At 49.2% G+C, this 505,562-nt stretch overlaps 7 protein-coding genes and 1 non-coding gene across 19 annotated transcripts; 3 read left to right on the top strand and 5 right to left on the bottom strand.

Annotated features, from left to right (window-relative positions):
* Positions 1–17,362: 17,362 nt before the first annotated feature.
* SLC39A11 (solute carrier family 39 member 11) lies at positions 17,363–404,401 on the bottom strand. 4 transcript variants are annotated; one of them, XM_012756159.3, is made up of 10 exons: positions 404,235–404,401; positions 332,007–332,124; positions 329,105–329,143; positions 298,790–298,948; positions 241,573–241,717; positions 147,553–147,723; positions 78,604–78,673; positions 20,803–20,901; positions 19,901–20,059; positions 17,363–19,097 (listed from the first exon to the last, which is right to left on the bottom strand). In XM_012756159.3, exons 2-10 carry the CDS (start codon positions 332,112–332,114, stop codon positions 19,019–19,021), a joined length of 1,029 nt encoding a protein of 342 aa, XP_012611613.1. In that variant the 5' UTR covers positions 332,115–332,124; positions 404,235–404,401; the 3' UTR covers positions 17,363–19,018. The 4 variants fall into 4 exon arrangements, with proteins under 4 accessions (XP_012611613.1, XP_012611611.1, XP_012611610.1 ...); XM_012756157.2 differs by lacking the exon at positions 404,235–404,401 and adding an exon at positions 335,439–335,553 and having other exon boundaries at positions 241,594–241,717; XM_012756156.2 differs by lacking the exon at positions 404,235–404,401 and adding an exon at positions 335,439–335,553.
* On the bottom strand, positions 348,326–348,430 carry LOC142862362 (small nucleolar RNA U13). Its single transcript, XR_012913421.1, has one exon. It is a non-coding gene; the product is annotated as a small nucleolar RNA U13 (small nucleolar RNA).
* SSTR2 (somatostatin receptor 2) lies at positions 380,120–394,731 on the top strand. 2 transcript variants are annotated; one of them, XR_012913105.1, is made up of 2 exons: positions 380,120–380,370; positions 381,103–384,330. XR_012913105.1 is itself a non-coding variant. In XM_012756155.3 (2 exons), exon 2 carries the CDS (start codon positions 384,724–384,726, stop codon positions 385,831–385,833), a length of 1,110 nt encoding a protein of 369 aa, XP_012611609.1. In that variant the 5' UTR covers positions 380,120–380,370; positions 384,632–384,723; the 3' UTR covers positions 385,834–394,731. The 2 variants fall into 2 exon arrangements, 1 of the variants encoding a protein (XP_012611609.1); XM_012756155.3 differs by lacking the exon at positions 381,103–384,330 and adding an exon at positions 384,632–394,731.
* On the top strand, positions 403,687–416,925 carry COG1 (component of oligomeric golgi complex 1). Of its 2 annotated transcripts, none has more exons than XM_075994706.1 (14): positions 403,687–404,032; positions 406,192–406,436; positions 406,582–406,763; positions 406,914–407,084; positions 409,104–409,260; positions 409,788–409,998; positions 410,662–411,453; positions 411,954–412,100; positions 412,592–412,753; positions 413,942–414,069; positions 414,558–414,666; positions 415,113–415,222; positions 415,572–415,650; positions 416,116–416,925. In XM_075994706.1, the coding sequence occupies exons 1-14, from the start codon at positions 403,718–403,720 to the stop codon at positions 416,128–416,130; spliced, it is 2,823 nt and encodes a 940-aa protein (XP_075850821.1). In that variant the 5' UTR covers positions 403,687–403,717; the 3' UTR covers positions 416,131–416,925. The 2 variants fall into 2 exon arrangements, with proteins under 2 accessions (XP_075850821.1, XP_075850820.1); XM_075994705.1 differs by having other exon boundaries at positions 416,734–416,925.
* Positions 415,749–432,754, bottom strand: VCF1 (VCP nuclear cofactor family member 1). 3 transcript variants are annotated; one of them, XM_012756166.3, is made up of 4 exons: positions 432,439–432,725; positions 427,350–427,449; positions 420,074–420,136; positions 415,749–418,193 (listed from the first exon to the last, which is right to left on the bottom strand). In XM_012756166.3, exons 1-4 carry the CDS (start codon positions 432,657–432,659, stop codon positions 417,954–417,956), a joined length of 624 nt encoding a protein of 207 aa, XP_012611620.1. In that variant the 5' UTR covers positions 432,660–432,725; the 3' UTR covers positions 415,749–417,953. The 3 variants fall into 3 exon arrangements, with proteins under 3 accessions (XP_012611620.1, XP_012611623.1, XP_012611622.1); XM_012756169.3 differs by lacking the exon at positions 420,074–420,136 and having other exon boundaries at positions 427,350–427,367; positions 432,439–432,754; XM_012756168.3 differs by lacking the exon at positions 420,074–420,136 and having other exon boundaries at positions 432,439–432,723.
* A 209-nt stretch (positions 432,755–432,963) lies between these two features.
* MTNAP1 (mitochondrial nucleoid associated protein 1) lies at positions 432,964–441,947 on the top strand. 3 transcript variants are annotated; one of them, XM_012756160.3, is made up of 6 exons: positions 432,964–433,073; positions 433,605–433,712; positions 435,167–436,686; positions 439,243–439,350; positions 440,167–440,274; positions 441,795–441,947. In XM_012756160.3, exons 1-6 carry the CDS (start codon positions 432,973–432,975, stop codon positions 441,815–441,817), a joined length of 1,968 nt encoding a protein of 655 aa, XP_012611614.2. In that variant the 5' UTR covers positions 432,964–432,972; the 3' UTR covers positions 441,818–441,947. The 3 variants fall into 3 exon arrangements, with proteins under 3 accessions (XP_012611614.2, XP_075850822.1, XP_012611617.2); XM_075994707.1 differs by lacking the exon at positions 440,167–440,274; XM_012756163.3 differs by lacking the exon at positions 439,243–439,350.
* A 2,675-nt stretch (positions 441,948–444,622) lies between these two features.
* On the bottom strand, positions 444,623–455,789 carry CPSF4L (cleavage and polyadenylation specific factor 4 like). Its single transcript, XM_075994709.1, has 6 exons — positions 455,625–455,789; positions 455,173–455,223; positions 452,510–452,662; positions 449,722–449,817; positions 448,770–448,863; positions 444,623–444,716 (listed from the first exon to the last, which is right to left on the bottom strand). The coding sequence occupies exons 1-6, from the start codon at positions 455,725–455,727 to the stop codon at positions 444,704–444,706; spliced, it is 510 nt and encodes a 169-aa protein (XP_075850824.1). The 5' UTR covers positions 455,728–455,789; the 3' UTR covers positions 444,623–444,703.
* A 13,256-nt stretch (positions 455,790–469,045) lies between these two features.
* Positions 469,046–489,337, bottom strand: CDC42EP4 (CDC42 effector protein 4). 3 transcript variants are annotated; one of them, XM_012756170.3, is made up of 2 exons: positions 489,202–489,337; positions 469,046–472,046 (listed from the first exon to the last, which is right to left on the bottom strand). In XM_012756170.3, the coding sequence occupies exon 2, from the start codon at positions 471,928–471,930 to the stop codon at positions 470,878–470,880; it is 1,053 nt and encodes a 350-aa protein (XP_012611624.2). In that variant the 5' UTR covers positions 471,931–472,046; positions 489,202–489,337; the 3' UTR covers positions 469,046–470,877. The 3 variants fall into 3 exon arrangements, with proteins under 3 accessions (XP_012611624.2, XP_012611625.2, XP_012611626.2); XM_012756171.3 differs by lacking the exon at positions 489,202–489,337 and adding an exon at positions 488,151–488,428; XM_012756172.2 differs by lacking the exon at positions 489,202–489,337 and adding an exon at positions 487,020–488,142.
* Positions 489,338–505,562: the final 16,225 nt, after the last annotated feature.

Raw genomic sequence — 505,562 nt, forward strand, 5'->3', positions numbered from 1 at the left:
TGGCAGTTGGTGCTGGTTACCCACTGGGGCTCCTCGTTCTCTTCCCTGTGCCTCTTATTCTATAGGAAACTCACTTCCTCACACTACATTGGGCTCAGGGTTCCAAAAGAGCAAGAGTCCAATACATGAGGTCTCTTAAGGGCCCTGGGACCCATGCACTTCACTTCTGCCACATTCTATTGGTTACAGCAAGTCACAAAGTGGCCAGCTCAGGCTCAGAGGTGCACAAAGGGTGGAGAAATAGACTCCCCTTCTGGATGATGCAAGCGACAATCCGATATTACAAATGGACGTGAATTCCGGGTGCTGGGATTCACTGGGGGGCTGGGCAGGGAGGTGATTAGTAACACAGCCTGCCACAGCTGGGCTCAGGTCCCCTTAAACTTTTCCTGGAGCCAAGACTGAAGGGCCTGTGGTGACCTGGGACAGGCAGCCACAGGAGCCCAAACCGCACCAAGCTGCACGAGCACCTTGAAGCCACTGCTCCTGGGGAGCTCACTAACATTGCATCAGCCGAAGCAAGGCCCACGGTCAAGGCCAACACCACGGCTCAGGGATACTGGGAAGGGGTCTGCGTGTGTATGTGTGAAGCTAAATGATAATTCAAGCTATAACAGCCCCGCTGTGATTTCCAATATTTCGTTCTCCCATCAAAAACACGGAGTAACTCCTCCCTTGTGGGGTTGTTTTAACGCAAGGTAACCAAACCATCCCTGTTTGCTGGCTTTAGCGCCGAAATCTCACATCCCAAGAAACCCTGCAGTCCTGAGCAAACAGGGATGGTTTGGTTGCCCTATTTTGAGGACTAAGTGAAATCCTCCCAGCGCCCTCCAGCTAGGTGTCATTATTATGCCAGGCCCCACTCCACAGTGCAGAACTTTCCAGCAGCCCCCAAAACAATCAACGGAATAACCAATATTTAAACCCGGCTCTCCAACAGCGCGTGTCCCACACCTGTTTCCCCCAAAGCCCTTCTCACTTGAGGGCCTCCCTCCTGGTTTTTATAGCAGCCCCTGTGGAGGGCAGCCAGTGCTCTGTGGAGAGAGGAACAGAGACCCAGAGACGTTAAAGGGGACATCTGCCCACGAGGAACATGGAGTCCTCGGGTTGGGCTGGAGCAGAGGGAACACAAGGAAACAGAAGGGTTAGCCTATGGAAACGCAGGGGCTAGCTGATGGAAACACATGGGGCTAGCCTATGGAAACATAGGGGCTAGCCTATGGAAACACAGGGGCTAGCCTATGGAAACACATGGGGCTAGCCTATGGAAACACAGGGGCTAACCTATGGAAACACAGGGGCTAGCCTATGGAAACACATGGGGCTAGCCTATGGAAACACATGGGGCTAGCCTACGGAAACACATGGGGCTAGCCTACGGAAACACATGGGGCTAGCCTATGGAAACACATGGGGCTAGCCTACGGAAACACATGGGGCTAGCCTATGGAAACACATGGGGCTAGCCTATGGAAACACATGGGGCTAGCCTATGGAAACACATGGGGCTAGCCTATGGAAACACATGGGGCTAGCCTATGGAAACACAGGGGCCAACCTATAACCAGGAAGAGCACTGAGAGGCAGGGAGCAGGGTGCCCGGCAAGGCCACCATGGGTCCCGGCTGGGCTTGGCTGAGAACCGCCAAAACTCAGCCCTGAGCCTCTCACCCCGACTTAGGGCCTTGGGAAAATGGCCCACAAGTTCTGACCCACTGTAACTGGATTCCAATCCTGCCCTGGCCTCTGACTCACTTGCTGTGAGACCTGGGGCAAGCTGTCCAACCTCCCTGGGCCTCAGTTTCTCTGTTTTATGAGTCATTTCTGGGACTTTCTAAGAATCACTGGGAACGTGAGCCAGAGAGATCTCTAGAGACAGGAGGTGTCGTGACAGATTCCCTGGTCGCCACTCTGCAGGTGAACCCCCAAAGAGTGGCTTGTTATTATTTTCTTAAAGAGTTTCCATAACGAGGAGGTGCGTTGCAACGGAAGAGTATTGGATTTGGAATCAGAACTCCAGGTTCTGGTCCCGATCTGTTGCCTAAACAACACCCATCTTCCTGAAGCCACGGTTTCGCTCAGGTGTGAGCCACAGTTCTTGGCTGGCACCTCTCACCGGTAGTCGGTAGTCGGGAGGGTGAGGCCAGCCAGGAACGCGACCGAGCCCAGTGCCCTGGAAGGCACATTTGCACCTGCAGGGGAGAGGGGCCGGGCGGGCGACCACTGCGTGGACGTCAGTGAAGGGGTGCGTGAACTGGTTGGACGAAATTGGTGGGGATGGTGGTGACGACGCCACGAAGCCTCCAAGACGTTCCCCGTTACCCTCCGGGAGTCCCCACTCTGAGACCGGGGACCACCACTCCCGAACCCGTCCCGGGTTCTTTTCTCTTCCGAGGGCATCCAGAGGACAAACACCTTCTGATCGGAAGGTTTCCCAAATACTCCACATCTGGAAGGAGCTGTTACAAAGGCCCCCTTTGTGTGGCTGGGACCCCCCGGGCTGGCAACAACACGGGGCCAGCCCCCCGCCGGGCCGGGAAAGGCCGGGGGACAGAGAGGGCGAAGGCGGCAGGACGGAGGGGCCCGGGAGGAGGACCCGTCAGAGCGAGGATGCCCAGGGGTTCGTCCCACTGCAAGGGACGACAGGTGACAGCCATCGCTCACCCAGCACGTCCCACCTGCTTCACCTACAGCGCCCTGCTTACGTAAAAGAAAGTTTGAGGAAGGTGGGTCTGCAAAGGTGCGGGGTGGGATACAGACAGAGAGGGACCGAATAAACCAGAGGCATGGACGGAGAGACGAGACACTCGCTCAACACGGGGGAACATTTTTCAGATCTTGACGGAGAAGGCAGACCAGCAAACCCCATGTGAGTGTTGAAGGGGAAGCACCCCGACTCCATTTCTAACTGGCCTCATCCCCCCACTGCCTTGGAGCCACGTGTTTGGAAAGCAAGTGGTCCAGGTGTCCTTGCAGAAGCCTCCTGCCCCCTCATTCCAGCGGGTGTCCGTGTGACTGTGTGCGCATGCCCCCGGGGGCTCATGGGACCTATAAGGACAGACCACGGAATGCCGGGGTTCTTTCTGCCTCTCCCGTGACCAAGCAACGCTCTGCCCTCGCTCACCTAGTGTACCTGCAGCCCCGAGGCAGTCTGAAAACACGACAACAGGAGACCCCCTTGGTGGAAAGTTCTTGGGGGACTGCAGGCCTGCTATGCCGAAGTCCCTATCCAAAAGCCAGGAACAGAGAGCCATATGCTGCTTCTTTCAAAACGTATCTGAAAATTGGCCGGGCGCAGTGGCTCACGCCTGTAATACTAGCACTCTGAGAGGCCGAGGTGGGAGGATCGCTTGAGGCCAGGAGTTCAAGACCAGCCACGGCAACATAGTGAGACCTCATCTCTACAGAAATACAAAAATTGGCCGGGTGTGGTGGCACACACCTGCAGTCCCAGCTACTTGGGAAACTGAGGCAGGAGGATCACTTGAGCCCAGGAGTTTGAGGTTGCAGTGAGCTATGAAGATGCCACTGAACTCTAACCTGGGCAACAGAGCAAGACCTGTGTCTCAGGGAAAAAAGAAAAAAAAAAAAAGAGGGAAAGAGAAAAAAGCAGTATCTGAATTCAATTCAGGCAGCACTTGCAGAATCTCAGGGCTAGAATGAATCTCAGGAGTCTGACCACAGATGGGCAGTGGATGGACCACCTGTGTCAGACTCCACAGAGTTAAAATGCAGAGTCCCAGGCTCTGTCCAAGGACTACGAGAAGAAATGGGGAGTTGGGCTCCAGGAATCTGCCTTTGGTAAACTCTACGGGTGACTTTTTAAATGCACATTCAAGTGTGAGACGTATCGGTCCAAATCCTGATCCAGCTTCCAGAAGGGCAGCCCTGACTGACGTGAGACACGTGGCTGTTCTGTCAATTCTCACACACCTCTGAGGCTGCATTTTCTTTTTTTATTTTTTCACCATAAACACTTTGTTTTTTATTTGTTTTTTTTTCCAGCATATTGTGGAGTTTCAAATGCTAAGGTTTCCTATATTGCCTTTGCCCCCCCACCCCCTCGAGTCAGAGCTTCAAGCGTGTCCATCCCCCAGTTGGTGCGCATCACATTCATTATGTATGTATTTACCCATGCCCTCCACTCCCGATAAATGTTATTCCTATACGTCCACTTAGGTGTTGATCAGTTAATGCCAAGTTGCTGGTGATAAGGCTGCATTTTCTTCAGCATTGGGAAAGGCTTTCCCAACTGTCTCTTTTTATATTTAATCTTAGCTTTCTAAGCCCCTCCCTGCATACTTTTATTGGGCGCAAACCATGTGCTGGGTGAGTTCATTGCATATTGTCTTGTTTAATACTCGTGACATTTCTTTGAGTCACAGGCAGGAGCGAGGCAGCTGGGAATGAGAAGAAAGGAGATTGGAGGGAAGAAGGGGAAAGCAGAGATGAAAAAAGACATTCCCATGTCTCCTGCCTTTGGGAACAATAAGCTGACTTCTGGTGTGTCCTGGTCATTTTTACAACAGAGCACCTAGAGTGTCATCAAAACTCAGAACTGCCACATTTGGAAAAACTAAATTCTGCTCTTGTTTGTCCAGACTCCCTTGCAACTAGCACTGGCCGTATTACATATTTCTGACCGATGAGATGTCACGGGAAGTCGGCTAAGTTCCTTCTGGGAAACCTCTGGCTTTCCCGATGGAAGGGAAGGACGCAGCTGGTACTGGTCTCCCCTCTCCCTCCAGCCTCCGATAGCGTATTATTCGTTTCCTAGCACTGCCATAACAATGACCACCGACTGGTGGCTTAAAACAACAGGAATTTATTCCCTCACGGTTCTGGGGGCCAGAAGTCCAAAATCAAGGTGTCGGCAGGACCATACTCTGTTCAAAGGCTCCAGGGGAGAACCTTTGCCTTTTCCAGCTTCTGATGCTAAAGTCAAGGCCCATCTTCCCACACTCATGGCCCCTTCCCCCATCTTCAAAGCTTGCAATGGCCAGTTGAGTCTCTCACACATCATATCACCCTGACTCAACCACTTTTGCCGCCCCTTTCTGCTTATAAGGACACTTGTGATTACAGGCGCCCACTGGGAAAATCCAGTGTAATCTCCCCATCCCAAAGTCAGCTGCTCAGCGGCCTTAATTCCATTTGCAACTTTGATTCCCTCTAGCCATGAAACGTAAGATGGTCACAAATTCTGGGGAGTAGGATATAGACATCTTGGGGCCCGTTATTCTGCCGACCACACTGGGCCTGTTACAGCTTTGCACAAAGACTGGGTCATTTTATTTCAGATAAAGGGAGGCGTGGACGTTAGGCAGACACACATGCAAAGGGCTACGAAGTGGACGCACAGGAGGAGGCGGGTCCCCAGTGGCACCACCGAACCTCTCCTGCACTTCATGCAACTCAAGAGAAACATGCCCTCATTAGGCTAAGCTGCGGTAGGGAGACTTCTGTTCCATGAAGCCAAAGCCAAAACCTGAGGGCATTTTCACCTTTTAATATATTGGATAGAAAAAAATTCTTTTTGTTTTGCTGGGGCTATGACATTGTTTTATTATTAATACAAAAATAGAATAAAAATTTTGAAAACAAAATGATCCTAATTTGATAAAATTTGGTCTTTTTTATTGTTTTCTGTGCACGAGTTATATGCAACTTGAAAATTAGTTCACACTGGTAAGGGCAAAGAGACGCGTGAGTTACATACGCTTCACGGAGCCCCCGGCTCAAAACTAGCGTGAGTTAAATACAACTCACGTGGCACTTCATGTGTTAAGGTAAGAAGTCAATAGACAATGAGTAAAACCCAAACAGGAAAAAGTGCCGGGACAACTCGATGTTGGAAACAGGAGGGAAATAGCAAATGAAATATGCAAACTGGAATTTAAAGGGGTGCATCCGGGGAACAGATTCGGAATTGCAGGAGAGGAGGGCAGAGCACGGCCGACTTCCTTCAAAATCGAGTTCTTTGCTTGCTAAGCTTGATTTATCTGTCACTTAATACAAACAAAATTTTAATTAAAAAAATAGAATGGAAATGGTTTGAAGCACCTATAGGAACAACCAGGAGGTGCAAGAAAAATATTGACCCACGCCACGCCCCTGGGGGGGCAGGTCAGGGTGCAGGCAGGTCAGGGAGTCTCGGGGAGACACGAGGTGGTTTCTGCAGGTGTCACCGCGGAGCACAGCCGGGAGGCCACCTGCAGCCTTGGCTCCACCATGGTCCAAATTTGCCTTCCCCAGTGGGGTGCCCGGTGTCCTGCTGGCCTTCCCATCCCTACAAGATCTCTGGGTCTTTTTTTTTTTTTTAGGAGCAGAGCTCAGAAGAGGAAACCGAGGGAAGAACACTCGGGGGGCCGGTTCCAGGAAAGGAAAGTGACCATGAGCCATTTCTTAGGCCACATCTGCTTCTCCAAGCCTGGCCCTGGGGAACAAAGCCCAGGTCTTTATCTTCAGGGGTAGCTCTGGCACGCAGGGAGTGAGATACACCTGTCTCCACCGTCAGGCAAATGAGTGGGTTCGCAGGCAGAGGCCTGCCCTGCCAAACAATGCTCCCCTTGTCCCCGCCCAGAGCTCGGGAGCCGCAAGGAAGCCAAATCCATCAGCACTTGTCAGGGCCCTTGGTGCACACAATGCAGCTGCCACGCACACCCCCAGCACAGCCCCAGGCCTCCCGCTGGCAGCACTACCTGACACGCAATGTGTCACTTAGCCTTCTAGAAGCCAGGGGTGGGGTCCCACGGAAGGGGGCACGGGGCTCTCCTTCCCAGAAGCCAGCAGAGCCAGAGAAAGGGCCGCTGAGACCCCGACACAGCCTCTCTTTCTCCCAAGCAGCCCCAGGAGAGGGCCGCGTTAAGAAAAATCGTTTCCCCATGTTGGCAGAGGGCTCTTACGGCGCCGACTGCAACCAACACGACCAGGGAACCAAGCCTGTGGGGTGCACACCTGTGGCTCACGTGGCCGATGCTTAAAGGACAGAGCAGGGAAGAGGGAGACGCAGAAGGACGAGTTCCCCAATGACATTCCCTGCATATGCAGCGACAACTGGAAAAGGGGTCACCTCCTCCTTCGGAGCCAATGAGGCAGCAGGCTTTGCAGAAGTCTGGGGATTTAGTGGCCAGAGAGAACCTGGAAGCAGCCTTCATGGATGCTGCCTGCAGTTCTTTTGTGTATTTCTCGACACATCCTGCAAACGCCGCTCTTGGCTGTGCCATTCTGTCGGTCATCCACCTCCGTTTCCTTCCTCCGGCTCCACGACTGCCAGTCAGCGGGCCAGGAACATTAACGAGCGTTTTCCCTGGGCAAACAACCTTTGCAGACACCTAGGCTGACCCTGGCACTCCACACAGAGGGAGGGAACTGCATGCGCAGGAGGGTGTGTTCAAAGTCTGCAGTCCCCCTGGGGTGGGGGCATTGGCACCATCGCCCGGGCTGCGGGGGCAAGGCAAGTTCAGAGCTACGATTAGCGCTGATCCTGCCCTGCTCCCTGCGTCTCAGCCCACAGGCCCACTTATGGGAATGAAATGAGCTAATGAATGAGTTACGAAGAAAAGCACAAATTCCCCTAGAAATACAGGATATTTGAGCCGGATAACATCAAGTAAGATTTTATTGGTTTTGGCCAAAGGCCACTGCGTAACTTAGAGGAAAGCAATAAAACCTATGCAATATATAAATTCTATAAATTATAGTTATATAGTAAATTACAGTGAATTTATATAGGAAATTATAGTTACAGAGTAAATTACATAGTGTCACATTTTTTTTTTTTTTTTGGTGTGATAATGATATTGGAGTCACGTTAAAAAGAAATCCTTTCCTTCTCGACATACACACTGACCCGTTTATGAATCAAATGACAAGATGTCTGGCTTTTTAGTAAATAACAAGGAGGTGGCAGGAGGTGAGCGGGGCAGGGCTGGCCAGGGGTAAATTGTCACTGGAGCTGGGTGGTGGGTCCCTGAGGGTTGGTGTCACCATTCTGCTTACTTGAGCTTAGATTTGAAATACTCCACAACAACAAGTTGAACAAAAACAGATTTTAAAGATCAAGTCGGAGAGGGTGAAGACTAAATTTGCAAGTGTACGAACTTATGTATGCTGTAAACAAATGATCAGATCTGGCCTTGCTTTTAAATTGTGGTGGCTAAAATAAAATAGATTTAGTTTTGCTTTTTTTTTTTTTTTTTTTTTTACCAGACAATAAGAAGGAATCTCTTGCCAGCGTCAGACAATGAACCACTCACCATTTTTGGTAGGATTCCAGAGCAGAAACTGTTAACATTTACTCTCAAAATATTTCTGCTGTAGTACTAGACTTGCATCACAGAATTAGAGTTCATGTAGAAGGTTCTCTGACCTCCAGACAGCTCCGAAAGACAGGGTACATCTTGATCAAGGCAGTAGGCATGGTTTGAAAGAAGGCTGTGAAGACTTACCTGAGCAGGAGGAAGGGTGAACCGGCCAGGTGTAATGGCTGGCAACGATCACTTTCAACCCTCTGGTCCCCTAGGTAACTTGGAGGTAATAATCTGGAGGATGCTGCTATTATTTTTGCATGCTGTTTGAGAAGAGCTGCAATTCCGTTTTTAATCGGTACATTGCTCAAGCTAATGTCATCCACTTAATCTTTTCCTCTTGCTATTTTTATGCTTAGCAGCTTGTGTGTGTGGAGGTTATGATTACAGAGGTACTATGGAAAACAACCAGTTCAATGCCTGAATGGTAACTGACATGTCCACCTGCATAGGTGCTATTTCCTTCTGATTGGCAAGATCTTAACCTACTTCTTAACTTATTAATATTTCAGCACTGAACAACACCCTGGGCTGGCTCAAGTCCTCCTTATACCTGCCAAGAAGATCTAACTGCATATTGGTGCTGACCAATCCACTCAAAGTCGATGCTCTTGCAAAAACCAGGGCACCAGGTGCTCGTGGATAATATCCTCAGGGCCCAAGCTGGTGGCACCAGCCTCCCTGGCCAGCAAAAGTGGGTGGAACATGGAATCTGAGCTCACGGTGGGTGTAGCTGGTGGTGGCAGCTCTGGGCAGAGAAGGGCGTGTTTCCGAGGGAGCTGTGTGACCTACCTGTTTTCTGGGTCTTTCCAAACCACAAAGCCCTGCTTGGTGCTCCCTGCCAAGGCTGATCACAATCTGCCATGCTATCGGCCTTGTCATCTCTTATACAACCAACAGACACGCATGCAGTGCTGTGAATCCTGAGCGTGCCCCCTTGAAGAACCCTGCCTTTTCCCAAAGCCATGTTTGTGACTTGCCCATCCAGGCTTGTGGCAGCTCATTTCTGCAGCGACGCCAGTGGTACCAATCTGCACGCCCGTTAACTTCCCTCCCTCCTTCTGCCTTAGTCCGCCTCTCCTGTCCCAAATCACATGGGGCTGAAGCCCCACCTGCTTTCATCCGGGGAAAGGAATATTCGGAGTGACAGAGCCCAGCAAGGAAAACACCCAAGCCTGACTTTCCCTTAAACCTTGGCGCTTGCGGTGCCTGGGTCTACCGGGGACAGAGACAGGCGGCTCTTGGCCTGCCGGAGCTGTGAGGATGATGATGGGAAATTGGCATCGGAATTTTTCTGGTTTGGAAAAAGAGGATTTCACTCTTCAGCGCCTGCCAACCTGGTAGGTTTGCCAAGAATTCCACACTGAACAAATACGCACACCTACGTCGCCCGTCCTCCCAGACAGGCACAACCTACTGGGTAGGGAAACAGAGCTCTTGGGAAGGAGGATGGTTCGGGTTCATGAACCTCGCTGGTTTATGGAACACGATCCATTTTAATCTCTGCCAGAGGACTTGAAAGTTGATTCTGCAAATACCTCCCTGAGTATTAAAGCTTGGGTTCCAAAGGAAGAAAGTTAAGGCTTAATTTTGACCTAGAAGATTTTTGTTGTTTTTATTGTGTAAGTTTTGAATATGTAGTATGTTAATATATACGTATATATTTTTTTAAATGTCTTGGGAGATGTCTAGGTTCATATCCTCTTGCATACATAGTAATAAGACCCTGATTTTTGGCAACTGTTTTCCCCACGTCTCCAACTTTCTTTCCTTCCAACTCTTCCCTGTAAAGAACAACCAGTGGCTGAGGGTGTCATAGCCGTTATCACAGAATGGGTCCTCTTGGGAGCTGACTTGTAAAAGTCCCTGGACCAAAATAAAGGTAGTGGCCAGGATCCAGGCAGCCCTGCCACAGCCCAGGGAGGATCTACACGGAAAAGGTAACTTGAATCCAAAGTGCTTCTGTGCTCAGCCACCCGAGCTAAGGAAAGAAGACAGGGTGGGAAGGAAAAGGACACCAAGAGTGGACATGTAGACGCTGCTCCCATACCCTCAGCGTCTCCAGTTCTTGTCACTAGGTCATGCAAAGAAGCCAAGAGTTGGCCACAGCCTTGACCCAGAGTTCTGGGGGATCAATCCATGGAAACTCCTCAGAGGAGGAGAGGTGGAAAGACCAGGAGTCCCCGGGGCTCATACGGTGGAGTCCCTTGGTCGGGGTGGCTGTCCTTGGCTCTGGTCCCTTCCCTACTAACTCAGCCCTTTCATCCATCCCTTTCATCATCACAGTACCATGCTGAATGATGTACTATGCAAAAGAGAGAGAATAAAACCATGTCGTAACTACATGTAGTTTGTTTTGTCATACTTAACCTGGTGGATGACAAAGATGACCATGAAATCAACTTGTGTACGACCTGGGTTTATGAGCCAACAGACCATGGCAAAGGGAACGGGATGTCACTCCCAGGATTATGTGACATTATATAAGACTCTCCCTTGCTTGATGACTCATCCAGAGGCTCTCCTTGCTGGTTTGATGCAATAAGCAGCCATGCGGGGGAAAGCCCAGGTCCCCAGGAGCCCAGGGACGCCTCCGGCTGACAGCCTGCAGCACTCCCAGTCCCATAACCGTGAGGAACTGAACACGCCAACAACACGCGTCAGCCTGCAAGTCCTGCCTCCAGCATAGCGTGCTGAGAACTCCGTCTGGCCGACACCTTGGTTGCAGCTTGGGAGACCCTGACAGAGACAGTTAAACTCGTCCAGATTCCTGACCCGGAGAAACTGAAATAATCACGTGTGTTGTTTCAATCTGCCAAGTTTGTGGTAGGTTGTCACACAGCAATAGAAAACTAATAATACAATGACCATCTTTCACCAAGTTACCACACATGACCAACGTCCACAAGGAAGACGTCTACAGATTCATAAACCATTTATTTAAGAACAGTTTTGTTTTTTTAACCTGTGTTACAGGCTTGTTAGGAAATGAAAAAATTTACATTTCCCAATACTGCACACATTAAGTTCAGTGGGCATTCTTCACTGAAAAAGCAGAAAGGGAGCAGATTCCTGTTGAAGAGAAACTGGAAAAATTTAAACTTAAGTACTAATCTTAAATCGTTTCACTCTTCCTTTCCGCGGGACACCCTTAGGGCACGGTGGTGACTCGCATAAGCTGCAAAACCAGCTTATACTGCATACTGAACTCTAACCGTAAAAGGCAAAGGTCAGAGGAAGGGGTGTACCTCTGACACCCCTACTGCACGATTACAAGGTGGAACCTGAGTGTTCTCAGGGTCTGTCTCTGTGTGCACGCTCCCGGGCTTGCCCTGCGTTTCTGCCTTTCCCTGGTGCGTCCCGGGCTTCTTGGAGGTCACGGCTCCTGTAATCAATCAGTGAAGGGACACACTAGCCTGGCCTCAAACCCCAGGGTGGGTCCTCCCCAGTTCCAAGCAGCCTGGGTCCACCTCCTCCCTGCCAGGTGCAGAGAGGCCAGTGAGAGACTTACTAACATCTCGGCTCAGTGCAGAGTGGAGACGGTATCAGAAAAGATCCCACACGATTTCCAATCTGGTTTTTTAAAACTTGGGGGAGGATGGCACAGGGTGCGGGGACACCGGCGTACGGGTCCAGAGGTCCGCCCTGTGCGAAGAGTCACATGCCTTCCCTCGGGCCAACACAAGCCAGCCGGCCTTTCAGCTCACTCACCCACCTGCTCCTAGGGCCCGGAGGCTGCCTGGGGCTCCATCAGGGACCTCTGGGGTCCCAGTGGCAGCCCCTGGGGACAGACAGTGGCCATGCAGGCTCACTGGAGGAGCTGAGGCACTGTCACCAGGGGAGCTAGAAGGGCAGGGGGCTGACGAGGATGCAGAGGTAGGGTCAGGGCTGTCACTCCCCACAGCCCTAGACGGCCAGGCCCAGCCTGCTGCTCCCTTCTGGAAGGAGCAGGGAGACAGGTTCAGGTCTTCCCAGGGCTACAGGAGTCCAATCTGGGGCCGTGTTCCTCCTGCCTGTGTGCACACCGCCACCCCTTCCACCCTGGCTGGTCGGGGCTGTGAATTCACTAACTGGGGCTCCTGCAGCCTTGGAGAAGCCTCCAAAACCAGAGTGCCTCAGGCCTTCCTGCCCTCAGCCCCAGGTGAGGTCACCTTAAAGCCAACGAAGCCTGAGCTGCAAGGACCCTCACTCACAGGTGCCCTTCCTGTGCTTTATTTTTCATTTGTGTTTCTGTGTTATTTTCCCCAAAGAACGCTCTCCAAATTGGAGACATTTCGGGATCCACCCTTGGAAAGGACAACCGGCAGCAGTCAGCCCGCAGACGGCCCAGAGCCCCAGGAAGCCTGGGGTCCCTTTGGTGGTGGTGCTTGTAGCCAAGCGAGGTGACAGTAGTCACCATCCGAGGGTGGGCGTCCCTGTGGCTCCGCCTTCCTGTGCAGCCTCCCCGCCTCCCTCTGGGGCACCGCCAGTTGCATGCAAAGCCTGGGCGCCCCGCCCCTGTCGTCCGGGGCCCCACCCTGCTCAGGTAAACAGTTGCCCGCTGCCTGCAGGGCAGTCCCAGCACCACGCCTGGCGCCCCGGGGACGCCCAGGCCCGCAGGCTCCGCTGATGGATGTGGACGCCGCGCCCAGGGAACGTGCTCTGGGACAGGCAGCCCTGCCTCACCTGGTCCCCGGTGGCCACATCGGATCACATCTGCCTGCCGCTGGGGGAGCCCAGAGCACTGGCCAGAGGGCCCAGAATGAGATCTTGGGAACCCAGGCTCGTGGCTTAGGAAGCCCCTCAGGCAGGGCCAGGCACAAAGGCACGTAGGTAAAAATTCATGGAGCTGTATAACTCACACACACCTCAGGCCTGTGACTTTGCTACATGTAAGTCCTGCCTCCATCTAAAAGGGAGGGGGGCAACAGCTGTTCTGCTGGGCTCCCGTTGCTTCCAACTTGCATAGATTCGCCCAGCAGGTACCGGAGGGCGCGGGAGGTGCCCAGGACCGGGCACCGCGGACCAGGGTGAAGTGTGGGCGGGTCGGGGCGGGGAGTCCAAGTCTCCATCGTGCGGCCTCCACGCACCGTGAGCACCAACCCTGCCCCGCCTACCAGCATCTTGGTGAGGGGGACTTCTGGACTGCACCTTCCGGTAGGTAAAGTGGGGATGAGAATATCAAACACAGCGGGGGATAAAAGAAGAGGGGAGAGCGGGTGGCACCCCGCCCGGTGCAGACTCGGCACCTGCATAATGGACCCGTCCTCGGTACAGCAAGATGAGGGTGACTTCCGTTCCAGCCCCAGAGACAAATCAGGCGCTAATACCTACCCCCACCTCTCTGCTTTCCGCACCAGTCACCTGGAAGGAGGGGGCCGTTAAGGGCGGGGGCTGCGGGGAATGAGCCGTTTCTGCCATCCCGTGGTGGAGGGTATGAGGCCCCACGGCCAGTCTGAATAGGTGAAGACACCAAGCGACCTCAAATAGGACGAGGGCAAGCTGAAGTCCCCGAAGTTATCAGCTCACAAGGGCTTTCTGCGACAGTTCTGGAATATTCTCTCACCTCTTGAGTCCACACAGTGACTGCCGAACCACAAGACCAAAGGTAAAGTTGTGTCTTGAGGACTGGCTGGTAAAATCGTAGCTTTTCCAAAGAAAGTCGGAGCATCGATCAGGAAGGAGTGAGACCCAGAGAATCCAAATGGAGATAAGTGGGAGAATTTGGGGGTTCTCTGCACCACCCATGCTCAAAGAGCCTCCTGGGACAGCTGGCATTCCCTCTTCGTCCTCTCAAGCGCTTCTTAAAGACACCACAGTTCCTTGGTGTCCTTTGCAGGAGCTGCCCTGCGACACAGCAAGCTGGTCTCCTCGCGCACCTGTTGTCTCCAGAACGGACAGATCCCAGCGCATTTCGGAAGGGGGAGCCTCGGCAAACTCAAACCACGCAGGATGAGGGTTAGAAGCCACCATTAGTTTCAGGGTTTTTCTAATTTTTATTCATTAACTTGGGGAAATATATATGTTGGAATGGATTTTAATAAATGGGTGGAAGAACATCATTTAAAATTGGTCTGAAGTTACTGACATAGATACTCGTTGCAGAGATAATGGATGTATGGGGCCTCAGTGCACTGGCCATTGGACACCAGGTGATTTTCCCTAATGCACTGGGTGTCATCTGTGCCCCACGCTGCCCATCAGGTACTGGGTCATCTGTCACAGTCGTCAAATCGCATCACCAATTGGAAACGGTGTAGGTGAACCTGGGCCTGACCAGGTGCTGAAGGCACAAGTCACTTGCAAGTATGTGCATGTGTGCCTGTGCCTGTCCCCACCAGGCCACCTATGGCCTCAAGGGGGGTTTCCCAAGAACTAGAAACTGAGAGATGAAAAACCACTGAGCCCAGCTTGTGTGCACAGTACGCTGGCCAGCTCTGTAAATGGACGGCTGTGATGTCACAGTTCAATGAGACCAGCAGGTGAGAAGGAAAACCTCCCAGGAGGAAGCACGCTAAGCACATAACTCTATGTCTGCTTTGCTTGGAAGGAAGGGAAGTCTGATGCAAGAAGCCACACCGATTTCTGAGCAGTGACAAATGGTACGGTCAGTTGGTCAAGAGCTTGACAACAGCAAGATTGGAGGTTTAGTGACAGATTTGGGGAGACCTGTATGGCTTCACCTCTCAGAATGGGCCAAATTTGAAATCAATTGTTCCTTGAGTAAAAGGTCACCCCAAATCCCCACTATAAGGGAAGCCTCTTAATAATTAAATAGACGAAGACCCTCTACTCACATGTGGCATCACTGCTTTCTCAGCTGATTCGTGCAAAAAAGTGGCCATGATGGCAAAGATGGACTATGACGGACCCCACCCTCTTAGGCGTCCCATCATCCATGCAGACCCAGCCCCTCAGTGCACACTGCATCAGGGTTGACGCCTGAACAGACACTGGCCCTGCTCCAGGGACACCGGGGACTACTCAGTCGCAGAGTCATTACTTTGGACCCCTCTCACTACAGAAAGGCCAGTGATTGCTCTTCACTGAAATGAACTCCTACGTCTGGGTCTGGACTTGAATCCTCTGCTTGTCACAGACTGTACAATAATGCTTCTGACCACGAATGCACTTTACAGTGAAAAGGGAAGGCAGCGGGTGACACCCTTGCAATTGGATCCTGTCACCCAGAAGCAGTCATCTGTATTGAGCTGTGACACGACTTGCTGAAGATTTAGTTTCAGAATAACGCAGAGACAACGTGCAATGAGGTTGAGATATTGTCATTTAAGTCGCTCTTTGTCCTGCAGCCAGACTGAACGGGTCTGGACGCAGGGGCCATAAGGATGGTGCAACTTCCATTTTACTTAATGACTCTCGTTCTCTTCAACTTTGTACTATACCTGTCAGGGTGTTTAGTACCCAGGAAAGCAATGTTCCACCGTTGGGGCGGCTGGCCGTGACTGGGTAACTCCTTTGGAAGGGGGATGTATGAAGTTTTGATTATACGAAGGATAGCTCCATTAAAGCAGAAACTTCTCTTAAAAACGGAAGACGGGAATTAGAGTGCATGCACATATTGACCAGAAGGATAATGCAACAGCAGCCTGCACACGTCAGAAGGCCACCTGCAGTTTCAACGTGCCATGGGATGAACAGGCCAAAAAAGCGGGTTGTGACGCTGGCCGCAGTGACTAGTCCTGGGGAAACACCAAATCTGCTACGCCATGGGGACAGGCCAGGGCGGGGGCTGTAAATGAAACTCAAGGGGTCTGCTCAGGAGCCTGAGCCTCTTCCTCCTCCCTCCTCCAGGGGTGGAGGTTAAAGGGAGACAGCTGCAATCGTGCATACAGGTGAGACCACCTTGGTCTCTGTGTCCTCAGGAAGGAGGGACAGGGTCACAGTATTGTATATCATGGGGTCATTGTATATCATATAACATGTATATCACAGGGTCATTGTATATCATGCCCCATCCATCCAAGGTCCTGGCTGAAGAATGAACCTGGAATGCAAACTGGGAGTGGGAAGCCTACAAAGCACCCAGGGTCTCTTCTGTAGGGGAGCAAACGAGAGCTGCAGCCTCTGCTTCCACTTCCCGTGCAATGTGTATATTCACATATTTGAGCTCAGCGCCTCTTGTCTCCTCTCCCTTTATCCAGTCTGCTGTATGTGGGGTGCACGATCGTGGTTAACTTTACCCCTCAGCCCAAAGAGTACAGAAAAACGAGATGGGACGGTGACTCAACGGGAGGAGGGGTGGACGTGACTCAGAGACACCGAGTACAGGAATTGGAAAACATTGGGCTCACTCCCTTTGGAAAGGGGATGGGTGAAGTTTTGATCATGCAGGAATAGCTACATATCTTATGCAGAAGGTTGTTTTTTTTTTTTTTAAAGGGAATGTAGTGGAATTAGAGTATTGTAGATATTGAACCACAAAAGAGTAAGGCCGTAATCAATTTAACAGACTTCTTTCTTGTTCTTTCAGCTCTCCACCATCTGAACTCATTCCCAAATCTGGAAAGTCTGCTATTATGTCAGTCTTGGTAAGGGGCAGGACCAGCTATATATAGTTCATGGACACAGGTTCTAAGCTCTGGCAGCTGGCTGTTCCTGTCCAGAATTTGCATGTGGGGCCAGGACGCAAAGAACAGGATCAGCTTAGAGTCTGTGCTTGTGGCAGCGGTGGTAGCACCAAGGGGTCTCAGGGGATGTGGGGGACCAGTACTGGAGGCCGTGGCACCTAAACCTGGCCGCTTTCCAGGTACAACTGGGCCATAGTCCCAGACCCCGCACTTTCTTGGATTCAACCACCCATTTTCAAGCTTGATTCTTCTAAAGATCCTGAGCATCCCTTAATCACCTTCCATTCGTCTCCTTTTCTGTTTAAGTAAGCTGGAGTTGGACTCTGTTGTTTGCGACCAAGAATCTGACTAGCCCTTCTCATCCGAGCTCTCTCCTTTGCCTTCCCTGGTGTTGGGTGGGGGAGACGTTAGCTCCAACTCCAGCTGGCTCTTAGCATCATCCCTGGAAGGTAACAGCTTTGAGAAGGACTGAACGTAACACGAGTCATCCACAACAATATCCCCTTTATTGATGTTTATCACAGTTATGAGGTCTTATCCATCAGAAAGCACAATCTGCTTTATGTGGAACTACATACTACAAAGACATGACAATTAAAACATACTCATACACCAACCACCACACCAGTTATTCTCGCCCAATCAAACCTCTGAACGTGTCTTCAATTTTGATCATCGGTGCTTTCGGAAGAACATACACAGACCCAGCCCAGGGTTGGCCTTTGGGGTCCTGGAGCGTTCACAGAGCAGGAGAGTCACCCATGGAAGCAACTGGACATGTAAACTCAGAGAGCAGCACCGACTGCACAGCGCCTGCATACCTGGCTCTTGGGCTGCCTGCCTTCTCAGCAGAGCCCGGCAAAGTGCCCCGTGCGCCTCTGACCCATGAGGACGGCTGGCCTTCGCTGTGCCTGAAGGAGACAGGTCACGTCACCCCGGCTGGAAGAAAAGCTATGTGTATAGAGGAGGACGGTGGCTTCTCGTCTGGTCCAAGTCATTTTTTAGCATCATTTCAGAATGAAATGGCTAAAATGAAATGGCCTAAATTGGCTAAAATTTACTTTCAAAGGGAAATGTAAAAATATTGTTTCCTTTTCCTACCCTTCTATTCATTCCTTCCTAAGCCCTCTGGCTAGACTCCTGTTGCAACTCAAGGGACCTTGGTCAGGCCACACATTACCAAATGGTCGACAGGGAAGGACCCAGTGCAGACTCCAAATGTCTTTCACTCGCTTCAGTTAACGTAAGTGGCCCCCTCCGTGAGTGCATGAAGAGTTTGACCTCTAGCAGTTTGCTGGTGTTCCCGAGTCTCTTAGAAAAAGGAAGGCTATATAACACTTACCAAAATAAATGCCTAGGGGGTTTGGAAACCGTGACAAACCACTTTGCTCTTGGAATCCACCGAGAGCAGAGGACATTTCCTATCAAAGCCACACTCCGTGGGCTTTTCACAGGGCTCCCTGTGTGTTCACAGTTGGCTGCATTCCCTTCACTTCGGTAATGTCAATCTTTGCCTTACGAGAAAAAAAAAAATACAAAAAGACTAGCAGATTGATTTCCTTCCCGTTGTCCATGTCACCTCGCAGGCAGTATCTCCCTTGGGGGAGGCAGAGGAAGGCGTATTCCTCTTTGGGCTGGCTTGGCCTTGGAAAGTAGGTTGTCGCGTTCATGACGTTCGGTTCTGGAGTTCCGGGCGGGTAGACGATAGTCAGCAGGGAAGGGACAGGATGGCAGGTGAGGGATGCGCTGGCCATTCGGCTCGGGGTCCCTCGGCCAGAGAGCTTGGGAGACCTCTCTGGGTAGCTTGCTGCTGCAGGTGAGGGGTCCCCAACAAGTCCAGTGGGGGAGACCGAAGGTTCCAAAGCAGAGATTTCCCTGATCTTTAGGTTCTTGGCAATCCCACTGAAAAAAGATTCCATTCAGTGGCCAAAACAAAAATGTGTGATTCTGCGACATCTTGAAATTCCAAAGAAAAGCGATTATCTCCCTCGAAAGCAAAGTGAAAATCAGAGTTAATCAGGATAATGAGATGAGGAGAGAAGGGAAAACTGTTTTAATGTGAAGGAAGAGGCTTGTGGTCCCACAGAAGCCACCCACGGCGGCCTCCTCGTGCTGTCGTTCCGGGGGCCGAGGCATCGCAGCCCTAGCCCAGGCCGACGTCCAGTGACATCATCACCACGAATCCCAGGATGGAGGCCCAGGACGCCAGTTTCCCGTTACCGCTGGGAGGGAAGGGGAGGAAGGAAAGACAGACCTTAGTGCCTCCTGGCACGCTGCAGGCTGCAAGCATCCTGTGCAGCGTCCAGTCCCGACAGAAAATGCACGACTATTAACGATGGCGACATTTAGCGGGACTCAGTATAAGCCAGGCAAACTGAATAATCCGTGCAATCCCAAACAACGACCTCGTGAGGTCAGTATCATTGTGCTCACTTTACTGGTGGGGAAACCGAGGCATAGAGACGTAAGCTGCTCAAGGTCACCTGCCATGGCTCTGGAGCTCATGCTTGCATAATAAAGAGTGGTGACTGTTTCTTGAAGATATTATCTAACCTGACTTTATTATTTTGTCTGAGCCTCAAAATTGTTCTGCTATATAAACCAAAATGAAACGGAGCAAGCCTCTACCCCACCCCCCAACACCCCACCCCCCTGGCCTACAGGTGGACAGTGAGAACCTGTGCATACTGCTTGGGCTGACATTTCAGAGCTCATCTCTCCTCTTATTCCAGCCCCGGAAAAATCTAAAGAAAGAGACGATGTACAAAAATGATAGTCTGCTTCACTGGAGGGACAAAGGGCAGGTGGGTATGCCACTGGCTAGTGTCCCCGTCTCTTGCCCTTTGCTCCTCTGTTAGTTTCAGAGAGCGCAGGTGAGGAGGGGGTGGCCATGGTCTTGGGAGGGGGCAGGAAAGAGTGGGAATAAGGAAGTGAGAGCAAATGAGGAGAAGGCAGATCCTGAGGCTGGGGCCCGGGCCGGGACCAGGACAGACAGGGACAGGCGGGGCAGGAGGAGCGCTCCCACCTGATCTGGGCCTCTGGGATGATGTCGTCCATGACCACGTAGACCATGGCGCCAGCAGCAAAGGCCAGCGCGTAGGGCAGGATGGGCTCGGCCAGCACCACGGCAAAGGCACCAAAGACCCCGGCTAGGGGCTCCACCATGCCACTCAGCTGCCCGTACCTAAGGAGAGAGCAGAGACACGTCCAACTGCACGGAGAGTCCGGCAGACGCTCCATGTGCCCAGGCTGTTGATGCAACCCTAGAACACGGATGCGTGCCACTCCACATCATATCTGAGCATGGCGGTGCAAAAGCACGTCGCTGTTTCCTAAGCACGTCCTTCTCCTTCCCCAACTCCCTAGTAAACAGTTACAGAAGACCCCCCCCCGCCCCCCTGCATCCCAGATTATCTTTGGAGCTTTAGGTTTTCTACATGGTCTTTAAAAAAATAGTATCATTATTGAGACATAATTCACATACCAGATGACACGCCCATTCAGTGTACACAGGTCCGTGGTTTGTAGTGTGCTCACAAGGTTGTGCGATCACCACCACGATCTAATTCCAGAACATTTTCATCACCCCGCAAAGCAACCCCACACACACTGCCGCAATGCTGGGTGGTTCTGGGCCTGGGGAGACCACCTAGCACTGATGGCCGTGGCTGTCCACACAGGGGTTTTGAAATAGGAATCTCAGCCATTCGAACTAGTTCCGGTACAGGCTGCAGGTTGGGAGATGAGACCCCCGAGCCTGGGAGGTGTAGGTGTACCCGGGTTATTGGTGTTGTACGAGAAGCTCCAGATCCGCTTCCAGGTCAGAAGATATAGTTCTTGTAGAAAGAAGCCTGCAGAGCGGACGCTCTGAGCACTTGGCAGACAGGACCCTGCCCCGGGCAGCTGGTGCAGGGCTACAGAACTCACCAGAAGGCTCTCCAGGTGGAGAAGCCCGCCCCCCGCAAGGGGAGACTGACCGCCAGGCCCTCGGGGAAATTCTGGATTCCGATTCCAATGGCCAAATTCCTGAAAGACCAAGAAGGCACATGAAGGCTGCTGCCTGGAACCGTGTCCCAGGTGACAGGAGCCCCTGGCCGAGGCCCCAGGCTCTGCTGTGGCGCCAGGGAGCCAGGAGTGGCCTGAGGCAGGAGGAAGGAGAAGGAAGGTAGGGGACACGTGTCGTGGAGAGCCCAGGTTGCAGGAGGGAGGGACCCAGGTCCTCCACCCGTCATCCCGCCCTGGGCCTGGGCACGCTCTATCCTCGCGGTGCTTCGGCACAGAGCAGAGAACACGCTGTCTAGCTGTCAGGGTGGCCGAGTTCTGCCACTTGGTTGCATAACTTTGCAGTTTCTACGTTTCGCTTTCCACACCTCTGCTTCTTCTATACAGCTCTCGGGAATAACACCATTGACCACAGAAGACTGTGGAGTGACCTGGTGACCCAAAAATGCCAGTAATGTTCCTAGCCCATGCAAGGTGCTCAGTGCATTTTGATTTCTATTCTCTTATCATATTTTATCCAGAAGTAACTTCAGAAACAGGACAAGGCAGTGCAGGTGCAGAAGCCAAAGGCGAACCGGATCTGGCTCTGGGCTCTGCTTCTCCGTCGACTCTCTGGGCGCGTCTGGCACTGTCACTGCGCTGCTTTGGGCCCTGGTGGTGCTCACTGTGGTCCCCTTGCTTCCCGCCTCTGCAGGACCCCGAGGAGCTGTGCTAGTCGGTGCTGTCCCTGAGAGCCTGCTCTGCACAGAGGCCAGGGGCAAAGGGAGGGCGAGCAGAATGAGAGGGGCACAAATGCAATCCATGGCCGGTGCCTGGCCTCAGGGGGCTTATGGTTTAGCAAGGGAGACATGCATGCATGTCACCGAGGAACCCTCGTTGTGCATGCCACTAACTCCTGCAAGTCAGCCGAATGTCAGCTGGCAGAGGACGCGGAGGCATAATCAGAGGGAAACCAGGACCATCTGAATGGCACAGCAAGGCCATCTTAGAGTGTCCCTCCCCAGGTGAGACTCTACTTTGGCCGGACAGGTCCAAGCAGCAGCCCCTCCACAAAGGCCTGTCTGGTCAACGGAGATCTCAAGGGCATCAGAAGAGGGTGTCACTTGGCAAGTGACACTGGGATGTGGCCTGAGGGAATTATGGGTAGGACAGAAAGAAAAGAGAGACTCCACCGGCACCTCGCTTTCAGGTCACCTGGCTCATGTCTGGGCACTTTGCTGCCAATGAGAATCCGCCCATCGGCTTTGACAGAGGCAAGGGGGTGCTGGACACAGCAGTGGGGCCCACCTTGTCCTACCTAACCAACCACCCACGGCTCCCAGGACTGGGGCACACCCTCTGCCTTGAAGGCACCCTCGGCCAGCTCTGGCCGGGGGCCTCTGCTTCAGCCTCCAGCAAAGAACGCCAAGCATAATCCCAGTGTTTAATGTCTCATCTCCATTTTGACCAAGAGCTTGCACCTTACCCGTGTTTGTCTTTATCCCCCCCCAACTCACGCACACACGCTTCATCGGGCCTCACGGCTCCCGCTTGCTCAGGCGGAGGGAGCCCCCACCCCGGGGCTTCCGGTAGTCCCAACCTGTCCCATCCGACAGGGGGGAAGGAGGATGAGGAGAAATCAGACAGGATCAAAAAAGAAATCCGGCTAGAGATTGTACGGAAGAAAAGTATCGTTCTGGTCCGTTGCGTTTTAGATGCACGTGTGTGTGTGGTAGTGGGCCCTGCTTGGCCGTCTGACTCTTCCTCCCCATCGTTCCCGGCCAGCCTCCAGGGCAGGATAAAGGGTCAGGAGTTCCCTTTGTCACCTCAAAAGCCCCGGGGCTCCCCTCCTCTGTTGCTCTGCAGGTGATTGGCTGTGGGATCAGAGTTAATAAACTCACTTCTTCTTGCCTCCTGGGCCCCGGGTCTAGGAATCCAATTGCAGCTTTGGAAGACACTGCCAAGCCCTGCTCAAGCCGAAGGACCCTGACAAGCATGTTCCAACCGGCTGTGGGCAGAAATACAGCTTGTTGTAGCAGCTTCTGCTACCAGTTTCATGTGCAAGCTGAGCCTGAGCGCCCACCCCAGGAGCAGCAGGCAGCTGAAAACTATTTTCTGTTGAAGCAGCTAACCTAAGGACAACTTCTTGCCAACAGTTCCTGAGCCCCTGCCTGCCTTCTCAGCCAGACCCTCGGAGTTGGGCCCATCCCCTGCAAGCTCGTCCAGTCTCCCCTTGCAGCTCCCCAAACGGTCGAGTGAATATAACCAGCTTTCTTGACCTTTTGCAAAGCTCTGAGTGCAGGGTTTCTTCCCACGGGGAAGGCCAGGGTCTTGTCTGAGGTGGGCTGGCTCACGGCCCGCTGCTGTCCCGTGACCCGACACTCACAGGCAGGTGCAGGACTTGCTCCAAGTGTAACCATGGAGTCTCCAGCCCAGTGTCACAGCAAGTCGGGGTGGGGCTCCCTGTCCAAAGTCCCTGCCATGACGCAGCACCCACTGCAGCCGCCAACCAGGCGGGCGGTGGGAGCCTCCTCCACATCCTGCCCGGGAGCCACCGTCCCGATAAGCTGCACAGAAAGCCCATTCTTCCGCCCCCGGCAGCCTGGTCGCCTCCGCCCTGCCCGGCTCCGGCGCGGGGCTGCCCGCCCAGCCAGGTGCCGCACCTCTGGGCCTGCCAGGCCTTTCTGAGCAGGGCACCGCCTCGCTGGGTGATCACAGGGTCCCGCCTGTGCTCCCTGCCCCACAGCAAGGGCCGGTACCACAGCTTCTCTGCCTCTCCCACCTTCATGCACGACCCTTCTTAATTTGGCTTTCCCCAACACACACACGCACACACATGACACACACATGAACACACACAGAAACATACATACACACATAAACACGCATATAAACATACATGCATGCATGCATACATAAATACGCACACATGCAAACATACATGCATACACACACACTGTATGTGCAGCCTTGGCACGGGCCATCCCTGTTCCCTCACCCTGCTGTATGTTGTACACCTGTTAAGTGTCCACCAGGTAGGGTGGCCCAGTGGAAGGGCCCAGTCCCCGCAGGCCCTCTACTCCTCTTCACCACTGGCATCCGCTCCGAATGCGACTTGAATCCACACCTCTCAAACCTGACTACACATTCTAGCCCCCAAGAGCTTTGCCAAATGCCAAGGCCTGGGCCCGCCCCAGAGACTCTGGTTAATTGCTCACCTCCTGAATCCTCCTCCTGCTCGGTACCCCCCACCCCTGCCCCAGTTAAAAGTCAGAGCGGCTGGAGGTGGCCTGGCTTAGTACCTTTGGAGGCCATGTGGCATGCAGTACCAAACCCATCTGGGTGGGACCCCCAGGTGGACCAGGGAGACCCAGGGGGAGCTACAAGAAACTCAGCCACTGCTTTATCTGGAAAATGGGCGTGCAACTGCCCCGCCTGCAGGGCTCTTGTACAGACAGGAAACGACCACTGTGAAGAGCCGGTCCCAGCTCAGCGCCCGGGCGGGTGCTCCTTACATGGCAGCTGCTGTTAAAGTTGCCAAGGCTCCCGGATGGGGCAGCGCTGAGACTGGCACTCAGGCTCCTATTCCCCTCCCAACCCCCGCCTGGTGACCTCCCAGCCTCATGCCAATCTCTTGTCCAGTGGGTGCTCCTCAGCTCTCTCAATGCTGTGACCCCCGGGCAGAGCCATGCCCTGCAATGGGACATGGCCAGTGGGGAGCCCCTCCCCAGGAGTCACTGCAGAATCAACCACCGAGCCCTGGGCGCGTGTACAAGCTCATGCCACACATGAAGAACGTGTCAGGCAAGCCCTGCCTTCACGGAGCTTGCAATGTCCCAGCGGGCGAAAAGCCGTGTCTGCACATCACTACAGCGCGGTTCAGAGCTTGCCAAAGGCCATCAGAGAAGCCCAGAGCATAGAGGGAGGGTGATTCTGGCAGAGAAAGATGCTCCAGGAAACCTTCATGAAAGAAAATAAAGAAAATAAAGAAAAAAAAGAAAGGGAAGGGAAGGGAAGGGAAGGGAAGGGAAGGGAAGGGAAGGGAAGGGAAGGGAAGGGAAGGGAGGAAGGAAGGAAGGAAGGAAGGGAAAAAAGGGACATTCGAGATGGACATTGGAGGATGGGGACAATTTTAGACAGGGAAATCCATTTCCTACAGGAAGAAGGAACCGAGTAAGCAAAGATATAGGATGATCTGGCAGAGTGAGCCGGGTCTTCCTTTCTCTCCCCTTCCCCATGTCAAACAAACAAAACCAAAGCATGCACTGGAGCCCAAGCCTCTCTCTTAGCCTTCCGTCCTCTGTGAATCTTTCCCACCTGAGTCTGTGGGCTTTTTAGGGAAAAATCTGAGCGTTAAACAACCGAGCCCCACCCCAGGTGTCTTCGAGAGGCCCAAAGTATGGGGTTCCACTCCAGGGCCCCCCAGTCTTCGGGAGGCAGACCCCTGTGCCAAGCGAGCGGCCAGCGGGCAGGGTGGGGGGCAGGTTCCCCCGAAATTCATCTAGCTGCCGTCTCCACTCATGCTCTTAAGAACGTCTTGGGCCTTGAGCATGGGAAGGGCTTCCAGGCTGTGCTGGCGGCGTGCCACACAGAGTACGTGCCAAGCGCCCCAGACCCCGCTGCAGCAACCCGAGGCCGAAACCGGCTCACGTCTTTCCTTCCCACACTTGTCGGAGGCAGCCAGAGGTCCTCGGGCTAAGAGAAAAATGACAATAACCATTGCTGCCACTGACTGCGTGTTACTCGGTGCCAGGCGTGGCTGTGAGCATGTGACACGTCGCAACACGTTTTGCTCCCTCAACCACCTCGAGAGTGTTTTCCATCATTATTATTCCCATTTTACAGATGGGGAAACCGACGCACAAGGAGTTAAGTAATGGTCCCCAGGGCTGCCCAGCCGGGAAGTGACAGAGCGGGACCTCTTAACCGCCACTGTTTATGCTGAGGGTTTTCTGGGCCTCGTGCAGACCCGTCAACGTATAATCATAGAGAGACGGTTCCCGGGCCCAAACGCCCAGACGGGAGCAGGCACTGCCTTAGGCCCATTCAGCTAGAGGCTGAGGTTCTGGCCAAGTAGGACAGCAGGTCAGATGGGGGGAGATGGGAACCAGAGACCTCTAGAGTTTGATGGAGTTGGAACAGCTCAACCATGGTGGGGTTTCTCAATCTCACCACGACTGACATTTCGAGCCACCGATTCTCTGTCGCAGGGTCAGTGCATTGTGGATATTACCATAGTGACCTCTCCACCGTGATGACCAAATTGTCTCTAGGCATGGCCAAATGTCCCCCTGGGGGGCAAAACTGCCCCTCATTGAGACCCACTGGGCTAGGTAAGCAACAGTTCAGGTGAGCTTGCATCCTCCGCAAATATCTAAACACAGACCCTGCTCAGACGGAGCATGGAAAGCATCTGATCTCGCGCATCTCGTCTGAGAATGTCTAGGCTCTGGGGCGTTGAGTCTTCCAGGGAGCTAAGCCACGGCAGGACAGCCTCCTGGGGCTGAATGTCAACACGCTTGTGAGCCACCAGGCCTCGGCTCCCTTAAGCCAAAGCCGCAGTTGCTTTCCAACCTTGGCGTTGCCCAAGTTCAAGGCCACCTTTCATCTTGCTCCGTGCAGGGCGCCACCTGGAGTTGTGCGGTGGGACACGCCTGCTTGAGCCCCAACCTCGGACTGGGGTTTAGTGCTGGGGTTGGAGGCGGGGCGCCCTCAGGAGAGGCGGTGGGGAGAGTGGCGGATTCCTCTGAGAATTGGCAAGGGAGCACACGGCAACCTGCAGCCTTGCTCTCCAGGCTATGTTCTTTCGGCGGCTGAGTATGAAAGGAGAGTGGCGTGTTCCTGACAGGCCCCGCTTCACCCCGGCTCTCGGCTCCTCCCCTGCGCGCCGAGCATGTGTGTTCTTGCGTGGCAGGCCCTTACATACTGCTTTGATTGTTATCGTCCCACGGTGAAAGGCCTGATTGTTCGGGCCTGGAGATGACATCACCCGCTTCCCACTCGGGCAGCCTGTCGAGGTGTTTGATGAGCCTGCAGGTGGGAAGGGGCTGGGTGCTCCCTGCAGGGCTGCCCGGCCCTACCTGCTCGGCAGCGCCGGCTTAGCACGCAAGGGATCTCCCCCCGCCCCTGGGTGCAGCCTGGGAGCCTTGCTGGTGCAGGCTGGGAAGATGAGACGGCCCGTCCACTCCCCTAAAGTCTGCTGCCCTCCTCCAAGGGGGTGGGGAAAAGCCCCAGGAAGTCAAGCCGAAAGGCAGGCTGGTGGCTGCGGGTGATTCGGGTCACCACGGAGCACCTCTCCTTGCAGAAGTGTAGAGAAGCCTCCCAGAGACCTATGGGACCTCTGACTCCTGGAGGGACGCCCTGGGGACCTTCACCTGCTAAGCCGCCTGGCAAAGCACACCCATCCTGTGCATTGGCCGCCGGGTGTGAGGCTGCCTCACGCGGTGTAGGGAGGGGACACACCTAAGAGCAGTGTGACTGTGCAGCCATTGACGGACACATCCTCGGAGTGCTGTCGTTCAAGGCAGGGCTAGCCCCAAAGTGGAAACCATGCAAAGCCCTCCCACGACAGAATGAATGAATACATCGTGTTCATTCGCATAATGGGATGCCGTACGGCAACGGGAAGGAAAGGTCTACACCCACGTGCAACAGTCTGGAGGTATCTCACGGACAACATTTTGAGTGAAAGAAATTAGACGTAGGGTAGTAAATGCTGTATGTTTCTAATTACACAAAGTCCCCAAACAGGCAAAAATAAGCTAAACTTCCTTATCTACTAATTGACACGACGGCCCAATGACCACGAGCAGTTTTGTTAGTTCTCCTTAAGGAATTTGGAATATTAGAAACCATGCCTTTGAGCAGAAACTTAGGACTCTCTAAAGGTAAAATTTCAGTTCTTGGGTGGGAGGAATACCTTTGGGAAAAGAATAGCTTCCCATTCATTGTCTTTTTAAAAACATCTTACTGCAGTCGCGTACACGGGCAGAGCAGAGCACGTAAGTGTTTGGCGTGATGCATTTTAGAAGCTGGACGAACCCGTGAAATCCACACCCAGATCTAGAAACGAAACACGGCCAGCACCCCAGGATGCCCCAAAGCTGGGCTCCTTCCCACTGTCCTCCTCCAAGGAGGACGCTATATTCGCTTCTAAAGCATAGCTTAGTTGTGTCTGTTTTGGGGCATAAATAGTTCAGGCAGCAGTGCAAGGCCCGGAAGAGGACCGTCTGAGGGTTTGGATGACGAGGGCCCCATGTCTCCTCATTTCCTGCAAACGCGGTGTGTGGACAGTTTCCTCGGATCGTGGGCTTGGACCTCTGCAGGGGGCATTTCCTCAGATGCCCAAGTCCGTCCCCCGAGTGGAGCATCTCTGCTCACTGCAGGTTCTCTCTCGCCGAGAGCCCCCGCCTCTGTATCTGCAGCACCCACGTCTTAGGGGAGGGGGGTGCAACAGACACACTTCATCCACTTCACCCTCAAAATACCTTTGCACACCACGGAAAATGTTGCCAGCATTTTGGCACTTTCTTCTGAGGAGCTTCGAGTGCCTTTATAAACATTTGTTATTTCTTTCCTGTAGGAGGAAAAGGCCGTTTTCCATCTTACGAACAGAGCGCGGGCCATGCAGGAGGGAAGCGTGCTGATTCCAAGCCTCTTCTGCACCTCGATGCTTCACACGAGAGCACAGAAGGTCGACAGGGACAGTGGCCAGTGGCAGCTTTGGGGACGAGACGACCATAAACCTTGGTGTCGTCCCTTGGCTACTCCATCACGCCTCACATGCGATCTGCCAGGGAATCCCGAGGGATCTACCTTCAAGGTCTGTCCAGAATCCAGCGACTTCTCCCCTCTTCCGTGGCTATTCCCGGGCGGGAGCCTCCATCACGTTTTTCCCGGGTTATGGTAGCAGCCTCCTCACCTGTCTCCTCGCGCCTGCCCTTGGCCCGTGAAGTCTGTTCTCTGCACATCTGCTACGTCTGATTATGCTGCTCCTCTGCTCAAGACACTGCTGTGGCTCCCCATGTCCCTCAGAGGCAGGGCTCACTTCTTCTCCTGGCCGGCAATGGTCTACGTGTTCCCGCCCTCCGTTCTCTTGCTCCCCTCTTCTTCTACTGCTCTTCCCCCAGCTCCTGCTACTCCAGTCATCTGGTCTCCTTGTTCATCCCCCCAAATGCCCGGTTGCTCCTACCTTAGGGCATTTTCACGGAAACGTTCCATCTCAGATACCTGTGACTCAGTTGTTCACCTCTTTCAAGGTTAGGTCACTCTCAATGACAGATTGTAAAAGGTATTGTGGTGTCTCTCTCTCTCTCTCTTTCTCGCCCTCTTTCTCTCGCTCGCTCCGGGGGAAGCCAGTCTCCATGTTGTGAGAGCACTCAAGCAGCCATGTGGCAGTCCCCACATGGGAGGAGCTCAGGCCTCCTACCAACAGCCACGAAACCATCTTCAAAGTGGATCCCTCCGCCCCGCCAAGCCTTCGTGTGCCTGCAGCCCCAGCTGACCTCTTCACTGCAACCTCAGGAGAGACCCTGAGCCAGGAGCACCAGGCAAAGCTGCTCTCAAATTCCCAACCCTCCCAAAATGTGAGATAACGTTTGCAGACTTAAGCCACCACGTTTTGAGATGCGTTGTTATATAGCGATATAGAATGAGTACAGTCACCTTCTCAATGAAATCTGCACTTACCCCTATCCAAAACCTACTCTATTTTCCTTTCTCTCCTTTCTTCCTTCCTTTTTGATAGATAGCATTTATTACTTTCTAACTTACTGTAGAATGTGTTCATTTTTTATGTGTATTATTCATTCTTTCTCCTGCACCTGCCCTGGCACCAGAACAGGCGAAGAATCTCTGTGCACCAACCCGTCCCAAGCACACGGACGGGTGCCAGGTGCACGCAGCGCTGAAACAGGCGTGCGCACGGACGCAGGGCTGGCGTCTGCTCCCGGCCGCGGATGCTCAGTCAGCGGGGAGCGTGTCACCACTCCCCGGGCCGCCCTGTCTTCGGCTGTGAAACAAGGAGGTTAAGTTGGGCGACCCGTAAGCTCTTTTCCAGATCCCGAGCTTTGTGATGCCGGCACAAGGACGGCATTGTGGCTTCTCCGGATTCCAGAGGCTGCCGAGACAGGCCTCCACCCTTGCCAAAGCTCATTTTCCTGTCTGTGCACATCTGGAGAGCCAGAAAACAAAACCATCACATTGTGCACATCTGGACAGCATAAACCAATCGCTCCGAGAGGAAACTTCCCAAACGGCTGCTCAGCAAAACTGCAGCGCAGGCCGCAGGAGAGAGGGGTTGAAAGGCTCCTTTCTTTTCCAGCCGCAAAACAGTCTTCTGGGCACGGTCTTAGAAGCCGAATGCTTTGCTGCTGAATAGCACGCGCTCTCAATAGCCTTTGACTACGGTCTCTGTCCCTTTGCTCTCTCTGCCTGGCTCCTGGCCAATGCAAAACTTACAGAAAGGGATTTTCCCCCCCTCCTATTCCCTTGTGTAGACCGATCTATACCTTCGCTTATCCCTGGGGCATGTGGCCCGAGTTCAAAGCTGAACACCACCTGCTCCTTCTCCTCCTCCTCCTTCTCCTCCTCCTCCAGGGAGAGTGACTGAACTACACGCCTAACGCGGACTGCACGCAGAGCTCCACTGCTCGTGAGAACCCCTGGCTATTTGCATGTGGTTAGAACGTGCTCCTGCCTTTCCATGGCAGCGAACAGAGAGCTGCCCGGCCAGTATGCAGTCTCCTTGTTTGACAACCAGCCTGGGCTCCCAAAACAAACAGGAGTGATTATTCCTTTGCAAATGAGGAGAGTTTCAGGGGCATTGAACCTAAGCTCCGCAGCGCAGAGAGGGGGAGAGGCGTGCACCAAAGCTTGGGCTGCTTCCCGCTCACACCTTTGCAGCCAGTGACGCTGAGGGCTCGTAGGCGAGGACACTGTGGAGCATGTTAAGGCAGCAACAGAAAGTCTCTGTCCCATGAATAGCACGGTGTGCTCACAAAGAGAGGATGGAGGTGGATGGGTACCTTGGGGTCGGGGTGTCATTCTGCAGACCTCCCTGAAGGGTACAGGTGACAAGGTAGGAGCAAGACGCAGGAAGTCAAAGGCCCCAAAGCACAGCCCTGAATCCTCACGCTTAGACAACAGCACCTTTGCAAGACTGGTGAGGCCACTGCTGCCCACCCCGAAGCCTACGGCACCCGGCCCACGGACTGTGCGCGCAGGGGGCGGGGCCTGAGGCATCCAGGAGAGATGCTGGGAAGAAAGCTGACAAAAGAATTCTTTTCCCTCCTCATGCCGTGTGTTTTCGGACTTGCTTTCTAGCTAGCTGGGGACTCAGGGTTTTGCTGGTGGGAAACGACTGTGTTTTCTGGGAGTCCCAGTATGGACAGCTCAGGGCACGTGGCCGTGAAGCCAATGCCCGTGGGGTGAGTAGGGATAATTGTCAGCTGGGAGGTTCGGTGCCTGCCGCTTTGCACGTGCTACCGATGCCGGGAGGATGGTGGCAAAGCAACCGCATCAGAACCACTGCTTCCAGAAACGCCGGTGTGGGCTGCAGAGGCACCTGGCCGGCAGCACCTACAGCAGGAGCACCTGAGCCACCGACTAAGCCCCCGCCTGGGCCAGGCCTGGACGAACATCTTCCCCTTTTTCTCTGGCAACTGCCCTTCGCAGGAAGTGTGAAAACCCCATGTTATAGATGAAGAAACTGAGGCTTACGGAGGTGTAGGTATCTTTCCCAAGCTCATCAGCCGGCAAGTAGCACAGCTGAAATCCCAGCTCAGGTCTGTTGCCTCCAGAGCTCAAGGGCTTTACGTGCATGTCCAAGCCGCCCACCACACTCCTGCAGAAACAGTGCAGAGTGACAGTGGGTCGTGCTGTGATCTCGGTTCAGGAGGGGCGGCCTGCGATTATGAGCAACAGTTCATACTACGAAGCCACGAGTTGCCAGCTTTCCACTGCAGGGTGGGACCCAGCACAGGCAACGTAAAAGATCTCTGTTTGCTATACGTATGAATGCCTCTTTCTGCCAATGAAAGCTTCCTCTTCCCTCCCCCGTTTGGGTGCATCTGCGGCTTGCCATACCTGTGTAGCCCAGATTAGAATCCCTTCTGCTTACTCCTGAATAAATTCATTATATTAGGAGACATTTTTCAGGTTGACAGTACTAAACTCCACATAGGCAAACAGCTATATTTATTTCTGTATTTATTGTGTATGTAGGTCAAAAATCATAAGACAAATACCGCATGATCTAACTTATATGTAGAATCTGAAAAAGCAGAATGCATAGAAACAGACAGTAGAATGGTGGTTGCCAGGGCCTGGGAGGTGGGGGAAATGGGAAGATATTGGTCAAAGTGAACAAACTTTTATAAGATGAATAAGCTCTTGGAATCTAATATACAGCATGAGAACTACAGAACACAATACGGTATTATACACTTGAAATTTGCTAAGGGAGTCGATCTTAAATGTTCTCACTATACACACACACAGTAACTATGTGAGGTGGTAGATGTGTTAACTAATTTAACTGCAGTAATCATTTCACACACTCTCTCTTTCTATATATATATTCAACTCAAAACAAAAGAAAACCCAAAAAACAAAATCATACTTTCACATGGACACCTCTGATTCCAATCCAACATCACAAGAGTCATTCTAAGCTGAAAATCAGGAAACAATGGCCCGCTGCCTGCTTCTGCAGGTAAATTTTATTTATTTACCTTTTGAGACAGAGTCTCACTCTGTTGCCTGGGCTAGAGTGAGTGCCATGGCATCAGCCTAGCTCACAGCAACCTCAATCTCCTGGGCTCAGGCAATCCTCCTGCCTCAGCCTCCCGAGTAGCTGGGACTATAGGCACATGCCACCATGCCTGGCTAATTTTTTTCTATATATTTTCAGTTGTCCATCTAATTTCTTTCTATTGTTAGTAGAGATGGGGGTCTTGCTCTTGCTCAGGCTGGTCTCAAACTCCTGAGCTCAAACAATCCACCCGCCTCGGCCTCCCAGAGTGCTAGGATTACAGGCGTGAGCCACCGCACCCACCCAGTTAAGTTTTATTGAACACACCTACACCCTTTCGTGGTGTCTACGGCTGCTTTAGTTGAATAGCAGAGTTGAGCAGTTGCCACAAAGACTTTATGGTCCACAAAGCTCAAAACATTTATTATTTGGCCTTTAACAGAAAGAGTTTATGCACCTCTGCGCTAGGCTTCCCTCTTTCTCTATTTGTATCTTCTTTCACCGACACTGAGAAACCCGATTCTCCTTATCTACAATACATCTACATATTTGCTCAGCCACGGTTTACACACCACGTGTAACAGAAGCCCTGTGAGAAACAGGTTTCCAGCTACGGTACAGCATTCGCACTCGGCTCCCTTTTGCCTTGAACCTTGTGGGATCCAGCCAAAAGCCTGCTTTTCCGAAGTTACTGGCGTGGTTGTGTGGTTCATTTGTAACACAGTTTCCTTTGTTACTGTTTGGATTCCATTTTGGGCTCCCCCACGTTTTGGTTTATCTGGGTTATTTATTGATTTGGGGGTATGTGAAACACTTATAAGCAAGAGTTAGGGTTATACAAGAAGGTACAGCAAGTGTCACTTCCACCCCATTCCCACTCCATCCTGTCCCTTCTCTCGTACCCTCTGTTGGTAGTTCATCTCCTTGGTTTCTGGTTTATTCTTCCTGTATCTTTTGTGCGAATGAGCAGGTGTATGTGAACTTTCTTATGTATCCTTGTTTACATGAATAGTAGCGCACTACAGATACTCTTTTGTATTTTGCTTTTTTCATTTAATAGTATGTCCTGGAAATCACTAATCAGTTCACAGGTGAGCAGCCACACAATTGGAGCTGCCTTGCTAAGCATCCCCCGTGGCTGGTGTGGACAGAGGGTCGGAGGGAGACAGGAGTGGCCAGGGATGGCGTTAGTCCAGGTGAGAGAGACCAGGTGAGGGTGTCAGGGGAAAGAGAGAAGTCACGGATTCTATCATTCCTCATCTCTTTGCTCCTGCTGTTCTCCCCATCACAGCTGTGGACATCCAGCCATATCGGAGGAAGGACCACATTTTTCCTGCTGACATTTCCACATATCAAAACTACCATAGATGATTCCTGAACAACATGGGTTGAACTGCCCGAGTCTGCTTATATATGGATTTTCTTCTGCCTCTGCCAACCCTGAGACAGCAAGACCAACCCCTCCTCCTCCTCCTCCACCCCCTCAACATGAAGATGACAAGGATGAAGACCTTTATGGTGATCCACTGCCATTTGACAATAACTATATTTTCTCTTCTTTATGATTTTCTTTTTTTTAATTGAGACAGAGTCTCACTCTGTTGCCCAGGCTAGAGTGCCGTGGCGTCAACCTAGCTCACAGCAACCTCAAACTCCTGGGCTCAAGCGATCCTCCTGCCTCAGCCTCCCAAGTAGCTGGGACTACAGGCATGCGCCACCATGCCCGGCTAATTTTTTTACATATATTTTCAGTTGGCCAATTAATTTCTTTCTATTTTTAGTAGAGACGGGGTCTTGCTCTTGCTCAGGCTGGTTTCAAACTCCTGACCTCAAGCAATTCGCCCGCCTCGGCCTCCCAGAATGCTAGGATTACAGGCGTGAGCCACTGTGCCTGGCCATGATTTTCTTAATAACATTTTCTTTTCTCTGGTTTACTTAATTATAAGAACACAGTATACAACACATACAAAATAGATGTTAACTGACTATTTATGTGATTGGTAAGGCTTCCAGTCAACAGTAGGCTGTCAGTGAAGGTCCTGAGGAATCCTAAGTTATACACAAATTTTCAACCATGCAGGGGGTTGACGCCCCTAACCCCGTGTTGCCCGAGAGTCAACTGCAGTAGTAATTCAGTGATGGCAGAGACCATTGCAGGCAGGACAGGCTCATCAACGTGCTTCTGAACTTCTTTCCGGGTGGACTATGAGAAACTCACTGACCCCCCAAAATGCTTTCCATGGTCTCTTCTAGCCAAGAGCCCCTCTATGTCTGAGGGAAGCTGCATTTCCAGGTGATTGTGGTTGCAGCTCGCTCAGCTCTTCGCCTGTACTCATCGGAGTGATTCCACCCTAAAGGAAGCTGCACGATCACGTGGAGCCTCTATTATCTTCCCATCAGCCCTGTTATTTACATAACTGCTTGACTTATGAGTCAATCTCAACTGCAGGGTAAAAGTTCAAATCTTCTCTGATCCGAATTATTTAAGACCTATGGCATTATCGTGAGGCACCTATTTCATTAAAAAACAAACAAAACCCCAAAATGTCAACAGACCAAAACAGAAGAAAACTATCTACTTGCACCTCTTTCTAGTCCTCTGTCACAAACCAGCACCTTCTAAGAGGAACTGTGGCCCGCAGAGTCTTTATAATTGAGCAATTTCCATCCTTGTTCTATAAAAAAGGGCAGTCCAGGCAGGTGTGGGTACTGGGACCCTCCAAGTGAGAATCTGTCATGCGGCCAAGTCATCAGTGGCTTCTGAGGATGGTGCTGCTCCATGCAGAACATTCTGGATGCCCCTACATTCTAATTTGCCACAAACAACTGTTGGCAAAAGACCAGCTCTGACTTCCCCATGTGGCTAGTTTTCAGGGGACCTTCTATGGAAGGAAAGGAGGAAGGACAGACAGATGGATGGATAAAGTACCGTGTTTCCCCGAAAATAAGACAGGGTCTTATATTTATTTTTCCTCAAGAAGACACCCTAGGGCTTATTTTCAGGGGATGTGTTATTTTCCCCTCAAAGCCTCAGCTTGCAGCACGCACAGAATGGCCGGGACCTGACAGGGGAAGCTGACCTTGTCGGTGGGGCTGCCCGCACCTTTCCAGTCACCTCTGGGATAGTAGCTGTCACGATAGGGCAGATGAGATGGGCTGCTTGTCTTCTTTACCGCCCCGAGACGAAATGCATGGGCTGTGCAGATGCGCTGCGTAGCCAGGCCCATCACTAGGTCTTATTTTTGGGGTAGGGCTTCTATTGCACAAATGCTTAGAAATCCTGCTAGGGTTTATTTTATGGGTAGGTCTTATTTTCGGGGAAACATGGTATATACCGGTGGGCATACGGAAGAAAGAAGGACTACATCCGACGTCATGATCTGCCTTGGTTTCGCTGCTCTGTCTCCTCCCTTTGAGGTTGATTTTGACAGTGGCGAGGTCATCAGGGGATTCTACACCCAGCACTTGACCCATCACAGCCCCTGCTGAGAGACAAAGGGCTGATCTGGTAGAAAACCCTTTAGCTAAAGGCAGAACTAGGCAACCAAAGTGCAGCTCAGAGTCAGACGTGCTTCTAGAGGGCAGGCCCCCAGAGAGAGCCCAGAGTCCACCTGCGTGTTCCTGGAGAAGCCTAAGCCCAGGACTCTTCCGGGAGGCCTGACAGCTCGGGGCTCTTCCCAGGCTTTTGAAAGTGGGGAGTCCCCCTGCCTGATCCTTTTCGGCTCTACCCACCTGACCGCTGCTGGCAGAGGGGCCCTTTAAGTCCCAGGGGCAGTGCCATCCAAGTGCCTAGGAGATTTTGCAATCTAACTTTTGAGGGTAAATATTTGCAGTGACTCACAAGAGAGGTTTTCGGTGCTCGTTTTGGTCCCCAGGGAGCCACAGGGTCATTTCCCCAGGCCTGTTAAAAGCTTACGACTAGGCCGAGGGGGGCGGATTGCTCGAGGTCAGGAGTTCGAAACCAGCCTGAGCGAGACCCCGTCTCTACTAAAAATAGAAAGAAATTAATTGACCAACTAAAAATATATATACAAAAAACGAGCCGGGCATGGTGGCGCATGCCTGTAGTCCCAGCTACTCGGGAGGCTGAGGCAGGAGGATCGCTTGAGCCCAGGAGATTAAGGTTGCTGTGAGCTAGGCTGGTGCCACGGCACTCACTCTATCCTGGGCAACAAAGTGAGACTCTGTCTCAAAAAAAAAAAAAAAAAAAAAAAAAAAGCTTATGACTATCTGTTGGCTCCCTCGACAGCGCGTGAGTCACAGGCTGGGTCCCTATGACCACCCGCCTCCCCCGGAAGCATCCGGTTGTTCACTGTGCCAGAGGTCATCGGACATTTATGGCACTGCATCCTGGTAAAGTCAATGGCGCAAGTGTCCAGCTGTGGCCCGGGGGCTTGGCCCAGGCTAGCGAGACAGGCAGACAATTTACAAGCTAAGTAACACATCATAAAAGAGAGCGGCAAATGCTAATGATCCAACCAGCCAGGACAGAAGGCCTTTCTCTGGACCAGGGAAGCTGACGCAGCCACCGTCCCAGGTTTGGGCAGGCCTGCCCAGCCGGTACCCACGATGACCAAGGAAAACGCTTAGCGCTATCCTCCAGACCCTACAAAGCCACTGTAAACCCTGGGGAAATGTAAAGAGACTCCCCAGAGATCAAGGGACTGAAACACTAATGCTGTCCCCAAACTCTTTACCTAGACACGGAGCAGGGTACCTTGGTGGCTGGTCTTTAACGGAAAACACTATCATCCAGCTCCATGACTGCCACTTTGGGGAGTCCCTCGCCTGCATCAAAGCACAGGCAGAGTCCTCGACGGGGGTGGGGGGGCGGGGGGGTGTCATTCTGCACTGTCTGCAGAAGAGGACGGGGTAGTATTGGAAAGCTTGGGGAGAAGGGCGCCCTTCCTCAGATGGAGCAGTCAGGAGGGAAAGCATTCTGCCCGGCACATGAGCTTGTCTCAGGACGCCCACGGACCACGTGGGTGCCGTCCCGCAGAACTTTCGGCCGCCTCTGATTCTAGCTCAATCAATTCGGAATGGGCCAAGCACAAGACAGAAACGACGCTGAGCAGGAGGACGATCGTCGATTAAACTCCACTGAGTAGACATTCCTTTACTGAATCGACAAAACCTTACTGAGCACGTCCTACGTGCCACGACCCACGCCGGGTGCCGAGGACACGGAGGTGAGGGAGACAGACAGGGCCCAGGCCTTTGCGGAGTCTGGGAGCAGACAGACGACAGATGGGCAAGTGGAAAACTGAGCGGGCAGACAGCTCCGCACCTGGAACTGTGCACACCCCGATGCTGCGAATCCCAGGGGAGGACGTAGGTCAGGAAGACCGGTCGGAGATGGGTTCTTTGCAGAAGTGACACTGAGACTGAGCTCTGAAGCATTGAAAGGGGGAAGAGTGGTTTAGAGAGTGAGCATGAGGGGAGAAGAATTTTCCACGCAGAGGGAAGAGCGAGAACGAAGGCCCGTAGAGGGGCGAGGTCCTCGTGTGCTCGAGAAACCTGAAGAAGTTCTGTGCGGCGGAGTCTAGAGCGAGGGCGAGCGTGACGTGGGCTCTGTTTCCAATGCAATGAGCCCAGGAGGGCGCGTCTCAGGACCTCCGCAGAGCTCAGTCTTCACTCCAGGCCCCTCGTACTTTCTGCTCGGCTTCCCGCTCGGTACACAATGGTCAGCGAGGATCGGGGAAGGGTTTAGGGACACGGGGACATGTTCTGGTTTCGGAATAGATTTTCAACCTCTGCATCAGATCTACCCACAGCTGGACCTCTTGACCCCCACCTGCAGGCTCAGCCGTGTCCCCGGGACCTGTCTTGACTTAACATGAGATGCAGTTAGGGGTTCCTCGTCCTATAACATGCGACTCAACTCTCCTCTTTGCTGTGCTGCACACAGGGACACCTGCCTTTTTCCTAGGGGTGAACGAGTCCCCGCGACCAGCTCTGCTCTGGCGTGCTTCCAACCCAACACGGAACCCTCCTTAGGACCCACAGCCTTGCCTTGCTCGCTGCTCCTCTCTCCTGCCTCTCTGTTCCTGAGCCATCGCCAGGGACGGAGTCCTGCCCTGTGCAGACCTTCTGGAAGCTGACTGTGGTCTGACCCTGGATCCCGCTGCCATCCCACTCCACCTGCCTCCGGACCCTGCATTACTCTTGGCTGGTTCTTGACAGTAAAGACTGCTGCTCCACGCCCTGCCCAGGGTCCTTCCCTTCAGGGCCCAGATCTGCCCGGCAGGCAGAGCTTCCTCTTAGCGTCCACCTCTGGATGCTTCTGCCCCGCGAGGAGGCGGAGTCCCAGGGCCAGGCCTCTGCCCATCTTCTTCCCAACCTGCTGCTGCTGCGAATGCCCAGCTGTGGCCCAGTGAGATGCTAACGAGATGTGTGCCCCACAGGTAGGAAGTCGGGCACTGTGTTCAAGTTTGTAAGAGGTGTCTACTCTTAGACTACCAGCAGATTCTCCTATGAAATAGGCTTAATTTGCAGTCAAGGAGATTTAGAGTGTCATCGAATCAGGGGCTTAAAGGGACCACCCGGGGTTATCTGGCCCATCCCTTTGCCACTTGCTGCTAAAGGAAGAGCCTGCTCGTGTCACCCGGCCGAGCGCCATCGCATTGCCCATGGCCAGACAAGCGTGCCTTGCTAAAGGAATAAACAGACTCTCAAGAGGCTTTTGGCATAGCTACTTTCTGAATTAATCATGCAGGGGAATCCTTTTCCTCCAGTGCAGCCTTGGGTAGGAACACAATATTGGAAACAGATGAGTGCAAAGCGGCGCTCCTCACTCCCACGTGAAAACTGTAGAGCTCCATGGGAGGCAGCTTGAAAACCACTGCTGGAAATTCAGAGATCCTAGGTAGCAGGGCAGACGGACCCCGGTGAGGACGAGGTGTGGAACCTCAGAGGGGCCACAGTGCTCACCACGATGAGGCTGACAAAATACCGGCAGCAGCCGCCTTTTGCCAAGCAAGCGTGTGCCAAGGCCAAGCTGAGCGCTCTACAGGTTCTGTTGCTGAACCTCCAAAATCTCTACCAAGCAGGTGTAATTATTCCAACTCTGCACAAGCAGAACCCGAGGCTCCGTGAGGCTAAGTGACATCTCTCCTGGAGAGCCACAATGTGAACCTCGGTGTGCCCCGCTGACAGCCAGGGGCACCAGTAGGAACTGCATGACTCCAGTTGCGTGACCCAAGCTACAGACACACAGGGAAGAACCCAGCAGCTCTGGAGGCCACTTGAGCCGACTGTCAAATGCTCTGGGCTGATTAACTATGAACTTGAGGGAACGCAAGCGTGCTCTGACGCCGCCAATCTGTCCAGGCCTGTTTAGGCCCGTTTCTGCACTCCGCACGAGGAAGCGCTTTGCAGGTGCCCCAGAACACGAATAGGCCCTGTGGTGCCTGAGCGAGGGGCCCAGGGGAAGTACAGCGTCGTCACTGTTGGAGACGGAAGCCAGTGCCAGGCTAGGAGAGGGCTCACGGTGGCCAAGCATCATTGCCGGGGGGAAGATGTCAATATTGTCCAGGCAAACAATGCAATTTCTCAACAAAGTGTTTGGGACGGATTTGGAAAATGAACACACAGTATGTTGATGGTTTAAAAAGTTCTGTCCTCGTCATTTTAATCTTAAAAATGAGCCACGGGGATGATCTGAGACCAAGGTGGATGATGATAAATTAAAAACTGTAATGGAAGGGAATCCATCTCAACCTATGCATGAATTACCAACAAGGTTTGATGTTACTATTTCAACAATATTGGACCATTTAAAACAAATGGACAAGGTAAAGAAGCTGGGCATATAGGTACTACATAAATTAAACATCAAAAGAAAAATTGTCTTGAAGCTTGCCTTTCTTTGCTGTCACGACAAACCATTTTTACACCAAATTGTTACATGTGATAAAAATTAAGTTCTTTTTGACAATCACAAGCATTCGGCACAGTGACTAGATAATGATAAAGTGCTAAAACACAGTCCAGAACCAAATATTCATCAAAAAAGCTAATGGTGTATATGTGGTGGTCCAGCACTGGTATTATCCACTGCAGCTTCATGAAACCTGGTCAGTCGATTACAGCGGGTGTCTACTGCAACCAATTAGATGAAATGATGAGGATGCTTGTGATTAAGCAGCCGAGATTGGTCAATAGAGACAGGCCAATCCTCTCACAAGATAACGCTGGACCACATGTTGCACAGATAATGCTGCTTAAACCACAGAGACTAGACTCACAAACTCTCAGTCACCCACTGTGTTCACCAGACCTTGCACCAACTGACCACCCCTTCTTCCAGGCACTGGACCACTTCTCACAAGGAACAACGTTCCATTCTCAACAGGCTGTGGAAAACGCCTTTCGAGATTTCACCGCCTGACACTCTGCTCTCCAGGCTACTGTTCAGATGGCAAAACCGTGTCGAGAGTTTAGGCGCATGCTTGGATCACTTGTACTGCTTCTTGTTTGAGATATAATACACTGCACTTCTGATCTGAAACGGGATATTTTATATTTAAATGACCTAGTATCAGAAGGGCCATGCCATTTCACGGGAGGGCTCTCGAAGCCTCAGATCAAAGGAGTGATTCTGTAAATGGAGATTTTTTAAAGGCGAGGGCAGACTGGGGTGGTAGGGTATAGGGGAACTTTCTCAAAACACGGATGCTGACTCTCTGGACACCAAGCCTCCTGAACAAGTTCTGAGAGTGACTCAGAAGAGGAGACTTAGAGTCCTGCGTTGAGCTCAAGTCCTTGCTCAGGCATTGCCTAGTGGGGACTTTGGGCAACCCATTTCTTTCTCTACCCATTTCTTTCTGTGTCAAATGACAGTATTGCACCGGGTCCCAGGTACCCTCCATACATCCGCAGCTTGCCTCACCCTGGGTCTAGGCCCTGAGATTTTTTTTATTTTTTTAGATTTTTTTTTTTTATTTTTTTAAGAATCGGTGAGCCAGTGCAATTGCTTCCAAACTGACGGCCGGGTGTCCCTCCTGCAGACTCAGATTCCCCTGTTCCTTCAATGGGCACTTATCAAACACCTGCTTTGCGCCAGAAATGCAAGCGCTGAAGTTTTTGTCCTTGTCCCGGTGTTTCAGCTAACGTTACAGTGGCTGGATCGAAAGGCATTTGTAACGGAAAACAGTACGTTAAATACTTTCCGCTGTTTGAGATCAATTCCACTAACGTGGAAACAGCAAATCTGTGGCATTTTGGAGAATTATTCATGAGTGGAAACTACAGGTGCACAAAGCTGGTGCATGCGTGTGACTCAGTCTGGCGTCCTGTCCATGTGTCGACTCCTTTCACTCGCGACTATTATCTCTAAAACAGGTATGGGACCTTGCATACGTATGGATCTCTGGACCAGATACGTCTCTTCCAGCTGTGGCTCTGTCAAGGTTTGGTCGAATGCTCTAAATGGGAGGTGTGACCACTGTCCATCTTGAGAAACCAGGTAGAGGGGACAGGCCTGTCCTGCCGAACCTAGGAGCCTTGTGCTGCGTGCATCTTTGCTAAACTGCTCAAATCCTAAAGCGATGAGATATATATGGTGAGTATGAGAACAGAGAGGAAAAGAAAGATTCTCACATATTCATGTCAATATCCGAGAGAGAACTTGTGCACGCAGGCCAGCTGCTGGCTGGAAGGGAGAAGGAGAGGTGGAGAGCCCCCCGAGGAACCCTTGGGGCCAGATCTGAGCATCCCGTGAACGCCCTCGCTCTCATCTGAACCCGGCTCCGACCTTACCGGAGTCTGCTTTCTCAGACAAGACCAGGCTGCCGAGAAGGGCTACTATGACACACCGTTTGGATCCCCCCAGCACTGAAGGAATATTAAGTACTGTCAGCATGCTGGGGGTTTTATCAGATGCCAAGAATCTTCATATAAACCAAACATCTGGATCAATTTGAAATCGGAGTCCCAAGAGGAAAATAGAAGGCAAAAGGGGGAAATGCCGGTACTGGAATTCCAAGGTGCCCTCCGACCTATGGTGGGAAGGCTGGGGCCCCGTGTAGACACGCACGGTGGCCGCCCCTGCCCTGGGCCCACCTGCTCTCCAAGTCTCCTCTTGCCCCAAGCAGTTGTGTGGGAACACGCTGCCCAGGGGCCCCACTTCTCCAAAGCTGCACAGAATGCTGGCCAGAAAGCTCACGGCCTGGGGAACTTCCTTCCCTCTCTCCTTCCCATCTTTAATAGAACAGATGTTAAGATTGGCAGGGCTGCCTGCTCCTCAGAGCACGTCAGCCAGGCGGCTGCCTCAGTGCCGGGTGGCTCTGGGCCTGGAGAGAGCTTAAAAGCCTTTAAACATTATTAAACTATTTTATTTAAAAATTAGATCAATAAACTGTCGCTTCCTTGGGTGGTCCTGGGGTAGCAGGCACCTTGCCTTCCAGAAGCGTAGCAGATCCTGAATTGTCCTGGGGAAGCCGCTGCCGGCTAAGCGGCACGGAGTCCAACAGCCACCCGAGACCCGAGGCGAACACAACGACAGCCTGCCCCGCCACCCGCGGCTGCCACCATCATCTTCCCAGAAGACAAAAGTGGCCGTGCTATTCCTCTGCTCCAAAACATTCCATAGCTCCCCACTGTCTGCATCAGTGGGTTGGCAAACTCTGCCTGAGGGCCAGATCTCACCTGTCCTGAGGGCCAAATCTCACCTGTCCTATTTTGTAAATAGAGTTTTACAGCCACACTGCCCTGTAGCTCTCAGGCTACAGGGGCAGAGCTGAGCAGTTGCCACAGAGACTGCGTGGCTGGCAACCACGCTTGCTGTCTGGCTCGTTACAGAAACTGATGGTAGACTTGCTGCACCCCCTCCTTGCCTGGACACCCCCTGCCCCAGGGACAGAGCACTGTCCTTGGTCAGTCTGTGAACTAGACTGACTGTGCGCCCGGCTCAGGGAACTCGGGGGAAGGGGAGGAGGGGGAGGAGGAGGGGGGGTGGAGGAGGGAGAGGAGGAGCTGGACTTCCCAGCCTGCAGCCGTACAGCCTTGGGGAAGTGCAGCCACGCAGGGGTGAGGCAGGGCGGCCAGAGCCCTCACGCTGGCTCTGCTGAGCGCAGGGGTGTGGTGGGCTCCTGAGACGGGAGCCTCACAAAATCCACCGTGAGGTCACCACCGGGCTATGGAACTCGTAAATGAAAACTGAGGATGGTGCTTCATCCTAAGCTCGTGGAGTCTTCGTATTAATTTAAACCGAGGCAAGGAAAGCTGGCATCGGCTGCTTCGGGACACGTTTCTGAGCCCTGGTGCCTTGGTGGCTTCCTGCCCGGGCTCCTGTTGGACAGGCTCCAGAAGAGCTGTCCCCTTGGTCTCAGATATCGCAGTACCCCTGACCTCAGCCGCTCGCTGCCAGGCTGCCGTCTGCAGGGCGGTGGCTCTGCGGGGCTCCCCTCCATGGCCCTGGGCACTGCGGGACCTCTGAGTTTATGGGGGACTGGCTTCGAAATTCCCTGTTTGTCACCTCCAGTGGTTCCACATATGGCTAAGGACTGGTGGCAGGAAGACGATGCACACAGCATGAACGATCAGGTGGAGGAAACTTGGGGTGTCTCTCCAAGGTCTGCGTGCCGCAGTCGGAAATGGCGTCTCCCCTTTAGCAAGCCCCAGGCCACCTGTGAGGAGACCCGGCGCTGGGGTCTGCTGACGGTCGTCCGGGGCTGCCTTGCGGATACATCCCTGTCCCCGCGCTGTGGCCGGGAGGCGGTGGGGCCTCTGTGGACGTCTGTTCTGGCGTCTCCTCCCCGGAGAGTCTGTCCCTTGCTGCGTGCATGTGTGTGCAGGGCGGCCCTCCCCCTGGGGAGCACAGGTCCCCCCTCGGCCTTTCCTTCGCTCTCCCCACCCTTTAAGAGCAGCTGCCCCTGTTCCCGGTCTGGTGTGGATCCCTCGGTGCTCTCTGGAAATCAAGGCAATGGCCCGCGCAGAGGTCTGAGGTCGGGAGTGCCAAGAAGGGTAGAAGTGAGAGATCCGTCTCTGGTTATTCCGCTCCTGTCCGCCATAAGTCTGGGTCCCTTTCTTGATTCAGGTCTCTGCCTTGGTGTCCCCTCCGCCCTGAGTACCTTAGCTCATCCTCCACCCTGCCTCATTCCTGGCTCCGTGTTTTCTTTGCAGCATGAGCTTCTCGCCACTTGACACACTCACACGTCTGTTCCACCTGTGCATGCCAGCCCTCCCCACCAGGAGACGAGCCCCGTGGGGGCAGCATGCTGCCCGGGGCTGCGCCCGGCCATGTTCTGGGCCTGGGAAGAGCCCTGCACCCACTGGGTGCTTCTTGGCAAGTTGTCATTGCTGAGCACGTCCTTACTGCGGGAGACACCTCACACAAGGGAGGGTGTGGGGCTTGAATGGCCGTGTCCCAGAACATCTGACCGTAGCCTTATTGGGAACAAGGGTCTTTGCAGATAGAATTAAGTTCAGGATCTAAAGCCGGTATCCACCTGGATTATCTGAGTGGGCCCCAGATTCAACGACGAGTGTCTTTAGAAGTGACGAACAGAGGAGAGACACGCGGAAGAGGAGAAGGGAGGCCACGAGAAGGCAGAGGTGGAGGCTGGAGTGACGCAGCCACCAGCCAAGGGACGCCTGGAGCCACTGGAGCTGGACCAAGCAAGGAAGGATTCTCCTCCTTGCGGGTTCAGAGCGAGCACAGCTCTGCCGGCACATCCGTTTCCAGCCCCTGGCCTCCAGAGCTGAGCGAGCACCCATTTCTGCCGTTCTAAGCCACCCAGTTTGTGGTAATTTGTTCCGGCGGCCACAGGAGACTAAGGCCGGGGAGCAGGCATCCGCACACCTGCGCCCGGGCGTGGCCGAACAGACCCCGGCGTGGGGCAGGGACTGCGAGGAGAGACAGACGGCAATTAGGGGAAGGGAAGGGCGTGTATAATTACAGCTTGCACGATCTGGGAAGGAAACAGGTTGGCCGGTGGGATGGAGGCAGGGGGCTGGGAGGGGGAGGCAGGGCCTTTCAGGGGAGTTGGCATTTCAGCTGGGGGGTCCGAGGGGGGGGATCGGAAGGCGCAGCACAGCCCAAGTCCACACTGTCACTGCGTCTAGTTGCTCCACCCCCCGGCCGGAGGATCTTTCTAAAGCACAAACAATAGCAGGTAGCAGTCACCACTCATAAGGTGTGTGTGTGGCTAATATTAATCTCCATTTCACAGATCAAAGAACCCAGGCTCAGGGAAGGTAAGCGACCCTTCCACGTTTAAACCAAGATCCAATTCTGGACTGTGTTCTTGTTCTACCGGCCTCCGTGGACTCTCCTCACTGTCCCCATCTCCCCCCACCCCCACCCGCCTGGGGCTATTGTCACTGTGTGACACATGAGACCCGCACCCCTTAGTGAAGCATGCAGGGCCCCTCACTGTCTGATTTCCATATACATTTTCTTCAAAGCTACGGCCACACCCCATTAGAAGACTTGCAATTTACCCACATAGACCTACTCACCCTTTTTTGGCACATCTATGAACCTGCTTTTAATAAGTACGTTATAAAGTATATTATAGAATACTATTGTAAGTACTATCGTTATGTTGCTACTGCCTGCCTTTCTTGAGCTCTGCTATGCCACGTGTCCCTCACTGTGCCAGCCGTGCTAGATGCTTTGCCTCCACGATCAGCGTATGACTGTTACACAGCAGCCTCCCGAGAGATGTTTCAGCATCTGCATTTTATAGATGGAGCCTAGGACCCTGGCCCGAGGCTGGTGACATCTGTAGGACCCTGGCCCGAGGCTGGTGACGTCTGTATGAGCCCAGCGCCTTCTACCTCACTTTGCGCACAGCGTTCTCGTTTCTTTCTGCTACTAACTATAACGCCTGCTGTTTCAAGTTGATATGGCTTTGTAAAGTACTTTTGTATATTTTATTTTACTGCAAAAACTTTCCTGAGCACCCCAGAAGAAGGTGCCTCTCTCTTTTTCTACCAATAAGGTCAGGGACAGGGGGTGGCTGGGCCGGTGGGCGGACACACCGCCTACGGTGGCAGGTCACCCCAAAACTCACACTGGGAGCCTCGTGTTGGAGAGGGGAAACTTTTCCTCTGCCCTGTTAAGTTGTGTGTTTGCAGGCGTGTGAATGACACTGACAAAAGACAGGTTAGCAAGACAAGAGACAGAATCTAATTACAATACAAACAGGAGTTCAGAGAAAAATGTAACTCAAGGAGGTCCGTAGAATTTGGGGCTTATGTACCATTTTAACGGGGAAGGGGAGGGGAAGGCAGCCACAGGAAATCAAATGGCTCTTAGTAAAGATAAATGGGCCCTTTTATCTTTAACATCAATAGATAAGAGCTAGGACAGCTTTGTGACATGTCCTTCTGGGTCATGGGTGGTAACAGTCAACCGTCCCTGGTTGCAAAACTTCTGGGAGGGCATTTATGGCAACTGAGTTCTTTTGCGAGGCTCTGCTTTTAGGTCGAAAAAGGAGTTCAGGGGAAAACAAAAAAGCGTCTTCTTAAATGGCTTCAGCTCAAAGTTATTTTTACGCTGCAGGGGCGTGTTTTAGACCCTCTCACCTACATCGTAGTGAAGACTTAAAAAAGAGCTCTGAATAATGAAGTGGGTGGGCAGTGGAGAGGCTGGGGCCCACCCAGTCTCCCACGATCTACGCCACCACACCCTCTCAAAGCAGCCAACGATCCCAGTGTCCAGAATGAGGAGCTCGCTACACCGCAGGGAAAATCTCCCGCGGCCCCGGGGGCTCAAATCAGTGGCAGCTAAGGCCGCCCTCCGAGAAATGCTGAGTCATCGGGGCATGTCCCCATGGCAGGGACCACGCCCTCTGCTCCTTCTGTATCCCTTGCTGGGCAGAACCGGCCACCCCCGTGACCCCAGGGGCTGCTGTGTGCCATTTGATTTCTTTGTTGGCCTTTCGGATGGGCCCTGGGAGGACCAGACACTGGGCAGCTCTCCTGCCAACGCCCCCTGGCCATAACCCTGGGCCCCTGCAATTTATTAGCAGGCAGGAGCCACACAAGCCCGGTTATCACAGTAACAGCCTTGTCCAGAAACAATGTTGCCTTTCAAATTGTTTTCCGCCTTGGACAGTGGATTTATAAACTGAACTGGTGGCTAGGAACAGAGGTCCCCACTGCAAAGACTAAACGCCTTGTTCTGTGCGGGCCGGGTTTAGTATTATCCTGATAAGATAAACACAGATAATAGCTTGCTGGAGGTTGGGGACTTTTCTCTGTAGGTCTCCACGTCTGCGTTTACTTACACACAGGCTGAAATTGGGGGGCTGCTTTTCAGATTAAAGGGAGAAGAAAAAAAGCCCTTTTTTTGGATCTCTTTCCAGAAAGGAAGCTGGCTATAATTAGGTTAGGTTTGTCTCTCATCTAAACAGCTCAGAAATAAACTGGTTTGGTTGCTCCCAAAATGGTGGCCCTAAAACCGTTTATAGCGTTTTCAGGGCGATAAACCTGGGTCGCTCTTGTTGACAATTGTTGAAGCCGGACGCTGCCCATGTGGGGTTTATTATAGCATTCTCCCATCTCTGTGGATGTTTACGAATCTCCGTAATAAAAAGGAAAAAAAGGAAAGCAGTTGGGCTGAATAATTGCCATGGTTTTGTGATGATCATATGGAATTTTATTATTATGGTAGTCTCCTTTTTTGTATATTTGTTTAAAATGATCCACGGTAAAAAAAAAATAAAAAAAAAATAAAAAAGAGCAAGATAAAGAAAACAAGTATTCTGGTTGAAAGGCAGTGGCTGGAAACCACTTGCCTGTCATTTATTCATTCAACAAGCATTTGTGCCGCACATGCTGTCAGGTGCTGGGCAGACAGACAGTCTCTGTCCCGATGGAGCTGACATTATTCCCACGTACAAACAGTGCTCCAGTGTCACACCTGGGGGCTCCCCCACAATGAAAGGGCCCCCGCTGGGGGCGGGTCTTTGGGAGGAGACTGAAATCCCTCCTGATGTCGCTGGGATTGTGGGGAGAGAATAGGAAGAGCGGCTCTGGCCTGGCCTCCTGGGAATCTCTCCAGTCTGTTACTCCCAAGAACCCTGGAGGGGCTCTCATGGGGGGGTGGAGAGGGCTTGGGGAGGCCCCTGCAATGCATGCTGGGCCACCCCTTCCCTCATTAATAACAGCAGCTCCTGTGTCCCTCCACTAAGGCTGAAAGATATTTCTAGACAGTGTCCCATCCACCCCTTGCCTTGGGGCTGTGCTGTACACTCAGGACTGGTGGCTGTCTATCCCAAGCTACTTTAACTCTGTCTCGTTGTGTTCTACTGAGTCCAAGAGGAGGAACTACTGTTTTTTTCTTGATAGTGCCTGGCACCTAGTAGGCCTTCAGATGTTTGAAGCACGTGCTACCCAGGGCAGTGGTTCTCAACCCAGGCGATTTGGCCCCCCAGGGGACATTAGGCGATGCCTGGAGACATTTTTTGTTGTCACCACTGTGGGTAGAGGCTAAGGACGCTGCTAAACATCCTACAATGCACGGGGCAGACCCACGACAAAGAGTCGTCTGTCCAAAAGATCAACGGTGCCAAGTTCCAGAAATCACTTTTGCACACAAGCAGGAAGGATAACATGGGAGAGCGTGCGAGTTCCTCTTTCCCAGGGAATTTTAGGAATGGATTCCATCTGTCCCTGTGGGCTCCGGAGTCTGGGATGAACAAAGGCGACTTTAATGGGCCGCTTGATCCCTTGAGCTCCCCTACTGCCCCGCCACCAGACACGGGGGCTGTGGGTCGCCGTGTCTGTGCCACGAATGCCTCTTCCTTGGATCGATTTCACAGGCTCTTCCTGAAATATTAGGGGCTTTCCATCAGGAGTGGCTCCCTTCCAAACCATAAGGCAATGAAAAGTCCCTCCCGTGGGACTGGTGTTCCGTCGTGTACATGCCTCAGGAGGGAGAAAGACAGGGACCTAAACCCTGTGTATCAAAGACAAACCCCTCTAGTCTCGGGCTCCAACTTGCAGGAGCTCCTACAGCCAAGTCAAGATACACAAGGCTGATGGCTGTTAATTACAGCAGTCCCGTGAGGGGAAGAGACGGGAGGACGATTATAACGAGGACATGCAGCAAGCAAAAGAGGTGCCTTTGGAGAGGCCTCTTCCTGCCTGAGTGGCGGTAACAACGGCAGGGACGACACCCCGCAGGTGTGTCACCCACATTCTCTGTCTTGACAACAGGCTCACGAAGCACACAGAGGAAGGTTTCCTATCCCCGCTTTTCTGATGAACTTAAAGTGGCTTTTCTAAGGTCAAACCAAAGTCCAGGCAGACTGACTCCTTAAATCCTTTTTGGAAAACTGTGACATCCTTTGCCAACCAAGATCAACACTAAGGGTTTTAGGAAACCAAGCTGCTTGAGTGAATATAGGAAAGGTTTAGCTGCCTTCAACCTCAGTCTGTCTTTGGGACAGGCTTACACATTAATTTCTCTGTGTGGTGAGCCCTAAAATAGAGAGACTTGCTTCGTAATAGCAAAAGCTCTGATTTTTACAGCAGAGTACCTGCTGTCTGCCAAACACTGTACCGAGCATTTTATACATATTAACTCACTAGTTCATGTAACATCCCTACGATGGAGATACTGTTATCATTCCCAAGTTGACAGACGAGGAAACCGAGACACGGAGATCTTGAGTGACTTGTTGAAGGCCACACAGCTGGGACAAGGCAGAGCCTCGACTTGGAGCCAGCAAGTCTGGCTTCAGGGTCCCTGCCTGTAACAGGTACTGGGCTCCTCCCTGAAAGGTAGTTCCCCAATTCTTCTCTGTTATTGAGACCAGAGACGACAAGGAAGCAGATACCTTCGCAGGTCCCAAGGAATTACAGGGAAGATGAAGACATACGTTGGCAAAGCCTGGGCTGTTGGCAAAGCACTTTTTTCCAATGCGCTTTCTGCTGGGTCCTGCAGGGCCCTGAACTTGATGGTAGACACTCTATGCATGAAGTAACATGGTCACAGAAAAAGCCGAAGTGCCGTCTCTGTGCCTCGTGTCCAAGAACCACCAACAGAATCAGCCATGAAAGACCAAGAGCGTGAAGGTCACATCTCATACCGCCTTAGCATGACCTGATGGGACCCTCCCTCCCCTCTCGGGCCATGTGGGGCTCCATTCTGAGCTCCAGGGATCAGGCTGACACCCTACCCTGGGCGATGAGTGCAGTTCCTCCTCTCTGGTCACAGTGACCGGTCCTAGGGGGGAATATGTGGCCCACGTTGGTCTCATCAGACTCCAAGAGAACTACTGCGAGGAGATGGTCTATTTCTGTCGGACGTGAACCTGGGAGGGGAGAGGGTTAGAGCTGTGGGCAGGAAGTTGTCCTCCCACCACATGGGGCCTGGGAATAAACCAAGCCTACCTACGCTGAAGACAGCAGAGCCGAGAGAGAGAGAAAAATAAGCAGAGGCTGGATGATACAGTTTGAGCTCCTGGACCAAACGGTGCCTGAAGCTAGCATCCCTGGACTCTTCAGCTCTGTGAACCAATAAATTCTCCTTCCAGTTTAGGACAGTATGAATGGTATTTCTGTGTCTTGCAAATGATATAAATGAAAACTAAAAACATGTCATTAAAAGAGTGGCAGAAGGACACCATAGCGGTTGGGATCGGAGTAAGGGGCTGGTCATCAAGGTCCTGTGTTCCCTCTTCTCCCACCTTTATATCTTTTTTTAAAAAAAGATCAATAGATATAGGGGTACAAGTGGTGTTTGGATACATGGCCCTCACCTTTATCTTAAAGAATGTAAACTCTTGGAGAACGAAAGAAATGTGGTTGAATGTGGTGAAAGTTCTGCATTGACAAGCACAGCTGGCTGGCTGTGCATGTCATGAGTCAACTCGCAGAATTGGTTTCCGTGTGAGCTACTCATCCAATTGCATCAACGCTTTTACTCACAGACACACTGTACTACTGACACCAGCCGGTCATTTGCCATTGTGGGATCTGGGTGACAGCCTGGATGGACAAGGGTGGACGGGCTGGCCCATCTCCTCTACCTGACGGTCAACATAAAAGGTCAGTATGAAAGGTTTGGTGCCCCAGCAGACACAGGGCTACCCAACTCAACGGCAGAGGCTCGACTGTGTGCATCTTCCAAGCACAAGCGCTATGGCAACAATCTTTTGCTTGGACTAGTTACTTACTTTACAAATATTGGATTAAGACCCTCTAAACAGGCCAGGCATAGTAGCTCACGCCTGTAATCCTAGCGCTCTAGGAGGCCAAGGCGGGAGGATCACTTGAGGTCAGGAGTTCGAGACCAGCCCGAACAAGAGTGAGACCCCCCGTCTCTACTAAAGATAGAAAAATCAGCTGGGCGCAGTGGTGCGAGTCTGTAGTCCCAGCTGCTCGGGAGGCCAAGGCAGGAGGATCGCTTGAGCCTAGGAGCTTGAGGTTACAGTGAGCTGAGGATGACGCCACCGCACTCTACCCAGGGTAACAGATCAAGACTCTGTCTCAGTTAAAATAAAATAAAACTATCCAAATAGAGAGAAAAGATCAAGCAAGTGTCCCTGCCTCCCAATGGTTTGATCCTCTGTATATTTTTCTCTGATTTCACAGCCCTCAGAAAACTCTCAGCAATTTTCTGGTCCCTAAGTACATGGTTTCCAGCCGTCTGCCTTCCCTGGGAAGTCTAAGTGCCAGGGACCAACCGGCCACGTGGAGCCTCGGGTGCTGGTGAGCTGCTAGCACTGGCAAACAGGTGCCTGCGACACCCTGGCTTTCACATGCGGGGTGTCATCGTGTTTGTTTTCCTGCTGATTGAATTCCTCATGTCTCATTTGTCCACTTCCCCGAAACAATCTTTTCTGGATGCATTTAGAAACCTGAGTCTCTGTGGTCTGTCTGGACTGGTTTCTATCTGCAGAGAAGGAGAGTTCACTTGTCGAGGGCAAAGACGAATGGGCTGTTGTGCAGACGTCACAGCATCCTTGGGTTTCTGTCCCATGTATTTCTTCAGTCCCCTCTGGATTCCCCCCAGGAGGACTCTGTTCCCCCGGAGGTGCACATGGGCATATCTGGCCAAATCTGCCGTGTCCCTGAAGGATCCTCAATGCTCAGAGAACACTCTGGCAAAAAGAGAGAACCCGAGAAACACACTGCAAGCTCAAAGGGTAGTGGCAACACAAACAATTCCTGAGCCTATCGGTAAACAGACCCGAAGACGGCAAGTGAATCCAGCTTGTTCACTCTTGCCTGTCAGACAGAATTTAATACCAGCCCGTTTCTGTTTTTCCTCCCTCCGTGACCCAAGTTAGAGCTTGCTTAATTTCTGTTTACAGTGTGAGTCTCTCAGGGAAGGAGAGGGAGAGGTCCGGCCAGAGGGAGGGGAAGGACTCGGCTTCCCCGGGGGAGCTCGCTGCGGAATAGTGGTTCTCGCCCCATCTGCCCAGCGGTTACTGGTTGTCCCAGCCCAGCACAATTAAACCAGAAGCGCTGCGGGAAAGGGCCTGGGCATTCGGTTCCCACGTGCAGCCAAGGGTTACAGCCACGGCTCTGGAGCCACGCTCTGCCCAGTACAGCAGCCGTGTGGCTGTCGAGCACCTGAAATACGGCGAATCCAAACTGAGATGTGCTGTAAACAGAAAACACACACTGGAGATTTCTGAGAGTTATTAACAGTTTGGGGAAGAGAAGGTAAACTATCTCATTGACAATTTTGTCATGTTGATCACAACCGAAACAACGTGGACCCGTCCTGAGACTACGGACACGTGCAGGAGCAGGGAAATGTGGGTGGTGCCGTAGGGCTGGCGGGAACCAAATGGGAGCACCCAGGCAGAAGGACTGAGGAACTCAGGTGTCTTCAAGCAACTTTCTATTTTTTTTTTTTTGTGAGATGGAGGCTTGCTCTGTCACCTGGGCTAGAGTGCTAGGTGTCAGCCTAGCTCACTGCAACCTCAAACTCTGGGCTCAAGCAGTCCTGCCTCAGCCTCCTGAGTAGCTGGGACTCCAGGCATGAGCCACCATGCCCGGCTCATTTTTCTATTTTTAGTAGAAATGGGGTCTCGCTGTTGCTCAGGCTGGTCTTGAACTTCTAAGCTCAAGCGATCCTCTGGCCTCGGCCTCCCAGAGTGCTAGGATTATAGGCATGAGCCACTGCACCTGGCCAAAGCAACTCTTAATACATCATCATTTCCTTATATAAGAAGCACAAAGTCCCAATCATTCCCCTTGGCACACCTACATGGACAGGACATGCATGTTCATCCTGGGTTTTTTTTGTTGTTGTTTTTTTGAGAGAAAGTCTCACTCTGTCTCCCCAGCTAAACTGCCATGGCATCATCCTAACTCACTGCAACCTTCAACTCCTGAGCTCCAGCAATCCTCCTGCCTCAGCCTTCCAAGTAGCTGGCACTACAGGTACATGCCACCACCCCTGGCTAATTTTTCTATTTTTCGTAGAGACAAGATTTTGCTCTTGCTCAGGATGGTTTCAAACTCCCGGCCACAAACGATTCCTCCAATCTCAGCCTCCCAAAGTTATAGGATTATAGGCATGAGCCACTGCATCTGGCCTGTTATCATTAAGTCATGATTCATCTTCTTTCCACCAAACAGAAAATTGTTTCGGAAGGCAAAGCTTATGGCATAGAATGATGGTCTCCAAACAAAAGTCTAAGTCCATCCGTGAAGCCTCTTTTTAGCCATTCTTCTCAAGCATAACCAAAAATATTCTTGAAGTTCAACCAGTTTAAATAATAAAGGTCTCATCAAGAAGAGGCAAGTCCATAAAATTTAAAGATAAACACATAATCAATTATAATCTCTGTAAAATAACTACCAAGTAATAATTTTGTGACAGATACAGTACTCGATTTGCTTTCCAAGCCCAGTATATGGGAACAGTCTGCCCCATCTTGGTTCCTTGGGCCACTTGCCCTGCATCCCAGCTGAGCAGCCCCCGCCACCCTCATGTGTGATGGTTAATTTTATGTGTCAACTTGACTGGGATACAGGGTGCCCAGATATGTGGTCATGGGTGTTTCTGTGAGAGTTTCTGGCATAGATGAGCATGTTAGTTGTCAGAGTAAAACAGAGTGCCTTCCTGAATCTGGGTGGGTCTCCTTCATCCAAGCAAGTTGAAGGTCTGAACAGACCTAAAAGACTGATCCTCCCCGGAGTAAAAAAAAAAAAAAATTCTCCAGCAGACTGCCTTCAAACCGAACTGTACCATCAACTCACCTGGGTCTTGAGCCTGCTGACCCATGTGGTGGATTTGGACTCAACGGCCCCTCTAATTATGCGAACCAATTCCTCATAATAAATCTCTTTTTGTATATACACATCCTATTGGTTCTACTTCTCCGAAGGACCCTGACCGATACATCGTGACTTTCCTACTGTCCTTCTGTATCCTATCACCTCATCTTCCAACATCAGGATGGTCTCGGCACCCCCCTGACCCTGGAGGAAGGGCTTGGTTTCTTGCCCATGGTGGCTGGACCCAGGGCTGCTACAGTGCCCAGCTCCCCCCACTGAACCTACAGCAGCTGCCTGGACGGATGGGTGAACGCAACTCAGGGAGGCGGGCTTGGACCAAAGCAGCAGGAGCAGGAAGCATCAGACAAATTGCTGTTCTTTCGACTACAACCCCTCTGCCCCTTTTGTTCAGTTTCTTTGAGGATGTCCTTCCACTCGTGTCTGAGCACCAGAACTGGTTTGTTTCGAGAGGCTCTGGCCGGCTTGATGGTGTGCCTCCCACTTGCTTTCCTGCCCTCCTGTGTCATTCACTTCCTTTTCCCTTCACTCTTGCCTGTCTGCAGTGCACCTCCTCGTAAATCAGCGTGTACACTTTGCCTCTGGCTCTGTTTTCCGAGAAACCCGGGTGAAGTCGCTCAGCCTTTTTCTTTTAAAATCCATTTGCCTGATCAGTAAAGAGCTAAGTTTTTTTTTTTTTGATAGGGGTGCCCACCAACTGGACCAGGAGTGGATACCTGGCCCAAGGTGACCTGATACACAGGCCAGTCTCTGACCTGCTGTGACAGTCTCTCCCTGAACAGAGCTGAGCTGAGCCCAGTGTCCCCTCTCTCACTTGGCTAAAATTTAACAGAGAGATGTGTTCAATGCACAGTGATTGTGGGGCAAAGAAATTATATAGATCAATTGCCTTATTGAGCCATGCATACAAAGCGAAGGAAGTATTTGAATATGTATGTGCATGTGACTGTAAGAAAGAAAAAGAGAGGGAGAAAGAGAATGAGAATGAATTGCTTTCCAGGCTCAATTTCAGTTGCTCACGAGGCTGCAGATTTTCTTGCCCCTAATTTCCTGCATCCTTTCAATGAATGTGCCTTTCCACTTGAACTAGCTTCTGATCAAACTGAACTTAATTCCTTTATAAATAATCTGCTTTTCCTACCTGGATGGTTTTGTGACAATTATATGTCTTTGTAATTCAAAAGTTTTTTCAGGATATGTCAAATTACAGTTTTCTTTCATTAAATCCAACTAAAATGTGGTGAGTTCTACCCTCAGATTTCCACCCACCTCAGGTTCCAGAAATTTTATTTTTATTTATAACTTTGTTGCTCCTGTTCCCATTGACCCAGCTGCTCTTTAGGGAACATGTAGAAGTTTCTGGGTCATCTGTTCTGCTGACCACACTTACTGTTTCCCCCGTCTCTTTTTCTATCGTATACAGGGAAGACATAATCACTTTTCTTTCATAGGCTTGTATGTTTTTTTCTGCAGTGCCAATACTGTTCTTATTTTCTGCCAGTGACTTTCTATTCTGGTACCATGATTTCAGTTCCTTTCTGGTTCTCATTGTCTTTTTTTTTTTTTAATCCACCCACCTTTGTTTTCCTTGTTCTTTTTTTTTTTTTTTTGAATCATATCCTGTTATTCTTTCATCCTGGCTATGATTGGAATATATGTGTCCCTCCAAAATTCGTATGTTGGAACCTAAGACCCAGTGTGATACCGTGTTTCCCCAAAAATAAGACCCACCAATAAAATAAGCCCTAGCAGGATTTCTAAGCATTTGCACAATATAAGCCCTACCCTGAAAATAGGACCTAGCAATGGGCGTGGCTACGCAGTGTATCTGCACAACCCATGCGTTTCATCTCAGAGCAGTAAAGACGACAAGCAGCCCTTCTCATCTGCCCCATGAGAGCTCTATGGCTCGACATGAGAGATTGGGGCCAATGGTTCTAAAGGAAATAGAGTCGCAAGAAATTCAGGAGGGAATTCGGGGTTTGGAGAGTTATGATGATGTTCCAGAAGACGACGACTTAACTATATTTGAATAAATGTAGATTGTTGTACCGTACTTAAAAAAAAAAAAAAAAAACCCATCCCCTGAAAATAAGCCCTAGGGTGTCTTCTTGAGGAAAAATACATATAAGAGCCTGTCTTATTTTCGGGGAAACACGGTAGTATTAAGATGAGGGGCCTTTTGGGAAATGAATAAGTCATGAGGGTGGAGCCTCATGAATGGGATTTGTGCTCTTGTGAAAGAAGTTGAAAGGAACACCCTATTTCTCTCACACCCTCGGGTCCCTTCTGCCACGTGAGGATGCAACAGGTGCCGTCTACGGAGCAGCGAGCAAGCCCTTCCCTGGACACCGAACCTGCTGGTGCCTCGACCTTGGACTTCCCAGCCTGTAGAACTGCGAGAAATATATTCCAACTATTTACAAACCACCCAGTCTATGGTGTTTTGTTATAGCAGCACAAACGAACTAAGACAATCTCCATCTAGTAAATCTTATAAATTACTGCTGTTATTTCTAAGAACCCACACAATGTCTTCCTAGATTATTTTAGTTAAGACTACCAGTAACACAGGCAGACAAACGTTTTTTCTTCATCCAGCTCCACTGCCGTTAGAATTAGGGGAAATCCTTCCCAGACATTGCTGTCTTAATTTTCAGCACTGTTGAAAGTTTTTGTCATTTTACGTCTTCACACGGGACTTCTAGCAAGATGCTATTTTAAACCAAACATCCCAAAGTGATGGTCCTAGAACACAAATCCAAACGCATCCCCTCTCGTCCTTTTAAAGCCCTTTCGTGGATCTGCTTTGCTTCTGAGACAGGATTGTAAGATCTTCACACGGCATACAAGGCCTCTGATGACACGGGTCCTGCCCACCTTTGCAGCCTCTCCCCTTCCTCCCTTCCCCACCTGCCTGCCTCATCCCTACGCAACCCTCAGGGCTCAGTGTGGCTGCATAAGGCAGATGCTACACTTCGTTCCCTACAGGAAAAGAATCCCTGCCTGTTGGCCGGACACACAGCTACTTGGAATAAAAACAGCCCCGGGTGTAGCTAAATGAGACCAGGTCATGAAGCTTCTGGCCAAGGGAATGAGGAGGGGAAGAGATGGGTGCAACTTCTCGACTGGTCCCCACTATTTGGGACACACAAGCGATGGGTGGGTACCCTCTTGGACCATGGAGCTGGAGATGGTGGAGTGGAAATCTAGACGCATTTTAAGTCACCCATGACCAAGGTGTCACCATACTTAATTCTAGGTAATAGAGAAACAACCTTCTATTTATACCACTGTGGATTTGGATTCTGTTCCAAAGAGCCAATCTACACTCTAAATAATACAGAATTGGTACTGCAAGCACCAAAACCTAAACAGGGGGCAGAGGCTTGGTGGGAGCACTCAGACCGCAGGTGAAGAAGACAGAGGGACACTCCGGCCACAAAGCCAGAGACTCTCATGAGGGTGAAGTGACCACGTGGGTGAGATCGCGTCTGCTCACACCTTGGGTGGCCACAGCTCCAGGGATAATGGTGGGGAAAATTCAGAGGCTTGGCATGTGTAGACTGCTTCTTTCAGCTTTTAGAAAATTCCCACGAAAGACACGAAAGACTGCCAGAAACAGAAAGGAATATATACCTGTGTGAGAAAGGCATCTTTGTTTGTATCCTGCATTCTAAATTGATGGGGGAGGCCTATAATTTGAGAAAATGCTTCTGTACCCTGGACAGAAGCAGTTAAAGTGACAGCCGCAAAAGCAGAAGGCTTAGCAGGGGACTAGACTGGTGTCCCGCCCTGCAAGGGCTGCCGGCAGAGATGGGACCAAGAGTGTTGCCTTCCGGTCTAAGCACGTTTGTTTCAGATGCCTCGAAGTCGCTGCCATGGAGTTGAGAGCGAGCAGGCGGCCACAGCAGAGGTGCACGCAGAAAGGCAGGCAGGCAGGGGAGAGGCTTGCAGGACATGTGACCTCAAGTGGCGCTTTTGTCCCTGCTGTCTTCTGCCCCATACAGGACGCGCCTGCCTACCTGAGCGGGCCTGCCCGGGAGAACCCAACAGACTGCGCCGGACAGTGTCGGTTCTTTCCTACAAGCTCGAGGCTAGTTCTCGCTAGATCTTGAAAGACCCAAAGGCAAAGCAACAACAAAAGTCAGCCTTTTTGTTTTTGTGAAAGCTTCTACTGAGTTTCAGTTAAAAAAGCGTTTTCTGATAGAGGGAGATCTAAAAGGCAGTACGGAGAGAACATCTGCAGGATGTGTTGCTGAAATCTTGGATGGCCCTACCAGAAAGCAGCGTCTGTGAGTTTTGAGTTTTTGATCTGCTTAGAAAGGTTTCCAACGCTTTGCCGCCGGGTGACACGAGGAACTTTCCAGAGAGCTTAGAGGCAATCCTGGCCTGGGAGGCTGCGGCACTTCCTCGTTTCTCCCTCTGCAAAGACCCTTGGTCAAAGGATAAGCTTTCGTGTATTTTACTAAACCACAGAGAGAGAGGAAAAAAAATTGAATTTTTTTTTTTTTATCTTGAAAGTCTACACCGTGGGGCAGAGTGGAGATACCATCAGCAGCAGGCCGGGGCAGGCCGGGAGAATCCAGGGCCAGGCAAGAGACACTACGCAGGCGCCACGGGGAGAGGTGAGGTCAGTCGGCATGGAGAAGGGATTCAAGTCAAGATTCTGGAGTGAGGGGGCGACGGAAAAGTCAGCAGTAACGAGGAAGGACGTAGAAGGAGCTCAAGACGCAGCAGTCTCACCTGGACAGTCTCAAGAGTCCAGGCAAAGGGGAGGGCAGACAGGAAGCAGCAGGTTCAAGCAGGCAGCACGTGGCACTGGGGCCTGGGGTGATGAGACTTAGCCCACAGAGAATGGGAGATCTGGGGGGCTTCCGTATCCACAGGCCGGGGGCATAATGGAGTCAGGGGTCAGAGGCCAGGATGAGAGAATTAGAAGCCAGAGACCCACAGCCCAGGTCAGAAACCGGGTAACAAGGTGGGAGCCGAGCACAGGGGGTGTGAGGAGGGCTCACCTGGGCAGAGGTGTGCACTCCCCGGCCGGAGTGTAGACGGGAGAGTTTCCCAGCGTAGCCAGCAGGCCCACCCCGTTGTCCTGGAGAAAGTGGGGATCATGAACCGCCCTTCTCTGAATGAGATCAGAATGGCCAGGTCCACAGGGGTACGGCCCAAAGCGTGCTCATGCTTTGCCCATAAGTCAATCATCAAACTCCCCTTCCTACTCCTCCTCCCTGATTGGATCCTCACTCTCCGTGAAAGGTCCTTTATATCCACCTAGCTGTGCAAATCCAAGAGATTCGGGGGAGGGTTTCTAGTTGTTCTCATCTCCTCTCTCTAAGTGGACCCCAAGTCCTACTGATTTCACTTATTAAATAGTAAAATCAAACCCTTCCTCTCACAGTTCGTGTATCACTGCCAGCATCTGATGGTGACAACAACAGCTGTGACTTCCCTCATTCAGGACTGTGCTGGTCACTTCCCAGGTGCCCTCTCACTTAGTCCCCCAACACTGTGAATGGGGAACACCGAGTATCCCCATTTCACAGATTAAAAAAAAAGCAAACTGAGGCACAGAGAGGTAACATTTCAGAGCTTCCCCACTGGTAAATGGTGGATTCAGGGACCTCGAATGTAGACCGAGAGTCCACCACAAAGGCTGTGCATAGATAATGTTCAGTAACGGCCAAGAAGGGAGAAGGCAGACGAAGAAACAACCGCAGATGCCCACGCCCCTGCTGCTGGGTGTCAGCCTCCGCCGGGTGTTCCGTGTCTGCTATGCACCAGGTGCCACCCAAGGCTCTCCTTTCTCTTTTATTTACTCAAAGGAAACCCCATTTAACAGATGAGAAAACTGAGGCTTCATGAAGAGGAAGAGCTTGAGTCTGAAGACTGTGTTTAGCTTCCTCCGTAAAGATGGGAGAACAGCAGCCCACTGTGATCATGGGGCGGGAGGGAAGACAGGTGGCAGAGCCTGCAGGTGTTCACCTCCCATGGCTGTCCCAGTTTCAGAGCCAGCTGCGCGGAGCTGTTCACCTGCCTGGCCGAAGAGGGAACGTGGCTGCATTTGCGAGGCCAATAGTGAGCGGTTCACTTGGTTAAACAACAATGGATGGAAAAGTCTGGAATCCCAGATCTATATGTGTATATACTCAAAGCCACTTCACCTTGCATCTGTGTAGCCCCCTCATGCTCACTTTCTCTCCCCTGATTTCTTTCTACTCTTTCTCATGCAGGGACAGCTCCGTGGGTTTGTGAGCAGTGCAGGTCACGGGGCCGGAGGTCAGGAGGTCAGGGTCAGGTGCACGCACCCCTCACACCCAGCCACGGAGTGAGGCCCTGGAGCCCGAGAGGGTCTCATCATTCCAGGAAGGACCACTTTGCTCAAGGGCATAGTATTAAGAGCAAATAAAACACACCATGACAAAGTTCCATGAAAAGTCAAATTACCATAGGATTTAGCAATGCTTCTTCTGGGCATATACCCCAAAAAGAATCGATCGAAAGTAGGGTCTGGAAGGGATATTTGTACACTCATGTTTACAGGCAGCATTATTTGCAATAGCTTAAAAGTAAAACCTCCCCAGTGTCCATGGACGGATGAATGGATCAACGTGTGGTTTGTATCCATGCAACACAACATTACCCAGCCTTAAGAAAAAGGGAATTCTGACACATGCTACAACGTGGATGAACCCTAAGGAATTATACTAAGTGAAACAAACCGATCATGAAAGGACAAATATCATGGGATTCCTCTTATATGAAGTCCCTGGAGGAGTCAAATGCATACAGACAGAAAGTAAAATAACAGTTGCTGGGGCTGGGGAGTTACTGCGTGATGATTAATGTATGATGATATAAAATGTGCCATCTTCATCATCCTTACGTGCACAGGTGGGTAGCATGAAGTATGAGAAAACACCTGGCTCCAGCCCTCGTTCTCCCTGAGCCCCCCTTGTCCGTGCAGGGGCGCCTCTGCCGTCCGACCTGCAGGTGCGAGGTCATGCCACCTCGTGGAGCTGGGTGGAGGCCCCTCGAGCAGATGGCCTGGGCAGGGCCCCCGGCGCCCAGTTCTGTAGAGAATGACTTGACAACCTATCTCATGGAATCACACCGAAGAAAAGAAATTCGTCTTTTAAGAACAAGCAGGAGGCAGATGACTGAAGTCCCAAAGAATGCTGTGGTTGAACCTTTTTGTTGTTGTTGTTTGTTTTCTGGCACAATCTGTCTCTGTGACCGGGCCGAGTGCCGTGTTCCCCGCGACAAAGGCCTCTTTCTTGCGACAGTTTAATAGCTCCCATGTGGGGGACGGCCCGCCTCTCCCCTGGGCCCGCGTCAGCAGCGGCCCCGGAGGAAGGGAGAGGAGGGCCGCGCTTTTCCCCAGCGTGGTCCAGACCCAGCTCAGAGAGACTTGGGGTGGTGGGGGGAGCAAAACCCCAAATTTTAACCCCCTCCTGCTGAAACAAAAAAACAAAGCCGCCAAAGGGGTGTGGAAAACAACATGCATCGGCACAGAGAAGAGCATGGAGTGGCCGCGGGGCTTTGTGTCAACCGAGAGAGGGAGAAAGTCCAGGAGGGACTGCCACTCTCAGTCCTGGAGGACAGACTCAAAATCAAGGTGTGGTCAGGGCCATGCTCCCCCCTGCCCGGGGAGGACGTGTCCTCGGCTATCCTGGCGATCCGTGGCACTCCGTGGCTTGTAGATGCGTCACTCTGGTCTCCACCTCTCCTGTCATGTGGCCGTCTTCCCTCCTCCTCTGTGTCGCCATGGGGCATTATCGTGTGTGTGTGTGTGTGTGTGTGTGTGTTCTTGTCTTATAAGGGCACACAAACCTGTTGGATTTGGGGCCCACCCTAATCCAGTAGGAGCTGATCTTAATAATATCTGCAAAGACTCTACTGCCAAATAAGGTTACACTCACAGGTGCCAGGAGTTAGGACTTCCGCACACCTTTCTGGGGTGCATGATCCCTCTAGAGCTCCTTATCTGGAACTTACGGGACAGGACACCCTTGCTCGGGACCTCCATCCTCCCCGAGGACGCTGTGCATTGGCTCTCCGGCACTGAGGCCGAGTCAGGACATGAAGGCCGCCAGACTGTCCCAGTGCCACCTCCTTGGACTCCTCCCTTCCCCGGGCATCTCACTGCTAGGAGGTGTCCGGCAAGGGTTCCTGTTCTTCCCTCTGCAACAAACATCTGGATGGATGCTCAAAACCCTCTTTAACATAAATGTCTGCCTCCGGTAAGGCCGGCTGGAAAATCTTTGTCTCTCACCAAGGGATTTCTATACGTGCTTCTGTTTCTCAACACGCCAAAGGAGACGTGATTTTAAAGGCACATCTGACAGTCAAATCAGAGCTTCTACCACCTGTGTTCCAAGTATTAACAGTGGGAGAGGAGACATTCCTCAGAACTCTGAGTTGATGGAATCAGAACTTCTGCGGCCCATTTCTTCTTTCTTTCTTTCTCTTTTTCTCTTTCTTTTTTGTAACTGAGCTGATCTCATTTCCCGCACCACTCTGGGGGTTGGGGGGAGATTTTACCTTCATGGTCACAGCAGGTGCATCGCTTGGGAGGCAGAAGAGTAGTAGAGTGGGAGAGGCCCGGGCTCTGGAGCCAGCTACTCGGGCTCAGGTTCCACCTCTGTCCCCAATTCAGTGTGTGCCCTTGGGCACATCCTGCATCTGTGACCCGGTATGGTAACGTCCCCCTCCTGGGTGGCTTTAAGGCTTCAACAAAGCACGTGAGCGCCAACGAGCAGGGGTCTCCACGTGGAAGGCACACAGCACACGTCAGCTTTCGTGACTGTTCCGTGACCGCCGGCCGAGGTGACAAATTCACAGGCTTCTGAATCGGATGGACGTGGGTTACATCCTGAATCTGCCCCTGGCAGGAAGAACGGCCTCTGAGAAGTTTCCCAGCCTGCCAGGGCCCTGGAGCTACCTGTCCATACTGGGACCACAGTGAGGACCGAGCGATGCATGCGAGCAGCCCCTCAGTGACACGCGTCCCTGAGTGTCACACAGGCACCGACGCTCGGGAGCCGCCTTCCCACCAAGCAAAACGGTTTCAAATGAAGACCCCTCCCTCCCCCGGACTAAGCCACACCTGCAGCTCCCTCAACGGGCTGCCCTGGGGGACAGACTTGCTTTCTTCCCCGAGCTGCTTGTCACAAGCTGTTGGGGAGGACGGACAGGGCGGTCACGGGAACAGAGGAGGGACAAGCAGCATGTGTCATCTCCAGTGCCCGGGGAAGCCACAAAGAAACCACACTGCCGCTCTCAGAGAGCCGAGTGGGCCCGTCCCTCCCCTGCAGCCTGCTCCGGGCTAACAGAGTGGACGTTGTGTTGACAGGGCTCCCCGTGCCAAGATGTCCAAGCCCTGTCGCCAGGGACCTGGGTGGGGGCGGCTAGGGGTGGCGGGGGAGGAGGAAGGGGCTGTGGCATAAAGGGCCCCTTGTGTGGCTCCTGGGGGGGAGCACACGGCTGCTCGGCAGACGGGGACGGGCAGCACAGCCACCTCCCTCCGCACTCCGAGAAGGTGACTTGTGTGGGTGGGTCGGAGGGGCCGGCGAGTGACTCCAGGGAACTGGGGGAGCAGAAGGGAAGCAGCTCATGCGGTCTGGAGGGGCCGCCTGTCATGAAGTCACCTGCAGGACTCCAGGCAGGCCACCTGCGTCCCCAGTGCGGAGCGACTGCAGGCAGCCGGGTCCTGGGTCCCACGAAGAGAACAGAAGCCGCCCAGGCTCCGCTCTCTGCGAGAACGCGGGTTACAGAGGAGCGTACCCCACCCAACGAAGGCCGAGGACACCCACTGCTGGGACCGGACGGCAACACCAGCCGGGGAGGGTCGCAGGAGAAAGAGGAAAGGATGCCGCAGCCAGCGTCCGGCACGGAGCCCGAGAAACGCAAGGGCAGAAGCAGCGTGAGAGCGGAGCAGCCCTGCACGCCCAGAGACCCCCGTTCCCAGACCCGGGCTCCCCGCGGACAGTCCTTCCTCTGGGTGGGCAGGGGGCGGGGAGCTCTCGTCCTGCAACCTGGGCGGGAACAGAAGGACGGGGCTGGCCACCTACCTGCAGTGCCTGAGATGGGGGGGCCAGCAAGCAAAAACAGTAAGTCCATCAGATACAGCCCTGCTATGTGCCGGGCTCTGTTCCCAGTGCTTTTAATAAACTCAGTTAATTATCGGAACACTCCATCTTGGTAGATACTATTATTCTCATTTGGCAGATTAGGAAACCGAGGCGTGAAGAAAAGCAACCCATCAAGATTGTAGGGTGAGTTGATGGTACAGCCAGGATTGAACCAGGCAGTCAGGGCCCAGAGCCCGCGCTCTTCAACACACTCTACAGTGACGGGAACTAACGGGGAGCCAGACCCGCCCAGGCCCCCCACCCTGCCTGGGCCGTGTCACCCCACAGGTCCCGGTAAAGAGGCAGGCTCTGGGGCCAGAGACCTGGGCACAGGCTTGGCTGCTGCCCTTACCAGGCACAGGGCCGCAGACGAGGTACCAGTGCCTCAGTTTTCTGGGTCTGTAAAATGGGGCTGCATAAAATTGGGTCCACGTGTGACCACGATTCTATGAGAGAACGAAGATAAAGGACAGCACAGTGCACACAGCAAGCACTCAAGGGAGGCTCCCTACAACTGCGGTACCACACACAGCATTATTGTGGTTCCAGAACCAAGACGCAGGATATTGCCCCCCAAAGGGCTTGTGCTGACGCTTCTGTGTTTGAGGAACAGAACTTTAGAGGTTGAAATAAACTATTGGTTTAATCTGGTTCCTTTTATTTTGGAGTCTCAAGTGATTTTAAAACTCCATTCCCTTCCTCAAAAAGTTAAACGTAGAGTTACCGTAGGACCCAGCAATCCCACTCGTAAGTATGTACTTATGAGAAATGAAAACACAGGTCAACTCACAACTCACACACAGCGCCACGGATCCCTAGTGCATTGCGGGGAGGGCTGGGCCTTACGGGGTGCCAGTAGCACCGCGTGTGAGCAGCTGTACGCAGCGGGGCACAGTACCCTTCCCTGTGTGTCAGGACCCGCTTTCTGCTGGGCCTCGGGAACAGATGGACAAACGTCCAGAGTGGCCAGTGTCGCTGTTCCTTGACCTCTCTCGGATCACCCCCCAAATCCCATATTGGACAAACGAGCATTTCGCGTGTGTGTGTGTGTGTGTGTGTGTGTGTGTGTGTCAAAACATACACCCTGGAACTCACATGTGCATTAAAAATTTTCTTTCTCCCCTGACACTATCCTGTCCTGGAGCCCCCATTTCCACACAGGAGCCAGAAAAAAAAAAATGGGTCAGTTCAAAGGAATTTAGTCTTTTCTCCAGTATCTAATTCTTTTCCAAGCTACATGGTCCTCTTTTTGGATAACACTTAGGAATTCGAGAGTTAAGATCCCCCGTAAAGCTGTGACTTCTCTCTCCTTGTCCTCCTCCACTCCCAGGGGCGTCTGCACACAGGGAAAGATGGCAGGGAAGCAAAACACCAAGGAGCACATCTGAAAAATATGCCATCCCAATTCAGAGAAACTGGATTTTCAACACAGATCAAAACACAGCAGCAGAATCAACCGAACAGTCCTCGTCGTCTTGTTGCACTGTCCAGTGGAGTTCAGACTGACCGATTTGCATCAAGAACATAATTACACACAAGGTTTATTATTGCACAAGGTTTTCCTATTGTTTCACTGTATTCGACTTGGGGAAGGAGGGGGGAGAAAGTAAGTTCTTCCCTGGAAGATGAAAAGGACTTTGTTTTATCCTGCATGGATGAGCTAATTTTTGGAGGTAAATACACTTTCTAGAAGAGTGGCAGCTCACGAAAGGATTGAACCATGGTGCTATGATAGCATCACCCCTTCCATGCCTTTACAGACAACGCCAGACTAGAACTGAGCAGTTTCTCACAATCTCAGGTGGCAGGAAATCAAGTCATCCATCCACCCATCTGTCCCTTCACTCTAGAGACTCACAAGCTCCACACGCCACAATGGGCACATTTCTCAGGCAAATTGCTGGTAAGTTCCAGATTCTCCTCCGCACCGTCTGGAGAGTTACCAGGTTTCCAGGTGCCGAAGAGATCACATTCGTCTGCACAGACCTGGGCATACAGAGCACCAAGTCTGCGAGGGGACGCTCCCGTCCGACAGGATCACTCAAACTAAAACCGGGGACGTGCAGCTGGCGCGGAGATCGGGGAGATGCGGATGCAGGGACTGGTCACATCTTATTGGCAAAACGCTGCCACTGTTTTTTTCTGTAAAATGCTGATCTTGCTGGGAGCTCCAAAAGCATCATCAAACAAAGCCCCAGGAAGGAAGGAGAGAGAAGGAAAGAGAGCAAACAGCGGGAGACAAGATTGCCTGGGTTTGGCAGGGGACTCTGGAGATTGGGCCTGTCAACCCTGAAGATTCATTTCTCCCTGTCCACTTCCCAGCCCCAATCCCACCTGGCTTCTTTTATTTGAGCTCTTTCTATTTTGCAAGGCACGAAATAGACCATTTCCCAAAATCTTGCTCGAAAGCTCTGAGGTGTTTGTTCTAAGCGTAGCAGGGATGAGGTTCAAATGTGACAAGGGAAAAAATGACAAGAAAGCAGGGGGGGCGGGGAGAGAGCCTCACAGGGGACGCTGGGACTGAGAGGAAAGCAGGCAGAGTGCTCTGAGACATTCTGGAAGTTCAATCTGCTCTCTGAAATGGAAAGAGAGCAAAGAGCCACAGGACTCAGGAGCCAGGACTCCGATCACCCTTGACAACTAACTCTCCACTCTGAAACTTCAGTGTATTCACCTGCAAAACAGGGGCCTTGGGCGGGATCAGGGATTTTCTGCCAAGGGTGGGGGTGGGGGTGGGGTGGGATACGGTGGGGGGAAGGGCTGTGTCTATTCCATCCAGAGTATGCACTTAGGGTCTTGTTCCAAAAGCTTCAACTGTTTAAAATAATACTTAAGAGGCAAGCTCATCTCTTAAGACCACTTGCAGCCCATTGATCCTATGATTTCAAGTATATCTTCCCAGGTGCAATGAATAGAATAGTTGTCCTAAGTTATCTTTCTCCAAAATGATGAATCCTGTGCTGGGCAAATCTTTGTGGGTTGAAGGGACGGACGGATGGACAGACTAACAAGTGACTTGCCGGCCAGCTACCCGAGATCCTCCTGGAGTGGCCTCGCCCACGCGTCTGGCAGGCTTTTCTGGACCCTTCTTCACTTCCCAAGACTAACTGAATAACTAAGGTTATTTTAACACAAAGTCACTAGAAAAGGACACATGTCACTTCCCCGAGTGACAGAAAGAAAAAGCGAATTGAGTTTTGGGTGTTGTAAAGTTAGGACTCTTCTCACCTCGCTGATCCTATAGCAGGGCAAACCGCCAAAGGCTTAGAGTAGCTTCCTGCTCCTCAATGGGCCCATCTCACATTTCCCCCCGCCGTGTAGGGTCACATAAAAGCTGTACTTTTATTCCAGACACAGGGGCAATACAGTGGTGATGAATCTTTTAAGTGCTGCATTGCATGAGGGGTGAAACATCAGGGTCAAATAGCTGGAACACAAAGATGCCACTATTTGTAAATCGCACAGAGCCTGTTTATAGACTCGTATATATAAACACACGGTCCTCAACTTTTGTGGCTGTGACTTCCGAAGGAGCCAAGCATGGATGGGGACAGCAGCACACCTCAGCTGCCTTTCCCCGGAGCTGCTACCTTTTCCTTTCCGTACCCTGCCTAGCGACCTATGGCGCCACGCTGCCGCGTGGTGGCGCCATCTGCCCGCCACGGCCTGGCTGCCAGCGCTTTCCAATTCCACCTACTCAAGGCAGGGCCATCCGTGTGTGGGAGGACGAGAAAGGAAAATGCAAGAGGAGGAGCTGCCAACAGATTACTCTAGAATTCCAGACAAGGTAGTTTGACGGGTTCAAGAGAAGGGCTTGCTTAGATAAAATAAAATTGAAAGCACACCGTGTGACTGCAGATAAAGAACTTACTTCCAGTTCTGCTGAAGCGACGGGAGGGTGGGGAGGGGGCATGACTCTGCTGAGCAGGGGTGGGGGGCTGGAGTCGAGGGGCGAAAGGGTTTCCTCCCCAGGCACCTTCCTGTGCTCACGCTATGTCCCACTTCTGAGGCTAAAGGCTACTCTCCCGGGAGACCAGGCTGGGAAACAATGAGACCCAGTTTGCTGGGCAGGGAGGAGATGGATGGAGACCAGCAACCCTGAGGAAGGGAGAGTCTCCCTGGAATGTTCCGGAAGTCTGGGAGCCTTAGCCCAAGGCAGGTCTAGACACTGCAGGAGCAGCTGCGTGGATGCTTGGTGAGAGAGAGCTGTGGCAGCTTGCCTGGTAGAAGATGCTCAAGTGAACTATAATTAAAAAGTCTATATTAGTTCTCCGAGACCCCTTGCAAGCACGTTTCCAAGAGCAGAGGGACCACTCGGACAGGTGCACACACATATCTCAAACAGACAGACTCATCAACTGGCTAATGCTGATTAATGACCAGGAAAACATATCAATTGCCATTTTTATCTCTAAATAAATGGGTTGCTTAGTTAAGTAATGGCTGCTGACTTAAATCACTGTTAATGTAGCAACATATATATTGTTTTTGTAAGCCAGGGGAAAGAACTTATCTGATTTATGATCTTTTACTCAGGAAAACACACACCTTAAAATTGGTTTTGATGCCTCCATGTGTAACATGATGAGCTACACTATGTCCAAATATAGGCGAATCAACCAGGCATCCTTCACCAAGTGTCTGGGTTAGGGACAGTAGCATCGGCTGGTCGAGGCACTTAGTCGAGGGGTCCGGTGGCATCTTGGGGATGTGCCTTGCGGGTTACCCACGCCACACCATGACGTCCGCAGCCAGGCCCTTCCGCTGTGCACGGCCTGCTCCGGGACCACAGATGTCTCTGGATGTGTGCTTCCTCCAGCTTAAAACAGGAAGTGGCCCTCGAAGAAGACAGTTTCAGCATAAATAACACTGCTCTCCCTGCTGGCTCGAATGACGGCTGCCACTGAGTTAAGAGCTTAGGGCAGGGGTCCTCAAACTTTTAAAACAGGGGGCCAGTTTACCGTCCCCCCATCGTTGGACCCACGTGCGCACTGTGGGTCCGGGACGAGTCGGCTGCTAAGCAGGACGGGCAGTGGCGGCAAAAACACCCAGCAGGCCGGATAAATGTCCTCGGCCGGCCACATGTGGCCTTCGGGCCGTAGTCTGAGGACGCCTGGCTCAGGGCATGTCTTCTCTCCAAAGAGCATGCTCTTCAGAGGTAATGCTACTCCAGAAAGGAAACCGCTTAAACATCAAACTCCTCAAGGCCACGCACGGTATGAAGAATTTCTTTGTGGTTGAAACAAAAAGAAATCGCTAGGGGACCAGGTCAGAAGGAAAGCTGTTTCTCTTGAACTACAGGTTGCCCTAGTGGGCTGAGAGTCTCCATACCCCAGGGGGCACTGACTTCTGAGCAAATGTCTTCATGCGAGCTGGCCTAGCGATGCAGGGAGGTGGCCAGGACCGGAGTGGCTGAAGCTGCAGCAGGGTGAGGAAGTTAGGGCATCAGAACACCAGGTGGCAGCAGAGACACGCATGTAATCGCAGGTGCCTACCCATCTTCTTTCCAGGTCAGAAGCTCCTTAAGTGGGACCTGAAGACAGTGCCTTATTGGAATATTTACATTCTACTTTTGTTTTCTTTTCTCGTGGGCGGCTATGCTGCCGGAGGTGAGAGAAGAGAACCTCCCGCTGCAAGACGCATCATAAACGGGCACGAGCAAGAGGTTGCAAAAAAGACAGTTGGCCTCACGCTATTCAAATGATGCATCTGGGGGAAAACCAGGGACCGTGCCCACTCAGCGAGGGGTCTGCAAACTTATTTCGGATGGTAAATACGTTCAGCCTAACAGATAGTAAACGTTTCCAGCTTTTCAGCCCTAAGATCTCCATGGCAATGACGCATCTCAGCCAGCCTAGCACCTGTGTTCCAATAAAATTTCACTTACAGAAAACAGGTGTTGGGCCAAGTCTGGCCCTCGGCCCACAGTCATTTGCCAACCCCCGTCCTAAATGAGCAGGAAACTATCTGGCTCCGTTAGTGGGGTCCATACAGGCCCTAGGCGTGTGCCGGGTCACGCCTCTCCCAGTCCATGTAAAGCCATCCCGTGTCCCTGCTCAGCCCCCTCCATGGCACCACAGGATGAACCTGTCCCCTTGTCACCAGAGCTCGAATTCTCCTTCCTCCCTTCCACACAACAAAAAACTCCTGTGGGTAGCACACCTGCAGCTCTTCCCTGGATCAGCCCCTCCTCACTCGCATCCACGGCAGGAAGACACCCTGCATCCTCTTCAAGGCTGCCAAAACACGCAGCGGGGGGGTGACCGGGCCACGGTTTGCTCAATGGCGGCATTCTTCTACCCTCTCTCCCTCCTCCACCAAATCGTTTCATCTTAGCCTGACTAATGTTTCAATCGCCTCTTGGGGTGTCACTGCTGCGTCAGAGCCCTCCACAGCTGCCAACCTCTTGCTGAGTAACGCACTTGCTCTTTAGCCGGCCCCCAGTGGGTCCTTCACGCTTACCCTCCCTGAAGCACCTGTGAGTTCCATCTCAGCCGTGTCTGTTTATCTGCCGGCCCTGAAACCACCTGGGGGCCTAACCGAGGCATTTGCTCACAGCGTGACCTGCCCTGTCCCTCCCACAGAAATGACGAGATTCAGCCCTCTCTATGAAGAGACGCCAAGACAAACAAAAAGCATGCCCATCTTCCACTGGTTTCTTAGGTGGTCTGATTGGGATCTGGGGCTTGGAGCTTTCTCTGTGTTAATCTTACCCTGCCTACGGGCTTAATTTCCCACTAACAAATTATGGTGGCTATCCTTTCTGCTATTGATTTTCAATTATGTCACGTTGAGGTCAGACAATGTGGTCTGAATGGTATCGATCCCGGGGTATTTACTCTGACTTTCTCTGTGGCACAACATTCTAATCAATTTTGGGAAACATGCACACCTACGTAGCCTTGAAAACAGTGTAAGTTCGCTAATTCCTGGGTCGGGGGGCTCTCTAAATGTCCACGATCTGCATTTTGTTCACTGTTTAGCTGTGTCATCTACAAGTATCAGGGGCATTATACTCCCTCCCCCAGCACCAGTGTGGTTTTGTCTGCTTCTCCTTGCAACTCTGACAATTTTTCCTTTAACGAGTTTGAGGCTCCCGTGGCTAGGTGCAAAACGCAGGATCAGGATGTCGTGCGGGAGCACTGCTTCCCTCCTCATTAAGCAGTAGCCTTTAGCCCTTACGTGGCGGCTGCCGGCCTTAAAGTCTGTTTTGTCTGATACTAAAATTATAATACCTGTTTGCGTTTGATCAGCATTTGCCTTTGCATCTCTTTTCATTCCTTTGTTTTCAGCTTTTCCATGTCATCTTTTAGGTGCACCACTTGTTAATCACTTAGGATTGAAATCTTAAAAAGCAAAATGTATCTTTTAAAAGATGAATTCAATCATTTGATGGCTGAATTATTCCACTTTGTTTTTGCATCTCTCTTCCCGGTGCTTTTCATTCATTCATTCAAGCTACAGCCCAAGGGCCCACTGCCTGTTTCTGGAAATTAACTTTTGCCGGAGGTCAGCCACACCCACTGTTTACGTATTGTCTATGGCTACCTCGGCACTTCCACGACAGCCACGACAGCCAGTCGAGTAGCTGTGACAGAGATCACATGGCCCACAGGCCATCTGGAACTTTAAGAGAAAGTTTGCCAGCTTCTACTCAAGCGTGGCAGGTACTTTTTCTTGGCGCTTTGACGGTAGCATTCCCTTATCTTCTATTAGAGCTGAGAAGTCTTCTGTCATTTCTGTGCAGAGACCACCTCGTCCTCTGGTATCTTTTCAGATTCCCTCTTACTCGGGTGCTCTGCAGGCAAGCCACAGCTGCTTGATGACTTGACTGTATTTATCGGGCTTGATCATGCGCCAATCTGATCTGAAGACTCATGGCTCTTTCCATTTCTGAAAAACTCTCATCCATTACTCTTTAAAATCATCTCTATCTTTCTTGTTCTCTCTCCTTTGGTGATGCCTAGTAGATATTAAAAATTTCATTCTATTTTTATCATGTCTCTTAATTCATCTTTCATAGTTTCAATCTCGTTATTGCTCTATGATGTATTCTGGGTGATTTCCTCAGATCAATCATCCTCTTCACTAATTCTACCTTCATTTGTATCCAATCACTTAAATATTCTACTGAGTTTTCATTTTAATGCCTATAGTTTTAATTTTTAAAAGTTCTGCTTCTTTTTTCAAATCTGCCTGTTCTTTGGCAAAACTACTATGTTTTATTATTACAAATCTATCTCTCATTAAAAAGTATTCTAATTTCTACAGTCTTAGGTAGTTTTTCAAAAAATAAACCTTTTATTTAAGATTAGCTTTAGGCATACTGAAGAGTTCAAAGATCGTTCAGAAATTTCCTGTATATTCTGTACCCAGTTTCCCTACTGTCAACATCTTGCATATGACAGTATATTTGTCATAACTAAAGAATCAATATTGGAAAAAAAAATAAATAAAGAATCAACATTGGTGCATTACTTTTAACTACACTCTACAATGTATTCAGATTTCACTAGTTTCCCCCCTAATATCCCTTTTCTGTGCCAGGATCCCATTTAGGACAGCATCTTATACTTTAGTCTCCTCTGGGCTGAGTTTTAGATTTCACTTGCTTTTGATGACCTTGACAGTTTTGAGGAGAGCGGGTCTGGTATTCTGTCCCTCAATGCAGGCTTGTCCAACATATTTCTCATAGAATTCTATTATTCCTAGTTTTGTAGGTGCTATCTTGCCTAAATGGTGGGTGTTTTCCCCTCTGTGGTTTGTCTGTATTTTATTTTCTATTTGGGTGCAAGCTTATCTGTACTGATGAGTCTCCCCGCCTTGTCCCCAGGCACCTGGTGCCTCGTTAGTGGAAGAATTAGGGCTCTATGTACGTAAAGTCTTTATGTTTGCAAAGGATTTCTATTACCCTAGATCAGTTTCAATGTTAATTTCTTTATTTGGGGTTTCTCATACAAGTATATAAATTAGTACCCTACACCCTGTGTGATGCAGGTGTAGGATTTTGGTATCTTGCAGGTAATTTACCCTATACCTCATGTCTCCATCCAAGATCTTAGAGAGGAGAAGCTCCATGTACAAGTTCTTGGACAAGTGGGTGGAGTTTTATAGCCTCTTGTATAGACAGGCAAGGGCCACGAGCCCTGGCCTTGAGGCTGGGGCTGTTCTAGTTCCCTGACATCCGTGGGCCGTGGGCATGAAGTCCCTCTCTCCATCCTTTGACCTCTGTCAAGACCTAAAACTGCTCACCTCGTTGTCTTTGGTCCCTCCCTTTATTTCTAGCACCTAACCTTTCTTCTTCCTCCTTAGTCCTTGGCTGTGTGCTAACACCTTTCGGACCGCTCATGAGTTTTCTTGTGTTTCCAGCGCCATCTGTTATGGACCTTAGATGTCAACACACTGTCATGTTCATTATGGAGAGTAGAGATTTACCACCAAATTTGAAAATGAAAACATCAAGAATGAAGAAAGGTGACATAATATTTTCCAGAAAAGGCGATATTCTTTTCCTAGCATGGAAAGACAAGTGGGTTGTAGGAATGATATCAACGATCCATAACACTTCTGTCTCAACAACAGGAAAACAAAAATGGAAAACCGGGAGAGAATATTGTAAAACCTGCCTGCATCAAGGAATACAATGCCCGCATGAAAGGCGTTGACCATGTGGATCAATTCCTTTCGTGTTGTGACATTCTAAGGAAAACAATTAAATTTAGACAAAAAAAGTAGTGTTGTACCTTATAAACTGTAGACTTTCCAATTCATTTAGAGTGTACAACGTCCTCAATCCACAAGCAAAAATGAAGTACAAACAGTTTCTGCTATCGGTGGCAAGAGACTGGACAACAGATGACAATGATGAAGGCTCTCTGCAACCACAGACAGATCTGTCCAGCCCTTCCCCTGGGGGTGCAAGGAGAGCACCTCGTAAAGATCCACCCAAAAGGTTGTCAGGTGATAGGAAGCAGCATGAACCTACGTATATTCCAGCGAGTGGAAAGAAAAAATTTCCTACAAAAGCCTGCAGAGTTTGTGCCGCCAATGGAAAAAGGAGCGAATCTAGATTCTTATGTAAATTTTGTTTGGTCCCTCTTCATAGAGGAAAATGTTTTATGCAGTACCATACGTTAAAAAAGTACTAGGAACTTTAATTGTTTAATTAGTTAATTTTTTCATTGTTTTTGTATATAAAAATGTTATGACTGAAAAACAACACCTAAAGTCCATTATGATCCGTAGTTATGATGATTTAAATAACGTGCAGTTTGCCTAAAAACGTGTGGTCCCTGGTGTTTGTCTCAGAGATTTCTATGCGGTCCAAAAGGTGCTAAGAGCCATTTCTACTCCTTTGTTTGTGGTGGGACGTCATGTCCACTGAGTTCACCATGCTACTGGAAGTATTGTGACAACTGTTTGGCTTCTTGGAAGAGTTATGTCACAGGAATCGTGTTTCCTGGAGGGACCAGCGCAGCGTGGGGCCCCTAGCAACGCTCACTAGAGTGAGCTCGTGATGGCGTGCCGGAGACCAGCACGGCTCAGAAGACAGCTAAGCACCTGCAGCCGCAGCGGAGACATCTTCACAGAGGTCTGAGTCTGGGACACTCCGGGCAGGCAGGGAGCAGGGGCACGAGTCTTCGGCCTGGTGCTCCCAGCCACGACGGTCCCAGCCACATGCTGCCTCCGTCAGTCCTGGGGACGACATGGTTTTACCAGCGGCTCACCCCCACAGCGCTGCCTGTTCACTTTCCAATTCTACTTTAATCTGCATGCAATGTGACTGCCTTCTCTCTCCCCTCCTGAAAGAGGAACCTGAGATTGCGTGTGGGTGGACTGAACGCCAATTCATCGAGCAAGAGTTTCATCCCGGAGTTGTGGATGGCAATCCAAGGCAGGGTGCAGCCTCGGCACGCGGACGCCATGCAGGCCCCCTCCCGTTTCTGCAGAGCTGGATGGTCCTCTCTGGACCAGGCACACAAGCACTGACACTGGTTCGGAAGCCCCAGCATGACGGGACAGCCGGAAGGCACATCCCTCGACCTCCCTGTGTAAACTGGTACGAGGCTGGCCCCAGCCTGTGGCGGGCTGGGCTTCCTACAGCTTGCAGCGGTGCAGGCTCTGCCTGTGCTGCCTACAATTCATTAGGCGCCTTTCCCTCCAGGTACCCGAGTGGGAAGTTCTCACTTTCCACTAACCCTGTAATCCCTTATCCTCCCACGAAACCCGTTCTGTAGCAGGAGCTAAGGCAGAGAAAGCCAATGAGCCCTTCCTAGGGGGACATTCTGCATTTTATCACCCAAGAGGAAGACCCTAGGCCTTTGGAAAGGAAGATCGGAGCCTCGACCTCTTTGTGGATTTCTAAGTGGGGAGAATGGGCTGAAGGGGGGCCCTGCCTGGGGGAGAATGCTCCTTCTTCCCCCTTCCCCCTCTGTGGCGTGTACTGCACAAACCCCTCACCCCACGGCACTCGTGGACACGGTGACGACCGCAGCAGAGCTCCGGCAACTCTGTCCCTCGGGCTGTGAGGCTGCCGGGTGGGGCGCGGGGCACGAGAAGCCCCCAGCGACGCTTGGGGAGCAGAGGGTCTCGAGAGACTGCAAACGCTGCGGCCTGCTGCCCCAATCCAGCCCCGATTAGAGCGTCCCGTCCAGGGCTCATATAATTCAGAGAGAATCTGTCCGGGCGAGGGAGAGGAGGAGCTGGGTTGGAAATATTTTTGCTCCACTTTCTTCAGAAGTATTTATAAAGATTGGCAGAAAGTGCAGGTGACAGAATAGAGGGACATTGGAGGTGACACCGTGATGTCATGGGGGATGTAGTGCCACCAGGCGAAGAGCCTGGCCTGTGAGTACAACGCCCGGGGCACGGCTGTCACTTGCCAGGCACAGGCCTTCTGCAGCGCTCGAGGCCTCCTGTGCCCCGGGAAGACCTGGCTCTGGCTGTTTATAAGGTCGGCTCCTTGGGGGCTCCTCAGCCCCATGGATACTGTGTGACTCTGGAGTTTCTCACGGTCCGATGAAGTCAAGATTAAGATGGCTGTGCCAGGGGACAGACGGCCGCACGCCCCGACCCCAGGCCCTGGGCTGCAGGGCGTTGTGAGTCATAATCAGCCCTTGTTTTTGGTGACATTTCTTGCATTCTAAAGGCCCATCCATAGGCATCATTGTAACGAATGACGTGAGAGACAGAGCAAGGAAATGACTTGGGAGTCCGAGAGGCAGAAGAAAGAAGTTGAGAGCGGGAAAAATTTCGACCCAGAACGTGCTAGCTCACGTACATGTTCTGGGCTTCATGGAACGGACACATCTCTTAACATGTGTCCTTGGAATTCCCTGACAGCAATGGCCACGTTTAACGCGCAGGAGCTCCACGCCAGCTGGGGAAAGAGAAGGAGGTGACCTGAACACAGTCCTCATGGGGCACAAGGAGGCCCCATGACAGCTCAGTAACTGGGGAAAGATGGAAGAGGGGTTATGAGAAAAACTAGTTTCTGACAGCCACAGCTAGCGGACACGGGGCCGATCACCAAAGGACGCGGGGCCATGTCCTTGGGGGAGAGTATCTGGGGACTGCACCAGACTGAAGGCAGCGGAACGAGCCGGATGCAGGGGCGAGAAACCGGTGGTCTTGGAGACATCTGATCTGAACTATGGTTGTAAGTAACTGGAAATGCAAGCCCTTTTAGAAAGCGCACCTGCCATTTGAAGTTCACCTCGGTCCTCACCGTTTCCAACTGTCCTCACCCGATTGTCCCCACCCGTTTTGCTCATCCCTTAGTCCCCCGGGGCACTCGAGTCTGCCGCCCTGCACAGACAACTCCACGCTGCAGGGCGCAGTGTTCGTGGTGGACCCTGCAGAGCTCGCCTCTACGACGACGTCTAAAGGACACCCTGCGAGCCTCGGCCGCGACCTTGCCTAGACCCTCTTTAATTCAAGGGAAGACGAATTTGCAAGGCACGGTGACTGTCTATGGAAGGTGAGGGACAACCAGGCATTGAGGGTGACTAGGGGTTTGGCTTGGTCGACTGGGTGTGGTGGTGGCAGGGAACCCCGAAGGGGGGCAGGTTGTACAGGACAGCAGATGAGATGCGGGCTCCACTCTGGAAAAGCGGGGTGAGGGGAGCCTCCCGGGAGGCAGCTGGACCTGCGGGAATGAGCCCGGGAGGAATGTCCAGGCTGGGGCTCGGCGTGGGCGTCACCAGCAAACGGGTGGAAGGTAAAGTCACAGGAACGGGAAAAGTGGCCTAGGGAGAGCGCAGTGAGTGGCAGGAAAGGAGGCTCTAGAGCCAGAACCCCCAGGGACAGCAACATTCGAGAACAGGCTGTGGGACAAGAAGCCCACGCCCAAAGAGCCTTCCAGAGCAGGTGGCAAGAGGGGGGAAACCAGGAGAGCCACGTGTCCGGATAGAGTGTCAACCGCTGCCCTTGTTATGCCTTTTTGTCTCTAGTCTTTATACATTTAAAGTCCTTAGGGCACAGCACGCGATCACAGCCGCGCTTTGTTTTCGGAGTGGCCACCCGCTCGACGTGCGCTGCCTCCAGCAGTCCCGCCCCGCGGAGCTGGGGTGCAGACAGCTCCCCCACGCAGCAAGCAGACCCACGGCACCCCTGGGCGCAGAGCCACGCCGCCGGGTGCCGGCTTACCTGGCGCTCTCAAAGGTCGCCGATGCCGTCTTCTCTACAGCCCCGAACCCGACGCCGACAGCAAGACCCTCTGAAACAGACGTGAGAAAAGCGAGGGGAGTTAGGCGTAACCTCTCAATAAGGACCGTTGCCACCACTGTCCCGCGCCAGGTGAGACTGCAACAGGCTCCTCGTCCCAGAAAATTCCACCTGACGGGAGCTTAAGCCCGGGCGCGGCACACAGGGCCAGACCACGCCGCCGCCTGTGTCTGTGAGGCCTGCAGGCTGGGAATGGCTTTTGCATTTTTTTTTTAAATACATAATCATCGAAGAAAAAATATTTCGTGACACATGAAAATTACAGAAAATTCAAATGTTAGTGTCTGTAAATAAAGTTTTATTGGCACATAGCCATGTTCATTGGCTGACAAGTTGTTTACTGCTGGTTTCATGCTACATTAGCAGAGCTGAGTAGTTATGACAGAGAGTGAATGGCCTGAAAACCTAAAATATTTACTGCCTGGCTCTTTCCAGAGCTTGACGAGCCCAGGCCCGAACACACCGGGTTTTATTTCTTAGCTTGATGCGGCAGCTCAGTGACGTCATCGCAGACACAGGCTTCGGGTTTTCGCTTTATCATCCTCACCAACCAGGTCCTCATAGCTGCAGAGTGGCGGTGCCACCTCCAGGCATTTCACCTATGTCCCAGGCAAGAAAAGAGCAGAAAGGCAAAAAGCCTTTCTTTATCAAGCCTTTGTCTCATTCCTCCGGAAGCGGCCCCTCTCCCCTGGCAGACTCCTCGGCCAGGACAGGAGGAAGTGCCCAACCCCGGACTGACCCCAGCCCCAGGCCCAGAACTCTGAGCCTCCAAGACAAGTTCAGGCCAGCCTCAATCTCTCCCTGGGGCTGGGAAGGGCCCGCCCTGCCTGCCCTTCCCTTAGACCAAGGGGTCTCTATGTGCCACTAGAATACGTTGAGGTCTTGTCAGGAGGAAAGCGGGCAGCAGGGCAGAATCACCATCACACGTTTTTGGATGCCTGTTCTTTGGAGATCATTCCGGCTCTCAAAGGAACCACCCTCGGTCCAACGGCAGAGACAGGTACAGTCTGCTCCAAGGTGTGGCCGGAGCCGAGCTTGCAGCATGGGGACAGACAGGACAATCCTCAGGTCCTTTCCAGGGGTGCTCACAGACTTGCCGAGTTCAGGATCAGATGCGGAAGGGTGAGGCTGGTCTGTGAGTACCTGATCGAGGGGTAAGGGCCACGCAAGAGTTATGACAGAGACCGAATGGCCTGGAAACCTAAAATGTTTACTGCCTGGCTCTTTCCAGAATTTGATGGCCACTGACCCAGCGGCCACGGACCAACGGCATGGATGCGCAGTGTCATGACACTTCCTGACATCTACGATTCCCCTCACGCCAACTAGAAAGGAGATTTGCTAAATTACCAAAACTTGTCAGAAGCAAAGCCAAGGGCTTTGGGGGGCCAAAGGAGAACTATTTTATGAACAGAGAAGAGGTCAAAATCTACCGAGAGGGTCTTGTCTTCTTTGAAGATTCACTGTCTCCTGGAATCGGTATTAGTAATACAACCCCAATGTCCTTGGCCCCCTCCAACTACACAGGACATGGAGAAAAAAAGGCAGTTCAGAGAGACAGGGACCCTTGGACAATGCAGGGTTAGGGGCACCAACCCCCTGTGCAGTTGAAAATCCGTGTATGACTATTTTTTTTATTTCAGCATATTATGGGGGTACCAATGTTTAGGTTATGTGTGTTGCCTTGCCACCCCCCTTCCTTCCCAGTGTCAGAGCTTCAAGCGAGTCCATCCCCTAAATGGTGCACACTGCACCCATTAAGATATTCTAACATGAATCCCCCCCGTCATTAAAATAACCACTTCCTAATTAATGTTTGCAAGTGTGCTTTATTGGCATATTCTATTGTCCCACGTTGGGATCCCCTTGCACGGCGACAGCCCCAGAGAAAACTATTCTCCAGTCTCTGCTCCTACTTGGAAACGAGCCCGACCCCGGCACATTGCAGAGAAGGAGGCGTTGCCTCATTTGCAAGAATGAGGACAGAAGGACGACAGAGCCATGTCCCTAAACAACAGGCGGAATGTGCCTTGAGAAACACCAGCATCCCAGAGTCAATTTCAACTTGCTTTAGTTCTCAACAACCAGGCAAAGATCAGATCTTCGTGTTCCCAGAGAGAAAACGGGAGCGAATGCCTTCGCCGGTATAGAAAATGCCGAGCTGCTCCTAAAACAAGCTCTTCCTCCCGGGCAGATTCACGCCCCTAGCCGACTTCCCCTCACCGTGTGCCACTGCTGCGCACACCTGGGTTTGCTCTGAATGGGCAGAATTTACCTTGCAGGTCCAGGGACAGACCAGGTTGGGGCAGAGGCCGGACAGGGCGCCAGGGTCTGCTCTCTGAGTCTCTGGGTGCCAAGGCGAGCCCAGGCCATTGTCAGTTTTACGGCCCACGGACTGATCAGAGGCAAAGAAGCAAGTAGGTGAGCTCTGACCCAGGAGGGGACCTGCTGCCAGAAGGGACACCATCTTGGAAGCCACAGAAAACTCACGAGCCCCTCTGCCATCCGGCCTCATGCTACCACACAAGCCGCACACGGGCACAGCTAGCTCTTGCACATGCTTGAATGCGGGTACCTTTGCAGGCGGAGGGCAAGGACTTACTTATGCTTTTTCCTGTAATTCGTGTGCTCTAGAAGGCCTAAAGGAACTGGAAGAAAATAATTTTTTTTTTTTTTTAATCCTCTTGGAAGACTTTTGAACAAAATTAGGCTCTGGCAGTTCTTTCAGGATGATAAATACCCTAAGATACAGTTTCATTTATCACCCCCTGCGTTCGGCTCCCACTAAAGTATTTCTACAAAGCAGGCAGGAGAAAGATTCCGATCGCTTCTCCGTGTGGCCACGCCGCGGGCAGGCGCTACCCCGCCACACACGTACGCATCGGCTCGGGGGGACGCTTTTCCTGCAGCCACTGCCAGGTGTGAGGTATCTGGCGCCAGGCGGCAGCCTGCCAGCCCTGAGGGTGGACCCCACGTGGCCATGGCCTTGTGGCCATGCCAGGATGAAGTCTGAGAAACTGGCATAACGGCATTCACTCACCAAGAAGGTGTGAAGGGGGAAGTGACGAGGCAAAAAAAAAAAGAATGAAGATGGTTTCTGATGTATGTATTGAATTGAAAGTGATGACATTTAATGGGGACGGTCTCTAGGCAGGTCCAAATGCACAATTAGGGAAGAGAAGTCGCAATTCAGGGAGCTGAGTCCTGCCTAACGTTTATCAAGCGCCGGGCACTGTGCTGGGTTATTTATGTGGCTTATTTAATCCGGCCTTTCAACAGCCCTAGGAGGGGAAGGCCACCGTCAGCCTTGGCAGGGACAGGAAACTGGTCTCAACAGCCCCGTGCTTTGCTCTCTGCCACCTCATCGCGCTGCCTCCTGGGATTTCTCTGTTCGCATCCTCACTGGCCCCATTATCACCTGTGCTGGAACACCGGCTTCCGGTTTCACTTTCCCCAAGAACTTTCCGCACATAAAAATGCTTCATTTTAGAATATCCTTTGGAAACTAAAAAAATGTTTATTTTAAATTATACAACGTACCGCTTTTTAACCACAGCAACATAACTACACATGGGAAAAAAAATTAAAAATGCTCAAAAAGTTTAAAATAGTACAATTCACTATCTCTACCTGCTCCCCCCCATCCCTAGTTCTAGCCCTAAGAGGTAAAATGTTGGAGTTTCTGACTTTTGGTTCTCTGACGGATGCCACGGTAACTTTCAATAACATATTTGCATAGTTGTTCCTTCACTTATCACGGTCCTGATTTAGACTGTCTGTTGACAACACTGTTGTTTCTTACTCGTCACAGCCTCAGTCCGCTGGGTCCTCACCAGCGTCCAGCAACACAGAACACCTCCTCCGACCTCCGCTCTCTTCCCACCTCCGCTCTATGGCAGTCACAGCATCTGACCCTGCTCTGCGGGACAGCGCGTCTGTGCTTTCTTCCCACACCAGTTCAGAAAAACGAAATTCAAATACAAAGTGAATTTACAACATTGGGGTGCTAAGATATTATTCTTTATATAAGCAGATCACTATACGAAGGGAAGCAAAAACAGTCCTAAGGCTTTAAACTCTTCTCATTTGAAGACGACAGTCCCAAGAATTACAGCCCTGTGGATTCTTCCTTGATACTTGTTGGCATTCCTCCCATCTTCCAGATACTAATTGCCTCCCTCCCTCCATCCATCCTTCCTCCTTTTCTTTCTCCCTGGCTCCCTCCTTCCTTCCTCTCTTTCTCCCTCCCCTCCTTCCTTCCTCCCTTTCTCCCTCCCCTCCTTCCTTCCTCCCTTTCTCCCTCCCCTCCTTCCTTCCTCCCTTTCTCCCTCCCCTCCTTCCTTCCTCCCTTTCTCCCTCCCCTCCTTCCTTCCTCCCTTTCTTTCTCCCTCCTTCCTCCCTTTCTTTCTCCCTCCTTCCTTCCTCCCTTCCTTTCTCCCTCCTTCCTTCCTCCCTTCCTTTCTCCCTCCTTCCTTCCTCCCTTCCTTTCTCCCTCCTTCCTCCCTCCCTTCCTTTCTCCCTCCTTCCTCCCTCCCTTCCTTTCTCCCTCCTTCCTTCCTTCCTCCCTTTCTTTCTCCCTCCTTCCTTCCTTCCTCCCTTTCTTTCTCCCTCCTTCCTTCCTCCCTACCTTCTTCCTTCTTTCCTATTTTTAATACATATATAATCGACAGCATCTTCACTGTTTTGACGTGCACAGCTCAGTGGCATGAAGCACATTCACATGGTTGTGCAGCCGTCACCACCATGCATCTCCAGAACTCTTAGCCTTGCAAAATGCAAATTCTGTACCCCTTAATTCTAATTCCCCATTCTCCCCCTCCCCCAGCCCCAGGCAACCACCATCCTACTTCCGTCTCTGTCACTCCACTCTGACTCCTCCCAGTGCCTCACATAAGAGGAACCCCACGGTATTTGTGACGCCTTCTTTCTTACATTGTATTACCCCTTTCTTGTGTTCCTTCTCCACTGTGTCAGGGGCCCCTTTAACCTCATATGGGATATGTGGTTGATAAACTTCCGAATCCTTCTGTAGATAACAAAAAAATCTGATTTTGCTCTGTGACTTAATAGTCTGAGTTGCTATAAAATTCTGCACCCTAAATGACCTCTCCTTCACACCCTGAGGGCCTTGTTCCATCATCTCTGCGCACAGTGTTGCTGCAGAGAAGTCCGAGGCTAGCTCCATTCTCATTTCCTTGTGGCTAAGCTGATTTTCTCTCTCTAGTAGCTCTTCACATTTTTCACATATTTGTTTTTGCAGTTTTGAAATTCACCAAGATAATTCCACACGGGGTCTCTTCTCGCTTCCTACTATTTGGCATTAGGTGCATCCTTTATTATTTATTTATTTATTTTTTATTTATTTATTTATTTATTTATTTTTTGAGACAGAGTCTCGCTCTGTTGCCCAGGCTAGAGTGAGTGCCGTGGCCTCAGCCTAGCTCACAGCAACCTCAAACTCCTGGACTCAAGCAATCCTCCGGCCTCAGCCTCCCGAGTAAGCTGGGACTACAGGCATGCACCACCATGCCTGGCTAATTTTTTTTCTATATATATTAGTTGGCCAATTAATTTCTTTCTATTTATAGTAGAGACGGGGTCTCGCTCTTGCTCAGGCTGGTTTCAAACTCCTGACCTCGAGCAATCCGCCCACCTCGGCCTCCCAGAGTGCTAGGATTACAGGCATGAGCCACCGCGCCCAGCCTAGGCAGACCCTTTAAATCTACAAGGTTTCGTTTTTCTGCAGCTTAGGCAAAATTTCCCTGCCTGCCTGTGCTCACGTTTCACGTCTTTGACTTTGCGTCTATGAATCGGAGGCCTGTTTTCTATTTAACCTCCCAGATAACCAGCTTGGTCTGTCATCCAGAACATTCTAATCAACCCATCCATTTAACTTTTGAAACAATTTTGGCAATTATAGGATTAATTTTCAAGAACTCTTATTTTCTGATTATTCCTTTTTCATCATGGTTAGCTCTTGCTTTATGAGCACAATAAATAGCCTCTGGAATATGTGGCTGAACATACCAATTACACATTTTATAAGCTTCTCTTTAGTTAATCTGTTCATCTTTTTTTTTTTTTTTTTTTTAATAGGGTGGGTTGTCCCATTTATTCCGGTCCTTCTTTTCCATTCTCTGGTTTTTCCTCAGGTGTCTGGTGACCCCTCGCCTTTGGTACGTGGTCATGGGTTTAGGACGAGGTTTACCAGGTAGCTCCAAAGGACATCCTCTGGAGCTGGACCAGTCTGTTTCCCTAGCAGGCCTGTCTGACAACTGCGAAATTTCATTTCAAAGGATTACAGCTTCAACTTGGCAGTCGGGTTACAAAGGACGAGAGAAGATCAAAGAAGAGTGTGAGGATAACAAAGTCAGGTGCCATCGATTTTTAGATTACACTACTGCAGTGCTGAAATGATTGGACAGCGTATTTATTCTTCACGAGGTGACTTCCTAGGGAGAAACACAAGGAGTGGTGGGCAGCAGCCACCGTGACACATGCCAGGAACGAGGGGCAGGAGGCGCAGAGCTGCCCGAGGGACAGACCGACGCGCACACGAGCGGGGTGCAGCAGCACGTGAGCAAAAGGGAGCGTGCGCAGGGCTGTGCACACACACACACACACACACACACACACACGGGTGTAGAAGTGCTGGCAGTGAAAGGGAGCGTGCAGGTGTGAGTGTGCACGCACACACACAAATTCACACACTGTGCAGACAGAAATGGATTGGGAAGACAGCCTTCTCCTCATTTTGTTCAGTGGTTAATGAGTCTGGTTAAAAATACTCAGATCCGGCCGGCGTGGTGGCTCACGCCTGTAATCCTAGCTCTCTGGGAGGCCGAGGCAGACGGATCATTTGCGTACAGGAGTTCGAAACCAGTCTGAGCAAGAGCGAGATCCCATCTCTACTATAGATAGAAAGAAATTAATTGGACAACTAATATATATATGGAAAAAATCAGCCGGGCATGGTGGCGCGTGCCTGTAGTCCCAGCTACTCGGGAGGCTGAGGCAGGAGGATCACTTGAGCCCAGGAGTTTGAGGTTGCTGTGAGCTAGGCTGATGCCACAGCACTCACTCTAGCCTGGGCAACAAAGCGAGACTCTGTCTCAAAAAAAAAAAAAAATACTCAGATCCCCCAACTTCCTCTGGCTAGAGGTAGCCCATGTCATGGCTCTGGCCAGGGACACCAAAGTTGAAGGTTTCCTGGAAAGTCTTTGTCTCCCTGCTGGAGACTCCAGCCAATTCTGAAGAAAGGGAAGGGAAGGAATATCCTGTTCTTTTTTTTTTTTCTCGCCTGGAACACGGTGTGATGCTTGGAAGCACAGCAGGGAACTTGTGACCAAAGACAACCAACCATGAACCCTACAGGGAAAAATGACGGGGACAAATGATGAGAAGGGTTTCATTTGGGCACCTGAGCAACCTGGGATGGACAACCACCCAGACTTCACACTGTGTGCGACACATAAACCCCACCTGTCTGAGCCACCGTTGGCCACATTTGTTGCTACCTGCCACCAGAGCATCCCTAACTCCTACCCCCCCCAACTAGAACATTTCACTGAGAATGGAAATAACTCATAGATGAAGCCAATAATAAAACAATCTTGGGGGAATTACAGAAAATAACGTAGATTACAGAAAATAACATAGATAGCAGAAAGCAGAAAATGGTTGGATTTTCAGGATAGGGAAAAGATTGTAGACTATACAAACCAAAGAAATTTTTAGTAAACCTGCACACACACACACACACAATCAAGACGAGGTTATTCAAAGTCTGGCTCACGAATCTCCAAAACAAACAAGCAAAGACACACAAGTGGTGATCAAGAGAAACCAGCCTGGATTCATTAAAGACAACTCATTTCAAACTAACTACAGAATTCTTTTGATTGAATGAATTTCATAATAGAGCAGGAAGTATGCAAGAGATTTAAAAACACCATGTACCTGAATTCCTTAAGGCTTTTGATTCCCATGATAGAGTAGGAAAAAGATTTTCAAGGAACACAGACATCATGGTTCAGTTAAATAATGACTACTCAACCAGTTATGAATGAATGTACACCAGGGGGTGTCAATTAATGAATCTATGCACTCCTGGGAGGAGCTAAGCCAGGCCGTCGATACTGTGCATTCAATATTAACATCAACAACTCTAGATGGGACATAAGAGGTAAAATGACGAGAGCACAAAGCTGAGAACGAAAGTCCTATGCTCAACAGACACAGGATATAGAACCCCCAAAGGGCGGACAAGGAACTAAAACATTCAGCTCAGGTATGGCATCTAAGAAAAGTAAGCACGACATTCTGAATTTAGGCATAAAGAGTCGACCAAGAGAAGACAGGCGGGCAGCTCTGGGCTTCCTACACAGAAGCGCTCTCTCGTAATTTGAGGCACCTGTGCAGAGGGCCACACGCCTTGTGAATCAGGGCTTCAAACAACAGTCAGCAGAGGCAGCAAACAGAAGCTCGGGGATATCTCAGCTGATACCACCATAGGAAGTTCAGATATGTGACTTGTCTCCTGGCTCTAAGTTTGTATTCTTCCAGAACTTTCCATTCCTGAGCAGAGGAGAGGTCACAAGCCACCCGGCTCCCAATCTCGGCCCTTGCAGGCTGTGTTGGATTCAGGGCAGAGCTTAGCTCGGTCTGCTAAGAGGGTCACAGCTTTACAACCGTGAATGCCTTTAAGCAGATGGTGCCTTCTCCACCGGCCGAAGGCTCCGTCACTCCCTAAACATTCCTCCCTGGCCGAGTCTCAGATGTCTATGTACCTGCCTAATTCCTGCGCAGGCCTTCCCATTAGAAATGGTGTTTCGGATGTGCCTGGAAGAATTGTGTCCAGCAGGTGCAGTATTTTCAAACAAGGCTGGCCCTGCAGAAGTCTGGTTTACCAAGAACCCACTTTAAAACAACTAAACACAGAAAGGGCTAAAATAATATTTCCTAAAGTAAATTCTGGCAGGGCACCAGTTCTGCTACATGTTAACAGCATTTCATGAAACTGTTCTGTCAAATATATTTGACACTAAATACATATGTGTGTTTATATACATATATTTATATGCATGCACATATGTTTCTGTATTTATATGTGCATGTATGTGTGCACATCTATATGTACATAGATATTAATACGTGTACACGTAGCAAACATACTTATGCACGTGTGAGTCTGTGCGCGTGTGTGTGTGTGCAAACAGATGTCTCTAGTGGGTGTTTTGTGATTCTACCAGGGAAGCACAGAGAATGCAAATGTCCAAACATCTTTGGTCACGGAATCTTGTTTTGTTTTTTTTGTTTTTTTTTTCTTGACAGGTCTCATAATATATGGGTTTTGTGAAGCACATTTCAGCACATGCTGTTTAGAAAAGACATCAAGGAAAATCATCTTTCTCTAAGGAGACCGTCTGATCTGAGCCTGTTGCTCTCTCCTGTTTATGACTCTGGGCTCCAAGGCAGGGAAGCGGCTTTGGTTTCCATGTGGGATGCCGAGTGATGCCACGGCCACCAAACCAAGCCAGTCTGTAACCCATACCACCCATACCACCCCACACGTCCCACACCCCACCCTAGGGAGTGCTGAGAAATGTGCATGATTCAGCAAACACCTCCCCCACCACTGGGAAACCATTTGAAGGACCCCTTGAGATATCGAAGGGGTTGACACGACCAACACAGAACGTCCTTATCATTTTTACCAGGAACATATATTCACGATTCAGGAAGACAGCCACCCTCACAGCCATCCCAGAACCAGCTCACAGGCAACAGCACCGCTGCTGTTCCATGGAGGCTGTGTACTCACCACCACCTCCCATGTCACTGAGTCACCGTCCCCGATTTGTCTTTCGACCTCCTCACTGGCCAAATCCTGGACTACGAGCCTCTTGCAAAGGCACCTGCTCAGCTTCCTACCTGCCTGTTCCTTCTGCAGGAACCCCCTTCATGGGCCCCACTGCTCCTTAATCACACAGTGGTTCCATCAACAGCCACTTTCTCACCTGTTTCCTACTCCATCCCGACCTTGTTCGTGAAACAATGCAAACTGTAGAGTGCATGCCCGAGCTAAATTAAGCAAAATAAAACATGTTAATCCAACTCCACCCGCGGCCTTCCAACTTTCAAGTCCTGTTAAAACATCTCAATGCAGGAGCTCAAACGAAATGCCAAACATCAGCAGTAATGAAAGGGGAGGGTGATGTCTTCTGAGCACTTGCTATTTTTCAGCCACTTTATTTCACATTTTCAAACGTAAGCCTTCCAACCACCATGGCGTGGAGATACAATCAATCACTGTCCGCATTTTAAAGATAAGAAAGCGAGATGTCAGAGAGGTTCAGTAACTTGCTCTGGGTCATACAATGTTTTGAACCATGTCTGTCAAGCCCTAATTTTCTGCTTTTTCCACTTGTCTAAGACCAAGTGTGGGTTTGGTCCAGGAGTTCTAACCATCACCATTCCTCCCCAGGGGAAAGGAATTCTACTTGTTGGCTGATTGCAATGTCCTAACACGCATCGATCACATCAACAAGCATCAGAGAGCAAGGAAGAAGGGAAAAGCATACAGGGCCATGCTACTTCCATAACTATGGGCAGACATGGACAGGAAGTATAGACACAGCTTCAGCAGAGTCTACGATGCACAAGACATAATGTGTTCACCAAGCCTGACCTTCCCATAAGCATCCAGGAGTCAGTGGATATGCTGTTGTCAGGGTCCCCCGCGGGAGGAATGTGCCCTGCCTTGGCCTTGTGTCCCCAGACCCACGGCAGACCTTCCTACCATATCCCTACTCACACATAACCCTTCTTCAACTCTATGCCCAGGCAGTTCCAGTGTCTCCCATATCTGACCTGTGCTCATTCATGTTCATTATTGCTTTGCTGTGACTCTTCTATGAAGGCCCCCTAGACTACTGGGAGCCTTCATTTGGGATGAGTAATAGGCCTTGATATCCGCTCAGCAGATACGCATTTGCCTGTCTTGGGATTTCTCCCTAACTATGGTTTTCAAAGGCTGCTGTGGGGTGCTGGCAGAGAGAACCATGCCTGACTCTTCAGGGAGATAATCTTCTGAAGACCACCCACCCACAACCTCAAAGCACATCAAACTCTTCTGGGACAGGAGGAGCCCCCCCCCCATCCCCATCGGGATTTGATTCCCATCCATGAGCTCTCTCCCCTCCGTCATCACTTGCAAAATGAAAACCAATGTCCTAGAAGTTGTTATCTTCCAAATCAAGCTCCATGGAACGCCAGTGACACCTGAAAGGGTTCCATAACCAAATATTAGGTTGATCCACGTGAAATTGCTGCTATTTAATGTTCCAACCTAATGAGTTTCAGAAATCTTGAACAGTCTTCTCTTGAAGACACAGAATCCACATTCACATTTTATGGGCTCAAAGAATTCCCTGCAGGAAAGAAAGCTGTATCACTTTGTTTTCCAAAAGTATTTGACAATATAACCCTTTTATTAGATAACACCTGTTAATATCTTGCCGAACCTGTGTTTTGTGTTTTGGGAAATACTGCCTGGGAGAATTCAAAATAATTAAGAGCTTTCTGAGCTGTTCACAAATTTATCCTCTCCCATCTCATGATTATATTTCAACAACATAAAATTCATTCATCTATGTAGGCTATCCATTTATTCAATCCACAAAGCACCTCCTCTGTACCAGACTTTTGCTGAGAACTGGGGACATACTGAAACACAAGTGTTGCGACAAAGGAGATAAGGCCGTCCAAGAGGGAGTGGCCAGCTTGGTTGGAAGGAGTCAGCACTTCATGGGAGAAATGAGTTTTGACCTGGGGCTTAAAGGAATTTTCCAGGGCAGAGGCTGATGGTCAGAGCTCCCCGTCCCTCCAGGCAACCCCACTCACCTGCCCGCATCCAGTTCCATTCTCAACACCTGCCCCTTGTGACCTCGTGGTCCCCTGGCCAGCGTGAGCATGTCTATTGCTCCCGTCACCTCTGCTTGTCCCGTCCTCTCCTGTGTACCCCAATAAAGCTTTATTTGGTTTATTCGATTTCTTTTGGATATGGTGCCTGATTTCTTTCAAGCTGGTGCTATTTTGCCATATGAGCCTCTGAGGTTAGAATCCCTCGGGAAGGCTCAGGGTCAGGAACCACGGGCCTCTTTCATATGAACCCCCTCCCCTCCTCCTCCTCGTCTCCCCCCGAGCCCCACTCAGGTCACTGGCTCAGGAAGTTCCCAACCTCTTGGGGAGGCGGGAGCAGCCTGGGGTCTTGGAAAGTCTGAGACTCCCGGGAAGCAGTGTGTTCCGAGTGAGCGGTGTGCTGCTCTTCCCCTTTGGTTTTTAAATTCTGGGCCTTCCTAGCCGTAAAGCTGGCGGGGGGTGCAGAAAGCAAAGCTCCTCTGTGCTCACCAAGGGCAAAGGGGTATTTATAGCATAGTGTTTCCCCACCCCCCACTATTCCCGAGTTCATCCAGAGCAGTCGCTGAAGTGGACACCCTTGGTGGGTATTTGCAGGATTGGTTAGGGGCGCTCGGCCCTTAGGGGGATGACGGTTTCCCCCTATAGTTCCAGGCCTTGTGTACCCCCTTTTTAATGACCCTCTTTCCCCCAAGGTAGCCAGGGGATCACCCCCCCTAACTGGCATAGTCAACGAGACAGCCCACGGACAGCTGTGGCCGGACAGAGCGCAGGGTGCGGCCGACAGAAACTCCAGGGCCACTGGAAGCCACGTCACAGAGCTCAGGACCTTGTGTTTGGAGCTCAGGAGCTTGGGTCTGCCCCTACACCCTATATCAGAGCTCTGGAGTCTGCAGCCCAGCAATGGGAGAAAACTGAGTAACAGTATGAGAGGGAGTAAGTAGTTTCGGTCCAATGTTCCCAAGAACCAAGCACAGAGAGTCACCTCCCAGTGACGGTGTAGGGGGACCGGTCTACGTAGGGGAACCCGCCACCAGCACGGCACTCGGGGAACCATACCCAGGAGGTCAAGGGAGCTGGGCCGGCCAGTGCTGGGCGCACTTTCCTTTCAAATGAGATCACCAGCAATATTCCCTGGCAGCCACAAACGTTTAAAAGCAGGCCAACCGCAAGGTGACTATTTGTTAAGCTGGTAATAACATGTTTGTCAGTTTTATCTTTGCGTTCTAAGGTGCCCCCAAAGAGAGACACCCCCACCCCCACCATTCCGTAAAGGACTGTGACTCACAACTTGACCCAGCCCTGGTAGCAAGAAAGTGGGAGATTGTTCATCAACCTCAAGAGCCCAGACTGTACTTGAGCTGCCTGCCCGCCTGTCCCGCGTCCCCCGGGGGCCAGCTGGGTGAGCCCATGATCGATGGTTAGGGATCTCAGAGCAGGGATGCGGATGACCATGCTGCCAGGAGCTCCTGTTGGCAACAGAGGCCACGAGAGCTCACGGTGGAATGTGGGACGTGCATTTCAGAGTAAGGATGATGCCTAGTGGCCCTGGACCATCCATCAGCTAAATGTCTCTGTGAATCACTCATTGCCACAGGGGCCCAGTCTCTCAGCTCCAGACCAGGGAAGGTGAGGATAACACCTACCACAAAGGGTGGAGGTGAGGATGGAGTGACATGGTGCATGGTAAAGCTTCTTCTGACCACACCGCACTGTGCAGTGCTGGCTGGCACTGCTGTCCCTTGTTGAGCTGCAGTAAAGGCAGAAAGACGAGTCTGGAAGGAACCATAGCCCGAGGGTTATATGCTTAGCAGTGGAACTGCTGGGTCAGCAGGATCTTTTGAATGCACAGAACTCAGCATCTCTCCCTCCGGCTCTCCCTCTCCCGGCTCTGCCTGCATAGTCAGTAATTCTCTCTCTCAGATCTCAGTTTTCATGCAACGTGCTCAGAGAAACCAGAGACCACTCTAGACGCTTGAGAGACAGCGGTGAGTAACGCAGTCCCTGCTCCTTGGGCGCCTTCTGCCTCGTAGGGGAGAGACAGAGAAAACCAAATCAACAGGGACAGAATGTAATGTCCGGTAGCACTAAGTGCCATGAAGAAAATTAATGCAGGGCTACAGAAAACAGCTGCATGGGCAGCTGTTTTCCATGAGGTGGTCACTTAAAAATGGTTAAAACGGTAAATTTTATGTTACATATTTTTTTAACCACAAGAAGAAAAGATACACAGTGCAGGTGGGAAAAAAAACCTTGTATGCCCCCCTCAGAGGTAAAACTTACACCAGGTCTAATATTATTGGAAAATTTGAAATAAATCAGTTATTGATTAAACAACAGAGACCTGCTTTGTTTCCAACTATTGCCCCCAAACCTCGATCTCTCTGGGATGTGCCACTCTCGCGCCATAGAGAACCCTTTTATAGACAGACGGGCTGCTGGTGAAGACGTCAGGCACGCTGGGGACCAGGGTCTGCTCTCGATGACTCCGCAACCCCGACAGCGCCAGGCATGGCTCTCGGCAACGATTCACTGCTGAATATACCACGCAGTGGGTCTGTTTACCAGGACACTGGGATGTCCGTCTAGACACATTTCTAGGTTCGTTATCTTTCCACTAAACCATAACGACCCTCCAAGTGCCTGAGATCCTGGGCCAGGAGCCAGAAAACCAAAGGTGAATTCTCAGATCTGGCCACTGACAAAATGGCAGCAGCCGAGGGCGCGGTGGCACAGGCGCTAGGGAAATCAGAAATGTTATTCTTCCTTTTAGGCTCAATTTTTTTTTATTTGCCAAAGGGTTGCAGCAAATACGTTGTTTTCCTGGACGCCAGCTCCCCTAGGAAAACGGCCGATTCCTCGCATAACGAGCTGTCTTTCTTTCCATCAGCCGGGCGCTGGGGCGGTGCCCTGCCATGGATCCATGACAGACCCAGACCCGCTGCTCACCCCCGCCACCCCCAAGGCTTGCTCAGTTTCTCGCCTCCTCCCGAGGCGGCTTCGGCAAACACGCCCAGAGCCCTGCCCACCGAGTACAGATGAACGGTAGAAACCAAGATGAGGGGAAAACAAAAGCAGAGATAACTGATTCTGCATCTTTAGGGGTTATGGCCTGTCCCGGGAGGAGTCCCACTGACCATCTGCAGCGGCCATGGAAACGCATCCTTCCGCTCTCCTGCCGTGGGGAGCATGGTTCCGACAGCCCCCCCCCAGGAGCCTACCCTCAACTGCCCCCAGCCAGTGACTAGGCCTGGGGGGACCCGTGCAGGCCCATTCTGCTGGGATGCAGGGTTTCTCTGAGAGAGGACACATCTGGGTCAGGGACCTCCCATAAGCCCGACTGAGACATTCTCAGAACTGCACTGTGGTCCGAGGCTCTTGCTCCCAGGCCTCCTTGCCTGTCCCTCCCCTTCCGTGGGTGCCAGGCCTGCCAACTCCCGCCCCTGCCCCTTCATCCTGCACAGCTTCTCCCCCCAGTAAATCTCGTGCAGGTTGAATCCCTTCTTGGGACCCGCTTCTCAGAGGACCTGAGCCGATACACATCACACCGGCCAAGAGAGCAACACGCCCAGTAATTGCCCTGCAGGGTAGCGCATGCATTTGGAAGCAGCACCATGCACTTGGAAGAACAGCAATAGACGCCTTACATTTTTCAGACCACATCAGCCAGTACATGAGCATTAAGCTCCTGCCGACAGCAAACACCTGCACAGCCTGCACTTAGGAGCCGGCGTTCTCATCCACATTTTGCACATGAGCAAGCCGTGAGAGGTTATTATAAGTATGTAATTTGGTTATAATTAATCTTCATGTTACAAATAATAGGTAGCACCACTTGGCATTTACTACATTCCAGGTACTGTTTCGTAATTTTTTTTTCTATGTGTTGCTCATTTTAGAAATCCTTAAACAGATCTGCATGTTAGGGCATGACGAGGAAGCCGGAGCACACATGTTCGCTGAGAGTCGCTTGGTACGACTATGTGCGCTATGTTACAGGGGTTGACCCAGAGGAGGAAATGGGGGTTATGGCACGCCTGGCCCTCCCTCAGCCGAGGACACTTGCCACAGTCTGATGGAGCATCGTTCACGTCTCGGGCCACCGCCTCCGGTTTCATACCAGGCGTCGCGAACGCGGAGACAGCACCACGGGTCATAAAGCACGCGGCTCAGACTCCTAATAAAACACGGCTGCGCGGTGATGTGCCCGTCAGCTGCGGCTGAGGCCAAGCATAATATAGAAACAAGAAAAATCGATGCGTGATTTACAGAGAGAACGATTTTTTATCTTTAGATGTAAAACAATCAAGGAAAATGCAATGTCTCACATCGTGATAATTTGAAAAGTGCAAGAAACTAGTCATCAGAGAAGGCAACGGAGATGGTGTCAAGGGCTTGGGGGAGAGGAGTGGCAGGGGACGGAGTGGCAGGGCGCGGAGTGGCAGGGCGCGGAGTGGCAGGGCGCGGAGTGGCAGGGCGCGGAGTGGCAGGGCACAGAGTGGCAGGGAGCCTCCGCACCGCCCCACACTCACTTTCTAGCAGGGAGTGGGGCTTTCTTCTACCTTGACCTGCCACGGCCTGCTCCCCTCCTCTCGTGGAAATGGGAGATGCAGACACCCCTTTTGCTTCTGACCAGGCGGTAACACTTGAGAGGAAAAGCTTTGCCTGGGGCTCTCTCCCTCCTGCCCAGTCCCCACCCCAGTCCCTTCCAACAACCACGGATGGTGGGAGGGGCTGGGCCCATAATCCTCTGCTGCGGGGCTGATCTCCGGGGGATGAACAGTACGCTCCACCCAGTAAGGGCAGTCTCTGGGGTCCCCATCTTCATGCCACACTCGTTCCTTCTTTTCTCTACCTGGGCACTCTGTTGTATCACATGCACGTCCAGCCTGTTCAAGGCCTTCGTGTCTCCCCAGCCCGCCCCTGTCTCCAGGTTTAGCACCCTGGCGTCCACCTGCACACTTTAGTTGTCTCCATTTTTCACAGGTGTTATCCGCTTCCCCTACAAGTCTCTATGCTGCCTGGGGTTGGGAACCAGGGCTCTGCCTGGGGCATCTTCTCTACGTCCCTCACTCTGGAAGTCACAGAGTGAGCGCTCAAAACCCTCACGTGGGATGACTGATCCTACCCAAGAAAATGCTGTCTGTCATCCTGGTGGAGGGAGGAGTGGATAAGGGAAACCGCCCCCCACTGAGCAGGGGGAGAGACAGGAAGAGGAGTGAGCATGGAGGAGTGGCAGCTGCCTGCGGGGCGGCTCATGGGCATCACTACCGACCTTCTGCCCCCGGCTCCGGGCACGGCTCCCAGTGGGTAGGGTATGGGTAAGTGTCGACCAAAGGAAGAGATGAACGAGGGAAAAGAACAGAAGGAATGACCCACAGGAGAGAGAAGAAGGGACTGCGAGAGAGAGAAATACACAGACATTCTTGGATCTGAAAGAGTTGGTTAGAAAGGCTACGCGTTGGCACAATGGAACTGTCCTGAAATTCGCTTCCAGACAGGAATGCTTTCGCCATAGACTGGTTTACCACTTTGAAATGTATCTTCTGCAGACAGGGCAGACCACCTTCCTCTTTATCTCACACACATGTACACACATGCATGTACCCCACACATACATGGGATATCGTGGTGTGGTGCCTGCCCACTGCCATGCGGCCAAAAGCACAGGTTGTGACCTGGCCCCCGGCTGGCCACAGCTCCTGACAACTTCCTTAACCACTAAAATAGGACCTGAATAATTTGCCCTTTACTAATCTGTAGACCTAGGAGGAGCAATGGGGGTTGGAAAACAAAACACTGACCTTCCGACAGAGCTTCTGGCCTGGTAGGAGCATCTTGACCCATAGACGGAGCCTGGGCCAGGAGGCATCTATATTTCCTCCCACACCAAAGAGCAAGGGACAGCGTAACAAAGCCAGAAGTGCAGGTTTTTTTTTGAGACACAGTCTCTGTTGCCAGGCTAGAGTGCACTGGAGTCAGCCTAGCTCACAACCACCTCAGACTCCTGGGCTCAAGCGATCCTCCTGCCTCGGCCTCCCGAGTAGCTAAGACTACAAGCCTGCACCACCATGCCCAGCTAACTTTTTCTATTTTTAGTTGCCCAGCTAATTTCTATATATATATATTTTTTACTAGAGACGGGCTCTCGCTCTTGCTGAGGCTGATCTCGAATGCCTGACCTCAAGCGATCTCCTGCCTCAGCCTCTCAGAGTGCCACGATTATAGGTCTGAGCCGCCACGCCCAGTCCCAGAAGTGCAACATTAAAGCCAAAGGTGCCTGGGTTTCCAACTAACCACTCAGGGCCTCCGTGTCTGTTTGCAAAACGACACTGAATCTTGCCCGATTTTTCTACATAAGTCACCATCCTCATACTGCACAGTGACACAGTCCTTGAATGCAAATGAATGGTGTGGTGGTGCACTGGTGTGACAGACAGCTGGAGCCAGGAGCAGGGACCAGACAGGCTCGTGCCCCTTGCAGGGACTCAAGCTGTCTCTAATGGGACAATTACTACCCACATCTCCGTCTTCTGGCTCCACTGATCTACGCCTGGCTCCTGAGAAATTCATGACTTGGGAGGGTTTGTGGCAGCTCGCCTTGCTTCCTGAGAAGGGCTTAGTGACAACTTTGGGGAGTAAAAGCACTAGTTTCCAAGCAACCATATAACGGATCTTCAGTTACAATTCTTCATTTTACAAAACAGTAGCTCCAGAGCAGTGTCTAATTAAATTGGCCTCGGCTTCAGCTCCCTAGAATAACTGGAGCCAAATAAGACCCTGCTAAGACCCCTTTTTAACCAAATAAAGGTAAACAGACTAGTCCAAAATCATGCCTAGAGGGGACTCTGGACCTTGCATTAACTGGGTGTCGTCAGTTGGCCTTAAGCATTCAATTGGCGAGGCAGGGACCCAATCTACTGCTGACAAATGGGCCTCTTCGTGTGCCCCATTTTTTGCTTAAAAAATTGAAAACCTTATTTGAAAAGGAAACAGTGGCCTCTGCTTCGAACACCTTCAATCTGTCTGGATCTAGCTGGGTGCGCTTGCCACTTAGGCTAGATGGCTTTATTCCTCTTTCCAAGGTAAAGTCAGGGAAACAGCCCATGCAGCCCAGGGTGACTGGAAGTTCAGAGGATGCTAGCTCCTTATTCTCCTCCCCCTGGCTGTCACCAGCTTCTGATTCATGCCTAACTTTCAGGCATTCATTGTCACGGGAGTAACGGTGCCTGGCTATATGGCAAAACAGGAAAAAACCAAGTCACGGCACCTGTTTCACCAACTGGAACCTCTGATTTGAAAGGCTGGCTCATGGGAGCACCTGTTTCTCCCTCCACCATGGCCTTTTCTCTGCTCTCTTGCTTTTAGGAGCCCCGCCTTCCAGCCCCTAGACCTCCCACTGTGGAGCTCACCCCGAGCACCACTGAGGACCCCAGTCACAGGCAGCCTGGTGTCCAGGCTGCTGAGGTGCCCTGCAGGCCGCCGTCCTGGGAGCAGACCTGCAGGCTGGGGCTGCATCTGCATCATCTGTACCGGGCCTCAAAATGCACACCTGGAGTCAGTGAAATGCAGGAGAGACAGGGATGCTGTATTATCTGTAACGAGCATGGCAGGGTGGCTCGAATGCTGCCTGCTAGAGGCACTGGGGGTCGAGGTGCAGGGCACAACTAGATGAGGTAGAAAGTAAAGAGCTCTGAGCTAGCACAGGGCCCCCGCCCAGTGGGACGAGCCATGACTTTTCCCAAGGGATTGCATCCTGCAAGACAACCTTGGAGGCACTGTAGCGATCAGATTGAATAATTACTTGGGGACAGCTGCAGGAAGCCAGACAGCAAGGAACCAGCTAATTTCAGTGGGTGACATCAAGTCCCAACACACAGGGATCACCCAGCCCTAAGCTTAAGGCAAGCTTCTGCCTTAGGGCACATTTTCTGGTCTACCTGGAAGTACCAAGCGACTCCCTTCTCTGGAGTCTAGTGACCTAAGAACACAGCACAGAGCCAGGCTGGAAAATAGGGATGAGATTTTAGTGCTACCTCTTCCACTGGCCCTGGCCTGCTTTGTATCTGTGTGTATTTCTGAACGATAGTGGATATTCATGCAGAACTCCTCCCCTGGCCCTTCCCCGGGCCCCCCGTGGCTCTGAGTTATTTGTGAAAATGTCTTTTCCAGACAGATCGCATGGAGCTGCCACATGTTCCCTCTCCCTGAATCAGGCGGTCCAGGAAGAATTGGGAAATACAGATAGGCAGCCCCCCTCCCCGCCCCCCGTTTGGGGGAGATGCGATTACAAACAGCAGGCCCAGGACTCGTGCTTGCAAAGTGCCAGATGGCAGAGTGGCGGCGCCACACCAGGCAGTCGGCTCGGTGCCCCCTCCCCTGACAGATGCTTAGATTCTGCAGGGACCCACAGGTCGCTGCCTCCCTTCTCTCCCACTCCCATGCACCCCCACCACGATGCTGGATGCTTCCCAAATGTAAATCACCTGGAATCACGCAGGGAGGGAGGTGGGGTATTGGTAATGAGAGAGACTGGTGCTTACTGGGCAATTTCCAACAGCATTTCACACCTGTGGTCTAATTTCATTCTCACAACAGCATTCCAAAGATCTGATCTGCAGAGTGGGGAGCTGAAGTCCCCTGCCCGAGGCAGCAGCTTGTCCTGGCTAAAGCAGGGACTCTGCCCTCACTTGGTTACCACCTGCCTTAATATGAGGAGTTGTCCGGGGCCCTAGCTTTGAAGTTGACCTTGGCAGTTCATTGCTACATAACCTCTCTCTCAATTCCACTTTTCTCTCTTCAAAAGATGATGCCATCACAAAAGATATTTCTTGGGGGGCTGTGAGGGTCAGCTGAGGTCAAGTGTAGCCCTGTTTTGTGAACTGCATTGTTATTAGGATTTGGGATGAGACCCGAATCAACATATTCATACTTGGGCTTCAGTGTTTAATAAGATTCAAAACATAATATCCTCATTGAACTATATATATATTTGAGACAGAATCTTGCTTTGTCACCCCAGCTAGAGCGCAGTGGTGTCATCATAGCTCACAGCAACCTCAAACTCCTGGGCTCAAGTGATCCTCCTGCCTCAGCCTCCCAAGTAGCTGGGACTACAGGCATGCGCCACCATGCCTGGCTAATTTTTCTATTTTTTGTAAAGACGGGTCTTGCTCTTGCTCAGGCTGGTCTCGAACTCCTGACCTCAAGCAATCCTCCTGTTTCAGCCTCCCAGAGCGCTAGGATTACAGGAGTGAGCCACTGCACCATCCACCTATGCCCATTTTCACAGGGGGCAAAGCTCTAAAGCAAAAGAGGAACATTCTCATCATAGGCTTCAGGATTCACGAGCCTGTCAGACAAAAGGAGACGCAGGCAGGGAGGGAGTTTCATATTTGGCAGGAACCCTTCTCAGACAATTGCAAATCACACCAGGGAAGAGTATACTGGGTTGAATAGCGTCCTCTTAAAACCATGTCTACCCAGAACCTTAGAGTGCGACCTTATTTGGAAATAAGGTCTTTGCAGATGTAAGAAGTCGAGGTCACACTGGATTAGGCTGGGTCCTAAATCCAACGGCAGGGTCCCTATAAGAAGAGAGAACAGACACAGAGACACATGGGTCCAGAGAGGAGGCGGCCGTGTGAGGACAGTGGCAGAGACCAGGGAGGGGGCGGGGGGGGGGAGGGGAACGTATCTACAAGCCAAGGATGGTCGGCAATGACCAGAGCGAGAAAAGGCGAGGAACAGACCTCCCCTGGAGCCTTCAGAGGGAGCAGGCCCTGCTGACACCTCCGTTTCAGGCTTTCAAGACTCCAGAACTGTGAGAAAATCAATTTCTGTTGTTTTTAACCGAGCCAGCCTGTGGGTGCTCTGTTAGGCTGCCCTAGGAAACACATACAAATAGTGCTGGAAGATTCTGAGACAGGTGCTATGCCTCATGTGCACTCTCCCTTCATCCCGCGGGGGCCAAGGCACTAGAGCCGTCACTTCACAAAGGCAACTCGCAGGCTCAGCTCTGCAAGGGGCAGCCGGACTCGGGTCTGAACGGCCGGCCCCGGTCGTGGCCATGTGTCCACACTGCCGTGCAGGGCCACCATGGTCAGCGTGCACACGCCGATGGGCACAAGCCTCAGTCACCCAGAACCCCAAAGGAGCCAGCCGGTCTAACTCACGTGGGTTTCTCCTGTAGCGCAGGGTCCACCCTCGAGCACCGATATTTTCCTTTATTTTGACAGAAGTCGTTCTCAAAGGCAGTCCTCATTTTCCTGCATCCTTAATTTCTGCATCGATGACTCAGAATCATCTTGGAAATGCTGGGGGACAACACGAAACGGTGACGCCCCCAGACATCTTGAGGTAGGAGGGGATGCCGAGTCTCTCATTAGAGCCACCACCAGCTGGTCCCTTCGTGGAGGTGGCGTCCCCGAGGATGACATGTGGCCATCGATTTTCTGTCTGCTTCACTGTCACCAGGGCGTCTGGTCTCCTATCTCCCGGTTGTCGGCAGGCCTGCGTCGGGCAGGACCTTTTCCCTTTCCCGTTCCATCTGCTTTCTCTCCCCTAATCTAATGGAGGTCGGGGAAGCTGATAACCAAACTTCTTAGAATCGGGCAGAGGCTCGGAATAAATTGCATTCTGGACTGAAGGGTTCTTTTGTGGATCGAGTCCATGTGCTTTGGGGGCATTGAATTTTCTGGTTTTTGTCTTCGAACATGGAGAGGCCTCTTGCCCCTGCGTTCCTGTCACCCAGCTGCATTCGCCACGACAGAGCTTTCGCCATCCTACCCTGACCTTGCTGAACCAAGCAGGCACCCACTTTCTGGGGTAGGGAGTGAAATGGATCCGGCTCCCAGAAGGAAACAACAGATTTTTGCTTAGTGTACATCTATTTTTTTTTCCTCAAGTTGCCAGGATGGCCATAAAAATGCACATGGGGGCCGGCTCTAGGGGACCTCCCGAACGTCCCCTGAGATACAAGAGTCGCTACTGGCTTCGCTGCCCCAGCACAAGTGCTAGCAAGGGAGTCCATCTGACTGTGCTGCCCCACCACTCCTTTGTTGCAGCTGTTGGGACAAAGCTGGGGACAAGGGGGACCTACAACCTCCACCTTCACCCATGCAATGTTTTCATGGCAGCGTCTGGGGGTGAAGGGCAAATTCACACCTTCCGGTCTCTGCTGTCACTCGGCTGCAAAGTATGATGCCCAGATGGCGTCTCTCGTGCACACACAATCCGTGATGAGGAACGTCCAAGCCCAGAACTGCCTTCACACTGGGGCCACCAGGCTTGCTCCCAGCCCTGCACTCACAGGGACTCCTTTTTCTTGGTCTCTCCCCTGCGGCCCCCCTTCCAATAGTCCGTGGGGCCCACGAGGGACACCCCCTTCTTCTCCCAAGCACCCAGCACCCAGGGATTCTTCTCCCAGTGACCGAGGCCCACTTACAAGCCCTGCGTGCATGGATCTCTTACTCCTGTTGGCCGAGTGTGGGCCACTCCCCAGGTCTGTGGCCCCAGCCCCACCTGGTGGCCAAGGCAAAGAAGGGCTACGTTTGCTTTTTCTGTTTCAACTCAAAACAGTCTGTCTTGAGTTATGGAGGCCTTCCCTGAACCCCCCCCAACCCCCCGCCCCACCGGGGAGAGCTGGGGTAAGCACCTCGCCCTCTCTCCTTGGTTTGGCGGCTGACTTTAGCATCTCTGCACCGATCATAACGACATCCCGAGGACACACAACTCTCCAGGAGGCCCAGCAGCACTCCTGAACATCAGTGGTTTTTTTTTTTTTGTTTTCTGAGACAGAGTCTCGCTTTGTTGCCCAGGCTAGAGTGAGTGCTGTGGCGTCAGCCTAGCTCACAGCAACCTCAAACTCCTGGGCTCAAGCAATCCTCCTGCCTCAGCCTCCCGAGCAGCTGGGACTATAGGCATGCGCCACCATGCCTGGCTAATTTTTTCTCTATATATTAGTTGGCCAATTAATTTCTATTTACAGTAGAGACAGGGTCTCGCTCTTGCTCAGGCTGGTTTGGAACTCCTGACCTCGAGCAATCCGCCCGCCTCAGCCTCCCAGAGTGCTAGGATGACAGGCGTGAGCCATCGCGCCCGGCCTGGACATCACTGTTCACTTACGAGTGACAGTCGGGAGGGGCAACAGTAACAGTGTGGGTTTTTATTCCATGTCTTGCACGGGGCCAGGGGCCACAGGGGCCGGAAATACCAGAGCAACCTCGAGACTTTACAAGTTCATCCTTCAACGTAGACGGCAACTGCTCTTTCACTTTGCTCTCCTCTGTCTACTGGGTCGGCATTCTTTTTTAAAGAAAATATTTCTTTTTCTTTAAAATATTTCCCAAATTAATGTCTTTCCTTATAGCCTGCATTCACCATCTCAGCTCCTCCTCTTATCCCAAAACCCACCTGACATCTCCCATCTCTCCTGTCTTCCGCTTCACTTTTCTCAGCCTCCCCAAAGTGAACACTGTGACACAAAGTTGCATTTACAAGTTCCACGAGAAAACCTGGGGAAACTCGACGTGCATATCCCTACAGCCACGTCCTCCCAAACCTGCCGTTCTCCTGAACTCTCCTCTCCGCCATCCCTGCCGTGCCAAGAAAACCTGCTTCACAGAACTCCTTCTCCCAGAAACTTTCGGGGGAGAGAGGTTTTTTTTTTTTTTTTTTTATTAGAACCCATCCCTCACTTCCATCTCTTTGGAAATGCTTTGCAATTTCCATCATTGTGTTTTATTTCATTTTTAATCCAAGCTTTACGTTGGGGGGTGAGGAAGGGCCATGGAACTATTATCAACATTCCTGAAAAACAGCAGATGCAAGACGCCGTTATTTTTAAAGAACAGATTTTTTAGCACATTTGATCCCCAGAAAATACTTCGCTTTCAACTCATCGCCGCCAAAAAAAAAAAAAAAAGTTTTTATAAAGAACAAAAATCCTATTTATAAAAATGTTGCAGTGGGTTGAACTGTGTACCCCCACCTTCCTGCACGAAATGTCCAAGTCCTGACCCCCTGTCCCCATGGAAAGGGTTCCGCTGAAAAAGGGCTCTTGGCAGATATAATTAAGACAAGGATCTCGAGACGAGATTATCCCGGATTAGCACGGACCTTAAAGGGAGAGACCACGTCAAGACAGAGGCAGAGATTGGAGCAACGAACACCGAGGGCTGGCAGCAGCCACGAGAAGCCGGCAGAGAGGCGTGGGAGGAACCCTCTCTCGGGAGCCTCCAGAAAGAATCGATCCTATGGACACCTTGATTTGGGGCTTTTTACCTCCTGTGCTGGGAGACAACACGTTTCTGTTGCTTTCAGCCACCCGCTGTGGCCCGGTGTTACAGAAGCTACAGGAAACTGAGAGACTCGGCCATGTCCCTTGACACACACATTTTAGGGGCAGGGTCTGAAGCTGCTGCCCTGTCAGAGGAAGCAGACAACAGGGTTGAGAAAGGTGGCAAAAGAGCCAACACACCACTCCACCAAGTAACAGTGAAGGTGTCAGTGAAATTCCTACTCATCCACCTGCAGATACGTGCCTACCTTTGGAACATGAAGGGGTCACAGTTAATGAGTTGAAGGGGTCCCATGTCAGGTTTGAAGCTGATAGACATTCCGATGAATCTACCCACCCATAAAGGCTAGAAGGCAGTGAGCAGAGGAGAGACGTTTGAATTGTACCTGCTGATTTGGAATTTATCAACGTAGAGATCATCTGAAGCAGGCGTCCTCAAACTACGGCCCACGGGCCACATGCGGGCCACCTAGCACATTTATCTGGTCCTCCGGGTATTTTTGCCACCGCTGCCTGTCCTGCTTAGCAGCCGACTCGTCCCGGGCCCACAGTGCGCACCCTCCAATGGTCTGAGGGGCAGTGAATGGGCCTCCTGCTTAAAAAGTTTGAGGACCCCTGGCCTGAAGGCACGGGGGCAGCTAAGAATGCCCAGGATGAGAAAACAGACCCAGAGGAGGAAGACTACAGACGGGATCCAACAGAGCACCAGCTTCCAAGTGGCAGGCAGGAGAGCAGCCTGCCGAGGAAAGGGAGAGGGAATGGTTAGAGAGAACAGGAGCCACATCAGGTTGACGTGGACTGAAGACTTCAGAGGAAGCAAGAAAGCTGCCATGAGTGTAGCTGATGCGTCCGACAATCCAGAGGGTCTCCACCCCTGCCCCATCCTCAGCAAGGGGGGAAGGTTGTCTGAGACTCTGGGTGTTTCCGGAGCCGGGGAGTGGGGGGCCTACCCACAGTCGCAGGGAGGGATGAAGAGTGGAAGCAGGTTGGGGTGGGGACAGGAGGATGTGGGGGTAACTGTGGGTAGAGATAAAAGCAAAGAAAGTACAAATGAAGCAGTCAAAAGTGCTTGGAAGATAATAAATAGCACAGATGCCCAAGACAAAGGGACTGTCCCCAGAGTGACAGCACAGTGGAGCACAGTTGGAAGCAGTGTTTTCTAGCACCTCGATCTGCTTTGGGAACGCTGGAGATAAAAAGAGGTAAGGAAATCGGATGAAGGCCTGAAGGGAAATTAGCACCAAGGAGGTTTTCTCTCCCCTTCCTTTTTCCTCCTTCCTCTCTCTCTTAAGTGTTGTCAGTTATTATCTTGCCTCCTCCTTTCTCTGGGTTCTTCCCTCCATCCCACATACATCTCTTCTACCCAGGAGGAGAGGAAGGGAGGGAGGAAGGGGAGGGAGAGACTGAGAACAAATGGCGAGAACACCAGTGAGCTTGCAGGCGCCAGCCCTGCACTGTTAGGGCTTCACTTCTGGAGGGCGGAGAAGGCTGAAGGAGGGATCCCGACCTCATTTACACTCCAAGGCAGAGCGAGGGGGGTGGGGGCGCGTCCACCAGATGGAAGCTCCCCAAAGCCTTCAGAGAAGTGGGAGGCACAATGATCAGAACTGATGGTGGAAGGGGAGACAGGAGCATTTTATTGGTGGCCTCAAAAGGCTGCTGCCACCGGGCGGGAGGACAAGAGCCGAGGGGACACCATTACAGGAATGCCAGGCAACTCTCCATTACCCCATGTGTTTTTCTCATCCTGCCAGTTGGAGTTTTGAGAATAAGTACAGTACGCACCTGACTCCTCCTGGTCTGCCTAGCCGCTCAGAGATGCTAAATGCATCTCACATACAGGTATGCAAAAACACCGTGGGCCAGGAAAATAAATTAGCTTGGCTGGAAATGATCTTTCATGATAAAAAAAAAATGTTTAATTGGAATGGTCAAAGCCTATTCTTCAGGCTGCTGAATATTCATTTTCTTATCTCATCAGATTAGATTCCCTCTTCCACTGCCCCCCATGTCTATGGATCGCAATGGGTCGAGTTTATCAGAAACCTACAGGAAAGCTGGAAGCTCCCTCCGAGGGCAGTGGGCACATCCTAAGGCCCTGTGGCACAACCTTGGGTTTTAGTAACCTATTGGATGGGAAACCAAGAGTCAAGGCCTGGACACCAGCTGGAATCGGATGGAGATATCACCCTACCTCATCCACAAACATACGGAAGGCTTCGTGTTAAGGCTTTGGGTATGTCAGAACAGTCAAGGGAAAGTTCTATTCTTAGTTAATACCGTAACTACGGGTGCCTTCGATCCTGGCTCTTCCAGACAATTAACCCACAGCCTGTGCCAATAAAATCTTGCATTTATCTTCCTGCCTTACTGTAAATAACCCCATTTCAAAGGCAAATGTGCTATGCACCCTCCCACATATGTGTCTTATTTTATACCTCCCATCTTGTCTTTCTGTCAAGATAGGAAAGTAGTCCTTGATACCAAAATCAGCCTCCCCTTGCCATGCCCAGAAATGTTCGGCTTGTTACAAAAGCAGAAAGTTTCAGCATGAATTCTGGGATATTTTTCATGACTGGACGACACCCAGGATATTCCTCGATGACCAGGGAGTTCACGCTTCTAGATCCGTCTTAGGCCCCTTCCTTCTGTACGGGTAGGAAGTGGGATGCACGTCTCCATGGGCAATGAGATTAACGGATGCTGGGAGCAACCTGGGAGCAGAGACACGAGGGATGCTACAGACCGGGCCCTGGAGGCAGCCTTTAAGAGGAAACACCATCCCTGTATCTTTGAGACACAGTACAGCAGACGCAGTATCAGTTTATTGGAATGATCTTGTTCCGGAAAGTGCTACAGCTAGTGCTACAGCTAGGGTAACAGCTCTTGACCTGGGAAAGAACCGACCAGCACACGGAGAGTCGGAGAACAGCCTTTATTCCTCCAGCAGGCTCAGCATGCCAACAACTTCTGACCCCCCTCTCTTCCTCGTTCTCCTCCAGTTTTTATAACCTTGGTAGGACGCAAAAAAGCGTCCAATCAATCAGCAACAAGCTTTAGCATCCAATCAGCAACAAGCTTTAACATCCAATCAGCAACAGTGGGATTCAAAAAGTATCCAATCAAGATAGAGCAGCCGAGGGAGGCAAGGGCCTCACCCCATACCCACTCTAGGAGCAGGAGCAGGAGCAGCAGGGGGACGGGGAGCGGTGGGGAGGTGGCGAGTGGCCGCATCTCGGCGCCCGGCGGTTTTCTCTGTCAGTCTCACTTCAAGAAGTTCCAAGACAGTGTGCTACCAGCATCTGCCGTTCGTTACTTTTGCTATAATAACCCAAAGTTTTCAAGGGAATTCTCCTCTTTGACGTCGAAACACTGGGATTCTATTATTGATTCTCCTCCTCTTAAGACATCTTCTTTCTAAACTACTCAGACCATCCCATGCTCAGCCAACAAGTGTTTATAGAATCTCGGAGTAAAGATGATTTTTAAGGAAGCAAAAATCAAGTACACACGGAATCCAACTCTGTCCGGTGAAACGAATGTTTGCAGCCACAGTCCTGCTAACCCCCAAGTCACCATGCCCCTCGGCCCCCCTCGCACATTCTGTTCCGCTCCTGGGATGCGACACGCACCCCAACTCACTCCCTCCTTCCCCGCACTCCCTCGCTGGCCCGTCCAGGTTCTGTAGGTTTTGTAGCACGGCATCCAACTCTGCTGTAGGTATTCTTATCAGGGCTGAAGATTCACACTGACTTGTATAATTTTTTTCACTAATGTCCTCCTCCCCACTGGACTCTAAATCTCCTCGAGGGCAGGGACAGTGTGTGTTATTAACCACCGAATCCTCAACGCTTCGAGCAGGCAAAGTTCAAGTGGCCTTTAACTTATTCATCATCATTTCCCAGCATTTAGGAAGTGAAGCAGCCTCTAATTTTATCCCCTGCGCCCCAGACTAGTCCTTTCCCCACTGGTTGGGCCCAGATATTTAACTCTATACTTCCTGGGTCCTTTGAAGAGAGATTCCCTCATCTGGCCCCTCTGCTAAGCATCCCCTCTCGAGCAAGTGCTCCTAGCGGCTTTCTGCCGTGGCCTCTCCGGCCTGAGTGCATCTTTTCTCCTTGTTTCTGCACATTAACAGTTTTTTTCCCAATGATTTCCTTCATCTGAGAAAGACGTTACATTAGCATCTAGAGGATCCCTGGAGAGGAGTCAGTGTTTACCCATCTTCTTAGATACAGAAGAGGGGGGGGGGAAGATCAAGGACATTGACTGACAGCACACAACCTATCAGCAGTCCTAGGTTATACTTTCCATCTTTCAATTTTTCATCTCTTTTCGGCTACATTGCTTTATCAGAACCCACCTTTTTGTTAGGCACGATCAATAACCTGTCTCCAGAAAAGGGAATATAAGAATATAACACACGTAATTTTGAGAGGCAGGAGGGCCTTTTCTCACAATGGCCAAATAATGGCCCCATCCAAAAACTGATGGAGATGTAACATTAGCCGACGGTGTGCACTGAAGAACTAATGGTCCTCCCGTTAAACGTAAGTCCTAGACAAGGCCAGAGGCCGGGGCCCCCAATCTCAAGTGCTGAGACTGGATGCTGTCTATCAAGACAGGCCAACAGGAGAGTATGAGGGGTGGCTAGAGTTAAAGATAACGGCCAGAAACCATGCAACTGAAATGTGACCATAGGGGACACATACAGTGACAAGGCCAGCTCTTTCATCCCAGTACCATGTTTCCCTGAAAATAAGACAGGGTCTTATATTTATTTTTCCTCAAGAAGACACCCTAAGGCTTATTTTCAGGGGATGTGCTATTTTTTTTTTAAGTACGGTACAACAATCTACATTTATTCAAATATAGTTAAGTTGTCATCTTCTGGAACATCATCATAACTCTCCAAACCCCGAATTCCATCCTGAATTTCTTGCGACTATTTCCTTTAGAACCACTGGGCCCAATCTCTCCTGTCGAACAATAGAGCTCTCACGGGGCAGATGAGAAGGGCTGCTCATCTTCTTGACCACTCCGAGACGAAATGCACGGGTCGTGCAGACACGCTGCGTAGCCACGCCCATCACTAGGTCTTATTTTCGGGATAGGGCTTATATTGTGCAAATGCTTAGAAATCCTGCTAGGGCTTATTTTATGGGTAGGTCTATTTTCGGGGAAACACGGTATATTTTCTTTTGTTTGCACAGATGTTAAGACCAGGCATTCACTTCTCAGAGGTCAGTAATTCCATTTTCCTCTCAGTTACTGGAGGAGAGAACAGCTTGAGATGCAGAGCAACACTTACCCCACCCCATGGCAATGATCTGATGTATTTGTTGCTAACTTTGCACATCCACCACGGCTTGTGACTATCGGGGAGAACAGTGGAGGATCGTCTGCCTTGAAAATCAAGTCAAAGAAGAACTTGTTGGGGCAGAGGGCAGGTTGAGATGAAGAATGGTTCTGTGATTGGATGTGAAGGCAGGTACACTGTCACCATGGTGAGCGGCACCCTGGGAACGGGCCTATGACCTGGGAGACAACGGCCGCAGTTCTCATCCCGCCCTTCGGCTCGCTTCAGCAGACACTTGCTGGTTTCCTGCTGTGCGGCGGAGGCTGGATATTTGGAGGTATAAAACAGCAATCTGATTAAAAGGCCGTGCTTTCTCTGAAGCATCTGAACTAGTTATAAGAAAGAAGCTTTTCGTTATGAGGAAACCTATAGAACCTCATCCCCTGGGGCAGGCGAAAGCCATCGACACCCAAGGCGAGAAGATCGGCCTTACTGGAGGTGGCAGAAGTGGGCCTCCCGTCCCGAGGAATGAATAATCCATGAGCGTGACCAAATCGCATATTCCACGTCTGGGCTTGCAACCCTGGGGAGGTTTGTGCAGAGAATTCAACCTCACTTTGGTTTTCTGACTTCCTCAAGAGCACAAAAGACTGAGCGGAGGGAAACCAGGACCAGCAGGATGCTGTGAAAAATCAAATCCACTCACATCCAGGATTCAAAGACAGGAAGCAGTAGCCCATAGGCAGCCATGCTGCCCGGAGTCAGGGATAACAAACTGGGCAGAATATCCGTTTATTTTTCTCTTCCCATAGACTAGGGTCTGGGGTGCTACATAGTACCAAAGTTTCCTATGTCCCCAGGAGAGCAGGCGGGCACATCCAGGTCTCCCAGCTGGGCTACTGTCCAGAAACAGGGGGGTTCTGACTGTCAGATTGCATGCCCATGACCAAGCCCTCACAAACACACACCTGAGACACAAACCAAGTGACCTGGACAAACAGAATGTGGGAGGAAGTCGGCAGAGCTGCTTCCAAACAAGACTGCAACCTGCTGGGACAGAGACGCCAGGCGGAGCTGTGTTTTCCCTGGCCAGCGTAATTTTTACACCAGCGGTCCCCAACCTTTTTGGCACCAGGGACCGTTTTCATGGAAGACAATTTTTTTCACGGGCTGGGGGCTGCAGGGGAAGGTTTCGGGATGATTCAAGTGCATTACATTTATTGTGCCCTTTATTTCTATTATTATTACATTGTCCTATCTAATGAAATAATTCTACAACCCCTGAGTTAGATGGATAAATGAATGAATGAACAAAGAACAAATGAAAGGGGGAAGAACAGTGGGGGGAAAGAAGCAGGATACAGAAAATGGCCACAAGAAAGAGGTCAAATTTGCAATGACCATCATATGGTGCAATGCTGATATTCCTGAAAGGTGACTTCTGTTAGGAGCAGCCCATCAGCCTCCGTTTCTCTCTTTAATGCTGCTCACATACTCAGAGCTATGAGGCTAACACCCTGGGCTCAGCCTCAGGCAGCAGGAAACTCCTTAGATTGGCTCAGCAGGCCGCTGGTAACACAGAAGACCTATTTTCCAGCATATCAGACAGTCAAGCCTGGAAGTCACATCTCATTTATTAAGTGAGCCTTCCCTCTTTGTGCCCCTGGTAGCGATGGGCTTCAAATCCACTCCCGTCAATAGCACCCGGGGAAGCCAGGCGCAGGTCTGTCCTGCCTTTGTTTCTTGGGGTCAGGCCACAGGCATCTCCTCTCCAGTTCTTGGAAATGCAGTTGGGCTGCAGGACCAACCACGCCCTGTAGCAGTCTCAGACTTGGCTCCTGCAGGCACCTCCTTCACCTGCCCCCAGGTGAAATGCCAGGTGAGCAGGTGAAGGGCGAGAGCAGGAGGCAACGGGAGACAGCAGGGAACCAGAAGGAGAGAGAAGTGTGGGCAGGGGGCGATTTTCAACAATAGGAAGCCGAGAAAACAGGACCCAGGAGGACCTGGAAGGGGCACGCTGTGCTCAGAGCAGACGACACACAAAAATCCAACGGTAACAGCGTCTCACACTCGATGCTGACTTAGCACCGACCTTACCCTCGATACTGCAAAGTGCTCAGCATGCAAAAAGACAGGCCGCCTGGGCCCTGACTTTCCAAGTTACTCAGGAACCCGACACATACAAAAAGGATAGATGACAATGCGATAGTAGGTGGCAGGAGCTGAAGAAGCGATTCATACCACATTTGTCAGAAGGGGGCTGCCTCCGGGGATGGGGCAGGCCCTGGACCTTCCTGAGGGCACCAGGCTTGAACTTCCCGATGACTGCCAAGCGGAGAGCCGTGTCTTAGCTTGCAAGTGCCTGCGTATGAAGAGTGTGTATGTCACATACTGGTCGGCTTTCTATGTGCCTGATACGAAACGAGGATCTGCCCAGAAGGAGTCTACCTTCGAGCCCAGGATGTACGACTCCCTTGCAATGCAAAGCGGCTCAAGAGATCGTTACTGTGAACAATAATATATAATAGTAACATCGAGTCTGTGTAACTCAGTCTACTCAGACTTCAGGAGGCAACAGGGAGCCTTTGCAGAGCTCAGTGTCCACATCTGTAGAATGGGTCTTTGAGAGCACTGAACAAGGTTAGGAATAAAGCAACTGCTGGCAAGTAGAGGGCACCTGCATGTCTCTACTTCCTCCTCCTTCCACCTTCCGCCAAGATGATCAGGCAAGAAAAAGGTAGCATTAGATAGGGGCTTTAAAAGATGGGGTGCTGGCAAGAGGGAAGTGACAGGTGGGACCCTAAAACATGGGGAAGGCCCAGAGGTAAGCAACGAGAAGCATCTGTATGGAGAAGAGAGCTGACAACCTGGGAAGGTGTGATAAAGTCAGAGAACAATGGGTTGGGGGAAGAGAGGAGAGGAGCTGGCGAGGTTGACTTGTGCACCGGGACAGGTGTGCACACACACAAAGGCGTGTGCACACAAGGGAGTAGGAGCTGGTGTACCTCTATCCTTACGGCAGGAGGAATACCAGGGAAATGCAAAGTTGAAGCCAAGGGTGGAAAGAGTTCCAGAAACAAAAGAAAGGCCCAAATAATGCTCCAGAGGGACCAGGGGATTTAGAAGAATTTAAATTCCAGCGAAGAGATTTGGCAATGAGTGGGGGTCACTGGATACCTTCGATATAACCATTTCCCTTAAATGGCAGGGGACTAGATGTTGTGAGTAAACTGAGGAAGAAGAGAGACAGGGCATTATGGCTCAAAAGGCAGCAGAATGAAGACCTTCAAAGACATTTGCTTGTTTACAAATCGAGAATTGAGAGGGAGAAAATCAAATCCAAGGAAAGGAGGCTGCTCCAAGTCAGTTCCATTAATAACCTGCGTAGAGAAGTGAAGTCACCTTGAAGTGACTCAAAGATACTTAAAGCGACCCTGCCATGCAATGAAATACTATTTGGCAATAAAAACGGAAGAAGTGCTGATACAGGATACAACGTGGGTGAACCTTGGTAGCAGTAGGCTTAACTGAAAGATGCCAGACACAAAAGGCCACGTTATATGATTCCATTTATATGAAATGTCCAGAACAGGCAGGTCTATAGACAGAATGTAGATTAGTAGTTGCCCAGGGCTTGAAGGGGGTTTGAGAGAAGGTAGCTAAGGGTGCAGGATTTCTTTTGGGGACAATGACATGTTCTTACATTGACCATGATGATGACTGTACAATTCTGAGTATACCCAAAGCCACTGAATCGCACACTTTAAATGGTATGCATTGTATGGTATGTGAATTATATCCACAGAGCTATTAAAAATTTTACTATGTGTATCCATATGGGTACCAGGTATCTTTGGGCATAATAAAAGTTCCATAATTGGACTATAGGGATATCTGCACAACTCTGTGAAGTTACTAAAAATCATCAAATTGTACGTTAAAACCGGTGGATTTTACAGTATGTCAATTATGCCTCCATGAAGTTCTTCAAAAACAATAAAAAAAATTTAAAAACCTCATGACATAGGTAACACACTCTGCAACAGAACTGCAGTACATTCAGATTGAAACATCTCAAAAATATACCAAGACATCTGTCAAATGAGAACAGCAGCTCTGCGGCACCACCGTGAGCGGGGCCCAAGCTGTGATACAGCAGGACCCACAGAAGGCTCTGGAGACAGCGCGGCTCCCATTCGGGGGACATTCCCATCCACATCTGGCTGCCCTGCGTGATGCCTGCAAGGAACGGCAAATGCCTGCAGGGGATGCTCACAAATTAGACTCAGATACTTTCCTCAACAGTGAAAATCCCGCAGCCCAGGGAGAGAGAGGAGGGTGCAAGTGATCTGCTTCCTGGGGCCAAGAGGAGGTCTGCAGACCCCAGGGACGAATCCAGCCCCGAAAGAAAATCGCACTGGCCAGTTTGAGTGTGGGAGAGAGGAAGGAGATTCAACACGAAGGGAGGGGTGTGTTGGGCAGGGGGAAGGGCAGGAACTGCCATTTTTAGCTAAGGGATCGGACAGAACCACTCGCTGTAACCAGCGAGGCTTTTTGGGTGTCCTGGAGCTAGCCTGTCCTACAGGGACCTCAGAGGGTCGCGTGCAGCCCTGGGACGCTTGGCCCTTTCAAACCCCTGGTCCCTTTTGGGACGTTCTGCTTTCTTGTCTGTTGAATAGAAAAACAGGATTTGTTTTTCCAAACAAGATTAAATCCCAGTCCCCAGAGTGCTGCTTTAAGCCACACAGGGAGGACCCGCCCCTGAAGTATGCGAGTCCTCCCTGCCCACGCCCCTTGTTAAGAATGTCCAGTGCAGCCCCGTCCCCAGCCCTTGGGCCCCTGGTGCTGCCACAGGGCCACAGGCTTCATCCGGCCTTTTGGCCAGCCGAGGGCTTGGGATGCGACTCCAAAGGTTGACTTTGCTGGCTGTGTCCCTGTCTCTACACAAACAACTCGCAAGCACACACCTTTCCCGGAATCAGCACCGTCGGCTTAGGCCTGAAATGACACATCTCGAAGCCACCTGAGGCCTGTGGCCTAACAGGCTCTTCTGAGGAGGGTGCGGGAGGCTGCGTGCACTGCTGAGCTCCGGGCAGTGACAGCACGCCTCTCTCCTCGTGGGGTGAAGATTTTAAAAGGTGTAGACGAGCCCCAAAGTGAGGTTCCTCCCAGGTTTCTCCATTCAATTGCTTAGCAATAGCCCCACTGGGAGCTGATCCTCTGCAGCCAGGTTCTCAGCCCCTTGGGGGAGATCCGACCTGTTCTCTGCTTTGTGTTCCCACGCCTGGCATGGAGCAGACGCCCGTGATTGGCATTTGGTAGGATGAAGGACTTAGTCTTGCCTCACCCCCAGGCCTGGCTCTCCCTTGATGGCCCTGCAGGGAAGGGGTACACCTGGGTGAGGGTGGGATTCAGGGGTTCTTGCCTCCAGCTCAGGCTGCTCTGATATCAGCCCTCATCGATCACACCCCACTCTCACCACCTCCATCCGCAAAATGAATTCTTAAAGACAAATGCCTGCAGTTCGCGCCGGAGCCGTTGCACCGATTCCTCTCTTTGTAATTGTTGTCTTGATGCATTTTTATACTGAGCCCCCCCACTCAAATGCAAGGTGCCAGGGATGTGCAACCACTCACAGTCTGTCACCACCCTGGGGTCCTGCACAGAGCTCTGCCCACTGGCCAATGTCATGGAGAGCTCTGGCCACGCTGGCCAGGTAACGTGAGGCCAGAGGAGGACATGACCCCTGTTGGGCAGCACACATCCCTCCTCACCCAGCCTAAGCAAACAGTGTTGTGGCCAAGACTTAGAATCTAACATCTAGGCCTGGAAACCAACTATCACAAAGATACCTACGCCATTTAATTGTACCCGTAAGATTGCAAAAGGAATGGTTAACCATGCACGAAGATCACGTGCTTTCACTCAACTTAAAAGCATGTGCTGATGAGTGAGGCAGAGTGGTCCAGCAGCAGGAACCTCATGCCGTAGTCAAGGGACCTCTGGATATATATATGTCACCTCGGCCATGCCCTGGCTGTGGGGACTTGGGCAAGTCTTCCAGTTTCCTGATCCCTAAAGTGGTCACATTAGGGTAAACGAAATATTCTCCAAAGTCCCCTTCATCACGGAACTTTTCCTCCTATGACACTCAGATGAGTAACTGTGACGACCAATTCCAGGTCTGCTCTCATAACTCCCTCTTGCGTGTGTAAACATTTTGATACTATTTAAAGAGGCACGTGGGTTGGCGGGGAAGGGGACTCAGTCTTCTTATGTTCCGCATCCCTGCCCTCTTCCTTTGCTGACGGCATCCTGCTTTTCCTTGAAACCCCACCGCCGCCACCTCGACCCGTGCGGTCTTGACGGAGCTGTTGAGCAAGCCCCGGCCCCCGCCTCCAGGCTGCACGCGAGAGCTCGAGCTGGAGCTTGTCTACCCTCAACCACCGCCTCGAGCCTGGTGGGCATCCCCGGACTCCACACGAAGGCCAAGCACAGGGAGGCTGACAGGTGAACTCGGGTGGCGGCAGCCACGGCTCGTTAACTCAGCAGACTTTGCCATTAGCACGTGAAGCTGGCCACCTACGATGGCCACGTAAGCACTCACGTCCTGTGCTTAGATGCACTGTTGGGCTCTAGAGGAAGGCGGATTTGAATTCGGGACAGCAGAAGGACTGGCTGGCATTCGTTCTTGCCCTGGATCTGGGAGACGCGGCCTGAAGTCTCTGCTTTCCTGTGTTCTCAGGTTCTGATTATGAAATCAGTTCTCTCTGGGGGTGTCGGGCCGGCTCTGAGGTCCTCCCGAGATGCACACAGTGGGCGCCAGGAGCCGCGGCTCACAGTTCACCTGCCCCCAACTGCTCCGGCCCGCCTTCCTTGGTGAAGCACAGCAGTGACAAGCACAGCAGTGACGACAGACCCGTCCCAGTTCCGGTTCGAGGCCCCCTGCCCCAGCAGAAGCGGCAGGGTGTTTACGGGATCCCGAATCTTCCTTGGTTGAACCCCACCTGCCTCCTGAGCCCCCGCCTTTTCCTAGGCATTTGACAGCTGCCTCGGAGAGTGTGCAAGTCTGAAAACATCTTTATCCTGTCAGTCACTGTTGAGGGAATCTGTGACTGCGTACAGAAAATTCTAGGTTTAAAAACACTTTTTCCTCAGCGCTTTGAAGCCGTGGAACTCGGGAACTTGAAAGGCTCGTCACCTGCCCCAGAGCCGTGCGATGCCTTTCCAGAAGCTCCAACGATACGCTCTAAAATTTCATGCCGATGTATCTTGGCAATGGTCCCTCTTTTATTTATTGGGCTGGCGCTTGGGGACCTTTCCAGTGTCAAAAATTCATGTACTTCAGCGTGGGGAAGTTTTTATCACAATACTTCTGCACTTTTTAAGCTGCATTTTCTTTTTCTTTTTTTGAGACAGAGTCTCACTTTGTTGCCCAGGCTAGAGTGAGTGCCGTGGCGTCAGCCTAGCTCACAGCAACCTCAATCTCCTGGGCTCAAACGATCCTCCTGCCTCAGCCTCCCGAGTAGCTGGGACTACAGGCATGCGCTGCCATGCCCAGCTAACATTTTCTATGTATATTAGTTGGCCAATTAATTTCTTTCTATTTATAGTAGGGACGGGGTCTCGCTCTTGCTCAGGCTGGTTTCGAACTCCTGACCTCGAGCGATCTGCCCGCCTCGGCCTCCCAGAGTGCTAGGATTACAGGCGTGAGCCACCACGCCTGGCCTAAGCTGCATTTTCTTTCTAGGATGCTGATCAGTGGCTAGCAGACCCCACTGCATGCACCTTCTCACATTTTGCACCTTCGCATCTTTAGTTCTATTTTCTTAGTGATTTCCTCACTTGCATCTTTTAACCCTTCTACTATTCTATTCCAGCTCTCTTGTCTTTAAATTTCCGAAAGCTCCTTAATCTCATTGCTCCTTTTTTATCTTCTCTCAGAGTATCTTCTTCTCACTCTGAGCGTATTAATCATTCGTGTTGTTTCTGTTCTGTGTTTTCTGGTGATCCCTGGGCTGTTTCTGTTATCCCCAGATTAGTGTTTGGGGTCTTGCTCTTTCACGCTGAAGGGATTCCTCAGAAGTGGGAGGCAGTCTGTCTATTCGGCTGTGGCATAATAAAATACTTGGTCATTGTCCCAAGTTCCCAGCACACAGCTCCTAAAACCCTTGGAATTTCCTGGTGATTGGAGCATAAGGAGCTCCTGTGAATCACACCTGACTTCATGCTAATGAGGTAACTTAGGGTAGAGTCACTTGATGGTCTCAGGTTGGCCTGGGCACCAGAAAGACCAAGTGACTACAGGGCTGGAACTTTCAGCCCCACTCACTGACTTCTAAGAAGGGTGGCGGGGGGGATGGAGAGAAAGTTCTATAGAGACTCCTGAACAAGGAGATTTGATGAGCTTCCAGGTTGGTGAGACAAGAAGGTGCTAGAAGGGTGGTGGGCCCCGAGAGGGCAGGGAAGCACCACACCTCTTCCCCCACACCTTGTGTCCCCTGCCTCTCCCCCACCTGGCTGTTTGTGAGTTGTATCGTTTTATAAAAATCTGGTAATCTAGTAAGCAAACTGTGTTTTCCTGAGTTCTGTGAGCCATTCCAGCAAATGTATGAACCCAAGGTGGGGCTTGTGGGAACCCCACAGGGTACAGCAGGTTGGTCAGGAGCACAGGTGAGATCCTGGACTTGTGACTGGCACCTGGGGTGGGAGACTGAGCCCTTAAGCTATGGGATCCGACATGATCTCCAGGCAGACAGGGTCAGAATTGAGTTAAATTGTAGGACACTCAGTTGGTGTCCTCAGGGAATTGGAGAATTGGTTGTTGTGGGGGAAAACCCCACACATTTGGTGAACAGGAGTTCTGTGTGAGAGCAGAGAAGAAATGGGAGTTTTCTCTTTCGCCAGTCGTATTTAATGTAAGGCATTAGTAAGTGGATTGGAGGCACAAACGCACAGGCGGGGCTTGTCGGGTGGCAGACTACACTCTAGGGGGACTGGGCTTCAAGTTATCTTTCTGATGGAATTCATTTCTCTAAAACCCTTCAATTCTCCAGCAAAGAGTCCTTTCCTCTCCTCCCTGCAGGGTATACTCTTGGTTTCGCTATCCTCAATTTCAATTTGCTTTACTTCCTTTTTTTTTTTGAGACAGAGTCTCGCTTTCTTGCCCAGGCTAGAGAGAGTGCCATGGCATCAGCCTAGTTCACAGCAACCTCAATCTCCTGGGCTCAAGCGATCCTGCTGCCTCAGCCTCCCAAGTAGCTGGGACTACAGGCATGCACCACCATGCCCGGCTAATTTTTTCTATATATATTAGTTGGCCAATTAATTTCTTTCTATTCAGAGTAGAGACGGGGGTCTTGCTCTTGCTCAGGCTGGTTTCGAACTCCTGACCTCGAGCAATCCGCCCGCCTCGGCCTCCCAGAGTGCTAGGATTACAGGCGTGAGCCACGGCGCCCGGCCACTTCTGCTTTGCTTCTTTTTGCCGTCTCAGGCCCACCATCTCCTGGGATTCACTACCCAGATGCTTCTCTTGGCTCATTGCTCTGGATGATAAACTTTTCTCCTGCGGGGTGAAGAGCTGAGGACTCCTGACACAGGCCACAGCCAACCAAGATCCCGTCTCGTCCCCACCTCTGCTCCTAGTCTGGGGCCTCGGGTTCTTGTGAGGTCCCAGGTTTTCCGCCGCACGTTTCGGCTTGGTTCTTGGTGGCTTCCCTCTTGCGATCACTTAGAGGCTACGTCTTTCTCTGTTCTCCATCCAATTATACTCCTTCATGTTCCATACTGTTCCTATTCCAAACATCTGTCAACTGTCAACACTCCAGGTCTCTGTCCTTTGGGTATACCTTTTTAATTCCTTACTGTCATTTTAGTGGTATTTTAGGAAGAGGCAGAAATGCATGTGCTAAATCTGCCATATTTTAAGAAAAAGCCTGCTTAACTATTCTAAGTCTCAGTTTTTAAGATGCAAAATAAAGAAAACAGCAGTGATAATATGATTCCTGAATACTATAGTAAGAAAATGTCTTTCCCCTGCTATCTAAGACATGTGTGAGAAAAGAAAGAAAAGAAAGAAAGAAAAAAAAGAAAATGTCTTTTCCCATTTCTAAAATAGTACTATAGTTGATCTACCACACCTAAACACAGGCTACCCCACCACCCAGCAATTTCCCCTTAGGTATATACATAAGAAAAAGGAGTAGGTATGTCCATCAAAACACAGGTAACAAAGACTCATTGTGGCTTTTCTCCTAATAGCCCCAAACTGTAAACACCCAAGTGTCCATTCACAGCAGGATGGATAAACAGTAGCATACAAATACAATAGAATACTACATAGTTTAAAAAAAGAAAAAGTAATCGACTGCTGCAACACATACCAATGAATCTCAAAGATGTAGTGTCAGGCAAAGTGAACGACATGCTGAGTGGAACATGCAGTGTGATTCCATTTAAATGATAATCGAGGACAAACAAAATCCATCTACGGTGGAGAGAAGTTAGAGCAGCAATTGTCTCACACAGGAAGTTACCACCGGGGCAGAGACGTGGGGAAGATGTCCGGTCTGCGAGAAGCGTGTGTGTCTTGATCTGAATAATGATCACACGGATTATACGTGTGGGCATACAATTTTTTGAGTTGTATATTTAATATTTGTCTTACTGTGTACATGTTAAAACTTGATTTAAAGAAAAAATAATAAAACACCAGTGTTCAGGCTGCTATAACAACATACCATAAACTGAGCGGCTTATAATAATTTATTTCTCAAACTTCTGGAGGCTGGGAAGTCCAAGGTCAAGGGCTGGCAGGTTCACTGCTTGGTGAGGGCTTGCAGACTGCCCACTTCTCACCGTCTCCACTGTGGGAGAAAGGGCCAGGCGGCTCTCTGAGGGCTCTTTTATAAGGGCCCTAATCCCAGCTGTGAGGGCTCTACCCATCTGAGCTAATCACCTAATGCCATCACCCCGGATATTTAAGCTTGAACCTGTGAACGTAGGGCGGGGAGGGACACACACATTCAGACCACAGCACTCACTGAGTGTAATTTTAAAGCTTTGCAGAAAAAGATTTGTGCAGGGGGGAAAAATGCTGCCTAATCAGCAACCCACCTGGATCTCAGACAGGAGGGGCGGGGCATCTTGGCATATGAGAGGTGCAAGGTCACTGAGATGCTATACCTGAAACACACAGCTCAGCCTCCTTCCCTTCCCTGCTCTATCAGTGGGGTAATCTTTGTCCAGCGACACTTCCTCTGAGCTTCAATTTCAGACGCTTAAAACAAAGGGGTGACCTACATTATCTTTGAGGTCCATTCCAATTCCAGAATTCTTTGTCCGGTGGGGAAACGTTCCTCCCCTCCCCCTTAACAAAAAGGTATTCTATCTCATTCCTCCTTTTCAACCAGACACACACTTTTTTTTTTTTTTTGCTCTTATTCTTCCACTACTGACCAGATGATAAGCTCTCAGGGGTGAGAGACCACGTCACACAAGTCTTTTGTACTCAACTCTAATCGCTCGGTGTGATAGCTATAGCAGAGGCTGTCGGATGAAAGAGTGTAATTTTGTCATAAAATATATTGAATCTAAAGCAAAGCCTTATATCTATAAAGTGATGAAATTGCATCCACAATAAAAATTCTATCAACAAAGCCGTCTGACAATACAAGGCTTTGGAGAGAGCTATTATTTCTACCAACCAACTTAGTGGACCACTGCATAAATTGCTTTTTTTCCTCCCCCTAAACTTGGCCTTAGTAGAAATGATATTGCATATCTCCTTGTCCATAAAAATAAGAAAAACTAAACATATTATTATGCTTGGAGCAAAAGCTATTCCCCTAAGTTCATTTTAGTTTAACTAGAGATCATTTCTGGGGGAAGGAAAGTATCTAGGCCGTCAGTTTGATGGGTTGGCAGACTTTTTCCTTCAGTAGGGTCAGGTTTAAGAATCATCACCATGGTATCCTAGGTATTTTGGTTGCAGTTTGAAATCAGGGCAACAATAAAAATTAATGTAAATTTCAATGATTTAGAATCTAGAGTCTGGGTTGGTAAAATCTATCACAAAGATACCTAAGAAATTTAGTTGCATCTGTAAGATTGTAAAAGACAGGGTTAGACACACAAGAAAATGTGCTTGTAAGCGACTTAAAAGCATTTGCTGATGAGTGAGGCAGAGTGTACAGTGACAGGGGCTGCAAACTGCCGTCAAAACACCTGTTTCTGGTTCTCCATCTGCTATGACCTAGTCTTGGACAAGTCATCCAGTTTCTTGATTTGAAAAGTGGGCATAACTAGGGTAAAATAAATAATTTTCCAAGTCCCTTTATATGATGGCTTAACTAGGGTGAAATAAATAATTTTCCAAGTCCCTTTACATGATGGCTTAACTAGGGCAAAATAAATAATTTTCCAACTCCCTTTATAGGATGAAGTTTAATACTCTATGATGCATGGATGAAAATTACAATGATAAACACCGGGTTTGTAACTCCCTCCTGTGTGCGTGCGCGCACGCAAATATCTTGATACTACTTAGAGGCATTGTGGTTGGTGGGCTCAGCATTCCCACCTGCTTCTTTTGGTGACAGCATCCCACTTCTCTCTGAGAAAGCCCCTACCACCTCCATCCTTTGCAGTCGTAGCGGGATTGTTGAACAAGCTGCTCCCTACCCCCGCTTGCATCAGCCTAAGACCTGACCCAGGTGAGGCCAATCTGATTTTCTCCTTCAGAATTGACCTTACAGCTGAATGATCCAGGTGGAAAATGGTTAAGTCATTCTGATGTCATCCCTTTGAAGAGTCTGCTGATCAGCTCACATCTATTGGTGCAGATTTTGGGACACCTTGCAACTGGTCTTCCAAAGCCTGGCTATTCCACTTTCCCTTAGATTCTTTGAGTTGCTCTTTATACTTCTGATGAACTTCATGTGATTGAGCTCACCAGGGCTGACCTCTGTTGCTTGCCACCAACAAATCCTAATTGACGCAGAGCTCTCTTTTGGTCCACATCATAGGACTTGAATTTGTACTTTGAAGTAATAAAATTGAATTCATTTTAAAGTGCTTTAAAAACCTAGATTTTTTTTTATCTAATTAAGACATCCCTCTTCTCTAATTAGAACAGAGTTATTGTGCATTTTTAATTTCCTGCTACTGTGGGCTGTACTTGATTAATGTGGCACACCTGCATGGTTGTTTATCATGCTGGACCTGAAGACAACCACATTCAAGGGTCAGAGCTCGGACCTAGCTGCATCCTCCTCTATCATCGCGGATATCACCAGAATGCCGTGGAACTCTTGGCAGCACCCAATCCACCAAGTGTGCCCTGCAGAGGAAATCAGAAGCCGATCACTCTGTCCTCTCAGCTAGAAGTCCATCATGGCACTGCCTGGGCTTCTTCTGCCAGGAAAGCACTGAGCATCTCCGAGGCAGGTGGTCCAAGATGCAGCAGGCGCCAAGACTTCAAACCTTATCTTTGAGAGAGTGAAATGCGTCTAGTTAGGATGGGGAGGGGCAGAGGGAGGCTGCACCCCCATAGCCCATTAACAAAGGCTAAAAACAGCGTGTGGTCTTGTGAACCAACACATGTGAAACTTACACTGACAGCCCTACTTATTATGGGATAGGAGGTTATAAGGATGGCTTTCTTGAGGGAGCAGAGCAGGACACAGAATGGGACTTACCCGGTCTTAGAACTGTCGCTGATAAAAACTGCTGACATTACCCTCTCGGTCTACAATTCTAGAACAACACTGCGCACCTAACACAGTAGCCACATGTGGCTATTTATGTTTAAATTAATGAAAATTAAACAAGATTACACACCCAGTTCCTCAGTCGCGGTGGCCATCTTTCCAGTGCTCAAAAGCCCCAGGGGGCTAGTGGCTACCATGCTGGACAGTGTGGACGCCGAGCATGTCCGTCACTGGGCAGCGCCGGTCTACTGAGAAGAGCTTGACCCTTCTGCAGGACATGACGAGGAACAGTCCATCCAAAATGGCACGGCTCGCCAGTGGTCCAAGAAGGTAGAAAGAGCAAGGAGGAAACTGTATCGGGGACACCCTCGGAGGGAGCTGTCAGAGCGCACCCCAAGGAGGCAGGAGTCTCTCCCTACTCAGGCCACTCCCAGAGACGTGCTTGCGGAGGTTGGCATGGCCCCTGGAGCACTGTTCTCTGAACACATCCTGGGAGAGTCCCTAGGTGAGAAGGTAGCTGGAGAACTCCAGTGACCAACTGGGGACAAGGCTGCCCTAGGAGCGGCCTGCGTTTCCAGAAGGCAAAGGGCCAAGTTCACACTCTGGAAGGGGTCTAGATACTATCTAGAAAGCTTCAGCCTGGGAGGTCACCTGCACGTGGAAACCGACTGTCACAGAATCTGTGCAGAGAGGACCGAGGCAGGGTCATCGACGGGGTGCCCTGCCCCTCCCGGCAGGAATCCCCAGGAGGTGGCTCTGAAGAGTCCTCAAAATTAGGACCCTAAAGAGAAAAAGGTCCACACTGGACACACTGCTACTTTGAAGACACCAATGTTAAATTGCACCTGCAACCTTCAGGGAAGGGCCTTTGGGACCCACCACCCAAATGCATCACACCTCCCTCTTCTCTCCTCCTCCAACCCTGAGGAATGAGCTAGGCAAGCACGGTGCGGGGTAGAAAACCAAGGAGGGGACAGACCGCCTCCCTCATCTTCCCCACTGCAGGCTTCCAAGGCTGAGTCCGACCAGGCGCTGCTGGGGGAAGGAGGGAGTGCTGTCCTCAACAAGACACGGACGCTGTACTGAGACTGGTCCCCGGGCAGTGCACGTGACACAGTGAAGCTGCTCATCAATTCCTGAAACTCACAGGAAAATGTAGGTATCTGCCCATGAAGTCGCCCAGGGGCGGGGAAGGGAGAGCCAACAGAACAGGTTAGGAGGACACTGGTGTGAGGAAACAAAGCTGTTCTAGGATTTCACCGCATAAACCCAGAAGCTTCCAGAAGGGACGCAGGAGACAGGCGCTGCCCAGGTAGGACAGTGGGGCGCAAAAATGCATGAAGGGAAATGGCAAAAGCACAGCGTGAGCACTGACGTGGGTGACCTGCTGCTCTGGCGACGCGGGTTATTAGCCACAGGGACGCCGAGAGGCTGGGACGAAGTCCCACTTCACACAGAGGAAACGCAGGCTCGAGACGCTCGATGACTCGCCCAAGAACACCCACGAGCAGCCGAGCCAGGACTCAAACCCAGGTGCTTGCCCACCGTCCTGCCACCTCTGCAGGGAGTGATCTTGCACGGGGCTCCTTTTCAAGAGGTTGCTGGGGCACGTCACTGGTCCCAAGACACCGTGACAGGCTGCTGTGTGGGGCAGAGGCTGCTCTTGCCTTCCAATATCCATTCTTTCTCTTTCCTTAGTAGGAGAACACTGTGTATAAGAAGTTTCCAGAAAGCAAAGCAACAGCATTTGAAGTTGTCCTCCTTGGTATTACTATCTGAAGAAAGATGTGATGGCTGGAGCTCCAGGGGCCATCTTGAACTATGAGGTAACCTTATAAAGATCAAGGCCATATGCCAAGTAAAAAAGCTAGAAGGGGCTTTTGTCCCTGAACGTGTTTTGTAGTTGCCATATCTGTGCTGGACTGCCTGTCTCTGAACTTCTTCTTAAACCATTGTTTCAGATTTTCTGCATGTGCAGTCAATCCCTTACCTGAGCTTGGAAGTCAGAAATCCCATTAGGGAAAGTTTACCCGGGTCTTCAAAGTCCCATGGGTTTCATTCAAAATCATCTGTCCACATTTCTGAGGGCTGAGAAAAGGTCCTGAAGGTAGTTGCCCAGATGTAGAGTGTATTTTTGCCTCCATGACTACACTCCTCAGATTGGACTTGAACTTGGGGATCCCTGCATCTTGGGAAGGACAGGATGTTCTAACAGGAATGAACTTCCAGACACAGCTTTGATCACTGGTGAATCAGAGAGTTATTTTTTCAAACATCTCTTTGCTGTTTCTTTTGCTCTATCTTCCCACCCCCATTCCCCTGCTAAGGAGAAAAAAAAAAAAAGAAAAAAAATCAGCCAGGCAAGAGTACATCCAATTCCCTTTCTTAATTAGAAGCAAAACATTTGGAAAGCTGTGGCACAATCGCTTGAAGAACATTTGCAAATTATCTCCGAGCACAAAGCCAGCACATTAAGGAAAGCAACAGGGGTCACGGAACATGTGCCAGACTAACGGAGAGGCTGGGCCAGATTTGCAGAGGTGCCTGTCAATCACGGCTGGGGGCTCCTGCTCCCCGCACCCGGCCGCCCGTGCACGGAGAAGGGCTCAGGTGAAGCAGAACAAGCCAAGGGGCTCCCAGGTGTCAACAGCACAGCTACGACATCTATCACCCCAAAGGCACGCTCCAGAGGCCTCCTGGGTTTTACCGAAGCATTCAAATTAATAATCATTTCCTGGAACTGGAGATTAGATTTCACACACCAGAGGCCAGGCCCAAGCTTAAGGGGAGAGACATGAAGAACAGAGTTCTTTCTCCAAAAGTAAAATTTACTTCTAATCTGCTAATAAGCATGAAAATAGCTCCTTCCAAACTCTGTGGTCTGGGCAAGAAAGCAGTCAGCCGATCAGGATCATTGTCTGACTTCTGGGGTTCTTGATGTTAGAGGATGAACCATCGGCTATGGAAAATCCTGGGGTCTCTGTCCCTAGAAAATGTTGAGTAAGAACTGGCTGGGCCTTAGTCTGTCTGTGCTGCTGTAAAGGAATACCTGAGGCTGGGTAATTTACAGAGAAAAGAGGTTTATTTGGCTCACGGTTCTGCAGGCCGTACAAGAAGCCTGGTGCCAACATCTGCTTCTGGCGAGGGGCTCAGGAAGTTCCCACTCACAGCGGAAGGTGAAGGGAACCATGTGTGAAGAGGTCATGTGAAGAGAGAGCAGAAGCAAGAGAGGGAAGGAGAGGGAGAAGGGAGGAAGGGAGGAGGAGGGAGAGAGAGGGAGGGAGGGAGGGAGGGAGGGGGAGAGAGAAAGGGAGGGAGAGAAAGGGAGGGAGAGTGAGGGAGGGAGAGTGAGGGAGGAGGCAGAGAGAGAGATGGAGGGAGATAGGGAGGGAGGGAGAGAGAGGGAGGGAGGGGGAGAGGGAGGGAGAGGGACGGAGAGGGAGGGAGAGGGAGGGAGGGAAAGAGTGAGGGAGGGAAAGAGAGAGGGAGGGAGAGAGAGGGAGGGAGGGAGAGAGAGAGAGGGAGGAAGGGGGAGAGAGAGAGGGAGGGAGGGAGAGAGAGAGGGAGGGAGGGAGGGAGGGAGGGAGGAAAGAGGGAGAGAAGGAGAGAGAGGGAGCAAGGGGGGGAGGGAGGGAGGGGGAGAGAGAGGGAGAGGAGGAGGGAGGGAGAGGGAGGGAGAGGAGGAGAGAGGGAGAGAGGGAGGGAGAGAGAGAGACAGAGGGAGGGGGAGAGGGAGGGAGAGACAGACAGAGGGAGGGGGAGACAGGGAGAGGGAGGGAGGGAGGGAGGGGGAGAGGGAGGGAGGGGAGAGGGAGGGAGGGAGGGGGAGAGGGAGGGAGGGAGGGAGGGGGAGAGAGGGAGGGAGGGGGAGAGAGGGAGGGAGGGGGAGAGAGGGAGGGAGGGGGAGAGGGAGGAGGTACAGGCTCTTTCCAACAACCAGTTCTCCTGGGAACTAAGAGAGCTTACCACTGGGAAGGCACCAAGCCATTTAGGGACCCGCCCCAGGCCCCAAGCTCCTCCTACCAGGCCCCACCTCCAACACTGGCAATCAAATTTCAACATGAGACTTGCTGGGGCCAAAGGAACCGCATCCAAACCAGAGCAGGTCCACACACAGGGGCGCTCCATGGACTCTGGCCATGACAACGTCACTGCCTCCCAAGACAAACGGGAGCACTCCATTTTTACACGGTTCTAACTGTGGAGAAGATATTCCTTAGACCGTGTTACCATCTACTCCCCTGTACCTTTCCCTCCAGGGTTCCACTTCCGGCCTGGGCGTGAATGTAGGACAAATCCACGCCCTCCTCCCCACGGTGGTCCTTCCAAGACATAAAGGAGTTTGCGCCGCCTGTGTCTCCTTCCGTCCGGCCCGAGAGGCGCACTCATCTTAGCCACACATCCCGTGGCTTAGTTTGCAGCCCAGCCTGCCGGGGGCCCTCGTCTGCAAGCCCAAGGGTGTGGCTCTCTCTTCCGTCTCCTAGCTCCTCCTCGGACACTTGCAGGACGACGCACCCCTCCAGGTGTGGACGAGCACCTGCAGACGGAGCGGCTACGCCTCAAGGAGCCACGTGGCAAGGTGGCCTCAGACTCCCAGGCTACCTGACGCCTCGCAGGGAAGAGGTAAGCAGCGAACACTTCTTGAATCAATAAATGACGGAATGAAAGATTAAGCTTATTAAAAAGACCAAATTCCTTTTCCTGATCCTGAATATACTTTTTCCCTTCTTTGAGGGATCTAATTTCAGGACTCTACTTAGGTCTGCGTACGTTCATTCTTTGTTTGAGCTTTGAAGAATCCTAGCTTGTCAAGGGCCTTTGGTTTAGCGACTCAATCATCCCTCAAACTACCTGTCCCTCCCAGCTCCATGTCAGCCACGGATTAACTGTTATGTCATCAGTGCACTCTTCTGAGTGATTAATTAGATTATATTTGGCTTATAATCACATTACAAGTGTTTAAGAAGCAGGTTAAATAGCTTCTGTCCAGTCTTCCCTGAAAACTAAGATGTTACCGGTTGAATTATGTCTCCCCAAGATTCTTATGTTGAAGTCCTAACTCCCAATACCCTGCTCCGTGAGCTTATTAGGAAACAAGGTGGTTTGCGGATATAACCAGTTACATTAGAATGAGGTCATGCTGGAATAGGGTGGGCCCTCATCCACTATTACTGAGGTTCTTATAAAAAGGGGAAGTTTGAACACAGGGAAGACGATGTCAAAAGTCACAGGGAGAAGATGCCGCCACTGACAAGCCATGGGGAGAGTCCTGGAACAGACCCCTCCCTCGGTCCTCCGTGGGAACCAACCCTGCTGACACCTTGGTTTCAAACTTCTGGCCTCTGGAACTGTGAGACAATCAGCTTCTGTTCTTCAAGACCCCCCAGGCTGTGGCAGTTTGTTCTGGCTGGTCTAAAACTAATACAGAAGAGAAGGACCAGGTGGCCCATCCCACCTCTCTGCTCAGCAGGGAGCTACACACGGACCGCCCCCATTTCAGGGAGGAGCAAAACCAACCCTGAGACTGACTGCAGGTGAGCCTCTACCTGCCCAGTCCCTCCCGATGGGGAGCATTTAGAAACCCAAAGGCCAGACTATGACAGTAACAATGGCACCAACCACTTAACGGCGCGCTGATTGCATTTCAGCCTTTTCCAAGTGCTTCTGCAACCATTTGGTGGATCCCAAACCATCTTGGGAAATAAGTGGCACGGAAGTTATTATTTCCATTTTGCAGAAAGGAAATTATAGTTCAGGCAAACACCAGCCCGAGGGAATGCGATTAGACGGTGGTCAGCACTAAACGAGACGCCAGAGACAAATCCTCCCTCTCGGTTTCAAGAGGCTCACACCACCACGCCGTGCTCCTCCGTGCTGTGCTGCCCCCAAACCCAGCCCCCCAAGCCCTGTGCTCTCTCAGCCTGCACAGGGGGCTGAAGCACACATGCTTAAGGGCGGAGGACTCGGGGGAAGGCAGGTGAGACGACAGCACAGACACACACGTTTGCTTTCCACCGACAACAGGTATTCTGAAGCCGGAAAATAAAACCTTCAGAGACTCCCTGCAGTTGACATTAAGCAGAAGATCACTGGCAATTGACTTGGGTGACGTGATGTACAGACCATCGTAATAAAAGCAGTCCCATTTCCTATTAGAAAAAGGAACTGCAGGAGAAATTGCCCACAGTAGAACGATCTTTGGCTCCTTTCCCCTCTGGACTCTGAAACTGCCTTCCAAATAACAGAATTTCGTTGTGTCCAAAGGGTCACCTGGAGCCCTGGTGCACGTTATGGGGATGACCCATCCTCATGCATACGTTTATAGCCACCTTAAGCAAAGAGAAACACAGAGAATCTTTAGGGCCTTCCTAGACCCTCTGGTAATTTTCCTCCTGCCTCCCGTCTCTCCTAGAAACCGGGGGGCAGGGGAGGAAAGGGGGGAAGAGATGCAGGGGAGGGGGCAGCGGCCTCCAGCAGGCCAGAGCACAGGGTCTCCCCGAGCAGTTCGTGGGCTGTCGGGGCTACAATCGGCTGTGGGGCACGAGGGACAGGGAAGGACACCTGTGAGGCTCCAGCTTCAGGGCAGCTTGGAGGAAATCAGGTCTTTAACCTCGATGGGGACACAGGGAGAGGAAGGAAGTAAACGTGCAGAGTTGGGGACATCTGAAGGACATTGGAGTAGAGGTCCTTGGCAGGTCTGACCGACAGAGGGACCTGGGTCCCTCCTCTCTCCCCCCTTCTCCATTTGTCAAAATCCTCTGCATCTTTTGCTAAGCTCCACCCAGCATCCCCATCCTCCGGCCCCCACAGGACTCACCCCCCCTCCAGAGTGAACGCTCCCTCCTTTCTGCTCCCTGCACAGTTTTCTCCATGTCATTAGTGCAGTAGCCTTATCCCCTCACAGCTTGGGTTCCCAGCCCCCTTGCTCAGCTGAGTGACCTTCCAAGTTCTGAGACACCCCAGTAAAGGGACAGAACTGAGTGTGTTTAGGAAGGTTACCCGGGAGCAGGGGATCTGTGCAGGGCCAGGACATGGGGAAGGGAAACCGGTCAGAGGGTCTCAGAGCACTCGTGATGCTACTCACAAGGAAAGAGCAGGCAGGAGGCAGGGAGAAGAGGAGACAGGGCCATCAAAGATATAAGGCTGCAGAGGGCAAGAGGAGATGCACACACAATGCACACACACACACACACAATGCACGCACATACCCACAATGCACACACACAATGCATGTACACACACACAATGCACGCACATACCCACAATGCACACACACAATGCATGGACACACACACACAATGCACGCACATACCCACAATGCACACACACAATGCATGTACACACATACACACACACACACACACACACACGCATGCACGTACAATTCTTCAAGCTCCCAGCAGGCTTCCAGCATCAGGAGCTAGAACTGCTACCACTGATAAATGAAGAACTTAATCTCCCACTGGGGGGCCAGTGAGGGGGTGCATTTGCGGTACCACTCCTGGATGTCACCCCTTCCAATTCTTCAGCCCCCTGACACAACAGCATGGAGCAGACGTGATCATTTGTGGCTTCAACAAGGAATCCCTCGAGGATGACCGTGTAAAGAATTTTTTTCTGAGTCTCGAACAGCAGAGTTAAGAGGAAGGTATGTAAGTCTATTAATTACCACCAGCTGAAATGTAAAACTAAAAGCGGGAGAAGGGAAAAAGAGGGCAGGCTGCTATGAATACCCAAAAAGAAAATCCCAACAGCACGAATAGAGAAAAACTGGGACGATAAGTGAAAACTTAGAATTCAATAAAGTAGGAATAAGTTGTGTCACAGAAAGAGGCTGGGGACAAGGGTTACACAGATGAAAAAAGGAAATCAGGACGAAATGGCTGCTTGCTCCTGTCCACAGCAGAAAGTGCGCACAGACACAGAGAACGATGCAAAACTCAAAGCCCTGCGTGTCAACACAGGTACAGGCTCGGCTGTGTCTTGGGCGACGCATCAATTTGGTAAAAAAAATACACACAGAAAAGAAGATACTTTCTTCCGGATGTCAGGGCAAAAATCCTTTACTCTTCTGTCCAGCAACCCGAAGAAAAACAAGGGAATTTGTGGCTTGGTTTCCTTGACAACCTTATCTTTGCTCCAGACACCATCCCCTGTCTCTAAGCAACAGGGCACACTTCAGAATTACTAGGAGGTAAAACCCAGCACTGATCCTGAGTCCTTCTGGACTGAGCAAATCAGGGCAGAGCCCAAGGAGCCGTGGAGAGGTGCATGACCCCGAATGTACTCATCGAACCCCCCTACACACACACCCCGGCACTGCCCCAGCCTCCTCGGTACCTTGATTTCCACCTCTGTGCTCTCAACACCTTGACTCACTCCCCTGTGCTCTCCAGGGGGACAACTCAGTCCATCAGCTGACTTCTCCACACCCCCCATTCCCAACACAAAAGCCCTCCGTGGCTCCAGGGTGCAGGGCACAGAAAGGAAAGCCAGGACGTCCTGATTTTGTAAACAATCATCCAACCTGGAGAAAAGTATTTGATTAAAAGAGAATGAGAGAAAATGCCAGTATTGCTGTACTGACATTTAAGAAGACATCGTTTGCACCTGAAAACAGGATTCAGAGATTTTTTTATTTCCCCCTCTCCCCACCAGCATATGCCTCTACCTCTTCCCTAGCGTCTCTGAGCCAGGAAGTATTTCTGAGAATACAGAGAAGAGAAATAAATGAATGAACTATCTGGAAATGACAGCTCTGAACTTTAATCAGAGCGAGAGAAGAGAGCTGATGAGCACGAAGCTCTGCAGCTGAAAGGAAATGGAATTTGGAAGTGGAAGGGGCTGACAAACGGTGCTTTTAACTGCGGCATCCAATAATCAGTATAACTGCTATTTATCAGGTACCTTTATTTCTCAAACAGGCTCCTGGCTATGACTCTATTGTATCCTCACATCACCTGTGGAGCAGGGAGGAGGGCTGGAAATTATGCACCTTCAAGTGAAGCGGTGAAATCTCAACTCAGAGAAGCTGTTCTTAACGTGCAACCCCGTAGTTATTTTCCAAATAAGCTAGAAACTATAGTTTCTGGTTCCCATCATTTACTTATCATCGATAATGGGGGGATGTGAATAGTCTAGGTTGCTGTAATTCCAGTGCAATTTCCAGACCTTGTTCTATCCATGAGCTTTGAGATGATTTCCAATTACATTTTTCAGCAGCCCATCAACCATACTGACCCATGGGAGATTCCCTTCCTTGCTCACTCTCTCTCTTGAGTGGAAAATTATTAAGGAGAAGTGTATGAATTCATTTGAGGTCCGTTTATAATATCTGTGTTGCCGAAGAGGAGGAAACAACAGTCTACAAGGCTGAGGGTGGAGCTTAAACCATATGGATGGGCTGCAAAGATCTCCTGCTTAGGATCACCTGTGGGACTATGAAAAATTAGAAGCACAGGAGGTGGCGGCTGGAGAGCAGGGGAGTTACTACAGCAGAGTACTCTAGTCATCTGCAGGATGCTGGCATGACAAGCGTTGGCACAAGATCGGAGAAGACGGGAAATGGGATCAGACGCACACTCTGATGTACAGCTAACCAGGGCAGGAGCAGACAAAAACCATCACTGGGATGACACCCTGAATGCGGACGTGGCGTGGCCCCTTTGGGCAGGTAACATCCAAAACACACAGGTCTTGGGCTTGTCTGTTCTTCAAAGAGCTGAACCACGCACCGCAGAACCGGTGGTTTCAAACGGGTTGGAAATCCAGGTGTCCTGGGAGCTTGGATTCATCGCAACACCCCCAGGGGCTGCCCCGCAGACGGATTTTGCAAACTCGCACCCCCTGGTATAGTCTCTGGGAGCAGTCTGTGTTTTTCTGTCCTCTCCCCCAAACCCTCACGCTGAGCTCACCACCTCCGAATCTGTCTCCATGTCAACAAGGAGCCCAGAGCCGAAAGCAGTGAAAGTTGTTTAAGTCATGACACATCTATGCTAAATGGGGATCTCAGCTGGTAATTACCACCCTGAAAAGCGGGGCAAACGACAGTGTGAGAAATGGACCTAGAAGTACATTTAGGTGTCATTTCAGGCATTGTATTTAATCAGGGAAAGGAAAAGAAAATGGAATTTTGATTTCAGAATCCATCCTTGGTTAATGGTTATTTGCAGAACAAGTAACATTTTAATTATTTTCAACTCCACACCATAACAGCTATCAAGGGAATGGAGACAAAATAGAATAAACAGGGACTTATTAAATACATAATTAATGTGTGCTAAAATTAGCATATATGAATACGAAGAGGCTGGGACTATTATAAAGCGTGCAATTCAAATGTTATCAATTGATTAAACTTGTTATTCGCTGGGGCTTTGGAACAAATCGGGCCTCCTCAGCGGGGGGGAGAGAGATTCATCAGCAGATGATATGGTTTCTTGGTAGACCATCCCGCTTGCAAAGGTGCCAGGTATTTCTATAAAACTCCCCATTTTAGAAACACTATAATAATCTCTCTACAGTGAAACAAAAGCAAATCAAGCTCTTGTCAAAGATCAGCAGCCAAGCCAGCACGAATCTGCGGGACTCTGGAATTTCTACTGAGTGACGCAATAATGCCTTTGATTAATGAGGACTGCAGTCGCTGACACGTTTGCAGTGGGGGCAGGAAAGGGTCCAAATGTAATCTCTCTTTGCCGCCTTGCCTGTGTCTGGCTACACACAACAGCGGTGATGAAATCCAGCAGAAAAGACCATGCCTGACAGACTCTCTTGCCCTGAACTCATGGCTGTGGCCACCCCCACCCCCTAGTGACCTCATCAGCTAGCAGGAAGAAAGACAGCAGTCTGGTATCCAGTCCGAAGCCCTGACCCTTTCTACTTGCCTCCCACAGAATGTTCCTGCTGCCCCCTCCCGCCCCCTGTACTCTGGTTAAAATTCTGGCAACCAATCCTTACAAGGCTACGGTGAAATTGCAACTCTTAAAGTAGTAGATATGAGTTTTTAAATGGCACCATCTTCAAAGTCCACCGTGTTCACCATGCCATGCTCTTAAGCTGTGGTCCCCAGTCCCCGGGCTGTGGCCTGGTACCAGTCGGTGGCCTGTTAGGGACAGGGCTGTGCATCACCGCCTGAGCTCTGACCCTCTCCTTCCCTTCATCCCTGGAAAAATTATCTTCCACGAAACCGGCCCCTGGTACCAAAAAGGTTGGGGACCGCTGCTCTAAAGGTTTGCACTTACTCTACTGACTTCCTGTGACTATCAATTCATTCCCCATTGCATTATAATGTGTGTGCGAGTGGATTTTATCTCCTCTGTTAGACTGCAAGCTCTTGTAGGCAGGGACTATATTTTATTCTTTTTTTTTTTTTTTTATCTCTCAGAGTACCTTGATCTATGCCATCCCCTATGCAAGCCACTAGCCACAGCTACTGAGCACTTCAAATATGTCCTGTATCGCTGATAAAAAGAATAATTTTAAGTTAAATTTAAAATTTGAAGATACATAAATTTTTTTTCTGTTAAATACAACCTTGTGTTGGTTAGGACTACATTTCACTTTAACCGGTGGAAATTCAGCATCCAAAAACTGAGATGTGTCAGAGTGTAAAATACACACTGGATGTTAAAGAATGTAAAAATATCTCACTTTTTAAATACTGATGTCATGTGGAAATGACAATATTTTGGCTATACTCGGTAAGATAAAATATATTTTTTTATAATTAATTTCACCTGCTTTTATTTATTTTTGACATGGCTACCAGAGAGTTTAAAATTGCAGAGGTAGCTGGCATTGTGTTATGGGATGGGTCTACGTGACCTAGAGGAACCACACGTAGCACGTGTCCAGGAAGTACTGGCTGGTTGACTGACTGGTTGAACACTATAAACCAGGGGTCCTCAAACTTTTTAAACAGGGGGCCAGTCCACTGTCCCTCAAGACCGCTGGAGGGCCGCACTATAGTTTAAAAAAAAACTATGAACAAATTCCTATGCACACTGCACATATCTCATTTTGAAGTAAGAAGCAAACAGGCAAAAACACTCAAACATGTGGCCCTCGGGCCGTAGTTTGAGGACGCCTGTTGCAAACAGATTACTCCCTCTCGCCTGGTCTCCAGTCTCCATTACGAACAAATGAACACATTTTACAGGCACTAGAAAACTGATCGATGGCCCGGGAAACAAAATGAAGAAAACAGGCAACACAGGAATAAAAATCACTTGTGCCAATTCATTGATAACCCCACTCCTTTTGAAACAGGTTAAAGCGCAGCGCAACGACAGGGTATAAAACGGAAGCGCGCAGATACGCGGACGTAAGAACGCATCTCACTCCTAGCACTCCGCAGCAGCGAGCGGGGCTCTGTGATTCCCTGGCTGCCAGGGAATCAAACACAAGGAATACGCGATGAACGGCGCCCACTGCTCCCACAGGGAGGCGAAGCTTCTCCAGGCACTGTATTCTAGAATAAACGTCTCATTTAGGGGCACTGGTGATGGATGGGGCAACGGTTCTAGCAAAAATTTGACGATAGATGCTCCAGTGATTTTCACGCGACAGTTAATATCCTGAACCGTTGAGTCAGGGGCGGCTGTCGGGAGAGGGGCTGAGCTGACGCGGACCAGTGCTGTCACCGTGGGTGGCGGTGGGGCAGAGAGGGTGGCCATTGGCAGATAGCACCTAACACCCAGAGGAGGAGAGGACGGGCTGGTTCTTTCAGCCCTTGGCACAACTCTTTCTATTTCCCCCTCCACCCCCCGACATCAGACGCCCTGATGCTCAGAAACACAATTCAACCCCCACCCTGTTCTGTCCCCCACTCTAGAAATAAGCAAAGCAAACCAGGGTCAGCAGGATCGACAGGCTGCCAACACCAGGATGACTCTGTACCATCCTTAACGGACTTGCAAATTTTTGATACTTAAACTATTTTATTCATTATCTCTTTGTGACATGCTGTATGAGAACAGCTATCTTAGACTGTCTTCCCAAAATAGAACTCCTCCCAAGGCAAGCTTGGGTAGGGCCTAGACAGCAAATGGTTTAAGAAGCTACGTATTTTTTTCTTTTTTTTTGCTAAGGGTCTAGCACAGTGCTGTCCGGTAGAACCTTCTGCGATAGGAAATGTACCATATCTGTGCTGCCCAACACAGAAATCACTATAGCATGCGTGGCTACAGAGCACGTGACACATGGCTAAGTATGGCCGAGGAGCTAAATTTCAATTTTGATTCATTTAAAGTTCGAGGGCTACCGGTGGCTAGCGGCTACGTTATTGGGCAGTGCAAGTCTAACAGGTCTTGCTGAAACCATGTTCTAAGCCAATACCTACTTGGCCATGGTAGAAAGACAACTGGAAGTTACTGGAAACTTTGAGTCCTAATATAAAAATGTGTTCAAATTCTCTTGCTTTAATCTTTTTCTTTAATTTACATAATAGGTAGGAGGATAGCATAATAGAGTAGAGATATGGAAATGGGTTTCGATTTTAACCCTAATCCGGGTGGCAGCCTTAGACTGTGACTTTGGTCGTAGCGTCCTTGATCTGAGGGCCAGAAAGCAGGGTCCGGGCACCTGTGGGTCTGCAGCCCATGGCAGGAGATGACAGGGAAGCACAAAGTTTCCCTGCCACGTTTCTTCGGGATCACGCAGGATTCCCAGAGTTGCGATTTTGCCCTCGGGGCGTTCGTGCCGGTTCTCACGCTCGAATCCAATCTGGAAGTGCGCTCCCAGCTTCCGCTACGCTGCACACCCGAGAACTCGCTATGTTGAACAAAATGTCATCCCGTACAGGAGCCCGTGCTAATTATAATGTCAGACTTCCCACTGAGATACCGATAATTAAGGGAGAATATTACACTGTTTTCAAACTCCGGGAGCAACTGAGAAGCACCTTCAGATGTAACCTACCGGAGATGAAAAGTAAAGCCATCTGACGCGTCCGCGCTTAAGATCCCCGAGACCAGAACCAGACGATCTTTGAGGATGAAAGAGAAGTGAAGGCAAAAGTGGGAGGGCGGTGGGGGTTGGGGGAGGAGGAGGAGGTGGAGGGGAATTAATGTTTTTTGGGTCCTGCTGTGTTCTGGGAACCATAATACACACTTCACAGCAGAAAACACAGCAGGTGGTCCTGCCTGTTGCTCCTGCTGTCATCTCAATGATCACGGAGCTGCAAGGTAGATATCAGTTCTACTTTATGGGGGGGGGGGACCTAAGACTCCTAGGACCTGGCCCACGGTTACCTAGCCAGGAAAGCATTTGGTGGCCCCAGGATCCAAGTCCCGGCCTTTCTGACTCTAAAGCCTGTGTTATGTCCCATGCCACCAGCTGACCATCTGCTTGGGTCCTGGACCATCCTTGAGTGGTGGGTGGGTGGGTGGGTGGAGGCCTCGTGGGCATCATGTCACACGTCTCTGCAGAGCGCCCACGGTGGCGGGCCCTGCGTAGGGATGAGGTTTCCTGTCCAGGTTTCCCTGCCCAAGTCTCCCTGCTGAACCGAGCCCGATGCATCTGGACTGAGAACTGCGCCAACGCGGCGCTGCAGACGTTAACATTTAACGTGGCAAGCTTTAAAAAAAGCAAGAAGCATTTCCTGAACTTCTCTCTGAAAAGCCGTGTGTTCCACCGGCGGAAAACACACACAGAGCTCAGCACGGCGCGAGGCGGGTGGGAGGCTGCACATCTAGGCCCGGCGTGGGTCGAGCTCTCCCCGACAACTGGTCTTGATCTTTAAACTTCCTGGGCCTCAGTTTCCAAAATGTAAAACAGGGACACAAATAGCTAAATAACATACACCATGCACTTTCTACAGCGCCTGGAACTTCAAAAGGCCCCAGTGCGTGGCTGCCTTCTGTATTATTAGCGTATTATATCATGGCCGGTAACGTGGGCTTTGCTCGGTGCTCCCCTCATTCACAGAACCTGGTCGCCAGCTACTGAGAAGGCCCCTCTCCAAGTTTCTGGAAGCAGAGCTACATGAAGTAGAAGCTGTTGTGTCAGCGTTTTTCCTGGAAAGATCCACGTCTAATAATAAAATTTTCTACCCCGTCTTTGTCGCAGGCAAATGAAGAGTCAATGAGTTCTTTTTTTGTGGCTATTGGCTCCTCTTTGCCATCTGGGGTCCTGATCCTGCTTTTGTCCGAGGGCTGCCTCTCCAAAGCCGCCCTTGTGGCACGTGGAGACCACGCCGGACGGCCAAGCTCACGCCACCAATGCCAGCAGCAGCTGTCTACCTCTCTAGCCACTTGCAACCGTCCCCCAACTTTTCAGCGTTCAGTAGATTATTCACATCCATACAAAAACCAAAATCCAAAAATAACTGGCACCTCCTGGATAGCAGGGTTCACAAATATCCCAAAGTCAGAACCATGGTGGGTGGCACAGAACAAATTGGAAGGAGCTTAATAAACAGAAAGAATTGTCTTCAAGGAGTGACGAAGTTTCCCGGCGATTCGACTCCGAAGTATGTACCTGAGAGCACACATGTCCATACAAATACTTAAACACCAATAGCAGTGGTATTCCCAGCAGCTGAAAAGCGATCAAAACCCAAATGTCCCCCAATTGATGGATAAACAAAATGTGGTGTGTATCCATAGGATGGAATGTTATCCGGCCATAAAAAGGAAGAGGTATGATCCTTGCTATAATATCAATGAACCTGGAAAACTGTGCTAAGTGAGAAAAGCCAGATATGAAAGGTCCTATGTGACACGATACATTTACGTGAAAGTCCAGATTAGGGCAATCTAGAGAGACAGAAAGTAGATTAGTGCCAGGAGCTGCAGTGAGGGGCAAAGGGGACTGACTGCTAAAGGGTATGGGGCTTCTCTACGGGGTGATAAAAGTGTTCTAGAATCCACAGTGATGACGGCTGCACAACCATTTGAGTACATTAAAAAAACACTGAACTGTAAGCTCCACAAGGGTGAATTTTAGGGTATGTGAATTATATCTCCATTTCTAAAAAGCGTTAAGGGGGACTCTGCTCAGTGTGGAAGTATACTTGAACGAAACTTCAAATGGCCAGTAGAACTTGGGATTTGACTTTTCTTGAAAAATAATGCTTCATGGGAGAAAACACTACAAAATAAAAGTATTTAAGAAAGAGAGAGAATACCTGTAAGATGAAAAAGCAGGTTCAGAAATCATTTAAATATGCCACTGACCTTGGGAAAAGAATGTCAGTGATAATCACAGGCTGCGAATTTCTGTCACTGTGAACTGGCCGGTCACAAAGAACCAAGGGACAAGGTAAGCAGGGGTCACACAGAGTTAAGAAAATAACTGGAGGCCAGGTGTGGTGGCTCACACCTGTAATGCCAGTGTCTGGGGAGGCCGAGCCAGAAGGAGCACTTGAGGCCAGGAGTTTGAGACTAGCTTGGACAATATAGTGAGACCCCGCCTCTATAACAAAAAAATAGAAAAAATTAGCCGGGCATGGTAGTGTGCACCTGTAGTCCCAGCTACTCAGGAGGCTGAGGCAGGAGGATCTCTCAAGCCCAGGAGGTTCAAGGCTGTAGTGAGCTATGGCTGTGCCACTCTACTCCAGCCTGGGCGACAGAGCGAGATCCTGTCCCTAATGAAAAAGAGGAGAGGGAGGGAGAGGAAAAAGAAAAGCATTGTGGGTAGGTGGGAGGGAGGTGGTCCATGAGATGTGAATGACAGCCCTCCCCCATGTCCTGCCTCCCCTCCCCCACTGCACACACACACACACACAGTAAGTAAATACCATGCCTCCATTTACCACCACCCAACCACTTTGGCCTGATGAAGGACAGAGGAGTAATTTGCTGAATGAGTTCGGTGAATCTGAAGAATTCTTTAGAAGCTCAAGCAGAAAGGAAATGAAGGCAAAGCCAGCAGCCACGGGAGTCCCAGGGCGAGACCAAGCCCCCAGGAGAGCCAGGCGTAGACTGACAAAGGCATGCTGTGCTGCCCGAGACATGGCAGAACTCTAACATCTCTGGCCTGCGTTTGAAAGACACCTTTGCTGTCTGTGGCCGGCCAAAGGAGGGCTTCCAGATAGACCCAGCTCCTCATCCCTGGCACCTGTGAACATGCCCTTTCATGACACAACAGGCTTTTCAGATGTGATGCTCCTGGATTATCTGGGTGGGCCTTAAATGCAATCACAAGAAGCTTTTCAAGGAGGAGGAGAGGGAGACTGGACACAGAAGCGAAAGCAACGTGGCGGTGGAGGCACAGATTGGAGCGATGCAGCCACGAGCCAAGGAATGCCGGCTGCCTCCAGGAGCGGGGAGGGGCCAGGAAGGGATTTGCCCCTTGATCTTCCAGCACGAACACGGCCCTGCCAACCCTCTGGCTTGATTGAGCTCAGCGAAACTGATGTCAGATTTCTGGCTTCCAGAACTGTAGGAGAGTAAATTTGGGTTGCTTTAAGCCGCTAAATTTGTGATGATCTGTCAAAATGTCATAGAAAACCAATAATAAAATTCCTTCCTTCTGTTTCTAAACTCACTATACATTAAAGCAAGCCCAATAAGATTCTAAGTAAGGATTAACTTTACTTTTATACTTTTGTATGCTGAGGGGTAGGGCTGTTGAGGTGGTTAGGCAATGATGGTCTCCCTTCCAAAAGACATTTTTATCTGATCACAAGTCATACATATTCATTACAGGAAAGTTTAGTTATAAATCTCATAAAAACAAGAAGAAAATAAAAATCAGCCCTAATCCTATCAGCCAGGAATAACCCACTATTGTTAGCATGTCGGTGTCTGCATTTGTGTTCTTGTTCCCTGAAACAGAAATCAACTCTGATTAAAAACTCAAGCATTCCTTTTAAAGCGTAATTAGGAAGCATCCGTGAAGACAAGCTAAATAATTAAAATCAACTGTCGTGCTGTTCTGGAGACGTGAACAGTGGCTCCGGGGTCTCTGTGTCACAGCAACCACCAGCAAAATGAACTTGGCTCTTGACTCCAAAGAGAGGAAAACAACAAGCACATGATTCATCTAGCGGCCTCTTCTTCCGTGACCCTTTATAAATAATTTCGAACACAAAGGGGAGCAAGAGTCTCTACTAACACATCATCAAGATCCCTCGGCTCACCTGGAGGCAACAGAGAACTGGGGGCACCTCACTCTCAAATGGACTCTCCCCTCCTGGAATGGAGGTCAGGTCCCAGATGCACCTGTCATTCTAGGTGCTCAAGTACATAATACATATTAACCTTTTGCACTCGGATGTCAAGTGCAATAACTCTTTGAATGTATCAATAATTTGAAATATAAAAAAAAATCCAAATAAATAAGTTTGTATGAAAAGAAACTCCAGTTTTTTATTCTACCACCGCGCTTTGTAAAATCTGGGGTATTTAAAAAAATTAAATCCTGAGTAGAATAAAGGAATCGAGAAAAAAGCAAGCGAGTGCAAAGGGTTAAACACACCAAAACTTCAATGTGTGTTATAACACCGGATCCAAAAACGAGTCCGGCATAGACCTTCTTGCAAGAAGCTCTGTCTATCAGGGGGAAACAAACATGTTTAAACACAGGCATTTGCAGATCACAGTGATAACTATCACAACAGAAGATACAGGACACAGCAAAGTGTCACAAAGGAAGGAGCGATTCATTTTGTTCATATAAATGAATGTGCTATTTTTACGATTCTTCACCAAATCATCTGATGCCAGGGCTAGAAGGAGCCTCGGTGATAACACAACCCCTTAAATGTTCAAATGCAGGAGTGTCTGAATGAGACACCCCCTCGAGTCCCTTTAAGCCTGAAATTTAACCTTCACACATACAAAGCAATGGTATAGTTCACTGCTGGGACCAGAAACTGCTCACGAAAGGAGACTAACAGGAAGTCAATTGCTAGCTGACTGTGAATGCCACTTACACACAGAAAGGGACCTCGGTTCCCAAGGCCCAGGCATCTTGGGGAAGCTTAGTGCCCTTCAGTCTGCATGGCATTGCACGAAAAGCACTTTAAGGGACAGTAGAATGCTCAAAAGGCTAAAGTCTGGGATTGCTTTCATAGAAAACCCATTGTTTCCTCGGTATCTCCTTCTCGAACAGACTTGGACCCCTCCCCCTCCCCCACAGGTGCATCCAGGCCAGGCCGGGGGGAGCAGCCTGGAATGAGGAGGGGGCAGCGTCTCCACGCTCTTCCGTGATGGCACCTGCCTTTTCCGTTGCCTCCTAGTGGGGCTCGCATCTGCCGGCCGCCATCAGACATTACCGTTTCTTCCTAAAACATTTAAACTGCTTGCACAACTGTACTTCTTTTTTTCTTTCTCTAAAACGGGGGGCTCTTTCCTGCTCTAGGGCTGTGGATAGTCTTCATGAGGTCTAAACACCCAAACCTGTCTGCAGAATGTCGTATGTTGCTGCAGTCTGAATATCTGTGTCCCCCCGCCCCCAAAATTCATATGTAGAAACCTAACCCCCAACGTGATGGTATTAGGAGGTGGGGCTTTGGGGAGGTGATTGGGTCATGAGGGTGGAGCCCTCATGAGTGGGACTAGCACCCTTATAAAAAGAAACTCCTAGAGACTTCTCGTGCCCTCTCTCTCTCTAACAGGTGAGGATACCACAAAACGACAGACATCTCAAACCCAGAAAAGGGCCATCGCCAAAACCTGACCACGCTGCCCCCGGTGATGGACTTCTAGCTTCCAGAAGGGTAAAAAATAAATTTCTGTTGTTTATAAAGCCACTCAGTCTATGGCGTTTTGTCACAGCACCCTGAAGGGACCAGGACAAGTGTACGACATTCCCGTTTGAGAGGGTCCACTCCTAGCACTGGAGTCACAGGAGGACCACAAACCACAGCCGCTTAAGGGCGCATCTGCCCTGGCACATGTGTGTCAAATATTAACCCAAGTGCCCCGGATGTGCGCATACGCCCACGGGTGTGCCCTCGCACTCCAGAAACCGCCAGGAGACAGGAGACTCATTAACAGGCCTGCCTTTTTCCTTCCGCGTTAAAAAGAGCTCTAACAAAATGTCATCCCCGGCACGTACAAAACCGAACCGGCGAAGATGAAAAACTTCACAAAAATCCATTATCCATTTAGCCATTGTGAAAAGTCTATCTGAAAACCCAGAGTCTCGGGGAATGTCAAAACTCTAGTTAAATTTTTAATAAGCCACAAAGGACAATGCCGAAGAAAAGACCTTCTCAAAGGGAAGCTGGCCCCAAAGAGGCTCTTGGAATGGTTCTCATCAAAGCGCAGGAAGCTGCCCGGCAGTACCTGGGAGCGAGTTAACTTCTCCCCAGACTGGAGTAGAAGCTGGAGACCCGGGGAACGCGCCGCAGTAGGGCCTCTGGAGACGCATCTGTTTTGTATTTAGACTCCTGATGGCTCCGTCCAGTCATGGGTTTAGGTAACATCCATGCACCAACGATTCGCAAATTTGCACCCCTCACCAGACTCTGCTCCCCAGCTCCGATCACGTATCCAGCTGTCTGGCCAGCCTCTCCACCTGAATGTCTCCCGGCAACCAAGCCTCATGGTCCAACGCTGAGCCCTGGGTTCCGTCCCAGCTGCAGCCTTCCTCCTCTCCGCGGATGGCAACTCCATCCTCGCAGCTGGGCAGCCCCGAAACCTCTGGGGTCCTTAACTGCCCCTCTCTTTCAAGCCCCACGTGAAATCCCTCAGCAAACCCCGGGATGGCATCTCTTCTCACCACCCTGGTCTGTGCCACCATTGTCTTTGCCCTGGATTTTGCAGTGGCCTCGGCACCTGGCCTCCCTGCTTCCTGCCTCATCCCTCCTAAGTCCCTTCTCAATGCGGCACCTAGAGAGAAGCTTCCAAAGCTCAAGTCATGTGCTCCCTGTTTAAAAGCCTGTAACAATTCATCACCCACAGAGCAAAAACGAAAATCCTTACAATGCCTCCACATTCCAGCTAATGGCAGAGCTGACCTCCCTGCCCCCACCTTGCTCTCCTCTCCCTCCTGCTCACCACCCTGCTGCAGCTGCTCTGGGCTCCCAGCTAGCCCTGCCTCGGGGCCTTTGCACTGGTTGTTCCCTCTGCCTGGAAGACTCACTCTTTCCCAGAGTGCATGACTGGGAAACTAACTGCATGACGGACTCAGATGCAATCACATCTCAGTGAGGCCCTCCATGCCTCCTCTATTTAAAATGGCAACTCCTTTCTCTAACACTCTACCATCTCCTCTGCCCTGTTGCACTTTTTGTTTTTTATGGCACTAACCAACTTCCAACACAAACTATAATGCACTTACTATGTTAACTATCTCACCTTGTTATAGTAATAGTTATAGAAGGCCATAGATCTTTGTTTTAGTACTAATACAACCCAAGTACCTAGAAAACAATATTGACATGTAATTACTAAGAGGCAAGACTGGGAAAGAAATTTCCCTTCCAACCTCGTGACCCAGGTAAGCCGGCTGTCTCCAGTTTACTAACCAGTGACTATGAGACCACACCTTGGTGGTGCCTTTTACTTAGGCGAGATTCCCGTGAGCCGCTCCAACCTCATTTCAAAAGAGACTCTGCCCTCACCATACAAGAGACAAAGGCTGAACATAACTTGGAAAGGCCAAAGACCCAAAAGAGGGCTCTCTGGTCAGGGAAGAAGACAGACCTGAATCTGTGCTGATTTAGGGTCTCAAATGCTGCTGTCACTCCACACGTCTTCCTACTAACACGCCTTTCTTTCTGGTTTTATTCCAAGTTCTCGCTGGAGTCAGTAACATTTGAGAAAGTGGACTCTGATGCTCCCTGGCCTTCTGAGAGCCAGGAGATGCTTCCAGGTGAGCAGACTGGGACACAGGTGGCAGGTGTGGCATAGGAAAAGGTCCATCAGAAGAAAGTTGGATACTCAGAGTTTGACGCTGTAAAATCTGGCTCTTGGACCACTTTGTTCTTAGAGGAAACAGAGAATCACAGTGATATACCGCAAGCCAGTGTGGTTATCTTACTTGGTGCTAAACCCACTGAATAGATCTTTATTTTTGTTCAACTGGTTAATGAAGGAATCTTGACTGGCAAAAGGACAGCTACCATTATGATGGCAAAAACAACATAAGCAAGCTCCCTTCTCTAACAAATTAGCGTTTAACAGGTGACAAGTGACCCTCGAGGCTCTCCAGCTGTTCTCTGCAGAGGACTAAGGGATCTTCCAATGAGCTGGGGGTGGGCATGACCAGACCTTTCCACCAGGGCAAATTCACTTTGGTCATCTTTGTGCACTGGGGTCCCACATAAGACTCCACCTCAAGACATACTAAAGGGCCAGGTGCAGTGGCTCACAGCTGTAATCCCAGCACTTTGGAAGGCCAAGGTGGGAGGATCACTCGAGCCCAGGAGTTTGAGGCTGCAGTGAGCTATGATCATGATACCGTACTCCAGCCTGGGAGACAGAGCAAGATCATCTCTCAAGAAAAGAAAAAGAAAAAAAGAAGCACTGAATAGCAAGCTCTAGAAAACCAACCAAAAAAAGTTTACTCATAACTCAAAGGGAAAAGGCCAAGAGGGACAGAGAGAAACAGATGCTGATGAAAATCTGGGGAGAAGCAGCTTGTATATGATCACAGGATCGAAATTCCTAGGATTAGGATAGAAATAATGACAAATATGCTTCTATCTAGAGAAATATCTGAGCCTAAAAAGTGATTAGACATAGTGTTCCAGGCAGATTTCATCTGTGCTAGAATATATAACATTTTCACTCTTTAAAGATGACTGAAAAGTCTTCAATGTGCAAGCAAAAGAATATCAAGTTACCCGGAGGAATAAACTCAGTTTGGCCGTGCTGTTTGCTTCCACGACACTGAAGCCAGAAGACAAGGAGCAACACCTGTCAGAGCTTTGAAGAGAAACACGTCGTGACTGGAAGGCTTTGCCCAGCCGAGCTGTTGCTCCTGTGATAGGTAACAGGTGGGCGTGACGAACTTCACGCAAGGACTCTGAAAACGCATCACCCGGGGACACTCCCTGGGGAAGATTATTGCTCAAATGTGAGACCCTAAACATCAAACGATGGATCGGAATGTTCAGGAACTCAAGACTGAAGAAGCCGCAGCTGGGAGGCCAAGTGGGTTACTACCCATGCTCACAACAGCTCCCATTTCCAAACGCTCATAGGGCCCTAGCATTGCACCAAAGGCTGCATATGCTCATGTAGCACCTCATTTAATTCTCAAAATAAGCCAGTGGTAGCATCACCCCCATTTCACAGATGAGAAAACCAGGGTTCAGGGAGTTCGAGCAACTTGTTGAGATAAACTCATTAGTAAGCAGCAGCGTCGGAATTTTAAAACGTATCCCAAAGAGCTCAGGTTCCCTCAATTTATTTATTTTTATAATATCTTTATTATTTCTTATGCTTATTCATGCCTTCTGATTTCTCTAAAATAAACGGATTGTGTTTGAAAGAAAACATGAGTAAGTCTTTTTTCCAGTTGAAATAAATCCAAAGACATAAGACAAATGACTCCAAAATGCTAACAGGGAAAGAAGGATAAGTAAGGACATTTTAGAAAGACACGGCAAACATCAGTGCCCAAATATGCTGAATTCAATATAGCTGACCCTTGAACAACGAGGGGGTTAGGAACGCCGACCTACTGAGCTGTCAAAGATCCGTGTGTATTTTTTGACTTCCCAAAACTTTACTAATAGCCTACTGTTGACCAGAAGTCGTACCAGTAACATGATATGTTGTGTGTTTTATGTATTACATACTGTATTCTTATAATAAAGCTAGAGAAAAGAAAAATGTAACTAAGAAAATCATAAGGAAGAGAAAATATATATACTATTCATGAAGTGGGAGTCCATTATCATAAAGGTCTTCATCCTCCTTGTCTTGGGGGTGAGGAGGAGAAGGGGGAGAGGGAGGGGGAAGGGGAGGAGAGGGAGGGGGAGGGAGAAGGGGAGGAGGGGGAGGGGGAAGGGGAGGAGAGGAAGGGGGAGGGGGAAGGGGAGGAGGGGGAGGGGGAAGGGGAGGAGAGGAAGGGGGAGGGGGAAGGGGAGGAGAGGGAGAGGGGGAGGAGAGAGAGGGGGCGGAGGAGGGGAGGGGAGGGGGAAGGGGAGGGGAGGGAGAGGAGGAGGGGAGGGGGAGGGCAAGGGAGGGGAGGGGGAGGGCAGGGGAGGGGAGGGGGAAGGGGAGGGGAGGGGAGGGGAGGAGAGGGGGAGGGGAGGGGGAAGGGCAAGGGAGGGGGAGGGGAGGGGTTGTTGTTGGCCTTGCTGTCTCAGGGGTGGCAGAAGTGGAAGAAAATCCGAGGGTAAGTGGATCTGCGCAGTTCGAACTCGTGTTGCTCAAGGGTCCACTGTATTTTCAAATGGCAATAAGCAGAACCAGAGATATCCTGTGTTTATAAAACGCACCCTCCACAGCAATCATGCAAAAGCTACAAATTTATCCAAACAACTTGGCTTCAAATATGTAAAGAACCGAACTCCTAGGTAGAAGCAGGAGAAGCTGTTTACCTGGAACGGTGTTAATACATGATGATCAACCTACAACGAGTGATCCAAAAAGTAAAGTCAAAAAGATTCGAACTCTTACCTTCACTCTGCTCCCGAAAGGACCCGAATCGCTACTGCCCATCCCCCCCCTTGCCAGGCAGACAAGCCCACCACCGACAAGTGACTTCACCTGCAGGTGGCAAGGGCGAGACCTCACCTGGAACGTTGTGGATGGTGATGGCCAGGATGAGCAGCGCGATCCTCCTCCAGCTGCCCGCCCCGGGCTGCGCCGGGCTCCCCCGGGAGGGCGCGGGCGGAGCGGGGCTCTCCGCAAGGCCGGCGGCCGCCACCTTCTTCCTCTGATACGCCTCGCCGTTCTCACTCTTGTCTGAGCAAAAAAGAGCGGGGTGGAGAGAGAGAGCGATTTGAACACGTGCACGCTGGCGCTCGGGCAAGCAGCAGCAGGAAGAAGCTTCTACCCCCCAACTTCCTGGGGACCGTGTGTTTTTCTGCGTGTTCATTCGTTCGTTCGCTCAGGCGTTCATTCATTCAGCACACATTCACTGAGTAGACACTGGCCAAAAAGGATAAAAAGCTGAAAATGCCATATCCTAGCAATGCCTGTTTAAGATAGGGCGTGTTGAGCAGTGGCTAGCAGCGCAGATTCCAGACCCCTAAGCCTGGTAATACTTCCCGACTCCGCCACCGGTCAGCTGTGTGGCACTAAACAACGTGCTTCCCCTCTCTGTGCTATATAGTTCCCCGACTCATAAAAAGGGAATAACATCTAAGAACTGCTCAATATTTCCTGGAATAAAAAAAGAAAATAAATAAAATATAAAATTTAAAAAAAAGGGAATAACAACGTACCTATTTTACGGGGGGGGGGTGGTATGAGGATTAAATGAGAGAATGCAGGAAAGTGCTTAGAAGATACTAAGTGCTGAAGGCACTGATTGCTATTGTTGGATCATGTTCCCTCTCTCCCACTGCCCTGCGGAATGACACACCATGTGACCCTACTTCTCCTGGTCACACTGATTCCCAGGAGCCGATTCAGATGCCAGGCTCAGCCCATCAGATTCCCTCCCTCCCCTGGGAGACCTGGGCCCTCCACTGTAGGTGGCGAATCTCACCTCTTTAGTTTATATCTGAAGGACGTTGTCTCTTAGAGACACGTTGTCCTAAATACCCGTGGGTCCCTTGGTTATTTGTTTATTCCTAATGAAGGCAAACTGCAAGGGTCTGAAACACAGGAGCACAACAGTGAGGTACAGAATCCAGACCTCAGTTCACAGCATGGGACAGATCTGGGGAGGCTTCCTGGAGGAGGTGGGTCTTGAGTAAACCTGACACACATGACGGCACAAACAGAAGGGTCTATCAGGAGAGAAAATAAGAACCTACTAAGCAGAACTCAGACGTCTGTTAAATTAAACAGGCAGGAGGCTATTGGCCTGAGGCTATCTGGACTTTGAGTTCCTACATGTCAACCTGCAACCTAACTTAGTGTGTAAACAAACCAGAACCTAACTACATGTATATTTCGGGGGGACACATATAGCCAAGTCTCAGCCGATTACAAGCAGCCAAGCTTCAGCCAATCATCGGCAGCCAACTGATCAGACTATGCGCAAATACAGCAAACGCCTGGCTGTCACCAACCAAGCTACTTCTGCGCTTTATTTCCTGCTTAGGCCACAAAAACTCACTGCCCACGTTTTGGGTAAGAGCTCTCTGAGCTTCTGGTTTTGAGTGCTGCCCGATTCATGAAGCCCGTCCGACTCAAGTAAACCCTGTTGAGTTAATTTTCTCTAAAGTTGCTCTTCTGACACGACACGGACAGGTGACCAGAACACGTCTTCAGGATCTCCTCTATGAGGAAGGCAACCATGCACCCCAGTTCTGGCCTGCCATCCCAGGGGAATTACCAGTGTCCCCCTTTACTCTCAGAAGTGTCCTGGTTTGGAATGATAAATTAGGTGCCCGCCCTGCCCCCGACTGTGGGGAACAGGAGACTCTGCACACTCTGGTCTGCTTGGGGACGTCACCAAAGTTAACGGTGAGAAGAACGAGCGGGAGCTCTCCATGGTATTTCTACTTCCCTACCCCATTTACAAAATTTCTACATGTTAAAAAAAAAAACAAAAAAAAACAACTCCCATCTCTAAGCTGAAAAGTTGGAGAAAAATTTTCCTGAAGCCAAATTAAGAAACAAGGGACAACGTGGAGGACTCCGCTGTTTCCCTGACCACACCCCTCCCGTCCAGCCGCCCCTCACGCCTTGCTGTGAAACAAGACAAGGGGAGCCTGTCTTACCTTCGTGGGCGCTCCACCTACAGACTAGAATCTCACCACAGACACTTGATTGAATCTCTGATTCCCTTTCAGGTGAACTGCCTAAGTGGAATACCGTTTTGGATTTCAAAAGCAGGAAAAGAAAAACAAAACTCTTCTCTTGAAAATCATTTTGTATTTGTTTACTCAGATCACGCAAGTACGGCTTCCAGAGCAAGAAAGTGCCAAAGCACAGCAGACTCACTCCAGCCCAGCTCCCAACTGAATCTCAGCTTCATTGGGAAAAAGGGGGCCTCTGGCTGACCCTCCACAATGCAAGGACGACAAGCCCTCTAACGGTCAAGTAGCCGTGATGCACAAAACCGGCCTCTGCAGAATGCAACTGTCTCAGTTGGACAGCAACTCCTGCCAGACACTATCTACGTGAGATGAAGCTCAATACTCACCGTGTGTTATCCACACTGTATGTGTGTGTGCACATGCATGCATGTGGGAACACAGGACTGCTACCTGGTACCATCTTTCCTGACTGAGCTATTGGACAGCCTTCGCATATGTATGCATGTGTGTATGTCTCTGTATACACATGGAGGGGACTTCTTACACCCTTTTTAAGTTGACAATATCTGTATAGCTCAGGCTGCAGATGCGAGCTGGGAAACTGAATTTAAAAACCCGGGATTTCAAGCCCACAAACACTAAAGATGTGAGCAAAGCAGTCCACGAACTGAGCTGGGTCGTGGTGGAGGGCACTCACCTTTCCCGGGATTAGTCAATAAACATAACTGATGTCCTCGTGTCCCGCCCGAGTGCACAGGCCTGGCCTAAAAATGCTCTCCAGTGGGAGTTGATAAGGGCCAAAAGGAAAATCTTCTTCCCTTGGGGATTTTATAATTTGAGAGAGGACAGACACGGAAGTCACAAATTCCTTTAAACCTAAGGGGCTGAAATGCACACACTAACGATCACTGAGGGTTTCTGCTTATTTTCACTAGTGTCACAAAAGGATCCTACTCTGAATCTCCTGCAGACAACGCACAGAGTGACAGAGCTGGGAGGCATGTGAGCAAATTCTAGCGCTGGGCTTGTGTTTACAGAAACATCAAGAAGGATAAAGAGTTATTAACCAGAGTAAAAATGCATGCCCGACCTCAGGTCCCAGCGAGTGAAAACGGGCGCCAGTGCCTTTCCCTGGTGGGGAACGGAGGTGTCAATGCCTTACTACTACTTGGGAGACTTAAACAAGCCACCATTTGGTGACAACCACTAATGAGTCTGCAACAAGGAAGATCAGTCCAGATGCATCATCACAGGGCACGATGCATGGATGTGCGGTGAGCAATGCATCTTCTTGCTATTCCTGGTGAGGCTACTTAAACCACCACATCCAGCAAGCAAAACGCCAGCGTGTGGGCGAAGGAGGACCAGTCAGCGGGGGCAACTGCCAAGCGCGTCGTGGGGCGTGTGGGGTAACCCAGAGGGACAGGAACGCTGTGAGATTTCTTGGAATAGGAAAGGTTCGGGCACCTTTGAAGTAGAGTTTGGCAAAGAGGAGGAAGAAGGGCGGAAGCAGTTAATGTCACACTCAGGAATCAAAAACAACAGTGACGCTGGCCAAGAGGTGACGTCGCGAACTTATCGATTAATCCTCAATCCTTACGAACGCCATGAAGTAGAGGTTAATGCGTTTTAACACATGAGGAAAATGAAGAACAGAGAGGTGGAGTAACTCGTCCTGGGTCACACAGCCAGCCTATGGTGGATTCAGGAGTCGACTCAGGTCCTTTTGTCTCCAGAAGCCACACTCTTAACCAGGACCCATGGGTGACGGGGGATAGAGTCGGGGGTGGGAGAAGGGGTTGACCTGCTCGCAGAGGGTAGCAGAAGCAGGCACTGCAGCGAGAAGGCTGCAGAGGGGGACTGGTGAGCTCCCACCGCAGGACACCAGAGGGCAGGAAGGCTCCCGGGAAAGCTGGTATCTGCCATCAATCATCCCCGCTTGCTGACAAACCTGAGCAGGCTCCATAAGAGGCCGGCATTTCTTAACCCATCGGACCTACTATTTCTAAGTCTAAAGCTGCTGTAAGGAGAAAATATTTACCGACATCAAGCCTAGAACAACACAGGGCTGTAATTCTTTCGGAGAGGTAGAAAGAAAACAACTTTTGCCATTAGAAAAAAAGCTGGCCATCATTTTAAAAAAAAATTATTAACCTTTTGCACTAGCTTGATGTTTTCGCATTATCCACTCGACATTATCCACACTCGACATCCGAGTGCAAAGGGATAAAACAGAATCAAGCATCTAAGAATCCACATAGAGCCGGCTGCAGGGGCCCGGCCTGTCATTGTCCTCCCTTTGCAGGGAGGCAAAGGCGCCACATCTCTGCATTGGAGAGTGAGGCCCATGTGGAACAGGGGGAGCAGTCCCAGGCTCACCTTTCGCACTGAGTCACCAGGTGACCTTATCTGATGCATCTGCTTCCTTGGTTACCTGTTCCCAAAACAGGGGACGTGATTCTTGTCACAATACATCATATGCTGGAGAAAAGCAGACGCAGGTCCTGCAGGCACAAGCCCAGAAACCACCAGCAAACCCTGGGTAAGACCCTGGTCCCCAGGGTCTGTTCTCCTCCCCTGTTTCGCGAAAGGCCCTGAAGTCTTCTAATCAGTGGCTCTAGAGCATCTTGGATCAGCAACTGCTTTTGAAAATACAGCAAACGTTACAATCCAGAAAAAAAAATTTTTTTTTGAAATAACTTTTGAGTCTTTATGGAGTCAAGAGCCTCAGATTAGGAACATCTTGCTAGATAAACGCCGTGTCAACCTTCCTTTTCAAAGCCCATGGGCCCCATCACAAGAGAAACACAGAAGGCCTGGGGTCCCCAAGATGATGTAACTGGTTACATCTGATAGGCCCGATGATGGGACCTCAGGCCACCAATGAATATAGCAATGCTAATTAACAGATCACCAGCCGCCAGAGAGCTCTAATGTTATTCCCAAGGTACCACCGGAGATGATTTGGTTGGATTAGCACAAATAGGCAAATCCTCGTCTGCTAAGCACAGAAAATAGAAAATCCCTGGAAAAAGTCTTTCTAAACCCCCGCTCCAAAAGATAAAATGAAAAGTAGCCAGCAATATACATTCACTATGTAGCATATGGACACAAACAAAAATCAAAAGGCCAATCAAAAGCAGGGAATAAGAGAATCCAGTTACTCATATTTTTCCTTCTTTCTTGTTTCCCAGAGAATCAGCATCATTTAGGGGAGGGAGCTCAATCATCACCACCAGTGTGACAATGCTTGCTGAGAATTTGGTGCTGGCTCAAATGTTTATAGCAGCACAATTCATAATTGCAAGGCTGTGGAAACAACCCAAGTTGCCCATCAATCCAAGAGTGGATTAATAAAATGTGGTATATGTATACCATGGAGTACTATTCAGCTCTAAGAAACAACAGTGATATAGCACATCTTATATTTTCCTGGTTAGAGCTGGAACACATACTACTAAGTGAAGTATCCCAAGAATGGAAAAACAAGCACCACATATACTCACCAGCAAACCGGTATTAACTGAGCAGCACCTAAGTGGACACATAGGTACTACAGTAACAAGGTATTGGGCAGGTGGGGGGGGGAGGGGGCGGGCGTATACATACATAACGAGTGAGATGTGCACCATCTGGGGAATGGTCACGCTGGAAACTCAGACTTGTGGGGGTAGGGGGGAAGGGCATTTTTTGAAACCTTAAAATTTGTACCCCCATAATATGCCAAAATAAAAAGAAAATAAAAATAAATTAAAAAATTAAAAAAAAGAATTTGGTGCTGGTTCTTTAATCATATATGGGATTAGAACGATTTCCCTTATATGATGAGCGCTGAATTTGAACATGAAATAATGGCTCCACTTTTGGTCGGCATCCACCTTGGCACACAGAGAAACCAAGGCCCACAGAGACCTTAAAGTCACATACATGGAAACTCGACAGAGCCAGGGCAGTCCTACTCCTGGCAGAAGACGCCTCTGCTTAGAGACGTCCAAGCCCATGACTGTCTCTAACCCTATCCCAAACTCTCACAGTTTCCTTTGTGTAAAGCTATAGAAATACAACTACATTAAAGACCATTTCCAAAAGAGAAGAAGTCTCCCATATTCCTAACACAACGGTTTTCTTTCATCCCTAGCCCTTGCCCAGTTCCTGCACGTTGAGAATTTGCATTTTTGAAGTCACTACAGCGTCAAGGTGAAGAGAACAGATGCGAGGACCACACTGTCTGCCGTAAGACCACGGCTCCGTCCATAAGGCGCCGTCAGGCTTCAGGCAAATGCTGTCTTTTTGCTGCAAATGCTGTCTTTTTGCCACAAATGCTGACTTCTTGCCGCAAATGCTGTCTGTAGAACCCACTGGACACTTGAGATGTGACCCGACTTACGGGAACCAGGAAGGCTCACCGGCCGGAGATCGGCAATATGATGGAGCCTACCATTTGGCAAGAGACAGCAGAAAGGAAGGAAGGAAACCGATGCTGACGGCTCCTCCCCTAGAAAATTCCCAGCCTGAGTCCTACACCAGGCTATTCACCCGGGAATGTCCTCACATCCTCTGGAACTGCCGACATACAGGCTGGAAGTGTAAAGTCTCGGCATAAAACCAACAGCAGAGCGTTCATTTAACTTTCATTTGTTTTGTGAGTTCAATGGGCTTAAGTGCCCAGGGCAGGGCTGGTCAGCTACTCCAGCCATCCGCCTCGCCAATGGGCAAGCGACCTGTCAATATAGCTTTGTTTCTGATTACCAAGGCATACGTGCATATTAGAGCAACCCTGGAAAGCCTATAAAGGCATACAGAAGAAAACTGAATTCACCCACAATCTCACTCACCTAACAAACCGTAATAGTGAGAGGTTGATGCGTTTCCTTCCATGCTTTTTCCTGTGGTTTTACACAGATCAGATATCACACTGTCCAACAGTAGACTGTTTCTTCTTCCAACTAAACACAACATAACCACTTCCCCGTATGATTAAAAAATGATTACAAGCACTTCAAGCAATACAGATTACTATTTACACTCTCAGACCATTGGGCATTTGATTTCGAACTTTTTTTTTTTTTTCTCATAAATACCATGGTAAAATCCTTAACCTATATAAACAGTCATTTGGACAGAGTTCCCAGAAGTTGAACTGTTGATCGAGGGGCCCTGATGCACTTGTCTAATAAATTTCCAGGAAAGACAAGAGTTCGCAAGTTCTTATTATGCCATTTCAGCCCTGGGTATTTCTCATGTAAAAATGAATGTATTCATTTATGGGGGAAATGACATTTCCCTTAATTTGTGTTTCTTTGACTGCAAGTGAAGTTGAACATTTTTTAGAGTTTCAGGCATATTTCTTTCCTCTCTTGAGAGACGCCCTTTGCCCTAATGAGGCCTCTTTAAGTAACGATAATACGATTAGCCAATTCCTTACAGGCATGGGTAATTTTCCTGTCATCGACTTATGTTTGTCAGTGAGACCTAGCTGGGAGCAAGTATTATTTATTACATATTTATTATGTATTATTTATTACGTATAATTTATTAAGTATTATTTATTACGTATCAGACAGATGTACCCACCTGACCCAGCTGGAGTTTTAGCCTCAATATTTTTTGTTCCTTTAGACATTATAAAAGTATTTTCTGCTTTCCTTATGCCACTATATATGGTAATGGTCCTAAAAGCTAATTTTCTGAGGTCATTTCCTCTCTCAACATTGAAACATCACTCCTTTCTAAAGCAGAGGATGTATGAGGGCGTCTCCTGCTTCCCTGGTCTTCTTTTCCCTGAAGCACAACAGTTCTTATAAACCACCCAGAAGTTTTGTAATCAATGGACATAAACAGAATTTATTTGGAACAGGATCCTTGGTGGGGTTGCCAGCAAATAAAAAGGCAGTATACTCATTTATGTTTGAATAACAGGTAAGACAAAAAATAAATTTTTTTTAGGATAAGTATGTCCCAAATATTAGATGAGATATACTTATGCTAAAAGTATTCATTGTTTATTTGAAATTCAAATTTAACTAGGTTACCTGTATTTTATCTGACAACCCTGCATGTTGTGCCCAATCTGGGGCCCAAGTTCTGGGGGTTGGGGAAGTTGGGCAAACTGATTGTCCTCTACTCTGAAAACAGCCACACGCTCATCTCTGAATCAGATCTATCAAGCATGGACTGCATGGGCCATGCCTAACCCAGAGCAGGAAGAGATTCCACTGGAGACCAAGGAAGCTTTAAGGAAGGATAACTGAAGTATTTATTATATTTAGTTACTAACCTTTAGGCACAGAAGCATTTAGAGTTTAAGAGGCATGATCCTAAACTGATTTCTGATCTTTGTCACTACAACCTCTGGATACTTCCATTAATCATTCTAATAATCACAGTCACATGGTTATCGGGGGTCAGGGGCTACCCGTGTGAAAAGGCTGGCTGCATTGTCTCACTCTTTGTAGTCAATACATGTTTTTCTGGGCACTGAACGTCATTCATCTATGCCTTCCTTTTGATGCTTCTGAATAAACGATTGCTCGGTGCCAACACAGATACAAATAGACCTGCATAATTGGTGAAAATTAAACATGCAACAGAAGAAGAGATGGGTCCACTGTCTGCTACAGATTTCTCATCCATTAAGCAGACCACCCACTAAAATGTTCCTTGTTCCAAATAACTATGTAAGATAATTTCTGCTCTCAGGCAACAGAGCCAAAATGTCCAATAATATTAAAAGTTCACCTACCAGGTCAGCTCTTCTACTTTAAGGCTACAGAAATCCATTTCCTGAACACGAGTTCATTCCTAATTAATTAGATGCGGTCTAAAAGTAAATCCCATGTGGGGTCCAGAGCCACCTCTGCATTTCCTCTTACCCCACCTTGCACATGCATGTTTGGCGCAAACACCCCGGGGAGGGAGGCCATCGTAGCTTTGGGAACATCCACTGACAAAAGCCATTTGCCTCAAAATAAATAAATAAATGAAAGACCCTGCATGCTCATTTAAAGAAAGGGCATTTTGGAGAATACCAATGCTCACAAAAGCTTTGCAAAGGACTCCCGATCTCCCTCAACTTTACATGGTTGTAAATTACCAGGTCAAGGAGGAGGAGGAGGAGGAGAAGAGAATAGCGCCTACTTCAGGGCTCAGGTCCAGCTGATAATATTAACTTAACCATCTGGCTCACTTTTACCTTGAGGTGTTGCTGCTCTGTCATCTTCTCTAATTCTGAGAACCAGGACTAACAGCCTACACTGCTGTATCCCAAAGTGTGGAGTGAAGACCACCCATTGCAGTGTCACGGTGGGAGTTCCCCAAAACACTGACTCCTAAACCCACTCTGCAGCTACGAAATTAGAATATTTGGGAAGGAGGTTCAGGGATCTGCCTTGTACAAGCTACACCATACGTGCATTGACCCTAAGATAATTCTGACGCAGACTAAATTTTGAAAATTAATGTTTCAGGCGGGCATGCACAAGTTAGTCCAGGTACTTCCTCTAAACCTAAATATTCTTCAGTCCAGCTATTATGGTCCAGTTAGGCGTCTCGTGGCAATGGACAGGGATATTCCTGACCCTTGGTTATATCTGGGCACGTGAGGATACATATGCTTCTTTTCCAAAGACACAGTGGGGGAGGCAAAGGAATTGAAGACTAGAAGGGAAAAAGTAAATTGAACTGCCTTGGTTGAAATCATCATTTACTTTAATCAAATAAAAATCCTCTCTTTCTAAAAAGAAACAAAAAAGAGGATATGGGCTATCACAAGTGAAACAGATAAGGAAATGTAACCTCCAGCAGAGGAACTGAAAGAAAAATAAATTCCCCTAAACCAAGGCATTCTCTCATCTTCCCTAAGTCTCCATCTCAAATCCATCCCTCTAATTTACATCTCCCACTTCCTCTCTTGTCCTAGAGCTGGCCGCCAGGAATTAGAACACGACAACAACTGTGAAAACTGTCAGTTGCTATGGTCAAGAGAATACAGATATTGCCAGTATTTGCAAATAGTATTATATTCTGTAAACTACAAGAAAACAAGCAGCTTTCTTTTGTCCAAGGCCATATAAACGAAAGGACATGCAGCACCAAAATGGTCTAAGTCTGTGGTCCCGAAGGTACCCTGTAGCTGTGAGAGGGTCCAAAAAAGGAACCGTCTATAAGTCCCACTTCCTGAAGGCAGGCCTGCCTTCCAGCAAGACTTGCAAGCCGGAGAGAAGGGGGGATCTCCCCACATAGTTGCGGGACACAGAGAAGCTAAGCACCCAGAGGGGGAGAAGGAGGGAGAGAGGGCAGGGGGAGCAGGGAAAAAGCCACCCTAGGGAAGCTTCATTCATGTCCTCGGACATCTGTGTCTTCAGTATACGAGACCACGTTAAATTTACACGTGATCGTCCTCTCCCTTTAGAGAGACACAGTTAAAGGAGTGGAATCCAGGGCGTAGAATTCTCGGGCAGACTCTCCACTTTTCTGCGTGCAACAACCCTAGGAAAGGCTGCAATCTTGAAAGGCCTTAGCTTCTTCCAGCCATAAATGAGACAAGTGAGACAGACTTCAGGGTCCCTTTCAGGGCTAACATTCTCTCATCGCAGGGCAGCGAGAACCTCTGGCAGAAATGATCACTCCCGCTTTGTGCGGCAGAGAGAGCAGCTATTCCCAGGGCCAGGGCTTACAGAATCCTATCCTAGCCCAAGAAAGCCCCCAAGATGACCTTCAGGGACAGCACATTCCAACTGCCCATAGAGTAAGAATGTTCACTAAATGAGGAGCAGATTCATCTGCCTAGAAAAGTTGATATCTCTTTATCACTTAAAATTAAAAAAAAATTCCCTTAAATTACATTAAGATATTTTCCAGTAATACAGAAATTCTCACAGTAGAGAAAATTTAGAAAATACTGACAAGTACAATGAAACACGGAAAATCATTCATCACCCAGAGGTGACCACCCTTAAAAAAAAAATCTTAAGAATCTTTTTTATATTTGTACTGGATAGATGCAAGTAGAGATGAAAACACATACACCTATTAATATAGACATGTTTTTTCAATTGGATTGGAGACCTGATTTTCTGTAGCAATAAAGCATGAACATGGTCCACGTCATTAAATATTCTCCTGTATCAGTGGCTCTCATTTCTTTCCTTTGGGTACTAGAGATCAAATGGGTGAAGTGCAGGGTTTCCTGCAGGCAAGCAGAGAACTAAGAATACTCACTCAAGATTTTTTTGTTGTTGTTGCTAGAAAAAAAGATGTGTTCATCATTCAAATGATTTCCAAGTCAGGCACAACCAGTTATCTTCCAAACCTCTTGTGAGCTTTGGTGCTTAGGACAACAAAACTGAGCCAGACAGGAATTACAAATCACCACTTAAAAAGTGGCCAAATGTTGGTTGAACTTAAAAGGGCCAATCCATCTTGCTCTGAGATGTCTGTGGTGTAAAATGTTACCTTTAGGAGAGGTTTCTGAGGTCTGGCTTCTTCAGGCTCAGCTTAAGTGATATATTAGAACATTTGTGTGTGTGTATGTGTGTGTGTGAGAGAGAGAGTGTGTGTGTTTGTGTGTGTGTAGGGGAGGGGTGAGGAGGGGAGTCATTTTGCATGCAGCCTGATGGTTCATAATATTCAACAGTTTTCAAGTGCATCACTTATCTGTCACCAGTCCCCAGGCCTGCCACCTCACCATGAGGAAGGGCCTGAGTCCGTCTTGCTCATAAGTGTACCTGCTACAGTGCCCAGCACAGTGGCTGGCACATAGTAGGGACTAGATCTTTTTCGCATGAATCATGAAAGCCAACGGACGATGTCCACACACATCTACACAGAACATTTTATGCAAATTTTCAGGGAGTTCACGATCCTAAGATTAAGAGCGTCATTCCATGACTATATCCTACCTTACTGATAGAACACCACACGTATTTATCCAAAGGCCGATTTTATGGCCATACAGACCCAAGGTCGGCAAGCATTTTTGGTAAAGATCCAGATAGAAAATATGATAGACTTTGTGGGTCATCCCACCTTCGCTGCAACCACTCAGCTCTGCCACCGTAACACAAAGGCGCCCACAGACAATTATGTAGATGAGCTGGCGCATCTGTGTTCCAATAAAACTTTATTTGCAAAAACAGGCAGCAAGAGCCAGATTTGGCCTGCAGGTTGTACTTTGCTGACCCCTCATATAGACTATTAAAAGCAGCACTTTTAAGATCCCTCTGAAATTCGTATCTTTTTGTCATCAGTGGACCTCAGAGAATTGTTCCAAAGACTTTCTGCTCACCAAAGAATTGTCTAGGTCTACCCAAGGGTGAGCATTCTATAAGGAACAGAGGCAACAGCCCTTTTTCTGGGGAAAAGAGTGAAGGTCGTCACAAAGTATATTCTGCCATAAAGAATCTGCAATGAGCAGATGCATCTGTATTCTTTAAAGTAGAAAGGAAGTCCTTTGTTAGTGTACCGTGCAAGGCTAAGAAGGTGAAGCCACGTCAAGGCTCTGATGAACATTCAGTGGTTGGGTGGACTCATTTCTAATCAGCATGGGCTTATAAATAAGGAGCAATTAGCATATCATAGAGATGCAAATAATTTACATATTATGTAAATGCAACTAAATTGTCTCTAAAAGTTTGTTTTCTTAATTAGCTAAATATTTCCCCAGCAATATTTTCATGCTATTAATCCACTCAAGAAACAGCTCAGACAGTGAGAAGGTAAACTTCACCAAAGCCACCCACACAGGTAAGGAAAAAGAAATTCTACGAGACAGGGGTCCCAGTGATTAAAGAATGACCATTCTCCCAACTTGGGTGTTCTCCATGAAAAAGAACAGGAGTCAAATGGTGTCATGGCAAACTTTTACCAAGGTCTGAGCTGAGGGAGGCAGCGGGAACTCCTGGCCAATCGTGCTAGTTTCTGGCCAGTTTGCTGGTCTGGCCACCATCTCCCCAGCCACCAGATCAGCAGAAGTGATCCAGACCCGGGAACCACCTGCTTCCCTTGCCAGGCTTAACAGGGATGAAAGCTGTGAGTCCCAGAATTTTCCTGTTTATCATTTTTAGAACATGCATTCTGTGCTCTCTAGGGGGAGGGGGAGGGGGAGGGGGAGGGGGAGGGGGAGGGGGAGAGGGAGAGGGAGAGGGAGAGGGAGAGGGAGAGGGAGAGGGAGAATGAATATGCACGCGTATGTATGTGCCCACATGCAGATTATGACCTGGGGACAGTTAATTAGTCTGGCATTTTGTCCAGATCCTTTCCTGGGGACTGTCAACCTAGGCAAAGGACAGTGGGCTCGGGCAGGCAGGGACACAGGAGGGGAAGCCTGAGTTGCTGGCACGCTGCCCCAGGGCACCCTGTCCTCCATTAGGCACTAATCACCGAGAAGCAAATAGCCCACGGCAGGCTCCTGGCACTCTCTTCTTTTCTTACCTCTTTAAGGCTTCTCCCTTTCCTTTTCCCCAAGGAAATGACAAGGAGGACTCTCATGTCACTGCAAAGAGAGCAGGGAAGAGCAGTTCTAGGGGACTGAGAACCTGGCCGGCTGCAATCACTCTGCCTACCTGCTGATGTCCCCACCCGACCATTTCCATGTTACGTGTCTTTGGGGATGTCCCTTGACGCCCCTTGTGCCTCAGTTTCCACTTTTGCCAAATGGAGACGATAGGATTATTGTGGAGAGCAGATGAGCGTATGTACAGGGCCTGTGTGGCACGTAACGCACAAAATACAAACCACGTTTCTATAGTTTCCATAATGAACTTAGATTGCATTTATAAAAAAAAAAATAAAAGACAGACTAATGATGCACCTGGTACACCTAATCCAGTCTTAAATCCAAAAGGGCAGGAGGCCCGTGGTAGAGGAGAAAAAATTAGCTCATGAGATTTGGTGCCGTATTTTCACATGCCATCAAATCCCAATTCCCTGTGTCAGCGGAGCAGAACCGTGTCTTGGCTATAATGCAAACACTTCTTAAAATTCCACAATCATAACTGACATTTTCAACTTTCAGAAAGGATCACCTGCTGTTAAAGATAATAGAGACTTCCTGTCAATAAAAGGAGGGGGCAGGTGCCCTTCAAGATAGTCTATACTGCTTTGGAATACAAAGTCACTTTCTCTTTAATGCTTCTTTTTTGAAAGTAGATTTACTTACTCTTCTAATGTAGTTTATTTAATCCAACCCTGATACCAGTTTTCCCCTCCTAAAAAACGTCACTATCACGGAGATGGGAATACAGCCGGTCACCAGCACCCCTGAAGCATGCTGGCTGCTTGTTTTATCCAGAGAAGACTATGACTGATTGACAGATGATACACAGACAGATGATACATCATACGTACACACACATACATGCATAGGTGCATACGTGATCAATACGTACTACATAACCAATGCTAATGCATGAAGCCATTATGTCTCCGTTTTCAAGTCGAATTTTTTGAAAAAAAACTATACATATATGTCTTTTAGAAATTCACCAGGGAAAATGAAATCCAATGGCTTCATGAAGTAGCATCAGACAGCTAAGTGCAGGGATGAACAGGCAGCACTCTGCGGTCCCTGGATTTGTCCACAAACACAGGTAAGAAGGGAAATGACCAGGAGGAAAAAACAAAACAAAACACAATGAATCAACCCATTAGACTGCAGCTCCCAGCAAGAGAAACACATCTCTTTCCGCCATTTTTTATTGAATTGGGGGCCACTGCGTTTTCAAAGGATGGCTTTCTTTCTTAAGGCCATAGCCCCCACGCCCTGGGCCATGGCACAGTACCGGCACGAGGCATGTTAGGAACCAGGCCAGGCATCGCTGCCTGAGCTCTGCCTCCCTCCCCTGCCCCCAACTCCCAACCTCACTGCCCCCCCAATCCGTGGAAAAACTGTCTTCCATGAAACTGGTCCCTGGTGCCAAAAAGGTTGGGGACTGCTGCTCTAAGGAATCCGATGGGCATATGCCAACACGCCCAGCTGACTTGGCGAGGGCTCCCCGTGGATTCCCAGTGCAGGGAGGCTGCATTCTCCAGCCCTCTGCTTTCTGACACAGAGGCGCTGGGTCAGAAGGGAGGCTGACAGGCAAAAGGGTCTGCACCCACCTGAGGTTGCTTGGAGCTAACAGAGCAAAGAAAAAATTGGTTCTGAGACAGTGGGAATAAAAGAAATTAGAAATCATATGGAGTGGGACTTTACAAAATCAGTGTGGGGACAGAGAAGGGCTCCGCTTGGTGAGATCTTAAGATCCGACGGGGCAGAGCAGGATCGTTTGCCAGGCTGGGAGCAGCCTTTCTCATACTGGTCCCACTTTGGGACCACAAAGGACAGAGAATGGCTTAGGTCCCAATGGAAAACAAATGCCACCCAGCAAAGGTTTCGAGAAGGGGAGCAATGTGGCTGCTGGGAGCTTTGTATGCCTTCAAGCTTTAGCTAAAGGCAGAAAGCTCTCCCTGAAAATGAAGGTTTTATGAGTAGAGATTCTCCCAGTGTTCAAACAAGTACCATCCTCTAGGGTAAAAAAGGGGCACAGGGCTGGAAGACTGTCGTCCTCAACCCACCTGGTGGCTCTTATCATACAAAGTGAGTCAGGAGACAGGAGGCTGAGGTTGTGTGTGCACGCTGGGAGTAGCCTGTGTGTAGCTGGATCATAGAAGGCTCGAACTGAGCCCAGCCCCAGTAAAAGATCTTTTCCAGTGGTTCTCAAACGTGAGCATGCAACAAACAAACAAATGACAACAACAACAACAACAAAAACCCACAAAATATATCTGGGAAGCTCGAGCAAAATGCAGATTCTTGCACTCCATGGCAGACCTGGGCAGAGCTCGGGAGCCTGCAGCTCTGGCTGGGATCCAGGTTCCGTAACTCAGAGGCAGAAGATGGATCCAGGAGAACACAAGGAAACCATTAGGGTTGGACTCCCAAGCTAGGCCCCCAAGAGCCTCGATGTCTTGCTGTTTGCAGGCACTTTTCACTGGAGGGGTGGGAGGGTGTGCTTTCATTTTATTCACCTTGCCCCAGATGGAACGTACTGACTTTTGCCAACCATGCGTTTCTCCTCTTGTCATCTCTTTGAGGATGAGACTCCAAGATCTCACACAGTCTTCCCCATTTACCAAACAAGGAGCAGCACAAGAGCAAGTGTTCATGTGTAGAACCCACCCTGACAGATCCTGTTCTGAGAGGACCCAAGGGAAACCCACGGAGAGACTCGCCCCCGAGACCCCGGGTGAGCGAGTCGGGGAGAACCTGTGATGCCCCACCCACGAGGGTCCGGGACCCACTCCGGAGCCCGTGAGCAGGAACACAGCGTCCTGCCCTGACACGGCTGCCCGGCACACTCTCTCGAGGTTATCAGAGTAGAGTTATTGGAGTCTGCTCTCCATAAACCACCTAAAAGTGGCAAGTTCTGACCTCCCCACCAACATCTGTCCCACGTCATGCCACCGCAGCCCCCACCTGCAGAGAAGTGAGGTCCTGGCTCAGCCAAGCTCTCAGAATCACGGTGCCAGAGGCAGGAGCGGGGGTGGGCTGCAGCGCGCAGTGAGCCTGCTGCCATGGCAACCCATGGGCTGGGGAAGAAGGTGCTTTGCTTAATTGAAATCTAGGCAATGTTTTAGCACAGACATCAAGGAAGTTAGTGCTCAGTTTGATCTTCTCCTGCCCTCTTTTCCCCCTTTCCATTCATGTCACTAAGTTACCTGACACCATGCCTCTACCCCGCCAAAAAAAACCCCAAAAAGCAAAACACATAAAAGATCTCCAAAGTTGAGGCATTCCATAAACCACTGAACCTAAACGCCCTCCCCCAACCCACATTCATACACACAGCAATCTAACACCCTAAGGTTCCTTATGTTAGTCACCTACCCACCTAAAAGAAATTGCCCAAAAGACTTTTTTTTTTTGAGACAGAGTCTCACTCTGTTGCCCAGGCTAGAGTGAGTGCCGTAGTGTCAGCCTAGCTCACAGCAACCTCAAATTCCTGGGCTCAAGCCATCCTACTGCCTCAGCCTCCCGAGTAGCTGGGACTACAGGCATGCGCCACCATGCCCGGCTAATTTTTTCTATATATTTTTAGTTGTCCAATTAATTTCTTTCTATTTATAGTAGAGACGGGGTCTCACTCTTGCTCAGTCTGGTTTCGAACTCCTGACCTTGAGCAATCCGCCCGCCTCGGCCTCCCAGAGAGCTAGGATTACAGGCGTGAGCCACTGTGCCCTGCCCTTTTTTTTGAGACAGAGTCTCAATCTGTTGCCCAGGCTAGAGTGAGTGCCGTGGCGTCAGCCTAGCTCACAGCAACCTCAATCTCCTGGGCTCAAGCAATCCTCCTGCCTCAGCCTCCCGAGTAGCTGAGACTACAGGCATGTGCCACCATGCCCGGCTAACTTTTTCTATATGTATTAGTTGGCCAATTAATTTCTTTCTATTTATAGTAGAGACAGGATCTTGCTCAGGCTGGTTTCAAACTCCTGACCTCGAGCAATCCGCCTGCCTCGGCCTCCCAGAGAGCTAGGATTACAGGCGTGAGCCACTGCGCCCGGCCCAAAAGACTCTTAAGAACACACTGGCTCCACCATCGCCACCTCCCGGGGCCATATTTCTCACTTTTAATATGACTGAGAATCACTTAGGGAGTTTAAAATGCAGATTCCATGGTCCCTCCCCCAGAGAGTTGGTTTTGGCAAATCAGGGACAAAACATAAGCATTTTTTTCTAGCACCCCAGGGAATTCTGATCTTGAATAAAGATCCCCCACCATGAAAATTGTGGACCAACAGATCCAGGCTCTTCCTGTAGCTCTGACATTTGCAGGGCAGCCCAGGTAAAGGTGGACATCTCATGGTCTCACGTAACCATGGACTGTGAAAGGGTTAACAGGAAGGCCCTAACACATGAATCTGAACACGACAGACACACATGGAAAACACAGCCCGGATCCTCCCTACGAAGGCATTCCTTCTCCAAGTTGCAAGGTGGAACAGGAAGACAAACATGCTCATAACTCAAAAATATTGACTCACCACTTATAAAATTAGTCCCCTCTCAAAAATTCCTTCCCCGTCTAACAGCTTGACAGAAGTCCTAACCCTCTGCTTCCCATCATTCTTGGTGGTTGTGAACATTTGTCTCCATTCATTTTTATTGTTAAATTTATGAAATGTCAAGTCCCAAGTCTTGAGAAAGATACAAGAAGCTCCAGGACGTGACATAGAAAAAAGTATCCCAAGAATGGAAAAATAAGCACCATCAAACTGGTTTTAACTGATCAACACCTAAGTGCACATATAGGAATACCATTCATCAGGTGTTGGGCACATGGGAGGGGGGAGGAGGGGATGGATCTATACATACAAAATGAATGTGATGCACCCTGTCTGGGAGATGGACATGTTTGAAGCTCTGGCTCAGAGAGGGGTGTAAGGGCAGTATATGAAGCCTAAACATTTGTACCCCCATAATATGCTGGGGAAAAAAAAAGCAGGCTGTTTCCTGTCAGGGCAGGGGAAATATAGGACTGACCTAATGACTGAAGGCAAGACTGGAAGCATTGCTGTTTTGCAAATTTAAATTTCTACTGGAGATAACCTCTGTTTCCAGCAAGATTAAAGATAAAGATAAACCAAAATCTCCCTCTACAAACACCTAAAAATGATGGATGAAATAATCTGCAACAAAAAGTATTTTAAATATAAGCTTGCAACAAAGGAAGGAAATCATTAATGATGAGCAACCATCAACCAGAATCTTGAACACCAAAACCAGTTCAGAGGCTGCCTGGCGGGGGAATAAGGGGCCCAAGAAAGGGCGACTGGGTGTTACTGTCTCCATGGGGGCACGGGTGGGTCTCTGGGCTACATGAAGCAGGAGGAGAAATTCAAGATTCATGAAATTTTGCCCCTAGGCAGACACGTGGATTAGGAAAAAAAAAAAAAATTCCATCCAGCACGGAGACAACGTCTGCTCACATATTTCTGCCTGGTCTCTCAAGGAAGAAAATTACTTGAAAAATAAAAATCTTTGGGTTTACACCTCGCAGAGGTCTGAGGTCTCAGTTTCTCCCTTCTGCACTGGCTAGAAAAGCCTCACCATGAACATCGCTATACAAGCTGATCCCAAGGTAACAACGCTCTAAAAGGACCTCATAGAAACAAATGTAAAACTACTCTAAAAAGATGCTTCCATGATCCAGGACCCTGAAAATCCTCAAAGAAAAACGCACCCACTAGAGAAGGCTTGATGCTTTAAAAAGTTGCAAAGTCTAGGAGAAAACAACACTGTGTGTGTGAGTCAGGAAGCAACACACGCAGGGAAAAACATGACCTTTATATAATAGATTTACCATTTAAAAAATAACGTAAGAATATGCCTAACCTTATTCAAGACCTAAAAGAAATTAAAACCGTAAGAAAAGAACCACATGTAACAAAGAGAAAATAGACACATGAAAAAGAACCCTCTAGAAGCACTGTAAGATGAAAACTATAGTCATTTCAATTAAAAACTCAGCAGACAAGTTAGATAGAAGGGTTATCAGCTCAATGACTAAGCAATGAACTGGACTCAGATCTGAAACACAGATAAACTCTTCCTGACATCATCCATCACTTTAAGACAAGGGAAATAAGAACAGACTATATGTGTAATAAATTTTGCAGAAGAATACATAAGGGGGAGGCATATTTGAAAAGAGAATTGCTAAAAAATTTTCAGAAATAATAAGTGTTCACTTTAAAAGGGAATGCCAAATCTCAAGCAGAACAACACACACGTATACAACAATTATATCATACTGAAACTGAAAACACCAAAGAAATGAAAAAATATGTATACACAACCAGAGACAAAGACAAAAACCTGCAATGAGGCTGCTGCCGTGTACATGCTAACAATGGTCACAGAGAATACAACATAACACACAATTCCGTAGGTGGAGGGAAGCAGTCTACATCCAATAATAAGTGCTAAAGGAAATGAAAATTTCTGTGAACCTACAAATTCAAATGCAACTCAATTTTTCTTTCAAAAGTCAGAGCAAAATAAAGCTATTTTTAGATGAGTCTAAGTAAAAACTCTCACGGATCCTAATGCCTTCCCCTTGCGGCCACCCCCCGCCCCAGATCCTCAGTGAAGACACAGTAAGGAAAGAATCAAGGTGAATTAACCTGCCTTTCCCAAGGAGTGTGACTCCCAAGGAGGGTGGCATGAGAAGCAATGGTAAGCAAGGAAACTGGCAAATATGTTGGCAAAAAGCAACCATTGATTGTAAAAAAACAAAAACAAAAAACCAATAACAATACTAGTGACTAATGTGGGAGACATAAAAAAAAAAAGAAATAAAATACTGTAAAGAAATAGCGTGGACGAGAACAGGGGGTAAATCAAGGTAAGGCACTGTAAGGTCCTCCAACTGGTAGTGAGGAGGGTAGAACTACAGATTAATTTAAGGTAGCCACAAACAGAAGATTGAATTAAAAACTTCCAAATTAATAAAGGGTAAGAAAAAAAAAGAAAAACAGAGATAAAGAAAAAAAAAAAATCAATCCATCCAATACAGTACCGAAAAAGGAAAAAGAAAATGCATACAAAACAAAATATGGGGGAAAGGCGAGGCCACACCCACAGCACGTCCCCAAGAGCAGGTTATGGTGTCTTGAACGAAGTTAACTCACCTATATACATATACACTAAACAGTATTAATGGAATTAAAAAAAATTAACTGGGAGACCATTAGATTAAGACAACCCCAGCACCTTGGGTTCCTACATAAGCAAACCTAAAACCCAAACCAGTGTAAACAGTAAAACCAACACTGAAAAACCACTAACTAACCTTTAACTCAAGTCTCTACCAATAAGAAAACACCAACTAACCTCTATTAATAAAAACACTGCCAATAAGAAACAACCAACTAACTTCTAACTTTTCCACCTTAACCAATCAAATATTTTGTCTCGCTTCCTGCAACACTTGTAAAACTTGTGAAAGTTTTCCCACTCATGCATCCTTTGCAAACCCTGAACCACTTGTAGTTTGGCACTGACTGATCCAGGATTCACTGTCTGCTCAAACTCTTTAAAATTTTTATCTGCCTAAGTTTAATTTTTAACATTGGTAAAGACTACTAAATTATTAAGGAACAAATAATTCACATCCCATGCTAACTATTCCAGAGACTAGATAGAAAAAAAAGAAAAAAAGAGAAGTCAAACTCCCCAACTCTGGATAAGGTTGGTATAACCTTAATAATCAAACCGGAGAAATGTAAGAAAAATTTTAGGCCCGACTCAAGAGCACAGATGCAAACTACTAGGAATAAAAGGGAACATATCAAAAGGTATCTATTAAAATTCTTCAATAAATACCATATTAATTGTAAAAAGATTTCCCCCTACTCCCTAGAGGGCACACCTTACAGGCGTCCTCAAACTACAGCCCGTGGGCCACATGCGGGCCGCCTAGCACATTTATCCGGCCCTCCAGGTGTTTTTGCCACCGCTGCCTGTCCTGCTTAGCAGGCGACTCATCCCGGGCCCACGGTGCGCACTCTCCAACGGTCTGAGGGACAATGAACTGGCCCCGTTTAAAAAGTTTGAGGACCCCCTGCCTTACACAATCCCTGTGAATCCCAAATCCCACGATCAGGCTAGGTATGCTTTAAGATAAGGAGTTTAGCCAGGTGCACCTGACCTAATCACATGAGCTCTTTAAAAGATTGCACCTTCTCCAGCTGGTCTCCAAGGACAAGTCTGACATTCCTCTGGGGTTAAGGCTCAAGCACAAGCATTTGAAAGAGGAACCCTGAAACCCCAGCACTGTCTCATCCCTGAGTGGTAGCAGTGAAGGTAACAAGCTGGCACCGAAGAACATTTGCTGACTGAGGAGGTCTTAGCATTTGTCAAGATGTCCATTGGGAAGCATCTGGGATGGATCGGTTCTGGTACTGTTGTGCACGTTCAATACGGAAACTTGGCTTCCTTTCCCAGAGAACCCATTCTGTGAGTGGCAAATGCTTTTAAAATTGATTTTCTTCATACAAAAAGAACATATAGAAAATGGTATGTCATCCCAATGCCCAGATAATCCCTGCTGACATCTGAAAGCACGAAAGTCACACACGTTTGTGGTCAGAAATGCAAATGTACCAGACAGGGCTGAAATAAAAACCACGAGTCTCCCTCCCCATCCCCAAGTCTTTCTTTCTACAGGTAATGACTGACTACAGATTCAAATACAATTTTTCCAGAAAAAAAAAAAAATTAGATTAATACCAGGATGTATGTCCTTTTTTTTTTAACATTTCTGCCCCAAAGAAATTATATTGTATCCAGTTTTGCAGCTTTTTTTTTTTTGCTTGATATAACCTGTAGATTTTTCTGCATTTGCACTTTAAAAGACTACTATCCTTCATTTAAATAGGCTTTAAGTAGGGAAGGAATAACATTTTTAATCAGTGCTTAAGGTGAGTCTAATGCGAGAGAGTGAGCAGACCCCACCGAGAGAAACCCTGGCCTGAGACAAGTGTATGCACACAGAACTCTCTCTGGTTTCGAAGTCAATTATGCTAAGACCTTGCAAATGCCCTCCCCTTCTCCCTAACAAGCAGAGCCCCAGATTACCTCCGAACATCCTGGATCTAGGCACTGCTGTCACAATACAAATGGATAAATGTTCTGATCCAGACTGTTTATCCACCTGCAAGGGTCTCATGGTAACTGCCAGGGTCAGGTAGCATGAGGCAGGAAATTATTCCTGGCGGCAATGTGCTCATTTGCAAAGCATCTTGGGTAGACTTCCAGATTGCCACTCAGCCACGTTCCATCTTGGCTCAGTGCCAAAGCGAAGGCAGCAGCCAAGACCTGGTGCTGGCCCCGCCTGGCCCCAGATGCTCTCCAGATGCAGAGGGACTCCCTCTCTACCCCCCCTCTTTTGGCCACACGCTCCTGCAGATTTTTGGCTGACTTCTGCTAAGTGGCTCCAAAGATAATGTTGCTACCGATTCGCCTGAAGCAGCCTTTTGCAGTCTCACTTATTTTTTAATTGGAAAAGGTCTGCCTGCTAATGAGCCTATGTTATCCTTCATCTAATTATCTCCGAAAATTCTTGGCAATCCCCTCTTCCCGAGTGACTGAGGATACCCATCTGCAGGTGGAGAGGCGTGATGTGGTGACAGAAGAAGAAATATATATTTGGGGCTTTGTCCTGATTGCATATGCAGAGCTCCTAAAATCTTCCCACAATTGCAAAGTGATAAGAATAACAAAGACTCTACTCTGTCACTTTTAACAGTGGCCTTCAGCCACACCTGAGTGCATGTTAATGAAGCAGCTCTTGGCAAGCCCTTAAAAATGGGGGGCTGGTTGTCCAGGGAAACCACCTTGTGATTAGAGGATTGGAACTTTCAGCCCCACAGCCACACCTGATCTCCGAGGAGGGGACAGGCCCGCAGGCTGACGATCACCAATGGCCAATGATTCGATCAGTCTTGCCTGCAATCATGCACCCTCCATAAAAACCCGGAAGTCGGGGTCCAGAGAGCTTCCCAGTTGCAGGACACATGGAGGTGCTGGACGGGTAGCATGCACCCCTTCCCCCACACCTCACCCTATATGTCTCCGCCACTTGGCTGTTCCTGAGTTGGATCCTTTTATAATAAACTCGTTAATTGTTTTCCTGAGTCCTGGGAGCCATTCTAGCGAATGATCTCCCCTGAGAAGAGGGTCATGGGAACCTCCAATTTACAGCCGGTTGGTCAGAAGCACAGGTGTCAACCTGGATTTTTGATTGGCATCTGAAGTGGGGGAAGTCTTGTGGGACTGAGCCCTTCACCTGTGGGACCCGATGCTACCTCCAGGTAGACAGCGTCAGGGTTGAACTAAATTGAACTGTGGGACACCCAGCTGGTGTCCACAGAGAACTGGAGAATTGCTTAGTGTAGGAAGAAGCCACACATTGGGTCACAGAAGTGTTCTGTGTTGAGTGAAACAGAGAGAGAATAGTGGGCGCTTCCTGCACAAGAGAGACGAATGCCCATGGTGGCGTTTTGCTCCTGTCCTGGTGTCTGGGGAAGGCAGGTGATTCCAACGCAGCACACATAGTCCTAGGGGTGAAGGGGGTTGGAAGCCGAGACCCAAGTCCCCAGATTTACCTTTGGGGCGTGTCCCCAGCTTGCCTCCCACGCCCCACCTGCATCCTCGCTCACAGGCCAGCCTGGGATATGGGAGTGCTCGGCTCTGCTCCCCAGGGCGGTCAGCAGGGCCAGGCAGGTGCCACTCGCCCAACTGGGCCAGATTCTCAGACTCCACTCTTCCCTTCACCTGAGGACACAGCACGTGGGGGCAGTGGGGTAGCTCCTAACTGGCATTGGCCTAGTGAGCCGAGAAGGCAGCTTTGCACAGGTGCAAACAGGTGCCCTCAGCCTCCCCCTCCTAATCCCGCGCCCCACGAGGCCCGACTTAGCGCGCTGCCCTTGCATTGCTTCCTTAGAATACATCCTGCCTTCTTCCTTCAGCTGGTCTGAAGTTAGTTTTCCCCCTTCCCAACCACAAGCGCCCTTCTTCCTTGATCAAGACAAAACCACAGTTTCGATAAAGTCCTGACGGTTGATAGTGTAACAGGAGACTGGGAGGTGGGAAGTAATCACCGAAACGTTTGTCCAGGGAAAGTCCTCAACTGGGACTTACGAGTGTGGATGATTTTTGCTCCAAAGCAAAGAGAAAAACCTAGAGTCCACCCTGCGTGTTCCCACCAGATGCAGGGCCGGCTGTCCTCCTCTCCCAGCCCAAACCAGCGGCTTTGTGACTGCAGTAGGGAAATCTCCATCCTCAGCAAGGACGGATGCTCCAAGGACGAAGGGCGGAGGCGTCTCTTTGCAAGGCCGAGCAAAGCGGAAGCACCTGAAGGTCGGGGGACCCTCAACCTGCTGCTTGGTCATTCAAGGTGCTATCAACATCTCCCATTTGGCAGGGGAAGGGCCAGTGTCGGAGCCTGCAGTTACCAGTCTAGAAAGAAAATTTAGATGCCTGTCTCCTGTCACCTTCAATACCTCACTTCCTAAGAAACCAACAGGGACAACGCTGGGAGGAGAGAGTGAGCCCTGGAACAAGAGCAGAAGTGCCATGATGGGGAGGAGGACATGGTGGCCATTTAGGGCACTGTCTATGTTGGCCGTTCCCAGCAAGAGCCCGATCCCCCTCCCCTAGTCCAGCACAGCAGGGTCTGCAACCCAACGGTGGACCAGGCAAGTATGACAAAAACTGCAGAGTCCAGGAACCACTCATTGCTAGTTCTTTACTCCTGAAAACAGGGGCAAATACGTTTTACTTCCCAAATGAAGCTAAAGAATATTACAGTGGCTGCAGATTGGATAAACTAGGGAGAAGGAGGGAGGGGCAACGACCAAAAAACCCAGATGGGCAAATATATCTTGAATGTGGTGCGAGAGAAACAGAGAGTAAATCACATCAAAGAGAGAAAAGGAAACGGGGCTATTTTGGGAAGGAAAAGCCTGGTGCAGTTAGATGCTGAAATAGAATTTTTGAAAGGGGCGAAGTCACATGGACTGTAATTCAGTGAACTGTATACAGTATTTTAAATCCTGTTCACACTAATGCTGTGAATATTCCACTTAATGTATCATTATTGAATCTGCCAGCAAGGCTGTAGGGCGGAACTCCAGTTCAAAGCTTAATTGTGCCCAGGCAACTGGAGCATTTTTCACGTCCCCGAGAGCTGCCGAGGGAGAAAGACGAAGCTTTCGTCATGGCCAGGATGACAGGCACCTTTCTGAACACAGCTGTCACCCTCCCGAGGTCTTCCTAGAAGGCAGGCAGGCTCCTGGAATCCCCTGGGGTTGTCCAGCAAACTTGCAAAGGAAGACAGAGTTTTATAGAAAAAGCTCTTCGAATCCAGTGATGCCAAATGCTCCGGCAATCTGTCCACCCTTCCCTTCCTCGTCTCCCACAAATGCACACACACGACTGTGTTTGTACGTGTGTGTGTCATTCTACAATTCGTGAGGCTCTGGTTAGCTAGTTTGCACATATTTCTTTATTAAGGATGATCTAACCTGGAGTCACTGTTTCTTTTTTAAAACTCACTTCCTCATAACAAGCACTTTCAATAAGCTTATTGTGTTAGTATCTCCTTCTGCGGGAGTCAACGTTACACCTGGCATTTCTCTTTCTCGTTGTCTTGAGACATCACCATTCTCTGCCATGCCCAAGAGCCTCCAGATCACTGGGTAGAAATAAAAGTTGGATGACAGTGGTTGAATAAAGAATAAATAAAAAGCTACTATAGAACACGTATGGAGAGAAGTGAGCAGTGGCCAAATGCTTCCTATCTGCAGCTGACTTCCTCTGGCCCTACAGACAAAGTCAAGTACAAAAGTGCCAAGGAAGCATGTTAAGTTCTAAAAGTCTGACCCTGCTTGTCAGAACGCAGTGCTAGTGAGGCCACAATCACAGGAACCCGGAGCCTAGAGAAACCTTTCCAACTTCCCTGTGCCCACAGCCATGAAATAAGCCCCCAGGCACTAGTCAGGTGCCCCGCAGATGCAAGTCCTTGGTTACAAGGTGGGCTAAGAGAAAATGCATAATGTGAGTTAGTGTCCCACCTGGGTTAGATAAAACCTAATTAAGCACCAACAGAGTCAAAAGAACTGCCATCTCTATACAGGAGGGCAGCAACACACTTTTTCTTTTAGATCATTATAAGCCTCAAGTTATACTGAAAAATGTGCATCTTAGGAGTATGCTTTGGAGGGAAAATGCTGGAAAAGGCTTTGTGATCAATCGCTCATGCCTTTCTCATCTAATTGCCTTTCTCTCTCGCCCTCTCTTTGCTTCATGAACACCCATCATGCTGGGTTCTTTGAGTACTAATTCACAAGACAAAATTATTGGTGGCTTTATAATACAGCCCATTTCCCTGACTCCTTTGAAGAGTGAGCAATTAGAACATCAAATACAATTATCTTCACTCTGGCCTGTGTCACATTACAATGGGCAAAAGGGGATAAAAGAGGCCCGAAGCTTTTCTTTGCAATCAGCTTGTGATGCTCCATGGAAACCCACCTACTCCTTTTTCTTCTCAATTATTCGTGAAAGGTAATCAAGGTGGAAGTGAAATCTGCAGCTGGGCAAGACAGGCAAATTGCGGGTAATTTTCCTGATGAAAGGGCTTTTTCTAGCAACCTGAGTCCAGTGGCCCTGTTGGGAGCCGGCTGGACACAATCCATGGTCTCATGACCCACCTGGACAGGCATCCAGGAATGTGGAAAGAGTGTCTTGACATTTCGCTTCTCTTGGGGATTTCAGGGGGGGAAAGGCAGCCCATGAGGCTCTTCTTTATGGTATTTCAGGAAAATAAACAAGGTTCCCAGCCCCAGGAGCCTCCTTTGCTGATGAACCCACCAAGCTTGCTCTGACCTCTGGGACTCTGTCCCTGCTTCTCCCTCCTGGTCTGGTACTCTCGTTCTCCAAATACCCCTCTCACCTGATGCCCCCGTTGTTAACATCTTACATCACTATGGTACGTTCTGTCACAACCAAAGAACCAGCCTTGGTACCTGACCATTAACAAAACGCCCAACTTTTTATCTGGATTTGGCCAGCTTTTCTCTAATGTCCTGTCCCTGACCCGGGATCCCACCTTACATTTAGTGTCTCCCTCAGCGCCTCTGGGCTGCCACAGTTTCTCAGACTTCTCTTGTTTTTGATGACCTTGACAACTCTGAGTGCTGGCTGGGTATTTTGTAGGATGTCCCTCCATTTGGATTTTTCTGATCTGACGTTTTTATCCTAACGATTAGACAGGGTGCCAAAATAATTCAATGGGGAAAGGAAAATTCTTTTCCAAAAATGGTGCTCACACAACTGGATTTCAATATGTGAAAGAAAAAAAACAAAGTAACATCTTGACCCCACAACAAAAGTTTTACAGGCTTACACATGAGGCTAAGAGACTGAACAGCATCTAGGAGAAAACATACCCCAATCTCCTCACAACCTGAGGGGAGACAGATTCCTCAGAGAAGACAAAAAAAGGTGTGACACCATGAAGGAAAAATTTGATAAATTTTATCAAAATTAAAAAATGTTTCTTATCAAAAGATGCCGTTAAAAAACTGAAACAGCTTGAACAGAAACTTTTCTAAAGAAGACAGAAGAATGGCCAACAAACATATGAAAAAATGCTCAACATCTCTAATCATCAGGGAAATGTAAATCAAACCCACAATGAGATATCACTTAACCCCAGTGAGAATGGCCTTTATCAAAAAGTCTCCAAACAATAAATGCTGGCGTGGATGCGGAGAGAGAGGAACACTCCTACACTGCTGGTGGGACTGCAAACTAGTCCAACCTCTGTGGAAAGCAATATGGAGATACCTTAAAGCGATACAAGTGAATCTACCATTTGATCCAGCAATCCCATTGCTGGGCATCTACCCAAATGATCCAATGACACTCTACAAAAAAGACACCTGCACTCGAATGTTTATAGCGGCACAATTCATCATTGCAAGGCTGTGGAAACAGCCCAAGTGCCCATCAATCCAAGAATGGATTAATAAAATGTGGTATATGTATACCATGGAGTACTATTCAGCTCTAAGAAACAATGGTGATATAGCACATCTTATATTTTCCTGGTTAGAGCTGGAACCCATACTACTAAGTGAAGTATCCCAAGAATGGAAAAACAAGCACCAGATATATTTTCCAGCAAACTGGTATTAACTGAGTAGCACCTAAGTGGACACATAGGTACTACAGTAATAGGGTATTGGGCAGGTGGGAGGGGGGAGGGGGGCGGGTATATACATACATAATGAGTGAGATGTGCACCATCTGGGGGATGGTCATGATGGAGACTCAGACTTTTGGGGGGAGGGGGGGAAATGGGCATTTATTGAAACCTTAAAATCTGTACCCCCATAATATGCCGAAATAAAAAAAAAAAAAACTGAAACAGCAAGTCAAAGATGGGTAAAAAATATTCACAATGCATGTATTTGACAAAGGATTTGTACCCAGAATACATCAAGAACATCCACAAATCAATAATAAAGAAACAAAGGGCTCGATGAAAAATGAGAAAAGACTCAGACACATAAAAGGAAGTATATATATAAATGGCCAATAAGAATATTAAAATGTGCTCAAAATTTCAGTCATCGGGGAATTATAAACTCAAACTACAAGTCACCATTTCATACATGTTAGAATATAGAATGGCTAAACTCAACCTTAACAAGACTTGCAGAACCAAATATTGGCAAGGCTGTAAAACAACTGGAACTCAGACGCTGCCGGTAAACATATCAAATGGCATAACCACTTTGGGAAAAGGATTGGCAGTTTCTTAAAAAGCAAACGCATGTATTCTAGGGATCGGCAAATCCATTCCTGGGTATTTTCTTTAAAAAAAAAAAGTGAAAACAAGTGTCTCCCAAAAAAAACCTTATGTACAAATGTTCATAGCAGTTTTATTCTTAAATAGTCCCAGACTAAGCGTGCAAGAACTCAGGAGGCTTATGCGATAAACCCACTCATCCAGGGAATGATGAAAGTTGCAGAGGGCTAGAGAACCCATCACAGCAGAAGCTGGAGTCACAAAAAGCCAGAGAAGAATGCAGGTGCCATGATTCCTGGGCAAATAAAACTGATGTTAATACAAACACATAATCCAAAGTAGAGGAAAGGGGGCAGGAGGAAGTATTTTTGTAGTGAGGACTCATTCCATTATACAGTGACCCTTGAACAGCACGGTTTGAAACGTGCGGATCCACTTAACACTCACATTTCCTTTCGTCTCCACCGACATGTCCCCCTTCAAGCCTACTCAGAGTGAAGATAATGAGGATGGCGACCTTTATGACCCACTTAATGAACAGTAAATGTATTTTCTTTGCCTTATGATTTTCTTAATAACATTTTCTCTTTGCAAGCTTACTTTATTGTGAGAATACAGTATGTAACACATATAACATAAAATATGTGTTAATTGATTGTTTATGTTACCAGTAAGCCTTCTGGTTAACAGTAGGCTATTATTAGTTAAATTGTATTAATACATGGATTTTCAACTCCTTGAGGAGATTGGTCCTCCTAACACTCAGAGTCAGTTGTATACAAAATTTCTCCATATAGCTTTAACACGGCAACTCTTAAGGTTTCTAACTATTTGTCTTGTCCTTAAAGGTTTTCTTTTAACAAATGATTATCTTTTTTCCAGTAAGATTTATCTAAAGTTTAAACTAAGTTTATCTTAGTTTAACTAAAGTTTATTCCTTTAGTTACACATTCTTTTGCTTCAGTTAAATTCAAATAAAATCAAATTTAATATTTTTTAGATTGCATGTAAATATATGCAGAGGCAGATGTCTAGAATTCATGTTTCGAGAATGTTTTATTATTTCTGGAGGGTGGGACTTGGGGAGATTTTTTTGTGCCTCCTTCTCTGAACCCTGTATATTGTTTAAATGTTGATGAAAAGAACACAATGTTTTTGCAAAAAATAACCAAGTTGTAATTTCAAAAGAATAAAGTAGGTGTCCTTCTGGTTCTACCCCTGGCACCTTGTTTGTTTCTCTCATGATACTCCTCACGAGCTATGGCCATATGTGTAGTTCCACGTGTTTATTTACTACATGTTTCTACCACTAAGCTGCAAGCCCTGGGTGAGGCTGGGAACTTAGTAGTGGACACATGACACACATTCTCTGAATAAACATCATAAAGGAAAGCACGTTCATATAAGGTATCGGCTTCTCTGCTAATATATTTTAAAAAGAATCAGCAAGATTGACCCAGTCTCTCTTTTTTTCAGATAGACCTAAAATGACAGAGCATTTCTCTGAATTCAGAGAACTAAACTTACAGAAACCTGCAAGGTTTCATTTGTAGTACCCGAGGGCAGCAAAGCTGTCACCTAACTAATCCCTGCATATGCCCAGTCAAATTGGACAAATTTTAGCTACATAAGCTGCTTCTTCCAACAATTTTACGTGGATAAATGAGAGAGTGACTCACAGATCTCGATTCTTTCTGAAAACTGGGTCCTAGATGGCTCGTGGAGCTATCACGCTGGTTCCATGGGAATATTCCTTTCAAAGCCAACGGTGCCCCATCAAGAGCTGCAAACCCAGACAGAGCAGCAGGGGCATGTCAAGGTAAGACAAGGGTCAAGGGTTGGTGGGGAGTCTCTGTTCTCCCTCATTTTAGTGATTCGGATTCTCTTCTTACTTCTAAACCTTTCTGCAATAGTTAATTCTGCATTCCTCCTCTGGGCAACAGGGCTCCAGTCATTTCTACTCTTCTTTAATAATGAATTTGTTCTAAACATTCTTAGCATCTCAAGTGGTCTGCACTGTTGCTTCTTAAGTTTCTATTTGGAAGATAAATGGAGAATGCTGAATGTCAGCATCTAAGTGGTTCTCCCATCTATCATAGTGAGCATGATGATCCTGCAATTTTTTTTTTTTAAAGAAATGTCATTACATTTATCAAAGAGTTTCTGCTTTGCTTTTGAGTCTGTTAAGTCTGACTCTTTGAAGCCCTGGAGCTGTTCCTATCTCCAAAGTAGATGCTGAAAAAGATTGGGACTAGCTTCTCAGGCCAAAGGCGTAAAAGATTTGACATGAGAGGCGAACACCTGGGAAACAGGAACTCTAATGAAACCATCCTCATTACCTCTGTGTTTATGCCCTTGGCTCTGCTCATGCAGCATTACCTGGACTCCGGGCTCCCGGAAGTCACCGTCTCAAAGGGCAAAGGCAAATACTGCAGAGCAGGATTGCCCATCCATGTAAGCACCCGCATATCGACAGGGTGCCGAATAAATAAGTGTTCACCTTTCCCCAGATGGCTCCCATATCTTCTCCCCAAAAAGTGGTTAACTTTTTGCTATTATTACAGGTATCTTTAAGAATTTGATGAAAAGTACTAACCCTCTTCCTTAGAAAAATGCACATATACATTAAAGAATTTTATGAAACTTCATGGTTATCAATTAATCCTGGGTTATTAACTCCCATCCAAAGAACAGAAGGTTGCAGGATCAGAAGTCCCAGGATCCTGTATGAAGGGGCTTCTGCTACAGCGAGACCCCCACCCAACCCGTGTCCTGGGAACTAGTGCCCAGTTGACTCTGATTCCACTACTAGAAAAGCAACATCGAATTTTGAGCAAAGGAAAGTCCACTTCATACTGTCCTTGCAATTTTTCCTTAGACTCAAATTTTAAATCCAATGAGAAATTAACCCACATTTAGAACGTTTATGGTTTTTCCTATTGATACTTATGCTTTTTAGTATCAGCTACTACTTTATTTTTTATTTATTTATTTTTGAGACAGAGTCTCGCTTTGTTGCCCAGGCTAGAGTGAGTGCCCTGGCGTCAGCCTAGCTCATAGCAACCTCAAACTCCTGGGCTCAAGCGATCCTGCTGCCTCAGCCTCCCGAGTAGCTGGGACTACAGGCATGTGCCACCATGCCCGGCTAATTTTTTCTATATATACTAGTTGGCCAATTAATTTCTTTCTATTTATAGTAGAGATGGGGTCTCACTCTTGGTCAGGCTGGTTTCGAACTTCTGATCTCGAGCAATCCGCCCGCCTCAGCCTCTCAGAGTGCTAGGATTACAGGCGTGAGCCACCGCGCCCGGCTATCAGCTAATACTTTAAAACAATCATATTCCATTTTAAAATCACTGCTCCTAGAAATCTTTCAAAGGAAGATGACTCTCTCCATTTGGGAAGACTTCACTTGAGGGTCTTCTTTAAACCATTACGTAAAAATATAGAGCAAACATTCTCTGCTCAACAATCACAGCGATCAAGTTCAACACCAAAATGCATCACCTCTTTAAAGACAATGAACAGGCCACATGTGCTGGGTCACTCTTGTAATCCCAGCACTGTGGGAGGCCGAGGTAGGAGGATTACTTGAGGCCAGGAGTTTGAGACTGGCCTGAGCAACACAGCAAGACTGTCTCTATAAAACATTTAAAAATTAGCTGGACATGGTGGCACACACTTATAGTCCCAGCTACTCAGGAGGCTGAGACAGAAGGATCACTCGAGCCCAGGAGTTTGAGGCTGCTGTGAGCTGTAATGATGCCACTACACTCCAGCCTGGGCAACAGAGCGAGACCCTGTCTCAAGGAGAGGAAAAAAAAAAAAAAAGAAAATCTCAACACAAAACACCACTTCATGGAAAAGATCAGTGAGGGGCTCTGACATAAAATCCAAGCTGGATCCCTCTTTGGGAGAGACTGAAAAAGGAGAGACAAGCAGGCCGAAAACATGAGCAACTCTGCTTGTTTGCACCACACCTGGCTGTCTCAAAGAGGCCAGAGAGAGACACGCCGGACCCTGTGCAGCAAAAGCTCAGGATTGGTACAGAATATGACGGCACCTGAGTGAGGATCCCAGACCGACGCTGCCCTGAACGGCAGAAGAACATTAGCGTCAGAGCAGAGCGTTGGTCTGCGACTGTCTCCTTGGTGGGCACACAGACCACCCTGATGAAGTCTCACCATTTACCCAGTCGCCTAGCAGTGTTGGCGCACTTAGGAAGCTTTGCCCACTGGCTCGCTGATTCTCCAGCAAGCTAGGTCCGCACTAGGAAGACAACGTGGCCTTGGCGTGCTTGTTCCTGGAATGCTCGTCTGTTCCACCCACTGTCCAAGCCGTGCTAGAGACGGATGCATAAACAGAGGCCAAGTCCCTGGCTTCAAAAAACTCACCAGCCAGTGCACCCAGAGGAAAAGGAGAGGAGTAAATGCACAGTTTTAATACAAGATAGTAATACTGGTGTTAGGTTTTAATGAGGCACCCAAAGTAGCAAGTAATGCTTGACTTTTCCCTGCAAGGTCAAAGAAGTCTTAAGATAAGAAAGGCTACACAAACCATCTTGAAGGGCCGAGGTTCTCTAGACAGAGGGAACATTACGTGTTACAGGAAAATGTTATTTTTTTTTTTAAATGAGGCATCCATTTTGGAACCACGAGTAGCCCTGCATGGCTAGAATATAGGGTATGTGGGGGGAAATTAAAAGATGAAGCTACAAAGACAGGCAATGGACAGATATATACTGTGTTTCCCCGAAAATAAGACAGGGTCTTATATTTATTTTTCCTCAAGAAGACACCCTAGGGATTATTTTCAGGGGATGTGTTATTTTCCCCTCGAAGCCTCAGCTTGCAGCACGCACAGGACGGCCGGGACCCAACAGGGGGAGCCGACCTTGTTGGTGGGGCTGCCCGCACCTTTCCGGTCACCTCTGGGATAGTAGCTGTCACGATGGGGCAGATGAGAAGGGCTGCTCATCTTCTTTACTGCTCCGTGACAAAATGCATGGGTTGTGCAGATATGCTGCGTAGCCACGCCCATCACTAGATCTTATTTTCGGGGTAGGGCTTATATTAAGCACATGCTTAGAAATCCTGCTAGGGCTTATTTTATGGGGAGGTCTTATTTTCAGAGAAACACGGTAATATATGTTTTTTAGGTCATTTTAAGGACTTTAGACTTTATCCTGAAACTTCTGGGAATTTGAACCTCTGAAGAGAAAAATCACTGCATTGGTTATGCATTTTTAGAAAGTTCACATTCAGAGCAGTATGATGATACATTAGAGCTAAAAATCACATTAGTCCTGAAATCCAATAGTATGTTCCTCAGAGTCTTCAATGTAAACAGAATAAAGGCAGATTGGATATTTCTAGCCCTGTATTCACCACTAAGGATCAGTTTTATTGACAGAGATTCACTAAGACATGTATGACATTTTTTTCTCATTTCCAAAATGAGAAAGATGACCATCTGCCTCAACTCCGAACCTGCTGTTTGAAGATGAAACATAGCTATCACATACGTTTCACATAAGGAAAATGCAAGAAGGTATGATTGTGACTATAATTTAAATAAGTTTGATATGTTAATTATCATAGGGCCTGCTGACCAACTACATGACTATAATTGGCATCTTTGCCAATCTGTGTTCCATAGAACAAAAGTTCTGTGAAATAAAAACAGACTTTAAAAACTAATTTACATAGTCAAATAAGCATAAACAAATATGTTTAGAAGCTTCTATTTACAGCAAAGATGTGGCAACAGAGAATGGATTTACCCTCCCACCTGACATAACCAAAACAAAACAAAGCAGATGAAATATACATATAAAAATAACGATTTCAACACAGTGGATGACAGGCAATAAAAGACAGGAAACAAGTGAGGTATGCCCTATAATTGTTCCAGCTTACTGTCTTGAGAAAATTTCTAGCATGCAGAGCAAGAAGAAGGCCCTCAGGTAAAACCCAGATTTCCTGAGTTGAGGAAGAGCTGAAGGTCCAGGGAGACCAAGGCAGTCAGAGTACACAAGACAAAGTACCAGAGAGGAAAGTACTGCACAAACAGAGAACACACCAGATTATGCAGAAGACCTCCCTCAAGTATCTGCAGCATACTTAATAGTTCATGGATATGAGAAAACTCCCTAAGGTTGGGGAAAGAATAATTTTAAAGGATTACAGAGAACAGGTCCAATAACAGTGTGTATTCCTACCAGTTAAACATTAGAGCAGGGGTCCTCAAACTTTTTAAACAGGGGGCCAGTTCTCTGTCCCTCAGACCATTGGAGAGTGCACACTGTGGACCCGGGATGAGTTAGCTGCTAAGCAGGATAGGCAGCGGTGGCAAAAACACTGGGCAGGCTGGATAAATGTCCTTGGCGGGCGGCATGTGGCCCGTGGGCCATAGTTTGAGGATACCTGCATTAGCGCAACCAGAAAGGTCATCCCCAAGTAGAGGAGATTAATTAGCCCTATATTAAACACAGCTCAATTCCTGCCTAACAAATCTTAAAAGCAACCCAAAGGAATCAAACTGTTTCTAAGTAACTTAACTGTGTTGTAGAACAAAGCCCAAGAATATTCATAAAAATACAAAAATATACAAGATAGGATTCACAATGTCTGGCATCTAATCAAAAATATTGGACATTCAAAGAAGCAGGAAAATTAAAACCATAATGAGGAGAAAAATCAATCCATCAAAACCAACTCAGAATGGACAGAGATGTTAGAACTGGAAAACAAGATTAAAGCAATTATTACAATTGTATTCCACATGTTCAAAACATTAGCGATACAGACATTATAAAAATGACTTGCATTGATGCCCTAGAGATAAAAGCTACACTGAGTTTTTTAAAAAAATACACTAGAAAGTATTAGTGGAAAATTATAAATTGCAGAAGAAATTATTAGTGGGACTTGAAAACACAGCAATAGAAACTATCCCAAATGAAACACAGAGAAAAAATAGTTTTAAAAAATGAACAGAGTATCAATAAATTGTGGGACTTCAAGCAGCTTAATGCACATGTATTTGGACTCCCTGGAATGAGAGCCACAGAACACATATTTGAAGGAATAATAGCCAAAGGATTTCAAATTTGTTAGAACTACTGAGCTCAGATCTACAAAGCCCAATGAACCTCAGGAATAGGAAACAGGAAACTACACCAAAGTGCATCACAACGAAATTGCTCAAAACCAGTGATTAACAGAAAGTATCATGAAAAGGTGCTGGATTTTATCAAATGCTTTTTCTGTGTCTATTGTTTTTGCTTCTGTTTTATGTGGTGAATCGTGCGTATTGATTTGCATATGTTGAACCATCCTTGCGTCCTTGGGATTAAAACCCACTGGATCACGGTAAATTATATTTTTTATGTGCTGTTGAATTCAGTTTGTTAGCATTTTGTTGAAGATCTTTGTACCTATGTTCATAAAGGATTGGGATCTGTAGTTTCCTTTTTTTGTTGTGTCCTTTCCTGGCTTTGGTATCAAGGTGATACTGGCTTTTTAGAACAAGTTAGGGAAGATTCCCTCCTTGTAGATGTTATGGAATAGTTTCTATAGGATAGGTACCAGTTCTTCTTTATAGGTCTGGTAGAATTTGGCTGTGAATCCATCTAGTCTCGGGCTTTATGTTTTTGGGAGATTTTTTATTGCTGCTTCAATCTCACTGCTTAGTAGTGGTCCATTCAGGATTTCTATTTCTTCCTGATTCATGCTTGGGAGGTTGTGCATTTCCAGGAATTTATCCATTTCCTCCACATTTTCTAATTTGTGTGCCCAGAGGTTTTCACAGTATTCACAAATGATATTTGGTACTTCTATAGTATCAGTTGTAATCTCTGCTTCTTCATTTCTGAAGAAATATACCTCAAAATTATAAAAGCTATATATGACAGACACACAGCCAACGTCACACTGAATGAGGAAAAGTTGAAAGCATTCCCCCGAGGAACTGGAATAAGACAAGGATGCCCACCATCACCACTTCTATTCAACATAGTACTGAAAGTCCTAGCCAGAGCAATTAAGCAAAAGAAATAAAGAATATTCAAATCAGGAAAGAGGAAGTCAAACTATCCCTGTTTACTGATGATATGATCTTGTATCTAGAAAACCCTAAAGACTCCACCAAAAGACTCTTAGAATTGATAAATAAATTCAGCAATGTCTCAGGTTACAAAAATCAATTTACACAAATCAGTAGCATTTCTATATACTAATAACAGCCAAGCCGAAAGTCAAATCAAGGACTCAATACCATTTATAATAGCTACAAAAAAAAAAATACCTAGGAATATATTTAACCAAGGAGATGAAAGATCTCTACAAGAAGAACTACAAAACATCCATGAAAAAAAATCATAGATGACACAAATAAATTGGAAAACATCCCTTGCTCATGGATTGGTAGAATCAACACTGATAAAATATTCACACTACCCAAAGAGATTTATAGATTCAACACAATACCCATCAAAATACTGTCATATTTCATATATCCAGAAAAAAATTCTTCTAAGCTTCATTTGGAACTAAAAAAATAGGCCAAAGAGCCAAAGCAATCTTAAGCAAAAAGTCATATTACCTGACTTCAAATTACACTACAAAACTATAGTAACCAAAATAGCATGGTACTGATAAAGAAGACATAGACCAATGGAACAGAATAGAGAACCCAGAAACAAAACCCTCTACCTACAACCAATTGATCTTCGACAAAGTAGACAACAACATACACTAGGGACAGAAGCCCTATTTAATAAATGGTGCTGGAAAAACTGGACATCCATATGAAGAATGAAACAGGACTCCTATTCCTCACCCTTATACACAAAAATTAATTCCAGATAGATAAAAGACTTAAATGTAAAGCATGAACCCATTACAATTCTAGAAGTAGGAAAAATTCTTCTAAACAAAACTATTCTAGGCAAAGAATTTATGACTAAGACCCTAAAGACAAATACAGCAATAAAAATAAATAAATGAGAATTAAAAGGCTTCTGCACAGCAAGGGAAATAATCAACAGAGTAAACAGACAGCCTATAGAATGGGAGAAAATATTCACAAACTATACATCTGATAAAGGGCTGACATCCAGGATCTACAAAGAACTCAAACAAATCGTCAAGAAAAACACCAAACCACCCCATTAGAAAGTGGGCAAAAAAGATGGACAGGAAGTTTTTTCAAAAATAGACAGATGCCAACATATGAAAAAAAAAAAAAAGTTCAGTATCACTAATCAGGGCAATGCAAATTAAAACCACAATGAAACACCATACTATACCTATTAAGATAAATTTATAAAGATCAACCACACTAAGTGTTGGTGAAGATCTCTTGGACACTGGTAGTGGCAATATACAATGGCAAAAGCACTTTGGAAAACAGTTTCATAGTTACTTAAAGAGTTAAAACATACACCTACCATTTGATCCACCATTCTACTCCTCAGTATTTATCCAAAAGAAATGAAAGCATATGTTCATGCAAAGACTTGTACACAAATGTTTATCGTAACTTTATTTGTAATAGCCTCAAACTGGAAACAACCAACCTAAATGTCTGTCAGCAAGTGAATGGATAAACAAATTTGGTATATCCATACAACAAAATATAGCTTAGCAATAAAAAAAATTATCTTGTTTGTAAGTGATGTTTTCACAGATATACACATACGTCAAAATTTATCAAAACTGTACCCTTTAAATATGTGTAGTTTTTTATATGTCAATCACACCTCAGTAAAGCTATTAGATGTTTGAAGAATTCTGGGTTAAATAATATTAAGTCAGTTTCTTCTCTGTAGGATTTCCAGAGCCTCTAAATGTTAAGTGGGTATTATTACTCTGCCAAAAGAGAATGTGATATATGTCATTTCTCAAACTTATTCTTCCGCAGAGCCTTTTTTAAATTTTATTTTTTTCACTGACTATCTCATGAAATTGGCGTTCCATGGAACACTTTGGAAAATATGACAAAATCTGTTCTTGATTTAGAAATTTCTAAGTGGCAAATGACAAGAAGACACCTTCTAAATTGTCTTCAAAACGGGAGAGGTCCCCAATTTCATATAATCTGCTCTATTAAATGTGAAAACATCCCAGTCATCTAAATAAATGTGTGTGCTTTGCTCCACAGGCTGCAGAATTACTTTAGCTTCTCGTTTGCAGTTACAGATGTACTTTATTTCCCCCCCCCAGTTTCTACTAAATATGACGCTATCGGCTAGGATTTAGCGGTCTGTTTTATTCCTCCATCCCATGACATCTGCTAGAGGTGGATGCTATTGTTAATGATGATACCGTGTTTCCCTGAAAATAAGACCTACCCATAAAATAAGCCCTAGCAGGATTTCTAAGCATTTGCACAATATAAGCCCTACCCTGAAAATAAGACCTAGTGATGGGCGTGGTTACGCGTTTCTGCACAACCCATGCATTTCATCCCAGACCAGTAAAGACAACAAGCAGCCCTTCTCATCTGCCCCATCGTGACAGCTACTATCCCAGAGGTGACCGGAAAGGTGCAGGCAGCCCCACCACCAAGGTCGGCTCCCCCCTTGTCAGGTCCCGGCCATCCTGTGCGTGCTGCAAGCTGAGGCTTTGAGGAGAAAATAGCACATCCCCTGAAAATAAGCCCTAGGGTGTCTTCTTGAGGAAAAATAAATATAAGACCCTGTCTTATTTTCATGGAAACACGCTACTAAATTATTTGAGCACTCCCGAGTGTGACATTTTGAAGGAAAAAATTAAAACAGCTGCTCTTGCAACTCCTTTAGGAGACACACTACATGCATGTACAATTCAAGAGACAGGGAGAAGAGAAATGATCAAAAAAACCATGTATGATGATTACAAAGAGGTTTCTGAACTCATAGTCTGTCATAGCACTCTGTTAATTTCAGCGCTCCATGCATATCTTCTCTGACTGTGCAAGGACTGACCCCAAGAGGTGCAGCCCTGCACGGCTGTCCCTAAACTATACGATTCAGCTGGCCTGCTCCACGGGTTTATTCATTCAAGTCACTCTATGCAATTGTTTAATCCAGTAGCCTGAGTTTCATCCGGAGCTCTAATCATTGGCAAGGAATAACATCTAACTGCTCTGCATGAGATGAAAGCTCTCACAACCTGCTTGAGGCAGAGCATGCTTTTAAGTGGAATTATCATGAGAGTTGCTGGCGCAGCCCGGCATCTCTCGGGCAGACTGGCTCATCGCAAGCATGGGTACGTGAGTGGAAACCGAGTTAACTGTGGCCACGGTGTGTATTCTATGCAGAGCACTCTTTGCCCTGTTACACACACACACACACACACACACACACACACTCGAGTCTACCTGCCCCCGCAGACCTGGGTGTCATTAGAGCCCTCGGTGCCAGCTCTGTTCTCTCCATACCGCTTCCTCCTCACACCCTCTGTAACACCCTAGAGGGCTGCAGCCAAAAACGTGGACGACAGTCACAGAGATGACCCGGAGTGGCGCTGTCTTTGGGACTGAACCAGTTGAGGCACCCTCCTGGGCCATGCTTACATGGCATAAAGCAGATGTTCAGGCATCATTAATACTGGAGCTTTTCAAAGCCGCGTGGAGGCAGGAGCCAGCCAGCTAATGGAAGGGCACCTGGGGGAGTATTCCAGGTTCAAGTCTGTTCTCCTGGTGGGTCGTCACTGAGTCAGGGTGGCCACACTTTCTGAGGCTTGCCTGAGCGACGGCTGACGAATTCCATCAAGTTGTAAGGGAGAAACAGCCAATAAAAATACGTTCTGGCTTCAACAAAAAGACTTGGTCCAGTGGAAAACCACGAGGAGGGCTAGTATATGTGCCCCCAGCCCTCCTTATCATGGAGGGAAGGGAGGGCTATCTTTATAGACACAGCTGCAAGACTGAAGTAGGATCTCCTGTGGGCCCAGGTAGAGACTGATCATTAGTCTGACTCTGCCCACAGAAAGGAGAATCTATTACAAAGGACCACAGGGCCCCTGGGCCTGCTAGGCTGTCCCACAATGTGGCTCACAAAAGCAGCATGTCACTGCTGACGGCCGCATGCCGTATCTGTCTCTGCGCCGTTGGGCTGTTGCCCAGCCGTTTGTAGGCGCACTGCATTCTTTTAAATTGCGTTTCAGACAATAAATCCTCAGAGCAACATTTCCAACCACCCTGCTCTTCATCTATTGCAGTGTACAAGGCCGAGGCTCAAGAGAGTCTTCAGTCTGGAAGGTATCTAGGCCCATGAACAAAACTGCAGCAAGCATGACTACCCAGAGGCAGATAATCCGCTCTAAGCTTCATTGTTCAGTGCAAAGAAACAGTCGCCCTATTAATTTACCTGTGCTGTATCTTGCTTTGGATGTGTCGGGTGGCCTTAGGTTCTAAACTGTCCTGTTCGGTATCTTAATGACCAGACACTATTGCTAGGTTGAGATACATAAGCAGGAAAGTTCTGGGATGTTAGAGTTTAAATGAAAATACAAAAGAAGAAATAGGTGAGGCAGCATTCTGTCTTCTCGACTATAAAGGCTGCAGACCATAAAGCTACTCTGGTCAAATTAATAGCTTTAATCTAATTCCACGCAAAACCACCACAGAATTTTTAAGCTGGACAAAGGGACTCTACAGCTCATCAGGACAAAAGAAAAATGCATAATGAGAGGGACTCATTACTAAACAGATTATAAAGTAGCCATAATTAAAACAGATCTTTCCTGCTGTACAGGGATTCTTAACTTTCTTCTAAGGTAATGTATCATTACCTTAACAAACTTCCTGTTATAGACAAAGGGGCTGGAGCACTTGAATGATTTTGTGTGTACGTCTCCAGAGTGCCATCAAAACAGCAATTCTTATCCAGTTGTCTCAAGGACTCTCTGATGATACTTGTAGGTTGTCGAAAGGGAAGAGATTTCCTGTGGATGAGATCTGGATTCTGAAATCAGCTGCTACGTTTTTCCTGCATTTTTCAGACAGCTATTCCTCAGCTTCTGCCTCCTCTCTAGCTTTGGATTAAATATTACGGCTTGCCACGGAGCTTGGAGTGTCAACGCTTCCTGTATAACTCAATCCAGTTCCATGCGTAGTCAAATCAAACGTTGGGTCTATGCAGCTATAGAATCTATTCCAAAGCTGGGGATGATTTCATCAGTATTTTTTTGCACCCTGATTCTGTAGGCTAAGGGGTCACCTCTCACTATCACCTAGCTCTCACCTAGATGCTCCCCACACTCGTTGAAGACTTAAGCCCCATTATTCAGACTCCAGTATTCATGCGGATAAGCCATCTAACACCTTCATTTCGGGTCCTTACCTGCCTTCCTCTGCAATGAACTTGTCCTACACACTATCTCAACCGGCTTGTGTTACTAACAGAACTGCCTTCCAACCCTCAATTCCGTGCATCCCTGACGGCTGACACCTGCCCTATATTTTCCAGCTCGCTTCTTGTGAGCCCTCAGTCCAATTCTTCTTTGGTCCCACTGGCTCCTCCATGCCATCGCCCCAACTACCTTTGCATTTTCATCATTCACCTGTGTCCTCGCTTCCCTCCTCATCCGGTGCGCATCTTCTCTCCTTGTTACAGCCACCCTCTGGCATACACCTGCACACGTGCCTCCTTAACGCCGCCGCTCCATCTACTCTGCACCTGTCTCCAAAGAGCCTAACGGGGCAGGAGAAAAACCCACCGCCACGATGACCGGCCTGCCTGGCGTCTCTGCCACCTGCCCCGTGAGAAGGCACACTCTCGCTGCCAAAGCTATCTATGCCATGCTCTCTTTCTCCTCGGACCTCCAAAACCTCCTTCCTTCCAGTTGATGTTCTGTATTTCTTATTTCACTGAGAAACTGGAAGAAAACTTCCTGAGCCTGCGACCGCCAAACCTGCCAGCGTCCCTGTATCTGCTCTGCCTCCTGCCTGACACACAGGTGGACTGTCCTTGTTCCCAACCCGTCCCCTCTCACCTTCCCAGCAACACGCCTCCTGCAGTTGTCCTGGCTCATCAGCTTCTCCCTCGCCAGTGGACTATGTCCATTAGTATATAACTTCTATAATAGCTCCCTCTTAAAGAAAAAAAAAAACCCTCTTCCATAAATGTGACACCCCCTTTGTCAATACTCTATTCGTCTGCTCCCTTTTACAACAAAACCTTCCCAACAGAATCTTCTGTGTTCCCCGTCTTCACATCCTCGCTCTAACTCATGCCGACTGGCCCTACATCACCAGCGTTCCGTTGAGGCCACTCTTGGGAAGGTCCCCACTGATCTCCAGTGGTCCCTTCTCAGATCTCATCTTCCTCATCCTCTCAGCATTTTACACATCAAATCCGTTCCACTATTTGAGCATTCGTCATTTGGCTTCCAAGAAATGATCCTCTCCCGGGATTTGCTGCGTCCTCAACTTGCCACTCCTCTGCTCAGCTTCCTCTGCGGGGTTCTCCTCCATGTCCTGATTTCCAAGTGGAGGCCCATGGTGCTCAGTCCTCAGCCCTCTTCCCCTCCTGCCCGTGCTCACTCCCTAGTTGATCTCAGCCAACCCACAGCTTTCACCATCCCCAAATTTATATCTCCAGCCCAGACACCTATCAACTCCAAAGCCATGGGTCCATTTGCCTACTTGATATTGCCACTTGGGTACTTAAAAAGCATCTCGGATATAGAACTCTTGGTGTTCTTCCACCCCAAACTTGTTCTTCTCCAGCCATTCACCCAGTCGCTAAATCCAAAATCCTAGGAATCTTCCTTCTCCTTCCCCCATCTCTCCTGGCTCCCACCTATCTGCATGTCCCATCAGCTCAACACTGAATCCCAACACTGAATCCCAACACTTCTTCCTCCAGCTCCAGCCATTCTCCCCCACATCCACAAACATATCCTTCCAACTGATGATCTATCTGGATTCCACTGCTGCCCCCAGGTTGCAGAAACTCCTCTCCACAGAGCCACCAGAATACTACTTTGTAACTTGGGTCAGCTCATACAACTCCCCTGAACGAGAAACCTCCCGATCACTTTCCTGCTGCTCTCAGGATGCAATCCAAAGGCCCCGGTCACAGCCCTGCCCACCATGCTAGCTGCCTGTTCTGCATGCCCCCAACTCACACACACACACACTGGCCTCTTGACATCCCCCAAATACACCAAGCATCTGGAGTCTTCTCATGGATGCTCCCTCTGGCCAGGGTGCTCCCTGTGACTGGGGTGCTCCTCCTGGCTGAAGTGCTCCCTCCTACCAGGATACTCTGTCATGGACACCCTCACGGTCTGCTCCTTCATGCCACTCAGATCTCTTCTCCAAAGCCATCTTCTTAGAGGGGTCTTCCCCGACTGCCTTACTAAAATAACAGCCTAGGCACATGTTCATCCTACGACTCTGTCTTGCCCCTGCAGAACCAGAGACTGTTACGTTACGTATCTTTGTCTGTTACCTGTCCCCCTCACTCATTGGACGGTAAGTCCTGTGAGGACAAGTGCTTTGTCCTTTTTGGTACACCAGTGTAGTCCCAGAGTTTAGGACAGTGCAAAATAGACACACACTGAAAGGGTGGATGGATGGATGAATAAACCAGTTATCCAACTGGTCACTGACTGAAGTTGACAGCTGGACTCCTGGACAAGTCTGTCTCCCTCTTCCCGTCTGTATCAGAAGGGGGCTGTGCAATGGGGGGATGAGGGCACCAGAGGCTCTGTTTCCGAGTCCCCAGACTCAGCTGCACAAAGGAAACACTGCAAAGATGAGGGAGCATTTCTCCTGAGGGTTTTGCACTCCTCCTCTTTCATCTGCACCACCTTTCCTGTCCCTCTATAAGCAGTAGGTGACTCTGAGAAGCAAAGGAAAAGTCAGTGCACAAAGCCAGGCACCATTCTCTTCCTTCGTGACGAGAACAGTCACTGCTCCACCTATAATTTTCTGTTTAGCTAACGTCTCATTTGCATGCTGAGACCACGTTCTTTTTCCCATTACTGATGTAAAAGATTGCTTATTTCTAATTATATTGCAGGCACTCAGGGAATTCAAAGAGCAGAAAATATGTCAGGAGCAATTTACAAATCGTGGCTATTTGTGTACATGTTTGCCTGGACTACAGCAAATATAGAAACAAAAAAAAAATCGCTTATTAAAAATACCAGCTCTGCTCAGCAGATCTCTGCTTCTGTTTGTTCTCCCAGCCCTAACTAAACCCAAACCTAAGCCCTAAGTGTGAATTTGCTTCTGAAAAAAAATAAAATTTTTTCCCCATCTCTCAATTGTTTTAAGTGGGAGTTTAGAAATGCAATTTTCCCCAATTACTCTGATCTTGCCCTAGAAATTACATTTCTCTCATACTCAAGTCACTGTTTTTAGGGGGGAAAATGCATTTTTCTCTGTGTTCATTACCTGAGATGTCTTGAGAGCTGGAAAATTCTTCCCACAGTTTTATGAGTCAGGACTGAATAATTACTCCATGGACATTAGGATGAAGATATCATGCATGAGATGGAAGGCCTTTAGACTCATATTAAAACCCTGAGTTCAAGCCCTTTTTTTCCTACATTTTATACTGTATTAAATTACAAGGAGCTCAAAAGTACAAAACATACTTTTTCTTTGGTACCTTTTACAGGGCTAAAAAAAAAAAAAAAGGACTGTACAGAACTTTCAACAGACTAATTTTCAATCTAGAAACCTTCATAGATCTGAACAAGGCCACTCAGAAAACCCCAAATATGTAGCTATACCCATTACCAACAGACGAGGTTAGTGGTTGCCTGGATTTAGGATCAAGACATTTTTCAAAAAGCCTTCTGGAAATTTCCCTTCCCTTAACAGAGATGCTTCTAAGTATTTTTATAAGGCATGATCTTTTCAGAGTCCTATGCAACAATATGTCACTTTGCCACTTGAAGGCTCTAAGCTTATTTCATTCAAGGTAAGTGCTGGGTAGGAGTAACCAGGTATGGTCGCAGAGACATGGTGCTATAAAGCTCAAACATATTCATAAGAAGGCCTAACAGTCAAACAAAATTCTCATAAACCCTTCTACTGTCCAAATATCTGCTGACTCTGAATAGGGCAAATCTCCATTTTCCCATCAAAAAAGGAATAGAGTTGGCTAACTTGAATATATAATATCTTGCAGATGCAGATACGGATACCTATTTGTCTAATTAGTTACATATGCATATTTAAATTATATAAGATATACTACATAAGAAATATTGCTTTTGCTCATTCTCACATTTCACAAAACAATTCCATTCAATCCCTGCATTTCTGATGCCAGCATTGTTGCATTCACAAGAGAGACTTCTTGAATTATCAAACAGTTATTGACAGCACATAACTTTTTACTTCCCTCTAAATCCTTTAGGATGTGAGTCTTTCATAATCCACATATGATACTGTCACTAGTAATTTTACCCCAAGCCACAGAGACTCACTTTCATGGCACTTGGATAGTTCATTTTGTTTTTGTTCACCCAATAGGAGTACATTTGATGTGCACTAAGTGATTACATGCTGTATTGATTAGCACAGCTTGAGTGCCATGCAAGGACCAAGGGACTCTGACCGGATGAAGGGATAAAAGCAATTAAATGCCAGGAGTTAGGTGGGTGACAGAGCAAGACCAGAAGCAGGGAAACACATACGGCAGCCATTTAAATGGTCCAGGAAAGCCACAATGAAGGATTTGACTCAACCAGCCATCTTAGGAAGGGATTCAAGAAATATTTATGAAGCAAAATCAGCAGGGCTTGGTAAACGAAGTGGATTCGAGGGATTAGAGAACAGGAGGAGAGATAAATGATGGCTTGGGAGGCCGAGTAGATTTGGTTCTATTAAATTCTTCCTGGTACAAGGAATAAAGAAGACAGAGAAAGCTGAGCTTGGGGAAAAGTATCGGGTAATGTATTCCAATTTAGAACCACTGAATACAAGTGACTATTGGACAAACAAGTAAAGACATCTAGCAAGGGCAAGGCTATTTGGTTCTGACATTCACGGAAGAAAAAGCCTGGCTGGAGAACCGATCTGAGAGCCTCAGCCCCTAAGTTCTAAGTAGAATTGTCAGCCTGGGTGAGACTCCCAGGAGAGAATAAGAAAAGGCAGCAAGGAGGCTGCTGATGAAATGCCGGGGGGTGGAGGGGAGAGATAATTTAACAGACAGACAGAGAGAAGCCCAAAGAGAAATTAGTAAGACGTAGCCAGAAAGGAAGGATGAGAACGAGAAATCATTGCAAACGTGCTGGGGATCTCAACGGAATGACTCACAAGTTCCCGCTGGATTTGATGTTTATGTCACTGGTCAGGAGGTGAAGAAATGAAAATAGCTCATGTGGACCTCTGTTTTAAGAAGTTTTGTTCAAAAAAGTAAGAAAAGAAAGTGGGCACCAGCTAGAGGGAGGTGGCAGGGTTGAGAGAGGATGTTTCCTTCTCAGATAAAAGACACATGAGCGTGTAGGGGCTGATCGAAGCAGCCAGGAGTGGAGGAGACACAGGTAGAAATGGTAATTGATGGAGGGAGGAGGAGACCAGGTGAGAACAGAACAGAACTGACACGAGCCGGCTCACCTGGGGCTGGAGGAAAGGCGGCCAGGTAACAAATCGGTAAGTTTAGAGTGGGGTAGCAAGACGTGAAGGGTGTCCTTCTTATTGTGTGTTTTTTTTTTTGGTTTTTTTTTTCCAATGAAACCAGAAGGAGGTTGTTTGCTAAGAGCTCTGAGGATGAAGGTGGGGACAGGGGCTTGAGGAACCTGGCAAGTCTTCGAATGATCACCAAGCACCCGAGAGAGAGCTGACCGAGCCGCGAGGGCCTGGCTGGGCGGGAGCCCGGAGTCCTGGAAGGGCACTAATGTCTGCAACTGGTGGCCCAAGCAGAGGAGATGGATCGTAGGATCTGTCTAAGGCTGGGGAAGAAGGAAATGGTGTGAGGGAAGCGAAGGTTCTGGAAGACAGCCGTCCAGAGGATCAAGGCAAAGGCAGTACAGGAGCCAGGGAAGGGAGGGGTGATGATGACCGTGAGAAAATGTCCAAAACAGAGGCCCCTGGAGGAAGGAAACAAGCGAGGTGCATGGAAAGGTAGGAGCTGAGGCCAGAGGGTAAGGTAAGAAGTTTAAGTCTGAAAGGAGAGTAAGGCTCAGGGGGTGACCACAGGAGAGGACGCCAAGACTGGCCCAGGTGGCAGCTGCCAGCAGCGATAGGGACGGCTGTCCAGCCACGTTCTGCTTCCTCTTCCTCCCGGGCACTCGGGTGGGCTGCATGTGCCAGCGATCCAGGTGGCGAGGGGAGCCGTGTGATTCAGCTCCGGCCAGCGGAACGTGGGCAGACGGGTCAGATAGCTTGTCTAGACTTGGCACCTAAAAACCTCTCTCACAAAGTCCACCTGGCTCTGCTCTTCCCCAGCCTACAGCCCGAACGCAGCGGAGCTGGCAGAGAACTCCAGACCCCAGGAGCCAGATGGACGGAGTCTGGGGCCCTGAAGGAGCAAGGGGCATGGGGCAGGCGTGGAGAAGAACCCCACACCCACTCCACCCCACCCTCAGCCTGCCCAGTGGGACCAGGGCTTGAGCAAGGAATAATCCTTCATTGAAACTGTAGGGGCTGTTTGTCACAGCAGCTAGTCTGGTCTGACTAAAACAACAGTACTATGACCAGAGAGCCTTAAAGAGGAAGGGTGGTGTTTTGTTTCTGAGACAGAGTCTCACTCTGTCACCCAGGCTAGAGTGCAGTGATGTAATCATAGCTCACAGCAACCTCAAACACCTGAGGCTCAAGCAATCCTCCTGCCTCAGCCTCCCCAGTAGCTGGGAGTACTGGCGTGCACCACCATGCCCAGCTGATTTTTCCATTTTTAGTAGAGATGAGGTCTCACTCTTGCTCAGGCTGGTCTTGAACTCCTGAGCTCAAGTGGTCCCCCTGCCTGAGCCTCCCAGTCAGAGTGCTAGGATCACAGGTGTGAGCTACCATGCCCAGCCAGAAAAGGCTTTTAATTGAGGGTGAAAATAAGAGTACTTTGCCTGCTGGCTCCATGGCAGGAGGGCCTGGGAGGAGGAGTAGCCGCAATTGAACCCGAAAGTGGTGTCTTGGGTGGGGAGGGGGCCGGGGACACAGGACAGGGAGGTGGGAGGTGTTTCCAGCAGGTATGATGAGGCAGTTGAGGAACTGTTTTCTGGAAAGATCTAGAAGGGAAGGCAGCAGTGAGTGGGTGAGCCAAGGAAGAAAACCAGGAATGAGAGGGCTCAGGCAGGGCAGGGTGAGAGGGGCTGTCGACAGTGGGTGTACCAGTATCGGGTTCAGACAAACACTGCGACAGCGGCGGGAAGGGAAGAGATGACCACTTCCTGCGGGCCTACCACGTGGCTCTGGGCACTGTGACGTGTGTGCTCAGAGACCCGAATGAGCTAGAGAACCGAAATCCTGGAACTGACCAGTGGCTAAATGATTTGAACTCTCCCTCACCACTGTCCACCCTACAAAAAAAGCAAAAAACAAAAACAAAAACAAAAAACTTGGACGGACCTGAAGACAATGTCCCCTACAACTGCCTTCCCAACCTCCCTCCCTCCAAGCCTCATACCCGCTGCTCCCCAGTCTGGAAGGTTCTATCCTCACATCCTTCTCTCACTTTGAGATTCAAGTCTCTGCTCGCTGCCTTTTTTGAACATCCTATCAAAAATACTCTCTGGTCACTCCTTCTCTGGCCATTAGCTGGTTTTATTTTATTTCCCTCTTTGGTTTTATCTCCACTTGAAATTATTAAACATATAGCTATAAATATATATACACAGATACACATACATAGATACATATAAACATATGTATGCTATATAACCAAAATATATGTTTAATATGTAATTGTCTTATTACTGTTTTCAAATTTTAATTTTATAATTTCAATTTTTTTTAAATCTGTCTCCTCCACTAACCCATGAGCCAGAAACGTGACTGTTCTGCGAAGTGCCTTCCTGTGTCCCCAGGGCCCAGCCCAGTGTCCGACACACAGTAGGTGCTCAAGGAAGATCGGCTGAATGAATGCCATAAAGAACCAATGTAGAGACAAGAGTCTTGGTTTTTCCCCCCAAGCATTGCACAGGATGAAAGGAGCTTCCACGGCAATATAAGGAAGGCATTTATAATTTTCTTTTCTAATTTTAAAAAGTTATTGGAGGCCAGAATAGATGTCAAAAAAAAAAAAAAAATAGAATCTCCTCTTGAGAGTCTTAGGAAGCAAAAAAAAAAAAAAAAAAAAGATAATTATCTTTCTGGGCTAGAAAAAGGACAAAGATTAAATAATACTGTATGGTTCTTTCCAGATTGAGGAATCTATTTCCCCACTGAGTTGGGGTTATTTTTTCCCTGTCTTTTCTAAGAGAGCAGCACACTAAATTGAATCTCTTGGTTCCAGGGCTAAAAGCAGCTATAAATTTCTGTGGATTCTGGGTGACATGACATAGCACAGAAAGAACTGGTCCGTGAACCGTCCACTAGGCTGGATCACACACAATTTGTAAAGTTTTTAGAAAGAGCTTAGTGAGACACTGTTCAGAAGATTTCTTGGGCACTGCCCACCAAACTTCTCCTTCCAACGAACTGCCTTGTTGGATCCAAAAGACAAGCTGGAGAGAAGGAAGGGAACGAATGTAGCTAGTCGCTCATCTTCCAGGGCAGGTTCTCCAAGAGATAATTACGTTAAGTCAATCACCAGGAAATGAGGTCTTCATAATGATAGCTGTGACTCTGATTTCAAATACTGTGCTAATCAGAATGAGGGCTTTTGTTCCCCTGTCAAAATGATCATTTATACCAAGTTCTAGGTAAATAATACCCCCCCGACACCCACTTCCCCCCAAAAAAGGAAAAAGAAGGCTGATACTATTGAATGAAAACATGTAGACCACAGAAGCTCGATAAAGCAGTAAGTTCCTTGGCTACCTATACTATACAATTTGTTCCCTAAATCTCATTCCTTCTATATAGAGAGAGTCTGAGAATCCTATGTTGGGAGACCAATGGGTAAAAATGGGTGTAAGGGGAGCTTTAATTCGCTATCAAAACCCCAAACACACAACGTGAGAAAAACCACAGTTAGAGATGAAAACAAGGGCTGGTCCCACATCTTGATGATGCCCTTCTTTTAATGGGGTCCCAGACAGAAGGGGACAAAGGACACCAATGAGGCTGGATAAGTGTCATTGTTGCAAAGAGAGTGAGTGAGTGCTCCAGACTACCAAGGCACTTATAACCCCAGTCCAAATACTGCTTTCCTTTTAGATATTTCCCGAGTGCCTGCCATATGCCAGGCACGGCTAGTATCAGGTGCTAGGGATACAGAGACAGGGACAATATGGCATCTGAACTGGAAGAACCAGGCAGCGAGTGTGACCAACAGGTAAGCTGATAAAGTACAAAAGCACAATGCAAAATAACCGATGCTATTATAATAATAAAAAAAAACAGATGGAAAGAATTGCAGAGGAAATCCAGGCTGATAGCACTGCCTGAGTGAGTCAGAAAAGTTTCACAGAGGGGGAAGTATTGAAGACAAGTCTTGAATGACGACTGGGAAATTGCCAGGCAGTGGGGAAAGCATGCCCGGTGGAAAGGCCCGTTCCAGTGTGGGCCTAGAGGGGTGGTAACCGCAGGAGAGGCACACGGGCCAGCAATTGGAGGTGGATTTGCAAAGGCTCTGACATGAAGCTCAAGTTTGAACTGATCCCATAAGCAGCGGGAGCCAATCTGGGTAGGGCTGGACCAGTTGGGACCACGTTCACCGACCTCTCCACGGTTTCCCCGGAACCCAGCACAGCGACTGAACACACATCCACATCTTTGTTCATTTTGTAGCTAAGAAAAGAATGTTTCCTTGGCTATTTCAAAGTAACTACCGCAGGCCGCGTTGTTGGGGATGGGATGGGATGTGAAGGGGTAAGGCAGGGGACAGGGACAGCAAAGGCAGTGGGGTGGGAGACACCAGCTTGGAAGCACGTTCCGGAGGGGTCAGCAGTGCACAGCGAGACGAAAACGTCGCTGTCCTGGTTTGAAAACTGCCTACCTGGACTCAACACCCTTCTGAGCATGCTGTTTATACCAAAAAGAGCCATTTCCATCCTTCCCCCAAGGAGAAGCGAACACCTGAGCTGCCAAAGCCCTGGCATCCGCAGTGAATTCTCCATTTCTGTTTTCCTCTTTCCTTTTCTTTTCCTGTTCTTCTGAGTCACTGCTCCTCGCCACCTTTGCTTTGACTCCAAAAAAAAAGAAAATTCGATTTTAATGTTACCTTCAGCAAAACCCAGCTGAGAATATTCAATAAACTCTCTGTGAAGAATGGTTGGCAAGAGGTATTTTATTTAACCAGATATGGTAGTTAAATGAAAATTGCTAATATAGATCATACACAAATTGCCAATTTTGAAAGAATTAGTGCTTAATAAAGTGCACATAATCCCAAAGCCCTATTAAAGATTTTTTTCATCTTTTTTTTTTCATTGTGCAAATAGGTGATTCAGTATCTTAAAAATCAACAGTCTACAGGGAATTTAACTTATTTGATGATTCTATGAAAACTCAGTGTTCAGGTTGTATGATTTTTTTAAAAGATGGGATTTTTACAACAAATTATCAGAAGCATAAAATGTAATCTAAAGCCAAAGGGACAAAATTTGGGGGTTGAACATTAACTCCTTCATTTGCTCAGTAAACCTATACAGTACTATACCCCAAGCAGGGCACTGAAATATGAATCAAGACCAAGCCTGTTCTAGAGTTCACAGAGGGGGGTGCAGATCTATTTTTAATAATATTTATAAACCACTTGTTAATTGGAATAACACAAGTAGGAGGAGAGACACAGAAGAGAAAGTGCTCAGTTCTACCTGGTCAAGGGGTGGCAGAAGGGAAAGGTTGACATGGGATATGAGGCTTAAAAACCATCTTCAAAGGGGAGTGAGAGCACTCCAAAAACACAGATTCAGAAAGGCCCGGGAAGCAGGGAAAGCAACTTGGAAGTTACTGTGATAATTCATGGGAAAGATGACAGAGGACTGAGCAGAAGAAATGCCAGTAGGGACAGATGGTGACCCACTGGACCCTGGAGGAGGGGAAGGAAGCCACCTACTCTTTGCTGTCCAATATGGAAGCCCAACCCACATGCAGCCATTCCAGTGAAAACACACTAAAACTAGATAAAATTAAAGTGAAACGTGGCTAGTCAGTGCAACCGGTTTCAAGAGCTTCATAGCCACGGGGGGCCGGCACCTTCTGTACTAGACGGTGCAGATGCAGAACTTTCCTATCATCACAGAATGTTCTACTGGGCAGCACTGGCCTAGAAGAACCAAGTGTTTCAGGCTGAGACAGATCAGTGGCTACTGATTTAGAAGAAACGCTGGAGAAGCGATGGGTTTGAGAGGAGCTGACGGGTCCAGCTCTGAACATGCGGAGTTTGATGGGGGAGTCTAAGACCCCAGTGATGTCTACCGGGCAGCTGGCAGCATGAGTGTGTTCTAACGGCACCATGGGCTGGTGACACAGGGTTGGAGGTCAGTGGTGTACAGGGGGAAGTTGCAGTATCCGGCATGGAAAATATACCCATGAGAAAAGGGCAGATGGCGAAAAGTGGAGGAGGTGAAGGGCAACGTGTAGGGATGGAGGGGGAACAGGATCCACGGAAGCACAGGAGATTCCGGAAAAACAGAAAGGAAGGGGAGAAACAAGAAAGCAGTGCCAGGGAAGGCAGGGCTGAAAAGAGAAGGGAATCAAATGTAGCAGGACACCTAAGGAGGCACAGAAAAGTGTCCACTTGGTCTGGCAATGAGGAAGTCACCTTAGCAAGATCGGTTCCAGTGGACAGATGGTGGGAAGTTGACTACGCACATAACCGAGCAGAAGGAAATGCTTGCTCTCATCTGGCAGCCCCCAAAGAACGGATGCTCCAGGGGACGTCTCGAGGGGCTGGAGCATCCAAGATCATGAGCAACACAAATAATTCACTAGGACACTTCAGGTATCCAGGTGAATCTGCTCCAGTTACACCACTGCTGATAGGGAGGAACTGGACTGTTGGCCATGGTGGCACCTTAGGACAGCCCCAAGGTGGGCCGTGAAGGAGGGAAAAGCTTGGATTTCTAGGCTTCTCCTCTCTTCTGGAACAGAAACAAGAATCCCCATGAAACAAACTATAAAAACCTTCTACCGTGGCATAGAAGCAGAGACTGATTTCGCTGAAAATTCTTGGGCTTGTCAAGAAAAACACACACACTCAGGCACGCACACACATGGCATCCACACGCATGCATACATGTATATATGCATGTCGTGTGTATGCACTCATGTAGACACTTGTATACATATTCATACAGTATACAAAATGTTCACACACATGCACACACACTTGCACGCATGTACCTGCACACACGTAACATATGTAACACCATCTGGTTCTCTTTTCTCTTCTGCAACGGCAGAGCCAGGTCAAGAACCCAGGTCTCCTGACTCTGGACCCGCCACTCTGTCCCCTCCAGCAGCTGCTCAGCGCTCAGGGAGGTGACCGCCAAGAGGAAGCAGAGGTTTCTTGCTAGGGCTGGAGGTGACACTTGACAGATTATGCAGCGCCCAGTCTGCAGTGGCATGCCAAGCACCCAGAACCGTGTAAGTAAAAGCCACTTGACCCATCCACCCCACCCCCACCCCCGTCAGCCCGAGTGATTGGGCTGTAGTCTCCTCGGCTTCATCCAGGAACTCTAGTGGCTTAAAAATCGAGACAGGAAGAAAAGAAACCTTAGTAACTGCCCGACATGGACATCAGCTGTCCCGCACTGAAGGGTGCCCGGGCTGAAACGGTCCTGCCCAGGTCTCCGAGCTCAGAAAAAGGGCAGCTCCGTTCCCCTGGCAGCAAGCCCTCCCCTCCCCCACCACCACTTGGGCTGGGTGGAAACAGAGGGTGAGAAGACAGGCCCTACGGAATCCACCTCCCAAACCTGGGCTTCGACTGAAGCCCACCTTGGCTTCCTTATCCTAACACCAAAAATCACAATCGTTCAAAAATTCTGTGTTCTCCCTTAAATCCCATTCTCTTTGTGTCGCCTTCTAATCTGAGGAGGGGATGATGGCATCTCATGGAAAGGCAAGGGTCCGCCAGACTCGGCGGGCTCTCTCGGCTCCACTCGTCACTCCCTCTTCCGTGACATCCACGGTGCGGTGAAGCAGTATCTCGTCATCAGGACGCCAGCGATGGGCGAAACCGCTCAGCCGGGAAAGGAGGCGGCGACAAGGAAAAGCACGTGTAGCGGCACGCTGAGGGACAGAGGCAGCAGGGCAAGGAGACGGGAGGTGACCGGAGACGCTCTTTGGGAGAAGGTGCTCACCTCTGCGAGCAGTGTCACTCGCGCAGAGACGCCAGCGCAGGAGGAACAAGCCGCGTGGACGTCTGGAGAGAGGAGAAGCACTAGGACTCCCTCCGAGAAGGACGGTGCCAGGGTGGTGCGAGGACCTGCCAGGAGGCCCTTGAGGAAGGGGGGAAGGAATGACAGCAAATGTGGCCAGACGGACAGCCAGGAGCCTGATCACACTGGGCCTGAAGCCCACGGTCAGGTCCTCGGACTTGGCTCTGACACAATGCAATTCCACTTTTCCGGTCCGCTCCGGCTGCTAGGCGGAGATATGACGGTAAGAGGGAAAGAGTGGGGAAAAGGGGCTCAGTGAGGGGCAGGTGCAGCCCTCTAGGGCACAGAAGATGCCGGATGAAAGCCTCGTTGGTTTTTTTTTTTTTTTTTGAGACAGAGTCTCACTTTGTTGCCCAGGCTAGAGTGAGTGCCGTGGTGTCAGCCTAGCTCACAGCAACCTCAATCTCCTGGGCTCAAGCGATCCTTCTGCCTCAGTCTCCCGAGTAGCTGGGACTACAGACATGTGCCACCATGCCCAGCTAATTTTTTCTATATATATATATATATTAGTTGGCCAATTAATTTCGTTCCATTTATAGTAGAGACAGGGTCTCGCTCTTGCTCAGGCTGGTTTTGAACTCCTGACCTTGAGCAATCCGCCCGCCTTGGCCTCCCAGAGTGCTAGGATTATAGGTGTGAGCCACCGCGCCCGGCCGCCTAGTTGGTCTTTTAATGCAACAGTAAACAGCAGCACCTGCGCGGCAGGTGTCTGAGCCACTGCGCAGGGACAGCAGACACTAACGATGAAACAGGGGCAATTAGAGAGCCCAGCATCTCATGAGCCGGCAGTGCAGAGGGGGCCCTTATTTGCAGTATCTTCCTTTTTTTTCCTAAGCACAACCCAAGCTTCAAAATGTCACCTGCATGCCTGTGCCTGTTACAGAGAGAAAGTACAGCACGTTGGTCTCCGGAAGGATTAAGTCACAGGAAGTCATAACGCCAAAGAAATCCATCAGAATATCAGCAATGCGGATACAATTTGAAAAATTGGGTCCAAGTAAAGTTGGAGAGAAAGATTTCTCCTTGCACGCTGGTGAGGATGATGGCTGAAAGCTAATGAGGTGGCCTTCGCGGCTGGAATTCCAATGCAGGGGCAGGACTGGGGGAGCCAGAGCTCATTAAAGGTAACGCACGTCTCTGGATCGGGTGGGGGCTTTGCTCACCGCCCCACCATGCCCTGCCGAGGCGAGGGCCCCGTCGCATCCTGGAGATAGGCGTGCGTGGCTCAGTGCTAGGTCCCGAGACATTTAGAGGCGTGGGTTGTGCGTGGAAGGCAGGTATGGGCAACAAGAGCCCTGCCCCCTGGGGCTTTGAGCAGAGACACAGGGGCAGGTGTGTACTGACCCTGAATACACGAAGTGGAGACCTGGACGTGGCACAGATAAAAACAACTCCCTGGGTGGGAGGGCTGGGACAGCAGACCACAGGGGAGAGGTTCCAGTTAGTAGCCGGATGTTTGCTCGATGACTTAGCCGTTGTATCCTCCACCAGACCACGAGTTCTAGCAGTGCGGGGCCACGTCTGCCGTTGCGCACTGACTGACATATTCCAGCAGATGGCGCTGTGCGCGACTCCCGTTATGCTTTTCTGCAAACACTAGCCCTAGCGGGTAGAATAGTGTCCCCTCGAAGGTCACCTGACCCAGAACCTCAGAACATGACATTGTTCGGAGATAGGGTCTTTGCAGACGTCATGAAGATAAGGTCATATTGTATTAGGGTGAGCCTCAAAGCCCGTGAGCGTGTCCTTGTAGGGAGAGAAGACATGGAGCAGGCCATTGGACGGCAGAAGCAGAGGCTGGAGTGATGCAGCTACAAGCCAAGGACGCCAAGGACAGCTGGAAGCCACCAGACCCTAGAGAAGAAGCTGGGTAGGACCCTCCCCCGGACCCTTCAGAGGGAGCACAGATGGCTCTGTTGACACCTTTAATTTCAGACCACTGGCCTCCAGAACTGCAAAGTGTTTCCATTTGTTTTAAGTCATCCAAGTGTGTTGTAATTTCTTACAATACCCATCGGAAACCAACGCAGCCACTAAGGGAAGGATGAACGAATGATCAAACGGACAAAGGCAAGGCTGGTTCGGGCTAGCACGGCAAGAGCGTGTGTCTACAAATGGAACACCTGCACGTACTCTGAAAACCAGCAAACGAAGGGTCAGGCTCCCCACGTGGCTGGCGGAGGCAAAAGAGACGCAGCACTAGCTTAACCACCACCTTTTTCTGGCGGGCACCCCCTTGCCCAGGAAGGACGCTAAGTGAGACCAAGGCCTTTTCCCGGCACTGATTTTCCCTCCCCTGGACCACGACAGAGTGTGTCCTGCCTTACAAATAGGCACTGGAACCAAAGAATTATTTTGGGTTTGTTTTTTTTTCTTCTTAGTCAAAAATGATAAATTATAGTCAGGAAAAAGTCATTAAGAACCGGCACCAAAATATTAACATCCAGGAAAGGGCCGGAGGTAAAACACGATTGCAAGGCCAAATTCAGCTTCTCGGATGGAGGTCCAACAACAAAAGCCCACTGCAGCCCTGATGCTGGGCCTCGGAGCCACAGCCCCACCTGTAATGTTTCCTAGCTTCTAAGACACCCCGTGTCAGACATGAGAAAAATAACCGAAGTCTGCCTGTGCCCTGTAACCACTGCTGTAATAGCTCCGGCACCTGTGACTCCCTCTGAGCTCTGTTTGCTGGACCACGGCTGCGGAAGACCCACGCCAGCCTTGGGGTGGCCAAGCCTCCGAGTAATTAGCAGATGCGAGATCTCCCAGAGGCGAGAGCACTGGGTCCTTCATCTTCATGTTTTTCTCCCATTACAACTTGGGGTAGGGAGTAGAGAGGGAAGATAATGGAAGAATACAATCTGAATTTTCCAAAGCTATCGGGCGTGAATGGCCTTTTTGTTTCTCTAGTAAGATCTCTCTGCTGCCTGGAGGATTAGGAGACAAAATATGCTCAGGTCTCCATAACCAGCCTCCTTCCAGAACCCGACAACTCAGCCGCCCTTGCCCTAAAGCCGCTCACCGGCCTCCCTCTTGCTCCTGCCATATACAGGATGGGAGCCAGAGAGACCCGGGCAGGAAAAATGCTCCACCCAAGCCTTGATGGTCTGACTGTGGGAACAGACGCTGGGCGGTCGCCCCACGGGCCAGGCACTGTGCTGGGCACAGGGGACCAGAGACGAAGAGGACACAGCCAGGGCCTCGCTGGGGAGCAGGACTTCGGTAACCAGGCGGTACCAGGGGTAACCACCGCTGGGGACGGGGGATGACGGAGAAGCAGCAGGACAAGGGAAGGCGCCACCAAAGGAGCTGAGCTCAGTGTCGAAGCCTGGGAAGGATTTTCCAGGAATTAACGGGAAGGGCATTTCAGGCAGGGTGGCATGACTCGTACCATGTCTACTGAACCTTCCACAGATGGTGTCCAGAACCGGGAGGAGTCAGCCAGAGACATCCTTTCCTGGTGATGAAGTGTCTCTCATCAGCGTCCCTCTCGTCCTCAGGACAAGAGTCTGTCTGTCACCTAGGCACGGTTTTCCAAAGAAGCACTGGACCCACGTGCCAGCAGTGATGGAGGATATGCCTTGGGGCACCCAGGAAGGTCCCGGAACATCTCGGGCCTTGCCTGCTGGAGGGACCCCGAGTTGGCTGGAGCTCCAGCTGGGCCTCAGATGGCTTTGTTTCCTTCCGGGGACGCGTTGCCGGGCCAAGGGATTCAGCATCTCAGAGTGGGGACCATGTCAAAGGCATGGCAAAGGCCTCCCATGTGAGTGATTCTACACGAACGTGGGCCCCGAAGGCGGGCAGGGGAGCAAACCACAGCTCCCGGGAGAATGCATGTGACCAGGACGCCGCCAGTGTGGGAGCGCAGGTGCTCCATGGTTGTAAGCATTCTGCTTTTGTTTTTTAAGAGTAGTGGGGGTTAGAGAAAGCTGGGAGGGGTATTCGGGGCATATGAGAAATGTGCATTGGGAAGTGGAATAATTCAGTTAACAGCGTGGCGGGCTGAGTAACCGCCCCCAAGTAGTGGGTAACCCGTGACTGTTGCCTTATATGGCAACAGGGTTTGCCCGTGTGATTAAGTTAAGGATCCTAAGATCAGGAGATGGCCCCGGATCACGTGGGCGGGCCTGACACAACGGCCCTATGAAGAGGGGAGACAGGAGGCGGCAGCATCGACCGCGCACGACAGAAGCAGAGGTCGGTCCAGGAACACCGCGGCGCCCTGCGGCTGGGAGAGGCATGGTACAGATTCTCCCCCGAAACCCCCAGAAGCAGCCAGCCCTGCCGACATCTCCCCCCACATAGCCCGCTCAATCGGCGTTGTACTTCTGACCTCCAAAATTAAAGGAGAATAAATGTGTGGTGGCTTTTTTTAATTTTTTTTTTTTGAAGCCACTAAATGTATAGTAATTTGTTACCATGGCAACAGGAAACTAACACAAATGGCGTTTGGAAAAATAAAAACCTGTGACAGGCCAGGCGTGGTGGCTCACACCTGGAATCCCAGCACTCTGGGAGGCTGAGGCGGGAGGATGGCTTGAGCCCAGGAGGAGGTTTGAGGTTGCCGTGAGCTGGGCTGACGTCACGGCACTCTAGCCCGGGCAACAGAGTGAGACTGTCTCCAAAAAACAAAAACAAAAACCTGTGACAGTGTAGAAGCCTCTTTAACGATCAGTGATTGGTAGTGCTACCCGGACCGAAGTTAAAGCAAAAAAAATTCACATTTGCTTAAAAAGGCCAGGGAGGCTCTCTTCAAGGCTACTGCAGCAGAGGAGGGACATTGGCCTCCACAGCAAGGACGGGCCGGGACGCACAGTCACCAAGCGGCGCCTGGAAGAACTTGCTCGGCTGGCCAGGGAAGGGGCTTCTTGCCGCACTGGCTTTAACAGGAACAGGACTCTGGCTGAAGGCCAGCAAGGTGACCAGGTATCAAGGGTGGAGGTTCTCAATACACTGACCGAAATTCTTTGCTGACACCAGGCTCAGCAGGCCAAGGTCGAGTCGAGAAGAGGGCTCAGAGGAGGTCTGAACGAAGTCTGGCCAAGAAGGGACCCTTGTCACCGGTCTTCAGCCTTTCGTACTCGGGATGATTTGGGCTGAAACCTGAGAAGAATGGTCACTAACTCCAGAGAGAGGCAGCTGTGGCCAATGCCACTCCCGTCACAGCTGCTCATGGGTTAGCAAGAAAGCTGGCCACAAGCTTCTAACCACGAACCCATTGTTTGAGTTTGCTCGCTACGCTGCTAAATGCGTGCGCAGAGAGCCGCAGACAGCGCGTTACGGAGACCTCCTGGAAACCTGGAGTAGGGCTAGCACAGGAGAATTTCCCGCGAACCCCACTCCCCACTCCCATGGGTGCCTCCTGGGAATGCCAAGCACGGGACCTGCCCTGCACATGCACTGCGCTGGGCGGCCCAGAGTGAGGACAAAACCTCCCGGCCCCCAGCCCCGCCACTTGCACTTATGAGCAAGACTCCACGCACATTGCCTGGAAGGAAGGCTGCTGAGAGAGAGGATGAACACAGAGACGCACGACAGAAGCAGAGGTTGGTCCAGGAACACCTCGGCCAGTGCCCAGCAGGCCTTCAGGTGTGCTGAGGCTGAGACAGCCCCAGGTTCCAGTCCCAGCCCTGCCAGCATTGTCCCTTCCACTTTCCACCCAGGTGCCTGCAAATCAAGGACAATGCGTGCTTGTTAAATAAAAGGGCAGGCTGACCTCTTATCTTCAGAAAGATCATTTCATCAATAGGTTCTGGTCCACTTAAGGCTCTTTCTAAAAGTCACTGCAAATATTCCAGGTGTCCCTTCCACTCTGGGAGCACAGGCATGTCCCTAGAACACAGGGCATACTCAGGGAATGCTTCCAAAGCCAACAGTACAAACGCAAACGTGCACCTCTGTGGACTCATCACCGTGGGCCAGCCCTCAATTCCAAGTCATCTCGGGTCTTCCTTTTGCATGGGCTTCTAACCCAACACCAGCAAGTACTGTTCTGATCTGCTCTTAAATGTCACGTTCCAAGGAAAGGTGCTTTCGTGCCTTCTCCGGTCACCTGTCTTGGGGAACAAGAGCCATCACTTCTGTGTTGCTTTACCCAACATCTAGTGTCAACCCTGCCCCCTGCAACTACCACGCTTGGCACGAAGAGTGAGAATGTCCCAACACTCAATGCTTGTTTTAAGGTCACAACTAGGTAGAGAGTAGACGAGAGGACTAGAACGAGTCTGGATAGAGAACACCTAAAAACTTCCTAGGAGACACATGGGACAGATATCAGACCCAAAGAGATCCATGATGTCAAAGGAAAGCAGATGTGAAACTGGCTAGGACCAGGTGTCCACAGGAGAAGGTGAGGAAATCAGCCAGAGGTCTGAGCCACGAGTGGCCAGGAAGCCAGGCCAAGGAGTCTTAAGTAGTCAGGATCAAGCCACAGGCACCGCAGGTGGGCATGGCGGCTGCCTTTCTACCCCAAACCAGAACTGGGCTTGGTGCTTGGCTGGGTCTGAGCACGCGGGAGGAAAAATCGGACTAGTGATGGCGCAGAGAGGTGGGGAGGCGAATGCAGGCCACACCCGACGCAGCGCCTGGAAGGACGCCCAGGCTGAGGGCATTTCCGTCGGCCCGTGCGCTGCAGGAAACACACGCTGAATCCTCCGACTCCACGTGACAGCAGACGGCAGCTCACCTGAAACAGACCTCGTCCCACGAAACGTGGCTTTGGCGGACAGCTCAGAACCATGCCCACGGTCAGTATTTCCTTAAGCAAATTTTATCAAAGGCCTAAAATCAAAATCCACAAAAAAAACAAAATCCACAGCAAACTTTGTAGATCACTACTACGGTGTTTCCTGTCTGCCACCTGCCACCTGACGTTTGGTGGGAGCCTGCCTTGTTAATCCGTACACCGAGGACACCCTTCAAGTGACAAACCCCACGGGCAACGCCCGGAGCTAACTCATCCCCGGAGATCAGGGCCGCCCCATCACAACACCTGCTCCCGGCCGGAAGGCTCCGACGGCCGATTCCACTAACGCACGACAGACGGGCCGCGCAGAAGAAATGAGCCGGGCGCAGAGGCGAGAGGTGGGCGGCAGAGCCGGCATTCAGGCAGCAGCGGCATTTCCCGTGTTTTCCTGCTCACATCTGTCCTCGTCCCGGTGGGGGCGTGCGAGGAAAACACTGTCAGAAACGAACGCGTCGGGAGGACGGCTCGCGACCTCCATCCCACACGGAGCCAGCGAAGATCTCCCTGCCTCTGGAACCTTCTGAAACAGCCGTCCTGTCTCCCCTCCTCCCCGAGAGCGGCCGACAGAGCCAACGGCTCCCCCTTCCAATCCCACCTCCATCCCACGCCACCCGCTCAGGCGCTCCGGTTCCGTTCCCCTTCAACGGGTCCCACTGTGTGGGGGTCAGGGCAACACCCACACGCTATGTCGTACTCTCCAGCAGAACACGCCACACGCACGTCCCCTGCCACGGAACGTGGTGTGCTGGCGCGGGGCAATCTGGAAAGGAAGAGGAAGACGGGGGATGGGAGGAGGAGACGGCGGGTCCTGGGCGTGGGAAGGTGCGTGTGTGTGCGCATGTGCGTGTTGGGGTTGGGGACGGCGGCACGGGGACACAGGGCACAGGAGAGAGATCGCCCGTCTATGGCTTGGCTTCCGTGTTCCGGCCAGAGCACGGAAAGCCTCCTGCAACACTGTCCTCGGTGAGGCCCCAGGGACGGCACAGCCCTTGATAACGCCGCGGCGTAGGGACTTTCTTTCGGTCATTTCTCTCGCTCCTGGAATGTTCCCTTCTCCTGGACATCGGGCCACCCTCTGGCATCCACGGCCTGTCCCCTCGGCACCTGTCCTCACCGAAACCCCAGGCCTCTGTGCCAGTGGCCAAGACAGGTGCTCTGTGCCTCCCGGGATATCAACCACCCAGCCTAACAAATGCACGGCCCGACCGGGACGAGCCTGGGAGCCCCCGCCCTTTCTCGGACACAGAACGTGTTACCCGTGCTCTTCGGGAGGCAGAAGGCGGGGGCAGTTGTACGGGGGATGTCAGGGGCAGGCCACGTCTCGGAGCCCCCTTCAAACACTGCTGCAACCTGCTCCCCACACGCACGGGCCCCGGCTCACTGCTCCAGGGCTGGAACAGCACCGCTGTATCTCACTGACCAGGACAGCATGCGACAGCTCGGGGAGGACGCTGCCGTGCAGTCTCCGCCGAGGGCACACGGAGACTCATGCAGAGATGCTCGGCTTGCCGGGCGGGTTGTCAATGAAAACCGATCACGCCCTCATCAAGGCATACGGGTCTCTTAAGGGAGATCCAGAGGGAGGGTCCGCGGTCCCTGGGCAGGACCGCCACAGCCAGAGAGAGGAGGTGGGGATGCCGTGGGATGGTACCAGGTGTGCGCTACACACCACAGGTAAAGGGACCCCAGAACGATGGTCCTGAGCACAGGGGTGAGCTCTGTACCCCGAGTCGCCAGGGCGGCAAACTCCGATTTGATGAGGAAAACTTGGCTGCCCCATACTGGCCCAAAAAGAGATGCTGAACAGAGAAGGTTCCAGATCATCTCCCACGACTAGGGATGTTTTCACATCCTCCAAGGCACAGGAGACCAGCCAGGTCACCTCACAGCGTACAAAGATTAACCGAAAAACCTCCTTAGGCGTGGAACCCCAGAGCCGAACAGAGTTGTCTCAAAACTGTACTTTCTCAGACAACAGTGGAAACGAATCCCAGAGAACCATTTCCTAAGAGCAGGTTTCCTCCAAGTGCATTCTGGAAAATTCTAACCGGTCCAGTAGGTAGAGACATGCTATCCCAGGGAGAGTCACGGTGCTCATTAGCCGATTAACGTTAGAGAGGGCTGGCACTCCAGAAACACATTCAACTTGAACCACACTTCCCAAGCTCCTGTGACCAGAGAATGCTTTTTCTGCTCAGCATCCATCAGCGCCCAGCAGAAAGGCACCCGTCTGGAGCGAGTGACCTGGAACACCGCAAAGGAGGAGCCGGTCCAGGGGTTCTTCAGCTGGGCTTCTGGCGTTGAGGAACTGCCCAAAATCCTAACAAAAAACCCAGCATGTATATTGGTGTGTCTCTGTTAGGGAAGCGAACCCTCCGCTTCCACGGACCCCCAACCGGGCCGACCCTGCCAAGGCGAGGAATCGCCACCGAGGGACGCCAAAGTCCTCACTCGCCCATCAGGAAACAGAGGCACACGGTTTGCTGGAGAGTCCCGGGCAGGCAGTCGCTGCAGGAGCTCGACCCGGAACCCAGACCTCTCCTTTCCGACGACGCAGCGCTCTCCGCATCCCAGCACGCCGGCCACCGCACCGCGCTCCGCTCGGCGTCTCCCGGGGACTTTTACTCGTGGCGCGGCGAAGATTCTTTTTTCTTGCTGAATGCATATTAAACCCCATTTATAAAAGGAGTAACAGAGTGATCACACCTTTATAAATAGACTTCCCCACACACACGCAATAATATAATATTGCCACCTCCATCATGCCAATGTGGAAATTAACAAGTGTTTTAGGATTTCACGCAGAAACGTCCTCATTTTAAAACATCTCATGGTCCCCCTTCACCTCTGTGCCCCTGTGGCTTGCCAGGTCCTTTCGGGGGTATACCTTTTCTCTCCTGACCTCTCTTATCCCCTCTCTCTGCCTCTGAGTCTTCTCCCCACGTACCCAGGCAACCTAAAAACCTTCTGCCCTTCCTACGACTCTTCTGCGACCACATCAAACGAACAAACACCCCCGCCTGTTCTGTGTTCCCCCAGGATGTGTTTGACAGCTCTGCGGAAGGGCTGTTCTCAGCATCTTAGATACCGCACAGAGTAGACACCGAGTAGCCCACAGAGAGGTCACTGTGTCCAAGGCTGGGTCATTGACCAAATACTCCCCAAGCACCTACTAGGTGTCGAACGCCGTTCTAGGCAGCAGGAATACGGCATAAAAAAAAATAAAAGGCAGACAGAGAAGGCTCTTGCTCTCAGGGAACTGCTAAAGGAGGGGCAGATGCAAAGTCAGCAAGTAAATAAACAAGACCGTTGCAGGGAGAACGAGCACAGAGAATCGAACAGGTTAACGTGGTGGGGGGGGGGGGCGGAGGCTGATGCTCGAGCTAACGGACGTGGGAAAGAGGAAGAGGAGCCGGCCAGGGAGCAGGCGTTCTAGGCAGAGGGCACAGCCTCTGCAAAGCCCCCGCGGTGGGAGTGAGCTTGGTGTGTTTGTTGAATAAAAAGGCCAAGGAGGCTGCAGCAAAGTGACTAGAGGGGAAAGGGCGTGGGCTCAGGCTGGAAAGGTAGCTCGGGGCAGAGCACACAGGGCCTCGCAGGCCAGGAAAAGGAGTTTGGCTCTGTGGCCTGTGCGTGCCTTGCCCTTCCCAGAAGCAAGCTCCTTTTCACGGGGTTTAGGCCCCTGCACATTCCGGACCTGCGCTACCGTTCCAGCCTCAGCTCCCGTCTTTTCCCTCCGACCGCTTTGCTCCAGCCGCTGCGGGCCTTCGTTCTATTCATCGCACATACTCATCCCCACCCCGGGGCCTTTGCACATGCTGTGCTCTCCGCCTGTCTGTGGACTGGCAGAAGCTCAAGGGGACCCAAGAGACACCTGACCACCAAGAGCTTCCCCAGATGTAGTGTCAGGATGGGAGCAAAATGCATATCACATCGGCTTTTATTTTTCTTCTTAGGTATCAAAGCAGGAACAAAAAACCATTGTGATATTTCCAGCTATTTCTAAAAAGTCCCGATTTATGCACTGAACGCCAAAATGTCCTTAGCCCATATATGCAGGACTAGAGAGAGTTGGCTAGGGGGTTAAGAGGGTGGCGGCAGCAGGAAAGACATTTTAGGGTGTTGGGTCAATCCTTCTCCACCCCTTTTTTTTTTTTTTTTTTTAATGGGAAGCCTTGAGCATCTTTATAAGCTGAACAAAAGACGTCTTTGCAGAGGATACCGTTGCAAATGGATCAAAGGAGGAAGCTAACTGTTGAGGCAAGCTCCCTGAAGAGCTGGGGATAGAGATCAAGAACGCAGCTAGAGAACTAGTCCTGCAGGAGGGGAGGGGCCCCGGCCTCCTGGGAAGCAGACAACCAGGAAGCAAAGAGGAGTGAAAAGTCAAGATACATTTCTGGCAGGGGGAGCGGGAAGTGGGTGAGTCCCCTCCCTGGAGGCTCAATTTGCTGGTGAAATAGGAGGTGACATCACCTGCTGAGAAGGCAAGGCCCAAAGGGTGGGGAGGAGGCAGGGGTGTGGGGAGAGGAGTAAAGGTTTGCACTAATCACTGCAGGAAACAAACGGGAGCACATCTGCTGAGTGGTAGAGGTCTGAGGACCAACCAGGAACCTGACACACAGGCCGTCTGTGGCGTGGCGCGGTTACTGGCCTGTTCCCCCGCAATCGGGACGCTTCTTTTGTCAAAGAACCAGGGGACCTGGTAGAAAAACCTCGGTCTGCACACAATGGCATAATCTTCCGCTTCATATTCTTCAAATGTCTCCAGTCTTCATCGACAAGGACGACTTTTAAATGTCAAAACGTCTAAATATCAGCACTGGAAAGTTAAAATACACAGCTGCTGAAGAAGTGGGTGCTCCATGTCAGAACCCACGGATTCAACCAACTATGGATGGAAAATATTTGGGGGGGGACAGTAAAAAAAAAAACCCACTGTTTGGGGGATGGTCATGCTTGAGGCTCTGTCTCAAGGGGGGGGTGGTATGGGCAATATATGTAACCTTAACACTTGTACCCCCATAACACGCTAAAATAAAAAAAGTTTAAAAAAAAAAACAAATCGACAATAAAAAAATACAAATTTTAAAAATGTAGTATAATAACTATTTACACAGCATTTACATTATATTAGGTATTATAAATAATCTAGAGGTGATTTGATGTGCAAGGCTATATGCAAATGCTATGCCATTTTATACCATGGACTTGAGCACCTGCAGATTTGGGTATCCTCAGGGTCCTGGACCCAATCCCCCACGGGAACCTAGGGACAACTGTATAAGAGTTTGAATATCTAAGCCTTTGCTCATGGTAGGTTTGGGTTTGGGTTTTCACCATGTAAGTCATGCCACTGGTTTTTCTAGTGGCAGAGTTGGACTCACTTCTTTTTCACTGGGAAAAACGAGGTTTTATTATTTTCATGGATGTTTTGCTGTCCTAACCTGAGCTTCCAGATTGTCTCAGTTGCACTCAACCTTGAGAATCTGTTGTCTGCACACCCCATGTATCAATCATGTTGGGGTTTTGGGGGTGGGGAGGCTTACAGATGCAGGGAGCGGGACCAGCTAATTTCTAAACAGAACAGACCACTTACTTAGGAGATGCCTCTCCTATGAGAGCCAACCACCTCCTCATCTAACCCTACACACCGGGACACTGTTTCCTTGGCTCTCAGTCACCCCAGAGCCATGTGCCAGTCAAACAGGGACAACCCCTGTAGCCCAAAGCCCACCAGACCAACTAGCCCGTCCTAACTGTTTGCCCCCTCCCCAGCCTTGCATTTCCCCTCACTCCTGTCTTCTGCCCCCTGGTCTTCTCTGTGGCCCTGTGTGGCGTGGCATGGCACGGTGTGCTGTGCGCTCTTCTGGGTAATCAATTCATCTTTCAGTGGCATTGGGCTCTCTAAGCTGTCACTCAGTCACCTCCATACATTAAAATGTGAGTACAAATGAGACATCCCATTCCCCGCCCCGCCCACACTGGCCTTTCTCCAGCTACCCCCCGCTACCTGTCATCAGGCATTTAACTCACACGCTGGCACCTCGGGCTTCCCGGCGGTGGGCGGGAGCTGAGCCAGTCTGACGGTACCACCCACCAAAGGGTCCAGATGGTCCCCGGCGTCGTCAGCCCCCGGCAGCTCACGCCGGCAGCTCCTGTATTCACACCTTTGTGACTATTGTCACTGAAATGTCCCTGAATCCATTTTTTAAAAAAAGAAGTGTGCTAAGTAGACATTTTTCAGAAACCTTCACTTTGTCTCTGTGTAAATAGGAACCAGCCACTTACACCCACGGCCATATGCCAGAGTCTGCTGCCATCCACGGAAACACACGTCCGCGCGCCTGGCCTCGCCCAGGAACGCTCGCACACACGGAAGAGATCTGGTCCCGTGTGTTTCCAGAAGGGTCTGTGCGTGGGAGCCCCTCCACCTTGTGGAACAGGGGGAGTTCTGCCCAGTCACCGAGCAAGTGCAGGAGTTTGCCACCTCTGAGTGCTCCATTAACCTCCTCAAGACCGCACCTGACCTCCAAGACGCGGCACGGCGTGAGCTGCACGCACAGGAGTGAAACATACATGCACACACATAGGCACGTTACACACGTACATGCACAAACCTGAAAACCGTATCACAGGCAGGAAAGAGAGACCTTAAGCCACTATTCGATCACCTTACACATACATAGGGCCGTATGTCACTAGCTCTTGCCGCGCTGGCTCAGGCAGGCTGTGACAAGGTCTCTCCACAACAAGCATGTCTGGGAGACCTCGGGGCCAGTCCCAGGAGCTCACCAAAGTCCACTACACGTGGTCCTGTCCGTTTCTTTTGCGGTGCTTTTCTGAATGGGAGGCAGCCATGTCCAGCTGTCCACTGCTGCCACTTCCCCACCATGTCACCATCCTGGGGCTACCAGGCTTGCCTACATCTTGCTTCTATTTCAGAAACCCTCCTCCTCTTCCCCTCTCCCTCCTTGGTACTTGGGGCAGGACGCCAGCAGCCAGAATTGGACCAGTGGCCAAGTTCAAGGGGTAGAGCCCGGCTTTAGCCTGGTCACCGAAGCTGTGTTCCAGGCTACAGGGGGACTTGGTTCCTCCCTGCCAGGGACAGACGCCCCCAGGAGGCTCCCGCATCCCTTCTGCTCCTCGACTCATGGCAAGCCCACCCCGCCTGACTGATCAAAGATGCCCAGGCAGGGCTGAACCCCACCAGCAGACACTTCCTGAGCTCACGCTGGGAATACCCACACAAGGAGACTTCACGTTAATTAATGCTGTGACAGAATTGATATACTTCCTAGAACATCTGCACATTAAAGCGGGGTATGAGAAACTGGACCGGGTACAGAAAGGAAGGGACCAGTTTAAATGTCATATTATCTAAGGACCCTGTCCTCAATGACCAGACAGAAAGTATGCACCCCTTGGTAAAAGGACACCCAAAGGGGAGAGCAGATCCATGTCCCCACTGTGATGCCACAGCCAGTTCATGACAAAGAGCTGCTAGGAGGGGGCAGGTGAATGGTTGTGTTTTCCATAATCTGCCAACTAAAGATGCACAAGGGTTATTAACACGCTCTCTCTTCCCCCTTCCTGGGGTGAGCCTCCAAATAATTCGGCTTTCCCAGCATTTGCTGAGCACCTGTCGGGTACCAGCGCTGCGTCTGGGTCGTGCATGTACCGGCAAGGAAGGCTGCATCCTGCTAACTGGAATTCATCTCACAGCAAAATGCTTCACCTGAATTGAGCTGGGAGGAAACCGCGGGCTGGGGAGGACGAGTGGAAGGAAGAAGTGCGTGGGGCTTAGGGAGCAGCTGAAGGGCAGGGAGCATCACCCCTTCTCCACGGAGCCGCTCATGCCGGAGAGACCCGGACAGCCGGAGGGCAGCCTGCAGGACTCCAGAAAGGCTGTAAACAGGGAAAGGGAGAGAGAAAGAGCAAAAGGACATTCCAAAACAAATTCCATTTGCCTTACAACGTGGCCAGGGCCCTGGCAGCACGTGGGCCACACTGAAATCCACCAGCTGCTCTCTCTTGGGCTTGGCACAAGACAGAAGCGTGCAGGAACCGCCGAGACGTGAAGCTATAACACTAAGGGTCCGAATGAGTTACCGTCGGGGCCGGGATTGACGCGACAGAGAGCCGCACCGTGTGCTCCAGCAGACATTCTCGAGCCAATCCATCTGGCCAGTCCCGGCTCCCTGGTGACCGCCACCTCCCTGCACCAGGAAGGTCTCTGGCTGGGGTGAGGGGCTGTGCACTATAGGCGGTCAAGGATCAGAAAAAAACTATCAGGTTCCGCAGACCTGCCTCCCTCAGCACCGTCCTCTATCAGGGGCAGAACAGAAAGACCAGGGTGCAGCCAACGGGCTGAGCTCACAGGATGCACCGGGCCCCCTGGGGCATGTCCTTCCCCCGCTGCAGGACACACCGTCCTTACCTATAACAGAAGAGCATTAAACCAGGTGGTGATGTCGAAGGTCCACTCAAACCCCAAATGTCCCTGATTTGGTAGCCAGTAAGCCTTTTTAAATTAAAACAAATGGTCCCCCATCTGCACTGTGGTCACACTTAGCTTTTCCCTGCACACTTGTCATGCCCAGAAAATTATATCTTTGTCCTTTATGTAAAACCTTTTGGAAAATGTGGGGGCCAGGGTAGAGAATTGAGCTGTGATGGATCACTGGTATGGGAAGAATTCATATAAGGTGGGTGACCTTCCCAGCTAAGTCTCCTGTATGTTAGTTACCGGCTCTTACAAACCTTTTTTCTAGTTATGGGGTTTTCAGCCACGTGTGGACCCGCGATAGTTGTGCTGGTGCGAGCTCTGTAAAAAATCACCTTGCGTCCCCTGGGCCTGGCCCAGGGATAATGTGAGTCAGGCCCTCACCATAAATGCAACATTCAAAGAGGCACCGAAAACCTCAGCAACAAGACAAATACCTTAATGTGCTATTTCAAAAATTCAACACTAACGCCCCCCAAAACCCATGACGATTGCCCCACAATGTGAATACACATGACACTAATGAACTGTTCACTCTGAAATTGTAAAGGTGGTAAATTGTATGTGTTTCTTACAATAAAAAAATAATTAAAAATTAAATTCAGTTAAAAGTTTAAAACATTGATGCTGAAAAGTATCAAAACATTAAACGAAGGCCAGATCGACACCACATTTGCAATCCCAATGCCACTAAATCCTGTCTTTATCTAAAGTTTTGGCATTCTGCTCGTGGTGGGTTTCTTGCATTAATTTTGATTTTTTTTTTTTAAACATTGCATAAAATACCGCTTTATCTTGATTGCTGAGATTTTGGCGTGCACTTAAATTTTGCACCCAGGCCGAGTCTCACCCTCATCCTGGTCCTGACTCCCAAGTTCACCACCCAGCAGGGGCCAGTTTAGATAATTTAGAAGAGAAGCGAGCAGTGGCCATCCCCACCTTGCTGTGCTTTGGGGTGACAGCCACCAGGCAACCAGGATGCAAATTCACTCCAGGTCTTTCTTCCTTTCTTTCAACCCCTCATCCCATCTTTTCTGGAGCATACAAAGGACTGAACACTGGACAGGTGCTTGGCATTTTATCACTTAATCCTTAATAAACAACATTAACGGGGGTGTTATCCCCATTTTACAGATGAGAAAAGGATCAGGGACCCTAATTATCTCATCAAAACTACCCAGCCCTGGGTGGGCAGGGATGAAATGAGAACGGCAGTGTGTCCAACCCTAAAGGCAGGCAGCCTCGTGCCCTTTAACCTCGCTCACGACATGGCCCCGGTGACGCCTTCTACCCACCCAGCCTCAGCCAGGGCCCCGGCGCCAGACAGCGCTCTCAGCGTATGGGCAGAAAGTGAGGGGCATCGTGAAATCCTGCTGCCAATGCCAGGCCCAAGGGCAGGATTTGGACAGTGACGCTGAAGGCTAAAGTTCTTCTTCAGGGGGACTGACTGGTGACACTGAGTCAGAAGAGAGAGTGGGCAAGGAAAGGCAAAGGAGACCAGCAAGACTTGTCACAGGAAGACTGTTACACCGCCTTAACAATGATAAAATAACAGCCACAACTTAAATGCAACTCAGTGCACAGGCCAGAATGGAGAGGAGAGAAAAGGAAAATAAGAGCAAATAATAATGAGCCCCAGGACATTCTGTGAATGCAGAATTTTGTGGGAGTATGCATATTTCTGGAAAAAGATCCAGAACATCCATCAGCCTCTCAAAGTGGCCCTTGACCAAAACAAAACACTAGAGAAACACTGACTCACACAAGAATAATCTCTGCCATTCGTATTTGTTCCACTGACACCCATTTATTGAGCGCCTATTACCGTATTTCCCCAAACCTTAAGACACCCAGCAATTTTAAGACACACAATTATCATATGCAGTTATGCCAATTCCGCTATGACATGCCGTTGGTTGTAAGGCAAATACTGATTTTAGAGATGTTAAAAATGCAAAACAGTATGAGTCTTAGAAGCTATAAATGACAGTATAGGCAAACACTGTGCCGGTCCCTTTACATGTCTTATCTGAGTCCTAGTTTGATAAATATTGCCATTCAGTTATGTAATAACGACAAGTGAGAACAAAGCTAAAATTCCGAGGAGAGTTCAAGCCTAGGTCTGCCTGGTCTCCACACCAGCGTGTCGCCTCCTAACAGAGATACGGCTCCCACCCCTGCAGATCTCATAACCCGGTGCAAGACGGGAAATTTAAAATATAATCAAGACGCAGACACGGAACGAGACTTGGGCATGAAGCAGTCAAAATATCTGAGACTGGGTAATTTTTAATAAACAAATGAAACGTAAAAATAAACAGCCAGCAAAAGCACCCGGCTTGGATCTGGAGCAACCCTTCAAACAAACTTCCGAAGGCCCAGGGGAGAGTTTTCCGTTTATTATTCTAAGGAGCATCTGCTCGTCCATCAACTTTATGGTCCTCTCTCACTTCAATAAACAACTACTTAAGGGGAATTTAATGATCCAGAACAGACAGTGCTCTGTGTTGAAAGGGGAATTTAGAAACAAAAGGTGCACGATTTCCCATCAATCTTAAAACACATCCTTGTCATCAAACAATCGACAAAGGAAGGTGCTGGAAGGTTGGGAGGGGTGTGCGTATAAGCACACGTGTGGACACACTGTGCAGAGGGTGAGGGCAGAGAGGTTTTGAGGGGAGAAAGACACGCATTTCACTGGATATCTTCACAAACAGGATATGCTGCCACTACCCTAAGGAGCTTTTAAGGAAGTCAAGGAATAAAACCATCGCCAAGAGAGAACCTAAAAGAAATGTCTCCAAGCAGATGCTAACACCCCCTTCTCCCCAGTGTTGCTTCGTTCTGTGATTTGGGTGTGACTTTGGGTCATCATTCAGCTCTTCCCTGTCATTGTCTAGCTGACACTGAATAGGCCTGGTGGTAGTCTGACACCTGCTCACAATCCTCACTCAATCCTCCTCTCTGCTGTAGGAACTGTATACGCCTGCACAGTGGCATGCAACCTGTAGGGCTGCACGCCACCTGCACCTCCCTGCCCCGTCGTCAGGGTTGGGCCATGAGTGGCTTAGGCCAACGGAACGTGAATGGATGTGAAGTACAAACGTGAGCGGGAGTTTTAAGGGGTATCGAGAACAGGTACCGTGTTTCCCCTGAAAATAAGACCTACCCATAAAATAAGCCCTAGCAGGATTTCTAAGCATTTGCACAATAGAAGCCCTGCCCTGAAAATAAGACCTAGTGATGGGCATGGCTGCACAGGGTGTCTGCACAACCCATGCATTTAGTGGCAGAGCGGTAAAGACGACGAGCAGCCCTTCTCATCTGCCCCATCGTGACAGCTACTATCCCAAAGGTGACCGGAAAGGTGCAGGCGGCCCCACCAACAAGGTCGGCTCCCCCTGTCAGGTCCCGGCCATCCTGTGCGTGCTGCAAGCTTAGGCTTTCAGAGGAAAATAGCACATCCCCTGAAAATAAGCCCTAGGGTGTCTTGAGGAAAAATAAATATAAGACCTGCCTTATTTTCGGGGGAACATGGTATGACCACCATAAGCTTGCTCCTTCCACCCGAGTCTCAGGACAACAATCATGTGAACCAGAACCATAGGCAACCTGCAGCCTACGAACACTAAGAGCCACCAAGGGGGGGCTGTATGTTGCTGCAGTAAAGCTAGCCAATACCAAAATTAGTGCCGGAAGTGGATGTATACAATAGATAACCCTAAAATATGAGGCGTAAGCTTTAGAGCTGAGCAGTGAGCAGTGAGGCCATTGCTACTAGGCTAGGAAAATACTGACCCTTGTTATAGAGTGGGCACACATATGGTAAAAACTTCCCCCCGTGATAACTTGAAAGGAAGATGTTCAACTAATGAACATGTGGCTTTCGGCCAAAAAGCTGCACAACAGAACATCACCAGCGTGATCTGGTTACTCTTAGGTGCATTTGACAAAGAACTTCAAGAAGGAGGTGAGCTCAGAAAAGCAGCAGCTGGTTTTCCAAAAGTGCTGAGAAGGAAAAAAAAGAAAATCCAGACAATATGGAACTTAAAAGGTTGCAGGATGCAACTATTTATCTCCTATCAATAAAGAGGAAAAAAGTAAAAAAATGCTCCCTGAAGGAAAGATGATTAAGACCTAGCCTCAGAAAGACAAAACCAAGAGCATCTCTAAGTGGACTGAGACACCCTTAACCCTATCCTTCCCCACTCCACCTCTAGTAAACCATTTTCATTGGGCAAAATGGCTGTGGGAGAAGTGATTAGTGGCATGGTCCTGCAGAAACCTGAGAAGCCCAAAGTAGCTGCAATTGAATCTAGAGGGGGAGATTTGTCCAGAAAAAAATTATCTCAAGAAGAAGTTTGGCTGGGCACAGTGGCTCACACCTGTAATCCTAGTACTTTGCAGGAGGATTGCTTGAGCTCAGGAGTTCCTGGCCTCCCAAAGTTCTGGGATTATAGGCATGAGCCACTGTACCCAGCCCCAAATTTCCATGGGCAGGAAGCAGCCTAAGATGCTAAGCCTCCAAGGAGGGTATATTCGCTAATACTTTTTCAGACGTGTGCACAGAGGATCAACAAAAAGGGAAGATGTCCCAGAGGGAGAAACCGAGAGCAATGAGAACAATGGACTTGAGCGCTTCCTCCGGGATGGAGAAATAGGGCCCGCTCAGGAAGCACCGCTACCCTAGGGCGGGCGGGCAGCCCTCTCTCATTTGTCCAATGGGATTTCAGAACTGATGCATACCAGGGACAGCTGTGTGGCTACCACTCTTTCTGTCCAAGCAGAAGTGCTCACTGGGGTCAGCCTATTCCTCCTGTCCCACCACGTTTGACACGTGGGCCAGGTAACTAACAGACCAGAATTCAACCCAGATCTGATAAAGAGTCTCCCGAGATCCTGACATTCACGCTTGATTCCACGATCCGACGGGAATTTTGAGGTATCTTCCGCTGAGTCAGAAGTGTATTTATTTTATACATGGAAGAAATGAAAGTGATTACTTGTGACCAGGAGGGAAGACTGCAGCAGACTGTATCATGGGGCCGTCCCTCGGTATCCACGGGGATTGGTCCCGGGAATCCCCGCAGATACCACGATCCGAGGATGCTCACGTCCCTTAACTGAGCTCTCCACATCTACAAGGGTCCTCGCCACAGACAGAGAGGCAGGCAGCTGTATCCACAGTTATCAGGCCTCCCTTCCCTGCAGGGGATTTTGACATCCCCGCTGGGACTGCAGCCACTCCCTAAAGGCCACACATACTTCCCTGCACAATGCCAGACTTTGCCACGTGCTTTGTTGGGGAACAGAATGTGGCTACAAACTCTGCATATCCAAGCAGAATCCTTACAGGGCAGCACGAGTTTCCGCCGGCTCTCATTCCTCCCCTCCACGGTGACCTGGGGCGTGTCCTTCACCGGGGCTCCTTCTTCAGCCTGGGACCCAGGAGGAGGAAACGCATGGAAGAGAGACACAGCCAACCCGCAGCCTGCGTGTTACTTGAAAGCGAAATCAACCTTCATGATTTGTAAACCACTGAGATTTGAGGACTGCCTGTTGTCACTTGGATGGCCTGATCCACCCGGATAAATGAAGTCAACTCTTGGTGCAGCAACAATCTAATGCGAGAAACATGCCTGGAGTCCCACGTGAGCCTTCAGGCCTTCAAATCATCATCTTTCCTGGGGAAGACTTAGACTTTGAGCACAATTGGCTCTATATAAATCCTTCTTCAAAGTTTGAGTAAATTCCATCCTCTTTGTGAGTCATCTGACAGTGAAACTTAATACCATCAAAAAAGAAAAAAAATCCAAACCATAATTTTTTTTTTTTATTAGCCAGCTATGCTTTGGACAACAAATATATAGAGAAAGCGTCCTCCTCTCTCTTCTCACTGCATTCTTACTGCAACCTCTCACCTAACCCTGTTGGCTCCAGAGAACAGCAGAAGGCCACAAAAGCCACAAAGGCCAAGCACACATGAGAAAATGTCCTAAAAGCGCAGCACCAGAGACGGGGTTCGCTCGTGAAGTCCACCTCCCTCCTCGGGGACAAATGAGTGGTGGCCCTTCTGGCTTCCAGAAGAATTGTTTTGAATGTTTTGGGGGAGGAAAGTTGTTTGGGGAATGTTGTTGTTAAAATCATGCTCAACCACAGAAATATAAAATTGCTTTTGTTTTTAAACTTGGGTTGTAAGTCAACCCTGAGAAGCATCCTTTTAAGAGACTTCCACGAGTCTTCTCAATAATGCCACCGTCCCAAGTTGACCACTTCCAGGGAGCCCCAAAACTCATGAGGTCAGATGAGTTCGGCCACGTTTGTTCACGTATCAGCTTTATTGCTTTTTAATCAAACTGTTATTTTTGATTGAAAAGGGATTCCTGAACACCTCAGAATGGAGCTCTGGGGCACTGGGGGGACTTAGTAGCCCTTTTTTTGTTGTGACCCCAGGGGAAACTTGGGGACGGGGCTGAGATAAGGAGCAGACCAAAAGTCTTCTGGCAACTAAATGCCCCTTGTGACCTTGCCTACGAGTTGCTGGATAAAAGAGACCATTATCCTGATTTGAATGGTACCAAACACAGATCTGCGAATGCAAATGCCTCTTACAGATGACAATGCCTCATTTTCCAGCTCTGGATTTGAACCAGTGTTGACTGCAGCATTTCCAGGCCTGTCACCATACTTTCATGTATGCACATTTCAACACGTATTCCAAAAAGGCCCTTAAAGAGAACGGAAGGCAATCTCACGAGTGTTGGAAAAACTCTGTTTCGCCATGGCAAGCCTCCCCTGGAGTGTCGCTGACATTTCATGAGTGAGTGTCACAGACAAGACCAGCAGGAATGCCGTGTTGCAGTCACACTTCCCTGCCCACGCGCCTGTGATTAACGTGTGCTTCCAGTGCCTAATTACCCCTCACTTTCCGATCACATGTCAGGGGAAAAAGAGCACGGTGCTCAGTCTGTGAGATCAATAGGCGATTTCATCTCTTACATGCAACAGTAATCAGCTCTATTGGGAAGGAAATATGTCAACATGGGCACGCATGCACACACACTGCAAAGCCCACATTTCCCCTTCACACACACAGGTGGTATCCACGGAAAGGAAGCATTCGCAGTATCACCCCGAGTCATACACCATAGTCCAAAGGGCATGGGTTGGTAAAGGAAAAAAACCGTCTGATTCTCCGTAGGGTTGAACTTGATGTGCTCAAATAACACTCATCGATCCAGAAAAATGATAAAATTTCCGCAAAGAAGAGGATCCCAGGCCTAATGATCGGGTTCTTTTCTAGACAACTATATAAACACCCTCTGGAGACTCTAAAAGAAATCAAGCATCAGAACTGCAGGATACCTACTTGTAATGTCCAATTATCTGTTTTAGGTATGTATGTCTCTCCCGGGACTCTGGGAGGGTCGGGACCGAGTTCCCTAGTCTGACTCCACCGAGCAGAGTGGCTGGCTCAATGAAGAATGAGTGACAGAATGAACTGATCAAAAGAACATGAGAGTTATACACAAAAGGAAAGGAAAACAAAACAGTGAATCCTGGCAACGGCAAGCCCGGTCCCGTCCCACCAGGAATCCGGCCGGCAAAGGATGAAACGAAGAGGTCACCAGGGTTCTTCAGTCAGTCCGAGCTCTTAGAATAGAGCAGAAATCCAAAGCGTCACATTCAGAGGGTGACGCCAGGTGAGGCGTGAGAAGGGGAATGTAGAAAAGCCAGACAGGGCCATGGGTGGGGGGAAGCTGGGAATGGGAATCTTATAAACAGAAGTGCGGCTGTGGCTTCGAAGGAAAAAAATTGAGCCTGCAGGTTCCCAGCGCCCTAACCATCGACTTCCTACCTCGTTCTCCTACGTCCTTCCAGCCTGCGTCAACATGGCCTCACAGCCTGAACCTGCCTGGCTGCACCACGGGCTTCCCACTGTCCAAATCTCAAGAGTTAGTACAAGAGGGATAAGGCTTTGAGACGAGGTGAAACAAAGGGACGTGCATGCCATTGGGAACCTGGCAGTTCATCATCAAGGATCTTTGGACGCCCAGAGAGAGCCACAGGTGGGCTTTATTCATTTCGCTCAGACATGCCCCGAGCACCGCAGTGCACCAGGCCAGTCTGGAAACACTCAAGAATCGGATGGAAAATGCACGTGAACCCACACCAGTGCACTCTTCTGGGGAGAGGATCTCCAGGAATGGTTCTCAGCCAGGGCCAAGGGCAGGGCGGCAGCCAGCCCACAGAGCAGCTCAGCTCATTCCAACACCGACAGCCTCCTCCGAGTAGGCCTGGCCTGGACCCATGCCAGCCGCTCCACTAGCAGAATCTCAGCTGGAATTCAAGCCCCTTGGGTCCAGCATTTCTTGTCCAAGACCCAACCTGCCCCACCTTATCTGTTCCTTTGTGGACAGCGCTCTAGGAGCCTTTGGAAATGTCTGGGGCATTCGTGCCCACTTGGCCTGGTGACAAGGGAGTGCCATAGGCATGCAGTGGCTAGAGACCAGGAGTGCCAAGCAGCCTGCCATGTATGGGATATGGCTACCCCACAAAGAACGTTCCACCCCAAATGCCAATAATCCAGCAGTCTATGGTTTTTATCAGGTGCTCAGATGGTCTATACTTCCCACAAAACGGCCAAGGTAGATGCTCTAAGGATGACAGATAAGGGGTCATCATGGTGAGAGCCCAAATGGCATAAAAGCAAGCAGCCACTTCACAGTCTAGACACACATCACAGCAACCCTGGGAGACCTGCTACCAACTGTTGGCCAACATTCCCATGTATTTTAAATTCTCAGATATTGAAATCTCATATTTTAAGCTTCAGGCTGAATCTCTTTTTCTTAAGGGGAGAAAAACAGCAATCGAGACCCTTTGGTGGCCATAGCAGATGACTCCCCTCCCCCCTCCAGTGGTGTCCGGGGGGTCTTGCAACCCTTGGAGACTGTGGATTTAATTTGTTAAATATCCTATAGACTAAAGAAAATAATTTCCAATTGGTTCAAAGAAGATATCATGCTTAGAAAATAAGACGCATCCTTGGGTTTAATGTATGGTACTGCATGCAGAATTCCCACTGGGGGAAAATGATGTTTGTCTGCCTCAGCATACCCAGGGAAAAGTGACACTGAAATGCCCCTGACTTGGCAAGGACATTAGATGGAAGGGCGGGAAGAAATAAAGAGAGGCAGGGAAAACAGAGCCTCTGTAGCCCTTTGCTAGAACATTCTTTCCTACCTAGACTTTTCGAATATAGGTTCTGAGTCAAAATGCCCTGTTCTGCGGGTCAAGAGAAGACACAGTGATCAAAATTGCCCTTGGCGTGGCCCTCGGCATTCAGCATTTTAAACAGGCTTTGGGAGCCCCGCCACTTCCCAGCAGCAGGCCGGCAGGGAAGCCAGCGGCGGCTCATCAGTGCTGGGAGAACCGTTCCAATTACACTCTAGTGCAGCCTGCCCTGCTTCCTCTTCACTGTTAGACATTCCACCCTGCACATGCTTCGCTCCACCGGCCCAAGCTGAAGACTGGCTGAGCCACGGGACTGCTTAATCCGATCGCTAGCAAAGACGGGCTCTGACGTCTTGGTCAGGTAGCAGGATCCTTGGTCAGATGCCAACGGGGGTCTTTTGATCCTCATCTCCACCGTTCTTGTCCAATCCCAGGCAGGTGTCTGTCGGCAAAGGGAAGGGCTGCACAATTAAGAATCCTCGAGTTGAGTAGCGTTGGAATATAAGGCCCTGCGAAGATTAAAATTAAGACGGCTAATCTTTACTCCCTGGCTGGGAAAGACACAAGCAGCAGCAACGACAGTTTGACGCTAAGCAGTGAAGTATTCTAACCAAGCAGGTCTGCAGGAGGGGCAGCTGGAGGCTGCCGCGGACACCCGGAGGAGGATGACTTCCAGGAGAAGCTCGTGCTCCGCTGTAAGCCTCATGGGTGTCCAGACTCGTCACTTCTACCCCAAACATATGGCAAGGCGCTAGCAACGGATCGCACGGATGAGTTTAATTAGCACTGCAGGCTGACAAAGAGCTTCCACTCCGCAAAGCCAATCCAAAGCGAGGGCCTGGAGGAGAACTTTACCCAGATCTAATTTTCCAGAAAGAGAGGAGGGGCCCCAGGGTGGAATCTACCCACGTGGATGTCTACACAGGGAGAGAAGAAAGTGCCCCTGCAGAGTTTTTCCAATCACGGGTGCCGCTCAGGAACTGCTGCACTGGGGCGGCAAACGGCCCCAGCGGGCCCGACACAGCCCGAGGGGACTCCTAGCTCCAGCCTCCGACAGAAAGGAAGAGAGGCAGGTCACCCGGGAGAGGAGACATAGAGGGGCGCGGGCACAAAAAGAGAGGTACAGAGAGAGAGAGAGATGCAAAGAAGTGAGCGAGAGACACCAAGAGAGAGCGAACGAGAGAGAAGATGAGATGAAAGCAAACAGGAGGAGATACCTTGTTAACCAAGTGGAGAAGGACTGGTGGACGGTGGAAAAGATGGGGAAAAAGGTTGCCATGGCAACCCCTGGCAGGAAGCATAGGCTGTGTAGCTAAGGAGCCCAGAGAGGGCACGTGCAGCCGCTGACGGCCACACCGGCCACTGCACCTGCTCACCTGTGGGACTGCACCTTCCTTGAACCCTGTTACTCAAGATCCCGCTCCCCGACCCCACGATCCCAGACCAGAACCTGCTCTCCATTCACCTGCTGCCCCAGATTCCAATGTCACACGAGCCCTTCTCCGGTGCGCCAGACAGAGGCAGCATGGCATCCTTGGGCTCAGGTGCACTTTCCCCTCGCCAGGTGTCCTTGGTAGGCTCATGGGTGAGGAACGTTGGAGCATGAAGAGAGTCTCAGCAAGTTACTCGACCCAAACTTCCAAGCCATGCACGAAGCCCCGCTATAAGCTCCCTGACCTGATCATTGGTCGCCCCGCTTCTGCTTGAATCCTTCCAGTGCTGGGGAGCTCAGTCCAGCATGTGATTCAAATGCTTACAACTTCAACTTTCATCCTCTGATCTCAGACCTTGTTCCATCTCCCCAGCAGAAGAAAGGGAAAAGTGAACAAAGTCCACTCTGATCCTAGCAGAGCACGAGTCCTCATCCCTATCACACGCCGTGACTGTACCCTCTTGCTCTCACCACACACATCCTCCACCATACCCACCCCCATGCTCTATAACATGTCACATCTGTTTTATGGTATATACGTCCTTAACCACACGCCATGCTTAATTTCCTTTCTGTTTTGGAGGAGAGCAACAGGGTCTCACTCTATTGCCCCTGGAGTGCAGTGGCGTCATCATAGCTCACCGCAACCTCAAACTCCCAGGCTCAAATGATCCTCCTGTCTCAGCCTCCGAGTAACTGGGACTACAGGTGCACACCACCACACTTGACTAATTTTTCTCTTGTTTTTTCGTAGAGCCAGGGTCAATTTTCTCCAAATTGACTTACAGATTCAATGCAATCCCAATCAAAATCCCATTAAGATTCCTTTTTAGATATTGGCAAGCTGATTCTAGAATGTGTATGTAAAGGCAAAGGAAATAGAATAGCCAATACAATTTTGAAAAACTAGAATAAAATGGGAAGACGTAACACCCGATTTCAAAACTTATGATAATATAAAGCTATGGTAATCAAGAGAGTGATATTGGTGAAAGAGTAGACACATGAACCAATGAACCAGACTAAAGAGCCCCAAAATAGACCTACACAATATGGTGACTTAATTTTTTACAACAGTGCAAAAGCAATCCAATGGAGAAAAGATAGTCTTTTGATAAATGGGGATGGGACAAATGAACTTCAAAATGAAAGAAAACTGAACCTTTAACTCTACTTGACATCTGATTTAGAAAAAGCAAAACCTCAAAATGGATCATAAACCTAAATGTAAAATGTAAAGCTTTTAGGAAAAAAAACACAGGCGAAAATCTCTGTGAGCTTGGGTTAGGCAAAGAATTCTTAGATGCCAAAAGCATAAACCCTTAAAAAAAAAAAAAAAAAAAACCTGATAAATTGGACTTCATCAAAATTAAAAACTTTTTGTTCTACAAAAGGCACTGTCAAGAAAATAATTGGTACCAAGTGGCAACTTAAAATGAAAAAATAAAAATAAAAAGAGACAAAAAGGCAAGTCACATCCTGGGAAAAAATTAATGCAAATCACATACCTGACAAAGGACCTGTATCCACAGGGAAAAAAAAAAAAAAAAAAAAAAAAAAATATATATATATATATATATATATATATATATATACACACACATACACACACACACACACATACACACACATATATAAAGAATTCTCAAAACTACAATAATTAAACAGGCCAGGTACAATGCCTCACACCTGTAATCCCTGCACTTTGGGAGGCCGAGGTACGAGGATCACTGGGGGCCAGGAGTTTGAGACCAGCCTGGGCAACATAGCAAAACCCCATCTCAAAAAAAAAAAAAAAAAAAAAACACACACATAGAAAAATTAGCCAGGCATGGTGGTATGCACCTGTAGTCCCAGCTACTTAGAAGGCCGAGGCAGGAGGATGGCTTGAGCCCAGGAGTTTGAGGTTCAGTGAGTTATGGTGATGCCACTGTGCTCTAGCCTGACTCTGTCTCAAAAGAAAGAAAAAATTAAAAAAGAGAAAAGAAAGAAAAACTTAAAAATTAGCAAAAAAGATTTTTACACCAAAGATGATGTACAGATGGCAAGTGAGCATATGAAAAGATGCTCAACATCATTAGTCATTAGGAAAATACAAATTAAAACCACAAGAGACCACTATACTCATTAGAATGGCTACAATTTTAAAAACCAAACCAAACCAAAAGCTGAGGGTGCCAAGGGCTGGTGAGGACGCAGAGCAACCTTGGCTCTCCTGGGACTGAAGTGTGGCACAGCCACGCTGGAGATAGCCCAGAGGTTGTTAAATACACACATGTCACATGACCCAGCAATCCCACTCCTAGGTATTTACTCCGGAGAAATGCAGACTCCTGTTTACACAACACCTGTATGCAAGTGTTCATAGCACTTTTATTCCTAATTGCCAAGAAACCAGGGCACAGCACAAATGTCCTTCAACTGGTGAGCAAGTAAACACATTGCGGGACAGCCACGCCATGGAATACCACTCAGCCACGAAAAGGAACACGCTGTTCGTGCCTGCAACGTCACGAAGGACTCTCAAACGCGTGGTGCCAAGTGAAGACACTTGGACTTGAGAAAGGCCATAAACCACAGGATTGCATTTAGATGGCATTCTGGAAGAGGCAGAATTACAGGGTTGCCAGGGGTTGAACAATAGGGGCGGGTGGGGATTTGATTCCATGAGGCCAAGGGGCAGCCCAAGGGAATGACGGGGAGGTGATGGGACTGTCCTGTATCCTGATTGTGGATGACACAAGTCTGTGCATTTTTTAAAAAATAAAACTCATGGACATATACCAAGAAAGTGAGTTTTACATTTAAATTTAAATGTAAACTTCAAAAAATATCTGTGCTCATCATCACCTAGGAAAATATATGAACATTTTTGAAATGGACACGGAGCTTGGACTCCAACAATTTGTGCGATTTTGTAGGGTTCTGGAGGCCAAGTTGCACATTTTGAGATAACCCTGATGTGGCCATTGTCTTGTAACTAATGCTGAATTAATGAATGCTGACGTCCTTGTTTGGTGAGGCCGCAGGGTGTGGCTATGGGTCATGGGTCCGGGTGGGATCTCATCTGAAAGAAGTGGAACGTCCCCCTGGCAGTTACTCCGGAAAACAAAAGGGAGATCCTGGGACCGGCTCTGGGGATCTGGAAGGCGGGTCGTCCTTCCCCGGTGGTAGAAATGGCCTCTCTCTGCAAAGGCAGGTCTGAAAATCTGGAAAACACTAAACCTTGAACTCTACGCCTTTGGGCATGATCTGGGCAGGACCAAAGACATGGAACTAAGGAAGGCCCCAGCCCTGCAGCCAGACAGGGGCTCTCCCCATCGAAAAGAGGTTAGCGAGGGCTAGTGGGCTCCAACGGCTGCCTTGGCTTTGGCCAGCTTAAATTCCTTTTTTGTTATTCCTTTGCTTGTCCCCGAGCCTTGAATAAAATCTCACTGGCCGGCTGCTCTCGGAAGGGCTTTAAGGCAGCAAGGTCTCTGTCCGCATCTAGGCTGGAGGGGAGTCAGGAGCGAGGCCCACTAAGGCCAGCGTGGTGGCAGTGGTGGGGGGACCCTATGGGCAACGGGGACAGCTGGTACGTCGGTGGACTCTGAGTCAGACCCTGTGTGGGCACCAAGGAGATATTTAGCACTCACTTACGTGATTGATAGTGGTTTACGTAGAGTCCGTTGAACCGTATAAAATGGCCCGTATTTGTTTCCCACGATGTGGATCTGGTTCAGGGCACGTATCTGTTTTTATGTATGCGACAGGGGCTTCCCTGCTGGAAAGGACACAGTCTTTATGACCTCCGGGCAAACCTCACGGCGGCCTGCTGAGCATTCGTGCTGGGAAACGCCCAGGCGGGCCCGGTCCCTTGGGGCAGACAGCGGAGATCTCTGGTTCACAGTGCCCAAGGGTTACGAGGCCATCCATCCCATGGGCTCCCCTCTGCCGCCAGCCTAGAGAGATGCCTCTGTCTCCCGGCCAGCTCGTGATGGGTTCGAGATGATCCAGAGAGTGAGCGCGAGCTCAGAAAGCCTACTGGGAGTTGCCGGTCAGTCTCTGAACATGCAGCTCCAAAATGCTACGGCCCTCAACGTCATGTTTCCTCGAGACAACCGATTTAGTTTTCAGATACACCGAGCTATTTTCTCTCTGATCCCAGGAGGGGAAATACGCCAGACAGCAGAACAGAATACCAGCACACACACAACCTGAAGAGGAGACAGAGGGTCAAGCAGGAGGCGCCGGCTGACCAAGCGAGCCCGGGTCGAGCGGAGCATCTCACTGACTCCTTTTCTGTAGGGCAAGGTGGTGCGGGCCCCTCCCAGAGGCCAGGACTCCTGTTGTTCTTTACACAGGTTCAAATCCCCCAACCCTTTCCTTCTCGGAGGCTGCCTATCCCAGTAAGTGGCGTCCGTTTCCTCCTAATTTCATGGACTTAAAACCAGCTTTCATTGCTTATTAGGCACTTTTTTTTTTTTTTCCAGACAGGGTCTTGCTCTGTCGCCCAGACCAGAGTGCAATGGAGTCATCATAGCTCACTATACCCTCAAACTCCTGGGCTCAGCTACCCCCATAGCTGGGACTATAGCCACATATCACCATGCCTGGTTAATTTTTTAATCACCATGCCTGGTTTAATTTTTTTGTAGAGACAGGGTCTTGCTACATTGCCCAGGCTGGTCTCCAACTCTTGGCCTCAAGCAATCCTCCAGCCTTGGCCTCCCAAAGCGCTGGGATTACAGGTGTGAGCCACCACGCGCACCTTAGGTGCTTTCGATAACAGGCAAAAGGGGGGAAAACAAGACGGGATCCAATAAATAGAAAGGACTCCTCCTAAAGATCCCAAACTCGAAACCAAAGTGCCACCCTGTGCTTCCCCAGCATAAGGAGCCTCTGCAAAAAATAACATCTGAAAAGCAAAGCAAAACCACATGAGAGGCTGCCTGGCTTTGGGCACAGCCTCCTAAATCTTCGGGTGATAAAAGCCTGGCGGGAACATCCTAACGGATGCGGGTGCTAACCAAGCTCCTCATCTGTTCTGTTTCCCCAAAGCACATTAAAAACACATTTCCCAGTTTAACAGACTTATGAGCTGAAATGAATGTGTCAGAACTCTTATAAATATGATAGAACCTGCTAACCAAGCAAATGTTAAATTTTGCATAAGGAGACAGTATCCCTAACTCCTCAGTAGACACTTAATGAATATTTCAAACAAAGCACCCGGCAGCTGCTCCGAAGGCTCCAGATGAATTAAATGGGCTTTTATTACCACTAGGATTAATGTCCTCTTGCCTCCTCACTGTCTCCACCTCCCCCATTTGTACAAGATAAGCTCGCCCCTCAAGACCAACCGAGCCCCTAGCCTGGTCAGGGCAGGATGAGCGTGTGGGGTTGGCCAGTGTACTGAGTTGAAGACCGTCCTCCCCAAAATTCACGTCCACCAGAACCTCAGAATGGGACCTTACTTGGAAATTCGGTCTTTGCAGATATACTTAGTTAAGCAGCAGTCATACTGAATCAGGAAGGCCTTAAATCCAATGACTGCTGCCTTTATAAGACAAAGAGGGGGGAGGAGTTTGAACACAGACAAAGACAGACACACACAGGGAAGAAGGCCATGTCCCCGTGGGAGCAGAGACTGGAACGATGCAGCCACACGCCAAGAAATGCTGGGAGCCGTGAGAAGCTAGAAGAGGCAAGGAAGGACGCCCTTCCCTAGGGTTTTCAGAGAGAGCAGGGCCCTGCCAACACCATGACTTCAGACTCTTGGCTTCTAGAACTGAGGGAGAAAACATTTCTATTGTTTGAAGCCACCCAGTTTGGAGTACAGGTTGAGTACTGTTTCTCTGAAATGCTCAGGACCATAAGTGTTTCCCATTTTAGAACATTTGCATTGTACTTATTGGCTGAGCATCCCGAATCCCAAAACCTAAAACCTAAAACGCTCCAGTGAACATTTCCCCCGAGTGCCATGCTGCTACTCAAGAAAAGTGTTGGATTTGGGAGCTTTGCAGATTTCGGATTTTCAAGATTTGGGATGTTCAACCTGTACTTTGTTATAACAGCGACAGGAACCTACTCTAGTTAGGAGAGTACTTCTTCTGCATGTTCGAGTGTGTATCCACTAGTCATCTCCCCAGAAGTCACCCCGGCCGATCATTTCAGGTGACACTGAAAAGCACCATGCCAGCCCACTGATCCCTTAGCCCAGACATACACCTGCCAACAATCTCATAGGAGCAGACTTAAAATCATCTTTCTCATCGTTCTCTCCAAGTAGCCTTCCAGCTTCACTCAACTCTTCCCGTCCTGTGTGCTCAGCGTCCCAGCCCTCGTGGGTGTGCGACTATCACAGAGACAGAAGTACAGCGAGAAACTAAAAGAGAAACAGAACCTGGTTCTCTTGCCACCTGGCATTCCTTCAGATTGATAACCTTGCATGGGAAAACAACTTCTCAAACAACCGTTCCGTGCTGTCACGGGCTGTTCCGTCTCCCCTCCCTCCAAATTCACATGTGGAAGTCCTTGTGCCCAGCATCTAAGAACGTAATGATTTGGAGATGGGATCTTTAAAGTGGCAATTAGGTCAAAACGAGGTCCGTGGAGTGGGCCCTGATCCAGTCTATGACAGGTGTCCTTATAAGAAAAGGAGACTGGGGCGCCGACAGGCACAGAGGGAAGACCACATGAGGCCACAGGGAGATGACAGCCCATCCACGAGCCAAGGAGAGAGGCCTCAGGAGACATCAGCCATCCTGCCGACGCCTTACCCTCAGACTTCCAGCCTCTAGAACTGTGAAAACATAAATTTTTTCACTGCTTGAGCCACCAGTTTATGGTACTTTGTCATGGCAGCCCTAGCAAACTAATAGAAGTGCCAAATTGCCTCTAGGCCATGGCACATGAAAATTCACTCTGAAATGACTGCCTAGCTTAAAAACCAGGACTTTTATTTTCTTACAAAAAGGAAAATAAACAGGGAAAATGCTATTTGGGCACTAAAACATTAGTCGGGCCAAATATAACATTCTGCAGTCTATAAAGTGTATCCACCTGACAGTGGTCCCATGAGCTAGGACACTAACCCTCTCACGCTGCCTGCACAAAGACCTGTCCAAGAGGGTATTTCTGTATCAGATCCTTATTTTATTTAATATCCGTGATGCTAAAGGGGCTCCTGGCAATTATTATTATTGAGTCTTTTGCTCTTCATCCTTCTGCAAAATATTTTTTGTGTGGCCCATTTTAAAAGCCAGTTGGCTTCATTCCCTCCCACCCTTTTAATGAATCCCAGGTTACAGGTCCAAGCCCAGAAAGGAGGTAGCAAAGCCAGGGCCAGCCTATCTTCCAGTTCCTAGGCAGCTCCTCTCCGTCAGCCCAGAAGAATAAAGTTTACCCGAAAAAAACAGGTACCAAAAAAAAAATCTCTAATTGCCAAAACCACTTTCCAAGACATTAAGCCTACGTGAATTACTGTGAAATTATTCTTTCATTTTTAGAGATCTTACCAATAGAAAGTCAAAGTTAATAACATCTCAGAGGTTTCCCTAAATGCACTATTTCGGAGACCTAGTTATAGAGAAACTCAGAGTTTCTCCTAGGAGCTACCTCTGACTCGATCAAATCTGAGTTTACCAAATTTGACTGGAAATATCAGTGACAAAAGGAACATCACCTTCTGGAAGACATGGAACGTCAGAAGACATGGAGGAAGAAAAAAGTGATTGTCATAAGAACCTTGAAGCTGTTTAAACAACACCCTCTTTCCTTCCAGAAGCTTGGGCTATTCCAGGGAATTTCACTGCCAAGGACGTTTAGGAGTTGGGAGTTGAATGTACGTGGCAGATCTTGCAGAGAGAACCAGCTGCTCCCGAGAAGAGATTTCATCCCACTCAGCCTGGCTGCCCTCCGGAAGCCCCACACGTATGCCCAAAAATAAAACCCTCCAAAGGCCAACCAGTGAGAAAATCCACTGGGTTTCTTGTTCAACTAGAACGAGGGAACAAAATTGTTCCCAGTTAAAACACAAACACCTGAGTAGTAGTAAGACGTGATCAAGTCAATTGTCAATACCTCCGTTCACCAGATCTTTTCCTAGAGGCACTTAACAAAGGGTGCTTAACAGGGAAAATGGGGGAAAGGGATGATTCCAAGTACAAGATCAAAAGAGGATGATGTGATACCTGGAGAAGAAGGTGCCTTGAGGTGGGAGAAGGGGATCAAGGAACCCTGGAACTCCACCGTGGTTCTCAATGGGACAATGGTGCTGATCAGGGTCAGCCCTTGGGAACCCTAAGTTAGAAAGGAAACTGGGCCAGGTGCTGTGGCTTGTGCCTGTAATCCCAGCACTTTGGGAGGACAAGGTGGGAGGACTGCTTAAGGCCAGGGGTTTGAGACTAGCCTGGGCAACATAGTGAGATCCCCTCCATCTCTTACAAAAAAAGAAAATTAGCCAGGCCATGTGTGGTACATGCCTGTAGTCCCAACTACTTGTGAGCCGAGGCAAGGATAGTTTGAGTTCAGGGGTGGAAAGCTGCAGTGAGCTATGATTGCACCACTGCACTCCAGCCTGAGCAATAGAGTGAGACTCTGTCTCAAGAAAGAAGAGAGAAAGAGAGAGGAAGGGAGGGAGGGAGACAAGCAGGGAGGAAGGAAGGAAGATAATCTCCCTCAAGACCATTTCCATAGGAAAGTGGTACCCAACCCATCAGTGGCAGTACCTATAAGGAATTCCAGATTTTAGAGTAGAAAACAAAGAAACACACATTGCTGATGGGCCAGAGATTGTGCTTCTATAATCTGTAACACACGACACCAGGGCTGCCTCAGTTTCATTTTGCAAAACATGGCTTAAAAAATTGCATCAGATCTGCAAGGCTATCTAGGTAGGATTATTACTGCCAAGTAATTCTCCTTTAACAAAAGAATATGGCATTAAGGGAAAATCTGTTTTTAACTGCAGTGTCATACAGCTTATGTTTTCCTGACTTTAAGTACCCACGCACTTTTCCCCTGGCAAGCTTTAGAAAGATTTACAGAAAATGCACAGGTGCCACCTCACAACTAAATAAGGTAAATCCACCCTTTTCTCTACCAGAAAATAATGCCTACTCCTGTGCCTTCCACAGATACATGAAATGGACAATTCTCCACTCACCACGGTAATAGAGCAATGAAAGACACCAATAATAATAAACTCCATTTATGAAGAGAGTTTCGACTTCCTCCCCCAGAACAAACCACACACTTAAATGGGGCAGTTAACAATCATTAAGGTAAAAAAACAGTTGGATTTGCTGCTCATGACCCTCTATCCTTAGCCGAAAGAGGCTGCTAGTGAGGGAAAAAAAAACAGTCCAACTTGACAGCTGGATGGGGGAAACCGAGGCAGATAAATCCAAGTCCAGAATGACACTGGGTCATAGAGCCACCTAGGGTGCGGTGAAAGTTCTGGTCCCTTGCCTTCCAAGAACGCACACGTGCACAAATTTTGCATAAAATTTCAAGAAGGTCCTGAGCCCTTTGGCACCATGGATGGGCCCCAGATGTAAAGAACCCCTGGCCGGATGTCCAGAATTGACTCAACAACATAATTGCCCACAGAGATGTCCATATTAAAATGCTCCCTGCCGCGTTCTTTATAATAGCAAAACACCAGGATTAATCTACAGGGCACAAGAGGGGACCAATTAGGGAATGTCATGGCCAAAAAACAAGGACAGGATCTACGAGTACCCAGGAAACAAATACCAAGGTGTCTTAAGTGCAGAAACGCAAGGTTCAGAACAATGGGTCAGGTGTGACTGTGTAATAAGCATAGTATTTCTGCAGGGATTTCTAAAGGGATACACAAGGAACTAGAGACAACGTTCGTGTCTGAGATGGAGGACCAGACCAGAAGGGACTTGAAGCTGGAAGAAAAGTCACTTTTTATTTTTAACCCATATCCTGATATTTTTTTAATGAAAAGAAAGCTAGTTGGGGATGGATGGATGAGCAGAGGCAAAGACAGGAAGAAAAACAGGCAGTTTTAGAAGAATTTCTGGCCAAGCTAAGTCTCCAAATATGCCCAGCGTTGAGAATAGTTGGTATCGTAAAACATTTGGCACCAGGACGGACATAAATAGGAAAGTATCTCATAAACGTCCTTCCCAGCCCGGGCTGCTGCCACCGCTGAGAACAGCTGAACGTCTCCCCCGTAGTGCGGCTCTCCTGGGCTCTCCTCGTGCTGAACCAATTATGGGACACGACAGCAGCAGCGCCAATATTTTTTAAAGGCTGATGTTAGTCACTAAATACCCATTAAACCGATCTCCTTGCTCCATTTACAGCAGGCTTGAGGGCAAATCCAGATGGTACAGATAGTGCATATTCAGGCTCCATCTGCACGCCCGGCCACCAAATAGCCATTATCAGATTATCCCTTTCACAGCCCTCAGCTGCCTGACACCCACAGGTGTGCGCAGGTGAGAGGAACAGCCACCTTGCAGGAGACGGCTGGGAGGCCACCTTTGTGCTGCCCGCCCAGGGCTGCATTTGCCTTTGGATCTGAACAGCCAGCGGTGGTGACAAGGGTTGCTTGGCAACCCGGTAACAGGCCATGCCTGGTGTTTTTAGCAGGGGGACGGGAGATGCATTTAGCCAGGAAGATCAGGCTGTCCCCACTCCCCCAGCCCTGTCCCTGCTGTGGCTCCATCGGGAAAAGGTCCACTGGAGAACTTGCCACTTTTGGATTAACAGGCACCAACGCTCTCTCCACCCTACAGCCTCGAAGATAAAAAAAAAAAAAAATGGATAAAGTCTGGCCAATTTTTTTTAAATCTAGTGAAGGCTCAGAATCAGCTTCAGAAAGTCCTCTGCACCATCACGCTCGTGACAATCGGCAGAAAGGCCCGAATTTCTGTGTCCCCACGAAAAATGACAAGTTTCACTTAAATACAGCACCGCACCCTTGCCACTAGCACAGTCCCTGACTATACTCCAATAAAAGGGGAACAGACGTCAACACCCAAGTCGCTGGGATCTCGGTACAAATGACGTGTGTGATGGGACGCACAGGGCAGGTTCGTCTTCCTAACCCTCTAGGACTTAAGCTCCTGTTAAAGGACAATTTTATTTCCCGGTTCTGTCCCACGTGACGCTGTGGGAGGCAGCAAGGACTAACCCACGTGGAGAGACATTCGGGTTCCCCACGAATAATTCACAGGACATAATCTGAGCGCAGACACCAAAGGGCCGGAGCTGTAACGTTTTTTTACATTTGCTCTCCCCGGGGGCTAGAAAGCATCTTGGCCTAGAGATGGCAGAAAGATTAAATTAAAATGTCAGCATGGAAATCTGAAAGGACCTCCCCCCCTTAGGCCCCTCCTGGGAAGGCAGCGACCAGTCACCAAGCTCTTTTTCTTCCATTCGCTCAAGAGAGTGCGAAGAGGCCCCGGTTCTCAGCAGCACTGGTTCCTCGATCCACAGTACCCAGGGGCTTGCAGGATTAAACGAGGGAACTTCTCACATAAATTCGAAGGAAAACAAAGGCATGCAACTCTCCCCGTGCTAGCTGGCCCTTAAGTTAGCCAAGTGCCCTCAGTGAGCAATGTCAGGGCAAGGAGAGTCCGACCCCGAGGCTGGAAAACAAGGCCCTTCCCACGGAGGAATTGCTACCCGATCCCTCTCAAGGGACGCATTCCCTCTAACTCAAGAGAAAAGGCATAACTTTGCTCTCAGAGTCTGGGTTTTCCGGCTCTAAAATCAGTGCATCAGCGAGAGAAACATCTGCCCTTCTCCCAGGTGAATCAAAAAGGTGAAAGTCACATAAATGGAAAGGAGCATTCGGGGTTCACTAGGAAAGGGGACACTGAGGGACGAATGCTGACGCTCTCGAACTCCAACCAGCCCCAGCCCTACCAGAGTGACCTTTATATGTTCAAGCTGAAACGTGATCAAAAAGGTACCAGTACCTCTTATAGACTAAGCAGGCGGTTTGGAGAACAGAGAGAAAAGAAGGTGCCGGGTCAGATGCCAGTTGAGTTCTATGCAATGGGGGGACGGGGGGGCGGAATGTGTGTGAGCAATCTGGAGGGGCGGGACAGAGGGCCTGACATGTCCCTCATTACTCATCCTAGCACTGGTACCAAGTCCAAGCCGCCTAGCCCCGCTCCGTGTCTGCAGCAAAGAGCTTGCCTGAAAGAAGCCCAGCTCTACCTATCCGGATGGAAAGTTCACTCTCGGGCAAGAGCAGCGTGGGACCCTCGGGATCAGACTTCTTCTTCATCAACGCAGAGTCAAAGTTCAGTGCCAGGGCCGTCTGGGGGTCTTCTGCCGCACCCTGAAACAAGAAGCAGCAGCATCACTACTGTGTTCGCTCCCCAGACCCGGCCGGCTCACAGGGGCCGAAGCAACTCACCCATCTCTACCAAGGGCACCAGGCCTGAGCCGGTCCCTGGGCTGACCCAGCTGGGTCATTGGGAAGATGATAAGCTTTCTGGGTGTAGGACCTTAGGGGTTACAAAAGACAAGATCTGAGGAGTCAGTGTGCTGATCCTGGAATTGGGAAAAATACATACCAAAAAAAAAAAAAAAAAAAGATCAAGGCCCACACAGCAAAACCCCACTACATTCATCACCACCAGGCAAACCGCACAACATGCTTAGTTCCTGATCTGTCAAAAGCAGCCCATATGGCAGGTTCGCTTGGAGAGCAGCCTCAGTACGGGAATCACGGTCAGCATGTTTAGGAATTCACCACCTCCGGATTTCCCATGAGATCAAAACAGGAGAAGGTCCAAACAAAAGCATCTCGAAGGAAGGAAACAGTGAGAGTTGTGGAGAATGCGTGCATATTTGGAGTTAAGTCCAGATGGCCTTAAACCAGACATGCCACCCTTCTGCTTTGTCTTTCTTTAGTCAATTGGACTATTTTTGCATTAACCAGGCAAAGTTGTGTGCACTCGATCCACGTGTGTATTTAAAAAAAAATTTATCGACTGCCACTTTGTGGGTATTTAGTGAATAAGACAAAGTCCCAGCTCTATCAGAGCGTGTGTTCCACTAAGGAACAAATAAATGAATCCATAATGGGGTGGTAAGCTGCTCTTCCAAAGGCATCATCCAGAAGCCCCAAGCCTGTGACCACTTAAAAATGCACAGAACCTTGCCAGGAAAGAGGCAGACAAGTGTCTCTGCCAACTATACAAGCACCTTCACTTTCAGGCCAAAACTTCAAAGCGAGGGGAAGCCAGGCAAAAATCAACCTTAATGGGCAAGAACAGCAATCTGTTCAGCCTGATCTACCAGAACACCGTAAACTAGGTGGCTTCTAAACCACAGAAACTCATCACAGTTCTGGAGTCTGGGCAGTCCAAGATCAAGGCTGGCAGAGTCTGTGTCCGGTGAGGACCTAATTCATAGACAGTACCTTCCAGTTGTGTCTGTGCATGGTAGAAGGGGCAAGGAGTCTCAAAGGGGTCTCACTCAAGGCGTCCTTTTTTCTGTTTTTTAAGAGATAGGATCTTGCTCTGTCACCCAGGCTGAAGAGCAGTGGTGCAATCATAGCTCACTGCAACCCCAAACTCCTAGGCTCAAGTGATCCTCCTGCCTCAGCCTCCCAAGTAGCTGGGACTACAGGCACCTGCCACCACGCCTGGCTAATTTCTCTATTTTTTGTAGGGATGGGGTCTCACTCTTGGTCAGGCTGGTCTTGAACTCCTGCCTGAAGTGACCTTCCATCCTCAGCCTCTGGAGTTGCTGGGAATACAGGCATGAGCCTCCATACCAAGCAGGCATCTTTTACTGGAGTATTAATCTCACCATGAAGACATTACCCTCCCAACCTAATCAGCTCCCAAATGTCCTACTTCCTAATACCATCACCTTGGAGGTTAGGATTTCAACACATGCATTTTGGTGATGGGGACACAAAAATTCAGAACATAGGATCAGGCAAATATAGTCCCAAACAAATAGAAATTTCCATTAAAATATGTAACTCTAATATGGGAGAGAAGAAGGCTTATAATCCTATCACAGAAATGCATCCATTTATAATAAAATTCTGAAACTATTTTCTTGAGTAACTCTTTTGTGAAGGATCACACAAAAGGTATGCCAGGCTGTGTCTCTCACACACACATGCACATATGCACTCCTTGTTTTTTCATTGTCATGATGATCAGAGATAAGAGAACCTAATGATTCAGATATTTCATTATTTCTTTTCAACTGTTAAAAATGAATACATAAGCCCTTCCTTTCATGTGTTATTTATCTAATGCATCAATATTATCCTTCTCATTTGCAGTCCTCTTTAATGCTCTTTAATAAGGGTGGCAACACCTCATTTAACTTTGTTTTTTTTAAAAAAAAGCCTCCTAGCCCTGTTTGAGCTGCTCTTGAAGTTTTGGGGTCCCTCTGTAGAATCCCAAGCATCTACCTCTTCTGCCCCACAAAGAGAGGCAGCCGTCAACGCCATGTCACCGTCCAGGTAGGCGTTGCAGCCGGACGGGCCCCTGGGGACAGAGAGGCTCAGGAAGGCCAGTCTCTGCCTCTGCAGAAACCCGCCCTCACCACCCCCAGCTGACAGCTGCCATCTGTGTGATGTGCGGGGGGCCACACAGTCGCAGCTCTGTGTTTGTTTATGCGCTTTAATTATTTCTAATTCCACCTATCCTGCCGACACGAGGCATCGCTGCAGCGATAAAAGGTGTGTTTCACCATGAGAGCGCGTCAGCTGATTTCCCTTCCTTTGTCTTCCTTCTTTTCATAATGTGATTGATGCATAACTTGGGGAAGGAATGGAATGAGGACCGCTGCTTCATCACAGCACAAATGCCGCAGCACTAACACGCTGTAAGCCGCGACTGCTTCTTTGATGGGGGCCGTTTGCTAAGGCGTGGCGTGCAGGGAGAGACGCGTTTTCATCTGGAACGGCGGTTTCCACCCAGGCAGTTCTGGCCTCCCTCCCACTCCCAAGGACACATTTGGCAATGGGCATTTTGGAATGTCACAACTGGGGGCCGGGGCTGCTGCTGGCGTCTCTAGAGCAGAGAGACCGAGGAAGCTGCTAAACATCCTACGATGCACGGCCCCCACGACAAACGATGACAAATGCCAAATGTCAACCGTGCTGATGGGGAGAAGCCCTGCTTTGGAAAGATTTAGAGTGGGCAGGACCCCAACGCTCTCTGTATTACAGGCAACGCTGGCAACTCACAGACCCCCTTTTTTACTGTAAAGAGAAGAATTTTGCTACTTTCTCCAGGAAGACTGCCTGTCTGCCTTCATGGATTCAGGACATTTTTATTAAGCATCGACCACATACCAGAGCTGTTCCAGGTACCCACAATACAAAAGAGCCAGGTCCCCTGGCCTCGTGAATCTTGCATTCGCCTTCAAGACAGTCAATAATAAACCCATCACTAATAAACTAAAAAATAAGAGTGATAATGTTAAGAAGAAAAGTAAGTTGTATCCATAGCTCACGGCCACCCTAGCATAGCAGGAACACGCGCTGGGTTCCAGCTGTTCTAGCTTTGCGCCAGGGAACATCCCAGGTGTTTTAGGTGAGCTGGCCCATTCTTAAAGGTAAAGCGGGAGTGTTCCTAGAGATACGACGATGGGAGAGGCCTCTGAGAAGGTGGCATTTGAGCAAAGACCTGAAAATCGGAAGAACAAACATTGACTCCCCCCTCCCCTCCATATCCTTTTCCCACTTAAGCTACTAATATATTCTTTGGGTTGCATTGCTTTATTTCTGCATTTTGAGGGACAAAGGGATACAAAGAAAACCTCACCCTAACTTCACTTAGAAGCTGCCCTTTTAAAAGCTAGAGAGAGACCGGGCAAATCCACCAGCACCCCCATCCTGCCTGGGCCCGAGCACGCGCTCGACTTCATATTCAGCCTCCAGAAGGGCCAGGGTCAGCTGTGCAGCACGGGGGCTGCAGAAGGCGTCTCTGGAGTGACACCAAGGACAGCTCCTTCCAGATCTTGGTGCCCGGCAGCACTTCCCTGTGTCTCTGATCCCCAGCACCGGCCTCTCGGGGCATCTGTCAAATCCTTCTGGAATTCTCGACATCCCCTGCCCTCCACACTCAATTGTTGATGAGGAAAACAGAAACACTGCGCCTCGGAATTTCAAGGAACAGCCCCTAAGGGAGACGTTCACACTGCTTTGGTGGCTTTATCACAGTATCCCTGGTGGTGGGGTACAAAGTCAGGAACCACCTGCCAGGCTGGCAGCCCTCCCTCCATGGAGCCCGGCTGCCACTGGCACAGGGACCGCAGGTGGACGCACTATAGAGTTCTCTCCCGGGATGCCTTCAACAATGGTAGCCTTGGCCTGTGCAGGGGGACCAAGACCCCTGGGAGAAATTCCTCCTCTATGTTGCCCTCTTCCCTACTTGACATTATTCCTTACATTTCTGGGGCTTTTCTTTCTTTTAAATCTCTGCAGTATTTTTCTGTCCACACTGCCTCCCTCAATCCTTGCACCCCCACGAGGTGGGTACGGTGACAGCGTGATCCGTTCCAGGACAGATGTGACTAACACGAGCTGTTCCTGACTTTCCACCACAGCCCTGGCAGTCTGCTCTGCTGCCCCTTGGAGGGCCCGTGAGTCACTCCCTGCCCTTCCTCCCACACCGCCCCTGCAGGTGGGCCCCTGAGGCTCTGGACCATTCAGGTGACCTGTGTCACCTTGTAGCTCCCAAATGTCAAGGTGCCAAACACACGGGCTCCTCCCCGAGCTGTGAGAACACCCCCTTTCCTTCCCCGGGGCTCCCTCCCCCCTAAGCCCCTTTCCCCACCCACTCCTCCAAATCCAGCTCAGCAAAGAAAGTGGAGCGTGGGCCACCGGAGACAGGAGGTGCCACCCTCCAGGGCCACGGAACTTGAGATCACTGTCCTCTTGCCATGGAACTATCATCATCATTCTTCTTTTTCATGGTTTGGGGCCAGTCTCTGGCTCAGAACAAACAGGGCGACTGCCGCCCACTCTGGAAAGGCCGTGCAACGAGGCAGGAGCTGGAGAAGAATAGCACTTTCCAGAAGGGAGAGAGAAGTGGCGAGAAAGGAAGAGAAGGACGATGAGATGAGATGAAGGCGGGGATGGGGGCAGGGGGCGGGAGAGCAGCCCGGCAACGTGACCTGCGTCAGACCAAAAGGCTTCAGGAAACTATGTGTCTCTCCTTGGAGACACAGAATCCAGGCGTTGTTCAGCATGGTTTGCTGTCCCAGGCAGGAGGAAGACAACTGCTGGTGGCCGATGTCTCCAGAGCCCCAAAAGAAACAAGTCACAGGAGGAATAGGCTGGAGCTGCAGTTCCCAACCTCCCGCATGGCTCCGCACCCCACCCCCGTGGAAAGATTGCCTTCCATGAAACAGGAACGGGAGTGGGGGGGGGGTGCACACAGCAGGAGGTGAGCAGTGGGTGAGTGAGTGAAGCTTCATCTGCATTTATAGCAGCTCCCCATCATCACAGCATCACTGCCCAAGCTCTGCCTCTCCCCATCCGTGGAAAAATTGTCTTCCATAAAACAGGTCCCTGATGCCAAAAATGGTGGGGACCGCTGGGCTAGAGCACCACCCGAGAGGCACATTTGTCTCCAGATGGAGTCTACAGCTGCAAACTAAGCCCTCCTCCCCATGCAAAGCACAAGTGGGAAAATGTCACTAGGTGCCAAAGCATTGCAGGCCCTGGAGCCCCCCAAAGCTCACTGTGAGGAGCTTGGTGCATTTTGCTTCAAGTCCCAATAGCAACCTTCGATGTGTTTTCTGTGAGTCACCTGCTCTCTGGTTCGTCCCCACTGACAGCCGTGTGGGGGAAGGCACGGCAGACCAACCTTAGATGCAGGCCAGCGTGCAGGGGGCAAGCCTGCCCCTCGCCACGCCCATGCACACCCTCTGCCGCACGAATGCAGGAGGGGGGAGCTCTGGCTACCTTCTCCGGGGTTTTGTTCACCTAGGGCTGTGATGACTGAGCTTCCCCGGCCCCGTGGAGTGCAGCCTCTTTAATTGAGGTTCATCAACAGCTCAGAACTCCCTGGGGACAGGCCAAGAGAAAGGTCAGGGGATTAATTGGTGGCCCCTGCCAGCCACAGCGAAGGTGAGGCCAAGCGTTACACCCCAGTTGAGAGAGAACAGGGATCCCAGGAGGAGCGCCCCCTCCCGTCCCCAGGACGTGGGACACGTGGATGTCCAGGGGGAGGACGTGACGGTGCCTCCCTCGCCTGCCTGGAGCCCTGCGAGGGCTGCGCCTCCTCCCCCGCCCGGCCTCTGCCTCTTGCCATCCCCACTTAACCCAGACACACAAGGCGATGTTCAATAATTGATGCTGTTTTTATTACCGCGAAGTTGCCATAATCATGACACTCGTAACACAATCTTAAATTATTCCACATAATGGAAAAAAAATTAAATGTCGCCCCGATCAACAGCCAGAATATGGATGACGCTTACATAACAGGTGACCTTCTCTCTCGGGAAGCCCGGCAGCGGCTGCTGCCCGGGGCCAGACTGGCTCCGGGTGACGGGCGGCCAGCCACGGAGCAAACGGGGACACCGAGTGGCACAGACACTGAGGCAGAGGGTGCAGTCCTGCCTCGGGCCCTGCCATCTTCCTCGCCTCAGTTTACCTATACGTTCAGGGATCATGCATGGGTCACAGTCAGGGTCCCTAAAGACAAGGAGGATGACTCAAAGTACTTGGTCCCTGCTGGTTTCTGAAGTATGGTCCGTCTTGCCTTGTCCAAGGCACTGGGACTGCGTCTCTAACTCAGCTTCCGTCCCTTCCCCCTCCCGCAACAAGGCTGCATCCCACCAGTGGTCGGAAAGGCAGGTTTTAAAGCTGCAAAAATATTCCATACTTGAGGCTTTTAAAATCCTGGCTGAAGAAGCCTGGGCTCTCTCCTCCAGGAAGCCTTCCTGGATATACCCAGCCCAGTCTGGATCAGATGTTCCCCCCTCGGTTCTCCCCTGACATGCCGAACATGCTTCTCTCATACATTTACCAAACTGCAGAGTGACTCTTCAATCTAAAAACCATGCCGCTCTGAAAGCAAAAGCTGTGTCTTGCAGCTCTACGGTCAGGACCCAGGACTTGGCCAGTGTTTAATAATTCAATTAATTTACCTGAACTATCACAGAAGCACCACAACAAGGGGAAAATGATGCATAACACAGAACACACAGATGCAGGGAACCACAAAGCGGTTAAGGCCCCGAGAAAGAAGGATTAGTGCAGAGAAAGGAAGAAAAGGCATAAAGGACTAAAGACCGTCTAGCTAACGCCGAAACACATGACTTGCTACCCTCCCTTGGCTTTTATCTTCTTCATTGCATAAGATCATGGGTATCAGCCCGAGACCACATGAGGATGGGTAGATACCTAGCCTAAGACTCCGCCCAAACGTCCCATCCCCAGTCCTCTCTCTGGGCAGAGACACTCAGAATGGGGCAGCCTAGCCCGCTCCCCTTTAAGGTGAGATCTTTCCACCCTGAAGCTCACAGTCCCTCCAAGGCCACACAGCTTCCTCCCCATCCCCTTCCTGGCCTTAGCCTGAAGGGTCAGGACAGTGGAAGCTGATCATGGACTTCTAGTTACATTAAGCTCTGTAAGTACACTGGTACTCACATATCTTCTGAGGGATAAAACCCTCTCCTGTTTCTGATGCCAAATTACCGTTCGTAATCAAGCCTATTTAATCCCACAAAACAGATTCTAAAGCACCGCACTGCTCTGCAAAGATAAGGCTCCGTGAGAACCGTAGACGGCCCTCCAGCAGCCGTGCCAGGTACGCGGCTCTGTGCCTGTATTCCAAAGCGGCAGGTCTCCTACCAGCCAGCAGGCTGGCAGAGAGACGGGGCTTGGCAGAGTTTGCCAAACCATTTTGCTTCTTTTTTTTTTTTTTTTTTTAGTTCATCATCACATTAATGATTTTCCTTAAAACACCAGAAGTCTAAAGGAATGCAAGCACCTAAGTATAGGGAAGTTATTTGCTTTCTAATCCTCCATCTAATCCCAGGCCCAGTCCTAGACTTCATTAAAATACACCACGGAATCCACTCTGAGCCTCTTGTGGCTCTTCATCAGGCCGAGAACCTCCCGCTGGTCCTTCTCAGGCAACCTCTTCGGATCGGTGTTATCCCTTTGGAGGGTTTCAGAAATCCACCGAAAGCCAAGATTTCAGTTCCCACGAAAATGCATGTGTATCAAAAGTGCCTATTGCTATGTGACAAAACACCCCACAACTTAGTGGCTTCAAGCAACAAACGGCTGTTATCGTTCTACAGTCAAGCAGGCACTGCTGCCGGTCCGGTCCGGTCCGCTGGGGCTCACTCGTGCATCCGTGGTCATCTGGTGGCTCATCCAGGGCTGGGACTAGGGTCCAAGAAGGCACGTGCAGCCAGCAGCAGGCACGCTGCCGGCCAGGAGCTAGCTGACTGCCGGTTGGGAAACACCGATTCTTCTCTGCGGGGTTTCTCGTCTTCCAGCTGGCTGGACGGAGCTCATTAACATGGTAAATTCAGTGTCCAGTGACAAGTACTTTTCAAGTCTCGTGTCACGCGTGCTCCTAGCCCACTGAGCAACGCAAGTCCACAGCCCTCCCTATTGAAGGGGTGGATAAATCAACAGCACTTCTCGTTGCATCTGCAGTTACAGTGTCGGATGTGGATGCGGACGGGGGAAGAATCTGTGGCCCTTTGCAATCTCTCGCAGCACAATCTATACACGGACAGAAATGCTGTGTGCAATGTGAGACGTTCCCACGAATTCCCTGCGGCTCTCCACAGAGCCGGATTACAAACAACCGCTCTAGCTTAACCCCATCCCTCATTCACCTAAAACAGGGCTTCTCCATTGGGGGACACCAGGACACATTCTCGGAGGTCTCAAGGCTTCATACAAAAATTCTTTAAGTTTTATATTTTCACTGATATGATAATCTAAAGAGAAAATAGTAACAACCACCTGAATCACCAGGGTGACCCCTTTATAGCCAAACCCTAGCGCTGGACTCCAGTGTCTTCATTTGCACTTGTGTCTACGATGGAGCTAGTCCCAAGCGGGGCTGCTTTAATCATTTAGGGCTAACGGGAGACGCAGACCAGCAGGCTCAACACACAGGGGACATGCGTGAGCCAGGCACAGGACAGTGTACTTCATGGAGCCCCACATAGATGGAAGTTTCTAGATAGTTCTAGAACAGCACCAGGAGAGCTCACTTCATCCAGCAGTATCCATGGAATAGAACTGTCAGAACCAACCGGAGCCAGGACCACTGGCACGCTGCAATTGGCAGTTACTTTTAGCAAAATAGCACCTGCCACGTTACGAAAATATCGTTGGTTTCAATTTTATCGATTCTGCTGTTTTGATTTGGACTGACAAGTTTTTGGTTTTATGTCTGCCGAAGAGCCAAAAGCCTAACACCTGATTCAGACCTGACTTTGCACTTGTGCGTGTTTATGTGTATGAATGCTTATATAGCAGTACAATGAAAAAAAAAAAACAGGGAGAACCAACACTTGGGGAAGTGTCAGTTTTACTTCCTTTAAAATGAACACACATATTAGTCAAATAGGAAAAGCACCGGCCTCTAGCTTGAAGCAATGGAATTCTCTTCCCCTCTGCTTCCTTCCCTACCAACTGCCGCTCTAAAGATAGTAACGTCTGCCTTCAAGCTTTGTACCATACTGAGACCGTAACAGTCCATAGCGACCTAATAATCATTCTTCCACGCTCAAAGATGATGCGCATTGTTCTTAACAGGCTGAGACTCCGCGTGTGCCTCTGTGCATGGTCAAAAATCTCCTTTACGCCTCGTTGTGTCCTAAGCCACAGTGTCCCAGAGTTCCGTTTAACGAGATGCTCCCAGGGAAAAGACTCCACGGACAAAAATGTTCGCTAAAGTCTACTCATAAGCAGATAAAGGCGCTGAGAAATTCCACAGCAAAGAACATGGCTTCGTTTAATCCTGCAATTCCCATACATATTCAGCTATATATGAAACCTATTAATATTCAGCAGATGAATTTTTAGGGAACAGTGTTCAAAGCAATCCTATTCTGCACCCAATGCTCGGAATAGTCAGCAAAGCACTTCTCCTTACTACAAGGGAGCATGATCATATTTTATTCAGGGAGAGAAAAAAAAAAGCAGTAGCCCCCTTGGAGCCCTTGGTTTCAAAGTATCTATCACTTTACAGATAAATGTCTGTGTTTATCATCCTTAAAAATGATTCAGTAGAATTTATCACATATAGAGAGAGCTATCATTCCCTGTCGCCACACCATCTAGAGATTATGAAAAACCAAGAAGGCAAAAATCATTCTGTAAGACTCAGCCCTTCCCTTCTCTTTACCACAATTTATGAAAATAGAAATAAACCAGCGTTTCTATTACCAATGCTGGGAAAGAGACCTTCGACAATCTTTACAGCTCTGACGATCATAAAATGGTTTTTCTCGACGCTAGGAAAACAAGGAAGACAGAGCACACACCAAAGAGCCAGCCCTAAGTCGCAAGCCACAAAGTGGATTGACTGCTCCAAAGGCCGCTTGCTATAAACTGCTGGCCAGGCAACCCAGGATCAGAGCAGCGGGGCAGGACAGCCAGGGTGAGAGAAAAAGCAGAGACGATGGACTGGATTGCAAAGAGAAATACGCTTGGTAATGACCCCAACGATATAAAAAAAAAAAAAAAAAACACCAATTCTCTCTGCACAGATTCTCTGGTCTCTCATGTGTTCAGTTTCTAACGTGGCTTCTCTTATATTATCGCATTTGCTCATCAATATCTTCTGTTGATGTAAACAGACAGGCAGCTTCACGTGGGCCGAGCTGTGTCCCTCCCCACTGAAATTCACATGTTGCAGTCCTAACGCCCAGAACCTCAGAGGGTAGCCACTTGTGCACCTGGAGACAGGGTCTTTAAAGGGGCATTTAAATTAAAATGAAATCCATTAGGGTGGTCCTATTCCAATACGACTGGTGTCCCTGGACGAAGAGGAGGCGTGCACAGAGGGAAGATGACGTCGAGGCACAGGGAGAAGACACCCTCTCCGAGCCAGAGAGAGTGGCCTGGAACAGGTCCCTCCCATCACAGCCCTCCGAAGGGACCGATCCTGCTGACACCTTGATTTCAGGTTTCCAGCCTCCAGAACTCCGAAAGAATAAAAATCTCTGCTGTTCAAGCCACCCAGTCTGTGGTATTCTGACAGCCGTAATAAACCGATACAGCTGCCGAAACTAAGTCACAGCAAGATACAGACGCAAGGGTCGTGTGCGCACACGTGCACACAGCAGGCACCCAGCTGGGAGCAGAGAGTGCCTGGTGTCCACCCTGCGGGGCAGTCGGTGCTCCTCTCGGTGTGGCCCGTCCCTCTGGTCCCAGCAGAACCCCAGAGAGCAGAACCACAGACCTGGACCTCTTCTCGGCCCACACGTGGCTGCCCAGAGAGACCTCACTTCACTGGTGCAGAGAGGAGAAAACTAACACAAAATTCTGCGGGGCAAGGGCCCAGCCTGAAAACCAGACCTCTGGGCTACAAGAGAAAAAACAGCAATGTAATGACTGTTGTGGTAGATGGCCTAACAGGACAAATGTGACAGAGAGAGTTTGGTCCTCAGAAGGGACAGAGATGCCCTTTGGAGGCATTAAACCATCAGCCCCTACCAAGAAAATCAGCATCAAGTCACTCAAAGAGGAGCACGTTAACTACAAGAGACCAGGAGAGAAAGATCAGCCTTAAAAAAAAAAAAAAAAAAAAGTCAAGAGGGCTTGCTTCAGTGTTTGTCTCCTAAACCATTTCAGCAAAGCACATGTCACCGGCCTGACGGGTGGGGAGCCGGGAGCAGGACGCGGGTGGAGCACCCACCCAGAGTCCCTCCCACGCTCACAGCCCATGTCACCCTCCACCCCTCAGCCTCCAGCCCCCTCCTCGCAGCAGGCAACCTTCTCAGCAGCCCATCCCCCCAGGGACCTTGGCCACCAGGGCCTGAAACTTCAAACTGCAAACAATTTCTGAAAATAGCTTTTCTGCCTCCCGATAATTGCCACCTCCCAGGCTGAGACGGGGACGGCTTCCTGAGAGGAACGGCTTGCCAGGGTGTTCAGCCTGCTGGGAACAGTGGCATGAGTGCAACAGCCAGGGACTCCAAGGGGGGTGGACAAGGGAGGGAGAGGAGCTTCTGGTGGCAGTGGAAAGCCTGCGCATTTTTATGCTACAGAAACAGCATGCAAGTGGCACATGAGCCACTTCAAAAGAAAGGTGGTGGCTTTGAACGAATTTGATTTTTTTTTAACGGGGCTTTATCCATGGCATCGCTCTGCTCAGAGCGGAATTAATTATTAAACTTCTCTGGGCTTGATGAGGACTTGGCAGCTGAGCAGGTTTGGAAGCAGCCTGCTTCTAAAGGAATGTTTTTCTGCTTCCTGCCACGGGTACGTGGGGACTGACATCTTTCCCTTTTCTCTCTTTTCTGAAAGCCTAAATTCCAAAGCAAATAACCACATTGAGACACGCGGCATGCCTACATAAGGCTTCTACTGCTGCGCGACAAATTATCACCAATGCAGGGGCTTCAAACAACGCTCCTTTCTCCTGTTTCTGTGGACCCAGAGTCCAGGTTCGAGCTGGGTCCTCTGCTCAGAGGCTCACGGGCCGAAATCAAGATTGTGCCTGGGGGGTCACAGTCTCCTCTGAGGCTCAGAGTCCTCTTCCAAGCACACAGGCTGGTGGAAGAACTTAGCTTCACGCAGCTGAAGGACGGAGGTCCCCATTTTCTTGCTGGCTTCTGGCGGGCGACCACTGTCACCTCTCAGAGACCGCCCTTAGCTTCTTGCCACATGGCCCCTTTGACGGGCGATTCCGTTTGCTTCTAGAAGGTGGCAGGAGATGCCTCTCTCCCTTCAGGTCTCTCTGACCCCACTGAGGCCCAGTCCCCCCCCCTTTGAAGGGCTTGCCTGGTGTCAGACCTACCCAGCATAACCACCCTCTTGATGAATTCAAAGTCAACTGATGGATAACCTGATCAGTAACTTAAGGGGAGTGAAATCCCATCACAGGGAGGGGTTCTAGGGCACACCAGGGGGTCCCATTCCTAGAGGCCATCTCAGATCTCCACCTACCACAACACCTGTCATGTAAAACTCCCTCCCCTCAGACTCCTCCATCACCCTGAGACTTCTAGGGCCTCCTAAATGTTCCCTTAGGAAACGTAGTTCCGGAGTCATGTTGTGGACAAGAGGCAGCGCTCTGCCAATTTTTGGTGGCCCAAACGTCCAATCAAAGTTCCAACCTCACAGAATGAATTCCGTCTCTCCTGACTCACCGACAAAGGACGAGGTGGTCTATTCCAGAGGTTCGGCCAGGTAGAGGCTTCGGCCGGCCCAACCATCTGCGGAAGAGACCTGCAGTGGCCTCAGGGCCAAGTGACCCACCAGGCACAGCAGGTGCAATGCCCAGTAATGTTTTAGGGACCCATAAAAAAAAAGTTTTAATTTCTTTTCAAGTCAGAAGAAAAGTAAGTAATAATGAATATATAATCATGACTCCAGCCAGGATCACAGTCGTCTTTCTACCAACACAGCTGTAAAATATAATTTTTAGTCTTTTTTTGTGGAGGAAGGCACCCAGGAAGGCAAAAGCTTCCCGGGTCCCCAAAAGTACAAAGGTCACCCTGGCAGTGGTGTGCCTCAAGGTACATGTGAGTTTTATTCCCATGACACAAGCCCCATGGCAGTTCCCGAGGGCAGCTGAGCCCGCCTCAGAGAGAGAAATCCGGCAAGGCTCCCCTCCTACGATGCTGACCTTCGGACTAACCGAACTCAGGGCACTGAGCGACAAATCAAGATAGTTCCCAGGCTACTGCAGGACAGTACTAATATGCCAAGCAGCTTGATGGGAGCAAATTAGCCTAAAGCCATAAACACAGGGCCAATAAGGCCAAGCAGTCCCTGAATGAGCCACTCAGTCTTGTTGGGCTCCAAGGAGACGCTGGACCCCTCCTCCCCATCGGCCACCTGACAGCAGTGAGCCGACAGCCTCCAGGGGAGACCAACAGACAAATGAAGCAATGGATCCTTCTCAAATACCAGAAAATGGGCAGAAAACTATTAACAATATCAGCCAGGTGCAGTGGCTCATGCCTGTAATCCTAGCACTCTGGGAGGCCGAGGCAGGTGGATTGCTCAAGGTCAGGAGTTCGAAACCAGCCTGAGTAAGAGCGAGACCCCCATCTCTACTAAAAATAGAAAGAAATTAATTGGCCAACTGAAAGTATATAGAAAAAATTAGCCTGGCATGGTGGCACATGCCTGTAGTCCCAGCTACTCGGGAGGCTGAGGCAGAAGCATCGCTTGGGCTCAGGAGTTGGAGGTTGCTGTGAACTAAACTGACATCACGGCACTCTAGCTGGGGCAACAGAGTGAGATTCGGCCTCAAAAAAAAAAAAAACACAAAACAACAACAATATCAACAGGGTCATCATCCTACTAAAAAGAAAAGAAAGAAAGGAAAAGAAGAAATTGAAGTAAAAGGCTGTACGTTGGGCACGAGCGTGACCCTGGCGTCCAGAGGTAAGTGTCAGCGTGCGATGTTCGGCTGCTCACATAAAAGCGGGGAGAGAACCACCGCCAGGAGCTGGGAGAGAGAGAGGGGAGAAAAATGCTGAGATGCAGTAAAATACAGATGGTCCCCAATTTACGGTGGTTCAACTCACAATTTTTTTACTTTACGATTGTGCAAAGGTGATACACACATAATAGAAGCTGTACTTCGAGTACCCATACAACCACTCTGTTTTTCACTGTCAGTTCGGTATTCCACTGTAAATTACACGAGGTATGCAACATCATATTATAAAATGGGCTTTGGGTTAGATGATTTTGCTCAACTGTAGGCTAATGTAAGTGTTTGAGCATGTTTAAGGTAGGCTAAGCTATGATGTTTGGTAGGTTATGTGTATATTAAGTGCATTTTTGATTTATGACATTTTCAACTTAGGATGGGTTTATGGAGATGTAACCCCACTGGAAGTCAAGGAGCATCTGTACAAGGAAGAGGGGGAGGCTTAGTGAGTGGGGAAATACACCAGGAGGGAAGACCAGGCGCCACACCACCCAAGAGCTGAGAAACTGAACAGAGAAGTAGTTCTGCTAAGAACCTACATGACCTTGTCACTTCAACTCTTATTTCTAAAGCTAGGCGATTTCAGACTGAATAGTCCGTCTGGCATGCTCTACACTCAACTGTCCATAAATCTAGAAATTTCCAGAAGAAAGATATCAACTCCCACTCCACAGAAGGGTGAATTCCTCCAAACACTCCTCCCCATAACTTTCCAAGCCACTTATTTGAGACGTAGTGCATCTGGGGAATAGAGCCCTTGGCCATAAGGTGGGTCTCTGTCTAGCAGGACCAGGGTGACCAGCTCAGCAGAGAGCAACGCAGCCGCCCAAGACCCAGGGGGCCACCCACGGAAGGGTGCGGGCTGGCACCTGTGCCGGCACAGGTAAAAGAAGTAGCACCACCTTTTTTCAGGCAGAGTTTCCTTGTGGAAACATCATATCCAGTAGGCACAAGAGAGGAACAACTCCCAGCTCCTTAGAGGACGGGTTCCCCAAACTTCAAGGTGGGGGCTTGAATCGAGAAACCCATGACACCTATACAAGCTAGCCCGACTCTTTAGGGCATGGGCATTTCTCCCCTGGAGGTTATCTGTCGAGAATGACTACCTGCCTACCACAGAGGAAGGCTAGGAAATATCCTCAGGTGGAAGACGGGGATGTTTTGGAGGTGATGTTTTTTTCAGAATTCATGGATCTGCTAAAGAGATATTATAGCTATTATAACAAAGAGCCCTGCTGAGATGAACACACACATACAAGCGTGTGTGTGTGTGTGTTTCTTTTATTTAGAAGACACAGATAACTAACATATCCTGGGTAGACACCCTAAAAATGGCCTGTGCATCAGAGCACCCTCCCAGGCAGCAGGCAAGAGAGGGGGTGTGTCCACAGTTAACCTGGGATGATTGGGCTACCTTAGGCTAGAAAAATCACAAGTGTCCCTCCCCAAGCAAGAAAAACAATCCATCACAGAAAGCTCCAACCGCCAGAGGAAAAAGCCCTTGGCAAGAAACACAAACCCATCAGAGGCAAAAGGGACTGACTGCACTTCTCCAGAACGCATCCTCAGGTGCAGCAACCTGCGCAGCATTTGCACCGTGCACCCACGGAGGGGATGCGCCAGGGCGGCAAATCAGCCTCGGATTAACCCGAGAGGCACTGCCAGGACACGGGGGCTCGCTCAGGAGGTTCCTAACTGTGTCCCGGACCCTCCACCGCAGATCCCACGGGAGCACTGTCTTCCCTGCGGGCTGGTTCTTTCCCACCCTCGGCTGCTGCTGCTGCTGCCCACACACAGGCAACTGGTATCTTTCGCTGCCTCCCCCCACCACCCTGCTCCTTCCCCCTCCTCCCTTCCCCCCCGCAGCAGCATCCCTCACCCAACCTGTAGCATCATCCTACATCCCGGCCTGGAAGCAAAGAGATTAATGTGTTCCCCTGGGGGCCTGGAGAGCAATGTGTGGTTGTGGTAGTCGGAGCACGTCCTGAAAATCCGCTGTCGCCCGAGAAACCCCGTGAGCTGGGGAGGAAAGCAAGAAGGGAAGATGCCAGGTCCAGAATTGAGGGGGAATGCCCTGTGAGGGTGGAGCCGGAGGGCCCGTGGGTCAGTGCAGGGAGTAGCTGTCCAGGCTCCACCAGCGCTGGGACCACCTCATTGCAAAGTGGCTGCTTCATGATCTGTCTCTGTCTGTCCCTCTCTCTTTCTCTTGCACTCTTTTTTCCCCATCTCTAAGACCAGGACAATTTGTCAGGGGAACCAATGGGGAGTCCGAAGGGCCATGGGTCATGCTTAAGGTCATGTGGAGGGAAGAGGCTAATGGTCTGTCAGTTTCTCCAACCCAATCAGCCCGCTGCCCACCTGCCTCAAGCCCAGGGTGGGGACTGGCCTGTTGTCCAAGTGGTACACTGAGCGGGCAGCCACGTGGCGTTCACCAAGGCCTTGTCCTCCACACACGTCTGTGCACTTGGTCACTGAGTCCTCCCCATCCACCCATGAGCACCCACAGGTGACGAAACCCTCTGCACAAAGGATAAAGAAAGAAGGCATGGTGTTTTCCCCTACTGTGCAAGAAAAATGCATGCATCCCGTAAGAGGTTCACACAGAGCAAGACATGACCAGTGTCAGCCATGGAATATTCTACACACATGCTGAGGACGCAATCCCTGGGCCTCCCAAAGAGTTAACTGAAAAGAAAGGACTTTTTTGTTTTCCCCCAATCTGGCTGACTTCACAAGCCAGTGCCATTCCACTTTGCCCCCATGCCATCCCCCGCCCAAGTGGCAGATCAGAGTCCAGAGGCCCCTGGCTCCCCCATCTGTAACACACACATTTGTGAGTCACCGTAAGAAGCCAGCGCCACCAAAAGACAGGCCTCGGTGTCTCATGTTCTAGGGGTACAGGGCTCTCAGCAGCTTCTCCCACTCTGAGACACGTCCCCCTGACTTAGGGAGCCACGCTATCCTAGGGAACGTGGCCGCAGAAAAGTCACAGGGTTAGACATTCTAACTGGAGCCCAAACCCTCGGCCCTGGCCTGGGGAAACCAGCTGCTTCCAGAGGAACGAAGCTAAACTCGTCCCAGCTGCAGCGGCCAGAAACTGAGCTGCCCACCAGAGGACTCACCGGGCAGGACTGCAAAACCCAGAGGGAGGGCAAGGGTCTTTAAGACGACAGCTGATCCAGGAGAGAGGCCAGAAGGGGAGGCAGGGGATGGGACCAGCAGAAGATATGACCCATTTCAATGATCCATAAAAACAAGTGCCTGGGGACAAAAACCAAGAGTCCCTGGCCTCTCTGGAGGACAGAGCCACCTCTCTGTCATGCCTTACGAGCACCATCCAGGCCCCTTGAGGTGTAAACATGCCATTGATGTTTCCCCTGTTCCTTCCTCTCCCTCCCCTCCCCCTCCCCACTCTCCCCTCCCCCATCATCTCACTCTCTGTGACACCCCTCTGTATTTCCTATACACGTGCATATAAATTGCCAAGACATGTATATAAGCACACAGAAAGCAATCCAGAAGGAGACACCAAACGCATCTCCCTGGTTACCAGGGAAACGGATTAAACACTAAGAATAGATGGTCGTCAGAGAGGATGCTGGTCTTATGTTTAATAGTTTTAAAAACCATAGAGCCCAGAGGGCATGCATGGTACAAAGAGGCCACGCGAGGTGGCTTCATCCCGTAACACAATGGCCTCTGGAATATTCTGCCCAAGCTTGGCAGACGAGCCTCTGGTACAGAGATTCCGCTTCTTAAAGTGGGGTCCTCCTGCAGCGCTGAGTCCGGGGACCGGTCCCCAGCGGCCCCTGCGCCAGCTCGGTGCGCTTGAGCGAGGGGCTTCCGGTATCCGCAGAGCACTTACCTTTTGCTAAAATAATTGCCAACAGTCCTCAGACTGTTTAGTCTTTAATCTTTCAACCGTTAAAAGGTCAGCTTCTCCAAAATAAGTCAGGAAGAATAATATGCGCGCCAGGGTCATTGGTGGAGTCAGACAAAAGACACCTACAGAGTTTATACAACACTCTCTCTGTCCCTCTCACCCCCACACAAGAAGAAATTACATCTTTGCTCTGAACCAGGAACCAGATTCCTGTCTTACAACTTTCTCCTTCTCGTGGTCACCCTTTAGCACCTTCGCATGTGCAACCCTGTTTATTTGGGCCGGAAACATGAGCTTATTACAGGTGACATGCCCTCCAGAGCATGCCACCAGCAGCACTGCCCTTTAGTCTGAAACAAAGAGAACTGTGAGCCAACGTGCGCTGAATTGCCGGAGAGGCAGAGAAGAGAGATGCTAATCAGAGAAAACACAGATGAAGCCCCATCCGCTTAAAGCTACATGAAAAAAAATCAAGCTTTTGACATCTTGCTGGGGGCAAACTGGCTGATGAGCATTAAGTCAGCTGTAATACACCAGGATCTGCCTGGAAGACTCTCATTTTATGCCTATTAAAAAGGGGACTGGAGGATTAGCTATGAGAACAGCAACCCTGGGGGGGCCTGGGTCAAAGGACCAGCAAGTCCTGGGGTCACCCCACACTTCAAACCTCCCCAGGGGTCAGAAGCAATGCAGAGAAACAGTGGAAACTCGTTTCCCCTTAAAGGGCTGCTTCGAGCTCCCCTTGCGGGACCATGTCCTCAGTGCCCAGCCCATCAGGCTCCCTGCCCTGCCCTCTCCAGTCTACACCTCTTCTGTACATGGGGGACATGGGAGACTAGGGTGTTCCTGTTGTCCCTGACTAGGGTGCCCATAGCACAGGCTGACCAGCAGCAGCACCTGCCTGGTGCCACCAGATGTCCTATCCACGAGGCTGACTGTCCTCTGAATTACGCAGACCTCGTTCTTCATATTCCACGCTATTCCATCAATCTCTGCTGACCGCAGGAGTGGCCCAGAAGGAAGAAGACAACACGTCAAGTAACCGCTCACTCATCACGACTATCTCTGATGACAGATCTGGGAGTGGTTGAGAACTCAAGTTCAAATGAGACTTCTGGTAGCCGGTAACCTCTAGAATCTACTTAGAGAAATCAGTCAAGTTTTGTATTCGCCATTGCTCACCTAACACGCACACACTTTCTCTCTCTGAAACATCAGCTTATTTCTCAGCTGGGAGGAAAGCAGCTCTGGGCCGATCGCTCAGCTCCAACTCCCACAGGAAATGGCACAGTGCCCCCAGTTTTAATGAAAATCTCAGCCCTTTACTTCCAAACCCCTCCAGACTGAGAACGCGTTTTCTCCCATTTCCCATCCAGATGGAGAGCAAACATAAAAACCACGCGAGTGAAACCCACATCAGCACTTGTGATCAATAAGCACTTCAAGGAAGTTTGGCTCCCACTCGAGCAGAGAATAGACAGGAAGGATGTGGTCTGGGCAGCGCCCGGCCATCCCGGCCTGCGGACCGCACGGTGGGGCAAACCCTCTCTTCCCCAGAAATGGGACCCCGCCCCGAGTAGGACCCCCAAGCTACATCCCCGGTTACAAGTTCACGGCTGCCTGGACGCTGCCCCACCCCCTACCCGCACACAACTGCGCACCCAACACCGAAACTGGTTTGCAGAGGAGCAGGCTGGGAGACGGGGAGGCTGCGGGCCTGCAACCCAGCCATCCGGGGAGAAGAGATTTTATCGACAAAGCACCTACAGTTTGCAGACCCAAGTTCTGCTTCCAACCAGTTGGGACCTGAGCTTCTCTCTAAGATGAGAATAAAGAGAGTCTGTGTAAAATTTAGCAGGACACCTGGCACAGAATAAGCCCTCAATCAACAAGAGCTGTGATCATCATCGTCAACATCATTAAGCAAAATGTCACTATTCCTGGGACTGTCTTAGCAGTGGAAGGAACGGGAAGGAGAAGGAAAACGGGCTCAGTGTAGTTGCAACAAAACCGCAGCCACTCAGATCTAAGTGGGCGTCTGAAAGCATGTCCTAGGGGAGAACAGGGAGAGCTCACGGTCACCAGGGCCACTGCTTTCTCCCTTCGCCATGGACGACAGTCCTCGTGGCCTGGCCCGTCGGGAGAGCCGAGGGTGCGCATCCGTGGGCAGGAGGTGGCCCGGCCGTGTCTGGGCACCACGATATAGATCGCTCCCCCTCACCCTTCCATCTGACAAATGCACCCTGCGGTCTCCCAATCCAATCGTAAGCCTAATATTTACCCAGCGAACGCAGCATTTGTGTGCGTTGCCATTTAAAATCCAATAAGGACGGAGACAGGAGAGAACCCGTCTGCTCATGAGGCATGAGGGTAAACACAGCGAGCTCTTTAAAGAGCCATCGAGCTGATCGATACCTTCTCCCATTTCCATTCAGGGGCCCTGGGCCAACCGCGACTTAATAATTGTTTTCCACCGTTACAACCCTCAGAAACAGCGACCTTTTCTTCTTAAGCTTCCCTAAAGCTTGCTCTTTATTAGCCAAACACAGATTATTTCCTGGGGTCCACAAGGCTCCCTTCCCAGACTGCAGCAACCAAGGACAGCCCTCGCCAGGCCTCTTAGGGCTGCTCTAGCCACGGGATATTGCCCTGCCTGTGGAAAGCACTAGAATCATCACATTCAGTTGTCTGGTCTCCTCCCCTGGTCCCCCGACCTTCTCTGCCAGGGTCAAGTTTTGGCTAGACCTCCTGCTGAATATTCTCTTTAATTTATCCAGAGCTCAAAAATAAATACCAAACTCTGTGGTAGGTCGGGCAGGAAGGAAAAGGATGCTGTGGGTTGCTGGACCCCGTGACCAGCTCCTCCGACCTAACTCCTCGACTAAGACCACACAGCCTTCCGGCTGAGCCCCCCCATGCACGCCACTGACACCACGAAGCCCACCATGAACACCCCAGGAGAAGCCACCTTCTGCTTCTTCTCTTAGGAACTTGAACAGTAACATAACCAAATCACAGAAGCCCTCTTCTCCTTGCACAAAAGTCAGTTCAAATAACTACTTAAGATTAGGTTTGATCAGAAGAAGCAGAAATCCCTATCATTTCGCCTGTAACACAAAGAAGAGATTGTTTGTCTGGCGCGACAAGCAGGACAGGGGGCTGCAGCCCAGCTGGTTCCGTGGCCCCGGCACTGCCAGGAGAACCAGCCTGCCCTGGCTTCCTGTTCCGCCACCACAGGGGCAGCCCTGCTGCTCCAGGAAGGGAGAAGGGGGCTGGGGAGGATGAGTCCTCCCTGGAGACCGCTGCTGACCCTCTTATATAGGAGGCTGCTAGATCTAGGATCTAGATCCATAGCTGAGCATGGTGCTAGATCAAACAAAAAAAATCAGGGTTTAAAAAAAAAAAAAAAAGAAGGTATAAGTGGATATTTGGTGGGTACCATAGTCTGAATGTTTGTGAAACCCCAAAGTTCCTATGGCAAAATCCTAACCCCCAAGGTGACAGTACGGTCATGCATGCACAGTGACGTTTTGCAGCCGAAGGACCGCATGTACGACAGTGGCCCAAGTCCTCCCAGACTTCTGACCTACAGAGCTTTGAGCGCATAAATGGGTGCTGTTGAAAGCTGCTGTGTTTGTAGTAGTTTCTATGCAGCCCCGGAAAACTACCAGGGCAGGGAAAAAAGTTCACGTGGGAGAAGCCAGTCTGGGACGTCACCGAGGCATGGGGAGAAGCCCCCGCAGCCCCAGGGAGATAAGCCAGGGGCGAGATTTAGACCGGAGCCCCTGCAAAAGCATCAGAGAAAGCCAAGAAGCAGAGAGGACGACCCAGGAAGGTACGTGGAAAGGAACCGTGAGGTGCTAGAACCTTCTGTAAATATATACAAAACAGCTGGAGCAGATACACACCCCACACAGCAACCGTGAGCTTGGGGAAATGACAGTCGCATTAGTGACAATATCCAAAGGGTAACAGCTCCCAAAGTGAATGGATGCTTCATGCCATAAAGCAACACAGCGCTGAGGCCGCCTGTAGGCCACCAGCCGCCCTGGAGAGCGAAGGTGCCCGGGAGACTCACTCCATCAGCATCTGTTCCCAGGAGCGTCTCCCACCCACGAAGCCCTGGGAACAGCAACCCGCCGTGAGTCACCGGAGAAAAACTAACAGAATGCCATCCCCAAGCTTCCCTATCATCACTGGCTTCCTAGCTGCGACAGCCACCGGGAGCCTCCCGGGCCACCCTCCACCCTGCAGACGCTGGGAGAACTACAGTGACACTCTGGGCTGCCCCCTATTTCCTGGAAGTGGGGCCCCATTTGTAAACGGCAGACAACGGTCCTGTCTTCCCTGCCCTTAGGGGTTCCCTCCCTCCCTCCAGACATTTACTGAGCATTTATCCATGTCAGCCCCTGTGCTAGGTGCTGGCCACACAGCCGGGAACAAGCGGCAAGTCCCTGTCCTCAAAGAGCCCACATTCTGGTGGGGAAACAGATAAGTTAACAACAAACTGGGTAATGCAAGATGGTGCCAAGCTGCAGGAAGGAAATAAACAGGGAGGCCGTGCATGTTGCAGGGGGTCTGGGTAGAGGCAGCCATGAGGCAGCAGTGCAGAAACGCGGGAAGAGTGTTTCAGACAGAAGGATCAACAGGTGTGAAGGCCAGGAGGTGGGACTGGGCTTGGGGAGTTCAAGAAGCAGAAGGATTCATCTAAAGAACCACCACTAACGACAAAAGCATTCACAGTTTGGTGGCTCAAGACAAAATTAGTGTTTCCTATACAAAACCACAGCCAGATGGAACATATTATGAAAGAAAAGATCCCATTTGCAATAGTAATAAAAGGAAACACAATACGTAGGAATACACTCAACCAGAAATATGAAAAGTCCTCATGAAAAGAACTTAAAATGCTGCTGGGGACGTAATTAATGATTCGAATAGATGCAGTGGTAAAATCAGTTCTTAGATAAAAACTCTCATCATCATAAACCTGTCATTTCTGCCTAAATTAATCTATAAATTTGAAACAAAGCTTGTTAAAATACTTAGATATCTGTTTCTGAAACTAAAAAGCCGATTCTAAAGTTCACATGGAAAAACACGCTTGTAAGAATAACCAAGAAATGTTTGGAAAGGAATAAGGGGACTAACAGATAATAAAACAAAGTTCCAATCATTGAAACAGTGTAATATCTCAATAGAGCAGAAAGGATTAGAGCGGCACAGCACAATGGAAACACATACAACAGAAATACAATGTGAGCCACAAATACAATTTTAAATATTCTAGTAGCCACACTAAACAAAATGAAAGGAAATAGGTGAAATTAGTTTTAATCATTTATTTTACCCAACATACCCAAAATATTATCACTAATATGTAAGCAATATACAAATTGGTAATGATATTTTATATATAAATTTTAACAAGTCTTCAAAGTCTGCTGTGTGTTTTATACTTACAGCACATCTCAAATGGGACCAGCCCCATCTCATGTGCTCGATACACACATATGGCTAACGGCAAGCACATTATTCACCTTAGGTCTAAGAAAATCCAGAAACAAATATGCAAATACGCCCTCTGATTCAGTAAGCTCTATAGCTGGCATTCCATATCCATGGAGAAAAGATGGGTTAGTCAACAAATGGTAGGACTCTGGGAGCCATCTGGAAATGCATACATCGTAATCCCTATCTCACTTCTTAGACCAAAATAGATCTTGGATGAATCAAATATTTAAATGCAACAAAAGGAAACAATGTCATAGAAAAAAATAGATAATATGCTCAATCCTCTTAGAATGAGGAAGACTTTAATGAGTCAAAAAAGACTAGTAAGTTCTAACAGGTACAAATTGAGTTAAAATCCACATAGATAGAAGTACCATAAGCAAAGTCGTAAGGGACCAGCGGAGAAAACAGTCGTAGCGATATGACAGATAATTTCCTCACTATACAGGGAACTCCAAAATGTAATCAGTAAGGAAAGACCAGCAATAAATACAGCAGGAAAGAGGAAGACACAGGCAGCTCACAGCAAGGGAAACAGAAACAGCTTTGAAACACGCAGAAAGCAGCTCATGCCCATGTAGAAGATGACTCTGTGAGACACCACTTTTCACCTATTCCTATTACCAACAACAACAACAACAAAAAAACTTGCTAAAACCCTATAGCGATGAGATCTGAAGAAAGGCATTCGCAAATACTGCTGGTGAAAGCATAAATTGGCACAAGCTCCGCAGAAGGCAATTTGAGTTTCTACAAAGCAGAAAATTCACGAATCATTGTATAATATAATCCCATTTTTAGACACTACAAATGAGCTCGCATGGACTCAAATGCACACAATAGCTATTTCTCAACTGAACGGCCCAAATTGATTACTAGGTTAATTTTTAAAAAATGGGTAAGGGAAGAGCCTCCCCCCAAAAGTTGGTTTGATTTCAAGCAAATGAATGTGCATTAATTTGACTCTCTCTCTCTTATGATATAAAGCGGTGGCCTTTCTGGTGCATGTGCACTTCTCATCTCTGAGGATAATCAGAGGGAAGGACTGACATAGGACCCGCACTTTCTACCTCTCACAAAGGAAAGGCCAGCTCCAAAAAATTATTCATGAAAGGATGGTGAAAGGAGCTCCCGTTCTTGAAGTAATGGTGATCAATGGGGAGATAATTACCTAGTATTGCCTTTTACTTTGTTTGTCTTCCAGCCATCTCTGCCCTATCACCCTGTTATGGGTTGAACTGTATCCCTGCAAAAGATGTTACAGTCCTAAGCCCTGGTACCTACAAATGAGACCTTATTTTGAAACAGGTTCATTGCAAAAGTCAACGGATAAAGTTCTGCTTCATCTATTTTGCAAAAATCTTGCTCGTAACGCTTTATTTACAATCGTCAGTTTGGTTTCTTTAAAGTGGCAGAAGGACTTAAAAAACGCCTGGGAAAAAAACTTGAAAACAGAGTCAGTCTCAGTTTTTCCGATTCGTTGCCAAGTCTTTTTTGACAGCTGTTTCTGCTACGCCTTCCTCGACAGAAACGTGGTGGTTCAACGTTAGCACACCTATTCAAATCTATTCGCCGAACTCTCACCAACACTTGTGTAACCTTCGATTACATCAAATGATTGCAACGAGTACAACTGAAATTAAAAGTTGGGACGACAAACAACTGACTCTAGGTGCTGTCATGACTGAGCAGCGAGTGTTCAGAGAGTCACCGGCAACAAAAACACAGAACTTCTTCGAGCCAAGCAGCTCAGTCAAGTTCAGCCAAGACAATGTCCATGTCACGGCCCAGGACAGTCACCCCATCACTGTAAGAGTAGAGCACATGAAACAACTGCAATGTCCCTCAACAGGGAACTGGTAAAATGAGTCACAGTACCTCTATTTGCTGGAATCCTGTGCAGTTGTTTAAAAAAAAAAAAAAGAGGGAACACATACAGATGTGCTGGTATGAAATCCTGTCCAAGATGGGGTGAACTCAGGGTTCAGAGCAAATCGATACATTTACACTGACGTGCTCAGGTAGACATAAAGCACTTCTGGAAGGATGGAGGAAAAAGCCTGGTTAGAAGCAGCAGCCCCTGAGGAAATGAAACACATAACGGGGAGGTGAGAGAGACTTTTCGCTGCAGGCCTTTTAGTACCTCGTGAGTGGTGAGCTGTGGGCAAACAATGCTGTTTTCTCAGAGGAGACCCAGGTGCTCCCACCCAGACTCGAGGGAGACTCCTAGCAGGGAGAGTGAAGCCAGAGGGAAGTGGAGAAGTCCCAGAGCTGCAGAGTCACTGAGGAAACAGGAGCCCGGGGACCTGCCCTCGCCACCCCGGCTGGGCCCCAAGGGTAGCAGGGAAACCGTGAAATCCCCAGATGGATTCGGGAATCAGAGACCAGAGGCCCCGCACCCCCCTTTCCTGGGCAGCAAGCCTCAGAGAAGTGGCAGCAGAGGGCAATGGGGCCAAGAGAACCCCGGGCAGCCTGAGGGTTTCTGACAGTGCAGGCTGGTGCTCCTGGGAGCCTAAAAGCCACATGAAGTGGGAAATTAGGGACAAGCCTATCAAATTTCTACCATCTGGCAGCAAAACATCCAGCCCTTACCCCTACTCTTCCCCCATGAGGGAGAAGGGCCTCAAAGAGCTGCTGGTAGCATCCCCACTGCACAGAGCACGGGGCAGGAGAACAAACCTGGCCAGCCTGGGTGGGCCCAGAAGTAGCCACGAGACCTGAAGGGGTTTGGCCAAACCCTGCCCACAGCCTGTATTTGTAAATAAAGTTTTATTGGAAGCGAGATACGCCCATTCCTTTATATACTGTCCAGGGCAGCTAGCGTCCACAAGGCCAAAAATATTTACCCTCTGGCCCTTTATTAAAAAAAAAAAAACAACAAAAAAAAAAACACTTTGCCAACCGGATCTAGGGAAAAAGGACAACTTAGCAGTGAGCTACGGAGGTCACAGAGGACCCAAAGCAGAGGCCTGCGTCCCCCACCCCTGAAATTATGTGCCAGGCTGGGGAAAACTCCAAATTCTCTAGGACTGAGCTTGGGCCATCCCAAGAGAATGGGAGCTCAAAAGGGATATTAGGCGTATGTGGGTTTGTAGACTGAGATACACACTCATGATCCTTATAGGGCTGTAGTTAACATGTAATCACGATCCCCCCAAAACGTAGTCTCTTGTGGTATGGGGCCACTATGAAGTAGAGCCTTGATGAAGGAAGTGGGTATACAACCTGAGTGTAGGGAAGAAGATGCCCAGGCCCACCACCATTAAAGAGCACAATGTGTGTCATTTGCGACATTACTTGCTAATTATGGAGTCATCTGGGATGGCACTTCCTGAAAACTCAATGAACAAGACTCCCTTTCCCTGGGTGTCAGCAAGTACATGTAAGGCCGAGGCATACGCTGAATCCAAAGGCTCCCCAGGAGGCTGGGTTTCATTCGGGAAGGCAGCAGTTCTCAAAGCGGGGTCCCCAGGCCACAGCACCGCCACCACCCAGGAACTTGTCAGACATGCAAATTCCCAGGCCCCATTCCAGACCTCCTGAGCCAGATGTGCTAGGGGTGGGCCCAGCAATCTGTGCTTTGGCAAGCCCTCCTCGGGGACGCCGACGCACCCTCAAAGTGTGAGAACCACCTCGAGAAAGCAAGGCCTTTTGTGGGAGCTGAGAAAGGCAAAAATCACAGCATCTACTTGCCATTTCTCTGTGCCACAGAGCATTTCGCCAGGCCCTGAGTCAGCTGACGTCTCCCTCTGGAAACAGAACGCTAAACGAGTAAGGAGGAAGGCCATTTGTTTATCTGATACATAACAGCATCTCAAGTCTATTTCATTTACTTCTAAAGCTAATGATTCTGCTAACCAATAACTCTAGAAAATTGCTTGCAGCAGCAATAACCCTCTTATGGAATCGATTTTCTCTGGTTAGGAAACAAAGCAGTCTACCCTCCGACAATCCAACCCGCATCGATCAGTTCATCAGAGCCCTGTAAGTGGGGGCCCAGGCCGGAGGCAGCACGTCAACGTGTCCAGGGCTGCACCTGGCCAGGGCTGTGCCCACGCAGTGTGGCCGCCGCCCAACCACCAGGCACAAGGTGATGTGCTCGTGCTGAAATGGTCTGGGAGAGAGAACCACACGGTGACAGGGCAGAAGCAACCCGGCCGAGCAAGGGCCATGCAGACAGTGCCTATGGAGGGAGAACATGCCATGTGGCTATACGCTCAATTTCTGCCATGACCCCCGAGGACAGGGCTGCTGTATTCCACCCTGCCTGCCAGGTAGAATTCCTTTGCAACATTCTTTTCCATCCAGACCCTTTTTATTTGCTGCAATTTCATTTTCCCTCTATAAACACCAGTGTCTGACTTTTTAGTATTGCCTTTTATTTTATTTGTTCATCTTCCAGCAATCTCTGCCCTATCACCCTGTTATGGGTTGAACTGTATCCCTGCAAAAGATGTTACAGTCCTAAGCCCCGGTACCTATAAATGAGACCTTATTTTGAAACGGGCTCTGTTGCAAATGATCCAGTTAAGGTAAGGTCGTTAGGGTGGGCCCTAGTCCAATGTGACCGTGTCCTTATAAAAAGGGGAAATTTGGACACAGACACGCACACAGGAAGACTACGTGTGCAAGACTGGAGTTATGCTATTAGCTGAAAAACTGCCAGAAGCTAGGAGAGAGGCCAGAACAGACCCTTCCCTAGAACCTCCTGATCTCAGACTTCTAGAACATCTTTCTAGAAGGTTCTAGCCTCCAGAACTGAGACAATAAATTTCTGTTGTTCAAGCCACTCACAGTTGTGGTACATGGTTACAATGTTACGGCAGCCCTAGGAAACCAATACCCTCCCCAGGGGGACTCTAGTTCCCCTAAAGGCAGGATGGCCTGTGGAGCTACCTCCAAAAGCCAGAAGTCCCCGTCACTACACAGCCATGGGGGTGGGAGGGCGGTGTTGAAGAAGTGATTCAAACCACGGTTGGGGGCCGGACGAACTGGTAGTCCCCAAACCTGGCTATGCATCCGAAGCCCCTGCTAAGCTTTCCAGAAATACAGACACCTGAGCCCCGCCCCAAGCCTAAACAAGAATATCAGAAGGTCAGGCGTGACGTGTCACGGGCCAGGCACTTGCCCACAGAACCTTCAAGGGCCCTCCCAACTAACCGGGAGGGTCTGTCCCTGCCATACTGCCACACCCTCCAGCCCTGGGCTCCTGCGAGCCGGCTCAGAGGACCAGCAGCATCAGCCACACCTGAGAGCTTACGGGACACACAGAGGCTCGGGCCCCAGCCCGGACCTGCTGAATGCGAATCCGCATTGTAACAAGATCCCCAGGTGAGTCGTGCACACATTCAGGTGTGAGAAGCACTTGTAGATACTCAATGGATATAAAAGTGATGAGCAAAGAAGAAATAAATTAGAATTATTTGAGAGGCAGCATTGAGAATAGCTGTCAATAGCACGAGCAGTCAGATTCCCTCACATCACCACTCCGGGCCTCGATTCTTCCATCTGTAAACTGGGTGTGATGCAGCACCTGCCTCATAGGCTTGTGAGGGCTGAGTTAATACACAGGCAGGTGTAGGACAGTGCCTAGTGCATGCAGTGAGCACTGAACAAATGCTACCCAGCCCCAGAGAAATCTAGGGGATGAGCTGGTTACTGTCTTCAACTACAATGACTAGTTTTTGATACAAGAAGGAAAATAATTAAAAGAATAGGTTATTACCCAAAAAAACCACAAAGCTCTGCAAGGACCTGAACTTTATCTCTTATATGGTATCCACCAAATGTACCACTGCAAAGTGGATCCACTTTGATTGAATGGGGCGCTCAGCGCAAGACTCTTGGATTTGCAACAGAAATAAAGTGGAATGAACAATTAATCCCACAATCCACTAAAGAAATCAATGAAGGGTACCTAGCCCTCCCATGGCAAATTTAGAAATGTTAAAAATGCTCCCCAGACCCCCAAAAGGGAATAGAATGGACTATTACAGGAGCGTGTGGGTTGCGTTAGAGTTCCTTAGAAATCTCTGGAAAACAAGAATTTTTTTCTTTGCCTAAAGGCTAAGTCCTGAGTCAGAATGTCCTTTCCTCTCCACACCAAGTCCCTCCCTACCCCGAAAATTCATGACATTTACAGAGAAAGGTGAAGTTCTAAAGTCAAGCAGACTCTACACTCCTTCATGTACTCACCCATCCAAAAAAAAAAATAGGACATCTCTTAAAAACAAACAGCAGGTGGGGACTGTTTCTTCCCATGCTTTCACCCTGTACTGCAGAGGAGCAAAGCCTCCTACCCATTATTACACTTGAATGGTATAAAAAAAAGTGTCCATAGATGAGAAAAGAGCTCCACATAAAAGATAGCAGCCAATTTTTTGGTTTTCTTTCTTTGTTAGCTGAGATCTAAAACAAATGAGAAAATCCTCCCGCCCATATTTTGTTTAAACTTCTGCATTTGCAGAAGTGCTGGTTCTGCAAATACAGCTATCTTTCGCTTTGTGAAATCAAAGTCTTTAAAATATATATATATATATATATATATATATATATATATATATGTTTAACTACAAATAGGCAATTTTTTAAAAAAGATAATCCTACTTTGCCACTGGCTTGTTTTTTAAAATGGAGATACAGATTTGAAAAAAATTTTCTCCTCTAGTAAATTAAATTGAAAGACCTGGTTAAGAAAACAGTCAACAACAACAAAATCAAGTAACTCTATTAAAAAACAGGCAAAAGATTTGAATAGACGTTTCTCCAAAGATGATATTCAAATGGCCAAAATGCACATGAAAAGATGCTCGACATCACTAATCAGAAAATGCAAATCAAAACCACAACAAGAAACCACCTCACAGCAATTAGGAGGACTACTATAAAATAAAAAAAAAAAAAGAAAACAAAGTAACAGGTGTTGGAGAGATTGTGGAGAAACTGGAACCCTTGTGCCCTACTGGTGGGATTATAAAATGGTGCAACCTCTATGGAAAACAGCATGAAGCTTCCTCAAAATTAAAAACAGAATTACCATATGATCCTGCAATCCCACTTCTGAGTATGTAACTGAAAGAATTAAAAGCAGGGTCTCAAAAAGGTATCTGCATACCCATGTTCTCAGCAGTACTGTTCCCAGTAGCCAAGGAGGGAAGCAACACAAGTGTCCATCGATGGATGAATGGATTAAAAAATGTGATATATACACACAGAATTTTCAGCCTTAAAAAGAAAAGAAATCCCATGACATTCTACCATGTGGATGAACTTTGAAAACATCATGCTAAAGGAAATAAATCAGTCACAAAAAGTCAAGTGTATGATTTCACTTATAGGAGGCGCCTAACGTAGTCAAATTCATAGAAGCAGAAAGTAGAAGGGTGGATGCCAGGGGCTAGGGGCAGGAGGAAAAAAAGTTTTTTTAAAAAATGGGTATAGAGTTGCAGATTTGCAAGATGAAAAAGTTCTGGAAGTCTGTTTCACAACAATCTGAATATATTTAACACTACTGCACTGCAACCCTTAAAAATGGTTAAGATGGTAACTTATGTTTACATTTTTACCACAATAAAAACAAACAAAACAACCATCCACCCTCACTGTATGCCATGTTAGAGGTTGGAGGTACACAGCACAACCAGATTGTGGCTGCATTTCACAGTGTTCTCCTGACTCTAGAATCTTCCTTCTTCTAATTATTTAGTCCTTTCATTTGCAATGAAATGATTTTATCATGGTAACAAGTTTCTCTCATATTGCTTAGGGCAACTACCATGCCTCATAACATGGTAATAAGAAGAGTATAAATATTCCGTTTATGTCAAATCATTTTGTTTATACCATCCTAAGATTTGTCTTAAGGACGTAGATTACCTTTAAATAATCTAGGCTTGTTTCTTTGTTTTTGCCTCCTAACAGAATTTTTAAAGGGCAGCTAGTGTTCTAAGAAATTACCGTTGTACTCAGGAAGCATGTTAATGCATGATGACAATTTTGTCATGCGTCCTCACCTCCTGGAGTTTACCAACCCGGCTTTGGGTAAAGACTGCTTTTTCTCATTCTACTGTTTCAAGATGTAGAATTTTGCATTTGTTAAGAGAAAGTGCTAAATTTCTGTCTGGAAAATTAAACAGGCACAGCGTGTCCACCAGGATCTGAGCCCCTGGGATACTACTTTTCCAATGTTGGCCTTCACATGCGGATAGCACAAAACTTAATTATTTAGGGATAAACCGGTCACCTAGGATAAAACGAACACTCTTATAAAAGGCTCTTCAGTAATTTCTTCTGTCTTCAGTCACGTAATTTACTCTTTCAATGAGAAGTCATCCTAAATTACATAGCCTAAAAATGGATCAAGCTGCACACATTATCGGAGTATTTGCAGATGATGCTATAAATATCTGCTCTAGCTCATTACGTGAAAGGCATATCACCACAGATATTCTATCGCAAAAGCAAGCATTAGGCTGCAAACTTTAGCCAGAACTGGTGACATGCATTACCCTTATGTCCTGCTAGGTCTTATGGTTTAGTTAGAACACTGAAATGCAAACCAGTGCAGTGCTAAAGAAAGTCTTCCAACCAGTCACAAATACAAAGACTGCTAAAGTCGGACAACTTGATCCTCAGTAATCAACCAACTGTGACATGTGACAATGACTAGAAACATGAGGGGCTCAAGTATAATAGTATAAATATATTCAAGGTAGGCATCTTTCTTTCCACATCAGGATTTTCTAATAATACACCCCCCACACCAACACACACATACCAACACATACATACACACCAAAATCTTGCAGATATTTTTATAACCTAGATAAAAAATTTAGGGTAGTTAAGTTACATGACTGTCCAAGGCCAGGGACCATTACTACGACTTGTGAAAGGAATATTTTGGTAACCATTACATGAAAACATGAAGTCCACTGATCTCCTGTCAAATACAACAGTTTTTTTATTTCACTTTTGATGTCATTTAGTCTATAGTTCTTAAGACTCCTTCTTAAGGAACTCTTTCAGAGATATAGAAAAGTGTTACATGAAAGTCCATGTACCTACCACCTAGATTTTATAAAGGTTAACCTTTTATCATACGTGATTCAGATTTTTTAAACATTACAGAAAGAATTGAAGTTCTTCTCTCCCTCCCCCTCCCCAATTAGAGGTACTTACCATCTGGAAAATTCTATGGGTATCCTTTGTAGCCATGTTTTTATACTTCTTATAGTCATGCTAATATTTTTATGTGCCTATGAAATACATATTTTACACAATTTTAAATTTTAAATGTATTTTATTATATGTAGCATTCTGCAACTTACTTTTTAAAGTGGCTGTTTAGTATGCCAGCTTATGAGTTTATTATAATAATTATTCTTCTGTTGACTAATATTTATTTCCAATTTTTCACCATTACAAAAAATGCTGCAATGAACATTCTCATGCATGGCTCCTGTGTACATTTGCAGGAATGTTTTGAGAGCAGAATATCTAAAATTGAAATTGGTCATGGAATATGTTACTTCAATTTCACTAGATATTAACAAATTACTACTCACCAAGATGGTTGTATCAATCTACACTCCCAACAGCGCATACAAGTTCCCATTTGTCCAAATCCTCTTTTATCAATACTTAGTATTGTCAAACTTTTCATTTTTTGTCAAATATAAAAAGTGCAAATTTAAATTTTATTTCCCTAATTACTAGTGACATTGAGCATCTTTTCCTGTATTTATTGGTCCTTTAGGAATTTAAGAGGAAGAAACAATCAAATAGAATTTTTTTTAATTGAGAATGGTTTGCCCTTTTCTCATTGATTTGTGAGAGATCTTTATATATTCCGGACACTAATCCTTTGTCCATTATATGCATTGCAAATATCTTCTCATAAGCTCTGGCTTGGATTTAACTTGATAATGTCTTTTGTCAAAAAGAAGTTTGGGAGTTTTAATGTAATCGATTACTTCCTTTTATCATTAGTTGGCTACCCAATAATATCACCTGGAGAGCTTTTTAAAAAGACTGATGCCTAAAACTAAGCTACCGTGTGAGAAAGCAGATCAGTGGCTGCCTGGGTTCAGATTGGAGCATGGGGGTGCTGACCCAGAAGGACCACAAGGGAATTTGGGAGATAAAGTCTTTAATTTGACTGTTGTAAAGATTGCACAGGTATATGCTTTACTCAAACACACCAAGTTGTAAACTTAAAATGGGTGCATTTTGTGCAAATTACACCTCAATACAGTTGATTTGACGTCTGGGCTCTGCCACATACAATTTTAGTCACAAAATCTCTGGGGGGAAACCCAGAATCTCTACTTTTTTTTTAAGCGCCCACAGATGATTCTAATGTGCAGCTGTCTTAAGTATTTTTAGTTAGCATTGCTAACTTCACCTGGGATTATCTTTGCAAAGGCTACAAAGAACCTAATCTTGAAGGCGATTCAGTTGTGTCAACATTTATTGACTAATCAATCCTTTCCCACTGATTTATAATGACAACTCTGCCAGACTCTGTCCATCAAGTTTCCATCTATGCATGAGACTGTTTCCAATCTTCCAATTTGATTCTGTGCAGCTATGGGACCATGTCACACTGTTTTTTAATTACTAATAAGTTCTGGTCTTTGAGAGATCAAAATCCCTCTCCTTCCTCCCCCTCCTCCTCTCACCCTCCTTCAAAAATGCCTTGCCTATTCTTGGCCCTATATTTTTCCTTATGAACTCCACGCTCAGATTCTTAAGTGTCACCCAAGAAATAAACTGTGGAGGCTTTTGATAAAATTGTATTAAATTTATATTTGGAGAAAAATGTCCATTGTCATCAAGGAGGTCTCCCATTAATGAATGTGGTATCTCTATTCAAATCTTTTAGGGCCTTTAAAATGGTTTTTAATTTTCTCCATAAACATTCTACAATATTTTATTTGCTTTGTACATAGTAGCCAAAAACTGGAAACAACTCAAATGTCCACCAACAGAATGAATAAATTGTGTTATATTCATATGGTGGAATACTATACAACTGCCAAAATGAATTAACAAGTGCTATAGGCAATAATGTGGATGAATTTTATTTCTATAAGATTGAACAAAAGCAGCAAAACACACCAGAATATACACAGAACGTTCCCATTTATATGAAGTTGAAATGACGGCAATCAAGTCTGGTACTATCCAGGGTTTCAGGCTTCCTCTGGGGGGTCTTGGAACGTATTCCCCGAGGGTAAGAGGGGACAACTGTACTGTTCCTTTGTCTGAAATGCACACAAATGTGCTTTGTCAAGCACATCTGTCTGGCAAATTCCAAGTCAAGTCTTAAGTCTAAATTCATGCACTAACTACAGGAAGCCTTTCATGACCCCCTCCCCCGAAGGTAAACTGAGTCCCTGTTACCCGACGCACCCATCCTTCACTCACGTCCACTATGGATGGCAATTACTGCTCTGCAATTGCCTGTTTTTACAAGGCTTTGGATTCCTGGCACCAGCAAAATGTCTGGCCCCACAAATTGGCACTCAATGAATCACAGAAGATAAAGACCAAAAGGGAACAGGGCAGTAAGACGTGACGGGGAAAGGAGACAATGACTTATGGCCTAGCATGGAAGACCCCAATGGTCTGACAAAGTCTCCCAAGGCCAGACTCGTATCACAATGTGGTTTTGACACATGCCACGGCTTTGGGGTGCTCCTCAAGGTATGAAACCCATCCAGTCACCGAACCACAGAAGAAAACTTGGCAGGGAGGAGGGTCCCTGCTGAAACAACTCAGTCAAGGTGCAAAGAAAGCCAGACCAGGTAGGATTCCCGATTTGGGAAGGTGGGAGGGAGCTGGTGGCATTTTCTGTAGCCGCAGAGAAGGGATTAGGTAAGCAAAGCAGCTTTCTTTAAGGAACTTTCTGACTTTACTGGGGTGAGGGTGCAGCACACATCAAAAGGGGGGTGGCAGCTAACTTCTCACGCTCTAGCACCTTCTCAGAGCACATCCTGTTAGAAGAGAGAATTCACAGGTTCTTCTAACTATACCAATACCTTTTTCCAGAGCTACGGATCATCCAAGTTGCATTGTTCACTTTCTCAAGTCCCTCATTCTCTCATTGCCATCTTCAAACACCCACTTCTCCCAGCCGTGTCTGTGTCAGGCATGCAATAACACTTGACCCTCCTACTCTGTGAGCCTGCTGGAAGACCGATTAAAAGCCAGACTGCACTCAAAGGGCCCTTTCAGCCCAGGCATCTCACGGGGCTTAGCGCTCGGGGGGGTAAGAGCCCCTCAGCGCTGCTAATCGCGAGTGAACCTGCTGAACACCTTGACGCCTTGGCCACCAAAGGGTTCTCATTACCAAGGGCTTATCGAGCCCTGCTATTTGGAGACAGTTTCATGCACGTGTTTCGAGTGCGCACCAAGGAGTCATCCTTTGCAGTTGGGGTCGCAGACCCCTCTGAGACTGAGGTCGTGGGCCCAGGTCCTGCTGTGGCAAACGCTGCCTCGGGCAGCAGACAGGTTTTCTTTTATGTTACCCTGTATCCAAGCCCTCTCTGTGTCTAGGGAATTGCCCACTTTATGAGACTTGGTAGAGGATGAAGATCTCCTCCGACAACTGGATCTGAAAATGCCAGACGCTCTTTCCTGGCATCGTCACAGGCAGGGGACAGCCACGTGGCCCAGCTCTGCCTACAGACACGCCCAAGTCAGACCGTCTCCGAAGGCAGTGAAATCAGCTGGAGAACTCTGTCCTCCCGCCCCCCTCCCTCTCTGTCCTTCTGGCTGACACCAACGTGGCGGCAACTGCATCCAAGTCCTGTGCCCAACGAGGACGTGGGCACAGGGCTGCAGGCAGCTGGCGGCGCTCAACAGAGCAGTTCAGTGACTTGGTGTGGGGTGTTATTCTTGGAAGCTGGACCTCCAGCTCCCTCCTCCCTCACCAACATTCTGGGAGCTGCTTGGTGTCCCCCTTTTTTATAAGCTCCATTTCTGTTTAATCAGCCGCAGACAGGATCTGTTGCTTGCGACCCAGAACCCTGACCCATGAACCCATTCATTCTCCTATGCGACATCACGCAGATGATCAGCCAACTGAAGTTCCTTAAAATCCTACACTCTCAGCCCAAACATACCTTCCCTGTATCTTTTATACTACGGTTGAGGCTTTGCAAACTACATTTTTCTTTGCTAGTTGTTCTTTGTTAGACTCTGTCAATCCAGGGATGCTAGAGGAAAACCACGGGGCTAGGAAATGGGCAGGAGTCTTCCTGTCGGCTGGCTACTGCTGTGAGCCCTGCCCCAGAAATGCTTCACTGTGGCAGCAGCCACGCCTTCCTACAGTATCAGCTGAATCCAATTTGGGCTTTTTCCAATATTTGCAGAACTATCTTCATGGTGTCCTGGCCTAAGACACCATCACCAACCAGGCTGCTGGCACCTCCTCTTGGACATCCGAGTTTCAGCTCTGAAGGGGCCCTCCTCCAATACTTCCAACTTCTTTCTCTATTTCCGCAACTCTAGGAGTGGTATAGCTGCTTTCAGCTGTTGCTACCTCTGTGATACCGTAGAGCTCCCTTGTTACCCTAGAGAAAAACTTTATTCCTAGTTGGCAATTCTTTGTGTTAAATTCTCTCTGCTCCAATAACTGGTGTGGTCTCTGCCTCGGACCAGACCCTGACCGACAGACACCAGCCTTAATAAAAGCTAGTGTGAGTATCCCATTTTACCAGAGAGAACAGAAACTGAGAGAGGAGGAGGAGGAAAACTTTACAGCCAAGTCAGGATTTAAGGTCTCAGACTTGAAGGTCAGGGGAATGAGTCCAAGCTACAGCCGCCTAGCACACAAAGTCATGTGTACACCCAGGTGGTTGGTGCAAAGTGGGGAGGCAAAAGGAAGACGGGACCAGACAGGTCCTGGAGCACTATCGGGCTTAGAAGAGAAAGGTGAAATCACACCCGATACCTTCTGCTTCTGGGTCACAGCTGAAATAACAGCATCATTAACAGTTATTACGCTCTTAGAATGTTCAGGCACTGAGTTAAGCAGGTCCACACAGATTACCACGTTCATCGATTCCAAGATGCCTTCTATTGTAAGACATACCATTACTCGAGGCATCACTAAGAAAGGAAAACATGTTGCCAATTAAATAATGACCTGCTATTATAAAATGCAGCCCAATTTTAAAGATGAGAAAATGTGAATGTGAAAAAATGTGAAAAAAAAATGCTTCCTACAATCAGTGAAACCTGGCAGCTCACTCGAGCCTTATTATAAAGAACCCGTATGAAGTAGGTACAGCAGGGCTCAGAGGGGCAGAGGCTGGGTAACTAGTTCAAGGGCCTACGGGCAGCAAATGGCAGCGCGAGCCTCTGACCTCCGCCGGTGGGACGCCAGAGCCCGTGTTAATGGCAACTCTGCTCTGCAACCTCTTAAACCGTGTGGAAGTCAGAGATCAAACTCTTTCTGAATGTGTGCAAATGTCACTGATCAGAAGACATTAGCCATGCACAGCGAGTAGGTCAGAGTCATAGAAAGGATGCTCACTACCAAATGTCCTGCAATGGCACAGAGCAATGCCAGCTCCCCTGCGCAGCAGGATGGAACACCAAAGGCAGCGCTAACGATGCAAGCTGTATGAGCTTCCTGTAGCTGCTGTAACAAGTTATCAAAAACATGATAGCTTCAAACGATGGAAATTCACTCTCACATAGTTCTGGAGGCCAGAAACCCAAAATCAGTATCGCTGGGCTGAAAGCAAGGTGCTGGCAAGGCCATCCACTCTCTGGAGGCTCTTGACGCTTGGGCTCAGGACTTTATCCCTCTGGTCACGCTTTCTCCTCCTCTTCTGCTCACATCCCCCTCTGCCTGCTCTTATAAAAACCCTTAAGACTGCATTTAGAGCTCACCCTGGAGATTCATTCAGGATTATCTCCCATGTCAAGATCCTTAACTTAATCACATCTGTAAAGATTCTACTTCCATAGAAAGTAACACTCACAGGTCCCAGGGATTAGGACCTGGATCCCTTGAAGCGCCGTTATTCAGAAGACCACACAAACCAGGGCGGAGCATGTTGCTGGGGGCTTCCAAGCCCAGACACCTAAGCAAACATGTACAAGTTGTTGAAATTTGAAATGTTAGGGCACATTTCAATTTTTCCAAACTTTACCCAAAATATCTGGAAATTTAAATATTGCCCCAGCTACGGGAGCCTGGGATCATTAAAATAGAAGTTGGGATTCAGTCTGCTAATGCTACAGAGGACTGGTTTGACATTTTTTTTAAAGAAGCCCTCCCCACTCCAAGTTGTTGGTGGTTTCCCCCCAGATACTACAGCTTTCCAGATTCCTGCTGTACCGCTATCCAGCTTTCTAGACTGAGATTCTCTCACTTTAGTGAGCATCTAAATCCCCTAGAGACCTAGTTTAAAATGTAGATGCCTGGGCCTCACCCCCAGAGCGTTTAAGTCACCGAGTCATGGGTGGGGCCCAAGCACCCGCGTGGTGTTAGGCAATGCTGGTGTGGTCCAAAGTCTGCCGTCAACAGAACCAGACCCTTCTCCTCTTTGCATCTTGAGACTGTCCCTTCATCACCTGCAGAAAATTCTTCCCCTCTCTTCTGAGTCTTTTATTGCGAAATAGGAAGACTTTCTCTTTAAAGGGGAAGAGGAAGAGACTTGAATCACGGGAAATCATCCAAACCCCAGTACCTGGACAAAAGCGAGTTATAAGGAGCCTCCAGTCAAAGGCCCCTAACCATGGCTGACTGTCAGAGTCCTTATGGGGATTTGTTTTGTTTTGTTTTAAGTGCCCAGGCCTCACCCTGGACAGAATGAAGCAGAACTACGAGAGGGAGGTCAAGCTGCTAATATTTTTCCAAAGCAATAGGCAAGTGCCCTGCTCTATACCTCTCACTTCCCCTCAAACATCACTCAAAACCCTTATTGTACATGGCAGTGGGAGTCTCTGGCTTCTTGGGCAAACATCATTATGAAAGTAAATAAAGCATGAAAAATCATATAACACATTCAAATTTCAGATTACGCTTTGCTTTCTTTTCCTGCTGCATGTTTAATTACCTGTGTCTCGTGTCTGTAAGTGCCAAAAATGTGGTCCTGTGCATAGGGCATGCATCTGCTTCCAGAAAACAACTCACCCTGTGCAAGGCACTTCCCATTTATACGCTACAAGGAGGGGTTTTCATAACGGTGACCTCCTTTGAGCTTCTCAACATCCCCATTCATTCATTTACTTGTGTGTCAGCATCTCCTGAAGACCTACTGTGTGCCAGGCACTGTGCTGGTGTGCAGGGCACTGCAGAGACCAGGGTGGGCACATCCGTGCCCCTGTCCCCACCACCTTCAGGTCACAAGTGACCCAGTCCACAGGCACACCGGTGATGACAGCCCAGGGAAGGGAAGGGCCAGGACGGGGAAAGAATGGCATGGAACCAAGACATAGGGGGGCAGGTCTGGGAAGCCCTCTGGGGAAGGCAGGCACACAGCCCATCCCGAAGGGTAGGTAGGAGCAGGGACAGTGCTCCAGGTGGAAGGAACTGGGGGGGGAGGGAGGGAGGAAAGCCCAAACTGTGGGAGAGATGAGCAGGACCGAGGAGTGGGGAGGGCCGGGCTGTGGAGGGCAGCCGAGGGCTGGATCAGAAGGCACTGGCAAAGCACACCGTGTAAACAGAACCGCACACGGAGGGCACAGGGGCCCTGGAAGGGCTTAAACCGGAAGCACGGCCAGACTCACAAGCCGTGCAGGACAAGCCGGGCCGGTGGACAGTGATCTACAGCAGGGGGATAATGGTTCCCCAAATGGAGCGAGCAGACGGGTACGAAGAGGAAGGATGGACTGGAGGATTGTTTAAGTCACAGGTCGGCAAACCGCTTCTGTAAAGAGCCAGGCAGCATTTTCTACTTTTCAGTGTCTATCGCAACTATCACTCACACCTGCTCAGTTCTGCCCCTGCGGTGCAAAAGCAGCCGTGGAAAACGGCTGTGCACAACTGGACGCCTCGGAAATGAACGGGGCGCGGCCGATTTGGCCCTCAGGCTGTCGTTCGCCAACCCTTGTGGGGCTGGCGGCCGAGTAGAGGATGTTGAGAGGCGACAGCAGGGCACGGGAAATGGAGAGAGCAGGTATTGGCATCGTGACTCATAGTGAACCCGAGACGCAGAGCACGCCAGGGATGGGACCTAGGATGGCCACACCCACATCGAAAGGCGCATCCTCTTAGCTGTGCTCCGGCTGTTCCTTGGAAATCATAAATAAGTCACAGGTGCATGCACCCCAGGCCTTCACGCGTTCGAGTTTGCTGACTTTGGCCACACCAGCCTTTAACTAATTCCCTTGATCCTTTCTCTACAGAGCCCACCCCTCCGGGATAACCACAGAATGTACCTAAATCACCCTCATGCCTCCGGGGGCCTCAGCCTGCAGACTGAGATTCTCAGGACGGCCCCCTCCTGAACCCCCTTTAGCTTTTTTCTTTTCTTTTTTTTTTTTTTAAATAAAAGATAGGGTCTCGCACTGGTCAGTCCAGGCTCCAGTGTAGTAGTGTGATCACAGCTCACTACAGCCTCCAACAATCCTCCCATCTCAGCCTCCCCACTAGGTAGGACTACCGGCACCACCACACTCAGCTGATTTCTCTTGTTTTCTATAGAGATGGGGTCTTGCTATGTTGCCCAGGCCAGTCTCCAACTCCTGGCCATAAGAGATCCTCCCGCCTGGGCCTCCCAAAGTGCTCACATTACAGGTGTGAGCCACCATGCCCGACGTCCCTTCAGCCTATCATGAGGTGACAAGTTAACCTCCACCTGGCCTGTCTCAGGAGAAGCGTGTTGCTGGGGACATTCAGTCCTCTTCTCCCTCTTCCAGCACAAGGAACCCACCGGATCTGTCCTGCTATAAACCAGCTGAGTCACTGTCAAAACCCAGACGCCCTGGCAGCCACGTGGGTGGCCAGATACAAGCAGCCTCAGGGCCAGGCCCACAGGCTGCAGCCAGCTTTGGAGGCCCTTGTTCTCTTCACTCCCTGCTTCACCTGACCCTCTGGACCGGGCACCGGCCCTTGCCAACGGCACCCATTTCCTGTCTCATGGATTCATGTTTTTGTGTCAACCCCTCCCTTTCTGCTCAGGGATACAACTCCAGCCTCCCCGTCTCAGAGCCACCGGCTCACATTCCCAACCTCGGAGACACATCTCAAGGCAGACACCTCGCCATCCACACAGACACGATGCCCACGCGGTCCATCGGGCAGCGCTTGCTGAACTCACGTTTCTCAAATTCGTCACGTTCCCCTTCGAGCCCGTCTCCCCCTTCCAAATGCTAAGTTTTCATCCTCTTCTGGCACAGTCTCAAAGCCGACGAAGTCTGAAACCCTGGGATCGCCTGTGCCATTGTTTTATCTCCTTCCACATACCCAGTCATCTATCTGGTCCCCGGCGTGCCGCCTCCTCCTAAATGTCTCTCAAATGTGCCTTCTTTTCTATTCCCACAATCTCAGGCCCTGGCAGCCTCTGGGTGGAACACTGCATTTGTCTCCCAATGAGTCCCCTGGGCCTTTTGTTTCTCACTCTTCCATATTATTCTATTAACTGGTGCCCGATTAACCTACAAAGCCACCACTGGGTAACGTCACCATCTATGCAAAACCCCATAACTTCTCTCCGATCCCAACCTCGAGGAAGAACACACCTCACGTTGGCATCTGTGGTTTATAAAGTGTTTTAGTACACAGCAAATGCATGCCATCCTATTCTCGCCCATGACCTGCCCTTAACAAAACGCTACGTGGAGTAGTACCTTCCACATCAGGAAGGAGGTTACAGAGAAATAAGAATGAGAAAAGGTGGTACTTTCCTGTCTTAGAACATAACCTCGTCCACTAAGGTCAGAGTCCAAAGAGAAGAATACTACAGCCACCTTGGACAACTGGGCTCTGTCCAAAAGCTCTACCACAAGACCCCGGGAGGGCCATGCCTTCTCTGGGTCTCAGTTTTACTATCTGCATCATGGGTTAATAGTAACTATTCTACCTGTAATGCTTTCTTGAAGGTAAAATACAGCACTAGATACAACAATGCCTCTAGCTGTTAATATAGAAGCTGTTGTGAAAAGCCACTATATATAGTGTTCCCCAAAGTGAGGTCCGTGGATTACCTACATCAGAATTTCCTCCACACTTGATAAAAATAAGTTCCTAGGTTCCACTCCAGTTCTCCCAGATGAGACTCTTAGGGTGGTGGAGCTTCAGAAAGCTACATTTTAAAAAGCAAATCATTTCAATGCACATAAAAGAATACAACATCTCTCAAGAAGCGCTTAATTGAATTGTTGCAAAGATGTGATTTTCTAAAATCTCCCTAAAGTAATAAACAGTCTCCCTAAAGTTGGGAAGAGTCAAGGCAGCTGTGGCAATACTTCAGAACCAATGCACCGAAGCTACATCCAGTCCCCTTCCCAGGAGTGTCAGCCTTCAGCTGGCTCTCTGTGTGTAGGGTTATCATCCAATTATCCTGATTCCTACCATCTGAGGCAACACTCCATTAACTCTAAGGATCAAGAGACTCTAGCTCCCCACTTGAGTGCCTGCTAATTAAACGAAATGTCTGTGGTCAGAAAGCAGCAAAAATTCCAAAAGCAGATTATCAATACTGCAAGGAGAAAAACAGAAACTTCTGCTCAAAAACACATGTAGCTTCTTCTGAAAAATGACCTTGCCAGTTAAACAATCGTCATTTAGAAGACAAGAGGGATTGCAGGAGAGGGAGAGAAAAGTTGAGGCCAAGATCACCTGCAAAGAATCTGCAGTAAATGTTTCAAATTAATTCCATGTGATTTCTTGTTTTAGTCTTGATGGAATAATAAGTGAACCACTATAAAACTGGGTAAAATATATACAGCAACTATTTTCAGGGAGTGGACAACAGACTGTACAAAGCTGTGTTCCTCGGTTAAATGAGGTCATAAGGGTGGCGTACTAATCCAATAGGATGGGTGGCCTTATAAGAAGGGGAAGAGAGAGACACGCGCTGAGGAAAGGCCGTGTGAAGACACAGCAAGAAGGAAGCCGTCGGCAAGCCAGGGAGAGAGCTTGGTCCCCATCAGGAACCGAGTAAGCTAGGCCCTTGATCCTGGATTTCTCAGACTCCAGAACTGTGAGAATATACTTCTATTGTTTAAGCCAAAAAAAAAAAAAAAAAAAAAAGGCTGTGTTCCTTGCAAGAAGGGAAACATACCAGGGTGCTCCACATTCACCCGAACATACTTCCTGGGGAAGTATGTTCCAAACTGTAACGTTTCCAAACTGTAACGTAAAGAAATGGAGCAATATACAGAGAAAGACTGGAGCTTGCAGGGCAGGGTACCACAGGGGAGGAAGCTGCACAAAGGAGGAATCTCAGAAATCTGCAAAAGGGTACCCCTGACTTGCTGGCTAAATATTAAACTATGCATGTGCAAAGTGCAATGCAATGAGGCCTGGGAGAGAATCATTTCTAGAAGATTGTGACCTGAATGGGGATTCCAGAAGTGTCATGTGGTATTGGAAAGTGGTGGAACTGCAACTGTTCAGTGGGGAGAGATCCCACTGTATACCCTGATCATTCAGTTAAGACCCCACAGATCCTTCTTAAGGGTAGAGCCATTCTAGTCCTAGAGTAAAAACCACTCTATACCCCTCCTACAAAGCCTAAAACCTAGACTTTGCAGGATCAAGTTGAGCCACCAATAAATTAACTTTCAGAATAAAATCCAGAACTCCTTAAGATGACAAACATTCTCAACAATACAACACTGACAGTGTCCAACATACAATCAAAAATAACTAGACATGGAAGGGAGCCCCCAAACATGATACATAACAAGGATTTAAAAAATAAAAAAGCCTATAGGAACAGACACAGAGTTCAAAGGAGTCTAGGGAGAATGACAGTCCCAGCTCCCAAATGTACTCTGATGCAACCTGAGCTGGCTGACTGCTGAGGATGCTCAGGTGACCCTGTACCTACTCAGCAGGCCTCCAGGCCTGAACTCAGCCTGCTAGGGAAGACGGATCAGCAGTGCTCACTGCCCCTGGGTACAGAAGGGGTTGGAACAAGTACAGAACAGTCTGGAGCCATCTTCCCAAAAGCTTGTCATCAGAGCACAAACAAGTTAAGCAAAAATAAGCTTCTACTACATCAACAACAAAATAAAATAAATTAATAGTAGGTCACTAAAGCTACCACCACGAGCACACGGCCAGCTTGCAGAAATCCTAACACATGCCCAACCACGACAGACCTGCAGCCACTGCAGCTATCAAGGGAGGTTCACTGCAACCATAGAAAGCAGGAATTTGCCCAATTTCAACCTCCCCAGAGGCATTTTGGCCACTACTATTTCTTTCGGGTTTACATTCAGAGACAACCACAGCCTCCCCAACCCACCCCGGCCTGGGACAGACTTCTGCTCCACGTGTGCTACTGCAGCAGGTCTGGACCTGCAGGATGGCCCTCTCTGGGGTTCAGAGTGTCGTGTCCGGTCTCTCGGCCTACACTGGCCTGAGGCAGGGAATGCGATGGGCACCGACCCCATTGGAAAGCGAGGGAGCGTGTGAGGACAGCTATGGGCAAGAAAGGAAACCATTGCAGCGTGACGGGGTTGTTGGGCCAGAGGCCGACAAGCCCAGCTCTGTTTCTAGGCACTTCTTTCCAAGGCAGACCGTGTCTGCAGGGGTTTCAATGAACATGATGAGGGTTATATGCCTGACAAGACAGACACATGTGCTCAGCCCCGAACCCTATGACAGGAAGAGATGAGAACCCACTGGCTACTATATCTGCTATAAACCATTGCCATCGTGTTTATAATGATTTAATTGATTTGTTTATTCAATTTGGGATACCTTAGTCTTGCTCAGGTTGGGGTAAGGTGAGCCCTATTTCTTGTCCATGTAATTGGGAAAAGGAGGCTCCAAGGGGGACTGGCTGTGATTGGAGACACAAGGGTCAGAATCCCTTCCCTCCACCCAGCCCTAAGACAGAGCAGTGACAGGAACCACAGACATGACACAGAGCTCCACTGGGCCTTTTCCAAGTGAGGTTCCACATACTATCATTGGCATCCCCAGAGCTCCATACAGGAGAGAACAATGTTTTCATTTTTCCAGTGGCTTTCAACTGACTCCCTCCTCCCTTTCCACTGGGCAAACCACATTTCCATGCCCAACTTCACTCCTCCCTTCTTCTGTGACACTAGCCAGAACTCTTTATTTATCTAACTCCCCTAGGACTTCAGTTCCCCAGGCTTGGGACTTCCAATTAATACCAGCACCACCTCGACCAATCCCAGGGGAGATGGACCACACAGGCCCAGCCAGGATCTGCTCTACAGAACATCGGAGCACCAGCCCCCCAGCCAGGGACACGGCCACAAGCAAGGCATACATAGTCCCAGCCACCTTTGGGAAGAAGGAGGGATCTAGTTAAGATGAGATGAACATTCTATTATTCCTTTACCCGCCCACCCTCATCAATCACCTTTGCCACTCCTCCCATCAACTGGTTCAATACATTCCCACGGTGACTTCTGGATATTTTTCATAAACATGTTGCCTGGCTCGAGACATGGCAAGAGAAGACAGGTACCCACCCAGTCACAAGTTTATGGCTAACATACAAAAAGGTGTTCCAAGCATGAAGAAGGATATCCAAGTCCTGGAAGGTTCCAACCATACCTGTTTGCATTTGAGAATCCCTGTCACTCTTATCACAGCAACAAGAACCATTCAGCGCTTGAAGAGTTCCCCTCAGCAAGGCAGCCTATGCTGCAGAGAGAGAGAACGAGCGAGAGCAGAGCATGTGTGTTCACGCCAGACCCACCAAGGGCCCTCTGGGAACAAACATCACCCACACAGGTGGGTTTCTGAGCCCTGGTCAAAGCCAGAGAGCAGGCACTCTCAAAATGCTCCAGGCCACTGACTGCAAAGCTACAGAAATTTTTTCCTGCAGCCTCAGTGAGCAAGGACTGTGTGCACGGCCAGTGCAAGCAGGCACACACGTGCACAGAGCAGCGTTCGCTCGCTGTCTTAGAAAACAAAAACAGCATATGGAGAGGAGGAGGAGGAGTTCGTGGCCTGCATTCCCATCGCCTAAACGTATACGTGCAGCATGCACACAACAGGCAAACCCACTGTTTTCCCTGCCACCCCCTCTCCAACCCCTCGGCATGCCAGCAGGACCCAAAACATCTGAGCATCTTCCTAGAGGTCACGGGAGGCTGCAGAATTCCTCCAAAGGCACCTGGCTTCCACTCGCACCTGGGACTAGGTACCTGGTACCCAGGAGGGCATGAACGCCGGGTCTCTCCAAACGTCACTCTGTGAAGGGCCTGCGGCTTCGGTGTGTCGAGAACCCCTCCCCCTCCCCCATGCAATAAGAGATCCTGTTTCACAAAACACTCAAAACTCTTGCCAGTGAATCCTTCCAAACAATAAGCTTTCTCACCACTCCCCCCTGAGCCCAGACTTGCCAGCCATCGCTTCCATTACTGCAAGCTCACGGGTTTCCTGCCTTAGAAACCGAAGTATTAATGAGCATCCTGTATTCCTCTGCACGCCCTGCCCCCCAGGGTGCCCTAGTCAGCCCGCTGCTCGGGTGTCAGGGGAGTCGCCTCTTGTTCTGAACGCCCAGTGCCTAACTGACAGCCACGGTACGAGCTCCCTCCACCCCACCATCTCTCAAAGCTCAGTGTCACAAATATCCAAGTAAACTAAGATGCTGTCGTCATGGACTGAATTGTGCCCCCCAAAATCCTCATGCTGAAGCTCTAACCCTCCCCCTGCCCCTCAGAATGTGACTGTACCTGGACATACGGCCTTTGAAGAGGTGACTAAACTAAAATGGTACCGTTTGGGTGCCCTGGTCCAATCTGACTGGTGTCCTCCTAAGAGGAAATATGGACGCATGGATTGGCCAGGGACGTGTGCCCAGAAGCAAGACGGTGTGAGGACACAGAGAAGGCAGCTGCTTGCAAGCCAAGAAGAGAGGCCTCAGAAGAAAACACCACCTTGCCCTTGGCCTTCCAGCCTCCAGAACTGTGAGCAAATACATTTCTGTTCCTTACACTGCCCGATCTGTGGGATTTTGTTACCGCAGCCCTACCCCGAGCGATACAGACATATAGAAAGCCAAGTAAACATTGCTAAAGGTTGCAAAACCATAACCCGCTTCAGCTTGGAGCTGCCGGATCCACCGCTACACGCCAGCCTCTTTGGATGGCACAACCGCGTCCCCACGTTGGGAGAACCCGATGTTGGTGCAGCCGCCCAGCCGGAATTTCGACACTGGAACGGCCCCAGGAGCGCCTCACACTGGGAAGCAGAACTGCCTGTCTCGAACCTCCACCCAGCACAAGAAAGCGCACAGTTAAAGCTGAGGCCGGGGGCCCATTTTCCCTGTCACTGTAAAACTAGTCGGGGTCACCTGACATTATCAGGCTTATCCCCAGGGACTCCCGAGTGGGGGCTGCTGCTGCAGTTTCTCCTTTGTGTTTTTTTTTTATTTCGGCATATTATGGGGGTACAGATTTTAAGGTTTCAATAAATGCCCTTTCCTCCCCTCCCCCCACAAGTCTGAGTCTCCAGCATGACCATCCCCCAGATGGTGCACATCTCACTCATTATATATGTATATACTCGCCCCCCTCCCCCCTGCCCAATACCCTATTACTGCAGTACCTATGTGACCACTTAGGTGCTGTTCGGGTAATACCAATTTGCTGGTGAGTATATGTGGTGCTTATTTTTCCATTCTTGGGAAACTTCACTTAATAGTATGGGTTCCAGCTCTAACCAGGAAAATATAAGATGTGCTGTATCACCGTTGTTTCTTAGAGCTGAATAGTACTCCATGGTATACATAGACCACATTTTTTTTTTTTTTTTTGAGATAGAGTCTCACTTTGTTGCCCAGGCTAGAGTGAGTGCCGTGGCGTCAGCCTGGCTCACAGCAACCTCAATCTCCGGAGCTCAGCGATCCTCCTGCCTCAGCCTCCCAAGTAGCTGGGACTACAGGCACGCGCCACCATGCCCGGCTAATTTTTTGTATATATATTTTAGTTGGTCAATTAATTTATTTCTATTTTTGGTAGAGATGGGGTCTCGCTCAGGCTGGTTTCGAACTCCTGACCTTGAGCAATCCACCCGCCTCGGCCTCCCAGAGTGCTGGGATTACAGGCATGAGCCACCACGCCCGGCCATATACCACATTTTATTAATCTATTCTTGGATTGATGGGCACTTGGGCTGTTTCCACAGCCTTGCAATTATGAATTGTGCTGCTATAAACCTTCGAGTGCAGGTGTCTTTTTTGTAGAGTGTCATTGGATCTTTTGGGTAGATGCCCAGCAATGGGATTGCTGGATCAAATGGTAGATTCACTTGTATCACTTTAAGGTATCTCCATATTGCTTTCCACAGAGGTTGAACTAATTTGAAGTCCCACCAGCAGTGTAGGAGTATAGAATTTTTTTATTTTCATCTTGATTTCTTCATTTATGAAGTAATCATTTAGTAGGAGGTTGTTTAATTTCCACGTTTTTGTGTAGAAATGTGAGTTTCTGTTAGGGTTGATTTCTACTTTTATTCCACTGAGATCTGAGAAGGTACATGGTATGATTTCTATTTTTTTAAATTTCTTGAGATTTACTTTGTGTAAATCTCTAGGATATGGTCAATCTTAGAGAATGTCCCGTGAGCTGATGAGAAGAACGTATATTCAGTGGATTTTGGGTAGAATGTCCCGTAGATGTCAGTCAGACCCAGTTGTTCCAGGGTTTTGTTTAAGTCCATTATTTCTTTAATTTTCTGTTTGGAGGATCTGTCTTGTGCCATCAGTAGGGTGTTGAAATCTCTGGTGATTATGGAGTTGCTATTAATCCTTTTGCTTAGATCCAGTAAGGTTTGCTTTATGAAACTGGGTGCACCTAAGTTGGGTGCATATATATTTAAAATTGTTATCTCTTCTTGTTGAAGTGTGCCCTTCATCATTATATAATGACCCTCTTTGTCTTTCCCTACTTTTGTTGGTTTAAAAACTAAATCGTCTGAAATTAGAACTGCCACACCAGCCTTCTTTTGGCTTCCACTTGCCTAGAATACTGATCTCCACCCTTTTACTTTTAGTCTATATGCATCCTTGCAGGTTAGATGTGTTTCCTGAAGACAGCATAGACTTGGCCTGTATTTTCTTATCCATTCAGCCAGCCTATGTCTCTTGAGTGGAGAGTTTAAGCCATTTACATTTATTGAGAGAACTGATAGGTAAGGTAGATTACTGATCATTCTGTTGGGTTGGATGTTGTTGCTTTGATTTCTCTCTTGAGCCATTGTATTATCTGGCCTTTAATCTTTGGGTTTTGGTTGTTTTTATATTCGTGAGTTTTTATTATGGTGTTCCGTGCATAGCACTGTTTTGAGTACTTCTTGTAGGGCTGGTCTTGTCTTGGTGAATTCTCTGAGACTTTGCTTGTCTGAGAATGTCTTTATTTCTCCTTCATATATGAAGCTTAGTTTTGCAGGGAAGAAGATTCTAGGCTGGGCATTGTTTTGTTTCAGAAGAGTGAGAATGGGGCCCCAGTCTCTCCTTGCTTGTAAAGTCTCATTAGAGAAGTCTGGTGTTATTCGAATTGGCTTTCCCTTGTATGTCACTTGCTTCTTTCATCTTACAGCTCTTAGAAGGGCCTCTTTAGTTGATACTTTGGTCAGTCTGATGACTGCATGTCGTGACGTCTTCCTGTTTGCATTGAATCTCCCAGGGGTCCTCTGAGCTTCTTGAACTTGTATATCGAGATTTTGAGCAAGGCCTGGGAAATTTTCCTCTATTATATCTTCAAACAGCTTGTCCAAACCTTGGGTGTTGTCTTCTTCCCCTTCTGGTAACCCTATGACCCTCATATTAGGTTTCTTCACATAATCCCACATCTCTTGTAGGCTTTGCTCTTTTCTCTTGTTTCTCTACTCTCTCTCTGTGGTTTTATTTAGTTGGAGGGTGTTATCTTCAAGCTCTGAGATTCTTTCTTCTGTTTGATCTACCCTGTTCTTGAGACTTTCCACAGTATTTTGTAGTTCCCTGAATTGATTCTTCATTTCCAGGAGTTTGGTTAAACTTTTCTTCATTGTGTCCATTTCTTTTTCCAGATCCTGGAGGCTTTTTGTGGTTTCTTTGTGTTGGTTATTGAGTTGTTGTTGCAGCTCGGTGAGTGTTCTTATGATCCACATACGGAATTCCTCTTCTGTCATTTTGGTTGCCTGATTTGGGTTGGTGTCCGTTTCTAGGGGGCTGGTGCTCCTCTTTGGGGGTGTGTTTTCCGTTTGGTTCTTCATATTTCCTGAGTCCTTTCGCTGATTTCTTCCCATGTCGATCAGTTGTTGTTTCTTTCCTTTAGGTTTTTGTTTGGATATTCACACGCCTTGTTTAGTTTCTGAGCCGTTAGGTGGTGTCTGTGGGTGAGATTTGACCACTCCTTGTATAATGAGTCCGTGGGTGCCGTGATAAGGCTGTGCAGGATGCAGTCCCTGTCAGTAGGTGGCCTGTGTTTTCTGTAAGATACTCTTTGTGCCGTTTCCTCTCCTCTGGTCCCTCTGTAAGAGATTCTTTCCTGAACTGGAATTAGAAAGTTAAAGATGGAGAGAATCTACAAAGGAGAGAAACACAGACATACACCTCTCTGCGGAGGTGTATGGAATCACCTGTCACAGGTGCATGGAATCACCTGTCACAGGTGCATGGAATCACCTGTCACAGGTGCATGGAATCACCTGTCACAGGTGCATGGAATCACCTGTCACAGGTGCATGGAATCACCTGTCACAGGTGCATGGAATCACCTGTCACAGGTGCATGGAATCACCTGTCACAGGTGCATGGAATCACCTGTCACAGGTGCATGGAATCACCTGTCACAGGTGCATGGAATCACCTGTCACAGGTGCATGGAATCACCTGTCACAGGTGCATGGAATCACCTGTCACAGGTGCATGGAATCACCTGTCACAGGTGCATGGAATCACCTGTCACAGGTGCATGGAATCACCTGTCACAGGTGCATGGAATCACCTGTCACAGGTGCATGGAATCACCTGTCACAGGTGCATGGAATCACCTGTCACAGGTGCATGGAATCACCTGTCACAGGTGTATGGAATCACCTGTCACAGTTGTCACATGTGCTCTCTCATGGCAGCTCTGGCCAAATGCTGACACCAGCAAAAGTTGGGTGCATATGAAAAGCACGTGTTAAGTGTCCACTAGAGGCATCTTCTTCGCCGTCACAATGAGAACAGAAACTGAACATGGTTGAGGACATAGATAAATCGAGGGCCGGACTCACATCTGTAATCCCAGCACTTTGGGAGGCCAAGGTGGAAAGACTGCCTTAGGCCAGGAGTTGGAGACCAGTCTGGGAAACATAGCGAGACCCCGCCTTTACAAAAAATTTAAAAACTTAGCCAGGTATGGTGGTGCATGCCTGTAGTCCCAGGTACTCGGGAGGCTGAGGCAGGAGGATTGCTTGAGCCCAGGAGTTCAAGGTACAGTGAGCTATGAGCATACTACTGCACTATAGCCTGGGCTGAACAGAACAAGACCCTATCTCTATTAACAACAACAAAAAAAAAATTAAGGAGGAGCTGAGAAGATGGTATCTACTTGCTAGCCCCTCCTCCCCCCCAGGAGCCTGTCCAGGCAGGACTACTGGCCACATCCTCTCAGATACAAGAGCCTCAGAGTCACATGCACCTGCTACCTACGCCGGCAGCCTCCTCAGGACCCAAATGCCAAGCGGGGAGGGAGGAGGGGATGGGGAGCACATATCTACCCGGGAAAAGACTGCCAAGATGCAAAACAAGCCGAGAAAAGCAAGTAGCGACAACACAGTCAATATGTTACCATTTGTTTTTCAGAAAACAAAACAAAATTACATTTCCAGAGGCACATATAAGCATATGTTAAAGCACAGAGCAAGCTAACTACTCAGAGAGGGAGAGCATTTGAGCAAACCACACTAAGATGGTAAGATGCTATATAGGTATTAACATGACCATAAAATCATTTCAAGTTTAAAAATAACACAGAAGCGAATGCAAACTGATCCCAACTAAAAATGTGCACATGCACACACACAAGAGAAGGAAGACCCACATGGAGTCCGGGCTGGTATTGCCATAAAGATAATTTAAATCCTACTCAAACAACACAAGCACATGGGGGAGAGGGTTTATATTTCAATATTTAAAAGGTATGGCATAACTGGTTTTCTATTTTAAAAAAAAGCGAAAAGACTGGAATGATATCCACTAACTGCGATCCTTCACTGGTTGGTATGGGAAGATGAGAACAGGGAAGGATTTTCACATAAAATTATCTCAAAAATGTTTCATGATGAGATTTTTTTTTAATTGTATTCATGTGATACTAATGTGACCAATAAGAAAGACAAGGGGCCTTGGGGCACACACACGACCCCCCTCCCCCACCCTACCGTAACCCAGAAAAATCACTGCTTTTCAACTGAAGGCAAAGGTGTCCGGCCTGCTGCACCTGTTAACTTCATACAGAAACACAACGGGAAAGATCGTAACAATGTCAGTATCTCCAAACGGCTGTTCAAGGTCCTTCCTGTTTCCCCCCAGGGCCGTCCCTAAGGGGGGTGTTGGCTCAGGCTGGCCCAGGCCTAGCAGGCCGAACCTTTCTTTCCTAACCCCCTGCCCGTCTCCCCTTTCATTAAGAACCCACCTGGCAAAGTCTCAGTGAACCCCTGTCAAGTTCATTTGCCATTAACAGTTACTGCACAAGCCTTCTCTACTCTATTCCCAGATAAACACAGAAAACAAACACCCAGTTCGGAGAGGAACTTGATGCATCTCAAGTTAACAGAGCCACAGTGGTTTCAACCTGACAGGCTGTTATGAGTAAAGCCCTTTCCATGACCAATATTTTGCTTTGGCTCCAACAGGGAGACAAACGAATCTGAAAGGCTGAACAGAAACGAGTTAAAGAACATAGTCGGTTGTTAACCGTTTCCTTCCCACTAACCCAGGAGTTTTGCTGCCATTTGTGTCCTGAATGAATAACCAGGGTCGGTGGCCCTGATGTCCCTGGGCGGGCCCTGGGACTTGCGCCTGAATGGTCACGGGCATTGCAAAGCAATCCCTCAAACCACAGTTCTGCCCGTCCTGGGCTTCCAGGTGAAACAACAGAGGCTGGCGTGCTTCCTTTTGCCCTAGCAGACTCCAACCAGAAAAGTCTCCAGAGGACAGGAAAGAGGTGCTGGGGTTTTCTGCCCTACATCCTGGGGCCCCTTGGTCAGAACCGCGGCCAAAGCCTTTTGCTCCAGCTACTTCTTTCTACTCCTGGGCCACCTGCTGAACAGAGAGGGGCTTTGTCATAAGGTGGGATGACCTGGGAACTGAAAAGATCTGGAACCGAATTTACCCACAGCCTCAAAAGCCACTGGTTTCTAAATTACAAGAGCAACAAGCACCCTGAAGACAAATTCAACACCCACCCCCTAGCAGACGACTATATTCCCTGTGGGTGCTCAATCCAAGCCAGAAAACCGTGATGACTCAGGATTCAAAATGCATTAACTCAGACTCCATAAAGCCACAGGTCTGAGCTGCCACCTTTTTTGGGTCTGAGAAGCAAAGGAATAGTGAAACCAAAGGAAGCCTTCAGCCTGCCTCGGAGTGAAGGTCCACGGACTGTTTCCAAACACGTCTCTTTCAACATTTGTATGCAATGACTGTAGCGATTATAAATAATTCTCATCTATTTATAAGACCTTCTAAGACAAATTCCCCTTCTCACATCAATAGCAAGAATTAATTTCTTTTAAAATGCCCTAGAAACAGATGTTTACTGTCAGGCCGATCTTTCTGCCAGCTAATGAGGTTCTGGGCTTTACTGGTGATCCTGCCCCTTTCTGACACCTTCCGTGCCCCTCCCTAGACATGCACCCACCACTCCCCACTCCCAAACCATTGCTGATTTTCTGTAGAGAATGTCCAGAACTTTCCTCTGGGACCTTTTCCATACTCAAAGCATATTATTAGAACATGAGCTGCACAGTACAAATTGGCCGGTGACTATTTACACTGCCCAGAGAAAGCCCCTACACCCAGACAGCTGATCAAATACACCCGACAACCACCCTGCACCAGCAGTAATGACCAACATGAAGGCCCAGAGCCCTGCCCAAGGGACAGTCTTAGAAGCCCAGCGGGGCCCACGTGGTAGGGGTAGAATGAGGCCTGGCAGGGACTGGGCAGAGCCGCCCAGCCAGACTCTGCCTGCTGCTCAGGAGTTAAGGCCACTGGCTATCAAATCATCCCATCGGGGCGAGCAAAATACGCTCCGACAGCAAGTTCACACATAACTGGGGGGACTGGGGATGGCAGTCCCCATCGAGCGCCTCTGGAAGCTGCGATTGCACGGGGATATTCAACAGCAAGGAAGCCAGATGTTCGGGGTCAGAAACAGATACTGCCATTCAATCTTTTGATGACAAAAAATGACACACAGTCTTTCCTTTAAGACAATATGACAGGCCGCGCGCGGTGGCTCACGCCTGTAATCCTGGCACTCTGGGGGGCCGAGGCGGGCGGATTGCTTGAGGTCAGGAGTTGGAAACCAGCCTGAGCAAGAGTGAGACCCCACCTCAACTAAAAATAAAAAGAAATAATTGGCCAACTAATATATATAGAAAAAAATTAGCCGGGCATGGTGGCGCATGCCTGTAGTCCCAGCTACTTAGGAGGCTGAGGCAGGAGGATCGCTTGAGCCCAGGAGATTGAGGTTGCTGTGAGTGAGGCTGGCGCCACGGCAAATCACTCTAGCCTGGGCAACAAAGTGAGACTCTGCCTCAAAAAAAAAAAAAAAGACAATATGACAACTGTCCATCCAACATCACATCCAGGTATCTGGTCCAAGGACAGTCCTACAACACAAGGAATCAGTGTCTCACTAGCTGCAGGGACCAGAGGCCAAGGTCCTAGGAATTCTTCCTTCTCTTTCTCCAGTTGGGAGATTTAAGGCGAGATAAAGGCAGAAAGGCGGGGAAGAGAACTTCAACCTACCTCCGGGGGTACATGTGTTGACTACGGTGAGGCTGACTTCATCCTAATGCACCAGGAGCCAACAGAAGAAATGGACTTTGACCCCCGTCTCTCCATCGAGATTAATAGTTCCTCCTGTACACGGCCCTTTCTGGGTGAGCAGGGAATTTAAGCTCTAGCTCGGGGGTCCTTCTGCCCACCTCAAGGACTTGCTGGGGCACAGAGTCTGGCAAGGCTGCTGTGTCTGGCCCACGCTGTGACTGGCACGGACCCCCTTCCTCTACTGACAACAGTGCACGCAGATTAACAGGTGTTAGCCAATGGCTTGTGGTTCCCCTCGAGTGGCCTGGCCTTGGCTCTCCCTGCTTAGCGATCGTGGCCATACAGCAAGGCCGTGCTCCTTCCCAAACCCAACCCACCAGCCCTGGGTCAGCAAAAAACCCTAAAATCTCTGGCTGACCCCTAAGTCTGGTGCCTTTTTAGATTTTGAAACTTTTACTTAATAGTCCCTCTCATGGGAGTTATCCTCCAATTATCAGAAGGAAAACTGGAGCTCAGGGACACAACCAGTGAACAGCGGACGTGAACTTGAACCCGGACCCCTGCTGCCCAGACTGCGCCTCACCTGCCTGCCAGCCCTTGCTGACGTCATGCCTGGCAAAGGCCTGATGCTACAGCTGGGGGGGCTGTCATCTCCCTGATGACATCGTAAGCTCAGTAAGAGACAAGACCACAGTCATGGTCACTCGCTTCTCCCAGTGTCTAAGTCTTCTCATACATACAGTGCCACCACAGCGCATTACCTGCACTCTATATTTTTAACGAAATCCGACATTTGAAATCTGAACTCACCAAAATGTAAATAAGGGGGTGATTAGTCATCTCACCAAGATATTATTTTCTTTAAGGAAGAAATCACAATTCCTCTAATGCAGGCGTCCTCAAACTACGGCCCGTGGGCCACATGCAGGCGTTTTTGCCCGTTTGTTTCTTTACTTCAAAATAAGATATGTGCAGTGTGCATAGGAATTTGTTCATAGGTTTTTTTTTTTAACTATAGTCTGGCCCTCCAACGGTCTGAGGGACAGTGAACTGGCCCCGTTTAAAAAATTTGAGGACCCCTGCTCTAATGCCTTGTGATCTGTTTAGGTACCATTGACTACTTGGAGATATTAACGAGCATATCAAGTTTGAACCGAAATGAGTCTACGGCACAGAGGTGGACGTATCCCGACACGACAGCCCCAAGTAGACATGGTACTCACCAGGTGCGGCATCAAGAGGTCAGCCAGGTAGACGAAGGCAGCTCCGAGGGTGAAGCCAACGGCCACCGGGAAGAAGGCAAAGGCACCAAAGCCCCCCGAGGACGTGGCCATCTCAACAGCTGGGGCCAGGAGGGACCAATAGGAAGCTGCTAACATGACCTACAAAAACCACAAAGAGCAAAAAACCATTAAACCAACCACAAAAGGCCTTCCAAGCGGGACCTCATTAGCTCTCCATGGCTCCAACAGAGCCCTACGATTTCATGTTGAGTTAGGCCTTTAATCTCCAGTGGTAAGTGTCATCCCAAAGCAAAAAGCTACCCCCAGAATTCCTGGAACTACTGTTGTAAGAACTCACTTTGGAGTAGGACAGAGCTGACCATGGGAGGATGCTGTCATCTAGCCTATAATTCAGTGGTTTCTCAACCAGGGATGATTTTGCCCCCACAGGACATCTGGCAACATCTGGAGACATTTTTAGTTGTCACGCTGGGAGCATGGTAGGGAGAGGTTGCTACTGGTATCTAGTGAGTAGAGACCAAGAGTCTCAGTAAACACCCTACAAGGCACAGCACAGCCCTGACAACAAAGAATTATCCGGCCTTAAATGTCAGTACTAACATGGAAAAATCCTGTTCTAACTGATTACTTCCAAGACAAACTGCTATTTCATGAGCTCCACTGCATTATAACAAAGCTCTAATTATTACAAAGTCCTTCCTTGTATTGAGCTGAAATCTGTCTCCCTTCCATTTGTACCTATTTCTTATCGCTAAAATTTATTGATCATCTACTATTTTCCAGGGACTAAGAAATACACTTGATATTTTATCATCACAGCAACTCCAAGAGACAGAGGTTGTTTTTCTACTGTTATATGTGGATGAAGAACTTGAATCTCAAGGGCACGTCGGCAGTAAGTGGCAGACCCAGGGAACTGCCCAAGCAAGGCCATAACTCACTCAATGAGGGGAGAAACATGAAGGAGAAGAGAAAAAAAAAATGAGGCTGGTCTCAAATCTCAGTGAGGCCAATCTGACAAAAGATTTTCCAGCACAAGCCAAATGAAACACACATCCATGGCTTGTTTACTCTTATAGATGCCGTGACATCTTTTGGCTGGAGTACACCCACCACCATCGTAACTAAGTGACAGTTATCACCAACGCGGCAAGTGTTGAATGGGTTTCTAAAAATTACTTAATTATGCTTTGCCTTAAAAAAATAAAATCATCTGCATCACCCATCTCCAAAATAACATTCAAAGTGACAGAACCAGGTCTTACAACAGCAACAATAAAGACCAAATCCACGAACTGCCTCCTGCCACCAGCCATCCATCATTCACATACAGTCCCTTGCTCTGGACCAAATTCTCCCAGTAAAACCGCACCTGCTTCAGAAACTCCCAAGTAAGAATAAGAATGTCTTGTCTAAATAGGATGGGAGCTGAAGGTGACCAGTTCGACTCCATGAGCCCGGCTGTCGAAAAAGATCATCAAAGCAAGTCTGAGGGCTCCTCCTCCCCGCCACAGCCTCACCCATCCCTCTCCCCGACTTTGTCTCGATAGCTTTAGAACTCAACAGCCTACGTAGCTGCCACGCATGGTGCACTCCCCACCGAGGAGCCCGCACAGAGGCACAGAGATGGAGAAGTCCCCCCGTTCCTCTTTCTGTCCAGCGACCTCTCTCCTCGTGTGTTTCAGGGTCTCCCACGAAGTCCCACTTTCAACGACTCTAAAACCACATGATCCAGGTACGCCCACTCATCTCATCATCTAAACGCTCCCCACCCTCCATCCTGTGATGGGAAAACACACATTGTTGTCAGCATCACTTGAGGTTCTTCCCCAGCCTCTGCCCTCATCTCCTTCCCAACACAAGGTCCAACCTCTTCTGGCAAAATTCCCTTCCATCCCTCTGCTTCCCCGAGGGATCCATCCCCTACACATGAGAAACACAGTGTTCTCGCGGACAAGCCACTCAAGGCAGGGCAGAAGGGATGCATCTCTCAGGGGAGGGCATGCTGGAATCCGGGGTGTTTGCAAGGCAAAAGCATCTCCGATGATTTCGGGGGCCCCTCCTTGAGAATCACTGTTTTATAACCTTCCCCTCAAATCCAGGACCCAGTTGGATTTCTTCCTCTCCTTGACAGCCTCCCGGCCTCCTACATAAACTAGAAAATGACCAAGAACAGTCTGGAAATGGAATTGGGCTGCCTAACGTGATGGTAAGGCCCAGAGGCAAACAACCCTAGGCAAGTAACCTGAGCTCTCCGCAGCTCAGTTTTACCACCCTAAAATGACACTGTTTGCAGGGTTGTCGTGAGACTCATACAAAGCAGTGCACATACCACACCACCCAGTCCCGGCAGGAAACAGGCGGCGGGAGTCAGTGTCGTTTTGGATTCTTCCCTCTCCGCGAGCCTGCCTTCTCTAAACACGTGTCCTCCTTTCCCCCACCTTGCTCTGTGCCCCACTTCTAGGGTGGCCCTTTTCCACCACTCCGGATTCACTATTTGTGTCCATGCTCCCCCGGGGCCTCGTACACGGCCGGGGCTGGGGCTGTCCCATGAGCATCTTCACACCCGGGCACCCCCATCAGAGCAGCCATGGACAGAGCAGTTGTCGGCCCCACTAACGGAGGGGAGCCACGGGGGTGGAGAAACCAGAACGCATGATCAGGAGGTGATTCAACACCCATTTTTTTTGGTCTGTTACCTAAATGTTACAGTAATTGTTACCTTCCAAATTAAGTACTATATAGGCTCACACTCAAATGCCTTCAATCCTCTGACAAACACTGGCTGAGTAATTGTTTAAAATGATGGAGTTTTTCATGGGTGTGGAAAGAAGTCAACACAGAATTTTCAAAGCGTCATGGATAATCGAGCAAACGGTCTACTGACAGAATCGCAGACTCATTCAGAGTTGAAAGGGACTGTAGGCAACTACTGAGTCCAGAAAACGTCATTTAGCAGAAGGAAAAACCGAGACCCAGAGAGATGCGGTGGCTTCCCCAAAGCCTGGGAGCAAGCAAATGCTACCCAAGGTTGACTGCACCACCCCTGCATCCAACTAACACCATCACTTACCCCCATAACGACCCAGAGTCTTTAGTGTGTAGCTCTTGGAATTTCTTTAAAGACCAGGCTTCAGTTACCTGGTCCCCTAACATCAGGCAAAGAATCCTGAAACCAAAGTCTGGCATGAATCAGCTTCAGCAGTAACGGAATGTAATCGATTCCAAGGCATTCCCCAAAACTGTGATATAAACTACTGGGCCAAGAATATTGTGAGCAGCTAATAAACAGTGGTAATGATCCTGTTAAACACCTGCCTCTGAAACATAAATCAGACCTTACAAATTTAAATCCATTAATAGCCCCTGACTGCCTTAGAAGTAGGTAGAACAACAAGCACTGTTGTAACTCACAGTATAATCTCTTCCTAGCAGCACAGCCAAACCTGAGGATTTCAAAACAAAACATATAAATATTGTACTTTCGGTCTAGGTATCTGAATAAAAGGCACGCCTTCCTCTACTACAAACTCCACCGTCTAAATGCAATATGTACCCTCACTGGGATCCTGGAACACAAGGAGGACATCGGTGGGGAAACCAGTGACATCGGAAGTCTAGAGTTTAGGGAAGAGCAATACTCCAACGTTAACGTCTTAGTTCTGACAAACGTACCATGATTATCTGTGTAAGACGCCCAGGTTAGGGGAAGTTGGGTGAAGGGTATACAGAAACTCCCTGTACTACTGTAACTTTTCTGAAAATCTAAAATTCTTCCAAAATAGAGAGCTTATTAAAAGCTAATAACAATAACCAAGGCCTGCGAGAAGACTGAGGAAGCTCCTTCAGCATCGACCGTGAGCAAAGACCTGAAGCCAAGAGCACCCACAGTTTGCCTTAGGGGTCAGCAGTGCGCCCGGCCCAGAGCCTCACCGCGTGCTAAGTCAGAGGGACAACGTGCTTTTCCTTGTTGAGACCAACAACCTCCTCTCTGTGGCTCAGAGTTGGTCCAGTAACTCGCCCAAGTACCACCAGCTGGAAGCGGCGGGGCTGGGATTTGAAACCCAGGCCTAACTCCAGAGCCATGCTCTTAGCCCTGCAGCTATGCTCCATCTCCCGGATGCATGAAATTCCTTAAAAATAAAAACACAGTATTCACAACGCCACCTACTCAGTATCTCAGAGAATTTCCCCCAAAATATAATTTCCAAATGTGTTCTATGCTAACGTGAAATTCCTAGTCCGTTTTGGAATGTCAGAAAACGTAAACCGTGGGACTTCTAGTTAAACGTGGCCAGTCGCATGCAAGCTGCTGGTTCCCAAATCCCCAGTGGAGTAAACGTACAAGGACGAGATGGATCCAAAGGCCAAAGACAAAAGGAAAGGAAGGGGATGTGGCAGCCACGGTGCTGTGGGAGCTAGAAGAGAGGTGCAGGTCACCACGGACAGACGCCCTGAAAAAGCTGACGCTTGGCCGAGGAAAGTGGCTAGAAGTGCCTCACCCCACAAAGCCCCAAAGCCTTTGAAAAGCAGGGTGCAGATGGGCCTACACAGACTGGCGGAAGCCCGGGCAGGAAGCAAGCAGACCGCAGGTGCCTCCTGCACCCCACTCGGCCAGGTGACTGTCCCACCAGGCATTCCAGGACCCTCGGTGCAGCTAAGGGTGAGGGCACCACGCTAAAAACAGGAGGAAAAAGTGATAGTCACCGTGCTAGAACAGGGGTACCCAGGGGCCTCCCAGTCTTCACCCTGATTTCACAGTGAAAATCCAATGGGGGTAAAGGATCCTATGTACGAAAACTCAATTTTCAGAAACATCCCTGCATGAAGACATAACACCCACCTGGGCTGTGTTTCTGATGAAGGCTCTTAAATCACCGCCCTGGCACCAGAAGGCCGAAACGAACTGCAGGGAACACTTAAATCAGCAGATACTTGCAAGCTCCTTCCACGGTCCATTTGGGAGTTCTCAAAACCCAGAGAATCGCATGATGTGCCCCTTTTCCTCAAATTATCATGCAAAATGCTACAGGGATCCACGCTTTATACTACTACTGATTTCCCATTGGGGTCAGACGTACCCCCACAGAATAAGCAGTAACAATCAGCTAGACACCCAGCCCGTAGCAGGCAAACCTTTTCACTCCTGTTAAGGGGCTCATTTTGGGACAATTTCAGCTCTGCAAATATAAATAAATTTGCAGAGAGTCCCTGAAGGAATACATCAGAATATTCTGGCATCGTGGGTACAGTTGAGCATTTCCTTTACTATAGTAATGACAGTTTAAATCCTGAAAGATAACTCAAGCCACAAAACGAAATTTCCTTCTTAATAAAAAGGAAGAAGGAAATTATTGCATGTAGCTCATTTACAATGCGCTGAATTATCAGTATCAATTATTTGCCTCCCTAAAGAAGGTGCAAGAAGTGTCGGAAGGCAGGGACACAGTTGGAGAGAGCAGCACCCAGCTTGGGCGGCCGCTGCAGAGCTGGTCCTCTTTAGACGTCTGTGGAAGCAGAAAAACAAGGACTCTAACCTCAGGAAGGTTACCGTACAATTAAGGAATAGGTGCAAACTTGTACCCACATAAGTCAAGGCAGTCTTACTTTGAGAGTACAGAGGCCAAGTACTGTCTCTATTCCGTCTGCAAATCAGATATAAAATTAATCTTTAGAGGTCAATCAGCAAGGACCTTGACATTGTTGGCGACTATTAACATGGCCAACATGATGCTAGACTCTGAGGGCCAAAGGAAAGGACGATCCAAAGCAGATCTTGGCCTTGCCTTCCAGGAGCTGGCCACGTAGCATGGTAAGACAGACCACAGAAGACATCTGAAAGGATAAAGGAAGACAGTCTGCAATCGTGCCAAGTAAGGGGATACCAATGTTGTTTAAAAATAAATAAAGTAGAACATCAGAGAACAGGGAGGGGCTCTTGAAGGTTGGACACGGCTTGGAAAGGAAAATGAGGGTGGGGCCTTTCTAGCTGAGAAGAGGAGAGCAGGTGGCATCTGGGGGCAAGCATGCCAAAGCTGTCTGCAAGGTGCCCTGCCTGGCTAAAGAAGAGGGTGGGGTCGGGGAGCAGGAAAGAACGGTTTAGACTTCAGACAATGGGTGGGTTGTTTCCAACTCTGGCTGCACGCTAGAATCAAGTGGAGTTTTCATATACAGATGCCAGCGCCGCTCAACAGCCTACTGACACAGGCTGGCAGGGCGGGGGCACCGCACCGAGATTTAGAGTCCCACGCGCCACGCTGAAGCGGCTCAGCCAGCACGGAGCAGGTCAGGGCCGGGCACAGGAGGCATCTCGGAAGGGGGAGCTGGCATCGGAAGGCAGAACAAGTTTGACAGGTAAGACTGGAAGCAACTAGGGATATGATCCAGACCAGAGAGGAGACAGAGGGACAGAGAAGGAGGAAGGAAACTGCGTGTGACCCTCCAGAACGCTGTCGTCGCCCACGCCCGTTCAACATGGACTGGCTGGATCAGAAACCCATGATGGGTGGCCACATGAATTCTGCACTGAGTCACCTTTTAAATTTGGCATGTCAGTTATGAATCACGACTCAAGCATGAATCAAATTCGCACGGGGGCTCCTCTATCTGTACCTAATTTGCTTTTATCAACAAGCCTTCATAACATACCAGCTTCACGTAATTTTACAGAACTAAGCCTCACAGCTCAAAATTAGAATCGATTACGTTCAGCCTCAACTACAGTTACTAATTGACGTGGATCTGCTTGGATGACCTGACTCTTCTTAGCTACACCTACCCAGTGGCAGTGACGGGCAGGAGCTTGGCTTACACTCTCCAAACCGGGGAAGAGCGTTTTTGCTTTGAAAAGAAAGAAAAAAAAAATCTACCATATGACCCAGTAATTTCTCTCCCAGATAGTTGCCCAAGAGAAATGAAAACATACGTCCACACACAGACTTACACAACAATGTTCACAGCTGCTTTATTTGTAGTAGCCCCAAACTGGAAACAACCCAAACGCCCATCAACAGGACGACACAAACACTGTAGTACATTTACAAAATGAATATTCCTGAGCAATAAAAAGCAGCAAAATACTACCATGGCAACACTGGATGGATTTCAAAATCATTACACTGACTGAAAAAAAGCAGACACTATATATATATAAATGCATATATATGTGTGTCTGTGTACAAATACACACACATTGTTTGGTTCCATTTAATCACTAGACTATGCAAAACCAGTCCCTGGCAACAGAAGTCCTAAAGAGGTTGCTTGGGAGGAGCAGCACTGACTTGGGGAACAGGAGCTCTTTCTGGGGTGACAAATGTTCTCTATCTCATTTTGAGTGGTAGTTATACATGGGTATAACTACCATTGTCAAAACCTACTTAAGATCTGGGCATATTGTTGCATATAAATTATACCCAGTTTTTAAGTCTTAAAAGGCTAAGTCACATTTGCTCTATGGATAGCATGTTGGGTATCCAGGTTCTAGGGTCTAGCTTAAAATGGTCCCTCTGGGGACACGCTTGGGTCATCTAATACAGTCACTAAGTACCTGAGAAGGCCCAGAGCTGAGAGACAGGCCATCCTTCAATGCTAAGTACCAGCAGTGCTAGACAAGTATGGCAACCAGACCCAAAGGGATCTCGCAGCATCCATTCTCAACGGCCACAGGTCCTCACTGGCGAAGTCCTAGACTGTAGTAAGTTCCTTCAAGCAAGGACAACTACCCAAGACATATCTGAGCTTCAGATTTACTGATCGTCAACCTAATTCTAACTCCTATGCCACAGAAACAGAGCTGAAGAAAGTTAGCCACCAAGCCCAGTCCTGCTCCAACTCTAAGTTCCCATTTCCAAGTGCAACTCAGCTCAACAAACATTTACTAAGCAACTACAACGAGTGAGCTGCACACCTGGACTGGAGCCCCCACCGGCAATGATCTTAGCAACACCTAAAGACAGACTGCTGTGCTCCAAGGTCTAATAACACTTGGACTGTTTGAGTTTGACGTTCCCCTTCTGCAAACCCATCACTTCAAATAGAAGAGCAAGTATACTGATTACTTCCATCCTTTCAAGGCAGATCCGGGCTAGCTAGATGAATCCTTCAGCTTGCCAAAATTATTAACTCCATGCAGACTAAAAAGAAAAGCAGGGAGGGGGGCATCCTTATTAAACCTTTTCACCAGCTGGTCACCAAGAGAGTGTGAACATACTGCCCCAAGCTGCCTCCCTGTGGCACCCAGCCACCATTCCATCAGCACCCTCTCAACTTGGGCCCGTTGACGGACAACTGCACCAGCTGGTCAAGTCCACCCCCATCCCACCCCACCACCACCACTCATCATGCCGATCCAATCTGTCCCAGATCTGGCTGCTGAGGAGACGGCCCCTGCCAACATTTGAAGGGGGAGAGAGGAGTTGGCTCCATTGAGTAAAAACCCAAAGACACAGGGATCAGGAGCTTCTCCCACTTCATTCACCTCCCTCAAGGCAGGTGACACGCCACCAAACTCCTGGCTGCGTGCCTCTCCCTGGCTCAAACTAGCCATCAGGCTCGGGGGCAGGAGCTTCAAGGTCAAGGAGAAGGAAAGATGCCACCCTCATTCCAAACAAAATCACACTTCATTCCACCGCTCATGCAAACACGGGTTCTCAAGGTGTTCTCTGTCCCAACTCACCCGAGGGACGCAAGACAATCCCATGGTGCGGTGGCAGTGAGTCCTGGGAGAGGAAGGGCAAGAGGTAGGAGTGATGGTGCAGACCCTCAAGACAGGACCAGATGTTGTGTGAAAAAGGCCCCCCACCCCGAGGATCACCTGATGTAGCAAATAAAATTTAGGACACCCAAGTCAAATCTGAATTTCAGATAAATATTTTATTATAACTATGGCCCTAAATTTTGCATGAGACATGCTCATACTAAAAAATTATTTCTGAAATTTAAATTTCACTGGCAACCCTCCCCCACCAGTAATTCTGGGTATGCCCATCGTCCTCTTGCTCCCTCTCCATGAAAGGAAACACGACATGGCGGATAGAGGCATAACTCTGGAGTCCGACCACCTGGGTTCAAATCCAAGCTCCTCCATTTATCAGCTGAGGGATGCTGGGTAAGAGGTTAACCTCTCTGGGGCTATTATTTTCTTCTCATGTAAAAGGGAACTAAGAATAGAAATAATAGTAGCATTCATAAATGAAATTAATGATATTAACATTTACTTAAAGAAGAACTTTCTTAATCCTGCTCACACTAAGAGTTAGGTACTATTGTCATTCCTGTTTCTCAAGAGGCACAGAGAGGTCACGTAATTGAACAAGGTCACACAGCTACTAACTGACAGAGCCAAGATTCAAACCCAGGCAGCGTGGCGGCTCCTGTATCCCTACTATTGTGACCATAACACCATCCCACCTCTCAGCACAAACACGGGCCGTAAGCACCGGATACCACATATGCTTATTACATCTCTATTGTTACTGTCATTACAGCCGATGACTTGAAAAAAGGGGTTGACTCAAACCCTCGCGATCTAAATGCCAGAGTTCCCACGGAACATAAGCCCAATCTACCCGTGGTACATACACGTGACTGTAAATAGATAGGAGCGCACGTGCAGTGGGACCAGATGGGTCCGTATAGTGCGGTCACCCACCGACCCTCTAAATTTCAACCCAATCCCATAACACGGAGAAGTGGGCTACTATTCGTACACAAGGATTGCGCCACCCAACTGTGGGAGACAGTCAGCGAGGAGCTGGGATCCCAGCATGTCAGGAGCCCAGAAATCTCAGGGAGGGGAGGGTCCGGCAGAAGATCACCATGGGCCAGACGCACTGCAGCACTGGGAGGACCCAGGCGGGGAGTGGGGGCGGGGCTTCATCTAGAGCGAGGGGGGAGGGGCGGGGACAAGACTTTGCCCAGAGGCTGTACCCAAGGTACCCAAGGCAGGACAGGTTAGGAAGCAGGCTGCGGATGGGAGGGGCAGATGGGAGGAGGGGCATCCCAGGAGCCGCAGGGCAGGTTCAAGGCAAAGCACAGGTACACGTAAAGAGGCCAGAACGGAGACGGGACTATGCCAAGCAGAGCTGGGAACGCAGTCCCGAGACGTTTAGACTTGGAGACCTTCGGAGGGGGAGTGTTAAAGACTCTCAGGTATGATTTAGGAAGATAATTCTGTGGGCAGCATTAAGAAATTCGGGCAGTGTTTATCAAGTGCCCTGCCAGGCGCCGGGCATTGTCAAGAAGGAGACGGGCACCTTCTCCGCCCAGGAGGAGCTGTCTGCTAGCGAGAGCTGACAGGCGATACACAAGAAAGCGGATAGATAGGAAACTCAGAACGATGAACAACACGAAGGGAATAAAATGACATCCTGGGATGGAGAGTGACAGAGAAAGGCCATTTTACCAGGGTAGTCAGGGAAGGCTTCTCTGCGGAGGTGACGTTTGAGCTTGAGACCAGATGATGAGAAGGGGCCACCGCACAATACTTAGTAGAGGGCCCATCGAGCGAGATTCCTCAGGTCAGAACAAGTTTGGTCTGTTGGTGGCAACAGAGGAATGACCGTGACAGAAGCAGAGTGACCGAAGCAGGGAGGGTTACCAGGGAAGAGGAGAGAGGTGGCCACGGGGGAGTTAGGATTTTTCTCCCAGAGCAGGGAGTGCTGTGGGCCGATCTGCATTTATAAAAGCTACTTCCAGAGATGGGGGAGGCAGAGCGCCCAGCCAGGGGCCCCTTCAGCAGCCCCATGTAAGGTGACGACGACAACCAGGTGGCCGCAGTGCAGGTGAGGAAAGATAGTCAGAGCTGGGCCATCTCGCAGGGAGAGAGGATAGGGCTTGTCACTGGAGTAGATGACGCCTCAGCATTTACTGGGGCCACCTTCCCTCTAAAATTCCAGGGAGGACAACTTCCTCGCCTCTTCCAGCCCCCAGTGGCCACCAGCAGTCTGTTCCTTGGCTTGTGGACACACGGTTCTGGTCACGTGGCCATCCTTTCCCTGTGTGTGTGTCTCACAGTGTCCAAATGTCCCCTTTTTTTTATAAGGACACCTGTCCTATTGAACATAGGGGCCGCCCCAATGCAGTGCGATCTCGCCATAACCTGATTACATCTACAAAGACCCCATTTCCAAAGAAAGTTACCTCCACAGGTTCTGTGTAGACAGGAATTTGGGGGAGGCGTGGACTCTACCCAACCCGGGACAGACAGGAACCAAGACGACTTGCAGGATCGGGGCCTGCAGCACTTGGTAGAAGGTGGAGCCCTGACGGAGGGGAGAACCCGAGAGAAAGAGCGGGTCCGGAGGGCAGGTGGGGGAGGAAGCGGGTCCGGCCCTCGAGAGCTCCATGTTGAGCCTATGGGGGGGGCTGTCCATCACACGGCCAGCTGGAGAGCTGGAGTGGAGGGATGGCCGGTACCGTAGGCAGGGACACTGGTGAGAGGGGGCTATGGTGGCAACCAGTGACTTGAGCTAAGGTGGAAGCTGCCCCAGTGGACGAGGGCACAGCTAGAGGATGGTGGCGAATCGGAACAGACTGGATGTGGGATAAAGGAGGAGGAGGAGATCAGGACTTTAACAGGCCGACTTCAAAAGCCTCAGCTGAAAATCATTTAAACCAGGGGTCCTCAAACTGCAGCCCACAGGCCACATGCGGCCCGCCGAGGACATTTGTCCAGCCTACCGGGTGTGTTTGCCGCCGCTGCCTGTCCTGCTTAGCAGCCAACTCATCCGGGACCCACAGTGCACATGTGTGGAATGTGCACCGCACTCTCCAACGGTCTGAGGGACAGTGAACTGCCCCCTGTTTAAAAAGTTTGAGGACCCCTGAACCCATACACTGGGAAAGGGATGTAAAGAGGCAACTCATCGCAAAAGAAATGCCAGAGGGCACCAAGGAACCGAGGGAATGTGTAACCTCACCTGTAATCGAAGAACTGAGGAAAAACGTATCACCCGGCTTAGGGCACAGACTTTTCAGATCGGACAGTGAGTACACCCCCCGGCAAATCACTTCACCTCCATGAGCCCGTTTTATCACCTGTAAAACTGGGGTCACAGTCCCCAGCTCCACCAAATTGGTGTAAGGACTAAATGAACCAATCTGTGTGCCTGGCATGCACCTGGCACTCAAAATGTCAGCTATTCCTGACACAAGGCACCATTTTTTACCCAGCTACCAATGGTTTGAAACGCAAGCCCCCAACGTTGCCAAGGGAGACCACAACAACCAAACAGGAAAAAAGGCAACTCTCAGCGGGAACCCAGAGAATTCAGGGAGAAAACATTTACAAAAAGAAACATCTATTGATATCAGAGAGACAAGAACGCATAGAATAAATCCATGAAAAAGGACAGGATGCCAGACGTGGGGGAAAAGACAGGGAGAACAAGAGAATTTCCAGGCCGGGTACAGTGGCTCACACCTGTAATCCTAGCACCTTGGGAGGCCGAGGTGGGAGGATCGCTTGAGCCCAAGAGTTTGAGGCTGCAGTGAGCTAGGATGACACCACAGCACTCTTGCCCAGGCAACAGAGCAAGACTCTGTCTCAAAAAAAAAAAAAAAAAAAAAAAAAAAAAAAAAAAGAATTTCTAAAAACTAAAACTATGAAAACAATCAAAAAAGAAACATTTGCTCTTTGTATACAGTCAATGAAATTTTCCACCATGCAGAACAAAACAGCAAAGAGATGACAAAATAATAAGAGAAAAGAGAAAAATGAGAGTTGCAGTCCAGGAAGTCCAACAGCCAAAACTAATGACTAATAACAAGAGCAGAAGCCCAGCAGAGGGAACTGTTAAAGGATATAAAATAACATTTACCAGGACTGGAGGACACTGGCTTCCAAGTCGAGAAATTACAGAATAAACTTATTTACAAATGTGGGAGAAAAGTTCTCAAGAAACAGGCAAAAGCGGAAAAGAGGGCAAGACCATGAGAGGCGGGGGAGATCTGCTGTTTTCTCTTTGATAAGCCTTTTATTAACATTTGCCCTTTCTAGACATGTGCGTCTATTACCTTGATAAAAAATAAACAATGGTTCAAAAAATCGGGACCAACCTCAACATCCAACAAGCTCTTAAAAATATCACGGTTACACGTGCAGTGTGCTTTAGTGAACTTCAATGTATACCTCAATAAAGGTGAAAACAAGTATTATGGTGAATTCATATAAGGTTAGGGAGTCTTATGCAAGCACCAAATAAGAAAAAGTTCAGAATAAATTAAGTGAAACATGTTTTTAAACATTACATATGGTAAGATCCCGTTTTTGTTTTTTTAATTATATATGAACAAAAAAAGAATAGATGATCCAAGCTACTGAAAAGAAAGGTTTGGAGGAATCTTTGTGAAGTGAATCAACTGGGGATGAATAAAAGGGTGTTCAGTAACACAGAAGGTCACATACTGGAGGAAAACTGATAACCCACGTTCACCGACCTCAATCCCAAGTTCCTCATGCATCTTTCACCCCTTTGATATGATGAGATCACAGTAACCAACACGCACGGGCATTTGCTACATGCCAGTCACTGTCCTAAATGCTTCAGATGTGTTTACTCATTTCATCTGCCCAACACTCCCACAGCATGGCCATTTTACAGATGTGGAAACTGAGGCTTACAAAGTCTAGCCCACGCTCACACAACTAATGATCAGAGAAACAAGGATCAAACCCAGGCAAGGAAACTCCCGAATTCATTATAATGCCAGGGTCTGTGTCCGTTTTTAAAAAAGGGAGGGCTACTGTGCCCACTGCCCCCCGTCCTCAGCTCACCCTACACAACCCAGCGAAGGTTTGAGACATTTCCTGGCATGACTACATCCTGAGATATTCATCATAATTAAATCGTGGGGAAATTTTCAGAGAGCTTCAGAGATGTAATGAGTTTACATTCAATTAGTTTCTTCCTTCATTGGGAGAATCAGAAAGACCGATTTCCTTATAGACTCAGCGGGAGGGTTTCTCATTGCCTATTTTGAGACTCATTCTGATGTTCCAGTGATGTAAATCGGTACGTGGGGGGTGGAGGGTGGGGAGTTGGAGACGTCAAGCTGAGCCTAAGGGCAGCCAACCCAAAGAAAACCGCTAATGCACATGCCATGCTTGTCCAACACTTACTTTAAAAGTATTTTTGAGTGCCAACTATATACTAAGTCCCCACACTAGGGACCAGGGCTCACCAGTGAAGAAGACAGCCTCTGCCCTCCAGGGACTTCTAGCTTGGGAGAAGAAGACAACAAGTAAACAAGCAACCAGAATCTAGGGAATGTGGCTGGCTCCTTATCAAGGGGCTTCTCAACCCCATACTGGAGTGGGATGAGAGATTAAGGAGCAAACACTCAAGGACAAGGATCTGGAAGGGACCAGGCTCCCAGAGGGGGACAGAGCAAGGAAACTGCTCCCCCCCAGGGCTTTGGGACCCAGGTCCATAATAAGATGGTCAAACTGGAGTAGAAAATACACAAACTGTCTTCACCAGCCGTCAACAATGTACCTCCTGACCCAACCTGTAAAACGCAATGGACATCCCCATCCCAAACCAGTTGGATGCCACTCTCTCCAGCAGGGAGGGGCTTCCCCCTCTTGGGGGGGGTACATATGAGGTCCCATTTGGGGTGCTCCACATTGATTTGAGCATGACCCTGGGGTTGGGGGGAGAGAGAGTTCATGTCAATATTTGGGCACACCAAGGCTCTCAAAGGAAGCACAGGTCCACCAGGAGGTAGGGCTTATTAAGTTTAAGCCTGAGGATGCCTCTGTACTTGAGTCCCTATGTAGCAAAGCACAGCCTGGCTTGGTACATAGACTAACTAAAAGCCCAACTTAGGAGTACACTCTTGTAACAAGTGGCTGAGTCTTGGTCAATCACAGCAGCTGAGCTTCAACCAAATAAAGCAAAACAGGTAGTGACCAATTAAGCACTGTGTATGTCACCTCCGTTTTCTGTCCATAAATGTCTGACCACCTTGTAGCCTCACCGTTTTTTGAACCCATTCTGGTTCTTGAATTGCAAATAAAAGCCAATTAAGATCTTCAAACTAAATTTACTGTAACTTTGTCTTTTGAGAGTTGGGGCAAGCAACGTGGGGCCTGAAGGACATCACTGGCAACTCCCAAGACCCCTTGAGTGTGAATAATAAAATCCTAAGCCCCTCCACTGACTGAACGGACCCCCTCTCAGGCACGGGGACCCCAGAGAAACCTTAAAACTGAGTTCCCAACCATGAAAGGCTGAGAGGTCGGACACGCATCACTTCACCCCCTCCCTTGCTAATGGCTGTCGGGCTTTTTGTTCCCAAGGACCAACCAGCATTTTTTCCCGATAAGAGACCACCGACCATGAAGGTGTTTTAAACAGCCTGTGAAACATGTACAGACAGGGTTTTCGTGTCCTTGTTTCAGCTTTGACCTAGAGGGCAGCCATTTCTGAACATGGACCCCATAAAAGGGCAAAAAGCCCCATTGTGCAGGTGCATGTTTCTTTCATAAATATTCATGACTCCTCCCATCGTTTGTTAACTATGTATATCTGGCCACCACGCTCAGCATAAATTCCTGTTCCCATTGTCTCTGTCTCAAAGCATGCATTCCTGGCTTGTGGCCGGGGCCCTGCTTTCCAGCCTGCCAGAATGAAATTTATTTTGTGAGAAACAAAGCTCTCCTTTCCAAATTATGAACTTCATTATTTCTTCAGTTAACATGAGGAACAGAGAAAAGATACTGCTGGACCCCTTGTGGTGTCCTCTGTGTCTTCCTCGTGAAGGTCCAAATGTTGCAAGTTCTTCTTGGATCAGACTCTGCTTGTTTTGTACTGCACCCCTCTCATCTTTTTTGGCTTTTGAATCCAGAGTTGGTTTGTGCTGGGAGAGCGCATGCCACCTTTTAGGATCTGTGGTGGCTGGTGAGTCACTGGCAAGAGCGGAAGTCCTGGCTGAGCACAGTGGCGCACGCCTGTAATCCTAGCAGAGCCAGTGATCCCAGCACTTTGGCAGGTGGGAGGATCGCTTGAGGCCAGAAGCTTGAGACCAGCCTGAGCAAGAGTGAGACCCTGTCTCTACAAAAAAAAAATTGAAAAATTAGCCAGCGGTGGTGGTGCATATTTATAGTCCCAGCTACTGGGGAGGCTGAGGCAGGAGGAGCAGCTAGTCTGCTCTGACTAAAACAAGAGTGCTGTGACCAGACAACCTCAAAAAAGGAAGGGCATTTTTTTTTTCCTTTTTTGAGACAGAGTCTCACTCTGCTTCCCAGGCTGGAGTGCCGTGGCATCAGCCTAGCCCACAGCAACCTCAAATTCCTGGGCTCAAGAGATCTTCCTGCTGTGTCCCTCACTTTATAAAGGGGAGCTATTAAACTAAGCATATTTCATATATTAAACTGTACAGGAAGCATTATCAAATAATAACGCTTAGCCTTGAGTTATATTTGCATATGTTCCAGAAACTATATAAAATTCTTAGAAATCTGATGTGTTATCAGCCATAACTTTAGTTATTATGTTAAATTGTCGTATGCCACAGAAACCACTGAATTTTCTCATCAATTGTGGTTCATTACTGTAATAAACGCTCATCAGACCTTGAACTGTGGCCATTTTAAGTCTTGTCAGTCACATATGGTTAACCAAACCCTAATGCTTTCCTGTGAAACTATACCCAAGTTGTGTCTTCAAGGAGGATCATGGAAAGGACTCTGACAAATACAGGTTTCTAATAACTTTCAGATCATATCATTAGACTGGGTAAGAATCCTCAGAACACTTACGAAGAAACTGACTGGTTCATAAAACTGCAAACCCAACATCAAACAGAACAAGAATTAATTAAATACCAAGGAAATGCAGTGGCAGCTTTCCATGCTAAGTCAGTCAACAGTGAAATTGTTGAAGTATGTACACTGAATGAACTCCCTAAGATTTATCCAAGTCAAATCACCTATGATGACCTCGTTAGTGGACAATGGTATGTACCTGAATTGGAGAAACAAAACCAGTATGTAAACTCGAGGTTAAGCAGGGACTCACGGAGGGCCTGGACAACTGCCTGGTCTCTCCTGAGTCCTTAACGCTTCCATTATTGAAGGTTCTGCACCCCACAGCTCATTATAGAGTAGACAAAATGGTACAGATTATGAAAAATATATTGGTGTGGTGACTGCCCTAGATTCTCTAGGGTGCTTTGTAACCAGCGTTTGGTTTGTCAAACCCTAATCCAGGGAAGATAATCAAAACTTCAGGTGGCACATTTCTGAGGCATGATGGGCTGCCACGTGAACATTTACCAAGGGATGTCATTCAATCGCCACCCTCAACGGGGTATCAGCATGTTCTCGTGATAGTTTGCATGTTTTCTGGTTGGACAGAAGCTTGCCCGTGTAGGGAAACTGATGCTGTGACAGTAGTTGAGAAGTTATAAAATGTGTCTCCTTTATGGGGAAGGGCATCCCTCAGGCCCCGGGAGAGCAGGAATGTCCATGTGCTTTGTTCACGGCGTCATTTCTAGGGGATGGGGGCTGTCACTAAACAGTCGTGCAATGAATGAATGATTCACACATTTGCTAGATGAGGACTACCAAGTCCACACCGTCATTTAAGACGCTCACATACTCAGGAAGAGGACCGCTGGAGGCTCCCTTCTTATCCCCACTGCCCTGAGCATCCCATGGACAGATCAGACGAAAGAGTCTAGCATGGGACACAACTCACTCACCCTCTATCACATGCAAATAATACAACCTGCGGCTACAAGATTATTGTGATGATCAGATGAGGTAATGAATGGGAAAGTACTCTGAAAAACAAAACAATAGACCAACGTCACATAATAATATTTGGGGCTCACGAGCCCATAAGATGCAAGTGTTCCCTGCCATCGGCCCACGGAGACCCCCACCCCATGGAACTCTTCATGCATAATTACAAACTGTTTGACAAACTCAAATCGGTTATCTGGTTAACGTCTGCGCACAGGCAATGACCGTGTGTCCCCTTCCTCCATCCTAAATAAGATACTAATCCGTTTTCCCTTTGTTTATGCATTTAACAGATGTATATTTTTTCCACCTTCCTGGAAAACTAACTCACTTAGCTCCAGGGCTGTCATGGTTGATTTCTTCACAAGACGACCGGAGCTTCAGAAACACAAAGGTTTCTAAAGAAATGCTACAACAAAGAAAAGAAAAGAAAAACAACCCTATGCTCAGGTAGGCGTGCAGCCCGATTCATCTGCATGTCGGATGCACAATTCCCACCATTGGCCGGTGGCCCTACCTGGCTCGCTGTCTGGTGACCTGCGGAATCAAGCACTGTGGCTCACGACCCCAAGACAAAGTCAGCTGTGGGATTAAAAGCCAGGGCACCCTGACAGCAGAGACCAGCTTCCAGCAGCAAGCTATCGAAACGTTTGTCTCCCTGGTATTTTGTTCTCTCTTTTCTCCAGAGGGCACAGAAGCATTAAACAGTCATAGCTGGATTTATGCTCCCATCATGCACACAGGATGGGAGGGGAAGGATTTCGGTCTCAGTGGAGCTTTGAGATGCTTGGAGGTTAAAGGACTTGCGGCCAATCACCGGGACTGTGAGCAGCTCAGCTAGAAAGAACCACCCGAGGCACCAGACTCCCCCTGAGCCAAAACACTCACTTCATGACTGTGTAGGATCAGAGTTCTGCTTCCTGGCCGCAGCTGCCCGGAGCTGGGTTCCTCTCCCCTAAGGACAGCGGCAGTATCACAAAGGTACTCACGAGGCCCCATTCCCTGGGGTGGGAGCCACAAGGGAGGAGAGTGGAATGAAGCCAAGAAAACCCCTCCACTCCCTCCAGCATCCAACCCTAAGGCCAACAAGCTCTCCAGGCCCTGGGAGAGGCAGGGAGCAAGGATTCTCAGCCCCACTTCAGCTGTCTCCATGTTTGTCCCGCGCTTGGTGGTAATGAGAGGGATAAAAACCGCATGTTGGCACTGTCCCCTGACCTGCCCACACCCCTGCCCGAGAACCACCAGGACAGGCTTCCTCTCCATCCCTCCTGCCCTCAGCAAAGGTCTCCTTACATCCACATGTTAGATTTATAAAATGAGGGAGACTCCCCTGGGAACAGGGGAAAAGATTGATTCCTGATTCTGAAATTTTTTGATTTAAAAAAAATTAAAGTAATACAGGTGCAGGTTAACAAAAATCAATTCATGCTGAGGTTTAAAATGTAAAAACCGGTCTCTCTCCCCTGCCTCTTCCAATCCCACGGCCTGCACACACTTGTGCTCAGGATCCTCCCCGCAAGCAAGAGGATTCTGGGGAGATTAAATTACTGTTGGCCGCAGAACCCACCTCACCCCATAGCCAACTCTTGCTCTCAGAACAACACAGCCCTCGGACTGAGGATTCAGCACAAACCCGTTCTTCTCAGTAGATTCAGAACACCTATGACTGATCTGGGCCCATAAGGTTTTGCTTCTCTGCTGCTTACTGTAAACACAAAACAAATTTAACTTAGCTGGGGCCTCAAGACTTCTTCTTTGAGTGTTTAAGTTAGTAAACTGAGTGGAGACTTAGCCAGCCAGCATTTCCTCTCACTGGGTGGGGGCTGCTAGCCAAAGGCAGGCTGAGAGGCAGGATAAAAACATGACAGAGTGGAGGCCCAGTGAGGGGTCACATGGCTGCCGAGAATGGCCACAGTGAAGTCTCCTGGCACCAAAAGAGCAATACTGATCCTGGCAGGATTGACGGTGAACAGGCGTCACACCTCTATAAGGTGGCAGATGGCAATGCATGGCCACGATACTTTGCGGGCTCCACCCACCAAGAACCAGAGCAGCTATTTCCTCATTGCCTTGAACCTGAGTGGGCTTTGCAACCTGCTTTGGCCAATAAGGTGTGGAAGAAATGGTTTTGTGTAAGTTGCAGAGTCTGGGTCTACAGAGGCCTTGCAGCTTCCACCTTCTTGGAACCCTTCCACCGCCATGTAAGGAAGCCTGGGCTACCTTACTGAACCCTTAGCAACCATGTGGAGAGGCCCAGTCAACCGGCTGCATCAAGGCCCCACACCTGTGAGTGCAGCCCTCTCACACCCTCCAGTCTGGTGGAGCCGACAGTTGACTGCAGCCTCATGAGCAACCCCAGGAAAGACCAGCATAAGAACCACCCAGCTGAGCCCAGCCAACCCAAGAAATAAACTGTTGTTGACATAAGCCACTAAGCTTTGAGTGGTTCCTGACTATACTCTGTTTGCTGTATGTTGGCTACCCAGAATCTGTTACATCTACTTTGGTAAAAACACCTCAATTTGCTTCAGAGGAACCACTTTTCTCCCATTATTAATTAGTCTTTGTTTTTTATTCTAATGAGGGAAGGAGGGAGGGCAGGACACCTGGCCCAGGCCTGGCCAATTAACACACTACATCCCCTGGCAACAGGGATTGGTGTTCAGAGATAAGCACATAGCCCAGGTCGGGCCAGTTACTCCCTGCCCGTGAAACTCAACTCCAAGACTTGTCTGAGCTGTGCAAGAGAGAGACTTCTCCTTCCTCTGGACTTGAGCCATGGGAACGTGGGTAGAATTCCTGGAAATGGAGCTATCCAGAGAAAGGCAAGGCAGAGAGACGGAGAAAAACCAAGCACTCGTGATGCCCCTTGATCCAGAGTCTAGCAGTGCTCTGATGCCAGTCCTACTCCTGGATATTTTAACTGCATGGACCAATACATTTCCTTTCTTTCTTATGCCAGGTTGAGTTAGGTTTTCCACCATTCATGACCCCAAAAGCCCAGGCCAATACAGAGACTGAGGAAGTATCTTTATTATACAGTATACCCTTTGTACTAACTGAATGTCTTACCAAGTTCACGTATTACTCCTTCCTTTCAAAAAACACTAGTTTAAAAAAAAAAACAATTCGTTTAAAAAGCAACACATGACATATACACTGAGAAAGTAAATCAATAATAGTACTAGGGCTCAAAGTTCTCTCTGCACTAAGCTGGTGGCCAACAATGCTAACTGCCTATTGCAGTTTCTGTTCCACTCTCTCTTTTGGTAACAGAATCCCAACATGTAGCTGGGGAAGATTGCTGCATAGCTAAAAGCCCATGTATCCTAGCATTCCTTGCAGTTAGATGTGGTCATATGAGTAAGTTCTAGCCCATGAAATTTAAGTGGATCTATTACGCAGGACTTTCAGGGACTCCACCTCCCTCCTGCCATGTCGCTGCCTGGAAGGTAGATGTGATGACTTGAGCTCTAGCAGCTACCTTGGGACACAAAGATCAAAGGATGCCCTCTTGGGCAAAGCAGTGAGCAAAAGGGGAGTCTAGATCCCTGCTGACTCCATGGACCTACTTGCCCAGCCAATAGTCTCTGGATTTCTTCTATAGAAGAGGGATCTCTCTTATTAAAGCCACTGTTTTTCAGGTCTCCGTTACTCTCAGTCAGATCTAATGGAGACAGATCACCAAAGGCAAAGCAGAAAGAAACATCACCATCAGGACAACTAGCTGTGGGTGTCTGGTTGCCATGGAGACCACCCCAGCACAAGCAGATTCCAAAGTACAAAGTCACTCAAATGAGGAAGACCTGATGTAAGCCTAAGAGACCCACCCTCCCCACGTCTGGTAGAGTCCCCCTCAGTCCACAGGCGGGGCAGTGATGCCAAACTCCTTAACAGCCCAGGGAAAGGGGCCTCAGGTACAACGTTCCCGTCATAGGCTTGAACCTCTTTAGCTACTTTCACAAGGGACTCCCAAGTCCTCTGGGGTCTCCCAACAGGATGGTCCTTTGCTCTCTCACTTCCTATCTCTGCTGCCCAAGGTCAAAGCGTCATTATTACCTCTCCCCTAAATGCAAGAGCCTCCAATCTGCCTCTCAACCCCCAGCCTCCCCGTGCCTCTTCGCTATGGCAGAGCTATCTGCCATCAACAGAATGGATTTCCTGAAAGCACAGCTCTGCCCCTGTACCCTGCTCAAAAACCTCCAGGGACTCCCCATCAATCTAGAGAACAAAGCATAAATTCTTTCTACAGGACCCCAGGTTGACCATGTCCAGGCCCCAACTTACCCCTCCGGTACCACCGCCCAAGCAAACCAGCCGCCACGCCTCCAACAGTGGCTTCCACTCCAGTGCTTCCAATTTGCTGTTCCCGCCGCCTTTTAACTCACTGCCTTCCCCTACGCCCTCCCCATCCCCACCTGTTCAAAATTCAACCTATGCTTCCCATCTGAGCTCATCCACAAACACGTCCTCCCCAGCCTCCCCGTCTCTGGGTTCTGGGCCCCTTTTTGCTCATTACCTGCTTAACACCCACCGCTGACCTGGCTCATGATTACAGGTGAACGTGACTTCTCTCCCCAGCAGACTTTGAGCCCCTTGCAGAGAAAGATAGTATCTTGCATCTCTGCGTCCTCTCCCACAAAGTTCTGCCTCACTAAATGCTTGCTGCATTGGCCTAAGGACAGTCTCTCCCTGCTCCCAAGTTCTGAGCAGCTGTTCTCCAAGGAAGAAAACAAATGGTTACTCGGCAAACAGAACACGTTTGGGCCATCTCTAAAATTACACAGGCCCTTGATAAAGCTTTGATTACTGGCTCTTCTCCCCTCTTGTCAGCAAGCCACTGCTAAAAAGCAATATGCAATCCCACAGCAGCCCGTCTGCAAAGCACTTGTACTAATAACGTGTATAGATTTGGTCTTGACACACGAAGGCTAAAGGACAAAACTCAACCAATATTAACCTTGATCCCTTTCACTGAGTAATAGTATCTTTCAAAAGCACTAACACTCCATAAATGCTTTTTCAGATGATGGGTACTAAGATGCATAAGAAAAATGATGTCAGCTGCTCTCTATTATTTAAATTGCAACAGAAGACATTTAGATCAGATAAGTTTCTAACAAGCTAGCTAAACACTCAATTAGGTTACAATAAAAAAAAAAAAAAAGCATAAAGTCTCAATTCAAAAAAGTCTCTGGGAACAATGTATACTCCTACCATCTGTCTGGATTCCGTGAAGCACTCTCCTGCCTGGTGGCAGAGGGCTGCTGGGGACGCCTCCCCCAAGTCCCTGCCAGACCTGAGACTTCTTTCTCAGACACAGTATATGATCCAACAAGGACTGGGCACCGAGTGGAAATTCGAACTCAAGCTCAAGCTTTCCAAGCAGTAAAGACCCTGCCCTTCATCTTTCTTTTCCCAGATTCAAGGAGTCCCAAGGAAGAGCCTGAGTGCCCAGTTGATAGCTGGGAACTAACTGGAAAATGACCCTGAGAGTATGACAATTTCCCCCACCCCAGCGTGGTATCAAGATGGACCAGGCTTGGGAGCCCAGACAACCGTCAAGGACGCGGTGGAGGACTGGCGCGGGAGCGGGCTGCAGCCGGAGACCGAAGGCAGCAGCCTCCTCCTGGGCTTCCCCACCCACTTTCCAAGGCCCCATCCTCCGCATCCGGTGCTCCTCTGACCATGACCCAACCCTAAGTATCGGCTCGGACGGATTCTTGGCCTCACAGCTACATTCAGCCTTTGGAGGGAGTCTGATTTTTTTTTTCCAAACACCAACTCACGCTTCATTAAACCATGCCCCCCCACTTAGAACGGGGGGGGGGGTGATCACCTTCAGCTACACATTGCAATCACCTAGGTCCTCAACCTATGGGGACTTGCATAATTGTTTCACTGTATATCACAACGTAATAATGACAGAAATAAAGTGCACAATAAATGTAATGCGTTTGAATCATCCCGAAACCATCACCCCCTCTCCAGTCCATGGAAAGATTGTCTTCCGTGAAAATGGTCCCTGGTGCCATAAAGGTTGGGGACCACTGACCTAGGGCTCTCTAAAAACTAGGGGTGCCTCATCCCGCCTCTCTAGCCACCCCTTCCAGAGATTCTGATGTAGTTACACAGGTGTATCCAGGGCACTGTGGGTTTTTATTTTTTTAAGCTCCCCAGGTGATTCTAACATGCAGGCAGGGTGGAGAACCACAGCAACAGAATGAAGACAACTTCCCCAAAGCCACAGAGAGCCTTGCACTGAACTGCTAAGGACGTCAGGCTGAGTTAGCTCACTCTGGGAGACCACAGATGCTAATGGCAGTTACAAATTTGAGTGTGGTGGGAGCTGGGAAACCGGGTTTTCTTTCACAATCTCCAGTTGCACACTTCTGCCCTTGGCCATCTGTCTTGAAACACTGCGTGTTATGTGACGACGAGAATGGAGCCAAAGCATCCACGTCATTCATCCTGCTCTGCTGCAAAGCCGTCTCCTGAAGATTCTTCAAAGGCAGGAGCTGTGGCATCAGCTTCCTGAGCAAAGGCCAGGCCCTACTGGGGGAAGGTCTTCCACAAAGGCAGGGGTCCGCCAGGGAATCACCTAGTTGGGAACACCAGACATGCAGGGAGCATTCCTCCAGCACGGAGCTGTGGTCCCGACGGTTTTCACTCAGATTGTTCCATGCCACCAGGCCTCAGAAAAGCTTGCCATGAACACTGCATCAGGGGCTGGCAGACTGGGGACTTCTTCCATAAAGGGCCAGACAATAAGTATTTTAGGCTTCGCGGGCCACGTAGTCCTACTGCAGCTACTCAGCTGTGCCACTGTAGTGCAAAAGCAGCCATGCACGCTATGTCAACAAATGGGCATGGTGGTGTTGCAATAAATCTTTATTTACAAAAACAGGCAGCAGGCTGGATTTAGACCCAGTGTTTGCCCACCTCTCCACTGGGTCACAGGTTCCTTAGAGTCACAGATCATCTCCCATCACCTCCTCACTTCCTCAAACCTCCAGCAGTTTACACAGTGGTTGGAATAGAGCAGGTTCTCAATAAATGCTGAATGAATGAATGAATGAATGAATGAATGAATGAATGAATGAAAGAAAAATGAGCCAACTGCTCTAAAGGAATAAAAATCTACCTAGGCCAGGCTTGGTGGCTCATACCTGTAATCCCAGCACTTTGGGAGGCCAAAGCAGGAGGATTACTTGAAGCCAGGAGTTCAAGGCCACAGTGAGCTATGATTGTGCCACTGCACTCTGGCCTGGGCAACAGAGTAGAGACCCTGTCTCTAAAAAAAAAATTTTTTTTCTTTATTAAAAAAAATCTACCTGTTGCTACAGAGCAATGTATAAGAGTTACTGTGACTTTGGAGCACTCACATCTGACTATTTAAGCTGTATCTCTAGGCCCTTTTTAACCTTCTGCTCACCACTCACCACACACTCCCATCTTCTCCTTCATGAGAACAGGGAAGGATGTCCCCAAACAAAGAGCAAGCTACCTCCAAGAAGAATGCCCTGGCCCTGTCTAGATGGTGGCCCAGGCCTGCAAGGAAAGGCAGAAGGTAGGAAGGGGAGGCAGGGGTGCGGCCACGCACTCATGCAGCCTGAGTATGAAGTGGGGAGGGAGGGGGAGAAGATGGGAGGAGGTAGGGAAGACAGGTGACTGTTTGGGGGCTCTGGGCAGGCCTCCGGGTCACACCACCCCGGCTGCCCAACAGGACAGCAGCACACATGTGGGTTCTTCCCCCAAGACAAACGCTGCGACTTCCCACCACTGGACAGAGAAGGTAGGTAAGATATTTCATTTCCTCCCCCACAGTTCATAACGAGACTTGTACCTTGTCTGTAAGCAACTGATCAGACATCAGCTAGGAGCCATTATGGCTTAAGAGTGAGAGCTCTACAGTCAAACTGTGGGCTTAAATCCCGGCTCTGCTCATGATGTGATACCAAACAATTTATTTAAACTCACTGTACCTGTAACATGAGGGGTAAATATTAGTACCTGTTATATAACTCAGAGTTGTTATTATGAAAATTATATCAGACGATCTAGGTAAAGTGCTTAGTAGAGCACCTTGTATAATATAGTAAGAACTCAATAAATATTGGTTATTATAATCACCTAAAATCTGTTCTAGCTTTAAAGTGTATTACTCTAGGAGTCTAAATAAGAGGAATGACTATCATTTGTATTTTTAATGGCAACAGTTCTCCCTATTAAGTTCATGCCTTGGGCAAAAAAAATCCAGGCCAGACACAGGTACTGAGGAGAGAGAGACAATGACTAGAGACTTGGAGAGTGATTTACAGAGTCAGGAGAAAAACAAGCGAATAAATTCCAAGAGGAGTCATTTAAGGATAAATGATTAACCCTTCCACGGCCCGCTAATGAGAAAAAAACAACCTGTGAAACATATTGCTAAGCGTATTTAAAATACACGAGTCCTTTGTCCCAGGAATCTCTCTTACAGAAACACCTGTTTTGGTGAGCAAGTATATACAGTATAAACATGTCAACGCAGCATTATAATAGAGACATACTGCAATGTACATACAACATGCGTGTAAATGTATGCACAACCATAAAACACATGTTATGAGTGCTGTGTAGACATCAGTGCAAGGTACCATGGGACCATGGTCAACGGTCTCATGGCCACGTTTGCCCTTTTTGAGATGATTATTCAAAGCATCTCAGAGCTGGGTTGAGAAGGCAAAGCCTTTAGGGATAGACACCAAGCACTACGGCACATTTTACTAACCCGACACTCTGCACGTAATAAAATTTCTCCAAGGATACGCACTCAAGGTTGACAGTAGTGCCCTATGAGAAGCAAAGGGGAGAGGTCTCTCCTCGTCGTTTTGGTGACTTTACATCTGAATTTTTTTTCACTTTCTACTCCCTAAGCAGAGACGACAGACCAAATGCTCTAGACAAGGGTTTCACAGTCTTGGGGCTGCTGACACTGGCTGGAGAAGACACTGTGGTTGTGGTGCATTCCGCCCTGTGCATCCGAGACGTTGCCCAGCACCCCTGGCCTCTCTGCCCACTAGAGACCCGTTAGCACAACCCAGCGTGCCACATGTCTCCCGGGGACCAAAACTGCTCCAGACTGAGAACCACTGCCCCAGCCAATTAGTTGGCTACATTAAGTATAATTTATTCCATGATAAGTACAAGTAATTATGACTGCTCAGGCCTTCTGGGCTATACTGCCTTTCCCTGGTTTGGGGAAGTATGTATGAGAATCTACTTCTAGGTATCGAAGCCATTAAAATTCCCTGAGTTTGAGTCCCAACTGTGTACCACATCATGTTCTTATTTTTCTCCTTGTATCTGGGGACCCACAGGAATTCCTTTGTGCAACTAACTGATACTTCTAGGGGAAACCCTAGAAGAGTAAATAATTTTTTTTCTCATAAATACACATATATAACTTTTAGAATCTCTTTTTATCCCTATGGACTACTTTAAAAATCAGAAGTAAAGCTATTTTAGATCTTCATATATAATGCACTAGTCTTACGATTTTTTTTCCTTAAGGAAATTACATCTTAAAGCTTCATGTTTTAATGTTGCAAAATTCAATATTACATGTCCTGAAGACTTATTACACTCTATCTCGTTTTGTGTCCTTTCTTGCTTTTTATTTTTGTCTTTTTCTGTGTGAATCTTGCAACAGCTTTTGACCTGAAAGATGAAACTAGAACAAGACACCCAAATGCCTGGCCAAAATGTGTAAGACAGTATAGAACAGAGTTCTTCAAACTTTGTATTGGTGTACCTCTATAAGAATTTTGAAAAACGTACCCAAAAAAGAAGAAAAAAATTTTTTTTAATTTAAAAAACGTATTTTGAAAAACTAGGTACTCCCTCACTCATTTGTAAGTTGGCATTTAAAATGTTTTCATCTTCAGTCTAAATAGTTGCACAATGTGTAGGATTCATGTTTAAATTATTGTATCACACTGATACCAGTTTACTTAGACTATATCAATGTTTTAATTAATAAAATGTAGTTTTTTTAAAATAAATAGTTGCAGAAGGTGTCATTTCTGGCATATATATATGCCAGAAATAGATAGATAGATAGATAGATAGATAGATAGATAGATAGATAGATAGATAGATAGATAGACAGACATATATATATATATATATATATAGAGAGAGAGAGAGAGAGAGAGAGAGAGAGAGAGAGAGATTTAAATAAAGCAGTTTCAAAAAACTTTTAAGCAAATCCAGCAGAATCTAAAGGGCATAGAGATTTTATTCCCATCATGATCCACTTAAAACATATAATATATAAACTAACCTGTGCATCTTCATTTTATGCACTTTTCTGTTGTGTTATATTCTACACACACAAAAATGCACCAGGAGCAAACTCTTCTTCAAAAGCTAAAAAATTACATCACTGCTTTTTTTCTCTTTGACTTGCATTTCAATTCCATTTCCCCACAGAATTTTATCCTGAAGCAACTTATATTTTATGCTAGAAAATCTATTATTGATTCCTTTATCATACTCCCCTGCCATATAAATATCTATATGCATTCTAGTGTAATTTTTAAAATTTTTCTGTGAGCCTAGGGCTCTAAGTGCTTAAATAACAATTTCCTGGATGGAGCAATGATAACTATTAGTGATAGGAAGAGATTCGTAACAACAAAATACAATACACTGTTTTATGATTATTAAACATTAAGAAGTAAAATATTCTTGGAAATGCATATGTTAGTGGATGGGGCTTTATTCTCGTTTCAATTCATTCATGTATCTGTGGATAATTATTAAGCAGTCGTTGCTAGAATAAGGCAGAGTTAAGCATCAATTTTATTTCTATATTTCTGTGGTTTCTTTCTTCTTTTTTTTTTTTAACATAAGCAAAGAGAAAATGTGTTCGTGTAATTGAGAAGATGGGGGTAGGGGAGGATGGGTTTTAATATTGTCATTCTGTTCTTTGTACTCTTTTCAAATTACAGGCCCAAAATCCCAGAGTGGTCCATCATAGAAAATTACTTTTAAGGCCCTCTCTGCTGGCAATTCGATCAGATCCACCTTCGAAGAACAGGACAGTGTCTGAATGGCTAAAGGGTTTCTGCCCAGTGATGAGTGATGAGAACCCTTCACTTCCTCCACGTGGGCACCAACGTTCCAAGAGTCCCTCTGTGAATGCCTGCAGATCCTGCTACCCAGAGACAAGGTCGTAAGGCAAGAGTATGTCATTCTTGAGTCAAGGGGGAGAGGGAAACTGGGCAAGGAGAGGAGAACTGGCTTCCAGGGCATTCTTGGGCAGAGCAGTTTTAGGGAAGAGGATACAGAAGCTGAGCACCTGGAAACTGATTTTGTTAACACTATCTGTGCACCTGTGCAAAGAAAAGTCTCCATGTGCTCTCTGGGGAACATGGGCCCCAGTGACAGCTACTGACTTAAATGGTCTCTGGGAAGATGTTTTTCCAGATCACAGAAAACTATAAAAACAAGGGAAAGGAATGAAACTCTGATCAACTAAAAGGGCAAACTACATATTATATGCCTTTTGATATGGCTGATCCAATTGGAATACAGAGCACTATGATGTATTCATGCCTAAAAAAAAAATGGAATCTGAATTAATCAAGACTCTAGGTCCAACTACCAGCTTACAGGAGATACAGGAGACTGAGGAACAAGTTAAACAACAACACAAGGAAGCAATCAGCCAAGTTCAGAATATAGAACAGTCTAGAGACAAATGACCCAGTTTCTCCAACAAATTACTAAGTGTGAAAAAAAAAAAACGGACTTGTTAAAGAAACTTAAAAGATATAACAAACAAATTGAATGTAAAAATCTTGTTTGGATCCTAATTCTAACATAACGATATTAAAAGATATCTCTGAAAAGATGGAGGGAATCTGAATACGGATTGGGTGTTAGATTATAATAAGGAATTATTATTAATTTTGGTAGGTATGATAATGGCATGGTGATTGTGTTTTTTTAAAAAAGTCACTCACTTAGAGGTATGCATTGAATTTATAGGTGAAATGACATGATGTCTGGGATTTGCTTTTACAAAATATTCTAAACTCCCAAGAAGGCTGGGGGAAGACAGATAAAATGAGATTAGCAAAATGTCAATGGCTGAAGTTGAGTGACAGGTACCTGGGATGCATCTCAGAAGATTCACTCCACTTTTTCCATATGCTTAAGAATGTCTATAATAAAAGGTCTTGTAACATGGAATGGGAGGAGAAAGATAGTATTTAGTTAGTGCCAACTGCATATTAGGCTAGGCCATAAATGCTATCTTATTTTATGAGTCCTGAGGCAGCTGCCCAACAAGCCTCCTGCCCTGTCTAAGGAGAAAGAGAGGCATTTGATAAGCAAGGAATTCAATGTGGTAGGTGATAAGAGAGAGCCATTAGCACCTGGGGAACACAGAGATGCATCTAGGTCACAAGGGGACTGGAGATTGCCCTTAGCAGAGAACTGTCAGAATAAACGTGTCTCCATTTATATTTCTCCTACCACATGCTACTTACCCCCGCAGCAAAGCCAAGACTTCCATCTAAGATCCGCCTCTGAAAATGAAAACAAGATGTTTCAGTTTCCAAGGAACAATAAGATGACGTTTCCTGGGACAAGAAGAAACCATAAAACCCAAGAGAGCCACACAAATGTAGACTGGCCCACTCCTGAGCTCGTGAACTCCCGAATTTATACAATGGGCCAAGAAGGGGGGGAGGGGGACGGGGGGACATTTTAAAACTTTCCATCTACTCTATAGCCAATCAGAAGTGTTCTTTCAAGAAGTGTGTGGCTTGCATTAGCCCATGTGCTATCTCATACTCAGCCCTCCCTGTGAATTATTACTATAACGGTAAACCTTTGGTAAGTAGCTGGCCTACAAGACGGAAATTACCAGGTGTTGGTGAGGAGCAGGTGGAATAATCAAAACCGTGCCACTTCTGCATGATTCTATAACAGAAATACACACTCGGAGTCACCAAACACGTGTGCAAAAATACTCAGCAGCACAATGTATGAGCGCCGAAAACTAGAAACCCCCCAAATTCTCCCCAACGGAATGGACATATCAACTAAAATATATTCACACAACAGAATACCGCATGGCAATGAGAACATACACACACACACACACACACACACACACACACAGAATGCATATATCTATCTCACGAACAGGCAGGGGCATTAAACATACTGGAAAATTAATAGGGTGAAATCAGCCAGACGCAGAACAGTACATGCTATATGATTACTCCGTCTAAATAAAGCACAAAACAGGGCAAACTCTCCTGCAGTAAGAGAGGGGGAGGGGACGACCACAGGGGTGGAGGGTGGGGGTTGGGGTAGTGACTGGGGGGAGCCCGAGGGGCTGTGGGGTGCTGGCACTGTCCTGTGTCTTGACCTGGGCACTCGTTTTATGGGCATTTGTGAAAAATGATCAAGCTGCCCACTTACAAAATGCACACTTTTCTAAATATATACATCTTACATCTCAATACAAAGATTTTTTGGCATCCATCCATAGATGAATGGATTGAAAAAAGGTGGCATATGCATACAACAGCATGGTCTGCAGTCTTAAAAAGGAAAGAAATCCCGGCACATGCTACCACAGGGACGGCCCCCAGGATGCTGTGCGAAGCGAAAGCAGCGTTGTCCACAGACCCTTTCCCCTTGCACAACTGAAACCCGTTGCACAGTCACAACTCATTCCTCCCTCCCCCCCACCCCGGCCACCCCCACTCTACAATCTGCCTCTATGTATCTGACTTCTGTAGGTTATATAGCTAGATTCCAGGCAACCTGTAATTCCAGATTGTTCTGAGTTCCAGGTCTCTGATCCATGGCTCCAGCTTGCCCCGGGGTGGGGAGGGGAGGGGCGGAAGGGGGGGGGCGCATGAGAAGTGGGGATCCTATGGCAGAGACCAAGACTCGCCGTACTGGTCTCTAACACAAGGGCACCCGGCTCGCCACTTCCTGGTCATGCTTTCCTCCCCAGATCTCCTGCGATTCCTGCGGCTGCCAAGCTGAACACTGCAGGCTGTGCTTTCATCAGGACAGCCACGGACGGCTCTAGGCCAGGACTGAGGGGACTCTGGGTTGGAGGGAAGAACCGTATTTCAGGCAGAGGAGGTGGGTGTGGGCTGTGCAGGGGTGCGGGGAGGGGGTGTGCGCAGATGTGGGAGTGTGTGTGGAGTGCATAGCAGGGGTGTAGGGATGGGGTTTGGAGTATGGTGCAGGCAGAGATGTGGGAGGTCTAGGGGTACATGGGCATAGGGAGCATGAGAGTGGCGGTGCTGGGGGTGTGAGCAGGACACGTGGAGAATTGGGGGGCATGGGTGTCTGCAGGCAGGCGGGGAGGCGGGTCTGTCTGTATTCATCCCAAGGGGGGATGAAACATCCACGAGAGGAATAAAGGAGAAAAGGAACAGAAACCCTTCCTCCCCCCAGGGTCTCTCCAGTCCTCCCAGCTAACTCCAGGCCACGGGGGAGGACAGTCGAATCTGAAACCTAACATTCTTCTGCAGTCATGGATATACCACCTGCTCCAGGCCCGAAAGAAATTAGACACAAGGCAGAAATCAGGCAGCAGGCTAAAGGAAGCAGCTGGATCTCTCACTTCCCATCCCCCTCGAGTCAGGCCGTCAAGAGGGCAGGAGAAAATGCATGGACGCCTCTGCAGAGAGCAGACACCTGTTCTCCAGGCCGGGCAAGGAGAGGGAGGGAAAATAAGACGACAGAGAGCCAATTCTAAGAAACGACAGTGAGCCAGCACCGTTTATGCTATCCTGGATTAAGCTTAAGCCCGTTATCCAAAGTGAGGCGACACAAGACATGGAAAATGGGCCCCACATCTACTCACCATCAAATTGGTACTGACTGATTAAAACCATGGTTCTCAAATGGTGGTAATGTTCACCAGGGATTCAGGGTGGGGGGAGAGACCCAATCTTAGGGATGTGGCGAGCATTTTGGAGCGGAAGGGCATAACTCTAACCCTTCTTAGGGAGAAGCAAAGATATACAATATAACCAAAATGTCAACAACAAAAAAAATTCTTATGGGGGGGTGGGCAGGTGGGAGGGGGGAGGAGGAGAAGGGTGTAGACTTACATAATGTGTGCCGTGCACACCACCTGGGGGTTGGACATGCTTGAATCTGTGGCACTTTGGGGGGAGGAAGGAGGGGCAGGGGCAATATATGTAACCCTAACAATATTTGTACCCCCATAATATGATGAAATAAAAGGAAAAAAAAAAAAAAGAAGACAGAGAGCAAACCCCATCCCCCGCCACCTGGAGGTGTGGCCAGGGGAATCCAAGGGTCTGCAAACCTGCTCTACAGAGTGGGGTGGTTTCAGAGCTTGCCACGAGAGTCCCCACGAACTTCCAGAACCGAAGCAGGGCAACTCACCTGTCCACTGGAGAACACAAACACGAGAGCCGCCCCAGCTGCCGTCATCCCCCAGGTGAAGAAGGTTCCCAGCAAGGCCTGGGACACGGAGCTGTGGCCTTGGAGCATGCTGGATCCGCTGTGTGCAGAGGAGGGAGAGGGTCAGCGGCACGTTCCAACGTGTCCTAACATCCCACGCCTGAGCTGGCTTCCCTCGGGGTTGGTGGCGTGCACCCTTCTGTCACGCCGTCCCAGTGTTCCTCAGCCACCCACACGTGGGTCGGGCATCTCCATCCCAGGCCCGCCCCCCAGCTATCAGAAATCGTCTAACTCTGAAAGGGGACCTCAAGAGGTGCAAGGGGAGCCCACAAAAGAAGTTACATCGCTGAGTGGCGGTTTCAAAGAGAAGAGCACAAAGAGTGCAGGTTGTTTAGCCCGGAGGAAGGGGCGCAGGAGGGTCTGATAGAGTCTTCCCCACCAATCTGCCACTCCATCCACTTCCGGTCCACCGTCTCTTCTCAGACACCTCCAAATACAGGTGACGAGCTCAGAAGCCCTTAAAGCTCTTCCAGCTAACTCCCCGTCACACCTGCAACAGCCCCTGCCTGCTGAAGGGCAAACGCCACCCACGGACCTTCCATCCCCCCACTGGCTCTGCAAGGCCTACATAACGCTGCCCCATCCTCCAGCTCACCCCAGTTCTTTATGGCACCTTTGACGAACCCCAGATGGTCCTGTTCACACGGTTCCCTCCTGGAATACTCGCCTTCCACATCACCAGCCAGGACCCAGAGCAGCCCCCACAGCCCGTCTAATGCCAGCTTCGGGGCAAACCCTTTCCTGGTCCCCCCAGCCCTGCCCTAGCGCATGTCTTTCTCTGCGTGGCTTTGCCTCCGCCATCTTTTACACCCTTAGCGGCTCGATGCTTTGTCACATTTGGCACCCCTGTAAAATAGGACTTTGTGGCCCCTGACAAATATTTGCTGGGTTGAAAAGGGCCGTCTTACCTGGACGGGCCAGTCGGCAAGCACAAAGACACAGACCTAAGAACGGAATGTCCCCTGGCCAGCTCAACACCCCACTGCTGAAGCTGAAGTTACACCCCGCCCACTAAGAAAAGAAAGGGAAGAACCATTCCCCTTGCTTCGGCCCAGAGAACCTGCTCCAGACCTTCACCCGTTTCAAATCCTAGATCTGAAATGACAGACTCAGACCTCTCGCTGTGGAAAGTTACAAGGCCGGGAAACACATCTGTTGGAAAGCCCTGTGTTCGGGTACACAAACACCAGGGCCTCGGCTCAAAGGCCTCCTTCAGCTCCCCACCGGCCTTCCAGCACCCACAGGGCTGGACACGACCCCGCTGGGCTCAGCCCTGCCGGCCCCCGGAGCTCTGTGAGAAGCCAGCAGCCCCTGGCCTGCAGATCAAGAGCTGAACAGCTGCCTCTATTGCTCCTGGAAGGAAATCACGGCAGGGGTGGGCAGGGCCCGTATGCCAAGGGGCTCAGCAACACAGCCAAGTTCAAGCCTAAAAAAGGCCACGGGCCCGGACAAACACAGGTGAGCCCAGGCTCAGCGCTTGTGCTAGGATACCTCTGACGTAAACAACATCTTTGGGTTCACACTGTGACCCCCTACAGTCTAAACAGAGCTCAGGATGGTGACTGCACCAATTAAAAGAGAAACAAAATCATTTTTAAATATCCACCCTTTACATACATTATCTTGTTAAGTCACCTAAAAAGAGTGGGTTTTGTTTGTTTTTTTAACCAAGCTATCTGGATCATTGCACCAATCATCTATGTCTAGCTGCTTGTGGATAGAATTTCAAACAGCATTTACAAACAGACACATAGCTATCATCCTCTTAGTACTTATCATCCAAGACAGGACATGACAAAAAACATCTTTTTGTTTCCTGTATTTGAATATGCATTTTGACAGCTACAGAAGAAAGCAAACAATTTACATTTGCCAACAGGCCAAAATTAAAGTGGGTTTTGTGGGCTGGTGAACAGAAAGGAGCTCGTGGGTGTTCCTGGTTGTTAGTGGGACATGAAAACTCTTCTAAGTCTGTACCCATGTATACCTGAGCACCCTGAGAAAACACAAAAAGGGACCCAGAGGGAAGACCCAGGCCACCATCCTTTCTATCCCAACAGAAGCAGCATTGATCATTGATCGTGGGCCTTGCAAACTCAGCACCCCTTGGGGAAGTTTCTTCCATTTGCTGCCTTAAATCCTTGCAGCTCAAAGGCTGGTCCAAGAACCAGCAGCCCTGGTCCCAGCTTGGAGCTAGTTAGAAATGCAGAATCTTTGGTCCCACCCCAGACCAAATGCTGAATCAGAATCTGCAAATGCTCAATCAGAATCTGCATTTTATGGAATTCCATGGGGGATTCTTAGGCACATTAAAGTGTGGAAAGCACTGGTCTAAAACTAGCACAACTTCTACAAGACCAAGAGCTTAGAAAGTGAGTTCTGCCCTGCGGGGAATTGGCAAGGGTGACAAAGGATTCCAAGAGGACAGAAAGTTTTCTCTAACTGGTAGACCAGAAACACCTTAGGAACACGCCTCTCCAAAGTAGCCACACAATGGGATTCAGACTTCCTCCTGAGCTGGGAGTTAATACCATCAACCCTGATTAGCTAGCAGGAGAGAGGATCACTCCATGCTCACTCCAACTTTAAAGATGCCCACACCCCTTCACTTGTACATATTCCACTAGGGCAGCACGTGGGGTTCCCAGCCTCGACTGATAAGAGAATTGTTTTATTTTTTTTTCTCCCCCTTTTAAACCTGTTGCACTGCTTCCAAGAGTCAGCTTCATGGTGTTAGGGAAGTTGCAGAAGCAGAGACAGCACCAGGGCTGCCTGGGCCTTCCTTGGTGGAACTGCACACACACGCCCTGACTCCACGAGGGGAATCGGGCAGAAGGATTCAGGTCTGGGCAGAAATGACAGTGGAAAAGTTCTCTGAACCCTCACGTGCTCAGTGTGGTCCCAGACCAGCTGACCTGGGAATTGGTCAGAAACCCAGGATCTCGGGCAGCCCAGACCTGCTGCAGGTTACCCGGACTCCCCCCAAGTTCAGGAGGTGCTTCCAACACCCACAGCGAGTGGGCGGGGCCTCTGAGCGCTGGAACTGCAGCCACCTCTGCTCCCCGGAGCCCTGGGTCCCCCTCACGCCCCCCAAGAAGCGATGAATGAAGAGATCCTGGCAGGACTGCAAAAGGAACGCATGTCATTGTCCTCCTTGGCCACCCTGGAGGCGGGGGCGGAGGGGGCGCTCCGGCACCTTCCTCGCCCCATGCCACCTGCCAAAGCCTCCAACTTCTCCTCCAACCCCACCCCCTCCTCTCTCCAGGGGCACCCCCTTCCGAGATGCCCTGGTGGCCCCCGACCCCGGGCCTCGGGCCCCACCAAAGGCGCCGAAGGAGAGAAAAGCCGACTCACTAAGTGGGTGCCCTCTCCAGCCCCCACCGCACTTCCATCAGCCCCGCGGCCGCTCGCGCGCCGGCTCCGCTCCCGCAGTCACTTCCTGCTTCCCTCCCGCACACGTGTCCCTGCGGCCTCCGGGCCCCGCCCGCCCGGCCGGCCGCCACCGGCAAATCCCGCCCCGAGAATCAATTCCCTGGTTCACAGCCTCCCGCCGCGCAGGAGCAGGGCGGGGCGGGCGGAACGGCCGGCGAGCGCGCGCCTCCGCCGCCCTGGGGAGGCGCAGACGCCCAAGCAGGGCGCGCTTTGTGCTGTCCCCGCTGTTGCTTCCGTGTCTGCACCTTTGGCGGCCCGGTGCAATGACAGGGGTGTTTCGGGGTCGGGTGGCGGTGACACCAGCATCGGCTTCAGCGTCTAGCTCAATGGCCCTGGAGCCACAGCTCCCATCCGGGAGGGATGTCAGACACAGGGCGCTGGGACCCCCAGGGGTTCTGGTTCTGGGATTCTGGGTGGGGCTGAGACTTTCTGTTTTGAACTAGCAGTTGCTGTGGCGGCCACCCTTTGAGAAGCACGGGGCCCTACGTCAAGGGCTGTGCTCCCCAGGGCTTGTGTGAAAAGACCAAAGAGGAGAAATGGCTAGATTTGGCCAAAACCAAACCAAAACAAAAAAAAACAGGATGCCTGGTTAAACTTGAATTTCAGGTAAACGACAAATCATTTATTAGTATAAGAATAACCCACACAATCTTTGGGACATACTCTTGCTAAAAGCATATTCGTTGTTGATGTGAAATTCAAATTTAGCTGGGTATCTTGTATTTTGCCAGACCAGAGGGCAACCTGGACAGAAAAACTGCCCGGGGTCCGCAGTAGCCATGGACCAAAGGGTCCAGTAAGAACAGCCAGCCAGTCCTCTGCAGGATGGTCACACCATACACCACGCACCGCGTTGGGGAAAGGAGGAGGCCTTCCACACAACCTCCGGGACAGACACACAGAGAAGCAACAGCCACGTGGCAAGGCGTGGCAATTTGACCTCCAAAATGCCACAGCTCTCCCTGCACGCTGTGATGGTGATGAAATGGTATATCTTGGATTTGCTTCAAAATTCTATGGAAGAGGTAAGTGCATGGAGTAGAGATTAAACAAAACTGGCCATGAATTAACCATGGTTGGAACCGGAGAACAGGCACATAGGGGTAAATGAATTTGTCTGCTTTTGCACATGTTTAAATTTTTCATAACGAAGGGTGAACAGAAAATTTTAAAACAATCAACAAAGTGTATCTCCTGCCCAATCCCTTTTCTCTCCCTTCTCACTGCTGCTGTGAGGATTCGGCCTGCCGGCCCCTCACCTAGGTCATGGCAATCACCTCCTTCCACTCTAGCCTGTCCAGCTGGTTCTGTGCACGACTGGCAAGATCAACCTGCCTGAAGCAAAGCGTGTTACTATCCTGCTCAAAAACCTTCAATGGCTCCCTAGTAACTTTGGCATAAAGTTCAAACTCCTCAGCCTGGAATTCAAGGTTTCCCGTGATGTGGCTCCAACTACACTTTCTCGTGTTTGTCTCCCAGGGTCCTCCTCCTTGTGCCAAAAGCGAAGGACCCATAGGGCAGCAGAATGGTGGGTGGCCCTTTCCAGAGGAATCACTGTCACTTGCTCTGGACAGCCCTGGAAGATTGGGGTGATGTGGGCAAGATAGTGGCCAGCGGTTTCATGGAAAGGGTGGAGACTGGTATGAAGTGGTCCAGCCCCATGAATCCCGGATCTCTGCACCCCTCCCCTCCCCACTCTCCCCTCCCCTTCCCTCCCCACTCTCCCCTCCCCTTCCCTCCCCACTTTCCTCTCCCCTCCCCCTCCCTTCCCACTCTCTCCCCTCCTCTTTCTCTCTGAGATCTTGCTTCTCTTCAGAGGTAACATAGCAATTGAGTGCGAGCTTCAGAATCTGACCACACAGGAGAACTCCCAGGTTGGCATGTGAGTTTCCTTGGACTAATTCCCCAACCCCTCTCAGTCTGTTTCCTCATCCTAATTCTGGGAATAACACAGTGCTGTCTCCAGGTTACTGCGACCTGGAGTGATGCTCCCGACACCCTGAATGATCATTCCCCATCAACCCTGTCCGTCCTTCATTTATTCGTTCATTTCATTGACCCGGCATATCCCTTCGGCATCTATTCTGTGTCAGGCACTCTGCCGGCCCCCGACATAGGGAGGTCAGCCAAACAGAAGCGGCTTTGCCTTGCCCACCCTTCCTTGCTTGCCACGTCATCTCTTTTACTGAGTCGGACCGGGGACACAGCACGAGGACTGAGATACGCCTCTGAGCCTGAGTGCGGACAATAAACCCAGCGGGAACTGGCTCTCAGATGTGCTGATGGGATCGTACCAGGGAAAGTAACAGGCAGTTTATAGACACGTTATGTAAATGTAAGGGGGTTCTGGTTGCTGTTTGTTTAGGGGATTTCTAAAATCACCCCCACCCATCTAGCCAGAATTCATCTACTGCTGCTACCTGTTCCCAAGCAACCCAGCTCCGTCATCCTGCCCTGACTCTGATGGAGCTTCCTGATTCCCCTTCCCAAGAGTCCCTGCTCTGCACAGCAGCCAAAGCAACCTTCTAAAGTCAAAAACCCAATCATGTCAATCTACTACTGCAAACCTTCCAAGGGCTCCTCTCTGCCCTAGAGTCAAACCCAAGCCCTCTCCCTCAGCCTCACCTGGAATCAGTCCCCACCCCTTCCTCACTCTGCTGCACCCATGCTGGTCTGCCTTCTCCTGGAACGCCACCCTAACTCCTGCCTCAGGGCCTTTGCACTTGCTGCGCCCTCTGCCTGAAGCACCTGTCTCCCAAATTTTCACTCATCTGAATCCTTCTTGCCATTTGGATCTCAGCTCAAAGGTCACCTCTTCCAAGAGGCCTTCCTTAAATACCCAATCTCATGCAGACCATCCGTGCCATTCTTTATTTTCTTCATGGCACTTCTTGATGTCTAATATTCTTATTTTTTTGGTCCCCACAAAGGCAAGCTCCATGACAGCAGTGCCACGCACTGTGTCAGGAAGAGAAAACATCCTGGCCTCTGCCTTTTGCATTGCTGTATCCCCAGCACATGGTACATAGTTGACGTTCAATATTTATTGAATCGGTAAGTCAATCAGATACAAAAGTGTTATCTGTTGGCTACACTTTACATATTAGGGACTTTCCTGAGAGGTATGAGAAAAATAATATTTGTATACTGATCAGATTGTTCTAGCTACTTCCATCATATGTGGGTATTATCACATTCCACTTGATAATACCATCCAGTGGTTCTCAAACAATTTTGCCCCCCAGAGAACATTCAGCAAGTGGGAGGGAGGGTATTCCTGGCATCTAGTGGGTAGAGGCCAGGGACGCTGCTAAACATCCTACAATACCCAGGCAGCCCACACAACAAAGCAGTATCTGGCCAAAAATGTCAGAGGTTGAGAAACAAAATGTGTGAAGCTGAGAAACTCCGGTGCAATCCTATAAAATAAATGTTTTATTATACCATGAGCATCTGGCCTCATGGCACTAGCTAGCATCTGATTCATCATAAAACCCAAGAAGAGAACCACTGTCCACAATCACTGCAAAAATATACCTACAATAAAACATCCCATGTGCCCAATTCCCTCTAACCCTTTGGGTCTTGATAATTAAGGCTCAGATGATGTCATCAGGACACAATTACATCGCAGAGCGTCCTAAATGGAAGTGCCCAGAAGGGCTTCGGCAGTGACTTCCTGACAGCTGGAATCACCCTGGCTCTCCCTTTGCTCCCACCAGGACTGATATGGACTGATATGGAGCACGCAGCACCCTGGGGAGCCGACGGCCACGGGATGCCACTTTCCTGGGCCTAGCACAGGGAAGCGCTGCCCTCGAGGGCTTGGGGGGGAAACCGAGTCAGGATTCAGGTCCCTCCTCACCTTCCTCAAAAATTTGATTCCAGACCTGCACCACCTATGCTCAAGGGAGGGCTCGACAGTCAAGGCTCCACTGACGTTATACAAATCTATCATTGGCAGAGAAGTTTCCGATCCTGTGAGAGGCGTTTAAAACGCAAACCCAAGCTTGCTCCATTGCCAGCTTAATAAGATTTCCAGTTATTAGACAAAAACCACCACCAACGGAATCCGAAATAACCCTGTCTCCGGGACGGTGATTGGCATAAACCAGTTTTCCCCATTTTCTACGTCTGTTGCTTCAAACAACTCATCTGCCATCCCATAATAAGGCATTCCGTGGACGCCATCTTCACAGGCTTACTACGAGGAATTGCTGAACAATTTAAGTTCTACTCCGAGCCTATTCTTTCATAGGTGTGCGGATCGCTTGAATGACCCGTTCATTCATTCGGTCACTCAGCAATTGTTTTCTGCACACCTAGCACGTTACACACCAGTAAGCACAACAGGTACAACCTGCAGCCTCACAATGCCCCCGGCCTAGAAGCTTTGGGCATTGCATTGATGGTGTATTATAAACTAAGGTTTGTTATTAAAGCTATTGCTTTATTCAGCTGCCTCTTTCTTTTTGTTATTCCTCATGAAACATCCATGCCTTCCACTGCAGGAAGCCAGTGAGTCACTGTAGCTAGCGAGGACATACCCACAGGCGCCAACCTCCTTCCTTTGGTGGAGAGAGAACCTGACCGTGAGTGCCAATGCAGCCAAGCCCAGGCCTCACCTGCAAGGCCATTGCTGGAGTGGAGAGTGTTCTATCTAATTGATCTTCTGATAAATTATCAGAAGACTTCAGAAGGAAAGGACCTGGATCTAAGGTCTAGGAACTTGTGATTTCCTTCTCATTCTAAAGTAACATTCATTTTTATAACTAAATTTCTTTCTTTTCTTAAAGAAAACCTTCAAAATCATATAAGCTCGGGAATCCAAAAAACCCATATGTGCCCTGGGTGAATATGCAGAGATTTAAGCAGGAGAACAAATACCTTGCCCTGCTAGTCACAGTCACGCACCCTCTGTACCCTACAAAGACGTCCTCATCCTAATCCCTGAAACCTGAGAAAATGTCACCTTACCTGGCAAAAAGGTCTTTGCTGGTGTGATTCAATTTCGGATCTCAAGATGGGGAGATTACACTGGCTTACATCGGTGGGCCCCAATATAATCATAAGGGAGCAAACAGGAAAAAGAGCAGAACAACAGAGTCAGACCAAGAGGAGGAGGTGTGACCAGGTCAAAAGCAGAGGTTGGGGCGATGCAGCCACCAGCAGGCAGCCAAAGAATGGAGGCGGCCTCTAGAATCTGAAAAAGGCAAGTACACGGACACTCCCTGGAGCTTCCAGAAGGAATGCACCCTTGCAGACACCTTGATTTTGAGGACTTCTGACCTCTAGAACTATAAGATAATAAGTTTGTATTTTTTTTAAGCCACAATGTGTGGGGTCAATTGTTACAGCAGCCGTAAAAAAGTAACACACTTCCTTTTGCCTGCAAGTATCTAATCTCATGGCCACCCTTCTCCAGTGGCCTGGTGAGTCAGCGGGATCCAGGCAAGCAGGGTCCTCCTCTGCAGTTATCACGAGGCAGGACTGACTGCATAATTTGTGGGGCCTGGTGCAAATGGGAAGTCCCTTGTTCAAAAGGCAGGAAAGAAAAGTGCTATTAAAGGGACTAGAGTGCAAAGCCTTTTCCTTTCTTCTGCCAACGTGCAGGCTCCCTTGTCCTGCCAGACTCTGCTTACGAAACACAAGTTCAAAGATAAGGTTATTAGGAATCTCAAGGCGTGACAACAGAGCATTAAACAAGCCCAGTTCCTTCAGGGCTGGGTCATGTCCCTAGGCCCGAGGTGGCAGGACCAGAAGGGAAGAAGGTCATAATGTCAAAATGGGAAAATAAGGCAGGGTTGGTTATTCAGCAAGAAAGGTCCACAGAGAATTTTGGAAGTAGAAGGCTCTGGATGGAGTACGCCCACATGCATGACCACCAGCCAGAGCCCAAAGTCCTACTCTAAGGAGCCCAGGGAGGGCAGCAGCAGCAAACCCCAGGGGCCTGGAAACAGGGATTGGACACCCTGTCCCAGGAACCCTGGGATTCCAGAAGGAGAAATTCCAATTCCTAGTGGCAATGATGAAAAAGGCAAGACCATCTCTGCAATCAGAAACTCGTGGGCCAGTCTCTGGGGTCTCCAAGCTCTCCAGAAGTGTAGGGAATGGTTAAGAAAAGAAAAAAAAAAATAGACATTGGCTCAAAAGGGGAAAAAAATCCTGTAGAAATCTAAATTAATAAATGTTTAACTAAATGTCTATAAAACCTTGTTAATTGTTGACTTTGGCATTCATGGAAATTTAATTACATTCGAAAAACAATCAGAGGCTTAGTTTTTCTCACTTCAAGAAAATTCCTAAGTATGCACAATGGTGGCCAAAAATCCACTGCCAATCATATATTAAATATGCTTAGGGCCAAATAATTTCAAAAGCAAAATTATAAAAATCTTCTTGATTATTTTATGGGGAACAAAAGTACTTAGTGTGGAATGTGGGAGCACTTTCATGTGTTTGGTGCAATACGGGAGGAGTCCTGAAAAAGCAGTTCTTTAGGGGCCTGCAAAGATCCTAAGAGGCTCCAGGGAACGAGGAAGGAGCCAGAATTCCAAGAAACTTTATTCGTCTCTCAGACTGGGAGCAGAAACAAGACTCAAGACTAGTGGGAACTAGCTGAGGCTCCTCGAGGGCTGATGGCAGTGACTGTGAAAGGGTACCCGGATTTCCCAGGGAGGAGGGGGGTCTCCATCACCATCACCCCTAGGGCATGAGACCTAGGGCATCACCCCTAGGGCATGAGATGATGGGATGGTGGGGAGGGAGTAAGGATCACATCCCAAGGCGGGAACTGGCCCCTCAACTGTCCAAAGTCGAGAGGGGAGCAGACCCCAAGGTCCTGCAGACACTGTCAGACAGAGCTGGGCAGAAACAAGGCCAGGGCTGGCTACGTGTGGTTGTCATGTGAGGTCATCAGAGAGGCCCTGTGTAGTGGGTTGAATAGTGGCCACAAAAAGAGATGCTCAAATCCCAAAACCCCCCAGTGCCTGCCTGTGACTGTCACCTTGTATTAATAAAGGGCCTTTGCAGATGTAATTAAATAAGATCTAGAGATGTAACTAAATAACATTAAATAAATAAATTAATTAAATAACCAGGTGAGTCCTAAATCCAACAACATGTTACTTGTAAGAGACAGAAGAGGAGAAGGCTATGGGAAGACAGAAGCAGAGACTGGAGTGATGTGGCCACAAGGCAAGGGACACTTGGAGCCACCAGAAGCTGGAAATGGCCAGGAAGGACCCTTATCCCTGAAGCCTTCAGAGACAGCATGGCCCCATGACATCTTTTTTTTTTTTTTTGAGACAGAGTCTCGCTTTATTGCCCAGCCTAGAGTGAGTGCCGTGGCATCAGCCTAGCTCACAGCAACCTCAATCTCCTGGGCTCAAGCAATCCTCCTGCCTCAGCCTCCTAAGTAGCTGGGACTACAGGCATGCGCCACCATACCCGGCTAATTTTTTCTATATATATTAGTTGGCCAATTAATTTCTTTCTATTTATAGTAGAGACGGGGTCTCGCTCTTGCTCAGGCTGGTTTCGAACTCCTGACCTCGAGCCATCCTCCCGCCTCGGCCTCCCAGAATGCTAGGATTACAGGCGTGAGCCACTGCGCCAGGCCCCCATGACATTTTGATTTTGGACTTCTGGCCCCCAGAACTGTGAGAGAATAAATCTCCGTAGCATTAAGCCCCCTCGATTGTGGCATTTTGTAGTATTTTGTTATGGCAGCCCTAGGAAATGAACACACCCTAACTCCTTTCATTTCTACCACGAGGAAGGGGGGGAAGTCCCCAAGTGCCAGAAATTTCCCTGAGCAAAATACTCAACCACACCTCCCCCCTCCTCCTACAAGAGCAGAAAGGCTGCACAGGTAGACAGGTGCGCAAATCTCCTGGCGTCTGACTGGGCGCTCTGTTTTCCTGAGTGGTCCATCCACCGCCCTGAAAGAGCCACTGTCTGTTTCCTGCCAGCCTTCCCGCCTGCCGCCTTCACACCCACCCCTCCATCTCCCGCCTCCACCCCCGCCCTGACAAATCACTGTAGGGAAACCTCATCCAGAAACCCATCGTTTTAAATTTCTCCCAAAACACTGCTGCGGAGGGTGAATAAAAAATAGTAATATAATACCTCCTAGCCAGAGAGCCCTCTCGGAAGCCTGAGCTCCTGCTCGGAACAACCTTCGATCTGTGGGTTTGTGCATGACAGCGCTCCGGTGAGCACTGAGGGAGGTATTTTTCACTTAAGCCGCAGATGCCCTCCGGCTTGAGGACCTGCCATCTCCTTCCCCAGGGTGGCGGCAGCGACAGAAAGCAATAAAGGAAGAAGCACACGGGCATGGGACAAGGAACCAGGGCACGGCAGCGTGAGCCCTGGTTTTGCCAATAACCCATTGGGCGACCTTGGGCCCGTCCCTTTTCCTCTGAGGACCTGCGGAATGCCAGAGTTGGGCCAGGTGACCCCTGAGGTCCCTTTCCAGGGTGAATGCTCCGATTCTCTGATTTATTGATGCAGCAAAACAGTGCCGGGTTACAGACTGAAAGCATTGGGCCATTAACTTGGAACAAAGGCTTTATCATATTTAAGGACTTCTTTTGTGTCCTTAATTTTTTTTTTTTTTTTTTTTTTGAGACAGAGTCTCACTCTGTTGCCCGGGCTAGAGTGCCATGGCGTCAGCATAGCTCACAGCAACCTCAAACTCCTGGGCTCAGGCGATCCTTCTGCCTCAGCCTCCCGAGTAGCTGAGACTACAGGCATGCACCACCATGCCTGGCTAATTTTTTTTTCCTATATATTTTTAGTTGGCCAATTAATTTCTTTCTAGTTTTAGTAGAGACGGGGTCTCGCTCTTGCTCAGGCTGGTTTCGAACTCCTGACCTCGAGCAATCCGCCCGCCTCGGCCTCCCAGAGTGCTAGGGTTACAGGCGTGAGCCACCGCGCTGGCCCATGTCCTTAATTTTCAAAACAAACACATACCACCTCTCTGTGCTAATGTGGGACTATCACAACCTAGCAGTGGGTCAGCCAGGGCTCCTAATTCTGGTGACTGTGGCCCAGTTCGCACTGGGCTTGTTCTGGGGTGAGCTGTGTCTCCCGGACAAAATTCGTATGGTGAAATCCTAACCCCCAGGACTTCTGACCGTGACCTCATTTGGAGAGAGGGTCATTACAGAGGTAATCAAGCTAAGGAGAGGTCATTAGGGCCCTAACCCGATATGACTGGTGTCCTCATAAAAAGAGGAAAGTTGGACACAGATGTGCATACAGGGAAGACACTATGGAAAGATCTAGAAAGAAAACAGCCATCTACAACCAGCCAAGGAGAGAGGCCTGGACAGATCTTTCCCTTACGGGTGTGCAGAAGGAACCCAGCCTGACCACACCTTGGATTTGGACTTCTGGCCTTTGGAACTGTGAGAGAGTACATTTCTGTTGTCTAAGTTACCCAGTCCATGGTACTTGGCTAAGGCAGCCCTAGCAAACCATGCTGAAGGGTCCTGTAGCTTCCGCCGCAGGATTTAGTCCTGGGGAGAACCGCTGAAAGCATCTGGTTGGAGCCCCTCCCTGGGCAGACGGAGGCACCATGAGCCCCGGCCGTGGAGCTGATTAGGACGTGCCAGCGCCAGGGCAGGTGCCACACCCGCCATCGGCCCCATTTCTCCCACGTCCCACACGTCTGTGAGCTCCCAATCACCCCAGGCTGTCGGATTAGAGTCACAGCTTTGCAGCTCAACCATGAAAATGATTATTGTAAGCAAGACTACAGGGGAATGGGTCAGAATACCAAAGCTAATAAAAACCTTCCAAGGACTTCCCTCTGACAAACAGCTGGCACTCCCGGCCCAGGTCTTAACACATCCTGAAACTGAGCGCTGTGGGGACTATAGTTATTTTCATGGTAAGACTTCTATAACTATTTTTATTTCATTTCTGTTGGCTCCTTGGTCTTGGAGTACTGTTTTGTTTTGTTTCTGTTCTTTGAGACAGAGTCTGTTGCCCACACTAATGTACAGTGGCGTCATCATAACTCACTGCAACCTCAAATTCCTGGGCGCTAGAGATCCTCCTGCTTCAGCCTCCCGCTCGAGTAGCTGGGATTACAGGTGCAAAATCACCGCACCCAGTTAATTTTTCTATTTTTTGTAGAGACAGAAAATAGAGACTTGCTCTGGCTGGTCTCAAACTCCTGGCCTCAAGCAATCCTCTCACCTCGGCCTCCCAGAGTGCTAGGATTACAGGCGTGAGCCACCGCGCCAGCCTACAACTGTTTTTTAAACAATATGTCATTGAGACTTTACACAGATTCACACTGGCCTTTTACCTAAAATCAAGGCTTTACAGTCTTGCTACATATCCAGGAAACCTCAATGGTGGCTTGCAACAGATAATGATATAGACAGAAAGCCTGACATATAAAAGGCACTGAAAAAATCATTTGTCTAATTAAATAGAATGACAGAGCCCTGCAAATTGCCCTGTGCCCGCTGCACTTCCTAATGGAGTTGACCCAACCATTTGTTTCCCAGGAACTTGCTTAATAAAACTACTCAAAATATGAGGGGACAAAGATATTGATCACCTTAATGCTCAACAAAATGAAATTAGTTAAATACATTACAAAGCATAAATGCAATGGACTTTTATGCAGTTAGTAAAATGATAAACACCATAACACTATAGGAAATCTTTATGATGTAAGGTTTTGTGAAAAAAGCAATATACAAAAATAGATGTCATTTGTTATTGCAACAATAAAAAAAATATGCAAGTGACAGAAGACTGGAAGGAAATTTGTACCAATTAAAGTAGTTGGGGCTTTCTTTGGATGATGAGAGTATAGGTTTCCCACCCTTGCTATAATATGTTCCTTTTATCATTTAAATATATTTTAATAAGGTATAATGAATGGTTGAACGGCGAAAATAAGGCTCATTGAGCTTCAACAGTAAGTCCTAAAGTCAGCAATGAAACCCAATCAAGAAACTGGGACTCCTGACTTTCAGCACAAGACTCTTGATCTAAAACATAGACTCTCTGGGCTCATATCCAAAGCCACCTGGATGTTTAAAACACCCAGCTCTCTGGAAAGCCGGTTTCCCTTGAAACTTTCCACAATTTGTTTTAATCAATCATTTCCCGAGAATTTTCTTCACCTCATTAGCCCTTTAGCAGGCCAGCTGCAGAATGAGCCCGTCACCATATGATAGGGACCAAAGGCCCCAGGAAGGTCTCCTCCTCCAGGCCTCTCTCCCACCCACATGCACTGGGTCCTCCTTAGAGCCCCTGGGGCCTGCCTGTCACCATGGCAGGTTCATGTCTCTTTCCTATCAGTGTCACCGACAGATGGTTGGTGGGGCCTTGGTGCAGACAGGACATCTGAGCCCTCAGAAACCTACAGACCTGGGGACCCTCACCACCCAGCAGAGGCCCTGTTTTTCTGGCCATCCCACATGCTGCCCAGATGCTGCCAGAGAACCACAAGTTCAGGGCAAAGCGTCCAGGCCTAAGGCTCCTTTTCTCCTCCCTCCAGCCCCAGAAAAAGCACAAAAAGTGGAGATTTACACAGGGCCCTGACACGTACCGGAAGCAGCCACTGGGGAGCCACCTAGAAGTTGGACTTTACAATGCTGTCTCCCAAGGTGCCTGCTCTGAGCTTGAAAAGGCTATACTGAGTTCTTCCAGAACCTTCCACAGCCATAGTGGGGAAGTACCTGTGGTCCATGTTAATAGCAAAATCCACTTTGTGTTAATTGTAACAAGCATTGAATTGTCTGCCATGTAAGCAGCTCTGTGCTCACTATAGGCCATCCGTTACGATTTCTCTGACCCCACTGCTGTGGTTTAAATGTCCCCTCCGAAACTCATGTTGACACTGGTTCCCAGTGTGAGTACTGAGGGAGGGGGGCCTTTAAGAGGTTCTTGGATCATGAGAGCTCTGCCCTCGCCAATGAACTGATCCACTCACAGATGTGTGAATTAATGGGTTAATGGGTTACCATGGGAGGGGAACTGGCGACTTAATAAGAGGAGAGACCTCAGCTAGCATGTGAGCACGCTCAGCCCCTCTCCGCGTGACACCCTGCATCCGCTCAGGACTCTGCAGAGTCCCCACCAGCAGGAAGGCTGTAACCAGATGCGGCCCCTTGACCTTGGACTTCTCAGCCTCCACAACTGCAAGAAGTAAATTCCTGTTCTTTCTAATTTACCCAGTTTCAGGGATTCTGTTACAAGCAACAGAGATTGAATTAATAACCACCCCTCCCAAACAGTTTGAAAGAGTTTTGTCAAGCAAACCGCGTTGGCTAAGAATTAATTCTTTTCCCCATTTTTTTATTCATCAAAAACACACCGATATAGCCACCGATCAGAGGGTCAGGTCAGCATGAAACACCAGGGCTACAGAACAGAGAGGCTGTCACTCCAGCCAAAAGCAAAGAAATTGGAGTTTAATTTGCCTTTGCCTCCTTTGGCTTTTGGAAATATTAATGATTTTTGATAAATGTGACACCAGGCAGTCCCTTCAAGCTCAGGAACCCACGGGTGGAAATCGCTGCCGCAGGGGGGTAAAGAATAAATGAAACACACAGTCCATGGCTTTGAGAAACAAGGAAAACACTAATGTGAATATATCCTGTCTCAAAACAGTAAACTATGTAAGCAGCCCCCAACCCTTGTCCACTGCTGTTCTAACATATACACCAATTAGGTTCTTCGGTTGTAAAGGGAAGTACAATGCAGGTATGTTATCCCTCTGCTGAACAGAGAAGTCACTTAAGTATTTGTTAAATAAGTGATTGGTGACCCACATTTTTAAGACAATTTTTTTTTCCACATTGGACAACGAGATTGAGGGAGGCACCTCTCACACATGCATGTGAAAACCCAATCAGCACACTTATGAACTACAAAAGGATCTAAGACCATTCATTTTTACAGGGTACACTCATAAGCCAGATTTATAGCACGTGATCTCAACAACACCCATGCCCAAGATTAATCAAAGAAGCCAGTGCAGCTGCTATTCCAGGAGGCTGGTGAGACGTTAGGTGATTGGGCAGGCAGGAGACCTGGGGGGAGCACACGGAGGTGATCCCCTCCCCTTCATGCCTATTCATTCTCTTCTCTGGAAGGGGGTCCCCTTCTTTGAGCCCCCGCTGGGCCAGACTGTGGTTACCACTCAGCTGGAATCCAGGGCCATGCCAATTACGTGCCAGCTAGAGCAGAGATCGTTAAGGGCTGGAAGAGTCAATGGAGGTAGGGGGAGGACAGGATAATTATAGGACATGAAGGATGGGGGTAGGCAGAGAGCAAAGGATGGGGCATTCTTCCTGCAGAGACCCGTTTAAACAAAAGCACAGAGGTAGATATAAACCAGGAGTATTTGTCCAACTGCGTGGAAATTGGCCGAGCCACTGCAGAGAGGAGTTTCAGACAGCAGGCCTACTGATTCTGCTTCAACTCACCTGCAAATCCACATCCACACAGACCCTATAGTCCATCTAGCATTGTAGCCCTTAATTCTATAAAATCTTGAAACTTTTTGGTTTTGGTTTTTGTTATATTTAGAGACAGGGTCTTGTTCTTTTGCCCAGGCTAAAGAGCAGTGGCATGATCATAGCTCACTGCAGCCTTGAACTCCTGGGCTCAAGCAATCCTCCTGCCTCAGCCTCCCGAGTAGCAGCTGGGACTACAGGCATGCGCCACCACGCCTGGCCTTAGACCTTTTTTTAAAAGATGATTTATGCATATTTCTCACCCACTGAGAATATAAGCTATTTAAAAGTTGGAAACATCTCCCACTTTTTTCTACCCGCCACAAAACTGATTCCCTTGAGGGCAACAGCCTTGGGAACTGTATCAGTCAGGAGATACTAGAAGGTTTAGAGCCGGGGCATGGCCTACTCACAGGAGGATCTGGGGAAGAATCTGGAAGCTATGGGAAAGGGGTATGGGGAGGAGAAAAGATAGGAGCTGAGGGACCTGTTGTTGGAGAACACAAATTACAGTTGGAACAAGAGAAACACGATCCTTCTGGGGACACAAAATGTGCCCCAATGTTAGGAAGTGGAGTGTGTATGTAGGTCATTAAATATGAAATGTCCGATTTTGAATCGAAAGTTTAGTTAACTATATCTCAAAGAAGCAATACAATTAATCAAAGTATGTGCCTAAACTATCAACATGGTTTTGCCATCTTAACGGTAGCTTGTTAATGCCAGCAGCAAAGAAGCCTGGAGATCGAGTGGTGATGAAATCTCGAAAGGCATTTTCCACAGCTTGTTGAGAATGGAATATTTTTCCTTGCAAGAAGTGGTCCAAAGCCTGGAAGAAGTGGTGGTCAGTTGGTGCAAGGTCTGGTGAATATGGTGGATGACAGAGAGTTTCCAAGTCCAGCTTCTGTAGTTTGAGCAGCAATGTTTGTGCAACATGTGGTCTTGCAAGAGGACTGGCCTGTTTCTAATGACCAAGCTTGGCTATATAATCACAAGCTTCCTCATCATTTCATCCAGTTAGTTGCAGTAGACATGCACTGTAATCGATCGACCAGGTTTCATGAAGCTGTAGTGGATAACACCAAACAGACACCATTAGCTTTTCTGGATAAATATTCAGTTTTGGACTGTGTTTAAGCACTTAATCCTTATCCAACCATTGTGCCACATGCTTGCGATTATCACAAAGAATCCATTTTTCATCACACGTGACAATACAGTGTAGAAATGGTTCACCTTTATGTCGTGACAGCAAAGAAAGGTTAAGCTTCAAGAAGATTTCTCTCCCGATGCTCATTTAATTCATGCGGTACCCATCTATCCAGCTTCTTTAACTTGCCCAATTTGTTTCAAATGGTCTGATATTGTTGGACAATGTAACCCACTCGAAAATAACATGAATTTTTCACTTATCCGTGGTTTCACAAAAATTCGTCTTAAAAAAATGTGAAAGATAATCATAAGCCAAAATGTGCGTTTGAAAGACTGAGGATGTACCTTCACAATAAAAATAAAACAAGCAGTATCAAAGTGAAATGTCGGAGATATCAACTGTCAAACTTAGCACTTAAGGAAATCTGACATTTCATACCTAATAACCTAACAGCATCGCTTATTCTATTCCCAGAATAGAAAAGGCAAGAAACAAAATAACTACGTAAATTGAGCACCCGTCTCGAGTCCCCACCGCTGGATGTCAGAGCCTTCCTCGGGAAAGGAGGCTGGAAAGGTCCAGCCTTACCTTGCCCCTGGGGACACTGCCAGGCTTGACAGGGTGACCACCGTCCCCGTTCACGCAGAACTGAGGGGTTTCCTGGGATGCGGGACTTTTGGTTTTAATTGGAGCAGTTCTGGGCAAGGCAGGATGAGCTGTTCGCTCTGCACCACATCCCGCGTGTGCGAAGGGAAGCTGGCCACGAACACACACAGCTTCGCAAAGGGTTTCCCCATTATCTGCACTTAAAGGCACAGTGGGTGTCACAAGCACAGTCCCTCCACGGGCTTAGGAAGGCCAAAGGTCAGGTTGGTGCCTTGCTACTCAGTGTGTGGTCTGTGGTCTGTGTGCACTTGCAGTGCACTGGCAGCACGTGACAGCCTGTCAAAGATGCGGGATCTTGGGGCCCCCTCACCCCGACCCGGTGAATCGGAACCCAGATTCCAACCAGATTCCCGGGGCCATCCGCCTGCACAGCCAAGTGTGAGGAGCACGGGGTTATTGGACGAAGTCTGTTCCTCATGCAGGGGGTGAGTCTGTGTGTGTGCTATTTCTTTTATCGTTTCAGTTTCAGGGGAAACCATCCAAAAGCCGTGCCAAGTACATTACAGCTTTTATGACCATTTGTAACATCACGCTGCAAGAAAGCGGCGGTGATCGCCGCCTAAAGAGTCATTTCATTCCCTCTCCTCCTTCTCTTTTCCAGATTTCGAGAGAGAGGAGGCATCAGACCAGAGCAGCATCTTGAACGCAGGAGTCGCTTTGCTTATTATGTGACTGCGATTTCTCAGCCACAGCACCGCTGACATTCTTTGTGCTGGGGCCGTCCTGTGCACAGTAGGTTGTTTAGCAGCGTCCCTGGCCTCTGCCCGCCAGATACCAGCAGAAACCCTCCTCCCCGGGGCAACAACCGAGAATGTCCCCAGACGTTGCCCAGTGTCTCTGGAGGGTCACAACAGCCCCCAGTCAGGAACCACCGGCTTAGACAAAGGAGAGACACTCAGGGAAATAAGAACGAAAAGGAGGCACGAGGGAGCTTCTGCTTGCCGGGGAGTTTGTTGGAGTCTTGGAAACTAGGCCAAGTTGATCCCTGCAGGCTCCTGCAGAGAACCTGCTGGGTGACCTAAGGACCCACCCCGTGTCTCCTCTGCCAATGACACTAATGAAGACAAGCAGTCCCCAGCTGCCGGGAGCTCATGCCATCTGCCCCTCCAGTTACAGCTGTTCTTTATTATTTAACCCACAGAGTGCAAGGAAGGCCTTTTGCCTTTTTATTAGTGTGCCATGCTTAATGACATCAGAGGCTTTCTAATAGCATTGTTTGAAAAGAAAAAAAGGACTGGGTAGTTACGTTAGACTCACCAAAGTAAACCATCTGGCTCAATCCGCAGCCTTCGTAGCAGAAGGCATGAGGCCACAGCGCACGGGGCACTTGCAGCTCTGTTCCCTGCTGCGAGCAGGTGCTGTCTACTGTCTGAGGAGCCCCAGAAGGCACATGGACCCCGAGGAAGCCCCCACCTCTGCCTCCAGGCTGGCCTGGGTCTCACCCTCCCTGCAGGCGTGTAGAGACGCTAACCACTGTATGCCGCCGATTTGAAGGTGCGTGTTCTCTTCCCTCCCCCACCCCCCATTTAGCATCTTGGAAATCTGGATTCATCTTGCAAGAATATTTCAAGGGTCATCAGCCAGGTGGCAGGTGGGAAGGAGCCATCATGGCCCGATCATGCTCCAATATCAGAAGCACCGGCAAAAATCTCTCAGGACAGTTTTAAAGATTAGGAAGAAAATCCAGGAGAAGCAATGGGGTAGGAGATTGGCCCGCAGGAGACTGAGGGGAAATAGGGAATTGGATGTCTTCAGCAACATTCCTGATGCTATGAGGGGACCAGCCCCCAACAGGGCTATTCAAAGTGTGGTTCCTGGACCAGCAACATCAGCTCCCCGCCCCAGCCCACCCCGGAGCTTGCAAAGAATGCAAATGCTCAAGCCCCATCTCAGGCCCGTTGAACAGAATCTTTAGGACTAGGGTCCAATGACTGTGATTCAAGCCCTCCAGAATATTCTGATGCATACTCAAGCTCAGAAGTGCTGTTCCATATATTTGGTTTAAAGCTACAAACATGGCTTAAGTTAAGATTAGCACCAACAGCTTTTAGTTCTTCAGGAAATCTTTTAAGAAATGCTACATCACCAATATTCTAGACAAGAACTATACTGTATGAATAAAACACACTACCGCGAGTACTCTGACTTCAAAAGTGATTGAGAAGCATCAGACTCAAATATAAAGACGTTTGAGGGAGCGATTCCCTCTTCTAATCAATTGCATTATATTCCCTTTATGTGCATGTAAAATATATATTTATACCCATGCATCTATGTATAGTTTCCTTTATGTGTATACATAATATATAATAAAACTAAGTCTAAAGGAATTCTTTTATCAAGTGAAAATTAAATTTTCCAAGTGTAAGCAAGTAATAGTTTTGCACTATTATGTTTTTCTTTTTCTTTCTTGGTGGTTCACAAAATAATAGAGCATTCTTAGGTTGGCAGAGTCTTGGGTTCAATAAAATGCAGAATTCTGCTATCTAACTTTGCTTGGCCTCACCTGAATCTCTTGTGATACAGTTGAAACCTTTTGTTCAGCAAGGCCCGACCACAGCTAGTCACGACCTTCCACGCAGTGATGTGTTCTGTGCTCAGAGATCATTAACGGGCCTTTTCTCAGCTTTATTTTCCTCTCTGAGGCTCTTCCTCTGAACCCTACAGCAGTCCCATCTCCTGATACTCCCGGCTCCACTGCGGCTCCTCCCCGAAGTCTCTCCTCTCCAGTTATGGCACGTCTAAAATAAAGTATGGGACACGCAGCAGGGCTAAGAACATCTGGACCGCAGCTGTGCACTGCTGGAAGAAGGTGGCTTCCACCCCAGGAAGTGAACTGAGCTTGGCTATGTGTGAGGTCCTGTGAATCAGAAACGAACTCCTCTGCCATACCTGGGACCCCCGAGTTCTCAGGTGAGTCACGAAAGCAGAGAAGTGGCAAGACATCAGCATGCTAAGCTGCCCCAGTTGCACCCTTCCACCAAATTTCTCTCTTTTTGGGGGTGTCAGAGCCAGCCCAGCCTGGAGAGAAGAGGCAGCCCCTTCTTCCTCTTTGGGAATCAGATAATCCGCTGCAAAGAGGGACTTTGGGAATCTGAGGCATCAATAAGATGATGGCTCAGCATAGAGAATGTGCAGTGTGGTTGTTTTTAAACACTTAAAAGTGATCATTAAATACCTACTGAATGGGACTAGGTGTGGTGGCTCACACCTATAATCCCGGCACTTTGGGAGATGTAGGCGGGAGGATCACTTGAGGTTAGAAGTTTGAGACTAGCCTGGGCAACACAGCAAGACCCCCATGTATACAAAACAATAGAAAAAAATTAGCCAGGTGTAGTGGCACATGCCTATAGACCCAGCTACTGGGGAGGCTGAGGCAGGAGGATCACTGGAACCCAGGAGTTTGAGGTTGCTGTGAGCTGTGATGACACCACTGCACTCGAGCCTGGGTGATGGGACAAGACGCTGTTTCAAAAAAAAGAAAAAACATTCACTGAATGAAAGAGGGATGGCCAGGGATGTGTGTTTGGGATCAGCATAAGAAAGCACATAACTGGTAAATAATTCATTTATTTGTTGTCAACAGTGGGGACAAGGGCTTGCAGTGTTTGTCAGGGCTGTCCTCCCTACGAGAACATCGGCTCCTGGGTACAAAGACAATGCCGATATTGTCCAGCCTAGCACCTAAATAAATGAACCTGCATAGTTGGCACTTAACAAGCAAATCTGCCAACTTCACCGATGAATTGATCGGTTCAAAGACCTCCTTCTGTCTTAGACCAGAGAGCCGCAACGTACCAGGCTGCAGGTTGGGGTCAAGAGGCCAGAGGAGATGTCTCAGGATTATCTCGGGAACTTTAAAAAATTACACATAACAGCTAACACTCTCCCTGCAGAAAGTGCCATTCTACGTACTTAACCTGTTGCAACCCACAACTCGCCTCATCTCCACAACAGCCTTACGAAGCTCGTAGTTCACTACCTCCATGGAAAGATGCGAGAAGGAGGCGTCCCCCACGCTAATGGCCGGGGTTCCTGGGGTGCATCCTCACCGCCACGGCCCCACAACCGACACCTTGGGGCCCCTCGGGGAGTGGTGTGCCAGGGAAGAGACACGTGGAGCCTTAGCTCCTTGGAGTCGAAGGCTGAGCCGCCCACACCCTCTGCACCCTGCCCACAAGCTGAGCTGCAGCCTCTCCTCGGACCCCACCTGTGCAGGGACCCCGCTACCGATCGACGGGAAGTGTGGAGTCTCTCTCGGGGAACTTCCACCCAACTGTTCTGGTTTTGCCTCTGGGGCCTCACACATCTTTTCCCTCCCACCTACAGGCAGCATTCAGGTCCTCCCGGACCTTTCCCTCCTCAGACCTGAAAATCAGTTTCTCCAGCCATCCTCCCTCTGACCCAGCCCACGCCTCACCACCCCCTCCTTCTCCCGGACTGTACTGGGGGTCGGGGTGCTCTGACAAGAAGCCCACTTCCCTGTGGCACACGCCGCTGTCTACGCAGCCTGGCCCGTGCTCATTTCGTGCTTCAACCTCCTTCTCCAATTGGGAAAATATCAAAAAGAACGACAACAAAAAAGGACAAGTCACCCATACCCACCATTCATTTGTTTCCTTCCCATCTCTCCTCCTTCCCTCCCTCCTGCCTTCCTTCCTTCCTTCCTTCCTATATTCATAAGGGATATAAAGTCAAAAGTAAAGTCCCCTCCCCTTTGTATCTTCACCAAGAGCGGTAACCACTGGTAACAGTTGGGCGTATCTCCTTCCAAAAAGTTTCCCTGGCATATACAAACATACAGATGGATACAGATGTGTATACGCACACGCGTATACACACAAGTCTATTCATATATCTATATGTTTGTATAGATATATACACAGAAACATATAAGCACATGGATATATATAATTTCAAATTTTGTTATGTGTATTTCTGTATATTTACTTACATAAATACACATTTATAAGCATACATAAAATTATGATAGATAACTATACAATTGCATAATTACTAAATTATAGGATTATATTTGATAATATATATCTTACTCTGGAACTTGGTTTTTTTCCACTTAACAATACATCCTACACACCCTCCCAAGCGGTCCATACCACTCTACCTCTTCCTTCTTCACTGCACTACCTGGGGCTCCGTCGTGGAGCTGTGCAGTATCCAAATTGGTCTGAAGTACTCTGAGGAGGTTTCTAACCTTTTGCTCGAATAGACCGTGCTCTAACGACTATTCTTAGGCATCTATCTTTGAGCCCCAGTGAGGATATTTCTACAGGATCCATTCCAAGAAGTACAAGCCAGCTCCTGGGGCATGTGCATGTTCCATTTTGATAGACATTGCCCAATTACACTCCAGAAGGTGTTCTCCAAATATCGCTTCCGTTATCAGTGAGTGGGAATTCTTTTTCTCCCCCCCAAATCTGATAGGTAGTCAATGGGACCCCATTGGTATCCTTCCCCCAGCATTTGAGGCCTTTCTATACACTAACACACCAGCTGTCTCCTCGGAGAGGCAGATGGGACAGGCTAGGCATGTGAGCCCTGGCGTCCGACAGCCGGGATTCTAATGTGCTTCTGCCTCTCATTGACTGGTGTCTCCATATCACCATCTGTAAAATGGGCGAACTCACAGAGCTGGTGTGATGTCAGGAGGGTACACATAAAGCACTCAGCACAGAACCTCTGGCCCGCTCTAAATGTGCGCCAGCCCTCGGAGTTCTGCATCCTCCGGGCAAGCCACTCTGTGCTCACTCGCTCTCAACTCTCCCAACCAGTCATTTCACTTCTGGTTCCTCCACTGTTCTTCCCTTCCCTCTCCGACCCGCAGTGCCCTTTTATTTTCCTCCTGCATCCTTTTGATCCTCCTGACCACACTCTTTTTCCTCACCATGGCAACCTGTCTTCGTGTGCAGATTCCCTTCCTTGTGCTGTGACACAACCTGGCTGGGGCGTGGCACCTGTGGGCAGCTCTCGAGCCCACCCCGCTTGCCCACGCGGCGTGGCGAACGCCTTGTTAAAACCCACTGGGACACATCCACAGCCCTCACCGCATCTACCTGCCGACTACGCCAACAAAGAAAATAAACCAGATGCCTCCAACGCACCTTTCTCCCTGCAGCCTGGTCCTTCCTCTCAGTGCACACAACCATCCACCGTGCAGTCTACGCTAGGAACACGCCCCAGGTCTGGCAGTCAACTAACAAGCCTTGCTTTGTTTCCCTTCTTTACTATTTGGAAAACACAAAGGCAAAACGTCCCTGATCTTTTGCAATAATTTCCCCTCCTCGTGTGTTCTTCCAGAATCCAGCTGAGCAAATCCACGATTTCCTCTACCAGCCTCTGACTCATGTGGGACAGGAGCAGCCTTGTCCAGCAGTACCAGCCAGAACCTGTACCACTCCTGGGTGATTTCTGGGAATGACTGAATCCCCATCTCCTGGCCCCCCGCAGCTTAGCCCGCACTTCAGTAAGTAAAGATTTGCAACGAGGTTTTGCCTGCTGCCCTCCAACTGCTAACCTCCATCCCCAGGTTCAGAGCCGAGAAGCAAAAGGCAACACAATTAGCCACATGCGACCAAAAGAACAGGCTCTGCCGGCCAGCAGACCAGCGTTGGCATTGAGCGGGGCCAAAGCTACTTTATGATAATTTTTCAGCTGGGTACAGTGACCTTTCATTCCATGTTTATTTGGAAATGACCTTTAAGCAGCAATCAGCCAAAATGAAATGTTTCAAAGGAATAAATTAGATAATGCAGATGTTCCCCAGTGGTACGTTACGCCCGAGGAACACGGCAGAAAATCAAAACAGCTCTGGCCTGGGCCGCCACGGGCCAGTCTGTCCATTAGACTAATAAGTGAATACAGAGTTCTTGCTACCTCTGTTGATGAGGCAATTGAGGACCTGAAGCCAGGGTGACCCAGGCAGAAAGCATGATTATTTGTAGAGTTGAATCCAAACCACCAGCTGGTGTTTCATTTTGAGTCTGTTCGGACCAGAAGTAACAGCGTTACTTGGACGCCCAACAAGTGATTTACCGTCTCAGCCAGGGAAGGTCCCCAAGGCCTGGGCTTGGTGAGCCCTGCATGCCGCATTCTAGCCTCGTTCCAACGGGGGACATCGTTCATGTACGTTAATTGGCCCATTACTGTGCATCTACCACACACTGGGCTCTTTGCTAAGTGCCAGAGAGGCTTAAATGCTGGAGAAAATCCAGCCCCTCAAGGTCAAAGACAGAGGGAGATAACTGAGGGGGGGGGGCCCTTGGGAGGCACGACCCCCTCCCCCAGGGCAAAGTTTCTTTTCTTTCTGTGTCGCCTGCTCTGCAGGCTCCACTCTTCTTTCCCTTGCATTCTCCCGTTTTCCCCTTCCTCGCTTATAGTAATATTTAATTCTACCAACAATGGCACTCCTATGTGGTGCCAGACGGTGATCCTTGGAGTTTCACAAATCACTCACCCTGACATAGAAAGCATCTGAAAACAGAGCCCCAGAACCAAGGACTCAGGCTTCCTCCACCACCTGGTCAGTGAGGCCTGGACCCCAGTCCCGGGGCAAGTCCCTCTTCCCTGCCCCGGGGATTCACTAGGGGAGATCAGCTGCAGGACAGAGGGGTGCTTTCCTCTTGCAAAAGGAGTTTCTCCCCTGGTCACCTCTCCTGGCCCATAACATCTGTCATTGTTCCCAGAGCAAAGGTGGCCGCCTCACAAAAGGCTTTATGTGGGGCCGCTGTGATGTCAGAGCCCAACACCCAACCCCAGGGACAGGCTGACTCTGCCTTAGGAGCAGCAGAGGAGAGGCAGAGCCTTGGGAGACAGGCACCAGAGGCCCCGTGAAGCCACAGCTAGGAGCCAGGCGGCCCCAAGAAGGCAGGGGCTCCTGGACACAGCCTGGCTGACTTTGCAGGTGGTCGTAGTCTTTAGGGGAAGGAGGAGGATAGGGATTCAGAACGATTCAGAGCATGAGATAGTACCTGGCTCAGTCCTTGTTGCATCCAGGCCTGGCCGGGCTGGGAACGGCGTGGAAGTGAATCCATAGCGCACGTGGTAGTGGTGGGAGCACTGCCGGGAAGTCCCAGCCCCGGTTCAGGTTTGAAGCTCTGCCAGCTCCCTGTGGCAACTCTCTTATAAAGGGATGGAACCTGAGTGATCTCCAAGCTACAAAAGTCTGTCATCATAGCACCCCCAAAAATTGAAAACAGAGGCTCAAACAAACCCTTATATATCAATCTTCATAGCAGCACTATTCGCAATAGGCAAAAGGTAGAAGCAACCCAATGTCCATCAACTGATAAATGGAGAAACACAATGGGGTGCATCTATATAGTAGAATATTACTCACCCAAGAAAAGGAATGGAGTACTGATCTGTGCTACAACGTGGAGGAAACTTAAGAATACTATGCTCAGCAAAAGAAGCCAGATGGAAAAGGCCACATATTGCATGATTCCATTTATAAGAAAGAGCCAGAGTATGTAACTCCAGAGAAAGAGCAAACAGGTTGGTGGCTGTGAGGGGCTGCAGGAGGGGAGAAATGGGTAGCAACCCCTTAATGGGTTTTATTTTGGAGCAATGAAAACATTTTGGAACTAGATAGAGGTAGTGATTGCACAACCTTGTGAATGTACTAAATGTCACTGAACTGTTCAATTAAAATGGTTAATTTTATGTTATGTGAATTTCACCTCAATTTTTTACAAAAGTCCCATAGCCTTATAAGAGCTAAGCTTCTAATGTGGGTTTCTGCCTGACCTGGGTAAGGCTCCACGGGGTGCTACTGCCTCCATTTCCACCCTGGAATCCCTGACTCCACTTTCTCCCTGCAAACACAGCTAAGATCAACTCTTCTCTTACTCCTCTGGTGGAATTATTTGTCTATTTGTGTACTGATTGTCTACCCCAACACACTCTAACTCTAAGAAGGCAATGATTAGTCTGGTACAACATAGTACCCCTCTGCCTAGCCATGGGTGGGCACTCAATAAATATTTTTTAATGAGTAAGTAAATAAGACTATTTACGTTATCTTGTTTATATTTTTTCCTTTAAAAAAAAAGCTATAAATATGTTGGTAGAAATATAAACTGATATAGCTGCTATTGAAAACTGGATGGAGGTTTCCCAAAAAATTAAAACTGACTCAGCAATCCACTTTGGCTTATATTTTCCAAAAGAACTGAAAATAGGATCTTGAAGAGGTATTTGCACACCCTTGTTCATGCTGTATTACTCACAATAGCCAGGGGTGAGAAGCAACCTAAATGTCCTTCCCCGGATGAAAGAGAAAGAAAATGTGCTATATGCATACAATGGAGTATTTACCTTAAAAAGGAAGGCAATCTTGTCATGTGCCACAACATGGGTAGATGTTGAGGACATGATATGAGATGAGATAAGCCAGCCTCAGAAGAACAAACACGGCGTGATTCCACTTACGTGAGGCGTCTACAGTAGTCAGATTCATAGAAACAGAAAGTTGAGTGGTGGTTGCTAGGGGGTGGGGGTGGAGTGGGGGGAAAGAGGCATTGTTTCATGGAATTAGAGTCTCAGTTTTGCAAGATGCAAAGCTCTTGAGATCTGTTGCACACCATGTGCACACAGTTGACACTGCTGTACTATACACTTAAAAAGGGGTAAGATATCCAAGAATGGATTAATCAAATGTGGTCTATGTATACCATGGAGTACTATTCAGCTCTAAGAAACAACGGTGATACAGCACATCTTATATTTTCCTGGTTAGAGCTGGAACCCATACTACTAAGTGAAGTTTCCCAAGAATGGAAAAACAAGCACCAGATATATTCTCCAGCAAACTGGTATTAACTGAGCAGCACCTAAGTGGACACATAGGTGCTACAGTAATAGGGTATTGGGCAGGGTGGAGGGGGGCGGGTATATACATACATAATGAGTGAGATGTGCACCATCTGGGGGATGGTCATGCTGGAGACTCAGACTTTTGGGGGGAGGGGGGAAAGGGCATCTATTGAAACCTTAAAATCTGTACCCCCATAATATGCCGAAAAAAAAAAAAACGGGTAAGATGATAAATTGCATGTCATATGTGTCACCACCATTTTATGAAGCTATAGACACGTGTGTAGATGAATGTATAATTATACATCTTTATTTTTTTTTCACTAACAGGCCTGTGAGAGGCCTGTTTCACGAACAGCCGAAGCCATCTGCTGCCTGGTTCCGGGTGGGGACTGCCCCGGCAGGGTGCGTTTTGGACAGCAAAGCCCTTGAGGAGTGCTGGGCTCCATCTCCTGTCTCCTGGCACTCGTCAGTACAGACTGGAAAAGCGTTATTTGCTAGACGGAGTTGCAGGAGACCATCCGAATAGGCTTATGAAACGAGTCATTAACAAGAAAAAGTCAGCTAAAGTGCTCGTTGCCAAGAATGAGGCTGTACAAAACTCGGCCCGGAAAATGTCAAGGTCAATTACAAAGTGGGTCTATCTTGGAAGGCAATGCCTCTCCCCTGCCCCCCCCCCCCAACTCCCAAGGACTGAGCAGGAGCCATAGGGGCAACATGGGGGGAGGCAAGCTCACCTGTTTGGAACATGCAAAGGAAGGGAGAAAGCAGGAGTGAACTGGGCCCTCATAAACTTTAGTGCAGGGATTGGCCTACTACAGCTCACAGGCCAAGTTTGGTCACCACTTGTTTTTTATAAATAAAGTTTTATTAAAACACAGCCACAGTCACTCACTGATGTATTGTCTATGGCCACTTTTGCTACAATGGCAGAGTCAAGTAATTGCAACAGAGACTGTATGGCCCTCAACGCTGGCAACATTTGCCCTCTGACCATTTACAGAAAAAGTTTGCCAACCCCTGCTCTAGGGAAAGAAAACAGTGTCCTATTCCAGGGGAGGGCATAATGCTTCACTCCTTATGCAAGGGCCGATAAGTCCCCGGTTCCCTTTTGTTTTTCCTGCTCTTCTACATCCTAGTGCAGTCAACTCCCAATTGCGTATGAAATGGCACAGAAAATCCCCGGCTGCAGATAATGCCAAAGCATTTATAATTGGTTTTAGATGCTAATAGGAGTCGTCATCTCCCACTACTTCTCCCAGCAGATTTGCCTTCCTAATCATGCGTGACTCGGGCTGATGCTGAGATGCACCCGCGATCCCAGGGCACTGTCCCCTCTCCACTGACTGCAAAGTGGGTGGCCACAGTGAACACTAAAGTGACCCAAAAGGGGGCTGCTCGCCAAAGGAAGGGGATGTGTCACCCTGCGAGGAGGCTCAGGCCCCAGCCAGGGTTGAAATGCAAATAGGAAACAGGAGCTGTGTCTAGAATCACCACTCTTCAGCTTCTTCAGATTAAAAAGGAGCTTTGAAAAGCTGACAAAAGTTATGGATGTTCCCTCCAGAAAAATGCAAAGGTATATCTGCACCCCAATGTTGCATATAAGTTCAGGAGGGTTCAAGGTGCCTTCAAACACATCGAAGGTCCCTGGGTTGTCAACTCTTCATCAAGAACAGGAGTTCTCATTTTTCTTTTTATTCAGCCAAGCAACCCCTTTCTTCAAAGACGATCTCACGGAGAGGGCCAATATTGAAAGGGTCTTAAAGCAGGACTGTCCTCTCATGCTTGCAGCCCCCCTCTGTCCACCGTGACAGCTCCGGGCTTGTTGTGCACAGGGCAGTGCAGTCTGCTGATGGCACAGTGGCCCGTGGTCAGACCAGGGCAGGACCCTCCGGGCGGGCTTCCCCACTGGCGCCAGAGGGAGCTGTTGGAGGGGTTCAGAGTCACTCTCCATCCAAAGACTCCAAAGATGGATGGGATAGATCTACCTCTCAGGAGACACTGAGGCTCCCTACTCCATGCTGCCTCTCTCTTCTTACCACTCCTGTAGCGCTTTGAAGAAATACATCGCTATTACACATTTAATACATTGCATGGGAGTTGATAGTGTACGTGTAGATTTCCTCTCTTAGCAAATAAACTCATACGATGCAATATAACTGCTAGAGGCAGCTAGTTGTCTTTAGGAATCCACGCTATCCTTTGTCTTCCATTAAAGAAACTCTAGTTCTTAGCCAGGCAGGTGGTTACCTGGAACAAAGTGACTATATTTCCCAGTATCCCTTGCAGCTATGCAAGGTCACGTGATTAAGCTCTAACCAGGAAGTGCCCGTAAAAGAGAAAGCATGCCCTATCTTCTCTGCTTCCTCTTTCCTGCAGCAACAGGAACACAATGTGATGGTTGATGTTACAGCAGCCCTCTTGGACCACAAGGGACCTTGGGGGTATGAAAGCAACCCCCAGCAGAGCAATGAAACAGGAGGAGCCTGCATCATTGACACTATAGGACTATATCAGTCCTGGGCCACTCGGAGACTTTTTTCCTAACTAATTTAAGCCACTGTTATTTGGGGCTTTCCATGACTTGGAGTTGAACCTGATTGTACGTTATGCATGGCCTCAGCACCGAGGGTAGGGGCGTGCTGAGCTATCTGAGAGAGGCTCAGAGAAAGTTTGCTGAAAGGATTCTCACTGCATGCATGACCAACAGTCTGGCCTTAATGCATGCATTCTATAGTCTGGCCTGAGAACTCCCACCTCTCACTAACCTCATGCAAAACCTCCATAAAAATACATGGTCAGAAAACTCACAAAATTCTTGACCCGAAAATATCCATGCGGCTTGATGTTTCTGTGGGGAAGGTGAAGATGGCTGGAAAAGGAGTATTCCCTTCTCTTGGGTATCCCCCAGACACTGAGATTTCGATAGTGGTGCAAGGCTGATCTGAGAGTTACTAATGATAACTGTTGGGCTAAATGGGCTAGCACTGCAGCAGCATGGAAAATCAAACTCCTTCCTCAGGAAACTCTTACTATTATGTAAATGCACCTCCACTTGGGAGAATGACCAAGTATGAGATTCATTATAAGTAATGTTTTCATTCCAAACTTCGTGGTCTTTGGAGACTTCAAGATACGACCCAATTTATTAGCTAAAAGAAACAAGATCCCTCTGCAATACTTTTCAATGACTTTTATAAAATTTTAAGCTCAAATCACTCATGCAAATCTATTATGCAAACATTTTGCATTGCTTTTAAAGCCCTAACTTCTGAAAATCCTCTTAATCCTAAATACACTTCCTAATCCTACTATCATTTTGTTATTTTACATAACGATACTATTAGATTAAAGGCATACACAGTAAATATATGGAAATAAATGGTAGCATGTGTGCACCCCTCAGGATTTCTACTTCTATGTAGTAGAAACCAACTCTGACTCATTGAAATGGAAACGAAGGTTAGAAGTGGTGATTGAGTAGCTTGCAGAATCCTCAGGAGGGACAGAATGACCAGGCATGGAGGTAAATAACCAGGTGCAATCAGATAATTGCAGCATGGAACTGACAACGAGGACAGCAGGGCTGCAACCCAGGGGTGTCAGTGCTGCGGGCTACATCGCCAGCACCTGGACCTCTGATGCTGTTTCCAGAACCCATGAGCCATGTGCCTTCTGGAATCTGGACACAATGACTGCAGCTGCTGCGGCCGCCCTCACAAGGATGGATTCTGCAAGGTCCCTGCTTCTTTCTCTCACCAGCTTCTCGTCCAAGGCCATGTTCAAGTACATGTGATTAGCATTTCCCAGCGCATGGCAGCCACAGCCCAGGTGCAAAGGAAGCAGGGAAATGCGATATTTGGTTATTCCAGAGGGGAGCTCTAGCTCATAAGCGGGGAACTTTCCAATAAGAAATTCTTATAGCGGGCAACCAAAAGAGACAAACATGCACTACAATGCAACTTGAACCTTGCGTTGTTCTAGTTATCTTTACCAAAGTGGTACATTTCATCAAATTTCTATCGTTGGACATCAAGGTGGTCTCCAAATCTAATGATTACCAACAGTGCAAGGCAGAAATAATTTGCAAAAAAGGAAAAAAATCATCAGAAATTTTAAGACAGGGAGGAATTTTTAAAAAATAAAATCTCTAAGAGACAAAAATCCTTTTTGAAAAGGATCCTTTTGTAATTTTGTCAGGATGACAACATAATCCAAACTACAGTGTTTTCCTCAAGTATTAATAATTCCCAAACACCCTGAAGTGGCTTTACAACACTTTATTTTTTCTACAAGTCAATTTTTTTTCTAATTTGTGGTTTGCACTTCTAATTTATTTCCAATAAATTATTTCCAGTTCTGTGTACAGAATAGGGGAAAGTTAGAAAGAAACTCAATGTCTACCAATTCATTAAAACAAATTAGGGTAGATTGCAAAGTAATTTGTATACCAAGCATTAGACATAGATACATACTTGGTTATTTTAACAAGTTTGCAAATTTTAAAAATTCATAAAGCACTGCAAAAACAATAAAGCAGGAATAATTGCATGAAAATGGGTTGGAAATTTTTTAAACTCTCCCTACCCCTGCAACATTTAGATTCTTGTATCTTATTTTCTCCCCCTTTTTATATATTTTATGGGTTTTTTTCCTATTGCAAAAGCAATGTGTGCACATGAAAAGTAAGAAAATACAGACAATAAGATGAACATAAAAATGCCCATAATCTCACCACTGAGCAACAAGAAGCCTTGGCTCTAGGACAGTGGCTTTGAGCACAGACTCCGGGGTTAAACTGCCTGAGCTAAAACTCTCACGACCTTGGACAACTCCCTTGATCTCCCTACCCTCAGTTTTCCCATTTCTAAAAAGGGAATGATAGGCCGGACGCGGGTGGCTCACACCTGTAATCCTAGCACTCTGGGAGGCCGAGGTGGGTGGATTGCTCAAGATCAAGAGTTCAAAACCAGCCTGAGCAAGAGCGAGACCCTGTCTCTACTATAAATAGAAAGAAATTAATTGGCCAACTAATATATATATAGAAAAAATTAGCCAGGCATGGTGGCACATGCCTGTAGTCCCAGCTACTCGGGAGGCTGAGGCAGGAGGATTGCCTGAGCCCAGGAGATTGAGGTTGCTGTGAGCTAGGCTGACGCCATGGCACTCACTCTAGCTTGGGCAACAAAGCGAGACTCTATCTAAAAAAAAAAAAAAAAAAAAAAGAGAGAGAGAATGATAACCTCCCTCCTGCATAAGGTGCAAATTAAATGAAATCAGGCCTGTAAGCCCTTAGCCTACCCTTGGTGCACAATGAGCTTCCAGAACACTGGCTGTTATTTCGGGTCCTATCCTTGCATTGGTCTAGTTATCTTTAACAAAGTGGTACATTTCATCAAATTTCTATTATTGAACATCAAGGTGGTCTCCAAATGTAATGATTACCAACAGTGCAGAGCAGAAATAATTTGCAAAAAAGGAAAAAAAATCATCAGAAATTTTAAGATAGGGAGGAATTAAAAAAAAAATCTCTGAGAGACAAAAATCCTTTTTGAAAAAGTTTGTAAAATATTGTCAATTTGCCCCCCTCCATAGTGCACCCAAATCGTCGATTCCAATGTGCACCACGTGTATCTCACATGCACACAGTGCTTGGAAAAAATGATGTTGTCTCAAGCAAAGTGCTTTTGGCCATATCTCCTGGTATCACTCCAAGAGCAGAGTCCTGCTGTCTCTGATCTGGCACGGGAAGTGCGCCTGCAGCTCCCCGGACAGAGTCAGAGCTTTGCAACGTGCTTAGCCAGGGAAGTGGGGTCTGCTGGAAACTCACCCATGGTTGCCCAGCTGTGCCACGGTCAGGTGGGCAGTCCCTTTGGGTCCTGCAGTCACCTGCTGGCCAGATAACAAAGCCCAGGGCTAGCATCCACGAACAAACAGCGCCTGCACGGATGGACCGACCACAAGGGATGACCCGACGGTGGGCTTGGGCCAGGGCGCAGCAAAGGAATGACCGACTAGAGACGCAGACCTCAGAACTGGCGGGCCCGCGCGTGGCCGGCTTGGGAGGCTCTTGCTGGCTGGCCATGCCCCGTGAAGACCACTGGAGTCGGGGACTGGAGGTAGGAGGAGAATGACAAATAAAGAAGTTCTGGATGTGTGAATCTCTCTCCCCTCCTCTCTTTGGCTCCCTTTCCAGCGGAGGGCAGGTTTTCCCAGTGACAGCTGGTCGGGAGGGCGGAGCCGCGTGGCGCCTGGACCATCTGGTTGCCACCTCCCCACAAAGCACCCTTCCCCTCCTCCTGGGCCGCGCTCTCCTCCACGAGCACCTCGGACTCTCGGAGCCCTGAGGGGTCTTGCCCTGCTTCAGCTCTGCTTCCTGGAACCCCAGTTCTGTTTCCAGGTAGTTCTGGGGCCCTTCCACTAGCCTGGAGATAATAACATTCCCTCTTCCGGCATAAACCGTGGCTCTCTTTCCTTGGGCTCCTTCAGTGACCAGTGGAAGCGAGCAAGAGGGAAAGAGCTTGGGTTTCGAAGAAAGTAGACTTCAGTGTGCTCACCACACAGCATGGACACACACGCACATACACACACGTACACACACGTGCACACACACACACACAAAGTAACCGTGGGGTGATGACTGAGCTAATTAACTTGACTGTGATCATCATTTCACGATGTACAAGTTTATCAAATCAGCACACTGCACACCTCCAATAGATACACGTTCTATTTGTTAGTGATACCTCAACAAAACTGGGAGAAAAGATAAAGAACTTGTGTTCCGGCATCAAACTGACTCCAATTATGCATTAATTAGCTGTGAGAATGTAAGGAAGTTACTGACCTCTCCAGATTGGAGGTGGGGAGATCGTTGCTCCCGGGAAGTTAGCTCCCTGCCACATTTGGGGACTAAATGGGACTCTCCGGCTACAGACCATCATCCGGCTGGCCCCAGGCGAGGCGCAGAGCAAATATCTGGACCCCCTCCTGCTTCACCCAGTCTCTGCGCACTTCAGAGTTGAGAATCCGTTAAGAGCTCACTCTGCCAGCTCTGGTAGGACTATTAAAGGTAAGGCTTTAAACGTGACTTTAAAATACGGGCCAGGCACGGTAGCTTGAGCCCGTAATCCCAGCTATTTGGGGGGGCTGTGGCGGGAGGATCACTTGAGCCCAGGAGTTCCAGGCTACAGTGAGCTATGATCACGCCTCAGCATTCCAGCCTGGGTGACAGAGCGAGACCCTGTCTCTAAAAACAAAAACAAAAACTAAAACAAAACAATACATAGATAGATAGATATGGCTTTGCCTACAACGTTGAGAAAATTTAAAAGGGGCTGTTATTTTGCCTTACATTTAAATCGCCCTGCTCAGCTTCCTGCTGCCCTGTCGCTTCCCAATTAAACAGAAGTAGCCACACATCCAGATCCGTTAGAGGCGGACCTTTTCAACAGCTGCTGCTGCTCTGATCACTCGCAAAGTAACTTTGAAGAATGCCCTGTCAAAGGGAGCGATTTGCTGGGAAGAGCAGCCCCTGTACTTCTGTCCTGGCAGGTTTTCATTGCAAACCGCATTTGCATGGAAACAGGATTTGTTCTTGCTTCCGAAGCAGCCCGTGTTTATTATCCTCAAATAAATCCATAACTCTCCCCAGTCATTATGATCGGGTGACTCTGGCGGCTTGCGGGGAGGGGAGGGGAGGGGGGAGGGCCAGGCTCTGAGTTCGAAGGCCAGATCGGATCCTGACTGCCTTTGACTTTGGAGGCCATCTCTGCTAGAGGAGGAGAGGGAAAGGGGGGGGGAATGACCCCACACACAGCTGTTTTAACTTTCAATCAGCAGTGGGAATCTAGGCCTTTGACCTTTTTCACTTGCTGTGCCAACATTTTAAACTATTAATACGGAAGATGCCACGCCCTAGTCCTAGGTAGGGAGGAGGACAGGAAAGAGAAAGATGGAGTATCAACTGATGTCAGCAAAGCACTTGGCATTGCCAGCTTGCAATGCGTCCCCCAAAGAGGGTGATTCCTGTGGAAGGAGGGAAGGAGGGAGGGAGGGAGCAGGCCAGCTGGAGGACCACACAGATGGCTCTGCAAACCCTGGAAGCAAGTGGGGCACTGTGGGGAGAGTGGGGGAGGCTGGGGAAACCACATTGCCGGGTGCACTGGGAGGAAGAGGGTGTATTTGCAGGAAGCTACAACCATGCATAAGAAAGACTGGAGGGCCATACATGGCAGCATTTTTATAGAGGCTAGGTTTGGGTGAGAGTTTGTTTTAGTGTGTGTTTTTCAATCTGGGCTTTTTTCTGTGTTTTTCCAGTGATCTTTGATGAGCATGCAATTCTTTGGTAATGAGAAAAACATTTCGTTTGTTTTGTTTTGTTTTTAAAAGAAGGGATGTGTTCCTAAGCGCATGGTCACCAGGGAAGTGGGTAAGTTAAGGGTGGGTGTGGAGGCTGAGAAGGAGAAGGACAAGCAAGACCTCTTTGGAAAATGTATATGAGCTGCAAGACCCAGCACTCTAGCCCACACCCCCAGAAAAAATGGCCCAAAGCCTCATCTCCTCCTGGGGCAATGCTATGGACTGAACTTGTTTCCCAAATCCATATGTTGATGCCCTAAGGCCCAATGTTATGGTATTTGGAGGTGGGGACTTTGGGGGGTGATTAGGTCACGAGGGTAGGGCCAGTAAAATGGGACTTGTACCCTTATAAGAAGAGACACGAGAGAGGTGATCTCTCTTCCCACCACCATGTGAGGGTACAGCAAGAAGGCATCTGTCTGCAAACCAGGAAGTAAGCCCTCACCAGATACCAGATCTAGGACTTCCCAGCCTCCAGAACTGTGAGAAATAAATGTTGTGTAAGCCGTCCAGTCTATGGCATTCTGTCACAGAAGCCTGGGTGAAGACAGGTGGCAAAAGTGTGGAAGAAAGGAATGGAGCAGGATGACTGCCCTCCACCTACCAATAGGAGCTCACACAATTGCAGTTCATCTATCCATGCGCTCATTGCCTACTGCATTCTAGAAATTATACTGACCTTGGAGAATCTGCCTGGGGGGTCTTGTCTAAATGCAGATTCCTGGGCCCACCCCACTCACTGAACTGGAAAGTATGGGGTCTGGGGCCAATTTTCCAGGGCATTCTTGTGCACACTAATGCTTGAAGACCAGCAGAGAGGTAACAACAGACAAGGAAACCAGCAATGGTGCAGGGCCCACAGGCAAACTGAGCCATTGTACAAAAAAGGGGGTGATTTTTGTCTTGGTGGGACGGGAAGACTTTGCTGAGAGCTGAGTCAATGCTGAGCTGAAATGCTTTGGGGACAGACAGACCAGGCTCTGTCCCTCACTGACCAGGTGACTGTGCAAAGCAATCACCTGTCTGAGCCCTGGTTTTCTGAACTGTAAGCTGGAGATTCTAAAACCCACCCGGAAGAATGCATAGCCTCGTGAAATTTCGTAACACCTGTAATGGAGAGGAGGTCCATAAAGTTGGTGGGGGAAGGAAGGGCACCAGAAACACCCATATCCACACCTGAAACTGGGATGCAACGGATAAATGCCTTCAAAATTCTGAGGGAAGAGGATTTCTAACTGCAGAGTAGAATTCTATACACAGCCGAATGGCCAGTCGAAAGTGAGGGTGGGCTGGTCGTGGTGGCTCACACCTCTAATCCCAGCGCTGTGGGAGGCCAGGGTGGGCGTGAGGGTAGCTCTCTGGAGGCTGGGCGTTCGAGGCTGCAGTGAGCTATGATCACACCACTGCACTCCAGCCTGGGAGAGATCCTGTCTCAAAAAAAAAAAAAAAAAAAAAAAAAGGTGAGAATGTAATAAAGCCATTTTTATATAAGCACAGTGTCAAAAAAGTTTATCTCTGTCCTATCTAGTGCTGCAAATCAAATCACCCCACATTTTGGTGGCTTAAAAAAAACGGACATTTGTCATCTCATACTTTCCGTGAGTGAGGGACTTGGGAGTAGCTTCGCTGGCAGTGGCTTAGCTGGGGGTTCTGGCTGGGGGGTTCTCAGGAGGGAGGACCGCAGGGGTCAGCCAAAGCTGCAGGCCCAGAGGCTTGACTGAGGCTGGAGGATCCACTTGCGAGCTCCTTCACGGGGCAGACGGCCGGAGGCTCCTGCTTCTCACCACATAGGATGGCTCCCCACGGCACCTGGCTTCCCGCAGAATGAGCGATTGAAGAGAAGACAGACAAGAGATAGCGAGCAAGAGAGAGAGAGCCTCTAAGATAAAAGACACAACGTCTCTTATATCCCCATCTCTGCAGTGACATGCCATCACTCCCACCCTACTCTATGGCTCACGTAGACCCGTCCTGGCAGGTGGGAGGGGCCCCGCAGGGCGTGGGTGCCAGGAGGTACACGTGGAGGCTGGCTTCCCCATAGCCTTTCCCAGAAGCTCCTAGCAGTGATGTTCCACCAACACGTCACATCTGTGTCCTGCCCTGAGCCAGACACAGAGTGAGAGAGGGGGAAAGAGACTAACACTGCAAGGCAGGAGAGAAAACCCTGGGGACGATGATGAAGAGAAGTCCCCACACGGGAGCCGTGCAGCAGACCTCAGGGACAACTGGTCCCACACTGAATAGAAGGATAACCCGGATCCAGGGAAGATGCCTCCAAGCCAAAATGAAACCACCATGTTGAATACACATAGAGAAGATTTTCAACTCTGTCAGAATTTGAGAACAAATCATTGATAGGTACATAGAAGAGCAAGCAAAACAAAAAGGGTTTTTTTTAAAAAAAGAGGTAATCATTAACTCTAGGGAAAACAAAAGGCTCTACAAGAAAAAAAGAGGCCAGCAGAGAACAGTGCTTGGCTCAGCCTTAACTGCTATTTACATAGTTATAATAATGCAAACACTGACCACTGATTTGACAAGGATGGTAACTGGACAGGCAGGGAAGGGGGTAGAGAAGCTTGTCCTGCGAGTGGTGAGTTGGGGATCTTTCCTAGTGGGGAGTCAGTGGAATCTAAAACAGAAAAGTCAAAAAGTAGAAGTGCGAACGTGCCATTTCTGAAACATAGCGGACAATTAACTAACGGAAGAAACGGCAGAAAGAACTAAAAGCGTTTGTCCCTAGGGAGTGTCCCAGAAATGGAGGAGGATGGAGCAGGATTCTCCTGTTTTTCATTAGACGCCTAGTCCTGCTGTTTGACTTTTTAGCCATGTACACACATAACTTGATAAGAATAAAATTAAATTTAAAGTAAAAAGATTTTATTGGTCAAACATATCCTTCTACCAGCTTGTGCTGAAGATCAGCATGTACTTTACTAACAGGCCCTCAAATGATAGAGAATGATACAATTCTAGAAGAAATTAACCAGGATGAGTAATTCAAGCCCACGAGGCAGAGCCTATCCACTCAGGGCCACAGAGCTGCCCTCCCTCCCGCCCCGCTAAAGAAATGCATCAAATGTTCATTAAGTCATGCACCACTAATTGGTTTTTGATGAACTGCCAGTTTTGTGGCAAGATACCAAAAAAAAAGGGATAAAAGCAGTTTTAGACATGACAACCCTCTCGACAGCCTCTCTCCTGAATGGGATGTAAGAGACCACGAAAATACATCGGACTTCTAAAAGGTGCACAGGGGCAGCGGCACATCCAACACGGCTTCTGCGTGGCATGCTGTGTGGACATTCAGGCAGGGGCGTCTGAATCCCCTTTCCCTGAGAGGACCCGGCCAGAAGTGTGATTGCAGGGCTTGGAAAACAATTTTTCTCCCTTTTTCTCCTATGCATTCTTTTCGTTTATTGGATGGATGGATGGATGGATGGATGGACAAAGGTGTACGTACCTGTGTAGGAGAATCGTGTACACATAAACTCTTGAGAGTCATGATCACACCGTCAGCTGCCTGTTTCATGCTTTTGATTGATTTATGCCAATCACATCAGAACCGCGCATCGAAGTGAGTGCTGGCTGTTTGTAAATAGCCTAACAGTCTAACAGCTCTAAAATGTGCTCATCTTGGAAAACTAAATATGCATTCAATATTGCCGTTGCCAAATCATTTCTGGACCTCATCTTTGAAGATTCACTTTGGAGCCGAAACTGTAACATTTAGAACAGAATCCATGGTGCCAAATCTTCATTTTTGGGGAAACGGGTAGGGGAAAGATTTTTAGAACCAGCCATATCCTGGTAAGTTGTTTAACATTTTTACATGCTGTGTATACATAGAACAGCTGTATAAAACATTGTTTCATGGGCCGGGTGCAGTGGCTCACGCCTGTAATCCTAGCTCTCTGGGAGGCTGAGGCGGGTGGATTGCTCAAGGTCAGGAGTTCGAAACCAGCCTGAGCAAGAGCGAGACCCCCGTCTCTACTATAAATAGAAAGAAATTAATTGGCCAACTAATATATATGGAAAAAATGAGCCGGGCATGGTGGCGCATGCCTGTAGTCCCAGCTACTGGGGAGGCTGAGGCTGGAGGATTGCTTGAGCCCAGGAGTTTGAGGTTGCTGTGAGCTAGGCTGACGTCATGGCACTCACTCTAGCCTGGGCAACAAAGCGAGACTCTGTCTCAAAAAAAAAAAAATTGTTTCATTCTGTTTCAATGGGTTTATTATCGAAGGAGCACTAAAGTGAGTCCTTCTGTGGCGTCACACTACGAGGCCAACCCTCATCTGCCCTGTCACCTGCTCTGCTAGATCATGCTAGGATCCTACAATGCTCTTACCCACCTCTACTAAAAGCAAAGACATCCCCTTGAATCCAATTATTCAAAAGAGTTCAATGTTCTAGCAGGCTAGAAACAACGCCTAGGAATTGTCATGCTTCATAACCTCAAATAAAAGGGTCTTGCCAGGGAGAAAGATTGAGTGTCTGAAATGGCACAGAGAAATTAGTTTTTGGCAGCAGCCACAAGGACAATCTGTCAGATCTAGCTGCTGGAGAGTGAGTTGGGAGAGAGAGAGGGAGGAGGAGGAGGAGGAGAGGGAGGAGGAGGAGCTGCTGTTTGGGGCCTGTGGGAGCAAGAGGAGACACATGAATGACTTGGGGGGGTGGAGGAACCTCCCACTCCCCTCTGGAGTCCGGCCATCTGCTCCTGGGCCTCAGGCAGTAGCCGGACCAGCAAACAAAGCCAACAGGCCGGCTCCCCAACAAGGGAGAAGGAAGAAGCCACCCCTGAATGCTTGCTTTTGGGAAGTGGCCAGGTCCCATCACAAGGACCTCACCTGGCCCAATAAAGCCCTTGTGGCCCTGAGACTGAAATCTGGGCCAACACCCACGGGTCTCCGTGGAGTCACCTCCTACATCAAGGAAGGTCAATCTATCATTTCTGCATTGCAGAGACTTTTGTAGGACTCAGTAAAAGCCTCATTTGAGCTTTAGCATGTAGTCCAAGACCAGGCACTAAGCTCACCGGGATAGCTTTTCAAGACCCTTTTCCACATTTACTTGAGTATGACAATGGGCTCTGACTCCCTTTGCAGAATTTGCATCTGCCCCCAATGCCTCCTCACCTAGGCCTGTGGCAATCTCATCCCGCCCACAGATGGGGAGATTATCTTTGTTGGTGATGCCAGAGGGGAAAAAGCCATTAAGGGAAAGGGAAATAGAAAAACATCAGAATCTGAGTTCAAAGCCACTGCCATCATTCTGATTCCAGCAGGGCTGCATCGCATCCCTCAGGTTGGCAGGAGGATGGGGAGGGGAGGAAAGAAGAGAAAAGAAAGGCCTTGGGATGGGCTTTTGGGCCCCACCTGCCAGGCCTGGGGCAGAGAGTTCTCCCTGCCTCCTGGGGTGGTGAGTTCTGTGCGCTCACCCCACCCTGGGGCCGGCAAAGGAACTGCAGCCTCTTTGGAGCTAGGACTTAAATACATCAAGTGCAATTACTGGATTAACTCCTGGCCTCCCTTCGGCAGCAGAGATTCCTGACTCTGCGAGAGAGAGCTACAGGCTCTGTGATCAGAGATGAGACGCTGCCGGGCGCGAAGACCATACCCCCACCCCTGCCAACTTGGGGCTGACATCTCCACTTGGAGATCGTCTCCTGTGGGTCTGTGCCTGCCCAAAGTCTTGCAAAAATGTAAATATTCCATGTCCCATCAGTGAGCTATCGTTTTTGGCCACGGGCACAGGGGGGAAAGGACAAGGGGACTGTCCAGAGCAGGAAGGAGCCCCGGCTGCTGGCGACACCCAGGAACACGGACTGCAGGAGGGAAGATGCCAGTACGGTCATTCGGTAACTTTGGCCAGGTTTAAATCTGGCTCTGACCTTCATTGCTCTAAATGCAGACAAAACCAGCGAGACCCACTGACTGGTCCTGGCCCATTTGCAAAGTTGCTGCCCCTCCTGCAAGCTGGGAAGTACCCATTCTGTGAGAGACAGGGCACGTGCACTCGGCAGTTGCCCACCCCGAGGTGCCCACCCTGAGATCCCACCAGGAGATGAGGGGTGTTTGCTACTCGGAGGGGCTGTTCCTTATGAGAGGGGGGAAATGGTCCCACCTGCTAACGGAGCAAAAGCTCCCAACACCGCCCCCGCCCACACCGGCTGCACAGACCCTGCTCAGTGCTCCCTCTGCCCAGGTGACAGGATTCCCAGATTCCCAGGCTGATGGAGCGCAGTGTGAGTCCACAGTAGCCCTGGAGGAGAAAAGATCTGGAACCACTTACGGACTGACCCAGCACAGTCTTGTCACCCTCCTGATCCAAAGTTCCATGACCTCCAAGATGAGAAGGTTTGTCTCTCAGTGGTTCTCAGCTCCAGCACTCATGAAAGTCAACTGGGGAGCTTGAAAAATTATCTGGGCCTCGCCCCAGGTCTATTAAACCAGAACTGCCAAGGATGAAGCCAGGGGGGGTCTACAAATCCCTAGAGGCAGCGCCCCTCTCCCAGGAAGAGGCCAGCCTGCAGAGCAGGGGCTCCCACGGCAGGGGGGCATCGGGCACTTTTTGTAACCTAGGTCAGTCTGGAAGGGGGAGGAAAAGGGGTCTTAGGAGGACTAGATGGTTGTCAGGGCCTCGGAGAACTTGGAAATGATCAGAACTTACCAACACAGGCATCCTAAGGTTGGGAGAATAACTGCAGAGAAAGAGTTCAAAGCAACTGAGGCTCTTCACAGAGGGAAGGAACAGTCCCTCCCCCATTGCAGTCAGCTTCTAAGAGTGGTTGGAGGAAGGAAGGAAACCCAGAGTCCAATGAGTGTCGCTCAGGTGTTCATACCTGGGAGGGCAGAGCGGTTAAGCTGTATCACGGGGTAGCTGTGCAGCCTTGGGCAGGGTACTTAACCTCTCTGTGCCTTGGTTTATTCACAAACAGGGGGCTAATTATCGTGTCAGTGCTTCACAGTGTTACAGTGAGGATTAAATGAGTTAATATAAAGTATCTAGCACGTAGCAAACACACAGTAAGTGTTGAAAATGATTCCCAGGGAAGGGTCCCATGGCAAAATAAATTGGGAAACACTGGGTTAAAGATCAACAGGTGTTTTTTACTGCACAACTTCTCCAATAACAGAATCAATAATGACAATGGCCATGCACCACAAAGGTTGGGAGGACTAAATGAGATAATAGCTGTGTGAAACACTCAGTGCCCCTGCACATCACTGGTGCCTAATAAACATTATCTCCAGGTGTTATTAATAAGCCTCGTGGCTCTGCAGGGCAGTGGGTGGACGTGCAGCATTTCCCAGAGCTGTTTGTGCTCTTTTCCAAAGAGCATCTTGCAGAACGAGTGCTCCAGGAAGCACACTCTGCAAAAAGCCACAGAAGGCGATGGCCCCGTGTGTCCCAACTCTGTCTCGGAGGCAGTCGGGCCAGGTGAGAGCAGCCGGGATCTGGTTGTATCAGGAAGAACAGACTGGTGCCAGAGAAGAGCTGGGACAGATGGGGGAGCCGGGAGCCCCTCTCCTCAGCAGCTGTCACACTCCATGTGGGCGGGGTGCCCGTGGAAGGGGCATGAGCCTGCAATTCAGAAGAGCTGATTTGACTCTTGACTTTGCCACACCCTAACTGGGTGGCCACACCCTCTCTGAGCCTGGTCCCTTTACTTGGATAATGATGGGATGTGAGCTATAAACTCAAAAATGTCTAAGGTCCCTTCTTGCTTCAGGATTCTATATCTATGTGCATTTCTGCCAAAAAGGGGAAAGGAAGAGAAAAAGGAATATTATCTAGATCATGGTATCGTCTAGATTCTAGACTTATTTGGGGGTGGTTTCCAAAGAGGTGCCAATGTCTGCCCACCCACTTGGGCAATGCACTCCCTGTGGACCGAGTCTGCTAGCAGAGAACAGCGTGATGTGCCAAGCCAGACTGGCAGCTATGGAGGGGTAGGAGAGAGGGAAGGGAAGAAAGGTCCTCACTTTAATTCCTTGTGTATTTGCAGAGACTATTTGAACCCACTATGCCAGCTAGCCAGATTTAAAAAGAGAGATATGGTGGCTATATTCCATATTTTGCAAACTAAACATCAGGACCCACAATGTCAGAAAGGCTTTTTTGTGCTATCAGGTACAAGATGCCGTCTTGGAGATGGATGTGGAGGCTGATGTTTCAATGCTGGTAAAATGCAGGTGGTGCATGTGGGGGACAAGGGACGGAACAGCTGATAACAGGTGTGTCCCAGGAAGTCCTGGGTAACACGATCACCAGGCTGAGTGCCTTCTCTCCCTCTGTACACTTGACATTCTCCACAACAGGAGTGCTGCCTTCTTCCCATCAATAGAAATGGCAAACCTCATCCTTGGCATTCCCACAGAGACAATAAAAACCACCCTGGATGCTCGGATTGGCATCTAATACTCCCAACTAGGTCCAACCTTCCTCCCAGGGCTCTCTTGCTTTCCTCTAGGCTTAATTGCAATACTTACTTCCACTAAATTGATTGCAGAGTAACAATTTTCCCCATTTAATTTATTAAGCTGCTAAGAGACATAATAACCTACTTGGGAGTTCAATGTCTTCCCAGCAGAGCTCCTAGCCATGAACTTCTCACAGAGTGAAGTGAGCAGCACCTCCCCATGTTAGGCACTGAGCACTGGCCTGGCCCTTTGTCCTGCGCCTGTTCTTAATTTCCTGCCACCTATTGTCTGTCTGATAAGTGCTGAAAGAGGGAAGGGTGCTATTTAATTGCTTTAAAGATATCAAACAAGCCAGTGGAGAGGTTATCTCCTCCCCAACCCCTCTCTTTTTCTGGCTCAAGGTTTTGTTACTTAGTTGCTAACCAAGCTTCAGAGGAAGGAGATCACAGCTCAGCCATCATTCAGCAGATGGGGGGGAAAGTCAAAAGAGTAGCCCCAAAGAGTCAAAAACAGGGAATAGCAACTTGAAGGCGGCCACCACGTGCAGAGGGGCAGCAAAGTCAGACAGCTCTTTGGAGGCTTTCAAAGATGCAGGAGGGGAGGCACACATTATCTGGGCAAAAATCAACAATTGCTCTAGATTACACATTTCTGCTGTCAAGGTCAATGTTGTTCAGATCCCATTCAGCCAGCTGCAGCAGAGACAGGTGTGCCTAACATGGATGGGGCCAGTGCTTTTCCTAGGCTGGCCCCACCCAGTCCGATGGGGAGGGAAAGACTTCACAAGGACATGCATCTAGGGGGGATTTCACTGTATTTGCTCATCTAAGTTAAAGAGCCTACAAAGAGGCACCAACTAATCACTGAAGTTGCCTGGCAGGCAGATGGTTATTCAGCTGGTCCCCTAGAAACAGTCCGTTTTTGCTAGTAAGTACTCATGCTGAAACCAAAACCCCAACCAAAACCCATGCATTGCTCCAGCGAGCGGGGTCACCTATGGGGAAGGGGTGGCATTGAGAGCCAGTGGCTCATTTTTTTATATGGGTTATTTTTTTTAAATGATACACAAATTTGGCATCAACAGTTGGAAAAATTTTAAAGGATAACATGATACCAGGGAAAGGAATTTGAGTGCAGAGTGGGCACTTCCTGGCTCTTACCTTTCCCCTTCTTTACCTGGAAACCGGTAGAGTCATTGGTTTTAAACTAGAGGTGGCAACAGGGATAGTAGCAGCTGGAGGTGGCCAGAGGACACAGAGTTCCCCTGAGCACAATGACACCATGCCCTCCTGGTACTACAACTATCTCTCCGCCTCTTCCCGATAAAGGTGAGCAGAGACACGCCCCTCTTCTAGGGAGCTACCCACCCCATCCCCCTACTCTGCATGCATGAATCCAAGAGAAGCCAGCTCTCTGGTTGCTGGGACTTGAGGCCATCAATCAGCAGCTCGATTTCCATCTCGCCCCTGAGATCCAGGACTTGGGATTCAAGCTCTATCATGACCAAGATCTCCCAAACAGATGGAAACCCCTAACTTCCATCCTAACAGTGGGCACCACACGACACAGTCTGGCCCAGAAAGAAGAGAGCAGCTGACTGCTACTGCACCTGGCAGTTCCTTTCCCAAGTCACCCACCCATCTCCAAGGCTCGCCCCGCCTGCTAAACAGCTTCTGGACTTGCACTTTCCACCAGCGAATCGGAGACAGGGAATAGGGTGGACAGACAGAGGCAGCTCAGCCCACAGGGAAAGCTAGTAGGGGGGTTGCTCTCTGCCTTCCCATCCTCTAAAACTGTAGGGTGGACAATGTGTGTGTGTGCGTGTGTTGTGTGCATACTTGGGGGCAGGTAGGAAAGGGAAGCTACAGGGTTGATTATGACTTATTAAACTATTGGAACAGAGGCTGAATCATCACAGTCAAAAAATAAATAGCTGCAAACGGATGCAACACAACTCCCACTTCTTGCCAGCTCTCTTTGCTCCCTCCGGCGCGGAGGAGGAGGGCTGTGCGGGTCAGACCGGCAGGTGCTGACTGATGTGGTTACAGCGAGGGGACTGGCTGCATGGCTGCTGAGCCTACAAGCTGCGGGACGCTGGGACGGTTGGGGCAACCAGGAACAGTCGATCCCCGCTGAGCTTCTGATGGCTCTTTGAACAGAATCTTGGAGCCCAGGTGCCGGCTCACGCATCAACTGCCTGGCGAAGTGCTGTCCCCACGAACCCTTTTCTTCCCTTCCCTTTCCCTTCCTGGCCCTGCGACTGGGGCTGGCGCAGGGTAAACACAGCTTTGCAAACTTCCCTGGCTAAGAAAACCGCGGAGGTCCCGGAGCAAGTCTGGGTCACCCCAGCCGCCACTCCAGCTGTCTGGAATATATGCTGGATGAAACGAAATCGGTTCTGTGACATCTGAGGGAGAGCAGCGCGTGTCCTTGCCATGAGTCTTAGAGCCACCGAAATCGCTGAAACTTTCACGCCCCCGCACGCGGGTCCCCTCTGTCCTCCCGCGGGGGGCTGCAAGCTCTGCCAGCAGCCACCCTCAGGATTCTCCACCCGTCTCCCCGCGGTCCTCCTACAGGACCCGGCGGGCGGGGCGAAGCTGCGGTGACGTAACGCGAGCGGGGCGTGGGGAAATGTGCCGAGGGGCCCGGGCCGGCTGGGCCAGCACAAGCGGCGCAGCCACCTGCGCGCGCACGCGTTCGCAAGGCCACCCGCGCCCAGAGCCCCATTTGGCCGCTCGGCGCCAGCGCCCGGGCTCTGCGGGCGAGGGGCTGGCAGGAGCCGGCAAAAGGGAGCTGGGGAGCCGGGAGCCCCAAGCGCCAGGCGACAGCCAAGCTGCTGCGCGCCCGAGCGCCCACCTGGGTGAGGGACGGCCGCTGGGTGCTGGAGAGCCGAGCTGGCAGATTGCAGCAGAAAAGCTAAGGTGAGGCGTGCGTGCCTGTGTGTGTGTGACCGAGAGTGACAGAGATGGAGGGAGCGAGAAGCACACTCGGGCACCTGTGTGCATCTGCGCTGATGGCGGTGCGCCCATCGGCGTGCCCGGGTGCGGGCTCGCTGTACGCTTCTCAGCTCTTGTGCCTTTGAGGGGGCGACAGTAGTAGGAATAGATGACAGCTAATGTCCCAGCATGAGTAGGGGGCTGTGGGTAGCGTGTGCTGGAGCGGAGGTGTCCGCACAGCCCCTTGCCGTGTGCGTGGCGTGCGCTTTTAAGCCGGAGTGTCCAGGTGGTAGCTGCGACGGGGACAACTTCTCTCTCGGCTGCCTGCAAGAGACCCCGCGGGAGGACAGCGAGGCCGGCGGTGCGGGAGGACAGCGAGGCCGGCGGGGCGGGAAGACAGCGAGGCCAGCGGGGCGGGGGGATGTGGTGCGTGGCCCGGGGCACCTGCGGGAGCGCACCCTGAGATACGAGCCCGCGAGGGGCGGGCGGCTGGCGGGGAGCGCAGGAACGAGGGGCTTCTCTCCCGCTATTCCTCGCGGGCCGCGCAGAGGGTCCTCCTCCCTAGCCCGCCGCGCCAGGGCGGAGAAGACGGTTTGTCTAGGTTTGGAGAGACCCGACCGCTGAATAGCCCGTGCCCAGGAGCCGCCAGCCAAGTCCCTAAGCGACTGTCGTCCGCTCCTGGCTGTCCCTGGCGCCTCAGCCCCGCTTTGCGTTTAGGGACTGGGCATGCTGGCGCGACGTCTTCACTGTCCCCTCTTCTTCTTGGACGCGGCATGGAATCCTTTGGGAAACCCTCGCTCTGAGGACCAGTGAGTTGGATGACCCTGCGCCAGCCGGGAGCACCGACTGCGCGGTCCTGAGACTCGTCCCCCGCGTTTCCCCCATCCCCTTCGGCTGGCGGCGCCGCGGTGGCCCTCAGGAGCCTTTGTCACCCTGCCTGATGGGGCTCACGCTCCAGCCGCCAGGAGACTAAGCAGGGCTCCGCAGGCCTCCAGCGAGGCAGGGGTGGGAACTAAAGGGGGGAAAGATGCTGGGGAGACGGGAGAAACTGGCGCTGGGCGGGATTTAGGACCAACCCCGGTGCCGGGTTCCCATCCCAAGGCTCCTTTCTCGGGCTGGTAACCGCAGCCCCTCTGGGAAGGGGAGGAGGTGGCGAGAACCTTCTCGCCCTCCTCTCCAACAGAGCCTGCACTCCTCCGGGAGGAAATCAACCACCAGCCATTTCCAGTCTTGGGCTGGAAAAATAAAGAATGCAGAAAATCAAAACTTCCTTGTACATTTAATTTAACCACAATTGAACAAGTATCGACTGCCTGGCGTTGGAATCTGCTATCTCTGAGACAAAAATGAAGCAGAAGTCACTTAGAGACCTTAGGCAGCTGACAGTTCTTTGTTAAATAAAACTCCCCACGATTTAAGGTCATTTCTTCCTTGGAGGAGCCTTCCCCCTCCGGACTGGCTCCCAGCTCTCCATCCCCTTCCCCCTCCCCCGTGGGGCTGACACTGTCTCCTGCTGACTCTGAGCAGGTCCATCCTGGCCAGCCAGACTCCAGCGGAAATGAAATGGCAGAGTTAGGGCTAGAGAGGACAGGCACCCTCCCTCACCCCCTGCCCCATTCTCATCTCTAGAGCTCTAGGCAGGGCTTCTGCAGCCCCGGGGAGGGGGGGGGGTGGTCCTAGGTCTTCCCCTGATATGGGAGTGTGACTATTCACGGTACATAAACCGGGCCCGGAAATCCCATCTATGGGATTTCCCTATCAATCCACCCCCAGAAATGATTACTGTCCACTCCAATTCCGGCAGCTTGCATAGGACCCTGGATCTGTAGAATTAAAGTAACTGTCAAGATGGTTAGAGATGATAGTGGAAACAAGCTAAATTAATGCAGGGATGGTTTCTTTCCAGCTTCTGTTTTGAATAGCTGCCAGTTTATGCTTTTTTTATCTATCCTTCCTGGACATGAAATTCCAGGCTTCCCCAAATACTTCAAGACATGGTCGGCCACACAGCCCAGACCTCACTTTACAGGCAGTTGCGTGGTGGGGAAATTAGCGCAGAAAGGAAAAGGCAAGTCCCCGGCAGGGCCGAGTGCAGGAGCGGCAAATGTGGGCAAGGAACGTGGGCAGGGATCCTCGAGTGCTTGCTGCTGGCTAAGTCTCCCGTAACTCACCTGCAGCCTTTCCAAGCACTAAGGAGTAACCTTTCATCCCAGGAACCAGGAAAAGGACCCTGCTCGGAGGAAATGTGTCAGCCAAGTGAATGATTCCCACTCTGCTGGACACACCACCCCTCGGCCATCCCCCTTCTTCCTGGACTGACCTCTTTTCCTGTCCTCCTGCCTCACTCTTCGTATCCCCAAGGCCCAGCTTAAAAATTCTTCTCTTGAAGCCACCCCTGAATCCCCCAGGAAAAGCAGGCATTCTCAGGTCCTTTGTTCATGTCTCAGCGCAGAGTTGGCTTCCTTGCCTGTCTCCCTCCTAAATTCTTACCTCCTACGGGGCACAGCCCTGGGTCTCAGTCCATTCCTGGATCCCTGCTGCCCAGCACAAAGAAACCTCCCTGCCCCGTGAGGTGTTTTTGAATGGCTGTAGAGAAATCACTTAATTATGCGGTGAGCTATTGTTTCAGATCTTAAGCCAAGCCAATAGTGTTAACGTTATTTTCTCAGCATGGAGTTGGTTGCTTCAAACCAAAGCCCAGTTATCAGCTGCTGGGTTTCCAGGCCACTGAGCGGCAGAAGACTTAGGGCCAGGTGGCCTGCGGTCACATGCCCGCTCCACCAATTGTGCACCAGGGAACGGGAGTGAGTTCCTTGAACTCTCTGAGCCTCGGTTTCTACACCTTTAAAATGGAGACCATCACCCCCACCTCACAGGATGGTGGGTGTGAATGAACTCTATCAGTGCTGGGAACCTTCTGTTCACTTCTAGGAATGAATGAACTTGCTTGTCACACCTGGTTCCTGGTTTTGGCCTTAATTAGGGAATGGCATGCAAATTCTCTGAGGTGTTAGAAGCACTTGGGAGCAGCATCCCGCTCAGCCACTTTGGGAAAGGGGTCTCTTTGGCGCAAGGAGGTCGAGCGTTGGGTATCGGAAAACAAAAATGGAAGAAACCAAAAAAACACACTAAAGCATACATTTTGAAAATGAAAGCAAGCCAGACTTTTATTTTTAATATTGAAGACTATACCTTGGTTCACTATGTACGTAGATTTCAATAAATTGGAGATAATGAGATGATAGAGGAAGAAACGGGGGCAAAATAATACTTATGAGGTTCCACTAACAAGCTCAACACAACGCTAGGCATTTTCACATACATTCCATCATTAGACCATAGGGACACCTGCATTTTAACAAATCGGGGTCAGAGCCATTAAGGACCAGGCGCGTGGTCACATGGGCTCAGCAGTGGAGGCTGCGTTTGTTCTACCACTGAAGTCTGGGGTTTTTCCACTACGGGGTTTTCAGAATGGAAAGATTCCAAGGCGGTCGGCAAGTCAGCACGGATTTCCTTGCAGGGAAAAAGACCAGGAATACCAGAGTCAGACCCCTGTGAGGTCAGGGGCTGAACTTCCCCAAGCTCTGCCTTTTTTACAGTTGGGATCAATCAACTTCTTAGAGGTCAAAGTATGTTTTGTTTTTTTTGAAGCCACAGTCATCTCCTACATGTGCATCATCAAAGATGATGTCTTAACCCCAAACCCTTCCCCGCTATTGGAAAAATAACTCCAACAGTCTGCACACTCATAAGGAACTTTAGAGCTTAATGTCGATGTGGAAAACGTAACCCATTTTTCAATTTAAGAGTATGTCTAGGCCAGCTGTGGTGGCTCACGCCTATAATCCTAGCACTCTGGGAGGCCGAGGCGGGTGGATCGCTCAAGGTCAGGAGTTCGAAACCAGCCTGAGCAAGAGTGAGACCCTGTCTCTACTATAAACAGAAACAGATTAATTGGCCAACTAAAAATATATAGAAAAAAATTAGCCAGGCATGGTGGCACACACCTGTAGTCCCAGCTACTCGGGAGGCTGAGGCAGAAGGATTGCTTGAGCCCAGGAGTTTGAGGTTGCTGTGAGCTAAGCTGATGCCACGGCACTCTAGCCCGGGCAACAGAATGAGACTTTGTCTCAAAAAAAAAAAAAAAAGAGTATGTCTGAGAGGGTAAAGCAGACATGTGGAAAGCTGGGGAGAGCCTCGGTAGCTGGTGACTGATGGGCCAATCTTCCTTTCTTCCTTCCAGATGTCACAGTGGATCCTTGGCCTCCAGGGCCCATTAAAATGAGAATAAGATCTCTGGGCTGGCTGGAACTAGCCTAAGACTGAAAAGCAGCCATGGATGTGGCAGATGAGCTACTCAATGGGAGCCACGCGTGGCTGCCCCCTCCACTGGACTTCAATGGCTCTGTGGCGGCAGCCAACAGTTCAAACCAGACAGAGCCGTACTATGACCTGACAAGCAATGCGGTCCTCACCTTCATATATTTTGTGGTCTGCATCATTGGGTTGTGTGGCAACACGCTTGTCATTTACGTCATCTTCCGCTACGCCAAGATGAAGACGATCACCAACATCTACATCCTCAACCTGGCCATTGCAGATGAGCTCTTTATGCTGGGTCTGCCCTTCTTGGCTATGCAGGTGGCTCTGGTCCACTGGCCCTTTGGCAAGGCCATCTGCCGGGTGGTCATGACTGTGGACGGCATCAATCAGTTCACCAGCATCTTCTGCTTGACGGTCATGAGCATCGACCGGTACCTGGCAGTGGTTCACCCCATCAAGTCAGCCAAGTGGAGGAGACCCCGGACAGCCAAGATGGTCAACGTGGCTGTGTGGGGGGTCTCTCTGCTAGTCATCTTGCCTATCATGATATATGCCGGGCTTCGGAGCAACCAGTGGGGGAGAAGCAGCTGCACCATCAACTGGCCAGGTGAATCTGGGGCATGGTACACAGGGTTCATCATCTACGCTTTTATCTTGGGGTTCCTGGTACCCCTCACCATCATTTGTCTTTGCTACCTGTTCATCATCATCAAGGTGAAGTCCTCTGGAATCCGAGTGGGTTCCTCCAAGAGGAAAAAGTCTGAGAAGAAGGTCACCCGAATGGTGTCCATTGTGGTGGCCGTCTTCATTTTCTGCTGGCTTCCCTTCTACATTTTCAACGTGTCCTCCGTCTCCGTGGCCATCAATCCTACCCCGGCCCTTAAAGGCATGTTTGACTTTGTGGTGGTCCTCACCTATGCTAACAGCTGTGCCAACCCTATCCTGTATGCCTTCTTGTCTGACAACTTCAAGAAGAGCTTCCAGAATGTCCTCTGCTTGGTCAAGATGAGTGGCACAGAGGATGGGGAACGGAGTGACAGTAAGCAGGACAAATCCCGGCTGAATGAGACCACGGAGACCCAGAGGACCCTCCTCAACGGAGACCTCCAAACTAGTATCTGAACTGCCTGGGGAAAAACAAAAAACCAGCCAAGTTCTGCCCAGTGGCAGTGGCTCCCCCTGCAGACCCCACCACTCCTCTCCCTTCCTCCAGCCTGTCTCATCTGGCTTCTAGAATAGGGATTGCTCAGCACGAGTCCAATGCAGAGAGCTGTGTTTGAGGCGGCCTGCCTGATTGAGTGACAATGTGTTAAATTGTTTACCACCCCCTTAAAGTGAACATTTAAATGCAGACAGACAATTCGAAGTCTGGAGAAGAGGAGATCATGCCTGGGTGTGATCTTTAGAAATGCTGATGCTCAACAGAAATAGGAAAAATACTTCTGTGTGTTTGTGTGTTTAAAACCCAATGTGTAATCTTGTGCTCTTATATTTATACCTGTATATTCCTATTTAGTCTCTGTACAGTCACTACCTACGTTCCTGTGTTCACATACACAAGTAGCAAATTCAAGTGTGCATAGTATAGGTGGACGTTTACCATAACATAGGACCCGCAGAAACGGACTGGCCATGAAGTCAATGAAGTTTAAGCTCCAGGGATCGCTCTTGCATGAGCCTTTCCAAGGCCCAGGAGGAACTTGGGCAGTATATTCACATGGTCATATGTTTTTGTAAAAAATTATAAAAGTAAGACATTTTTGTATTCTTTTTCTTAAAGAGGGCCCCGTAATTGTAGAAGCTTCCAGCCTCACAAAACTTGCCTCTGCCCCTGGGTATTTGCATTATTAATTTCAGGCAATTTAGATCAAAGTAAGGAGGGAAAGGGAGAAGATATTTGAAAAACCAGAACATAAATTCATGTGTTTCCACTTCTCAGATAGAATCAAAGAATTATTCAATTTACCCAAAAGGATTTAAGTGGTTTTGGTCATTGATCACTGCATTTATCAAGACAAGGCCAGCTTTGTTATAAAATGGCATTGTTTTCTTCTCAAATTGCTTTAGTTTTCCTTAGGGGGTCATAGGGGGGAAATCACTAACATGAAAGGCCAAAAATGGACTATGATTCTTGTGGGGAAACAATGTTGCTCTCCCCGCCATGAAAACAGATGAATAAGTGTGAAGCAAAATTACACCTTTATGAGAAACCATGAAATTGTTACTGTTTGGTTTTTCTTTAATGCCAGACATAGCTTCCTAATGAAAGAAGGAGGAAATGTAATTCAACAAAGGGGCTTTTTGAGGATTTTATACAAAGTTGGACATTAAGAAAATCAGCATGCGTACTGAAGACTTGAGCACAATGTTCATAAACATGAGCCCATGCACCAGCCAATGAATATGTGGCTGGGGACAGGGGTGTTAGTGTGAGCACTGGAGGGAGCCCCATCCCTCACAGGTGTTGCTGCATCACCGTCTTTGCCGACTGTATACAGACTGAGTGTCATATATCTTTAATGCTACAGGCTTCGGGCTATTCCTCAAGGACTGTTGTAGATAGGCACCTTACATCATAAAGTGACATTTTTTTTGTCCCCAAAACTGTTGTCGTGTACAAGCAATAAGAAAAGAGACAATGTTCATTTCATTGACTGATCACAGTTTCCAGAATTATGAAGACATATATACTCGGGTGTTTGCAAGGATGGCATCATCTCTGGGTTTTATGTGAAAGCATCACTCTTAGCGTCCCACGTATAGATTTTACCATATTTAAAAATAAGCTTCCTCTTCTGGCTCCCTAAGCAGGGGCTGTGTGACGGTCGGAATGACTAAGTGCTCCACCTGTGGCTACCCTTGTCAATTTGGTGCCTTTATCCTATAGAATTCACACCACGTCATTTCTCAGAAATATTTACTGTGGCTTAGAAAATTATGTTCAATAAGATATAAGATACTCACTCCCCTGTCTTCAGGATGCCAGGCCGGCTCCCTGCTATCTCCCAGCCCACACACATCCTCTGTGTCCTTCTAAAGGGTAAAATAAACTTTTTTTACTTTTCTATCTTACAGAAAGATTTAGGATAGATGAATAAATCCGTGCAAAAAGAAAACAAAGTACAAACTATAAAACAAGACTATAGGAAAAGTTGTTGGAAAAAAATGCATGCAGGAAAATCCCACAGCATTACTAAAGGCAAGGTCAGCTACAAGGTCAGCTTGGGGCTTCCCAGCAGCCACATCTAATGGAGTATGGCCTCTTTTTAAAAAAAACGAAATAAAATAAAAACAAACAACGATTCAGAAGGAAATACTTTAGATGCTACTTTACGATTACTACGATATGAGATGTTCCACAGTTTTTGAGTAAATGCTGATATTTTATTAGGGAAATGATTCTAAGGGACCAGGAATTGATAGAAATAATTTCAAAGCAAGTAAGACTAATTCTACAGTACCCATGCCCCTGTGACCAGAGAAACTGCCTCCAAAGAGGCTGGGTTACAAAGCAGCCATCTACAACCACAGAAGGAAATGCATACCCAGGAGGTGGGGACTCATTGGCTGGAAAATCATAAGCCTAAAAGACTGGGCCTTTAAAATTGATGTTATAATTCTATCCAAACAAGCAGTTAGCTTTCTACCATCTGGAAAGGTATTCTCCACTTTTTGAAATATCTATTTCAAGGATGGTATGCTCTGGTTGTTTTCCTTGATTTAAAAAAAAAAAAAAGGAATGAACATTTGAATTTAAAGGTTAATGCAATTTTAATTCAAAAATTTAATCTTAGTCGTTACTCAACATTTCATGATGAAGATAAATCTGCTGGAAGGGAATAAAAAGTAACACACCCATTGATTTTAGGACATCTCATTGTTTGGGTTATGCAAGCTACTACCAACCTTCTGTTAGCAGGGGTAGTTCAGTACTGATTAAACCAAAGTGGACTTCGTGGGAAAGGTCTTGGGGAAAAAATGATATGACATTGCACGCGGCCTGTGTTGAATGATGTTTAGCTTGTGTTTCAGTAATACAGAGAGTTGGGTAACATTGGACGTGGAGGTGAAACTTTGGGGGTGTTCATGTCATACCTTGGAGCAGTCTGGAAGACAGAAGGACGCTGGATGGTGACATGGCATGCAGAAAGGAAAATGTGAGCCGCTGGACAGGGCTTCCAGAGCTGGCAGTGAACTGGGGCCTACTGCTCACACAGATGTGACCTCTCCATGACAGGATACAAGTGTTGCCTGCGAGGGTTGCAGGCCCAGCCCCCTGAGATTAGGAGCATGGCGCTGGAAAAGTGTATAGTCTGTCCACTAGGATAAGAGGGAGTAAAGGGCTCTCTCGAGATACATGTTCCTAATCAGCTCCAAAGGGGACTAGTCAAGGAAGAGAGTGAGTACAGACGAAGGTAGGCATGAACTTTGGCCTGGCTGAAGAGAGGTGGCAAGAGAATCATCGAAAGTTTCCCTAGGTGGTCAGGAGGGTCTGATTAGTGTTTCCAAAATGCGTATCATCCTAAGAATCACAAGGGCTGCCAAGTCAAGCAGTTGCGCTTGTAAGTAATGACTTACATCAATCACTTGTCTCATCTACATTTTTTGCCAGATTCAGAAACACCGAAGTTCCCCATCAAATGCTCTATCAGAGCAAATCTTTACCTAAGTGCTTGTTTTGCTTCTAATATTCTGAATTTCTGGGAACATTCCCACGGGCAGAGTCTCTCATTTTTTTCCAGCAGTTCATCTAGAAAGTGGGCTCCAGGGACTGTATTCTAGTCACAGCTGAAAAGCTTTTGTGGCCTATTCGGGGACGTTAGGGGTGAGAACGACATCTCGAGGACAAGACCTCACACCTCTCACGCCCCCCCACACACACACTCTCCAGCATGACCCACCCCTGCCCCTCACTCGGCAGTGACTGAACACGGGTGGATAATCTAGTTTTCTCCTTTAGATGTCCAGGTTGTGTGTATTTGGACTATGCTTAAAAACAGAGCTAAATATTAACCAAGACTTAACCAAGCAGACTATAAAGCCGTATTGATTCTCCTAAGATTAAAAGTGAGCATGATACCATTAAAATGAAATGCCGTGGCTTGATCACCCAGCTCAGGGAGCGTCTGCCTCCTGTTGGACAAAGCTTCCGGGCTCCACAGAGCTGGAGACACAGACTCTGCTTCAGGTGGGCGGGGAGGGAGTTTTACCTTTCCTCTCTCTCTCTCCTGGCATTACCAAAGGGACAGGCCAGCGGGAGAAAAGGACACCTCTTGGCGTGGATATCGGTGTCCGGTGGGGAGAGGTGGCTCATTTCCGTTTCTGAGCCCGGTAGGGTGGGAAGCAGGGAAGGAATGTGCTGGTTGGAGATACAATTGCCCTGTCCCTTAGAGAAGCCCGTCAAGGAATGCGACGACGCAAGGCCCACTTACAAAGAAATCGGAAACGGCTCCCACGGCCTCGTCCACTCCAATTACTCAGCGACAGGGACCTCCGATTGCTTAAGGCATAGAGAAGGCCCCTTCGCAGGGGGAGTCGTTGAGGAGAGAAAGGGGGGCCAGGGGCGAACCGGGCCTTAGGGGCTGCTGGAGTCGACCAGAGAAGAAGACTGTTTTAGTCCTGGGCACAGAGGGAGACGCAGTCGTCCTGGGTCCTTATGAAGAACAGATTACAAGGGCCCGCGCACAGGGCCCGTGCAGGAAAATTTCCAGTCTCAAGAGAGCACGGCCCACAGTCAGGGACTACCTGTCAACGCCCCAGGTACAGCAAAGGGGCAGCAGTGCTGCTCCCACCGGGCAGCGCTTCCTCTGCGCCCCCAGCTGGCTGGGGTGTCAGTTCTGGGAGGTTCCTGTCCCCAGGTAAATAAATGTGCTCACAGCTGATGTTTTTCTCAAGGGGAAGACTTTCTTAACAGGGGACCCAAATGGTTCTCCTACACATAGCCAAGGCTCAGCTGTCTCCTTCACACTAACCAGCATCGCACTTCTCAGGAGACGTGGACCATGCTCTGAGGCTCTCAGACTTGTACTTGCTCCTCAACTTGTACTTGCACTTCAGTTTATGGTCCCAAACACATGCACACACACACACATGTGACGCACATGCATACGGGTGCCGCAACGGAACACGTGTCGTGCATGTGAAGGACACATGTGTATGGAGTGTATGCACACACATGTGAGGCATACAAGCCATGCACACGCACATGTGAGAGGCATGTGTTTGACACACACATGTACACAATACACATTCTATATAATTTAGGCAAGACCTCCAATGTAGAGATTCTCCAACAGCTTTAAACGGAGGGAGACAACTATAATTTGACGAACTCATTTCAAGTCCATGGCTATTCTGTCATTTTTTTCTGGGCTGGTGCCACAGTAGGGAGGGGGCCAGTGTGCATAAGCTGATTTTTTACCCAGGGGATTCCGTGTGAGATCACAGACTGCATGCCTGGCCCCAGCCAGCGGTTCCTGCTATGACAGGCTGCCTCAATTTTTTTTAAAAAAATCGAGTTGGTAAAAGGATGTGAATGGTTTCCTACAAATCATCCCCACAGTCAACCAACTTAAAGCACATGTACTGCTAACAGCAATATTTTTTGCATAAGAAACACCATTTCTTTGAAGAAAAAAATCACTGAAAATGATTTTTAAATTGATTCTCATTAAGGACAGCATCTTAACAGACATTTCTTCTTCTCCACCCCCTCTCCCCCACGCTTCTTGTTTGTTTTGCTTTGTTTTTTGAGACAGGGTCTTACTATGTTGCCCAGGCTGGAACTGAACTGCTGGGCTCTAAAGCGCTCCTCCTGCCTCGGCCTCCGGAGTAGCCGGGACTACAGGTACGCACGCACCTGCCTGGTCCATGCTTCTTAACACGAATCTCAGGCTGAACACTCTGGGGAAGCCGAGACACTCAGACACTGAGAAATCGAATTGCAGCTCTCGCCCTCACCCGTGCGTGCACCTCCACCAAAGAGTCTCTTAAACACAAAGACATCTCCCCTTGTCCGATGTCCTGCAGTGATCCATTTCCATGGCTCAGGGTATCCACATCAGCTCAGATGGTTTGCTTTCTAAATCCCTGCCAGTATGTGATGGCGAGAGAGCACTGTCAGATCCTTCTCTGATGAGCAGAAGTCTGATCTCCGGGGTTCATTCTGGAGATTAATTAAAGCTAGCCTAGTTTCAGCCGCACCGCCAGCCTGGCGTGCTAGACGCTCGTGGAGCAAAGGCTTGGACTGAATGAAGACTTACTTTACTTGGCTTCCGCTTAAATGCTTTGTGGCAGATGAAACCAGTCTCCTAAGGCTCTCTCTCCCAAACTCCCAGGTGGACGGGCTCTGGAAACAATAGACCAGAGCCGATCCCGCTTTTCTCCTCTGCACCTTCACGCGGCCACATTTTGCTTTCTCCTGTATCCAAGGAATTGTCAGCTCCAAGGTGGCAGAACACGCGTCCTCAGCCACACCATGTGGCCTCTGCGAGGGGCTGTCTTTGCAGCCAGGGAAACTCACCCCTTCTTGGCTTTAAACGGAACGTTTCTAGCCCAGCTGAGCAGACACAAAGTCTGCTTTGCTACCAGCAGCATGGTGCTGGGCTATCACGCAGACACGAAAATGGGCATTTAGAGGGTCTGGGATTTTTGAGGGCTTCCTTACTGCCTCCAGGAGAAATAAAGTAAATCCTAATTGCTGGAGAAGAACCAAAGCGAGGCACCGAGGTGGCAAGTCGCTTCAGCAGTCAAGTCTGTTTTCAGAGGTCAGCTTCCTCTTTTGAGTGTCAAGGTCAGTGGAGACCCAGGTCCTCTAGGTGAAGTCCAGACAGGGGACCGGCTGAGCAGGGAGTCTCGTGTGTTTAAAACTGAGCACATGAGAGTCTGTTTCCTTTACCTATACCCTCTGCCTGTCTTTCAAAACAGTGTTCTCTAATATTTTATATTTAAAATTTTTAAATGCCTTCTCTTTTTGAGAATTCCACAGCACCCCTTTTAAATAACCAGCAAATGTAGTTGGGAACCCATTTCCAGGGGAAGAGTCGGCAGAGGCATTTAACCCTTTGCACTCGGATGTCGAGTGTGGATAATGTCGAGTGGATGATGAGAAAAAAGCAAACGAGTGCAAAGGGTTTAACCCTATGGTCGATGGCCCAGGGCCAGGTCTCATTCTTTTTCTCCGTCTCTATTTCCTTTTGGTCACTGCCTGCCCTCCGACAGACACAGTTATACCTCGTAGCTGAGCAGGAGGAAAAGGTTCCTATTAGAACAGCAGCTAGGGAAGACTGGTTTCCCATCTGTTCCAGCTTGGAGGGGCAAGCCCATGAGGTCCCCTGAGCCGCTACCAAGCTCGCTCCATGTGATTCCAACAAAAGTACCAGCAGACAATTCAACTGCCCGGGACACTCTGGAAATCCTTTTCCCCAGGAAAAGTCTCCATTCAGGGTCTCCAACATCCTGAGAGCCGTCTCATCAGTAAAGAACAGCGTGTGGAGTACACACGGATGAGTTTTAGAACTCACCGCGAGCTACTGCAACATGTACAGCACATTTCCCCTGAAGTCTCCCTACTCCTTATTTCCCACTTAATGTATCCATCACTCTTTGGCTGTCACTCCCCAATAAGCAACAGCAGATTTTTATAAACAGTAGATCAATCACGATCAAAGGAGACTGAACACTCCTGCTACGTGTCTCCCACACGGTGCCTCCCCTCTCTGTCCTTTTGAGAGACGCCGAGACTGTTGCCTTCTTTTTATGAGGGAGGTGGAGACAAAGAAACCAAGCCTTCGGGCTCCTTCTCCCCCCTGTCTTTGAAGGCCAAATGGAATTTTCTTCCTCCTTCCATGTTCTGTGGGTACGAGGAAGCCTGAGCCATGCAGGAAAAGCCTCCAGCAGCCCTGACTGCAAACACAGTTTCCATTATGGGTAGTAATTGATGGCTTTCATATGTTAAGACCCAGTGTGCACCCAGTGCATAGCTGGGATTTTTATTATTCTTACAGTATTTTGAAGATGATTATTCTTGCTAATGTGTCTTCTCTGCATGTCCGGTATTTCGATGAAATAGCTAAAACTGCATTTGCTTTTTAATGAACCGTTGTGACTGTGTGTGTTTCCCTGTCAGATAAATTTACCTCCAGATTTGCTGTGAAAAGTGATTATAGAATCCTAATACTAGAAAACAAGAGGCAAACATTTCTTTTTAGTGACTTACGTTTTTAGAAAGGTACAGGTGTACTGTTTTATGAACTATGCTCCCATGAAATCATTCACAAACAAAAGGGACTCAGATCAGAATCTGTTCGTTAGACCAGCTATGTGAACTCACCTATGTCCCTACCTGCCTCTGAAAAAGGCCCACATCCTCAGAAAAATGGGCCAACGTCCTAAGTGACAGAGCCACACTTTCCAGATTCCCTAAAATCCTGTACTAGAAATGGACTTAAAAAATTTTACAATTTGATTTAAAACTCAAAGCCCAACAAAAAGCCTATAAAAGTTGTCTAGATATTACCAAGGTCTTGGCAATCATTTATCTGGGAGCAAAAGAGGAAAAAAGAAAAAGTAAAAAACTTGACAGTAGGCTACTACTGGTAAGTCCCATTTTGTCCACAGACTGATTTTTAACAGCCTATACGATTTCTTCCAGATTTTACGGCCAAGTGGAAATAGAATGGCAATTGAAGTCATCGTGAAGCAGATGATAAAAGGACCGCTCTAAAAATGCCAACACGCCAGGTCTTGGTGATAGCAAAACTGCCTACGGAGAAATGCCAAGAGTTTAGAAATTAGATCAAAGAAAACAACTTATCATCTTCTCATTTTCCTTTCACTTAAATCCAAATCATAACAAATTTCCAGTTGCTTAAAAGAGAGTAAGTTAGACTGCTAAAATCTAAAAAGAAATAAGCTTTTTTTTTTTTTTTTTGAGACAGAGTCTCACTCTGTTGTCCAGGCTAGAGTACAGTGGTGTCAGCCTAGCTCACAGCAACCTCAAACTCCTGGGCTCAAGTGATCCTCCTGCCTCAGCCTCCCGAGTAGCTGGGACTACAGGCATGCATCACCATGCCCGGCTAATTTATTTATATATATATATATGTTTAGTCGGCCAATTAATTTCTATTTATAGTAAAGAAGGAGTCTCGCTCTTGCTCAGGCTGGTCTCGAACTCCTGAGCTCAAGCAATCCTCCTGTTTCAGTCTCCCAAAGTGCAAGAAATTAGTTGTTTAGCACTAGGTATTAAAGCAATCTATGTGTCATCTCATTCAATTCTCATAAGAGCCCTCTGAAGTAGGTACTATAACTATACTCGTTCCTCAGATGAGCAAACTGAGGCATGGCATACTTGTGTCACTTGCCCAGAACCTAGGCTCTTAGCCACTTCTCCAACTAGCACAGTCACCCATGGAAGGTGTGACCTTAATTAAGCACATGCCTGATCTTCCAGAGACCAGATCTCCTCATTGGCAAGAGAGGAATAACACCACGCACCTCACTGAATTTTGTAAAGATTGGATGAAAGAAAATATTTCAAAGGATGTGTCACATTATCAGACATATAGAGCTGCCCAGTAAATATTAGGTTTCCTTACCATTAATCAGAGCAAAAGAAGACCATAAATTGTTTGGTTGTTAAATAGCTGACCATCTTCCACAATTGCTAATATTAACCACAGCTTCTGCTTCTGCCATTAGTGGGAAGCTTGGCAGGCACTAACAAAGCCAGTCATGTGATGCAGATGAAAGCAAGTCGGGGTGCGGGAAAGAAAATGCAAGTATGTGGCTGCCGGATATGGTGGTACACGCTTTCTGTCTGCACAGGGAGTTTTCCTTTCTGGCTAAAGGACTATACCCCTCTCCTGAGCCTGACTATACTATGGTCTCCACCAGCGTGGACCAGGGATAACCTCTGACCTCCCTGAACAGAGCCTAATCTTGCCAAAGCATTCTGCAAATTAGCGGTTCACGGTACGCTACCAATCACTGAGTTCTTTTCCTTCTTCCTCCAGGCTGGGACCGAGGTTGTCCTGGGGCCTGGTGCTGACCAGAGAGAGGAGTGTGCCCTTCACCCCGGGCCTGTCACCATCTGCATCGATCACAGGTCCAGCTGGAAGCAGAGGGCACACTCAAAAGGGTATGCCCTTCACTGAAATGAATGCAATGAAGGAGCTACGGACAGAGGTGTGGGCAGGAATAAGAGAACCAGCAAGAGATGGACGAGGTGCCCAGAGACTAAGTAAAGGAATAAGAGAGTAGGAAACTTAAAATGGACGGGAGGCTTTTCTAATCCATAAGGAACATCTGAAAGTTAGGGGTGAGGGGAGGGCTGATGTCATATAGGAATCTGAATTCAACATTTCTGAAATTAGCGTACGTGCATCTGGTCATTTTCTTTTTCTCATTTAGAAATCACACGGTAAGGTGCAGTTTGAATAGTTATCGATTTGTTAGCATGCCGATACATTACTTTATTACAAAGCTAAACTATTATTCTTTGACAAATATTGAGTGTCTGATGCATGCCAGAGATTGTTCTAGAAGCCGGAAAGTTGGTGAGACAAAAGAGAGAGCAGGTCTCTGCTCCTTGTTGTGGGAGAGACACTCAATAAACAAATATACAAGTAGATGAAGATGTGATTTCAATACGGTGACAAGTGCTGTGATGAAAATACATAAACAGTAACAAGTAGTGGCTAAAGGCATAGGTCCGAGAGCCGCCCAGCAGTGTGTATCTCAGCTCTGCTACTTCCTTAATGATTTGGAAATTACATAACTTCCCTGGGCCCCAATTTCCTCCTTGGTAAAGTGGAGATAAGAACAGGATCTAAGGCCGGGCGCAGTGGCTCACGCCTGTAATCCTAGCTCTTGGGAGGCCGAGGCGGGTGGATTGCTCAAGGTCAGGAATTCAAAACCAGCCTGAGCAAGAGCGAGACCCCGTCTCTACTATAAATAGAAAGAAATTAATTGGCCAACTGATATATATATATAAAAAATTAGCCGGGCATGGTGGCGCATGCCTGTAGTCCCAGCTACTCGGGAGGCTGAGGCAGAAGGATCACTCGAGCCCAGGAGATTGAGGTTGCTGTGAGCTAGGCTGACGCCACGGCACTCACTCTAGCCTGGACAACAAAGCGAGACTCTGTCTCAAAAAAAAAAAAAAAAAAAAAAAAGAACAGGATCTAGCTAGGAGGGGTTTGTTGTGAGAACTGAATGAGGTAGTCCATATTCAAGGCTTATAACAGTGGCTGACACATAGCAAGCTGTTGATAAATATTAGCTTCTGCTACTTTAGACTGGGGTGGTCCAGGCAGGCTTCTTGGAGGAGGTGACCACCATGCGAAGATCATGTGGAAGAAACAGCAAGAGCAACAGACTTAGGAAGGAGTGAGCAGAGCCTTGCAAATAGAATAGAAGGGGGTGGGGCGGAGGAGATCGAGGGAGGAGCAGGGTGGGGTGAGACGGGTCAGGCCATGAGGTCTTTGATAGGGGTTTGCGTTTGGCCCAGAGGGATGGGCAACCATTGGAGCCTTTAAGCACAGGATACACAAGACCTGGTTTCCATTTTGAAAAGATTCAGCCGGCTTTTGTGGTGAGGCGTGTGAACTAAAGGCAGTGGAGTAGAAAAGGAGGAATTAGAAGGTAACTCAGAGGAGAAACTGGTGGCTTGGACGGTGAAAATGGAAAAAGAGCAGTGATCAGCAACCCGTGGCCCATGAGCTGACACTGGCCCTTTGCCTGTTTTTGCAAATACAGTTGCCCCTTGAACACCACGGGTTTCAACTGCAAGGGTCTGCTTATACGAGGATTTTTTTTCAACCAAACATGGATCAAAAATACAGTATTCTTGGGATGCAAACCTCGTTATGCAGAGGGCCCACTTTTCCTGTGCACAGTTCTGCAGGGCAGACGGGGGAATTGGTTATTTTCAGATTTGGGTATATGTGGGGGTGTGGGAACCAATCCCCCATGGGTACCGAGGGACGACTGTAAAACCTCACTGGACACAGCCACACTCCTCTATTCACGCATTATCTATTTGCTGCTCTTGTGCTTGAATGGCCTTGCTGCATAGTTGTGACAAAGACCACAGGGGCGGTCCGTTTACTATCTGTCTCTTGACAGCAAAAGTTCATCGACCTCTGTTTTGGAGGAAGAGCCTCCAGGACTTGTGAAAAGATTGGGTGTGAGGGGTGGGAGAAGGAGAGAGATGGAGAATCATTCCTGAGTTTTAGCCATCGATAACTGGGTGGCATCATTTCCTGGGATAGGGATGACTTGTGGAGCAGGGGTGACCTGGGAGGGGATACCAAGAAGAGAGTTGCCATCTTGGACATGTTAAGTTTGAGATGTCTCCTAGACGTTGAAGTGGAGATTCTCCGCAGGCAGCTAGATGTACACAGGAGCTCAGGGCTGGAGGAACCAATGTGGGAGTCATCTGCAAACAGCAGTTTCTTCTCTTGGTTTCTGCTGCCATCACAAGTTCTACCTGAGCCCCTGTAGTGACCTTCTAACTCTTATGGCCATGAGAGGGTGAGCTTACCTAGAGGGGGTATGAGGATCGAGAAGAGACCAGTGCTAGGGCTAGAGTCTGAGCTGTCCAACATGAATGGTCAAATGAGGGAAGAAAAACCACCAAGAATGGGTGAGAAAACTGCCTGGGGAGGTAGGGGAAAGCCTCGGGAGCACATCACAGATGTCCAGAGGAAAAAGAGCGCGGTGGTTCACGCCTGTAATCCTAGCATTCTGGGAGGTCGAGGCAGGACGATTGTTTGAGCTCAGGAGTTCGAGACCACCCTGAGCAAGAGTGAGACCCTGTCTCTACTAAATATGGAAAAAATTAGCCGGGTGTGGTGGCACACACCTATAGTCCCAGCTACTTGGGAGGCTGAGGCAAGAAGATATCTTGAGCCCAGGAGTTTGAGCTAGGCTGATGCCATGGCGCTCGAACCCGGGCAACAGAGCGAGACTCTGTCTCAAAGAGAGAGAGAGAGAGTCAGTCAACAGGGGCAGGACAGCTGTGCCCAACTCTGCAGAAAGGTCCAGAACTGAGATCAGCAAGGTGGAGAGGGGGCCTTTCAGTGGACGGACCGTGATGCCAGGGGCTACTGGTGGCAGGTGGAGAAGAGAATGGTAGGTGACTTGTGGAGACAGCGATTACCAAAGGCCAAGATGCTTCAGTGCAGTGAGCAGAGGACAGAAGCAGACAACGGAGTGTTTATATAAGACGGGACACACTAGAGAATATTTTTAAGATAATGAGAAAGATCCAGCAGGGAAGGAAGCCAGGTCCCTGAGAGGTGGGAAGGGCAGGAACCAAAGATCAAACGGAGAGCTGGAAGGAGGAGGACCCCTTGTCCCGAGCAGCAGGAGAGAGGGTAGGAGGTGTGAGCACATCGTCAGGCAGGCTGGTGGATTTCATGGAGAGAACATGAGAATGCTCCTGCGTGATATTTCTGTTTTTTCAACACATATGAGAAAAACTCATCTGCTGGGGTGGAACGGTGGGGAAGTTTGCAAGGACGTACGAGCTTGTTACAGAACCACTGACCTTCAATCAGATACCTTCTGCATTCCCCATAGCATCCCGCACGGAGCTAGTTAACACGGGAGGTACGAAACGCACACCAGTGAAGGACATAAAGTTTGGAGTGTGAACTTGGCCACGGCCCTTCTGAGTCAGGGTGTGGAGGGCGTGGGAGCCTAGACCGGCAGGCTCCCTCTCTCAGCTGCGAGGCCTGACTGGCTGTTTGTTGAAGGCAGAGTCTCAGGTATCTGCAAACAGTTAAGTCAAATAACCGCCCCTTCTGCCACAAATGTCACCTCCAGTAGACACAAGCTGATAAACACCGCCATAAAGATAAGATGTCAAGACAACTGCATCAGGGCTCTCTTGACCCCACTGGCATCCCAGCCAAGAGCAAACACCAAATTGGATCCCACCGGGCCACAGTGTGGAATTCAACCTCCTGCCCAGCCCTGACATTTCTTTAATGGACAGTCTGTCCTTTACTATACCAAATTTCCGGGTTTTTTTCCCCCTCTGTTAATTTGTGATCAGATTCCTCTCCTTTCCTTTTTCCTTCCTTCTTGCTTTCTCTCCTGGCTTAGCCAGAGTTACATCTCTTATTTTCATTTTCCTATGTCATTTTGTCTCTTCCGCTTATTACCTCTTCTCTGGCTGTGCCCAGCCCCCAATCCATCCTAACTCTATCAGAGAATGTCCCACCACCCACATCATCAGCGTACGGGTACAAGATTCAGCAGCTTCACTCTTCCTTTTCTATATGGATGTGCTAAAAATGCAGCCAACTCACATCAAAGAGGAGGTATTGGAACAAGGGTGGGAGTGGGTGTGAAGTGGGTAAGAACTGTCTTATTGCTTTTATCATTTCAGCTATGAGGCAATTGATGGTAAAAGACCCTATGCCTTTTCCAATGCATCTTTTGTGAAGATACTCTGTGATTATGTAACATATATGCATGACATATTTTGCAAATATTCATTGACTCATTTGGTCTGGGAGCCAGGGTCTAACGGACCCGTGCTCTCAGATGCTAGACCACATACTGCATACAGGAAGAACATGTGGTATCTGTGAAAATATGCAAAAATCTGTTAAAATCCTTCTATTTTAGGCATTTTTTTCTGGCTTGCTTTCTATATTTCTATTAAAAAGTAAGGAGAAATCTGCCCCCTTGATGTTCTGAATGAGGTAAGAGAGTTCTGATGCGCCTAGACAAAGTAAAAGTGTCAGTATATGTCCCCGGTTTTGAAAGATAGCCCTCCAGCATGCAGACACTTGGCTGTCAGGCATGGCCACCCCATATGTCACTCCAGCTTGGGTCCCCAAACTGTGCAATTGCAGATACACACACTTAGGCAGCGGGCAGGGAGCAGTGTGGGTACTGTCTGAACAGTTCTCGGAGTCATTTGGGCCATCTGTCTCTCCACATTCTGAAATTTTCTTTGAAGCTAATAATGTGACAAAGTAGAATGATCAAGGACTGCTAGAATCGGACTCACTAGGATCTGAAGACAGACTCTGCCATTACTAGCTGTGTGATCTCAGGCAGGTTGCCTGCTCTTGCTGAACCTTGGTTTTATTTATAAAATGAGTGCCATACCATCTATGCCATATTACTGTAAAAACTAGAATTAATACATTCAGAGTGCCTAAACAGTGCTATGAGTACGAGCAGAATGCCTAGGTTTGATTTCAGGGCCCCAGGATGATCTGAACATAATCTCTTGAACTTAAACATTTGATGTTTCAAAATTCTACAACTCAGGATTTAAGGCGAAAGGAAGAAAGCTTGACACTAAGAGTCATCACACAACACACACACACATAATCGTCCCTAAACCAAAACTAAACTATGGCAATAAAGCAAAAGGGTGTCTCTTTCACTCATACACTTCCTAATACCTTGAGAAAAAAAGACTCTAGGTTCTCATCTCCATCCCCTGTGTCCAGCATGGTGCCTGGTCTGCCTGGTCCAGCTACTGAAGCTTTTGCCTGCTTTTGATATGCAGAGGGGGTAGAAGGGGACAGGGCTGCTCCCAGGATGCAGGGGGCAAGGAAAGGAGACTCTAAAGCGTCAAAGCCACATTTCCTGTGGGCCCTGGGAGCTTTTCAGGTTTCTGGGCTAAGAAAGTTTAGAAACGGCCTCTGTCAGCGCTCAGTTCTGCAGGCAGAGGAGCAACAGCGGCATCTTCAGGCGAGTCGGATGAACTTCGCGGGAGAAATACAGAGGAAAGGCAGGAGATGCCCTGATTTCAAAACTCAGCTTTGCAGTGGAGACAGCTGGCCAGCTTGAGTTTACAGGTATTGCGCACAAGTGCAAACCATTTCATACAAAGCTCCAGGATCCCAGACCCTACCCAACGTGTTGACATTTCTCTCTTCCCTGTTAGAAAGACTTCAGCCAAATTCTCATGGAACTGGAAGCTCAGCTGAGTGTGTGTTCATTAGGGCTGGGGCAAGCAACAGAACTGATCTTGATTTTTCAAGAAAGAAAATCTATCAATGAGACATTGGACAGCTCATAGAATCTCTGGGAAAGCTGGAGAACCAGGCTCACGGGACAGGCGGGAATGAAGAGAAGGTAACATTCAGACCCCAGTCAAAGCATACCACAGGGTGATGATTCTGGTGAGGACATCACTGTGGGTGCCCACAGCTGCCACCAGCACCACCGCCAGCAAGGAGCTGCAGGACTGTCCCTGCTGACCCTGAGGTCAGCAGGTGATACCTGTGCGACCACCAAAATAAAATCTCACTGTCACCTGCTTCTTCACTAGCTCTCCACTCAAAGTCTCAGTCCACAGGCTTGCACCACAGCTGCAAAGGGTCCCGGGGAAAAACTCCTGCCAGGCTGACACGAATTCCCCCAAATACAGAAAACACCGTCTGCAGACGCTGAGCAGCCCAACACCAACAATCCTCCCCTGCAGAATGGGATTGCAGAGACGGCAAATTGCAGGCCTGCCATCAGGGGGCGCTCTGGGGTCGTGGAAAATTACGTGAAAAAGTAGAAAAGGGCTACAGACAGGAATTCAAAACTCCAGGCCCAAGCGCTGACTGGGTTACTTATTAGCTATGTGATTTGCGCATGTAAATAAACTTCTCTGGGTTTTTGTCACCCATAGACTAGGAATTAATTGCAGGGCTGATGTTTATATCAACTGAGATAAAATTTTGAGGACACGCTTGGAAAATTGCACTGAGTAAAAACCGTTTGCCTCTCCGGGTCCCAACTTACCCATCTGTAAAGTGGGAATGATAGATACTCTCTACACTGGGGGGCTATGGAGAGGTCAACTAGAATATTACAAATCAATCGTTTATGTACAGATTGAACTTCTTTGGTGTCTGGGATTTGCCTCAAAATACTGCAGGTGGCAGGTGGGGCTGCAGATAAGCCGGACCACGAGTTAGTAAGGGCGGAACCCGCCGGTGGGCACATCATGCCATTTTTTTTCTATATTAGTGTTGGGGGTAAACGCTTCCATCATAAACTTTTTTTTTTTTTTTGAGACAGAGTCTCACTTTGTTACCCTGGCTAGAGTGAGTGCTGTGGCGTCAGCCTAGCTCACAGCAACCTCAATCTCCTGGGCTCAATCCTCCTGCCTCAGCCTCCCGAGTAGCTGGGACTACAGGCATGCGCCACCATGCCCGGATAATTTTTTCTATATATATTAGTTGGCCAATTAATTTCTATTTATAGTAGAGATGGGGGTCTCGCTCTTGCTCAGGCTGGTTTCGAACCCCTGACCTCGAGCAATCCGCCCGCCTCGGCCCCCCAGCGTGCTAGGATGACAGGCGTGAGCCACCGCGCCCGGCCAAACTTCCTTGTCTTAATGAAGGGTCCCGGACTTACTTAGAAGACACAGTTCGCCATCTCCGAACTGCATCACTACTGGGCCAACGCCAGGAGCCCCCACCCCTTGGCCTCTCTGCCGCACGCCGCCCGCGGGCCGCCAGGTGAGGCCACCAGCGCCCACGTACCCGCTCAAGGGGCGGCGAAGCAACCCTATACAGTGGACGAAGACGGACTCAAACTCTCTTTTTCTGAAACTGCATGGGGTCAATGACCACAGGGAAAAACCGCGAACGCGCCCCCGCCGCCCGCCGCAGCCCGCGAGCCAGGGCGGCAAGGGGCGGCGGTTCGGGCCACCCCTGCGGCCCGCAGGGCTTGATGCCCACCGCGAACTCCACAGAGGAAAGGCTCCGCTGGCGCTGGGGGGGTGTCGGGTCACGCAGGGAGTCGGCCAGCCTGGCAGAGGCACGGTCAGCCCAGCGGCCTCACACCTAACCGCCCAGGTTCACTCACTGCGCAGGCCCCGCGCCGCCCGCCACCGGCCCGGCCCCGCGGCGGCGCAGGGCAAGCCCGGAACAAACCCGGCCCCGGCGGGGCGGAAGCGCTTCCGACCCTAACCAAGATGGCGGAGAGGCGGGGCCAGCAAAGCGGAAGTAGCCAGTGGACGGCTGACGGGTGCACCATGGCGGCCGTGGCCGCCTCCTCCGCGCTGAAGCGGCTGGATCTGCGCGACCCCGCGGCGCTTTTCGAGACCCATGGAGCGGAGGAGATCCGCGGGCTGGAGCGCCAGGTTCGGGCCGAGATCGAGCACAAGAAGGAGGAGCTGCGGCAGATGGTGGGCGAGCGGTACCGCGACCTGATCGAGGCGGCCGACACCATCGGCCAGATGCGCCGCTGCGCCGAGGGGCTGGTGGACGCCGTCAAGGCCACCGACCAGTACTGCGCCCGCCTCCGCCACCCCGGCTCGGCCGCGCCCCCGCCGGCGCAGGACCCGCAGGTCAGCCCCCGTAGGTCGGTCCTCGCGCCCCATCCCTGCCACCGCGCAGGTCAGTGCGCGCCGCGCCCCCGCGGGACCGCCGCGTCAGTCCCGGCCCCCCGGGTCCTCCCCAGGCCGCGCGGACCCGCTGGCAGTCCCCGCCTGCCAACTTTCCGAGCCCCGCGGGCCGGTGCTCCTCGGTCTCCGACCCGCGAATCCTCACCTTCCCGGGAGGAGCCCGCGCCTTTCCCTTCCGACTCCCCTCCTCAGGGGTCAGCGCCCGCGGTCCTTTCGCGGGCTGCTGCTCCGTCCTGGAGAAGTCTTTCAGCTGTTGCTTCAGGAGACTTCCCCGCCGTCCGCGCCCCGGTTCCCTCACCTCACTCTGGGTTCCCTGAGCTCCTTTCAGTTATAGCGGAAAACGCCAGGGGTCTCTGTCTAGACAGTTCAACTCTTCCCTTTGTAACAAGTCCTGACGGTGTTTTTCTTAGAATAGATTTCTCCTTTACGTTAACACCTTCCCCCAACTCATTTATTCCTCATCCCAGCCTTCCCCCAAATCCCACCCCAAGAATAACTTCCACCCTTCGGGAGTTGTTGGAGGGTAGTACCGGGCGTCCAGCCCTTACCTTTTAGTAGCTGAACTAGGGCTCTTCTAATTCAGGTTCCCCTGCATTCTTCCTTCAAATGCTTTTGATTAGATCCGAGGTGGAAGGATGGGGCAGTAAACGCATCCTAATATTGGAGCGGCATCTTGCGTTCCCAAAGAATGTTGACCCAGGGAGGGACGATGTGAAATGGCATGAGGGTGAAAAGGTAAACAGGGAAGTTGTTCTTTACAACCTGAGAGAAGAATTTACTGGAACATGGAAGAAGAAATGGCACAAGTACAATCTAGCTCCAGTTTGGAACTTTTTCATGCTACCTGGGTTTTAGAAAAATCCAGGTCAGTAGACTGGGCTGACACAATAGAACTACAGAAGGTTGGAACTGTGTCACAAATGTTTGAAATGAGTGACCCTATCCCTTCCATAGCTGAGCATTTAGTACATGCCCCCCCTTAGGTGGCCAGCCTTAACTGTAACTGAGTCATGCTTCCAGGTTTATTAAAAGGGCAATTTGTATTATGCCTGATTTTAGAAATTATTGATTTTCATAATAGTTTGATCTGATTTATTCTCAGTCAAACCCACAAAAGCTTGAGTGCCTTCTCTGTTCAAGTCAAAAAGAAATACAAGTCCCCCAATTCCTGCTCTAAAGGAGCTTACAATCTAGGTAAGGAAATAAATCCATGGAAAGTTGACCAAAAACAGGTAAATAATTTAGAATAATAGTAGAAAAGATTTATGATAATGGGTGATTAATTCCCAAAATAATTGCATGCATTTACCCCAAGAGTTCTGAAGGCTTTAGGTCCTTCTTAGTAAGGCAAGGACTTACAGACAGATGAGATTTGGAATATGGGTATCTTAGTCCATTTGTGCTACTATAACAAAATACCTGAGATTGGATAATTTATAAAGAACAGAAATTTACTTTTGCACAGTTCTGGGGTCCAGGAAGTCCAAGATCAAGGCACTGGTGTTTGATGTCAGCTGAGAGACTTCTTGCCATGTCCTTATGTGGTAAGAGGTGGAAGAGAATGAAAAAGCTGAGCTAGTTCCCTCCAGCCCTTTTATAAGGCACTAATCCATTAATGAGGGGATGTTTGAGGGAAGAGAATCTTAAGAGAATGGGCTGAGATGAATAGAGGCCCAAAGACTGAACCAGATGAAGATTTGGTATAGGGCTGGTGAAGAGGAACAGTCAGCAAATAAGTCCATGGTGCCCTCAAGGAAGCAGGAGAAAAAGTAGGAAGGCTGAACATCAGAAAAGGAAGGAGAAAGCTCACACAGTTGGTAGTCTGCAGAGCTCCCTGTGAGTGAGACATCAAGAGGATTGCTGATGGCCAGATGGTGAGATGAGAGTTTGCCTCTTCATGGGATCCAGCGAAGGTGCACGCACACGTAGGAAAAACTGTGGGCTTTTACAGCTCTCCAGCAACTGTACTGCTGAGTGGCATTGAGTCCAGCTTAATAAAAGCTTTGTATCCTAAAATACCCCCCAATTTTTCCCCAAGCCTGCAGAAAACTGACCTTGCTTTTGTGTGCTCTTCTGACTTAGTTCTGTGCCCTTCCCTGCAGCCACAACAGCCATCCCAGCAGAATTTCTACAGTATGGCTGCCCAGATCAAGCTACTATTAGAAATTCCTGAGAAGATCTGGAGCTCTATGGAAACCTCTCAGTATCTGCACGCCACACAGCTCTACCTGCTCTGCTGCCACCTTCACAGCCTGCTCCAGCTGGATTCTTCTAGTTCCCGATATAGCCCTGTCCTCTCCCGGTTTCCTATACTCATCCGGCAGGTGGCAGCAGCCAGCCACTTCCGGTAAGTGGATCCGGCATAAAGTCTCTGGTGATGGTCAAGCTTCATCACTACAGTTTTATGAAGTCTGTCTTCTTTCCTGATGTGCCAAGACTCTTCACCCCAGATGTTAAAAATTCCCTGTTGCCCTTTGTTATCATTTTTCTAGGTCAGCTATTCTACATGAAAGCAAGATGTTGCTCAAATGCCAGGCCGTGTCTGACCAAGCTGTCGCCGAGGCCCTGTGCTCTATAATACTCTTGGAAGAGAGTTCTCCTCGCCAAGCCCTCACAGACTTCCTGCTGGCCAGAAAGGCAACTATTCAGAAACTTCTCAACCAGCCACACCACGGTGGGTGTGGCTTCTCTCCAACATTTGGTCCTTAAGCATGGGATAGAGAAGGGTGAGCTGAGGGAGACCGAAGCCTTCAGAGCGTCCTCTGTCTTGAACTGTACGAAAGGAAATTGTAAAGGAGAAACAGAGGATGGTTTCTTCTTGTAGGTACTGGTATCAAGGATCAGATTTGCTCGTTGGTGGAGTTGCTGGCTGCCACGCTGAACCAAGCACATGCCCTTTTCTACACTTTGCCAGAAGGCGCGCTGCCTGATCCGTCTCTGCCGTGTGGCTTGCTCTTCTCTACTCTGGAGACTGTCACAGCCCAGCATCCTACCGGTGAGCTTTTAGCCAACCAGTTTTTTTTTTTTTTTTCATGTGGCAATGGATCCCTATGGGGCTAGAATGGATGCTGAGAGCTCACTTAGGAGGCTGCCACCATGACCCAGGTGTCAGATGCTGGGGACTCGGGTTAGATGGGAGCAGTTGAGATGGAGGTCAGTGGACATCTGTGTAGGAGGAGAAGATTGGTGATGTATTGGTTGTAGAAGGTAAGGGAAGGGAGGTGCCCACATTAACTAGAAAAGGAGCTGGTTTGAAGGCGCTGATGATGAGCTCACTTTGAACTTGTGGCATGGGAGATGCCTGGGACCTTGAAGTGGGGCTATAGAATGGGCAGGTGCCTGTGACCCACAACAGAGCAGCAGGACGTCTGGGTGGGGACATAACCTGTGGCGCCTCTGCATGGGGCTGTTAATTAAAGCCATGGGAATGGATGACATCATTAGTAAGAAAAGAAAATGCCAGAGACTGTGGCATTATGGGATTCCAGAAGTCCAGGGTTAAATGGGAGTGTCAGCAAAATCAACTAAGGAGGCCAGGCGAGGTGGCTCACGCCTGTAATCCTAGCACTCTGGGAGGCCGAGGCAGGAGGACCGTTTGAGCTCAGGAGTTCGAGACCAGCCTGAGCAAGAGTGAGACCCCATCGCTACTAAAAAAATAGGAAAAAATTTGCTGGACAACTAAACATATATAGAAAAAATTAGCCGGGCATGGTGGTGCATGCCTGTAGTCCCAGCTACTCGGTTGCCTGAGGCAGGAGGATTGCTTGAGCCCAGGAGTTTGAGGTTGCTGTGAGCTAGGCTGATGCCACGGCACTCTAGCCCAGCCAACATAGTGAGACTCTATCTCAAAAATAAAAAAATCGGGCCGGGCGCGGTGGCTCACGCCTATAATCCTAGCTCTCTGGGAGGCCGAGGCGGGCGGATTGCTCGAGGTCGGGAGTTCAAAACCAGCCTGAGCAAGAGCGAGACCCCGTCTCTACTATAAATAGAAAGAAACTAATTGGCCAACTAATATATATAGAAAAAATTAGCCGGGCATGGTGGCGCATGCCTGTAGTCCCAGCTACTTGGGAGGCTGAGACAGAAGGATCGCTTGAGCCCAGGAGTCTGAGGTTGCTGTGAGCTAGGCTGACGCCACGGCACTCACTCTAGCCTAGGCAACAAAGTGAGACTCTGTCTCAAAAAAAATAAAAAAATAAAAAAATAAAAAAATCGACTAAGGAGGTGCCAAAGATGGAAAGGAAATAAGTCAGTCAAGTATGGTGATAGCCAAGTGGTCATTTCAGGAGGCGTGCATTACATAGCTACCACTTGGCTTACTTTATCTTCCAACTCAGGCACCACCTCCTTATGCTTTGGTTTCTCTCTAGGTGCTCACATTTAACACGTTACCCTCTCGTGAGGGCTGGGCGTTGGGTGGTTTGTCATGGCATTGGAAAACACTGCAACAGCACCTTGGAGGGGCCCCGAGTCTCACGCTCCAGAGGGTGCTTGTGACGCAGTGATGGCGCCTCCCAGAGCTGCAGAGCGCAGGCCTGTGCCCTTCTTGACAGGTCACCTCTGAGGAGCTACTAATGACTCACTAATCAGGAGAGTGGTCATCGATTCTGTCCTTAGATCTTCAAGGGAGGTAGGAGGATGCTGAGGAAAGGGAAAGGGAAACTGTTAACGTTTACTTTTTTTGACAATGTAAGTTCTACTTTCAAAGTCCCAGGGACTACACAGCACTCATTCCTTCTTTCTACTCTCTGACCCCCATTTTTTCCTTTTGACCTTGGTTTGCTATTCTCCATCAGTAGGATGACCACAGTTGTGGGGAAGCTGCCTGGCTCCCTGATGGGGGGCCGGGGGAGCTGGACATATTCTGTACTTCCTTCTCCCCCACTATTCCAGGAGTCCAGTTTGACCTTTCTAAAGAAAAACTAGATGATTTTTGGAAATTCCTTCAGGGTTCACGTTTTAATGTGCGGTTCAAAGGGTGCCCTCGGTTGCTTCTCACTGGCCTTCTCTTTAGGAAAGGGCACTGGGGTCCTGCAGGGGGAGATGAAACTCTGCAGCTGGTTCAAACACCTGCCGGCTTCCGTCGTCGGGTTCCAGCCAGTGCTGCGCACCCTCGCGCATCCCATCAGCCCGGAGTACCTGCGAGACACGCTGCAGAAGTGGATCCACATGTACGTAGCCAGAAAGCGATTCCCTAAGGCTGGCAGTGACCCCTGTATGAGGGTCGGTGAAGCATGAGTGGGAAGCCTGGTCTCCAGATGGCATGCTGCCACTCTCTCTGAGGCCCACTGTCGCCTTCGTGGCCATTCAGCACCTACTGTGGGAGAGCCAGGAAGGAATTTATCTTTCAAAAGATTGTGTGGAAGGTTTTTAGTTCTCTTTATGCAAAAGTTCTGCAACTCCTAAGGTTTTATATGATGCATTCGTTTTGGAAGCCATTCCCTGGGGCTTTAGACTTCCTCATATCCTCAGGGAAGCAAGGGTGGCCTGGTAAGAGGGCAACAGACTGCACTCCCCAACCCAGCCAGAAACGCTCTGTGTTGATAGAGCTCTGTAAACGCTCTGACACACACACACACACACATTTATATCTTGGGACTCAGGTAAAAGGTTTTCAAATGGAATCCTGCTGTTTTTCTTAATAAAGATATAAAAACCATGCATCTAATGGAGCCCAAGGGAAATGATTTTGTTGCAGGTGTAATGAAGACATTAAAAATGGGATCACCAATCTGCTGCTGTATGTGAAGAGCATGAAAGGTCTTGCGGGGATCCGCGACGCCATGTGGGAGTTACTCACCAACGAGTCCACCAATCACAGCTGGGATGTGATATGTCGGCGCCTTCTAGAGAAGCCACTTTTGTTCTGGGAGGATATGATGCAGCAACTCTTCCTTGACCGGTTACAGGTGAGGTAGGAAATCACAAGGTCCAGCCGTTGCACAGCCAATCCTAGTGTAGTCTTTTGACTGTCTTGGGAGACTCCTGTCACTTCTTTCCCTGCTTACTAACACACATCCACAGTCTAGAGCTGAGGCCGGGCGTGGTGGCTCACGCCTGTAATCCTAGCACTCTGGGAGGCCGAGGTGGGCGGATAGCTCAAGGTCAGGAGTTCGAAACCAGCCTGAGCAAGAGTGAGACCCCGTCTCTACCAAAAATAGAAAGAAATTAATTGGCCAAGTAACCATATATAGTAAAAAATTAGCCGGGCATGATGGCACGTGCCTGTAGTCTCAGCCGCTCTCGAGGCTGAGACAGAAAGATCGCTTGAGCCTAAGAATTTAAAGTTGCTGTGAGCTAGACTGATGCCACAGCACTCTAGCCCAGGCAACAGAGTGAGACTGTGTCTCAAAAAAAAAAAAAAAAATAGAGCTGAAAGATGCCAGGCTCTGTCAGTTGGTCAGGAACATGTCCATGTCCATTAGTAATGGCTTCTTTGTGCTTCGCCAACACCATGTCATCTTTCTGAATGTAGTGGAGAACATTCTGAATACTTGGATAAATTGCCATTTGGTAATTTTTAGATTTCCTTAAAGCAATTGTGATTAGAACTCTCTGTCATTGTCTTTTAGACCCTGACAAAAGAAGGCTTTGAGTCCATCTCCAATAGCTCCAAAGAGCTCCTGGTTTCAGCTTTGCAGGAACTTGAAAGCAGCACCAGCAGCCCCACCTCCAATAAGCACATCCACTTTGAGCATAACTTGTCTCTCTTCCTCTGGTCCGAGAGTCCTAATGACCTGCCTTCTGATGCTGCCTGGGTCAGCGTGGCAAACCGGCATCAGCTGGCCTGTAGTGGCCTCTCCATGAAAGCTCAAGCTGTTAGCCCTTGTGTCCAGAACTTCTGTCTTGCCCTGGATTCAAAACTGAAGGTTCACCTGGATGACCTCCTGGCATACCTTCCCTCTGATGACTTGTCACTGCCCAAGGACATTTCCCCCATGCAGCCCAAGAGTTCCGCCTTTGACAGATACGCAGATGCGGGGACCGTGCAGGAGATGCTGCGGGCTCACTCGGTGGCATGCATCCAGCACATCACAGATTGCATCCGGGCAGAGCTGCGCAGCATTGAAGAAGTTGTGCAAGGGCAGCAGGACGTCCTCGACAGTGTCAAGCTGCACGCAGTCCTTTTCATGGCCAGACTCTGCCAGTCCCTGGGAGAACTGTGCCCCCACCTGAAGCAGTGTATCTTGGGAAAATCTGGCAGCTCTGAGAAACCAGCAAGGGAGTCTAGGGCTCTGAGGAAACAGGGAAAGGGGAAAACTCAGGAAATCATTCCGACGCAGGCCAAGTGGCAGGAAGTTAAAGAAGCACTCCTCCAGCAGAGTGTCATGGGCTACCGGGTCTGGAGCTCAGTCGTTGTGAAAGTGAGTGACGTAACTTCTTCTTACACCCATTTTATCTCATTTTTAGCATATTCTGGTCTTGCCAACCTCAATGAGGCTCTTCAATAATAAGGGAATAATAGTTCTTATTTCATACACTTTTACTTTGTTTCTGCCAGAGAGTTAAGATGTAGAAACTTTAACATTCATTTTTAGCCTAGATTTTGGAAACAGAAAATCTGCATTTTTTCCTTCCATCAGATGAGAATGAAAGATTTTCTGCTGCGACAAGGGTATACATCTCCCATTCTGCAGCCTAAATGCCATAAGATGGCATTTGACATTTGTAGGGTATTTAGCAACAAAATCCTCATTGCTGGCATTGATAATTAGCCACAAGAAGAGTGATGTTTGCCACTCAAACCACTGCACACATGACCTGCGCAGCTTGAACTGTTCTCAGTATTGTGCTAATAGTTTTAAACATACTCTACAAAGGATCTGAATGTCTTATATGGAAAATGTTTGCCTTTTATTACCAGGTTTTGATTCATGGATTCACCCAGTCATTACTGTTAGATGATGCTGGCTCAGTCCTGGCCACAGCCACCAGCTGGGACGAACTAGAAATTCAGGAGGAAACAGAGTCTGGCAGCAGTGTCACATCTAAGATCCGACTCCCTATACAGGTGAGTGAGTCCCACTGTTGCAGGGACCATGAGCTGAAAAAGGGAAAAAACTGTTCTGTGGAAAAGGAAATGATTTTAGAAAATCATTCACCATACAACTTCTGAGTAATAGCTGGAAGTCATAACTTCCTACTATGGGGGCATAGTGGATGTAGGACCAAGTAAATATCAGACTGTTTGAGAAAAAGTCAGTTAGTGGTTCTTTCCTTTTGTAGCATGGGCTCTGTTAATTAGAACTACATATTCTAAAGTGAAAACAGCAGCATAAAACACAGTGCCACCTGCCAGTCAATGCCAGACCACAGAGGGGATAATAGCAAATTGCACTTAATGAGGGCTTTGTATCTGTTAAATGGCCTGCCAGGAAGAAGGCTTAATTGGAGAGGTCTAGGTCCTGGCCTAAAGGCCTTGTGAGGGTAAATGGATCCACTTTTACTGTGTGGCATTTAATTGTTCCGAGTTGGCAACAAGACTTTCATTTGTTCTTTTAGCCGTCCTGGTATGTGCAGTCCTTCCTGTTTAGCTTATGCCAGGAAATTAATCGGGTTGGAGGCCATGCCTTGCCAAAGGTGACCCTGCAGGAGGTGCTGAAAAGCTGTATGGTTCAGGTAGCAGCTGCCTACGAGAAACTTTCAGAAGAAAAACAGATTAAGGTAGGTGCTTGAATGTTTTCCCATTAAAAAAAGACAAAAACCTTAGCTTTTTCTTGTGTTTGGGCAGTCCATATCAAGGATACAAACTGTTAAGGATCACCCAAGCCCAGGCATCAGGTCCTATAAAAAAGCTGTCTTATTAAGAGTGGCTCCTAGCTCTCTACACACTTACTAACACCCATTCTCAGGGGTCAAGCAGGTCTTCACTAAGAAGACCGTTTGGAAAGGAAAGAGCTTCAAAGTAACAAAAGGCCGGGCTTTCAAGTCCATTGCTGCCACTTGCGCACTGTGGGCTTTTGGCGAGTCATTAACCTCTCAGTTTCCTCAGGATCAAATGTGATCACATAAACTGCTCAGCCGGTTTCCTCACTCATAAAATAGAGCCCCCACCCCCAGCTCAGGGCTGACTGTGAGGGGTTGGAACAGTTGCAAAGCACAGCCTGCGGTGCACAGAGGTACTTGTTTCAGGGGAGTTCTGGTCTCCCAGCCCTCCACTTCCTCTCTCCTACAAAGCATCTGCCCTTGGTATATATTCCCATTTCATTAATAACACTTTTAAGAAGGGACCAATCCTGACTTTAGAAAGAATTCAGTTAAGTCTTCTCTCATGAGCTTCCTCCAAATACCTATCCTTCATGCAGGCAGCTTTTTTTCCTTTAAAGTGACCATTTATAGCACCTGAGGCCATTTTTTTTAAGGGCTGGGTCTCTTCCCTGCTGTTAGGTTTAGTTTTGTTTAAAACCAAGTGTCAGGCTGGGTGCAGTGGCTCACACCTGCAATCCCAGCACTTTGGGAGGCCAAGAAAGGAGGATCACTTAAGGCCAGGACTTTGAAACCAGCCTGGGCAACGCGGTGAACCCTGTCTCTACAAAAAAATTTTAAAAAATAGCTGGGTATGGTGGCATGCACCTTTAGTCCAGCTACTCAGGAGCCCAGGAATTTGAGGTTGCAGTGAGCTATGATCACAGCACTGCACGCCACCCTGGGTAATAGAGCTAGACCCTATCTAAAGAAAAACAAAAAAATTAAGACCAAGTGTCTAACATAACCCATTTGCTCTGGTTTTGAGTATAAAAAGCATCTGCTTCTGAAATAGCAAGCTGTAACTCAACCAAAACATGAAGCCATTTTATTTTGCTCATGTAACAAATCATCTCTCTTCATGGTGGGGACTGAATTCACCTGCAGAAGGAAGGTGCGTTTCCAGTAACCCAGAACCGGGCACTGCAGCTGCTTTATGATCTGCGTTATCTCAGCATCGTCCTGACAACCAAGGCTGAAGAGGGGAAGAGCAGCCGAAGCAAACCGGACTCCAGGTGTAGTATCTTCTCCACTGTGCTGTCACAGGACAGTCTCTCCCAAACGCCAAGAGCTCCCTTGCTGAGAAGCCACCAGAGAGAAGCATCAGCGTCTTATGGCACATTCCTTGTGTTTGTTTTAAATAGTAAGTGCTCATGTTACCAGCAAGTTAAATTATGGCCACCTGCTGGATAAACTCCATGGTCAAGTGCAATAGGTGGACCCTCATTCCTCTCTTCTGAGTCAGCCTAGCAGCTGCTGAGGATCATTTGAGCCCTTAGTGCTCTCCCTAAAAACAGAACATGGGGAAGGAGTGGACTTCACTTAGACACATCAGGTTGAAACTCTTTGATTCCTTGAGCACGATCATCAGTGACAAATGTCCTAAGCCAGTAGCTAAGTAGAATAAAATCCAACTCCAGGATTTCTGTGACATTATAATACTGTAAGATTGTTTTTTATCCTTAAAAAATGCAGAGAATAATGATCCTAATCCTTTTTTCAGAATCGAGAAAGTGACTGACCACCTGGAAGCACTCATTGATCCATTTGACCTGGATGTTTTCACGCCACACCTCAACAGCAACCTCAATCGCCTGGTGCAGCGAACTTCTGTGAGTTGAGTCTCAAACATGCTCATTGTGACTTAAGTGCCACAGGCTCAAATTACAAAATTAACCTGCTGCTGCACTTACACTCCAGGAGGCAGCCTTAGGAGGGGGGTAAGACACAAATAGCTGTGTGTAGTTATAAGGGCTGAAAGAGGATTAGATAAAATCTCACATGCTGAGGCAAACATGATCTGACTCCTTAAGTTATAGATAAGGATTATTAAGGTTTTATCCAGGCCTCAGAAAGAAAAATAAAAGAACTATGTGACTGTGAGATTCTGACCTGCAGGGCAATGATAAAAAGTAATTTTGAAGCATTAATACGCTCAAAAGAACATTCCCCAAAACGATGGTTAGAACAGTGATTGATTGCTAACAGAGAAGTGACTTTCCCTGACCTGGACAGTGAAACCCCAGCATTTTATTGTGCTCCATTTCTTGTCTGTCAGGTTCTGTTTGGATTGGTTACTGGTACGGAGAGTCAGTTCAGCCCCCGGAGCAGTACATTCAACTCCCAAGAACCCCACAACATACTGCCACTGGCATCGAGTCAGATCAGGTAAATCAGCGGTCCCCAACCCTTCTGGCACCCAGGACTCGTTTCATAGAAGACAGTTTTTCCATGGGTCTGGGTGAAGGGGGCAGGGCAGAGTGAGCAATGGGGAGCGATGCTGCAGCTGGCTGCTTACCTCCTGCTTTGTGGCCACCTCCTGCTGTGCAAAGCCAGTTTCCTGTTTCATGGAAGACAGTTTTCCCACAGAGGGGCAGGAGGGGGCATACATGGCCCAGTTCCTAACAGGCCATGGACTAGGGGTTGGGGACCACAGAGGTAAGTGATTCTAAGAGGCTTTCACTGGGCCCTGAAGCTGCCCGTTTGTGCTACTGAAATTCTTTCCCCTTGTCTTGAGGTTTGGACTTCTCCCACTCAGCATGACAAGCACTCGAAGGGTGAAATCAACCAGCAGAAGCGTCGAAACAAAAGCCCAGGTTAGTGCCAACAGCAAGAGGTCCACCCCCTTGACCCTGTCCCCATCTCCCACCCAGCCACCAGATCAGCTCCCTTTCAAATAACTGATAAAGAACTGAGTGACAAAATGCACTAATGCTGCTTTTAATGGCGGCGCAATAGAGAATTACAAGGTCTTACTAGCTCAAGCTAATAGAAGTGTTAGAAGTAGCTCATTGACACTCCCAAGTAGCTTCATAATAGAAGTATTTCTCAGGCTGCCCAGGCTGTAGAAAATATACAGGACAGGGTGGAGATTCTCTCATATTTAGTAGGGTAAAAGTTAACTGCCAACCTGGCACTATGATTATACTTATTTGGAAAAAATTTGTTTTGTTCTGGTGATGGTTTCACCTTCCATGTCCTTTAGTTGGGTGGGTACTAGATAAAAGAAAATTTGCTTCCTTAAGTTTTATGTTTTCTTAATACACGTTTTGTTTCAGTAGGATGCCATCCGTTAAGCCTGCAGGAGTCCTTCTGGGTATTTCTGAATTGTGCTGTGACACGTGTTTGAGAGCTCAAACAGCTTGTCTTCTTACAGAATTCAGTTGTAGTTTGCTTGTTAGACAAAACATGAGCAGTGTATCCTTTCCGTATTCCCTGATATCAAACCCATGAAGATCCATCCACGGTCCTCATTATCTTCTTTTAAAATTTGGGAGATAGTAGTAAAACAAAGAAAAAGCTCTTGCAAAAACCACTCACTCCCTAAGCATGGGCCTGTGCTGTAACTTCCCCCAGAACACTGCGTTTCCACTTCAAGTGACTGGCCTTCCAATCCTACCCAGATCAGAGGAACAGAACATGGAAAGGAGGTGCATATATTTACCCTTTTCCTAGGACAGGCATTTTCAAATTCTAGTTCTGTCACGTAATAAAATCTTACGCTGTTCCCCATGTCCTCTTCAAATCATGAGAAACAACAAAGTTATCCGAGTAGAGCTTTCTGTGCTTCTAAGACCTGCTTGTGTGCCGTGTGGACTCCGAGTGGCATGGTGTGGCGTGTGAGCAGGCAGGAGGGCTCGGGGAGACTCTAAGGCACTTTCCTCTACATCCAATGGCAGGTTGTCCCCCCGGCACTCTCCAGAGCAGGTGACCCGATGCTTCCTGGCTCCTTGTTCAGACAGCTCGTCAGTGAGGAAGACGACACGTCTGCACCTTCATTATTCAAACTTGGCTGGCTCTCTAGTATGACTAAGTAGCATGGGAACATACCCCTCTCTCTAAATAAATACTACCACATTATTTCTTCTAAAGGTGCCCCTGCTCATTTGTTTCAAAGCCACACCAATCTATCCAGTTCCAATGATGGAATGTGGCCCCCTAGTTACTGTTAGGGGTTACTTTAAGCATAAAGTTAATCCTTGTCCAATAGTTTCACAATACTTGTTGCTTTAAACATCAGTTCAGATAGGTTACACTTTATCAGCATTCATCAATGCCTTAATTATTGACACTACAAGGTGGAGTTATCAGACATCAGGTAAGCTGCTGATTTAACAAGTTTGTGAGTAAGACAAAAAGTCATTACATATTTCTTCACTTTCCGAGCTGTGCAGTGTTTCCTACTAAAGTCTTAGGTCCAAACTCTGGAGGAATATCAATACAGAAGTTATCCGAGTATGTGAGAGTCTAAAAGACATTCTCCCTGGAAATACAAATATATAACAAAGAGTGGAGACTGTTACTAGGGAGGGTGTTTCTCTCACACAGTCTACGTTGGGTCGGGTTGTTCTCCTGTTACAAAGGAGAGTGTGTTCGATAGAACATCTACATACTAAGAGGTAGTATGGCAGTTAATTTCAGTGCAAGACTGAATCAAGATTTCTGTATTTTGGAAAAAAAAAACTTTTGTTTTTTCATGGAAACTAGATACTCTTTACTAGTTTATTGAATTAAAAAAATTGAAGATCCCGCATTTTTAAAAGGCCCTTTTACATAAAGTAGAATTTCTAATTGACAGATTGGGAAATCAGTCTGAATTGGACATACTATGGATTCAACACACAGATGAGATTTCCTCATACCACTACCTTGACATGGATTTGACACCCTCCCTCAGAAGAATCCTATAAAAAAATTGCTTCAAAGCCCCTTTGAAATTGCAATAGTGCAGCAAAACCACAAGTAAACAATTGCCTGTTAACCTGTTATTTCAAATATAAACCGAAAAGCCAACAGGCATTTTTGTGTGTGTGCAATATTTTTTAAAACAAATCACAAGTTGAAATATCCAATCTGCACAGCGCTGTCCCTTCACAGAAGGCAAGAAACTGCCGGCACATCATGTCGGAGGCCGTCCTCGGTGCTGTAGACTGTGGAAGTGGGCCTCCTTCAGGGTCTGGTTGATGTGGAAGTAAGGGCCTTGGCACAGTGCAGACTGCTCGGGCACGGGCTGAGGGGTGTTAGGACTGGATCCGGCAATGGTCTGGCTTAAGCTGCCTTCTGGCCCACTGGCCCTGTCTGGGCTGTTGATGCTGCTGCTACTGCTACTGCTGCTGCCACCACTGTCACTGCCTGAAGACTGGAAGGAAAAAGAAAAAACAGGGTCATGATCAGGCTGTTTTGTTTGTTTTTTTTCATTTTTATTTTATTACAAGAAAATACGAAAGTACAAACATTTTGGTTGCATTTTACTGTTTTGTTTCTTAAGAGCTTCACTGTGGGGTTTAATGTACAATATCCTTAAGTGTATTTTTCCAATTCAGCTTGAAGATGAAGACATTTACTGGGCTTTACAGTTTACAAAGTCTATTCACCTAAGACATTTCATTCTATCCTCAAAGCTACCCTGTCAGGTCAAGTGGAATTTACTATCCCCAATAGGTCCAGATTCAAGCACAGAGCTTAAATCCTTTCAACTACATCTTAATTCCATCACACATCTTCTGTACCGACTTTACCATTCATTTCAATAATTTCTAATCAAAGGAGGAAGTTTTCAGCCTCCAAGGGACAGTATCAGTCATTGGTACAGGGCATAATAAAGGTGTCCCGTAACAAATAAGATGGCTTCTAGGTACAAGTGAAACTAAAAACCTAATGCCAATTTTGTGACCATCATCTTATCATGGACCCAAAAAGGTATTCTATAACTGCAGGACAGGGTACATACCCTGAAAGGACTTTAATATACCTCCTATAAGTTATCTTATATTGGCATTTTTGCATTTCAATGTGCATGTGTATCACTGAGTATGCTCAATTTTTTCTTTAACTACAATGACTTGGAGCTTAAGTCACCTTGTAGAAGCTACTCAGAGATCCCTGATAGGAGTCATTTCAGAAATTCCTGCAACACTAGGATTCTCAAAAGGGAAGATCATATTAAGGATTCATTTCAGAATTATGGTATTTTGCAATCTTAATACTGCATTTCTAATAAATGACAACCCTGATTACTCAATGAGCAGTACCTTTCTCTATAACTCAACACAGTACTGTAATGGAAGAAATCAATCCATGAGAAAGTTAGAATCCTAGTAATTAATAATCTGGTTGGTGTGTAATTTTTTTTAACTTAGTCCTTTGATACATCCAAATTAATGTTCCCTTAGACAAAAACATTCATTTTGAAATGTCTGCTTACAACTATATAAAGTCTGCATGTAAGAAAAAAAGACTGGAAAGAAACAGACCACAGTAGTTGTATTAGAATGGAAGGATTATAGTTGCTTATTTTTTTCTGCCCTTTTCTATAACTTTTTTTTCTTTTTTTAAGAGGTGGGGTCTCGCTATGTTGTCAAAGCTGGTCTTACACTCCTGGGCTCAAGTGATTCCTCCCGCCTCAGCCTCCCCAGTAGCTGGGATTTCAGGCACATGCCACACCACCTGGCTTTACTATAACTTTTTAGCAAAGTGGTTATTATGTATATTCACTGTAAAAATAACTGTATAAATAAAATGTTGTTTCCAGATATATACTTTTAAGGTCATTTTTTAAATCTTAGTTCTGTCCCTTTTTTGACCAAAAGTTACATCTAACAATAGACACGATAGATAACTTGTCTGAAACAGTGAAAAAAGCAATGTTAATGAAGCAGCTATCATTAATAAGACTGAAACCAAAACTTGTCATGGTCCAAAGGTCATTGGGAGCTATGGTCACATACCCCATTGCCCAAATATAGTAAGAGACAATATATCTTTCTACAGCTTAAAAAAAACAAAAAACCAAACTCATGAATGGATAAAAATGGGCTGAATGAAGTCAGATGGCAGGTTTTGCTGCACCAGCAATTAAATTTACTCAAAGGCTTAAGAAGTCAAAGCTAATTCAAAGACAAAAGTTTTCTTCTACAAAGGCCTCTCCTAACCTAGTATAACAACCTAGAACAGCCGGGTACACCTCCTGAGGTCATGAATATTTAACAAGTAGGTCACTACACTGGATAAGAAACCCACCGCGCAGAACGCTTTGTTTCCTCTTAGTCTGTTTTCTTTATTGCTTTTCATTACAGGTACTGTCTGAAAATTAAGGCAAGAACTATAATCAGTTTCTAGTAAGTCAAGTTTTCATCTCAAATGATACCTATTTTACACTATAATCGCAAGGGTGACTATTCTGATAAAAAGTATAAGTTCTTTAAACAAGTTAGGAAAGACTTCTGTACAGTAACTTTTTAAAAAAAGGACAAATATACTTACAATTTCTAGTTCATTTTTAAAATCTTGTAATAAACCTTATAGAGACAGTATAAAAACATTTAGTGTAACCTTGTTTATAATAGCTAAAATTAGAAACAATCTAAACATCTAACAATAGGGAATTGGTTAAATTTTAATATATCTGTTGTATACATACATATGATAAAATTCTATTTAGCAATTAACAATAATGAGAAGTACATATACTAGAAGTCTTTAACATCTTTTTTACATCGTTTTCAAGTTCACATTGAACAGTATGCATAGTATATCATTAATTTTTAAAATGTTTTTCTTTAATGTATACCATACATATACATACACCAAAAATAGCCCAGAATGATATATATGGCAAAACATTTAGAATTTGGATCTTATATTTTTAATATCTATATTTTCTAAAGCTTCTACAAAAAGTATTTTTGAGGAATAAAGAGGATCATGAATAAATAAACTAAAGAATGCTACTACAAAACAGAGTAAGGTCTTCACTTCTACAAGACGGAAATTGAAAAAAAAAGTACTGATACTGTCAATAAGATTTTTGGAAGATTATAGTTTTACCTCCCCTCTTAACTACATAAGAACTTCTAAAGCTGCTTCAGTTATACTCACTTACATTAGGCAGTCCAATGATACTTTTAAACAAAAAAGATACGTTATATAGAATTCAGATGAATGCACCTTATGTTATTTTAATACAAATAAAATGTTCTGTAACTATTATTGTCATCAAAGGTAAGAACAATACATCTGTTTCAAAGATGCTCTGATTCCTATATTTTTTGCCAGTTCAGACCAGTCTTCTATCAGCATGGCTTAGGGAGTATCTCACAATCTGTGAGATGGACCAGGATTTTTCAAATTGAGGGTGAAACCCATTGGTAGGTAGCAATGGGCACAAGAAAACAGTGCAACATGGTTAAGGAGAATTGTTCTGTGAAGCTTCTTGTCAATTATTCACAAATATATTTGGTATATACTGGGTCACAAAATAAAACATTTCTATGGGAAAGGGTCAAAAAAGTTTGAAAGCTACTAAAATCGATCTTAACACTGTTGGCCATCAAAGTGATCTGTTTTATGGTCTTTCCTTTCCTTTAAAGGAAAGACCAGTATTCACTTTTAACCCTAAAGGCAGAAAACTGATGTGTAAGTCTCCATTAGTGCCTTAAGATATATACAGAAGAAAAATAATTTTTGTCTCCTAAAATAAAAAAAGTGAAATAAGGGGAAAAAAAATCTTAATTTCCCCCATTTAGTGAAGCTTTTTAATGTCTGATTGGGGTGGAGGGGACCACTACTTCATGGTGTGTGGTTTTGAGAATTCAAACTGCTATCCTAGTATAGACATGTTTACCTTGTTATACTTTTTCTTGAAAAGACAGCAGATTCTTTTACCAAAAGAGAAACAAGAGTCAAAAGACTTGGGACTGAGAAGGACAACCAAATAAGAATGCTATTCCCATAATCCTGATTCCTTACAAAGACTCCTCATCAAACAATTTATCTAAATCAACAGTTACAAAGCTCATTTTCTTTTCTCTGAATTTCCCATTTAGGCTTAGCGTTGATATCTGAGCAGGCTATTTTCATGACAAAGTTGTATTACCAACCAAGAAGAATAAGGCCATGATCTGTGAAATAAAAAACCCTTGCAAAGCCACAAACGCAAGCAAGATAAAACTAAATTTATGAAGACTCTGGGCCAAGAATCTCTCTAAACAACATACAAAGGCAACTCATAAGAGTCCTGTTTTATCTGTATGAAAGGGGAGGATTCTAGGTTAGACAACTGTAAAACCTACCATTATATCCTTGTAACTCCAGACATCTGGAACTGTCATGATATGTCTATTTTGGAATTATCCATGAACTTTTAAAAATGCGTACATGCCAGACAGAGTCCCACCTCAGGACCACCCTTAGTAAACAGCAAGGCACAGGTTGTTCTCAAATTCAACCACTGTGCAAACCAATGTCTGTGTGCCTACTATGTACAAGGAGGCATTTCACTAGGGCTGCTTCATCAATAATTTGTTTGTTTGTTTTGGAGACAGAGTCTCACTCTGTTGCCTGGGCTACAGTGTAGTGGCCTCGTCATAGCTCACAGCAACTTCAAATTCTTGGGCTCAAACAATCCTCCTGTCTCAGCCTCCCAAGCATCTGGAACAACAGGTGCACACCACCATGCCCAGCTGATTTTTCTACTTTTGTAGAGATGGGGTCTCACTGTTTCTCAAGCTGGTTTCAGACTCCTGGCCTCATGCAATCCTCCCCACTTCAGCCACCTAAAGTGCTAGGATTACAGGTGTGAGCTACCGCGCCTGGCCAGTCACTCAATATTTACTGAGCTTGATCAAGAAGAAAATGGTAGCAATCCATCCAATACATAATGACAGAATATAACTATCACAGTGACAGGAATCCAGCAATGGATGCTGACGAGAACCAGAAGAGACTCCTTAACATGCACAGTGTACCAGCAGCGGCGGCGGCTACGGATAACTCAAGATGCCTGGTGGGGAAGGGGAAAGAGAGAGAAAACATGCAGGGAGCTGAGGGGAAGATGAGGCAGAAAGGAGGGTCGTCAGGAAGGGAAAAGAGCACCTTAGCAGGCTAGTGAAAGGCCAGTGGGTAAGAAGAGTGAAGAAACAAATAGGAAAAAGAAAGTCTGGAAAGAGTTTTCAGGCCCTTTGAGAGAATGCAGAGCAGAAAGGCGAAGGGACACTCCATTCTCTTTGGCAGGAGGGATGCACACAAACTGTGAAGGAGAGGACAGGGAAGGTGAAGTTCATTTTCTTAGTCTGCAGGGCTCAAATGATACATCAAAGGCAAGATCTCCAGGTCCCTCAGCCACGCCTACTTTTTCCAGGGTGTGAAGTCAGTTTAAGAGATAACCCATTTATACCCATGGCAGGAACTAAACAACTCTTTAAGATATCTCTACCTTTAGAAAACCCCCCAACCAGGAATACTAATTACTGAGCCCCTCTGCTTCATAAAAGTAGAACTAGAATCTACGTGTACATTTATTATCTAGAACTGAATGCTTTCTCTTAATTGGAAAAGCAGATCAATATGGTACTTCTTTCTCTGTCAAGCTCCAGCTCCCCCTGAGCTCCATCTCCCTAGTAAGTGGTGCTTTTAACGTACATGAACCTCAAAAGAAAAAAGAAATTTCACCCATAGTATACACTCTATCCCTGGACTCATAATGAAGTTCATTTTCATCCTAAGGATGTGGCAGCATCTGGATTAAATGCAAAAGATGATACTAGCCAAGTCTATCAGAGGCTCTAATGTAAAATTCTGTGCTTCCAAACTGTCCAATAATTTCAGAGGGCTCCAGGTCTACTACCACTGGTCAGACCCTAAGATTCCAAATGAACTCAGTGGGTTAATTAAAATGACTTTCCATATAAATAAGAAAAGAAGATGCAGGTGATAACTTTTTTGTCTCCAAGAAAAATAACATCCTTTCTGTATCTATATTTTCCTTATAAGGTGAAAGTAGACTTGAAACTTAAAAAGGTGTTGTAAGGTCATTCCTAACTGAAATATTCTATTATCACTTCATTTTGTTTCAGTTTCAACAGGCCAAAAAAATAATTCTACCAGTAAAAAAAGATGTGCATGTATGTATCTCCAGTACTTAACAACAGACTTTAACATTCAATTTCCATAAGAAACCGGGTGGGGTAGCTTAGTATGCTGTGAGTTGATGTATCACAAACATTTCAAGGACCTAAACTGTGAGCAAAGTTTCTTAAAATGTATACTACACATTAGATAACAGGACTGTTTCTCCATTTTGAATGGATCTTTTAAGTTAATTTGAGAGTTAATTTGCTGCAGGGTTTTAAAAACACAACCCTAATGGTTTCACCCAAAAGAGCCTGCCAAATCAGTCTGTCTCTTAGAATGTACTTAAGACAGATTAAAGATGAGAATGGGCAAAAACTAAGAGTTTCAAATACCATTTAAAAAAATTATAAATACTCCCAATTGTCATATAAATTCACTCTATTTAGAAAATCACTAAATGCAAAGCTAATTCTTATCAGTTAAAACAAAGGGATTTAGAGAATCCTAATTTTAAAATTTTGCTAAATTGAGACAGAGTCTCTCTGTTGCCCGGGCTAGAGTGCTGTGGTGTCAGCCTAGCTCATAGCAACCTCAAACTCCTGAGCTCAGGGGATCCTCTTGCCTCAGCCTCCTGAGTAGCTGAGACTACAGGCATGCACCACCATACCTGGCTAATTTTTTCTATGTATTTTTAGCTGGCCAATTAATTTCTTTCTATTTTTAGTAGAGACAGGGGTCTCCCTCTTGCTCAGGCTGGTCTCGAACTCCTGAGCTCAAATGATCCTCCCGCCTAGGCCTCACAGAGTGCTAGGATTACAGGCGTGTGCCACCGCACCTGGCCAATAAAGTTTAACGTTTCTCTTAGAATTTAAACAAACTCCTCACAAATGAGAGTACAAGTTACAAGAAAAAGAATTCTAAGATTATTTAGGTGTTTCAGGAAAGACACAGGAAATGGTTTCTCTTATCTGAGTTAGTTTCAAGGAAACTTACCTCATTGGCCCTATCTTAGAATTAAAAGATAACGTTTTCATTGATAATGTTATTAATATGTTATTGTATAAATCATTAGTAACATAACTCCTTAATAATGAATTATTTTATTTTCCTTTTTATATACAATTGTCACAAAGCAGCCAAATGCCCCTAAACATTTTTTTGTGTGTGTGCTACAAACATAATGATCTATTTCAGTAGTGAAAATTTAATTATTCAGAACTTAACTTTCCATTTTAAAAGCCTTCCCCTGCCTTTTGCTTCTCCAGATCTCCCCTCTCTCACGCATCCTTGTTACTTGTTAATACCACCGCTGGAGAAACACAGCACGGCACAAGAAGCAACTCTGGAAATGTTCGCTAAGCAAGGCTGAAACCAGTGGTGAAGACACCCCATTAGGTGATGTACCAGTCAATTCAGAAAAAAATTACCTGTAATGACCTTAAATTATAACAAAGACAATCCAGTCCATCCTTGAGACTAATGATTACAGAGTGCTTCAACTTCTTTAGACAAGTAAGAACAAGATACATGACCCAGAGGCTAACTAACAAGACATTGTTTTCCTCCCTGAAACTGATGCATAGATTTTAGAAAAAGAATGAAGGTCATTTTCTACAAAAAACAACTAAAACAAAACATAAAACTAATAGAATGCTAATATTTAAAATGAGAGATCAGAGATGCTTAATTTTTAAATAAAAATGACAATTATAGTCTATTTGTTCTTATGCATCAAAACTGTAGAAATAGCAAAAAAAGGGCTAATACAAAGAGGTTGACCTACAATACCTTTGAAATAATGTGAACATTCTGTAGCAGGATTTACAGACACGTAAAGAAGTACTGATGCCAATATCATGAAAGTGATCTCTGCACACTCTCTCAATGAATAGTCTTATAATTCAAAAGAATGGAAACCCAATTACTGTTACACAGTTTTATGATTAGATGTTCATGACAGCCTCTAATATTAGATTTTTTTCTTTCATCCTTGAGATTCTCCAATTGTCATATTAAACAAAAGCTCAGCTATTTTTCTGTTAATCATTAGAAAAAGAAAAGTAAAAAAGCAAATAGGAAGATTATTAAAGGGAGAAAAAAAAGTCATAGAAACTAAAGTCTCCACACAGAAGGATTCATATCTGTACTTATTTCTTAATTGTTCCTGAATTCCTGTTCCCTAGTGAGAGTTCCTGACTTTTCCCCAGGGGGGCGGGGCATACTTTGGATTGCTAGTAAAGAAAGGCTGGATATAGGTCAAATCCTATTACCAGGAACTAATTGAAGTACAAATTATTTTTGTACTTCAGAATTCTTCAGTGTACAGAATTCTTCTGTGACTTATACACTAGGGTTTAGGAATCTTTGTCATTGAGGTGTTTCTGTTAGTGTGGCAACTGTTAAGGGTCAACATCTTTAGGTATGTAATTTAATAGCAGCATTGCTTTAATGCTGGTTCCCTCTCCCCACCATAGAGCAGCCTTCCAATTGCACAGAAAGCTTCTCCTCAGTGTGCATACGGAAGCACTCTTTCAGGGAGCCGAAAGTTATAAAAAACTTCAAGAGTGCTCCCTCTTCTCAACTCCCCTCCCCTTATCCACTGAAGGAACCCTTTTTAGAACATAATGAAAAGTAAAAACACTTCAAAAAGGGATTTGCAGGCCAGGCGTGGTGGCTCATGCCTATAATCCTAGCATTTTGGGATGCCAAAGCAGGAGGATTCTTTGAGTTCAGGAGTTCAAGACCAGCCTGAGCAAGAGGAAGACTCCCATCTCTACTAAAAAATAGAAAAAAAAATTAGAAGGGAAAATAAAAATAAAAACAAAATTAGCCAGGCATGGTGGCACACACCTGTAGTCCCAGCTACCTGGTAGGCTGAGGCAGAAAGATCGCTTGAGCCCATGAGTTTGAAGTTGCTGGGAGCTAGACTGACATCACAGCACTCTAGCCCGGGTAACACAGAGAGACTCTGTCTCTTGGGGACAAAAAGGTGGCGCGGGGGGTGGGGGTGGGGGTGGGGTTTGCATACACATGCATTATATATTCTGTGTTCTTAAAGTTTCTCTTAAAAGACATTTAAATGGAAACACCAAAACATGTTTACCTTAAGGACAATTCATGGTTTATACACTACCAGAAGGTAAGTTGGTTTCTGAAACATAAAACGGAGTTCAAAGATAGGCTTGGTCCATAAAACTTCTAATAAATATAAATTGTGTGTATGTGTATATTAATATGTACAGACAGGTACTGTTTTGCTGGGGAGAGGGTACACAGAATCCTCAAAGGTGCAATGACTCAAAAAAACAAAGGTTGAAACAACTGCAATCAAGTAAGAACACTTTCATTTACTCCTTAAATAAATTTCTTTTAATTACATGGCAAAAACTGGGTTATTTAGCTCAAGCAGTGAAAACAACAGAGACTATGTGACCACACTTCCTACCTCTGTGTCCCAGGAATCCTGAAAGACAGGGTTTCTACTACTCCTTTTGGTCTGCGGGGGAAGATGGTTGTCTTCTTCATTGCCATTCCTTCTCCTTTTCCTGAAATTAAATCACGAGGAAAAAAAAATCCAACAAGTGATCTTTTGGACACTTAAACTACAAACCATGACAACATACAAATTTGCCCTTTATCCTGAGAAAACATAATTTATCATATATATCCCAATAGATTAAAAAATTGGATGTATGCCATCACTAAGAGCAAAAATATAAGAGAGCAGCAGTAAGGTCAAGCTTAAATTAGTAAAACTCATTTCTGTAAAGAAGTTTGACAATTTTAAATGTCTGTTGGGAATGAAATAAGAACAGGAATAGGTTAATGACTGAGCTTTCAAACTCTACCTAATTAAGGTTTTCTTCTTTCTACATTCCCTGATATTACAATTCCAAGCTACCTAATTTTATTCTCTTCCATATGACATTTAAGATAAGAGTGGCTGCCTTTCACTATTTGCCCTCAAAGTTCTTATAAAATGTCTCTTGGTCATGTTAAACTGATTATTCTGGCTATACTAGCTAGTATTATAACAGTTACTTCACTAGGTTGTTACTGTGAGATTATAGCACAAGTTGATTAAACTTCAAGTTTAAAGAAAAACTGCACACCTTTCTTAGGCAAGTGTTCTCAAATATGCAAGGCAGACAAAATGTATATGCCCTGTACGTAAGAATTATGTGCTGTCAAAGAGATTTCTAAATCCCAGTTAGAACACAGAAATAAATTAAAGGAGGTATAATTTTAAGTCAGATTGCCTGGAACTGTACTGTCCAATATGGAAACCACTAGCCACATGTGGTTACTTTAAAATTAACTAAAATTCACAATCCAGTTCCTAGGTCATACTTGCCCCCTTTCCAGAGATCAGTGGCCACCTGTAGCTAGTGGCTGCTGCACTGACCAGCACAGACATAGGACATTCCCAACACTGCAGAAAGCCCTCCTGGGGCAGAGCTGGCTTGAGGTCCACATGTATAGGCAGCAGCATCTATTGAAATGAATATTCTTAAAGGTTCAAATTTCTATAGTTAAGAGACAAAAGGCTAGTGAGAGGAACAAACAGCTTTTGGAAAGTATTTCACTCTGGAAGATATAATATCTTCTTTACAATTACATGCTTTCTTTGTGAGTAGGGTGGCTTATTGTAGCATGTCTTTAACCCTTTGCACTTGGATGTCGAGTGTGGATAATGTCGAGTGGATAATGAGAAAAAAGCAAGAGAGTGCAAAGGGTTAATTCTAAAGGCTTCTTGAGTTGAAGTCTGATATTGAAGAAACTTTAAATTATCACCCCAGCTCAATTCCCTGTACTCTGCAACACTCTGAATACGTCAAACTTTATTAATGAGTATGGATTCCATCTAGGTTTGGAAGGATAAATAGTGAGTATGTTGTTCTGATAAAGCTTTAACCAACCTGCAGTGGGCTACACCATTTACCTCATTCTAAGACTCAGTTGTTTTTAATGTAACGTCATCATTTCTGCTCCCTAACTTTCTCCCAGGAAATCAGATCCTAACCTGAAGAACTTAGAGGTTAAAAACTAGATGGATACCAGGTTTTAATAACCATTAAATGGATGTGCTATCATCATAAATTTGAACCAAGATTGCACAACTCTTAGTGGTGGATAAAAATAAACAAATAAATATGAGAACCAAGAAACTGCTACTTTCACCAAATATGATCAGATAATTTGTGTGGGAGTGAGCTGCAGTGGCAAAGTGGGCAGCCAGTTGAAACCCAGGGAGAAACTCTGAACAGCAGCGCGTTAGTCCCCAAACTCTCCTTTTATCAGAGTGCCAACAGCTGACCGTGCTCTGGGCTGCTGACTCACTCTAACCAAACTCAGGAACCTGACCAAAATTTGCCGTTTCCTCATTTGTAATGAGGGATATATCTTTCCAGTGACACGAATATGAACGTCAAAGAGGCTGCAAGGCAGAAAGTGTAAGAACAACTAGGATGAGAAAGTTATGTGAAATATCCCTGCTTCATAATGAGTTGATTCTCAAAGTACCACAGTTATTTCTTTGGCATTTTGGTGGCTCTCGTCTTTGGATGATATTGGATTCTTCATTCTCCTTTTCCTAAGCTCTTAGCAGATTCCATCCTTGAAACATTCTTCTTTCAACAATATTGGCAATAATTGGCAAGATTACTGCTTTAAGCTCATCTCTATCAGTACAATCAGTCAGATTATAGCTTTTGGAGTTAATGCCATAGACCAGGTTATAATTTTAGCAGGCACTCTATAATTGACAATACTCTCCCCTAGTCTCCTAGGTACAGATGATAGTTTCGCATGGGTTACTTCTAAAGATGGTTGATTCCATCCATCACCCTTCATCATTTCATTTCTCTCCAAACTTCCTGTCGTCTCCTAGAGGCTGAGCATAGAAATAATCTTAAGAGTATGGGGATTAGTGGTTTTCAAACTTTTTAAAAAAGGTAACAGAACTCTTTCTTCTTACCAGAGGAAAAAACCCTCAATATGTAAGGGATAAATAATCTGTTAAAGTAGGCACTCTCTCACCACACACCCACCTCTCTATGGTCATCCGGTCTACTGTGGAACAGTGTGAAAAACCACCATCTTAGACCAACCCCGCATCTTAAACTTGAGAAAACAGATCCAGAGACATGAACTGACTTGGAGACAGTAAGATAGCTGGAGCTGGCTGAGGTGGTCCATTATACTCCAGGAAACACAGGATGAGGAGAAATGTAGGCAAGAAAAGCCTGTCTAAATCAAATGATTTTCTTTAGAGTTAAAGAAACTGGCCAGGCGTGGGGCTCATGCCTGTAATCCTAGCACTTTGGGAGGCTGAGGCGGGTGGATTAGGTGGGTGGATCGGGCAGGTGGATTGCTCAAGGTCAGGAGTTCGAAACTAGCCTGAGCAAGAGAGAGACCCCATCTCTACTATAAATAGAAAGAAATTAATTGGCCAACTAATATATATAGAAAAATTATCCGGGCATGGTGGTGCATGCCTGTAGTTCCAGCTACTTGGAGGCTGAGGCAGAAGGACTGCTTGAGCCCAGGAATTTGAGGTTGCTGTGAGCTAGGCTCACACCACGGCACTCACTCTTGCCTGGGCAACAAAGTGAGACTCTGTCTCAAAAAAAAAAAGAAATTACCAGTATAAACATATTGAGATTATCTGTATACTACATAAAAGGAATCTAATACTGGTATAAAAACATTCAGATTACTTGTGTACAGTATTGGATAAAAGAAACTTTTTCTGTAGAAAATATTTAGACTTTTCCAGATATGTGAGACAACCCAAGAGGATATCAGAATTATAAACTGAGTTTGGGAATGAAAAAAACGGCAGAAAAAGCTTGTTCCTAATTCCGATGGCACGTCTGTAATTGGGCCCCTAAGTTCAAATTGAGTCCACTCTTCTTTTCTATACAAGTAGAGGCTTTATGCCCCACTTGCTACATGACCCAAATCAATCCAATGCAGCAGTTTTTCAGGAGTCCTAGGTTTTCACTATGGGACCAAATAATCGCAGGATGCTTTTGAGAGCCTCAATCCCGTGAAGTGACTGTTTCATGGAAGGGTCCTTGTGAAAAGATTGTTGGTTACATTCAGAGCCAGTGAAGACTGTTTTATTTTTTTATTTTTATTTATTTACTTATTTAGAGACAGAGTCTCACTTTGTTGCCCAGGCCAGAGTGCTGTGGTGTCAGCTTAGCTCATAGGCACCTCCAACTCCTGGGCTCAAGCGATCCTCCTCCTGCCTCATCCTCCCAAGTAGCTGGGACTACAGGCATGCACCACCATGCCTGGCTAATTTTTTTTTATATTTTTTTAGTTGGCCAATTAATTTCTTTCTATTTTTAGTAGAGAAAGGGTCTTGCTCTTGCTCAGGCTGATTTCGAACTCCTTACCTTAAGTGATCCTCCCACCTCGGCCTCCCAGAATGCTAGGATTACAGGCGTGAGCCACTACACCCCCGGCCCTTAAAACTTTGAAAGATCCAGCTTAACCTACCAAGGTAATCCTATGATACATCGTATTCACGTAAGCCTGAGACCACTATGGAATAAAGGAAAGAGTAGTGAACCTAATTCAGGCTCAGGTAAACCAAATGATCTCTGTAAATCTTGTTTCCTCATCAGAAAAATGAAATCTTGGTGATCTACAGATTTTTTCACTTCAAGCTCCATGATAAAGTATTTTTAAATTTGAAATAAAGTTCATCCTCTTCTTTCTGGTGCAACCCATCCTGACTATCCCTTCTCCACCTCTTTGCGGGGAGGGGGGGCAGGAAAAAACCCCAGCTTGGTCCAGACTCAACTCAATACATGGCAACCATAAAACACCTAAATTAGGCCAGGTTCAACTGGGAAGGTAGCAAGTGCATCGAGATATAAAATCCTACCTCCCACCTTCCGAGTCAAACGGTTTCACATCTAAACAGTTTAGAATTCTACCTGTTCTTAATGCTACAGCCCGGAGAGGATCCAAACCCACCTTCCTCATCTGCCTCTGTGTTCACAACCGTCCAGGGCACAGGTTCCTCCGTAAAACCTAAGCATTCCCTGCTGCGGGGTTAAGCCCAACCCTTCTTTCTGACCTTGGGGAGGCGGCAACTCCCGGCCCCGAGTCCTCACAGAAGCCTTAGGGGGGCTCCCTCCCCAAGATCAGACATTGCTCCCATCCCCCCCCCCCGCCCTCCTAAATTTAGGACAGTGAAGCTTTAGGGCCACCGTCCCTCTTCCAGAACCAACCACACTTCATTCCAAACAGGAAAAGATAGAAAGGGGGAAAAAAAAAAAAGATGGAGGGACGGGGGCGGGAGACCCAGACCCTTGAGTCACCCCTCCAGCCACCTACAGGGACCAGATACCGATCACTCGCGCGTCCCTCGCCCTCCTCCCCCGGACCGCGGAGCACCCCAGATGGAGCCCCGCAGGGTCCACGCTCGCTCCGACCCCGCTTCGCGCGCCCCCTCGGCTCCGTCCCCCAGACCCTGAGGCGAGGGGCTAGAAAGGAATGGGTCCCTTCTCTCTCACCTGGGGCGGAGGCGCTCGCTCATGGCAGCTGGCGGAGGGGAGCGACGCGGCGCCGCTCCGCGAGAAGAGGGAATAGAGGGGGCTGCGTCCCGCCGGCCGCCACGCCCACCCCTTCGGGCCTTGGCTCTAGCCGCCGCTCTGGTGGACGCAGCCGGCGGTAAGTACCCCTCGGTAGGACCCGTACCACTGCTACTTCCGGCGTCCCCTCCGCGCCCCCCCATGTCGCAGCCGCCGTGGTACCGCCCTCTCGCGGCTGCGCAGTGGCCGAGCCGCGCCGACCGGTAACCCCGCCCACGGGAAGAGGGGGGCTGGGAGGGGGAGGAGCGACTGGGAGCTTCTGGGAGAGAGGACCTCCTTGGGGGTGGCCCGGGATTTCGCCTGCTCACAGCCAAAGAGGCGGGCACGGTATAAAAATCAAGCCAGATGTAAAATCGATTCAATTAGGTCATAATAATATTATACAAGTATTTGGGTTAAAGCTCTGTGAGGTAATAATTTTTTAAAATAGGCGCGAGCCGTCAGGCAGTGGCGCAGATGGCCTGCCGCGGGTCCCGGGCCCGGGGGTTGGGTGGGCGCTCGTGGGGCGACCTGGTGGGCTTGTCACTCGGGCTTCCCGGCCGTTCGGGTCTTCCGAGGTGAGGTGGCTTCTCAGCGGCGAGTCTCGGAGGGCGGGGGTGTTTCCTACGGCTGCGGTTCTGAGCCCGGGGGAGACTGTCCTGAGGCGAGAGGGGAGCGGACCGGGAGCCGGGGCCAGGCGGGGGGGCTTCCCGGAGCCGCAGGGTGAACCCCTTGCCCCTCCGTGAGGCTGCGGGGAAGCTGGCCTCCCACCCGGCAGCTGCCCGGCGGTCCCCGCCCACCTGGCTGCAAGCAGGTGGACTGCTAGGTTTCAGCCAAAGGAGGGGAGGGCAGGCCAGGTAACGCACTGGGAGGAGCACGAGCCGGCTGGAGAGCGCGCCGGAGGTGAGGGCGAAGGTGAACATAAACCGTGAGGTCCGCCTGTGCGCGGAAGGCTGGTGAAGTCTTAACTCGCTGCTTTCCGGAATATCCTAGGGGGAAGCTGCCGAGCAGATAATCCAGTTACTGGCATGTGTATTTGGTTCACTAGTATGCCACATTTACTCACTGAGCGTGCCGTCGAGTTACCTCTCTGCTCGTGTGTTACACAGGCTGACGCTGAAGTTTATTCTGCCAAACTCGGGAACCGTGATCGGGAAGCAAGCATGGGGATCCAGGAGAAACAACTGCAAAATTAATATCCTCCTGGAGGAGCTCGGGTAAGAAAACAGGCACCCACACTGAGACATTACCGTGTAAATGTACAGAGATCCTTCCAGTAGGATTAAGTGTGTGAGATGGAGTACTATAGAGGCAGAAACGTCTGACAGATCTCAAGTCCTTTTAAAAGTCACTGGCCGAAGGCCCATGCACTGGCTTCATTTGTGTATTTTTGTGAGTGAACGGTCCATAACTTTCATCATATTCTCAGTGTGTACTCCAAAGTAAGAATAAGTACTGTAGTCTGTTGGCAGAAAACAGTTTTGTTTTGCATGACTTCATGCAAAATAAAGTAGGTTGGTTGCTTTGATAAATGGATTGGCCAAGATTATGTCTACTTATTTTGTAAATGGTTTTGAAGTTTGGTTTTTCATCTGTTATTCGTCAGAAGATATTCTCAGTCATAATATTGGATGATAATATTTGCACGTTTATGTCTAGAGAAAATTCGTTCAACAAATATTGTATGCCAGGCTGTGTGCTAGATTCTGAGAATGCAGCTGTACACAGGATAAATATATTCTCTGCCCTCTGAAACTTTATAGAAACAATATGAAATATAAAAAAGGAAACAACTTCCAACTGAGCTTTGAAATTAAACATTTTCTTTTCCTTCATTTAGAGAATAACAAAGAAATACGAATGATACATGGTATAAATGTTTTAAAATTTTCCCATATGGTGTATATTTAACAAAGATGTCAAACAAATTTGCCAGTAATCCATTGTATTACAAACCATACATGAAAACTTGTTGCCATGTCCCCTCCTTTTATTTATTTGTGCATTACACATAACATTTTATATGTGTGTATGTTATATGTGTGCATATTACTAATTTGTTGAATGTTAGTAGAGCTTCATTTCTCATGCTTATGTTGTGAAAGTTCTAAAATTTTCTTCTTGCACCCCAGTGGATCTTTCTATATCATTTTGGAAACCTCTGCTCTAAAGAGTAACCTTTGGATCCTGGCCTGAGTTTTTTCTTCTTTGCTATACTGTCCTTGAATGATGTGTTTGAAGGTTTTTACATAATTTCTTTATATTAATGTGATATCTAGTTGAGTTGCTATAACCTTAAATAGCAAACATTTTATTCTGACTGGTATTCTGGGCATCTTTTCCTTTGGCTGTTTATTAGACATGAGTCTTTGGCCTTGTTTGCCTCCTTGTTGGGGATGTTGCAAAATCTCTTTGTCTTTTGTATTGATGGATTCCTAGCAGACTTTCAAAAATGTTAACTACTAAGCATAAATAGAGCCAGAAATATTTATCTTAAAACCAAACTGTATCTCTAATTTTCCACTCCCGTAAGAAAAAGAATGGATGAAAACAATTTTTTTTTAAGTTTCCTTTAACTTGTTCCAAATTAATTTAAAAGACATGACCAATAAAATATTCGTCTTTACTCTGCAAACTATGTGCCCCTCAAAATCTCACATTTACCTTTCAGGAAGAGGATGAGTGATATTCCACCTGGAATGGAATTGTGTCCTTATTGTAAGAAGCCATTTAAACGATTAAAATCCCACTTGCCACACTGTAAGATGATAGGACCAACCATACCTGCTGATAGAAAGGTTTATCAGTCCAAGCCAGGTACACTCCCACGTGCTAAAAAAATGAAAGAACCAATCAAAGATTTAATGAAAGCTAAAGGGAGAGAGTTAGAGACAGAGAGTGAGGAAAAAAATACTAAGTTGATAATGGACAAACCAGAATGGACAATTAAGTCCTTTCCACTACCACCTGTTAGTTTGGAAAGAGCTAGTACTACAGAGGCAGATAAACAAATCAAGAATCAAATTCAGCTCTCTTGCAAAACATTAAAAAAATCTGAACCAAAGACTGCTTTCCAAGGAGAGACCAAGGCTCAGTTTTATGCATCAGAGAACACCTCTCCTAAAAGAGAACTTGCCAAAGATTTGCCTAAATCAGTGGAAAGCAGGTGTAATCCTTCAAAAACTGAAGTATCTTTACTGGTTGGCTCAATGGAACCTTCTTTATCAAATGAAGATAGAAAATATTCCTCAGCGATACCTAATGATGTACAAACCACATCTGCTGATCTAAAATTGGATAAAATTAATCCCCAAAGACAGGAGCTTCTAGTAAAATTACTAGATGTGCCTATTGGTGACTGTTATAGTTCTCCAAAGAACCTCAGTGATGGAGTTAAAAGAGTACAAACATCATTGTCGAGCGATGAGAGAAATTCCAAAGGCAGGGATCATCTCTCAGGAGCCTCTACTGATGTTAGAGACAGTGAGACTCAGGAAAAAGACATAGAATCACTAATTTTAAGCCTTAAAATTAGCTCATCAGGTAAAATCCGAGTCATGGAGAACCAAGAAAAAGGACTTAGCCTTGGAGTAGAGGTGTGTGGGAGCAAAGGAAATGCAGAGAAAAGTGTGTCTGTGACAGAAATGCAGGAATGGACTGCCCTCAGCAATGGCTCTGAGAACTTCAAAACTGATGATTCAGCCACAGAGAAGAAATCTCAAGATGAAGGACATTTAAATTTGTGCATTCCAAGGGAGACAGCTGACAATGAATTTTTTTCTGTATCACACTCAAGTAGTCAAAGTCTTGCCTCTCTGGCTACAAAATTTCTCCAAGAAGAAAAAGCAGAAGCCTGCAGTCATAATGGAGTCCCTGATGTAAAGGCCTTATTGGAAAGTAAGGGACAAGTTTCTCTGGAGCCCAAATCTGGCTGTCAGTTTCAAGCATTGCCTGCTGGATGTCAGCAACCTCTACATTCAGCCCTGCATCACACTTCTAAGAGCCTCTTCATCAATCATGTTGCAGCTACTGAGAGAAAGACCCTTCCCAGCTCCATGGGGATGGAGTGGTTTCCAGAGCTCTATCCTGGTTATCTTGGACTAGGAGTGTTGCCAGGGAAACCTCAGGGTTGGCATGAAGTGGCCCAGAAATCACAGCTCATCAGTCCGCAGGGGGGAAGACTCTCACAAGGTAAACAAGTTCATTTTCAAGGGCCACCTACCCCATCCAGAATGCTCTGTACTTTTTGAATTTTTAGGGGCTTGAAAATAATATTTTCACTCATTTAGCTTATTTTTACCTAAACATTCCAGTGCACTGCACTTACAGTTGTTCTGAAAACATTACTTGGCTCCAGGCATCAGTAGTGGTGGTTTATCACTCTCCCTTTCCATCCACCAGGAAGGCGCTAGGGCAGGCTGGCAGTATCGATAGGAGTTGATTTTCTACATTGGGAAGAAGCATGGCAGTAGAAATTAGGTGGGTATTCAAGCTGACATAAAGACTCAGAATTCACCTAAATAGAACAAATACTGTGTTCAAAATTCAGTCATTACCAAGTTGTATAGGAAATGGGTTCCAGGTTTGTAGTCAAATGCAACATCTAGGAATTTAAAGTAGCAAAGAAGGTATAAGCAGAAGCTATTTTTGGAGTTGGTGGTAGGATGCAGTTAAAATTGGCCAGGTAAGGGCAGACAAGGCAGATAGAGGGACGTGGAAGCTCAGGAGATGAACCAGTGAAGATCAAGGACCAGGAATAGAGGATGTGGCAAGAAAGGTTTAGAAGTCTGGGCAATAGAAAAAGTAAGTCACGGAGATTAGGACTCAAGAATAGAACCAGAGATTGAACCTTAGATGCAGGAGATGAGGTAAGAAAGACCTGGGAGAAAGGAGTAGACATTGAAACTGATATTGATTATGAATCAGTCTCTTCCAAAGCCTCCTAGATGCTCCTTGCCAATGGCTATAATAAGTTAATAAGGGTAGGTCAGGACCCAAATAAGAATCAGGAAGTTCCTGACATTCATTTCAGGTGTCTGTGGTTTTCTTTGCTGAATCTCATCTTTAGTTTTTGGACTGCCTCTCTAGTTAAAATACATAATTTTCTGCACAAGCTTTGGATACTTTTTTAAAAGGTATTCTAGGGGCACAGTTAGTGTAAAGTTGCATGCATCTCTCTTGTGTAGGGTCATTCCAGGTTTATTTTGACAGAAGACCTATAACATCAGAATGGGTTTGCACCTGAAAAACTGGTATCATCTCTTCCTAAAGAGGGAGAGTTTTTCCCTCTCTGGTATATTTTGCAGGTGGTCACATACTGACTAAACTCATATTTGTCTGGTCCCAAAATCATTTCCTTTTGTATTGTAATTATCCCTTTCTTACGGTTTTCAACATGGACATGTATGAAGAGCATTGCTAGCCAAAGCTACATTTTCTTCAGCTACCTCGGTAGGTACAGTTTTTCTATAAACAGGCCTATCATTTAGACCTTTTTGTACAAAATTGTAGTCTCAAGGTCAAGCCCTTTCTCCATATTAAATACAGACTTAATTATATTAACATTTGTGTTGCTTTGTGGTTTTCAAAGTGCTTTCATCTGTATTTTCTTATTTTGGCCACACAACTCTCGAGAGGTGGGCAGAGTGATTTTATCTCTTATTTTGCAGATGATGAAACAAACAGGCATAGAGAAGATAAGTGATTTGTCCAAGGTCATGTTGCCAATAAAGAGTTGCAAGTAGAACCTAGTCTCCTGGGGGCGAGTTTAATCCTTTCCACTAATAGTGTCTTGCAGTCAAGTTTGGCTGAATCTATAGCTGGAAGTCAGTAGGTTCCACTGACTAGAGAAGGCAGACAAGGTCAAGGAGCCACACAGTTCCTGACATTGCGGAGAACGTGGTTGTACAGTCGCAGTTTTCAGAAGGTTGTTTCTTCCCAGTTTTTCCTTAATTTTTTTTCCAAGATGAACAGGTTTTATGTCATGCTTTGTTTTTTAAGAGACGCACCTTGCAAGAGAATTATCTTCTGTGTAATTTCTTGGAAGCCAACCTAGTTCCTTTCGTTGTTATTTAATATAATGATCATTTACATCCACAGCAACTTTTACCACACCTGCTAAACCTGTCATCAATTTTTGTTTAATTTATCCTTTATCCTGACAGAGCAGACCAAGACCACAAACCTATCAGTAGTAGAGATTGCCTGCTTGTCATTAAATACAGAGAAAAACAGGTGGAAGGAAAATGTGAATAAGTAACACAAGTCCTCTTTTCTGTTTCTACTTAAGTTATTTGTATACTGAACATAAATAAGAAATGTTTGCTGGCCAGTAATAGGACTAGGTGATAGAACAGGCATATTGACTATAGATAGTAGCAACAAGTTGCAGTGGTTTATTTATAATAGTGGAAAGTCATACTTTTTTCTAAAATGTTTAGCGGATGATAGGAGATGTAAATGATTTATGAAACAAGTGCATATGAATCATCTGGGCACCGTATTCATCAGACTGAAAATAAGAATAGGTCCTGATTGCCGGGGCCCCTTGCCTTTTGAAAAAACTTTTTTTGACCTGGAATAGGTTTGACTTTTAACACTTAGCTGCAATCCAGTGCAGAGATTACCAATGCACCTATTTGGAATATGCTTTTCCTGAGACCTAGCCCTGGGAACTTTGGCTCTGAATGTTGGGGAAGGGGATGAGTTTAGATGAACTGTCACAGTGACTTCTGTTTGGAACCGTAGTTCCTTTGTTGGAAAGAAGTTCGACTGATATAAGGAGTTTGGAACCCCCGACCAGGCTTACAACCTCCAACTTCTCTCTAATGAGGCTTTTGGAAGCTGTACGAAAAGGTGAGGCTGGAGTTACTGATTGTTGGTTTCTGTTGCTGGTTCCAGACATTTGGAGAAGTTTCTCTTTCTTCAGGCTATTATAACAAAGCTGAGGAAAAGAGAAAAAAAAAAAGTTTGTTGTCTTCCTAGTCTTGTGTTTGTCTGTTTTCATTTTGGATTTTGATGTAATTGAAAGCACCAAAGCTAATTTAATAGCAGCTTCCACTTACTGAACAACTTTTTTTCCCTAAAGAGACATAGTATCTTACTCTCTTGCCCAGCTAGAAAGCAGTGACCCAGTCATAGCTCACTGCAGCCTCGAATTCCTGGGCTCATGCAATTCTCAGCCTCCTGAGCAGCTGGCACTACAGGCACCCACCACCATGTCCGGCTAATGATTAAATTTTTTGTAGAAATGGGGTCTCACTGTGTTGCCCAGGCTGGTCTCAAACTGCTGGCTTCAAGGGATCCTCCCACCTCGGCCTCACACAGTGCTGGGATTACAGGCGTGAGCCACTGCACCCAGCCCAGCGGCCTGTCTTTCCCTTGCCCACATTGATCGTGCCTCCTGTAGCCAGGAAGATGCTATACTTCAAGTTAACCAATTATATTAGTCTCCTCCCATTAATGATTTTAACCAAACTTCCCAAAAGTAGAGTTACTACTTTGAATTTAACCTTTTTATCTGTTTAAAATATGTGTATGTATATGTATGTGTGTAAATTCTCTGAATTATAATCCCATGGCCCAGCTTAACTGGGAAAACTTGAATAACTCCCAGATACCAGCCCTACTTCCAGTGCACTGTAACTTTTGGCCCTGTTTCCTTCTGCACAGGCTGGCTCAGGTGCAACACCACCATAAAGAAGAGTGGAGTCGGCAGCATCACCATGCTCTTCACAGGGTACTTCATCCTGTGTTGTAGCTGGAGTTTCAGGCATCTGAGTAAGCCTTTCTGTATTTTTAGCCACATTTTAAGTCACGTCCCATTATAGGGATCTCCAAGGGATTCTTAGAATTGCTTCTCCTATTACAGTTTTGCAGTATCTTACGTGCCCTAGTGAATGAGTTATTGCCTGGGAGCTCTCTAGTTTTTTTTTTATTAGAGGTTTGGTTATTATGGCCTTTATAAGATTTGACTAGAATTGATTTGCATAATTGCCCTTGTCCTTCATTTAGTGTTGTCACTGATCTGGTGGTCTTGTTTTTTTCACCCTTAAGCTGTTTCCCTTCTAGGAGGGAAGGTGCTGTCCTTGGTGCCTAAGAAATCCTTTTTAGCATTGAAACCAAACAGCTTTAATACTGCAAAGGAGAGGAGAAGGAATAGAACACAGCTGTCACTCATCAATGTGTCTAAGACATACAGCTGTCTTAGTTAATCTACTTGGAGCATTTAAAAGCAAACACCCGTCTAGTTAGGAGTTCTGGCTTATACCGAGTCCTAACCAGAAGGAAAATGCCTGAATTTCATTTCTCTTTTAATTCAAGATAGCTTTGTTCATTTTTTTAAGTACTGTGTTGTAAATATCTATCTTTATAGTTAAAAAGAAAAACATAAGAGGATATTCAAAAAGTCCAGTGTTTTTCCACAATTAAAAAAAACAAGCCCACTTTCAGTGTGAAAGTACTAGAAAAGTGAATAGTAAAGGCCAATAGGCCGGGCAGGTGGGGGTGGCTCACGCCTATAATCCTAACACTCTGGGAGGTCGAGGCAGGAGGATCACTTGAGGTCAGGAGTTCGAGACCAGCCTCAGCAAGAGCAAGACCCTGTCTCTACTAAAAATAGAAAAAAATTGGCCATTGTGGAACATTCCTGTAGTCCCAGCTACTTGGGAGGCTGAGGCAGGAGAATCACTTGAGCTCAGGAATTCAAGGTCGCTGTAAGGTAGGCTGAGACCACTGCACTCTAGCCCAGGTGAAAGAGCGAGACTCCATCTCTAAATAAATAAGTGCCAATATAATTCACACACTGAATAATAAGATGTCTTTAGAAAACAATCTAGATTTGACACTCATTGGATTTGTTTGAATACTCAGTGTGTAGTGAGTAGGAGGGCAGGTGGAAGAGCAGGATGGGGCTGCAGCACTCGTGTATACTGGCTGGGGTGGCCTTGCTGCCATGCCTGAGAAAAGGGAAGGCCTCTCTAATCATCCTGCATAAATGGAGAGGCCCAAAACCAAGAGTCATTTCTCCCACGAAAAAGAAGGGCTTTCCTTAAAGCTTTACCAGTCTGAAAGGGATCCTTTAGTTGATACCTGATATTAGTAGGTAGATATTAGATGTGGTATTTTTCACATCTCTAAATTGAGACTGGAAAAAGTGAAGCAGAAATTGCTTGTGCCTAAGACTATTTCTCAATTTATCAAACAAAAACAAAACGGAATGATTTGTGGAGGCAAGAGATAGAAACAGTGGATAGAAGTGGCTTCCTGGGTCCTTACCCTTAATCTCTGTTTATCCAAAGAGCTGCAACGCTGGCGCAAGTAGCGTTCGCCTGGACGTCACTAAGAAACTGCAAGACACGTACGATGGAGACGGCTGCAATACATATTTAACAACTTCAAATTGTATTAGAGAGAGGGAGTGAAAAGAATAAAATTATTGGAATCTAAAATAATTATATAGGAAGTAAATTTTTTATTAATATGGACAGATCTGGTTCTTGTCTAGATGCTTTTGGCTTGCTGTCAAAAGTGAGAGTTATTGAAAAAACCAGATTTGTTTAATCATATAAAGTTGTTATTCGGGGAGACATGAAGTTATTCAAGGAGATGTGAAGATGACAGGGTTCGTTAAAGTTAAGAAGCTGTTTCTCATTTTTCAGTAAAAACCAATATCTCACTTTTAAATCATTCTCCCTAAAATTGTTCTCTAAACGTTGGTGTTTTACCAGTCGTCTGTAAGAGACACTAGACTATGCATATAGTGCTGTATCTGAATTGGCAAAAAATGAGCCTGCATCCAGCCCTTCCCCTAGGGAATGATCAGGCTCTTTGGGGCCCTCTAGCAGATCGTATTGGTGTGAGGAACACAAGAGCAAAGCGTGGGCACCCGAGTTGCAGGTGAGCCTACAGAAAACCCCTGCAGATACTCCTCACAAGCATTTTTTAAGCTGATTAAAATAAATGGCACACTCAATAGAATGTTAAAACGCCTTTTATGCATCTTAAGTGAGTGTAATAGTGAACAGATGGTTTCTGTTTGTCAACTCTTCCTGGAAACTTCAGAATCCCACCTCTGTCCCTTCTCAGGAATTTCCATGAATTACTGAATTAGTTAGGATTATTTTGGGCTGGTGAATTTTCTGTGTCTCTTCACCCCATCAGAATAAGAATATTCAGTGTCTCTCTGATTCTTTTTGGCCCCTAGAGAGTGACGTGGATGCTTCCAGATAGAACAAGCTTCGAGGAAATGGAACCTAGGCAGTGTAGATGGATAAGTGTTCCTCCATCTCCCTTTCCAACACGGGGTTGATTATATCACACACACTTCCTTCTCAGCTTTGCTCATGATCTCCTCATGCCAAAATACATGAGGTCATTGCCTCTTATGTCCCAGCTCCTTCAAAACTACAGGGAAGCTGGTGTGCTATTCAAAGGCCAGTGTGTATTTACTTACACATTGCTTCCTTCTCTCCCCAAAACTTGAATGCTGGATCTACTGCTTTATCTCCCTTTCCTATTTCTATCCCTATTCTCTCCTATTCCCAATCCCTTGCCTGGGATTAATTCTGCAACAAATTCTCAGGGTTAAGGAAAGGTATTTGGCTGTATACCCATGTCTACTAGAATTCTCTGTGAGGAAAACATCATGGTTGAGGGGAAAAGTTCTACATCTAGTTATTTTAGCTTAATATTAATATGAACTTCATTGGGACCCCAAAATAGTCTCTCCTTTTGAAAGAGCTTCATGCCCGTTCACCGTAATGCCTTTTAAGAGAGACACTTAGGGATTCTCTCCTCACCTCCTCATTTGTTCTTACTCAAGATCGGGAACTCTCAGGGGGAGAAGGTAGACGAGAGCGACCTCTCAACAGTGTCCTCTTTCCCGTTCCCCTTGAGCAGCTGTCAGCAGACTAACCACGGCCCACAGGCCACATCCAGCCCACTGCCCCTGTTTTTGTAAATACGGTCCCATTGGAACACAGCCCTGCTCATTCAGTTAGGTGCTGCCAGTGGCTGTTTCGTGCAAAGTTGAATAGTTGCAGCAGAAACCATATGCCCCAAAAGCTGAAAATATTTACTATCTGGCCCTTTACAGAAAAATTGTGCCGACCCCTGCCCTAGAGGAATGCGGCACCTCTGTGTGTTGGCGTGGTGAAGACAGCTGGGGACCGCTGCTCTAAAGTACTTTTGGATTAGGAGGCACATTTAAGTGAAAGAAGCCTTTCTTGACGTGTCTCCAGTACCTCAGTGCCGTGTTGTCCCCCGAACTGCCCATAAGTACAGTGGTAGCACAAAGGAGTAGCTTGTCACCCCCAAGATGTTTTATCAAGAACATTTATATCACTACTGTAAATAAGCTGGTATCGTTTGTCAGAATCAGAGTGCCAAAAACACAAAGACATTTAACTTAATCACAACATTTTACATCCCTGAAAATAAGTTCCTTAATAAGAAAAAATATGATCTATTAGTCCTAAAGGGATATCTGCCTCATAGTGCCAAGTTTAGGACAAAGGTGAGATCCTATAGTAATAGGAAAAGGGCTTTTTGTTTGACATTGGTTGGTGCCAAGAATTCCTACTCCCTTATCTCATTGCTGCTGTCTGCATGGGGAACATAATTGAAGACCTTTTATCAAGTCCTTTAATGATCCCTTCAAAATAGAGTTGTTGAGATGATCCTTTTAAAATGTTCAAAATAGTTTAAGAGAGTTGTTGAGATAAGCTGACAGCTGATGATTGTTTCCTGAGACTGAGATCTAAACAAACTCAGTGTGAGCAGGGAGTATATACCCTCCTAGTTCTGCTTTGCAGTGCTGATGTAAACTTGCCTTGTGAGGATACATTTCTTGTTCACATATGCAAATATCTCTATAAGTTCATTTGCACAGCTGCTCCAGTCATGTATATGATCAGCAGATTAAAAGCTGTATCCAGAGAGACTAGAGATTCTTTTCAAACCTGGAATATTGGACAAGAAAGACTTCATTACCTGCAGAAGCCATTATGCTTCAGGTGTAAGGCGGGGATAACTACTCATCTTTTCACAAAGCAGAGAGAAAAAGAATGCCTTTAACATGATTTACCATTTTCAACAGCCTTCATTTTGTCTCTTAAAATCATGCTTTCCCCTTCTGTGGCACTGGTGAGGGCCTCCCTAGGTAAGCAGCAATACTTAGATTTTGCTTCCAGGGCAGCAACTTGAATTCCTACACAAACATCCTGCAATGTCCATAGAAATTCAGCATGAGAATCCATACACGCGATCCATAACCTCCTTCCCATCCATCCTGCAGAAGAGTTACGGTGATGTGCAGGCTACCCTCCACCCCTGAGAAGACTTACTGTGGAAGGTCCTGTTATTGAAGGTTGGAAGTACAGGCTTGCCTGCACACCCTGCTGTAACTCACACGTGGTTTCTGTAAGGTAGATTAACCCTGGTGCTGGCTACTTTAGTTCAGTCCTGAATAATAATATCTGAAATATTGAGTTTACTGGGGAAAGTATATTTTTTTCGAATACACATTAAAATATTTAGCTACTATAAATCATGTTGTATTATCAGCAGACTGTTTTACACTTAATGGGGAACTCACATATTACTGCCACCACTCTTCATAATAAAAGTATTTGTAAAAAATAAAAAATATTCCTCTGAGCTGATCATTTGCCTCTTCTAGAATTTTTCCTGTGAAATGGGTGAGTGTGTGCCTGGATAAGTTATCCAATTTACTGCAGCTTCCTTTGGACTATAAATTGGGGATAATTATACCTACTTTGCGGAGATTTGGTAAGATTAGAAGACTTACGTCTGTTCATCCCAGCAAGGTCTGACCTGGTGGGAACTCATCAGTAGCCACTGTTCTAAAACCTCTTGTGGCATATTATGTGCAGCTTCCAAACGTGAACCCAGGGAGAGGCCCCACGGCAGTCCACACCAGCCTTTGGGTGCTTGCTTTGTGCCAAGTGCTGTGCAAGGTTCTTTACACGCATTTTCTCATTTTATCCTTGTAACGGCCGTGTGATGCGATGCTATCTGACTCATTTTCCGGAATGAGGAAACAGGCTTGAGGAGGTCAGTTTTTCTACATAGCTCTGTGCTGTTCGTCACTTAGCAGCCCAGAGTGGTTTGAACTGGTATTAAAATCCCCAAATCTCACTCCTGCGCTGTATTCTTTTAGATTGCCTTAACCTCTGACCCTCCAGTTGTAGGGAGGCCAGGCACCTGTCTCTTCGTGTACCAAAGGTGGAAGGCTGGTCCCCCCTCCTGCCTCGTAATGCTCTTCTCTGTTTCTCCGAAAGGCTCAGCTTGGCCACGGCTCTCCTCTCCCAGTGGATTAGGTTGCGCTGGTGCCCCATGACATAATGGCTTGGATGGTACACCATTAACGTTCCGAGTCACTACCTCACCTCCCCAGGATAAGCCTCTTTCGTACCATCTACTGCCCCATATACTCCACATAAGGCACAGAGTATATTCTTAAATAAGCCATACAGGGAAGCAGCTGTCATGCTAAAGAAAACCATTTGATTTAATTGCCAGTTTGTAGTAGCAGCTGAGGCCATATGTATAGGAACTGCCACGTGCACTCAGAACTGTCTAGGAGCACAGGAGCCGGGCAGAGTATGATGATCGTGGATTTTCCGTATACTCCAGCTTTTGGTTGTACATACATTTTGCTCCTCCAATTTATGGTAATTCATTCCTGCCACAGTCATCTGCCTGTAATCCTATTGTATTTTTAGTTGCTGGTGCAGTTACAGGATAAAAGGAAAGAAACCTACAGACAGCAGGCTACTTCTGCATGACAAGCTCGCTCTGGAACGTTGGAACAGAGAATCCCATAGTGGGGCCATTGAACATCTCCACCAGAAGATCTTCCAGTTTCCAGACCGTGGGTTCGTTTTTGATAACTCCTACCAGTTGCACTTACTGGCATAATGGCCTGGTTTTTGACACTAAAAGAGAAAAAGTTAATGGCATGACTTTTGTAAATTCCAGTCTCAAGAGAAAAACTCTGAGTGGTCTAGGAAACCACAGGAGATAGCTGGCTTTCTGAGGAATTGAATGGATTCTGCTCACAAATGAAGCTTATTTCAGGCCTAATAGAGACCTTGATATTCATGCCCAGCACCATGATCAGAGAACAAGGCTCTAGGCTTTCAAAGGCCCATAAAATCAAATGTGCAAGAAAGTCAGTTTCTGCCTCTTAACCTGTCACCCTGATGTGACTCTTCTGCAGAATGGAGAAATCAAAGCTCTGAACAATTTAGAAGCTATCTTGAGAGTGAAGTTACGATAAAACCATCTTGGCTTTTTTCTTCCTGATAAACCAGAAGATAGCAGAAAAAAGAAATCCAAGGTGCTACATTTTTTCACTTAACCAAGAACTCGGTCCCCTGCTGCAACTCTTAAGGATGTTATGTGTACATAACTCAGTGGGCAACAGAATAGGAAATGAAAGAAAATGGTTTCTTGTAAAGAAAGTCTTATATGACTAAAGATGCAAACAGGATTAGGTTGTTGAGACTTTCCACACTGTAACATTTGGTTCACCAGAATCAGCCCGTTCTCTCTTAATACCCCAGTGCAGTTTTCTTCTGTGCTACAGAAAAGGAAATGCGTTCTCTAGCTCTCTGGTCAGCCCCCTCCCCAGCCCTCGGTGGACACTGGGGCTGAATCCCGGGGCTGGGTGACAAGCTGTAGACATGGCGAAGGCATGGGGAAACACCTGCAGACACAGCGAATTGACACTGAGGGCCTGGGCCCCAGTCGAATGTCAGGGTGGAACCAGGGTTCAACATGCCCTTAGGAACGGTTTTAATTGGCAAAAGGATACCTCTCAACGAAAGGTAGAAAGGGGGTTGTAAATTCCCCATCCGGCAGATCAGATCGCTTCCCACCCCTAGCAGAGGCCCCTCAGAGCCCCCGGGAGCCACCTAACCCCCAGCCACTGCCCTCCCAGCTCCAGCATGGGGTGGCCCCAAGCTCAGTAGCTGCCCCAGCGTCTGCTGTGCTCCTGCTTGGCCTCTGTCACACCTAAGTGGGGATCCAACTTTCAGTCACCTAGACCAGCGGTCAGCAAGCTTTCCTATAGGTGACCAAAGAGTAAATATAAGTATATATGTGCATATTTTCTAAATAGTAAATACTTTAAATTCTATGAGGTGAGCCATCAGATCTCTGTTGCAACCACTTAACTGTGCCATTGTAATCTCCAGAATAGCCATGGCAACATGTAAATAAAAATAATGCGATGAGCACTGGAATTACCATTTTCACATGTCATATAATATTCTTTTGATTTATTTTCTCCCCAACATTTTAAAAACCATTCCTCCCAGCTGTACAAAGACAGGCAGTGGCCAGTTGGCCCGCAGGCTGTGGTCTGCTGACTCCTGGTGTAGGCTCCCAGCGCCTGCCATCCACAGGGACAGTGTGTCTCCATAGGGACGAGCATGTCTGTTTCCACAGGGAGCGGGCCCATTTCTCAAGCGGGGCTGGCCCTGACTCAGAAAACCAGCTTTGGACCGCAAGTCCTGAGCTGGGCCTCGTTTTGTTTAAACACAAATGCCACACATGTCTCCGTGCCAAGGAGAAGGACGGCCTCAAGGGCCGGTCAGCTGAGAAGTCCTGCCCGAAGCAGGGATGGTAGAGGTGGGAGGGGAGTCTGGGAGGAACCACCACATCCATGTGCCCCATGACAGGTGCTTTCCCAGGGGAGTGAGGGTCCGTCAGGAGCAGTGCTGGGGAGTAAGCTCTCCTAGGAGCAGAGAGAAGTGTGGAGTAAAGGGCAAGGCCCATGGGCACCTGCGGACCTGCACTCACCTTCGTGTAACTCGAGTTGAATGAAAGATTCATCTTGGGACTGAGTGCAGAGAGAGAGACAATTACAGCCAGCTCAGCCTCCCACCCCTGCTCGTTAACATGCTCTGCAACAGCCCGCTGCAGAGTTCGTATTTCAGAACCCCATGGGGAAGGAGCCCTCTCCAGCCCGGGAGTGAGGGAGAGCTGCAGACTGGGGGGGAAACGGGTGTTAAATGTTTCTACTCTTATTTCTAGAACAGTTTGTGAAAAGATCTATACCCACCCCAGCACGAGCGCACATTAGCAGGAGGGGTTGGAGGTGGCCAGGGGACAGGCAGCAGTGTGTGGGGAACACAGTTGGCCGGACAGCTCTCCACCACGGGCCAGGGAAGGCGTGGAAGGACCCAGATCCAGCAGGCCAGGCCCGGCACTCCAGTGGCAGTTGGTAATTGAAGGATCATACTCACTGAGCAAATTGGCACTTGGGTCCCTCAGGGCAGAAGCCAACTAAATAGTTGAGACACATTATTCTGGGGACATGGCGGTATTTACACAGGGGACCTGCTGGGCAAAGAGAAAATGACCAGAAGGCTCTGCTGTAGCAAGAGGGAAAACACATGGGAAAGCTTCCCGGAAGGGTACAGGTGCTCCACTAGATGGGGCACAAATCTAGTCCTTTCCATGGTGCCCCGAGGCCCCCATGTCTAGCCATGAGACTGAGAGAAAGGGAGCCTTGGAACGTGTTGGGGCAGGTGTCAGCTGGCAAGACCCTGAAACTGCGGGGGTTGGAAGTGTCACTGACATGCTGTGTCTGGGAGGACTTACGTGGACGTGGACTTGACTTTGCTGCCTTTTATTTATTTAGCTATAGAAGGTACAGCTGAGGAAAGCTAACCCCACAATCCTACTGATCCTCCTTCAGCCACACTCCCCCCAGACCCCCAAAACCAGCAGTGCGAAGAACTCACAACAATACAACTGAGGGACAAACACGGGTGCTTAGGGCACAGGGACCTTGAGGGGGGACCCTGCCTCCTAGGTTTAGCTGGCAGCAAACCAGTTAAAGGTGGGACAAAAAGGTAGGACATGCTTAAGTGAAACTCGGGACACCAAAGGTGGGTAAAAGAAACAGAGAAGAGAATACATGTGAACTAAACATGTCCTGTGGGCCAAACCCTGTGGCAAGGGCTTCCCGGGGTTAAGTCACTTGTTCAAGGTCAGGTAGTCATGTGTACTGAAGATAGGATTTGGGCCCAGATAAGCCTGCCCCGAGACGCCCATGGTGTCACAGCAGCCTGGGGAGAACTGCAGAAAGGCCTTCCGCTGGGACTGCCATCAGGAAAACTGGCCCTTCCCCTGCCGAGCCCCCTTCCCGACCACCCCCCTCTCCCCCACGCTCCCTGTCAGTCAAGGCCTCACCATCCTTGCAGAAACCTTGGTCATACCAAGGACAGTCCCGGGACTTGAAAGCTGGCTTCACGTGGAGGAAGGAACACTCCTTGTTGTTGCAGTCACCTGAAAATTCAAACATTCTTATACATAAGCGGGCTCCTGGTTATGGTCACTTCCGCCTCCCCAAACTGGTCTGACCTTGCCCCTCCTGCACGTATAAGCTGCTGGCCTTCCTTCTGGTGGCCAGCAGCTTCTGCAGGCAGCCAGGTATGTCTAATCCTTCCTGCAGTCCAAGAAGGGTGGGTCCCAGCAACATTTGCTGAGCGGGGCGTGGGTGTGGACGTACACATCCGGGAGAGTTGGGCAGGACCAGGGACCCAGAACTGCAGGCGCGTGGAGGCTCCCGGGGAGGGAGGAGTGGGTCACTTATGACGTTAAATGGAGAAGTTGCATGTGCCATGACTAAGCCCTCTTGTTCCTCTCTGCTCCAAATCCTATACTGCTTCCAGAGCTTATGGGGAGCAGTTCCTTTTGGTGGAAATGCCAAGAAAAGCAGAGTCCTGCTCCGAGTTGGCACAGGGATAAAAATAAACACTCCACAGGGGGACACCTGCAGTGTACTAAGCCAGCGTGGTAATCTACGGATCAGACCAAGCCTCAGACGTAGGGCGTCTCCTGTACGGAGCCGGCCCCGCGGGCACAGGCTACCCAGGAGTCGTTTGAAGAGCCTCTTCGATTTCTCTTAGGAAGGAAGGTCTGAAGGAGGCGTGGGGAAGATCCAGCCACGGTCACCTCACTCGGGCTGAGAACCGACGGGCGTCTCCAGCTCCGTCCCCCTGCAAAGTCTACAGCTCAGTACTTTCTCAGGCTCAAAGGCGCCTCACAGCGTCTGCTCCGCCGGCTTTCAAGCTGCTCCAGAGAGATCTATTTCATACGTTGGGCTTCTGCAGGGCGAGGTTCCACCTGAAGGAGAGTCCCCCTCGTCCCCAAGGGCGCAAACCTGCCACTCTTCCCCAGCCCTCTCACTGCACACACGCGGACGCCCGTGTTCAGAGAGGGGAGAGCTCACGTCACGTTGGTTTATTTGCTCTCGTCAGCGTGCAGCACTGGGCAGAGTGCCGACTCTGGGCTTGAGCCTTCTAAGGATTCAAAGGGACATCACCCCCTAGGGCTGGTCAGCATTCGATCCATTTCATCGGTGCAGGTCATGGGAAGCCGTCTACACCGGTGTTGCCTTTCTTCCCGAGCCCCGAGCACGTTGCTGCATTTCTGGTCTGGCCAGCAGGTGGCGGCAGCACCCCAGCCTTCAGCCTGCCCGTCAGAGCTGCCCGGTGCCCTGGAGGGACATCTGAGCCCCTTCAACTTCCCTTTCCCGCTCCCACACCTCTCCAAAAATACCTTACAAAAAAATGAAAGAATTTGCATCCAATAAGAATGATAATTACCTGGATAATGATATTACAAGGAGACATTCATTCATTTACTACAAGAACAGAACCGTAGGTTACAAATTGTAATAATGGGTTTACGTGTCTGTCTGCACTAATCAGAGATATTTGAGGGCAGCAGGGGACCTGGTCCTGGTCCTGTTCCTGTATGCGTTCCCTGCAGCATCTGATCCCCAAACGAAAACCAACCAAGGGTTACTGAGGGAATAACCAAGTAAGTGGCATTTTAAGTGAAAGAGTTTTATTTGGGCAATGACCAAGGGTAGCGGGGCTCCTGATACCTTTTGTCCCCTCTTTCAAGACATGTGGCAGCCCTCAGGAACTGCCACGCTGTCACCTCCCAGGGGCAGGCAGGAAACGGAATGTTGGCCTGGGAGGGGCTTTTGCTGGCCTAGGGGATGCTCTGCTTCCTTCCCACATGCCCAGGACCCCCCCCACACACACACTGGCACTACGAGGACAGCTGCCTGGGGGCTGGGGGCTGAAGCTGGATAGAGCCTTATCTAGAAGCCGAGCCTCCTAAGCCAAGAGCGTCCCTGGGGATCCTGCCAGCTCTGTTTTTGCAGGTCACTCTTTTTGGAACACAGTTTGGAAACCACTGGCCTAGAAAATCCTTAAGGCTCCTTCCAGCTCTGGAAAGCGCCGAGCTGTAGAATTTTATTGAGAAGGGTGAGACCTGAAGCACATCCCCAGATTCCATTCTTAAACGAGGGGAGAGCGGCTGCAGCTTCTCCCTAAATTGCCCCCTGGTTAAAAGGACAAGAAGAGGACTTGAGACCAGAGGGGGAGGTAAGATGACGCTGGTCCAGACCTGACCACGCAGGGTAATTCCAGGGGCTGGACTTCTGCACCTCATGGTTTTACGTTTGCAGTTACCTTTTATTTCTAACAAGTGATGCTTATTTTCCATTTATGGAAACAATGCAAAGTTTTCTTCTAAAATAAGAGTGAAAATAGCAAGACTGTTGAAAGAGCAGATGGTGGCACTGGAGCTTTGTGGGTACAACAGGCATCGTGAAAGTGCCCCTCCAAACCTGGTGTTTGGGAAGCGCTAACCTGCCCCCCAACCCCACCCCACCCTGGGCCTGAGCGATGGCTCATTAGAGACTTAGCTCCCAACAGTCAGTCTGGGTGAGTGATTAGCCAGGACCGGGGAGGGCAACACCCTCCCTTCCCTTTTGGAGGTAACTGGTGTGCACCTTGACCCTGGGGGGCGGGAAAGGGCAGGGATGCCGGGGTGCAGGTCCCCTTCCTCAAGGTTTGGGGAAGCAGCACCTGTCCTAGTCAGCCTCCTCTGGGCGCCCCCCTCCCTTGAACCCTCCCTCCCACCTCGAGGGGCGAGGGGCAGAGCCAGGAAGGGACCGTACCGAACTTGGAATAGAAGTAGCACTGGGGCATCCTGGTGACGTCGTATTGGTGCAGGAACTTGCAGAGGTCGCCCTTCTTGCACAGCCCCCGAAGCCAGTGCTTGCACACCACCGTCTTCTCCCCCCGCTCATGCCGGAACGGGCACAGCTTCCCTGGGGACAGCAGAGCACCCCGCTGGGAGGCCCCTCACCCACAGCTGGGCCCAGCTCGGCCCCCCAGGGAGTTCCTCAGAAGGGTGCTGGGGCTCAGTCCTCAGTGCCCCCCCCCAGTGGGGGCTAGAACTGGGATCCAGGGCTCCATGAAGGGCAAGCTGTTGTCTTTACAGGCAGCTGTTCTCACGGACACACCTTTGTCCACCTGTCCCCTCTGCCTGCCGTGCCCTTCTCCGGAGGGCAAACCCCAGGAAGCCTCAGGCTCGGGACAGCTGCCTTCTTGTGCCCCCACAGCGCCCAACACCCCCTGTCTTCCCACCGGAGAGCAGGGCCGGGCTCTCCAGCCCTCGAAGCACACCCAGCCCAGCCCCTGCGCCTAGTAGCAAGGCCTGTTGGATTCACGGCTTAAAGAAAAAAACAAAAGTTATGCCTCCTGATTCCAGATACCTAATACAGTGTCGTAAGAGCTAACTTTGCAGTACTTTACAAGGGATCTTCTGTAGAAACGTTATATTTGACTGTTTTATCACCTGTATTCAAGTCTGCATTGTCATCAGCAGGAAGGACACCCAGTTCCTAAGTTTCTAAGCAGGACCAGCCTCACACATGGCCAAGTCTCTGATAGAATTTGAAGGGTGGTCCCCTTTAAAAGTGGGCAAAAGACATGAACAGAAGCTTTTCAAAAGAAGATAGACAAATGGCCAATAAACATATGAAAAATGCTCAATGTCACTAATCATCAGGAAAATGCAAATTAAAGCCACAATGAGATGTCACCTTATTCTAGTCAGAATGGCCTTTGTTAAAAAAAAAGTCCAAAAACAATAGATGCTGGCATGGATGCAGAGAGAAAAGAATTTACACACTGTTGGTGGGACTGCAAATTAATACAACCTCATGGAAAATTGTATGGAGATTCCTCGAAGAACTAAACATAGACCCGCCATTCGATCCAGCAACCCCACTTCTGGGTATTTACCCCAAAGGAAAAGATGACATTTTATCAAAAAGACACCTGCACATGAATGTTTATTGCAGCACAATTCACAGTTGCAAAGATATGGAATCAATTTAAGTGCCCATCAGTTCATCAGTTAACAAAATGTGGTACATGTATACTTTGGAATAGTACTCAGCCATAAAAAGGATGAATTAGTGCCTTTTGCAGCAATTTGGATGGAACTGGAGACCATTATCCTAAGTGAAGTATCTAAAGAATGGCAAAACAAATAGCACATGTACTCACTACTAAATTGGAGCTAACTGATGAGCACACAGGTGCACAGAGGGAAGTAAAACTCAGCAGAAAGCAACCTAGGGGCAGTGGAAGGAGGGGATGGGTGAAAACTACCTAACGGGTACAAGGGACAATATCTGGGTGACAGGTACACTATAAAAGCGATTCATGTCACCAAACTATTTGTACCCCACAATACTTCTAAACTAAAAAAAGAAGAATTTGAGGGGTGGAGAAAGTGTTCTTAAATGCCCCTACCCTCCACCCCTGGCCCTTGACTTGATCGGTTCTGACTTTCCAATAACAGTTTTATTTCTTTGCAAGGGGACGTCACTACGAACCACCACCCTAGAGACTGGATGGGCCGAGCTGAGGAGATGTCACTCAGTTCAAGGCTGGAGGGCCTTGGCTGCACAGGGCCTTGGGTGACCAATGAGCTCCTTGTCTTTCTCACCCTGTCATCCGGGGTTGGCCCGGAAACACACAAGGCAGGTGGGCAGACATGGCTCCCGGTCCTCCCTGCCCGGCCCCCTCCAGCCTCCCAGCTTCCAGGGACAGAATCATTTGGATCCCAAGAACAGCTCCTACACTCATTCACACTGGCAGGATTCCTTAACCTAGATCTATAGGCAGGCTGCAGGGGGGCTGGGAACCCCTAAAATTGGAGGCAACTATGCATTTCTACGGATGAGACTTTAAGGGGCCTTTACCAAAAGAAAAGTTGAGAAACCCTGTATCTGAGTTGGGTCTCACCAGAACGGCTGTGTCTGGGGAGAGGGGCTCGACAGAGGGTATTGCTTGCCAAAGCTGGGGTAGGAGAGATGCTTTTTGGTAGCATTTCAAAGACTGTGGTCAGAGCTACCTTGGGCCACAAAGAATGGGTGGGACAATTGCCCAGTTTCCATGCGGTTCAGAGGAGAAGACTGGGTGAGGAAGAGGCCACTCTCCCAGCTGGGAGGAAGACAGGAGGGAAGAAGAGGCCTGGGGCCTCCTGGGAACACACGGGCCAAACACGTAGACACCCTCCCCCCCCCCAGCAGGGCGGGTGGAAGGGAATGTCCCCTCCCAGGCAGCCCTGGTTACCTGCAATACACATGCCGCTGAGACAGGGAGGTGAGCTGCCTGGTGGACCCACCCACACGTCCTTTGTCTACCTGCAAGTGTAAAATTCTGCCCCATGGCAACTTCCCTCCCCAGGTGCAGATCCGACACCCCACCCCAGCCAGGCAGAGCCCCTGCTCCCACGCAGCCCAGGCCCCACCCGCCCACTCACCTTTCTCACAGAGCCCTTTAGCGAAGAAGTTGCACACAGCTGAGCCCGACTCTGGAAGGGGAGGGGGGGAAGGAGAGGGCAGCTTCCCCAGAGCCTGTCACCTCCCCACCACAAGTGCCACCTAACCCTCCCCCAGGCTCGGGCCTGTGGGCCCCCAAGTCTGGGCCCTTTGGAGGCCTCCAGACCTCAACACTGAAGGCTCAGCTCTGAAACAGAGGAGACGGAGGGGTTCAAGGCCGCCACCAGCTCAAGAGCTTGGGAGGCCCGTGTGGCTCCTCTCAATCCGCCTTTTCTCCGTGTCTCTCTTTCTCCGTCTGGAGAATGGGTTACCCGGCAGCCATAGGAGAGAAAGAAAGCAGGGGCCGCGCCATCAGGGAGCCGGGCAGAGAGGCCTTGGGAAAAGGCTGGAGGCGGGGCGGGGCGGGGGACAGCGGCAGCCCTGCCCCACTTACTGTCCATGCCCTGGAAAGGCAGGAACCCAGTGCCCCGTTGCATTTCGACATCCTTCTCGAAGGCGAAGGTAAACCTCTCCAGCCCTGCAATGACCTCTTGCATCTTCCATCTCCTGCTGGGGCTGCTGGAAGCAGCTAGAGCCCCGCAGGTGGACCCTATATAGCTCTCCGGAGGCCCTTAAGGGGCCGGGGTCTGATTCGTGCCCCTTCACCCCGGATGGCAGTGGCTAGGCAACTGGAGGGTGACTCTCCAGCCAGGCAGGAGTGGCCCGCCTGCCTCACCCCTCCGCCCCACGCAGGTGCAGACGCCCCAGGGCCCCTCACCCCCACACTGTGTACCTAAGTCCCACTCAGGTGGGGAGGGATTAGCAAAGGCCCACACACTGCTTATCTCTGCGTGTCACCAAACGGGAACACAGCATGTGCGTGCGTGCACTCATACGTGGTGCATGAAGACACAGCCACAGGTTGGCAAATGGAGACTTGCACAAGCCAACCCCAGCAAGGCCGCTCTGATTCTGCCAGAGCTTGGGGGCCAGAGGGGATGGGGCGGGGAGGGGTGCAGAGGGAGGGAGCCCCCCCACTTCTTCCCATAAGGTCCCAGCCAACTCCTTTCTCTGGGACCCCTGACACCCCTTGTCTGGCCTGAGTGACGGGCCCCAAGTGAGCTCTTCAAGGGAGAAGGGGAAAAGGAATGAAGTCCAGAGAAATCGGAAATAGTTGGATGAATAGCCCTTTGTTTACTTCGCCCACAGTCACAAGCTAGGCTGGGGGTGGAACCAACCCAAGGCCGGACTGGCCTCCCAGCCAGGATTCCACTGGGCCACCCGGCTCCTCCCCACCCCTGAGAAAGTGCTTTGTGAACGAAATCTCTATGCAAATGTTGTTTTATTATTATTACACCACCCCTGCCTGCAGGGCTGTGGACACCTGAAAGTGCTTTCAAAGGAGCATTTTTTTAGGGCTCTAATTGGACTGGGCTCCCCCCTCTGCCTCTCCCCGCTGCCCCTGCTCTGGCCCCAAACTGGCCTTGCCTCTAACCGGAGCTGCTGCTGTTCTCAGAGTTGCCTTGGCCTTTGATGTCCCTGGAACCAGAACCCAAACGCCCTCCTTCCTGGGCTCCTGACCCAGCAGGGAGCGGCGGGGCAGCCCTGCAGGCCCGGGCTGGGGACGTGAACCAGCCTGCTGGCTTTTGCTTTCTGGGGCTGTGGCTCCTGGATTTGTTGTTCTTTTGAACTCCAGACCAGAAAAGAAAATAGCTGGAGAGACAGACACCTGGAGCCGAGGCAGAGATCCAAGAGTTTCCAGAAGCTCGGGCCTCTGACGACACTGCGGGGGAGTGAGGCAGGACTCAGGGCTGCGGGAGGGTGGGGACGAGGGGTCCCTCTCGCTCCTCTTGGCCTTGTTCTTGTGCGCAGATTAGTAATCCCGAGAATGAGTCTGTCTGTCCACACAGGCTCACTTGAGGCTGCACCGGCCGGGCAGGGCAGGCTGGATGAGGAAATCGGGACCATCGAGGCCGAGGGCACGAGGCCCGGAGGGTGATAAAGAGGGAAGTCAAAGCCAGGCCTCTGACGGCGTCCTTCCCTGACCGTCCCCTGCACCTCTCTGTCCTGGGGACCGTGTCCTTGCCTTGAGGATGGACCAGCCAAATGGGGGACGCAAGTAACCACATAATGATACCATAGAGTGATAAGGGGCGTCTGGGCTGATGTGGGAGAGTGTCCCCGGGGAGGGGCCGGCCTCGGGAAGGCACAGGGCAGGGGGCAAGGCTCGGAGATGGTCGCGGTTTGTTTTTGCAGAAGCAGGGCTAGAGGAGTGGAGCTGGCCAGGCTGGAGAGCCGGGAGGGGACCTCCCGGGAGCCCCCCCTCTCAAGGGCTCGGAGGAGGAGAGCAGCACACAGCCCCCGGGAGGGGAGTGAGGGGAAGTCGGGGCAGGACGCTGCCTAGAGGATGGTTACAAAACAATAATTAGAGCCCTGGGGATGCAGCCTGAGGGTGCTTTCTGGGCCTCTGGTGGCCCCCAAGGTTCACGGTGAGCATGAAGGAGACCCCTACCCGCTCTCCTGGTCAAGGTCCCACCCTCCTCCTGGGCTCCCCGTTCCACTTCTAGGTGCCTGGACAGCCGAGGGTGGAGTCCCTGCTCCGGGTGGCTCGTCGTCAGTTTGGCACAAGAAGGACGGCACCTTGTGTTCATGGCTTTTGCTTATTCGACATGACTTCTGTGGTGCACTGAACTGGCTGCCCCAGAAAGCCCAAGTCCTGATGCTCGTACCTGTGAACGTGACTGTCGGAAACAGGGTCTTTGCAGGTGTCATTCGGCCAACGAGCTCAACATGAGATCACCCTGGGACTAGGCCGAGTCCTGAACCCAATAACTGGTGTCCTTGTAAGAGAAAGGGAAGAGGTATTGAGACACACAGACACAGAAGGGACACAGAGAGGCCATGTGAAGACAGAGACGGAGACGGGTTACACGGGTACCGTGGACCCCCAAGGACTGCCGGCCACCACCAGAAACCAACAGAGAGACTCGGGACAGATCCCCCTCCTGAAAAAAACCAACCCTGATGACACCTTGACCTCAGGCTTCTAGCCTCCAGGATGTGACAGAATAAATTTGCGCTGGTTTCGGCCACCATGTTTGTGGTCATTTGTCACAGCGGCCCAAGGACACTAGGACACCTTCTCACTTGGAAATTTAGTTTCAGAAGACCTCGCCCCTTGACAGGTGAGCAGACTGGAAAGCGGAGGAGTGGCGACTGCAGAGTCTTCTCTGTGAGTCGGGGGAGGTGCCCCGTCTCTCCCGCCTCATGGCTCTCGAGGTGACCCGCACCCCCACTGCACAGAGGCAGAGGCAGAAGGTGGCGCCCCAGTCCTGGGATGTCCCCTCTGGAACCTCAGTCTGCTCTTCTGTGCCCTGGAGCTTATTAACCCAAGCACTGGTGTTTCCATTTGTCAATTAATTCATGGGTGCAAAGTGGGCACCCAGATCGCTGCACAAACAGTGGCGTTAATTTTTAATCACCATCATTATGAGGCTCTCATTTATCTCTGGCTGCAAATCTCCTGAATCATCACCATACGGCTCCTTCCCTTTATAAATGCACTGCTCTGAAAAGCCGGGGTGGGGGTGGGGGGAGCTTTGGAATTCTCTGGCTGCAGGGCCCGGCCAGGTCATGGCTCCCGTCCCCTGGCCTTGGATCAATGGCAGCCGGTGCTTTGCTGGGCAGAGTGCGGCCATGCCCGCCTCCCTTTTATCTCGAGCACCTGCCACACCCGGGCACCCTGCGTTTGTGGAAAGGGTGAGGACTGTGGCATCAGGCAGGCCAGGGTTCAAATCCTTTGTCAGTCGCCAGTCTATAATCACCTGTCTGAGCCCCAGATTCTGCACCGGGGCAGGACGAACGCACACCTCGTCCCTGGGGGACAGAGGGCGAGTGAGAAGTACACGGGGGTGGGGGGTGCCTGACTTCCATGAGATAAAGGATGTGTCTGCCGGTGCACACATACCTGCTCCAGGTAAGACACTGGGAAGGCTCAATGTTCAAGGACGCAGGTACCCTGCTCCTAGGCCCACCGTGCCACCCCTTCTTCCAGTTCATTACTCCTAAGGGCCCCTGATAAGAGGTGCCGTGGGGGGCAGGGGCTCCAGGTTTGTCCAGGTGCTGCTGGGGTGTGCCGTGAGGCCCTGCAGTGGTGGCCTGCCAGCTTGGGTGAGCTTTCCAAAGACCACAGCTCAGGTCTGCGTGGCCCCAAAGCCAGGCTGCTGCCAGCCTCCCGAGCTGCAGCGTTGGGAGGGGGTGGAGCTCAGGAGGGGCCCCCATCACACACAGCTGCCGGCTCTTAGCCCCGGGGACAACGAGCCAGTGTGTCCTACCTTCTCCACCACTCTTTGTGTCCCAAAGATGCCACTTGGAGGGGACAGCTGTTGGCCTCACACTAGCCACTTGAAGTGCAGGGCACGGCGGTGCAGCAGCCCGGATGGTCCTGCTCTGTGATTGCCCGGGAGCTTGGCCTCTGGGAGTCAGACAGTTCTACCACCTACACCCAGGGAAAGGCGTCAATCTACCCCTGGGGCTTGGGGACAATAACAGGACTAATAAACCACCCCACGCTTCTCATCCAAGGCCTCCTTCAATCCTCATGGCAACCTTCCCAGTTGCTCTACCCATTTTACAGATTGAAAAACCAAGGCCCAGACGTGAACCGCCTGTCGAAGCTCACACTGCCAGTATATGTCAGAGTGGGGCCTAGAAGCCCAACCTCCTCCGCTGCAAGTTATTAGGTCTTAATTGGTTTAGGTTCACTGTTTACACCGTATTCTAATTCCCACAAAATCCCATAAAGAGAGCTATTATTATTTCCCTTCTATGATCGAAAAAAACTGAGGCTCAAAGTCTTAGATGAGCTTCCCAAAGACCACAGCTCAGGTCTGCGTGACTCCAAAGCCAGGCTCCTTCCAGACTCCCAAGCTGCAGCGTGGGACAGGGCCCTGGTCCACCCTGGGCTGGGAAGATAACCAAGACCCCCGAGGCTTAAGACAGCAATGGGGACTTTGTGTGTGTTCCCATGAGTGGGCATGTGGATTGTACTTTGGGTCCAAAAGTCAAGGACACAGGACATTTTCGGCTCAGGGAATCAGCGCCGGCCCTTGGGGGGGTTCCGATAGCTTCCTCCTGTGGGTCTTCCACTGCGGGTCTTCACCTGCTCTCCAGCCTGCGCCCTCCTCTGGTTCTGTGCTCACAGCCTCCTTGGGCTCAGGGGGACTCTGCACAGGCTGCAGGGCCACCCACTGTCCCTGATACCCTGGGGAGAAGGAGCCCCGTCACCTGCAGCTCAGGGAGAGCCAGAGGCCCAGACTGTCGGCAAAGCTGAGTTGGCAGAAGCAGCCAGCTCAGAGGGGGCCGGCTCCGGCCACATTCAGGTCTCTCCCTGCTTACCCACTGTCCTCGTCTGGCTTCTGCCTCCCCCTAGTAATGCACCCCCTACCCAAGATGCCCACGTCCTAATTTCCGGAACGTGCGGATACACCCCCTCACATAGCAAAAGGGACTTTGCAGACGCATTAGGGACCCTGGGATGGGGAGATTATCCGGGACTATCCAGGTGGGCCCGGGGTGATCACAGGCCCCTGGTGAGAGAGGGCCGAGAGGGTCCGAGGAAGGGGAGAGAGAAACAGAGAGAGATTTGAAGGTGCTCCATGCTGGCTTTGAAGACGGAGGAAGGGAACGTGAGCCCAGACATGCGGGAGGCCTCCAGCAGCCGGGAAAGGCCGGAAGCGGGTTCTGCCCTGAGACTTGCAGGAGGAACACGGCCCTGCGGACACTGAGTGCAGCTCGGTGAGAGCCACTCAGGCTTCTGACAAGAGCTGCAAGAAAATGCTCTGTTGTTTCAGCTACCATGTTTGTGGTCAGTTGTTGTTGCAACAATAAGGAAACTAATATGGACAGGAATGCAACCAGCCAGCAGGCAGCTAAGCCCCGAGACTGGGAAACAGAAGGCGCCGGCAGACCTATCGCCATACAAGACTGCTCAGCTCTCGCTGGGGTATGGAGGCTTCTTCCAGGAAGTGACACAGGGCTGTGGACAGGTAGAGTCCTGTCCAGGCGGAGGGGGACGATGGTTCCAGCAGCAGCAGTGGCGCCAGGTCAGGAAACCACTCCGGGTTCCGCAGGGCCGGGTCTGGCCGGCTGCTTGCCGAGGGTGGCTCAGGGGCTTGGGAGGTCCAGACTTGGGAAGGACCTCGGACCTCAGGCCTTGGGGAGTCACCGAAGGAGCCCACCTGACCATGTCGGCTCAGATTGGCACTTCAGAAGGAACCTTCCGGCTGCAACACCCTGGGCCACTCTTCAGAGAAGGTAGCTAGCAGCCCAGAATTTGGAAGTTGCTGGAAAGCAGCCCCAGGAAGAGACATAATCTTCCCCCAGCCTAATGTATTCTGTACTTTCTAAAATAGAAAATCGTAGAGGGTCAAGATAAATCATAATTATTAAAAGTTCTGACATTTATTCCCACACCCCGTGGAGGGTCTCGTGTCCCCCGAGGACACCCGTGGCCCACCCCTCCCGGGCGCGGAGAGGGAGGTTTCTGCAGAACAGGGAACCGCCCGCAGCCCGTGGACACAGGGACCCCTTCATTCTCCCAGCTGTGGCCTGGGGCCCTGGCTTTGATGGCTTATGGGTCCAAGGTCACAAGTTTGATCTGTCTTTGGGTCAATTGGGTCTGGAAGAAAAACTCCATTTCCATCGGCACAGACTGCCCTCAGGTCTGTTATCTTTCAATAATTCTTGGGTCACGGGCGGACAGAGTGCAGAAGGAAACAACCCACAGGCCCCAGCTATCGACAAGGAGTCGATTGTGTCCGCTCAGTGTCCAAAGCCCAGCGGGCGGGCGCGGTGGGGCCGGGCGCGGGGGAGCAGGAGGCAGAGGGCAGCCCCCTCCCTCCGGCCTGGATAAACCACCCGATCCCAGACAGGGGCTAACAGGGGACTCAGCAGATCACGGAGGACCAAGTCCCCCGTCCTGACCTGCCCTCCCCTCGGTGTTCATCAAGGTCAGAGCTGTCTCCGCCCCCACCCCTTGGCCAGGCTTTGAACCCGTCTTTGCTGACGATGCTCACGTCTACGTGTGTTTTCTCCAGGCAGTAGACAGTTGCCCACTGTCTTAGCTCGGGCTGCTATAGCAAAATACTAGAGCGGTGGGGGGGGGGGGGGTTTAAGCAGCAGACAGTTCTCTCTCTCAGTTCTGGGAAGTCCAAGAGCAAGGTGCTGGCAGATTCAGTTGCTGGTATGGGTTTTCTTCCTGGTTCCAGGCAGCAGAGTTCCCACTGTGTCCTCACAAGGCGGAGGGGAGATAGAGACATAGTGCCCTGAGGCTGGGTGCGGTGGCTCACGCCTGTAATCCTACCTAGCACTCTGGGAGGCCGAGGAGGGCGGATTGCTCGAGGTCAGGAGTTCCAAACCAGCCTGAGCAAGAGCAAGACCCCGTCTCTACTATAAATAGAAAGAAATTAATTGGCTAACTAATATATATATGAAAAAATTAGCCGGGCATGGTGGCGCATGCCTGTAGTCCCAGCTACTCGGGAGGCTGAGGCAGGAGGATTGCTTGAGCCCAGGAGATTGAGGTTGCTGTGAGCTAGGCTGACACCATGGCACTCACTCTAGCCTGGGCAACAGAGTGAGACTCTGTCTCAAAAAAAAAAAAAAAGAGAGAGAGAGAGAGTGCCCTGGTCTCTTCCTTTCCTTACAAGGACACTAAACCCATCGTGGGGTCTCCACCCTCATGACCTAATCTAACCCTAATTACCTCCCAAAGACCCCGACTCCTGCAGCTCCTAGCACCGGCACAGTGGGAGTTAGGGCTCCACGTAGGCGTCTGGGGGACACGTTCTGTCCATAGCACTCATGACAGCTGCCTTCCTGCCACTAACTCTACCCTTCCCCAAATTGGTGTCCCCTCAGTGCTCCCCTCTCAGGAATGTCCCCAACACCCAGATGCTCCGCCAAAAGCTGGGCGAACCCTTCATTTCCCCGGACACGTCGGTCTCTGACCTTCACATCGCAGCTCCTCCTCATCCTCTGGGTCTAGCTTAAATGCCACCTGCTCAGGGAGCCCCCGTCACCGCCCGTACACTGAGCCCCTGGGTAGCTCCCCCTCCCAGCACCGAGCCACGTGTGTCCTTCACATCAGCGCCATGCCCGGTGCTGCCACGTGTCTCTTGTTTGTGGCGTGTCTGTTTCCCCATCCCTCCCACCCAAGCCCTCGAGCCCAGGACCCTGGGGGCGACTTCTCCTGCAGGTTCGGGGGGGGGCACAGTGCCGGGGCCCTCAGTACCTGTAGGGGCCCACAAGAATGTTCTCATTTCTTTTAAAATCAGGAGAAAATAGGTGAAACTGTAGGTCACAGGAAAGGTTTTACTATATAATGAGAACATTCGTCTTTATAGCAACAGAGTCATAAATATCATTTTAATAATTTTTCTGGAAGAAGGGGCCCTGGGACCACGTCTGTCTTGCCTACTGTTCTATCTTCCAGCACCTCCCAGGGTGCTTGGCACATAGTAGGTGCTCAACAAATATCTGATGAATGAATGAATCTGCACTGTAGATTTCTGCTTTTAGAGACTACAACCTCAAGCTCCCTGTAGTCAGCCCAGATTTAGACAGGGTAAGGCGAGGAAGAAATGATATCGATGTAGCCATCGTCTTCCAAGTCAGCCGGGAAATGACACAGTCCTCTTGCTGCCCTAGGTATGCAAAGAGCAGCCCTTGGCCCCCCGGTCCCCTTCTTCATACGTTTCTCAGTCTGACTTCAGGATGAAAAATTGGAAAGCTGCCTCCGTGTGGCCACTTCCCAAGTGCACTCACAGAGAAACAGTTTACTGGCTAAAAAGAAGTGTCAATTTTCTAGATCAAGTAAGTGACTTAAAAGGTAAGTCTTGGAGGCCGGGGCGGGAGGATTGCTTGAGTTCAGGAGTTGAAGGTTGCAGTGAGCTACAATGACGCCACTGCCCTCTAGCCTGGGTGACAGAGTGAGACTCTGTCTCAACAAAAAAAATAAACAAGGCTTCTGTGAACACACTTGGGGCAAAAACCAAACCAAAACAAAACAAGGCAACTGAGCAGCCCTCCTCACAACCCCCCACCCCTTAAGAAAATAAAAAACAAAATGAGAAAAGGTACATATAAACATTTTCCCCAAGGGACTCCATAAATCTTTTTTCTTTTTTTTTTGCTTCGGATAAAAAACGTGACCCGAAAACATTTTTTGTCTTAAATTGTCCTTTATCTAAAAAAAACTGTCTTGCCCCATGCCCCACCTCTGAGAGCAGCGTTGTTCAGCCTCCAACCAACAAGATATTTGGAAATGTCTGGGGACAGTTTTTACTGTGACAACTTGAGGGCTCTGGCACCAGTGGGTAGAGGCCAGGGACGCCGCTAAACACCCTGCAATGCACAGGGTGGTCCCCAGTAACGAAGAATGACCCAGCCCCGAACATCAATAGAGAATCTGAGTCGAGTCTCTCGGGTGAACGACTTGGACCGCGCTAGGCCGCCCTCCGCGGACTTGGTTTTGCTGAGCTGGGCCTCGGCATGGAGCCCTGGGTTGACACAGTGCGTCTCTGCAGACGGCAGCCCGAGGGGTGTGTGTGACTGCGTCTGTGTCCCAGACTGTTCGGGCTACTGTGACCAAATACCATAAGCGGGGTGGCTTGCAGACAACAGCAACGCATTTCCCATAGTTCTGGAGGCTGGGAAGGCCAAGGTCAAGGTCCGGTGTCTGGCGCCCGCTTCCTGGCTCATAGGTGCCGCCTTCTCACTGCATCCTCCCATGGATCAAGGCAACTCTCTGGGGTCTCTTTTATAAGGGAAGTAATCCTTTTGGGGGGCTCTTATGACCTAATCACCTCCCAAGCACCCCACCTGCTAACACCATCACCTTGGGGGTTAGAATTTCTATATGGTTTTTTTTTTTTTTTTTTTTTTTGAGTCAGAGTCTCACTCTGTTGCCCGGGCTAGAGTTGCCCTAGCTCAGAGCAACCTCAAACTCCTGGGCTCAAGCGATCCTCCTGCCTCAGCCTCCCGAGTAGCTGGGACTACAGGCATGGGCCATCATGCCCTGCTAAGTTTTTCTATATATTTTTTAGTTGGCCAATTAATTTCTTTCTATTTTTAGTAGAGACGGGGTCTCGCTCTTGCTCAGACTGGTTTCGAACTCCTGACCTTGAGTGATCCTCCCACCTCGGCCTCCCAGAGTGCTAGGATTACAAGGGGGTTAGGATTTCAAGGTAAGAATTTTGAGGGGACACAAACATTCAGACCACAGCAATCTAAGACTGTTATTAAAGGTGTTACCTGGGACACCACCCCTCACCCCTTCAAAGGTCCTGCAAGAATTCCTCTCCGACCCGCAGCATCAGGAAATGCTGAGCTGCTCTGGGTTGGTTTTAGCCTTTGTGAGTCGCAAAACAGGCCGGTTTCCCTCTTTGCTCTGACCAATAGGAAGCTTGGAATCCTGTTGGCAGCCCACCTTTGAGAACTGTGGAGGCCTGTCCAAAGAAGATTTCTGTGTACTGTCCTCTTGGTTCACTGCACGATTTGTTCCAGGGCTGTTTTCTCTCTGATCTATTTTTATCCTATTGTGTTTTGTGTAGTTTTGTAAGCTGCCTCCAATCCCTTTTGGAATCAAGCAGGGCATAAAGAGAAAACAAAATTCAGCAGAGCCCTGTGGCTTTGACAAGTACTTCTGAATATGCCAAGTGTCATTTTAGGATTGGACTCCTGCCGGGGAAGGCAGCTACCCTTGGCTCCCCCATGCCTCCTGGGAGTCTCCCTCTTGGAGAACAACAGCTCAGTAGGTTAGAGCAACAGGTTTTAGAGGCAAAACTGCCAACATCCATCTGCCTGCGAACGCCACTCCCTCCCCCAAAATGTTCTTCCCGGTCTCCCATCTGTCTGTTGGCAGGAAGCCACAGGGCAGAGAGATTGCAAAGGGAAAGTAGAGAGATAAACTCGCCCATTTTTGTTCCTAATTTTCCTTTCCTGCCTCTTAAATCAGGGCCTTCAGGGCCCTGGGAAAAATCACGTACATGTTAGCTCTACAGGTAAGGGGCATGCCAGGAAGGGCGGCTGCTCAGGTGTAGAGGGGGTGGGGCGCTTTGGGAGGCTGTCGTGCACCGGGGAGGGGTGGGGAGTGCCGCACACACCTGGAAAGGCCAACCCCTGCACCTGGCCCTGAATTCCGGCATCTTCCCGCGGCCTCTGCAAGTACAACACTCCCAGCTCTGCAAGCAGGTGCTGCTGCACACTGTTCGGCCCTCCACCTGCCGGCCGCAGAGCCAAAGCCAGCCAGCCCGGTGACTTTCACGACCTCTGCTCTGCGCTGCTCCACTCAGGGGACATCGGCCAATCCCTTGTCCTCCCAGCCTCAGTCTTCCCCTCTGTAAAATGATGAGGACAGGAAACAGGCCCTAACCCTTGAAGATCTGAAGAATCCCCTGCTGCCTTCATGTGTCCTCACATGCTCTGCTCCTTTAGTCGTGCTGCGGCCTCGGTGGAGAGGGGAGGGGTGGCTGGGTGCGTGACTCTGGGGTCGGAGGTGGACGCCAGGCAGGCCCAGCCTGGAGACCAGCAGGCGCACAGGCTCGAGACAGAGGCCAGCCAGAGCGACTCTGGGGGAAGGGCAGGGCCTTTGCACTGCCTGCTGGGCAGGGCTGGCCAGCCCTTTGGACTCAGCGGGTCAGCTGGAGGGGCCTTGAGCCGCTGGTGCCCCACCCGACGGCAGGCAGCGCACCCCTGTCCCCTGGGCATGTGGGGCAGACACACCCCGCCCGGCCAGGCAGCCAGCTGGGCCTTCATGCTGCGTGGCTTGGCCCAGCCAGGCCGCTGGCCCCACCTGGTCATTCTGGGTCCCACAGCGTAAATAACCAGGTTGGAGAGCCTCGTGGTCGTGGATCAGGGCTTTGGAGCCCATGCCTGGGTCCCAGCCCCAGCTCCTCCATATAATAGCCCTGGGGCAGGGGGGCTGGCTGGTTCTTTCACCTCTAGCTGCTTCTCCTGTGAAATTTGGTGATACGAATGGTGTCAGCCTACCAGAGTTGCTATAGGAATTAAACGAGGCCAGTACAAAGCACAGTACCCGCATGCGGCAGTCACAGAGGTTGGGGACGTGGAGGGAGATGCCTCGGTGGCAGCGGGGTCTGGCCGGACAGGCAGTGGGGCCAGAGGCTCTGGGTCCCATCATGTTTTGGGAAATGCAGGCTGAGATCTGCATTAAAATTACTAAATAATTACCCTGAAGTAGTTCCTGGCCCCTGCTTCGAGTTTTTAGAGGCAGAAGGGGCCCTACAGACAGTCTTTAAGGCCAGAAGTGCCCTGTGGGGGCCTAGGTTTCTCAGTGAACCTCAGAGACCAAGGAGGAGAGAGCAAGGAAGGACCCCACCTCCCCAAGCCCCAGCCCGACTCGGGGAAGCTCCGGCTCGGTCTGTGCCAAAGGTCCAGAGCGTGAGCTCACTGCACGCACAGCTTCCGGGAAACAGCTGGAAACCACGGAGCTAGCTCCTCACTGTAAAGAGGGAGAAACTAAAGTCACCCGGAATGGGGAAATAACTGGCCCAAGGCCACCAGCAGATGGGGGGGGGGGCTCTGTGGCAAGGTGCACTCTGCCTGTCCACCCCATCCTCGTCTCCTGGGCCCCTCGAAACCCCAACCAGCAGGCCCCTGGGTCTTCTCGCGTGGCCAGAGCTTTCCCATCTCCAGCCGAGAATCAGACCCTGGGCTTAGGGCGGCCGGCCTCTCTCGGACCTTCCAGAATCTGTGGTCAGGCAATGCAGGGAGGGCAGTGTCTCCCTCTGGGGAGGGAAGCTGAGACCACGTCTTGGAGGGACGGCCCCCTCACCTGCTCCCTCACCTGCCCTCTCCCCACCCCCAGCTCCGCTCCCTGTCCCCCTCCCTCCCTCCCTCTGGGGTGATATTTTAGTTATGCCTCTGATTGCTTCCCAAGGAGATAACGAGTGGGGAGCCCAGATTTCTCAGTAGCTGCTCAGGAGAGACAGTGAGTTTCTAGCAGGAACTCAGCCACTCTGGGGTCCTCGAGATTTCCCCAGATTTCCGGAGAGCAAGCGAGGGCTTCGGCCCTGCTGGGGACAGTGCTCCCTTCCGAGAGGGGCCCAGGCAGAGGAGCCCGTGCGGGTGGGCTGGGGGACCCCTGGGTCCTCTTCCCCCGACCCGGTTGCCCCAGGCACCCAGGAGTGCTGGGGCTTTGAATGAATGATGTTCTTGCCCTAACACTGCTCAACTGGACTGTGGAGAAGGCAGCCTCTGACCCCTCTGAGAACCTTTATCTGGAAAACAGGGATACGGACAGAGATCCTACCTTCCTGAGCCCGGAGCTTCTACTGATAACCTGCCTGACCTGCCCGTTGTCCGTGAGTTGATTCTCCTGGCCCAAAGGTAATGGGGCAGAGGGGAGGGAAAGGCGGCCCCTTTCCTGGCCCTCCCAGAGAGCCGAGGGCAGAGCCTGCAGTGCCACCGTCCTCCTGGTGGTGACAGCTCCCACACGCCTAGAGCACCCTAGTCACAACTGGACACCCCCCATCACTGCGTGCACCCCAGCCCTGTAAGAGCGGCAGGATTGCATTTGACAGAGGCGGCGGCACAGGGCAGCTAAGTGACTAAGTGCCCGAGGCCCCCAGCTGACAGTAGTCGCTAAACCGGAGTCCCCAAGTCCCGAAGGGCCTGCCCAGGCAGAGGGCCACAGGAGGCCTTGTCCTTCCCGGAGGCTGGAGGAGACAGAAGCCACCTCAGGCCCCCACGGCCCCCGGCTGGTGCAGCCCCGGAACCCCATCCTGAAGCCACCCCCCCACCCAGCCCTATCCTGAAATAACCGTCCCCAAAAGCAGACACAGATGCCAGGCGTGCTATAGGGCTTTTTTAATGTTTCCTCACTGTTTTAACAATATCATGAAAAAAATACACAGTTTAGAATCTGGGACCACCTGGATGGGTTTCAAGGGCAGCTGGCGGGGGCTGCGCCCTCCCCCAGGGCGGGAGCTGAGCTACTACCAACAGAAGCACCAACGGGGCACTGAGTCAGGAGCTAAGTTAGTGTCTTAGAATCACGGGCTGGCAAAAAAAAAAAGAAAGAAAGAAAGAAAACGGGAAGCCAGAGCCCCGCAGGCCCCTCCCTAGTCTCTGGGGGCGGTTAGTTCTGCCCCCCCAACTGGCCACGTGGATGCCAGGGAGGCAGGGCAGCTCGTTCCCAGGACAGAAAAGCAGGTGGCAGCCCGCCTCACCCCCAAGCTGCTTTCTGCTCCATCCCCTCGGGTAGAGTTACAGGAGCAGAGTGAAACCTGAATTTCAGGAAAATGACAAATAATTTCTTTGTATAAGTCTGTTCCAAACATTGCATGGGGCATGTTAATATTAAAAAAAAATAAAACAAAAACCATCTTTTGTTTACTTGAAATTCCAAGTCAATGCAGCATTCTGGTTTTTTGTTTTGTTTTTTGCTCTATCTGCCAAAGCTACCCTCAGGGCCCTGGCTTTAGAAATGGGGGCGGGGCCTGGGAAAGGAAGGGGAAGTAGCAGGAGCCCAGGGTGTGGAAGGAGAAGGGGAGGAGGGGAGGGGAGGGGAGGGGGGAGGGGGATGGGGAGGGGAGGGTGCAGCCCCGCCAAGAACAGCTTCCCCACTAGCAATGAAATATTCTTTTAAAAAATCATTCTCCAGAACTTTTCTACACTGGCCTTCTTCAGCTGTTAATATAGCTATGGGGTGGGGGAACAAACACACACAGACACCCCCAAGTAACTCTAAATAAAGTCTGGAAGCACTAAAGTCGAGCTGGTTTCTTTGCCAAAGGACGTCCCCAGACTTAAGTGTGCTAATGGTCACTGTGAATTTCCAACAGGAGACTTAGCGTCAAGGTTCTCTAAAAGGGCTTGCTCTCACTCTGGGGGCAGACCTACTGACCCTGCTCTGATATTGCTCTATTAGGATTTAATCGTATTAATAAGGAATAAGCAAACCCCTAGAGACTGAGCAGCAAGTGCCCCAGCCCCCTGTTCCTAGTGTCACCCTGGAAGGGTCCCTTCTTGAAAATCCAAGAAGCCTGGGGCTTCCCTTCAGTTTTTATCCTGTTCTTGTCCCCTGGAAGGGGCAGCGTTTAGTGTACATGTTGGGGACCGCCGACCGCCCCCCGCCCCCACCCTGGTCCGGCTCAGCTCCAAGGGGCTCCGGGCTGCTGGTGCAGGAGCCAGGGCCCAGGGCCGGGGCAGGTGACCACCCCCTTCCTTCTGCTGCACACGCCTCACCAGCCACCACCACGGGTCCCAGCACAAACAGCAGCAGGGAAAAGGAGAGTCAGGTTGTCCCCAGCCCCGGAGCCAAGGCCGCCTCTGGGCTGGCCTGCTGCAGCTGCAGGTGGCAGGAGCTCAGGGTGACACCGGGCATCTGTTTGAGGCCAGGCTGCAGCAAAGGGAGGCCGAGAGAGGAAAACCGATTCCTACTTGGAGGACATAGCCCTCACCTCGTGCAGCCTCAGGGACGGCAGGGTGTGGCGTCATGAAGCCAGCCTGGCACCGCGCCAGCTCCCCATGTCCCCCTCAGGCCAGGCTGATGTCCCCATCCACGAGGTCCAGGGTCTGTGGCCTGACACACGAGGCTCTTGGCTGCCCCTGCACAGTAAGGTCAAAGGTCACAGAGTGGGGGGCGGGCAGGGAGAAGATGCAGCCAAGCCTTGGAGCCCGCCTCACACGCGGATCTCCTCCTCCTCTTCCTCCTCATCCATGAAGGAGAACTCCTTGTCCGGCTGCCTGGGCAGAGCGGCCCGGGCCCTGTCGGGGCCCCGGAAGGCAGGGCTGCGCTCCTCCAGGACGCCCGAGGTGCAGCTGGACAGGGAGCTGCTGTCCCGCGTGGTGTGGCTGCCCACGCTGCGCGCCGAGCCGGGGCTGGGGGCCGCCGCCGCCCACCCCTCGTCCTCCAGGGCGTGGGGAGGCAAGTCCCGGCCCGCTTTGCCTTCCTGCCGTGCTGCAGGAGGGGGCGCCCGGGCGACAGTGCCGCTGCCACCGGGGCCGTCGTCGCCGTGGCAACTGCCATCCTCCTCCGAGGGGTCCCACTCCTCCCTGTCCATGATGCTGAGGACGTCGCCCAGCATGGACGGCCCCAGGTCGATGTGGAAGGACATGATGGACTCCGCGTGCTTCAGCCCGTAGCCGGCCTTGGGGACGACGGGCAGATCCGTCAGGTCCCCAAAGGCCTGCTCGTCAAGGAGGGGGTCGGGGGAGTGGGGGCCCGTGGCCCCGTTCCGACGGGGCAGTCCCTCCCCCACGCTCGCCCCCTCCCCGCCGCCCTCCCCTCCAGCGGCCTTCTTCACGGGGCTGGACGACAGGCTCTTGGGCAGCTTGCCGGAGCCCTTCTCCGCCGCCTCCTTCTCGTTGAGCTGCGGCAGGGACATGGCGTTCTTGACGAAGAGGGCCGAGTCCCTCAGGGAGCCCAGCATGTCCCTCTGCTCCCGGTCCCCCCTGGTCACCGACTGCGACCGCTTGCTGCCCCGAAACTTGCGGGACAGGAGGCCGCGCTTGGAGGACGAGGAGGGGGCCTGCTCGTCCAGGGACTCGCCGTCGGGCTCGCCGGCCTTGCTGTTGAGGAAGGACGTGTCCCCAAAGGCGTCCCCGGCCCGGCCCACGTGCATGGTGTGGCGGAAGTCGCCCAGCGGGGCGCTGATCATCTCCGCCGTGAGGTCCACGCGGGACCGGCGCTTGGAGTGCACCGAGCTGGACACCAGCTGCTTGAGGATCGGCATCTTGCCGGCCGGCCGGCGGGGAGCGGGGCCTTCCCCAGGTAGCGGGCGGGTTCCGGGTTCAGATGTGAAGTCCAAGTCCGGCGGGTTGTGCGGGGAGTGGCGAGGAAATCATGGGGCTGCAGGAGGCAGAGCACGGGAGAGACAAAGGGTTAGCACCGGCTGGACGCCCAGCACAAAAGCCCATCTTGCCGAGGGGCTGTCATTCAAACCCCAGCTCCTCTACCAAACGCGCAACAAGCCAGCGATCAATGCTAAAACCCTGCCCGTCAGAGGCTCTGCAAGCAGAGGAGTGATTCTGCAGATCTGGTTAGAGTTCCCGTAGGCACAGACACACTTTCCCTCAAACCTGGGAGAGGTTTCATCTTTCTTCTAAAGGGCAGTGCCTCCCCTACCCCTGCAAACCAGGGTGCTGCTTGAGCAAACACAACCCCATCTAAGGACGCGGGGGTGCACACATGTATTCCACGTGGCGCTCCAGGGAAGAGACTGAGTCTGAGTTTGCTCCTATGAGCGGCCAGCCCAGAGATATGCAGTAAGTTCTTTCTGCTGTCTAACCTCCATCCCCCCTTTGGGCTTAGTGGACACGTCAGCCTGAGTCAACAGTCCTCAGAGAGAGAAGGGAACGGACGGACGGGATGGGGCCAGGGAGACAGAGACGCTGCCCGGCTCCTCCGAGTACGTGGGCGGCACGGCTCTCTTTCTGAACAAGAATCGGGGCGGGGCTGCTGGGACCCACAGAACCAGCTCCCCGGCCTTCCCGCCCTTACTCGATGTCCCATAAATGAGGATCTCGTCTGTGACATCTCCACCTCAGGGCCCAAAGCTCTTTGCTGGCCTCTCGGGAGATCAAGACTGATCAAGACTGGGGAACTCCATCCCAGTTTCTTTAACCATCAGGGAAGAGGGAGCCCGTGACTCAGCCCCCCTGGAATCTGCAGCCCCCAGTGATGAACCTGAAATCCACAGAACAGCAGAGGTGGAGCCCAGGAGAGCCTGGAGGCACCACCCCCGCAGCTCTTGGCAAGGGCTAAGATGACTTGACCCAGATGTTACACCAGGCAGGGTAGGGGGAGACGGGTGGAGGGATTTAACCAAGCGTGGTGGGTGAGGGTGGTCTAGACCACCAGGTGCCTCCCTCCCAGTCCTGCCAGCAGCACAGTCCCCAAGGGGCACACTCTGTCCAGGCCCACCCTTCCCGCTGCAAAGCCCAGATGGTGGGTGCCTGGCCTGGGCCGCTTCCTCCACAACCTGCTGCCTCACCCGAGCCCACCTGGCTCCCGACGTCAGCCCGGCGGGTCTCCCCGCCTCCCCGTTTGTCTCTCTCCAGTCCACCCTTCACCTCTTAGCCAGAGCGAGATCCATCCACAGGGGACGCCCAGCCAGTGCAGACCCCTTGACCGGTGACCAGCCCCTGCCTCCTTCCCCAACACTGTCTCTTGCCGCCCCCCTCCCTCCGCGCTCGGCTCCAGCCCCCCAGCTTCTGTGCGGGACACATGCAGGGAACTGCGGCGACACCCCGCCACCTGGCACTCCCCGAGTCCTCCAGGGCTCAGCTGCCAGGAAACCTTCCTCGACTGGGGCAGTCCTCCCAGCCACCTGACCCGCCCCAGCACTCTGGATGTCCCCTTTGCCGGCAGGCACCTGTTACGCCGCTCCCTCCCCGATGGCTGCCCTGCAATCTCCCCACAGCGCTGCCAGTCCGAGGGGTGTTTACTACGCAGTCCGGTCCAGGTCCAGCAGTGCGTGCCACGGGCCGTCTTCAAGCACCCAGTGACAGTGCCCTGCCTCCCTCCCACCCTCCCTGTCCCTTCAGCTTCTCCCCTTTCTGCCTTCATTTCAGCACACAGCTCAGCTCCGGGCTCCCCGACTGCCTGCTGTCCTCTCACCCGTCCCTGTCCCCCACACTGTCTCATTCCATGCCAAGCTGCTGCCACCCAGTCTGACGGCTTTTCCCACCAGCAAGTGACCCCCTCCCGATGCCCAGGCACCCACACTGCTCGTCACTCCAGCACACACAAAGTTCCCTGGTGCAGGCGGGGGAGCCAGGCACCGGGGCAGACCTGCCACACAGAACCGGCTGGGGGGACTCTCCTCGAAGGCCTTGAGACGACCCTGTGCAACCAGTCACCAGTCGGCTCTCCCTCCTCCCCACCAAGCCCTTGGAAAGTCGCCTTCCCCTAACCCTAACCGGAATCGTCCCTGGAGCCCCGAGCCTCCTGTCCTACCTCAGTCTCTAAACAATCTGACATCGAACAGCTAGACCAGGGGTGGACAAGTACTTTGCGCCAAGGGACACAGTAAACAGTCTCAGCTTAGTGGCTGGAAGGTCTTTGTCAAAGCTACTCAGCCACAGACAGCGTGTACCCAAGGGGGCGTGGCTGTGTGCCAATAAAACTTTATTTATAGAGAGCTTCTGGGTTGCTGAGCACACAGGGGTGCCTGCCGGGAGGGGGGTGCACCCTGGCTCCGCCCCACGCGCTCTCCCATCTGGCTGTGCCCAAGCTGCATCCTTTATAATAAACCAGTCAAAGTAAACAAAATAAGCCCCCAAAGAACCCTACCTTTATTTACAAAAACAAACGATAGGCCGGATGTGGTCCGTGGGCCATAGTTTGCTGACCCCTGAATACACCGTTGTGACCCTCTGGGCCAGCCACGGACTTCTAGGCCAAAGTTTGGGGAAGACTCTCGGGGCTAAACAGGGGGAAGGGGAGGTGGAATCTGCTCCTCAGCCGTGCTGGGCATCAAAGGAAATGAGACCAGGCTTCACGTGAGCTCTCGGTCCTGGCACATCCCTCGGGCTTCTGCTGCCACCAGCCCGGCAGTGAGGGGACAGGGGGGCCTTGTCTCCGCCCCCCCCCCACCTGCAATCCGGCCCCCGGCTCTATGCACAGAATCCTGGAATCTCAGAGCCGGAGGGGTCGCCCTGCACAGCCCCTTCATCTTATGAGATGAGGAGCAGCTCTCTGGAAGCAAAGTGGCTTACCCAGGTTTAGACCCCAAAGGACAGAGCTGGGCGAGGAACCAGCTCTCCTGGTCTGGTTCTTGCCAACCCACTCTGGGCCCTTCTCCGGCACCCTGGTGGTGATGTCACCGGTCAGTTACCATTCCCCGTCGGGTGCTCCCACCCACGGCTGGCTGAGGAGTCCAGAAAAGGGGGCTCTGGCTGCCGCCTCGAGAAAGTTCTTGCAGATTCCTAGAGCAGATTCCGACCCCGTTGATACTTTGAGTAGGACGATTCTCTGCTGGGGCAGGGGAGGGCTGTCCCGTGCACCGCAGGACGTTCAGCAGTGTCCCTAGCCTCTCCCCGCCAGGCGCCAGCAGCACCCACCCCACAGTCGTGACAACCACAGCTGTCACGAGACACTGCCCAGTGTCCCCAGGGAGGCCAAACTGCTCAGGCTGAGAACCACTGACCTAGAGTGAGGACACACAGGTGGGAAAGGGCAGGTGCCACTCGCCAGGTAAACAGTGGGAAAGCAGAGGCAGAGAGAGGAGGCGTCAAGGGCCGGAACTGGGAGGAAACCGTGACAGGGACCTCCAGGGTTGCGTAAGGGTTTCAGCTTAACGGCAGGAATGCACGGCCAGCGAGCAACGCCACACTCTGTGGTTTCCCAGACCTTAAGTGCTCATTAGAGAGAAGAGAAAGGAAACCGCAGGCCCAGCTGCCCAGAGCTCACCAGAGACGGTGCACACCACGGTGGCCACCAGAGGGGCCACTATGGCTATGTGTGGGGGCGTCCCTGCCATCCCACTAGCCACCCTACCCACCCCCCAGCACATCCTCGTGGGTCAGAAGGGACAGTGGGAAACAGTTAAAATCCACGTGTGGCCTTGCCACATTCACAAACGCCCATCCTAGGCCAGGCCCAGGAACCCCAGGGTCCTGCATGGCCCCACAGCCCAGAGGGGCAGGCGCGGGTCTGCCCAGTGCCATCTGCTTCCTGTGGGTCACGCTCCCTGGGGGAGGGGGGTGGGCTTGTGAAAAGCCGTCTTCAATATCCAGCAGAGAAGGGTCCCAAGAGAGCCAGGGCCCAGATGGCATCACCCATCTGTCCCACCTCCCCAGCGAGGAAGGTTGGAAGGGGTCTGAGTCTCTGGGGTCCTGGCGCTCAGACCAGACAGGCCAAGCGGCAGGCTTGAGGGCCAGCAAGGACTTGCCCAACAGGCTGCTGTGAGTCCTTGGTTTCGCTGGCCCCAGGTGACATCAAGTCACCCTGAGCTCCTAACAGAGAATGATTTTAGGGAAAGGAGATGGAACCTGGAATATCAAAGCAAGCAGGTGGTGACAGCCCTGGCTCCAGCCAGAGGCCTGGGCCGGTCCTGGGGGTGGTGGCAGTTTGGGAGGCTTATGTGCCCACCCCAGGAGGGGATCGTGCCACAGGGAGCCGTGGCTCCGGGAGGGGTGTTGCTAAGCGCCGTGACTCAGCTCTGCGGAAGTGGCTGAAACAGGATTCCCAACAACGGGTGGCCACTCCCCCTAGCCTGCCCTGGACGGGACACCCACACCCCACCCCGGAAGCCACATCCCACTTTCCTAGCAGGGCATGGGAAAACAGCTCTCTGCTCTCTCTCTCTGGAGCCTGCGGAGGACCAGATTCCTCTGCCCTCAGCCCTCAGCCCACTGACCACAGAACCTGCCCTTAAGGCAGGAGTGGCCAGCCCTCCTGCAAGGCCAGGCCCCCAGCTGGCTGGATAGCAGCCACACCCTCAGCTCAGCCCCTCTCCTGGGACCATAGCAGACTGCCCTCGCCTTGCCTCCCTGGCAGGATGCGGGGAGCAGAGCCCTCCCAGATCGGCCAGCCTCGCAGCCCCGAGGCAGAAGGGCAGGCTGGACCAACGCGTCCTGCTCCAAGTGCCCAGGCAGGGGCCCGTCCCTGGTAGCCCAGCCCGAGGCAGGAGCCAGACCTGAGCTCTCCCGGGGCAGCCAGGCAGGCCTCCCTCTCTGCAGCTGCCCCGAGGCTCACCCCGGTACACAGAGAACACATGCCTCAACGCCCACCGCCACTGCCGCCCACCGCCACTGGCCCGGTTGTCCTACCCATCCACGTGACACCAGGTCCAGGCAACGTGGCTGGGTGGAAGAGGGCTTCTGGCACATGGTGACTTGAGTCGTGACCTGGATTGGCTACAAGAGGCTCTGTTCGTTTGCTTATCATTCTTTCTTTTGTTCATTCATTCATTCAGTGCCTTCCTGCAGACCTACCCATATTCACACACTCTTCTAGGCCCTGGAGATGGAGCAGGGAAGGTGATACACTGCTTTTCCAGGGTGCACATGCAGTGCGAGCGTGCACAGGTGGGGATGGAGGTGTAAACTGCTAAATAAAACAGTGCCTGGTATTCCTCAGCTTAACAAGGGAAATGGGGTGATGTGAGCAATGGGGTGGGAGTTGGGGGGCTCTCGGAGAGGCCCCTAAGAGGAAGGGGCAGCATGAGCTGAGAACCGAATGGCGAGGAGCCAGCCGTGTCAAGAGCAGTCTAGGCAGGGGGAACGGCACGTGCAAAGGCCCAGAGGTAGGGACGAGCTTGCAGCGTTTGAGGGACAGAATGAAAACCCATGAGGCCAGGGGCCAGAGCATGCAGAGCCCCCATCCGACCAGGTGAGCAGTCTGCATGTCATAGCAGGTGCACAAGGAAAACGATGGCCGTGCGTAAGCAGGCGAGTGATCCGATCGGAAGCTCCCGGCATTGCAGGCTCGAGGGCAGGAAGCAGGAAGTCAGTCAGCAGGAGGTGGTGGAAGTTCAGCTCAAAGAGGAGGGAGGCCAGGATGCAGGTGTGGCCAAGGAGGACAGTGGGGGACATATTCGGGCCACGTCTTCTCTTGGAGGCAGAGGCGTGAGGGCCTGCTGGGGGCCCAGATGAGGGACAGAGAAAAGTGGGATCACAGGGGACTCCAGGCCTCCCAGGGGCTGCTCCAGATGACCTTTCCCAGCCGGGGGTCTCACCTGGCAGGCCAGAGCCCTTTCCCACAGGGAGGGGCCCGCGTCCTACCTAACTCCGCCAGAGCAGTGGCGCGTGCTCTGCTACACGCCCTCGGTCAGCTGGGACGACGTGCTGAGCGGGCCCTGCAGGAACTCAACGGAACACGGGCCACAAATCTCTCAGAGTGAGGGGCTCTGGCTTTTGTCACCAGAGGAAGATGGATGCTTTCTGGAACACTCACCAGCCTTCTGCTGCAAAGACAGGAAGGCCCGGGGAAGGTGGAGACTGTTTTATTCTAACGGCGGGGCAGGGCCGAGGGCAGCTAAGTGAATGGGAGAGAACCGTGGCTGCTTCGGAGGACGACGGTGACAGGGCCTGTGCTGTGATTTCAGCTGACTTCGCTACGACCTGGAGTCTTTTAGCTCCTTCACGTGTCCTGCCGGGAAGCCCTCCCCCCTGCAAGCGTGATGTTTTGCACACTCAGTGTGAGGTTAAGGCTCATGTCTTAAAATACTCTGAGCCCTGGATAGCCACGATTAATAATAATAATGACAATAATAAAGTGCCCAGGATGGGACTAACTGGCGTTAGATGCCACCAGGAGGGGAGCAAGTTACAAAACCCGGACCCAAGAGCTGCTCTGAGTCAAAAGGACCCCAGGATGGGGTGGTCTCGGGGCACCTGCATCTACGGCCAAGTTCCTTCAAATAACGGCTTTAAAACTAGTATGATCCAGCCACCTCCACGTGGAGAAACCGAGCCCTATGGAACTGCTGTCAAAGGAGGGAAGAAGTCACACGGGGACTTGCTGAAGCCTTACTTACACCAGCGAAAGACTGGAAACAACCTAATGTGCAACAATGCACGGACGGCCACGAAGGCCGGGAGCCGGGACCTGGGCACAGCCGTGACCTTCGTGCGGTCGCGAAGGCCGGGTGGAGCCCACGCCGTGACGTTCACAGCGCTCACCGACGGCAGCGAGTGGAAGGGGGAAGAAAGGCGGACACACGCTTGCTCACACACGGCGGTCCCAACTCTACGCAAGCCTGCGTCGGTGAACAAAGACGAAAAGTGCGTGCACAGAGAAGCAAAGCGCCGTTAGCCGTGAGAGGAAAACAGCCTGCTTTAAGTTTCCTTTCATGTGGCAGTGCAGTTTTAATAAAAATTAAAAAAAAAAAAAATCCCAAAGCATCAAAGGCTTAAGGAAAAGGCATTCGTTTCAAAACTGTCCAGTTCTCTCGGCTCGGCAGCTGAAGCCGGGTACAGGGCCCCCCGACGGGGGCCGGGTGGGAAGGGGGCTCCACCCACACTCTGCCCCTCTCGTGTCTGAAACTCTCCTGCCGACCTCTGCTCTCTTTCTCTTCCTCCTGCCCAGCCGCCCCCAAGCCGGACACGTGTATTAGGTCCGCATTTCGTTCCAGGTTGTCCGGGAGGAGAAAGTGGGCCGTCTACAACAACCCAACAACCAGGGAAACGGGGAGACTAGGACCATATTCCCAAAATCCAAAATAAAAAAGGACTCACTCTCCAACAGCTGCTTCCTGACGCAGGAGCCTTCTCCACTGAGCAGGAGATGAGGGACCACGCTCACTCCCACCCCACCGGACACTGGCCTGTGTCCAGTGACACAGAAGCTCCGAGCTGGAGGCAGCCCCCTACGTAACAGGGGGGGTCTCTCAGAGACATCCTGGGCAGGTGGAGGTTTTGCTCCTGCTCCACCTACAGCCCCAGCTGGGCCGGGCTGGTCACTGCAGGAGGACAGGGGTCACGCAAGGGCAACCAGCGCCCGCCCACTGGCCAACCCCCAGGCTGTGCACAGAATTATCGCTACTGCCAACAGTTGCCGTTTATTGGGTGTCTGATGCATGCCAGGCATTGTGCTAGCGACAACATAAACTCATGTCGTCCTTGAACCTCAAAGCGACCCTGCAAGGAAGGTCCCATGATTGCTCCCATTTTATTATTTTATTTTTATCTGCCTTTCTTGTCTGTAAGCCCCCATTTTAAAGAGAGGGAAACTGAGGCTCAGATGGAAGTGAATCCTTTGACACACTCTAACGGCTTTCAAACGGTGGCTTGAGCCCACTGCTGCCAGACCCTGGGACACACGGTTTTCCCCACGAGGCGAGGCTGCCTGGCCTGTGCAAATGTCCACAGCGGAGGACCTGCGCACGGAGAGACAGGCAGGAGGGGCTGGGGAGCCCGCTCCGCTTATCTAAGACTCCTGGAACTGCCTCCATGTCAGAGATCTGCCCCCAGGACAGCTGTATCTGAAGCCTCCTCAAGGGAGACTCCTCTTACCCAGGGCCCTATTCCCACTCCCTGCTCTCGGGATCCTCCCCCGGTTCTGATTCCCTGGCAGGTGAGGGCTGGGCGGATCGCCCCAAAGCAGAAGCCAAGACTCCTCCGGCATAGCCGGGAAGTGGGACCCCGCGAGTCCCGGCTTCCGATGTTGTCACGTCCGCTCTGCTCCAATCTCTGCCTTGCCTTCTTTGGTCGGTCCAGCTCCCAACAGGGAAGACCAGAACCCTGACCCAACACAGCTCTTGAATCCTCCAGGCTGGGTGCCCTGAGCTCGCTCCACCCTCGCTGTCTGCCAGCCCGTGCAGGCCAGGCTTGTCGACGCAAAGGTGCCAGTGCCCAGCCACGCTGGGGCAGTTCCCACTTCCTAGAGAGAAACACCCTCTGCTCTGGAGGCCCCAGCCTGGAAGGAAGAGAAGGAGGCAAGGCCCCATGTTCCATTACCTGTTTCCCACCGACGACGCACGTTCCCCAGGCATCCCTGCTAGGGGTGGGGGCGCAGGGGGCCAGGAGCATGCTGGGGAGGGTGGGTCTTTGCTATCGACCAGAGCCGGGCTCACAGGGAGAACTGGACCAGGAAGAGAGCGACAGTGCACAGCAGAACTTCCCAGCTACTTCTCCTTCCCGATGCCTCTCCCTGGCTCATTCAGTAACTGACACCTGCCCTGTACAGTGGGGAAGCCACTGGCCTCACGTGGCCATTGAGCACTTGAAATGTGGCCGGTCCAAATGCAGAAGTGCCCAAATGTAAACTACACACTGGATTTCAGAGACTTAGTGTGAAAAACATTGTATTTTTAAGACATTAATGAGGTTAGTCTCATTACTATTTTCATATTTTACATTGATACGTTAAAATAATTTTTTAAATATGGTGGGTTAAATTGCCTTGAAGTTTTAAAAAATGCAGCTGTTATAAAAATGTAAATTTATGTATAGGACTTGCACGAGGCCTCTCAGATAGCACGGATTTAGGTATTTTCCTCTTATTTCACTAGCAGCACTTTCCACTGTAGGTGGATGAATAAAGCCAGCCATTGTTCACATCTGGGTCAAAATGTTTACACGCTAACAAATCATGCTACGTTACTTTAAATCAAGTCCCAATATCTAATTTTCACATCCAGTCCGCCACTGATGAATGCTTGTTTGTTTCAGTCTTTGAGGCTCTATAACTAACCTTTCAGTGAAATATGTCCATGCCCTTAACTATTTCCTGAGGATACATTCTTATAAATGAGCAAAATTACTCTTATTTCTTATCGTGAACTTGTTCTTTGGAGGTTATGCCAAGTTAGTCTCACAAACGTTGGATGATGGTGTGGAATATCAGGTGTTATATTTTCTTTCACTGGGTTGAAAACAACAGCCACGCCTCCAACCCCATAACACTTGTAATTTGTATTCCTTTTGATCACTAATGAGGGTGTCTTTTCTCTTGTGTTGTTGCTTATTGAACCCTTTTGTCCATTTTCCTACTGGGGGTGGGGGCTTCAGCTTTTCCCAATAGATTCATGTGACTTCTTTAAGTGTTAAAGCTACTTAAATCTTTGACAGTCATATTTTGCAAATATTTCCGCAAATTTAGCATATGCTTGTTTACATTATGGTGATTTTATTGCTTTCTTTCCCTTGGAGTGCTGGTTAATTCTTACATGGTCTAATCTGTTTATGGTTTCTGGCTTTAATATCAGGAAGCAAAGACCTTCCCTACCCCCAAGTTTGTGTGGCAAAACAGGAGGAAATATAGCAAATTAGAGATGTCTGTGCCTTACACAATTGCGGGTCGCTTAAAATAGAAAAAAATAATAAAGTAACTTTAGTTACTGATTCTTTATAAAATTAATTTTGTTTTAAAATGTGGACAAAGTGTGAAATGCTACCTTTATCATGCATTAAATTTTTTATGATACCACCCAGCCATGGGCCTATTCCCAGACACCCTTTTATGTTCCTTGGTCTCTGTTTATTTCTAAACCAGGTCTATGCCGTCACTATGTATGGTACGTTTTGAGTACTTGGTAGGGTAATACGCCTACTTTAACATTTTTTCTAAAATGCTCTTGGCTTTTCTAATCTACTTAGTCTTCCAGATGGACTTTAGAAACATTTTATTAAGTTCCAAGAGAAATCCTGATGGATTATATTGGAATTGAAAGAAAACAATAAATTAATCTGGGAAAAACTGACTTTATCACAACATTAATTCTTCATATCCAGGTATTCAAGTCTTTTAGACATTCTCTATTAAGTTTTGTGGGTCTGCTTCCTACAAGTCTCACCCATTTCTCCCCATGTTTACTCTGGGTTATTTTTGATCTCTTGTTGCAAATGGGTTTTGCATACTTATATTTACATACTTAAATGTATGTACTTACATACTTATTTTCTGACTGGCTATAGCTGGTACATGGGGAAGCTGCCTTTTCTTCCCCTTAATGTATTTAATGGCCACCCCCCCAAAAAAACTTACACTGCCTTGCACACTCTAGTCAACTTTATGATTGAATCTTTTGGGCTTTGCAAGTAGACAAGCCCATCATCTACAACTAATAATAATTTTGGGCTGGGAACAGTGGCTTATGCTTGTAATCCTAGCGCTTTGGGAGGCCGAGGTGGAATTGCTTGAGTCCAGGAGTTTGAGGTTGCTGTGAGCTATGACGACGCCACTGCACTCTAGCCCAGGTGACAGAGCAAGACTCTGTCTCAAAAAAAAAAAAAAAAAAAGACTCAGATATTCTCCATCATCTTAAGGAATTTATAATTCTTACAGTTTATAGGAAAATGATGCCAATAACTCAGCCAGACTGAGTTATGGGAAAACACATTATGGCTTGGATACTTTACCCTTTCGTTCCTGGAAAACATAGAAGAGGGAGCCTAGTCTAGTTTAAGCAGTGACTTGTAATCAAGAACATTCTGGAATAATGTCTCCCAGTGTCAGTCCAGACAGACGCTGCCGAGACGGTGCGCTAATGAACCCACTCTGGGAAATGCTCTGGCAGACCCTGCCCAGCCTCAGGGGGATAGGCCCTCCTTGGACTGTGCAGCAACTATTCCTGGGCCATAGGTCGCAGAGAGGAAGTACAAGAAAGAATTTAAGATTTACAGCACCAGGCATTGTGCTATAGATGCTTTTCTTTGATTACACTGCTTTTAAGAAAATGTACAGCAATACACTGGCCTGCGCATTTGAAAGACTTTATCTCACGTATTGTTCCTAACAATCCCACGGATGGAGGTTATCATCCTCGTCCGCATGCTGCAGATAAGAGAACTGAGGCTCACAGAGATAAGTGATCCACAGTTGGCGAGGACAGAGCTAAGAGCCCAGATGTGCCCCATTCTGAACTCTGGGCTTTTTCCACCCCACCCTAGGGAATGTCAGGGTGAAGGCTGGGAGGCACAAACACCCGCAGGACGCACACAGTCTGCACGCAGTGTCAGGTTAACATCCCCCGGGCCTGGCCACCCCATTCCCCACCGCTCCAGGGAAAAGTACAGATTAACGCTGGGAAACACAGACCCCAGGACCCCACCCCCAGAGGCCCATGCCGTTGGGAACCCCTGCTCCTAACTGGCTGGCATCGGCCACTCTCTGCCAGGCTCCTGCATGTCTGCCGGGGAGCCCACCTCCGTCCCTGTCCCAGAGCCAGATGCTGCGGGCCAGGGGAAGGACGTCAGCGGGACAGTGACAGAGAAAGCTTTGCCCACCGCCTGGGAATTAGAACAGCTCAGAGAAAAGAGGAGAAAGGAGCCAAGGCCCGGGAGTGACCGGAAGCAGACAACCTCGGAGTCAAGACGGTGAGGAGCCAGTGACTCAAGGACATCCGGCAACTCCGCTTGTTTACAGGGCCCTTCCTGGAAATGCCCCCTTCCCGGCGCCTGTCACCCAGCAGGAGCCACCTCACGAGGGGTGACCTGGGGAGGCGGGAAGAGTGCGGGGCGGATCTCCCTCCTCTGCAAGCCGCCCCACAGCTCCTGCTCCGATCTCAGAAGGAAGCGGCTGCGCTGGAAATCAGATCTGCCAGGCCCTGTTCGGTTTCACTTTGTTTTTCCTAGGAGTCAAGTGCTCAGCTGAGGAGCGGGGAGTTTGAGAACACTCTGGGGGCGTCTCTAGAGGGACACCTGTGGATCTGGACTCACTCCAGAGCAAGGCGGGCAAGTCTCCCCAAGAGCCAGACGCCCCTGGTCACTAGCTGGCTCGCCACACTGGGCACTTCATTTGTGCCTCAGTTCCCTCCTGAGCTTCCAAAGCAATGGATAACATTATGCACCTCTGCGCATTGTTGTGGGGATTAAATAAACGAATATATGGGAAGCACTCTGCACAGCGCTATGCTCGGGGTGAGCATTACTACGTGCGTGCTGTGAACATGACACTGTCATGTCCTCTAGGGAGGTCTGGGGGAGAGTTCCAGCAAACCCAGTGACACTCCGGCCACTGTGACTCCCCTAAATTCAAAAAGGGCACATATCCGGGGCCCCCCAATACAGAAGGCTCCAGGGTGAGGCATGGGCTGACCCCTTTCAAAGTCCCCAGACTACCCGTCGCAGGGAGAAGGGTCCCCCAAGCTGCTGAAGCCGGGCACAGTCTTCAGCCCTCCCTCTGCAGTCCCGGCCAGCAGTGGGGCTGGGCAGCCCTCTGACTTGGTTCCTTTTTCTGATCTGACTTGTCCCCTCCCTTCCTCACCTTTTAACCTTTAATGATATAGATGAAGGAGCCTGGTTTCTCTCCAACAAGGCTTAAGCTCTTTCTGATTTCGGTATGATAAGGATGTTGAGGCGGAGGTGGGAAAAGAGAAACTCTCCCATTCCCCCTCCCCAGGATAAGGGTAAAAGATAACTCTGGAATTTTCAGGACCCTGGGTGCTACTAGCAACAAATAATGCAACAAACAAACAAACACTTCAACATGATAACCCACCAGTAAAACATAACTTGGTCCTTTGGACCAAAGCAGATGCTCATTAGCGGTGAACACACATTGCACAGTCACCTGGGTTCCTCCTGGGCTCTCTCCTCCTGGGCTCAAGCCTTAAACCCAACCCAAGAGCGGGAGGGGCAGGCCCCTTTCAGATGCTTCGGGGACATTTTAAGCAAAGGAGAAGGGGACCCAAGTGGGGCCTTGAAGGTGTGAGTTTGCAGGGCAGAGAGGCTGGAACACAGAACCTGGCCTCATTGTCACATTTGGGGAGATCCAAAGCTGAGGTCTCCAGACCAAGTTCACTTACTGCAAGAACTTCATGGGCACAGCCAACAGGAGAACCCAGAGGCTCACCCAGGAAGGCTGGAGGCTGTCCCAGCTGACCTCCTCCGCCACCCTGGTGGCCAAGGCAGAAGATGGTGGCCACAGGGGCTGTGACTGAGCAGAGATGCCTGAGCAGAGAGCGTTCTTGCCCTGGCACTGTTGATTTTCAGATGCATTCAGGCCCTGGGGTGCAGGAACGAGGGGGAAACACCAGGTGTGCAGAGCATTTCTTATTATAGGACAGGTAGGAACTGTAAGCCTTCATTCATGCACACACCCCAAAATGCTCTCACTGGAGCCCCCAAAAGGGAGACCCTTCCTCAGCTTGGGAGGCTGAGTGGAGACCACCAGTTCCCCCGTTCCTGGCAAAGGAAGGCTTTGGATGCCAGCGTTGCCACCTTGGCACGGAGCCCAGAGCTGCAAGCTGGCAGTGCCTGGGGGAGACTCCAATGTGCATTAGTTGGAGGGAAGCCCAACGCTCCTCAAGGAGGCGAGTTTTAAGCTGGAGCTTCAGGGGCACAGCGAGTGGGAATGTGGGAAACTAATGGCTGAGCTTCCTTCCCACGCACTGCGAGCAAAGAGGGCTGTGTCCAGGCCTCACGGGTCCCTCTCCGCACTACCGTCCAAGTTTCCTGCCCAGAGAGGGCTGGCAGGGGCTTAGCCTGCCTGGAGCACCCCAGAAGTACTGGCTAGACTTGGCCTTTAGGACACTCTGCCAAGTGACCCCTCAAAGTGTCCCCTGGCACCAGAATTTGGTCCCCCCCACCCCCAGGTCAAGGAAAAATCCAGTATGCAAGTCAGAAGACCTAAGCTAAGCACAGGTCAGCTCTCTCTGCTTCCAGGCAGAATTGCTCAACCCCTTTCCCTCCGCCCCCAAGCCTTATCTCTGGCATCAACCCAGCTCCCTGTTCCTCCAAGGGACAGACTCTCCCTCCCTCCCACCCTTGCAGGGACAAGCTCCTCTGAGTCTGCGGAACAAGAAGGTCCAGCCAGAGAAGTCTAGAGTTGCTACCCAAGAGCGATCCTGGACACTCTGGCTTCTGACGCCTCCACTTCCAACCCAAACCAAATGTGGGGTGGGGGCGGGGGAGCGAGAAACGGAGAGGCCACTATCAAACACCTTGCTCGCCACACCTGGGCACAGCCTGGCCTGGCCACAGAAATCAATCAACCACTCCAAAGGTGGAGGGGGCTGGAATCTCAGAACCACAGCCAAGCTCAAGCCCTTCTGGGATAGCTCCTGCCTCATCAGGAAGGGTCTAAGGTTCCTGTCCCAGGTCAACATCTGCCCGCCCCACCCTACCGGGCTTTACAGATGAGACCCCCACCTCCCCCTGCTTGTGACTCCCTGGTCTCCAGCCTGGAGGCACTGTCACTTCTAGAGGCAGCAGGATGGAAGTGGGCTGGGGACGCACACAGGATGGGGACAAGCACCGGTGGGTGGGCACATGCAAGAGATAAATAGGGGGAAAGATGGGTTAAAAAAAAGAGAAAAAGGCAGAATCCCCAGAAAATGGAAGAAATGCTCACAGTGGAGGCCTGAGCTACAGAGTACAACATGAGCCATCCGTCCTCGAGGCCCTGTGAACCAGCGGAGGGGCAGAGACTCACCATCACAGGCTCCCGATATCACACCGGCCCCTCCTAGTCCCTGCAGGGACCACCAGGACCCCTGGGAAGACCAGGAGAACCCACTTGGGATCCCCCAGGGCTCACCGGGCCCCCTCCTGTGGGAAGGAGCAGCTGTCCTCAAGGAGTGGAGAGGCAAAGTCCAAGTTCGGAGGAGATAAACTGCCACACTACCCAGTCACGTGGGCAGCTGGTGAGAGCAGGGCACACACCGGGCACTCCCACACAGCAGGGTCCCAGCTGCCCAGCAGGGATGGGGCCTCACGAGGCCCTGCTGGGTGCCCCATTACTGCCCCAGAGCCCCGGGGCTGCTGGGCCTGGCCGGCCTGGCTCCCTTCCAGCCAACTCCCCAGTTCTGGGAGGAACCCGCAGCAGCTCAGCTCCCTTCCTTTGTGCCCCGTTCTTTGTTCTCTTAAAATTCAGTCCATCCTACCGGTGGTCCCTCCTCCACCCCAGCCTCAGGAAGGGGGCGGGGGCTGCGGGGAGTTATTAGAAACCCAGACTGCACACAGAAGTTGCAGCGCGGGGGCCCCCTGTAATGGGCCCTCATTGTTCACACTCCCGGGACCAGCAGAGCTGTGTCTGGGCCAGATGGCCGCTGGGGTGGGGGGGGACCTCTTCCTCCACTACGCAGCCCCTCCAGGGAGGGCAGGGACCCTCACAGCAAAGGGACTCCCAGGGACTCTGCGCTGATGCAACTGCTCAGCTCCCTGGGCCAAGAAGGGGCGCTAGCAACCCGGGCAGGGATGTTAGGCAGCCAGTCAGACTGCAGGAGGTGGGGCCAGTGGGGGGGGGGGTGAGAAGTTCCAGAGACAAGAAAAGAAAAAGCATTGTGTTTCCCCTCCACTCTCCCAGGGAGAAAAGAAAAACTTCCAAAGGCCAGGCCACAGTCATCCGGCAAACACAAGGAACCTGGTTTGAGTTAGCAGCGAGCACCCCTCCCCCCTCCTCTCTCTCTCTCTCTCACACACACACACACACACACACACACACACACACACACACGCACGCACACACTTCTGTCCTCTCCCGGGAAGCGGGCTCAGCCCCGGCCCTCCAGCCGGGGCTCCCGGTTCCCTCCCGGCTCTCCAGCCCCCAGGCTGGGGCACTCACCGGCGGCCGCCCGGCTCCGGGACAGGCAGGACAGCTCCTGGGGGACGCGCGAGGGCCAGGGGGCAGTTTTGTACCCCCGACTGGGGACGCTCCAGGGAGGGGGCGGAGCCAGGGACAGCCGATCTGAGTCCAACCGCCCCCGGGGTGGATTAAATCATTAACCGACCGCTCCCCGTTCGCGGCGCACCGGGCGCGCGGCCCCGCGCGAGGCCGGCTCCCCGGCTCCAAACGGGCGGCCAGCTCGGCCGGGCCCCACCCCGCCGGGAGGCGCCGGGGCCTCTCGCGGCTGCGGCCTCCAGGTCTTCCGAGGGGGCGGGCGGGGCGGGAGCCCGGCGGGGGCGGGGAGGGCTCGCGGGGCAGGGGGGGGGGCGAGGGGAAAATTGGTTTCTTCGCCCATTCCCGTCCAGGCAGCTCCTTCCCTCTTTCCTCCCGGGCCTGGTGACACCGGGTGGCGTGCGCTGCAGTGTGTACGAGAGCGAGAGCGTTTGTACACGCCTCCGCCACTACAGGCGAATAATTCGGTTCTCATCCACCGGGAACTCAGTGCGCACGCACGCCCCCCTCGGGGAGGCCGCGGGTCGCGCGCTGCCGATTGTTGCGCTCCGGCCCACACCGACACACACCCCATTCCCGGGCGGGGGGGTGGCCCTCAACAACCCGCCCCCCTCCATCCCGCCCCAGCCTCAGCAGCGCCCTCAGCCAGGCCCGCGAGTCCCAGACTGGGGAGAGGAAATCGAGTCCCGGAGACCCTGCGCCCGGCCCTCGGCCGCCCCCTCCTCCCCAAAAGCCGCTCTGCCGGGACACGGGTGTGCGGCGCCGGGTCCCAGGCACCCCAGCCGGCCCCACGTGCCCTGGCCCAGCCCTGCCACCCTGGGGCGGACGCGGAAGAGCGGGGGTCCCTGCGCCCTTCTCCCCTCCCCGCGGCCCCGCATCCCCGGCTTTTTCTATCCTCTCCGCCCCGTAGCGGGCATAGAGCCCCCACGCTGAGCCCACCCAGGCCTCGCAGGGCGCGGGCGGCTGTCCCGGCCAGAAGCGGGTGCTCGTCGCCTACCTCTGTCCCCAGAGACCCGGGCGCTGGGCGGGCGCGGCTGCGCTACCCCCTCGGTGGGCTCCGCGCGGCAGCAGGGCTGGCGGCCCATGTCATCGCCGGCGTTTGTCTCGCCCTGGCGCTGGGGCTTTCAGGGCTGGCGGCCGCCGGGACACTCCCCTCCCAGGCTCCGCCCGCGCCCGCCCCCCGCACCCCTCTGCGCCGGCGTCACCGCGCCGCCGCAGCCAATGGCCTGCCCGAGCCTCGTCCCGGCCGCTCGGCCTCCCGCGTTCAAATCTGAAAGCCAGAGACTCTCCGAGCTCCTCGTGGGGTGGCTGGGCCCGCCCGCCTTCCGGGGACCCCCTCCCCCAGCCTGCGCTCCGGCCGCGAAGCCCCTCTGGGGTCCCCAGGGCCAGTGGCGCGTCTCCGTCCGGGGCCTGGCTCAGGCTCTCTTAAGGCTCTTCCCCATTCTGCGCGACGATGAGAAACCAGCCTGGGTGGCGATTCTCCTTCCTGTTCCCTCCGGGGCCTGCCAGTCACCTCCTGGCCCCAGCACTGACCCAGAGGGAGCGGGAGGCCCCGCGACGCCAGATTCGCGGATTCCATCCCACACTGACCGGAGACGAGAGGGGGTGGGGAGGAGCCGGCCCCCCCAGGGCCGGGCCTGGGCCTGGGTGTGAGAGAGGTCCCAGCGGGGTGACCTGTCTTTGATCGCCCTGCGGTCTGCGGCTTTTACCTCCAAAGTATCCGCTGAGGCTAAATTTTGCTCCAAGTGAACCTCCAGGGTGATTAACTCTTGAGTCCCAGGCCTCGGTCTCTAGTCTTCTTAGAGGAATACTCTCGGGTTGTAAATGATCATTGCAAGTGAAAAATGCCACGAGTGAGATTCTGGACACAAAGGGACAGTTCCCTTGCCGTTAGCAACCCCCCTCGTTTTTGAAGGGGGTGGGTGAGGGAAGGCTTCAGATTCTTTTACGACAGACAGTGGTCCCCTGGGAACAGTGTGCTTTCCGGGGCGAGACACCTGGGCGAGAAAGTTGGGGTTCAGAGCAATTTGGGAGGCAGACACGAGTTCACTCTCTGGCTGGGGTGCCGTGGGGAAGCCACTCACCCCGACCTCCCCGCCCTCCGGAGCCTGGATTTCCTTGTGTGGCCAAGAAGCTGGGGTCCCCCTGCAAGCGGCATCTGGGGGGGCTGGGGAGAGGAATGAGGTGTTAGCTGTGAAAGGCTTTGTGACTATAAAACAGCCGCAGTGGAGTAGCTTGTTGTGATTTGGGGGAGGCAAAGGCGTCCTCAGAAGACACAGGAGCTGCAACAGGACTCCGGGAAAGGCTGGTCGGAAAGCGGATTGGATGCACCTCTGGCTTGGAATTCCAGCTGCCACGTGTATGAGCTGACAAGTCATCCACCAGCTTCCCCACCTGTAAAATGACAGCAGTCCCCGCCTTCCCCTGTTGGGGTGAGTGCTAAATGAGATCACCTAGAGAAGGCACCTGGGCATTCGCTGGGCACATGTGGCCCCCAGTGGGTCCCTACCCACTGGTGCTCCCCCCATCGGTCCCAGGTGGATGTCCTCGCCATTCCTGGCGTCCCAGGACCTTTTCCTCTGGAAATCACAGCTTCGGTCTTACCTGTTCCACAAAAATCCTCCCTGATTTTCTCTGAGACACCTCCCTCTTTCCCATCCCCTTTTCCATTTTCAAATAAATTATTTTGTTTTCTTAGGGCTAGCTGTTAAGAATTTGTTTTCCTTTTTGCAAGTGTTCTGATGTCATATCAGTTAAAAATGCCTCTGGGACAGAGACTTTAGGTCCCTTTGTGATTCTTCTGCTCCTTATCCAAATTCAGGCTCCTTCCACAAACTTTTAGCTCAGTAGAAGCCTGTAGACTGCAGCCTAGCACTCTGGGGGAGACTTGATTAAAAGAAAGTGCTAATTTTCTTTGATGTTTGGAATCCCAGACCTGTGAATTTCTTTCCCCAGCTGCAGATAAGTTTTGCTCCAACCTTTTAGGCTAGAGCCTTTTATGGGCAATGAGAAGAAATTAACAAGATAAAAAACTTGAGGCTGGAATACCTACCTTGAAATTTCTGGCAAGCTCTTAGCCCCTGACTTCAGGGAGGGATTTGAGGTCTTAACTGCACCCTTGGTGTAACCTGACCTATAAGCCTTTAGGCCTAGGCGTGTGTCTCCACCTGTCTGGGGCTGCTGGGGCCTGCCTCTGGGACTTGGGCATGCATGATGCCTGCAGCCTCCTGGGGTTGGCCCCCCATTAATGTGCACCCCCATGCAAATACACACATATCTCCCTGTGTTTGTTAACGTTGGGTTCTGGGCATTTAGTTCACATTATTTTGAACCAGCCCTTTGAGGTTGGTTAAGAGGACGGTGAATCCTATTTTCTTGCAGGGAAGTTTGAAGCCCTGCTTATTCTAGTCTGGCCTTTGCCATAAAGTGTGACTCTGGGTAGCTCATGCCTTTTTGAAATAAGCTGAGCTCCAAGACCACTTCCCACGAGAACACTCTATGACTTCCTGTCACTGTCCTGAGTTCCCCTTCCCGCTACTGAGGTGAGACATCAAGTTCTGGACTGGTCACCTGAAGGTGTCATCAGGGCTTGATGTCAGCACAGTTTGGGGTGGGGCCTTGGTGACCTAAGTCAGGAGCCATAGCTCGAGGCCCGGCCCTGGGCTATGCTCTCCCATGCAAACTGGACAGAGACTCTTTCACTCCTTACTTCCCTGTTCTGGGGAACCACCTGGAGCCCTTTCACGGGGTTAGGCCGACCTCTGCTGAGCAGCTGGGAAAGTCCTGAGGCCACCAAGCTGCTGGCAGAGTGCCTGGAGCCTAGGGCAAGAGCCAACCCACTACCATGGGGAAAAGTACCTGTGTCTGGGGGCTCTTTTGCACCAGGTTTCAAGTGCATAACCCCAGTCCTCTGAGGGAGCTAACACGTGTCAGGGCGCTGGGGTAGCTGGTACATACTAGAGAGTAAGGCAACAGGTTTTCCCCTTGGGCTCCTTGGGGACAGCATGATGTTCAGTTCGTGCTGGAATCTCCCAAGTGCATTGCCACAACGAGTATTTGCTAGAAGAATGGATGAGCAGAGTGCACGGTCTATGCCCTTCCCTCCTTCCATTTGCAACCCCAGCTCGGACTGAGCTCTGTTTGGCCACCTCCTCCACGGGATGAGTTTTGCTGGCCTTCCACAGGGTCACACATCCTCCTAGACTGGCAATCCTGATGACTCAGGAGGTGAGGGAGGCTGCCGCGTCTCAGAGGACCCCTGGCCCAGAGAGACGCTGGTCACCAGGCTGGGGCCTCTCTGGGGGTAGAAGGTGACAGTAGGGTTGAGCTGGGCCCAAAGGAGAGATGAGGGGGGTGGAGGGGTGGGAGCAGAACAGAGATGTCATGGAATTTACCAGACATGAGCCCAGATGTGGAGATCAGAATACCTGGGTTGTACTTACTAGTTGTGTGACCTCAGGGGCGTCACTCGGTCCCTTCGAATCTTATCTGTGAGGAGGGCACACTAGGAATTCAGATCACAGGAGGTTAGCGTAAGGACTGGAGGAGACAGAGCTGTGATCTTGCTTTAGGAGCTGTCAAGTCCAATGGAAAGCCCCGGTTACTGTTGTTGCTAAGTCAAGCTTTAGGCTTCTGGGTACCGTGGCTGCTCCATCTCTCTGCTGGGGAAAGGAACAGGCAGTACAGGCCCCCCGCCCCCCACGCCACACTTGGCAGTTCTGTCTGTCCCTGAGCATTATCATGTTATTAACACGCTGCCCTGGCCACTGATCTGGGACCTTTCCAGGAAAGCAGAAGATGATATTTAATTTCTTGTTTATCCAGGAGGGAGAAAAGCATGGATAAGAACGATGCAACCAAAGCTCTGGGCTCCTGAGAAAATCAGTGTAGACTTCCACGGACGGCAGGGACAGTAAGTCTGCAAGCAGGGCCCCTGGAAGGAACGTTCCCTGTGACCCCTAGATTTCTGAAGCCCAGAGCTTCGCTTGCCAGTGACTCTGGGAAAGGTGGGAGAGCCCAGCCATGCTCTGAGGCAGAGGCTTCCTCCCGGTGCTCCAGAGCCTGCAAGTTTGGATTAGGAGCACCGCCCCAGGGCCCAGATGGTCCTGGGTTCAAATCCTGACTGTCGCTGTGTGACCTGAGAGAAGTCACTTGAGCTCCCTCAGGCTCGGTTTTCTCGTTTGTACAACGGGGGACCACGCGGGTGCCCACCTCCAGGTGCTGGCACAAGGCTGGTGGATAATGCAGGTCTGAGCTCAGCAGTGAGCTAGGGCCACACGAAGGGTTCTCCAAAGTCAAGGGCCCAAGTTAGACCTTCTGGGGCAGCGTTAGACATTCTGAGCATCCATCCTCGCCACAGGGCGGGTCCCTGCCTGCGAGCGTTTCCCAGAATTGAGCTCACGGAGACCATGAGCAGCGTTATCTGCAAGAGGCAGTCCTGGCCTTCTGATAGAGCTCCGTGTCAGGCTCTGGTGGCTCAGCTACAGGGCTGTCCCTTGTCTTTGTCTCGGGGAGGACTGGGCTCTGCTGGGGAACAACCTGTGATAGCCAGAACACCCCCGGGCCTCCCGAGAGATGGAAAGAAAAGGGAGTATGCTGAAGGAAAGTGCTTCTGTTCGCAGCACTTCCCCGAGAGCCCAGCTCAGTGGCACGTGTGACTTAAATAAGGCACACTTACATAAGGCAGGGCCACTAATGCAGCGCTGCATTTATTCATTGAGCACTTTACTGTATGTCAGGACTTCTAGTCTCAAACCTCCAAAGTGGTTGTTACTACTGTTCCCTTTTTTTTCCCAGGTAAAACACAGCAAAGACTGACTTGTCCAAGATTACACAGCTAATAAGGCCGGATCCTGGGTTACAGACAGCTAGATGGTCAGGATCCTGCCAGAAAACCACAGGCGGCAGGAGGGAAAGACGCCAGAGACGCATGACTAGTCTTGTTACTGTGCCGGCCGTGGGGGGCAGGAGGAGGTTGCCAGGGGAGCCTGCGCCTCATCTTCCCGGAGCAGACAGGCTGCCCAGGAGCGGTCTGCATCCTCGTTTCCAGAACGGACTCGCCCTGCCACAAGGCACTTCTTAGCAGGCCACAGTAATGGCTCAAATCACCACCTGCCCCGCTCACCCCCTGCCACCCTACCCCCAGCCTACAGCCCCACCAAAGGCCCCAATCAAATCTCTTCCTGGAGCTCAGCACATGGCCTGGGGGTGAGGATCACTGGAGCCGACAGCATCACTCAGCATCCCAATGCGAAGTGACACCTCTGCCCAGATGTTCCGAGTGCTTAAAGGAGCAGTCCCCCCAAATCAGGAGGTCCTCACACTTGCAGCATTTACTGGGGCACTCCTGCCTTCTACCCTCCCTTTGTACGGAGCCCTCAAGATCTCAGACATTTTCATTACAGTTCTGAAGCATTGGGGGTGGGGTGAAAACAAAGAAAAAGAAAAAAAAAGCCCCCCCCCCCAAAAAAAAAAAGGTTTTGAAGCTTGTGGACTTCTGTCTGACTCCAGAGGCTCCCTGCACTTTCCCAGCCCCCTGGGACACAGAGGTCCCTCTGGAAGAAAAGGGGGTTTAAGAGACCCGTGAGCTGTGTCTCACCCTCCTGTCTAGACACAGCCGCCCCGAACTCAAGCAAATGAGATTGCGACTTGAGCCAGTAGCTGCAAAGAAGGGGCGAGAAGGCAGAGGGGCCTGCCTTCTCTGTGTCCCTCCCTTGGGATAGGGAGGGAAAGGCGCAGGAAAAGGTATTTATGGGCTGGGTGTCATCGTCAACGCTCATCATTGTGGCTGCAGTTTGTTTTCTCTTCTGCAGGGTTTTTAGTTTCCTGAGTGTGTTTTCTTGGTGTGTGCACACGCGTGCGGGTGCACGTGCGTCCTTTGGTCTTGGGAAGCCTTTGAGTCATAACAATAACTCATCCTAGCCTGATGTCAAGGCTAATTTACACTTCCCGGTCTGATGGCTTGATGCTACAGGACACTAGCTTTCTCCACTCTCCAAGCCGTCCCTCACGTCCACAGGCCAGCTGCTCTCCAGAAAACAGTTGTGTTGCCAGGCGAAGACATGTTGGGTCAGCTGGCAACGAGGCGAGAGGGGGCAGACTGCCCCAGCCCCAGGCCCAGACTGGCAGTGTTTCTGAGTAGCAAGTGCAGTCCTGGCTGAGGACCGTCCCCGGATTCCTCCAGCTAAGCAAAACCCTGCTCTTCCGAGGTCACCAAGAGGCAACAGGGACAGAGAGGTTGGGTGACGAGGCTTAGGGGCCTTATCACGGGGTCTGTAATAAACGAATTACACAAAAGCTTTCGGAAGAGGATGTTTCTCCTTCTTTATGAGCAAACGGTCTGGCTACTTTAGGGGAAATGATACAATGTCAGAGATCACCTAAACTGCTCACATTTCGGAAGAGAAGAGAGAACCCAGAGAGGTGCAGTGACCCGTTCAAGGGCACGCAGCCCACGGCTAGCAGGATCTGGGATGAGACATGGGCTCTCCTGACCCCGGGTCGGTGCTTGCTAGATTACCTGGCTGATTTTCAAATATTGTGTTTTTGTAAGCCGGGCATCCCTCCCCCCCCAGGCCCTGCAAGTGAGAGTGTATGTGCTATAAAACAGATCGAGGTGGTCCTGCCGCACCTGACATGGGGTGAGGGGCCCAGAGCCCACCTGCTCTGCCTCTTTCAGTGAAGTTCTTGGGGCACCTCTGGGAGACCCAAAGGCTTCAGGACACTGTCTGAAAAATCACCACACTAATCAGGACAAGAGTAAGCCCTCAGCACGGTTTCCGTAAGACGCCAGGTATTCGTCTGGGAGTTTCACAGCAGGGGCCTGCAGGACCCAAAAGCTTTGAGAACTCCCGCCTCGGCGTGTGTGTCCCGGCAAATGGTGTCTCTTGGCACCTGGGCTCTTGAAAGGGGATCTTTGTTAGTTGAGGATGACTCCTCCTTCACATCCCTGTCCCCACCTGCACCCTACCTCATTTCCTCCCCCTCCTTTGCCCCTTTTTCTTTTCACCACTACTTCCCCCTTTCCCTGAGGGTGCAGAGAAGGCGTGGCTCCAGGTTGGGCAGCTTTTCAGCCTGCAGAACCCACAGGCAGGCTTGCTGGTCTTGTCTGAAGGCAAACTGGTTGCCTGTGGATCTGAGGCCGCCTGAAGGTCCATGCTGTTTGGTGTACGCAGTTGCTGCAATTAGTATACTGCAGCAAAACAAACTCCTCCCAAAACCCCAAAACAACCCTCTTGTGCCTCTGGGAGGGTTGTTTATGCTTCTGGGCTCTACCCGTCTCAGGAATTTGGAGAGCACATGGAAAGAATGGCTTGTTTCTGCTCATGATGTAAGGGGTCTCAGCTGGGAAAACTCGAAGACTGGGGTGACTCAGTGGCTAGGGGCTGGAGTCACCTGGATCATCTTCACTCACATGTCTGATGGTAGATGCTGGTTGTCAGTGGGGATGTCAGTTGGACTGTCAGCCAGAACACCGACCTATGTATGGTCTTTCCATGTGGGACAGTTGGGCTTCCTCACAAGATGGCAGCCAAGTGCCAAGCGCTAAGAGAATCAGGAAACCGTATCACCTTTTATGACTGTGTTAGTTTGCCAGAGCTACCATAATAAAGTACCACAAACTCGGTGGCTTAAACAGCAGAGTCTATTGTCTCACAGTTCTGGAGGCTAAAAGTCCAACATTGAGGTGTTGGCAGTGTTGGCTTCCTCTGAGGACCAGGAGGGGGAACCTGTTCCATGCCTCTTACCTGGTTCCTGGTTGCCTTAGGTGTTCCTTGGCTTATATTATGGATGCATCATTGCAGTCTTCCATCTTCACGTGGCTCTTTCCCTGTCTTCACATCATCTTCCCTCTGTGCATGTCTGTTTCTGCATCCAAATATCCTCCTTTTATGAGGACACCAGTCGTATTGGAGTGGAGCCCACCCTCATGACCTCATCTTAATCTGGTCATCTGTAAAGACCGTATTTCCAAATAAAGTCACATTCCCAGGTGCTGGGGGTAGGAGTTCAACATCCTTTGGGAGGACAGAATTCAACCCATGACAATGACCTAGCCTTGCTCCTGCCTGTAGTCACCAGCCCCTCTCCCCAGGTTCAAGGGGAGGGAGGGTCTTGTTGGAAAGACTGTCACGGGCATGTAAAATGGAGATGCTGTTGCGGCCATTTTTAGAAGATACAATCTGCCACGATAGTGTTTAAAACACATATATTTTTAGTTGCTCGTATTTGAGCATACGGGGGATTTACATAAAAAACTTGATTTCTGTTTCCTGAGCATCAGAAGAACCTGACAGCGCTGGGCACTCACTTCCCCGAGCCAGCATTCAGGGAGAGCCGCCCCACTTCCCTCGTGCCCCTGTCCCGGGGCCACTGTCAGTTGCCATCTAGTCACTGTGCAGAACTGTCATTTCCCTTGCACTCAGCCTGCCCCTCTCCTGCCTGTCCCTGGGCAAGCACCCTCCTCGAAGGTGCCTCCCCACACCACTGCCCACAGAGGCCGCTCCCTGGGGCCGAACCTCAGGAAGTTCCCCACGGGTGAAATCATGCCACGACCTGGACAATCCCACCCCCGCCCCCACCTCTGCCCCGGGAGCGGGCAGAAGGCGTGGAAAGGAGCCCCGCCTCTGATTCAGGGCCCCCGCGTCTGCAGGACTGGCCCGGGCAGGACGAGGCTGGACAAGCACAGGCTGACTGCAGAGGGAAGGACAGGGCGGGGGCGGGGAGGCCGCCTGGAAAACTGCAAGCAGATGTGGTCATCACAGCCGCCCTCACGGGGTCCACCAGCCTCCTTCTGCCCCTCCCCCATGGCTCTCCTTCCAAGCAATGACGTCAGGGGCTACTTCTGAGGTGGCGTCCCTGACCTCCTGCCAATCCCATCCATTTGTGTCTTCTAGAACTTTCCCAGATCTTCCCTGCTGTTGGCCAAACACCTTTACGACAAATGCCGAGAAAGCGAACAATGCCAAGGTTGCAACGCTATTGCTGCGTCATCCCAGGAGCCTTGAACCGGAGCCATCATTTTCTCCCTAGAAGAGTCCGCTGCGCAGAAAGCAGCCCAGGCCCCGGGGCCAGGGAATGGGCTCTCGCTGTCCTGGGCCTCCTGCGGGAATGTGGGCAGGTCCCTTCCCCCAGAGGAGCTGAGCCCTCTTCAAGCTTGGACACCTCGTATTTTGGCTGGGACAAACCCCAGGGATTAGGGGTGTCCCCGAAGACCCTAGCTCTGTCACTTTGCACAGGTGACTTGGCCTCTCTGTGTCTCTTGCTCCTGCCTCTGTAAGATGAGTTAATTCATGCACAAAACGTTGCGCGGTGTCTTAAGTGTGAGCTATTGTTAGTGTTTACGTGTGTCCCTGATGAGGTGTGGGTATCCACCATCCGGCATCACACCGTTGGGCCCTTTCTAGTGGAAGCCGGCCTCTCCCTGCATGCCCAGACAGGAGCGGGGTGGCGTGGGCCCCGGCACCAGCACGGGAGCCTGCCCTGCCAACCCTGTACCAGGCCCCGTGCCAGCCCCAGAAAGCGGTGGGTCTTGCCTCCATCTGCAAACGGGCAGGCTGTGCCCTGTCTTGTGCCCCAACTCCAATGCACCCAGCGCTCCCGAGATCCCCTGCCTTTGCCCAGAGCCAAGGCACAGGGGGCAGGGCCCCGGAGTTCCGGTCACCAGCAGCTGTGATTAATATTTTGCAGGTTGAAGGCCGGTGAGAGGTTTTCCTGACCTCAGGGAATGACCGTTGTTTGGCTCTTAGTGAGGAGTGGAAACAATTGTAAAAGAGGGGGAGGTTGGGAAGAAATAGGAAAACAAGTATCCCTCAGTTGCCAATTTAATTCAGGGCCTGCTGTCGCTTTTCTACAGAAATCTAAGACTGCTGGGGGAGGGGAGAGGAAGAAGAAGGGGGCAGAAGGGAGGCCCAAGGTCCCAGCAGTGCCTGGTCCTGGGATCCCACCAGCTTCGGCCGGTTTATCGAACCTGAACTCCCAGAGACAAAAGACACACATTGGAGCTCCAACGAGAGCTTCTTACTCCTTCTCTAGGGCTGGTGTCACAAATCGACACAAACTGGTGGCTTAACCAACAAAGATGTATTCCCTAGCAGTCTGGGAGCTACCAGTCCAGAATTAAGGTGTGAGAAGGTCCCTCCTCGGGCTCCAGGGGAAGGTCCTGCCTTGCAGCTGCCAGCTCCAGACGGCTCCAAGCCACCCCAGAAACTTCTCAGTGTGTAGCTGCGTCTCTCCCACCTCTGCTTTTCCCACCTCTGCTGCTGTCTTCAGACGGCCTCTTCTGGGTGTGGCTCGATGTGTTCTCCCCTTCTTATAAGATCACTAGGCATTGGACGCAGGGCCCTCCCGATCTAATATGACTGCGTCTTAACTAATTACGCCTGCAAAGACCCTACTTCCAAATAAGGTCACATTCTGAGGTTCCAGGTAGATGTCGATTTTGGGGGGACACTAGACAGCCTCCTGTGCTACCCTTGCCTACCTTACCTGGGGGTCACTCCAGAACCCCACGGAGGTTCTGGCAAGTGTGGATTTCGCCACAAGCCGCTTGAGACTAGGGTTGGGCGAATTTCCGTACGGCCCATGAGCCAAGGGTGGTTGTTACATTTTTTAAGTGATTCAGAGAAAATAAAAACCAAAATGATATTGCATGTGAAAATTACATGCAATTCAGACTTCAGAGTCCATAAATAAAACTGGATTGGAACACAGCCACGCACATTCCTTGGTGTGCCGTCTACAGCTGCCTCTGCACTAGGCAGGGGCCCGGCGGTCCGCAGAGCCGAAGCGTTTACTATCCGGCGCTCTGGGGAGAACATTAGCTGACCTGAGGACGTTGTTATTGTGCAACAAAGTTTCCTGCCTGGTCTGTGGCCCACACAGAGTTTGGAGGTCTCCCTCTCTGGGTCACGCGGTGTCTGAACCCTGGGCAAAGGCTGCTTAGTGGTTAACAGAGGGCGGGCACAGTGACACCAGGCAGGCCTGGGTTCGAATCCTAGCTCTAGCACTTCCTTTCTGGCAGGTGCTTTCCCCTCTTCCAAACGGGGAGATGGAATTCCACATTGTGGGTCTGCCCTGAGGCCTTCAGCACAGTTTAGGGGCGTGGCGCCTGCTCAGCCAGCTCAGCTGCTGTTCTTGCAGCTCTAGTCGGCTTAAAAGGTTGCAGGCAGCAGAAAGTCAAAGACGTCTTAAATTCTGCAACACACCGGAAGATCCCACCCGTGGTAGGGGAAGCTCCCAGCAAGCCTCTGGGTCTAATTTCACTCTTCACGGACGTTGAGATGAGGAGTGCGTATTGTCTGCCCTGGGTGCGAGAGAGGGACTTTCCATGGGGACAGTGACATCAGAAAGCACAGGTGAGCCCCTGGGCGGCTGCAGCTCCACGTGCCTCTCCTGCCTGCGCCCCACCTTGCTCTGCGTCCCGCTGGGGGCTGCCCCATGTGGACCGCATCCCAGTGCCCTCTGATCCTCCGTTGGGTTTGGACCATAGGAAGCCCAGGCAGGAGAATGGAAGGTGGCAGGAGAGCGAGGCTGGGAGCTGTGGGTCCCCCAGCACCCGCCCTGCCCCTGTTGGTGTCTCTCTCTCCCTCCGGCCTTCTCTGCCTGGAGGTTCCGGTGACCTCTCCCTCCGTTTGCAGCATCAGACCCAGGGAGGTAATGACACCTGCTGTAGTCCTGGGTCCTACCTGTGATTTGGGACTGGGGGTGGCCTGTAGGTACGCCTGTAGCTTCCCAACACCTCACCCACAACCCGGTGAGTGGTGTCTCTATGCAACTCCCCTCAAATTAGCCTAATTTGAGTGTGCTAGTGCTTCCCAGCCTGCCCGATAGACTCTGAAAGACCAGCTTAGCTCTCCCTAAGTTCGGAAGATTCAGAAGTTTCCCACTGACACACTTGCTGGCTAAGAAGAGTCCTGGGGCAGGGTGGAACATGACTGGGTAAGGTAGGAGAAGTCAGAGAGACTGAGGTGGAATTGTGCCTAAAGCCTGGAGCTCTTGGATGATTCTACATGAATGTCATTTTATTGATGAGCAATAGCAATACTCCCTTACATGTGCAGAGCGGTGCATGGCTTACAAATCACGTTCATGCACAATCTCCCTTCTAACCCACTCACTTTTCTAGGAGGGGTACGGGCAGTTACCAGCACCCTCATTTTCTGGAAGGAGAAAACTGAGGTTCGGAAAGGTTTGCATGAGCCTCCACAGCTGGTATAGAGCTGAGACTTGAACCAGTCAGGTGGCTGATTTAGCAAATGAAAATAAAGGATGCCTGGTTGTCTGTGAATTTCAGATAAACAGCCAATGATGTTTTGGGATAAGTGTGTCTCGTGCAAAGTCTGATTTGTATGTCATTATTTTATCTGGCAGCCCTAACTGGAGCCCAGGTTTCTGATATTCAAGGCCTATGCTTTCTGCTATAACAACTATGCTGACCAATAGCATTCCTGAAGACGGACTCTTGCCAGTGCAATTTCTGCCAAATTTTCCAAAGAATTGGTCAGTCCTGGGGAGTAGGAGAGGAGGTGGGGGCAGGGGGATTCCATGGAAGGAGGATGCTTTCTCATTTCGACAGCCCTATAAAGACCTTCCTCCATCAGAAAAGTCAGGGCAGTTTTCTCCAGAAATTAGTGAACATGTCCCTGAGCCCTCCGTTGGAAAAACTGGCATGGGAACAGCATAGACCCTCAAGTAGCAAGACGTTGGATTTAAAAACTCAGTAAGAGGATGAGCCTCCCTCTGAGATTGGGGTCCTAGTATCCCACCTGGCTGGGATACTAAGCAGGAGATATAACACTAGAAGAAAATTGACTTGCTGGTTCTTCCATGCCACCCCTAGTCCCAAATCACAGCTTGTATCCAGGACATTGTCCCTGTAACCCTCCAGAACTTCAACACAGTAGTGCCACGGCCCACCTGTCGGAGGGGCTTGATGCTGGGCCAGCAGCCTGCCTGGGAACCACAGAGAGCAGCTCCGGTGGTTTGGGGCTTGCCCTTCCAGGTGCAGGAAGAAAACTGGGCTGGGGGCAGGGACCTCTGGAGGTCCCCGTTGTCTAAGAGGTTACATCCCTGTGCTTTCCCTCCATGAGTGGGATGCCGGGGGAGGCAGAAGTTGCACCCATCCCACCGATGGCATAGTGGACTCAAGTTCAAGTGGAAGCTGGAATTAGTGGGAACCCAGGTCCGCCAAGCCCATGTTCTTTTTGTTAGCTCAGCTGACCCAAAGTGCATTTTTCCCATTTAGCAACTCTGGGAGCATTAAAAAGAGAATCTCCGCTGAGTTCAGGGAGAACTTCCTTAGTTTTCCCAGGTGCGGGTCCCTACCCTAGGGGACAGCAGTGCTGTGTGCAGTCCAAGCCAGCACTCTCTGTCTCCTGGGCTTTGGGAAGTACCATTTCCCATCTTCTTTTTTAGCAGATCCCTTTTTTTCCCCCCGGCGTAGGCATGGTCTTGTTTTTCCCCCCTAGTGTATCTGGTCCTAGAGCTGTAGATGGCCAAAGTCCACGCTCTCTGGCTACAGTTAGGGAGGGGCCGGTCTAGGATTCGAAATGAATGAGGAAGAAGTTTGGAGTTTGGAATGAAGGAACACAGTGAGGCTTCCCACAGGTCTAGAACAAAAATGTTTTCTGTGTGTGCCACACTTCTTGGTGTTCAAAGCCCTTTCTTTCAAATCCCATTATTTTTACAACCGATCTTTACAATAATCAGATTGGCAGTAGATCAGGGATCATTCAGGTCCCCGGAGAAAAGGCCGTTTAAGCCTTACCAATTTGCAAGGGACTGTTCTAGAATCAGAACCCACTCTTCTGACTCTTGGTCCAGAATGACTTCCATGTTGTTATCCTTTAACCAAATGTCCTCAGAGTAGTGGGTGTGCAGTTACTTCTAAGGTAGGGTTCCAAACTGTGTGCAAGATGAAAACTATGTCTAGTCAGAATTACCCCTGCCAATCCTTTTAACGATTTGAAAACTGGCTGTAAAGCATAGTGTACAGTTTGTGCTGTGATGTATCCAGAAGCGTGCTTATCGGACCTCCACTTAAACAGTGGCCATGCCGATGGACGTAACTGTATTCCTTCTGCAAAGCACAAATGCCCCTGGTACCCTAAATACTGAAGGTGGCAGGCTGCTTCCTACCAGGCCGGAACACTTCTGCTCCTGCTCTGTAGTTATCACTGTTCCCAAACTTGTTTATGCCAGTCGTGCTTTTTATATGTAGTAATTATATAATTTAATGAAATACGATGTAAGTGGATAAAATAAGAGTGGAGAAGAATAGTTCTCTCTCTGAAAATTACAGTGCACGCTTTGGTAAAGGAAAGTGGCAAAAAGTGAAAGAGTGTGTTGCGTTAGTCATGGACAAGAACTGTAAAATATTAGGAAAAGATAGTATCTAAGGTTCTGCTGTTATATCAATCTGTAATTTCTACATGTCCTTACTTTACTTTAAAGAAACAGGCCAGGAACAGGGTGGCTCACGCCTGCAACCCTAGCACTTTGGGAGGCCAAGGCGGGAGGATCGCTGGAAATCAGGAGTTTGAGACCAGCCTGGGCAATGCAGTGAGACCCCATCTCTACAATAAATAAACAAACCAACAGAAACTGGAAAGCACTGATGCTGCATTATGGGTGTGATTTGTGTAAGACAGACAATAATAAGAGCTCCATACTTTGAGCCCATTCTCAAAAAAAAGAATAATGCAATGGCTCAAGATCAGATTGGCAAATGAGTTTACATTTGTGTGTTTTAAGGAAAAATAAAGTATATATAAAGTATATAAATGCCCTGCTTTAACTGTGTTTTGATCAGTTGAGCAACCTTTGTATGAATAAATGTCTCATGTGCATTATATAATAATGTAGATTATGCAGAATAAATATATCATTGAATGGCATTACATACACTATTAAAATTATTTCTCCTTCACGCTCTTATTTCAGTCCATATGACTTAATTTATGTCAGATAAAGGTGGCAAAATGCAACACCACTGCATTCATAAATTCAGCCATCCAAGGCTTAACTCTAACCTTGGGTAGATTAACTGGGTTAGGGCCACTGCAAAACAGTGTGTTTCTCCTGGCATCGAGATGCTGGCTTTGTAGAAATGAACATAAGAGTGGTCAGGGAGCTGGCCTTGAACTGTCAGAGAGGCAGCGACTGTCTCTAGAGCCACACTCCTTAAGTACAAAACCTGTCTCCGCGGCTTCCTGGGGGCAAATCACTTAAACTGTCTCTGTTCCGGGTTCCCTCCTAGGGGTTGGTCACAAAGATTGCATAAGTTAATAAACGTAAAGGGATCGGAACAGTGCCCGGCACAGCGTGAATGCCATGGAAGTGTTAGCTATTGCTAGTATCAGTATCAGTATTATTCACTGTCATTTGCATCATGCATCTGAGAAACTCTTATCCTGAAGTTTAAACAGAATAGTGTGTTTCACGTGAAGGCGTGAATGTCCACTCACCTGTGAGTTCAGAGAGCAGACAGGTTGGACTTCGACTCTCTGCGAACGCAGGGCACGGTTAAAAGAGGCTGTGTGGGGAGGGATTGTTGGGGCACGATAGCGGGATAGGTGTCCCCATTCACCTTCCAGGGAGGAAAAGAATGAATGTTGCTTCAAAACTCCAAAAAAAAAAAAAAAAAAAGTTTATTTATAAAATACTGACAGTTTGACAGGACATGAGACTTCTCGTGGTATATATTTCCAACCGATTTCCTTCTTACCTTCCGTTTAAAAAATAAACCTGCTAACGAGCTATATGACATATAGATATATATATATATTTTTTTCTTCTTACAGATAGACACCTGCCATAATGAATACTCTCCCCATAATTTTTCGTTATAGCTTTTAAATCAAAAAAATAAAGATTTGTGTTGAGTTTTTGCTTTTGGAGTCTGTGTGGGTGGAGAAAGGTAACACATTTAAACGCTTTTGGTTATTCTTACGGAAACGAAGAGAAGGGGAGGTGGTCCCAAGGTGTCACCTGTGCCCAGGGTGGTGGTCAGGGGTGCTGTGTGCGCGCTCGGCCCTGTCCCGGACCACACAGGCGCTGGGGAACGCGGGCGGCTGCTCAGATGGTCTTGCTCCTCCGCCTCCTGCCCACGGGCCCCTCACCCAGCCTAGGCACCGTCACACAAGCACTCTGGGAAGGTGAGGGACGCCTCTGCCCAGCCAGAGTGACACGGTGACGAGGAGGCTCTGGCACCTTTAGAAGCACTGCCCAGGGAGGTGTGGGCAGCAACAGAAGGCCTCAAGGCAGCGTGCGCTGGGCGGGGCAGCCCCTGCCCTGTCCTTGTTTCCTCTGAACCGGGCAGTGTCAGGTTTGGGGTGGGGGTCGGTGGGGGAGGGGCGG

Source organism: Microcebus murinus, chromosome 18 (genome assembly GCF_040939455.1).
Source record: "Microcebus murinus isolate Inina chromosome 18, M.murinus_Inina_mat1.0, whole genome shotgun sequence".
NCBI classification, from domain to species: domain Eukaryota; kingdom Metazoa; phylum Chordata; class Mammalia; order Primates; family Cheirogaleidae; genus Microcebus; species Microcebus murinus.

Coding starts and splice junctions, on each gene's coding strand:
- SLC39A11 (XM_012756156.2), bottom strand. CDS start 335,476: ATGGAAGTGCGGTGGGGGCTGGAGAGGGCACCCACTTA. Junction 20,902..78,603: donor GCGACCTTTGAGAGCGCCAG/GTAAGCCGGCAC, acceptor TTGGTCTTTCAG/GAATTTGGCCATTGGAATCG. Junction 20,060..20,802: donor TCCACCTGGAGAGCCTTCTG/GTGAGTTCTGTA, acceptor CTCTCTCCTTAG/GTACGGGCAGCTGAGTGGCA.
- SSTR2 (XM_012756155.3), top strand. CDS start 384,724: ATGGATGTGGCAGATGAGCTACTCAATGGGAGCCACGCGTGGCTGCCC.
- COG1 (XM_075994705.1), top strand. CDS start 403,718: ATGGCGGCCGTGGCCGCCTCCTCCGCGCTGAAGCGGCTGGATCTGCGC. Junction 406,764..406,913: donor TCTCAACCAGCCACACCACG/GTGGGTGTGGCT, acceptor TTCTTCTTGTAG/GTACTGGTATCAAGGATCAG. Junction 414,070..414,557: donor CGAAGCAAACCGGACTCCAG/GTGTAGTATCTT, acceptor TCCTTTTTTCAG/AATCGAGAAAGTGACTGACC.
- VCF1 (XM_012756166.3), bottom strand. CDS start 432,659: ATGGGGGGGCGCGGAGGGGACGCCGGAAGTAGCAGTGGTACGGGTCCT. Junction 427,450..432,438: donor AGCGAGCGCCTCCGCCCCAG/GTGAGAGAGAAG, acceptor ATTTAATTTCAG/GAAAAGGAGAAGGAATGGCA. Junction 420,137..427,349: donor AGGATTCCTGGGACACAGAG/GTAGGAAGTGTG, acceptor CTTAATTTTCAG/ACAGTACCTGTAATGAAAAG.
- MTNAP1 (XM_012756160.3), top strand. CDS start 432,973: ATGGCCTGCCGCGGGTCCCGGGCCCGGGGGTTGGGTGGGCGCTCGTGG. Junction 433,074..433,604: donor GGCCGTTCGGGTCTTCCGAG/GTGAGGTGGCTT, acceptor TGTGTTACACAG/GCTGACGCTGAAGTTTATTC. Junction 436,687..439,242: donor GGGGGGAAGACTCTCACAAG/GTAAACAAGTTC, acceptor TTGGAACCGTAG/TTCCTTTGTTGGAAAGAAGT.
- CPSF4L (XM_075994709.1), bottom strand. CDS start 455,727: ATGCAAGAGGTCATTGCAGGGCTGGAGAGGTTTACCTTCGCCTTCGAG. Junction 452,663..455,172: donor TAAAGGGCTCTGTGAGAAAG/GTGAGTGGGCGG, acceptor TGCTGTCCCCAG/GGAAGCTGTGCCCGTTCCGG. Junction 448,864..449,721: donor CCAAGGTTTCTGCAAGGATG/GTGAGGCCTTGA, acceptor TTTGCCCAGCAG/GTCCCCTGTGTAAATACCGC.
- CDC42EP4 (XM_012756170.3), bottom strand. CDS start 471,930: ATGCCGATCCTCAAGCAGCTGGTGTCCAGCTCGGTGCACTCCAAGCGC.